This window comes from Calliopsis andreniformis, chromosome 4, assembly GCF_051401765.1.
Source record: "Calliopsis andreniformis isolate RMS-2024a chromosome 4, iyCalAndr_principal, whole genome shotgun sequence".
Lineage (NCBI taxonomy): Eukaryota > Metazoa > Arthropoda > Insecta > Hymenoptera > Andrenidae > Calliopsis > Calliopsis andreniformis.
In genome coordinates this window covers 12291829-12858163 of record NC_135065.1, presented here as the reverse complement: position 1 = coordinate 12858163, position 566335 = coordinate 12291829, and the positions used below count along the sequence as shown (strand labels likewise).

The following is a 566335-nucleotide window of genomic DNA, read 5'->3' as shown; positions in this document are numbered from 1 at the left end:
GTTGGGTTCATAAATAATCGTCGGACGCTTTTAAGCAAATGGCTGTCGGATCGTGCAGAAAGTCTGAGCCAGACTGGGATTTTTGCAAGTCCCATCGACAAAGGGAGGAAAACTGTTTCCGATTTTCGCTCCCCGACCGCGCAGATTTCGTTGGGATCCCAATGATTTATCGCTGAGATCGCGCAGATCCGTTTCGCGAGCCGAAAAAAAGAGGGAAACGCGGCGCGTACGTGGACCAGAGACAGAGGGAAAAACGTAGGGCCTCGCGATGAAAATTTTCGATCGGCAGAACTTCAGCTGGAATTCGAATCGAGAACCCACCGTGACGCGCATCCTTTGTTCAGGTGCGTCGGCCAAAACAAAAAAACAGTAGAAATCTCGCGACGATTTATCGTTTCGACGCCTGTATTTTTATTCCTCTCTGAACATAAAAATATAGGAAAACTGCATTTCGCTGGCTTTTCTTGTTCAAAAATACGCAAACATCCCTATTGGTATTTTCGGCTGCTTTGCTCGTAGCGCTCCCTTTATCAAGGCAGTAATTGGATCGTGAATAATCAGCGCGCTGCCTGTCGCGCGAGTCACGTTTGGTAAACTTTACACCCTGTCAGGTTTTTTACGCGTTTAATTCGATAATTGATTATTAATCGTATCACTTTTACGGTCCAATTTCTCTCGGAGCGTGGATTATAAAAATCTCGTATTTACTCGTTAAGCCATGTAATCGATGTGACGAGGAATTAACGTTTCGTTCTGCTCGAACGTTGAAACAATAAAAAATGGAGAAAGAAAGAGGAGCAAAAATAATGTAGGTCTGGAAAAAAGAGCAGCGAGAGAGTACGTATATACGTATAATTCATACCCGAGTTCCGTATGCAAGGAGACTGGCATAAAATATGCAAACGTATACAGGGATCTGTTATTTTTTTGTTGGCGCGAACTGACGAGCAGGACGAGGCAAACAACCAATGCGAAAACCGAGTGTACCGGAGGGATGATTTATCAATTTGTTAGAACGCCGCGGGCCAACGAGGAACCCAGACATTTCCGTAGAAATGTATGTAAAATACATTCGGCATCGCGAGTGGCTCCAACACCGACACGATTCTGGCGTTAATGGGTCACAACCGTGGCCACTTGTAACGATGCCTCGAATTCTGTTCATTTTAATAGCTCCTATCTGGAAAATCGTATTCGTTACGTAATAATGGATGATGAAATTCTTGCATGGTTATTTTATCGCGAACAACGTTCGTTTACATTTTGACAGTCGACGTTAAACCGATTACATGTTTTTAATGGTTTCGTTTGAAACAAAGCTAATGAGTTATTACTGGTCAATAGATCGCCTGTTAGGGTAGATTCGCGTAGAACAAAAGCAGAGTTTGCTGAGATAAATCACGTCTATCTTCCTATGCTCGTTGAAAAATCATATAACGGACAGGTGAATGAACGTGTCACGTCGGATGTGTAGAAAACGAAGAACTTTTTCTTTTATTATATGTATATTCGTTGTGTCGCGAGACTTGGTGATGTCGTAGTGTCTGCATTTACAAATTGTGTGCCACAAGCCATCCATTCGAATCGGTCTGATATATTTCTCTCTTCACGCAGTCACCTACACGCATACGTATACCCTATTACTCTTTCTATCTCTCCCTCACAACCTCTCTGTCTCTCGATACATTCTACACTGTACATTCGACTCAAAGGGGGCAACAAACGATTTCTTATTTTGATACTCCTCTCTCCTTTCGTTTAACTCGCGAAAGTTTCTATTACTTTGAATTTCTGGGGAAAATAGCCCCCCGGGTAGGAAGATCGAAAGGATTTTCCTCTCATAACGTATAAAAGCTACAAAAGCCTCGATACATAGTCTTTGACGGTGGCAGTGATACAGCGGAGTTCGTCAATGAAACGAATCCCTATCGATTAGTTCGCCAATTTGTAAAGAAAAAGAAAAAGATTACCTTCGCGATTGAACGAACGATCGATTCTCTCTTCGTTAGAGTCTTGCCCTGAACAGATTTCGTTGCACCGTCATCCTAATCTTTCTTCGCGATATTATTTTCGATCTTTCTCTCGGGGCGATCGTTCGTTTTCCGTCGACACTTCGAGCTGCTTCGTTCCTTTTCACAGGAACCACCTTCTTCGATATCTATCGGTCGTAAGTGCGATATGTACCAACGGATAATTACACCTTATGCCTTATTCGTAACGTGTGTATATAATATATATGCATTTATGTACCTATATTTATAATACTTTTCCGTCTGAGCTTCATTGGCTTCGTCGGGCCACGTGTATTTCTACGCACTTCTCGGTGTGTCTAAATACGCGTTTCGCGTGCACGACACCTCATCGTCCGGGTATACATATCCCTGCAATCCTTTTCTGCCGTCTCTTCCTTCTACAAATTACCGAATATAATTATCTAGATAAATCTGAGAGACGAAAGACCGGGCCGAATCAGCTCGACGACTCTGCTTCAAATATTCCTTTTTCTGATCGATACTCGTCGAATTCGGCCGAGTCTCTCTGATTACGCACTTTCAGTATACTTTTCGAGGACTGTCGATGGAAATATTAAACAGCATCTGCGCAGGTACCAGCTGTCTTTTCATAAGCTTCTATTTTTTACCAAGTCGAAGGAAAGTTTTGCTGAAAAATGTCCACAGTTGAAAATAATAGCGCGCCTAAGTTGGTCAATGAATTTTCGAAAAGAGTTGGACAGCAGCGGCGGCAAATTTAAAAAATGTTATTCCCCGAGAGCAGACTAAGTTGCCATGAAAAATTGCCGATTGTGGAATGTGCATTCCGCCACTGAGGGAACCGTTTAGCCAGTGTCGCACCTGCGCATGTGCGTCTTACAGGAGCAATTTAATCAGATCCTTCTGATCCTTAACCCAGCTGCGCTCGGTTAGTTCTGAGCCGTGGAAAAAAGGAACGAAGGGAAAAAGTAGAACGGGGCGAAGGAGAGAGCAGCTGGGTTCTGTGAGCAAAATTTATTCCTTAGTTGTGAATTCGTACGTTAATCCTTTCTATTAATCGTTTCTAAGGTTAAGAGTATCGGTCGTGAAACTTAGCGATTAGTTCGTGACGTAGTTAACAGGATCGATTAGTCTGTGGATCTTGTGGTGAATGATCAACGAGCACGCGCAACGTCGCAGGATGTCGCAGAATTGGTGGTTTCAAGGAAAAGATTTTCGAGAAAACTGAATTTAAGTAACGAGAATACTAGCGGTCTGACCATTCACTGACCTTATCTACTCTAAGGGGACACTGTGGTCTGACTATTCACCAACTTCTTCTACTACAAGGATAAACACCCGTGGTCTAACCATCCACTGACCATTTCTACTGCCAGGATGAACGTACATTCTGACCAGTCACTGACCTTTTCTACTGAAACTTAGAAATATTCTCTCCCTTTTTACTCCACAAGTACCTAAAACTGCACTTATACTTTTAGTCCCGTCCTTAGCTAAAATTTAAAACTAATTTTCTGGAAAATGAAGCACGATACCAAAAAACTTTTTCTGCAATTTTTACTCATTTTTTTTAATCGTATTACCACCTTTTCACGCGTACCACCAGTTCTGGGACACCTCGCATTTTCCAGCTTCTCTCGATCACGTGAATGAAACTCATCACGAGTTCGACTTAATTTGGAGCAACGCAAGTTCGTAAATATGAGCTTCTGCGATCGAGTCGATCTGGTGAATGATTAAACGTGTTTAATGGAAATGAATGATCGACGAGTCTCGACAGAGTTGCGGTTCCGCGTTATCTTGCGGTTCTAGTTGATGCACGATCAAGCACACGCGTATTCGTGTCCGTATGATGCATGCACTTTGCGCGGCTGTATCTGCTAGGGCAAAGCAATCTCGGTCCCATCGTAATAAATATTTCTGATATATGAATATGCGCGTGAAACGAGTAAATCTTCGAAACTCTTTTCCCCGCGAGCAGCGAGCTACGCGAAAATTTTCGTATACTTGCTCTGGTCGTAATAATCTTCCCTTTGGTTTTCTGGCTTTTAAATCACTTGGTAAATTCCGCGAAAGAACGACAGCTGAGATTTATCCTAGCTCAGATTGATCTTTCGTCAAGGGAGCGTTGTTCCTTTCAACGATCACCGCAAAGGAACTTCACTGTGGTTTCAGGAAACACAAAGGAGTTCAAAGGACAAAAGAATCATCTCCCTCTGTCCTGTCCGGTTAGCTAGGGAGTCGGATTGGCTGAGATTCACACGAGTCGGGAGGAGGAGAAAAGAATTGGGAGTGAAACGTTGGCAGGGAAAACTGATTGTTGGCGTTTGACGAGTAGCAAGTGGAAAAGGTAACCAGTTTTACCTAAGTTTTAGGAACTTTCTGACGAGCAAAGGAAGAGCTTGAAATGAATGCAGCATTGAGGAAAGTTCACGAGGTAAGAAATAAGAAGGAAGGGGTACAGAGGGTGAGTTGTAGACGAAAAAGCTGAAATTAAATAAAAGCGAGAAAATAAGGGCAAAAGGGTATAGCAGGGAAAGAAAGGAAGTCCAATGGCAGTCGACTACTTAGAAACAAGAAGAAGACGTTTCGGGGAGAGGAGGGTAGAAGAAAAAGTGGAGTCGCGAGGGGTTGAATTCTAGTTTGGCGTTTGGCCCGCGCCACTGTGAAAGAACGCCCATTCGTCTTCTGTACCGTGTAACTCGTGTTTCGAGTCAATTCGAGAAAACTCGAGTCGGCTCGAGATGCCTGGCCCTTCCCACTTTGCAAAACAATGCTCGAGCTTTTGAAAATCTTGGAAAGCATAATGGCTACCGCTCCAGAATCACCATTTCCGCAGCATTTTCCTTCTCTTCTTATTTATTCTCCCGTTCCTTTTCTTTTTCTCTTCAGTTACAGTCATAGTCGTCCTCCATCTTAAGCTCGAGAGGTATTCGTCGATCGGGACAGGAGAGATGATCGTCCAGCGCCTTTGTCTGAGCTCTTGAATGTTTCATGAGCAACGAGAGACAGCAAACAGAAGTGTTTCCATTATCCCACCCACCTCGGTCTTGTACTTTATTTACATCCATATATAAATCATTCTTCAACTTTATCCTTGCCTTTCATTGCCATTATATTGCATCTGAATTTAGATCTCCCTATTTGAGGTAGATATTCGCTTACATTCTGTTTCCACGAGTATTAAATATTAATATCGCATGTTTTTTCTCACGCATAATTATCTGATATAATATTAAATAGCGGAAATTCGCAAATGTGCATAATGGGAGTTATTCTGAATTAAATATTTCCAAAGCGTGTAATATTTGATTTTCGAATGAGATATTGTATTATAAACAACAGAGAACGCAACAAAAGCAGCGACTGAATGGTCCACTAGAAGTATTATAATAGAATATCTTTTAAAAGGAGCACATTTTAATTTTCCATTTTCCAATGCACCGCTCTACTGTAGCAAGGCAATTCGACGAGCTTTTAAAGTGTTCGCGTCGCGTGTAACTCGACCAATAAAACGACACAACTTGACTGCTACATGATTAATTATGACGAATCACTAGAGCTTAACGTTTCACGTTTCTCCTAATTATTTCACCGAGAAATACGCCCGACTAATTTTTTTTTAAATCGTTAGATCCAATGCGATTAGTAGTTTATCAGAGCTTTAACTTTTTCAAATTAGTTTTCCAAGTGTTTCATATCTTAACCACGTTCGTGATATTTCTAAAAACCCATCTCTCACGTATTCTTTCATTCCCACCTAAGCGTTTTCTGGCGTTACTTTAGTCGTCCAGTCCACGTCCTTTGGTTTCCATCCTTTTTTAGCCCCGATTTACGTCCGCTGCTTTCTTCGAGCCTCGAGCGGTGACAGTGTTTCCCGCTTATCCACGTGCCACTTATTTTCCCAGGCTCTGTGGAAGTTCCACGGCTGTCCCCTCTAGCCGCCGAGATCGTCGTCGTTCCAGCCGCCCAACACTGTCCTTTCGAACTGTCTCTCTCCTGTTTTCATCTTATTCCCATAAACTTACTAGTCTCCCTTTCTGTCACCTCTTCGAGCCTTTTTCCTCCTTCGTCGCTCGTCGTTCTAGTTATGACCGCGTTCACCCTGAACGAGGACAGTCCATTTCGCGAGGTCTCCCAGATAAAGCGAAATGGGCGTCTTTCTTGGTGGACAGTGTTACTTGGGAAGGGAAGTCTGATGAAATTTCGAGGAAATTATTTTAATGCAACGAAAGGCAGGGTGAAGTGTTGGTGGGGTATTTTAAGTTCGAAGTCTAGAGGTATAATTAGATTGGAAAATAGGAACACAAGGGTTCCTTATTAATAAACTCGTTTTTCTTTTGCTCATTCTCTTCCTCTTCGTTCTTGGAAAAATTGAAGACAGAAAATGGAAGGGAAATAAAATTCTTCTCCTTAGTTCTAGCTAGTACCTTAACGAGTATTATTTATCACGCGACAAGTAGGAGAACTTCGCTCATTTTTCTGCAGGAAAAAGAGTCTCGAGAGAAATCTGAATACACTGTCTCAAGAAAATCGCGTGAACCCTTAACGAAAACCCCGAAGAACGAAGACTCATGACCGATAATTACAAAAATGTACAAATATTATATTTACGTTCGTAAACCAGCGTTCTTTTGGTTTGCGATATCTCTCGACGTTTGTCGCAAGTCTGATAAATGAATCTCAAGCTTAACCGCGTAGACGATACCTTAGAGCGGGTCAGAGACTACAAGTTAGCTGAACAATCATTAACGCGCCGCGAATTCTGAGATGGGCCAGCTCTCCTGCGAGCTCCTCGGTTCGGGAAAAGTGAAACAGCTCGAAAGAGTTTCTACGAGGACTAGCAGTCGTCCTGAGTGGAGGAGGACTGCAACAGGGCCGCCACCCGCTCCGAAAAGTCGCCCGATGCTGCTCCGGAGCACTGAAACAGAATTACCCCAAAATTGTTAGTTAAAGCAGATAAATGGGAATCATTGGAAAATGGGGGAGAAGGAAAAGACACTACAAACTTTGTTTAAGAAGACTAGAAACCCTAAAGATTTGATTTCAGAGTATAGAAAATTTAGGATACATTAGTATTGTCAAGAAGCAAACATTCTTTACTCGTGGGAGGATCTATGATTTTTCAGATAATTGAGGAGCTCATAACAAAACTACCCTTGTCGATTTTGATTTTATCTTTTTTCTAGCAGATTAGAAAAGAATAGTATAAGTTCAATTATGTTGTGAATCTTGTGTCTGACCACTAACATATGTCTTCACTAGAAAAATCGCTAAACTTGACAAGGGTTGTTTTTGTCATCTCTCCAACACCCATATCCTCTTCAGTATACATGTACCTGATTCGTCTCCCCTTCCTTCCAATAACAAATTATAATTAGGAGTAGGGCGGGAGTATAGTAGAATTAAAGGACGTAACGTCAGGTAGCCGCGGGCTATTTGGAAAGCAGTCTTGCGAGATGATGGGAGAACGCGCGGGGAAATTTCACCCTAAAAATTTTATCCAGTGCGAGAGAAGGCGACGGCAAGCTGCAACTCTCACGCGGAGCGAAGAGAGGTGACGACGAGCTGCCGCGGGCTGATTCACCGTTCCCTTCCAACCCCCATTTACTCTCGAAACATATTTCATCGCGTGCCTCTCGATACGATGGAAACGCTTTCGAAGAAGAAATACGCGTCTAACATTTTACAAGAGTATTTCTCTCTCTGTAGCACGAAAAGTGACTGAGACTCTGTGAACCGCAAGCAGAGATATGTTCAACGCGTAATTATTAATAATCGAGGTTAATGCATGGAAAAAGTAGCCTCAGATCGATTATATTAAGAGTGTCGCGAGACCTTTTCCATCGATGCTATTTCGATTCCCCTGGCAACCTCTCCTAAAAGATTCCAGCGGGGAACAAGTTAAATGAATCTCGGAGGAATCCAAGTTTGACGCGAGAAGGAGCCAGGAGAGCGCAAGGATCGATCGTTATCGAAGCTTGGGTATTGTTTAAACGATCCGTCGGCCCGGAAAAATCCCAGACACCATAAAGCATCAGGGCAGAGGGAAGGCGAGCCCTTCGGGCTGGCAATGAAAACTTGAAAAGTTCGTGCTTTTTCATTTTCAGCAGCGGCTCGGCATTGCTGAAAGCACAGACGATGCTGATTTCCCAACGGGTATCGTCCATCTATAAATCTATACCTCGAGGTTGTTTAGTCGGAGCACCGTCGTGGCTATGTCTGTACGCGTACCCGGCAACTGCGCCACCGTGTATTTTTCATTCGGCTCGACCTCCTTCCAATCTCAACCCCCAGCCCTCTTTTTCCTTCCCTGCCGCCCTTCGACTCGGGAAAGGAAACTTTTATCTTAGGAAACTTTATTCCTCCTGGCCTCGATCGGCAAACCAAGAAAACAAAGATTATTCCCTCGATCGACGAGCGCCAGTCTCCGTGAATTTATTCCTATACAGCCGAGTGGACGTGACCGATAAGCGCCCCGTAATCGCTAAACAGCTTCGAGAATGCTCTTTGCTTCGATTTCTAAGCGCCCACGTTGCTAGACTGTCGCTTCGAAATCCCTTCTATCGAGTTTCTGTAAAAATAGGGAAAATGGAATGCACGATACAGAGGGCATTTTTATTCACCTTTCGCCCTGAACATTGTTCCTTCCGTCAGGCTTCCTCCACGTAGCGCGGAGGAACTAAAAAGGTAATGAACGTTCAGAAATGATGGCCAAGGGAAGTGTATAGGGCGCAGGGTAGTTATAGTCGGAGGAAAGCGCCGAAAAAGAGAGTTCTGTCGGAGTAATTTCATCGCAAGTGCAGAGTTTGTTCGGCGAAATGTATCGGAGTAAATGGGACGAGAATATAAGTAAACGGGGGAGAATTCCGAAGTTTTTAATTAGTACTGTGGAAGGGCGAAGGGTCTGGCTCGTTGGGGAACGTGTTCTGGAATACACACGTGTGTAGAGTTAATACAGCGTGTAATTGAAATCGCGGACAATGAGGATTTGACCGGCTAATCGACCACCGAAGAATGAAGAGTTGCGGTTCGGTTAATCGAAGTTCGACCGCAGCACGTTTCCAGGTTCGATAAATGGTGATGCTCGAATAGAGAGAATGAATTTTTGCGCCCACGTTACGACTTACTCGATAAGGTAAATCTCCCAAACCATATCCTAGTACCTGAACACTGATACTATAATTGTGTTTAATGTTAAGCTGAAGTTCTGATATAATAGAAAAAACAAAATATAATATATGTAGCTATTAAAATAGGCTTCAAGTGTCGGAATATGCATTTTGAAGCTGTCCAATTATCAGGACATGTGGCATTTCTAGGATTCAGGTATTAGGACGTTTACCTCGTATGCAATTATGGCACCAGCAAATTTTCTGTTTTCGAGTCCTGTAAGATTCAGCTAGGTTTAGATGCTGAAATTTCTATTTGTTGGGTCCCGTGATATTTGCGAAATGAAATTAAATAGCGAGCAGACGTTTCTCATTCAGCACCAAATGGAAAGCTTATCAAATATTTATTCGGTCGGTTTTGAGAAGCCGCGAATGCGACAAATCTACACGTTGATAAAAATCACTTACAGTGAATATGTACTCTGCGATTCAATCTTCTCGCGGGGTCAGGCAGCGGGGTCAGGCAGGAGGCTCGGAGGGCGAGACAAACTAATCGGATGGTGGAAATAGTGAAAAACGATGGGAATGTTTGAAGGGAAAATTGCGGGGGAAAAAGGGCAGGAGTCCACGGGAACTTGACGGGAGCTCTATTTTTGCGGCTCGCTCTTGCTTTATTTTCGTGCACCTTCCTCGTACCGAGGACAATTACACTAATGCTTTCGCCGTTCTCATTCTTCACGGAGGGGACTGGCGATGGAACTTTGGAGAGGGGAGCTGGAAACGGTAACTCGAAGCCAAGACAAATGCAAATGTCGCGGCGCTAAGAGCGAGTAAATGCAATAAACGTTTCCTCTTTCGCCGCGGTGGTCTCTCCTTCGTCTCTCCTTTCGTATTGCTTCGATCAAAACTGAAACGGTATCGATTTATCTGTGACTGTAAGGCAAACCGACAGGAAATAGTATTCGAAAAAAATGACAACTTTTACGCGCTTTATTCTAGGCATACACAATGAAAATTATTTTGGGATCGAGATCTCTCCGTGTTTAGGAGATGGAATGAAACAATACGAGTTGTGCAAATGTTTGTCGACCAACCAGGAGGTCGAGCGAATTTTATTCGTCTTGCTCGATAAATTTCATCTAGCTAGATTTGCGTGCGTATATAGAAACTCCGTTTCGTTGAGCAATGATTACCAATAGTAAACGTGGTTACGAGCTGTGAGGGGACGATAGGCAAACGCTGTCGATTCTAGTTCATATCCTGCACGAATTGTTATGTACCTAAACCTGACCGAGTTGTGTAATGAAACAAATACGCGTTAAACAATTAATATTTGCATTAGCGTGACATAAACGGTCCTCCCACGCTTCACAGATTATCGATCCCTTTATCGAGATTCGATATAGTTTCTCGATGCAACGAATTCTTTGAGAAAGGATTTTCGATAGTATCGATTGCGTTCAATTTTAATTTGGATTTTAAGTGCTAGTATTTCAGTGTCTAATCTTCTCAAATTTATTTCGTCACGATCAGATTCGATCAGGTCGCAGTTATCCCCCTTGAATTAAACAGCGCTGTCCACAATGAAACGGAACGCGTTTTAACGTTTGCTTTAACGATAATTATCGTGGATACCGCTGTTACACGTTATTTAACGACGTTACTCTCTGAAAGCTATACAAATGGATATCATTCTGTGTTGAATGAATACGGGACATTCTAGAAAACCAGGGAAGCCTGTAATATATCAGTATGAGATTTTATTTCGTATTACGAAATAATCCTCAAATTTTCTGGTAGTTTGACACGTGTATGTTTATTTTCTATAAATCTAGATACGATAAATTCCAAATTGCCTTGATGATTAGCAATCTCTGGCCACACGAATGCAAAACTAGACGTCATTTCTCTGTGCAATTGTCTAATAAATAAACCTAGTTAAAAAGAAGACTGGTCTCTAAAGTATTCTAAAATGCTACCCAAAAAGACAGGAACATATGATTTTTTGAAACTCCATTTTCAGTATCTCTTACGTCAAGCAAGATACATAGGAGTTCAGAAAGGAATCCTGTTACTACAACAACGGATAATCCAATATACTGGGGTATTACTTTCAGAATGCTTTTATCAAGATCCTAAATCCTTTGAATCGTATCATCTACTCAATTACATTCGTTCCACAAGCGAAGGTGGAGAATTGAATGCAAAGGACTGGATAAGAGCATCGAGAAGAGATGGACCCCCAACCACTGCGTGCATCCGATTTTCAACGTGAGTCAAACTCCTTCGATATCACTCAATCCCACGATTTACGCCTCACTTTCCCCTTCTTATTTACAAGCCACCCTTCTTCCTCTGCTTCTACACTACCCTAGCAAATATGCCTTTTCTCTTTTTCAACAGAGATGCATCCTTGGAAAGATGCCACCTTGTACCAGGTGGTACGACCAAAGTTGAGGGGAATATACTGACTAAATTAATAATGTTAGTTTCGCGACACAATGTTCGCGCGAACAGCAAGGGGTAGCTCTGACTCAGAGCCTCTGAGATGCTTCGACGTCAGCAAAGAACTTATTACCAGCCAGCCAGAAGATTCATTATTCAGTAGGGAGCCGAGGTTAGAGGGTCACGGATGGAAAAAGAACTCGCCGACGGCGAGGACGTCGGTCGAGCAGCGAAGAAAGTATTATCAATTAAAATTATGCGAGCTCCTCCTTCGAGAAGCATTCTCCCCCGAGTTCTCCGCAGACTTGGCAATTGCAGGACAATGAAATCGTCTTTCCACCACTCCGCGAGAACTATCCCCAGGGGAGAAGGACGTTCACTGAATAGACGAGTTACGCGGACGTATCGTCGAACGTTCGTCGCGGAATGAGACAAAGGAAGCGGAGGCAATTGTTTCGCTTTTCAGTTTGAGGAAATTTCAATGGCCACTGGAGAGTTTGACGTTCCGTTTATGAAGAAAAATATGGCATAAAGACGAAATAAACAATTTTACCATGAAGTTAAACGTTTAAAGATATTAACCCTCGAAAGGGGATTTTTCGACGAACGCTCTGCGAGTGGCCCTGCATTCTTTCTACAAGGGTTACAGACAGAATTTGAAATTTAATCTCATAAAGGCTCTCCCTCCATATGGTAACGCAATTTCATAATTCTAAAAGGCAATTAAAAGTGCTCGATTTTACCGCTCTGCGAACGCAGCAAACTTTCCGTGCTCGATAGTTTCCTCCGTGACGTCATATATTTCCCGAGCGGAACAGTAATCTCGCTCCGCGAGGTAATATTCCTGCGGGTAGCGTGCCGCTTCTAGGATACCCGCAGGAAAGAAAAGTGAAGTTGTTACCATCGATCTCGGGGATTCATTATTCACCGAGTTGGCGGAGGTCAGAAGTCGAGAGGAAAAAGAAAGCCACGGAAGGCTCGTGGAGAAGGGAAAGAAGGAGACCAGTGGGCGACAAGAGATTGGGAATCTTGTGCCACCTCGATACCAGCCGCAGATAATTATCGGTGGATGGCCAGACGATGACGTCAGCAGCTAGCAAGGCTCGTGTAAATCGAGCAACCTGCTCGCCCCGCTAGCGCTGATTCTCTTCTTCGATTAACAGCTTCGTGTTTCGATTTCAAGGTAGACGGCGCAAGGAACACGACCGTGTCGCGTCAAGTTACCCAACTTTAGAGAAACTTATTGACAACTCCAATTTGATCGTGATATATTTATACCGGACACCAATTCGGTAACTATGTCCTTCCTTGGACATAGGGAACTTGGATAGCTATCGGAATGTATCATCGGTGTCTTTGGAATAGATACCCTTATCAGTCACTTTCGATTACAAATATTAACTTGGGAAGACAGAAAGTTGCAGGAGAAACAGGATAGCTAATAATAAGAAAACAGTAAAGAAGAGTTATTAATTATTGAGAAAAAGTTTCATCTAAAATTCTTGTGAAATGTGTCTGACTTGAAACCTATTCTACTGGTTTGGCTGTCTGATTCAGCAGTAGACAGGGCGAAGGTTTTATGGATATAAAGACTCTATTGCTAAGTCAGACATACTGAAATCAGTAGAATAAATCCCGAGTCAGACACATTCTCAACGTATCTGAATGATGTTCTCAACAATTAATAACTGGGAAACAGACATAGTCTATACTGAATCGATTCCTCGAATGACACTATGGTTCTACAAGTCCACGTTTCAAGCTAGATCCCCCTGTGATCGGTTTGAGATTCGAGATCCTTTTACCTCCCACGATAACACGACATACTTTCTTTAATTCGCAAAATCCACAAAAAAGGGAAGGTACTCGCGAAAATAATTAATTTGAACGACTAATGAGAACGATGGAAGCGTAACATACGGTAGTATCCGCAACATGGTTAAGGCGTAACTGATACCAATTAAATCCTGAATGAGCACGAGGCCAGGCCGGTGTGTACCTTATGTGCCTGGTGGATCGGCCAGAGTGTATTCTGCGCTTGTAACACGAGACGGACGAGCCTCGAGCACATTCACGACAAGTACAACAAGAACAGCACGACGTCGGCAACGCCGAGGCAAAAGCCCAAACCGGCACGGCCTCGAAACACGCTCGAGATCCGATGCTTGTTCAAAGAAGGAGAACGCGTTTCTGCTTAATCCTATCGTCGTGATTTCGCTTGTTTCTAGTGGCTGCGAGAGAACCGCTCGTCAATCTTTTAGACAAACGATTGCTGGCTGCTGTTGGTTCCCTGTTCTCGCGGTGCTTTCATTCTTGCTAATAGAATTCGCAGCGCAATTAAAGTTAAAGTCTGAGGAGCAGATTCTTGGAAAATATTTGAGAACAAACTGTTTCTTAAAAATTGAGTGAAAAGAGAAGATTTTCGCCTTCACATCTACTGCAAAGTGAGTTATGAAAAAAATGTATTCAGGTTCGATCGAATTTCGAATTATTTGGTACAAAGTATGAAGAAGCGAGCGAGGATCCTTCGAATAAATATCAGGAAACAGAATCCAATCCTGGATGACTGAAGGCGGAGACTAATACACAGGGGAATCTACTACATTTCCGCCTCCAATTATTTATGGAAAGTAGAAGGGAGAATTTAAGTGTCCCTGGTGAGCTTTGGCCATTATCATTTAAACTGGAGTCTGAAAGGGTTCCGTTATCCTCGCTCGAATAGCTCGATCTTTCGCTAGCGCGATAGAAGGTCCCCGAGGAATTGCGTTCTTTGTAAAAACTCAAAATCGGCAAACCTTAGATCGATTATACTTTGCCACAATACCTAAATTATCAATTCACTAGAATTCATTACCCTGAAACTCGAGTAGAAGCTCACTCAGCAAGAAGAGACAGCTTCTTTTTCTTCGAAGCTCGCCAAAAGGTAGTAACTCTGCTCGTAAAAAGGATTGTAACATTTTCCCACCTCGAAATAACCTCGCCGATTCGATTCGTCTGGGAGTGCTTGTTAGCGAAGAGATGGCGCGAAAAAAAAAACCATCTGCAATCTAATCACGGCTTAGGTCTGACAAAAAGCAGAGACTGACTGACGCGGGAACCGTGGGAACGGAGAAACGAGTGAATGGAGGGAGTCGGAGAAAGGTTGGGGGTAGGGTGCAAAGGTAGAGCACACGCTGAGAAGAAGCCTTTCGAATCAATATGCGCGGCGAATCGGCACGATGGACTCCTCTCTGGTCTATTCGACAAAGTAGCAGGGACTGCGAGATCATCGTGAAAGCGACGCGCCACTGATGGCCTTTTCAAGGGAGCCTCTCTCTTCGAGGGACGAAGACGTAGCACGCGTACACGCCCAGCCTCGGCCACCTAACCAGAATTCGATTCCTCGATCGAGACGCGAGAGAACGCGAACCGAATGCACAAGCGGGGATCCTCCTCCACGTCGACTTCAACTGCACGACTTCGAACGACGCCGTGATTGTGCTGGATGGACCGACCTGGGTCATCCCTTCAATTTTCCTCCCACGCCCTCGATTCCTGCTCTTTTACCGACCACTCGGATCACCGCTGCCGACTTTTAAAGTCGTCCAGATTTCCGCCAGGAATTACTCGCCGACAGAAAATCTGATTCCACGTGCCTTCCCTTTTTGGGAATTTTCAATGCCACCGATTCATCTTTCTATGTACAGAGAATCGTTTACTTCTGCTGGAGGTATCGTTCCAGGGCGCGGAGAACAGAGGAATCGGTTCATCGTGGGTTATTTGGAGTATTTCGGATTTTATTTATCTCGCGGACTTTATCGGATGAAAAATTATTAACCTCGGTTTTCTAGGAGGAAAGAGAATGGTACGTAACGTGCGACCGATTTAATTACCGTGGGGAAAAAAATTTGTTCTTCTGCGATTACCTTTGATTAAAACGTACCATCTGTGGCCTGTAATTGAATTCCGGGGGAACCAATTTCGAAATCCATTGATTCTTGCGGGAAAAAATTGCGGAGGGAATTAACACAGGTGGGGTAATTCGACAACGAATATCTGTATCGTATTCCAAGTGTTCTTCATCAATTTTTTCGCGAACCTAATCCTCAAAGCTGATATCCTGCGAATGGATTATTTTTTTCATAATGCAACAACTGTAGGAAACTGTTGACACAGTTTGCCGCGTAGCTATCGATGTACAGTTTACGAGCGTTTACGATGGAAAGATAAGCCTTGTTATTCCAATCGGCCGAAAATCCGCTGATATGAACGACCAATGGTCCGGCTAATTGAATTAATTCCGGCAACAAGAAGGCTGCTAACGATTATTATGAAACTCTCCTCCTACTGACCCGTTTTATCTATCCGTTAAGCTCCATTGGCTTCTCGATACCAATATTAGGTGAAGGAAGGGTGTTCAACGACGCTTACGTATTATAATTCAAATTTAGGAACACTTTTAATAGAGTAAAGTAATCTCAAAGGAGTTTGTTTAAGAAATTTCTTTTCCTTGCAAACAATAGATTTTTGGACATTAAAAAGGCCATAACAATTTTTATAATTATGTTTCTCCTCTCAAAGGTTTCAGTCTAGGAAGGTAGCTCACTTACCAAAAGCAATAATAATTCCCTTTATCGTTTAAACCATAGGAACTCCATAGTCCCGCTTAATATCGTCTTTGCAGAATTAATTTCGCCAGTGGGACTAGTGGGAGTAATAGTAGAAGTAGCTATAATCATAACGACAGTCCTCCTCTCCCTTTCATGTGGTCTCGCCTGAACCACGACACAAAGATTCGATAACTCGGTCAAAAAAAAATCGTAGAACGCTGACTAAGGTCTCATTGGAATAAGGAGGATTCCTGCTTTAATTTCCCCTTAGAAGAAGACGCGAAAAAAATTTATCAAGTTCCCGAGAGTCGCCTGAATTTGGATTACATTCGAGAAAAACTACCCCCTCTCGCACGGCGGGTTATGGAGTCAAAAAATTTTTTCGAACAAATTCAACTGAGACGTGTTAAAGTAGAGGCTTTACCCTTTAGAATGAGACCAGGCTCATCTCCCTGCAATTTTTTTTCACAGAGTTACAGAAGCTCAAAGATGGGCTACTTTTTCAGGGCCTAGGACACTGTGCGATTCCGAGGCTGGAGGCTCACTTTTTATTCTGAGCGCCATATCTCGGCGAAAAAAAATCGCACAGTGTTCGCCAAGGTCTCGTTCGAAAGGGGAGGGTCCAGACTTTACTCTAACCTGCTAAAAAGTCGCGAAAAAAATTTATGAAGTTCCTGACAGTCGACTGAAGTTGGAAAACATTCGAGGAAAAACTACCCCTTCTCTCTCGGCAGATCATGCGGTCAAGAAATTTTTTCGAACAAATTCAACTAAGACATGTTAAAGTCGAGGCTTTTTCCTTTAGAATGAGACCAGGCTGACATCGCTACGATTTTTTTTGACGGAGTGACAGATACTCAAAGATTGACTACTTTTTCGGGCTCTGGAACACTGTACGATTCCGAGGCTAGAGGCTCACTTTTCATTCAAAACGCAATATCTCAGCGAAAAAAAATCTTAGAGTGCTCGCTAAGGTCTCATTCGAAAGGGAAGGGTTCAAGCTTCAATGTGCCCTCATTAGAAGCCACAGAAAAAATTTATGAAGTTCTAGACAGTCATCTGAAGTTCGAAAACATTCGAGGAAAAACTAGCCCTTCTTTCACGGCGGGTCATGGGGTCAAGAAACTTTTTCGAACAAATTCAACTGAGACGTGTTAAAGTAGAGGCTTTACCCTTTAAAATGAGACCAGGCTCACCTCCCTGCGATTTTTTTTCACAGAGTTACAAGAGCTCAAAGATGGGCTACTTTTTCGAGCTCTGAATCGCTGCGCGATTCCAAGGCTGGAAGCTCACTTTTCATTCAGACCTCGATATCTCGGCGAAAAAAAATCGCAAAGAGCTCGCCGAGGTCTTATTCGAAAGGGGAGGGTTCAGACTGCAATCTCCCTGAAGAAAAAATCCTGAGAAAAATTTATTAAGTTCCTGGCAGACGACTGAATTTTGAGGACTTTCGGCAAAAAAGCACCCTCTTTTTCTTCGCAGGACGTGAAGTCAAGAATTTTTCTCGAACAAATTCAACTCAGGGATGTTATAATAGAGGTTTTACCCTTTACAATGAGACCAAGCTGACCTCCCTGCGATTTTTTTTGGCGGAATTACAGCAGCTCAAAGATTGACTACTTTTTCGAGTTCTGGAGCAGTGGGTGATTCCGAGGCTGTAGGCTCACTTTTCATTCAGAGCGGGATAACTCAGTGAAAAAAAATCGTAGAGTGCTCGCTCAGGTCTCGTTCGAAAGAGAAGGGTTCAAGCTTCAAATATCTCTCAAAAAAAGTCTCGAAAAAAATTTATCACGTTCCTGAGAGTCATCTGAATTTGGAAGACATTTGGGGTAAAGACCATCATTCGTTTCTCGTCCCGTAGCCGAATATACAGAAGCCTCTGATAAAAATTAAATTCAGGGATGTAGAAGTAGACGCTTTGCACTTTAAAATGGGGAGAAGTATCTATAACAATAACGCCAACCCTGTTCTTCCTTCCGTGTGGTCACATCAAAACCACGATACGAAAGTTCGACTTAAGGAAATGAATTTCATTTCTTTTTCAGTAGCTATGTTCAAAAGTGTCCCAACAGTATGAAACATTTGAAAGAAGAAGGAACCGCGTTTACCGCGAGCGTCTTTAAAACTAATACCCTTCTTTCCGATTCCTCGCAGAGAGGGCAGTAAATTTGAGCGGCGCTGCTGGAGAACGCATCGGGCTGCATTAAAATCGAATAAGGTCACCGTGAAACGTTTCACGGTGTCGACGCAGTGGGACGACTTCCCGGCAACTCGACGTTTCCTTCCTGCGGGATAATAGTTTCAGTTTCCGTTTACCCGCAGGGAAAAGGGGCGCAGGAAAAATGAAGGCTACAGAGGAGATGAGGGGTAGGAGAAGGGGGGACAATGGAAAGCGATCAAAAGTGTCTCCAGGAAGCTAAACGAAAATTACGAGGCCACCCGTGGCTCCTTACTGTCCGGAAGCTTCTTCCTGCTTGCCTCCCCTTATGGCGCGTAAAAATGGAGCGACGCTTCAAGGACAAGGGAAAAACGTACCCGCGGGATCAACCTTGATAAAGGATCACTGCTCAAGAGAGCGCATCGAGGAAATGACCAACGGACCACTGACAATGAAAACCTAATGTAATCATCGCACGAGTTTCGTGTATTGCTTCAATTCTAATTCAACAGCTCAACAACAATTTTTGAAAATTTTAGCGCCAAAGTACTCGATTGGTGTTCAACTTTTTCAATTTCAAATAAATATAAATACTTATTTTCCTTTTGTGGAGTTAGTCGATCTGGCAAATGAGCAACCCAGTGCCTCATTTCCACGTTTCAAAGTCCCACTTCCTTTTTCCCTCAAGATATCTTTTCCCCAACTCTCACTTAAATGTGAAATCAAAAGAATAGTTTTATTTCATTTTCCTTGCTCCTAAATCTAGTTTTAGCTTTCGCCCTCCACATTCTCGCGCGCATTTTATCGAGAATCGGTACTGTAAATAATTCTACTGCGAAGGTGCTCGTAATTTCAATTATCCAAATGTCAACTGCAAGTTGCTGGAACTGTTCAACGCGCAACGTGATCGATACTTCAATTCGCGAACGTGTCGTATTCGGTCGACGAGAGAAATCCTGCGAGGAACGAGAGAATTTCGCGCGGTTGCTGAGAGGGGAAGCGAAACGACAGATATGTAGAGGGATTCCTGGCGTGTTCGATTCCCGAGGTCCATTACGGTCAACCTTGTGCTAGCCGTGTAAAAATATTGAGATAGACTCGCTGTCTGTCTATAAATGAAACTTCCTCGATGTTACTCCTCAAGGAAATTTGTCTAGTTCTCAAACAAAACGGGTCAAATCCTTTCTTTAACTTTTTGAAAACTAGTTCGAACCTTTCTGAGGCTGATATCGCTTCAAAAAAGAAGCTCGAGAAGTGGAAGTTGTGTCTATACTCCCGATGGGAACGTCTACCCTCGTCTTTACTCTTTCTGACTGTTTCTACATTTTCCTTGAAACTGTCAAAGGATCTCCTGAATTATGTATGGCCGAGGTAAAAGTCTGGGTGGAGCTTGCCCCGGAATTTGGCCAGCCCGAGGATTCTAGACTGAAAGAGAATCGGTGATTTTCTGGAAACGTGGAAGAAAGGTGAAGAAGTGGGAGTTGTGACTGGGTTAAACGTTGGCCAGCTGAATTACCCAAGCGTTATTTATTGCGACGGCTTCCTGTCGCTCTGGTGACCCATAAAGCTCCACAGGAAGACACTCAAGAATTTATACGAAAGCCTTCTCGAATTCCTTTCACCACTGTGCAAGGATTTTCTTCAGGAATTAGTGAAGAGAAAATTGTGCACTACGAACAAGAGATTTAGGAAGTTTGGTGGTATTTCTTGCAGGCTGGAAGAAATTGCTGACGCTCGACTTCAATTCAACTGACCTCCTTACTAGTGTGTCGAGAGTACCTTCGATACCTTTTGCATGGGATTGACATGTTACTGACACTGATTGAAAATCGGTGGCAGTACAGGAAAACACAATTTATCGGTTCTATTCGCTAAATTGACATTCGATCGTTAACTCTTTACTTTATCGACGTGCATCAATTCGATACGACAAATATATGGCTAAGCAACAATCAGGAAAGTAAAACTGAAACTTTGATTCAGTTGATTTGAGGAATTATTGTTCGAAGAAGCTTTTTGTTCTACCTGCACCTGTCTTACTCGTTAGATGAGAAAAAATTGAAGGGAGATGATAAATTTCCATGGACAACTTTATCACAAATGGTCGAAGATCGGGCCACGTCCCCGATATTGCGGATAGATAGATAACGTAATCTCAGGGTTGTAATTTGACTCCATTTCCCGTGGAACACACTCAGCATAGGTAATCAGGTCGAAACCGCGTAGAAAGGAAGATGAGAAAAAACAGGAAGGTGGAAAACCTCCATTTCAGATTGGAACCTCTCTATCCTTTGGCCTGCCAGCTAAATCATGGATTACACGGATATCATTCTACATTGACAAGCAAAAAACCTTCACGCTTCCTTGATGAAAAAATGCTACATCATAATTAATTAAAAAAGTCGTCTGAAGATGGAAAACATTCGGGGAAAAACTACCCCCTCTTTCTCGGCAGATCATGGAGTCAAGAAATTTTTTCGAATAAGTTCAACTGAGGGACTTCAAAGTGGAGGCTTTACTCTTTAGAATGAGACCAGGCTCACCTCTCTGCGATTTTTTTTACGGAGTGACAGCTACTCAAAGATTGACTACTTTTTCGGGCTCTGAAACACTGTACGATTCCGAGGCTAGAGGTTCACTTTTCGTTCAAACCGCCATATCTCGGCGAAAAAAAATCGCAGAGCACTCGCCAAGGTCTCGTTCGAAAGGGAAGGGTCCAGACTTTACTCTTCCCTCAAGAAAAGTCCCGGAAAAAATTTATCAAGTTCCTGATAGTCAACAGAAGTTAGAAAACATTCGAGGAAAAACTACCCCTTCTTTCTCAGTAGATCATGGAGTCAAGAAATTTTTTCGAACAAGTTCAACTCAGGGACTTCAAAGTGGAGGCTTTACTCTTCAGAATGAGACCAGGCTCACCTCTCTGCGATTTTTTTTGACGAAGTGACAGCTACTCAAAGATTGACTACTTTTTCGGGCTCTGGGACACTGCCCGATTCCGAGGCTGGAGGCACACTTTTCGTTTAAACCGCTATATCTCAGCGAAAAAAAATCGCAGAGTACTCGCTAAGGTCTCCTTCGAAAGGAGAGGGTTCAAGCTCTAATTTCTACTGAAGAGAAGTCGCGAAAAAAATTTATCAAGTTCCTAACATTCGACTGAAGTTGCAAAACTTTCGGGGTGAAACTACCCTTTTTCTCTCGGCGGGTCGCGGAATCAAGAAATTTTTCAGAGTTAGTTCAATACAGGTCTGTGAAAGTAGAGGCCTCGCCTTTTAGAATGAGACCAGGCTCGCCTTCGTTGCATTTTTTTTGACCGAGTTAAAGCAGCTCAAATATCAACAATTTTTCAGCCCAAAATTAGTTCCAAAATTAAGCTCTTAAGTTAAAGACCACTGTGAAATTTTCTTAAACATAATTTTTCTAATACTGATATATATCTAATAAGAAATATATAAATCTTCTTGAATCGTAATTCAAATCAAAGCAAAACGCTTTGGGGAAAACCCCTTTTGTTTCCAAAGATACCGTTCTGTTCTGTTCCCGAAACGAAATGAATTTTGGCAAGCAATTTGTTGCGAATTCGGAGCTATAATGTAAAACGCTTTCAGCGCGGCGGAAGGATGGAGTCCACGCGAAACGGATGAATGGAAAGCAATTAAGCGGGTACTTTTCTCAAGCACTTACGGTTCTTAGGTCCGAAGAACTCCTTTGAGCCCGCAAACACGAATACTTCTCCCTTCATTCTGCGTATTTGCTCGTGAATGCACGCACATTTCACATATTTCTAACTTTTCTATCACTATTTTCTTGAATATTTTCTTGAGAAACAAGGAGGATATAGATGCACCACTATTTCGGGGACCTTGCAACACCAAAAGGGAAGAAACCAAATTTCTACGACGTTAACCAGGCAACAGGCAGACGCCGACTGACTGGTGACCTCAGGGAATAATTATACCTGGGGAAATTAAAACACTTTTTTTGAGGTATCCCCACTAAAATCCCCACTCAGGTCTTAGGGTTGGGTCTCTGGGGTTTCTTAATGAGTCTTGTTTCAGTGAATAAACACAGATGGAGCACCACAGCAGAATCCTTACAACACTCGCGAAGGAAGCACTACGAAGTCAACAGGTCAAGGGGCAGGCACCGACTGACAAGGTGACAAGAGACTCCCAGGAATAATTTTGCCCCACCAAATGAAAACACTTTTTTCAGGTATCCCCACTGAACTCCCCACTCAAGTCTTAGGGTTGGGTCTCTGTGGTTTCTTAATGAGTCTTGTTTCGACAGAACACCAACTTTACAGTGTTCCTTCTTGTTGCACCACTTACGCGTGGCGAGCCTGTAAATTGGTCCTCCACGATCAGCGGACAGCAAGCTACAAAGGTTACCTACAAGTTTACAAAGGAGATATCGATAGCCTGACATAACCGTGACTCCGTTATCGAGTCCGCAATTAAACTTCGCTTTAATTGTTCCGATTCCTCGCTGCACTATCGACGAAATGGTATTCTCTCTCCGAAATTCGAACTTGCGATACAAAGGCGAGGCAAACTCGGGACAATTTCTCTGTGAACAAACTTTGGAGAATACCAGAGATGTGAATTTTCTTTTATGGCTGGGACGTGAAAAGGAGACAAAATTTCTCACATCTTGCGCCACGGTGCACTTCACGCATTTTTGTCAGGGGAATTCGAAAAGTTCAGAAAGTGGAGACGATTTTAGGGTGTTCTATCGCCGATTCCAGAGATAGCTAGCCTTTTTATTTTTCCCTGACTTTTGCTTTACTGACAAAGCTAAAGGCAAATCTAACTGTAGTGAATATGGAATGGGAAAATCGACAGACCATTGTTTCCCTTTGAAAATATCAACAATGAAGAATGAAGGAACAAAGGTCGTCTATGCAATCGCGCGATTTAAACTGCATAGGGAATCGCGCAGTCGTAAAGAAGCGAAGAGAGAGCGCGTCGTGTGCGTCGACCTCGTCTCTCACGTGTGACATATTGTTCTCGCGAACAAACAGTCTCCTTTTCACGATTTTACGCTCCTTTTTACGAGCAACAACAGTGCCAATGGCAACACTAGCTACGACAAGTGTCGCTTCCCCTCGCGTTCGATACATCTAGATGCACTCGATAACTTTTCTTTCTTGTAACTTTAAATTTCCCAGACTTAAGATTGCTCTTACCAAAACTACTAATAAGGGAATAGAAAGAAATGGAGCTGACCAGAGTTTTACCTAACAAAAAAAGACTGCATCAGTTAACCTAGACCTAGGTCTAAGATTTCCCTTACTGATAAAGAAATATGGAGCTGACCAGAGTTTTGTCTGACAAAAAAGAGACTGCTTCACTCGAGTCTTGTTCTTCCACTCGTCCCGAACAGGTCCTAATGGGAATACTAATAATCGAGGAAGGAGGAGGACCTATCTGGTAGTCTCCTTAAGGAGCAGGCGAAATTAGCGATAAGGGAGATAGAGTAGAGAGCGGTAAGCCGCGAGAACCTTGGAAAGGATCGAGAGGGTCGAAGGGCTGTAAGTGGTCTAAACTCCGAAACCGCCTCTATTAGCACTCAGGGCTACCGTTCCCATGGCGTTTCAGTGCCAAGTCCTACCGCGGATAAGTAGACTGACGCAAAGATACGTCAGAGGACCGCTCCTGTAATACTTCCATCGTCGCGGGATCTCCCCCTTCTACTTATCTGTATTATCATAATGTAAATTAACGCCACGGATATATTTTGCATGTAATTATGTATATCAGAGAAAGGAGACGTAGGAGAGGGGCAAGACGGCGTTGACACTCGTTATGACGCTTTGCCAACTCGTTGCCATGTTTCAAGCGTTAACTCGAACCTCCAAAAACAAGAAGACTCCACAACTTTGTGATCGTCTGCGTTCAAATCTGAAATTCAACGCTCCCTGTCTCTCCTTCCAATCTCCTTTCTCTTAAATATTCAGATAAATTCCGTTACAACCACTCGAGGGATCCGTACATAAGGGAAGGAGTACAGCTGCTCGTAAATATGTACCGACCCGCTTGGAGGAAGAATGCTGTCGAATAAACGCGTTGTTTGTTATTTCCAGGGAGCCAGCAACCGTAGAATCTCCAAGTTTAAGAAGAGATCTATAGTCAAATAGCGAAACCTGCTGCATCCCTTTTTTTAAAAAATCAATATATGTGGTTTTCCATATAGATCTCTAGATGAAATCTATCGAGCTTCAAAGATGATACTTATACATCCTTTAGTTTAAGAAATAAGCAAAGTGACAATTCATTAGATACAGGCTTACCAACTGTTACCAAAAATTAAAAAATCACGACACAATATATTTTCGTCATTTGACTATAGAAACTGATCTTCTCAATTTTTCTCGATTATATTATCTCCACTGTCGAAACGATTCTCAAGATAAGTTCATAGAACGAAGCTTGGATGCAGCTAAGATAGACACAGGGAAGTGGCTCTAATTGAGCAGTCGGAAAGGGAACTATTCGGCGAATAGGGAGATTTGATGGTGGAGGGAGGCATCGCGGTGGAAACTGGCCTTTCGAAGGAGAGGTTGAACCGTTACGGGACTTTCTCTCGAGGAAGTAACCAGCAGAAGCCATTAGAGTCGCCAGAGAACGCGGCGTTGCTAATGCGTCGTGAATTAGTGCATCGGCGATACCAGCAAGTCTCAACTCTCAGTGTCCGGTGATTCATTCTAATTAAAATCTAATTATGAATCACCGGTGCAGCCCATCGCTATTTATCAGTATATCGCGCGAGTTATTGTTTCCTCACGTGGCTAAGCTCCGGCGAACAAATCGCGTGGCGTGATTGAAACGAGGGGACAAAACTCTAGGGAACGTGGAAATTCAGACTCTTCGATTAAAAGGGTTGAACGAGATGCTCGATCTCACCTAAATCAGAAAGCACCTACTGCTGGCGAATCGACGCGAACTTCGGGATAGAAATGAACGCCAAACACATTCTCTTCCGTGTCGATTTACTTTGCTCCCTTTCAGGGAGGAAGAGGAAAAAGAGGGTGGGTCGCGACGGTGGATCGTAATTTTTTATCGGCGCAAATTATTCCGATGGCAGGGAGGTAGAGGCTGCAGGAACGTCAGTTAGCTGCTTATTGGTTTCATAAATTGGATGATACGCCTGTAGTCTGGCAGCGACAGCTCCTGTGTACGCGACTTAATGGTACCTTAAAGTTTAAGGGAATTTTCCGCCAGTCTTCGTGGCGTCAACCGTATCTGAGCCAGACAAGCGAATAGTCAACTGATATACGAGCACCGGTGTTCCCGCGGAGAAGGTGGCGAGAGGAGGGCACGGGGCGAGAGGGTGAATCACGCATTTATTTCCGCGGCGCGCCAGAGAAAGGGGAAATCTTTCCAGGCTTCTGAATGGAACTCCCACGAAAGAGAGAGGATTGGTAGCTTCCCGAGGAAATATATATCCAGCAGATATAGGCTGGATTCTGCTAAATCTACTGGAATTAAACGTTGAAGGGCACTTAAGGAGAGGGAAACACGACTGGCGTTTATGGCGAGGCTCGCCACGCCACGATTTATTCGACCCTCTCTCACCAAACTTCCCACCTCTCTCGACTCGCGCTTTAACGTCACAAGTCTATCAAGATGTTCCCCAAGTCGAAGGGATTTAAACGTCAGCCTTTAAACCACTGTTACGGGGCTACTTTCTGCGAATCGGGTGTTAGCGAGAGAAATAGCTGGAACACAGTAAGACGAGAACATACTAGGTGCACTACGGTTGAATTATTCGGTGATAAATGTGCTCAAGCTTCGAGCGCGTTTGCAGGTCGATGACGTGTGCAACTGACTTTAAATGACCCAACTGCGAAGCGTTCCCCTTCTTCCTGTAACCCTATACTTTAAACACCTTTAATCGAGGTTTCGAGTAGATTATTAATAAATGAAATTATCCTTGGTTCCTTAAAAATGCAATAAAGCAAGTTGCTCCGAGGTACCTTTTACATTCGTCACGCGGTACACATTTAATCACAAGAAGCTTCGACACAATGAGATTGATTAAGGTTCTGGTTCCGTGTGCCTCGCATTTTAGACGAATCGCCAACTAAATTTTGAAGTCGCACGTACATGCACCTACAACTCGAAGAAACCTCCGCAGGGGTAAACTCAATTTCCACGTTTATTCCAACTTCGCGGAATATGCTGTTTGCATGCAAGCAGAGAGCCGTGCGGAACTTGACGCTGCCTGGATCCGATGCATGACGAACTCCCACTCGCCTATCGAACACTGAATCGTCCTTCATATTCATATCTGAATCGTATATGGAATATTTCGTTCGCTTCGAACAACAGCTTGTAACGGGTCACGTAGGAAGAATAAAGCGACGTTTTCTCGAGGAAGTAGTAGCGGAGTAGCAGGTGTAAAAAATGATTTATCAAAAATCCAATTGAAGATCTCGAATTGAAATGTGAGGTCCCGAAGGAAATTCAGGTTTAGACCAGAATATAGAATGGAAATGAAATCTAAAATCTGAAAAATTCGAAAGTTTAAAAATTGGTTAGACACCTCTGCTTGAGAGTGGTTAAAATAATAGTTACAGACATCGAGTAGTTTGGTGTCGAGTCCATGCAGCGGAGACACCGAGACTGAAGCACAGTGAAAATCCTTTCGGCCACTTAATGCCATCTCTCTTTTGAGGATTTGTACCGCGAGAGTGCCATTCATCGGTCGGCGGTTCTTCCAAGTCCATTAAGAGTAACGGGTCCGGAAGAGGTCGTCTTTTCTCGTCGCTCGGCCAACTGCATCCTTCCCCCCGCGCAATCGAGACTTCCATCTCGATGCTCTTCCTCGCGATGGATCATTTCCAGCCCCGAGGTGGCGGTATCGGGCGTACCCCGTGTGTTTTTAAATTACGAACCGGTTCGCGTGGCTACTTTGTACCTCGACGCTTCTATCGGCCGAAATCCGTTCCAAACCGTGTTCTCGTGAATTTTAAAAGGTCTCCAGGAACATTCGATCCTCGACAACACCGAGCAATCTTAAGCTTCTTCTTCCCGCTCCTTCTCTATTCTCTTTTCCTTCCGTACCCTCTTCGACGCTGTCTTTTTTCTTCGAAGCTTTCTTCCTTGAGAAGCGGCTGTATCGAGAGGCTCGTTCGCGCGAAACCGTGTCATGCATAATTTACGAAGTTACCGAGAGCGCTGTCGAAGGAGCATCTTCGAACGCTCTCGTGGCCGAGTGCTGAGCCAAGTTTTCTGAGACGCCGAGGTTCGACGAGGTCACGTCAAACGGCCTTCGAGCTTTACCTTTCGATCCACGGTATAATGAATTGCAATAGATCGCTTCTTCTGTTCGTCTTACTCTGTGATAGAGCAATTGTACGTCTGATGAAAATCGTGAGACGAATGTAGAGAGAAGTAGAAGATTTATTGTCAAGGGAATTCATCGAGGATCCTTCAGACATGATACCAGCGTGTTTTTAATTACAAACGATCCTTGTCCGAGAACTTTCTCGGGTGAACTCGAGCAAGTAGAATCGCCCGTTTTTAATCAGACTCTTCTCCCAGTAGACGAAACTTTTCGCGTAAATGTTTCTTTGCAACAAGTAGCAGAGAATCCAGGAGTTTTCTGCCGCTGTGTGTAGACCACAGCGGTCTCGATAAAGTCGAGCTTTCCCACAAATAACATTTAGAATATACAGATAAATCTAAGCGACGATTAGAACCTTGATGGAAATTCTATACGCCGATCGTAAATTTTCTCCAATATTGTAGAACCCCCTTGCTCGTCCAGAGCAATAATTTCAATCCATCGCTAACGAACAATGCCCATTTTAAGGGGTTATCGGTAAATTTCCAGCCAGCCGCAGCGGAAATGATTGACGGAAGCGTGTTTCAAGGGAAAATGACGTCGGGCTTTCGCAAGTCCGTGTAGTCGTCGGTTTATGTTCCGGTCATAAATCTTCCACGACAAAGAGAAAGGAGAACGGAGTGCAACCCAGGCGATGAAAGGTCATCGCTTAAGATTATTGCGGTTTTAATAGCCAGCCATCAAACCGCAGACGAATCGGTGAAATACTTCGTGGAGAGCAATTCTCGTTGTTACATGCTGCAGAAATTGAATGTACTGTCCAATAGCGCGATTTGATCTTCAAGTGAGAGGAATTTCAACAGCTTTGATAGAGATTGTAGGATCTCTACTGAAGTCTCTACTGTAGTCTCTACTGAAAATAGTAAATTCAAGGGGAGCCCCAAAGGAAAGATCTTCAAACATATTTAGAGTTCAAGTACCGCGGCATTGGATCAGTCCCCAAGTTTTTAATAATTTTCGATCAAGTTTTATGCTGCTTCTCGACACAAAACTTTTGCAATTAGCCGTTGACACATTCACGAGCAAGGCGAGGTAAGAAACGAACATTAGAGGCGTTAAGTGCATCGTAACTGGATTAAAATACACGCTGCTTCTCTGGTCGGTGACCATGGTCCGATGGCAGAAAGCAGGAAATGGGCTGAGAACCGCTCTTCTCTTGCTGCAATGGGCTCGGATGAGCTCCAGAGATAGCCGTTAAGTGCTTTCTAACCAGATTAAAATTTGTGGTATTCCTGGCTACCACTGTGCATCTGTAGAATTTTTGAATGTGTTCGATTAAAGTTGAGACGAAATCGAGTAACCTTCAGAGCTTCTCTGTCCTCGACGGGTCGACTACAAGTAATAAAGGTGGAAATGTTGGAAACTTTATGGAGAAACGAGGTTTATTGTTAAAATATTCTGCTACGAAATGCCTAATTAACGTTCATCTCGCGATCATCCAAGCAGCAGTTTCCCAAAAACAAAGAGAAAGCTTCTGCCTCACAACAATTGTTCATCTCAAGTTCTGTCGATGTTTTTCATATAAAAGTTTCTCGAATTGCAGGTACGTTTCCTGCATTACTCGAAGAATAGAGCTTGCGAGGAAATCGGATAATAATTAGTTCTCGTCGGTCGACAGAGCCGTCGATTAAGGTCAAGAGGCGTCGGTTTCTTCTAATTAGAAAGGAGCGTTCAAAGTGCAGTTATATGTAATGCTTGATTTTCCTCGAGCCTCGAGAGGAAGCAGTTTCTTAATCGGCTGGAGCATTAGCGCTTAGATAAAAGGTAGTCGGCTCTTGATTGAGTCTAGAGAAAACTGAACGAGTATTCCAGGAGATTCTAAACGTAGATATAGAAGGAAAAGGGTTTGGTACGAAAACGAAAGACAATCTCTGCGAACTGACCGAAGAAGGAGCAACCCTTTCTTCATTCCTTCGACGAACGAGCGGAATACGAATTCCCTGATCTGCATAATGCTTCTCGCGGTGGTCTGGTTTCACCATGTCGCTAACAAACTTGCACTTCCCCAACCGTTGCCGAGCATCCTCGTATAATTCCGCAGCGATCCCCGTTTCCGCCGCGGCACGGAGCGAGCCCCTCTATCTACGTTTTAACAAGACGCTACCTGCTCGTCTAATCCTCGAATAATTACCAGTAAGCTTTCGACCGAGAGAAACGATGTTGGTTCATCGAACCAACCGACTCTTATTTAACTTTCTGCCACTTCGAGCAGCTCGACGTTGGCCAACTTCTAGGAAATATGCCACGTATTACGCGTGCGGTTCCCGTCGACTCAGATTTCACTTCGTCCTCCGATTTTAGACGCTCCCTGGCGTTCCCTGGCATCGCCATTATAATACGGAAGCCAAGATAAGCGATTCTCTTCTTCTCGACTGCTACTTGCAAGGAGTATATATCAACTTGTGTCAAATAGGGCGATATTAAGGGGAAGGGGGGGATGAAAGCGCAAAGAGGATTACGCGTATTGTGCATGGTGTCAGAGATAAATGACAACGAATGCTTGGCGCGTGTCGGGGATTATAATAGGTCTGCGTCTGGCGTCCATATAGACGAGTAGTTCCTCGTTCGCGGGGATATTTAGAAAAAATGATGCGTCCGCCATCGAGACTGTAAAACGATGGTCGTCGTAATAGTCTACGTGGACAATAGATCGAGGCTCGTTCGAGAACCGCGAGTGGACATTTATCAGGTGGGTGACAGAGCGACACAGGAAGTGTTTCATCATGGCAGAAGAGTAGAGAAGGGACCAAGAAAGGGAGAATGTGGGTAGAATTTTATTCACTCAGAATAATTGGAAGACAATCTCTGTAAGAACAGTGAATATATAGGGTAATAATGCAAAATAAAACAAAAAGGAAGAATAACAAAATTGTGTCTGAGGCTTCGTTCTCGAGTTACCGGAGTGTCTGATTTATTAGGGACTCGTTCTACTGCGGGAGCGCCAGCGAGGTCCAGCGGAGCGTTCCAGTAGTACAAGTCCGTACTGTGTCAGACACGCTCTTGAATCGCATTCTCGATTACATTTCAACAATGTATGACTCAGAAACATGGACTGAAATAGAATTCCGTCACTCTGAATTCTTGGCTCATGTCATTGAACATTTTGTATATCAAAAGCCATAGAAACTGAACCCTCTATCGTGTAATAACCCCTAGTACCATGTATCCCAGAAGGATCAAATATCCTAGCTCTCATCGAATCATAATTCGCCTGGCTTCGATGGATGGTCTCTGACACAGTCGCTCGTTAGTATCAAGATCCATCTGAATAATGGTTCAACAGTTCACTAAAGCCAGTTAATGTGAATTAAATACTGTGGTTTGCGCAACGACGACGGTCCTTTCGCCCGAAACGTTCGGGAAAATATTTGCTATGCCGAGATTTCCTACGTTTGTCAAACGTTTTAAACGTCGCTAAAGTACATCGACAAGTTAAACAAGCCCGGGAGCCTGTGTTTCGCGTGCCTCGAGGATCAGAAACTTAGCGACGGTGCAAGAAGAAGGTCGAGGAAAGGCGACGCGAGATGGGTTAATTAAAATCTGGCTGAAAATTCCGATGATAAATTCGTGCCTTCCGGAGCGCACAGTCGAAAGACGACTGGGATATAATTTTCGATTTAAGGGACGCTGCCTGGCCGTCTTTAATAACGCCCAAGTCGCGGCTGCAACTTTCGTAATTACTCGAACCGGACTGCCGTATCTTCGGCCTTCCTTTTTGCGAGGAACGGCTGACACAACGCTGCCTGTCTCTAATGGCGTTTCGGTCCAACTTCCAAATCATTTTTGCATAATTCTGCTCGCCCTGCACTCTCTCCTTCAGCCCTTCAACTCTATTAGTCCAATGCTCCAGTGCTGACAGGAATTCGAGTCAAACAGTCAATGCAGATCCTTAACGCGCAGTTCAAAAGCTTCCAGAGGGACGAATGAATTAAGCAGCTCTGATTTGTCCCTGTCGGAAGGGAAGCCAGCTGTCGGTAATGGGATACGCTGGTTCCAGAGAGAAAGAAAACCGCAAACGAGGCGATGCGTATTTGTTTTCCTGGATCGAGTCTCGCGAGAGAGGCTCCCGTGACGGATCGGTTGCTGCTTCTCGAAACTGCGATTCGTCTTTCTCTCCCTTCGTCGAAATCAATCCATTCAGATACAGGAGAGAAGGAAGGCGAAAAGAATTGGTTCATCGTCGGATCAAAGACAGACGTAATCATATATTTACCCGTAGTTTCGGGTCCGATGAGGCTGCAGCGAGCAAACGTGAGATCTCCAAAGGCTGTGATCCTGCACATGCGAGGGTGCATCGAGCGACAGAAGAAAACAGTTGTGCTGGGTCGCACGGGGACCAAGTGTACTCGCTGCGCGTTAACCTAGGACCCTTTTACTCTTATGACACGGATACATGCACAGGCGACTCTCTTCTCCCGAGCTAAGTCGGCCAGGGCAATTCGTCTGCGTACTTCACCTACAGTTCTACGACACTCGTTGAAACAAATGTGGTTTCTGGTTTAGAGAAGCTCGAAGTACGAGCGGCGCCTCGATGAAATTCGAATTAAGGGCGTGACACGCCTTTATCCTTATTTACGATACGTTTCAGAGCGGCAAAAACTAGGAGCCAACGTCCAGATTGCGCGTTTCACCTCTGACAAGTTCATCCGAAGAGCTCGCGTGACGGCTCTGCTCTCCTTTTAAACTCGCCCCAACGCTGTGCACGATATGAAAACGTGCTGGGAGATTTTTCGCTTGTCTTGGTCGTGCATGCACGGCCGGGAGCTGGCCGTGAAAGGTACGACGCGTACGATCGAACGCAAGACCGTATAAATGCAGATGCGTTCGTTCGAACTCGTAAAAGCTGCCGTAAACTGTTCGTTTTTACGAGCGCGCAGAGCAGCTCGCTGGTTCCTTCGTGAAATGTCATCAACGCGTGTGCTTTCCTTCGACCCCCTGGGAATAAACTGCGACGCAACAAGCGCTAGGAGTTAGTAAGCACTCGCGTTTACAGGATTTATGGACGAACCGAGTCAAATATGAATTGTACTTCCACGAAAGGCAAGCAATTCCAAAGGGAATCTCAATTTTAAGTTGTTCTACTTTTTCTTTGGTCGACGATTATTTAGACACGCGAACTAAATTCTATTTTTTTTTATTTTTCGATCTGCATTTATGAGAAATTTTATAGAATCCATATTCCAAGGATGACTATACTTCTAGATAACTATATCGTAAATATTAGGTTCTGGAAATCCTTTTAAGACACGTGTCTGACCAAAAACGTCCTCTTCTCCTATTCTAGTCTTTTTTCTTTTCTTTCCACCTTCGCCAGCTCCATCATCTCACTCTACCAACAACCGTCACACAAGTTTGGTCCGACAAAGCCGAACACAGGCATAATACGACCGCAGGCTGGTAGGCTCGAGAGTCATGGGAGATTGCAATGAACGGTGAACGCACGTCGCATTGCTGCACGAGATCGACGCGAAAACGGAAATGCCTTTATTGACGCGTTGGCAGGCGAGTGGGCGGCGGGCAGGCAGCCACTCGAGGAAAATGATTGTTCGACGGGAGGGACAATGATAATTCCGCTCGACCGCGATGACTGGCAGCGAATAAAACGAAAGCCTGACAGAATCGCTCTGGCCCGCAATTGTGCCCTCTTGCCGATTGACTGGAAATTAATGGCAAAGACGATAATTGCCTCGATAAATACGCTGAGACCGTGATCAAATTGTTGTTAACATTCAATACAACTATTTATTAGAAAGGGGCACTTCATTTGGGAGGCTGTCATGTTTTCCAAATGAATTTTGTATTTGGATATTATAAAATTGAGACAGAATAAAGACTCTAATGAACTTTTACAGAAATGTCTAGTCTCTGGAGAGAGGCGTTTTTTTTTTGGGCTGTAAATAAAACAAATTTCCTCGTTACACCGTGATAATTGCGAATGGTGGACATGGAGGGCGATAGCAACAACTCGACAAAGAGAACGCAGTGCTCCTTTCGTTATATTCCATGGTTATTCACTGTTCGCTGCCCGTTGGTTCGCGACAAATTTTTCTATTTTAGTCACGTAACCAACCTCCATTATTAACGAGAGGTGTCATTTCGAATTCAGATAATAACGCCAGGATCGATCGATCGACACCGCCAATTTGTTATTTATTAATGCGCATTTATTCCGACCCAGCGAGACTATTAATTATCTTCCTGAATATCTGTCCTGTTTCGCGTTCCTATTGAAATGTAACTTTTACAAGTGTGCTAACCAATCGCTGTCGTCGTTACATCGAGCCAAGGGAAGCTGTTTGCCTCTGAGGAACAGAATTTATGAAAATAGTTGCCGAAAAATGGGCAATAGCACTAGCGAACACATGATCTCCAATTGAAAGTAGATTCTCAACCCTGCTCGACATTGTACATACATGATAAGCACAGTGGATCGAAACGATGCATCCTTGTAAATGACGCACTCCAGGTTCGAGCTAGATGTTCTCCTCTCGAGCACCTGTTCAACGTTAACACAAGGATGGAAACGTTTGTAATACCGAAAACTCGATTGAGCTGCAGCTCTCCTATGGTTCAGTCGAGGATGCTCGAAACTATCTCTTCGGAGAAAGGAAATTCGTAAGATCAATCGCGTGAACTTTTCTGTCTTTCGTTACTCCTCGTTACGATAATAGCTTTATATCCTTCTGAACACGGTCTAAGATTAGAGAATAAATACGATAAAAATGAAGAATGAAGGAACTGAGGTAAGGAAATCGTCGCCGATCGATTCCTTCTTCCATCCAATCGTTCCTCGCGCGAATTTTTCCAAACGGAGTTGCAACCAACCATCGGAGAAGTTTTCCCACGAGCTTTTAGAGCACGCGTCAAGATCGATAAGTGGCAACCGATGTAGATGCATCTGACGTATGCAGCCGAGTGCAGAACGGAACGGTTCTCGCCCCATCCCTCCTCCTCCCAGCTTCCCCTTTTTCACCAAACGCCTCGTGTCTCAATGAACAAACGCTTTTCTTTGTCTCCTCAACGCTGGTAAACTTCCAAGTAGATTACTTTCAGTCGTCGTTTATTGATCGACTGAAAAAGTGCATCTCGCCCTATCAATAATCCCACGGAATTATCCCCGATGCATCTTGGGCGGTCATAAATTCAAAAGGGTGGAGAAATACGGATGCTGTGGTCGTGCACGGTCCGATGGATTTTCTTATTTAGAGAAGATTCGCGGGACGTGAGCATTGTAGCTGTACGTGCATCTATTTCCGTCCGCGTGTGACCTGATTCTTTTCTGGCTGCTTTTTTCCCCTGTTCCACGTCAGAATATCAAATAACCCTATGAAATGCGGCGTTGTTTCTACTATGTCGACCGAAATATCTTCTTGACGTTTCACTTGTATGGAGAATTCTACCTTTTACTTTATTTTTCTCCCTTGATACATAGTTCCTGTCGGCTGTGGCGATAATTGAATTAGAAATTTTCATCTGATTCTGGAATAATTAATGTAGCATTTGAGAGAACGAGCATTTCGATGGTGAATTATCTAGCGCGGAAACGCAGCGATCAACGCAAGCTTCTTGCAGTAGCCAACAAATTCATTAGCGAAAGTGGCGCCTACCGATTAATTAATTAAGCAAAACCGTTTGCGTTGACCCGTGTGTACGCCAGTCGCCACAACCATTGCGTTAATCAATATTTTCATGTAGCTACGAGGAAACGTCACAAATATGCCATTTCAATACATTGTAAGATCACTTCTACCGACACTTTATTTCCTCTTTGAACGACTAGCAAGAGACATAATTCCTTGTTAAGCCGATCCTTTTCTTAGTAGCCTTGATCTCGATGCTTTCAATGGCTCATCTTCTACAGAATAACTTCTCAGAAGAAAGCTAGGAGTTCTCACCTTGTTGACGAGACGCAAGGGAAAACTAACAACAGCCTCTGCAAGAACTCGATAAATTAACTGAGACTCTATCGTTCCACAAAAAGTGTAATCATTGGTATAATTCGAGCAATTTCTGAACAGATGATAGAGGGATGTTCAAAAATGAAAGATCGAATTTAACTTCATAATTATCTTTCAATTCTAATTTATCTTCTAGGCGATGAAAATACTTGTTATATGGTTCAGAGATTTCGTCTACGAAGACTTTCTCTGCAGGTGTCCGTAAAATCTTGAAACGACGCCGAAGTTCTCCGAATGCTTTACAGCGGGTCATTAGAACCGCTCAAATACGATTTGGCGGTCAGAGCCAACCCTGAAACAGCTCTAACTTCGATCGAATCAGGCAACAGCCAATTCCCGAGCTCGAATGGGCAAGATAAGATGAAAGTTTAGATTAAACAGTGAATATTTAAAGCGAAATAGGAGGACTGGTGGGTTGAGCATATAGGAACGTATTCAAGCGCCTAGCGTTGACTAGAGGGTCGAACAGGGCAGCCAGTCGGTCCTTCTTGACACAACTACGGATTATGCAGGTTTGTTTAATGGATTAACGGAGCTACGCTTCCGCCAACCCTACGCAGGAAACTTCGCTCCACCAAAGGGAATTACTTTCGAGGAACCGTGGCTTATGTAGCTCTGACGAGATTCACAAGCTGAATGATCAATTATTTGGTTGAAATTAAGGTAGAGGCAGGTGTTACCGAGAAGCGATCCCACTTTTTTTTTAACTGACACTTTTGGATGAATACAAGGAGCTATTTAAGCGACCCCATTTCCTTCGTTTTATGTCCCAAGCCAAAATTAGATAGCCGACAGGTGCGTGTCTCTCGTGGCATGTCCGTGACTGTACAATCGCGCGCACTATTGCGCAGTCGTCTGTGTTATTGCGCTCTGTTATCAAATACAGAAACATCGTCTGTGACATTTCAATTTCATGCGACATAAAATACCCTCGCGACCGTATTTACTGCTTATGCTCTCAATAGGTCGACCCTCCTCCACTCTTGTCATTTCTCACAGCAGAAGAATGTCGAGTGCCTGTTAGAAGAGGTCGTCTTATTCCCAGAGTTTGACTGCGATTTTTATTTCCGTTTTCGCTGCAAATAGAGAACGAAATAAGAGAAGATTTGCTGGATACTTGTTTCTGTTTATTGTCTAGCGATGTGTTGCCAATAAAAATATGTAAAATAGAGGAAAAGTCCTAGCAGTTCAGAAGTAACCATATCTCGAGATTTGAGATAAATGGTGAAAGCTTCGTCAGATGTTTCCGTGGTGTAGTGGTTATCACATCCGCCTAACACGCGGAAGGTCCCCGGTTCGATCCCGGGCGGAAACATTTTTTTTCTCTTCACTAAATTTCACTGTTATCAACAATATTTTTATTCTCGTTATTCCACGCACAACGATTACCTCTATAGAGCCGTCATCGATAACATTTGCTCGTAATTCAGAAATAAATCTTAACTGTTGAGAATGGTGTGAAAATGTGCGTGCTAATGACATCGATATGCTAATCACTGACCTCAATCTATGTAACGCAACCAACTGATAAGCTCCCACGCGTTTCAGGCTCGCTCAGAGTCACGTAAGAAACAAAATGTTTCCGTGGTGTAGTGGTTATCACATCCGCCTAACACGCGGAAGGTCCCCGGTTCGATCCCGGGCGGAAACATTTATTTTTTCTACTCCTAAATTATTTTCTCTATAAAAGAGAGCGTTTCATGGATGTATCTAGTTTAGTGTGTACAATGTAACTTCAATTTTATTCGATAATCATTTTTTTTTCTTTGCTTCACTACATCAGAATGTGTTGGCACTGAAGAAAAACACGCGATGCAACGAGCAACTGGGAAAATCGTATAAACGAGATGGTACTAGTCGATTAATCGTAAACTAGCGATTGCGGTATGTGAAAGTGCATGCATTATGCAGCAGCAGCCTCGTGTAACGATCGTGTAAACTGGACCGAGAGTATGCGGCGGAGAGAGTTATCGAACCTGCTGTGAAACTTTGATCCAGCTCTCGAGAGGCATCGGATCGAGGGGCATAATCGGTTGCGACCAGAGAACAGCTAGATCGGTTGGATTTAGGGACACACCTTGTACGGCGCAACCAGCCATTCATCGATCATTCTGCTGGCTGTCTCAGAGAGATAGGGTACTTTGGAAACTGTGAAATTAGTAGCCCTAGGCGATTGGTAGCATTTTTTTTTAAATTGAAGAAAGAATAAAAAAAGAAAAATACGGTAAAAAAATATAAGTTATACTTAAAGTATCAAATATTATTTTTAGTAGTTTCCAGCATCCCTCTTTTATCTGAAACACCCTGTATAAACGACCTAAGGAGAAGGAAAAAGACCTCGTGTCCTGAGCAAGTCAGAAAAATGTGAAAAGTGGAAAACTTGGAAATCCCTAGCAAGAAGAATTGACGGAGATGCGACGAGAGACGCGACGAGGACCACTATCGAATAGCAGGGAGCTTTCGAGCTTGCAACTTCTAATACCTACCCCTTTGAGATAGGAAAATGCAAGTCACTCGCGACGAGTCTTCTTTCTCTCGTCTTCTCCCCTTTTATTTCTCAGCAACGTACGAATTTTCTGCCTGTCCCGCCACCCCTTTCCGCGGCTCACGTCTTCCCTTTTTCCTGTACGCTGGCAATGCGGTTACCCTCGACGCTTTTGTTGCGCCAGTGGAGGCGCGTTGACAATACATCGCAGCGGCATAAGAGACGCTGCACGCGACGCTCGTTCCTGCTATCGTGGATAGCCTCATTCGAGCATTCGGGCCAACAAATTAATGCAATCGTTATGGCGGAAAAGGCTGGCCATTGTTCCCCCTCTGTCCTGGTTTTTATGGAACCCTGCTGTGCTCTGTCGCCTCTCATCCTCTTCTTCTTCCTGCACGAGGAAGCTCTTTCACTGTTCGTCGATATATTTTCGCAGGTGAAATTACAACGCCGAGAGATTCGGTATTAACCCTTCCTCGATTAAGTCTTTTGCGTTTTGCATTGTTTCTTATTTTCAGTAGACGTGTAGGAACGTTTTTCTTCTGTAGAGAGCTAAAGAGTTAAAGTTGAAGAATATAATTTATTAACAGATACGAGTTCGATGACGTTGATTGTTCATCTTGGTACAGAAATGGTATACATTCCGCGAGGAAGGAGATCGAATGGAGAGCGTCTGTCGTTGGTATTCCCTGTCTAACAAGCTGTTCCTTGCGAGCACTTTTAGCAAGTGGAGTCGCTTTTTGATCGAATCATATTAATTCAAGATAGAAAGCGAACAATAAGTGCGCAATCTATGTAAAGGATACACTGGGAAATAGTTGTTATTTAAAAGAGATCGAGAGCAGTCGGGAAGCAGACTGTCTGATCACGAATGGAGCAATCTACTTTGACGTTAAGAACCACGTCTGTCTGCCTGAGTCCTCACAATTAATGTTAATTTATATGCAGACTTAGATATCGATCAATTTATCCTGTTACCATTTTACGATTGGAGTATCTCGCTCATCTCATGTCTGGAATATCGCCGTGGCGAATGTCAGAAATATTGCCGAATGAATAAGTTATTCGATCGATCCGTACACTGACATTTCCCTTGACCAAGTCGAACTCTTGACTTTTTCAAACCCACAATCGATATGCATTTGCTATTCCTGGAAAGAGCGACATTTATCTGACTTGTCGATACCTCCTTCGTCAAAACTATTGATAGTCGTTCCTGAGACTTTCAATGAAAGAGTTTCTTTAGTGCTAGCAGATCATTTTTAGTCAGACCAGAAGCGGTAAATATTCACAATCTCCAACTCAACCTCCAGTCATATTTCTATTCAAAAATCTGTTTCCAAGTTTTTCACGTTGATCAGTTTAATGTTTCACTAGGAATATTTGTGTGTTCCAGAGAGGAGGTGGATCGAGATGCTGGAGGAAGCCGAGAGAGGAGAATCTTTTTATCGATCGATTACCTCTCCTTGCTCCAACGTTATTCAGGGTGTAAAGGTATCTCACCCTCTAACCTTTCACGGCCGCATCCGCGTGTTTCTAGCCACCTTTAGCGCTCGCGGTACCACTTTCGAAACATAATACGATAACGGCGTGTTAAGTACGCTTTACGCTACCTTTTCTCTCGCGGTTTGCTATTCCCAGTCTCGCCTTTTTCTCTTTTTCCTCCGCCTCTCCCTGCTTCGTCCCTACCTATCTCGTATTCAGAAATATTCTCGGTATAATGCGGGGAATCTGCCTTTACAATTCCAAGCTATGAGTGCTATAAAAGAGACGGTACGAAAAATCATGATTAAACTACTGCAAATTACCGACTTTCCTAAGGGGCTGCGTTTTCCACAGAGATACTGTACGTTTTTCTGTTAAAAATATCACGAGATAAAGTATTTTGGAATTAGAATAATTTGGGTAATTTTGATTGCTTGTAAGGATTCTTGGTTCTGTGAGGTAAGCATGTCTAGGAAGGCATAACTACCTCGAAAAATAACTACACAAGACAAGAGGCTTGCCAACATGATCTTCTTTTAACGAGAACGTCGTAAAATGACATTACATCATTGTCTCATCTACAGTGCTGCACCAATGAGAGTTTCCAACGGAGTGGAAGTAGCGATAGCAAGGATTTCCTTTCTCTTCCATCATACCCTTTCTGGTGGACCCAAAAAATCACACAAAAGTCGATGATAAATATCTGAAACCGTAGCAGAAAATTATCTTGGTTCGTAAGGCTTCTGTTCTTGGAGATCACAGCTGTCTTAAAATACGATAAATAACCCTTATTAACGTAAGAATACTATTTGTGACTGCCATTAATCAGGTTTAGTACCCGTGGATAGATAAAGCTCCGTTTTTTGTCATCTTTACACCAGAGGATTTCCAGTATAAAATATATGTCCATGTAACACAATATGTCCATTTCCCAAGCACAAGAAAAAGAAGTATAGAAGAAGCTTTCCAACCAGAAACTCTGTCTCCTCGGTAAAAACACCTTGGAAATTTTTCCCATCGTTTTCCACGACCCCAAAGAACGGTAAAAGCGTCCCATATCGAACGACGTTGGGTTTCGCGCGTCTCGATCCAGCCTCAACAGAATTCTTCGCGCTAGGAGTACAGCGGAAACAAGTTAATGAGAGAGTCGAGAGGAGAGGAAACAAGGTAGATAATTAAAAAAGACCCGTAGAATTCTGAGCCGCTGCGTTTCCCCATGACATTTGCATTTCATTCATGAACGAGGTGCGCGGCCAGGCGCGCGCGAACTCCTCGAGTCCGATGACGAGCCGAGATGGGAAGTAACGTGCTCGAGAAAACAGAAAAAAAGAGGAGGATCCCCGTCGTGTCCTCGACGCTTTGACTGGCTCCCCTTGACGAGCCTGAAGACAAATATGCTCGAGAACGACCTCGACAAACTGTCTCTCTCCCACTGCCCCTCTACCTCAAGAAAGAAGACGAGTTACTTTAAATTCAAAAGTAACTATTTGCGTCCTCGGTTATTCGCGCTTAATTTCATTGATGCTGGTTCGCGTCGCCTTTTCGTCGTTCCTTCACACTTCTCGCGAGTCTTCGATGAGGTAAGCTTCTGTAAGTTTCAAATTCGCGCCCACTAGCATGAAGCAGCAATTAAAAAGCGTGTCGAATTTTTTGTTGGTTTAAGGTATCCTCTTTTGCTGAGGCCACGACCCTTGGCCCTTGAGGAGCGAAAGAGGTGAGCTGAAGCTTGGTTTATATATCAATTTCTTGTCTGTTCTCGGGGGAGCACTTTGCGTGGTTTTTCAATCTTTTTCCATATCGGGTAACTTCTCAGCGTTATCGAGGCAGGAAAATTACCTGGGTGTCTCTTTAAGCAATCCAGGAAAGTCTGGACAAGGGACGTTAATACGGAATTCAGAACGTGGCGCGAGGTTATCCTAATTAAAATCTTCAGGCAGTCGTTTCCCCTTAATCAGTTGTATTTTCTCTGGTTCGTCCTATCTCCAGCTCTCCTTTAACCTGCTTAAGTCGCGGAAGCGATTCCGCTCTGTTTGTCGCTCGAGACTCCCGCTAATTTATTGCGCTATCGCGTTCGTTATCTCCTGAAAACTGTATCGAACTTTTTTCATTTTCCGCCTGTCACGTTCACCTCGCGAACGAAACTGCAAGTGCGCCGAGTGACCGTGAAACGAGTAACTGCTCGAATGGGTCACGCGTGTTCCAGTACCTTTTTAACGTTTTCCAAAGCATTGTCGACGCATCAGTTCGCTCTCTCGCCTACGCGTCGCGAACTCTCTCTCCATTCCTTCCTGCCTCTTACTTTTATTTAGTAGACTTCAAAGTTCAGGGATTCGCCCTCGCATGTTTTATCGACGGGACAAGAAAGAGAGGCTAGGGTCAAAGGGGTTCGGAGCGTCAAACGTTTAATAACGTCGAATAGGTTCAGAGAGGCGATATAATAAAGGTTTTGTAAAGGGTCGCGTGGGTTTTTCCAGCCGGTTAACCCTCGCCCCCTCGTATCTCTGCTTTTTCAGCCACGGAAATTTCGAGCCATCCCCGTCTCCGTCCCCTTTTCCTTGCCATTTTTCGAACCGCTTGGCTCACCGTAAAATCCCTCGTGCGAAATCCGCTCTGGTCGTAGAATACCTCGAAAAGTCTGTCTCTCCCCCTGTATTGTTCGAACGGTCTCGTAACGACGCGTCTCGCGCTGGCTCACACCGGTGCAGCTGACGTAGACTACTGGCACACCGGTGAAGTTAACTGCCATTAATTACCGAGAGATTCTGCGTTGGACTCGCCTCCTCTTCTGTGTCTACTCTCCAACCCCCGCTTATACAATATACGCGACCACCCTTATCAATTATTTCATCGCGCAGCGTTTCCCGATGAGGTATCCTTCATGATATGCGGTTTAGGGGCTCTACAATTTTCACGGTTCTTGCTTTTTTACGCCGCCATACAAGCGCACATTTGCTGCTCGAAATTGCGACAACGAGCCACTTACTTTCTTTAGGCAATTAATTTAGAACGTCGGAAATTTCTCTATTGTAGAGAACCTCGTAAAGTGTCATTAATTACCGAGCGTTCAAATTGCCTGGAATAGGTACGCATGAGTGCGTGCGATATGCACGCGACATTATCTGTAACGACGTTGCATTATAGCAACGTTAATCCTTTAGTCTTTAGCCTTTTCGTGTGCAGAGGAGCTTTTGGAGGTCTTTGAAACTACTGAAACCTTGTCGTTTCAGAAGCTATATCTTCTACTAAAATAATATTTTATACATATGAGGATTAAATAATATATATTTCGGAAAATTGAAGGATCACCCTCGTTGATCTTTGAGCTACTGTAACTTTGTGAAAAAAAATCGTAAGGAGGCGAGCCTGGTCTCATTCTAAAGGGCAAAGCCTCTACTTTGAAGTCCCTGAGTTGAACTTGATCGAAAAAACTTCTCCTCTCCATGACACGCCGAGAAAGAGAGTGCTGTTTGTCTCAGAATCTTTTCCAACTTCAGAAGACTCTCAGGAACTGCACAAAATTTTTCTACGACATTTTCTGGAGGGGTACTGTAGTCTGAACCCTCCCCTATCGAACGAGACCTTGGCGAGCACTCTGCGATTTTTTTTCGCCAAGATATGCCGCTCAGAATGACAAATCTTTCCAGCCTCGGAATCGCACAGGGTTCCAGGGCCCGAAAAAGTAGTCAATCTTTGAGCTTCTGTAACTCCGTGAAAAAAAATCGTAGAGAGGTGAGCTTGGTCTTATTCTAATGGGCAAGGCTTCTATTTTGATGTCTCTGAGTTGAATTTGACTGAAAAAATTTTTCTACTCTACTTCATGGCCAGAAACGGAGGGTAGTTTTTCTCCAAATGTCTTCCAACTTAAAACGCCTACAGTAGATTTCAAGGTAGAAAGCGCCTCTTCAATTACTCAGAAATCACCCATATATCCAAACCCACACATCAATGTACAAAACTTTGCGAAGCTATAATCACTAGCCTCGCTCCTCAACTTCACTGGGATTATCTTCTTTGTGTCATCCCTGCTTTCGCAACGATGTGCTCTTCGATTCCGAAAAGACTGTCGAGACTACCCAAGAGCTCAGCTCGTTTCGCCTCCACCGCTAACGAAGAACAAGTTGAACTTGGCAGCGAGACGAGATAATTGGGCGATATACAATGCGCCGGCGGGCTGCAAACCAGAGGCGGCAGCTCGTACATACTCGGCCGTTATTTCAAATACTAATTAGTAGGGTGAGCGCGAGGGAATCGTGGCGCGATCAACAGGCTAGGCGGTGGGTAGGTTCGTAACGAAGCTGCCTGCCTCAATTATGCATGTAAATTCCACACACGAACCTGTCGGTTTCGACCACCTCGTTTCTAATCCGAGTCCATGCCTTTTGTCCGACTCTTTCGTCTCTGCACATCTCCCCCAGGAAGAATGACTTTCCACCTATACGCCTTCGGCTCAAAGACACCGCGAAACCGCACGATTTAGTGCATTATTCCAAGCCTGGAGGCAAAGAGACTTCATTCCATCCCTTGCGCGTGGCAAAGTGCAGGGGAGTCTACGACCCACGCCTTTGTGAAGCTTGAGAATCGAGTATCGGATCTGGGACTTAATCTACATTGAAATTGAATGGTCCGACTCCAGCTTTGAAAGGGTCGACGACGTATGCCTGAAGCTAATTGCAGAGGAAAAATTGGTATGGAAGGTAGAAAAATAGGCGGTAGCCATTGTAGAATAGAAGCGTAGACGACTGTGGGTGGTTCTCTAATTCAGTGGCGCGAGGACGTTCTCCCGTCCATTTGCGCTGCACGGCGCTGCACGGCGCGGCGCGGCGCGGCTCCCAGGAGACAACGGAGAGCATGAAAAATGAAGTGGATGGCATTTACGGGTGTTCCGCGATTTATGGTCGCGTCGTACGCTCGCATATATCGCGTCTCCGAAAGGACGCTTCTGACGCGCTGCCTTTCTCCTTTTTTATCGCGAGCCTCTCTTCTCTTAAATAATCGAGTTTGCTTGGCAACTCACTCGCGATATTACTCTTTTTCGCGAGCTCGTGACAAGCCCCCTCTTAAGGCTTGTTTCTGTTCTACTTCTCGCGTCTGGCAGTTTTTTGTTCGCGTGGCCGCGGGTACAAATTACGCTGGCACGATAAAGAATGCGCACGATAAAGAGAAAGAATTTACAGGCGCGATAGGACGAAACGTACCAGCTGCTTGTTACGTAATTAGTCAGCTGGCCGAGCCCGGAACCGACCCCTGCAACCAGCTCTATTAATTTGTGAAAAGACACGAAATAGATGGACCGTGGCTCGGAAACGTCGCGCACTTCCGGACAGCAGCGTTCGTTTGATATTCCTCTCGAGGCGTGGCGAGAATTGCTGGACAGAAAGCGCATGATAAATGACGAGTAAGTTCTTTATGGCGCACGCGGGGATTTATGGCAATGCCTGAGATGGATATATACCCGCCTACCGTGACGTTCTTCCCTGACGCTTTATTTTCCAGGGCAGACGTTGAACTCGCGTGTCGCTGGATTCATTGATACCATCGCTGCATTTGTGCTCGCGTTAGAAAGAAGGGAAATCGCGTGGAACGTTTCAAAGGCTGAGAATGGCAAATTGCAAACAGAATTAACAGCTTCCGTCGCGAATCTGTGCCTCAACATTGCAATTTTAATGAAATTTTTTAGACATGTACAGGGCGATCCTAATCAATGGAACAGTTCAAGAGTTAGGTGCAACAACTGATCCGCTCCAGTTTTGAAAATCTTGCAATATTAGAAAAATAAGTCACGATTAAACTACATCTCTAAAGTACACCATAATCCACCCAAGTGATTATTTTTGCTAAGAACTGAGGCTGACTAATTTTTGCACCGAGTCCTTCGATAATTGGAAGCTTCATTTTCTCTACCTGCAGTCCAGTCAAATGATCTTCGATCAGATAATGATATTATCCAGCACGAGGGATAATTTCATTGGCAAGTGAGCATCGCGACAAATTTCCTTCTTCGCAAAGGGGTGTCCTATCCGGTTGCGTATCGACAGAAGTCGAAGAAAGGGGCGCGAGTCCTGAATGGGCCACGAGAACGAATTGGTCGAGGGAGGATGCACGATGAATTCACCGTCAGAAGCAAATAATCCGCAACGGTAGCTTTGGTCGTCGGTAATGGTAACCAGCGAACACAGATAGCCGATAAGGCCCTGTGCATCGGTTGCTGAATGCGCTCCCTGCAATGCAGGACGTTGCAATACGTCGCCTGACATAGATATTCATCGTTCTCCGCTGCGTCCTGATTTTAGTTCTGATGCACCATTTAGCGAGCTATTATATCGTGTCTCTTGCTCGATATAGCAACTTGCTGCGGGGGAGCCCTGGATCACGATTGAATCAGCGATTCGTTTCCTCTGCGACAAATAGATTTTCCGCACGCGAATGTCCTCGCGTGCATCGAATTGCTTTTAAAACAGTCGCCTTTTCTTCTACGCATTCCAGGGGAGAAATTCCAGTTTTCAGAAATATTTTCACTCTCGAGAGTGTCGATTGTCGATGGTGGACAATTTAATATAACCGATTGTCTCTAAAGAAGAGAATGAAGATCAAAGCAAAGTCTTGTCTGATCGGTGACAAAAAAGATGAAAAATATAACAGAAGCAGTTCTCAAGGGGCTTGAGTCTTGCTACAAATTTACACTAATTTAAAAAGGGAAACATCCTTCTTTGTATGCTTATCGTGCTTCTGGGTATCCCTTCTCAGAACTACTAGTTCAATATTCAATAAATAGTAAACTACTAAACTCCTCCTCTGCTTTGATAAAATATGCAGGCTGTATCTGCGGGCGCACATTGTATTCGAGAAGCCAACGCAGTCGGTGCACCTGTATATACCGCGTATATGATAAACAATTGGAACGCGTGACGCACGCGAAATCCAAAATTCATTTAGCCCGTGAAACGCGTCAGTGTGTCGATACGTGCGAAGCGTGGAGTTTCTCTCGCGTGCATCGATGCACATTTATGCAGGGCATGCAGCGAGACAAACTGAGCTCTCCCTCGACTGCCTGGCTGCCTGGAAGCTTGCATGCCGTCACGATATATGGCCGCGCACTGATGTTGATTCGATTTTACTGCGCTAAACGAGGAAATCGTTTTCATACCGTGTTTCGCTGTCCCAACATTTATGGAAGATAACAAGATTGGGCAAGCTTGGGAATCCTGCTGTATCCTCTTCGAGCCTAGAATTTCCCTCGAAAAATGTCGATGACGCTGCGCGGAGCCACCGTTTGAAAAATAACACTCGATGAATTTTTCATTCGCTCAAAGGAGGGGACGTTCAACTGTTCCCTTTTCCTCCCGAGCGAAAATGGCGAAGCGTTTTGTCGCAATTATGTTGGAAACAGACGCAGAGTAGGAGGACGATTATATAAATGGTGGCACATTAAAGGGGCGGAGGATGAGAAGTGGCTGCGATCACGCAATGGTCAAAGTAGATCCGTATGCCAGTTTCACGATCGCACCTGTTCGCGCGCCGCCGAGTCATTTTCATTGAACTAACGACCACCCTGCCTCGGATATGATTGATCGTCGGGCGGAAATAATTTTTTCCATCCCGACAGGCGGCCTTTATCGCGAATTTAACACGATATTCCTGGCTCTCGACGACCACCGATGACTTCCACGCGAAGTCGCGACAAAATCGCGCAGTTTCACGATGACCAGCTGCTTTCGCGAGTAATTTCCTTGATGGCATCGTTCAACCCTTTCCAATGATCTCGGTGCTCGAGTCGTTGACCAGCCGATAATTTAGAGACTGTTTTCCCCTGGAGTTTTAAAATAACAGGGACGGCCAGTGAATTCATCCTGCGAGACAAGAAAGCTTGATTGTTTCTGACGCAAGCGGTAATTGCAGAGCGCTGTCGTGGTCGATGAACTCGCGATTATCAGACATAGATTAGATATTCGAGGCTTATGATGGCCACGTCTGTGTACGCGCACGTATTACAGGACTTTGTGCAAGTTGTGCTATTCGTAGTCGACTTCACTGACACAGTATGTCATGAACATTCGTGTTAACTTTGATATTTACGAAATAAATTCACGAAGTATCACAGATAGACTCGACTCAACTTCTGCAATATTGCTGGTCACTGCTGGACTTTATTTTTAATTGGTTCTGATAATAGAGAGAAGAAGGACAGGACAGAATTTCTTGAACTTTTTATATTTGTAGATCTTCTCTGAATCCACTCCCTTTCTTTTTTCTTGTCTCCAATATTTTTTTCTTGGCCTCAATATTGTTTTCTTATCTCTATTTTCTTCTTTTCATGTAGCTTCGAAGAAGTTGAAAACCCTTGATAGAATAGTGTGATAAAATCAGGCTAGCTGATTGGACTCTACTTTGTCCAATGGAGCAATCTAGAAGAGGCTTTCTTCTCTGATTTCCATTTATGTTGCTCAGCGGAACATAGCACGATCTCTGGACAGGTTTTTCTTAAAACAGTAAACGAATTTGCTCGGCTGTTAGCGACAGAGCAGTATTAAAACGGTGTACGTATTTCTCAACTTCTCGAATAACACATTCTGACCATTAAGTTGGAAAAGACTCGTTTGTAACCGTCTTTCCCGACCCTTCCCGGGACACTGTAAACTTTCCTCGTCTTAAAAGCTGTTTCTTCCGAGTTTCTTCTTCCCTTGTTCCGTTCGACAGTCGAAAACTACCCATTGAGTCGTTTGGAGAAGTCGCGTGGCTCCTCTAAACTACTGCACTCGAAGCAATTAAGAAATCGAGCTACTGAACGATTATGTGGAGCTGAGAAAACGTCAAGGATGAAAGAGTGTAACAGTTTGGCAAGGAGTTACTGTCGACTGTGACTTATTACTTCACGTTTAAGTTTATTCGCTCCTTTTTATCTGGAACCTGTTTCAAAGATACGCGACTCACGCGAGGATAGCTCCGCGATTTATGGATCTACGTAGATCAATTTATGCAAACGTGCATCGTTCCTCTGCTGGTTCACTCGTATCGCATCGGCGTTAACGTACTGCATCGCAAAGCAAAAGCCTTTTCTCCATTTCTGAGGTTAAGCAAAAACCTCGTAAAGAGAACTGCTAATGACTTCCTACGAAATCTCGACGAGCTAGCCAGTTTTTGCTCCTATTTACAAGCGAATAGCCCGAAGTGTCAATGCCTGAGGCTTGAGGAAACCTTGTACGTTTGCAGAATAGCTGAAAATATTTTTTAGCAACACGGAGAAAAATTCAGAATTCTATTTTATCCCTTTTCAGCGTTCCAGTATTTGCATAGGAATTTGCGAAAAAAAAAAACGACCAACATTTTGGTGACCGCGTCGTTTACACCATTTTTCTACACGCGTTAGTATTCCATGTTTTAATCCAAATAGGTTTACCACCCTGGTTTTGGGAGCGGTTTTCATCCATTTAATACGAATATCCGCGCGTAAAAAATCGAATATTTTTGGCTATCCCATAAACAAGCAGAATTTCATAAAAATGAAAAGCAGTGACTGAATAGAACCAATATGTTCACGCATTATTTGCTAAATTACGTGATGATATTAATGGCTCAGCATTGCTTAATGCCTATACTGTCTGTAAAGTGATCACTGCAACGATGAAACTATCAAAGCGTTTAATGAACAGTCTTCAAGCGAGGACAGGCGTTGTTTGATTTGCTACGAAAGAAGGGATTTGATAGACTTAACTGCTAACGATATAATGCGGTGACACGACCGCAACAGTGACGAACCACGGATATCTATTGGACAACGGTGACGCGAGACAAAAATCAGCTCGCATCGAATCCGCGGGACCGGCGAAATTCCAGTTATTTGCCAAACCGACTCGTTTCCGTTCGTTTGTTTTGGGTTTGCGGTGTAACATTCGAATAACTCTGGTCACCGCGTCACTCACGATCATTCCGAGCTGTTTGTTCGACTGTTTCCTCTTCGCGAATAACTTTGTCGAATTAAACCGCCCAGTTAGCTGCCAACTTACAAATTTCGAAAACCGCAAATTTCTGGACCACTCGTTAACCCTTTCAAGCCTAGATGTTTCAGAACCATGAGAAAGTCTTGAAATAAGCTTCGTATAAGATTCGATGATAGTAAGTCTTATGAGTGTGATAGTATTCGAGGATCAATTGAAGTGAGTCTGACTCGAGACTCATTCTACTGTGGAAGCACACTAGACAGACACAACAGAGTCAGTAGAAAGAGTTCGATACCAGACAAAGCAGAGCCAGTAGAATAAATCTCAAGTCAGACACCTCGAAATCAGTAGAATAAGTATCTCCCAAGCCAGACATATTTCACGCGACTTTGAGTTTCTTCAACAATTAATATCCTGAAACGAAGCTCCAAACGCATTTTCGTCTTATCTCGGTGTGAAAGGGTTAATCCATGCATCCCAGTTTTGAATGTCTGGCACTGTGGTCCCAGGTGCGCTAGCCAAAAGGTTGGTAAAGATAAAATCGAGAGCCGAGGTAAACGCAGCGGCGCGGTAATAGGAAGAATTAACCAAGACGAGGGGAAACGGTCTGTTGCTAATCAGACGGTCGGCGACTATACCAACTATAAACTGCAATGCGATAACGCTGCGTGCGGCGTATTGTGTGCATTGTGTGCAATCACGGAACTCGCTGCACCAGCTCCAGAGCGATACGTCACGCGACGTAAATAATCGCAGATGCCACTGAGCGCGTAGAAACGTAACGTGGCTCGCGGCGAATAACTACACTAGCTGGGACACGAAAACCTAATTTTGCTATTTCGACGGAACAATTCCACCTTGCCAGACGCGCGTTTAATTGAAACGTAACCGGCGAGCGGGCAAAAACTTGGCCGAGAATTGAATTCGTGATCAGGGAATCAACTACTCTTAAAACTCTTTCGCCATCTCAGACCCCTGCCTTACGTTCCGCTCCCATTTTTATCCATTAAACTTTCTTTCCCGTCTGATTCGTCGGCCCTTTTCAGGAAAAAGGAAACAACGCGACAACTGACGATTTCACGAGTGAGAAATTTTCACTTCGATATTTCCTGAAAAATACCGCGGTCGGAATAATTCGCATTAAAATCCCTTGTTGCATAAATTCTCCGTAAATTCGCCAACTAGTTGAACAAAACCGAAAAAAAAAGAGCTTCGATTCCCTGATCGTTAAACGGAGAGAAACGGAGAGAAACGGAGAGAAACGGAGCGCGAGGAGAGCAGCGCGGCGGAAGAAAAATATTCCTCGAGCATTGCGTAACACGTTTGCATCTTCCGTTGGCCCGTGCCGCTGAAGATAAAATCCCCTGGCAGAGAACCGTTACTTGAGCAGCGTACACGACAGCCTCTGATTTATTGCAACGTAAAAGTAACAATTACTGGAACAGTGGGAAACAACGAAAGGACAGAGATACCTCTCGACAAAGAACAGGTCTCACAGAATCGTGGAAAACGAGCAATCTCGGTTATGAAAACTCTCGGCTGTCTATCGCCCCTTCGAGCACAATTTTTGGCAACTGAGTGAATTTTTTTCCGAGAAAAAAAACAGTCAAACATCGCGTATTCTGCACACTGGTCAAAGTTCAAAATAGCTTTGTGGAATCCGAGAATTAAACGAAGTTCGTTGAAAAATGCTTTGACTCTGGTTGCATGCAATATTCGTTTTCCCCTGGAAAAAAAAAATGATTTCATCCTCGCTATTTTTCGTGCAATCGGAGTTGCGATTTCTCGCCAAGAAATACCGAATCACCGACAAAGAATGGAACCACTGCATTTACTCCGTGACAGAGAGTTTCATAGCCCAACAGAATTAAAGTTTGTTTGCGCTTCGGGCAAAGAGCCGGAGAAAGAGGAAGGTGATTCTAGTGGAGGAAGGGATGTCGTTCCTGATCAACGATCGAGAAGAAAGGAACATCTCTCCATCGCGTTTTCTACAGCCAACAGAGATTTTCTCCGTTAGCAAGCCCTCCCACGGGGAAATTTACTAGCGAACGTTTCGCAATCACGGTTTTCGTTCGCGACCTTGCACAATGGAACCCTGATTGTCTCTTGTGCAACTTCCTACGCGTTAGTATTATACGCAGAATGTGGCACGACTTAAAATATCTCTAACCGCAGAAGCAGCGAAAGGAGTAACGAACCAGGAGTAACGAAATATGCCTTGTAATATCGCGAGAAGTAGGAGCCATGGAGGTCCTGCTCATCCATAATTTTGTATACCACCAGGGACAGATACGAGTAAATACGTCCACGCTTGATGCTTTTAACCCGTGAAAGACTACCCGAGACCTACATGACATATTCCATAACTTCTTTCTTCTCTTTTACCACAAGCCAGTATTTTTAATTTACCTCTGGCCAGGCTCGTGCTCATGCACCCAGATGAATACCTACTTTGCATCGATATTAAAATTCTTTCGAGACTCTTTTGAAGCTTTCAATCTCTGCCATCAAAAGCAGTATCCTCGTTCTGGGAGGCTTGCTGGGCCCCGCAATTAACACTGCTTCCTTTGACTTAGTTCCTCTAGCACCTAAATTCATAGCATTTCTTCCATCCCCACTAAGCCTAAACGATGTCGATCCTCTGATGCCAATCTATCGGATAAAACGTCCTTTACATCCCCAGCAGGTATCAGTTGCTTGACAAGAGGCAAAGATCGTTCGATCGAACGTTTGTCAGCTGTGTACAGGCGTCGTTTGAAACTCAGTTTCATCCTTTGCGCAAAAACCACGATGGTTGAGTGGCGACCGCAACCGAGTGACGCACAATCAGAGAAAATGGGACAGGCATCAGAGGGATTGTACCATTAACATGGTACCGCTGGCAGGAAGGCTTCCACGAGAGGAAAGACAGGGCAGAGGCTGGAACCTGACAACAGTGACGCCTGTGCTCTCGTCCCGAGCCTGTGGAACTCCAGGCGATGCACAAACGAAATTTTCCCCACCCTCGATCGCTCAGGACACTCGTAACGCGCTAAATAGCTGGTTCAACACGCTTCACCGTTTCGAGCACACCTATTCGAGCGCTTAAAACACGTAGCAACGTTCTGTTTCCGACTGGAAGTTGCCATCCCCTGTCCCAGTGCCCAGCCCTCTCGCTGACAAGTTTTTTTTCGCGAACGAAACAACACATGGTAATCGGGCAAATGAAAACCTGTCGAGCGAACGAAAGAAAGCAGCAGGACGGAAGCAGGACAGCCCGAGTGGATATAGTTCCATTCGATTGCGTTCGCGTCGTGTCCGACGAGGGAAAAAGAGAGGCAAGAGAGCCGAAAAAAAATAAAACAAACGGAAAGGGGAGAGGATACCGGTGTTTCGCTGCCATTTCCATGGAAATTGAGCACTTCGAGAGTCGGCAGCCTCTCCAACTGGCTTTGAGTTACTCGACAACTCGATCCGCGTTTCGCTCGTCACGGGTTAGTTTTAGCCAAATAGCGAAACAAAAAGAAGAAGGGAGAAGTAAAGAGTTAGCAGTGCCAGTGATGTCAATCGATCTGGATTTTCTTGCGAATAAATTTCTTGTGGAAAATTAGAGTCTGGTCACCAGAGCTAGAGTACTATCAAGAACCCAGTTTCTGTTCACTTAAGAATAAAGAGTATGGCTTCCCTAATATATTCACGAAAAAATTAACCAAATCCAACAAACTTTCTGTTCTTCATATATAGATCTATGTGTCATCTTTAATTTACTATTGAAAAAGATTCGAAAATAATAGTATTGAATCATAATTTACTTCTTGAAGTAAAAAGAGGCGACAAGAAAGAAAACGATTCACAGAATGGTGACTGATTGGTTTTGGGTAACGCGAGTTTACCTCTTGGTCAAACTCCTCGAGAGTAAACAACAATTAATTTACCAAGTAAGATCAGGGATAATAAGGTCGACGCACTGTATACACCCAGTATAAAGCAAGAACAAGCAGATTAATTAAGCGGTTAATCGGAAATCTTTAGCGCTTGCAAGGGTACTATAATTTAGAGTCCCTAGTGTTTCTTCCGACGTAATGCCCTGCTCGAGCATCCGACAACGCTGGGTTTAAATAAAGAGAAGAATAAACGCATCGTGATTCGACCTATTTCGAAAAATTGCTACATTTCTGGAGAATTTCTGTACCGCGAAATCTTACTAAGCGTTTCAGTTTACTTTGTGATCGGCGATGTACCCAAGGAATGCAATATGTTCCGAGTGAACGAAATTCCTAACTGGCACGTTACAAATGCAAACGTTGGCATACCGATTCTCGTTTCAACCGAATAAATTTCACACGCAATATTCAAACAGTAATCGAATTCAAAGTGACACGAAAATTAGAGGAGATGAAGAACTAGCAAAAATTATCATGTAAAAATACATACACAGTTCTGGAATATATAAGGAAAAATCGAAATGGGAATTGGATTTGTGTGGTCCACAGGTGAGGAGCAGTATCGATGGGACAGGTACAAGGAATTCTGAGATGACAAGATTATTCCCCAAGAAAGTGCAGCTCTAAGTACAGTTATTGCTCTCTGGTTGAAAATATAAATTCTCTTTCAAGATCTCAACACCTCTAGCTTCATAATTTTCATAGTACCTGAATAAATACTGTGAAATGAAGAGGAAGCCAAAGAGGGGTAAAATTTTTCTGTGACAGAAAAATATGGCAAATAAATGAGTTAATGAAAGCAGTAAATAAATGTCGTAGAAGAGGTAGAATTTATGATCGAGTTCAGGTATCGTTAATGCAGTGACAACAATGAGTCATAGTTCGCGGAGAACGGATTAATGGCTTCGGATAGAAGCCATTGCCATTCGTTTAAATTACAAAGCTTCAACGTATCGGTAGCATCGCTTAATAACTCTGAATGGCGAGAATAAGAGCCTGATAAATGACATCGTAGTGAATTGGCCTTTCAAAGAGCCGCAGCCAGTGAAATAAAGGTGTAATGCACGAGATAGAAGCGAACCGACCTTCCAAAAGAGATTTCGAGTTGATTAGTGAGCGCGGACCTAATTAACTAAGTTAACGCGATCTCCGTGCAGCCGACCGCAGGATCTCAAAGTCTGAAGCTGATTCGTTAGTTACTTTTTATCCTCCACATTGAACGACGTTCGTTTCACAGAAATTTCAACCCTACACCTAGCGAAAACATTGAGAAAAAAATATGAAGATACAATTTCAACATACTGAAATTATTCGAACTGAATCTTAGCTAAATTCGTGTAACTCTGCGCAGCTGACATTTATTTTTTCAGGAGAAATACGCGACTAAGATTTATTGGCGCGCGGTTGGTTCGTTAATTACCTCATAAATATGCCTCTTTGACTTTGCAGCAGACTTCACACGATACATGTACAATATATTAATTTCCTATGGAAATCCAACGAAGCCGTTTGATCGAGTGACGATAATTTTTAGATCGAATCAACTGCCAGGAAAATTGGCCGAGTTGAATGATCGAGAATCGAATACGAGAGGGAAACGAAGCAACCAGAATGTTCACAGAAATATGAATTATTGTTAAACGATTTTTGTCACTCGAAAGAGCAAATATTTAATAATACACGCCAGCGCCGAATAAATTGAAGTCATAACTGCGTTACGGAACGTTTTTAAACAAATTGTTTTTTATAGAAACGAGAACTCGTACGCTCGCCATGCCCTAGCTGCGCGAGTTCGTCTGTTTAGCTCAGCCGTGGCAAACGAACTATTTTTCATTGGTAGCCGAGGTAAAGGTGCAATTCACGTTTCCAATTAATATTCCTTTTAACAAATATGAATGAACGTTTAATCGCGAAGTGGAATACGATTCCTCGAAATTCGAAGAAACATCGCGTCGCTTGAATTATTTAACATTAAACTGGTGAACGGCGCAAATCAGCGGGGAATTATAAATCCACTGAGGAATAACAAACTTGACAGAATAATCAAAGCGTATAAGGCGGTCGAAAAAAGAAGTAAAAAAGAAACCTCCGACTGTTTCTCGCGTCTCTGGATACGTGCCAAAACCGTTTATTATTCAGTGAACTCGTTTCGTTTTTCGTAATTTAAAAGCTGGTGAAATCGGTGAAGTTTGAAGTTTATTCAAATCGTTTTAAAAATCGATTTCAACAGTCTCGAGTTGAAAAGTTGAGGGGAAATAGAGCTGTTTGCTCGGTAAGAAACAAACGCGCGTAAAGTTGAAGCAAGCTGGCTATTTATTGTATGGGATCGAAAACGGTTATAGCTGGTTTACGAGTTGAATCGCGGCATGGAAAATTCAGATGGTAAATGGAAGGCTGCAAACAATAGTTATCGGCTAACCGTTTCCACCGAGCCGACGAGTCGTGTAGTTCAGGGATAAAAGCCGATCGATCTTCGCACGAGTATCATCTTGATTCTCGATTCCCTTTCAATTGATCCCCCCCTCTTGACTAATTTATTACGACATTTTGAACGTCCCGCTGTGAAACGATGCGCAAACTGCCTACTGTTCGCTATTCATGTTTTATTTTAACATTATACAAAGTTTTGTCGTGCTTTTTTTAACTATCCCTTGTTAGAAAACGTACTACTTCTTTTGCAAGATTTCTATCTTTTGAAGATGCTAGAATATTTCCTTGAAGCGCGTATTTGCACGCGAAGTGATCGAAATATACATATTCCTGAGGGCAATTGCGAGGATCGTTTCTAGAGCGGGACATTCTGCTCGAACAAGCAGTTCAATGAATTAGGAGAATTATTTGCCTGACTCACCGTTCGCCTGAGGACAGTCCTAATAGTCTCGACTTCCTGCCTCGTTGGCCAACGCGCATAGACGACTCCGATGAGCAACAGGACAAAAACGATGATCCAGATCGTCCATGCCAGGACGTTCCTCGTCCTGGCAAGAAGCTTCTGGGCGGTCCTCGTCGAGATCACTTCTTGCGGGGGTATGTCGAGCTTCTGCGCTCTCCTAAGAATATCTTGAAGCCGTCTTTTAGCCTGATCCACATCAGACATCCCCATTTTCTTTATTTTTATCGCGCCTCCACCCCCTTCGTCGATCCGTGCTTCTACCTTTGACCTCGCAGGATCGTGCCACGACTCACGATGGAGACATTAAGAGGACCCAGCTTGTAAGGTCGTCTCATACAGACTGGTCATCCTCGTGGAAACGGCTCGACGTCGATTCCCTGGAAAATTTAACAGTTTCTGACTTCCACTCTAATTTCCTCTTGCTATTCTTTGATCGCTTTTCGCTACTTTGCTTCGAATGGAATCGAGTCTCGAGTTTCGAATTAAAACGCGAGAGTAGAGGACTATTTTCAGACTTTTTCATAATTGAGGTAGCGCTCTAAATTAGGGTTGAGTGTATAGACCCCTAAGGGCTTCGAAATTTTGATGCCATGTGCAGAAACGGAAGATGAGGGCAAGAAAAAAAAATAGGAATGAGAAAAAAATGGGAATAAGAAAATAATGAGAATAAGAAAAAAATGGGAATAAGAGGGAAAAGAAAGAGGAGTGTCACAGAAGTAACCACAAGCTAAAAAGGTTAAAAAAACTCTGCTACAGATCATTTATATTTTTTAGACATAAAAAAAGTGTTTGTAAATAAACCCTACGAGTGTTCAGAGCTTTGTGTAATGATTGAAGAATAGTAGAAAGGAAATGGTAGGGAGAGGTTAGACGAGTGATCCGACGTTAAACGAGTCGGCACTTAATTCCACTTGAGGAAGTTCCTACTAGCGATCTCCACGCACCCCCGTCCTTACCTCTGCCTTCTAATCGATTCTGAAATTATTCCCGGCGCACCGCGGTAATTACCTAATAATTCCGAGATCGATCCACCGACAGAAACGATGCAGCGCGAAGAAAGAGGCAAGGGAGAGGGTGGAGAAAGAGAGAGAAAGGACCCCCTCGCTTCCTCCCTTAATTTCTACCCTCCAAAGTTCGACCTACTTTGGAGTGGAACCGAGATTACAAAAGGTTCGTTCGCACGACAAAACAGCTGGCGTTTCGGACCGACTTATTATGTATTCTACCACTGAATTTTAGAAGGCAATTTTTAATTACAATATTTAGTAAATCGTCCCATGAATAATGCTTCCGACAATTATTTTATTCGTAAAGAAATACTACCACCAACTCCTACTTATATATCAGCCAACTTTTCACCCTCTTCGAAGGGTTCTAAATTTTTTTAATTAAAATGTGACACAGAAAGCAGCATTTACTTATGGTATAACCTACTACAAATCGAAGCTAGTAATTTCGATCGATCAGCAATCCAATCCTAATGGCTTAGTTTGAAAATTATTATTCCTCGCTAGTCGGACTTGAAGTTGTTGAACCATAAGCTTGTAACGTTAATTGCCTTAACGTAGGAAGCATACACCTCGCGGTTTACATTTGATATTCTATGTGTATGCCGCATACGCAGCAGCCTTTAATTTAAGTGAGTTTCCGCGTTATTTTTAATTCAACGATGCTACTCTCGGCTTCCCGTCCCTAATTATTAATTACCCTGATCTTTGCCTCGAATTTTGCTCGCTAGTCTTGCCTCACGCACGTTTAAATTCCCAGCGCGGAAACTTCACTGCCATTCGTTGAATCATATTCGAATATCGGAGGGAGAAAAAATCTTTTGTGAATCTTCCACAAAAGTTCCGACCAGCCGAGCAAGTTTCTAGGGAAGAACGGTGGAGGAGGAAGAGCAGTTTATCTTCCCGGAAGAACTTTTCTCTTGTATGCGGAGGAAATACCCTTTCGATCAAACCGCGCCAACGAACCGCAACAGCGCCGTCTCTCCATCAAGATTTCTTCCCTAGTCTCTTTCTCTCTCAGGGAATTGCATCGATCTTTTTATCTACTCGATCCAAACAGAAGCTACGTACAATATTTTTGGGGATACATAGGATAAACATCGTTTATCCTATATTATTATACGAGATCGATCGATATATCTTAGCATAAGGGAACAAAAAATTACGCTTTTCTAATTTAACACCGATGAATACTATCTCTGTTGATTTCTCTGCTAATTAGACCTGAATTAATTTTCAATGGGGAAGGACTCTACATCGAATTCGAGCAGCCAAGAGATTCACGCTCCGAAGAAACTTGCTTCACGCCTCTACATCATGCTTTGAGCAAACTATGTATTCAATTGAATATGAATTCTCCTTGGGAGGAGGAAAATTAATTTGTGTTCTATCTCCTGATGTTCAGTCACCTCTGAGTTATTAATGGTATTAAGTGCCTCGCATCAGTGAAATGTAAGTAAAAAAATAATTGTGAATATTAATCATAAGCGTAGTTTGCAGTGAATAGTTTTTAGAACACATCCATGAAAACAATTGGAAATCTCAAAAGTAGACTTGTTTGTTGATCAAATACCGAGAGTACAACTTTGGAAATGCGAGAAAAGCAATACACATTAATTTGTTTACATTGTAAGCGTTTCAGCCTGCAAATCTACAGAGCTACCTCAACTATTGTCGCACTGAGATAACACTAAACAAAGCTGAACAGCGATAAGATGCTAGACTGATTTCTACTAAATAGGTACATTTGCTCCAGCAAGGTTGTCTCAAAAAATTGTGTCAATTACAAAAGTTACCGAATACTTTATCTTTAACAATTATTCTATAGATAAGAAACTACTATAAACAAATGTAATTAATCAAACAAAACAAGTACACAATGTCTCTAATTCTGTACCTTGAATGTTTCTCCCGCTGTCGATGGTTCCAAACAACTCACACACTAGCGAATCTTGCATAGAAAATTGAAAGAACACACGTTTCCTAACTGGAACCAGATGGTCGCGAAACTGGTTCACAGGGCGGGACAGCGAGTGTAGAACGCGAGGGTCCTCTAGAAAACAGTCCCTCGAAACGAAACATGGGCAAAAGCAGAGCAATTTCTTCGGCAGGTGCTCCTCCAGAGACGTATTCTTCCAGATCGTATTCTCGCCACGACACTTTTGCTCATCGATAAAAAAACAAAACACACCGACAGCGACACTTCACAAGAGCCCAGCCAGACGAACTATCGTTCTCGTTCGTCGAATCTAGAGCGACTCGAGTCGGCTCGACTCGCCGATTAATTAATAATTTCGGCTCGACCGCGGCGCGGTGTGTGCCGATGCACGAAAACAAGGTCACGAGGGGAGCGATCGATCGTAACCCGATGCAGAACGGGCGAGAACTGACCGGTTTTGGCGAGGGTAGCTGCCCTTATAGATATAAGACGAGAGGGTGGCGCGTGCGTAGATAAGCGTCGCGCATGCACAATTCGCGGTCGTTCCACTGCGCTTTCATGCTGCAGACCAGCCACGGCGGGCTCCAGAGGAAGGGAGAGGCCAAAGGTCGGAGGTGATTGGCTGTCGGAGGCAGCCAGAAGAAGGGACGAGGACAGAAAGTCGGTCGTTCGGTCAGAAAGCGACAGTGGTAAGGTGCACGCAGCCACGATGCCGGCTAATGGCCTGGCTGCGCGTTACTTCCGGGGCCATTCGTGGATTATCAGGGGGCGTGCGATGAAAAAGTAATTTGCAGGCGACCGTTTAATTTCGATCGAGCTCGCACCTACTCGGCCGAGATTCGAGCACGAGTTTCATGCCTGGTCACGTTCGACCGTCTGTGCAGAGATGCTTATCTATTGGGAAGGAATTTTTCTAACGTCACGCGCTGTTTAAGGGCCGAACGAGACTGGGAGGATGGAAATTGAAAGGTTTGTGGGGACACAAATGCAGAAGCTGCGGAGTATCGAAAGATCTTGGGGATTCGGTCAGAAATGATTTGGTATGCATCGCTTGTGGATGATTATTTAGCATAGAATTTTGTTAATCTTCTGATTGCTTAGATTTTTTGGCTTCTGTTACCGAGTTTCAGCGGACATCCTATATGCCAAAACACTCTGCCGTACTTTCACCCCGGTTCTTTCGATTCGAGTATTACAGAGACCTGTTGCTGGAGAATATTTACGTACCAGGCTGAAATCGTAGTTCTTTCCATTCGTAATCGAGTCGAATATAACTTTTTCTTTTAATTTAGGAAGGGTATTGGAAAAATGAGAAACACGACATCTTCAAATGAAATTGAATGCAAAAAGTTGTGAGCCAGGAAACAAAACCAGACTTAGCTTTTGTTTCTGCTCTTTTTTCGAGCGATGAAATGAGTAAGAAAAGAACAAGGTCTAAACTAGTGTAATTAAAGAATCTTTCAGAAACACTTATTTGTGTTCTTTACTCATCTTCATTACTTTGTTCACGGAAATTTGTTGAGTAAACGCGGTCTAGCTCAAGTGATAGTACACGAACAATTCATATACACAAGTTTTGTGAAGCAAATTTAGAGGCGAATTTGACGCCTCAAACAAATTTCTTAATGTCTTGCTTATTTTCCCCCTAAACCTAACAAGTATGTTTGTATTCTACCCCTCCATAGAGTCACCAGTTTTCGTATCCACTAACGTTTAATCGAAACTTCTCAAGAAACTTGACGGAAAATCGATGGAAGTTAATGAGATTAAAAGAGCCGACGTTCGAAGCGAAGAAAAGCAATTAGCTCCTAAAACTTAAGCGAAGGTTAATGGCAACGATAATGGACAGTGCAAACATTTTCAATAAAACCTTATCGACGACTGCGTGTTTTTGTTCCGTTAAAATCGACACTATATACTAGCAACGATCGTTAAAACCATTTATTAATCCCCATGCAAGTGTCTGAAATTCAACAATTTTCGGTGGGAAATATCCTTCCATTTCTCGGCCCGTAGCTAAGTAGAAAAAAATCTCGGCGCAAAATGAACGCACCAATAAAAAAGTAGAGGCTTTACCCTTTAAATTGAGACCAAGCTCACCTCTCTGCGATTTTTTTTGACGGAGTTACAGAAGCTCAAAGATTGACTACTTTTTCGGGCCCTGGAACACTGTGCGATTCCGCGACTGGAGGCTCACTTTTCATTCTGAGTACCATATCTCGGCGAAAAAAAATCGCAGAGCGCTCGCCAAGGTCTCGTTCGAAAGGGGAGTGTGCAGACTTTAATCTACCCCCTGAAAAAGTCGCGAAAAAAATTTATTAAGTTCCTGACTGTCGACTGAAGTTGGACAACATTCGGGGAAAAACTACCCCCTCTTTCTCGGCGGATCATGGAGTCAAGAAATTTTTTCGAATAAGTTCAACTCAGGGACGTCAAAATAGAGGCTTTGCCCTTTAAAATGAGACCAAGCCCACTTCCCTACGATTTTTTTTGGCGGAGTTACAGAAGCTCAAAGTTTGACTACTTTTTCGGGCTCTGGATCACTGCGTAATTCCCAGACTGGAGGCTCACTTTTCATTCAGAGCTCGATATCTCGGCGAAAAAAAATCGCAGAGAGCTCGCCGAGGTCTCATTCGAAAGGAGAGGGTTCAGACTACAGTATCCCTCCAGAAAATGTCGTAGAAAAAATTTGTGGAGTTCCTGAGAGTCTTCTGAAGTTGGAAAAGATTCTGAGACAAATAGCACTCTCTTTCTCGGCGTGTCATGGAAGGGAGAATTTTTTTCGAACAAGTTCAACTCAGGGGTGCTAAAGTAGAGGCTTTGCCCTTTAGAATGAGACCAGGCTCACTTCCCTGCGATTTTTTTTCATAAAGTTACAGCATCTCAAAAATTGACTATTTTTTCGGGCTCCGGAATATTGGGCGATCCCACGGCTGGAGGCTCAGTTTTCGTTTAGAGCGCGATAACTCGACGAAAAAAAATCGCAGAGTGCTTGCCGAGATCTCGATCAAAAGGGAAGGGTTTACACTTCAATCTCACTGAAGAAAAAGTTGCGGAAAAAATTTATTAAGTTCCTGACTGTCGACTGAAGTTGGACAACATTCGGGGAAAAACTACCCCCTCTTTTTCAACGGATCATGGAGTCAAGAAATTTTTTCGAATAAGTTCAACTCAGAGACTTCAAAGTGGAGGATTTGCCCTTTAGAATGAGACCAGGCTCACTTCGCTACGATTTTTTTTGACGGAGTGACAGCTACTCAAATATTGGCTACTTTTTCGGGCTCTGGAACACTGCGTGATTCCGAGGCTGGAGGCTCACTTTTCATTCTGAGCGCCATATCTCGGCGAAAAAAAATCATAGAGCGTTCGCCAAGGTCTCGTTCGACAGAGGAGGGTTCAGACTTCAATCCTCCTGAAGAAAAAGTCGCGAAAAAAATTTATCCTGTTCCTGACAGACTACTGAAGTTGGGAAACTTCTCAGGAAGAACCACCCTCTCTTTCTCGGCGGGACGTGAAGTCAACAATTTTTTTCGAACAAGTTCAACTCAGGAGCGTCAAAGTAGAGGCTTTTCCCTTTAGGATGAGACCCGGCTGACCTCCCTGTGATTTTTTTGGCCAGAGTTAGAGAAGCTCAAAGATCAGAAATTTTTTCTAAGGAAGTGAAACAATGAGGTGAAATGTATCAGGTACGCTAATGTTATGAGACTGTAATTAACGCAGTTAACCTTGATAGCACCAACGAAGGAAGAAAACAAAGAAGACCGAAAGAACTTTAGACTGACATCGTTGGCAACGCAAGTGCTCCGACGATTAAAAGTTCTGTAAGTGACGAAAGTGAAACGGTGAAAGCGCCTCTTGTTTGGAATGTTGACGAAGATCTCTGAATGCTGCCCTAAATAATTGTTAGATCTTTTATTAGACTTTTCGAACTAACACTCTACTATACTTCCTAACATCACTGAAACATTTTCGCAAAAATTTGAACTATGAAACTTCCTTTTTCGATAGAAATCGAACCGGTTAATTAAGCACGCGATGCGACGGCGTTATCGAACGCGTTACGTTTTATCGCTGGCATGTTTAACCCTTAACCCCGCGGAACCGATCGGCTCAACTGCGAGACTAGTATTGGTACCATTAAACACCAAGTCGAGGCTAATGGCCTTTTTAAATTCCCTGGCTGCCACGGTGCATAACTGAACATTCAAAGATAACAATTGCACTTTGCAAGCATTTCTGCGAAGGCTAGGGAAATTTAATGCAAAAATATAACTAGGGCACCTACAGCTAATTAAACAAGTAAACTTCACGAGTATTTCCCTTCAAAAAACATTACATGATAGGGCGGTTCCGATGATATCTTTTTAATAGAAATATCTACGTAGAATTCGATTACAGGAATGAACTTTTTAAATAAATTTCTTGTTCAACTGCAAAAATTGAAGTCAGAGAAATAAAGCTCGGTTCCACGAAAGTTTTAATTTCCGTAAGCATGAGGTTGAACGAGAGAAATTTACGTGGCAAGGTTAATGAGGTGACACGTAACTGCGTCACTGTTCGCGGGAAGAATCCCATTTCATCATTGGGAAATTTGCTTAAGGCGGAGATCGCAGCAGCGATACGTTAGGATTTAATTGCTAACTCGTCGGGCCTGTTGGCATATTAGTCTCTTCACCGCCTCCTAATTTCAATTATTATCCCATTCATTATTGCCACTCGTACCGCCTCTTTTCGGCTCTCCATATTCACTGAAATAAACTGCGCCAACCGTTCACCCTCGATTTATTTCCCCTTAGCATTCCCATCCCTGTGCTCAGTTTTATGACGCGCCCGTGAACAACCCCAAGCTACCCTCCGTCGTTAATCCCTACCAGTCGAGTGTGGTTTTTGTAATTAGTAGTCCATGAAGGAAAAAAATTTCCGAGGTCAGATGGTTACGAAGATAAAATATTGTTCTTCAAACAATTTCAGCAGGGTACGAGCAACCCTCGGGGGAAATTTACGTGCAATGTTTCCAGTCAAATTAACCAAGTAATGCAATAGAAGTTTCGAAACGAAACGTGGAGGTAATTATCTTGATAAGGACGACTGAGCAGAGAAGTACGAATAAAAACAGTGCCAGGATCTTCTGGGTACAAGGTGTACCAAGGAAAACAATTTTATGTCAACTGTCATTACAATTTTCAAAATTTCCCATTTTCCTTGAGGCACCCTGTATGCTGTTGCTTTTGTTAAAAGTCGAAAGCCTTCTGTGCACAAAAATATACAAAGGTAACTTTGTATCTTATTATACAGATTAAACAGAGCGTTAAAAACTGTGTCCTTCAACAGAGCGCCGAAAGAGAGAAAGAGTGAGAAAAGGGAGCGGGAAGATGGAGGAAAATGGGAAAAAATAGAGGCCAGGAACACGTTTCGGGCATGAGTTACATGCACAAAACACGTCTCTTTTCACATTGACCCTATTTATCCCTGTTGCTTTTCATGTTTTCCACCTTGTCCCTGTTACAAAGTCGCCATGGCAACGAACGAGTAAGGTGATCTATTTATTGAACGTCTGGCTTGATGAATGTTGTTGAATTGAAGTACTCTTAATCGAAGTATTTTCTGGTTTTGTATTGCACGTTCGATATTACAAATTTCAACACGAATCTACGAGACCTGTAAACATTAAATCATAAATGCAACGCCTCCTATGCAACATCATTTCATATAAAGGATATGTATGATCATCGGCGTAATTGTCGATCGGCAAATGTGTTTTTATTTGACCTGCATGCGCTGCGATCGAGTATCACAATCAAACAACTGTAAGCACGAAACGATGGCGATCCTTTTTACGTGAGTAGCAAAAACGCTTTTGTTGTGGTATACAAATTTTCTTATAGAGAATATTCCATACTTCATTTTCAATTCCTCGCGTAAGCATACTATATTGTCGACAAGAAAGAGTGAAAACAAATTTAACGATTCTTTCGGTACCCTCCCAGAAGCTTGTTTCATCGGCTCTTTCAGCCTGTTCGTAGTAAGTAAGTGAATTTTATCCCAAAAGACGTTCAAAGGCTGTCCCACATCCACAGTCCATTGGAAGACAAATTTAATTTGTCGAGGTACAGGAAGATCAGAAAAACAACGGCCTTCGGGTCTCTGGACGAAACGTATTCTACAGCCAGCGAACAAACAAGAATATCGTAAAAAAAGAAAATGGAGGAACAAAGAAATATCTTTACACCCTCTAGCAACCTTGACTTTTTAAAAATATATACAGGGTGTTCGTAGACAGGTCTCAGAGCGCAGGTCAGAGCCACAGAAAAATTCAGTAGAATAAATCCCAAGTTAGATACAGCAAAGTCAGTAGAAAAAGCCCCAAGTCAGACATACAGAAATTAGTAAAATAAGTTGCCAGTCAGACACAGCAAAGTCAGGCACAATACAATTAATAGAATAAGTTCCCAATCAGACGTACAAAAATCAGTAGATTAACCCCCAAGTCAGACACTTGCAAGCTGAGGTAAATGAAACACTGTTACAGAATGCAAAATGCAATCAGCATAAGGCAAAGTAAAATATTTTTCCTGCATACCCTCTTCTAATCTCATGGTGTAACAGATTGAAGATATCAGACTCGTTCAAAAGTACCAAGAAAGGAACCAGGGGTGAGAAGTCCAAAGTTCGTTATGGAGAGAAATGTAGAGGGAGCGAGCAAAGGTTTATGAGACGAGCATCGAGGAGGAAAAAATGCTGCGTGCTTTGTCTGAGCCCTAAAGCTCATATTAGATGATCAAAGTAGCCACGGCAGACGCGACCCAGAACTTTCCCCTCTGCTGATTTTTCTTCTCAGTTTCTTCTCCTTTTTTGTTATCCTCGCTCGGTCGCGCGCGAACTCGTCTACAAAGTTAACGAGAGGATCAAACGATATTTCGTTTGACGTACGACTTAAACGTGACCAGATTCTCCAACGAACGACGTCGAGAACGTGGAATCATTTTCTTTCTGGAAGATAAACTCTAAGAGAATTGCTAACGCGATGCTCCTCCCTACCTCTAACGACAAGCCTCCAGTTTATAATGACTCGCGGTACGGATTAGCGTCGCGAAGGGTGCAAACGAAAGATGGTTATTGCGTAAAAATCGGAGATGAGAAGCCTTTGGAGATGTAGCGATAACAAGGTGTAATCGAAAATAGTGGGAAACTCTGATTACGAGCGATTTGGCTGTCTACTTGAAAATATTTTCAGAAAAGCAGAAGCCTCGACCAGCTGGTGGAGAAGCGTTCGGTTGAAAGTTCGACGGAGATTCGCCCATGGCGAATAAACTTTTTAAGAAGATCGTTTGCATCTCCCTTAACTTTCTTCATCCTCGAGCCTCAGGCCTTTCGTGTTACCGTAAATATTTGCATATATCATAGGAGGTAGAAAACAAACGTACCTCGCACCTAGCAACAGAATGGTCCCTTAACACAGACGTTTGTGTTTCAAGTTCTGAAAAAAACCGAATCCTCGAAAAACCACTGATTTACGATGAGTTTGACATAAGAAGACTGCAGATATTTCCAAGGATTCTGGCATTTAATAAAGCAATAGAGTAAGAACGATTGGAGTAGTCACTTTCTAAGGTAAAAAGTCGTTTGTTGATATTTGTCATTAGTCAGAAGAGAAGTGTACAGGACAGAGAAAAGTCGAAATGAGGGTCGATTACAGGCTGAGAGAGATCTGAAGGGAGGAGACCCCCGAGAACGCAGGAGTCCTCGCTTTTCCAGACCATCCCCTTCTAAGAATTTAACCGGAATTCGATTCGAAAGTTTCCCTCGTGAACGCCAATTTCGTTTGTGTGCTCCATTCCCCTCTACGCGGGTCGTAGGTCGTCGTTCAACGAAATGAATTACACGACGGCGACACAACCTTGTTCGGGGAGCGACATTCGTCAGATATCTCGCAAAACAGACGATATTGACACCGACAGCTTCGCTGACGCGTTTGAAACGATTTCTAGCGGAGATCGAAAACGGCAATCCCGACTAAAAGAGACACTTTTTCGAGAATGTTAGGCAAAAATGAAACGAAACAAAGGGTAGCAAAAAAAATTGGAGTCGTTAAAGGTTGCGACGAAATCGGAAAATCGTATACTCGAAACACCGAGCAGATTCGAGCGAATTAAAACGCGATTGAAATTTGTTTCAAACTGACGGTTTGCCCGTCACGTTTCGCCGTTCCAGTATAAAATTACAGTTAATGGCCTAAACGAGAGCCATCGCGAGATTAACAGATACATATTGGGGAAAAGAATAACCGACACGAATCGTGATGCTTTCATTGGCGTTAATTTTATATAACACCCACGTCGACGAATCGGAAACGAGAAAATCGATGAATCGCTATCGCAGCTTAAATTGCAGCCGCGCATATTCTTTAATTATCACTAGAACAATTAGAACCCGTCCTTAATTAACTACCAAATCGGATTCTGCTTCAATCTTTAATATTTCACGAGCTGAATCTTGAAAATTCCAAGAGATATTTATACGTTATCCAGCAACGAATTTTTAACGAATAATTTTCTCTCTCGAAGGTCAACGAAACTATGCCAATACTTCCTGCTGGAAATTTATTCGCGAAACAGGCCTCCCCACTTGAAGCCCTCGCTATGGCTCGTGTTCCGGTAATTTTCCAAGAGCAGGGTGAAAATTTAGCACGGATATACCAAATCGTATCGCGTTATCGAGGCTGCTCAATTAAGCGAGCGTACGCCCGGTTTGTATAAAGGGTGAATCCAGCAGGATCTAATGCTACCGTTTTCGAGGGTAATTTATGACCAGCTATTGTACTTTGAATGGAACTCCCGTTATTATGGAACGGGGCAGGGAGACAGGAACAAACGGCGAAGACGGAAAGAGTGGGAGATAGAAGCGCGCGAGGCGACAACAGAAGCAGAGAGAGAGAAGGGAAGAGCAAACGAAAGGTACAATAGCGACGGGAAGGAGAGAGATTAACAAACAAGCACTGAAAAGAAGATGCAAGTGGAAAACCAATAGCCAGTTGAGATTTTCTAAAAAGTTTGTAGCGTCACATATTTTCCCCATTTAATTATTTCGCAGCTTCGAACGTTCTGTTTTCCTCTCTGGCTTCTTTCGCTTTATTTAACGAGGATATATACGCGTTATCAATTTTTTTGCATTCGTGATATCCATACCACTTTGTGCACCTCTTCCAGATATGAATCCTCGCTTTTCTTTACTTCGTTTTCGCCGATGAAAACGGTACAAGCATACCTTGCATCCTTGCTCCCCATTTTAATATTACGCGTATGAAAAGACACGGATCTGCACCCTATTTTTCTACTTCTCTTTGCCCGCCACGTTTCCTTGGAAAACTCTAAAACGCGCTGCCTTTCTACTATATGTTTCTTTCTTCGTTATTGGACTTCCGACACCTTTTCCTCTGCCCTGCTCCTTCCTTTGTTTCTCCCTTTTGTAACATCCAGTCAAGAGTATGAGCATTCTTCGCTCTTCCGAGAAACGTGTTTCCGCCTTTTCCTTCCACGAGCCGTTCATTTCGCCCGATAAGAACGCTGATAAAAAATCTAAGACCACGCTTACACCCCTCGGCGCGCAATAATCGTAAATACAGAGACGCTTAATAAAACGCGATTTCTTCCATTTGCTCCGTAATCGCGATCAGTGAAAAACGCTTTTCATAAGTGGCTCCTTCGTTCGACGGTCCGTAAACTCGCCACGACTCGAGAGGGGTTACATTTCCGCGAGGGCAAACGATTCGCGTTCAAAACGGAGAACGCATAAAGAGGCAAGATTACCAGCGGTAGCTTTATGCCTAGCTTTCGTCGAACCGGACCGTTAAATTATCGATTACGCGTAAAACTCAAAATCCCTCGGAAATCTACCCTCTGCGCCTCTACCGTTCGTTCATCTATCATTCGTGGTACAGTTACGCTTCAGTCTCAGGAAAACGTTTGCTTTAAGGCGTAGGTATCTCTACGCCATTTTCAATTTCGAAGTCTGCTCTTCCTACAACTTTCGAACATTCAAATTTGTCGAGGTTAATAATTCGATTCTTTTTAATTGGTTCAGACAGTGTGTACCTTCACAGAGTTCGAAATTCGGGAGTCTGAGGTTTCTAAAAGTTTGAAAGATCGAAATTCTCGTGGCTAATATCTCTCGTGGTTCAGAAATCGCGATACTTATCATAAATTTTAGGAGCATGGAGAACTGGCTGAACCAACGCGCCGAGACTCGTATTTCAAGCGTTTAACCCGACTGATCGCCGCCCTTCAAACAGTTATCGCGTTAATCCTCGAGTAATATTTTACTGGAAAATCTCGGCGATATTTTCTGCGGTTGTAACGCGGAGAATGACGAATCACTTTGCTGCAATGAAAATTTCAGGCTCACTGTGAGAACCTGAAATACGCGGTACGAAGAGGTTTGAAGCGTTCGTTTCAAATCTAATAACGAGAATTATTCTTCGGGGATTCTCTACGACGATCTACTCCTCTCGAATCTTCTCAAGGGAGATTATCGATGAAATGCAGATCCTTATCGAGCTGCCTCTCGGCGAGGTGGTTCATGGATAATGAAAAGTTTGATCGACGACCGCGATCGTTGTTTCGTTTTCATTTTACCAGAAAATAAAGTATTCCATTAACAGAGTAAACAAAACAGGATTTCTATTCTGTACGCGATACAAAAAAGCGAGCACGTTACCGCCACGAGCCTCTTTTTATACACACGATTTTTTGAATAAATGAGAAGTTATTGACATTTTAAAAATAAAAAAGATTCGAGATAATAGCCTCTAAATTCAGTGTCTACGCGAATAAAGATGTAAATAAAATAGTGTGATATACTAGTCTGTCTATCTAGTCTGACTACAACAGGCTGTTTCTACTGCCAGAAATTAGAAGCAGAATAATAAAATATATTTCATTGCATCTGTGCTATTCTATTAATCTTCAATATATATTTTAATAGAAAAACCAAGAGTCTAACATGGCGATTGATACATATTCTACGACCACGGACGTGGAAAGGTCATTGACCGAAGCTTTTTTGGCTCGCGTTCTCGGATAATCCAACATTTCACAAATGGAGTACCACCGACTCTACGGTTTAATTCACGGCTTCATTTCCTCAGCTTTTTTTTCATGTCTTTTGTAGCTCTTTTCTGTTTTCGCTCATCCGAATTGCGATATCTCTCTTTGCTCTATGCATCCATTCTTGATGCTTTCTTTTCTAACCTCAGGCTAAATACTTCATTTTGTTCGCGGTTACAAACTGAGGGTACACTTTTTTCTTTTCTTACTAGTAACCCTGTGCTTTTTTTCTAGTATTTCTACGCGAGTTAGGAAAAACACTGCACGATCATGTAAACACTACACAGTTAAAAATGAAATTCTTTCAACGCATAAGCGTCGAATACAGTCAAGTAAACACGCGATGGTTATATCGCCAAAAACAACAACGCGATCCAATGTTTATTCACAGTGTGTGTGAATTTTTCAAAAAATAACCTTATACATCCTACAGTTCACTTATGCAAAAATTTCTATTCTATGCATGTATATCTTTTTCAAATATAGTTGCAGAACGATTAACATTCAGTCGCTATGCAACTACGTGAAAAATAGAGCCCTTTTAAACAAATATATACATATATAGTAATTAAATACATTGTAAATGCATACCTTGTATTGATGATAATCCTTCTGAATGTCCTCTTAGTATAATATGCTACAGGCAGATCAGCCATCCATTTTTGGAACCTCCAATTTCAATCTTACCTATAAAAACATTACAGATTAAATAAATTTAGTACATAAATGTCACGAATTGTTAGAATGAGAGATGCGATTTTTAAAAAGTCAAAATATTACGGATTTACGTAATATTTCACGTGAAAATAAATGTCAGAATATCGATACTATCATACGCTATTATATAAAACTACACTTACAATAATAATTCAATTCAGAACATTAAATTATATGTAATAATTAAGTGAGAGCAAAAAAAACTACGATCACACACTCACCAGTATTCTCTTGTTGGAGAGCATAACAAACACGATTTTTATAAAAAAAATGCAAAAAACTGAACACTGAAGCTACGATAATTAAAACTGTGGATTAATGACTAAAAATTAAACGTTTTTTTAGGGAAAATGAAGGGAAAACTGAGAGACGATGTTAACATCTAAACGGGCGGGAAGAAAATGTAGAGAAGTGCGACTGTGCATGCGCAATAGCAACCACGTGAGTTCAGGCATGCGCAGTAGCAATCACGTGACATGGTCCAAGCATTCGTATATTCTTCAAACAATTTACATGAAATAATTTAAGATATGTATATGTTCACAGCATGATTGCACAAAAATATGTTATATATTCACGAAACCCATAGGTACCTGATAAATTTTTTAATAGTACTAAGGAAAATAATAAGAATCTTACCTTTGCGATGAGCACTGTGTTGTGGCGTCATTCCATTCAAAAAGGACTGCGTACGCAGCTTCGAGAATCGAAATAATATCATGTGGAAAGTAAAGGATCACTTTTTTTGAGACAAAAACTATCCATCTTTGAGCTACTATAACACAATTAAAAGCTGATTAGAAACGTAATAAAAAGCAATTTTTTGAAAAAGATTTATATGAATTCGCAAAATTAAATTTCAATTCCTACCATAATGAGCGCTGTGATCGCATTCTATAGTATGTAGATAATGTTGGGAATACCTACTCTACTCTAATACGTAGTCCATGGTAAGATTGATAAGATTTTACTTAGACATTAGTGAATAGAAATTTTGGAAGCTGTTTTTACGACCTTAAAACACCGAAATAAATAAAATGGCATTTTATGATAACGATCACTGGCTTTTATCGCACATCAGAGATAGTTTTTTATCAACTGATAATACAGGTATAGCGTGAAATCTATGTAGGTTAAATATTAAGAGCACCTAAAATGCTGTCAGTTTATTTATCCTACTGCTAACATGCCGAGAAAAATGACATGGATATTTTCTGTGTTTTTAAAGGTCAGTGTGAAATGGTAATGCTAGGAGAAGATATTCCTAAGCAACTGAAATCTAATGGAACACTACAGTGTTATCCTGGAATGGAGGACAGTGATGATGAAGACTTAGATGCTCTTGCAGAATCATATGATGTACAAATGGGTAATATTTGATTTTGCAGTTTCAAAAACAAATGAGTATAAAATAAGTATAGATATTTTATAATATCTATAATATTAACATTGGTGTAGACATAGAATACAGTCACAGAGAACGCTCTAACACTGCTCAGAGATTAGAAAAAATGGATCTTGAAAGAAAAAAAGCAGCTAAAGTAAATGTAAAATGGGAAAATAATTCAAGCATGTCCCTTACTCAACAATCAGAAATATTTCAAAGAAAAGACTTTCGTAACAAGACTAGTAAAACTAAAAGATATTCTCTTTTATCCGAACAACTTGAGAAATGCCCGAATCTACCACTGAATCCATTTATGGAATATGCTAAATTTGATGGTAGTGTACGTATCAATAACTTTGATATATTTGTAATAAATTATGTGACTGATTCTATAATTTCATGTTATTTTAGGCACAAGTAGATATTCCTGTAAGAAAGTACAGAATATTTATGTGTATGTTACCAAAAGAACAAAGAATGTACCCTATCCATGTAGTTGTAATTGCCACTGCAAAAGTCCTGGAATTCATTGGGTTAATTTGCTATAAATATGCAAATGAACATCCAGATCATCCTCTAAAGTGTGAATTCATTATAACTTATGATCATTATTTGTAGTTTATTGCTGGGAAACACTTTGGTACCCTAATGTTTTCAGGGAAGATATTACAAATTATGGCTTGTACTTCACTGAAGATGATGGAGAAGTTGATTGGTATTTACCTTGTTTAGATCCAAAAGAAACAATTTCCAAATATGAATTCACAACCTTAGGTCTAACAGAAATGACACCAAGTGATAAAACAAGACACAATACAATTGGCCGTGTAGAAACAAAAGATGAAGAAGACTTTTTGGAAGGCTATAATAAGGAACAAAAAGAAGTTGCTGAAGATCTAGCAAAAATGGAAGTTCATACAACTGCTATGGAAGCTCCACTGTATCAGTCCTACAGGTGGCTTTTGCTGTCTTCATAATACTGATGCATAGAATTGTTTACTGTGATAATTCATTCATAATTGTTCTGTTGTTCTGTATAGGGTATATATAATTAGTAAAGTCAGAACAAAAACTGAAATTTACCTGGGAATATCAGGAGAAAAAATTGAAATCAATCCAATAATAACAGGAAAGGGTGCTGGGCGTTTCTGGAATAGACAAAGGGCTGTTAGTTACCAAATAGATAATATTGCTTGGTGTGAAGTGACTGAAACAAAGGGATCAAAAACAATTTTTACATTGGTTTATACTCCACATTCTTCTACTTCAGATAACATTTTAGGTTTGAGTCTTAAACCATTATATCTTAAGTGGGTATATATTATTATGAGATAATCTACATATTTCAAGAGTACTATATTTTTTTATAGTATCCGGGCATATGCAATCTCTACATCAATCCGCGTCATTCAAAAATCACGAATTTGAGGCTGATTCGATAACAGCTGAAGAGATTGTTAGGAAAATAAATCATATACTTGAATTACACACTAGTACATCAAGAAAAGAATATTTATCTCAGAAGGAAAGAAAAGCTGCAAGACGAAAAAGCTTTCATTTGCACAGATGACAACTCTATTGGTTTCTGTATTCCATCTTGAATTATTTAAAACATTAAATTTTTATTTAAAATGCATATATATGCACATATAAAGTAAAACTTAGTATTGTGTAATTATTGTATTAAATCTGTTCATTTTGTTCACATGTAAATATATTTATTTTAGTAACTATTATGCTAAAAAGTAATAAATTTGTACAATACCAACAATTATAATTCTATAATACATCTATGATACTGATCATGATTCAGAAGTTTCAATAACTTTTTTTGTAACTTTGCCCAATCTTCTTTCCATTTGCAAAATAAATCTCTGATTTAATTTGTAAACTACTTGGCTTAACACTGATATCTTTAAGACCATCTCTGATAATTTTCTAGTATTTTCGTATAAATGTTGATAATTTGGACAAGCCAGTACAAAAGCTTTGTCAGAATCTGATAAAATACTTAAATCCAAGCATTGCCCCTGTTCTTCTAATCTTAACTTCTGTTTCATAAGGCTTTTTCGTTCTAGTTTTCTTCGTTTATACGTTTCTATCCATTCTTTCCTCTCTTTTCTAAGACTATTTACATATTCTTCTAAGCCAAAACATTCTTCTTCAGGCATTTTAGACATACATCCCGTATCGGCATTAATGTCGACTTCTTCTTCTGTAAATCACATGTTTCATTTAATTAAGCATAATCTAGCATAATTTTAAGTAATTTAAAAAAATAAGTTTATACGCCGTATAAACATATAAACAAGTTGTACCTAACCTTTATCTTTATCAAGCGCAACAGTACGACTATGAAACACTGAAGATCGACGTTTATGAACAATTTTGTCATGATCTGAACATTTTTCCAAATGAGATATATCAGATGAATTAAAACTATTCATTTTATTATTTAAATATAAACATTAATAAGCACAGTTTATGCCGACATCAAGCATCGTTTAATTTCAAATTAACCAATCACAGTACAGCGTCAAATACCTGTTTCTTTTCTACTTGTGAACCGAGCATATCTTAAAGTTGTTTCATAATAATACATAATTTGTATTACTATTAGTAATATTGCATAATTATTTGTATATGTAGACATCTCTGCTTACGAGAAAAACAAGACAAATTGAATTTTCCAGCAAATTTGTGCATTCATATATATTACTCAAAATTTGGCACAAAAATAATAATTTATACAGAAAACTTACAGAAAAATTTTTAATTAAAAGTCCCTTTTTCCAGTAAGCGTACTCATTTTATTAAAGGTCGTAAGCGATTTTTAAAAAGTTCATGGAAAATTATCGAACCCTCCAGAAATTTCTGCTAGTTGTGCATTCTGACACGTTTTGTAAAACGCGTGCAGTTGATACTCGATCGTCACGGTGAAAGCCGAAATTTCTCGATCGATACGAAAACGTTTATCTTTTCGCAGTATTTCTATTGTTGTACAAAAAGTTGTCGAATACTAAGTTCTGTTTCGTTATTATTAAATTTTTGTGAGTTATAATTGTGATAAATATTTTATTTAATGATGTCGACAAAAGCTGACGAGGTACGTTAGAATTTTTTTAATCAGATTGTTGTTTCTGTTTCTATATCTCTAAAAATATACTTAAACTTTCTGAAAAGTAAATATTGCGCATATTAAAAGCACATTTGATATTGTTAATATCTAATAATATGTTTAATACATGATCTATTCAACAAAGTTCAAGATTGTTAAATCTTCTCAAAAATTGCATTTTCCTTTTTATAGTTAAAATTGGACCTAGAAGAAGTTAACAGTCTCCTTCAACAAGCGAATAGACAGAGAAACAAGGATCTGCTTAGTTTAGAAGCTAGAAGATTACAAACAGAATTAGCAAAATTGCTTGAAGAGAAAATAACAAGTTTAAAACCCACTCCTGCAATGCCTAATGTTACTAATAAACATTATGAGGTGAAACTAAATAATTATGGCTGGGATCAGACTAGTACATCTGTGAAACTATATATTGACCTAAAAGATGTACAGCAATTGCCTAAAGAAGCTGTAACTTGTAACTTCACTGAGAAATCATTGGACCTATGCGTTGAAGGATTGAATAACAAAAACTATAGGTTAACAATTAATAATTTATGTGAAGAAATTGATGTTAACACAAGTAATATAAAAATTAAAACTGATATGATTATTATATCACTTGCTAAAAAAGTTGCAAAAAATTGGTCTCATGTGACTGGAATAGAAAAAAGGATCAAAGAATCAAAAGTATCTGCAATGACTGACATGGGAGATTCAGAGAAAGATCCTGATAAAAGTTTAATGAATTTAATGAAAAAAATGTATATGGAGGGTGATGATGAATTGAAAAGAACAATAGCCAAAGCGTGGACAGAAAGTCAACTAAAGAAAACAGATGGATCATTAGACTATTCTTAAGAATATAAGACCATGTATGTTAAATTTATTATTCTATAGATCTTTAATGTACAGAATGAACCTAAATTTAAGAATGTTAAGTATTTTCTATGTTTATTCTTTTTTATGTGTTGTAAGTAATATAACAAAGAGAAATATGTAATATTCTTTCATTAGGATATACTTTTTAGACTTTTTCATAGTTCAGCTAAAACAGTTTTTAGTGAACACAAATTATTTTACTTTCATAAATTACATACTATTGTCAAAATATTCATGGACACTGTTGTATTTAACAAATTTAAAAAAAAATGAATTCAATTTTTGAGATGTACAATGATTTTAATTTTTACTCATATAGTATGCGCATTATTTTCCTAGTGTACATTATTTATGACTACTTACAATAAAGAATGTTCAGAAGACTATAAAACAATTTGTTTAATCATTTTTACTTAATGAAACTTGATCAATTCTTAGGTTTTCCATACATCACAATATTTAACACACAGAGGTGTCACAATACACAGCCAGAATAAAATTTTTTAAATTCTATTACATTGCTTCCACTTTGACTAATGAAATGTAAAGTAATCAGATTATGTAACTTATAACACTAGGAATAAAATACTTATAAATAAGAATGATGTTGGCACTTACACATATAAACTCATAACATGTCATATCAACTAAATGTCTAAAATTGTGCGTTTGGGGGGGGGGGGGGGGGGGGGGGGGGGGCAACAAAAAATAATGTCTGTTAAAATAATTCATAGAGTAATAACAGTGTAAATTAAAAGAAAAACATTTATTTTAACAATTATAAAATGGCACTTCACAATTATGTGTATATCATATTATGTATGTATCAGTTCATGTGTTTGCAACACAATCTATATGGTTATAATACATCATTTTCATTAACAAATCAATTTGCAATTAAACATATATACAGTGATTCACACATGCAAGGTAACAAAAATGAATTTACATCCTGAACAACTAGAAAAATGTTGTAGTATATGTAAGTATTCTTTCAAGTATCTGGACCTTATCTAATGTTTATGTTTAATCTCCTTATCTCTTTTACAAAGTATTGAATACTCTGCAGAAGTTCTTGACCTGCAAGATACGAAGTGGATTCGAAGTGATCAATAGATCTAACATTTTCTAGCAATACTCAATATTAATGATATACTGTAATATTTAAGGCATGAGCAAAGTTTTTGAACATTTTCACTTTAATTCGCGTAATACTGGGCGATTTATAAAATGACGCTAAACATAAAAAACACACTTCTATAGTTTTTGTTTTTATTTTACGATTAGGTCCGGTTTTGTGTATGACGCCCAGCAGTTTTTACTTCTTTTACATATAAATTTATCTCCTCTACAATATACACATGTATTTATGTACCATCCTGTATATTTTTTTAAAATGATTGTGTATAGATACACTTACACATATGCATTTACATGTAACATACAAAAAAATGTATGTATGTTATACCCTTAAATTTTAATTCAACTGTTTCAGAATTGTGGAAATAGTATATTTATGAAAAAACTACAGAATTACTTCTACTATTTCCTAGTTGAAATTACAATTACATAATTAATACTCAGAATATTTAATATTGCGTACAAATGTCTTATCACAGTGTGAGAATGTTAATCATACAAAAGTTTTAATGAAAACTCTTTTAATGTCACATTCATTACTCTGTTTCGTAATCGTTTTCCTGTTTCATATTTGTTTATACGCACAACATTTTTTTTACGTTACTATCAGATTTTTTGTAGATTTCAAAATTAAACCCAAGTCAAAATTTAATTGAAAAGATATAGGAATGTAATTAACTAGTCTTACAATTAAATAATCTCATAAAAGCTTGTATGAATAAGTGGAAGCATGTAATAGATTCGCGAAAATATATATAAAATACTATAAATAAAACAGATTGTATATAATTTACTAAAATCATTATATTTAGGGAGGAGAAGAATCGACCATATGGTTTATTAATTGGTAATTACATAAAAAATCCATTTTACTCATTTAGGACAATCAGACAGATCGCAATTTCCTTCTCCCTAAGCTTATAAGCCAAATGATTGTTGGTTACATATGGCCACTAATATTTAAAATACGCATTTAGATTATTAATATATACATTTTTAAGATCATTCATAGCCAAAAATTCCTATTACTAAATTCCTATAAAAGCCGTTTTACAGTATAATTTTCTTTTTTCATCTATTTTTAAGAAGAAAATTAAAATCTATAATAGTTCCATACGTGTGTATAAAATCCATAAATTTTGTATAAAGATCCATTGCAATTTACATGCATTTATTGTATTTCAAGTTCTCTATGACTGAACTATGAAATCAATGCAAACATGTAAAGGAAGATAAATGTTTCCAACATCAGAGGGTCATTGCAATTTCAAATTTGTGCATTTCAAGAAGGCACAAATAGCAAGTGTATGAAATTATACTGTAAAATTTATCTGAGTACTCTCTTTGCATACACTGTATACAAAATGAATACTTGATAAAATATTAAAAAGTTCAAGATTCTTAAAATAATAAAACATTAGAAACTAGTCTTTAGTTCTGAAGCTGAGATGTAGTTACCATTAACTTTAAATGATACAATTGGTACTCAAATTTCCATGGAATGATTGCTTTACTCTAGGAAGCAACAGCAGTACTAGAAAATTGTACTTCTCGACTAGTTGCATGAAAAACTTCCATCATAACATTTCGTGTCTTTTGCATTAAATGTTCAATATCATCTGTACTTAATCCTTCTGTGGATATTGGTGGTAATGCTGTTATAATAACTTGACCTTTAAATAAAACATGTTGATATATTGAATTATTTATATTTAAACATGTATACTCATGTAAATGTAGTTCTAAAACTTACCAGAATCAAACCGTTTTTCTTGTGAAGACATAAAGTAATAGGAAGAAAATACAACAGGCAATATAGGTAACTGTGAACTAATAGCCACATGAAAGGCACCTTTTTTGAAAGGATGAATGTGACCAGTATTATGTCTAGTACCTTCAGGGAATATCCATAATTTAATCTGTACAAGATACAAAAAACAATGGATGAACACAGAGTCACAAATTACTTTGATATCTTCATAAACAATTGTAAAATAAATTACCTTTTTATCTTTAATGTGATCTGTGGCAGTATTAATAACTGAACGTGCCTTTTCTGAATTCATTCTATCTATAAATATCAATCCACAAAGCCAAGCAGCTAGACCAAAAGGCCATGCATAAAAAAGTTCTTTTTTAGCTACAACTGTACACTTTTCCATTATTGGCCATATTTGAAACATTCCCATTATATCTAACGAACTTTGATGATTTGCAACTATGATGCATGCTCTCTCTTGCTCCAAATGTTCTCTCCCTTTCAGTTCCCACCGTACTCCCAAGAAGTTGGTAAGACAGGAGCATACAGAAGATGCTAATCTAAAAATGTATTTTTTGCAACATTTTTAATCTATAAAAAAATAAATTATATAATGAAAAAATGATAACGAATGGTGGATAAACTTAACAAATGCAATAATTCAAGTTTTCACAAAATTATACAAAATTTTTAAAAAGTATTTTTATATAAAAGAATCATAGAATGACAATTCTTGAACTCTCCTTTCATGTATTTCTCTTCAATTTTTCTTGTACGTATATTGCGTACGTATATTGCGAAACAATATTTAAATACTATTAAACAATCACTGACAGAATAGTACAATTAAAGTAAAACAATTTTACAATTGAAACAAAGTCATAACTTATGCAAAATCTGCGCGACATAATACAGTGTATGTATAGTAAATACTATTCAAACCACCACCACCACCACCACCGTTACCACTACCACCACTATCCTCGCTGCCATCCCTGTATCAGAATGGTTGTAGAACGTTACACATCGTTCAATAAGTTCATTTTATAACGTATCGTGTCTCTTAAGACGGATAATAAAACAGTAAATTATAATGCAGAAAATATAGAATGTAGTATGCAAAGCGATTAAAATATCTACAATTAGAAAATTTGTTAATAATTACTAACACAAAGTTCTTGACGTTCCATGGATGTAGCATCATAATTGGTAACAAAGTGATCGAATTAATCATTACGTATCCATAATAGAGAAGGAACTTGAAATAATAACGAAAGGTTCTGCTCATCTCGTACAAGAATGGCAATACAAGTATGAAACCGACAAGGATCACTTCGAAACACGACGGTGCCATCTTTATTGGCGACAGAGGGCGGATACTAGACACACGTAATAATTCCACGATACCGCACAACCAACGTTAATAGTTTCACGTTTGCTGTACGATCTTGTAATATCGTACGGCTTCGAGTAATGTAACGTATTGAGGAAGACCCTCGACTGTTGTCCATCGACTGCTGGATGGACGTCTTATATTGTTGGCAGTTCGCGCGACTGTCAGACCGCACCACACTCACACACATACACGTTCCCAACACTTCTGTATCTCCTATGATCTCTCGCTACCAAGCCCACAATACTTCTCAATCTTCGACTAGTTAACTCTCCCTCCAATTACGTTGCCCTGCCCTTGCGTGCTCATATTTCACGCGACAATAATATTTACGCACAGATCAGTAGTCACAACAAATATAACTCAGTTGTTTAGCCTGCTTTGCCCTTCCGCTGACGACCACTACAAAAGCGAAAAAGGGGGTTAAAAAACTGTTCGATTTTTTTATGATAAAAATTGCTTTAAGAAAGATACGTTTTTCTCGTATTTTTTTTTTTTACTGTCTTCCTTTATTCCCCTCTACGTTGTCTAAACTATATATTGAACAAAAGTCTTAATCCATAATCAGCTGGTGTGATCATTGCACTCTCTTTTCGTCTTATCTATACGTAGATATATGTCTTTGTACTACCCTCTCTCTTTACAACAATCTTTTGCAATTGTTATTCAGAACGAAGAGTTCATTCACATTGATTAATAATTCACGTGCGGGTTTATGTTTTTATCAGTTTTTATATGTATACTATCTTCAATCATTCAGTCAGTGAAATTCATGTGATAATTACATGTTATGGGGAATGAATGTTTTCAAACACTATTTCTATAAATAATGACATAATATTATTATACAATTTATGTGTGTTAAATAATGAACTTTTAAAATATACATGTATCTCCGTCTTTACCAAAAGTGTCAAAAGTAGATACGGTTTTTCATTTTTGTTTATATCGTTTATTTATAAAATTCATGTTATCCGATGCATTACCATTTTTGCTTATAATTTTTATTTTAAAATTTCAAATTTCGATTATAATATCCCGCCATGATTAGTTCGATAGTTTGCGCGGCAACAAACTGATGACTGACGAGTTTCAAATTTCGCTGAATATCACACGTGTTTATCTTCGAGTCTTCGAGTAGGTTAGTTGTGTACTATGGAGTATAATTCCGTCTTGTAGTAGAGTTAGGTTTCTGAAATATATTTGGATAGAGTGTTGGAAAATACATACGATGTAAAATATTTGAAGTTGTTCTAAATTCTTTCATACAGTAAGTGTGTAAATCCTTATTTTCCTTGAAATGTTCTAATAATAAATCTCAGTGTGCCTTTTGTTTCCGATTTTCAGAATTTGATACGGTTTATATAGTACTGGCTTTAGTATTCTTAGAGAATATTATCATAATCGAGAGTGCAGTAAGATATTAAAACTAAAACATTTAAAACTAAATCATTTAATTTAACTATAAGAAGAACTACATGTAAAACGTACACACTAACCTTTGAATCGTAAAAAATGCGAAAATCTACAGTTAAAGATAATCAGAAATACGAAAATGTTGAAACTACAATCCGAGCATTATTGCTCTCGCGAAAAGGAAGCTGTACATTAACGCAATTATCAAAAGATTATTATGAAACAGAGGGTGAACCTATACCTTCATGTGACCTAGGGTACCGTTCTCTATTGCATCTTTTACAAAGCATGCCAAAATCTGTTATGATAGAATGTAGGAATCAGATATATTACGTGAAAGGTATTGCTTCTGAAAAGACCAAACATGTTAGTAAATTAGTAGCAGGTCAGAAAGATCAGAAATTTCCAGTTGGAAGAAAATCATTTAAACCGAGTCATTATTACCCAGTTACTGTGCCTCAAAAAGTTCACATACCAGCAGAGCTATTAACTATGGTAATTACCTTGGTTAATGATCACCCAGATGGCTTGAATAAAGATTATATTCTTCAAGCAATACATTCACATATGCCTTTTACAAATATTTCTATGAGTGACATGGAAGAACAATTACACAAATTATCGCACAAAATTTATCAAACACATAATAAGATTTATCCAATTGAAAGTAAGCAAAGAAATTTTAATTCAAAACCACCAATAGTGACTGCAAGTGGGGAAGAGGATTCAGAGGATATATTAGATTATGAAGATGATGATTTTAACTTTGTGTCTTCTAGTCAAGTGACTCATCTACCTGATACAAAGACAGCTACAAAAACTAAACCAACATCATCTTTTATAAAGGATACTGTATCAAAGTGCCATGATCAGAATATAGAAAATACAATCTCAAAGCATAAATCAAAAGAACAACCTGACCAAATTAATTCATTGAATTTACACAATTATAAATGTAATGATCAATCACAAGCTGAAACCCAGATTGAATTTAATAATAATGTAGAAAAAGAAAATTACTTTGATGGTAAAAATGTTGATATACTTATAAATGAAAGAGTTAGATTTCGTTTGGAAAAACTTATTCAAAACCATCCTAATGGAATTTGGTGTGCTGAACTCCCAGAAAAGTATTTAGAAGAGTATAAAGTTTCTTTGAATTACACAGAACTTGGTTTTAATAGTGTTAGAGAATTTGCATCACAGCTACCTCAAATATTTCATTGTATACAACCTAATGATACAGGGGACTTCATGTTGTACTCTGCAAAAACTGAACTTCCACTAAATAAACCAAAGGACAAGCAAAAAACTATTAATCTTGCAGAATTACATCATATATATGAAAGAGATGATGAAACTGAAGCACTTCCAACAACATTGGTAACTAACACTTATCTAAATAAAGTAATAATATTTTTTTTAATTATTTACACAAGTCTAATGTTTTTCAATATTTAGTCCATTGATACATGCAAAAAGTTAATACCAGATGGTATAGTAACCATAGGAGAATGTGTAGGTCAAATAAATGTTGAAGATTTAGTAGTCAATGAAAAGCCTTACATAGAAGTAGTTGTTGTTGAAGTATTCACACCATCATTTTTTTGGATACAACTTCGCAAAAAGCAAAAAATATTCAAAACATTTATGGATGACTTACAGTATGTATCATTATGTTATGTTAGTAATGTATAATGTAGTTTCTTTGTGAACAATATTTACATGAATACTATATCTTCTAGTGAGTTTTATTCACGAAAATCTGAAGAATATGTAATACCTCCTGTTGTATTAGAAAAGGGCTTGAACTGTGCATGTATATATAATGGAATATGGCACAGGGGTATAATAAAGACAGTGAAACCTGATCTACAAGTTACTGTAAGTACAGAGTGATATGAATCATGTTCAATTCAATATTAAATAGATATTATTAATATCTATTTATTGCAGGTGATGTTCTATGATTATGGAACATTGAAAACATATCCCCCAGATGCAATTTTTTATTTACATCGAATGTTTTCTTCTATACCAGCACAAGCCATACCATGTGGCTTAATTAACACAAAACCTTACAAAGGATCCAAGTGGTCTCGTAGTGCTACTCATCATTTTGCAGTAAGGACATCGCAGTCACCTTTGGTCGCGACAATAGCATCAATTAATAAGGAGGTAAAAACAATATATACTTATATATTGTGTAATTAAATAAAAAATAATTATACGTGTTGAATGAATTATTAATTCGTTACTTATTGTTTTTGTAAATAGGATAATTCATTAATGGTAACACTAACTGACACACTAGAAGACGAAGATGTACATATCAATGATTGGCTAGTTGAACAAAAATTAGCGCAACATGGAAAAATGGTTTGTACAAAAAACAGAAACTTTCCATTTTGTTATTACTTAGAATGTCAAGAACGCTTTAAACGAATGTCTAAAAAACCACCTTTTTCCGAGAACTCTTCCAACGATAACGTAGCACTATATGATTCAAATACTAACTTGAAAATATCTACGAATTTTCATAAAGAAAATTCAATATCGCATAAAACACAGAAAAAATATTTACAACTTCTTGAATTTTATAAGTCTTCAAAAAGCAATTCTACCGAGGAAAGAACTTGTTTAACTTTTAATTCAGAGAAACGATCTTCAGGAGAACTAAGGTCTATACATGAAAAATTAGCAAGTATTAAGACAACTTCTGATTTTAATACTAGTAGTAGCAAAGAATTTCATAATACAGGAAAAAATAATAACATATTCGATAGTTCTTCTTCTTCGTTTAAATGTCCCGATGACACAGCTAAAAACAACATTGCTACTGAAAGTAATGGATATGATATTCTAAAAAAATTCAGCTATATTCCAAAGTCGTATGCCTATCATTTTCGTATACAAGATCCGGAAGAAGAACTAGATAGAATGAATGAAGAAATCCATATTAATAGATATCATAAACAGAATGAATTGGAAGAAGTAGATTGGTCTGTTATAGATAAAAATATGGAAGAAAAAGAAGAGCGTGTACAGCACCAAGATGTAATAAAAACTTATAAATCATTTCCAACGAAACGAAACAATATAACATTGGCTGAAAGTTGGTTTTTAAAAGCAGTACGTAATAATACTAATTTTGCTTCGCGCGATGAAGATATACGTTGGTTACCAAATGGAAATATTAGTGAAGTAAAAGATCCTTCTCCATTAATATTAAAGACTATCAAAAAACGCGCAAGTAGTAACTTAAATGAAAAAACAATTGCCATTCCTCAAAGAGCACTGGAAATATTAAGTGAAAAGGAATTGTCTAAAAAATCTCATGAATTATCGACGAATGTATCTGAAAATATAAATGAAACACGATCAACCATTTCATCAGAGGGAGTTAGCAGTGTAACTGCTGATAATTCAAGTTACTCAAATAACGACGATACATTTAACATTGAAACTACTGAAAGTAGTTCTGGTGATTGCCAATTAGAAAATCATTATGTATTTATGAAATTAAATGGACCTAAATATGAACTGTTAAAGAAATTATTAATGAAACAGAATTTATCAAATAGTACTTCAAGTCTCGATACCGACGATTTAAGTCAATCAAAAATGTCTATATCTTCTGAAGGAGACACTTGTAACCCAGATAATAAATCTGAGCAGGATTACGAAAATTGTGTAAGCACTGACGAAACTATATCGGACAAATTTAATTTTGAAATGCAAGATAAAGATTTATATTCTACAGACACAGAACAGATAAGTAGAAATACAATGGAATCAGATATGAATGACAAAACCGAATCATATGACGCCCTAGTATCACCGGAAGTATTATCAGCAGAAGAATCTACATCGATTCAACCCGTATTATCACAGCAATCAACATTAACAGAAAAACCAGTGTCAGTATTAAGAGTAGCATCAGAAACAGTACAAGAAACGTTAAGAGAAGAAGATTCAGAATTAGTAGAAGAAGAAAATCTCTCATTGAGAAAAGAAATGATGGCAATGGAATTAGTACCAAAAACAGAGTTATTACCCCCTAGCAGAATAGATGATATATCCAGCATACCTGTTTTCAATGACAATGATTTAGAATCAGAAGAAGAGGAATGGGATGTAGTCATGTCACATTCTGATGTCTACGACTTTCTCAGGGTTAATTGTCCTTTCAGAAAAAGTATTGAAATGTATAGTCAAATGGAATCTAATACATCCTTACAAATAGAAGAAGTAAACAGTTCAGATTCGACTGAAACTAGTGACGTTTTGGATGAGAAACATACAAATAATATTGAAAAAAGTATATGTTCAACAGATAAAATATTCAATAATAAAAAACAATTAAATATTGGAATCCCAGAATCTGAGATACAATCTGAAGAAACTTTAATAATAAATAGCGAAAATAATTCTTCAATTAAAACAGATTTAGTGCCTTGGAAATCAGAAGGAAAAGCAAAAACATTAGTAGAAATGCTAAAGAAATTAAAATTACAAAATAATAAAACTAAATAGTACTGTATAATGCGATCTATTGAACAGCAGGTGTAAAAATATTATTATAGTTCGATGATCATGTACAGTTTTGTCTAATGCACTTTTAAGGTTGCAATAATGCAGTTATTTTAATTTTTTTTTTTTTCTGTTTTTTATGTGTATCTACTAAAGACCAATTCAGTTATATAGTGCTACTATATACAATTAAACCGTGCTACCGTATGCGTTAAGTGCTTAAGATTAGAATACTATATATTTTTATAACATATAAAAAGAAATTATTTTTATAATTTTGGGAAAAATACGACCTTTATGTTATCATGACATTTGTATTACATTTGTTATACGTAAAATAAAAGCATTGTAACAGAAAACTTAATTGTGTACTCTTTACTCTATACCAGCATTTTTTATTGTATTTTATATTGATCTCATAAAGTGGTAATTTTTCCCAAACTGATATTTCGAGTAGCAATTAAATAGGTACATTTGTTTCTAAAGCTGTGTTTACGGAAATTGCAAAGTAAGCCTCGTATGTATAGAAAAAATATACATCATTTTTTTACGTACTCCACAAGGAGGCAACGCTCGTCAAGGCAATCTTGTCTCGCAGTATCCGTTCATAGCATTAAAATAACGCTTTATTTGATCTCCTCGTTTTTTTAATAGGGGGATAAAGTTGATATGAGTGATTTGTTGCTGTACGTTGAGGAGAACTTAATCTATTCACCAGAGCAATGCTATGAAGAAGAAACCCAAGAATCTGAAAGTGAACAGAAAACTATGGAAAGCATTGCGCCCTTAGTATCACCACAAAGTACGCTAAATAATAAAGTGTTTAACTTTTCTTCAGAACTTTCATTATCTGAAGAATCGCAAAAATTATCTACAATTGTGGAAGAGAATTTACAAAATCAAGTTCCAAATAATTTGTCATCTACTAGTTTTTCTTTAATAAATATAAACACAAATCCACTTTTGCAAGATAAATCTACATACAATGATACTAAAGACGAATTAACTCCAGAAAAGTTTATGGAATTGTGGAATGAAAATTTGAAATTGCAGATGCAGATAACTGCTACATTTCATATGCTTTTTAATAAAGTAATGAAAAATTCTCAAAAAAGTACAAATGGTGAATCAGATAAAGATAATAAACTCTATGAAACCATGAATAATATGTTTATGTGTACAAGGAAAGGTATGGAAACTTTAGTTAATTTTGGTGCTGTAAATGATTTCAATACAAAAAGTAGTGATACAAATAATGATTTTATGAAAAGTGACTATTCTTGTGGAAATCCTGTATTTCCTACAATAAATCAACAACAACCATTGCATAATTTCACTGACAATGGATATGTTAATAATCAAGCTAATTTATTTGAAAATACTGCTCAGAAGTCAGCCTCTCATTTGAATTCGACGTATACAAATTATTTTATACCCATGGACAATAATGTTGATGCAGCTAATCAACATTTTGTAAATAAACAATCAGCAAGAAATGAAAGTTATCCTTCACAATTTGGGAAATTTAATACAGGATTCAACATAGATAATTCAATGTCTGCAGAAAGATCAGATAGTAATGAAACACCTTTCAAAGAAACTAATCCTTTTAGACTCAGTCTATCAGGCAAATTACAGATATCAGATTCAGACGAGGAAGTAACTTGTTTAAATTCTAACACGGTATCAGCCGCTCAGAACGATCAGAGATCAATTTTTGAACATAATCCAATGACTTTTCAGGAAGACAAGACTCCCAGTATTTCGAAAAGTCTGTCTGAAGAAATATCATTCAATTTTAATCAACATCTTTTTACTTATGGTTCGAGTAACATGAATAATATCAATGATGATATATCTAGACTAAACACACAGTCTCAGCCTGTTAATTATACGTGGGGTATAGACAATATTACTAATAATATGTCCAAATTTACTATTGACAATCCATTTTTAACAAACGACATTGATCAGACGGCGAAAACGGAAGATTATACTCCGTATTTTACAATGAATTCACAAAAACATGTCGAGAAACAAAATACTGGAGAGAATATTTTCAATTCTTGTTCGTCACAATTAAATGACTCTTTCCTTAATCACAAAAAACAGTTCATAGCAAAAACAAATAAGGCAATGCAAATAGACACAAATAATACCGCCAATTTTAATCCATATTCATTCACAAATAGCAATAATTTCACTCTTTTGAATGGAAATTATAATTGTAGAAACATAAATGATAATTACGTATCTTCATCGTGGTTACCGATTAATAGTTCTCCATCATCTAAATTAATAGATAATACAAATGTTGATGAGGGATATCTTACTCGTCCATCTACTTCACATAATTCATACAGATCATCCCCATTAGTGCAAGCAAACAGTGAAGTAGAATATAGCCAAGAATCATTGAATAGAAATCCAGGTGAACCATGTAATATACCGACGAGAATGTGGATGAAGTCGATCGACGAGATAAATACTGTTCAATCCGAACTTTGGAGGAAACATTTCCCAAGCCAGAAAAATGAATATACAGAAGCACTATACGACGGCAGTAATCAGAATACAGTAGAAAACGTTAGTGCGAAAGAGACAACTCATGTGAAACAGACAGGAACTCATGTTAATGTTAATGATACAAAAGTAATAAATAATTTATACTTGAAAGAAAACGAATTTAAAAATGCTGGATATATGCAAAGAGTCGATTCAGTTAGAAATCATTTGTCTTTAAATAATTGTTTATATGATAATATATTTTTTCATCCAGTCGGTATGTTCTACTACATTTTTCTATTGAATAATATTATATTTCATTTCTATGTAACTTTTCCTTTCTTTTAGTACTACCTAACTGTGTGATACACACATTTTATTACAAAGAAGAAGGATGGATATTAATAGATGAATTCATTAAAACATTTACTGAATTTGAAACAGTTCAGTACATGATGAATTTTCTACATATTCTTCATATACCTATATCAATTCAAGAAATTGATAAAAATCAGTACTCAATTAATGTTTTAAATATGGACGGGTAAGTATTCTAAAAGTGGTTAAAATATCTTTTTATGAAAACGATGTAATAAATATCATTCTTTGCTTTAGTGTCTTCCTAGAAGAAACGAATTTTGTTATGTATGAATCTAAGAATCTGCAATTGATGCCATTAAAGACGATGCTGAAATTATTGTATAAACTTAAAATTCTTTCTCGGCAGGAGATAGACTGTGCTCTTCAACAACAAGTTCAAGAACAAGTTGTAACAGGGTTGCATACGTTTATACTTAGTGTAAGTAGTGTTCTATCACTAATATATTTTTTAATATATTTTTATATATATTTTTTTCTATTTTAGTCAGTCATTCATGCATATGGACGATTCAAGCATTATATTGACAAAATAAACAGTTAAAAACAATTGATTAGAAGTTTCTTAATAATTGAAGTTTCTTTCTAAATGAGTGAAAAATGATGCGTGATAATTAAAACATATAATACTTATGTTACTTTAAGTTCTATATTATACTTCAATATAAGTCATAATATAAAAAAAGTATTTTTGTGTTTATATTAAGAAATACTATACTTAAGTGCCATATTATATGTCATGAATATTTTGAAAGCTTTATTTTCTTTTGCGTCGCTGTTTTGTTCAAGTAAAAAAATTTGAACTAATTCATCATGTGAAGTGTTTATGCTTATATGTACAAATATTAAATAGATATTTTTTCCTAACCCATCGCCATTTTTTTTAAATATTTCATTTCTGTGTAGGCTTATTTTTACAACGTAATTGTCACGTTGATAATTAATTTGAAACATATTAAACGTACATCTATTTCAGTAAATTAGTAAATATTAAATAACAGTATGAATATTTATAATAATATTTAAGTAATTATAAAACTTACGTTCGAAATACCCAAAGAAGTTTAAAAACGATAATCTACTTAAATTCAATATTTGTACGACCGGAAGTCAGAACTGCCCTCTAGCGTCAACTTATTTTAACTCATTCGATAGTACGTAGAAAACAATCGTAACATTGCCAATCGAACTGTGTCGGGGTGTCGAGGTGCGTTTAACAAGTGATTTCGTTCACTTCAAAATTAATACGACAGTACGACGTTAATATTTTTGTGACAAACAATGGCGGGTGGAGACTCCCAGGAAGAAAAGCTTACTGGATTTGCGAAATATTATAACAGCGTTACCGATCGCGGTCGGGCAAACGTAAGTAACCTCAAAATGTGTTCGTCGGTTTACGACATTATTAAATTTTCTTCTTAGACACTTTGAAAATCATACCCCTAATATTAAGTGTTTTAAATGTGTCACTTTTTTATAGGTTGCAAAAGTAACGTACGCTGGCGTCGCTCTCCTAGCCCTCTACCTATATCTGAAACCGAAGAAGAAGGCTCAAAACTGATGCCGAGATGAACGCTTATAGACGTATTATGTAATAATTTCTGTACAGTAACTTTGCTCTATTGAGAAATAAAGGAAGGGACCTTTTCTGGATCGTTCGTCACTGTTGTTTAGTCGTTTATTTTTACGACTCCGCGCGCATGGAACAGTTGTGTAAGATGTAATATTTAATGTTTCGTTACCAGCTCTTTATACGTAGGGATTTCGTTGAGTTTTACGCGACAACGTTGAATAAACGAATTGACAAACTTAGTAAATTACAGAAATGAACATATATTCTTGGATTTTGTGTTGGTTAAATTCGTGAAATGATTGTAAGTGATATACAGCAAGGAAATAAAAAGTAAAGTTTATTTTGTCATTGATTTTTAATTATTATTATTGTTAAATGAATTTTTTAATAGGAGCGAGGTAGTCATGGTTCTGGCTGAAAACGAAGTTTTATTTTTATAATTGTGTATTTCTTATTGGCTATACATGTATGTGTATGTACACATATATAGTCACAAAGATATAATTCCATAGAAATTTAATGACTAGAATATAATATATATTCACATAATTCATATAATCTTATTTTATTATATATTTATGAGAGCGTTTCTTTTCCCTCTATGCTAAATTTTGATATTTATATAGTAAAGAAGATAAAATTCCAGAAAAAAATTTGTCTGTTCTTGATGAAAGAATTTCTCACATTTAAAATTTAGTATCTAATAAAATAATTAGAGTATTTTAAATTATTTTCATATTTACAATTCGTATATTACCTATGCTTACTTTTTAATGTTTAAATTTACACGTGTTTTTAACACTGTATTTGATGACGTGAAAGGGGTAAATACGAACGTTCATTTTTCGATCACATATTCGCAATTGAAGAAAGCTTGTGCTTCAGAAACAATATAAAAGAATCTAGTCTTAAGAGATCTACTTTATGGCTTCAGGTACACGTTTGTATTCCTTTCTGAAATGCTAAGGTGCAAGTAAGTTGTTAAAATTTTAGTCGCGCTATATTTCTATCTTGTATCAACAAAAATTCTATCAGCGTAGTACACCTTAATATTTCAGACTAATAGGCATAAGTGTGATAAAAAGAATATAACGATTTTTCGCGCCTTAATGGAAGTCCTAACCAATGTCTGACGAGAACGTTTTTATTCGTTTCAAATTTGAAAGAGTACTAGGCGATACCTATCGTTAGTACATAATATTATACAATTTGTGAAGTGTCAAGAATTGAAAAAATATGCGCGTAAGTAAAAATTTAAATTAGTTCGGTTATTTTTTCTTTCCTAGTACATATTCTGGATAGAAAATCGACGCCATGAATTCGATTATGATTACAAATTGAAATAAACCAATAATTTTCGATCAAAGTCGATAATATTAACATAGCATGTGTAGTTTGTGAATGGTATGGTATTTACAGTTCATTAAAAGTATAATATCCAATAAAATTATAATATGGGTACCGTATTTGTACACGAAACATATACGTTTTACTTGCGTTAAATAGTTTCATGTCCGTATAAGGTAATCATTCGTCCTACATCGTTTTATATTGTAATAATGAGTTTCAGGTAACCTAATTCAACTCTTTATCACAAAACTTTTTTTATTTCCTTTGAGAAACTAATATTTCGATTAATATCAAATCTCATTCAATGACAAGATTTACTAAATTATTATCACAATTAGAGCTCTCAAGAATGATGACCTTACACTTATGTATGTATAAAGAAACGCATATATACATATGTATTTGTTTCACTGCTGAAATGCTTCGTATACATTATATGCACGATGAAGCAATTATTATACAATTCGTACACGCACATCGACTAAAATGCATCGCATTTTAAGCTTCATCAATAATTAAATGACACTAAAGTCCTGACGAATGGCGCACTATTGCGTTAGATTTGTTCCGTATGTTGACTTTAAGAAAAAGTATAAAGATTCAGCGTAGTATAAATGAGATGAATTAAAAATATCTGCTTTCCAAGAATGAAATTACTCTTGAATGATTAAGAGATTCATAGAACTCCTAGACCCGATCAAACATTTAATTCTAGAATATCTTCTTATTTTATAATATGATAGATGAATGTAGGAGCGTACATTTTTTAAGTATAGCCGGTTGACTTATCAAAGTTAAATTTATTACAGAGTAGAATCTACGTCTTTTTTATTCCATCCATTGTGATTACTGGATGTTCTAGATACTTGACTGGGACTTCTGACAGGGCTTCTCGCAGGATAGTAAACGCATGGTCCCGGACTAGCGGGTCTCCCTGACATCTTCACACTTTGCCGCATACTACCGTTCGAAACGTTATTGTTCCTACTGATAGTACTCGATCTGTTCAAGTGATAATGTCTGATAGAGTTCCTGAGTTCTATATTGGTCATATTCGTAACGATCGACTCGTCGTAAGTTTGGAATTCGGGACTGTCCCTGCCTTGCCCGAATAGCCTCGAGTTGCAAAATAATTTTAGGAATATCCTCTTGAATTTTCTACCGAAGATCACGTAGATAATAAAATTAATGCTGCTGTTAATCGTCACTAGGAGGTTTCCCGTCTGCACTAGCCAGAGTGGTGGTTCGTTCAAGAAGGTTTCGTAAATATTCGAAGCGAGTGGTAGGATATTACAGACGAGGAAGACGATCACCACGCAGAGTAGCATCGTAGCTAGGCCGATCTCTCGTCTCTGATGTCGGGATAATTGTTGCAAGTCTCTGTTTGCCTTTCTCACCTGGAATCAATACAAGGTTTTAATTAGTTCATATCTAAAACTGCATTAATTTACTTTTTGAGATTTTATTTTATTTTCAAAAAACTTTTGTCTATTGTATGTACTCGAAAAATATTGCCGCGATAAATTAGCCCTGTCATTGGGAAGAAAATCACGAACGAAACAGGGAGAATAGAATTGGACGCGCGACTCGCACGAAGAAGTTCACCTTGGGGGATTGTTTTCCGTGACGACGGGGAAAAAATTTCTCACGCGGGCCATGGGATACCCTACGAAACCGTGAAAAGATTTATTTAGCAACGCGCCATTTAGGAAATTGCGTCGGTGAAGTGAACAGAACAAATTGTACTATATACTTCTGTCAATATAGCAAAAAGTAATAAAACAGGATTGTCGTTTTTGTGGGCAAGTATTAATTTAATAAAATGGTTCATGTTTTTGTCGAGAAATTAATCATTTTGGTTGTTTCAAAATATTTTCAAGATATTTATACAAACTGGCAAAGAGTAAAGTAGCAGAAAGTAGAGCGTTACTTAGAACATTTCCCTCTTTACTTCTGTAGACTATGGATTTTGCTCACCCGCTGATAGATGGCCGCATTGAAGATCACCAAAGCAAGAAAGGGAAACAGATAACAAACGAAGAAGTACATCCAGTGTACATAGACAGTGACGTACAAGTTGTTGTTCCTCAAATCCGCTGGAGTCAAGCAGTTCACGGTGACATTGTATTTCCAGTGAACCTCGGTGTAGGAGTCTATCTCCCAAAATCTGTTGAGAGTAAAGACGAGATGATATTGTTGAAATATTATTTCATGCTCAGTAAGCGGACCACTCACTTTGGTAAATTATAAATAAAGGTGAATATCACGATAACCAAGACAGCCAGTTGGGCTCGGCCGTAGGTACAGAAAGATCTTGCTTTCAGAGGATGACAGACTGCGATGTATCTCTCCAGAGTCACTGTCAGAGTCAAATACACCGTCGCGATTTGCGCCATACACGACAATGGGTAAAGAAATGGGACGATCTTTGGATGGACGATGAACTTGTAATTGAACAGCAGTCCCGTGTACGTGTAAATTGCAGGTAAGCCATAAATCAGTATCTGAAAACGAAGAAAAAGTTGAATTTTCGATGACCAACGTAACAACGTTTGGTGGAAGTTCGGAACGAAGTTGGATTAAAGCTGCGACCCAGCGGTTGAAGCGAATCCGTCGAATCCCTAATTGAAAATCTGGATTAACGCGATTCGGTTCAGCGAAATCTCTCTGAATTTCCCCATTTAGCGTTCTCGAATACATGAATCGTGTTAGAAGCAGCGGTTGATAGCTGTTCGAGCAATAACAGCGCATTCAACATCGAACACCCTCGGGGAGTTTGATATTGACCTCGGGAAATTCATTTGGCGATCAGACCATTGGCGGTTTTACGTAACCCGAGGATGGAACGGCGAGATATTTTCTCTGGGTAAACAGCTAGCTCTTTAAGGTAACTAGGTACTTTATATTAGCAGCTAGTATCTTAATCACCATCGCTGAGACTGATAATTTGAAATTTACTGAAGAGCCGAGGTGTTTAAGGGTTACAGATAGTTTATTTAGGGAAGATTCGCTTGATTCTCGACGTTATCGTTCCGTGCAACGTTAGCAATAAGTAACTTACAGTCATACGCAAGAGTTAACATTAATTCAAGCTTGTTTCGCTCCGAGTTACAAGTTCCTCGAGCTTTCACGTTTGACTACAGTAATAAATTAACGGAAGCTTGTCGTCGCGTGCATCGAAGTACCTATGCCCTCGAGGGACTAGGTGTTAGTAGTAAATTCGTTACGACAGAACACTACATGTTTGACCAACATTCGAGCGACAACGAAACATCCTTTTGCATATTTCATTTATTCCTTATGGTATCCTATTTAAGATGCCATTCGATTGCAACTTCTGAGTTCACCATTGAGACAATAACTTTAGGGATGCAAACATAATAAGTTAATAAACTTACCGAAATAATGATCAGTACTGTGTCGCATCTAGCCAAGCCAATCAATAGGTAATTAATCGACGATTTCATCTGAGGTCTCGATAATATGATCATCGAGATCGTGTTACCGAAAATGCCGAAAAGCCCAATCAAATTCACTAATATGCCATAGATAATGAAATCGAAGAGACCGCTTGAACTAATATCGTGTGTACATTCGAGTAACTCTCTCACGCTAGTGGTGCTAGACAAATTTTCCGATAATTGAACATTGTAATAGTTAGATGCGTTTAAGAACTTCGGACTTGTTTCCATCGTTTCGTCTTTTCGTTTGCTTCTTCATTAGGGTTTTCTAGACTCCTATCTCAATCTCATGTCACCATTTTTGGATTTTTTAGATCTAGTTGTACATAGTAGATCTGGTAATTTTTATTGGTTCCTTGTTCAGTCTTTATGAGCTATTACCATGAAGAAGATAATTCCTCTTTTCTTCGTTGCTCCACTTTTTGGATTCCCTTGTAAAATCTTTTAAGAATCTTGAGATTTTCGAAAAAATTAGAATTTCAAATGTTCCAGTTTGACTCCCACTACCTTTTGACTTTGTGAGAGCCAAAGACGAATAGTTCCGGTACCATGACGAACACTTTATCGACGCTTAAAAGTGCTATCTCGTTTTCCGCGTTTCTGCTCGTCCCCAAAGCGCTACCGAGTCAATTTCAATTTGCCTAATTTCAATGGAACTTTCGGAGATGTACATTTGCGATTTGTCGCGGTTACGCAGTAATCGATGATTCGTTTTTCCTTAGGAAATGTCTGTCGAAGCTTTCCAGAAATCTGCAATGAAAAAAATATGTTTGTTAAAAATATTATATAATCTATTATTAAATATTGCAGGAAGTATGAAATATTGATGAATAAGAAACTGCAAGATAACTGTTAATAATTTGTATGAATTACTACGTACAATTGTTATTAACAATTTGTCTAACAAAAATTGTTGATCCCATGAATATTTTACGAAATTTGTTAATTTTTCGCAAGTTATTCTTCGTTCGATTCATTTCGCAATTTCCACCACCGAAGAACTTATTTCATTGGTTCCCCCACTTCTGATCAGAGGGTACATATACCCCTGGAGGACTGAGACTGTCTCACTCGCGCCGGGGCCACCGGTGGCTTCGGATGGGACAGGCCCTTCTCCTGGCCCTTCTCCTGGCCCTTCTCCTGGCCCTTCTCCTGGCCCTTCTACTGGCCCTTCTACTGGCCCTTCTACTGGCCCTTCTACTGACCCTTCTACTGATCCTTCTACTGATCCTTCTACTGACCCTTCTACTGACCCTTCTACTGACCCTTCTACTGACCCTTCTACTGACCCTTCTACTGACCCTTCTACTGGCCCTTCTACTGGCCCTTCTACTGGCCCTTCTACTGGCCCTTCTACTGGCCCTTCTACTGGCCCTTCTACTGGCCCTTCTACTGGCCCTTCTACTGGCCCTTCTACTGGCCCTTCTACTGGCCCTTCTACTGGCCCTTCTACTGGCCCTTCTACTGACCCTTCAACTGACCCCTCAACTGGCTTTTGGTTTAACCCTTATTTTCACCTTTATTTTAATTCTTATTTCAGCCTTTATTTTAACCCTTGGTCTAACTTATATTGTTTAACCACAGCTTTGAACATTAGTCATACTCAGAAGACGTAAAAATGAATTTTTCGGTATTGTAAACTACGTGTCTCAAAATCCTATAAAATGAAAGATCTATTCTTTTTATAATCAATGTATAAATCGAAAAACTTTAGTATCGCTAACTCTCTTCAGGTGGCGCAGAACTGTTTAGAACTGTAGCGCGTCGAATATATTCAGATCAGTGAGTTTATCTTTCTCAACGGGAAATAATATTAAAGCGCGACGCGTAGAAATTGTTGTTAGAATATTCGTCGAAAGGACAGAAGACTTTATTGACTTTCCTCGTATCCAAATATCTGCGCCGTGATAATTGTGTTTAAGACGAAGGTATTAACCTCGACTTTACTTTGTAAACAGTCGAGAGCGCGAGCTACGGAAGCTACAACATAAACAGTGTCCGCTACCTGTGGATCAGTGATTTACTGTTCCTCGTACAGCGTGGACCGAAATTTTCGCCACTAGTGCATGACATAAAGAATCTTTAACGACAAAGTGCAAATATAGTGTCGCGTGTGAACATGAAGCTATGCTACGTGTCGTGGATACTGGAATATTTTCTCTCTGCCATTGTTTATCTTGGACGTTGATCGAACTAGAAAATCTACGACATTCCTGGAGCACACGTGAGTCAGACATTTTCAAAAATTTATAACCTTACAGAATCACGCGTCTTGACAGACGCCATTGTTATTTGTCTGAAAGTAGAAACCTTGTCATTTAACGTGGCAATTTGTATTTCTCATTTGCTCGTAAATGTGCTGATTAAACAATTCATTTGAAATGTGGGTACGTGTTTAAAAAAGCGAAACGAAGATACAGAGGGCAGTTTGTCGATGCTAGTTCGATCGAGCGATCGTTTTCGTGCCATTTACGTCGTTCCAACTGTTGATTGGCACGTTTCGAGCTATCGTTAATTTGTCCTTTCCTAATTTCCGCGTCGTCGATTTTGTACACGAAACGAATGTGGCTTCCCTCTGTGATACTACAACAATTTAACGCATTCTCTGCATCGATATTTTCAGCAGTACCTGTCAAATGTCGTTTACATTCGAAACACAAACAACTCGTTCGAAACAACGACGGCCATATTCGCGGATAATGATTACAATAGAATCTCGATTAACCGTGCTTCAATTATCTATAGTCTCTATTGTTCAAGGCTATTATTATTCAGTGTAATGACAATAGAACATCAACTGAGACTAGATAGGTTATAATTTAATAGCAGTATATCGAAAATAAATAAAATTGACATGAAATTTGAGTCTCGTATTAAGCCAGGTAATCGAGATCCTATTGTATCGAGTTTGTATGCAAAAAAAAGGAAAATACATGGAATAATTAAGGATTGAATGGCGACGAGAGAGAATAGGAAGTATGTAAATGTGTTTTGTCTTTAATTTTCGAGAGGAAGAGAAAACGTGATAATATTGAAGCAGGAATCGAAGCTATCTAGGAAACCTAACTCGCTACCATTTTTCTCAACGAATGTGGCGGTTACATGTGCAAAAGTTTTATTGGCAACGTTTACGTTCCTAATTAAACTTTCGCCAGACCAGCTGCCGTTGTCAAGTTTCATCTCACCGAACTTCCTACTCTCTGCTTCCGATAAATTGTCTCGAGCATTAAATCGTCTAAATGGTCGCACCTATGAATCCAGCGTTCGCTAAGCACGTTTCAAATAAGCTTGGAAACTAATTTTCTCGCGCGGTGCATGCTCTCCTGACGCCGAAGCATTAACAGATTGAGTTACAGTCATATATTGCTAGCTTGTTCCACGTTGAAGAGTTCTTTGAGTAGACTCTATAATTTCGAAGGTCAATTAGTAATATTCCACGATTAACACGCGCAAAAAGAATTAATATATTCTTGTATATTGGAATTCTGAAAAAGAGAATATTCGCTGCGAGCAAAACCTCTGCAGCAACTGTGATTACGAACCACTTCTGAATGATGGTACCTACTAAATAATGGAGTAGAATGTAATATCCTTTTTCTGCGGGGACAAAAGACAGGAAACTACCCGGACGAAAAGTTTACCAACCGTTTTAGTTTTGCTCGCTGATTTATGTGATCCAGCGTCAGCTGGAATTGCGACCGAGCGCTATGCATTTTCACACGACGCATCCTGGAACTGTCTCTTGGATGATGCAACTGCCTGTTTCGCAACGAATTAACAGGGGAATTTATTTCGACTATAGTTGCCCGATAATCCCTCGTTTCCATTTTTTCCAGTACTTTGTTACTAACTTGCTGAACTCCAGCTGAGAGATTAGTCAGCCCTGTTGACGCTACTTTTGCAAATTTGTTTGTGAATCGTTTTTTGGGTACGTGGATTCGTAACTCTGTGTCGTTCTTGTTGTACCTTGAGAATATCGTTTAAAAATCAGCTTCTATAGATATAAGTAGCATGCTTCGGTGGTCAGAACTAGAAATCTGAGAGACAGTGGCATTTATTGGCCAAAGTGTTATCTCGCCTGACGTACACAAATTACTATCAGCTAGGTGTCGAATAAGAATAGATTTCAGGAGTGTTTTCCTTACATATGTACCTCGTGGTATTCTTTTGTCCCAAACTTATCTGCTTTTAACTGCAAATAATGCTAAAGCTGTTTATTTTCGCGAAGCTTCGAAATACACTTAATCGAATTTTATAGCTCACACATGTAATCCTCGACGACAGCGTATGTACTTATACGGGTCAGTAGGTACGTCTGCCTAATGATGATTAAGGCTAGCAACAGGGTACAATGTTGCTCGAATTAGCAGTTTAATGAAAATGACTCGTTAGATCGACTCGTCGAAGAGACTCCGACCAGTGTTTATTATTTCGTTGCTCATTTGGCTCTGTTAGCTTCAATTTCGATGAAACAGGTTTATTGAAAAATTGATCAATTGAAGAATGTGTAGGAAGAGGGTCGATTATTAAAAGCAGAGGTAATAAGTTTCGAGGATACTAGTTTATAACTAGGACTTGCTCATACAATTAGTAGTTCTTCAATTGGTGCAGTTTTTCAAGGGCAATCGTACAGTTTCCCGTGTTTCATCTGGTTTATCTCGAACTCTGATTTCTGTTCGAAGTTTAATTAAGCGCCCTCATGAAGTACCTACTATTCATTCGGCACGATCGCGACATCAATTTGAAGTTCTGCCATTCGAGATCTTTGAGAGATAAATTTCTTTCTCTCGTCGTGGCAGCATCTGTGGAACATAATGGCAGCTGTCGCGGGACTAATTCATTGCTCGAAGCTGCCGATTGCGCAAGATCGATAGTATTTATATCGTTGCGCGAAGTGCTCGCATAAATAATAATTAGCGTCCCGAACCGCAAAGTGGTACGTCCGATAAATACGATCCTGTTATCGCTTCGAATCCCAGCGTTAATTACGATTTGTATTCGCATCGCCAAGATACGACGCCCGATAAAGTTGGCGAGTTCACGCGCCGAGCACGACTTTCTTTTTGGGACGTTTGTATCGTATAGCCAGTTTTATCGAGACGAGACAGCCGTCTCAGAAGTTCAGTCTACTGTCATTCAAGTCTGTAACATTTCTTGCGAAGTTGTATCGTGGCGGAGTCGTCTTCCTCGAAACCAGCTCAGAAAATTGTTAAACAGTTAAATATACTCGCGGAAACGCTGCGTCTGATCTAAACGGATTCACGAATGCCTGAGTTTACGATGCAAAAACGCTCGACGATGCGTTGGATAGGGTTTGGTGAATCAGTCGTGTTGCGTCGAAACTAGCTGGGTCTACCAGCGTCTCGCTAAATGGAGCAGCCAGGAAATGAGATGGTATTACTGTCACTTATAAGTAATAACGTCCAAGCGTGAATATCTAGTCTCTTTATTGCGTAGCTACGAGGAAAGTTAGAACAGGGCAGAAGAGACAAAGCAGTCTCAGAGACAAGTGGTTTTACTATTATACATTATTTAGGAAGAAAAGCTTTAACTTCAATTTCAGGTTTATGTTATATCTTACTTTGTATATTTTCTTCCATTGTTAATATCAAAACAGTTCTTACTTTTCATGTAATATTCCTTGTATCTTTGGATGATGGCTGAGTTTCTTTAGAAAGCACTGTGGTTCTAACAATAAGACCTTTCTGCTTTTAATCTTTTATTGAAAACTTCACATCGTACTCGGTCGAGATACGTATTTCTGTTTTGTGAGTTTTCTTTCACGCGAATATGATACCTAGGAGTTTATAGAAAAATATGGCACACACAGTGCTAGCAATCGCAATGAGAAGGAAAAGTCTGACGCCAGGTCGTTCGGCTCGGCTGCCCTCTGAAAGTGGAGTAACCCAGCCATGAGATGGGAATGCGATAAGTGGTAAAGACCGTTTAAGATCAGACGGCACGTCCCTTCGGTTACGCTGTGCTCTCTGGTCACCGAAAACAAGGAGCATAAATTTTCCTTTTTTGCCCATTGCTTCCCGAAGAAGCGGGTCAATCGAGTTTCGAAATGTTGTTACTTTTCTGTTATTCTTCCCGTTCCTCGAGGTCTTTTGTCCCACAACTTTGTTCACCGCGCTACACATTCCTTGGAAATCGCGATTAGTTGTTGATCAAATTTCTTTTATTTGTTTTGACACAGTCGGTCCAGACACGATCGTGTGCAGGAAAATGTCACGGTGGTACGTGGATTATTTTCGGTACGACGTCGAAGATTTTGTCTGGTTACTCTTACGCACGACCCATTTTGGAAATAGATATCGCGGTTCTCTTGAAAACAGTTTGTTCAGGCTTCAGTGGGTTACAGGACTCGGCCAAAGTCGATGGAAAGCGAAGGACAATTTGATACTTCAAAATTTCTTTATTTTCTGAAGGTAAAAGAGTGAACATTTTTTGAATTCGAAATCCTTTTGTAACAGTACATCGATGCGTGCAGATTCGATTTTAATCGAGTTCAAATACTCGATAGTTCCTGTATATATCTAGTTTATAAATATCTAGTCACTTCATAGTCTAATTCATCAGTTTTAAACATCGATGAAAATTTCATTCGTGCAGTGCTGCAAGCTCGCTTTTAAGCCGTGAAATAATGATCGTGGAGTAGGGTATAAACGTCGATGGATATTCCCGTGGAAAGAGACGAACAATCGTTGATTCGTAGTTGAAAGGAGAGAGCGATCAGCTGTGTGTTGCATTGTTTACGGATTCGTGTATCGGGCAATCGACGAATTTTAGTCGAAACGTGTCGGGATCGAGCGTTACGAGGTCTCTGTCTAAATTTCACAATCGCCAAGGCCGCTCGATCTCTCGTGGTTTGCGAGACTGGCCCCGAGTGGACAGTGTTTCGCGTTAAAATTAGATAAGGAGTTCCTATAGTTGACTCAGAGTTGAAGCGAGAAGGGGGCAAAGCTCGAAGCTCGAAGCTACACGTATTTTTAGAGGGTTGGCAATAACGAAAGCAACAGCTGACCATTTTACCAAGTCGACGATGGGCTCCTCGATTCGCGCTAAAGGTGTCACCTACTCATTTTTATTCTACAACCTATGACCCTCAGGCGAGTGCTCTCGATCGAATGCACGATTTACATTGAAAACAAATTCGGATACTGTTGTTTCAAGCATTCGTTGGCATAACAATCAGACTCGTCGACGGAAACGAATAATGTCAACCGCGATGTATTCATTCACTGGCCTTTTTTATCTGTTTTCCATTTAAAAACAACACGAGCAAATGTTTTGTAAAACTGGGTCCACGGAGGACAAAGGTCCACCGACAAAATTGTCCAATGAATCTTCCACAGTTCCACTCAAAATGGGTTACGGAATATACTCTCCTCCCTCGGCACGGATTATCTTTTCTCTCGTCCATTTTCTTTGAGAACACTTCAGGCACATCGGTTGCAGAAGGACAGTTCCAGTCGCTGGCCATAAAGTCACGGATTTGATCGCGCTCGAGCGATTAGGGTGACTGCTGCTTTATCCTAATCACTTTTAGGAGGCTCGACGCGTAGGACTAACGAGTTTTTCCTCAGGGAGAGATCATTCCGCTACAAAAAATCATTTGGGACGACCGAAGATTGGATCAGGGATGCTTATGTACTTGGCTAATCTTCCCCTTTATCGTTTTCTTCTCCTCCCTTCTCTTTCTACCCTTCCAAAACAGAGATACACGAAATAAGTTGCATCGCGCCTCTAGAGACCTTTCGTCTTTCTTCTGGCTTTTCATTTGCCTTAATTCCTCGCAGCTACTGCCTTCGGTTATTACGTTTATGGACAGGGAGATCTATGGAAGATAAACTTTTCCCTTCACTTTTCCTCTGTGATACAGATATATGAAGGGTACTGTGTTTCCCTCAGTTTTGCTTGTAATATCGTCTGAAACTTCGCGTGCAAATCGAAGGATCTTCGTTTAGGCCGACACCATTTGTTCTTCTTTACGACACTGCTTTCTTTCATATTCTCCCTTCATTTGGGGTAATACAACTAAGCGTTGGCAAATTAAATGTAATTGCCTTTGATTTCTAAAGATGATAGAGGCGATTGAAGCTTCTTAATGTAAGTAGCCATTCAATTTCACCGAGGTTTTTATACTTCTGCTCGTAATTCCTCATTAATGAAAAAGTCTGATTGAATACTCGAGACCGTCACGATTTACTCTTAACGTAGTTATAAATATCGCAAGTATAATTAGCAATTATTAATCACCGAATTTACTTCTCATTTCGTGTCGAAAATAGACGCGAAAGCGGGGCACGATATATTTCTATTTTTGTACTTCTTTGTCCACAGTTGTTACAAAAACATCTGAAACGTTGCTCGCGATAACAAGTAGAAACGAGCTTATGTCGTCTGAAGTGGAGTTTTTTCTTCTTCATCCGTGTAAGATACAGTATCGTGCGTTTATAGGAATTGACGACGGACGTTCTGAGGTACTTCTTTAATATCAAAATGATCGCACGGTAAAACGGGATAAGGAAAATTGCCTGGTGCAGAATATCTCATAGATATGTGCTATTCCTGTGTATATAAGGCCAGAAGACAGAAAAACCGATAGCAACAGCAATTGCGGTAAAACTTCCTTATGAAAACAGCTTTCGGTAAAAGCGCATCCGACAAATAGCCTGTGCAACAATTTCATGGGGCAACAAAGTACAAGTAATTTACGATTGAAAGAATAAATTTCGAGTAAGTGCTCGAAATGTCCTCCACGAGGTTTTGATAGCTCTTTCGCTAAGCATTCTCTAAAGATTTTCTACTTTCTGAAGAATAAGTTCGAATTAATGGTCGACGCTAGGATTAATGTCGTCAGAAAAGTTCGAAACTTCTATTTTCTCCCTTAATTATAGGCAAGTGAATACAGCTGCCGTGGATGGCTGTCGAGGAGGAATAACTAAGTTCGTGATTTCCATCGTTCCCTATAGTGATCAAAAAATCATAGACCCGGCTGTCCAACATTAATTGAACTCTGACGAGATTTTGTGCACAGTATGCATAGTATAACAAAGCATTTGGGGCCCGAGATAAGAGTAGAGCATCGTTGGTTCGTGATAAAGCGGGGGAGTGGGTAGTTAACATCCAGCTTGGCAAGGATTTTCCTAAAATTCTGCGCGGAACGCTACTGTTGGTTAATGAAACGCGAACTGTGCTAGGTAAAATCTTAAAGTGGTAACGTGGATTACCTGTGCTGACGTAGACAGTCTTTGATAACCATACTATTGTTTCTTTACGAGTATCGTTAATTTAATGAAATTTCGACAACGACCACTCCACAGTATAGGCAATTTCCCGACTAATTTTCCTTTTATATTCAATTATCGATGCATTTCAGAGACAATTCTGTTTACCAAGATCATCTGTTTGCTCTAGCTAAACTTTAGCGAAATGAAATTGATAATATTTACCCGAGGAATATAATATTACGGAATAACAGGCACGTTCGAATGCGCGGATTAATTGCGAACAAGTGTGTACAAACGAATCTAAAGGCGAAGACAGAGTTAGACGTTGACTATTTGAACGACAGATTGTCTTAATACACTATCGTTGGATGCAGAGGGGTAGTAGTTGAACCGTAGCGATTTTCCATTCCGCTGGGCGCAAAGGGCGTTTCAGCACCGCGGAACCTTAATTACATCCGAGGTTGCGGATCAGGTTTCTACGTCTATTGAAATCACAGCAAATCTCTGATATCCGCGTTATCGTCTTCTCCAGGTTATGGAACCGCTTGCTCGCTTTTTCCTTACTGCTGTTTCAAATACCTCCCTCAGCAGCTAATTAATTCGCCATGGTGGCAAGTAAATTTCGCGACGCGACGCACCAGTCTCGATGCCAGGGTAACTCAACTTCTTTTTTTCTCTCAGCCTCGCTATATTTTATCTCAGAGCGAGTGCAATTTATTCCTTTGTCAAAGCTTTTGCTGCTGACAGGGTTCATCAGTCTTTGTGGAAGTCCGCTGCGCGACGCTGGCGAACTGTTCGCCATTTTTCCAACTTGAAGGTTTTGCTCGCGCCTTTTTGCGAACCTTAAAAGCACCTTCGCTTTGACGATTGTGTTATCCAGAAGCAATTAAAATTGCTATTTAGTTGCTTGTAATATCCAGAAATATTTAGAACGCTGTTGACCATCGGTTCTTCGATAGCGTTGTAATATTACATCAGGTGTTTGATTCAATTTTCAGGCCACGCATTTAGATATACTTCTGGCGAACTATTTTCCATTAATGGAATCGTTCAAGGGGCTGAGGGAAAATACATTTAGCACGGGCTGTCTGCACAAACTCCAATTATGACCAGAAAGGAACTTTTTCAGTTGAAGTTCCATCTACTAACGATATCTCAAAGTTTTTTTTATGAACTCGCAGACGCTGAGGAAGTATAGGTCGTTTAGGGGTGAAGTACATTAATTACTCTAGCCACGAATAAACGTTAATCTCTGTTTTACGTTAAATCTGGCGAGAAAGAGCGATCGACGCGGGAATCTCTGCCGTAAATCGCGAATTTAGGAGAGCCACACACTGCCCCTCTTGGGACCGCCTTTATCGCGTTTTATTTTCTGTACTGCCACATTATTGAAACGGTCCTTTCGATTCGTGAAACCATTACAATCATCCAAATGTGTTTTCGTGTCGATAAAATGCGTCCTTCGCTTCTAGTGCTACTCTACTTACGTTTTTCTCGTGTAATGAAACGTGAAAACCACTAAAAAGCTCTCCTGACATTTCTACTGTAAATGATAAAGTGAATTTAGACGGATTACTCATTATGCAAAAGTGTACCGACATAGTTAATTAATGGAAAATTCGCTGTTTCATTGTATGAGATTTATTCAATAATTATCACACAGCACCACCATTTTCCCGTCGAATTTGTAATTACAAACTTTCATTGAAGTCCAATTGATTTGTTGAATTAATTTTTAACGAAGTACAAGCATTTCAATAAGCTCACCAATTAATGACGGTGGAGAATTCCCAGATATTCCGCCCTCGTTAATTGCATTAATCATTTAGTAAAAAATGGAATTAGTTCGCGCGTCGGTTAACGATTTTCAGGGGAAATTATTTTTTGGCCGGCGAATGCTGTTAACAGGGTGGAATATATATAGACCTAATCACTCTGTCTCGCGATTCATTAAGATAGTGTCCGTGGTCGACGTTTAAAAAAACTTTTCACGCGCATAATTGACGATTGCATTGTTACATTTGTAAGTATGACAAGTATAAAGGCGAATCGAAGCGATAAAGAATGGGGGAAAGTAAGAAGTGAACTTCACATGCTCACCTGCGACGCGTCAACCCGCATTTCCACTGGCGTGTGTCTGCATAATGTGAAACCATGACATAATTACTTGATTCCCTCTCTCTTCCCCTTTTTGTCTGTCTCTGACTATTAATCACCATTAGCGGGCGAACGTTGGGAATCGCATGCGTAACGCACGCGAAAGGAACAAGCAGACAGTCCCTGCCTGTTCTTGATCACAAACTTTGTTTAGATGCAGTTCTTTTCACATTCGTGGCTGCTCTAGACGATCGCATTTACTTCAACTTTGATAGTTTCAAGGTAAAGAACGAGATGTTTGCGGCTCAGAGAATCGACTCACTGAAGAGGTAGAACAATTCCTTCGTCGAAGCGAGTCGTTGAAAAAGCATGACGCAGACTTTTGGATACAGCCTCTTATGGTTGGAATTGTCCTGAGGAAAACTCTTCTCGTTAATTCTGAGCAATATCGGGAATGGTCGATCCAAGGGCTCACTCAATTACCAAGAAATAAACGAGCTGTTGCAATAATTCCTTTGTGTCTACTGGATAGAGTCTCGGCCAGATTTGTGCCAAGTTCTTGGAAGCTGTGAGTATAGCTTGCCATGTTTTGTCGTCAAAGGACGAGATTGACTTCTCCTTGCTATTTTGGTCGCATTCTACGAAATCAGTCAGAAGTTCTTAGAAAATCCTCGATTCCGTTTGATGAATGTACCATAGAAGGCAGTGGACGCCGCTTTGCAACCTTGGCTTCTCGCTCTTCCGGAAACCTTAATCGATCATTATCAATTAACTCTTTGTTCTGGCAGTTGATCGCGAGTTTGGTCGATGGTTTAATTTCTTGTCGTAGGCGTGGAGCGATCCCGACGGCCGACATAAAAGAATCCTAAATTGCAAGACTTCAAAGTCGATTACGATTCTTTTTCGTGGACGCTGGCTTCCTCGCTAATTCCCTTCCGGTGGGTCTCTCGAGGAAGCTGGGAAGTTCGAACGACTGCCTCGTGTCTCTTTTTTCGCCCCCTTTTTCGTAATATCGAAGGGTTTCTTCCCTTCTCTGTCAATTTCGCGAAGTCAGTCGATCTAAATGCTCTTGAGGGAAAAATCAGCTCTCGCGTCAATCCCAGCTAAGATCGCGAGATCGATTTTTATCTGTGTAGTCACAGCGGGGATCACGCCATCGAATTCCAGATACGAAAGTACGTCATTCTCGGCATCGCCCAGCCTCGATTTCGCAGCTCCCTCGGAGTGCAATCTTTCGATTAGTTCTCGAGCGACTCGTCCTGTCGTTTTTCGAATTCTTCGGCATTCTTCGCTCGTCGATCTAGAACTGCTCTACTCTGCTCAGGAAACCATTTATAGTGATTCCACGTTATCCTCACTCGCGTCTTTTTTCAGAGTCTGTCTTGTTATCACGTACGATGTTTTTCTTGTGAATGAAGTCTTGCGATAATTGAGATTATCGGTACTTTCTGCGAACCTTATACTTTTTTGAGAGGTAGATAGCGATGGATGAAATCGTGTAATTTAAATTTAAACGTGATATGTTGTTCTGCGTCTCTTCGCAAGGCTAACAGAATTTACGACACTGGTGAGTCATTATTTTTATCCATGGCATTTTTCTTGGAATGTTTTCGTCGAAGTTAATTGATTGGAGCTGTGCGAAAATGACGAAAGGCTGCATAAAGAGCAGGGTGAAGTAGAAAAAGGAGGTGTTGCAGCGGGCACTTTAACCGAGCGAAACGATAATCGAAGACCGCTGAGGCTAACAATTAATTTCTATTGTACAAGAATTTTCGTTCATGCGGGAGTCGAGAAATCATTCAGCGAAAAGAATCGGCCAAGTTTTTCTCCGTAACGAGGAAAAACGTCTTTTCGGGTCAACTGCTCGACGAGAGGTTCAGGCATTAATGCCTCGGTTAATCCGACGTAGGATCTCGGCTGTATTCAAATTTGCCAAGGAATATATCACGGGAGGGAATTAAGAGAGTTAAGAGAATTGGAGACAATTAAATTCGGTAAAATGGTACAAGGAACTGTGAAACTGTAACGCTAGGAAGGGGATGGAAGCGTGAGTCGTTTCTAAGGAAATGCAATCGACGAAATTCCTACTTTTAACTCCACTCTTTTCCAGCATTTTCGTGCCCCGCCATCGTCCCAAGAAGAAATTTCAAAGAATTTACGTCGCACCTTTCTTCTTCGTCGCACTTGGACCAATTTTCCCAAACACTCGCTGCACTTTGAACTTTCCAAGTTCCCTGGAACTCTACCCCACGGATGTGTTACAAAACTAGAAGAGCAGTCCCGGAACTTCCGGCAAGTGGGAACAGGAGCTAGTGTCCTTTGTCGCCGCGGAATCTTTAATTATGCTCACACCTTACGTCCGAGTCATCGGTTCATTCATCTTCCTGTCGTTCTATTGGCACCTGGAACCGGACGATAGGTCTTCTATTCTAAAATTACTGTGAAACGCACTTCCTCGATATCACTTTTGCTTCGAGCGCTCGGCTCAACGCGACACCCGATTTTCGCGATTCCCCTCGAAGTTTTTTCTTTTCGAGAACTTGTGCGCAGCTGATCTCCTCAGACTTCAAAACACGAGTCGAACTTGAAACAGTGGAATCTTTGGCTGCACTCGCGTCGAAGGAACGCATCCACTTTTCGAGCTCGCGATTTCGGGATTTGAAATTCCTTTTACTGTTCCATGAACTGAAAACGAATGGTTTGATAGATTCGCAAGAGTGTTCCCATAAAAAGCGTAAAGTCGACGCGCCGTATTGGAGCGCTTGCAGCGCACTGACTGCTTCAAACAAGAGAATCATCCGAGTACAAGAGTATTCGTGGAGGAGCGACGAGTGACCCTGGCAGTGGATGCCGCCTGCGCGGTTCCTCTCTCTCTCTGCCTTCTCTCACCCTCTCTCACACTCTCTCTCTTTCCCTCTTCTCTCAATTTTACGTCACCGACTACTTTTCGCGGATCATTCTTTCATCCGGTACCTGTGTCCCCATCGCCACGTTCTGTCATTTCTTTGCCTCCACCTTATTCTTATTCCCTTTCTTTTCTTCTCGCGTCATTTCCACCTTTTTTTGTCGATTTTTTCGAATTCTCTGCGGGTTTCTTCCATCTCTTTTTACGAGCCCCCCCAACTGGGAATCTTGGCTATCTGTTCTTCTTTCAATCTTGCTCCATCTCTTTTCTTCTTGCTCTATCTCTTTTCTTCTTGCTCTCTGTCTTTGTTTCCAACTCTCGGCTCCGTTTTTCACCAACCTCTCGCTTCAACACTCATTTTCCTTCTGTCTCTATCTTTCTTCATTGCGCTCGGATGCGCCTCGTCTCTCTTCCGCTCGACGTCTGCTCTTTTCTAGCTTTGCTTTCATTCATACGGTTAGGCACGCGGCGTAACCTCGAAGACAGTCGCCGAGATCGATCTATGTATACGGTACTTGACCCAGCCGTATTGATTTTTCGGTTATTAATTGCACTTGCCTTTATCCACGTTTGTTTTCGTCGCCCTACCGATCCTCTCTACCTGCTGCACGCGCGTCGGAGATAATTTGCATAGGTCGTTGTTGGAGAAGGCTACTCGAAGATTCTTCGAAATCCTTCGATTCTTCTCTGGAGATTCGTTTGACATTTAACTGGATTCCTTGCGTTCTGCCTCTGAATTTGATGTGAACCTCTCATCCTCCCAATTTGGACATCAGATGACGCTCTGTTTAGGAAATAGGGAGAGGATTAACAGCGAGGAGATTTCATTGGTATTGTACCAGCCAGCAGGATTGAGTAATTACAATATCTGGAGTAATCGTGATTGCTGGATCAACTGAGATCGAGAGCATGTTGTCGTGCGTCTGGGATTTAATCGTCGGTCTGTTACTCGACGGAAACAATCTCCTTGGAGTGAAAGGATGCGCACAGATCGACGTTGAATAGTCGTGACCACAGCCTTCGTCTCGGGAAAACCTTTCCAATGTGTCGAGTAGCTGTATCGTCAGTTTCTGGAACTAAGAAAGGAAAACATGAAGTTCGAGTTGCCTGGTCGTGACGAAAGTCCTCATCCTGTAATAATAACACCGTTAAACTCTTGAGGCACTTTGCTCTGGCAAGTATTCATTATGGAGTTTAGTTGAAACTCGGTCGATACAGATGATCGAGCGTGTTTGCTACGAAAACAGCCGTTTTCACCAGGAGAAATTTTCCTTTGGAAGTTTCTTCCTGCTCGCTTTGAGTCGCGAACCAGCAAACCGAGTCTAACGAGGCAGACCGAGTCCTGAGCGCTTCTCTTCCGTGTCGACGGTGGCCAAAAGAAGGATTTATGCACCGATAAAATGAGATTTTTCTTAATAACGCGGGAGGACGGGGGAAGGGTTCGAAGGTCGCGGAAGGATCGAGCAGATAACTGAATTTCGTGTTATCTGGTCGACGTTAGCCCTGGGACGCCATCAAGCGTATCGTTCATCGATTCTATCCGCGTTATCTTCACTATGTACTTTGCACTCCTGACCTACGTTTATCTTGGGAAATGCGTTAGCCTCCCTTTGCCTGTTACGACCCACAATCCTGCGATCCACATTTATTCTACTATAAAATTCCATTTTAAGGCGCGGCCACATTCCCTAGAAGCTAATCTCTGTATCCGAGTGCCAGGCTAACTCAACTCCATTTTTTTCAGAATTAAAACTGCTGTCTCTTCACTTGATTGGAATAATAGGAGCTTCTTTAAGTTATAAGTAAAGCAGATTTATGGTACGAACTACTACAAATACTATATTAAGAAATGGCTGATAGCATTTGTCTTTTTGCTCCCTCGAAGACCAACAAAAAAGACTGGAGTCAGGTTGGCTCTCAGGTACAGGTCTCTGGCGGGAAACGCTCTTTTGCGAACCCTTTTTTTGCGAAACAAGACTTCGCGTGGGTGTCTTTCTCATCTTGAATGAATCTCTAACAAAATCTGCATCACAGATTTCTCTGCTGCGAGGAAAAGTTATTTGCGACCTAGTATGCTCTAAGTAATGATGCTCATTAAAGTTACGACTCTATCCCAGTTCTCCACGTAGAGTATACTATGTGAAACGATAGACACTGTGCAAATTGCTCCGACATACGTCCAAAGGCCTAGCACAAAGGGGATTCTCTGTCTCTTCCGTCGTATTGCGATCGCAGGATTATCTGTCATGGCTAACGCATGATTTACGATCGCGGTGTCGGCGATCACCAAAGCGTATTTGCGTCTTGATCCAGGCTAGCTAAAGGGCAGTAGTTGATATCGTCAAGCGTTGTTAGAATAATGTTCGGCATCCGTCCTCGCTGCTCGACCGTCTTCCATTCCCACTCGAAACCCTCCCGAACCTCCTGACCGAAGATCATACGACCCAATTACCGGAATTAAGCGCGACACGTATTTTTAGACGATCCTCTCTCTCTCGCTCATCTCCTAGGCGACACCGACCCGAAACTACAGTGCATTAAAGAGAACTCGAGACGTCTGGCAACGTCATTCGCTTCTCACAAATTTCGTTCTCCGAATTCGTTGATGCCTCTGTGAACACCCATTGTGTGCTTCAGGGTTTCTCAACTTGTTTTAGCTTATGGCTGTTTTTCTTCATCGGTCATTTCTATGGACTTTCTCCTTTTCTTCTATTCCCATTTCTTCTTGTCTGTGTAATAAGGGGATTTCCTTTTCCTCGGGTGGACCTGGAAATTCGGTGCTAGGGACCTTTGAGAAATCCTGGTCTGGTTACAACGTTGATTACAAGAGAGAATAATAACGGAGATGTTGACGTAGATGTGTTCTAGGAAAGTTTATAGGGTGGACTGAGACTGACGTATGTACTCTGATAGCACCTTGATCCCTGAGTACTTGCAGACAGCTTAGCATTGACTTAGACAGAGAGTATAATCTAAAGCTGAATCGCAGCTGAAGTGGAATGGAGTTTGAACCGCAAATTAAAGCTAGAGTGAAGGTGCGAGGGTATCGAGAGTTCATCGAGTAGAAGTTAGAAGATCAATAGGTCAAGGCGCGAGATTTCGGGAGAGTAGTTGAGATTCAGTAGTACAAAGGCGAGGATGACGTGGAATTCGAGGTGACGTAGGCGCAATTTTGAATACGATCGCTTTTAGCTGACAGGTGGCGGTGCATTCTTGAATATAATTCCTCGATTCAGTGTCTCACGGTCCCGTCTGATTTAGGACGGGTTAATCAGATGCAGGGAATAATTTAGCGCGTCTGCATCTTCGATATCCATTCGCATTAATCAGCGTGCTGAATAATTAGCGCAAACGAGCGATGAAGGCGATGCTTCATTTACCAGGCAGGTTGACAGAAAGTAATCATTTAATCCCTAGTGACGGGCTTCAGATATTCTAGGGACTTTCATTTTATTCTTGCATTACTATCAAATGCATCGTAATTGAAAAATGATCAGGACTTGGGAAACACAAGCTTTTCTAAAACACAGTTTCCATTTTTCCTTGCCCACTGCAGCAGATAAAAATGAGCCATCGTTGAAGGGACGAAGAGCTCGTGACGCACATAGCGATCGTCACCAGACCATTAACGTCACTATTGTTGTCGTATATTTTCTGAACTTTAGGTATTCCTAACGACTTTAAACGCCGCTTATACGCCTCGCTATTAAAAGTTGTAATTCGAAGCGACTCCAGTGAAGTTATCGCGTGGAAAATCCTCGAGCTATGCATGGCGTCCAGCAAAATCAATTGTCGTATCTCTCAGCCAGAGCTGGCGATCTTCAGTAACATCAGCCGCGATTCTCTTTCATTCCGACAGTTAATTAGTGGTGAATCGACTGTGACGAACATTGAAACGTATCGATTTCGCTGGACGCGTCATTTTCGTCACGTCCTTTCGCGACATTCTGTTGCCCGAAGTCCCCCGATGCTCGCGACCTTGCTGTGACTATACATATGATCGTAATTAGGTGGTTCGTGATGTCGTTAGCGTTTCCAACGTAACTATCCACCACGATGTATCGTAATTAGCTAGCCGTGTCTCATAACGCGGTCACAAAGGAACAGTTGGTCGCCAGGTTGCCTTGATCGAGCATCAAAGCTCGTGAATCACAAGACTCCGACCTTGCGGTTTAGGTCCCTTCCTTGACACTGAACTTGCTTCTCCTTCGCTACTTCACCGAACTTCAATGAATTTCCAAGCGACAGAATTAAAGGTCGACTAGAAATGGTAAATTGAGGCACACTGTAGCTTTAGTCCAACTATAACTCGTCTCAAACGTGGCGCTGCTTTGCAAATAATGATACGTACAAGCGTCCTCACTTGGGAAAAGGAATGGAGATCCGTGAATCATTGGCTGGGATAAACAGAGCTCGAGACGTTCCCTTCGAGGACTCAAGCTCGCCTTCCGAGACTACAGGAACGTCTCCTTTTACAGTGTTTTCGAAAGCCTCGAAGATGGATAAAAATTGAAGAACTGTTGAGAAGACGAATGAACACGAAGCGAGAATTTATTTCACTTATCCTCGACGATCTCCTGTCTGCGAACTGTTTGATTTTCGTCCAGAGACCAAGGCAGGACTGAACTATCCTTCTTAATTTCACGAGTTATAGTCGCCAAATGTCCGCCGTGTGTGCTGGGAGATTGAATTGAAAAACTGGGGCACAAGTAGCGGCGGAAGCTGGAGAAACTCCAGCGGAAGCAGTACCCTCGCGAATCGCAATTTTTCGCATGATTCATAGGGGCACAGTTGGTAGATGTCTGGGAACCGCGTGAAAGGTATTCTCTACCAGCTATTGAATTTAACCCAGTAGAAAGTGTCTGCTCATCGAATCGAGTAATTTTCTCCTGTCCCCTCCTTTCCTCACGTATTCCCTCCGCCGAATCCCCGTGGTTCTGCAACTGTCGCGAAGTGGTTGTGCCGGGAAATCGAATTCGACTTTGATATCCACGTAACGGCCGAACTCTTGAAATTACCTTTGCTCAGTTTCGTTCTACACAGCTCGCTGTTTTCCTTCTCTCTCTGTTCTACTCTGGAAACGCTACAGGTTATCAAATGGAGATACGTTTCCTTGGGAATCCCGCAGAAGAGGCGCGGCTCTTTCCTTTTATTTCAGTCACGAAGATCCCAACACCCACGCAATTCTTTCTTCTTTTCAGTTACTTCGAACGGTTCTTCCGAATTGTTATTATCTCGATAGTGCGAATTTTTCTTTTGACACGTCGCCAACAATAACGTATAAGGAGAACGTCCATTTCGAGCAGTAGGGGACGGTACATCGGAGGAAGCAATAAATTCGAGGCCGAGTCATTTGCTCCAACCTGTTTCATCTAGACCCAGCAGAAAAGGATGTCAAAGATTTTTCTGCTCATCGGTGTTTTCGTGTAAATGGAAATGTAACGGGGATGCGGGGGCGAGACGATTCCACGCGAGATTGAACGTGATGATATATCGACTGGGCAACAGGGGTGCTTTAATAGCAGCGTTGCGTTCACCGTGAAGCGGTGTCAATTACGCTTTAATATCCTAATCGATGTCGCGACCGAGACCTTCTCAGTGTAGGAAACAGGTTCACTTCTCGATTTCGATTCAGTATGTCTAAATGTTAACCTATCAATCTGAAGCCAACAAGTGGTTTCAAGTTGCAACTGCTACCTGTGCTTTAGTTTCAAACTTTAAGGGTGTAACATTCCTCGATGAGTAGGCAATTGTAAATATCCAATTAAAGGAGGAGAAGATATACTGGCCCATTTCGAACAGAGGGTGTGTGATAAAAAAGCTAACGCTTAAAGATGATTATAGGAAATGCAAGGGAATGGAAGGAGATAAGTGAGGAAAAAGGGGATCGTTACTTTTTCCAGCGGTGGTTTCTCGGTGACCAATGCACAAGAATTGTTTCACTTTGTGGTAGGCAAAAAAGTTTGGAGTTTTTTGTCAGGGGAGAAAGTGGAACGCCGAGGCACGCGAGGCAGTAGTACATCTCGATATTAAGCCGTCGCCGCGTGCAAGTACCAGCATCGCACCTGCGAGGTTTTCCGCGTAAAAAGCATATCGGTTCGAGCAGAAGCAGCGAAACGCTGCGAACGTGATATTGAAACTGGCCACGAGCTTAATGTCGAGCCACAAGTGCAACACTGGCCCGTCATATTGAATATTCAGAAAGATATCGAATCGAAATTTACTTCTCACCCACACTTCTTTCCTTTGTATATGCTTTTTTCGGACAGTCCCATCTCGTTACTTCTCTCAAATGATACCCATTTTCAGCTGGACTTTTTTCTTATGCAAATTGATATTTGCGAGACACGCATGATAGGATGCAGACCTGTACAGAAACAAGATGCGTTTCAACGAAATTGGGATATATGAGAATGCCAAGTAACAGCGACGCGAATTAAATTCGTCCCATATTTCGCCCTCGTAATTTTTATTAATAGAAAAATATTAGTCGCGCTCCAGGTATCCGACTTTTAATTATTACTTACAGCAAAGCTGTTTGGTATCATCGAGATGTCGAATTAGTCCTCGACCCAGAATGCGAGCGCATTTGAAAAAGGATGCGATGCAGGGAAATGGCGAATGGCCAAGATAACAATTTTATTCTATCTTCACAATCCTTTATAATTGAGTACTATTATATTGAAGTCCACAAAAGCATTGCATCTATGCAATTGAATTGTATGAAACTGGGATCCCATAAATACAGAAGTTTCAACCCCAGTTCAGTTGTTTCGAAGAAGTACTTGCCCGAATTTGAAACTTGAAAGTTCTTAATTAAAATGCAGCCTTCCTTTTATTTATTAATTTCCTTCATTATTGAAATTGCAATTATACTTGCAATTAAAAATGTTAGTCCTCACTCGGCGTAAATATCTGCCCCTTATTCGCTTACTCAACGAGCAGTCGTGATTCAGATTTCGCGCGAGATTGCATTCACATTTTTTATCGAGACGGTGACTAATTATTTCTCGTTCCTTCCTAGGTTGACAAATTATTCCATCGAGCGTGTCGGTACTCAAACACAATAATGTGCGATGAAACTGTGTTCTCTGGCCGTTACTCAGTTATTCTAATAACCCAAGCATCAAGTAGATTCTTATGAACCTTAATGATCTTTTGTCACGCAAGATTCCTCTACTGCTTATTTACGACGGGTCTCTTGTTCCTTTCTGCTTCAGTGGCTTCTTTGTCTGCGATAATTTATAGATTTACGATTTGATCCCGTTGAATGTATGGTAGCCATGAAACCTATAACCCTTCGACCTTAATAAAACCTCAAAAACCTCGTGTGCTCCTCGTTTACGAGGCAAATTAATTAATATCTTTGCGTGTCTGGAACGACTGATACGCAACATTGGAAAAGCAAATCGTGACGACATTTGCCTTCGACAGGTTGCGAAAGAGACTCCTGGAGTCTCGAATCCGACGAGGAAAACGGAATAATTAATTTCTTCTTGTAACAGCAGTAGTATGTTGCACCGATTCGATAATAATTAACGAAGTTAAATTAGTCTTTAATTAAATCTTAGAGTAGTTAAGAAATCTTCCTTAATTAGAATGACGCGTTTAAGAAAATACTATGTACAATTCCAGTATAGGAGTTGCATTTTTGCATGAATTTTTTATCGAATAGAATTCTTACTTGAATCCACGCTAAAACGAACAAACACATCTGGGACCATCTGGGCGATCGCACGGTTATCTGTACGATTATTTCTATTGGGGAACAGAATTCTCGGACATCCATGCCACAGTAAACACTATTCGCGAATAGTATTTGTTAATATTGTACGCAAGAAATTTGTTCTTAAGTTGTAAATAAATCTCAGGCACCAATCACGTTCAATATCGAATTTATTATGTTGGAACAGAATCGAAGAGAATCGTGACTGGTTCGTAATTAAGTTCTATGATTGGTTTAGTTAATTTAATTACTATTGGTGAAGTTAACACTGGATAAGTCGTAATCCAGCCCGGTAATCGTTTTATCGGGAAACAGCATTCTCTATCTTCCCCGCGCAATCAGCGAAACGGAAAAAAAGGAATACTTTTACAGCGAATCAGCTATCGACAATTATTGCTCGGGTTATATTTCGTGGAATTTTATACATCGGGATTTGATGCTGTACAGGGTCGATAGGGTATCGAATCCTGCGCAATATTTCACGTTCTGTCAGACAGTTTTTTAGTCCATGAAAATATTTAAGATCGATAGTGAAATACAGGTAATACACATGCAACGAGGACTCTCGAGAACTTAAGCGCACGTTGCACAAATGTTTTCGTATTAGAAAATCGATAAGTCGATTGGTGACACACTTGTATGTACTGCTATAATACTGTCATATAAGCAAACGCTTGAAAGCAAGCCCTATCGAGGTGCAGAATGTATTCGTGAAGTGTACAAGTTACCTCTTAGTATGCTAGGGCGAAGATAAACAGCGAGTATATCTATCTTCGTTGAAAGTTGCCATTTGGTCCTGCTTTAAATGGTAATTAATTCGCAAGTTCTGCTGTCGATTCGCTTAAGAGAAAACCACAGATCTGTTAAATGAAATTTCAGGGACACGGTAACATCGAGCATCTTTGATTAACTTCTCTAGTGTGCTCGAGGCAGTAGTGAAACGTATCGACGATAAGCCAGCCTCTAGTTGCAGTGGAATTAGTCAGGGTTAAATTCACAAAAGTAAGTCGATTGTCAATGTTAGCACATTTTATTGGATTAGCTGTATCTACCTATGGTCAGGGGATTTAAAATTCTATTTATTTTTCACGATTCGACAGCAGCTAGGATACAGTGAAAGTGTATTTTATCTATGCATCAATTTTGCAACAGTGTGGCTTAACTGGTTATTTATGGGACCCAACTTCAGCTTACGTCGACACAAAACTAGAGAACATTGAATATAATTGACAGAAATAAAACAAAATTGCACGATCTATCCAATTTTTTCGGCACCATGATAATAGGACATGAAGTGGTAAATCTTTATACAAGGAAAGAAAGATTGGCAGTCTGTTTGCGAGGGATCCAGATTTTTCTTGAGACCACGTCCATTAGTCAATCCCCTATCGCAGGTAACAATCAATAAATAATGGAGCAACCGATGATAAGACGTTTCTGCTGTATCATCCTTACAAATGGATTGAGTGTTGGTGAATCATAGGACAGAAGGGGTAGGATTCGATGTAACAAGGGGATTCGAGTCGCAGGTGTGAGGTATACATACAGAATGGCGTAGCAGGCGAAAGTTTGCTTAGCGTAGCTTGGTAAAGAGGTCTTCAGAGTATTCTTGCTGGCGTTTCCAAGGTCGGATGGATTTTCACATGCTCGAGCAATTTTTCATCGATCGCTTCGTTGATATTTCTGAATGCAAATGGATCTATCGATTGTACTTCAAACTGATTGCTTTTTAACACGGTCGTGTTTGCGTCCTTACTCCACGAATTCTCTCGTAAAATCTGGAATTGAACCAATATACATTTACACGCGAAAGTGGAGTTTCGTTGACAAACTTGTCAAGTAAAGCATGTTCAAGAATTCTCTGCAGCTTAGGGTTGTAGTCAATAGATAAAACTAACAAGATCGGATAGAAGGGATGCTTGCTCGAAACAGCGATAAAAATGACAGGGCACAAAATTTGTCATTCGTTTGGTGTGCCCCCATTTCGTATTCTGAGGGCGTAGGTTGGCGAATACATTTGGGAAGACTGCGCTGGAAAGCATCTCGCTGAAAAAAATTAAGACGACTATAATGGTATCCAGTACCCACGCGTTATTCCCTTTGCAGCTTTCCCCATTGGCACACTGCCATCGCTCGAGAAACCTGAAGTATGTAATTGCTTTTCTGTCGTCTTTTTCGATACTCAGAAGACAAATACGAACTATGGATTACTTAAAAATTTATTGTATTTTCCTTCAAAGTGTGTCTTTATTTTTTAGAGGTAATCGATTTGACCAATGAGTGGTTCAAATAGTTTAATGTTTTTGGTAATTCGTTTGTTGGTCGATTCACTGGAAGAACATTTTTCTTGAAAGTAGTTTCCAGCTCTCCACTATTCAATGTAGAGCCAGAGAAAAATTGATGGCTTTAGCAGTCCCACGGCGCAAAGCATTTTTGCTGTTCCTGGTATGAGAATAACGTGTTCCTAACAGTTTCGCGTTGGCAGGAGACGATAATTAATTTCGTTGCTGCATCGACACCCGACAGTTTTTCCGTCATCTTCGCTTCCCGATTCCCAGCCAGCCACTATTGACTTGATTTAAGCTACCGCATCTGACGGACCCTGAAGGCAGTTTCATTAACGCGCACGAGAAGGTTAATATTAAGCGAAATTAACGAACGTACCTATTTCTCAATTTATACAGAGGTCTGCCCCCACGTCAAATCAGTCAAGACAAATTTAGCTGCTTAATGAAGGTCCAGAAAAGGGGCAAGCAACTTCTAATGAACGTAGATTTGCGAAAATTGATTTTATTTTTTAGTACAAGTTTCTTGTATGTTTGTCGAAAGATTTGCATATTTCAGAAGATTATCTTTGAACCAGCCGACTATAAATCACGAAAGAAATCGCTGGACTCGTAGGCGGGAGATAAATGACCTGCCTCTTTTTAAGGAAATTTGGGTATAAAAAAATGGTGAAAAAATGATCATCTATTAGAAGCGCGATATTTCGTGTGAAATCTTTATTCTGGTTGTAGAAGAGAAAAGTTAAAGTTAAAAATTGGTTATCCTCAAATGTAATTAAAAGAATCCTTCACAGAAGCCGTATAGAGTATATTTTAGGAGCTTCTAAAGGAACCCGAGGAAATTTCCTGAATCGAAACGCATTTTCTAGGTACGTTGCGCGAACGTGAGCTGCGTCAATGCAATTGTCCTCCACTGCAATGGCTACTATTGAATTAAAAGCCCAGTGCGAGTTGTCGAAGTCTTATTAAATTGCAATCTCATTTTTTCTCGCATTATTTGTATAGTCATATCGATTTAAAGTAGCACAGTGTCTTCGTCGAGAAGTAGCCAGATTTATTCCAAATCTTTTGGGAATTGATTTTGATTTTCGAATTAAGCTGACACGGAATTCCATGCGAACTTTCGCGACATAAACGCAGCTTCTCGAAGACTAGCTCGTAAATATGAAGATCTGTGAGAGGTCTGAGAATTTGAAATGCAAATTGCTGGGGGCAAGATGCTGCGTGTGCATTCAATTAGGCGTATAGGGCTAGCGACACTCGTGAATTTCAATCATAATTTGCAAATTAAATCTCGATGCTATTTGAGTCCCAGGTCTGTGGAAATTTGTTAGATATATTGGTAGAAGGGACAGAAATAGAACCAGAGAAAGAACTTTTTGGCATGTCTTATTCGTTTCTTTCGCCTCGCGTGTCTCACTTCTTCGGATGATAACTTATAAAGGTTTATTCAGTCTGTGCTGGCGAATTTACGAGATTTTCGGTCGTTCTCAAAGCAAACGCTAGATAGAAATTTTGCGGAACTCGCGGCTCCGACCTGTCTGCCAGTTCTCTCAACTTTTGGCCGATTCTTTCTAAATATTCCCAGCGGTTCTTTGAGTCAATCTTGCCTGGATTCTCACTACTTTCTCTTGTCTTATCCAGATTCACAATTTTTCCTTCGAGTCCTTTGAAAGCGGAGGCAAGTGAACTTCTTCATTCATTTCTGGCGATCCATTTTTGTATTCCAGTTCCTCGACCAAATTCCTCATTTAAAAATAATGACACGTAAAATGTCAAAGCTTTAAATCATCGCCAACGATGAATAATTAACTATCTCCTCTACTTTTGCTTCGTTTTTCTCCCATAATTCACCGCCATTAATTCGGCGGTGAGTTTCGAACATTTTCTACCAAAGTTGCAATCCGCTGCAGTTTCCATCGGCTACTTTGTTAGGTAACAGAGTTCCTCGCCAATAGTGAGTGTAAAATAGTCATTGTAAAATTAAAGCCATTTATCGTGAAACGAGTAAAATGAGTCGTTTCGAATTGGTATAACTTTTCACGATTACAAAAAGAGCAGGAGGAGAGGAAAGGAAAGAGGAGAAAATTTTATTCGCGGCAATTCACTACGTTTTCAATGAACTACAGGAAACGAGGGTATTTAACTTGTGGTTAACTTGGCAGATTCGTGACGTGTTATATAGATGAATCAAGAAATATGAATACTTTGTACGTAAATATAATTTCTACTTTTTGCGTAATCTTCTATTCATCTTTATTTTCCCTTAGTAATTAAAATGATTGAGATGTTTCAGATATCGCGGGGGTAATGTTCCCCATCGAGCGTCTGTAAATAAAAGAAAATGAGTCCTTGTAAAAGAATGTAGAGTCGGGTGAATTTCAGGTTACCAGGACACGGGGATTCTGGGACATTTAGGGGGGTAAAGGGAGGGAATATTTCCCGTCGTTGTCCTGCTTCGTAACTAATTCATTTCTATTGTCACGGACGTGTTTCGCTTTATTCGTGATGTTGCAATAATATCGCCTGTTTTACGGGCACCGTCGCATCATCTCTGGCATACAGAAGAAATTTTCAGATAAGCGTACACCTACTATCATCTCTGTTCTATGTCTACCTGGAAAGTATATTCCAAACAATTTAAATATTCTACTCTGTCCAGCGGTTGAAAATTGGAAAGTTTGCCGTTTTTAAATTCGCTTCGAGCTAAGCATTAACGAAGGTATCCCAGAGTACTATGTTCATTGTTTGGTATTTCGAGGAGGGTAACGAAGTAACTCGAGAATTTGTTTTAGAATTGTCGGATGGACCTTAACTCGTTTAAGTCTCTACAGTCCTCAATAACAGAGAAACTCCTCCCAGCGTAGCTTTTTATTTCATGAAAATTGACGCTTGTTTGCATTTATTCACGGTAACGAAGGCTGACGTACTTACCTACCTCCGAGCCATTCTTTGCAACGAACGCAGGGAAATAGTTACGATAACGATTACAGTGTGATTTTTCTGTTTCTTGATAGAGCTCTCAATTCCATTCCCTCGCTTCCTGCCTTTGATTTAGCCTTCATCAAGCTCCTGTACCGAGATTTTATTCTTCCGCTCTCATAAGTACTTCATCTTAGCTTTCCAGTAAAATTAAAATTTCTTTTCTGCGAAACAGGCTGCATTAAACTTAATTTGCCACAGTGTACACAACAAATTTCCTGTGTTTGGAAAGCTGGGAACTCTGGGTGCAGTTTCATCAAATAAATTAAGATACAGTAAATTGTATGTTGGAATTGAAAAGTGGATGGCAAACATGAATTTCTTCCCTTCTGCGGGAAATTTATTTCATGCGTATTAGAATAGGGGATCAGGACGTAAGTAGATAATGTTGCATCGATATCGGCTGAGAAATTCGTCTCGAAATGGCAAACATAGGTAAACGTCAATGTTAACTGGAATTCAATAAAATTGCATCCTACATCTTATCAAGCCATATTCTGTTATTCTCATATCGAGCTTTACCGCAGTATCTACATTAGAACTCGCATTGGTTACACACGATACGGTGCACATACATATGTTGCAGACGCATAATTCTTTCCTCGAACGTTTTTCCCATTTCCGCGTATCTTGTTATTTATTGGTAACTTATTCTACCTTCCACATTACTTCCACGTTCTATCATAACATTTATTTTCTCTCCTTGCTTTTAAATCAGTTTAGCTTCAGCCGCCGAGTTTCGAAAAGCCGTTGCACTGTCTGGAATTGTCAAAACTTATCAGGCTCGTCCATGGTGGTTAAATACTCCAAAGAACAGTAAAGTAAAGTAATGACTTCAAGAGTGTCTAAAGCGAAAAGAAGATTGCGGAATTTGGGAATGAGGAAATCTTGGGAAAGTAAATCCAACTTGTGAAAAGAGCCAGTTTGTAAAAAATTTGAAAATTTAAAAATTTTGAAGTTTAAAGTTTGAAAGTTTGAAAATTTAAATATTTGAATTTTTTAAAATTTGAATATTTGAAAATTTGAATATTTGAATATTTGAAAATTTGAAAATTTGAAAATTTGAATATTTAAATATTTGAAACTTTATACTTCAAAATGTAACTACATCATGGGATTATTATAAACCATGAAATTATCGTATGGCGTTGATCGATTGCATACATCAGCTCAAAGTTTGTGCATACTCAGTTGCGGGTAACTTCATCACGACGAGTATGTGGAATGTTATGCTAAAATGAAATGATCCGTCTATACTTGCGACTTAGAATAATTTAGTGGATGCATTCAGCTCTTTACCACTAGTTACTGTCGTATGAACAAATTTTCAACTATTCAGAAACTTCTTCAATAACATAGAAATTGAAGAACAGATAACAGTATCGCTTTGCTTTTCTTAGTTTCTCCAGGTATGTTATAGGATTTTAAAGAAGAATGTTGAGTTTTATCGCATACCGTACTTATAGTGTTCTATTTCCGCAGGCAGATTCCAACTTTTTCATGGAAAGGGATCTCCTAAATTTTTCTGCATTTCTAGCTGTTTATCTTCTGGTAGTGAAAATACGAACTTTCATCGTGAAAAATAATTGAGGGTTTTGGAGCGCTTTGAGATTTTAAATTTCATCGCTGTCTGAAGAGAATTTTTAGAGTTTGTATGTCTCTTAAATAAGGTATTTGGACTTGGAAAGAAATGGCAAACGAGGGACATACTCTCCTCTCGAGTTGCACCGAAGAACTACCTAAGATTCGTTAAATCGTTTATCTCCTTTTGGTATCTATTTGCTGTCGCTCATTATTCTTAATTAATCCTTAAACTATAAACCCTTTGATGATGCCCCTTTTACGAAGTTAAAGCTTGACGCAAGAGGATTTTTAAAGAGAAATAGTTGATCTCAAGGTTTCTGTTTGACCATCGAGATCTTATAAAATTCAAATAAGGATAAAGGACGTCGGAAAAATCTTGTGCAATCGATGGGTAAAGCTGACTTTTTAATATTTTAAAAGGCAATATGTATCATGATGATACCATAGAATCGTTGTTCTAGAATCTAAATATTCGTTCAGAATATTTCACATGAGCGAGAGAAATTTATACTAACCTGCACCGTGGAACACCAGAATAGTTGAAGCTTGGAATATGTTCGTGATGAATGCGTTAAAGGGAAAATTTCTAAGCGAACAGGAATGCCACGCTGCTCTCACCTTCCATGTGTATTCCATGAAATATCGATAGGCATTTTTCTCGTCTGGGCCCGACGCTTTTTTCCCTTTCGATCGACAGATAAACGCTTGGACGTGGTCCCGTTTATCCACGTGAAATAATTCCTGCTCCATTGACCTTTTTGAAAGGAACGAATCTGTCGATCAATTTTCGCGACACGTCCCTCTAGTATAAACGACTCGAAACAATAATCGCGTTACTAGCATTGCCTATTACCAATTTCATTGCCATGCAACTCCATTTTTGCATTTTTACTACACGTTACCAAACCTGATCCTTTCCAGAATATTTGCAAGATATTTCGAGAAGCTGGCTCGCTCAAAGGTCAAACAAAATCGATTCGCTTCTTCCAATTCAAGAACGTCGATCTAGGATAATCAAATTTTTTTCGGCGTTCAATTTTTAAGGAGATACATTTCGTTCTTCCTGGCCATTTCGAGGTCCCATTCAGAGATCCCTGATAACGTCGATCATTCTTCGTATCTCGGGTAAATGCCCAAGGAAACCTCGACGAGTAAGTTGCTTCAGATTTCTCTGATAGGTGTCCCGCATCAGATCGACGAAACTTCGCCTGAACTTTCTACTCGAAGCTTCCAACCGTGCCCTTAATCACGGTTGAAGATACCGAACGTCTTCCTGAGTTATTTATCGTTGCAATAATTCGATCTCATGGACTTTGAGCGTGAAGGATGTGTATTCTAAAATGTGCTTCCATTCGCTGATGCAGTAGCTCAAAACATGGAGCCTGGCGCAGGGGTTAGACATATTTATCGGTTGTAATTGTCTAGCAGAAAACTCGCCCACCGAGCATGAAAATTATTATCGAGTCTCGAAAGTTGGGCGATCATGATCTTCCGAGCTGTTCGGAAGAACGTGATCTTATATTGCGAAAGTTGGCTAGTTATTACAAGAACGTCGACGAGCTCCGGAAGTTTGTTGCGGCGTTCACGGGATCCAAGGACTATTGAAAGCTTCGTCGATGGCATTTCGATTAATTAGAATTTATATTTTACTCAAGAAATTTGGAGAATGTCTTGGATCGATCACAGATATGCCTCTCAATTTCATCCTTTTGCCCTCTACTATTAAAAAGATTTCGGAAGAAGTTGATTAAAGCCAAAAGGAAGGGAATTCAAGTATTGTGATTTCCTTTTTCTCTCAGGGTAACGAAAAGATACCTTGATTAGCGATACCTTGATTAAGGCAGCGATAAATGGACACTTGGAGGCGTTTCATAATGGATGGAACGACGGGTGCCAATAACGACAGAGTCCATTATGATATTGATTATTTTTTTCCTTTTTCGCGACTCGATTTAAGAGTGAGCCTGACGTGGCCCAAGACAGTCGTTAGCTACCAAGATATTGATTTTTCTTCGCGTGTCCTGAGGCTCGTGCACACGCCAAGTGTCAGGGAAATGAACAGTTATATCAAGATGCAAGGACTCGTAGTCGCGAACTATCGATAAAATCATCGAGGTTGGTACACTTGTCCAGAGGAAAGTGGTTCATTTCAAAAAATTGACGAGGAGTAACTCGTGAAAAACATACTCGATGCCTTTTCTAAGTCAAGATAAATCAATGCGATTCGGGGGCAGTCGTATACAGAGGGACCAATGATGAATCGTTATTGAAGGGCAAAGCCCACCCCTGCATTGAATTTTCTCTTAGACCCTTGAACACTCGAATGCAGATCGAAAAAAGGGGGTGGATTTTCCAGAAAAATCTCACAAATTCAAACGTTCGTACAGAGCTTAATGATTTTTTTTCGCAATCTACTTTAAGGAGAAATTAAAGGCAGAAGCCTCCCCTTTCGAATGAGACCATAGCGAGTCATCTGCGATTTTTTTTCGCTGAGTTATTTCGTTCTGAACGAAAAGCGAGCCACCAGCCTCGGAATCACGAGGTGATTCAGAGCCCCAAAAAATAGGCAATATTTGAGCTGCTGTATTTCCGTCAAAAAAAATCGCAGGGAGGCGAGCCTGGTCTCATTTTATAGGGCAAACCCTTTACTTTAACGTCATTGAATTGAACTTGCTCTGAAAAATTTCTTAATTCCATGACCCACCGAAAAAGAGAGGGGGTGGTTTTTCCCTGAATATTGTTCTAATTCAGACGATTATCAGGAACTTGATAAATTTTTTTCGCGACTTCTTTTGAGGGAATATTGAAGATTGAACCCTCCTCTGTCGAACGAGACCTTAACGAGTCATCTGCGATTTTTTTTCGCTGAGATATCGCAATTTGAACGAAAAGTGAGCTAATAGCCTCGAAATCACGCAGTGTTCCAGATCCCAAAAAAGTAGTCAATCTTTGAGCTGCTGCAACTCCGTTAAAAAAAATCGCTGAGAGCCGAGCCTGGTCTCATTCTAAAGGGCAAAGCTTCTACTTTGACGCCCCTGTGCTGAACTTGCTCTAAAAAATTTTTTGATTCCACGACCCGCCGAGAGAAAGAGGGTAGTTTCACCCCGAAAGTTTTGCAACTTTAGTCGACTCTCAGGAACTTGATAAATTTTTTTCGCGACTTCTCCGGAAGGAAAATCAAAGCTTAAACCCTCCCCTTTCGAATGAGACCTTAACGAGCGATCTGCGATTTTTTTTCGCCGAGATATCACGTTTTAAACGAAAAATGAGCCTTCAGCCTCGGAATCGCACAGGGTCCCAGGGACCGGAAAAAGTAGTCAATCTTTGAGCTGCTGTAACTCCGTCAAAAAAAATCGCAGGGAAGTCAGCCTGGTCTCATTCTAAAGAGTAAAGCCTCCACTTTGAAGTTCCTGAGTTGAACTTATTCGAAAAAATTTCGTGACTCCATGATCCGCCGAGAAAGAGGGGGTAGTTTTTCCTCGAATGTTTTCCAACTTCAGTCGGCAATCAGGAACTTAATAAATTTTTTTCGCGACTTTTTCAGGGGGTAGATTAAAGTCTGAACTCTCCCCTTTCGAACGAGACCTCGGTGAGCACTCTGCCATTTTATTTCGCCGAGATATGGTGCTCAAAATGAAAAGTGAGCCTCCAGCCCCGCAATCGCACAGTGTCCCAGAGCCTGGAAAAGTAGTCAATCTTTGAGCTGCTGTAACTCCGTCAAAAAAAATCGCAGAGAGGTGAGCCTGGTCTCATTCTAAAGAGTAAAGCCTCCACTTTGAAGTCCCTGAGTTGAACTTATTCGAAAAAATTTCGTGACTCCATGATCCGCCGAGAAAGAGGGGGTAGTTTTTCCTCGAATGTTTTCCAACTTCAGTCGGCAATCAGGAACTTAATAAATTTTTTTCGCGACTTTTTCAGGGGGTAGATTAAAGTCTGAACCCTCCCCTTTCGAACAAGACCTTGGCGAGCGCTCTGCGATTTTTTTTCGCCGAGATATCACGTTTTAAACGAAAAATGAGCCGTGAACTTCAAAATCGCGTAGCGACTCAAAGTCCAAAAAAGTAGTCAGTTTTCGGTCTGCTGTAACTCCGTGAAAAAAAATCGCAGAGAGGTCAGCCTGGTCTCATTTTAAAGGGCAAAGCCTCTACTTTTTCGTCCTTAGATCGAACTTTTTTGGAGACACTTTGGTACTCAATTGCGCGGGGAAAACTTTCCTAATACGATTTCCCAAGCCTAGTAGCCACAGTAGAGATCTCAAAGAACCACATACGGCTACTGAGTCTCAGTTTAGCCGTCGTTGCTATTAACGTTGCCTCTGTATCTCTCTTTTAAAGATCTCTAAAAGCTGAAACCTTTTAATGGATCGACGAAATGAGATCGATGAGTCTCCCGTACGAATGTCGGTCGATTGTACATGGACGTATCTTAAGTCGCATTATGTCGACAGTATGACGACAAAAGGAGATTGTCAGGTGGACGGTTACTCTTAACCGAAGTACTTTGTTCCCTCGAGAGCCGAGATAGTCGGCGCGGAAAGAATGGATGCTCGACGGCGTGCAGCGTACTCTTCTTCTCGGTTCCATCGATTCTCCCGTAAGTTTCCGCGTCGCCTAGGGAAATTCCTCCCTTAAAGGTAACCTGTGACCTGCGATGGTCGATCTTCTATTTCTCTGCTAACACCTATGCCTTTATTACTCTCATTTATAATAGCATTACGTGTCCTCTCGCGCTGTCCTCTCTTCCAGACAGGCGACAGCGACGCTGCGACTAAGCAAATGGCTCGGTGTTGGGGCCGATAGATGGGGGACGTGATTCCAATCGCGTTACGTCGCAATTTCAGTTGGCGAAAGTCACGAAGCTGTAAAGAGCCCTTCCGATCGGAAGGAGAATTAAACGACCGACGAACTCGATTCCTCGAGCTCGATTTCAATTCGAAGGCACGTTGCTTAATCGCTCGTTATTTTTGACTAACTAAGCGGCTCGGCGACAAGGAGGATTTATCGAGGGGTCGCAGGAAAACGTGGATGCTGGCTTTAATGTTCCAAAGGTTTTCGATTCTCGCTAGCAAGAATTGAATGGGGAAGTGTTGCAACATAGTAGCCAGGAAATCCATATGAAAGTCATCCTGGCACGATTCTATGAACAAATAGGAAGGATAAATTTACCTTCATCTTCCGGAAGACTGGGGATAAAGCGATAATCGATGACGAATCGAGGTTCGGGTTCGTCGTTCGATGGAAATTCATCCGACCCCTGTGATATCTGTATGATAAAATACAGAAAAACGGAAGATGAAATTGTTCCAATTCCCACTTACACTCAGGCTGGAATTGCAACGCAATTTATTTTGATAACGATTTTATAGCTGGTACGAACGAAACGAAAGATTAAACGTGACGTATTAACGCTCAAGGGGATATTTAATCGTGAATTCGTGGGCTTGAAAACAACGAGCGATTGTAGGTGGCAGGAACTGATGGATTTGCCATGAGCTTGCGTTTTTCGCGAAGAATTTCATTCTGGTCTGCGAAATAGGAATTTAGTTCGTCATTTGCTTTCCGTCACAAATCCATTGAGCACTGCAACAACTTGTTTCCTTTCTCTTTTTCACCGTTCCAAGGGAACTTGGACTTCCCTTCGCTTGGCTGGTCAATCGGAATTTCATTGCGTCTTTAAAATTTGATCTTGACACAAACGAGGAGGCAGCTCAAGGCTCGCTATAGAGAACGAGTGAGAAATTTTCGCGTTACCTTCTGCGATACGTTTCGAATATAAAACAGGTCAACCGAGCAACGGGGAAGCAGAAGGGCAAGGTGGATGATAAATGTAAGTCGATACTAACATTCTGGAAAGCTGTCTTTCGCGAGCGCGCAAAACCATAAACTTCCAAAATGCATGGGTCGAGAGAAACCATGGACCTATTCGATTTGATGAAACGACCTAGCGAGGCTTCCCCGATCGATGCTTGATACGCCTTCAAGAGAATAAATTTTCAACCCCTTCGCTCTTTGACTCTCCAAGCTCTCCTTTATCGTCTTAAGAAGCTGCTCGCTGTAGCGAGAGCTTCTTTTTTCTCTGGTCTTACCCTTTCGCCTTCGAATTATTAATTGAAGCGACTTAGTCATGAATAAGCTTTCCTTAACCGCTCTCCAAGACTATGAACACAATTCTGCGATGCACCGTGAAAGATGCAACTGATGTGCAGTTGGATTAGAATAATTGCTCAAAAAAGATATGCTCAGTTTTGGAGAAAAATTGGTCAACTTTGACTGACGATAACTCAGTGAAAAATCGTCGTAGAATCATAATTTTTCTTTTAAATTAAACCTTCATATCTTTATTTCAAGATACTATATCACGATTTTATGTTTAGTGAACCTTTGTCACTGTAAGCCCTCAAATTTGAGGATATATTTGACATATCGAAATTTGCAATGTTTGACAGGATACACAGACTTTGAAAAATTTTTTTCTGGAATACCGTTTACAGGAGCATATAGTTCGAACCTTCCCCTTTAATTTACAAAAAAAATCAAGTCTCTGCGATTTTTTTTCGCAAAGTTACAGTACTTTAAAGTAGACCCTGCATTTTTGTTAGCATTAGCATTACCTGATGTGCTGGAAAAATGCAGGGTTTACTTTAAAGTACTGTAACTTTGCGAAAAAAAATCGCAGAGACTTGATTTTTTTTGTAAATTAAAGGGGAAGGTTCGAACTTTATGCTCCTGTAAACGGTATCTCTGAAAAAAATTTTTCTAAACCTGTGTATCCTGTCAAACTTTGCGATTCGTAACATGGCGAACATACTCTCAGATTTAAAGAGTTAGAGTAGTAAACGTGTATTAAACTTAAAATTGAAATACAGTATCTTAAAGTAGAGGCTTCAAGCTGCAGTTTAAAAAAAAGATGACGATCCCATGACGATTTTTCGCGAAGTTATCGTCAGTCAAAGTTTGCCAATTTTTGCCCCAAATTTTTGCCTCTGGTATCTCACACATGTTCGTTTTATCGCTTGATTAATTTTACGAGACGCTATATTTCTAGCACAACCATACTCAGGAATATGAAATAGGGGTTCCTGATGGAGAAGAACTCCAATTATTTGGCAATGGTATGAAATGTCGTAGATACGCGACGACTGGTGCAATTTCACCAACTTTCTCGCACAGTACATGGATTGGAACGTAGGTTCATGCATACTGCATAAGCTGTAAGCGATTTACTGTGGCGATGACGTCAGTAACGCTTACGCCTACATTGCGTCCACCCCTATACCTGGATGATCGTGTACTTTCGTAATCGAAACAATGGGTTAAGGGGAGCCGATCCTTGACTCAGCGATCTGGCACATTCAGAAAGGTAATTTAGCACGTCGATCTTAATTTTATTCAAACGATACCTATTAGTTTCCAAAAATAGACGATGATCGAATTGCAACAAGTTAATCAAAACTGAAGTTTGGTGTTCCCTCGACCATGAACCACTTTTTGACGAGCACGCCTCAGAAACACGGTATATCGTCTAGCATTTCGTGAGTCGGTGATGGGAAAAGTTTTACTTTGAATTCGTTGTGGGTCTGGCGTTACGTCAACTATCCAAATACCTACGATTCAGGTTTTAGTCAAATCGAAAGGGTAAATAGAAGGATCGAAATATTTAGTGGAAAGCCAAGTGACAAGGGAGACGAGGTCTTATGAGTCACTGATGAGTAATCAGCGTAGGCACATAGCGCAATATATAATCTGGGAGTTCGGGGCTCGCGAAGATAAAAGCAGAAATTCAGCGACAGCGAACTGCAATACTTCATCGACGGAAACTTATCGAGAGTGTCTCGCAGCGCCTCGGGCTAAGCCACGAAGCTCGAAAAATGTACCTAGGACTCGCGATTTATCGAGTAGGAAAAGTTATCTATGTCTTCCATCTCCCATAAATGAAATTTCATATTTTTTTTGAAAAGTTATTCCTTCGTAACGAGATGGGTAAGTTACATGTAACTTTTTTTACGGAGTTTGAAATTTTATAAAAACTAGAAATAAGGTTGGAAATAACCTACTAAGAAAATTGAAGAGCTGAGTTTGTAGGTCGCTGAAACGAGGTGTCGTTAATTTTCCTTCGCGCTAATGGGAATATATAATTTAACCTGTGCAGATAAACTGCAGGAGTTATATCTTTCATGGAAATTTATTTGAAATATTTGATTTCTGTAAGAAATATATCGTGCGACTGTTAGCTGATCCTGGAATTAATCTAAGACCATGTGGTATCTCATTTGCATACCACTGCAGTTTGGAGATACACATGCACATAGTTGCAGTGGAGTAGACAGCAGTTACCATAGTTCCTTAGCGCAGCTTGTTATTTACAGGACTCCCAGAAACTTGGTCGTTGCTTCATCTTGTGCCCCCGAAACAATTCCAATGGCTCTGTTAACAATGCAATTACAGTTACGAGTCAATGAACACCTCTTGCCGTGGTTCTCGCCAAGGATGTTTATTGCTAGAATTAGGCGCCTACAGTTGATACGCTTACGTCTACCTGAAGCTCAGGACAGTTTTATTGTCCCTTGATTACGGTCACTTTGAGGCTAGTATTACTACCTACCAATAATCCTACGACACTTTGGCTGTATAATGACCGCCTTAATCTATCAGAAACTTGTTGCTTTGTTGGGCAAGAAGAAATGAGAAAAGTTTTCCACAAAACCTCTCCGATAACGAGGTTAAAATTCGTTCACTGTGGAAAAAGGCATCTCAGTTCAGAGCGATCGTTCTGACATGGCAAAATGTGTAGAAAATTCCGCGAAAATCTTCCAGGCTGAAGAGTAAAAGAAAGAATCCCTCGAACGATTCGTTGGGAATGGCGCAAACGTGACCTATAATAGCACTAATTTTCAGAATGAGAGGCAATCCATGGTGATGCACGTATCTTGGTCCAAGTGTAGCAGTTTTCCAGAAAATTTCACGATTCCTCGGCCTGCGAGGAAAGCCACGCGCTTCTCTCCTCTTTTTTCCTTCCAAGCGAAGAAGTAACTACAGAAGTTATCCCATAAGAGCGGCTTCCATCGGTGCTTTCCATTGTCGTTGAAGGAGGCCAAAGCGACACGTGTTTCTGCGTCGTTGCTCGCTCGCCTCGCCAACAATTTGTCCCGACGATATTAAACGAAAACGTCGCGACGGTTCGAATTCCATTCCCGACGAGTTTCTCCGCGAGAACAGTCGAAAGATTGAGCAATAAAGCGGGAAACGGGGCGTTTTTTCAGCAGGTAGAGATAAGCTGAGACAAATTGGGCTTTGGTGACGAAACCGCGGGTGGATCGTTGAGTCCCAGGCCGTATCTGATACCAGGGATGCTCTTATAAGGAAAGTTACGCTTATCGGGGCGTTCCTCTTAGCGAGCCAGGATCACGTATAGAGAAGGTCGCTGCCCCTGGAGACCTCGAAAATTCCTCCTCTGTATGCGCCCCTTTTAGCTAGGACGACTAGAAAGAATTTATTTTGACCTCGCTCTAATGAACCTTTGGGAGAATGGAACAGCTACGAGGCTAGAAATCTTTTAATAAGTTAGGAAGTAACTACAGGGTGATCAGTTTAACTGGAAACTCTCTGATGAGTCTTGCCAGTACTTGCAATGCTAACAGCATTTATTATTATTAATTATAACATTCGGAGGGTTTTCTGTTAAGCTGAACACCCTGTGTTTATAGCGTGATTTATAAAAGATGTCGCGAAATAGGTAATATCAGCTTTGAATTTTTTCTTGCTCGTCACTGTCTGTAACTGTGCATGTTTGTGCAAAGCGATCGAAAAGAGAAAAGAGATCGGATTTATCGGCATACTTTTCATCCAAAAGGGATGTCATCCTGGATATCTAGGGTCGAGGGTGATGGACCCAGACTCTGTAAGGATCCGCTTGGAAACCTTTACAGCTTTGATGAAGGATCTTTCATATATTTTTTATAGACACAGTTTATTGAGCCACATTTTCGTGTTATACTTCAAATTGATGGGATTAAAAATTTGAATGACATGACTTTAGAGCGAGTTAGGATTTGCAGGGGTGTAGAACATTCGTTAAAAAAAAAAAAAATAACAGTACAGAGGTAGTACGAGCTAGTTGCAGAGAGCGTTGGGTTACCATCCAGGTTTTTCTTTTTTGGAGAGTCTCGTTGCAACAATTAAACGCGACTGGAGTGACTGTAAATAATGGAAACAACGTAAAATACTGTAACAACGCGTTATTTGCATTAGCTCTTGTACACTCGTATGCCTCGTGAAAGTACCCAGTGGAAAATGTAAATTTGAGCGAAGCAGAGCTCGTAATGGAGATCATGGAGTTCCTGAAGTGGTTCAAGGGGTTCAGTCAGCTAGAATTTTATGTCGCGATACATGATGAGCTTATGAATTTCTGTAGCTGTTGGAAATGTAAATCCATCACATGAATGTATAGAAGGGAGACACTTATGAGACATTTCAATTGAATTCCTATATTTTAAATTTCTATTTGGCTTTCGTATTAAAACACAGTAAATATACAAATATGTCGAAGATAAACTTTGCAACAGATCTTATCGAGTAATTTTGTATTCGTTCAATCGATCCTTGTTGGTATGCAGTCAGCTTTTCATTTCACCCACATAATTTTGCAATTAACCTCCTTTTGTTAAATGGCCGCGGGTGTTATTTGGCCTGGAAGTAATGATACCTGAAACTCGCTTCTCTTCAACTGGAATATAATTACGCGATTAAGCTTTAAACGAACGTTTCGATCAATTAATTGCCGCGATCAAATCTGTTCCATTGAGTCAAAGCTATCGCATTTATGTTGGAATCGTGTTGCTACGTTCGTAAATATTTTTCATGGAACAGAGTCGATCTAATCAAACTCCTACATTCATAAAGTAAACAGACCTTAATTATTTTCGAGCATTCAATACGACGATAATACTTTTTCCATTACGCGTTTATTACAATATTTTTCCAAGCTCTCCTTTTCCATAAAGAAAGGATTCGTTGAAGTTGATTCAGTGCTTTTAAATATTGATTCCACAGATTAATTCTCAATTCTGAAACGGCGGCGCTAGAAACTGAAGCAGAAGAGATTCCCTCTCTGTAACCTCTCCGAGCATTGTACCAATTGAAGCTGATTACAGCTATGAAAAGGGAGCCTTTTGAGGGTGGAAAATGGTGAGGGTTCGTTCGGCTCATAGATAAAAATTCAAACGTAGAACTTCAGATTTTTTTACTATATTGATCTATTATCTGACTCTGAAATTGATGTATTTCTGTGGCCACGTTTCTCTGAAGGCAGAAAACAAAGCACTTGTAGTAAAGCTGAAAAATGAATAGCTCGAAATTTCGAAGGTCCTTTTACGTCAATCGAGAAGCGAAATCGTTAAGATAAGCAGTGTAACGACCTCGCGTTGGACTCGTGTGTGTATGTGGCGAATCTTTGAAATTACATATCAGGGAATCGATGCGTTCGGCGCCGCGAGGACCGACTTTCTCCACACCACAGTCCTTTCGTTTTATTCTCTTCCTCCCACACAAGTGTTTCTCTCTGGAAATAGGTCAGAGGTTATCAGGAAGCCGCGAGGAGCGATAATATTAGCAGACTCTTCTGAAAGAGTAATATTCGCTACTTATTTGGCCCTCGAGCAACACTGGGATTCTCTATATTTCTTACCTCTCAACGTAAAGAATCATTTGCATATAATGCAAACGCATTCATATACTATCAAGTGATGTAATACGTTTCTCTTCCTTCTATAATAATGTCCAAACATTAATGTGAGCCTGTACTTCACGCTACGTAGTAATTACTGCGAAAATTATGGATGCAATTACTTAAATGCATCTAGCAGAGGGAATTTTAGTGAAATTTTTTTGCAGGAGGCATAAGGGTAACAGTTTTACCAAGTACGGTGGACAAAAGGGCACAAAAGCAGCTTTCTTGAACAATAGGGGCTTGCTGTATAGCAATAAAGTCAGCTCTGTCACGTAGTCGCAGTTGCTAAATTTCAGGTCAGCTATGCGCGCCTCGCGTCCCCTTCCAGCCAGATTTTTGGGAGAAGGGATCGAATGGTTACCGTTCGATGGGTAGTCTTATTGTTCTATTGTGCCTGGCGAAGCGCTGTGAGTGCAATTAATTTCGGTTTCCCGTGCAATCATAAGCGAGAACCATTAACACCCAAAGGTATTAAGGTCCGCTTGAGTACCTCTTGCAATCTAACCAGGCATTCGGTTGCAACAATGGCAGTCGAGGTTCTCCGCAGGTAAATTGCTGAACAAATTCCACTGATCGTGCAGAGCGTAATGCATTTCGTAGTAGAATTAAAGGATCACTAATTCTAAGCTGAGAATTCTCGATCTTTGAGCTACTGTAACTTCAAGAAAAAAAATCGTACATCAATGAGCCTAGGGTTATTCTAAAGGGCAGAGTCTCTACTTTAACACCCTTGAACTGAACTTGTCTGAAAAAAATTCTTGACTTCACGTCCCGCTGAGAAAGAGAGGGTGCTTTTTCGCCGAAAGTTTTCCAACTTCAGTCGTCTGTCAGGAACTGGATAAATTTTTCTCGGGACTTTTTCAGAGGGTGGATTAAAGTCTGAACCCTCCCCTATCGAACGAGACCTTGGCGAGCACTCTGCGATTTTTTTTCACGGAGATATCGCGTTTTGAACAAAAAGTGAGCCAAGAACTACAGAATCGCGTAGTGTTCCAGATCCCAAAAAAGTAATCAATCTTTGAGCTGCTGTAACTCCGTTAAAAAAAATCGCTGAGAGGTGAGCCTGGTCTCATTCTAAAGGGAAATGCCTCTACTTTAACGTCCCTGAGTTGAACTTGTCCGAGAAAATTTCTGGACTTTGCGACCCGTTGAGAAAGAGAGGGTGGTTTTTCGCCGAAAGTTTCCCAACTTCAGTCGTCTGTCAGGAACTTGATAAATTTTTCTCGGCACTTTTTCTTCAAGGAAATTGAAGACTGAACCCTCCCCTGTCGAATGAGACCTTAGCGAGTCATCTGCGATTTTTTTTCGCTTAGATATCGCGATTTGAACGAAAAGTGAGCTAATAGCCTCGAAATCACGCAGTATTCCAGATCCCAAAAAAGTAGTCAATCTTTGAGCTGCTGTAACTTCGTTAAAAAAAATCGCTGAGAGACGAGCCTGGTCTCATTCTAAAGGGCGAAGCTTCTACTTTGACGCCCCTGTGCTGAACTTGCTCTGAAAACTTTTTTGATTCTACCACCCGCTGAGAGAAAGAGGGTACTTTCACCCCGAAAGTTTTGCAACTTTAGTCGACTCTCAGGAACTTGATAAATTTTTTTCGCGATTTCTCCTAGGGGTAAGTTGAAGACTGAACCCTCCCCCGTCGAATGAGACCTTAACGAGCGACCTGCGATTTTTTTTCGCCGAGATATCACATTTTAAACGAAAAATGAGCCTTCAGCCTCGGAATCGCACAGGGTCCCAGGGCCCGGAAAAAGTAGTCAATCTTTGAGCTGCTGTAACTCCGTCAAAAAAAATCGCAGGGAAGTCAGCCAAGTCTCATTCTAAAGGGCAAAGCCTCTACTTTGACATCCCTGTGTTAAATTTGTTCGAAAGAAATTCTTATCTTCATGTCGTACCGAGAGAGAGAGGGTGGTTTTTCCCAGAATGTTTCCCAAATTCAGGCGACTGTCAAGAACTGGATAAATTTTCCTCAGGACTTTTTCTTCAAGGAAATTGAAGACTGAACCCTCCCCTGTCGGATGAGACCTTAGCGAGTCATCTGCGATTTTTTTTCGCCGAGATATTGAGGTTTGAATGAAAACTGAGCGAAGAGCCACAGAATCGCGCAGTGTTCCAGATCCCAAAAAAGTAGTCAATATTTGAGCTGCTGTAACTCCGTCAAAAAAAATCGCAGGGAAGTCAGCCTGGTCTCATTCTAAAGGGCAAAGCCTCTACTTTGACATCCCTGTGTTAAATTTGTTCGAAAAAAATTCTTATCTTCATGTCCTACCGAGAGAAAGAGGGTGGTTTTTCCCAGAATGTTTCCCAAATTCAAGGCGACTGTCAGGAACTTCATAAATTTTTTTCGCGATTTCTCCTAGGGGTAAGTTGAAGACTGAACCCTCCCCCGTCGAATGAGACCTTAGCGAGCACTCTGTGATTTTTTTTCGCCGAGATATCGCGGTCTGAATGAAAAGTGAGCGAAGAGCCACAGAATCACGCAGTGTTCCAGATCCCAAAAAAGTAGTCAATTTTTGAGCTGCTGTAACTCCGTTAAAAAAAATCGCTGAGAGGTGAGCCTGGTCTCATTCTAAAGGGCAATGCCTCTACTTTGACATCCCTGAGTTGAATTTGTTCGAAAAAATTTCTTGACTTCATGTCCCGCAGAGAAAGAGAGGGTGGTTTTTCGCAGAATGATTTTCAAATTCAGGCGACTGTCAGGAACTTGATAAATTTTTTTCGCGACTTCTCCTAGGGGGAAGTTGAAGACTGAACCCTTCCCTGTCGGATGAGACCTTAGCGAGTCATCTGCGATTTTTTTTCGCCGAGATATGGTGCTTAGAATGAAAAGTGAGCATCCAGCCCCGGAATCGCACAGTGTTCCAGATCCCAAAAAAGTAGTCAATATTTGAGCTGCTGTAACTCCGTCAAAAAAAATGGCAGGGAAGTCAGCCTGGTCTCATTCTAAAGAATAAAGCCTTTACTATAACATTCCTGAGTTGAATTTATTCAGAAAAAATTCTTGACTTCACGTCCCGCCGAGAAAAAGAGGGGTTGTTTTTGCAGAATGTTTTTAAAATTCAGACGACTGTCAGGAACTTGATAAATTTTTTTCGCGACTTCTTTTGGGGAGAAGTTGAAGACTGAACCCTCCCCTGTCGAATGAGACCTTAGCGAGCACTCTGCGATTTTTTTTCGCCGAGATATCGCGTTCTGAATCAAAAGTGAGCTTCCAACCTCGAAATTACGCGGTGATCTAGAACTCGGAAAAATAGTCAGTCTTTGAGCTGCTGTAACTCGGTCAAAAAAAATCGAACGGAGGTGAGCCTGGTCTCATTATAAAGGGCAAAGCCTCTACTTTGACATCCCTGTGTTAAATTTGTTCGAAAAAAATTCTTATCTTCATGTCCTACCGAGAGGGAGATGGTGATTTTTCTCAGAATATTGTCCAAACTCAAATGATTCTGTGAAGGTTAATAAATTTTTTTCGCGGTTCTTTTGACAAAGGACTTGAAGGAGGAAGTCTCCCCTGTAAAACAAGTTCTTCAAAATTGATGTACGATTTTTTTTCACAGAGATACAGTACATCATAGATCAACAATCTTTTTGCTTAGAATTAATGTTCTTTTAGTTTTGCTGGGAAGTGTATAACGACGTCTAAATGCCAAAATATTGTAGGGGGTGAACTGCGCGAAATTGGTCGAGGCTAAGTGAACGATAACTTGATCGATTTTTCTATTACATAACACTCGGTACCTATCACTCGTATTTTACGAGAGAGACATGCGTTCATGTGAGATTGGGTGGCGAATTTTATGAGCAATAAGCAGCCCACAATATGTGATACCTTGATTAAGGGTTCTTACGTCATACGCCCGAAAGAAGGAACATTCTATACTTGTACAATTTATGAAACTTCACCGCGATACTAAACAGATCTCTCCCAGAAGATTTAAAATTTCAACGTAAAATTTTTCACGTGTCAGTTTAACTGACGACCTCGTCTTCCGCGTGGGCGCATGTAGGGGTGTGTTACATAAATTACTGTATAACAAATTTTGACAAATTCGACGAAGGAAAGCACGGTCGACGAGCGACAGTTCGTAACAGTTCCTGATACTGATTGCTCCGTAGCTGGCTCTGATTGATACGAGTAATCGCGACCTAAGCCGTGCTCCAGTTGCGTCATCATATTTCACTTGCATTTATTTGTAGTTAAATTCCTGACGTAAACAGATCGGACAGATAAACAACGAAATTTGGAAGAAACAGGTCTGCCCCTGTTTAGGGTTTGAAAAAGAGCTATTTTATTACATTCATTATTGCTTACTGAACCATTCTTTCTACCATAAAGTCAATAATAAAGGGATGAAGAGATATCGATTCCTTCTTGATTAATTTTTCTGTTAACAAGGCCACCGCGATACTGTCATCGCTACTGTCACTCGTTAACTTCGAGCCCTAGCTAAACCGAACTCCATTCTTTTAAAAAACAAAGTTTGCCTCAGTTATTTCAGAAATGCGTTCGTTTCGATCTCAAGAGGAGTGACTAGAATTGCCAATCATTTTGGCATAAGGCAATTGAGTAATTTGAACGAACCTCATAGGCCAGGTATACGAATTACTGTGCCCGATTCCAGGGGACGAACGGTATTCAGAACAATGGTAGTAGTCTTTGTCGAGTATCGTCGCGGACGCGGCAATAAAGGCAGATTAGCGGTACGCGTCACACTCAAGACCCCTTTCACACGATGGTACGTGCGTCTGATAAATAGCACAAAGTATTTAACATAATTGGTAATGAGATTTTCTCTCGTATTTGTGATGTACATGTTCCTATCGCAGTCAATTGTAGCGCTATTGATTTATCGGATCAAAAACTGTGTGGAATGCGAAAGATTAAAAATAGGTCTTTGCTATCGACGTTACGGTAAATTGAATTTTTCTTTTTATCTGTTCGTTTTTCCCGGTTATTTAATTTCGCCATACGATCGATGCAACTTGATATTCCGTACAAATTATATCGCGAGATACGTAGTCAGAAGAGGATGCGAAATGCATCGCGAAAAGGTACGAGCACTCGTGCAGATGGAAGTATTGTAATCTTTCTCGTAACCAATAAGTCTGTCTGTCATTTTGCTTTTACTATCGCTGTTTAATCCGATGCTAAATTCCATTTCCCCCTTTAAACCAGCTCGACACGTACAACGACTCTGTGTATCGGAACGACACATTTTTTCTTCGCAATTTCATTAATAAAACTACCCTTGTATCAAATTTCGAAAGATCTCGAATCGCTGATTTTATCAACTTGCATTGTTCATCGAGTTTTTCTCTGCAAAACGCAATTAATATCACAGAATTCGATTCAAACATTTTCTACAACTCTTCTAAAACGTGAAATTGTATCATTTCAAATATTGGAAATATGTGGCAATAGGAAAAAAATTAGATAACTGAATATTGTGTGTTTTGCATATTAAGAAATCTGAGAAAATGGTACAAGAAGGTAATGCGTGAAAAATTAGTCGAGGGTACATGCACAGTACTCCTCGATGGCCTACCCCCTCCCTTTTGTGCCAAAAGTCGCCCCACGGCAAGGGCGGTCCCATCAGGTACAAAAGGGACCGCTTCTCACCTTAAGTGTCATTTGCATTCCGAATCGCGAAGCGTCAAGGTCGGGTCATTGAAGGATCACTTCGAGTATTCTACTTGTGTATCGTGCGTGATGTCGATAGTATTTCAACAAGTCTAGAACACAAATTAAACTCCTTATTTCGCTCAATAGTTCGCTAAACTTTAAACATCAACTTTAATTATTATATCATGAGTGCGACGAAAGTAAATGCTTTATGGCAACGCGTGTTGAAAAAAAGTAACAACGAACAGGTTAGTGTTTCCTTAGCGTCTGTCTTTCTAAAACTAACTTTAAGGATCTTAGACTCCCTATAGAAAAATAAAGAGTTTTCATAAAGTAGTCGCTAATTTACATTCTTATGTTCCAGCAGAACGCGACTAACGAGGAAGAACAGAAGAACGAGTCGGGAAGGTCAAGGCTGTCGAAAGGAAATTGGATCAGGAAGCTCGGGAATTATTCACCAACCAAGTGCCAAGTTCCAGCGAGCCCCCTGAGAACCACCACGATGAAAGGCCTGGACACAAGTGGACTTTGCAACACCTACGAAGCTGTAACTCCTCGGAAAACTTCTGCATCCCCTAAAACACCTCCAGAGATGCCGGACCTGGAGACCATCATTCGAGAATTCGAGATGGGCTACCTATCGCCAAGGAAGCAGGACACAGACGTGGACTCATTCCAACAGAAAAACTTTGTCAAGAAGATCGTCGCAGCTTTCGAAGTGAAGTACAAGGTGTACGACGATTTGAAGACTGCGTACGAAGAGGAGGAAAACCAAGAAAAGAAGAATGCAGAGTCCACACAGCAGCCGAAAAAGAGATCTGGAATTTTCAGTAGCCCTTTCAGGAGTTCCTCCAAGGGCTCCAAGCATAGTGGCTTGTCAGATGACTCTTCTGACGACTTAAACCAAAATCGAGAAGATGCAGGAAAGAAGAGAAGGTCTGGAATTTTTTCGACAACCTCGAAATACAGTTCCAGCGACTTGAACAGTTCCAGAGGATCAGGAATTTTCGTGTCGCCCTTTCAAACAGATTCTAGCGAGGACAGGAATCACGACGACTCCTCGAAAGAAGCAGATAGAAGTTCGGGAATTTTTTTTACTTCAAAAAACTCTTTCGAAGGCTCCAAAAGCAGTAGAAAGTCTGGAATATTTTCGTCTCCATTCAACCGTAATGGCTCGAAAGACGTCGATAAAAGTGACTCAGATATTTATATGAGTCCTGTGAACCTGGATCGTCAAAATTCCAAGGACTCCAGTTCAAGCGGCTCAGAAATTTTCAAGTTCGACGAGGAAGAATCGAAGAAGAAGGTGAACTTCCAATTCAGCCCTCTGAAGATGTCTTCTCTTGACGACACCAGTCCTTTAGAAAGCATCGACTTCGACGTGACTCTTCCACAACCCGAAGAAACGATCTTGCTGAGTGGAAATGGGCTTCCAAAGACGAGCACGATGATCAACGAGTTTCCAAAGGATGAAGCAGCACGACCCTCGACCCTCGACAGGACACCGAAGATCGTCGGGGCGTTCCTGAAGAAGCCAATCGAGGTCGAAGACACTTCCATCGATTGGATACCAATCACTGGGAAGAAATTGCCGCGCAAGAGGTCACTGAAGAAGCTGCTCTCCTCGTTGACTGGCAAGAAGCTGTTGAAGAAAAGCAAGCTGTTCTCTTCGGAGAGGAACTTGAACGAGGAGCCGCGGGAGCTGCAGGACTCCGGCTACGACGAGAGGTCCTGCTCTTCGTCCTCTTTGGTGTCTCTAGTATCCTTCACGGAAGCCCTCTTACATCAAGGGAACAGTTACACCGAGCCGGAGAAAAGAATCAGCCTGAGGACTTTTCGATCGAGGCAATCAGTGGACGAGGAAGACGAGGCCTTCCAGGACGCCTATCGTGCTGTGAGGTAAATTTCTTTTCTGGATTCTAAATTGACCAGTGATGATTAGACTGCAGGTCTTTATACATTTATGAGAAATTTCAATATGTAAGAAAAGTAGAAAATATAGAAAAGTAAATATACTTTATAATATTTAGAAAATGAAACGAATATTTAATTAGGTTCCACTTCTCTAGTTCTACCTACGAAAATAGGAATTTTTATAAAAATTTGCAGTCTAGTGACACGTATCTAATTTTCAGCAGACAATCCCATTAAAAACTTTTTTATTGGTGAATGTTTCAGGAAGTGCAACAAAAAGAGGCTACTTTTAACTGAAGTACCGCGTGCAGAGGTGAAACTGGATCTAGGCCCTTGCTACCCTACATCCCAGGTCTTGACGATGTCATTGGATCGAAGAATGGTGTCCAGAAAGATCGCTCCTTCCCTGATGCACACCTCTCTGCCCAGATTGCCAAAGCATCCCAACGGCTGCAAGATCCCCAAGCACCCGTTCGTCTCTTTGACGAAAATGGACGAGTTTCAGGATTCTGATGAGGCGGAGTCTGTGGTCATTAAGAACGATCTCTACGAGGTGGAATTTCGCAAGAGCAGCAGCGACGTCGGTTCATCAGCTTCTTCCCGCGACTCGTCTTCCGCACAGAGCCACTATGACATACCGAGGAGGTTCCTCTCGAAATCCGAGACGGAAATATCTCAGATTTACAGGCCAACTGGGACGAGGAGACAGGAAGAGCCAATTTACGACGTTCCTAGGACGCGCGCAATCGATAGACCAAGATCCAGCGTTTACGAGGATGCTCTATCGCTGAAGAGAAGGAGCGTCAACTTGGTCCAGAGCTTTCCGAGCTTCAGTCCACTCTCCTGCGCGATGGAGTCGCACTATGACATCGTTAAGCCGAGAAACTGCAGGGTTTACTTCAACAAAGGCGCGGCGCATTCTGACAGCGATTTGGTCTGCATGGAAAGGACTGTTTTTTAAGCGAAGACGAATATTTGAAGTAAACCTAGAGCGAGAGGTAAACGATGTTATTGTACTAGCTTCGTAGAATTTTTCTTTACTTTTTTTTTTGTACGAATTAATTCTCGAATTTTTCTGTTTCTTTATTTCGTCTGACGCGATCGATACGCGGTCCAAATTTTAATTGAGAATTCTACGGTACAAATGATTTGTAGATTGATAGTACTCGCGTTTAGAGGTAGTATCTTGTGAGTTTTTCGTTTTGGGTAGACGTGTGCACGGCGAGGTAGATGTTTGATTTATTATAGAATATAGCCAGAACGCTTTTAAATTTTATAGTGCACGCGAGCATTGTTTCAGAATTGTACAAATAAGTATTTTAGTTGATGCGTTTACTTTGAAAAGTAACGTGGATTTTTATTTGCGATACGGAGTCTTGTATATTTCGCGAGAAATATGAATGCTTTACGAGATCTCTGACTACACGAGTGAAAGAGTTCTTTTGTTTGCACGAGATTAGACTCGGTTTCTTCTCTGTATGTGTACCTTTTAGCCCGTTCGCGTAAATGCTGTCACCACTCGTATATACAGTTTTTCTATATTTTCTTGTTAAGCTTGATCAAACTAGGAATGCTTTAATTGATTAGTGCTCGAATGGGTTAAAAGAGGGAGAAGTTTAAATTTGAAGTCATCTGTGCTTTACCGAATTTCTACACGGTATGAATCTTCTCGTTTCTTACAGAAGAAACGTTTGTATGAAAGATTCTTCCTCGGCTCAATAGTTTCGATTCTATTCTAGAACGAGCACAAGCGTTGCGTTCGTTTTTATCAAGAAACGATTGACGAGAACGCGCGCGAACAATTCTGAAAGACTATATGTAGTCTCGTGTATTTCTGCGAAGAAATATTTGCAGAGAACTGGTATTCTTGACGTTGGGGCTTTTACATATTGTGATCTTGAGAACGTATCAGTATTACGTATCTGTGCCATGTATCTTAAGGATTAGTATAGGTACCGTAGATATAATTATTCGTCATTGTAGGATGAAACTACCATCGGCGAGATGTACAGTATTATTTGCCGTGCCATATATACATGCATGTTATATTTTTTAATAAATATTCCTGCCATGTTGCAAAATACCTTCAGTTGTCTGCGAATCTCCATTCAGCCTCCTTAGCATTAAAGTAAAGCGTAATGCGTTTGAATCTTACGAAATGGCAGTGCTTTGGATAATCTCCCCGCGCGATCTCCCTTGGAGAAAAGGTAGGAAACCATAAATTTTCTGGCGATTGCCGCCAGAACGCAATAGGGCTCTGTTTAAGATTGCCATAAATAAAGAAGGGGGAGTAGCAATACAGCAAATTCAATTGTTACTTGAGAACATTCTAAAGGAATTTCTCTCAATTTACGGAGTATCATATCGATCGATACCTTGAGTCATTTTCCACCTGAGGACCTATACGTCATTGACCTCCGATCTGCACACATCCTCGGTTCTCGTCGAATGATCGGAATTGAATCGTGTCGAATATAATCCACGCGGTTGACCGAAATAGTTCATTAATAAGCACAGTCGATGCTGATCGATGCATCAAGGCTCATCTTTGGTCTCATTAGGCTCTGAAGGGGGAGATCGCGGTGACGTTGCGAATGTAAATGTGTTCGGGCTCGAGAGACCATAACTGGAAAATCTGCTCGGCGTTGGAAGGTAGACTGACGCAGAAGCTCGTGTGCATGGGACACAGTGTGACGTGGGCGCAGAGCGTGGGTTGTAACGGCCAGCCATTAGTGCACCGTTGGATGCACCTAGCGCATCGAAATGCGCACGTAGGTTGTTAGAGCTGGTGGGTGTACGTGTCAAGGGCGTCGAATTCGCGAGGCCACTGGTGGCGTATAAATCTCTTCTTTACGGGGACCGAGGATGGGGGAACCGAGGGATAACTGTACCATATTGTTACTCCAATACAAGAACCTGCATTTTCAAACGATTGCAAATTTGCTGCCTGAGTTTTGTTAACCCTTCTGTGCGTGGCTTGGGTCTGAGGGACTTGTGGGAGTAAGCACTGTATTAATTAATAAAAATGTAGGCAAAGTGGGGAGTCCCTGGGACCCTATACTTGTGCAATGGTAGGAATATTTATCAGCCATGCAACTCATTAAGAGTGAGAAGTATTCTATTTTATTTAAAATAATATTTAGTAGTATAAAAATTTGTAGTTGTTTCATTATGAAAATAATTGCTTAGGAGTATCAATACAATGGAATTGTGGAAAATATAAGGGAGGGAGGTCATCAAGTATTTGTGTTCCAAGGGTTTCAGTATTTCAATGACATTGGACATGGTCATAATTTGTTTGACCTCCGTGTCGAGCACATCGATAAGCAAAGCTCGCTATTCCGCGATAAGGGGAGTTAATGTAAATTCATCCGTAGTATTTACGTGTGTGAATTATCGAGCAGTGGATTAACGATGAATACACACATGGACAGACACTTACCATCCACCATCAACAATGAATACGTGTGAGTACCTAAGAAAACTTACGATTACTTGTTTCATTTTACTATTACTCGTGCAGCTAATTGTTAGACGTTTATTACGCGCTCGCTATACTTCTAATTAAAAGGCAGACTACCGTAGTATTTTTATTATAAACCCGAGATAGGAATCTTGATTGTGGAAAGAAGATCGTTAATTAATTTTTTAATAGAATTTCTCAAAAAATTCAATATCGTTTCTTATAAAATTTTGTTGGTTCACTTTGTGCAAAAATTAAACATTACTTTCTTTGAAGAATATTCGAAGAATCTCAATTAATTTTCCACGCGAACGAATGTAAATAAGAAAAATTGAAGGTAGAAACAGATTCTTCTTGAAAAAGAACCACTCGCGATGTTTCCTCGTAATTTATTAGCTAGCTTTTTATTCTTTAATTGATTAATAATTTACTAGTGACACGATACTGTAGTTCAGTGTAACGAGTTCGTTAGCCTGTCGCTAGATTGACATTAAGGGGAAGAAAAAGATCCTAGTGCAAAGAGGATCGCGCTAAATCCCGGTAGGATTAAGATTTGCGAAATACCCTCCCGAAAGGGGATGTAGCTGAGAAATCGTCCTCCCTTTATCTTCTAAAGAAGAATCAACCTTTGTTAGCTAGAATGCAAATACACCTTAAATTCAGAATTGGAACCGTTGAAACCGCTTCTGCAAAACTACGGATTAAAGTTTCTTGCAGCTGGTCGCATTGACTTTTACAAAATCTCTTTCCATTCTACGACTCTGTCTTCCTCATTTCGGAATAAACTCTACAAGAAAATTTTTCTCAGAGAATATAAAGAGAATCATGACACGAAATTGCAGTCCAAAAGTCGAAGAATGGGGAAGAAAAATAGTGGATTGTGAATGTTTTAATACGATTAAGGGAAGGTCTCGGGATGATTTTAAATGGGTGAATAAGGTTGCGCGTGCAAGAAGAAAAATTCGCATGCAAGGGTGCTGGTTACGCACACTGGGGAAGAAAAGGTCGACAGAACGACGGTAGATGCAATTTTCCAGGCTGATGGCCTAGAAAATTGCAGCAACATATCCACGTTGACGTAGTGTCCGGTGTCAATGATTTTTTTATTTCTACTTCGCCCTCTGCCCCGTTCACTGCGCCGAAAATGTCGCTCCTTTAAATTTCACCGCCTTCCACTTCCATCAACGCTGTATTTAACGTTCTCTCTTTCGCCGAACTTTTTCCATGCAGTTTTCTGCGTTTCAGCGACGCTTAGTTGGACACGAAAAATGTAATTGTACAATATTAACTGTTATTTGCCAGTCGGAAGTAATTTTTGTTGTAGAGGTAACTTCTTTGCCAGACGCAATGATACCTGGTGAAACTGTCACGTCGTAAAATGTTTTCTGACTCAGATACACAGGACCATGTTACAAATAAAGTGAACTCCGTTGTATATTTTTCCCCCATATGACAGCTTTTCATTACAGAATGATAAGTTGAAAATTACCATGTACATATTCTAAATAACTTGTGTGCAGTTTATTTAATTTCACGCGAATCGTATCGATTTTCCTGGAAGCTGCATTTATATTGTTACACCTTCAAAATTAAACAGCACATTAATCGTATTGCCTCTTAAAATTAATTCATTTCCGGCTTTAGATGCAATCGTTGGAATCAACATTCAGGCAATTAAACTCCCTCGTAATTCACGTCGAGTAAATTTCATTGGCCTGCGCTGTGTCAATGTCTCCTCTCTTTTTCTCTCTTAAATAGCTCCTCCACAATGGAGCCATATTTCTGCCGAAAGTAGGAAAGCTGAATAGGTGTGCGCGTATGGAAGAGTAGAAGGGCGAGATGAGGTTTCACTTATCTCGCGAATTTTTATCGAATTCGAACCTTCATCCCGGGAAAATCCATCGCATCGCGGGGTTAGAAATTCAAAGAGGCGCCTTTCGTCAATAACTGATGCATCTCGTATGTAAATACAGCCGCATGCTGTATTATAGTCAGACGAAACGCCTGGACGCACTACTTACCGAAGGAGAAGTGGTTTCGAGGAGATATGGTCGAACTAGCGTACGAGCGCGATCGCTCAGGGAAAATGTTACGGTGAAAAATACGTCCATGATCGGGGAGCGAATCGATTTTATTGAATTTCTTAGAGCATGCACCGGCTTCCTTTTGAAGATCCAACATTTAAGATGGAAATTGTAGAAGAATGATCAAGTACGTTGATAGCACGCCAACTGTCTGAAAACGGTCACAGGGTAGTTTTATCTTGAGTTACTTTTCGTTTATACTCTAAATGGAACAGCGAGGACTTAATTTAGTAATGCAAAATCGCGAATTATAGTAGAGGACTCAGTAATAACTAAGGGAACATTGACCAAGTGCATACATTTAAAATAGGACAAACTCCAGATTACAGTACGCAAGGCTTTCTCGAGAACGCAATTTACAACTGCTGCCGTGACTGTTTCGAAATTATGGTTATTAAGCGACATGTAATTAATCTTTTCTTTTTCGTGAGGCAGTAAGTAAATACCGTGGAAGGACTGAAATAAGAATCGTTTTTCTCCGTGTTTCTCCAAACGTAGAAGAAAAATAGAAAGTAGGAAATGTTCCATTATTCGTGATTAAAGTTCCCTTCTTCGTAACGAACACGCAGAGTGTACTTACTGAGCATAGAAGCGACAGATTAACATTGAAAAGGCCTCCAGCGGACAAGGATAGGCGCCTGTTCAGAAAATGCAGAGAGATCCGAGCGGTGTTCTGCAAATAAAACAGTTCGTTCGGTTAAAGAATGCTTTAATCTACTTTGGATTAATATACTCACATCGTGAGGGAACCTCCTAATTATTCGGGCATCCCATTCGACGAAAAGAGCACCCATAGAATTAGCCTGGAATTGAATTTTGAATGAAGCAGAAGTTAAAGGAAATTTATCGGTCGTCCACTTAAGTGTACCTCGTCCATCGCGTAGTCGCAACCTATGTGGAGAGTCAGTAGCTGCATTATGAATGCGACAAGCCAGAAGGACATGTTGAGGATAGCTGTCCAACGAATAGTCGACCAAGATGTCAGAATGATCCAGTCGATGATAAAGTACACATTAGAAACACTGTGTACGCTCAAATTCCCAAGCCAGAACAGAAGGGACCAGGAGTAGTAAGCGTTGATAGCCTCGCCAATCGACATCAGTTCGTTATGAAGGTTCTGGATAGTCTTCCTCGCGAAAACATGAATAGTGTTTTATTCTGTCACTATTTTAGTAGAACAGAAGCTTAATTTTGACGCGCTCGAACCTTTCTGCTAACAGTGGTGCTCTTGTAGCCAACCCTCGGTGGTAGATTTTCCTTGGTCATTTGGTTCAGTCGATGGAAGCGTCGACCGATAAAAATGACCATACAGCTGCATTTGTAAACTGACGCAGCTGTACCGACGTACATGATCATGTAGCCTACGTTAAATCGCCAGATTTCTGACCACGCGTACATTCCGCTTTGATTAATCGCAATCCAGAGGATTGTCTGAGTGATCAAAAGGATCCAAACTGCAATTCTGGTCGGTCTCTCGTTCATAGGGTAGCCTAATCTGTCCAATTTCTCGTCGATATCTTGAACAGCGTTCCAAATTTGGGCGAAAGTACGTCTCTTGAGCATTGTCCAAATGATCTCGTACATGGCCACCAAATAATTGACTGTCACCTATATCATCTTAAGTCAATTCTCTTTCTTCTCCAAAGAAATTTCAGAAGAAAGAATTCGTAATTTGCGTACCTTTGTAGTTTCGACCACGCTGCGAATCTGCTTCTGTCTCTTCATGTTGACAAATCTTGAGAACACTGTGTACATTATGTAAGTGTAGAGAATCAAGAATACGTAGGAAAATATAAGGAAAATGTTGGAAGGAGTCATTCGATCGCCTGTGAAATCGTACGGTGACAGACCGAATACTTTTGTTATGCAAGCTATAGGATAAATTGCAGAATATAATGGCGAATCAGGGCCACGGTACTTCTTCGCTCGATTCTTCTTCTCCAGAGTCACTTCCGCGAATGTAGTCTCCACGTCGAATGGTTTCATGTAATTCTCAGTTTTTGGCAGCACACTCTTTCTTAAATATTTAGGGCTTCTTTGAGGGAGCTCCATTTTTAGTTCAGATAACTTGTCGTAGTATGAAATAAACTTCAAGGAAGGTAGAGAACATGTAGAGTTGTCAGATGCAATTAATTTGCCACTATACACTGTACGTAGTTCATGATGGAGTAAAATATGGACAGTTAATTAGAAAACACTGTAGGAGGGTTAACTCTCTCAATATTATATGTATCTGTAAACATAAATTACTTGAACATACATCTCTATTCAAACGGAACATCGAATTGCTATGATTATTTGCTAGTATAATACATTTATATATTAATAAGTCAATAAACTTTAAACTGAAGCTATGTACTACCAGAGGATGATAATAAATTATTTAGCGAAGCAAAGCAAAGCAGCTATTAGTCACCAATTCTGACACATAGAAGGCACGTTATCGATTTGAAATATTAGTTTTGTGGAAAAAATCGAAAATTTTCAGCATAGCCCATCGCAATGCGAGTTCTATATCCCCTGTGCAAATTTATTTACCCATTGATTTATCGTTCATACGCGCAGTCATTTATTTGCTAACAACGTCTGGAATACAAAACGGCTTTTTCATTTGCATGCCGAGATGCGTGCAATAATAATCACTTATGACGGTAATTTGTATTCGCAAACGAACGTGTAATGAATTTAAACCAATACGAGGACAAAGAAAAATTAGAATCAAATTGGATTCGCCGAAACACGATGATTCTTGTCGCGCAATGGGAAATTACAATTGGTCGAACCATATTAAAAGTATCGCGAGGGAAAACAAAAATCCTTGTTAGCGTTTTTCCAAATGGTACGCTCGGAAAGCGATGGTTGCGTCTCGTATAAATAAATGGATGAAATAATTGCGCTGATTTCTCTGTAAAATCAATTCGATGTTCCAGTTTTCTCTATTTCCACTGTGATGGACTTTGTCAGCCGCGTCGTTGCACGAGGAACAATTGAATCGCTCCTATCAATTAGAATTATCGATGCAAAACTTTGCCCAATTATCCTCCCTCGTAAGAACAAGGGTAGATAACATCGCGCGAAATATAATGAAAATTCATAAAAAAAATTAAGAAAAATCACTCGAAACGCTCTCAAGCGTTGCCTGAAGGTATCAAGGAACTTTTCCTACGAAGGAGAACGCGGTTGAACGTCGGGGCTGAACTGCGAGGTAAAGTCATCCCCAGCGGCGCAGTAAATAGTCGAATGTCTCCGAGCAACCGCACAAATAACAGTTAGAATTTAACGAGGGCCGTGGTTTTCCATCAGTCGCGATAAAGCGGAATTAAAGCCATCAGAGTAAACATACATACATAGGTGGGTATACATTTGTTATCTGTTGCCACACCAGGTCCGACTGTCATTAGATATTAGTCCAGTGCGGCCAATGAATAATTGAATAGACGTAGAAGAATAACAGTTTTGTAAAGCCGATATATGCCTTAATGTCTCTGAAGAAACAAAATTGCTACTGGTAATTCATTAATAAGTATAGGACAGAAGCTTTGATTTACTCATACATAAATGATGTCTCATACATAAATTATACTTATGCTCATTAATGGAGTATAATTTTACGAATGAAAACTCTGTGACAACTCTTCTTTCTCGCTATGGAAAGTTGATTGCTTTTTTCCGTCTGTGACTTTTTTGAGCACATTGTCGATTGACCTGTAGTACAGGGAGGACGAAAAAAGGGTACAAAAAGGAAGACGAGGATAGGGAAACACGCGGTAATATAAAGCAGTGTATTAAATGAAAATTTACGGTGGAAAGTGTCTCGTCAGGACGACGCCCCAGAGAAATGCAATTTAACTTGGCGCGCGCGATGAATGATACTCATCGAGCGGTCAACACACTGTCTCTTCGTCTACGTCCATGAGAATAAAATCTATTTTTATCCTACTTTCCTTAGAAAATTGCTTCAGTGGATGAGTCAAATTTTTTGCATAAATCTTGCGCATATCCTCGCTTTGATACTCTTTACTGACCCTTGAGCTTTACCATCCTCTAATTCCTCTCACCGTGTTTTATTAAAACGGTAAGATTGCTTCTAGAGAATTTCGAGAAAAAAGGATAAAAAACAGTATGGTTTTGAAGGAGCGAATCACTTGAAAACAGTGCTAATCGAACTGCATTGCTCGACAATCGAAAGTCGCTAGTGAATTCAGCAGTTTTGTCAGGAAAGAAGACTTCTATCATCTTTCGAGCACGTAAATATTTTTCCATCTCCTATAAAATAAGAAGAAACTTGTGCTACGTATGTGATAAATTGCTTGTTTCATTAAAAATGTCGTTAAAAGAGACTAGAGAGAAGTCCACTGGGAAGAAGATGAAATCTGTCAAGGAGGATCTATTTAAATGGCTTTGCAAAAAGCACGCAACGAACAGTTCTCTTGACAGACATCTGCTTCGCAAGAAGGCACTTGAATTGACAAAAATGCAGGGACTGAATGGTACGCAATCACCTTGACAGTAATTTCTTGACAGAACGTTAAAAAAGATAAAAAAAGGATGAATCAGCGAATCCGTCTTTATTCAATTTCCAATCTCTTTCAATCAGTAGGTTTCAAATGCTCCAATTACTGGATTAATACATTCCTGAAAGAATATGGCTTCTCGACCGATCTGTCCAATCACGCAGATCCGATTTTCGACAACTATCGCGACTGGATCGACCTGATGAGGTCGACTATAATCAAGTACAAACACACCGAGCTGTTTCACGTGGACGAGCTGTCCATGTATTCCGATATCATTCCAACGAAGATCACCGACGAGCAGATGAACAGCGAAGAAGGGACTTGTTCGCCAGCAAATCGAATCTCCGTTCTGATAGGCTGCAACTCGTCTGGAACAACAAAACTGCCGTTGCTGATCTGCGGCCCCTACCCCTCTAGAATAACGACCAAGGACCACGTCTATTGCCACAACGAGGATAGTCGCATCGACGACAGCCTTTTCAAGGACTGGCTGTCAACCGTGAACGATCGAATGTCGAGGTGCAATCAGAAGATCCTGCTGTTCCTGCCGCGGAACAGAGCACACGCTCTCCGCGACTTTCCATTGAGCAACGTGAATCTAGTTTACTTGCCCGAGGATTTTCCACCGCATTTGCGGCCGCTGCGGAGGGACGTTTTCCATTACGTGAAAATGATCTTCAGACGAAGGTGAGAGCCCTGAGGAAATTTCACTCGAGAACTCGAGGCAGTGTTTCTCTAGCGTCCACCACGAATTGATTGACCGTGGGGGTTTCTAGGAAAACATTTGGATTACGTTTCGTAGCTTCCTTGCTTTTTTCCGTGAAATTCGAAGGGACTTAAGGGAATTTAAGGGAAGAGAACTTAGGGGAATTCGAAGGAATAAATATTTGATGTATTTATTACAGGTATGCGGAGAGATTGGGACAGTACAGTATGGAATGGAGTCTTCGCGATATTCTGGAAGCTTTGATCGATGCCTGGGAAACGATACCTCGGGAGATTATCATTTGCAGCTTCCAGAGGACGCATTTTAGGACTGACGATTATTTCCTGCAAATCGATTGCGAGTGCTGGGAGAACTTAGACACTGGGATCACGTTCAAAAGGTTCGTGACGTTCGACGACGATCTTTCGAACAAGAAAATGTCCTCTATCAAGAGTAATCAGCATCAGGAATATAATCTCAGAACAAGCTACAGCGACAAGGTATTAATTAACGAAGATAACACGAATTCGACGGCAAATGGTGGAGAGGAGATCACAGAGCTGATGGGTCATGAGCCATCTTCTAAAGCAAACCGAAATTACAGAGGGATGCTTTCGAATTTGAGAAATCATGTTGATCAAGCATTAGAAGTTGAAACAATGAATAAGTATGAAGTGAAATGTAATTTGATTGGAGGGCAAGATGAGCAGAGAATGTCCCGGAAGAGACCTTATAGTGAAGTACAGGTTTCCACGAAGGGAGAGAGTGGGGATCACAAGTCAGAAGAAGGGATTGATAGAAAAAAGTTAGCTTTGGATTCCAAAATCACTTTGTCTTTATGTCTGTCCACGGAGCCAGTCACAAGGCAAACAATCGAAGGATACAGTTCGGGGGTGAACCACGCTACAGAATCTCCTCAAACGGTCGTAGACAAAGCTTTGACTTTGACAACGTCCACTGAAGCCGATTACACCAAGAAGCTAATTGATAGCATTTACGCGACCAAGCAGGAAGCTAAGGAAGATGTTACTTGTCAAACAGAATCTGGAAATTTACATTTGAGAAGAGGGGAAGAGGAGCAAGAGATTTCCTTGAATCATCCATCTACTTCCACGAATGAATGGGATAGTTCGTCAGACAAGCTGCTGGAAGACATACTTCAGGAAGTAGTTAAAAGTCATCAGTCTAAGAAACCGTCCTCTGATAATCTACACGATTTAGACATGGATAATCGCACTTTGTTGGATCAGAATTTGAGCAATCAGCAGAGAGAGGATCATTCAGACGATAGCAAATCCAGTGAAAACAAGCTGAAATTAGATTACAATTGGTCGAAGCAGTACGAAACTAATTTCGTTTTCGGTCCCTCGAGCACTTCAGAACGCGCCACGTGTTCCTCGCAGCATGAACATATCGTCGATTCGCGTATTTTTAACATGACACCCTCCACTTCTCCAAAAGAGTAAAAGGTACTTAATAATGATGATAAAAAGTGGGAAAGATTATGACGGTATAAATTTTAGTAACTAAATTTCTGTCGTTGTTGCCTCTGAATAATGCAACATAGATATCAAAGCTAGCTCGAAAGTTTAGCGCATACAGGCGATGCTGAAAGATTTACGATGTATCACTGTGCTGCCGCAATAATTCATAGTGGCTACACTTCTGTTCCTGATCGAACGCGATATTACATATGTAATATGGGTCAATTCTATAGCTATTACTAATCTATTATTTTTCTATAAACTTTATTGGGTATTATGATTAAAGAAAGACGAAAGAAAGTTTTTCCGTAATCGTCGCATCATTTAATGCCAATAAACTTTTTATAATTACAAAAATTTTTTTTTAAATCAGTGGAGGAAAAATATTACTCTTTACTTAGAATGTACATTATTTCGCAGTAGTTCGATTTTACTCACTCAGAGATATTGCAGGAATATTTCTTTTTCCATTGTCACTTTCTGATTCATTGAACAGATTCATCTCTGAGTGATAACATTTATGCAAAATCTTATGAAGTAGTCTAAATCTTCTTTTAAAACGGGAATGTATTAAATCTGTATATCAAATTATAGAATTTTATATTACAAATTGCGACTTAAAGTTGGGTTTCTATTATTTTGTTGAAGAATCATATAGTTTATTCACAGGTAGATCTTTAATTTTCTCTACAATATCTAAAACTTTTTCTAATACTTGGGAATGGATTATTGATATCTCTTGATCTGCATCAATAACACTCCATGTTTTGTCTCTTAGTTTCTCATAATTGAAAGCAACACTTTGTTGGAGTTCAGTATTCTCAAAACGTTCATTTCCCCAGTTGCTACGTAATTTCTGAGACTGTTTGGAAACTTTAAGTAAGATAACCAAATCAGGACAAGGCAATCCCTTATCAGGTTGCTTACACCAATCTAAGCTTTTACCGGTTGTAGCTGCTGTATAAGCAGCACCTGAACCAGCATATCTACAATAACGTCATTATATAGCACAAAAAATATTTGCTTTTAATTAAAAAAATGAAGTAATAGCCAGACAGTATTACCTATCTATTATAACAGTAACACCACTGTGTAGAGTCTCTAAAATCTCTTCCTTACATTCCCAACGATTTGCAGAGAATAGCAAATGTGCACTTTCTGGAGAAAATTCTTGTTTCTTAGACAAAAAATCATTTATTATTTTTCCTATACACGTTTTCCTATCTGCAAAGAAGTAAGATTGAATATAGTATACAATTTTATGTAAAAACTTTCTTATCCAAATTTGGTTGTTGTCCCGCTATGAGGTTATGTTCAATTTAAAAATGAAAACTTCGATATCTTCGATACTCCAATCGATTTACATCTATTTAAGTTATTACAATAAAGCCGAACTCAAGTATGATTAAATTTCTACAAACACTGAAGTGCCAGATTTTTTTACCAGGAAAAGCTCGTGCTTTTGCAGGAATATTTTGTGCGTTCAAAGCTTCGATTAACAGTTTGACTTGAGTAGATTTTCCCGCTCTGTCACATCCTTCAAAAACAATCAAAGCTCCCCTGCCTAATGTCATGTTGCAATTATGCACTTTATCTACAGTTACCAAAAAAGAAAATCGATCATGCGCATTTCGATTAACCACCAAAATGACTCAAATAATAATTGAAGCGACTTGCAGCTATCGAACGACAATCGATTCTTGCATCGTAATCGAATCGTTACACGTTCAGATCGAATTCCGCAATCCCGCCTTTTCGATTTAAAGAATATGGTGTGGCGAGACGCTATGGATCCGAATTGTGGAAATTGACAGAAATTGTGGAATTGAAGTACATCAGGACTTGTAAGTTATATAATTTTTTATTGTAATAGCAATAAGGATAGTGATAATAGTAATAATATACAGCATACATTTCTCATTATCCGTATCTCCCATAAACATACATCGAACATTTGAATTATAAAGTGCATAGAAGGTATCGTAATATGTTACATTAAGCCAGAACATTGCATCATTCATAAACCATCCTCTATACATACATAACATACATTTCAATTAATACTTCTGTTCAATATTAACGGTTCATTTTAGAATCCTCTTTCACCGTTTCTCGCTTTCCGATTTACAACTAACAATCTGTAGGATGTTCGAATATACATAGTACAAAATCATTTTTTTCTCGTTTCACATAAAGTTCATATCGAATAAGACAAAACTCAATTGTATGTAGCATGTTTCTAATTAATTAAATTAAAAACAATAGCCAAAGATTTTGACTGCATCTTATAATTTACTAGAGTCTGATAATAATCGAACTGCCATTTTCACAAAAAGAATTATTCTGATTTTGATACTATCAAACTGTAGAGAAATTGTAACCCTATTCAATTTCTTAGATTTTCCCTACTACGCCCTCGTGGAAAGGATAATTCGATAAATAGTTTTATTTAATGTATCAACACGTGAATTTACTGTATCTTCCCGGAAAGACTTACGCTTATATGTACAAATTGTAAATTTCATATTATCTATATATACGTATATACATGTAACATACACGAAGAAACGCGCTTGCATTATAATATGCTACAATTTATGCATAATCTATATATATATTTATTTGAAAGCATATTACCGTGTCACGAGTATAAAACCGAATATAATCTATTATGTATATTTTACAAGAATCGACAAAACCAGTTTCACTCCAATTGTGATTAATGGCGAAGGAAAGCATTGTTTCATTTAAATAACAATGGAATTGTTGCTTCTATCATTCCTTAAAATTCGGAGCTCTAAGGAAACTACAGACATTAAACGGAATAAAAAATCTATTTATCGACAAATACGTATTATATTGTTTGATACGCGTATTCGATCGCTTTCTTTACAATGTTGTCTCACTCTCGATCGTTGTTCTATCACAAAACGCTGGACGTCAAATGAAAACCCAAATTAAGGCTTATTCTACATTTGTACATCTCATAAACATTGTTCTTCATTCACTCACTGAGTTTTCAAGTTTGCCACTATTGTGTTAGTTTACATAAAACAGAATAAATTTCCTTCTGTTAAAAATTAATTAGAATATAGTCTGAATTATATTATTGGAAGTAGTGATCAAAAGAAATATAAGTTTTTAGAATAATATTACACATTCGAATGTTACAAAAGCACCAATTTGTTAAAATTGAGGAATTGAGCTAACTATGCACTTTCATTAAATAAGAAAAGTACATGTATGGCCTTTACAAGTATCTAGGAAATCGATAGATCCATAGAATCATTTATAATCTACTTTCAAGAGAACGTGTACGACAATATTTTTAAAATTTAAATTCATTGCGAAATTTCGAGCATACAGAATACATAGTGTTCCATAAAATAATCTAAGATTGTAACAAGTATTGCCACTGAAAAAGAAATTGAAAGTAAGTTATTATCATAATGAAAGCAAGTATGACACAAAGCACTTTGCCAATTTTCTAATTCGAATAAATAGGTGGCAGTTACGCTTCTTATTGATATAACCTTGGTATAACGATACAATAACCCGACGACTAATAACAATACCTGTATTACACACGTCGTCTAACAATAGGATCCATAAAATCTTCATATATCTAACACTTCATACATCACCAATATTTGCTCCGTTTCATATCCAATAATTATTCTTCACCTGCGTATAAAATCAGACTTTACATAGTACTATGATGAACATAAAGTTAACACTCTTCGCGTTTAGGATCATTCAACGTAACACGTCTTTTTTTCGCATTTCTTCACAATTGAAATCCTGACTTTAGATAATTCTATATAAAGCGATACCTCACATGTGAAGAAATTAAATTACGGGGGCTACATAGCAATGAAAATATCTGCGATATTACCTTTCACTGAGTTTATGAAAAACATTCCGTGAAAAACTAACTGTACCCTGTACATGCTTAGTAAAATTCAGTTGAGCAACAAGGGAAACTCAAGCAACTAGTTATTCCTGTGAAGTTGTTAATTTGTTAAACCATGCTTTTTCAAACTGTATTATTTTCCAAGTCTATAATATTAGTTATAGTATAATTGTGGAATTGAATTCAGAATTTTTCTATACTCGATTGATACATGTAGCAAATCTGTTATTATTCACTTACTTATTCTGAGGTATGTTTGCCTTTTTCTTTTACAAAAACTTTGATTCGCATAAATGAAGTAATAGGAGTATAACAGAAAGTCTTCAGTTCTAGCCAGCCAAGTCCGTAGAGAGAAATCTTGTAAATTTTATCGTGGAGGATATCGGTTCGGCTGCGAATTCTTCACTGAATGATCCTTCATGTTGCTTGGATTGTACATCATTGGTCCCTGAACAATATCATTTTTTTTGAGAAATGAATTAGTCGCAAGTCAAACTTACAATCAACTTAAAAAATATCATTAATACAACAAAATTTATTATACTCTGTTATCAAGTAGATTTGCTTTAAACAATTATTATAGACAATATAAAATTAAAAAATGATTACGTGATAAAAATGAAGAAAATACTGTTTTCCTTTCTATGACTATTATCTGTAAATAATATGCTTGAATGTGACAAAAAGCGTGAGAATGGAACGATTGCAATTAATGTTTAAACATACAAGAGCAAAATAAAAAATACTTCCTTCACCAAGCTTTCCCGTAGTTTTGTCATTTCAATTTCACGAGTATAAAATACTCGCCGTAATCAGCTTAAGCTTGATTTAGAGGCGAAGCTATACAACTGTGAATTAAGGGAAAGACCTTATCTTTAGTTCTCTAAAAGTGCAGAGTATTTTTTAAGTAGCAGAAACATGAAATGATTATTCTTTAAGGCTCATAATGACTTAAGTTACTAGGAAATGCCAATTAAAACATACTCTTTTGTTATTAAGTACAACAGTATAGCAATGAATAATTTCTACCATACATCGTTCAGTAGTATTCTTAAATGGTCACCTGTGGAATGAGAAATGCTAATGCCACTGGATTACCTTGTTCCGTGAAAGCAGACGCGGATCCCTCATAGTGTAGCTCTGCACCTCTCGCGATAACGAGCTGGTTGAGCTCCATCGAGAGAGCTGTGTGCCATATACAACACAATAATGTTGTCTCACTAACCAATACTCATCCTGTTATGTACTATGAATAGGCATCAAAGTACCTGAGGATGCAATACCGACGTTTGCACAATTGTCATTTATTGTAATAAATCATAAGCTATTGCTTTCAGTTTTTTAATATTGCTACTAATATAAATTATCGGTATTACAAGACCCCCATATCATTTCTTATCAAAGTATAAAGTCCTCTATAGTTAACACAACTTGGTTACAAAAATGAATCATGCTGAAAATTAAATATGTAACACACAAATGCGTTAGTTTAGTATCCTGTACAGTATATGTTAGAATGTGAATTATCCCTTCCTTGTATGCTACTGTTAGGAAAATTGTGTAGAAGGTTCAAAGCAGCATCAAGCTGAGAACTACTATTATAAAAGAACCTTGATTATCTAGATAGGTCTTCCAAAAATTGTGCTCCATTCTCTGCTTCACATAGCTTATTCATATTATTTTACATAGCAGACAATGAAAGCTCATTTCATTGAACACGCACACAATATTTACACTGTCATGCTACCAAGATTGCATCCAACAAACCATGCAGACGTGATAGTAATAAAGAACAATATGGAAAATTAATAAAATAGTCCTTACTATCAGCAACAATTATTATTTGGCTACATCATTCTGCCTCCCCGACTGCTTGCAAAGGAAACATAAAAAGAAAGGTAGATTAACACCAGCTTGCAAGAAAGAGAACTATCTATTGTGAATATCTTGGAAAACTAATTAGTATCACGAATACTAATGTATGATATACGAAGCGCATGATATTTAAACAGAAACGACGGACTGGATTATTTAACAGATAAAAATACCTACTCATAAATTCGATTCGATTTTGTTATACAATTCAGATAGTCGAGAGAACGTATAATTTTTACACATACAAGAAAACAAAAGTTAATTTTAGGAGACTATACTTTTGAATGAGTAGACAATGCACAAAACTAGGGGAAATTTACGGCATGTACAAATTTAACATTACAATTCGTGTATTTCTAAAGGATATTCGTGGAAAGATAACGTTTTAACATTACAGTTCCAGAGCACGCTCAACGTACAATTAAGCTGTATATCAGCATACTGCAGCCATAACATAGAAATATAATATAGGAATTGTGTACAATGAGTCTGAAACTGTGGTCATACATGAAACTGTATTGTTAATGTTGTATTTATGTTTATAGTGACAAAACGTGATTGAATGTGCTCCAAGTTTTTTAAATAATAATTGTTCATCTCCAAAAACTCACCCCTTGAGATGTATTTTCAGAATTGTTCGTGGTAGGTACGACAGGCACCGAGGTGGGTGTTAAAAAGTCCACAGGAGCGCTAGGGTCGTTAACTATAGAAATGCATGATGTAATTAACAAATTAACAACACTTAAAAAATAAAAAAATTTATAAAAATATACCTGGTGCAGGAATGAATAGTTGAGGCGAAGAAGTTGCCACAGGTACTAATGGGGATGTTACTGGCGTTGGCATACTCGTAGATGTTGCACCACCCTTTGAACCATTTGGGTTCATTACATCTATATAATTAGCGCGCATACTTCTGCCTTTCGGTAGCTTGAATTTATTCACATTCGTCTCGTCAGCTTGAGAGGGTGGTTGAGGTAACTGGGAAGTTTGCTCTGCAACAGGTGTCCTAAAGCCCATATCGGTAGCTTTCGGGGGAGGAGCTACTGTTGTAGAATTACTCTCCCCATCTTCATCTTTATTCATCCACTTTTTAGCTACAGGATCCCAGACAATCTGTTTCAGAATAAGGCACAATACCAAATTAACTTTTTGCTTGTATCAAAATAAGACTACTTGTACCAAAAGGCTCTAGACTAAAGGGCTCAAGTAATTAGAATGACCAAACTTAAGTGTTAGAAACGAAACGTGGAATTGTTAAGCCAGAATATACCAATAATTCGTTAGCTGTTAATCGACTGTCCGAACATTGAGTTATACTGGCCTTTTTCTCTCCACCATTTAATCACAGACGTGAACTACCATAAGTACCCGCGTGAGCCCTTTACCGACATAAAACATAAAATCATCTATCGTAACTTCTGAATATTCTACAGAAAGAAATGTAAAGTATTATCTGAGAGTCTTACAGTTGGATTATTGTCATCTGGTAGGATCATCTGATTTCTTGGTTTTGGAGCGAGTTTGCTGAAAAGACCACCAAACCAAGAACCTCCACTATTAGAGGGCTTCTTCTCTGTCGTTTTCTCGGAAGGCTTCTTGGCTGGTACTGCAGATTTTGGGGCTGTTTTAGGCGTCTCGAGTGCATCTAACTCTTCCAAGGGATCGTACTGCTTTCTCGTAGATGGTGTCATAGAAATGGCTGGTTGTGATGGCTGAAATAAGTTATACGATTCATCATCGCAAAGTTGTTCTGGCAAAGTTGTTCACTTTTTACTGCAATAGTAATAATTAAATTTTTTTTAACAATACCTTCTGTATAGAATTGGGAAGTATTACAGTAAATAGTGAAAAACTTTGCTTCTATAATAAAAATATATTGGTAACTTATTTAAAGTAAAAGATTGATCTGCAACGAATAAGGCAGCATTTTAAAAAATTCAGAAAAATCCATAATATAGAAAACTTTATTGTATATTTAACAATAACAATAACGTATGTACATAAACGATATCTAAAACAGAGAGCAAGTTCTCTAAGCTACATTCTATTATTGTATATCAAAGATGTGCGACAACCACTCATACTCTCTAACATCACAAAACAGCGATATTTTCTTTGAAGCAGATTAACTAGCAAACCTAGCTTAATATTTTATAGATACAATCACGATTGTAGAATTACGTTTTATATTGAAAGTCTAAAAAAGAATAGCTGTTACTTGTAGCCTAGAAACATGTCATCTACTCGCAAGTCGTGGGTTCATCGATATCATATGTTTTAAGGATGGACTTTTCATTAGAAACGTCTTTGAATTCCATTAGCTGGAGATTACTTCCAAGATTAACGGGTAAATCTATCGGATAGGTTCCACCAAAGACAAGTGGTTTATATCGACACGATACAGAAGAATTCTCTGAAGAATTCGAGTAAGACCATGCGTCAACTGTGTCGCAAATAACATCTTTCCTTCGAACATGCGGAGCTACTCTCATTACTTTCTTCTCCTCGAAATTACAATACTGTTTTAAAGTCTGACTCTCACTCTCGGTTAGTGCAAATGTTTTATTATCGAAATGTGAATGAAATTTTGTGAAAGATTCAATATCCACTTCCCTAAATTGGATATCTAAATCAGTAGTTGTCGATGAACTTATACTATTGTTCTCTATCTCGTCTGAAATGATTTTCTTATCGTCATCTGATTTCTTTTTGACTTGACATTTTAAGAATACAGGTTGCTGTGAAGAAGGCGGTTTTACGTATCTACCATCTAATTTCTTTATCTTTTTCACGTCTTTTGGATGGATCTTATTATTCGATAAAATTCTTGGATAAGTTGCTGTAATCTTTGGATACGTTACTAGTTTTTGCGGTTTCATAAACTTATCACTTGAATTAGTCGATCTATAAGGATTAGACGACATGCTTGTTGAAGTACTGATATTAGAGTCAGAAGAATGAGGCGCGACACACGGATCTGAATCGATTAATACTTTACGCCGACGTAATGAACTAACATTGATGTCATCCAATGACCACTCAGGATTGAGATTACTATCCGGAGTAAGCGTACGATTACTTACTTCAGGGGTGGGTGTTTTTTCTTCCTTTTCCGTCTGTCCGTATGCAAGCATCAAGAAAAAGGTGAAAAAAGCGTTATTTCTATATGTAGGAATGATGAGTTACAGGGCTTATGGTATTTTACAAATAAAAGGGAACACAGTATATCCATGCAAGTGAATTTGAAAACATATAATACTGAATAATATGAAAAAAAAATGAATAAATGTTCTAATAAGTACAAGGTAAATACAATAATTGATTTACCTCATAATTCCATTTCTCCTGCTGCTGAGAATTATTGATGTCACTTTGCTCTGTAGAGTAGGGTGCTTGAGTAGTTGTTTGTTGCTGCCAGTTCGTCACTGTAGAATCATTTCTTCCGTAATTACTTTGATAGTAAGAATCTTGATTCCAATAATCCTGCTGTTGCATCTGTTGGTACTGGCACGATTCTTCATTGTTTCTCGTGTATTGCATACTCTGGTCATACGTGTCCTGTATATTAGATGGTAAAGATAATGGTTGCCATTCTGATTGAGCATCAGTTGAACCAATATCCATCATCGAGGTTGGACCCTCTCTATACTCAGATTGGGCCGTGTTCCATTGTTGTTGATGTTGCTGCTTTATTTCATGCGCTTCTTGATTTTGCACACTGTGCGACTCCATTTTCATTTGCGAACTATAAGCATCAGTTTCAGTAATTTGCCTGGTCTGTAACAAAATGATAATGTTTAGATAAAGTAATGGTTTTGCAACTTTTGTAGCACATGAATTATTTGAACTTACATGGTAGTTTCCAACGATTTCTGCCAGATTATTAAACCAAGTTAATGTTGTAGATTCATCCGTAGCATCTTTATAAACTGGGTCATGGTATTTAATTCTGTCTCCCAGATTGTACACCGCTAAGACAAATGATTGCTTATACTTCGACGGTTCGTTAACAATATTTACTGCAATTTGTTCTATGTACAATAAAGCCTTTTCTATTAATCCATAGTCTACCATCTTTACTGCCAGATCAAATTTGAAGGTCTGAAGATCCACCAATGTGAATCCAGGCTCGCTAAGGTTTCTAGCGTATTCGTATATCTCTGTGAGCATTACAGCCTCCGTGGTAAGGAATGTACTATACGGTTTATGGTGATTTGCACCGATTAGAACAAGTTTTATATTACTCGCTCCATAAGCACCAAAGTCGACTTGAGCGAGTATGTAACAGAAATGAGCAGCGTGAATGTCTCCTCGCGCGGAAAGTGTGTCGCCTAAAGTTGTAATTGAGCGTCGATTAATTTCCGGATTAGCAGAAGTATTTGATATGATCATTGCTAAGTGAGGTCTCCAGTCATCCCATCGTGGATCCGATATACCAGTAACCACTGCTGGTATACGACCAGAATGAAGTTGGTACAACGTTTGCAATGGATCATGGTATGGCAAACTATTGGCAAAACGTGTCATCACGGACGCGTGAGTACGCTTGTCCAACTTGCTAGCCAAAAATAATGCGTGTCCCCAGAGTCCTTCGTTCATTGCATATTCTGGACATCAAAATTAATAATGTCAGGTATTTATGATTGGTAGAAAGAGTGATATGTTAAGTATAGAGACAAACCTAATGCTTCTTGTACTAATCCATAGAGTAACGTGTTCCTAAATTCGTCTGTTATTTGTTCTATGCTTTTCCGTGGTTTAGTTTCAACTTTCTCAGGAACTGTTGCACCATCTTGAGTTCCCTGAATAGTATCTCCACCTGTGATGTCAGATCTTTGCGATATTACTGATTCTCTCCTGCCCAAATCTTGTGATTTTTGCTTGTTCATATCATAAGGATATGTATCCTTGTTTCTTAACAATAACGCTGCTATATCAACACCCACAACATTCTGAAAAAAACTTGTAATTAGATGAAGGTAACAGGTTGTAATTACGTATGAAAAATATATATCTTACTCCATTTTGCTGGATCAACATAATCATCAGTTCGTATAGGAGTATGTACGATGCACGGTCAACCATTTCTTCAGTTGATGCTGCTTTTTTAATTTTATTCTCACAATATTCAATAATAGTCTTTTTGTGTGTTACTCCCCTACGTTAAAAGAATATGAATATTAGCAAGGTTCATGAATTATGCAATGCTTTCGTTTATGTCCAAGCATGCATATCTAATGCACATGTTGAAAAGTAATTTAAAAGGTAAACTTTGTACAGCAAATAAATTGCAACAAACTCAACTGTTTAAGCAAATGAAAATACGCATGCTTAGATCACCAAAGTTATTGATTACACTTGCTTAATTAGAGGCCCAGGATATGCCCGTAAATCACGGGCTACAGTATCGTGTGATAGTAGATTTTCCAATTTGATAATATCCACTTTAGCTCTTTCACCATCAGTTGGATAAGTTGGGTGCACATGTATCAGAGAGCCAACGGAGAAACATCCTATTAAGAAAATATGTTTATAAAATATACAGTCAATTGCTTAATAAATTTTTAATTCTGTAAAAATGTACCATAAGCGTGAGAAATGTTATATTTAGTTGGTGTCATTCGTGCAGAAGTAGTTGTTGAATCTTCAAGCAGGGACAAATCACCTATAGTTCGTTTGTCACCAGTTGTTCTGAAATAATATAATTCTTATTTTTATATGTATAATAAAATAATATCAATAATCATCAGAAGAAGCTAATACATAAAGTAATTACTGCATGGTAAAAGGTTTTGGGGAGAAATTACTTCTAATCAGATCTATAGGGAAATGTTTTAAGCATACAATTAATGTACTTCTAGCGAAGAATTCAATATCTACTACAAAAAAAGATCATTCAGATGCCACAAGAGTATTTTAACTAAATTACTTTCAAAAGTTGCAGACTGGATATGTTCAATATTTGACTCTAGTGTCGAACCGAGAGAATTCTCTCGGTCTCACCTATTTAAATTTTGACAAGATGAACTCTGTCTTCTCTGCGGACTCCTGGCCCATCCAGGATACCCGAAATACGGAACATATAATGCTTTGTTTGGCGAATGGAAGCATGCAGTTGGGTTTGTAAAAAATCTAACACATAATCGATATTATAAAATCTATAGGAAACATGAAATTGAAATATTTCAATCACATTTCTTCTTTACTTTTTCTAATGCTCACCTGTCATCGCATGAGCTTCGACCTGAGTGAACACTGGCTCTATCTTCTGGATAATTAGTAACACTCCGGGACATATGTTGCTGCTGGTTAGCATAATATTTATGATACCATTCCGAATAAGCGGCAGGATTCGTACGTCGCAAATTTTCTATGTATGCATAAAAATTGTTGGCGTAGTGAACACTGTAATCATATCCAGGGTAACCATTGTAAGCATAATAAGGATCTCGTGATCGCATATAGTATCCTCGATCTCTATCATTGTAAGAGGATCTACTGGATGGTCTAGATCCTCTGGTGTAAGGATCATCGTAATAAGGATCTCTAATATCGTAATCATCATATCGTCTCGGTCGCCTGTCATCCCTCCTTCTATCACGATCGAGATAATCTCTAGAATATCGTGGATCGTAGTCTCTGATTTCTCTTTCTCTGCGACGTACGTCATCGACCCTATCCCTTCTCCGCTCATCTGGCCTTCTTCTACTGTCTCTTTCATCCAGATCATCTTTAGTTCTACTTCTTCTATCCATTTCATCCCTCGCATGTCTATCTAAATCGTCTCGACTGTGATGCTTACGGTCGTCTTCTCGATACGGAATTTCTCGACGCTCGAACTCGTCTCGCGCGTTGTATGATCGATCATTGTCTCCTCCACGACGACGATCATAATAATAATCATCGTCGTATTCACGATCACGATCGTAACTGTAAGTTAATGGATCATATTATTGTTATCTCATGCAAATACCTGAAAAATTGTAGGAATAAATTTACTGACTATGCGTTTTTCCTTTCATATTCATATCGTCGGCGTTCCGAGCTACTGTCCCTCCGTCTTTCTCTGCTATCGTCTCTACTGTTCCCAGAACCTTTATCATCGTCATCCTCGTAAGAATCCCTACGATTCGATGAGCTGGGCACTCCTTGACTTTCACGTATAGACGCGCCAACTGCTTCCTCGCGTTTACTCCTTGAATCGCTAGCTTGATCTTGTGCTGTAGCTAAAGGATTATAAAAGGTATAACAGATTTAAACATAAAATACTGAATTGTAGAGGAAAGCCTTTCTTACAGCTTGTGAATGGAATTTCCTGAGAACCGGTCACTACTCTCCCATTTGATCTATCATCTGAAGACTGAGCTACTTCGTTAGGAGATGCACCTCCTGGTATTTGTCTAAGATCCTCATCCGTTTGTTGATTGGGATCTTCAGGCTCGTTTCCCCTGCCTGGTACCTCGCGCGTTTCGCTTGACTCCATCATAATTTGTGATTGGATCTGATGTCTTTCCTCTCCAGAAGGATCGTTTCGTGATTGCTGCGGTGGTAAAGAACGTTCTCTACCAGATGGATCGTTCCGACGTTCCAGTGTATCGGAATCTGCTCGTAGAAGCAAAGGAGCGCTTCTTTCCTGTCCAGGAGGAACATCGCGACGTTCTGTCCTTTCAGATATATTTCTTAATTGACCAGAAGGCTCGTTCCTTCTTGGATCAGGCAATCTCTGCCCTGATTGCACGTGCTGTTCCTGTCCTGTGGGATCGTTTCTACGTGGATCTATGGAACTCGATTGACCGGGAACTTCTCGTAAAAAGGGAATGTCGTTAGGCACTTCATCATTCTCATCGTCTTGGGTCGGTGGTGTTGGTTCGTGTTCCTGATGGGAATCAGTTAATTCTCCAGTTTCCAAGAATGTGTTTCTGTCATTTGACGCAAATTCATAATTGTCGGGCACCTGAAAAATAAGTTTTGGTTATTTTTATTGTGCGACGATATTCTCGTTTCATTTCATGTGAGGTTGTTGAATACAATTATACCTGTTCTGGCTGAATAGGAGGTTGATGTGGTCGTGCTGGTTGCTGGGCAGAAGGCACCTCAATATTATTTGTTTCTTGCCTAAAATCACGTAAATTGGCTCCGTCTTTAGCAGGATTCATAACCGGTTTTGGATCGTTGTCCAAAGTCTCCTTATTTATGGAATCTCTCGAACCATATATATCGCGTTCCTGTAATGACGGCGTAACTACTTCTAAGTTTACAAATTCCGTAGGTTGTTGAATATTCTCATAGTTCTCTACGTTTTGCTCAGCACTCCATTCCTTAGTTGAACGAATATGATCTTTAGGATACCATGTATTTTCTGTAGAACGCGGCAATGCGTTTTGATTGTACCACTGATCATATCCACTTTGTGCTATGTTATCTGCTGGCTTAATATTCGTCATTTGATATGTATTATGCGTAGAATGCTCTTTATTAATGGTGTGACTATCTATGGAATGGGTACCTTCAGCTCCAAGAGCAGCATAGTCTGAAGGCAACCCAGGTATGTTATCAGAAGCAACATTGTTGTGAGAAACTGTATTTTGGTTCCACCCATCTCCAGAGCTGGTAGGCTGTACCTCTAATGGCTCAATCTGATTTTCTAAATGTTGATTCGACTTAGCATTAAGATTCAATTGTTCTATTTTTTTAGGTAATTCATCTGTTGAATTATTTCTTCCCCACTCTAGTGGATCATTTACTAAATTGAAATCATTACTTTCTTGAACAGAAACATTTTCAGAACTGGCAACAGTTGACATAGTTTCAGGAGTACTTAACATGTTAAGATGAGAGTCAGATAACTGCGGTTTAGCGACGATGCTTGTTTTCGCGTGTGCATTAGCATCTTTAGACGTTGGGGAACTTATAGCTAACAACGGTATTGATTTCTTCCTTTCCTCTTGCTCTAAACTTGATTCTGTTGTCGGCGGTACATTGGATAAAGGATGTTGAGACGGTATTGTACAATTTTGTTGCCAATCATTTCCAGCAACAGCACCAGCATTATCTTGTTTAAGATTCTCTTCTGGTATATTGTTTTCTTGTTGCCACTGAGTTGTACACATGTTATCTGTATGTTGCCACTGTTGTGAAATATCTGTACTTGTTTGAGACCACGAATTAAATTCATTATTAGTATTATATGTTGATTCTTGTTTTTGATTGGGTAACATAGACACACGATTTTGATTGTGCCATTGAGAATTTGGCATATTATTCTGATTAGACCAACTGTTTGCATCATTTATGGAATGTTCTTTGCTAGCAGTTTCAGTGGAAGGTGGAAGGACTGGATTTAACTTAGTTTGTTGCAATGGCAGTGCACACTGATTGCCCATATCATCAAATTTCTGTGGCTCTGCATCTGCTTTTGTATCCTGCCAATGTCCTGGCACATTACTTTGCCAGTTGTGTTGGGACATTAAATTTGATTGATCAGTTTTGTACCAATTATAGTTATTACTACTTATGGGAGGATGCATTGCTTGATCCTTTTGAGTTTGCATGACTGATCTTGGGTGTGCATAGGGAATATTTTGAGACTGTTGCTCGTTTGTCCATTGAGAACTCATGGATCCAGAATTAACTGCACTTGTTTTAGCTGATGGAGGATATTGCTGATACTGGGCATAATTAGAGTAAGCTGTGAAGGAATCAGCATGGTCCAAAATTGGTTGCCTATTACCAACTGTTGCTGGTACATTCTTATCCAACACTGAATTCTGATTGAGCAAATCAGTCTTCTTGCCATTAACATTTTGATAGTACTGATCTTGAATGGAATTGGATATTAACTGCCCTTGATTGGCATAGGAGGGTACATAATGCTGTTGCTGCTGCTGTTCTTGTTGCTGTAGCTGCTGTTGCTGATTATCTACTTGTTTGTCGAAATCCCAATTCCAAGAGTTATTCCATGGATCATTAGTTTGTTTAGATTGATCTACAATGGGTGTTTGATGTTGAATGGAATCATTGGATGATACTTCAGAATGCATTCTAGACATTGGGTTCCAAACATTTTGATTATGAGCTCCATATCCTAAATTATGATCTACTTTAGATCTGGTTGGTCTAGCTCTATAGGGATTCTGAAAATATTATTTAATTATCAAAATTTATTTTGTCATATTAACTTGTTAAACAACATAGGCTACTTACACTCATACTGCCTGTAGGACAGTAGAACTTGCTTCCTATTTATATGAAACCTACAAGCCGAAAACCAGATTATAAAAAATGATAAACAATTTTTTCACTTGACATTACAAACAGCATAGTCAAACTTTTACTGTTTTCTCCTCATGATCATTTCTTTTCGACAAGTATTCAAAGACGACCACGTTATTCAATAAAACGTTGAAACAGAGAGAAAACTACTTTCACACGCGACAGAAAACGTATATAGGTCACTGAATATCTATTTTTCATTATTCAGTAACGCTTTACACAGTTACACTGAACTACGTAGAAATACGTGCGCATAGAATATCTCGTAAAACAGGAAAGAATTGTCGAGCTAATGGAACTACGAAAAAAAAACATAAAATCTGTTGTAGTTCGCAAAGGGGAGCTGAAGCTCATGAAATAGATTCTTCGACACTCGTACGTCGGGGCTTAAAATCGGCATAATTATATAACAAAAATCATGAGAGAGCAATTTTTGCAAATAAACGAAAAGAGTAGCGGGCTAAAGGGAATCGTAAGACAAGAAATTGGGAGCGTCTTGTCGATGTCGGGAACCAGCTGTGATAGGTACCTTAGCGTTCAGGGACCTCTCTCGACGTTCACTCACCTAACTATCGTATCTGGCACTGGTGTCCATACGCGAGCACAAGCATTATTTTCTACCACGGAACATTCGAATTATTGTCACGATAGATTCTGACGTGCGTAAGTCCGTGGATCAACTTTTCATAGAACTAAAGTGGGAAATCAGAAAAACGCGGACATTTTACGGACACTACGAAGGGAAGGTGTGTGGGTTAAGCACGTCACAAAATTTTTGTCTTTCACTTTCCACGCGAGCAGAACCATAGACGCGCACAGCGCGATTGCGTTCGTCTCAAACGTCAAAGCGATTTCCGAGAAATTATCGTTAGATGGCGCCTTAGTGCAGTTCAAAATTTACTCACTTTCGAAAATACCTGAAATTCACTGAAATTGCATATGGAAAAGCTGGCGGAACAGTGTATCGATAACAAATATTCTAAAATTGCTAGGACAGTTTCGTAATCGAGGGAGGGAGCAAAAAAATTTCTATACGCATTAAGATAACAGAACTGGTAGCATCAAAATTGTGTATAAATATTTATTTTTCGCTATTTTATTAGTATTTTTTGTACCATAATACAAAGTGTAGTAACATATACTACTGGTGACTATGACTAGGTGATCGGAAAATTGGTAGTGTTAATAAAAAAAAAAAAAGTAGTGGCAATACGGTATTCATTGAAAGTTGGAAGCAATTGGAAGCTTGACAGTGCTTGAACAAGGTCTGACGTGTAATGCCAAGAGTGGATGTTTGACGAATCGGTTCTACCGTGGCCAGTTTCGCGTAAATGGGTGTCAGGTGGTAGAGTGTTGATCGTTTCGCGAAATTTTTAATATTCTATTCGATATTCTTACAGAGAATTGAATTAATCTCTACAAAAATGGTGTTATTAACTATGATAGCAAGGATAGCAGATGGTTTACCGCTGGCAGCGACTATGCAAGAAGACGAACAGGTTAGAAATCTGTTATAGTGAAATGTCGTTCAATTTGTTGATTATAACAATTTCTTTTAACGTATTCTGTCAATTCATTTATTACTTGACAGAACGTTCAACAGCATTTCTATCATCACAGAAATCATGTTCAAAGATTACTTAGTAAAGTCAGCAATGACAGTGCATTTAGTTCATTAATAATTACTGTTGACTTCTGTTTAGTGTTTATATTCTGTTTAGTTTTCACTTCTATTGAATCTTGCAACTATTATTTCATGCAAACCTTCAAATAACAATGTTATTATTTTTAATTTGCATTATATAGTTACAACAAATGAATATTCTATTAATATTTTGTTTATTGTTTTAGAGTGGAAGAAATATCTTAGAATACCAAAATCAGGCAAAGATGTTATTTAGAAAATTGGGTCCCCAGTCTCCAAATAGGTGTAGTATAGAGACAGGACGATATTTATTCCAGTAAGTTTCATATAAATATTGTAGTATATGCTATAATTATTTAATATGTTAATAAATAATTTAAATTTACAGTTATCTAATTGAAAATGAAGTATGTTATTTAGTTCTATGTGAAAGGAATTACAGTAAACGTGTAGCATATAGTTATCTTGAAGATATTGCACAGGAATTTCATTCTTTGTATGGCAAGCGTGTTAATACAGTTACCAGGCCTTATAGTTTTATTGAATTTGGTATGTATTGAGGTATTCTTTTGAATATGAATTTTGCTTATGTAATATACTAAGAAATTTGCTTTTTTTTCAGACACATATATTCAGAAAGCAAAGAAAGTGTTTTTAGATGGTAGGTCAAGGAGAAATATGAATGCATTGAATAGCCAGTTACAGGATGTCCAAAGAATCATGGTGCAAAACATAGATGATGTTTTACAAAGGGGAACAGTTCTTTCAGGTAATGACATTGATGAAAAGTCAAATAAATAGACTTATACTAATTTTTTATTTATGTTACAGAACTAGATACAAAGACACAAAATCTGTCCATGTTATCACAGAAGTATAAGAAAGATGCAGCTCATTTGAATAGTAAGTCAATGTATGTGAAAGCTGTAGCTGGACTTATTGCAGTTTTGGTCTTCCTGTTATATTTCTTCGTTCTTTAGTTGTACAAATTATTTGAGAAATTTCTTACCATTGTATAAAAACACTATAGTTTTTAATCATTCTTTTTCTTCAAAATCAAGCAATTACGTGATTGTTTCTGACATATAGAAAGAGTTTAGATTTTGAATTTAATCAAGATTAGTGACCATGTACCTAAGTTGTATTCAGAGGACAACTAGTTGCAATGAATACAATGATATTGATACCAATTTCAAAAAGATATTCTGTCAAATATATTGCCATGCAATAAATACACGTATAATTATGTGATTAATACAATGTATGACCATCAGTTAAATAAAAAGGCGATACTAACGATTTTATAGAAAGAAATGGGAACATGTATAGTTAAATTTATGTTATGTCAAGCAACTATTATTTCATTTTCAAAATCGAGTATTAACGTTACTGTACTACTTATACTGGGGACTATATTAATTTTACTATTCTTATACAAACATATATTTTTTTTATGGGGGTATATACTTTATAAAGTTCTTGATAATTTGTAGCTAAAGCAAATTTCTTAAATTATGTATTTATAAATATTCTTTAGAGTAATTTATTCATGGAAAGGGAACTATTGAAAAGATTATAAATAATTTTTGTTATCATTGACTATTGTATTTGTATATCATTCAATTATATAATAGTAATCTATATAAATGTTGTATTTACAATAAAAAATTGAATTTGTATGTGCACAGCCTACAAAAATTGTCCACCCATGGTTAAAATGTACACAAGTATAAAAAACGTAATACTTCAGTGCTCTATCTTGACTAATTCGTCATAAGTAGGTATATTAAACTTTAACGAATGATTATTTCTATCGTTATTCGCAATTTCTTCTTCAGATTCTGAAAATTCGGAATTAAAAAAATAATTTATAGGAGCATTTTTATCTGTTTTAACTTCCTGATTTTTATTGAAGTGATTATATTTTCGTTTTCTTCTCTTTCCCGTGTTTCCATTACTGGTGTTACACTGTGTATCATCTGCATTTTCATCATCTGGAAAATTATTTAGTTTATTTTAACAAAAATTGTCAATAATGTTAAGAATGATAACATAGACAACATACCAGTATCTACAATTTCATACATGTCTGAATGGTCTTTTAAAATAACATGTATAGTTGGGAATTCTATTATAGTTTTATTTTCTAAATTTTCTTTTAATGTGAGTGTAACATCCAACTCATAGAACCTTACAAACATTAATACACTATTAAGTATTTTCAAAATTTTGTAAAATGTAATGAAATACAATTCAATTTCTTACTTTGAGTTAGATTTTGTGACTTTTTCTGCTTTTAAAAGAACTTTTATTCCAGATAAACTAGCTGCCTGATAATATCGTAATCTTTCATTTAAAGACATCCTTAGGTTTAGTTCTTCAATGTCATTCTTATCTTTTATTGATTGAATAGGATTTAAAATTTCCTCTATGAGAATCGATAGCCTTGTAGTTTCTAGAGCCCTGTTATTGTTACAGCATATTATCAATGAAGTTTATTAAATTAATATAATAAAATCTGTTACCTTTCTGTAATCCACTTTGTATATTCTGCTTGTGGGAAGATCCATTCTATTCTCCAATATAACTCATTAGTTTTCCAATTTAAAAAGGTTGTGTTACTTTTATGTCTACTAAAATGTTGTGGCATAAATTGCAAATGAACTTTTCTTTTATATGCAGCTGTTTTGAGCTTGCATAGATGCTGGAATAATAAAATTGAAACAATGTACAGTGGAAAAAAAGACATAACAATTATAACTTACCACTGGCAAATTGCTTTGACGCGTGCATCGTTTTAATGGATCCCTTTTTAATTGATCGACAGATCGACCAACATCTTCTAAGAGTCTATAATCTGTAATGTAATAATGAGTATAAGTTGCAAAGTTTAGTTAATCAAAGTATATCAAAACGACTACAAATTACCGCTCAAAATATCTAAGTCTGTGAATGATTTCAGTGATATAAACTTTGTTTTATCTCGAATTCCATCGCATTCCAATTCCTTTTTATGAATGTTTACACACTGAAGACAACAAGTTCTAACCTCACATTTTGGACACGTGTACTTCGCTTTACTCGCACCGCAGACTTCACAATTTTCGATTCTACAAAGGATATTTGTAATTAAGTTTATGTATCAATAAAAAAGTAGAAGAAGCACGATTTTTCTTTCTATATAACAAAACGAAAGGATCAGTATTACGCTCATACTTGTTACTGGACGCCGCCATGTTGACGATACGCAATAATGATTCTTTTTATTCAAATTTGAATAAATAGAACTGGACATTTTAAAAAATAGCTTAGGAAAATTAAATTAAACTGGAATATTTAATGGACGAAATATGATCAAATTCATTATATTTATTCAATTATATTTACATACACATTAATAAACGTATACATCTTATTTTAAAAATAATATAAGCACATTTACATCAGAATATAGACAGCTTTGCTCTGTTCTTTCGTTGGTTTTGTTCAGCAGCAATATTTTTTTCTGAGGCTCTTAAACTAACAAGCTCTTTTTGCTTTTCATTATATTTCATTATAATATTATTATAATGAACACTGCCTTTTGCATGTCTAGCTAAAGATTCTTTTAATTTAGAAGACTCTCTCTCCAGCCTTAAAATATTTTCTCCGATTTGTAAGCTCGCTACGTTTAACTGTCGATTTGATTCTGTTTTGAGATCATTTGTACTCTTTGAAATACTGGTTTGTGTTTCAGTTTTAGCTGTAATAAATTATTCAGAAGTTTAATAGTTTTCTAATATAAACATTATATTACAGACAAAGTGATTTAGGGACGTACGTTTGTCACCTAAAGTAGCATTTATAAAGTTGAATACATTTTTTCTTTCTTGTAGCTTCTCTCTCTGATATTGTTTTTCTCTCTGTTGCTCTAATCTTTGCTGTTGCTTTCGCATTTTACGTTCCACGGAAAATAGATCCTTATCTCCACCCGCGTTCTCTCGCAATTCCATGCAATGGTCTGAAATTAAATTAGTTTGACTTAAAGCAATATATTTATTAGAATTTATCGTGTCAAAAATACAAAGTCCTACCTAAAGATTTACCAGCCGGTAGCACCGTGGCTTCAACCGGTTCTATTCGACCATCTGAACGCTTGCCAAGGCCAGTACCCACCACATATCCCATTTGAGCCATTAATTTACTTCCCATACCACGTGTATGTTTTTCCCAATGACCTAATGGCATGTTACTTTCTACCGTAAGAAGAGATTTATGAATTATTTCTTCTTTGAAATCTTCTAACGAATTATTCTCACTGTCGCTATCGTCAGACGTGTCTGACATTTCTAAATCTGCATCATCTACAGTAACAGAAAACATATTAGTTATCAAATGTTACACACAAATATATTCAATTATTTAACAGGATACTAACCAAGAGGTAAAATATCTTGCAGAGAAACTTCTGTAATGTTACCACTTGCCTCAAATTTTACTCTAAAAACGTTTGCATCATTGTCTGGCATTTTTGATACAACACATCTGTGCCACAATTGATTTTTCTGCTTTGCCAGTACTCTACTACCCATTTTTATACTTTGAAAGTCTGGTTCCCTGTGAAGAAGGATTTATAAACTGTTCTATTCATACTTGTTTATCAATTATAATATTAGAAATTCACCTGTATTCTTGTATGCTAGAAAAAGGAACTAATTCACCATGTGAAAATCTGCAGTCCATATCAGAAAATTTACATTTTCCATCCAAATAGTAAGGACATGGTAGCATTTCTTTGTGTGTAGGGTTTAAAAAAAATACTCTGACCTGAGCAGCATTGAAATGTTGTGTTTAAATTTGCAGATTTCATATCTATGTGTATAACTAATAGAATTGTTCAAAGCTTTCAATGCTAGTTTTACCTTAATGTCTTGCATGTCTTTTATTTCATTACTGTCATTCTGATAAACTGAACATATCATAGCATTATGGTAACCAATTCCTCCCCAACTGCTACCATGAGGAGCTCTACATTTCATGCCTTCAAGCTGCTTCAATTCTTCCTACAAGATGAACTTGCACCGTATAATTGTGTCATTGCTATGCTGTACAGAATACTTGCATACTGACTTCTATGTTGTTTGAAGCTCCAGCAGCTTCTTCATCCTGTTCATTGATCTCAGAATTACGTGATGCTTTCTCCAATTCTGCCTGGGGAATTTAGACAAAAGATAAATAGTTATTTACATTCTTTACTTTTATTAACTTTTTATCATTTTCACAATTTGTATGTTTTGAACTAAAATAATTACCTTAAATAGAGCATATTCTTCGGCCAATGGATCATTTGTATTGTCTAAACTTTCTACTTCAGATCCATTCTCTAAATTACCTCTTTCGAGCCTTTGTAAATTTTCTTTTGTTAAATTAATCAATTCTTGTATGTCTGATTTTAAACTCAGCAGATCTTCCCTGTCTGTCCCTTGTGGCTTTGCTAATAGAGATGCTTGAACTTGTGCTAGCTAATATTGTAATTGAATAACCAAAACAGGAAGAATACATTTAGAATTTAGGGTATTTTACTGTGAGGTTACGTCCGTTCTTATAAAATGACTGTGTACCTGGTATTCGTACTGTTTGATCGCTTCTTTCAGACTTTCTGCATCCGTCATATTGATCTTTCAAAGATAAAATATATCGTTTTACAAGTGCTCCCAGCAAAGAAATTTGTGTATGCAACGGATAAAGCTTGACAGTTTACGTTTATATTGGATCTTAAATTATATACAGATATGTGTATGTACTTTTACTATGACGAAATACGGCGCTACTAATGCTAGAGGAACTACTCAATTCAATTTAGGCGTGTGTTTCAAGCTCATTGAAATTTATGAGTATCCAAATATATAAAATATTATGTTGGGTAGTAGAGTTCTCACATCATAACGCAACAATAAAAGTCCATGAAATTGATTTACTGTATAGCAGCGTCTGAAAAATTATTAGGGGGCACCGGACTCTAATGATACGGCCCTTGCGAAGAGTTGCTGGCGACAGCTTCGACATCTAGCGACGGTTGACGAACTACGATTTTTCTCAGGATCGTAGTATGAGACAGTTTCCCCAAAAACTAAATTCGTAAGTATTAAACAATTTCATATGCAAAATCATACATAATCATGCTCAGCTGACAGGAACAGATTCACAATAGATCTACACTATATTACTCCACACTACTCCACAGTACTCCACAGTACTCCACACTATTCCACACTACTCCACACTACTACAAACTACTCCACACTACTCCACACTACTCCACACTACTCCACACTACTCCACTCTACTCCACTCTACTCCACACTACTCCACACCCCTACAAACTAATCCACACTACTCCACACTCCTCTTAACTACCTTAAGCTACACCACATGTCCCAATACTTCTCTTCAGACCCTTCTAGATCAACCCATACAATATAAATAAAATATTTGTGTCAAATAAGTTTTAATTTTTGCGCAAACTGCTCCTCGTGAAAGTGGAAATTGACAAGTGGCGCCATCTAGCGGAGAAACATGGAACTAAAATAAGAAATTATATTTTAGTTCCGCCCTTTCACCGCTAGATGGCGCCACTTGTCAATTCCGAAAATTTCGAAAAGTGTTCCTCGCGGAAAAAAGGGAATTGACAAGTGGCGCCATCTAGCGGAGAAAGTTGGAACTAAAACAAGAAATTTTATTTTAGTTCGGGGTCTTCACCGCTAGATGGCGCCACTTGTCAATTCCGAAAAATTTCCAAAAGTGCTCCTCGCGAAAATGGGAATTGACAAGTGGCGCCATCTAGCGGAGAAACTTGGAACTAAAATTAGAAATTTTATTTTTAGTTCTACCCTTTCACCACTAGATGGCGCCACTTGTCAATTCCCATTTTCGTGGGGAGCATTTTCGGAATTGACAAGTGGCGCCATCTAGCGGAGAAACTTGGAACTAAAATTAGAAATTTTATTTTTACTTCCACCCTTTCACCGCTAGATGGCGCCACTTGTCAATTCCCATTTTCGTGGGGAGCATTTTCGGAATTGACAAGTGGCGCCATCTAGCGGAGAAACTTGGAACTAAAATTAGAAATTTTATTTTTAGTTCCACCCTTTCACCGCTAGATGGCGCCACTTGTTAATTCCCATTTTCGTGAGGAGCATTTTCGGAATTGACATGTGGCGCCATCTAGCGGTGAATGGGTGGAACTAAAAATAAAATTTCTAATTTTAGTTCCAAGTTTCTCCGCTAGATGGCGCCACTTGTCAATTCCCATTTTCGCGAGGAGCACTTTTGGAAATTTTTCGGAATTGACAAGTGGCGCCATCTAGCGGTGAAGACCCCGAACTAAAATGAAATTTCTTATTTTAGTTGCAACTTTCTCCGCTAGATGGCGCCACTGGTCAATTTCCACTTTCACGAGGAGCAGTTTGCGCAGAAATTAAAACTTATTTGACACAAATATTTTATTTATATTGTATGGGTTGATCTAGAAGGGGCTGAAGAGAAGCATTGAGACATGTGGTGTAGCTTAAGGTAGTTAAGAGTAGTGTGGAGTAGTTTGGAGGGGTGTGGAGTAGTGTGAAGTAGAGTGGAGTAGTGTGGAGTAGTGTGGAATAGTGTGGAGTAGTGTGGAGTAGTGTGGAGTAGTGTGGAGTAGTTTGGAGTAGTTTGGAGTAGTTTGGAGTAGTATGGAGTAGTGTGGAATAGTGTGGAGAACTGTGGAGTAGTGTGGAGTAGTGTGGAGTAACATAGTGTAGATCTATTGTGAATCTGTTCCTGTCAGCTGAGCATGATTATGTATGATTTTGCATATGAAATTGTTTAATACTTACGAATTTAGTTTTGGGGGAAACTGTCTCATACTACGATCCTGAGAAAAATCGTAGTTCGTCAACCGTCGCTAGATGTCGAAGCTGTCGCCAGCAACTCTTCGCAAGGGCCGTATCATTAGAGTCCGGTACCCCCTAATAATTTTTCAAATGTATTTTATCAAAATCTATAGACTTTTGTTTTCTCATAATGAGGTGGGGAGTCCCTGGAACTCAACAATATTCAAGACTACTTAACACAACACAACATAATTTCCACCTCTATTAAATTATTATGTAATTAAATGCTGTATTTTATTTAGAGCGTTTTGGCAGTGTCAATATCGCGGCGAAATTCTATCGTGATAATACAAATTTTTTAAAATATTAATTGTGTAATATTTTACTAATAATTGAATTTCTTTTATTTATACTCTAATAGACGAGACGCCTTTATATTATTATTATCCATATAAAAAGAACTAAATTGTTATACTTATCGTATAACTATGGTTGCAAGAAGCAGGATGGATGAAAGCCTCGGTAGCGCAGTTAGGCAGCGCGTAAGTCTCATAATCTTAAGGTCGTGAGTTCGATCCTCACCCGGGGCAATTATTTTTAAAAATTAAAAGTAGTACTTTTTATTATTGCCAAAAGTTATATTTTTCTCAAAATAGTAAGTAGGAAGTATTGATACTTGTTCTTAGTTATTTGTAAAGAAATATCTACGTTATAGTATTCTTTATACTAAAGCAAAATCTAAGCTTGAATATATGTACAGGAAACGTTCAAACAGGGAAGAAATAACTGCAGAGGTGAAGAGGGATGCACGATTTCACAAACGAGAAAGAGAATAAGAGACAATTATGTAAATGTAACGCTCGCCGGAGGGACCTGAAGCTTCTTGGAATTGAAATGTGGAAGTTAAAACGAGTTGTGAATTGTTTGCTGCCCTTTAGCGATACCACAATTTGCAAGCAAACAGCCCATTAAGCTGAAGTTGCCATAGTCGCTACTTTTCCTCGACGGGTAAGGTGTTGCGACCCTTCCATCGAAATAAATCCACGTAAAACGATGCACGCTTTCTTTATTGTATATTTCAAACACTCTTTTTATAAATGAAAATAACGAATTAAAATAAATACGACTATATCGTACCTTGCGTTGATCTTTTATTTCAAAAATTCTATACCTACCTTCTTTAAACCACCCCTGGTATGAAACCGTAACAATAGTGCTTTTTCTGTATGTATTTCCTGAATACGGTTGCTCACGACCACGCTTTCTCTACTTTTTTCAAACTAACGTAACACAACATGCTACATACCTACGTTTTCTCGTCGCTTCCATTTTAAATCCTTGAAGTATAGCGTGTATAAGCGAACCACTCGGCGATTCCTCGGGGTTTGCTCGCACTTATCGTATTTTCAGGGTGATTATACGTCCGTGGATGTCGGCGAGCCGTGGCAGAAAATGAGAGAAAAGGAACGGTGGAGGAGGCCGTGGGGGAGAAGAGAGGCGGAAACGCGTTTTTCGCGGGTTATTTTATGCAGCCGGTATGCATCCGTTACGTATAAATGCAGAGACGCGGCCCGGTTTGCAGGTGCACAGCAGGCTCGTTGCAAGCGCGGTTGATTCCGCGTTGATTCAGGTTGTATTCAGTGCATCGAGTCTCGCGATGAAAAGGCGTTCCGCTTTCTGAATATATTCCAATTAAAAAGTCGGAGCTTCGTTACACTCGGCCCTGCCCCCGTGCACACTGCACCCTGCGCCCTGCACCTCCCCACCCTCTCTATCGCCCTCTCTGCCTCCCTTCACCTATCCTTCTCGCGATTTCATCTTTTCCCTCGGCAGCCAGCCTCCTCCTTTTACTTCTGCTTTTTGCCTACCAGGGATCCCTCTTTTCGCTACTGCCATCGCTCCTCTCTTTTCTCCTTTACCAATTTTCTCGCCGCCTTTTCTACCAAACAAAATTACAAACATATTCAGGGTACCTCATCTCCTACTCTACTGGCTTTCATCTATCGTCAAATCAGTTGCCCCCGATTACCGATCAGATCCACGTAGCTTAACACATTAGAGACCGATGACCCACCCTTTGGATCGGGGGGTAGCTCTCCTCATCAGCCGAGCGCACAATATTTGAGTCACTTTTGTATTTAGAAGACTGTTGCAGGCAAAATACACTTGTGATCCAAAAGCTGTAATCCCCGTTAAGCTTCGAATCGTCAAAACGGACACTCCAGTAGAGTTAGAGACTTCTCCCTTTGCAGAGAGTTAGAGCTATCGACTCGATTTCACGAAGGAGGTTCTACCGATTCCAAAATACGTATGCAAAAGACAGAATCGATTCGAAAGGATCGTCAGTGGTTGCTGAGGCACCCCGCGAGGTATTTAACGATGCTGGGAAGGGAAAAACGAGCGGAGAGGCGCATCGTGAGCCGAAGAGGGATAAGAAGCGCGTGTCCAAGTGCCAACACGACTTACGCACGTATGCACGCGCGTCCACGGTTTGTTCGCCCGACGACAATACGCACGTGGCCGAGTACACGCGACGCCACTTGTGCCCCAGGATCTCATTCGACTCTTTCACTGACTATACTCTTTGCGTAGGATTCACTGGGGATCGTTGATCGCGAACACTTCTGCGAAGAAGGGTGGATCGAAATAGAGCGAGTCATTGACGGACAAATTGCGGCCGTTTATACAATCGAAGTGTGTATGGAGAATACGAGGGGTGCTGTTCGAATCGTATTTTTACCTTGTTGCTTTAGTTGGGAAATCACCGAGCAATAAATTAATAATAAATCAAATGGACGCCTTTTAAAAAGCCTATGGATCGTAGAAGAGTGTAGATCCTCGAAGATCATCAGTGCAGGAGGGCGTTAAAATATGAAGTTAAGAAGGGAGGACGATCACACGGCATGAAATTATTAGGATAATGCGCGATTCATTATGACGAAGTAATTACGCGTGAGGAATCCCCCGTTTCCTCGTTGCTCGACGAGGAGTGACGAAAAGACATGAAAGAAACGACGAGGGTCGTAAGAATTTTTCCTTCGCTCGCGTGATTTCACGCTCGGCAAGACCTATCTGTGTTTTTTATTATCCGCGGGCCAGATACGGAGTGTTTCCTGGTTTATTTCATCCTGAATGAACCCGAAAGGAGTGTCTCTCTGGCGTTTCTCTTCTCCCGTCGTTCGCGAGGCAGCTCGTGAAAAAAACCGACGAGCGCTGAGATACATTTTCTCTTCCCTAAAGTCCTTCTCTATCTATTAGACCTTCGATCTTCACAGAATGTATCTAAATTTCTTTTTACAGTTCTCAATTTGTTCAAAAGAGACGAGGAACATCTGCAGCGTCGACAGAATGGGAACTTCGAGGCTCTAGAATTTCTGATCCAATTCCAGAGGAACTCAATTTCCTCTGTCTGATCCCTCTCCTCGAAGCTCTTCCCGTATTGGTGATCGAACGCAAAGGAAAGTGATTAGCGACATCGTTACTAGAGGTTCGTTCGGTGTTTCGCGTAATGTAGTCTAATCATCCGTGTAAAGAGATCGTACACTTTTTCTGTTCTCATCTTCGCTCGTTCCCTCCTCTTCCAATTAACACGAGCTCCGCGATCGCGAAAAAATTATCGCGACAATCGCGACCGTTTCCCTGCGATCACTCTTCACTCTTCTTCTGTTTCACTGATGTTTCTCTTTCTCGGCGATTCCGTTCAATTAAATCCACCAGCCAATTCCAGCCACGAGTGGCACCGCCACTCGACTTGTATCGGTTTCAGCCAATTACTTTCAGCCGAGGCTCGCGAATCGCTGTTCCTGGCCACGTGCCTATTGTCACGAGCAGCTTGCCGTTCCCGAGGCAGATGCGTTGTCGATCGAATAAACAAACGCGGTTTTTTCAATGGTAGCTACTGTAATACTTTCTATGGCTGGCGATGGACTAGCTGAAGAGATTCCTTTTCAATTACTGTGGTAGAGAAAGAGAGACAAGTTGAGGGAGAAGAATCCAAGGAGATTTGAGCGCGAGAGGAACGAACTGAGAGGAAAGAACAGTCACAAGACGATGTTTCGGTCCGATAATAATTTATTTATCTACAAGAATTCATCGGTTGACAAAAGATCGTCTGACTAGCTGGAGAATGTGATCGATTATCAGCGGTGAAAGTCAGCAAACTAAATCTCTAAATAAAAATCGATCGAATATCGTTGCCGAATCTGTATTCTTTTTTTTTCTCGTAGCGATACCTAGAATTCTATTTTACAGCTACGAACATATCTCGCTATCGATTCAGCTATACTCTCTGTAGTCGATCATCGAATTCGACGTATCCCTGGCGGAATGAATCCCGACAAATTCCTTCCCCCTCATCGAAGCGAGATTAAACCAACTACGACTACCGAGTAACTTCATAATTACATATGTACACTGTCTCGCATGCAGGAATAAACACGAGAAACAACTCCAAGGCGGGACACGAAATCTTCTAGAGTATCGCGACGAGTCGACGAAGCTCACAAACGCCACGAGTGATCCTTCGATCGTCCATTTACTCGTCGATCCAGGCTCCGATCACTTCACCGATGGCAGAACCTGATTCTTTGCACCAGAATATCTCGAACGAGTGGAAGCTTGTCTTGGTGGAAGTGAACGAAAAGGTAAGACAACAGGTGAATTCGGTGCAAAGGTCCAGTAACCACCATGAACAGTACCGACCCGATCGTGATGACCCCTGATGGCTGTGGTAGCGCGATCATCGATGGCATTTGCCTTTCGTTGTAGGTCCAGAGCTCTTCCACGAGCAGCTGACCGTGTGAGAAATCGAAACAATTCTGGAAGCTCGACGACAGGACGGGTTAGAGGGGACAGCCGTGGACGTAGGTCACGTTCCTGAAGAGAGCTGCCGCTGTGGAGAGGAAGGCGGCTGTGGAGGCGGAGGACGGCGCTGGCGGAGGCGGAGGTGGAGGTGCATGGCTTTGGCTTTGGGTCTGGGCGTTGTAGGGTGGACAGTAAGCGTCTATACTGCCGTGATGGAGACCCACGCCTCGCACCAATAGCTCTTTCTCCACCGTCGCTTGGTGGCGGAGCTGCTCCAGGCGTAGCTGGTTCTGTCGCTTCCATTTGGTTCTGAAATCAGAAATATTGCACCTGTGCAGTCTTTGGAATTAAGGGCGAGATGTAGGAGCCATTGGACTTTTACTGGGCATTGGAACAAATTCCTGAAGTCTAAGGGTAGAAACACATAGAGGGAGAATGAGAAATACCAACGCTGCTTCGCAAGCATTAGTGACCAGTGTTCTATGTGTTTCTACTCTAAAGATAGATACTAGTAGAAACTTTTAAACGATATGAAATTAACAGAGTCTTTTATACTCAGAGGTTTCAAGCAACTAGGGTCCCAATGTCTCCAAAGACTTCAAATTCCTCTACTTTGAAGGTGAAGCTAGCTTCTTTGATAACGAAAGAAATAATAACCTTCTGTTTTGGTACCAAGTCTTGACCTGGGTTTCCGAGAGCGAGAGGGCATCAGCCACGTCGCTGCGATCCGCGACGCTGAGATACTTCTGGCACCGAAATTTCCTCTCGAGGTAAGCGAGCTGGGCATGAGTGAACGCGGTTCTCCTTCTTCTGGGTTTCCTGCCACTGGGAGGACCACTGCTGGTGCCACAGGATTTTCCAGCTGCTGTTGTGGCCGACGATGGCGACAGAGCCGGCGGAGGACTCTCCAGTCGCGTGCAGGGGCTGCTACCAGGGTCGATCGTGTCCTCTGAGTCTGAGTGGACGGCTGAATCGTCCTCCGAGTCTTCTGAAACAAAATGAGGAAAGTTAGTCGCGTTGCAGTAGCTATCTGAGGCTTGGACAGGGATTAGAAGGGAACTCGACCCTTTCAAAGCGAACTGTAACGCTGGACAAAGTGCATTCTATGGGAACAGGCGAATGACAGCTGAGAACTGAAAGGAATCAGCTAAATCCGATCCAATTTGGGAGGCTCTGCACGGCCGATCAGCCCACACACACGGCGAGCCGATTGCTTGGTAAAACTCAATTACTCAGACAATACTGACGCGTTGTCGACCGATCGCGATCGCCTCTGGTTTATGGTAAACGGTCTCAATTATGAGAAACTCTCGCCTCGATCTCGACTGGCCAATAAAGGCGGCAGGGCGCAGCAGGACGCGATAATCGTCGATGAAAATTCGCTCTAACGAAAGCTAACGAATCCTTCCGCAGCTTCGGCCATCTGTAGGATCGTCGCTAATGGGGCGCAACCCTGTTGGGGCCGCTCACACCCCTGGGGCTGCGAATCCTGGCTAAAAATAATAGAACCGCGCCGCGGGGGCACTCTGTAACGAGGATCCTGGCGATAGGCCACGCGACTGTCTTTGCGTCCAATAAAAATCTTGATTTCTTAATACGACCGTACTTGAAACGACGTTTGGTGCTGCTGAACCGATGTCAGCTACCCTAGTGACTACTTCATTGACTCGAAGGGATTATAAACCAGGAGTTATATAAACATTCATTTTCAGGCTAAATATACAGAATCCACGTACAATGAACCACTTATAATATTCAAACTGTAATATTATAGCTCATAAGTTTCCAAATGGTGTCATATGTTGAGAAAAATACAGATTTCTTTGCATTAACTGATGCATATTCTTTACATTTCTTTCGTACTTCTATTACATCTTAAAACTAACTGTATAATAATTTCAGTAATTGTATTTCTAGCAGTAATTAATAGTTAGTCTTGTAAACATCTTGTCAAACTTGTAAAAATCGCTCGAAAACCTACAAGCGGTACTCTACATCTCTTACTCCTACTAGAAGCAAACTCACCGTGCACTCTTTCAGACAAAACATCCCCCAGGAGGTCCCTTATAAGAAACGATTTGTGCTCCTGCATCATGGTACTCCTTCCTCGAACCAGAGTGAACGAATAACCAGTAGAACAGACGAACCACAAGTAGAATACTTATTTTAAAGAAGCAGAGACGCGGTGAGCAGCTGAGCGGAAGCTGTCGGACACGGAAACACCTCAGAACTGGACAATAAGAATCTCATGCTAACGTACGGACGCCCGGCGTTGCTCTGCGTCGCCGAAGATCGCGGAGGACGACCGGATGTGCCTGTCCGAGGCTGGTATCGTCGCTGACATGCTCCTCCACGGCGGGCGCACGTTGCTGGAGCCCGAGGTGGGGGTGGAAGCGTTACCACGCGAGTTAGGCCAAGGGTTGCACCGCGGAGCCCCGCGCCACCCCGCTCCAATTAATCCGCCCGTTTATTTTGAACGGGCTGCCTAATGCCCGCGCAATTTCGCAGCCATTTTGGGGGTGGAAGCGCCATGGCACCCCTACTCCCTCGCGGCAGCGGCTCCCCCATTGGCGGCGTTAACTCGTTCACGAAGGGTGGAAAGCGCGCTTCGCTCCTCCCGATTGGTCGGTGGAAAGCGGCTTGCGCAAAAGGGGGTTGGCTCTGGCAGCGATCCCCAGGAGTCAGGGGTTGAAGCCAGCGAGAATCGAGGCCCCTGTGGCTGGCAGACTTTCCACGCTTCGAAAAGCGTACGAGCTGGCGAGCATCGAGCTCCAGGAGGAACGAGAAGGAGAAAGTCATTGGCGAGCGATTACCGCGAAACGAGAGGAACAAATTGGATGTAAAACGTTTTCTTCGGGTACAGAGATCGCTCGATATAGACGTTCCTATTGAGACTGTCCTTCCAGGGAGTAACTGAGCTCGATACCTTTTCTGCTTCAGTATTTTAGCGATACGGATCACTAACGAATGGTAGAAAGAGATTTCTATATTTCTGTCTGTCTCGAAAGGAACTCTACAATTTTTTTGTCGCTCTCTTTTTGAAGAACGTTGCGTCCTATTGTAGTTTAGGCTGTAACGAAGTCAATTTGTGAGCGCATCGTGTAGGAAAATCGGCACGAAGAGCAACGTACGCGCAAGTATTTGCATAAATACGGTCCTCGCAATTTGCGAAACCCTTGGCAGGCTTCCGTCGTCTTCCATGGCTAGTATGTGAGCGTAAATATGCATGATGCATGAAAGCAGCAATCCTCGACGCACCACCTATCCCCTTTCAGCCCCTTTTCTCCTGGCTCTTGCCGAGCGGCGCGCCGCGGCGCGCCGCGGCGCCCCGTTAGTCTATTCATCGCGCCGCTACTTACCTTCCGGCAGCATTCGCGCGACTCTATGGGTCCGCGTATCCGTTGCTTTCTATACCTAAATATTTCCCGTTCTGTAAAATCATCCGCGCTGGTTCCTCGTCGATTCGGGATGAAAAAACCAGAGGAACACGATGCTGCGTGAATACCGTGCCCCTTTGCACCGCAAACGGGAGTTCGCTGACCCCTTACCTCTTTCGCGTCGCTTAATTAACAGGGTTCTGCAATTATCCTTCGATTCTTGGCTCAGATCGCTTATTTTTTAGCGGTTTCAATTTATTTTTAAGTTTCGTATGTCTGAGGTCCTTGGACCAGGGTTTATTAAACTTTTTTCACTCTCTTTTCCTATTTTGATTCCCTAAAATAGGGTGTCGTGACCCTTAGGGAGCCATGTCACCCCCCTTGAGCCAGGTTCAGGACTAAATACAGAACACGATATATAAATTCCTGTAACCTGTGAGTCAGAAAATCATCCCCTTAAATTGTATCATTAACGAAGCATAGGGTTGCATCGTGTTCTCGAGTTCCTATCCGTGCACCACAACGAATAAATAAATATTTAACCTATCGATTTTTCGGCTGAAGGAGAGGAGGGGTTAGCAGTGGAATTTTCGGCAACGCGGCACGTCGTGGCGTCGCATAAAATGCAGAAGGAAGCAAGAGAGTGTGCACGCGGCACGGAGTGGTAATTTGAATGGCTGGTCTCGTAGCCTCGAGTTCGCGTGCTGGCACCTGTAAGCTGAACCCTCGTCGAGGTACCCCCGTGGCCAGGCACGACGGGGCGCGTTTGTGAATTCATTAGGATTAACGTATGCAGGGGATTAATTCAAGGGGCAGCAAAGCGGCCGGGGCCGTCTTCGTGCTCGCTGGAAAAGGGCCTCGGAGCCGCGCAAACGGCGGAATAAATGCATGAAGACAGGATAAATTGAGTGGCGTCAAGTTGCGAAAACAAAGTCGCTCCTTGTAATAACTTCGCCTTCGAGCGTCCTTTGCGAAACGATTCTCGACGCGGCACGCGCGCCAGTCTCGTTTCTCGCGTTCGTTATTTCGCGTTCGATCCAATTAGAACGAGGGTTGCCTCTTACTGTCGATACCTTTTCAAAGGTGTCAATTACTGAATACGAAATCGCGGAATATACGAAGACTCGCTTTACCTGGCCCATCGTTTCATTCATCCAGATTAAGAGAAGATTATTTTCCCGATTACAGCGGTTCATGTAACATCTAGGTTTCAGAATGCACTACAGAATTCAATGCAAACACGAGCCTTTTATGAGACTAATTTGTTGGGTACGAAACGCAACGGCTGATCGCATCTGGCGCGATTTAAATAAAGTTAAATCAAGGAAAATTAGGGCAGAGGGTTCGGCGTGAATTGCTAGATAATCACAGACCCTAGTTGTCCGATCGTTATCGATAATTTGTGATATTTGCCTCCCTCGTGGAACACGAAATTGCATCTTGATATAGCAATCCCTAGCCGCACTAGACAAATGGGATTCAGCTAGGGGTGAATCTCTTTTCAATCAAGCGGGGGACGATCACGGATTAGCGACAGAAATGCTTCCAATTACTTCTGTACTGTACCTATCAAAAACGTCTAAACAAATAACTCGTAATTGCCATGTAGGAAGTATCTGTGAATACATTTTTTTTTGCACAAAATCTGTGTTGCAAACGGAAGAAATATTGTGAGCTGTCTCTTTTTTTAATAGAATGGAAGGCACAGAATGATGCGAGAGAGTAGAAGGTTAATTGTAAATTAAATATCAGATTTAGCAAAAAATGTGGAACGCTTCACGATTTTGCGTGTCATCCTTGCGCAGGGGCCATGCTAATCTTCTCTGTATCGTTCCAATTTTAGTATATGTACTGCCGAAGCAAGTACGTCTGGTTCTTCGCCGAGATACTATATAAGGAAAAGATACTCAAAAAGAGTACTTGTGAGAAACCCTACTCTAACTTCGTGACAAACGCCATCTAATGTCAGTCAGCAATACTACTGTCAAAGCTAAGTAGAATACTAAGTAGAATAATAACTTCTCAGTGATCGAAGTCAAGGATTTCGAATCCATCTCAAAGTATTACTTCCATCACTTCAGTTTCTGTTCTTTACTTCTTTTTACTTACGAAATTGCATCAATATATTGACAAGTGTCGTCATTAATCACGATTTCGTAATAAATGTTTTCTGCATCATGTTCTGTCTGGCGTACACTAAATAATTCACAATGCAAAGTACAGAGAGGAGAACAAAGAGTTGTAATTATTCGAGAAACGGCTTTTTCCCGTCGACGGGAGATCCTCGAGTGTCGCGAAAGTCTCTGAATGATTATCAATAATAGAGTCGCGGTTGTCGATCGAGTCGAGACGAATTGGTAAATACGGATAAAAAACAGTGGAGAGGATATCACGGTGGAGCGATTTAGAACAGTGAGAGGTGGAAGGAGGCTCGCGAGGCAAGCAGGGATCAAAACCGCGATGCCGCGAGGGCTTCGAAATCGTTAACAATCGCGGCAAAAGCAAAATCCATTGAGGTGCGACCACGCGTGTGAATATAACTGTCGATCTGAATATTCTGGGTGGAGCAGCATCGTCCATTGCTGTGCTCGCGAAAAATGAGGCAGGGGAGCTTGCTCGTTTTCCATTGCGGAGAAAAAGAGGCGCGATCGAAGGGAACGATTCTGTTTACAGCGACTGACGATTTCATCTGTTATTCGCGATTCAGCGTCTTTTCCTTCCGCGAAGTATTTTCGAAATGAATTCTTCGTTCACGGTCGAGCGTTCCTTTTTCTTCAACCTAAAGGGTAAAAAGTCAGTCGCGATAGCTTTTCTCGGACGAAGAAATCCATCGGGAATAAAAGGGGAGATGAAAGACGCGAGGTGTATCTGTTCAGTCCATTTCTACGAGTCCACGAGTTAAACAGAGCAAAAAGCCGCGGTGAATACATTCTCGTTTCTCGTTCAATGTCCCGCCTTTCATTTATATTTTCTCTTCCAGTTGTTTTCTATCGTCCCTCTACTTCTTTCTACTTGTTTACTTTCTTTGCTTTCTTTCTGTTCGCCGCTCAACGTTCCCTCGTTAATGACCGACGAGCATTGTCTCGAGGATGTCAAAGAAACATGATTAAAATCTCGTCCATTTACTCGCGTTTATTCTGCATTAAACTTATATGCGAATGTAAAAGGCTTCACAGAGGAACGTTTTCCATTTGCAATTTCTTTCTAAATAGGAACGACTTAAGAGCAGATCTTACAATCAGTTTGCAGGGGAGTAGAAACAATGACGAAGTCGGCTCGTGGACTCGCAGAAATTCGGCAGAGGTTCATGGCTCGTGTATATAACCTATTGTGCTTCTTCCTCTGCGGAGAGGAGGAGACACTCTCGAAGAATGATGATTATAGGAAAAAGAGTGCTTGAACACGGACGTTGGTCAGGCACCCGCGGTTCCAATTACGATTGAAAGGCGGCCCTGTTCGCCTCCTGTAACTGCGGACTCTTCAGTGCCTCGTACAAGGCACTCTTACCCCATGGCCACTTTCGAGTTTCGACGCGCGTGTTTTCATGGCGAATACGTAGCGACTTCTCTATGCTCGAAAATCTTTTCAACGAAAACGTTTATTCGCCGAAAATATCTTCTCTTTGATTTATTACAAGTTCCATAACTGTACCTATGATGAATCATTCTGCTGCCACGCTAAAAATTAGGTTCTGCCTCGAACGATGGGAATAGATTTCTCGTGTAACTTATTTCTGGGGGTAGCTGGTTTTGCCCCTCCTGTTTTGTCAAAGACGAAAATGTTCGCCCGATAGTACCACGACCCTGTTTCCAAGCTAAGTGCCGTATAATCAAGGGATGATTACCGCTACAAAGCCAGCTGATTGGCTCGTTTACGTTACGGTAATGCTCGGGACGCGACGGGAGGACGTAGATCGTGTCCCCCGTTTCCTGTTCTAACGAGATTCCAACGAAACGTTCGTGTTCTTGTTAGGGCATTAAACGAGAATGTTCTCGCGCGACGGAATCGCGTTTCATTCTGGAACGAAGAATCATCGAATTAAACGAAGAACATTCTCCCGTCCAAGGGCGCCCTATTCATACGAGTTAAGAATTAATAACCCGTGAATTTCCACGAACATTCTTCATTCGGTCGTTAATTTCGCGTATCGAAAGCGAAGGAAATAGCCCGAATCGTTCAATAATTATAACCCAAGTCCTCCTCGTATTATTCCCAAACGTGTCACAGTAAAGTACCACTCACATTTTCTAATTTTTCCTCTTTCAATCGACATCCTATCTACAGAGAATCTCTGTCAGACATAAAGAAAAAATTGGAGAAACTGTAGAACAAGTGTCAGAATCGTCACACGTTCCCAGGTTGCCATTAGGTTGCCAGGTTCCCAGGCCACCATCGGGGGTGGGCCTTAAAATCTGAGGCGAGGGTGTCGCGAAGATATCACGAAGACGACATGGGTTCGCACGGCGAGGATCGACTCTGAGAGAGGGTTGCTTGTTTACAAGCGACAGTTGATTTGACAAAGCCGCGGGTCCATTTATACGAGTGAATATTACAGGGCAAAGTCGAGGGGTGGCTTGTTATCCGCTCATTGAAGTTAACCACGGGGCTAAGTGCGCCGGAGAGTGCCGGTCGGGAGGAGAAAGGAGAAGCGATGACTAAAGGTTAGGTAGACCAGCGTGGAGCAAAGGGAGGGCTCGCAGTTTGCGGAGAGAACGGCGGAAACGCTGCGAGGAGACCAAGGAGGGTGGCTCCGAAAGAGATGGAGGGATGCCGCGAAATCGAATACAGAGAGGTAAGGCGAAAAGGGAAGAGAAGGTAGGCTAGATACGGTTAAACGAAAAAGGACGGAGGAAGGAAGTTCGAGCGAAATGGAATGAGGGAGGAAGGAGGTAGTGATGGGAACGATATCCTCGTAAGCGATGCTGGTAATTTTCAGGCTATCATAATTCGCTACCAACTTCTTATCTAACACACTAACGTATTCAAGACTGTATGGATACTTGGAGAACCCTGAAGAGTTGTCACTATCATTTATCTATAACTGAAAACACTCAAATTTCTAATACTAAAATTACTCTAATATCAAGATAAATCGTATCTACATACCTATTCATTTTTTGATTAAAGTAAACTTGTAACATTACACTCAAGCTTACTCTTAATGTAAGATAGTTTGTCAGGGTGGTACCGAAGAATAACTCCAAAATGATAATCGAATTAATCCCATCGCTAGAGGAGGGTGCTCGAATGAAAGAAGGGTAGCAGGAGGGAGGCCCAGGAGGAGATAGAGGGAAAGGCAAAGAGAAACGGAGAGAGGAGAGAAGACCGACGGGCCAATGAGAGGCCAGATCGTTGCCGAGGTAACCGCGGGGCTTTCCGACGGATTATTCGACCGAGATTGAAAAGTTAGCGCCGCGCAGCGGGCGGGGGCTCGTCGACGAAGCCACCCCTGCTTCTCGGGAACGAGCGATCTCCTCGCGGCAGGGCTAACACAACGGATTAAGGCTTATTTTCACGTTCACGAGAGCCCGACCCCCCTTGGTCGACGCTATTATTTAGCGAGGCGAATCAACGTTAACGCGACTCCAGTTCTGCCATCTCGAATCAATTGCCAGCACGCGACGATCTCTGTGGCCAATTGTCTTTAAATTCTTAACATCATTACACACTTGAAATATTCTTTCTTCTTCCCTCTTCCTATTTCCTGAGATGGTTACTCACGCTTTGTCTAATATAGATGTATAATGGAAGAAATATTTTGATGATCCTCCTCCTCCTCCTCAAGAGCCCCAAACTCGAAAAGAGTATTGAAGGAGATTCTGGAAGTCGTTCTGCACGGAGGTTGGCCTCGGAATCGTCGGCGACGGGTCAAGCGTGCAGATGTCCCGGAAAAGTGTTTATTTCTGCATATAGTCGGCGTACACTGTGCCCGTCTAGCGGGCTGCTTTTACCTGGTAACCTCTTAGGAGTTATCTGACACGTGCATAATTAATGCTCGCGATGATGAGGAGCCTACACTCGCGCGCGGATTATCTGTGTCTGTGAAGCAAACCGCGAGGGACAGAGAGTATCGTTCGAAAGTCGAGCTCGCGAGCGAGAAGAAATAGACGGCGAGAGGAGAAAACAAGGAGGAACGATTCTTGCGAAACGGATGTCGAGGAGAACGGAAGAAGGAACGGAAACGGCGAGAGGGGAAGGGGTGTATCGGCAGGGGAAGAAGTTGCTGGGTAACCGACGCGGAATCGCGGGGTAATGACTACTTTCTCGTATTTTAATTACGCAGTAATTAATTGAAATGTTTCCCTCGTTCGCGAGGGCACTCGAGCAAAATGAGAGGCGAGTAATTCCGCGAAGTCGACTTCGACTCGTTTCTTTTCCTTCCCCTTTCGCGCACCGCGGTGCCCTCTACCTTTGCACCGTTCATCCCCCTGCGAGAATTTCTCCTTTCTTTCGTCCTTCCACCCTTTCCTGCGAAATTAGGTACAAGCCTTTTTCACCAGTCTCGCTTCTCTTTTCAAAATCCCAGCGTGCAGCTAATTGTACAATTAATGGCTTTAACGTGAAAGGATTCCTCTGATAGCGATCTCTTCCCTTCGACGTGCTGCCCCCCCCCTCTTCTATTATCAGTGAGCGCGGTCGCGTGCACGATCGGTGCTTAACGTACTAATTAAATTAGTTTCGCAAAGCGAAACTCGTCGGCCAGACTTTCGAACCTATCGATTCCCCGCGATCATTAAAATAATTACGGATGTTCGTCGGTGGTAATTGCACGGATATAGCCTCCACATTAGTAGCATTGTCGGCGACGATACAGGGAGAAAAGACCGATAAAACAGTTTTCGAGTTTACACGTATCTGGTCCCCAGAGCCAGAGGGTGGAATTAAGTCCACTTGTCTTCTACGTAACTTAATACTATCGTACACTTTGGATCTGGAGTCCAAATAGGTATCAGATAAAGATTTCGTTCCACTATCGAGTTTGGCTGACGATAAATAGACCTCTACCACTGACGAGATTGCGGAATCACCGATTCTTATTCGAAAACGTTCGCCAAGTTTTCCAACGAGTTAATCCTCAGTGGTTTCCTTTGCGTTTCGTTTCGTACAAGGTTACTCTCGCTCCCCGTTATTCCGGGAACGTTTCAGGCTAGCTGTCTCGATACCTCGAGAGCAGCCAAGGATACTTCGTTACTCGTTACTTGACGCTGAGGTCCACTACGCTACCGAGAAAACAATAGCGAGACGAGAAGCAAGAAGGAGAAAGGTAGTCAAAACGAGGACTGGTGGGCGAGCTTTTGTTAGTGCGCAGATGCTTGTCTACCGTGCAATTGTCATCTACTTGTTCCAGCCATTGTTCCCGGTAACTCTTTCGCGGTAACGAGGAGGAACCTCAATTAGAACGGTTTGAGGACTTAAACGCCCAGAGGCTGCCGAGTTTTAAGAGGCAAGGATGCACCAACACCGCTGCAACATTGTTCCCAGCTAGCGATCGCTCGGTGATATCTTTGGTTGTATCGGTGGCGCTGGAGTATCGCCCACGAACTTCCTCTGTTTTAAGATAATCACCAGACACGCTCCAGGACATATCATTACTCCGCGAATGTTTTCTCTGAGCAAAATCAAAAGCTTCCTCGTGCAAGCTTTGATAATGACATTAAGCCTTTGCAGGTAAAATGTCATCCTTTATCAATTCAATTTTATTTCAATTATCTGTGTAAAATGTATGTAAATATTCTGACTCGGGTAAATAGAGTAGAATCGGATCACCAATCGCGCGACCACCCACTTCAATCAATTGTGAGAGGGTGAACAATAGAAACGGATGCCTCTACCGTGCACCTGGTATCCTGATGGACAAACAAGGCCGCGCTTTGAAGCTCAAATTGAAATAAATCCTGTTATCGTCCCGACGTTAACTAATACTCTGTCACATGAAAGCTGCACACGTTTATATCTCCTATTTGAATTCTTCCATCATCCACAAAACATAGGATAAAATGCACACTAACGTTTCTGGCCATGACCAGGGCAACTTAGTCATCGAGGCACATTAAACCATTAATGGAACGAAAAACAGACAATTGTACGATGCGTCGGTTGAACGGAATCAATATTTGTTTCACCGAGGGTAAAGGGGATGAGAGCGAGCGTGGGTGGAGGAGGAGGAGGAGGGGGCTATGTACGCGTATACAACTATGGTCCGTTATCGGAAATCCATCCGAATATCTGGAATTTTTTTCGGCCAGCACGCGCGGTTCGGTTTATGATCGCCTGTGATACGTAGTCGAAATTAAGATGTACAGAAGACGAGATGTACCCCATAAAAAATAAACTATATTGACAAAGAAATGCAACTGTCTTATGCAACCTATTCTTTCTCTCCTTTCCCAAAATTTCTAATCAGTGGCTTGTGAATGATATCGAGAAAGTCTCTGACAACATCAACCGCCTCAAACTCCTTCAATTATTTCTATAATACTGCCCTCGGGAAAGTCTTAATTTTTAATTCCACAAGTCTTCGTGGAATCCTAGAAGAAGCAACGTTCGCCCAGCAAATAGTGTCCTGTTATCCTGGCGAGCGCGGAATGTGCTACTATGTCGAGATCCTGGAAGCGCGGGGATAATGTCGTTCCTGAGTTATGGGGTCCTGGTGCTGTAGATGCTTCTGGCGCCATGCGGTTGACGAGTGACAGGACATTGACGAGCTCCAAAGGACGTCAGGTTCCTTGAAGTGGAAAGGAACCCTTGTCTGTCCAACCGACCGAGCCAAATGTTCTGCCTTGCATAGGGTCCTGGTCGACGGAAAACTTAACGTTCGCAAGCTCGTGATGGTCTCGAGCCTGAAGCCGATCAATGCGAGAATGCTCGCTCGTATGGTACCCTAGTGCCACTGGATGTTTGTAAGATACAAGCGCATGTCGTCGCGTTAACAGATGCAACTATGTAGGGGGTTGGTCTGTCGATGATATTCATGAAGCTTATCAGGAAAAAGATGCAGTTCTAATCACGAGTATCTATGTAGGTTGCTGGGATATTGCATTGAAAGTAGTGCAATTTTTTTCTTAAATAGTAAAAAGTATCCTTACAGGAAATTTATGCTGTGATTAGGCTGATAGTCCTTTTCTATCGTCTATAAGTCTAAGTAGATAAGAAATAAAGATGACATTGTAGCGCTTTAATTCGACTATCTAGTCCAAGTGAAGTGATTGTTCCGAAGTTATGTGAGCCTAATGCGTCTGTGGTTCCACTGGAAAAAAATTTCGCTGCGTATGTGTACTGCTTACGAAATACGCGCTTCTTCGACGCATACCCGTGACGCTCGCCAGGGATAGGGGTGTAGAATCCAGACTGACATTCAGGACCAACATCCTGTCGCATTTGGTTCCTTCTATCCTGTTACTAGAGCTTGTTCAGCCTTTTGAAGTTCTAGCAATCACTCGATAGGTGTTTATTGTTTTATTTAACGTGATAAATGCTTTACTGAGACAGTCAGTCGTTTTGAGTCTAAGGGTGGAATTATGAGAATGAACTATGCAAATTTCGTCTAACACCGATGTGTTGAAGTTAAAATAAGAAGAATTGGAAAAGATGCACGAAGTAGAGCGAAATGAGATTTGATGAATAAAGAAATGAATCGATTATATAGCTATCTAAGGAAAAAATAAGGGTAAGTATTGTCGGGCGTTTGTAAGCATCGCACCTGTTTCTAGCTGGGTGCTCACTCTAGTGCATCAGGTTATTATGAAGAATCAGATTCTTAAAAGATTACCTACTCGAGGAAACTGCTGTTCTGATAAGGTGATAAGGACTCCTATGTATTGGAAGTATCCTGATAGGCGTCCACCTTCGACTCATGGTGTGCTTCATAAAAAGCTTCCTCCCTTCCTGTAGAACTTCGTAGGGATCGACCTCCATTCGGCTCTGCTTTCCTAAACTTCAATTTCCTGTTTCCTTCCGGTGTCTCTACCGTTTTGGGGGAAAAGATCAGACTTCAGTAATGAGGTTTCAATGTGTCATATAAAATACCTTGCATATAAAGTAGAACAGCCGTCTTAATTTTTTAGAGATTTCTTGTACTTTACAATACATGCTTCTGCTTTAATTGTTTGCAATGAATGCTACAAAATTTATCAATGAACTGATAGAACGACGTAGAAAGTAATCATCAATGATTTGATGATTCATATCTGGTCTGTGTTCTCCTAGTACGAGAAGCGATAATTACGCAGAAGAATTTGACAAACCCTCCTCATGGAATAGAAGCTCTATTAACTAAAGGGTGAGATAGTCAGGCTCTCATCCCTTGTAACAGGTCCTACACGAATCCTACGATTCTACCACCTATCTCACTCTATACGTCCTTGATCCCGAAATATGCTTCACGTTTGAGGTAATTATCTCCATTATCGTTGGCGTCGCGATACCTTTAATTCGACTCGATTATCTTTTACCTTTATCTCCTCGATGATATATCTTTGATATTTTTCTACCAGGTAAATTTTTCACCTACACATATATCATACGCACATGACTATTTTATTATTAGTTTATAAATAACTATATAATAATACTGCCCAAATAAAAACATGTTCGAAATTCAAAAATGGGAAAGAAACAATCAGTAGGAATATAATTAAAGAAGGGTCTACAAATTCTTGTACACGTGAATGCTAAATAAATGGAATGGAAGTCGAGAAAATAATTAATTTTAGCTTTCACGATGACGCAGGTTTAAATCTCACACATTAAACAATCGATCGTGCTCGACATCGACTACTGTGACGTTGGGAAAACGAGATGCCTCACGTGCCAGGATATCAGAACACCCTAGGAGCGTTTCGTTTCCACCCCCACAAGAGGGTGAAACCTTCCCTTCCCTTGCAGTTACTACAGGCCGACAAGATGCACTTAAAAATTTGCTCATTCTTCAAAAAAGCATACAAATAAGAATTTGTGATGTATAAGTATATGATAATTTTTATCCTCAGATGAAAGTATACGTAGGTTCAGCTGCTCGTATATTATCAAGCACCTTAGACTCTGGTTCATCATCTGGATCGAATTCAATATCCATTGGATCGATCTCAGAGGGAGGTTTTGGTATTCGTGACTCAAAGTTTGGAGCAGGACGCATTAAATACGCTTCCACTTTTTCCCGAACAACTCTTTCCTCTTCGTTTCCATCGATTTTCACCGCAGATTCGCCAGCATACTGCATCATCTCGCCTACATTTTCTTCGTACTCTTGAAGCTGTGATTTATCATTGCTTTATAAATATTAATAATTACCAATCACTTTAGAAATATCCCTTACATCTCGTTCAACGATAAGTCTATAGTCCCTGGGATGTACGCTCAATTTACGATCATCCGAATAGATATAATTTTTCGCGGATAAATTATGTTTGCTTCCAGTAACGATATCATATCGACGATTAAGAAGTCTTTCTCTGCAGATGTCGCCATTTACTTCCATAAATATTACTCTAGAATATTTAACTTATTCATTCATACATTCGAGAATATTTAAAAAAAAAAGTGTATTATTTTATCACCTATTCGGAGGGGTGGGACTTAAATCGAGTAGCTTAAAATCCTCCACTGATTTTGGATAGCCAGTTAACACCCAGCCCCGTTTCAAGCACTCATACTCAGATATGTATTTCTAAAAATCATAAAGTTAGGACTCAAAATTACAACAGGGAGCTGTATCTACACTTTCTTACTTCAATAATTTTTATTCTGATATCAGGCTTTGGTCGTTCTCCCCATCTGTATTCGAATAATCGAAGCATCTCCCCCAGTGGGGTCTCTTGTAAGCGTGCTTGTTCCGCGATGTAATCGTAGTCAACTGAAAGGAAAAATTGTTGCCGTCATGATAATCTATTTATCGAGAAGAAAACCAAGATTACTGTGAATTAGATTAAATCGTTCAGCCAAGTATTTGGCTACGGTAGTACAGCCAGATCCTCTGGATCCAATAAGTGCGATACGAAAGAGTGTTGGAGTTCCACAATGTTTTTTCGCTGTTTTTATTAGTTTCGCGCAATCTTTTCCGAGCTCATCGATGGATCTGAACCCCACTTCAATTTCCTACAAATATCACTTTTAGAATTGCTCGTTTGATTATAAATAGAAAGAACAACTAACAATTAAACAATTTGCGTATGCTTCACGCAGACCCGCCAAGTTTCTTAAATATCGACCTTCTTTTGAATTCCTTGAAGGCTTCCCTGGGATACCACTTAAACAATTCGTGTCCGTAAAATCATTTTTCCAGTTGTCTATATAGAAAAAAGACAGGAGTAATATGCAGTACTGAATAATAGTAAAGATCTTTACATTTTTACCAAATTCGGGAGAAATTATTAATTGTATCACGTGGGTTGGTATTATTCCTTGACCCTGGAATATTCGTGCCTCTTTTTTCGTTCTCGGTAAATCTACTCCGAGAAAAAAATTTGAATGATTTACTTTTTTATAATACTTCAGGAATATTTTTCTATACTATTTTTTACCAATAAGGAGCCATCCACATTGATGGAAAGCTCCGTTCTTTAAAATTTTCTTCATAGTTATTGCGAGATCCTCTGATTCGTCACAATGGCATTCATCCTAATGAAAGAAATTCACTCTTAGAGATAGAAATAAAAATACACCATCTTTCGCTTACATCTGTTTTGGAAGACGCAGTACGAAGCTGTTTTAAAGTTAAAGGACGAACATCCAGTTCTTCTTGAAGAACTCTCGCTAGAGCTTCTTTATCTATCGGTGTAAAATATTTTATTTCGAATGGTGCGTTTTTTTTTAAACTTACATTTCTTTCAAAGCTATGGTACCAAATTTTGGAGGTGCAATTAAAATAATTCTAGCAACATCTATCCTTTTCGCGGCAAGGTGAAGATACTGCTTCATAAATGCGAGATGATCATCTGGTTTTTGAATTACTAATTGCGTGGCAATTTCCTGTGCAAATTATTATTTTTATATACAGATTACCAAGAATAATCATTTATTTTGAGAAGGTTATTTACGTGAAATAATTCATATATACGATGCTTTTCTAAATATGCTACGAATTGTGCATTGATACTATGTATTCTCTTCTCCGCTTCCTGGATTCCTGACATTTTTTTACATTAATGCTTCCAAGATTGTAATCAGGTGGTTTTACCTTATTTTATGGTATATGTTACACGCAATTTATCACATTTATATTTTTCTTCAATTGTTCAATATATAATATACAAGTATCATTTGAATTACTCATACGTAATGAGAACTGCAATATGATAAAGCATGGTGAAGTTACGGATGGCGCCACATGTTTAGGCTTTTCCTGTCTACCACGCATTGCTGAGGAAGTGTGGAAAAGTGAGGTTGGGAGACCAGGTACACGTCCAGTATGTCAGCCGATAAAAAGGTGTCCGATGTCACGAAGAAAATATCCGAAATGGACGTGGAAGAAACGGGGAAGAAGCTGACTCATAAGGAAAAGAAAAAGTTGAAGAAACAGCAGGAATATGAGAAAACGATGGAAATGTTAACCAAGACCGGCGGTCAGGGCCACAGTGAACTTGAGTCCAATTTTACTGTATCTCAGAGTCAAACGCAACAACGTAGCAATCAGCAGCTAGAGAATGCTGTGGATATCAAGGTGGAAAATTTCAGCATTGCTGCTAAAGGAAAAGAGCTCTTTACCAATGCTAGTCTATTGATTGCACAGGGCAGGAGATACGGTTTGGTAGGACCAAATGGGTATGTATCTTTAAGATAGCTAGTACATAAACTTAAACTTTGGATATGTCATGAATTTCCTTCTCCTTCTCAGTCATGGCAAGACTACTTTATTGCGTCATATTGCAAAAAGAGCATTTGCCATTCCTCCTAACATTGATGTTTTATATTGTGAACAAGAAGTCATTGCCGATGATACTCCAGCTGTGGAGGTGGTGCTCAATGCAGATGTAAAATGTAAAGAATTATTGACAGAGTGCAAGAAGCTGGAAGAGCTGGTAGAGCAAGGAGACACTTCAGTTCAAAATAGATTGCAAGAGGTGATTCATTAATCTAATATATTAAACGTAAATATATTTGAAGTCTTCTTCTGATAATGTATGTGTGTTTCATAGGTTTATGAAGAATTAAAAATTATTGGAGCAGATTCTGCAGAGCCACGTGCAAGAAGAATTCTTGCTGGTCTTGGATTCAGTCGTGCTATGCAAGATCGTGCAACAAAAAACTTTTCTGGTGGTTGGCGTATGCGTGTCTCTCTAGCAAGAGCACTTTTCTTAGAACCTACTTTATTATTACTTGATGAACCTACAAATCATTTAGACTTGAATGCTGTTATTTGGTTGGACAACTATCTCCAAGGATGGAAAAAAACATTACTCATTGTTTCTCATGACCAGAGCTTTTTAGACAATGTATGTACGGATATTATTCATTTAGACCAGCAAAAATTGTTTTACTATAAAGGGAATTATAGTATGTTTAAGAAGATGTATGAACAAAAGAAAAAAGAAATGGTGAAAGCATATGAGAAACAAGAAAAACGGCTTAAAGATCTTAAAGCTTCTGGTCAGAGTAAAAAGCAAGCAGAAAAGAAACAGAAGGAAGCTTTAACTAGAAAACAAGAAAAAAATAGAACAAAAATGCAAAAACAGGAAGATGATTCTGCTCCTACAGAATTGCTACAAAAACCTAGAGACTATATAGTGAAATTTAGTTTTCCTGATCCACCTCCCCTTCAGCCACCAATTCTTGGTCTTCATAGTATGTTGAATGACATTGTACTGACTTGTACTAAAGATTAAGAGGTTTGCAGACAGATTAATGCAATAGTATTTTTTTTCAGATGTGACCTTTGCCTATGAAGGACAAAAACCACTATTTATTGAAACGGATTTTGGAATAGACTTGAGTTCCAGAATAGCCATAGTAGGACCTAATGGTGTTGGAAAATCTACATTTCTCAAATTGCTAACTGGTGACTTAACTCCACTTAAGGGAGAATTAATAAAGAATCATAGATTAGTAAGCAAATAGACTTGATTTATGCTTGTAACACATTTGTGCTATATATTAAATTGTATTTCCAATTTTCAGAGAATAGGCAAATTTGACCAGCATTCTGGTGAACATTTGACTGCAGAAGAAACGCCGTCAGAGTATTTAATGCGCTTATTTGATCTTCCATATGAGAAAGCTAGAAAACAATTGGGAACATTTGGACTAAGCTCTCATGCACATACGATTAAGATGAAAGATTTATCGGGAGGCCAAAAGGCACGAGTCGCTTTGGCAGAATTGTGTTTAAATGCACCTGATGTTGTCATTCTAGACGAACCTACGAACAATTTAGATATAGAATCTATAGATGCTCTAGCAGATGCTATCAATGGCTATAAAGGAGGAGTGATAATCGTTTCTCACGATGAACGTTTAATCAGAGACACGGACTGTTGTTTGTATGTAATTGAGAATCAACAGATCAACGAAATCGACGGAGACTTCGATGACTATAGGAAAGAATTATTGGAAAGCTTGGGAGAAGTTATCAATAATCCAAGTATAGCTGCAAATGCTGCAGTTTTACAATGATTACCCTGATTACCTAGGATATTTTTGGAGTGGCCTGTAAAATCAATCCCTTCAGACAAAAATTCCCCATAAAATTAAGTTTTTATCATCAATTTGAAAATGTGATCATCCGTGCTTTGCTTGCAAGAGATTATTGGACATGTATTTTAAAGTATATCAAATCAGAATAAATATAAGATTTAATAGGGTTAAAATATGAAATTATAATATATCCATGATTGACGATTTTTATGCGAATCACAATTGTCATTTTTACGAAATGTTGAAAGATGTGATCATTTCCAAGATTCGTTCTGTTACTGATAGAATTCAAATATTCTGTCTTTCAATATTTCATACCTGACAAGTGAAATTATACGCGCTGCATAGAATTCCGCATAGAACTGTATTTTGTATTATAAATATTTACTTCATGTTTGAACGATAAAAATAAAAATGATTCACAGAATTGGTCTCCAAATCAATAATTCACGCTTGTATAGATTTTGTTCAAACAAATTTTTGATAATCGTTCTTAAAAAAGTCGTTCTTTGAAAGAGATTAAAAAATTGTTATCATAAACACGATTCTAGTGATTTCCAAGAAATTGAAAGAAAGTTGGTTCTACTGAAATGCGTACAACCGGCGGCGCAATGTTCGCTGCCAAAAGGGGCAGACGAGTGATGTGAAAATTGTCAAATATTTTGTGCGAGGTAGTGTCCCGTGGTGAATTTAATCGTGTTCTAAAAGATTGCCGAGATGTCCAGCACTCTGGAGAATAAGATTTTGAATCTGCAAGAACGTCTCAGGGCGGAAAATGAATCGCGGGACAGAGACAGACAGAGTGGCGAGGTTGGACCAGGAACGGGCCTTCAGTCGTCATCCTCCGGATCTGTCTCGAGTTCTGCCTCACGACGTGAGTTACACTTAGATATCATTCGTGAATATAACCGAATTTTCTTCTGCCCCTCTTTTGCAAGCATGTTTAACCTAATCACAATTCTGCCACTTGTTGTACAGGTTATGTTGACCATCACAATTTATTCTGTTAATTCTATATACGATACTCCTTTAGTTGCCTTATTTAACGCGTAGTTGATTTCGTTCGAACTGTACGCTAATCAGCAATTATGTACGATGGTATTTGTCAGTCTGTCGAATCAATTGAATTTCGAGATAGACGAAAATACATTTAAGCGAATTATATAAACAAAAACAATGTATTTTTGTCTTATTGAAGAAAGAGTCTCTTTGTGTCATTGATAAAAATAAATACTTTTTTCATTCTTACAACAACCCTAAGGCCTTTTTCCCTTCCACAACTTCTATTTATTTTCTGTAATCAAAGATATAGATTAACAACTGTAGATGTAAGATTAATAATCAACTTTTTTAATGCAGCTCCAATTCCAACTTTGAAAGTCTCACAGATACCTCCAAAGAAACAAGATAGTGAATTTGAGTCAAAGCTACAAGAAATTATGAAGATGAATGGAATATTAAATATTAATGGGCAGAGGTATCACACAGATATGAAAGACTTAGAACACTTGGGTGAATTGGGAAATGGTACCTGTGGGCATGTTGTTAAAATGAGGCATAAACCTAGTGGTGTACTTATTGCTGTAAAACAAATGCGGCGTTCTGGTAATGCAGAAGAAAACAAAAGGATAATTATGGATCTTGATGTTGTGTTAAAATCACATGATTGTCCATATATTGTGCAATGTTTGGGATGTTTTATCACAGAATCTGATGTATGGATTTGTATGGAACTAATGGCAACTTGTTTAGATAAATTATTAAAGAGAACTAGACAGGCAATGCCAGAAGAGTTCTTAGGAAAAGTTACAGTAGCGGTAAATAGTAATATAAGTGCAGAATTATTTTTTATTTAAATAGAAATAATAATTAATAAAAAAAATTATATTTTTATAGACAGTAAAAGCATTATCATATCTGAAAGAAAAACATGGTGTAATTCATAGGGATGTAAAACCTAGTAATATTCTTCTTGACGAAAGAGGAGGAGTTAAGTTATGTGATTTTGGTATATCTGGCAGATTAGTTGATAGTAAAGCAAAAACTAGAAGTGCAGGATGTGCTGCTTATATGGCTGTAAGTATAATAATTTTATATTACTCCAAAATTTTTAAGTGTTTGTATAAAATATGTTTCTTATATTTTTTCTAGCCTGAAAGGATTGATCCTCCAGATCCAACAAAACCAGATTATGATATAAGGGCAGATGTTTGGAGCTTGGGCATTACTTTAGTAGAATTAGCTACTGGAGTATTTCCCTACCGAGATTGTAAGACTGATTTTGAGGTAAATATTGTATATATGACTATACTTATGATTGAAATAACTATTATTATATGTACACTTTTTGAAATCTAGGTACTAAGCAGAGTAGTACAAGATGACCCTCCATCCCTCCCACCAGATACACCTTTCTCAAAAGAATTCAGAAGTTTTGTTAACTGCTGCCTTACAAAAAATTATAAACATCGTCCGAAATACCATAAACTCATGGAACATCCTTTCATACGAAAGTATGATGTACCTCAAGATGATGAAACAAATTCTGCAGTTCTTAATTCTGGCTGCCAATGGTTTGGCAGAGTTATGCGGCAATTAGAGCCAAGGTAAACCTTTAATGATCAGACTTATCACAAATACTAAAATTTCATTTTCAGCCACTACATAGGACAATTGTTGAACAAGAGAAGATATATAGTATCACAAAGTATAGTAGACATGCTATTAGAGAGAACTGTTAAATAGAAAGTGAATAGAGTCTTAAACAGAGCATGAGATTCCCAACTAATATCATAATGATTTGGTTTGGTTTGAGTATAACTGGGTATTTTTTTTATATTAGTTTTAAAAAATGTTAACACACCAGTATTCATGGTTAATGGGTAGGTATATTAAAGTGGCTCGAAAAATTATGCTGAGTTTTAAAGTTGGGTTTTTGTTGGATACTAGTTATTACATAATTATTTTTTATTCATTGCCAAATGACATTTACAAACCTATCCATACATTTCGATTAAAAGTTTGCGTGCGTGTTAAATTGTGTTGCAGCGTTGAGCTTGAGGGAGGCAGCGCAGCATAGCATCCCCTCTCCCTCGCCCCTGCCCCTTCTTCCATTATCCCCAAAAACTTACCCAAAAATTCCAAAAACATAAAAAAAATAAACCTCACAATTATCCAAAAACCTGCCCGATTTTCATTTCGAGTTGTTTGGTTTGTGCACGCGCCTGTTACACATCCCACCTTTCAACCCCCACTCATGGTAAGCATTGTTTTTATTTATTTGAATATTCGTTTATTTGTCTTTATATTATGTAGCGATTTGCCGATCATGTGGCACATATAAGTTTTCCCTGTGCACACTCCATTCATCAGAAAAATTATTTTAGTACTTTCATCCTTTTTCTTTTTGCGTTAGAAAATGTAAGTCGAATGTTTTAGTTTGTGTTTTTAGCATGTAATATTTTGAACTTTTTAGTTTTGAACACAGATATTCTCTTTTAATTTTGTTACCTTTGAGAAAAAATTCCTCTATCCTCATCTGTGTTGCATGATACTATGATTAACGCTCTAACTTCTATTAACTCTCTACAGACTCAAGTTTTTTGCAGAAACGTCACAAGTACAATTATCGTGGATGGCACTGGCATTCACAAATGAAACAAACCACTTAGTGGAAGTTAATTTGCCTTTGACAATGTACGAAACTATAATTTAATATCGCGCGATTCAGTTTCAGATTGCAAGGGTGGCAGCAGCGAATTACGGGTCACGTATCTTTAAAACAAACAGCTCATCTCAGGGCTCAGTCTGAAGTACCAGCTTTCCTACGAAGCAATGTCACCAAAGACTCACAGAACTCCGGTTTTCTGCCATTTCATCAACGATCAAATAGTGAGAATGGTGCAAACTACGTATCTTATAGTCCATATGCGCTTAGACGAAAGGAAATTTCTAGGCCGTTTTCTCCTCCTTCGTCCAATGATGTGGACGCGCCGGAAACAAATTATCAAAGATCATATTCGCCATATAGACAACATGTCGATCAAAATAGGGATTATTCATCGAATCATTGTTCTACCAATGGACAAGGTAGACAAGAAGGAAGACCGTTCTCTCCTTATCGGCAGGATGCCAATACGATAGATACAGGAGCTAGACTCTATTCGCCATACCACGGTCGTTTCACAGAAGATCGAGACACCAACAAAGAACGATGGCAAACTGTTTCTAGATCTTTAAGCCCATTTGCTCGTGACTATTCACCCTGGAGGCGAGAAAATGTTGATCCTCCAAACGTAGTACAACCAACAGAAAGTGGTCGTTATTCACCGTTTCTTCAGCAACGATTAGGACAAACTCCGCCTGTGCCTCAAACTCATCCACAGTCACAAGATATTTATGGTAGCCCCATGATCAGTCGTAAAAGGTACGTATCAGTAAAAGTAACGTGTCGTTGCAATATTTTCTACCATAATTCAATTTTTAAGCTTTGATTTTTGTTAATACAGGTTTCCTTCCGAACCACCTCCACAAGGATTTCATGGTTCTACCAGCCCCGAATTGTTAATCTCTCGTTTTGCCCATCAGTTGAACCAGGATCCTCCTTCTGCTATGCCACCAGCTCAAGGCGGATCAAAAGAATCGGCTAAGAAACGTTTCGCTTCTTACGTTCGTCTCAGGCTTGGAAGTGAACGTGCACCATCGCCTGAGCCGCCACCGCGATTGAGTCGCGGTGAATCTCCTCTCGCGATTCGAAGGAACTTGGTAGATCAGGCGTCTCCTTCCTTCGCGCGAAGGTACTGTAGCTTCAATATGCATTGAATACGCGTAAGGTAGAATTAAAATGTAACATTTATTCGCTTTTGCAAAGGTACGTTTCATCTTCTCCGCCTCAACCTCCTCCAAGGAGATTATCGGAAAGCAATTCTGTGCCTGGTAGTCCCCAACATGTGCGAGCTCGTCTACGTTACACCCCCGAACCACAAAGAAGACCTCCGCCACCATAACCCACCGTGACGATTAAATCATATTCCTTGTTGGTGCCATATGCGATAAAAATAACTGAATTAATCGTATGTACCACTTAGAATGGTGTTATAATCGGCGATGGTTGTGCACATTGAGTGTTTTTGTGCACAGTGTACTTGAAAACAACTTTAAACCAAAAAAGAAAAAAAAGAAAAATAGTTGTTTGTAATACTCGGTGATATCGTGAACCGTGATGTACGTATTTTAAACAAAGGAACTCAGATACGTACCGTGTATGATATTATTATCGAACTTGTAAAATTGTTCGTGAAAACGAGAACGAAATGTTAGGCTCCTAGATTCGAGAGAGGACGGTCTTTGGGATTAATCTTCGCACGACTTTCTTTCGTGGCTGTAACGTAACGCGTTGAACTACTTTGTCAATGATTCTCTTGTCGAAGTGTATTTATATAGAATGCAATCACCGATGCAATACGATGCTCAACTTTTTATATCGCTTGTAAAGATATAAATAAATGTAGTACGTTCGACGTTTTTCTAAAAAAAAAAAACTGATAAAAATACTAATAAAAAAGGAAGGAAGAAAATCGAGAAGAAAATGGTTAATAGGAGATGCGGCATCGTACTGAACGCGTAAACCGTTCCTATTGCTCTTCGTTTACGCTTCTTTTTATTATCGAGAGACACAAGCGAGTTGACATTTCGAAAGAAACTCGGGAAGAAGCTCTCTCTTTCTCGGGCGACATTGCAGTGTCGCTGCAACTCGACTTAGCGATGACTTTTTTCACGTTTCATTATCGTTTGTAATAATACCAAACACGTACAGCGATCACAGTCAGGATCGATCGATCGAATGGAAACCAAATCGTAAGAATTATTAACGACGTCTCCGTAAGGAAAGCACAATATTCACGTCTCCTAGATTCTACGAATTTCAACAAATGTATATTATATTTAAATAAGAGGCGTGTTTGGGCTAGAGCGTTGTAATTATTATTTTTAATTAACATTTATTCATTAACACTGTTCAGTCTACACTCATAATCACCTTTGTCGCTTATTTGACAAAAGGATCTGTTGCAATGTAAATAAACTTATATTTATACGACTCGTCTTTTTATTACTTCCGTAGGCATTTTTCTAACATTTTATCCTTTCCACCATCGTAAACTAAAAGTACTTAAAGATAATATAACGGTATCTATGGCTATTTATCTCGGATGAGCGCCGCTGCTTATTAGATACAACATTATTTTTATCGTGTACTGCCACGTAATGCTAAGCAATTTCTTTTTGTCAGGCGGTCATGCGCGTTGTCATTGTTACATTGTAATGGTTTCATTTCAGGAGTAACAATTTTATTTCCTTCATGTGTACAAGAAAAGCTACTGAACGATCTTTGAGGCATTAATTGAACCGCTATTTTCTATAAACACAAACATTAATTTATATTAAATATTGAAATAATATTGCGAAAAGTTTACTGTTACTCTTTCATGCAATAATACATAAAAAAATGAGGACAATGAGTTCACACTTTTCTAAATTATGTAATTATGATTTTAAATGGAAGCCCAAGGTGTTATTTTGTAACATACTTCCGATTTTCAATTACAAGAAAAAATAAATTTCAATCTTAAAACAGCTATCATGTTTCATAAACGAAAAAGGAAATATTAAACGGAATAGTTGAACTATTAATACTCCTCCATTCTAGTCGGGACTACCTAATGAATTACAGAAGAATTCATTATCTTTTTTGCTTTCAATGTATAGGTGTATAAGGCTCACATCATGTATTATATAGATATACATATTATTTGCCTTTTGCACGATTTAATTATTTTAATTGTCCTTGATAAAAGATGCAATACAGCGAAAACTCTGCGTAACATTCCATAACTGGAAGGGGGTATATAATTTTATGGTTAAAGGGCTTGGCCGAGTATCATTTTAAAAATAAATTCTTCGCTCGAATCGGCCCGTCCCTGAGCAATCAATATGGCCTCCAGGTCTATGCGGGGCACGCCAGTGTAGTGTAGATATTTCTCCGAATATCTTTGGAATAAATGGATTCTGTGATAATGTAATTAGTCAAGTTATTGAAGAGTGCATGTTCAGATATTTCCACGGTGTCTATCGAGATAACAGTGATAGTATTCAGTTAGAAACAAATTCGAAAGGCATTGCAACATTGCCATTGCAGCTACCTACACTTTGCGGAAGACATCGTGTCGATGTTGGAGTACGGTTCGGTACTGGTTCGGCGCTTAGCGGTTAATTTATCGAGTACTTAAATTTTATAATGGGGTCGCCATTTAAGTGTAAAGCTTCGTAGTTTACAGTCAAAACCAAATATGTCGGAGATTACGAGCAAGGAAGCTGCCACGATGGAGGGTTGTCAAGAAGGGGGCGATGATGAAGATATGATGGCTGCCGAGAGGGTCGAAGACAAGGTCAGTATCCAACAGATCCTCGAGGGTATGACGAATGAATTTAACAAAAGCGTGAGTCCCGTCAAAAACGCAGAAGTTAATCGGTCAGAGAAGTCAGATCATGAGGAAATCGAGAAACCGGTGGCGAATCTCGAGGAAATACCACCGATCGAAAAGGAACCTATCGAGGAGAAGGAAGACGAAGTAGAACAGATAAAACAAAATGCCACTGTTTCTCCGATAACGACAGAGGAAAATTGTAAAGAGGAAGAGAATAATGGGAAGCAGGAAATTCTGAAAAAGGATAATGGAATTCCGCGAATTGTCCTTACATTCAGGACAATTGACGAGAATACCGATCATGGGAAAAAAACGAAGATATCAAGCTGCTCCTCCAACCTTACTTTAGTTCCTGATGAATTAGCAAACTGTGATCAAATTGGCGGTGTTTCTGTCAAGATTGAGAACTCAGATGAAAATTCGGATACTGTTGAGAAATCGGATACAGAAGAAGGAAAGGTAGAAGAAGCAGTCGAAAAGCCTGAAATCAAGGAACCAGAGAAAGAGACAGAGGAACCAAAGGCAGCAAAGGAAGATACAGAAGTGCCAACAGAGGAAAAAGATGTTGTTTCTGAGAAGGCAAAGACGGAAGAAACAGAAACACCCGTTGAACCCACAGAACAAGCGGACCAGGCAGACACCGTGGCTCCAATTACTAGGAAAAGGAGAACAGGACGACCTAGACTAAGAGCACTTAGGTTTTTTATTTTCCTTGATCTCAAATATGTAAAATACTATGCATGAAATTTGTAAACATTCTATGACATTTTTAGTGACCAGACAGAAGAACATCCAGGTCCTAAACGATCAGCAAGAAGATTGTGCAAAGAGTCATTAAAGAGTACTGTGTTAGAAAGTGCAATGGCAAGAAAAGAAAAGTCAAATTATACAGAAGAAAATTTACAGTTTAAGAAACAGAGAAAATACAGTAAGCCAGGAAGGCCTAAAAAGGTGATTCAAGGAAAAGATCAAAAACAATTGCAAGCTAAGCCTCCTGAAATACGTCCAGAGGCAGAGGTTTCTATGTCTGATGGAAACATCAGTATATCTGAGGTAAATTCAACATTAGAGTCTTCTAGAAATTCTAGTTTGGCAGAGAGTAGTGCAAATGAAACAATCCTGGATGAATCTCAAAGTTTTTCATCTGACTTTGATGGTATGCCAAAATTGTCTCCTATGATAAAAAACTCAGAGTCCCAAACAAAATTGAGTAATTCAATTGGTAGTCCCATAAGTGATGATATACCATTGGCAGACATTGAGAAACCATTTCTGAAGCCTGCTACTGGTAGGCCAAAACGCGAGAGGGGTAGACCTAGAGGAAGTCAAGGTGCAAGGAAAATAGCAAAAGCAGATTCCTTTGAAGGTATGAAGAAAAAGATATACTATGTTATGATGAAGACTAATGTACAGAAATTTTTCTTTCTAGATGGACCTGCGTCGATAGCGGAAACGGGCAAGAATAATGATTATCCTGAAGGTAATGTTCTATGCTCTTATTATTTTCTTGTATATTATTTTCATTTCTAATTATTTTCCTAGAAGGAACTGTACCTGCTAAAAGAACACGTAGAAGCATGGCTCCAAGTCCAAGTCCTGCAGAAGGACAGGCCTCAAAGCCAGAATCAACAGCTGTTATAAGTGATGTTAGTATAATTTTACGCGTGCTACGACTTCTACTTTGTATATTATGTTTAATACGTATTATGCTTTTTCAGACATACAGTCAGTCAATGTTATGTTTGTGTCAAGTACGATCTCAATTGTATGTGACAATAACTGGTTCAGGAGCACCTTTATACTGTACTGCAATAGATTCTATTGATAATAGATTGGTAGGATGTTGCAACGAGGTCGATAGTAATGATGTAGCAATGAGGAGACCTAGTACTCGTGTTCCTTTCATTATTTTATGCAGAATGCATAAAGAAAGACTTTTAAGGCATAATTGTTGTCCCTCTTGTGGATTATTTTGTTCACAAGGAAGATTTGTGCAATGTATCAATGGTCACCAATACCACCGCGAATGTGAGGTTTATCCAAATAAAAAAGGAGTGTGCCCACATTGCGGAAGCGAAAGTACGCTATACGACGTGATGGTTGCCATGAGTGGTTTACGAAAACCTGTGTTCATTCCAACACGAAAGAAATTTTCAAAGCTGCCCTCTGCCAAAATGAGTTTGCCTGGGAAAGGCGACAATACGAAACTGGCAGAACGTCCTCCTAGTCCATTAATTCAAGCTGATATTATTAAGATACCTGAACCATCTGTTAATTCTGAGAGACCAGAACGTTATACTATTATGAGTCTTTACACGTCTGTCAAAAATGGAGATTTAGAGAAGCTGGTCAATGTTTTGGGTAAGTTATCAATTACACCTAAAAGTATACTGTATGATACATAGTTGAGAAATTGTTTTAATCTTTCAGCATGTGGCTACAATGCAAATCATACATTCCGAGATTATGCCCATCGAACTGGTCTCCACATAGCTGCAGACAAAGGTCACTTGTCTTGCGTACATGTATTAGTACAAGCTGGAGCTCAATTAGACGTCATGGATAGAAATCAATTAACACCTTTAATGTTGGCAGCTAGTAAGGGTAAAGCTGATGTAGTAAAATATCTAATAAGGATAGGCGCTGATGTTACACTGAAAGGAGAAGATGGAATGACAGCTTTACACATGGCTGCTAAATCTGGCCATTTAGAAGTTTGTCGAATAATACTAACGGAATGTAAAGCACCGAGAACGTTAGTAGGTAATGAAATTTTTCTATAGGCATAGGTAACGCTTGATTTAGATTTATATTTATTGTTACACTTAGTAACAATAATTTATAAACTACCAGATTCTGTGGATGATGGTGGATGGACAAGTTTAATTTGGGCATGTGAATTTTGTCACACCGATGTGGCGCGATTTTTATTAGATAAGAAGTGCGATCCCTTAATTCGAGATGCAGAACAGAATATAGCCTTGCATTGGAGTGCTTTTAGCGGAAGCTCGGAAATTACGGAAATGCTCCTGAATGAAGGTTGCGATGTGAATGCTGTTAATGTTCATGGTGACACACCTTTGTAAGTGATATTATCTTTACATTGTTTTGTAAGATATATCAGTCTGATATTTAAAAAAATATTTAAATGTTACAGACACATTGCAGCAAGGCAAGATCAGTATGCAGTTAGCGTTTTATTGCTAGCTCGAGGCGCTAAAATAGGAGAAATTAATGCTGCAGGAGAAACAGCAGTAAATTGTTGTACGAATGATGGCGATACTATGTCTGCTTTAAGACTGAATGCTAAAGTTAACGAACTGGCCGAGCATATGTGGGAGAAAACAGTAAAAATTTTAACGAAGTGAATATCAAATTTAATGCATCTATATCTCTGATTAAACGAGAGTAAAATGTATCTAACGATTCATATTTACAGTGACATTTCACGGGGAAAAGAAACGAATCCCATTCAATGTGTTAATGGATATGATTCCGAGGATAAGCCAACAGATTTCCTTTACGTGACTGAAAACTGTTTTACTAGTAATATAAACGTTGATCGTACTATAACATCTTTGCAATCTTGTCGGTGTGAAGATAACTGCAGTTCAGAAAAATGTTTATGTGGGAATATAAGTTTAAGGTGTTGGTACGACGAAGAAGGAAAACTGATTCCCGAATTTAACTATGCAGGTATACGACACGCCTAAATAAAAGCTAAATTCGATCCACGTGCAGATGAATACTAATGTTTTTTCTCTAGATCCTCCAATGTTATTTGAGTGCAATCCAGCATGTGATTGTAATCGGATAACGTGTAACAATCGCGTCGTTCAACATGGTTTGACTCAAAGATTTCAATTATTTCGAACAAAAGGGAAAGGCTGGGGCCTTAGAACATTGCGACATATTCCTAAAGGTTCCTATGTATGCGAGTACGTTGGTGAGATCATTTCCGATTCAGAAGCTGATCACAGAGAGGATGATTCATATTTATTCGATTTAGATAATAGAGTAAGTATTGAGCACCACAGAATTAAATTTATAAAGGAAATCAATAATAATGAGAAATTTTACTCATCGTTTTGTCTGCATGTAGGATGGAGAAACCTACTGCATTGATGCGAGACGATATGGAAACATTGCACGGTTTATAAATCATTCTTGTGCTCCTAATCTTTTGCCAGTGCGAGTATTTGTTGAACATCAAGATCTGCACTTTCCTAGGATAGCATTTTTTGCAAATCGTGACATCGAGGCTGATGAAGAGCTCGGGTATGTTAACAAAAAATGCGATTGACACAAGAGAAATCGCAACACGTGTACAGATATCAGTAAACAGTGTCACACGCTATTTTTTTTGATTAATAAACTACTTCTCATTGGTTTTGGTGGGTTAATAGTTACCGCTATGTAGTTGTAGTTTCTTTGCCTTATTCTCTTGTAAAATCCTATTTAATTTTTTGGAATGTACTTTACTATTGTGATCATTTGAAATTTATTTATTTTCTGCGAAGAAGAATACTATTGGAAATTCTACTTTTCGAGCATTTCGTAAAGTTAATGGTTGTTTGTCTTCAGCTTTGATTATGGAGAGAAATTCTGGATAATAAAATGCAAGTCGTTCACATGTACCTGTGGAGCCGAAAACTGCCGATACTCCGAGAAGACTATACAAGTTACTTTGGACAACTATCGCAGGAAAATACAGCAAGAAGAAATGCTGGCAGCTCAATCATCGTAATGCTAATACGATCTAGTTGATATTTCGCATGAATCGTAGGTTATTATTTTAATGTTTTTCCTTCTTTACTACGCAAGGAAATAATCGAGAATCTCGAATGAAATGGTATCGACAAAGTACAAGTACAAATGGTGATGGGACTCGAGTACATAGCGAAGATTCTTTGGAAAGCAGGCTGTTACGTTGCTGCTCACATTAAGAAGGAATTTCGTGCTTTTGCTATTATAATTTGCCAATCTTAAGCGCGTGTTCATAATTTGAGCATGCTTTCCTATTCTGCCGACTTTCTCGTAAAAAGAAATCAATTTTACGGGATATGCCACTTTATATATATAAATATAAATCAACAATACGCATAATATATAATTGTTATATAGTTGATATTGTTTAAACTAATATCTCCTGAAAGCAGTATCAACTATAACAATGTGAGCCGTAAAGGTTCGAAAACTTTCAGTTGTTTCATAGTTTCGTGCGTAATGTGCGAATTGTAAATGAATGAGTGTTTGTAATTGCTACAGGTCAGCAAATGAAGCGCGTGATTAGACGGAAAAAGTAATATAATGCAAGGTGTACGGATGCAGTATGTTCGAAATTCGTAACGACCTACATATTACATTCAATGTTACGAATTGTTTGTTCAATTTTAAAGGGTGATTGTTTACCGAATGTTCAATTCATTGTGAACACTTTAAACTAGGAGTACACCTTTTTGTACAAATCATGAATTTTTTTGTATAATAAAAATGTAGTTCTTTTTAATATAATTATACATAATGCTTTCTTATACACCCTATCCCAGAAATCATACTAGTATCAACAAATTCTTTGAAACGATTAGGTGACATACTCTTTAAATGAATGCCAGACTGGTATCTCAAATATTCCACTAGATGGCGCAGAGTTCTCTAAAGAAAATTTATCGCACAGAAATTACTTATAAATGTCAATGATATATAAATTCAAGCAGTTTCCCAATGCATTGATACACAAAAGTGAAAATTTCAGACACCATTGCATTTATATTACTAGTTAAATAGCAGTTATTTTTCTCAATTCAATATGATGACTATACACCTTCGTCTAAACACTTCGTTCGACTAAATTTTAATAGAAAAACTGTTGATACACATACCCTATCTTGCAGTAGATGTAATATCCCATTCCTTTTGTTGATCTCGTAGGTTATTCACACTTGTAACGTAGTTGTAGCTTTTCTTTCTTGTCAATTAATCACTTTATAAAAGCACTTCGCGTTTGAACGTATTTTTCCAAACCGGAAACCGGAAATTCACTGAGCATCATTTAACTACTATTTCTCGCAATCGAATTGAAGTTTGTCTCGAATCATTCGACTTTGTTACCAACGAAACTTTGTTCCACGAGATCACCACTTAGTAGAACACACTAACTCTACATTATTCCCAGTCTTCTTTCCAAAAAATAACAAAATATCGTTCAAATGAAGTTTCTCGAAGTGTTCAGAAAAATAGGTTTGCAAAATGGCGTCACTTCTTTTACTGCGCGCGCACTCAACAGATCTTTAGATCGATTTTATCCGAAATAAATCCTCACTCGAACAAAATTACTCTACAATGCCACTTATTGCACAGAAATATTACTTTCGTCCACATTTCACTCTATATTCCATAAACAATTAGCAATAAATACTGTTTTACACTGTTTACATCGCGCAAGCACGAACTCGTATTCCATAGCCTCTTTTCTCAATAGTAAATCCATTTAGCACAAGCACTGATGGCTAATTAAGACCTAGTATACTAGGAAGAAGGGCCCGACACGAAATGATTGCACTGACATTGTCGAAAATCTGCGGGCAGAAGAAAAAACTGGAAGTCGCAGAGGTAGGGAAGGACGACGCGTTTCGCGCAGAGTTGGCGCGGGAACTGATGGTGGGGCGGCGAGCGGGTGACGTGCAGGTCGACGGTGATTGGTCGGCGCTGTTACGGCGGTCGGGGTAGTCGAAATTCAAGCGAAGAAGCGGCAGTTAGTGTAGCGACCGTCGAGCGCGTGCAGGCGCTTATAGGTAGCTGCGTAGAATCATAGAATCGTTTTTTCTTTTTTTCTTTTCGTTTGTCTTGTGCATCCGCGAGATCATTAGCTGTAACGTTCTTATCGTTCTCTCGTTTAGTTCTCGCATTCGCAGCCCTGCGACCTTGTTCTCGCCGAAACACAGTGATCAGACTTGACTTATCGCGAGCGCGATGACAAATCGAGGCGTTACGGCGGCACCTTTTGTGATAGTGAATTAGTGGTGGTGAGCACCGTCTAGCACCGATTACTATGACGATCAGCTGACGGATAGACTCCTCTTCCACGTCCCCACGGCGTCAACGGGGTTGCTACACGTACTGGAAGGCGAGTGTTATTTCTATTTTTAGACACTGATGTCTGATTAAAACTGACCTCGCGACAGTTATCAAATTTATATTATATATATATTTTTGTTATTAAAATTTAATATAGATGGGAGTCTCAAAGTAGCTATCGTCCATTCTACTGTTTTCTGTTCCTGGTTGATATTGTTGAAAGTAAAACGAAAGTGAAGGCACTGTAGATTTGGTACAGAGCGAAACACAAGTGGAAATAAAGAGAGAGAAAGGGAAGGAACGATAAACTGATAAACAGAAAATACTTGCTTTTCGGTAGTGAGAAACTGTGGACAGGTAATTGAACGTTCGATTAATCTGTAGTCGAATTGTCGAGCCTACGATCGAACGGCGTTGGAATAAACGAGATTTCGTCGTGCGCGATCGTGTACGGTCGTTTAGGCTGATATCATCCATTGCGTTGAATTTTTCACGCAAACGTCATGCTTTCATATTCGCCTCGTGACACCTTTATCACATTTGCTCCAGTCGACAGGTTCTAAATTTTTCACGCAATTTCATCGTTTTTGCGCCCTTTTCCTCCGCGCGCATCCGCTCTTTCGTTTGTCGTTGGCGAACAGCAAACAATCCCTATGCTATTCCGCGGAAGCTGTCTGAAGGCGAAAAGCGAAGGTTGTGTCGAGGAAGAAGAGAAATGGGAGCCAACAGCGTCTTGGCTACTCCGAAACCTTGCTCAGAGTACAGGTAAGTAATCTTGATATGATACTTTAAGGCTGAATCTTCAAATTATGATACAGAAAAGTATTATTATCTATGTGTTTATTTCCATTAATCATTTCAGTGATGCAAAAATATGTTTTGGAGTACACAGGGAGCCGTCACGGAAGAAGCAGCGTGATATTATAGAATAATTAAAATAGTTTGTGAAAATTCAATTTTGTGTCCTTTTAATCAAGTATATAAATAAAGTTAAATTAAGCAAGTATTTGATTATGTGAGTGCTTGATGTACACTTCCCATTAGTTTCAGACCAGGTCAATAGTTGGATATAATAGAATTTAGAATTCATTGCGACAAAATTGCTTTTCCATTTATTTCATTATAGAATTTACTGTATTTTTCTTCCTCCATTTCCGCGTGAGCTTCTACAATGCGCTCGCGTGGTGCACTTTTCAAAAAAGTTTATCAACAGCAGGGTATTCGAATCGGACGTGCACTACCTCTCTTCTGAAATAACCTATAGAAGTATTTCTTTTATGATCTGACAAAAGAAGCATGGAATCCCATGGAAAATAAGCACGACTCGCTTTCGATGAAGTTGCAGTGGGAACGAATACGAACGATATCGAATACCAGACTGAAAGCTATGACTCGAATTGTTGATTCATTTTTCCGCCCTTTTGTGTGCATGTTTTTCTCTAATTAAATCCAGAACGAATTTCCGGCTTTCCACATCCTCCTATTAAAACGCAAAAGGGGTTGCAAGAGAAGAGGCAAATAAATTTGTCCCGAAGTGATTAGTTATTTTATTCCCGGCTTTTGGTGGATTCCTTTATGTGAATAGTGTACAGCACCACGAGTTGAGTTGGGCTCGTAATCCGTAAAAATGTGTTGGACGTAGTTTTACAGCTTTTACTCGGAGGGACGCAGCGAAATGTTTTTAATCGAGAAAACGTCATTCTGGACGGGTTTATCCCTTTTGCATATGCGTCGAAGAGTCGTTCGCTGAAGGGATTACCTTTCGTTTTTGGCTCGATATTTCTCGCAGGAGACTACAGCTGGCATCGAATTCAAAAGGTTTTAAACAAATCTTTGCTTTACTTGCTACATCAATTTTCTCAGATCTTTCGTGGATAAAGTATTTACTTATACTATGTTTAAACAACTCTCAGAAATTCATCAAGTTTCATAGGTCATCTAGGTTTCATATTTAGGATGCAACAGCGCGAGAGCATTTTAAATGAAACGTTAGAGATGTTTTCTGTGGTTTCTCAAGCTGCCAAGGGATAACGAATTGATTTTTGTTCTGTTCAGCCCGTGTTGCCTCACGTTTAATGAATTTAATAAGCTCGTTTTTTATGCACCCTTATGTAAATGCGTGGTTTATATTATGAGGTACACGATAACTCTGCGTTTCGAGGAATGGAGGAACCGATGTGTTTTATATTTATCTACTAGCTTCAATTGGTGAATACAGTAACGTAATTTAATTGACACGATTCGCGACAGGTTATTTGAAAAGCGCGTGCTTGCAAAAGTCGTGTTTTCTTTTCGATAGCGATCACTTCGTCTTGTTCATGTATAATTCCAAGCATGCACGCGTAATTTCTCTTATTGTTAGACCATGGTGGTGAGGTGCTCGTCCACCGACACGGAGATCCTTCACGATAATCGAAACGACCTCGATGAAGCGTGTGAATCAAGGCTAAATAAAGATTACTTTAGACGAATCCTGTCCCAATTTTTTCGAATCATTTAGATGTTCGATAGCACGCGAACGATAAGCAACGAAAGAACGCGTTCTCACAGCACTGAAAATCGTCGCGAATAAAAATGAAGTGATGTTTTTACTCTGAAATATTTTCTGAAGTTAATAGGTGATTAAGGAAAACTAGGCAACGTGTGTAAATTTGCAAATGAACAACCATATCTTTTTTGTCATATGTTCAATTTTTCTAATTGCTCCAACAGAAGACACGCACCCTTGGAAAATAAAGCTGAGAACCTCCAGTTAAATTGCATTTGGAAAAAAGCAAAGCAAAGAACGCCAAGTCAGTGATAGTACAAAGAATGTTAAAGAGAAAAGAAACATTTTTTAATAAAACATTATTAAAGAAAATGGTTGTTTAAGCTTGCATATTGCATTAAGTCACGCGCATCTAGACATCCGCGACGGCACATGTAAGGTTGCCGTTTCAGACATTGTAATCAATCCTTTGATATACTCTAGTTCCGGCCACCGTGTTCGCAAAATTAAGTGGATTACACTTGGCCGATGAAAGCAGAGATTATCGAGAAAGAATGTCAGTATCTGTGACCTTACTCATCGGTAACTAAACCCACAGTTTCATTGAAAATTATTCAACGTGTTCCTTGTCGAAGGAAACGAAGAGAGGAACCTTCCCTTATTTCGCGTCGAACGTTATGAGAACCGATCAGATGGTTAACGTCGTTAGGGAAGATTTAATTAATAGCGAAACGCGTGGATAATTAAAGTTTGCCGCGTTAGAGCGTTCAGGTCATAAAGAATATAACGATTCTGGCAACCGATGGTCTGATTTTTAACTCGATAATAAGCACAGGGGTTATTTCCTTGTAACACCAGTTTATCACTTGCGTACTAATTAAATGAATCTGATTGTTCCGAATAGTGGTGTCGGATTCGTCAAAAGCCTTTCGAAAGGCAGGACAGCGTTCGAATCAGATGGTTCCAGATCAAATCAAATTACAGAGCAACAGGAGAGAAGATCCATGCTGTGAATTGCTCGCCAGTATTTGCGATATTGGTTCATTTGGCGCGAGTAATTAGCAAGGACCGCCTATCAATTCGCGATTGTGCCGAATTAATCTTCCCTTTCTGTAAAACCGCGGTGATGGAAAAGAGTGGCATCAACAAGGTAGATTTAGAATGCTTCAATAACAAACGAAAGAGGAAAAACAGTCATAGACTCTCATCTGGGAACCACCCAGATTATTTAGAATTCTATAATTCCTAATAATCTCGTTCCAGTGTCTAGTTAAAATATTGTAACTTCCCGCGTAAAAAGTGACAATTCTTCTATCGATAGTGACTCTGATTCAATACTGAATGATTTCATAGAGAAAAAAGGAACAGAAGAAACTAGAAAGAGCTGGTACCACTTCGATGGCTGCTTGCAGGGTAGCCAGGTGGCAGGAGCGCACAGGTCCTACGGTGTAGGTCGAAAACGTAGGCGAAGGAGAGCGAGACAGGGCTGTGGGTGGGAGGCAGAGGGAGAGCAGGGCTTATATATAGCAGCGCGCCCCGGGCATCGATCGACGGAGCCTGGGAGTCCAGATTCGACACTGTTCGCTTGTACAGCCTCTGAATCTGAGCTTGCGATCCACGCGTCCTGCCGGTACTTTTACCTGCCGCCACTCCGCGTACTTCTTCAGCTTTCTACCACTGATATGCTAACCCTTGACAATGCTCTGTTACTCTCTTACCCTCCTGACTATCACTGACCAACCCTTTGCCTCTGCGTCATGAAAGAAAAAGCTACTCCAAAAATCAAGCAAACAGGTTGAACAGAAAACCTGCTTTTTTAGACAAAAGCAGAAATCCTGCGAAATGTACAAGCCTAATCCCCGTAACCTACGAATAGTGTCGTTGAGGGGTGTCGATCGAATCGTTGAAAAGCGGAAAAGTGAACGATGCGTGGGTAAGTACGTTTCACGTATCAGCCGAGCCATGGCGTTGTTTCGAGGTGTAGAAAAGAGATCGTAATCGCGTCGCCGAGACTTCTCCAATCGAGAAAAGTGCAGCGACACGGCGTGCCCGAGGCAGTTGGGCTCTCCTCCCCGGAACGTGGCAGCCTGCGACTTGTTGCATTTCCTGGCAAGCACGGCTGGATTGTACGCGATGTTTGCCCACCCCCGCCGCTACTTCACCCGGATATATTGATTTCTGCATTGATTCCGTTGACTAGTATTTACTTTGAAGCACAGCATCCGCATTTACTGGGGCAGAATGAGCGATTCGCGATATCAGTGGACGTTGCATCCAAGCCTGACTATTAGATGACGATTACACGCCCCTCGACGGGACGTCAGGAAGGGTCGATTTTATGCTGGTAGGGAGATGCCGTCAAGTAGCGTTTTCTTCGCTTTTGTACATCGAAGCTCAAAGACTGCTACCCCCTTTCGATAAATTGTAAAGAGTTTTTTCCTCGTTTGAGCTATGCTTCTCCATAAAAATAGACGAGGGAGCCGAGGGAGAGTCTGTAGATTCTTCTCTCGCGGTCGACCTCTGGAACAAAGAGTTGACGATGCTGTCCCTTCGCTCTTTTTTATTTATGCTTCTGCCAATAAATTAGTCTCCTACGTTGCCAAGCAACTGAGACTCTTTCACAAATATATTCTCTAATTTTCGCTCTTTCCCTCTTTTTCTCGTGGAATTTGATTCGTACGTTTTCAGCGTCAGGAACAACCGCGATACAGCATATTTTCATCGGTGCAAGGATCCAACTTGAGTCGTGGCGCGTGAACACGAAGCCCAAAATTGGCACTCGGCACTATAATTAAGAAAAATCAATACTAACACTGCCTGGGCTCGGTTTGCCGGGACCGTGGGGATTCCATAGGGTCTGAGTTCAATTTCCGAGTGACGAATTTTTTTCGCGAATGTTTGTTTAATTAATTTCATCATATCTCTCAATCCCGTCGAATCCTCGGACAGAGGAGGTGGACAAATATCGCTCTGTTTCAGTTCCTGGCGATGCGACGTGACGTCTGTCGGATGTAATCTTTGTAATGGTATGTCGGTAATTTTATGAAACACTCAACCTCTCTCGAGCCTATTTTGCGGCAAAGGATGATGTCAAAGGTTTCATTACTCGGAGCGTTTCGAGCGCAAACACCGTCTTCGTTCAGCTCCATTAGATTCGACGAATTTAACATGCCTTTCCACAAAGCCACCGTCGAGTTTCCGTCGTGTGTACAAGAAGAGGGTTGCAATTTCAAGCCGCAGAGCGGCCGCAGCCTCGTCTCTACGCATTTTGCTCTACGTTTCCTCTCTTCACGGTTTCGTTTCTTCGTCTTCTTTTATACCGCCGACATTTTTCTCCGTTTACTACGTTCGTGATACGACGTCGAACGCGCTAAAGGATTATGAGACAATTTCCGGCCGAGCATTTACTCGAGGAACCTATCTGCCCTCGACATTTAGTCTGCCACGATGGCTTAGAGCTTTCCCTTCGTCGACCTTTTAACCTTCCCACTTCTCGACGTAAGACCCAAAGAATTAAATGATTCGCTCCCCTACGTTGTTACGATCTTGCCTCGTAACACTGCCACTCGTACTACTGAAGCTTTTTTCTTCGAAATAAACGACCCTCCTGTGATTCAACGCTCTTGCACCTATTTAAGATGGATTTTATTCTAGTCTTGGCTTAGTTTCAAGTCAAACGATAGGACAGTCTAGCGTTTTAGTGAGATCTTGGAGAATGTTCGGGATGAACATATTGTCGAAAAGAAAATATTTGCTGGGATGCGTGTTCATTATTTCGCTGAGCACAGACAGAATATTAATTAAATGTCGAGTCTGTTACTCAAAGCGAGTATCGTCTCTTCGATGGAGGCTTGTGTGCGTATACCAGGACATTCTTAATCCTTTTGGAAACGTGTGGTTTCATACACACACGTGCTGTTGAAATGTGGCTACGACGCTTCAATGGGAACTCGACCAACTATGACAGTTCTATCCGATTCTGTTTTGGCTTTGCTGTAGGATCTCAGCGTCTCTGGTCTTTTCAAGCAATTCACTTGAAGTTTATAATTTTCCTTCAAACGAGAGATTGTAGCAATTTGTAGGAAGACATTGCTTTGCCAGCTGTCGCGTCCAACAAATCTTGACAAAGTGGCAGATGTAGAATTTTGTCTCTAAGATTTTTAGTAAAAACTTTCGAGCATCATTTTTCAATGTTCAGCTTCTTGCGTAGGGAATTTTGGTAGTACGAAAAAATTCAATCACTTTAGCAGACACGCCAGTCCTTGTTCCTTCAACGAAAAAGGTTGACGTCTCTACTCTTGAGTAATGTATTTCTCGTTTCTCCCCTTCTTGGTCAAACGATTCTTCTGGCTTACGAGTACTCGAAAATGTGAAATGCCTTTTGAAAGGATATCTAACTCAGCTTGTTCTCCTTTCGAAGAAAATTGAACTTCCTTTTCCTTTCCGTAAGAACAAAAGCGCAGATCAATCGGAGAGTCTTTGTAACTCTCCCTTTTCCGCAAAAAGATTTACAAAACTCGTGAAAATCTAATTGTAAGCACTAATCTCAGTATTGTATCTATTTTTTTTCATCTGTGGCTGATGATTCTTCTCGAAAACTCAATTCTTCTCGCGTTCTCGAAGCAACACGTTGAACATTCATTAAACAACCAACTGCATCAGGCTGTATGTCGCTTGAAACTTCGAGTGTTACGCTTGCCGAAGGAACTCAAGCGAAGACGTAAAGGGCGGGGACTATAAATTGATTTATACCTTTGTGCCACTGTCGGTGATACAGCATGGAGGCTGCGCGGTACAGGCATTGCGATGAAGAACAGTGAGACTTGTTTTCGAGAATATTTACGCGCAAAAGCGAGGAGATAATTACTATCGATTACACCGAGACTCGTTTGCGCTTGTTGGTTCGCAATGAACTCGAGTTGCCGGCTCCACCTGTTGCTAAGCTCAGTACAGTCTCTTTCTTCTAGCTTGGATCGTACCGAGCTAGCAAAAAATATTTAAAGGTAACGACGAGACTCGAAGACAAGGCTGAGGTTGCGAGCATTACATGAGAACAATTCAAAGATAAAAGATGAAATGACTTTAAACTGTTTTAGGTCTCGACATTAGTATTTCGATGAAGTATCTTGCTGAAGGATATTTGATTTGCTTGGAGACCCGCTAAAAGCCTGTTTAAATGTTTCTGCCATCGCGTTACGCGTCGCTGACGCATTTAATTGTAAGTTGAGGTGTACCCACTTTGATCGCGACCGCGTACGTGATTCTCTAATAACGCGGTAATGAGGTTACACAGGGAAATTGTCTATTACCTATGCAACAGGCTCTCTATGCAAATTCGGCACGTGTGCTGCTGTGTGCAAGGATCGTTAAACGAAGGTCCTCCGCTCCACTTAGGCGAGGCCATCCAGCTGTCGCCACGCCAAAGTTTATTTTCGTCTTCCTCCTCGTAATGTCTGCTAATCGTAATTAACGCACTCCGAAAAGGTTACTCCAGTTATTCGATCAATGGAAGCTGTTGTACACACTTTCCAAGGAAACCATTCCTCTTACGAGTGTAGCAGGGATCAGGTTCCATCGATGATCGTAGCTGAGTACGATGTCTGGTCAAACGTTAACTTTTTCTTCGAGAATATCTCCAGCGAATAGCTTTTTGATGAGATACTCTCGGGGAACGTTTTTCTTTTACGAGGGACACTTTTAACTTGGCTTTATCAGGTGATGGATCCTCATTGGGCAGGCGAGGAGAACGCACGTCAGAGCTAATACGGAAAACTAAAAGGAATGGTTTTTCTCGGCTACTTACTTCATGTAATAATGGAAAATACGATTCTTTTTGCTTAAAATAACTCGCTGTGAGGAATCTTGAGTGAAATTGAACGAGATCTTTAGAAGTTTAGTAAATTGGAAAGTTTGACTATGCGTTTTTTTTTACAGCCAAGTTCGAGATGCAAAGTTTTCTTGTTGCTCGATCGAGTGAATCTTAATGAGTTGAAAAACTCTCGAGTCTGGTCAATTATATGACTAACGAGAAACGTGCCAATAAAAGCAATGTAATCGTTCCTAGGTATGAGGCAATTTTAGTGCTTCCATTCCGACAACAATTGCATTTGCACCGTATTACTCGTTCGCGTGTTAAACGCGAGGCCGTTGCTCCTTTCGGGGTTGTGTGAATAACTCACGACTCAGACTAAGTGTTGCTGTAAAGATGTCGAAAGTAGACCACTAGATGCACCGTTATCTTCCTCTTCCACGCTTTTGTGTTCACTCTCACTATTGCGTTAGTAATGCCTGAACACAACTGGACTATTCCACGCCTGCACAGTGTTCTCCAGTGCTTCGCTTAATTAAAATTTGTGTCATTTGTCACCTTGATTTATGCGCAAAGTTAAGATAAATCGCTGCTGATCGCTGCTCAAGCTGGCTCAAAGTGGATGGCGAAAATGTTGCGTGGTTGCTAATTACTATTAGTGAAGTCTCGTGCATCATCCCCTTTTAATCGATTATCTTACCACTTGTTAAGCGCTGACCATTAACAAATTGTTCAGTCAGGATTTAGAAATTTTATCTGGTCTAACGGAAGGGATTTGTTTCAAGATTTTTAGAAGTTATTTTATGTATGTAAAACGTCTATTAACTTGTGGAAACGACGAACGAACTGCATCTTGGTCGTAAACTTTTAGCGGGAAGTATCGATTTGCGGTCAGAGAGAAAGAGGAAACGAGTTATCCGAGAATCGGCAGGATCTCAGAATTCGTTTAATTTTACGCAATTTTCTACTCCATTTTTACGATCCCGTCTAGGATGTTCCTCGAGCAATTTCACTCTACGACTCGAGAAAATTATCAATTACCTCTAGAGCAAGCCAACGCAATGAGAATAAAAGTATTTCCGTTTATATTCCAATATTTCAATCATCACACTTCGAATAATACAATTGTTAGATTGTACAGAACACAGACTTATCGTTCACGCATAAATGAATGCATATTCCATAGGTTTTCAGCCTGATTAAAAACACTAATTAGAACTGAAACATTCTTCGTTGAATAAACAACATGTGAGAGTTCAGTCCTTTGTTCTTCGACTTTCTACCATTGAATACTGTTTCCCCTGAGCGAGGAATGAAACTCGTCCCTTCTTCGTTACCTCCACCCACGTAACGAGCCTTATCCGTTCCTGTTCACCGACGATAAGGAATCGTTTAGATAAGAAAAATCGATACGTGCACTCGTTAAATACACCTCGTGACTGCAGCTGACTTATACGTGGCTTATACTACTGGCTGCTCTTGGCTAGTTTCGCTTCTCGTCCATTTAGAGTATCTACAGAGTTTAAAGTTATCGACACTTATTATATTTAACGATAGCAGTAGAGCATGAAAACGCATTGATTGCTTTTTAGGAAACCAAAGATTTGTGTTGATTTAAACACTCCTTTTCTTCTATGTTTCGTAATGGGTGGAGACGCGTCCGTGTCTCGCCTCCTTAAAAAGTATCTTCGGCATTCTGGTCACGTTTCTTCGTCGCAGTCTATAATGAAACGCTTTAGTTGCAAGGATTTCTCACCATACGGCAACAAATTGCCAGGAACGGTTGCGAATAAATAAAAATTAGGAGTAATTTCGAGCTGTTTTCATTTATCGCTCTGTATCCTTCTCGTTCCACACGATTTCATCTCTTCGACATAGTGCTGTCTTTAATTTTACAGCAAATAGAATTCTGTAAAGAGAATCAGTTAGTTTGTGCTTGTTTTCGCGTATATTTATTTTTCACTCTCGTTGGCGAGGAAGTTCAGCAATTTACTTATGGTTAGATGAGAAAATCAGGAGTTTAACGATCGTCGAGTGTATTTTTTTTCTAGATTTTCCGCCACTTTGACAGCGATAATAGTTGAATATCTTGGGCAAAGTTTTTCCTTCGCGTAAAGTGACACGGACCAAGTTTGCTGTAACTTTTGTCACGCTTGGCGCCTAGCGTGGAAGATTGGAAGAAAATAGCGGAGAAATTTGCTGGCCGTGCTTTCAATAAACCCCCAGTAAACCAAAGAAAAGATACAAGAACTGTTTTCCATATCTTGTGAAACTTCCTTCGGTGTTTGTGTACACGTAAAGAAATTGAAAACAAAATGTTGTAGTTCTGTCGTTCAATTTAAGTATTCTTTAGTCCGATGCAAAAATGGTAAGATAATGAAAGAATTTATTATAAAAGAACCCATGAAATGAGCGTGATTAATACAGCCATATCGAGTAACATCTTTATCGTGACTCTAAATCAGTGTTTCTCTCGCGACTATAAGCGAACCGTTGTTTTGACCCAGACAGTATCGACCGCGGGATATTCGACATTCTGATTGACAGAGAGGGGTTGTTGGGAAATCGCGAACACGCACGATCGATACACGCATCGATGCAGAGAAGCAACAGGGTGCCAATACATCTGTCTTGTTTTCTGACTGCTTGGAAATTTGTGCACCGACCGAACCGACAATTTTGCGACCTTTCTACCTGCCAATTTTTCATCCTGTCCCCTCTCGACGCGTTTCGCGTTTCAGTGTGATGCCGCTGTAAAAACTTCGATGGAAGCTCGTGTCATGGATCAATCGACTTTCTGTTCCTTTCGTCGTTCGTTTTCTTTCCCTCTCAGAGATCATTGAACTCTACAAATTGTGGGCGAGAATTCCATTGAAAGCTGCGTACATCTGCTGCTGCTCTTCTTCAGTAGAGTGAGTGGCAGTTTCGCTTTTAGTTTTCCATCGGAAAGTGAACTTCCAGAATGAAATGTTAAACCCCTGGCTCCGTTCACAATCTCGTGGTAATTACTTATTTCGCGCGATACGTTTTTGAAAAAAGTCATAATTAATTTCGCCTTGAGAAAATTGCTCAGAGTAAATCAGAGGAATTTTATTCTTTCATTTTATAAAGCAGTTCTGATTATTTCAGAAAACATGTTTTTATATTCTTAATTGCTGGAGTAGAATAGGTAGTCAGGCTATCAAGTTGTAATAAGTGTTTGAATAAAACGACAGGGCAATAGCGAGTACAAAATGGTTACAGCTATGTGTGGGTTCATATAGATATAGCGACTGTGAGCGAGGCGCAACAGCGTGCTCGTAGATCCTGGCAATTTCGAGGATATGCTCCCCACAGACTGCACAATGGTGGACTAAACTAGGTTCATTCCTGATAATTGATAGACCTATACATCTTGCAGAAAGAACTGCCTTTTCGCTTGTTTCAGTTTTAGCGAAGAAGAATTACCATTCTTCCGCTATAAAATTCAAGTTATTAGACAGTGTTAATAAAAGAAACGAGATTACAAGATGTACCAAGAATTCAACTGTACTAAAATTCTAGTAACTGCGACTGGGGTCGTTTCCAAACTCTGTCATAATCTGACTTTAAGCTAGTCTAGTCTCGCTGTCAGGAGATTTAACTCCGAACAGCCGCTGGCAAAGTCGAAACTAGAGCCTTACTCTCAATCTGTTGCGTGTTCGGTTCTCGGGATACAAAGCTACACGATATCAAGGCACAGCCATTCTTGACTTCTGTACTAGGAGTTTATAGAGCCTATACATGTATGTTTGGAAAATGAACCTAGCTAAAAGTTTAATAAAGCCTATAAGAAATTCGCGAAATTGTCCCAGTTTTGAAAGTAAAGTAGAAGTTCGAGGATCGAGCTTTAATCATGTTGAAAATCAAGAAGTAAAACATGCATGTAATTTAGCTCAGCGTTTATGAAGCATCAAATTTGTTAGCCACCGTTGCCCAGGCAACGTAATTAATTCCGCGTTCAGCAAGTTTTGCGAGCGATATAACTATACGCACGTAATACCCGCTCGGAATTTGTTTCGGCTGACCAGTTTTCTCGTTTATGAAATTTTGTCGATCGCCGAGGACATGATTCGTTTACCCTCCACGCATTTATCGAGCTCACGAATCGCGATAGTAATGGAAGCATAGCGGCAAAGAGGGCAGTAAGCGCTGAAAAAGGTGAAAAAGCACGGCAGTTTGCGTAGGATTTGTTTTTCATTCGCTGATTAGAAACAACTGGCGTGTTTGCTGTCGTAAACTTTCACACTAGTGCCTTCGTCTGATTACCATCTTTCTTTATTTATCGACTTCCGCTAGAAAGTAGGTTTATACCCGTCTCTAGTCGGACAGATATTTTACGAAGCTCTTATTATCCACGTGCTTTTTTCACCTGTTTCTATAGCCATAACGAGGGCTTTTGAAACGACAATCTCTCGGGCGAGTATCAGCTTCTTATTTTATCGACCCTATTAGACACTAGAAAACAGGTCGAAGATAGTGTGAAATCGTGAGTCTAATATCCAAAAGCAATTGGAAAGAGACGATGATGGTAGGGGTTGAAAGCTGAACGAGGTTGGAGCAATGATTTAATGGACTATTTCACCCTAGAAAAGTCACGTATCGGTCGAAATGAAACGAAGGGTAACCGCAAATAATCTTCCAGATGCTAGCCCTACGCGGTGCTTCTTTGTCAGACCTCCACTATTTCCAATCGCTCGTGTTCGTGTCAATAATGTCTTGGAAACGAACGTTCGAGGTGGCTGGTAATGGAATTGTTATCCCTCGCACCCCTGTCATGGCCGCTTCGTTCGATGAATGCAGGGCATCAGCGCGCCACGTTAGGGTGCAACGTTTGGCGAGTAATGAAAATCTATCGAGCATAAAAGGGGAAGCGATAGTTACACGGTTTTGTTAACGTTACAAATAGCGGCAGGGACTGAAAGCTTCGACGTACGGTCACAATCCGCGAATGCAAATTACGACATTCTCGATAAGCGCGATAGATACGAGGTATGAGAAGTACGATAGAGGTATCGATAGCAGTTATCGCGAGTGGTAGAGCTACCGATAGCCACTCAAACTAGGCGATCGATATTAACGCGATACTTTACAAGGTGTAGCTCCTCAGAAAGTGAAAAACTCTGGTATGGATAATAGTTTTATCCTGTCAATCTTAATTAATCACCCGACATTCGAGATTGATTGAAATAAAGAGATCCTCTTTAGAGACCAAATAGAAGTACACGATCGTCCTTAAGACTCTGCCCCTTCGAGATTCAATTTGATCACTGACCGAGGCTTTGATGCGACTCAAATTCGATTAGATTCTCGACTAGATTGAAGGAAACACATCTCCAACGTCTGGAAATTCTGTCACTCTTATCAGGATCGGAAAATTAAAAAAGAAAAAAAAGGAAAACTGAACTTTGTATTGAATGGAATATTCTCCATTTTTAGGCGATAAAAAAGAGCGCAACAATGCTGAATACAGGACTATAGAAAAGCGCTCTATTCCTATTCGGAGGCAGGAAATTCTATAAAAGGTCCATCGATTGAAAATCGATCTCAGGTCGGACTAAACTCTCCCACTGTTTCTTGGAGGATTTCATATATTTTTTTCTTTCATATCGGGAGAGCTTTGAAGCTTCGACCGCGTCAGTCAATTTAAGAGGAGAGCGTGCCGCCCTGTGCTCCTATACGTTGACTGTTGGTTCATTCGATTCGGTCCACACCGTGGAATCCGATCGGGAAATAGCTTTTCCGATTGAAGTCTGCATATACTATCCAACAATGGGCTGCCAATCTCTCGCTGGCTATCAGTCGGTCGCCTATACAGGTTGCTTCCAAAGGGTCGGTCTTTTACGAAGTTCACACTTCATTGCAGGAAGAAAACTTTCAGCTCGTTGCCAAGACTATGATTTTGGAACTTAATCCTTGGCTCGAAGTAATATTCTTCTGTTCTCCATTATCGACGACATGAATTCCGGAAGACCAATTCAGAGATTCGATAGTCTTTGTAAGGATAAAGAAATTCTACTCGATGAACAGGATCGATACCCAACTGCTTGTGAATCCGATCGGGAAATGGGTTTTCCGGTTGGCGAACTCGCTTTACGAATAATACTCTGACAGTCTTCTTTCTTAACGATTGAAGCAGGGAACGTCGCTGGAAGGATTGCACAAAAACAATGACCATGTTCACGATGACGGGTCGACGCGATGAATAAAGTCACTAACACGGGGCAACTGCATCTAGGGTTTTTGCAAAATTCTCGTACACAGCTGTCATGGGAATAATTGGGAAGAAAGATCGCGAACGATGAGAAATTAATATCGAAAGACATAAATTTCCCGGTATTTGGCAATTCATTTGATGGTTCATTTGGCAGCTCGTCGGGGAATTGCATGGAAACGCGCCAAAGTGGTGTGCTCATAAAACTTCCGTCATGGTATTTTTGATGTGCGTCGAGCAATCGTTATCAGCCTTTCGTATTTTATGCACTCAGACTTGTTCGTCACAGTGCTGGTTTCTGGTCCTGGTGCTTCCAAAAACAGTGCATTCAAACTTTTAGCAGCTTTCGCCCTTAAGCCAAAGTCTAAAAAAATGACCATCGCTTGCACAGAGCGTGTACCCATGGTAGACAGAAAAGCGAAGCGAACTTTGCCAGAATTAAGCTGTCCTCTTGTCGCTGGCTCATTTCGTCAAAGAAGCCTTTATGAACGCTGTTCGAGCTGGCTAGTCGGGAATTAAGGGTTAAGTTAAGGGTAGCGAGGTATTTTTAACGTGGCCTCTCTTGTTTCAAATAAATTGCTTCCGAGGGAACTGAGCTTACTATTTTCCCTCGAATTTAAATTACTCTCTATTGAAGCTCAAGTCGAAAACCGAGAAATTAAAGCGAGGGGATCTTGCGAGAACTCGAGGCAAGTAAGCGAAGAATATATTCGAGGGATGAAGGATTCTCTAACTGGAATCACGACCACTGACACTTAATTTCGTTCCGTGTAGAGAACACTCGAAGATCGATGCGTTGAACGCGTCCCATTCGCGTTGATAACACCATCATATCAATCGATCGAGAAATCAGGAAGCTCTGTCCGTTCCCTCCACTTTCGTTCTCGTAGCAGTTGCTTCTCGCTTCTACCCTGTGGAAATCCTTCCCTTATTGTTGACTCTACCACTCGAGCGTGGCCTGCCAACGCTTACAGTTTGCTCATCGTGGTTTTATCGACTGACACTCGTTTCATCCTATGGCTACGGAAAGTAATTGAGGCGCTCCTGTCGTGAAAATTAACACGCTGTTTCTGCAAATGGAACGACAAATTTATTTAACATTCTCTAATTTATCCAATTCTCTGCGGTAGAAATGTGAATAATTGCTCTCTGTCAAATATGATTATCCCTGTCTATTAAAAAGTAAGTTCGTTCACCTGCTTTTTTATACGTGAAATATTTAAGAGGCTGAAATAGCCGACTCTGAGGTAATGCATCCACGCTCTACAAATGTTGAAGAACTCTAGCTGTGCTTGAAGTTACATTGAACCGTCCCTTCGTCGCGACGCGTATTAATTTACAGCGAAACGTCACCGTGTGCATCCTCGAACTACCCCTCGTTACGTAATGCGAGGTTAATGATCGTGAGTTGATATGCATCTGATGGAACAGCTTCATCTCTGTGTCCGTTCGAATCTCGACGCCACGAAGTTATCCCAGCGTCGTTGATATCCCTGTACTGGAGTTTCTTATTCTTTACTTTACAATGGAACGAGTTGCAGCTGTAACGGAATATCGAGAACCCTTAGATCCCTCGCGAATTGATAGCAGAATGTTCCAAGGAATTAGAATAGGTTGAGTCTCTCCTTGTCAGCAGTCCTTTCTGTTCGGTTTTTCCTCTAGAAACGATGGGACTCCAATAATGGTCGCCTCTAACTTCGGAAACTCGCATCTAAAGTTTCAAATGAAAGGAATACCGAGCTCAATTACATTGGCCAGATGACCGGCGAATAAGTGGAGACTGTAGAACGTTTCTGGCTTATTCAGAGCGTAAATGGTGCACGTCGCGCTTTATACGCAGACAGTCCGTGGGATAGGTTTATTCTGCAGGTGTCGGATGCAGGAGGATGGTAAATGAACGGATCCTTCAGGATCCCCGACCAGCAGATTTTCCTCTCCGCCATTAACAGTCAATGAGGCTGGCGATCAGTGGAGAAGGAAAATTAAATTCTAGCGAGGGGAACGCAGAAGCAGGAAGGAAGACGTAGATAGGCGCATAGTGTTCCAAGCTGAATAAGAAGAGATGTTGAAAGCGTGTAGCAGTGAAGAACGCCAAAGTACACAGTAACGTAGATCACGCTTCCAGCGTGCTTTTACGAATTCCAGTCGTTCCTCTTCCCGACGAATTTTCCTTCAGGAAAATATTATGTGTCTTGTTGCGCAACCTTTACGGAGAACGTATCGCGTTTCTGGGAGATAATTGGATTTCGCGATTTAAGTAGGAAAGGGGGCTCCTGGAGGCAGAGAAGCGAGTGATAATGTATTCTTTTTCGTTGAGACGTTGTTCGTAATGGGGAGGTAGAGTACGAAAGAAAGTACTGTTTTCCTTGGAAATGTAGCATAATTCATTCAGGAGTGATTCCTTTCGCCAGTGATGTCGCTTTAGCTTATCTCCTCCACGCGGTTGTTTTACTTTGTAGCAGGTGCTGCATTCCCTGCGCGATTTCAAAGAATCTACCCTTTATCGAGCGGCCATGGGTATTCCAGCTCCTGGACCGACGCTGCGCATCGTTGTTGCAGGTGCTCGATCATTTCTTGACCAAAACTTTCCACTTAACCGACTCACAAGAGCTTCGTGCCGCGTCGCTGATATCACGCTGAACTTTGTCATTATAACTGTGAACACTGTGTGTATATCAAGTGATATTTCGAGAGACCAACCACAGAGAAGCGTGTTTCCATAATTATTGATGTGTTGAAATGGAGAATCCATCGTGTGGCGATGAAAAGAAGGAAAGTGAAGATGATCTAGATGGATTCCCGAATGTCGAGAAGTTATCAGCCTCAGTGAAATTTGTTTCCCTTTCTTCCGTCTTGCGTACCGGTATCACAGAACCCTGAAAGGGATTTCTGAGCTCTGATTTCTGTTCGGCTCAGCTGCTTCGAAGCGTTTTACGCGCGGGGGTCTCACGCTGGAACTAATTTCACGGCGAGTCAATCCTCTCCCTGGGTTCGTTATTAGATTTCCCACGGCTAGTGTACACGAGTCGAAGGGAGGATCCCTTTGGCCCGGAAGGAATCGAGAAGGAAAAAAGACGGGGCAAAGACGAGCTGAGCTACTACGGAAGGAAATGAAACGCAAACGTAGATAAAAAAGTTGCCGAAAGTACAAAGAGCCATGAGTGATGAGCGAGGAAGGAATAAACAAATGAGATTAAAATTACACGACCGCGAAAAACGCAGATTTCCTTTTCCCAAAGCAGTAGGTGTGTTTAATTCCCAGAAATAAACCTCGAGATTGAATTTGTTTTATACAAACTCGATACTGAGATAGTCGCTCAGAGGCTCGCAAGGGGGAACATTTTCTAACATCAGGATTTCATTAATTCAGTTACCATCGCCCCTTTATGTTACGGTTGTTTCCCCTGTAGGCAGTGAATTGCTCGGGAAAAGAAAGAAATTTGAAAGAGGAATCGTAAAGAACTGGGGGGAGAGAGGAAAGGTGAGAAAGAGGGTGAAGGCAGATTTGAGTAAATAAATAGGTCGGACAGAGACGAACCGAGAGACCCTTTTCTTTCTGATATTCTGTGCACGTCCATGGAGAGGAGCTGACGCGATGGGAAGCAGCCGAAGAGGGGGAAACAGGGGTTGCCGGGTAACTGGGAGGTGGGATAAGAGTTCCCAGGGGTGCCTAGCAACAGGTTGCTATCCTAAAATTTCGACCACCGGGAATAAGGAGACAAAGTGGGGATGAGAGCAGCGATAAACGTGCAAAGAGTGTTCTCTCTCAAACTACGCATATTTTTTTAATGAACTTGTTTGTTTGAAATGAAAAAGAGAACTATGCTTTCCACGACGAACTAATTTTTGCTTTCAGAACGTGTCTAATAAGAAAAAGCATTTTTCTGATTCTTCCATATTTCCAAATAAAAACGTCGATTTTAATCAAAGCTGTTGTATGTATCCAACTTAACAAAGATGGATATTCGATATTTTAACCAGAGCTCGGTGGCTTAAATTGCACTGATATTATTTCCTTCTTATATCTGTTGAATGAAATCACAGCCGCATAATATTGGAATGAGGACTACTACTCAACGAATCCTCAAGTACAATTTACTTAAAGCGGGAGTCGAAGGAGCTTCTAATGAGATTTCAAAACTGCCGGATGCACGCAGATGCTTCTGGTTATCTCCTATTCGGTTCGAACTCCACGGAACGCGCAATCGTTTTCAATCGCTGAAACTTTCGATAATTCGCTTAATTAAAAAACTGCACTAATTTCGATCGCGATGCTCGACTCGAATGGAAGCCAGAGGAGAAAACTAGCGGACGGAATTTTTTTATAGATATTTTTTTTGCTAGCGCATATTCGATTTTTTTAGCTGAAAGCAAATAGGAACGCGACCACCCGTAGCGGTTCACCATGAAACGTAACGAGGACAAATAGCCAGGATGAAGCCATGTAAAGAAAACAGGCTGGTCGAATAAATGGAACATACTTTAGAAGAGACTCCAGGAAAAATGCATAAGGATAACAAGGGGTCATATGACGACACAAATCGAGACTGAATGAACGTATGAAAGCTCCTGTACTTTCTTTTCTTTCTCCTCCTCTTATAAATTATAATTGTCGAGATCGTGACACCGTGATAATCGGTCTATGCGACCCTCCGTGAACTTTAATAAACGTGATAATTGTCGACGAAAAATAGTCTCCATCTGACATTTCCCTAAAACGGTGCCAAGGAGAATAATTTCTACTCTGGATGTCTGTCTTGCTAATAATTAGCTTATCTGAGTATTCAAGTAAAAGAGGTAGACACGGAAAGTTGGAATTATTTAAATTTTTAGGAAAACCTTTTCCAGTACTTAATTGGCTGGTATGACATTTTTAAAGAAAGTGGAAACGGTTTAGGAAATTTTTCCTTTGAAAGGAAAAGGGTACTCTCCCAAGGATATGTATCTTTTATAGCGTTCGTTACTTTAGAAGCGGCTTGAAAGGGGCAAGGGAATCCAGCCACTTATTTTTTGCAGGCTACTATAGGACCGTACACTAGGCACAATCGTTTTCATAATGGTTGCCATACAGGAAGTACATAAGCTAAATTTCCTTCATAATTACTCGGTTCGTTCGCTTACCACTGCCTATAAACGCATTACGCCTTATCGCGATCTCTAAAAGATCAATCTCTGTTATGCGAGCCACGACATTTTTATACATTTATCTTAAGTAGTTCAGACGGCGTTTTTATTGCAGCACAGTTTATGATATATATCGACCATTTTTTACCTTCTTCCAGTTAATTAAATTGATTATAACAGTTAGCTGGTTGAGAGTCCCACATGGCCTGTCGATGGTTCTATATAACTGGCATGCATTTAAAATAAATTGAAAGAACCGTCGCGTCTAGTATATGAGCTTTCTCCCATCGGAGCGATACCACAGTAAACGTGTGACGATATCAAATTTTCCTGCGTAAAGCAGGTGGATCGATATAAATGATCGCGTAAAAGCAACACTATAGAAATAGATATAAAATGATATCGACGTACGTAAAAACAGATTAATAAGTATCAATAGAACATAGACAAAGCAAGCGAAATACGCGAATGGATGCAGACGAATTGCACCGAGCGAAGAGGCATAGAAGTTTCGCTGGAAATAATTCTACAGAGGGACGAACTATCGTCGATCTGGTACACATGACAGTAAAACGAACGAGTACGAGTGCTGGATCGCGTGACTCGGTACGCTTCCGATGCTTCGAGATTAGTCTCGTCAACCTAACCCAATTAAACTGGAACTGTTTTACTGAATTTCTTCTTAATCTTTTCGATTAGAGTATCTCCTCTCGATTAGAAACCTTAGAAGTCTACTATTAATAATATTCTCCACTATAATTGCAATCTGTGCCCATCATTTTCTAGCTAGTACTAATTTATCACACTCGAGGCCCGATTTCTTAAAAGGTGGTTTTTGGTTTACAGGATGTTGGGTGGCGTGGGAGGCCGGCACATGTCTACGCGTCGGCGTGGCAGTAGCCCGCTGGTGCGTGGAGGTGCGGGCCTCGCAGGATATGCCGGAGCAGGGACCTCTGGAAATTCGAACGATGCTGCCGCGTTGCCACCGGACGTGCAAAAGTATGCTACCAGGAGGCGAGGGGCAGTTACCACCAGCGACCATAAAAGCTGCGCTCTCGTGCAGACTCGCCTTAAACTCGGTGACATCATGTAAGTCTTCCGCTTTCAATCCTTTTAGATTTAGTATTTCTTTCGTGAAAAAAAAGTCTGTCGAGGAATCCCTCGGTTGGGGTGCCTGACTACTATTGCCAGCAGTTTTGCAAGGGATGAAACTGACAGGGTGACGGTCGGTAATACAGCAGACAAGACTTGGTTTTTCCTACCCTTATGTTGGGGTAGATATTCGGTATAGACGTCGATAAGCAGGAGACGGCGTGTCTGACCAACGCGGTCGGTATCTACTTGTCGGTACAGACAAGTACCTACATCACTCGAATCGATAATATAGGCGATGATACTATCAGTCTCTCTGATACAGACGAGGTTGCGAAGTAGAGCTCTGCTATGGATACATTGAAGCTGTCTCTAAACTTATCAGCTGATAGCGCGCCATATCAGCTGTCGTCGATAAGAGTTCAGGAATGATACAAGCAGATGGTAATTAGTGTTTTTACTTCTTCTAGTACTGAGAGTGTCTAGATTATGAAATTAATACTGTATTCTAGAAGATTTTTGAAATGTCTAACCAATGGCTGACTTATACTACTGCGAGTAAGATTCAAGGCTCAGGGACATTAGATGGCATTATCCTCTGTTTCATTTTTTACGCTTAATCGAAGTATTGTAATCGATTCATGAAGATGAAGTGTAACACGTTACACGTGATACCAGATGGCGGCAGTCGAAGGTTGCGGCTGACCATGCCGAGGTATGCACTACTGCGGCTGAATTAAAGTCTAATGTAGCAAGGTGTCTGTACTCTCGGCGCGGACGGACTTCGATGCTTTTTGTGTTATCGATTAGCCTTCGATTGTTTGGCCATTACACTGTATTTTTAGAATAGCCTGTCGTTGCCCGATTCGCTAAATTTATTTAGAATTTCTATGCACATAGAAGTCGTTCCTTCGCAGTATATCTTCCTCGACGTATGACCATGCAAATTAGTGGGACTTCCTCTTAGCATTTTCTTCAATGTATCTATGAATTGAAAGTGACATAAACGGGTCAGGAGTCAGCTTCTCCGATGCCACGATACGTCTTCTTCTACACGAGGACAAATCGAAATAAAACATTCGTTCGATCTTTATTATCGCTGCCTCTCCCTTGGCTCCATTCAGTTGAGATTGAGTGTACAGCAGCCATCGTATCGGAGGTGACTGCTCGAACTCTGTAAAAATGGAATCAATAAAAGGAATCAACGTGGAACTAGGTCTGCGATATCGCGAATAAAATCAACAAGGTTCTCGACCTTTTTTTATTAAGAACATCGCAGACAACGTCGGTACGGCAACTTCATTTCCCTTCGATTATCATCAACAGGCGAATCAACATTCCTGCAAATTTCCTCTTCTGTCAATACATATTTGTTGCCTCCAGGCCCTCCACGATATTAACCAGTTACAGGACAAAGTCACTGAAAGAGAATCAGCTTCGTTTTTGAAGGAATATCGCGGGTGGAAAAAAAGTAGGTCGCGATCGAATTCGTAAGTGAATCGTTGGCTGTTCGATTCGGAAGAGGCAGAGTGCTTTGCACCCTCTAAGGGGTTTCCGGTTACGCGGTGGCTCGACCTACGGGTCGTGGTCTCGCGGAGAAAAGGCCGCCGCGCCGGTTCCCTGCCAAACCGCAAGTAGATTCGAGGCTGTCCGACGTACGATTCACGGTTTTTGGCCGATCGGTAACCAGGCGTAGTCAGACCGTTTCTCCGTCCCTCCCATACTCCGGTCGGTGGTGTGTCACTGTGGTGAATCAAGTCGGAGTCAGAGTCGTGGAGTCGAGTCGACTCGGTCGTGTGTTTCAGGCTGGTTGCCGGCTACCGCCGTGAATCAATACCCGCATTGCGCGTGCCACCTCTCTTTCTCTCTCCCTCTCTCGGGCTCTCTCTGCCTCTCTGCCTCTCTGCCTCCATTTACCCCTTCCCTCCTCCTTCTCTCCCCCTTCTGCTCCTCTCCCTCTCTATCCTTCCACCTTGCCCATTCGTCTCTCTTCGTTTCTCACCCTCCTCCTTTCTCTATTCTCCCACCTTGCCACCACTTTCTTTCCTTTACTCAACGTCCCTCTCTGCCTCTGCTCCTCTGCCGCCCCACCACCCTTGTTTCGCTCTTCTCTTTCCCTCTCCGTTCGTCTTCCTCGCGTTTTCCGCCGAGCAAGTTCGTCTTTCCCGCTCCACTCCCTTTCCCTCTCTGTCCCCCGCTGTTTCTTGTCCTGGTTCACCCTTCGGAAGCCTCCGCGATACCGCGATACCCGGTTCCCCTCGACTGTCTCCGTCTTTCCGTGGGAATCGGTCGTTCGACTTTCTTCCTCGTCGGTGGAGGCAGGGGGCGAGAACCGAAGACAACCGAGGAGAGAAAGTGACGAGCATGGGACGCGTAGAACGGGCCACGGGGAGGGTTGGCGGCCGATAGCGGACTCTGAGGGTTGCACAACCCCCACGCGATGCGAACGGGTCTACCCAAGGAGCACGCGGTTGGGGACGAAAACCACGCGTCTCTTCTATCCTCGTTTGCGAAATATCGAGAGATTCATTTCAATTTCCTGATCTCCATGTGTGTCTTCTGCTGTGCGATGATTCATAGGGCGTTCGAGAACTGTTGGTACAAGTGGAAAGGGGGTGATTATAATAAGTTGAGAGTATAGGATAAACTTTTTTGATATCGTGGTTCGTTTTGGGGAAAAATGAGGTTGAATTATGATCGGATGCAAGCGCACGCAAGTATAATTTTGAGTGCTTGGTGGCTACACGGGGTAAGGGAAACACTCTCGGTCTGACCACTGACTGCCTCTACGGTACGCTAGAAGCATTCCCCTTGCCCCGTTTATTCCTCAGACGCCTAAAACTGTAGTTCGGTACACTTGTACTCGGTCAAAGTTCAAAGTCACTTTCCTCGACAACTAAGCATGATATCAAAAATTCTTGTTCTACATTTTCGTCTTATTTTTCACGTAGAATCACCCTCTTCTATGACACTCTGTATCCTCCAATCTTTTGATAAATTACATATAGATGCGTTTCGATACATCCTGAATGATCTCTAAGACCCCAGCCGCAGTATCCTCAGGTTGGAATTGAGAAAGATTTTCTCGGTGCCGTGGTTTCTCAATAGACTCGTGACAAAAGCAGCTGCAACGGCCAGAGGTCACTAAACTCGAGGACCGATGACTCCAGCAACGTGCAGCTTCGGGTAGCCTCTTCTGGGAATGATATTTTCTAATAAGGCGGTAGGATGACAGGAGTCCAGCTACTTGCTAAGATTTTATATCGTAAACCGAGGGCATATCTCCGCCAACGTTATATTGGCCTCATAAATTGGATCGTATACCGCGACGCAAGAAACTATTTGGTCCGCGTACATCAAGCACTTCCCACGCTCCGTTTGGTTAAACACTTTACGATTAAGCAGAAGGAGAATGAAAGTTAGTCGCGATATTTACGCTCGACATTCTAGGAAACGAGATAATGCGAATGGTGGATGCGAGAACGCTTCGCCGAATATTCGCTCGTTGTTCGAAGATTTTCCTCGCGTGGGAGGATTAGTTGGAGCGCGTAAGCTGCTGATAATAAGCCGAGAAGAAGCTGCGACTTGGCTGACACCAGAGGGGTTATCGGTTCTTGGAAAGTATTCGCTAGTTTCTCGGTATTCGTTGAAGCTCTTGGATTGGCGCTTCTCAAGCGACGATGCCCACTAAATGAATAAACGAAGAAAATTGCTAAATAGACGAGCAGTCCTTTCCCCTGGACAAAATGTATTTCGAGAGGAGAGACGGTTCTAAGGACGAGCACGCCTCACGTGTACCAGTAAGTACGTTAACGTGAGAGAAATGGATTAATTTGCGAATGACCGATCGAAAGCGAAAGAGACGGCACGACGCGGAAACCTTATGGTTCTATCCTCGGTATAAGGAGACGTAAATCCATTTGGGTCCGCTTCGGCAGCATAGCAGCCCTTACGTTAGAAGACCAATAGATGACGAGGCTAACGGGGTTCAGATGACTTGACTTACGAAGCCCTGGCCGTGCTCTTTCGGTGCAACGCACCGTTTTCCTTTCGTTATGCCCAGCAATGAAGTCGTTACGAATGCGGGTCATAGAATGCGCTCCACTTTCCTTTAATGCTCATTACTCATCCAGTTGATCGAGCACCATTACGCGACAGGGTTCCACAGCGTCGGCAGCGAGGGAAATCTGTTCATCCTAATAACTTAAGAATCGTTTCCCTCGATCGCTGATCCAAGACGATCGCCTTGTCGATCAGCGAGCCCTGCCTCTCCCTGCAAGAGCCATCATCCCCTTCTTTTGATCGTTCGACCGTCTTCCTTCTTCTCTGCAATTTTCAAGCGCACGAACAGAGGATCGACCAATCGATGAACATCAAATTAGTCTTCCCCTGAATGATTTTAGCCGGCTGCTCGATCGGCCGTGTCTCATCCGATGCTCTCGCTTAATCTTGATTGGTGGTCGACTGAGTGACGTCACCTTGGACCCTTTGACAGACCGATCGAATGATTCGATTAAAATTCTCACAGTCTAAGCGTGCTCCTGTTGAGCTAACTGGAGACCGTCTCGCAGGCAGATGACGAAACTCGTCGAGGTGACGACGTGGTTTTCGTCATCATTGTCACCATAGCTGCGAACATAAATTCTCATTCTCTCTACGAGGGTAAAAGCTTCGCGCTTTATATCGTCTCAAAGCCAGGGAGAAACTTGAAATTTTGTCAAGATAATGTAGGATCGTTGCGAAGAAGCTTGTCTCGGGGATTGCACGTTTCCAAAGTGGAATGACAAGTGAGGAGCCTCGCCAGTTTTATTTCAGTCGACGAAGGCGTGAAAATGTTACTTTTTCCAATGGATGAAGAAGAGCGCCGTTCTATGGCGACGCTGAGACTTTGTAACAACGCGTATGTGCGCGCAGGTTGAAACAGCGACGCACCATAAATAGGACGGCCGCAATTAATGGGCTGAAATTAACCCTTCGCGCTCGAATATAGAGCCGCAGTCGATAAGCAGGACAAAGAGAGGGGAGGGAAAGACCGAGCGTAGTTACTGAACAAATTTAGGTGCGTCGAGCACTGTGCGGTACGCGATATTTATAAGACATTATGCGCAGCGCTTGGAAATAATTATTCTTGAAATACGTTCTTCGGAGTTCTTCGTACCACGCCGCAGAGAAGTCGCTGAAAAGTTCTTGCGCTCTCGGGAGAAGTTGGCGATTCCGTGAGAAGAATTTTTCCTTCCCTCTTGCCTCCGAATTTCTCGATTACTTTATCTCTTGAGAAAGGAAGGAAAAAATGTCTACTTTGTTTCAAGAGACAGGAGGGCAATAAGAGGTCCGAGTGTCTTTGAAATCAAGTTGTCTTCCTTACAAGCACCATGGAAGTTAAAGTAGCCGATGGGACCATGAGTCTTTCGTCGTTTATGACTTACGATCTCCTCTGACAGATCGCTGACGAAATTGGTAGTTTGAAAGTGCAACAGGATGCATAAAGCAACACGAATTTCTATCGAATTATCCCTTCTTGGCGGTGAATCTGCATTGCATCGTAACATTAAGCTTTTCTTTCGAAAGAATTGCAACATAGTATCGAGGAATGAATGCGCAAAGCGATGCTTCAAATGTAGGGTCAAGGTTTCTCCGATGATTTCAGTAATTCGTTCTTGATCGACGAGCGATGCTTAAAGATATTTTCGTGGGATTCTTTGGATATTATCCAGGGTGCGAAACTAGCGCAATGCTATCAGAATCGGAGAACAAGGATAGCGAGTTCTCTTTTCAATCTTGCGATAAAAAGTGGAGAACAGAAGAACCCAAATTGAGCTGCGCGAAAACTTTTCATTAACCACTCAGGGAATCAACTTTCAGAGAAACAAATTTCTTAGGACTTTTGCGCACTTATAGATTAACGCTACGTGGGTTCATAGTATCACGAAAGATGGCCTGCGTCGAAGCGGATAAGAGGATGATACGTTTTCTGAGAAAACTCGAGGTAGTTTCCCTGAGATCGGATCAGTGGTATTGCAGAGGAAAATAAAATCCAGTGCTTCGGAAATTGCGTCTTAAAGGTACACAAATCTTTGTTTTCCATCTACCCCTTCAAAGAATGCATCTCGAGGCGAAGGGAAGAGCCATAATTAGTTCTTCCACTCGATCGTCGACCTCGCTCTCTTTATCGACGGTTTCCAACGTTTCTACGCAGTTGACTTCGTTCTTCTCTGTCACGGTGAGGCAAGAACGGTATAATTTTAATTGCCATAGCAGTAACAGTAGTGAAAGTTAGCGACCAAGTTCAGGGTACTCGACGATTCAACGAACGCCGCGATAAAATTGATCGATCGGCGTGTCGGAAAGCTTTCTGGGTTCTTAAAGTTACATTCTTGATTCAAGATATGTTGATTACACATTTTTTCTCGGCCGTGCTTTCTCGTTAGCGGCGATAAACTGGCAAGGAACGGCGATAATATTCGAAGGAAAGTTTCACGGCTGGTCGCCTCGGCAGGATAGAAGCATTCGGAACGGTAACCGACAACTTTTCTAATTAGACTTTTCTCCGAGATTCTCAAGAAGCGGACCAATATTACCGAAAGGAGAGATAAAACTCGCGATAATCCGTATCGCGCGACAGTGTGTCGGTATCCCCGGTATCCCCGCGATCCCCGCGATCCCCGCGATCCACGCGACCGTCGCTGGATACAGGGTGGATAGAAGGGGCTAGCGAAGAGGGCTGTTTGCTAGCGAACGGTGGATCGAGCGCCGCGGAGGAGCACGGGGGTGGCTGGGTAGGCAGTCCAGGAGAGTTCGACGTCCCACATTTTCTCCAACCCCTGCCAACAGCGAGTCCACCACCTACGGGCTCCTCTTCCATCTCTTCCTCCCTACCCATCCCTTCTATCGGCCGCAACGACACTCCCTCTCGCCTCCCTGGGGGCTCCTCCAGCCTCGACAACGTTTCGCGATCCCATCAACGAATGAAGGTCTACCAGCACGCTGGTAGACTCGACGACGCGGTGCACCTCGTTGCACTTATTGTCTCCTCGCTCCCGGAACACGAAGACGATGAACCGTGGGGTCGGCGTGAACGCAACCACGTTCTGAGAAAGAAAAAAGAAGAAACGCGAAGGGGAGAGCACGATCGAAGGGGTTCGAAAGGTCGCTAAGACGATTTCTTCGGGAAATGTTGTCGCCTCGGCTCGGGAAATCCCTCGTCGAGATGCGCCCGCGTACGCTTCGTTTGTCGCAACCTTTCGCGAGACGCACGCTTCAATTAATATTTCTACCGCGAGGGAATCGAAAAATCGTCCAGCTTCATCATCCCCTGAAAAGGAAGGCGCCCAAGTGCGCGTGAATCTAGGCGAGGATCGAACGATGAACCGCAAATGGAACACTAGATATTTGCCCGGCAGCTTCCAACAAAAATAGAGATCTGTGTATCATGCAAATGTAGCGGGCATGCATATGCAATCGACGAGAGAAACAACCACAATCTTTCTGTCGATACGAAAATATCATTCACCGATCGATAAAGAATGCGTCACGCTATTATTTCGATCAGAACGATGTGCACAATTTTTTCTCTTCATTCCTATAGATTCAGAATTAAGGGCACTGTTCAATCATTAAGCTGTACGCGTTGATTTCTCTCGATAATGGGGGAAAACGATATCACCGAACAATACGTAATAGTGCATCAAACGACTACTCATAGTCACGTTGTCAAAGTGCACGCGTACTTGGAATCGATTTCTTCCTCCGCCTCTCTCTCTTCCTCTTACTCCGTTTTCTCTTTTGCTCCGCGCTTTTGTCCCTTTTTATTCCACTTTCATGAAAATACTCGCGAATTCATCGTGCCACGGGCCTGACGAATAGGGAAGAAAGGTTTCGTCGTCTTTCTCCGATCTGTCTCAGCCTCGTTTCCAACTTCGTGCATGAAAAACGCTGGGACTGCGGTAATTAAGATAATTGGAGTAATAATTTTCGTCCGAGGACCAACGTCACGCGATATCACTGTCGATCGTTCCAACAAAGGCGACGTCTGTTCTACTCGATCCGCTTCTACTTTTACACGCGCATGGCTGACTATAAAGTTCCCATTCTACTAGCAGGTAGAATCGATCTGCACAGCGTCCAAGCGTGGATCTATTGCGAATCGAAGTTGCATTTATCGTGATCGGTAGGAGCACAGTTAACCATTTCATTGTTCCACACGAGCAGAGGAGATCCGATCGAAATTTCCGTGCCAGCCACGGTCGTAATTGGCGAATAATTTCATCTCCATTCGCAGCGCTCCTTTCGACGTATCTTGCGCGTTCACTTTCAGCGTTTTCAGAGGCCACGCAGAGGCCTTTCAGAGGCCGTGGAATCTGCGAAGGAAATGGGGCTCGGTGTACGCACGTTCAATTCGGTGGCCTAGCGGAATCCGATATTGGGTTATAGCGCTCGCAGGCTGTCAGGCAGGCAACGAGAGCAGGTTCGAAACCTGGGCAAACAGCCATTAGTAATCGATACTCGCGTAAACATCGGAGGCCGCTGTGTTCCAAGACGAACCAATTAATTTGCCGCTTTAATTCGCGTCCTAGTCGGAGCCGCGCGTTCGCAAATGTTTGCACGCGATCCCTTTCCCCGATCGTCAAACGAAGAAACCTCCCCTCGCGACGAATAAAATTGTGCGTCGACACGCGCGCAATTCCTGAGATCTCTGCTCGAGTTAGGGGCAGGTATTGCCTCGGTCTGACCACTCGACAAGCAGCGAAAAAGCTCAAATTGCGGTTTGATATTTGCGAATGGGGATGCTCTGGATGGAGATCGATTTTTGGGAACTGGAGGAGACAGAGATCGTCCGATATCGCGAAGGGGAGTCGTTAAAGTCGGCGGTGGGATTTTTGCCCGAGGCTTCTGGAGCAATTTCCTGCTGGTGTGACAGCGGGGATTCGGAAAGAAGAAGAAAACAATGAGGGTGGATGCGGAGGGAAAACGGGACGAACGAGAGGGAGGAGGAAAAATAGCAAATACAAAAGCTACGACGACGAAGACCGCGGCGAATGGCCCGGCGTTCGACCTGCAGGTGCAGAAAACTTGACCGAGTTTTCGAGGTACACGCGGTGCAGGGCGACCCAGATTTCACTCTCTCTCGGTCTCTCTTGCTCCAACGCCACCCCTGCGTCTGGGAACCCCCATGCTTCCATCGAGTGCGAGTCACGACCCTCCCATAACCTACAAACCCCCTATACACTGGCACCACGGCCTTAGAGGGTGAATTCATTCTAGTAACTTCGTTCCTGCGTGCTACGAAACTTGGCCTAACAGAATTACTCATTTTTTCAGACTCTTCCATTTATAAGACTCGATGAAAATGTGTATATTGCGCGAGGCTTTAGAAAAGGTGCGTAATTTCAATCGACGTTTCACCGAAGAGGCGCAAAGCGATTTTTATTTTTTTACGCAACAGGAAGCATCCCTTCAAGCGTTAACCTGGGTGGCACGCCACGATTGTTTGCGGTTATAAATAGAGCGTATTTATATTGTCTTTAACACACGATGGAAAAACAGATCGATGAGTGACGACGGTCTCTCGGTTTCCCTGAGATATCACCACGTATGATAACATCGATCGTCGTTCAACTGACGTCACGTGCGCGGTGAAAACGTGTAAATCAGACGGGGGATCGTATTTTATTACATATCCTCGAACCCGTTTCCCGTTGATTCCCCTGTTCGATGGCCTCCGAAGATCCACGCTCGAGCTGATAAACGGGCGCCACACAGAAGCCCAAGCAAACAGAGCGCAGAAATTGTTGCGTATGAAAAGTCTACAGCCAAACTCTACCACGTTTCGTATTTCATTTGCGAAATACTTTCGATAATCGAGCAATCGCATAGAAAATGTTTCTCACTAAAAAGTCGATCACCAAGTTCCCAACGAGGCCTCGTTTCGTCACTCGGATAAATTTCCACGAATCACTTTTTCAGCGTTCCATTCGTTGCAACATTTCTGTTGCAGTAATCCTTCCCTCTTCGATTATTACACTTGGCAGTGTAGAAGTTTTTATCTCCTCCTTCCCAATCATTCGCGAGCGCCACTCGAATTGGTTTCAATCACTGCTCAGAATTGAAAACCTATAAATGGCCAGTTTATTGGTCGTCCATCGTGCCTTACGAACGTAAATAGGAACGCTGGAGAGTGCGTGTTCTCCTTCGGATTAATTCCGAAATAGTATACAGTACTTAAAATTGCGATCCGAATTTCTGGGTGAAGGTCCACAGTTTACGCTTCCAGAAACTGCGAAATAATAAGGGAGACGTTCTCTGCTTTCACGAACGTTCGTTCCAAGAACGCTGCTTCTGCGAGAATTTAATGGGCCATTCTTATATTCCCGAAACGGAAATGTCGTGCGACAGAATTGCGTGGGCGAACCAGCACAAGCGATTACGATGCATCGCCAGGAGCCAGACGCCATACAACAACACCCGAGATTTATTTCGAGCACGATGACAATGTTGCAGGATCGTTGCGCCACATTTTTCTCGGTAAAAAGTCGTCAGTGCTTCCTTGTACCGAAACACGATTCACTAGGGACTGATTCTTCGAAACACGCGACGAAATTACGAGCTCGTGCATTCTCCCTCTATCCCACTACGCTCCAAAGAAGGATTGAGTATTTTCCCTTGGTTTAAAGCTACCGTATTTACCTCTACCTCTGAACAGGATATACATATGTATCTCAGTGAGATTACGCTCCTTAGGTAAGTCTTTCACCTTCTTCCAATCCGATTTCGCGACGGTCTATAATCACGGAATTAGCCACGAGATAGTTCAGCAACTGGATGACTCTATTTATTCGCAAACGCTCTTATTCTTTCTAGTTAATGCTATTACTAACCACTTAAATATGCATGTATAGTTCTAAAACGGTCAGTATGAATAAATAAATGTTAGAATATGATGGAGCTCGAGGCTCGGGTTCGATCGTCGGCCATAAATTATCAGCGTTCCGATAATAAGCCGAGTTCCTCGAATTCCATGCTGCACCCGACGCTCCATTTGATCGTGGGCGAAGTCAAAAGGCCGAGTTGGCAGACGGGGAAAAGATTCAGGTGGTTTCTAGTACCTGTCGCGCATCGATCCCCCTCCCGCGCCTCCCCCGCGACTTGGGGAAGTTTAATCGATGGTGTCGTGGCGTGGCGCGGCGCGCCGCGAATTCAGCTAGAAGCTACGAAAAAGAAATGCTAGAGCGAGTGGAACAAAAGAGAGAGGAGCACCGACATATTGATTTTATCGCGTTCGCGTGCACCGGGAATCGTATCGTCTCGGTCTGCGAGCAAGTCGTGCGTACCGCGGACGATAGTTTGCCAAACGACCCAAATAAAAGCGGAAAGAAATCCAGAGGATGCCCGCGAGACGCGTGAGAGAAGGATTTCTCCCTCGACTCGCTCGCATGCGTGTCTACTGAAATCCTGAACCCCTTCTCGTTCGCTGCATCGAGCTGTTCGAACAGTATCCTTGGACATAATTAGTACAATTCTATTTCCACAAGTTCACTGCGTGCGTAACTGGGAGCCTTCGGCTATTATGTGTCGCCTAGTTCTTATTTCGCGAGGAACAGAATAGAAACTGTACAGAGAGAGAGTAAAGGAGGATGGTTGTGGCTCGAGTAGAAGGATAGACGTCAGTAACCGGAACGTTGAGGACACCTGCACTCGGAGACTCGGTCCTGCTCTTCGCCAGACGTTCGTCAAGGTCTCGAAGGAGATCGCTGACGATCTAGGAAAAATTCGACAATCGATGATCGGATAGAATGTTCAGGCTGACGAGGCCGAGGTACTCGCGTAGTAGCGTAGCGTAAGGTAACGCGATCGGCCACGAGGAAGGAGGAAGCGAAAAGCAGCTGGGGAAGGGGGTTGAAGAGGGTGGCGGGGTGGGTGACAGTGGATGAGCAAGGAAGAGAGAAACGAGAAGAAGAGAGAGTCGATGAGCGATAGAGGAAGAAGGGGGATAAAGGGAGGAGGGTAGGGTGCGAGTTGGAGAAGGACAGAGGGTTGGTGTGGAGGCAACGGGAGAATCGGAGGGTCGTATATACGTATCGCATCAGGGTGTATGCACCGAAGAGGGGTAGGCCGCGGCGGGGGTCACGGAGTGCGCTGACCTACTGTTCCACATTCGTCGCGCACAGCAGCCTTTCCGAACTTCGTGGCGGAGCGAACCCAGAAACCCAGAACGCTGCCCCTGCACCCCCCAACCCTACCACCCTTCGACCACTGCCCTCTCTTACTCTTTCGCACCGACTTCCATTCTCTCTTCTCCTGCTCTCTCCCTTTTTCTCCTGCTCTCCCTGCCGTCGTCTCGTGGATTTCAAGCTGAATCCTTTATATCGTGGAATCGCGCGGAACGGTGCAGCCGTCCGGGCGCATCGCGATGCTGCGACTTCTTCCATTTTTTTTTTTCTAAATATGCCTAACTATATACACGCCTACATTTGTACGCTCGTATGTCTCCGTGATCCACTCCGCGAGTTTCAGGCCGCGTAGGAAATGGATCGGGCATTCGTTGGGAAGTAAGGACTGTACAATCCTAAATTTATCGGTTTCTTTTGGCAGACCTTTCGGTAAACCTGCTTAATTATGGAGGAGATCGAGCAGAGACTTGCTCCATTAAAGTAGAGAATATAATCCACCTGTCGAGACGTTTCCTACTTCGAATAACTTTCAATAGGCTGTTCAGGATGCTTTGGGTCAACAAGTACACGACAATTCGTCCCACTCTCTCGTATCGAAGGCAATCAATTTCTCTTGCGAAATGGGAGATGAGGGCAATTGACCCTTAAGTTCCTTGGGACTGAACCCTAGTGCGTTTACGCGTGTAACGTGTATCCAGCCTGGCTCGCTAAGTCGTTTGGAGGATCTTAACAAGAGAGGCAGAAGACGATCGGATTCGCGAGGAAAACGGTCATCGGATAAGGGAACATCGAGTGCCAGCCTAAGAAGTTTATCGCGGTCATTTAGCAACGATGTGGCTGTTACCTCGTTTCGTTCGCAAGGGCAATTAACACTCCTCGCGCGGCAGGATCGTTGAACCGCCTAACAATTTCTCTTCGATTCCCTTCCGAAAATGCTTTTAACTCTCTCCTTCTGAGTGTATAGCAGGTTCAGGGAATTCCCCTAGATAAGCATGAAGACTTTTCTACGAATTCAGGGTTTCTAAGTCATTTTTCTATGAATTATTGAAAATCTTACGAGGGTGTAGGGCGCCAGGATTACAAGGAACGTTCTTGCAGCCCGAAATCTCGTTTCCCTCCCCGTTGACAGCACGAAGGCGCATGCCCCGCCGCTGCCGGCAGTATCGGTTCGACACACACCAAAGAGAGCGAAAGCTCACTTACACACACGAATTCTTTTGCACACATGCTAGCGAAACGCGGGTTGTGACACCTGGCGTTTCAACCAGGTAAACGATATCGTGTAGGCGTCGATTTCGAAAACGCGCGCGGGAACAGTTCCACTTTTGGATATCAAACAATTTTTTATTATCCTTATTTCTGACGTCAATGATTCATATGTTCCTTGCAACGCGAGGTTGTGATGTTGAATGTAGATCGACGATAAACTGAACACATTCGAATGAAAGAATCGAACCTGCTTCCATTTTCAGAGAAATAATTTGAGAGTGGAGAATCTTAGTGAATATACTTGCACGATAGGTTAAATTCTATTAAACAGTTTGAGAATGACGCGCGACGTTCAGAGACACTCGGCGACAACGGACTAATAGGCATCGGACACGTTGCGCGGGAATCGGCTGTAAGAACTAGTTTATAAACTTCTGTCGTAGTCGATACACTTCTTATAGAAGGTTAGGCTCGAGATCGACAGTGACAATACTAGAAAAACTGTGCGCGTCAAGGTGTCGATTAACCGTTGGAATCGTGTCAGTTACGATTTCGATTCGATTCGTTCGGTTGACACATTTTCGCGAGCAGTGTACCTTACCTCCCGATAAGGTTCACTCGATTGTTTTTGGAAGTCGTGGGTGGACTGAACGATCGAAACAATTTGAAGCACTGATAAGTTCCAGCGCGATCAGTGGAAGCACATCGAAAAGGGCACCGACTAGCCATCGCTACGCACCTGTGCCTCCCCACCTGAGGGTGCAACGCGAACAGAGACGGACGATCGCTGAGAGGGTGCGATTTCGTGCAGGAGAAAGAGAGACGAAGAAGAATCGAGGCTGATACAGGTTGGAGTAAAAGCAACCGACGCGGTGGAGGGATAGAGAAGCAGAGGAACGGAGACTCCGAGTCGCGGATCTCTGAGGAAGAGTGAAAGAGACAGTCGCGGTGCTATGGGGCGCGGGAGATAGAGAAGAAGAGAAAAACCGCGGGAAAAGCGAGGGAAAGACGAGGAGGAAGCTCGAGGGAGGGCTCTGAGCGTCGAACAGAGAGGGTGAACAGAGAGGGTGAACCGAGAGGGTGAACCGAGAAGGAAGAGTCGCAGAGTCGAAGCGATCGGGGTGCTAGAGAAGGAAGACGAGTGGAGGAGCGGCGAGGGTGGCGGTGGCGGACGAGGGAGAGAGAAGGAGGGCAGAGGGAAAAGAGACGGAGGAGCGACGCGTAGGTGGTGGTGGAGGAGCGAGAGAGCGTAGTCGAGCGACCGTCCCGCTGTGGCCACGAGCTCCGACGCTCGGGGAACGTAGGTAGTGCGTGAACTTCCGGCCGAGTGAAACGGCCAAGAAAGAAAGGGGTCGAGAAGGGCGAATCGAGATCTCGCTGGTAAGCTCGGTATCGTCCGTGGGTGGACACTGGGATCGGTGGATCGACGCGATCATCGGAGGCCTCGAGGCACGCGTTGGTCGCGCGCGGACCCAGGAGGACGTGGACGAACCGAAGAAGGTGAACGCGGACAGTGGTCGCGAACGAGCGTGCAACCGAGGATCTAGTGGGAACCGCGAGTGGCTAGACGAGGAGAGGGGGAGAGAGTGCGGGTGTCGGTGAAGGGAAAGGTTTCGGTGGTCGCCGCTGGATCGCCCTCGGTGACGCCGAGGGACGCGGGTGCGTTTGTTATGCGACCGTGGTACAGTGGCGGTTGACGGCGGTAGTGGCGACGGCGACGAGGACGACGAGGAGCAGGCTCCGTCGAGGAGAACGTGGACGCGGACGAGGAGGTGGAGGAGGAGCTGGAGGACGAGGAAGAGGAGGAGGAGGAGGCGGTGGAAGAGGAACAGGTGCGGGTGCGGAAGCAGGAGCCGTGGAGAGAAAGGAATCGTCGTTGCGAGAGGAATCGAGAGTGCGTTCTGCTGTGCTGCCGCAGGGGAGGAGGGGAGGGAGGCTTGAAAGGGAGGAAAGACGAGGACGTCGACGACGAGGAGGAAGAAGGAGAGGAAGAGAGGTGCTGGAGAAAGACGAGGAAGAAGAAAAGGAAGGTAGTGGCTGGTCATGTGTGTGTGTTGTCCCGTCGTCGAGTTCGAGAGAGTTTAGAGCTTAGAAGGGAGCACAAGGAATCTCCCCTCTCTTCTCTCTCACTCAATCACTCACTCACTCACTCTCTCTCTCTCTCTCTCCCTCTCTCCAGTCTCGTTTAATCTCTTCGAGTGATCGTTTTTGCGCGAACGTGCGTCTGAAAAGAAGAAGCTAAACGTTGGGAACGAAGCGCAGGGGCGTTTCAACGAGAGAAGAAGCAAGAGGAACAAGAGGAAAAGGAAAGGATATCGAAGAGAGAAGGTGGTATGTGGTGATACTCCTTTTTTGTTCTTTTTTCGTTCGGTTGTTTGTTGGTTGCCGGGAAAAGGCTACTGTGTTCGTCGAGGAAACGGAGCCTTTTGTCCAGTGTGGTGTGTGCTTTTTACAAAGTGGTGCCTCAGCACGAAGAGGGAATCGCCAGCAGGGCAGAGGCTCGAACGCATGTAGGAACATGGCCGCAACCAGCCCCTGCCTCCCTCTAGAGGTGAGTTCAGCGAAACCGAAGCGGAACAGCTCTGATTCCGATTCTTCGCTCGAGCAATTCCCCTACCAATATTTTAAACTGATCATCCACCTCTCGTGCATCGTATCATCCTCCAATTATTTACCTACACGACACCACATGCACGCGCACGTCCCCAAAAGGCTTCTAACCTATCTGTGTCAAGAGGCCTGTCTTTTCAGACATCCCTTACGTTTGACACGCTTCGCTTCGCTGTACATTCGATTCAAATGTCAATTTAGCCTTTAACGAAATCAATGCAATAAAGCTGGAAGTTGAAAATTCATCCTACACGATGGTACATTGATTCGTGATGTTGTCTGACCACTTCTGTCTCCATCTCCTTCCCGTTTCTACTTATGCACGATGCAGACAGAGTCTTCGAAATGAGTAGAAATTGCTGGCCCGAAAAATATTGTCAGACTCTCGTCCACTTTCCCACTTCTTGCTGTTTTACTCGATCGAAATAAATGAATCTTCTTTAATGCATCTTGTAATGGAGTTCTCTTGTATTTTCGACGATTCTCTGGGTTTCCGCAATAAAAGTCAAGGATTAGTAAAAGCAGAAATATTACACAGCATGCTATGATATCGCTGAGTGAAGGCTCGTTTCTCTGGTTCTGTTTGGTGCATATCGCGCTGGCCCCGTTTAGTCTCCCGTTCCTATCGAGCTTTCATCGCGTCACTTATCAGCTTCTGGTGTCTGTTCGTGTTCGCGAATGCAGCGGAAACGAGTGGTTAAAGGGAACGGCTACGATCCCTGGGGGGATTCATAAAAGTTACGAAAGAGCCTTTGGAACGTCGTTTCGCCACGTTGCTTTGTACCTTTCTGCCTCCCCCAACTCTTTCTGTCTTCCTATACTTCATTAGAAAGCTATCAGAAGAGCAACAAAACTGTCTCCAATTCTTCCAACGAGACCACCTCCTTTTTAGGCTTCAGTCGAATCGATAAAATTCCAAAGAGATACTTTGACAAGAGTCGTCTTTTCAAATGACGGCAGTTGTCTTTTTGGTAGACGCTCGAAGAAAGTGGCAGGAATTTTTTCTTGCGCTCACTCTGAATGGAGGAATGTGGAGAAAATAAAAGACGCTATGAATACTCTACTGTTCTAAAAGGAAAGTCCGATAGCGTAAGATTAGAGAGACTTTAGAGTTGGTGTACGATTCTAGCTGGCTCTCCGGAGCGATATTAAAATAATTGGATAAAAAGTGGGTTAAAGTTTTTATCGAGTTAGCTAGCATTATCGAGCCACGCAGCCGGCGTCCTTAAACAGTGAACAGTTTGCAGTATCCAGGTATTGTGTCTAAAAAGTAAAACCTACTAAAGCTTCAACAAAATTAAAAGGTATCTCGCGTATTGTACGCTTAAGTCGACTGAAGAAACTGGTTACGCTTTCTTGAATCGGGTCGCAGTAGAAGTGTCCGAGCCTGATCAGACATGCTACCAACAACTAACTTCTCAACGCATAAACAACAAACACGGAACACTTCTACTCAATGTTCGCGATGCTACTTAGCGATTATCGGGTTAAAGACTAATTAAGAACGGGGCAGGGCTTTCATTTGCACGAGGGCATTTTTCCCGTGACTAACAGCTCGTAAATACAAAGAGCGTACGCTTCGAGCACTCGTTGTTCCGACCCTTAATTTGCTCGGTAGCATTGGAAATTTATTTTATACGGAACGATTTATCGCTTTCATTAAAAAGCAGAGCAATCGTTAGGGAAGCATTGCGCGACACCTTCACAGCAGCTATTTCAACTTTAACCCGCTTTTCTTTCTCGGTTCTTTGGCCGAACCGTCGAAAATAAAGGTCGATGACCTGGATCGAAGCGTTTCCCCTCCAAGCTCGATTCGTCTATTATCCGAAATTACCCTCCATGTTGTCCCTGTTTCCTTCCATTTTAAATCGACATTCCATCTCGTGCATTCTGGCTAGAGTTCCGTGACAGCGCTTCAGTGGAGCAGCCTCGACCACAGAATCGTTCGAATGGCAATATTTAATGGTTCCAGGACCAAACGACGACGTCTAAGGGCGCAAAGATTTTCCGATCGTTTAGGACCTGCATCGCACTTTCCTCGAAACATACTGTAGGCGTTGGCAAGGTGTCGAGCACGCTATCGAATATTGCTCTCGAACCAATTTAAGTTCGGAACTTGACGTACCAAGTTCGTGGCTCCCGAATATCCACAAGCAAGAAGCTGTTCTCCGAAGCGTGTAAACCACGGATAACAGACAATAAGATAGCTGATCCGTGGTCGAAAAGGTTCTAATCGAACTGAAACGAAAAATTTGCCCCTCTGATCACGAAAGCAGGTCAACGATCTCGGTTCAGAGAATTCTAGCGAAAGTTAATTTATTAGAGATCCGTAGAGCAGGTTTGTCACGTAAAAGCCGGCGTTACGTAACTGTCAATTAAATAATGGCTCTGGAAGCGTGCCGGTCGGTCGTTTCGCCGTTCGCTCGGCTGATCGCGTCTCTCGTGTATCCGGTCTCGATACGATCGCTCCATTCGTTACGCCCCAACTCGATCATCGCGAATAGAATTATGAATCTGTTTCGGTATCTCCGTTCCAGAGGGCGAGAAATCAAACGACGCGACTTTCTCGTCGAAATGGAAAGAAATTTCTGGGCGAGAAAGAAAGCTCGGTCGCTGGTCGACCGAAAAATATTCTCAAGTACTGGGAAGGAAGGGGGACAGTCCCCGTGGCGTCTCGGCTCGTGGAACTCGACGAATTTGGGTCGAAGTTCCGACGGAAGCGTTCGTCGACTCGCATCAGACCGATTGTCGGGGCTGATTGCTCCCCGACCGAGACTCCACGGGGTTGGTAAGCGTGGCGAGCTGGTGAACGACACGTGCCAGCGACGAGATTCGGGCTCACAGTTGGCAGGACTGGCTATGACGCCCGTAGGGGAGAACGGGAAGAACGACGACGTTGGTGGAACGCTGGCCGAAAGAGGAGGACGTGTCGGCGGGTGAAAGAGGGTCGTTCCGAACGGCCGAGGGGGGTCGAAAGGGCGGCATGAATGAACGATCAATAGATATATAGTCACTTGCTGCCAGGTATCTACCTTCTCCTCTATTTTCTCGGATAGACCCTACTTTTCTTCTGAAAACAATCTCTGGTCCCTTGGAAAAACGCTCTTCCTTCCTCGTCACTTATCTGCGATACAATTTATTCTGAATATGTATTTTCTGTTCACACACGTTTCCCATAGATCCATGTATCTATTTCTTTTTGACATGTAAATGAAATTGTTCATGAGAGTCTACAGTATGTGACTTCTGTGCGTGGATATACGTACACTTTGCCACAGTAGGTGATATAAAAGTGTCCTTCGTATGTAATGAACCTTGCAACTCCCTAGGGTGGGTTGAGCAGCCATCACAAGGTAATTTGTTACTTCTTGATAATATCACGCGGTTTTAATACCACTCATGTTATCTAATTGATACCACATCTCACTGAGTACAGAGTGGTAGGGTACTGAAAGCTTTCCAACAGAAATTTCGAGCGATTTCCTATTCTGACTATCCATACAGTCATGATTCAGAGCTATAAATACGAGCGCGAAATTGGAGCTTTTCGAAGGCACCTAAGGCACAGCGAGGAAAAGGAGAGAGGCTCGTTTTCCGATGACCAGTCGCGCTCGGCTGCTCGGTGACCTCGCGGCGTGGGTGGAAGAGCTTTCCTGCGAGAGTATGCGTACATTACTGCGTGTGTGCGTTCGTACACTGCGCACACGTCAACTGCTGCGTATTCTGGCCCGTCCAACTTACCCTCTCTCACCCTCTGCGTCCTCTTTCCTGTCTCCCTCTATCTCATACTCGTACCACTTGGCAAATGCTGGAGACGTCGAGTCGCCCCAGTTGACCTTACTATTGACAAGGGCGCCTTCCCTGATTTATTAAGCTTCAGGCGACGCAAGGAAATGAGTTCCGAGTCGCGGGCTAGGAGTAGTCCGATGGAGAAGAAGTAAAAACGTAGGAAAAGGTTTTTCAACTCCTTCATCCGCTCTGGAACTCGATCCCGAGACGTCAGTCTGATATTCTTAGAGCTCTGTACACTTTTCGTGTCAGATATTTCCACGTGACGGTCGAAGGAAGGAAAATTCGAAGCTGTACTCGCCAGAAAGAAAAACGTTTCTACCTCGTTTAGAAGTATCCATTCGAAGTTCAGCGCACAGAACCGATAACTAGTCGTTAAGTTGGACCGTGCTTATTCCGAATTCAATAGAAACTTTAAACGAGAATAATTTGTCATTCACGGAAGTTTTCACACGTAGCTAGAAACTCGTCTCAGGAAGAGGGAGGGTTTTTCTTGGCTAATGTGAAAATGGTGTCGACTCTCCCCCGTCCAATAATCTCTGCAGCGAAGCCGTCTACGTTGCGTCGCAGCTATAATGTTATAGTTCAAGGATCTGAGAAGTGAGAAGCGTCGCGTCACGACGCGCGTACGTGTCCGCTTTCGGGGAACGATGACGACACGCGTTGTTGCGTTCCGTATCGGATAGTGGCGTGCTCGACGCGGTCGACGAGTCTCGTACCTTCAATTAGATAAATCGCCGGCTCGAAGGTTGAACACGAACTGTATCGTCCGTGCTAGAATGTTATAGTTCAAGGATTCTCGGTGTCTACTATACGAGTACCGTCGCCATTCGCTGAGCCTGGCTCGTTCTACGGGAATTTATCGCGTAATAATAACGTCGCGCTATTAATAAGAGCCGTTGATCGATCGTTGATCCGACAACAGTCACGCTCTAACGTTCTAAGGCCCTCTGCTTGGATTCTCCTCGACGAGCTGGAAGCATCGAAGTTTACTCGAGCGGACGCAAATTGATGGCCTACTTGGTAATCAGGGGAAAAAGGAGGGGCACTGTAACGCGAAATCACTGTTGAAGGGACGAGAATGCACGATGCAGGACGCTAAAAAATCTGCGAAACGTTGATTCTACTAGCGGTAGAGACGTTCAGGCGAAAGTAGATCCAGATCGTGTATAGTCAGACAGGACAGTAGAACAGGCTGCGGCAGTTTGGCACGTCCAGTCTATTAAGTAGTAGATTCTCGTGCGTGGTCAGACAGAGGAGAGCGAGGTTGACTTGTGATCGTAGTTTATTAAATGAGCCGACGGAATATTCAACTGTTCGAGATTATCGTTTGGAGTTGCTTCTTGAACGATTCGCTTAATTTACGGAATAGCTAGAAATTGGCAAGCCAATACGACGGATTATTAGCGAGCTATTTTTTATTTGCGACGAGCAGTCTTCTCGATGTAGCAATAGCGGTTTTAAAAGACTCGTGGGTCGGCGCCAAGTGGTACGAATGCTTGTCTGAGCTGACGACGAGGATATAAGCCGGAAGAGTTTGGAACGCGTAGCGTTAAAAGTTCTTGATCTTCCAAACCATTACGTGGATATTAGAAGTAGAAAAAGAAAGTCTGTGGACAGCCTGGATTACTTCAACGAGTGGGAATTTCAATAATTAGTACGTGCAGTTCTTCTGTCTTCCAGGAAGCAGTTGAAGCTTTCAATTCTGTTCAGAGATTTAAATGGATGTTATTCTGCCCGTTAGACTTTCTGGGAATTATATGTGCAATCAAATTTGCATACCCTAATTAGCATTTCTTCGGGGAACTGTTAGTGTTTCTTAATCTATTCCTGTCATCAATGAATGCGAGCTTCTTGGAAGGGTTCTTTCACGGTCGCGTGTTCCGTTCATTCATTCGTAGTAGTCACCAAATCATGCACTTGAGTACATGGAACAGGTGTTTATGCCTCGCGATTCATTCTCTGATTCATGAAAGTTTCCTTTTCATTTTCCTGCCCACTTCATGCAGAAGCTCAATCGCTGCGACATAGATTTATTAATAAATGTGAGAAATCGAAGTAGAAGAAGTCAGCATTGGCACGCCTCAGAGAATTGTCCTAAAACAACCTGTATGGTTCACCTTTTGCGCCCCTGCCTGACTCGCGTCGGTAGACATGATTTCCATAAAGTTTGCGAGAAAGGAACCGACGAAAGGGGATCCAATCTGTTCATCACAGACACGGATATGGAATGCACCCGCACTGGCTGGTGCAACCTCTTCAGAAATCGCGTGCGCGGCAAGTGGCGTGGGTGTAGGACGAGCCAGACGTCTCCGGCGTCTGATCATGACGCTGTTCCGTTCTCTCTCTTTCTTTGAAAGAGCTAAAGTCGTGGCTGCAGGTCCCAGAGGCATCGTCGGGCGCCAGACGAGCACGATTCTTTCCTTCCTTCGCGTTACCAGCTACATAAATACGCAGCTGTGTCCTCTGTCGTTGGAGTTGCGACTTGAGCATTCGCCAATCTTGAGATCATCCTGCCAGCAGCGCTTTTTTCTTCTTCCTCCTTCTTTCTTGCAGCTCGTCCTACAATCGTATCTCGTCAGTTTCTTCTTCACCTTCTCAATACGACTGCATCTACTCGGCAAGCTGCTCGCAACTTTCGAATCGAGGAAAGAACCGATCCGGGAAATCGATAGACTTCTTCGTTCCCGTTTCTATTATTAAGCTTGCATGGTTTATTAAGATAAGGTTGCACGCACCATTTCTCACCGATCTCGAGAAATAGAATTGATCTTGTTCTGGGAAAAGGTTGCACAGTCTATAAGACAAGCTATTATTTGTCTAGCTTCTCGGAAATCGACCTTTCAGGACTGCAATTCAATATCGTTACAGTTCATCTTGGGAATCCCGGCCACGCTTGCAGTCGAAAGTTTATCTTCGGAACGTGGAAGACGAAAGTTTCAGGATCCTCAGAGATATTTGAGCGGGTTAGGTTGGCTTAGTTCGTCGGCAGGGACGCGAGTCGCATTTTCGATCGACTCATCGCGGCCGAGAAAGCAGCGTTTCAACGACGGTGATCGTTGCTGACCGACGCAACGTGGTAAAACGCATGCGTTTAGACGCAGACACGTTTATAGTGGCGGAGCGACAAGTAGCGCGTTAAAAAGAAATCCATGTCTTCGACCTCCACGTGACCCCGCTTTTCGTTTCTTCCTCCACGTATGCCTTTCCTCACGAGCATATACATACAACCGTGATATTTTTATTTCCAGCGATAGACACGTCGTCTGACTCGCTATTTCTCAATCCACTAGTTTCTTCAACAGACAAATAACAGAGGGCTCGAGTTCAGAAGAGCTTGGGCCGCAAATAATATTCATTTCCCATCTCTGTTGCATCGAATAACGATGTTAGGTCGACGAAATACGATAGTACGCGCGTGATTAGGCAGCGCACGCGTATGGGACGGTGTCTACGCGCAAACGAACGCAACGGCATAACGCACGATCGCAAACCTGTTAGTGGTAACGCGAGGGGGCAACGAGCGGCGAGAGGGAGTGGTGGGAAAGGAAACGGATACACGTATTCGTCGCACACGTGTACGGCTGACGTAACCCCGGTTTCTGAGGGCAAATAGACCGAAAGGTAATTTTGCCAGGGCATGTAGGCGGTTATTATAGCTAGGTGGCTCTCCAGCAGGTTAGCCTTCTCCCGTTTTCCACCCTCTTCCACTAGCATCGAGCTGCGTGTACACGAGTTTAATGCGCAGACAATGCTATTACTGCTATTTATGGCCCCTTAGGCTCGTATTAGGCTCGTCAGAATGGCCCTGGATATTCTAATTACGCCCAGTTCCCTCTGTTTCGCTCCCCCTGCGCCAGAGGACATTCGACGATTTTTAGGACATTCATTTTTTTTCGAGTTATTAATCATGTCGTCGAGTCGACAAGAGCGAGAGGCATTCGGGAAGGGCTATTCAATTTGCCTCGCGCAGATAGTCCGATTCGTCTTGCTTCTAGCGTGAAAACGATCATTTTCTTCAAATCGGACCTTGTGACACTGGTGCCCCGAGGTGTCGATAATAGCATCATCGATCTTTCCCCCCTTTTTGCGCTATAGCGTTCGAGAAACTTTAGTTCCGAGGGACTCTGTGCTTGTTCTTGGAAGGAGAAGAAAAATTACACTGTCCCCCATGGAATTAGAATACGTTTTGGGATATTTGCGAACAGCGTACTTCATAGCGAAGATTTTCTGATAAATGAACAGGTAGGTTATTAAAACGAGTGGATCAAGCGTTGATTTCATCGGCCTTGCGTTCGTTTTCTCGCGAAAAAATCGATGGAGGCCTAGCGTGCCATCAATGGCAAAAATAGCTTAGAATCGCGGTTCTATTCTAAGTTGGCAGTAGGGACACGTGAATCGCGCAATAATAATAACGTAGCTATCGTATAGAGAGTCGAGAATGAAGCTCGTACGTCGAGTGAAATCCATCCGTCGAAGGTATTACAGCGGACGCTGCATCAAAGCGTTTCAAGCCACGCGCGCCAGTCAAACTGTCGATAATACGTCTATCGATCTTTCGCGCGGTCTTTCAGTTCCATCCGCGCGTATGGTTTCATTAGAAACTTGGATTCGGTCGAGCTACGCTAACGCAATTGCCACAACATCGTTCGTCTCGAAATCTTCGACTTCTGAGAAGAACGATCAAATGAATTCCACGAATTGGACCGATCGCAGAAGACGAGGATTATCGTGGCAAACTCTCCTCCTTCGTCTGCTCTTAGCAGATAATTTATTGCCGAGCTTGCAATCCTGTCGAGCACATCGCGTGGACGATCTTGCGTTCCACGTGTCCTACTTGCATTCTGATCGCTCACGCCTCCTTACTTCACGAACACGAGGTCCTCGTCGAGTTCTTTCTCGAATCCTCCCTATCTGCGAGTTTCCATTAAGCCAGTGGGATTGATTCCAGTATCGCGATCACGATTCGCGAGATATCTTGGCACAGTCTCCCTTCGACTCAGAGCGATCGTCGCGATCGATCGCGTGGCGCCCTGTCCACAAAGAAGTAAATAATTAAGTCGAGCGTCTGGGGTCATCGTGTCACTCGATACGCGGGCATAAACGAGACTGAGTCGAATTACCTCGAACGCCGTTGCGTACGGGGCTCGACCTAAATCTACGCATCGACAGCTGACAGCTATACGGCTAAGAATTCACGAGAACTGTGCTGAAACACACTGACCCAGTGATATATAATTTCCTATGAATTATACACAAAGTCTATTGATTTCGAACAAGATCAAAGTTAAGCTACCTTGACGGTTCATTCGTCTCGAGAATGAAAAATCATAGGATCCGGGTAACCTTATAATTTTCTAGTAAATACAGAAAAGAAGTTCCTTAAAAAAACGAGAAAGTGTCCGAGCGCGAGTAGAACGAAAACATTGATCTGAAAGAAGAGAGTCCCTTGGAGAGAAGTTGTCTGTGCGAGGAGGCAGAAAGCAGCAAGCGCGAAAAGACGGCTGATCCCTGAAAGCCCATCGAGAGAGGGCTCGTGCGAGAGGGCTCGTGCGAGAGGGCTCGTGCGAGAGGGCTCGTGCGAGAGGGAGCCCGTGGAAATGTAGGAAAGGGCCGAAGAGGTACGCAGCCGGTAGTCGCGGTTGTGGTGATCGTGGCTCGGTTGACGTCACCGAGCAAAATGGCGGTGAGGTGACGTCACCGGGAACCCCCTCTCAAGAGGTGGCTCCGCAACGTCGGTCGACGAGGTAGCCTCGATATCTCGTACGGATGCCAGAGAGAATCGGAGAGGAAAAGAGAGGGTGGGCGGAGGTGTCGGTCGTGTGGGCGCCGTGACGTTCGCATCAGCGGACTCTCGGTCCTCGTTGATTTTTGGCAAGATCGTTTCGTGCATTTAGAGAGCGGCATTAGCCAGGTTTTCGAGTAACGATCGTCGTCGCGACGGACCTGGCCACCGGGAGACGCCCCACGGCGCGCTGCGTCGCGTCACTCGCACGTTCTTTCTCCCTTTCGTCTGGGACCATCGCTCGACCACTGCCTCGACTTGCCCAGCCTCAACGAGCCGACGACGATGGTTCGACTGACGGCGCTCTTCGGGATCGTTCGCTCGGCTCTGGCCTGGTGCACGTGGAAAAAACCGCCGAGCAGCAAACGGTACGTAAGCACAGGCGAGGTAGGCCAGGCTGTGGAAGACGATGCTGGACACACGCGAGATATATACTGCGCACGTGGTGCAGAGCGACGATTCGGCTGCGCGCCAGCCCGAATCCCTGCTCGAGCCAGGGCGGTGGTACCGGCGCACTCGAGCTGTCTGCGATTCTTAACCGGCCGCCAATTCCATCCCTACCCCGCGGAAGCCCGCTTCCTTGCCCTCTACCCTTTCCACCCTTCGACGTTAACCTCTATTCGGGGCTGGCTCGGTAACGCGTGGGAACCGCTTCAAGGATCAATCGGGATTGCTAATCCAACAATTTTCTGATACTCTGATTCAAAACAAGTCAGAAATATGATACGATCTCAGTAGAGGGTGACTTGCTGTTGCGAAGGAGTTTGATTTTCGCTCGTTAACTGTACGCGTGCGCCGATTCATGCGGTAGCTATTATCTGCCTCCACGATGCTTGGGGAGAGCGATGGAAATGCGAAATTTCTTCTTGCAAATTTGAGGGAACTAATATGAAATAGGAACAGGAATATTGGTGAAGGAAGCGAAAGACGGAGCAAACCTAAGACGCTTCTGCAGTCGAACGGAAGTCGAGGCATGGTGGTTGACTAATGATTTCACGGAGAAGCGACGCGGCAATTGTGTTCGCCGATATAACAATTTTCGAGGGGCCCGTTATATGTAGTACGCCATTACGTCTTTCATATTGATTTTCCGAAAGGTATTAATAACTCTGGAGAAGTACCGTCGATAACTGATGAGCCATAATAAACTTTGTAAGTGGCGTCCCAGTTGCTACGAATAGACACTAATCTCTGTGCTCCTCGATGGGAAGACTATAGTTCGAGACTAAAACGAAAAGAAAAGAGAAGAAAACGAGCAGAATCTACCTTTTTCATAGACATGATAATTGCACATGTATCTTTAGTTTCCTATTAGTGAAGACCGAGAGAAGTTTTTATTCAGAAAGCGCAAAGTTCGTTCCATCTTCGACAGTCATTGTCCTTCCATCGTTCCCCATTTCCACAGTAGTTTATCTAGGTCAACTTTCATGCCCCAATTTCGTATATTCAATACCCTAATCCCTGCCTTTGATATTAAACGAAAAACGAAAGCCAAGCGGTCAATTTTTGCAGCCATTCAATTCGTCGGGATTTCGAATTGGCGTTAGTCTGACCATTGCTCGACCTATTCTACTGGATACCGAAGCGAAGCGCGCTGGCTCGACAAACAGACCTCTTTTGCGAAACTGAGCGCTCTGAAACAGCACTGGAATATGGTATAAAGTGTTTTTCGGTTCGTTGATCTATACCAGGTTGCCTGCCAACTATCTCGCCCGGGGACTGCTCGAAAAAAGGAATCGACTCGTGAATATTCAGTCGTCGCGACGGGCCGCGGAGCAAAAGGGACGGACGAACCGAGAGAGACGCCTCCGAATTAATTACACCGAATAAAAAACACGGACCCTCGGCGACACGAACGCTTGGCACGGGTAACCTCCCCGTTAACCCGTAAAAAGTCATTTTGGAGTGACGTTGCACCGCGTAAATCGTGGTCAACCCTTGCCTTCACAACAACCAGTCTTTTCTGTAACACGTTCAGATATTTATCTATTGCAATTTCACAGTTATTACAAAGGATGCAAGACTAGAATCCTTGCATTCACGTTTCAGATAACGTTTTCTCTTAGGAAGCAAATACTTAGGTCACACTTTCTCTGTGACAAAATTCTGGGAAGTTAGGTAATTAATAGAAATCGAAAATTACAGTATTTCGGAGGCAAAAATTAGGGAGCATCTGGTGTTAAGTCGTGGTAAGCTATTTCGAAATTCGCTCGGATAACTATTTCAAGATGGGACAGGAAACTGAAATCGACATTACATTTAGAAACTTTCAGACCGTGCGTAATCAGTAATACGCTGCACCTGTTGCTGGCGTAACAATCATGGAAGCGGTGAACGAAGACTCCTGTTAGGGGATGCGTTGCACCAGCCTTGCCAGTCAGTCCGCACGGGCTCATTTTCGAGAGTATTATCGATTTTGTCCAAACGGGGCACATTTCTATCAATTATTTCCGCTTCGAATTTAATAATTCAGAGGTTCACTCGAGGCGAAAACGGACGGCTAGGCAATCTGACAGGAAGTTGCTCCCGACTCGATCGTTTCCTTGGGCTTGATGACTCTATACTAGGAGTGTGTACAGGTACAGGAAGCCCGATCGAGTTAGAAAAGTTAAATTGATTTAGTTAGAAGACGGCAACTGATGGATCCACGAAGAAATTCTCAAATATTAGAGTTCTCGTAGAGAAATATCGTTTAATCCATTTGTCCAGGTTCAAGACTCCTTCATTACAATTAAATATTCTCTTTGAAACTAAGTACACACCGATACTAAGTATCGTTTAGATACTCCCACTACAGAAGAAAGCAATCCGATTATTTGTTACTGCAATCGAACAATTGCGGTACGAATAGCAACATTATATTGCTATTACGACGTCGCGGTTGACTGATAATGCTATGTTAATGCGTTTCACGTATATGAGGTCAGCGTGGGCAGGTAAATTGGTCCTTCAACTGCAATCGACTCTCGTATCCATGGTTGAACACATTACATTAAATCGTTATTAATTGACCTGCAGAATGGCGAGCTTTATTCGGTTTAAAAAGTGCCGATTAACGAGCTTCGAAGTTCTTAACGAAGGCTCCTTGACGAGAAGCTCGCATGGAGAGCCTTGACACCCTCCAAGTAGCTTTATCATCTTCGAAGGCAGTCAGGAAAATAGCAGGTTCGAATTTCGCTCGCCTTTTCATCCTCGAGATGGATTCGTAATTATTGGCCGACGTTCGAGATACAGAAGACGCGTTGACGCGTGCAGGAAATGACAAGGAACGAAAGACTACTCAGGAATAAAAACTCGCGTGATTGGTTCTCGAGCCAATGAAGGCGTCGAAGGGGGATCAATCTTGACGTGCGTCGCGACGTTCTATTTTTAGAGATCGTATAATTCAAGGGTTGAAAGCTCTAACCGCGGTTTCCCGTTTCTCTGGTAATTCATTCAAAACTTTCGAACAGAAAATTCGGCAATTTTGGAATCGAGAGTAAGGATTGAGGGCACTGCGGATTGCGAAAAACTTGGGTCATATGCCAGTCCCAAGTGATTTCAGTTGTCGCGAGGTCGTCCATAATATGGTCGGGCAAAGTTTGTTTCCCGTTTGGTCGGTTGGTTGCACTGGTGAATGAATTTTACGAGTTGGACCGCGTACACCTACGCGTTCTCGTCTACACAGTCTGGTCCAGATTAATACCGAAGAATAACGAGTCTCCTGAGATATTCTCGGTCCACGGAACTCTCGATTAAATGTTACGAATTGTCTGGAGTTTATTTGGAGAGAGCTTTTAGTTGTAAGCTTCTCAGCAACAAGAGAATTTAAGCAAAATTCGGTAGTGGGTTGAAAAAAAATTTCAAAATTGAAGCTGCTCGTTCGATTGGTCTTCTCCGAAAGGGGGGAGATTACTTGGAAGAGCAAACGCTTTGCCATCAAAAATCGTGCATTATTCGATTATTCTCTCGTTACAGAGTGGAAGGCAGCTCGAGTTCTAGCGTTCTCAAAAGAATTTAAAGAGCACTTTAGAGGGTTCCTAGGAACACCCCGAATGCAACTACGATCGATAAAGGACATATTCTTCCGCACGTTGTGCAAATTCAGCAGCGTAGTTTCTTTTTTAGAACGGCGAAGAAACAGGAAGGAAAATGAACGCTCTATTTCCCGATGTTTCTGTGATTAACCTAGGAATCCCTTTTCATCTCTCGGTTGTCTATTTCGGACGAGATACCTTCCTCGCCTATTGCGGCGAAAAGTTGATCGTTTCGTGGCCTGTTCATGCACCGTAGCATCTGTAAACGTGCTCGAAATTCTTAAAGGCGTTCCGCTGATCACAGCTGAATAAAGAATCAAGGCCAGCTGAATGGGACGCAATTTTCCGACGATACTTGGACGAGCCATCGAGCGCGTCGTGAAAATCACGCAGCCTGCACAAATGCACCTGTGTATGTACACTCAAGGCTCCTTGTCGCGAGTTATTGCATTATCGGCTACCTCCGCTGCACTTTCCTACGAGAAGGAGCCACGTGCTTGGCACAATCCTGACTACAGAAGTCTCAGTTAATGCAGTTAATTAGTCCCGCGTTAAATGCTTGCGCCATTAACGAGCTCTTCTGCGAAAAATCTTGCAACGCGATGGATGCTTTCGAAACCCTCCACGGATGATATTTTACGGTCGAGTTTTGTCCGAGACACAACGTGCCTATGAAATCGATCACGTCCTCCGCCATGCGTCGTTCACGCGTCCCCGATAAGCTCCTTTGACTTTTTCTACGTCGTCTAACCCTTTCATCTTACTTGGTTTCTAGGTTGGCAGCGCAAGAGGCGGCACAAAGGGACCCTGGATACGCGAGTCAGTACAGGAGAAGGCCGAGGTTGGCCGGACTGAGTGGTCTCGGTGACTGGACTAGCTTTGGAGGGGAGGTAAGTGGCATCCAAGCACATGGAAGCTTCGAATCCATCTTTTCGCGACTCCTTTTGCGAAATTCCTCTTCCCCCGTTCTCGTTCTATCGCTCGATCGTGGTGTCGAAGCTCGATCGAGGGTTGTAAAGGAAACGACGGTGCAAACAGGTACCTGGTCTGGTGGATATGGCGCCAGGCCGGGATCAGGGCGGAGGGGCGGGTGGCGGTGGGGGAGGCGGCAAGGGCACCACGTCGTTGTTCATCCTGTCCGAGGATAATTGCATCAGGAAGCACACCCGCTTCATAATCGAGTGGCCGCCCTTCGAGTACGCCGTCCTGCTCACCATCATCGCCAATTGCGTGGTCCTCGCCCTCGAGGAACACCTGCCCAAGCAGGACAAGACCATACTCGCACAGAAGCTCGAGGCCACGGAAATCTACTTCCTCGGGATCTTCTGCGTCGAGGCGAGCCTCAAGATCCTCGCCCTTGGCTTCGTCCTCCACCGTGGCTCCTATCTGCGCAACATCTGGAACATCATGGACTTTTTCGTCGTGGTGACCGGGTGAGGGGACCATTTTCTCTTTTCTATCTTCGAACTCTCGAGAATCTCTCCCCCTTCTTCTCGACTCGTCGATTTTGACTTCGGGGGATCTCGTTTCTCGGCCTCGCGGTCTGTTGAACCGAAAGAGAGCCGAGGCTTTTCTCTCCTCGCGAGGCGGTGGAATCTAGAGCAAGCCGCGAGCACCGAAATGCGGGATCTTCCTCGGGAACGATTCGCGTAAGCTCACGATCCATTATTTTCTTTCATCGCGATCTCTCTCATGCTCATGACATTACGATCTTTCGTTCCCTCCCCCGTTTTCTCCTCCGAACAAGCGAACGAGCGAACGAGCGAACGAGCGAACGAGCATATCTTTGCCTCTTGCCGCGCAGTTTTTCGTGCTCTCCTTTCTGACTTCCATTCGACGGAAACGATGTAACGCAGGATTAACACGATTCGCGATCCTTCGGGTGGCTTCCTTCGCCTCGAAGCAAGCGAAGCACAGACGTTTGGAGTGGAAAACAGTGGACGAGGAGAATGTTACGGTCAGGTCTCTTATCTCCGTTTAATTGTTTCGCAAGCAAACGAACGAACGCGCGATTAACCAACCTTTTATCCTCGATCGCGTTCAACCCGAGGAACTCTGTTCACGGAGAAAACTTTTCCTCGCTGTCTTTTCCTTGCCGGTTTTTCCCAGCGATAGCTCTCGGGAAGAATGTTTCGATGTCGAACCGTAAATCGGGCAGCAGAGGGCGGGGCGAAATTTAGCAGTTGCCGGCAAAGACAGAGGGGAAAGGATCTTCGTCCGTGCAGGCTTAAGATTTAAGGAAGCACGTCGATCGGTTTTTCCGGCCGAGCAGATAGATTCTAGAGTAATCCTTGGATTAGGTCGATGACCGTGTTCGCCGAAACAAACGTGGACGTCGACCTGCGTATGCTACGTTCCTTCAGGGTCCTCAGACCGCTAAAGCTGGTTTCGAAAATTCCAAGTGAGTCAGTCACAGTTCTGTGAAACGGCTAAGATGCAAAGTCATAAGTAACAGTACAGAGTGCAGTAACAGAGAACAGTCGAGCAGCAGATTAATAAACTAACTAACCCCCTTCCCCTTATGGCAGTTGTTCCTGGCAGTTTTGTGTACGTTCGACTAGTCTCCTTAGTTTTAAACGTTTCTTGATTAATCAGACACACATACTATATAATTAGTTCGTCGACCATTTAGTTTCTCTTCTTTTCTCTCTTCTTTCTTCTCTCTTCTCTCTTCTCTCTTCTCTCTTCTCTCTTCTATCTCTCTCTTTCTCTTTCTCTTTCTCTCTGTCTCTTTCTACAACTGTCTGTCTTTCTCTTTGTCTCACTTGCTTTAGTTGACACGTTGGGTCGACGTTTAGTTCTGGCAAGCGAGACCAGCATCAGCTAATTTTATGTAACTCTACGTATATTTACTTAGATATCTATACGTATACGTTCATCTAACGATTTCCACCTTAGTTTTCTATCCTTTTAGTTTCCTTGTTTAGTTTCCCGGCTAAACGTGTCATTTGAGCGTTTCGTTTTTCGTTGATTGACCACCACTTAGAAGCTATGGGTGTATTAGATCAGTTATGATTGACGCTAGATGATCGTTGACAGTTGGTGATCGATATTAATTGAATTATATCTTTCTATATTTATATTATATATTCTGTGTCCACGTGGTTTGCATAAGTCGAGTGTCCGTTACATATATATATATATATATATTTATACACGTATATATTCTACTGCCTCTAGAGAGGATTTGCGTGAACTAGTCGCTAGTGTTGCGTTGCGTTACTTGTCCTATCTTCTGTCGTGTTATGTTCAGTTTTATGCACACGTTGTTCTTACTTTAGAGACTTGCGAAGTCGAGGAATTAGATACGCAAACAGAAATACCAAAGCATTCACACACGAACCTACAGACACATCGAATCGTCGAGGAAATCTTTGGCCTTTCATCAGGGAAAGGAAAGCTTGGCGAACGAGGCTTGAATTCCTATTGCTGACGAACCGCTTTCGATTCTTTTTCTTGAAATGATTTAACGAGAATCATCCTCTGATGACTCTCCATTCGATATGGTGGAATTGGACAACCTTTGCCTCGAAGATCGCAATGCATTCACACGCACACGTTCACACATGAAAGAAGACAAAGAACTACTAGCTTGCAGGTGTCTCAATATTTAGCAGTCTCTATCTTTAGTCACAGTCACCGACTGAAAGAGTTGTCTGTACATTGAAAAATAGGTAGGTGTCCTAGAGCAGTAACGTATTCGAGCAAGCTCGTATTTGCTAGAGAATCATACCTTTAGACACCCTCGAGAGACCGTGTCATCGTCCTACAGACTCGTAGACTCCAGCAACGGTGTCCTCTCTTGCACCAGCTTCCCTTTCACTATTGATCCTCGAACCTCCTCTCTCCTTTAATCAACGCATACGGCATGCAGGAGAAAGAAGAATTTACATCCGCGCGAACATTTGGACTGGTTCGCAAGGAATTCGCTGTTTTACGTCTGCGAACTTTTAAACATGCAGATTTTCATTCTCCTCCGAGAAGAAATTAGAACCGTGATTAAATTATTCTTGAGAAATCTGGACCCCCTCGAGGGCTGCCCTCCTTACAACTTCTCCGGAGCGTCTTGCTTGCAACTCATAGAGATTTTTAATAGAAGCTCGCTTTAGAATTCGAGTCAAGAGAAAGCTGATTGTCAGCGCTAGAAAAGTCAACTACCCATCTATAATTATTGCGTCCCGACTTCCCACGTCATTGATACTTAAATGCATCTTAGGTAACTCCGATCGCTTCGATAATCAGCCGAATTGATTTCCTTTGAGACCGTTCTGCCCTTTCACGAAGACTGTTTAAGGGGTAAATCCGCCGATGCGCTAATTCGATAAACTAATCCGACGCGGTGAGAATCAAGAGTCAAGCTTTCGCCTTTTGTCTTCGAATTTGGTTATACGATTCGATCGACCAACTTTCATCACCACCCTCATTCTAGATCGAATACCTACATAGAGCATAATATACTACATGTGTAGACTTGAATCGTGTTTCAAATTTCATTACGACTGTTTATCCCGTAACTCGCTTGGGCGATAGTCCGCAGATAACAGTCACCTTTAAAATCGAACCCCAGCTTAATCTATTTAGACTAGAAGACGCTAATTGAACTCGTTAAACTAGAAGCACACCCTTTGAAGATACGACAGGACAAAAAACGTTAGAAAAGATGTGCGAAGACATCGGTCTACGACGAGCATCATCCCGATAGAAATTCTCCCGACTCCTTCGGGTTAGGTCATACCATAGAACGCTAGTTAAAACCACCTAGTTGTGTAGCTTAAGTATTTAAGTAGCGTGAGTATTAGTGTAATAGAGTAGTAAGTAGTAAAGTGTGGCGGGGTGTGTGTGTTTTGGGGCAGGTTCATCACGGCGTTCTCGCAAGGCATAGACCTGGATATGGATCTGCGCACGTTGCGTGCGATACGCGTGTTGCGACCGCTCAAACTTGTCTCCGGCATACCGAGTGAGTAGCGTTTCAATTCAATCGGCCATCAAAATCCAGCCGAATCGAACAAACAGAGCCGAAAGAAATTGCCTTGTCTATCTGTCTCTTTTTTTATCACACACTCTATTTATCTCTCCCCTTCTCTCTCTTCCTCTCTCTTCCTCTCTCTTCCTCTCTCTTCCTCTCTCCTCCCCACTCAACCCCTCAATCTCTTTTTGTTTTCGTTACGGGCCGTCGCCACGAGTTCACGATTTTTCCAACAATCGGCTGGCAAATTCTGAATTTGCAATTTCTCGGTTCGCACACGGCAATTCACTTTCGAGTCACGAACGCCGCGGAGTCACAGAAACGTTCGATTCTGCGGTGTACACGGGGGGCTGGTGAACATTTTTCATTAGAAGGAAAAAGAGAAACGCGAGGTTCGGTGCTCGAGGAACGCGCGTGTCGCCGCGCAATGGAAACTGTCCCGCGTCTGGAATTCGGATACTTCGTGGGGATCGAGTCGATCCGTTCCTCGGAACGTTCACGTTTCTATCGATAGTTGCTGCATAGAGCCGATTACGAACCGAAGAATACGTCTCCCAGACGTACGAATCGTAGATGAGTTGTAGTAAGTTTTTATATTGCAAGTATATATTATATTTCTATATCTACATACATATATATCTACACGTAGATGCCTTGCAACGTTAGTACGATTATTTTGTTTCTGTAGCACCACCCAAATAGCTATCTTTTGAGAGTTTCTGTATGCTGTGTCTATGTAACAACGAAGTATCCCAATTGTTTGGCCGCTGGATCGTCATTTCCAAAAACGCAAATCAAAAGCACGCGATATTTCATCGATAAGGACATGTCTTCCAAGGTATCGAGCAGACAATGGCTCAGCGTAGAACTAGTCGAAACGACGCCACGCGTAATTCCCCGAGCAGCGACGATAGTGAAGAAGTAAATGCAAAACGGGTCGATTAAGAGACACGCGCGAATCGCTTCGAAAGAGCGGTGGTTGGACCTAATTACTCCTCGGCAATTTTTTGCGAACAGGTCTCCAGGTGGTGCTCAAGTCTATTATCAAAGCGATGGCCCCGCTTCTGCAGATCGGCTTGCTGGTACTTTTCGCCATCGTGATATTCGCTATCATCGGCCTCGAGTTTTATTCGGGAACTCTGCATAAAACGTGTTACAGCATCAGGGATATCAGTGAGTAGAGGAGAATCTGAGCCAAGTCCCTTCTATCGAATCGAAACGCGGTAAACTGCACCAGAAGAAGCTCAGAGACGCTGAGAGGCTGAGGATGGCTCTGTTGCAGATGTAATCGTGAAAGAGGGCGAACAGCCGAGCCCGTGTAACACGGACAACAAATCCGAGGCGCCGTTCGGAGCCCACGTGTGCGACGCAAACACCTCGACGTGCATGGATCACTGGGAGGGACCAAACTTCGGCATCACCAGCTTCGACAACATCGGATTCGCCATGCTCACTGTCTTCCAGTGCATCACTATGGAGGGCTGGACTGCCATATTGTACTGGGTAAAGCAAGAGATGTGTCCTTCAGTGTTAAAACTCTCTCTGTCTTGTACATTTATCCGGGTCTCAGTGGAATTGCCGATCGAATAACGTCGGAGTTCTCGATTTTTCGCGCTTCTCCAATCCGTCGAAACGACGAGCTTCCGCCGTTGCCGCTTGTCTTTGGCAAACCTAATCACAGGCCTATATCTGTCGCCTGCAGGTTGTTCACTGTTGGAACAAGCTGCACGCGAGTTCGACTGTTCTGTCAAAGACCAGTGGCAAGCCAACTGGAGGTCGTCGATTCGACGACTACCACTCCCATTTTCTGTGTTTCACCCTCGATATCTACATCTCTCTGCCTGTGCCGTTTCATTTTCTTCCATACCTTTACGATCTAAATGTGACCACTTTTTTTTCTCTCTCGTTACCAATCATTCTTCTCTATGTGTCGTACTTATTTGTCTCTATGTGTCTGCCCGATAACAGTTTGGCTTCCGCCGTGTCTCTCCTCGTTCACCGGAACGAGGCAAAGTGCTTGCAGATGTCTACAGCTAACACTGATGTATATGTTCATCTTGCTCAGTATAACACTGTCAGTTTCAGCCCTCTTTGCAAATCTCTTGGTGTTTAATTGTATCTTTCCGCGCTTTATTCTCGGCGCCAGGAATCTCGAAGAATTCTAAAGCGTGAACCCTGAGAGAAATGCTGCGGGGGCTTTGGATTTCTTTGGGGTTCGCGCACGACTGACTCGTACCTTTGATTTCTCGATACAATCAAGGTTGTTGAGAATTCTACTTGAAATACAGGCCGCCTGTTATATGAGAAATGGCACTGCAATCCTATGCTATCAAACTTTTATACTCGTCTTTACGCATTATGTTTTCTTTCTCATCGTCAGTACATATGTGTACGTCGTACGTACCGAGCGTACATCTTGATACCTTATTCATTGATCGTTGCATTAATCGTGGCTCGTAGCCGTACGGTGAGTATACGCGTGTCTACGAGCCATCGAGCATGCGTACTCAAATTTCTATTTTGTCGTTGACCCGAGATATCGTCGCGTAGAAAGATCCTTTGTCGATAGAAAACTCAGTGCTGTTTCTTGTAACGAAAGCGAGAATAAAAAAATACTCTCCTACGAAAGTAGGATAAAACTAAATGTTTCGATGTTCGAGAGTCGAGTACCATTTCCTTGGATCTCTGATCATATAGAACTGTCTGTAATCGATGCATCGTGCTCGCACGCGTAACACGCGCTTCACGTGGCTCTGGTCAAATTTGCAGACAAACGACGCTCTTGGCAGCACGTACAACTGGATTTACTTTATACCATTGATCGTCCTTGGCTCATTCTTCATGCTGAACTTAGTTCTCGGTGTCCTCAGTGGGTGAGTACTTTCATTTTCGATTCTCGTCCTCCCCTTCACCCCCTTCATCCTCTACTCCCGCCCTTCTGAGTTCCACGTTTTACGATCCGAGGCCATTTTCGATAACAGGAATTTCAAAGCAGGACGAATCCGCGAGATCTACTTAGTCTGACACGATTACCATACTTCACTCGAAACGCTCGCTCTGCATTGGTAAAGCCGCGGTGGTAGGACACTACTCGCGGATTCGTCCTCGCTCGTTCACCTTACGAGGCTGGTGCTCGCGTACCACCCGCAATACGACCGATCACCTTTCTTTCTTTTCCGTCAGGGAGTTTTCGAACGAAAGAACGCGCGTCGAGAGGCGGGCGGCTTATCAGAAAGCAAAGAGAAAGCGTCTGTTCACAACTGCGTTCAGTGCCTACTTAAAGTGGATCACTCAAGCAGGTCTCAAAACGATCGATCTTCCCCCAAGTTTATCGCTCCGCTAGCTGTTTGCCCGCTTGAACAGAGACGATTTCGAAAGTACGAGCAGTAGCGAGTAAGGGCTCAGTTGTCGCGAGATGCCCCCTGTACTAGCGCCAGTGTCCCCCTGAGATTTCGTCCGGCAGTTTGCCTCCCGTGACGATAACGCTTTGCGTAAATAGCTCGAATAGATCAACGCGCACCTTAACGTGGCGGAATTTGTTAGACGCTCGCTAGAGTAACGACGCGTCGCGACCAAGCACCTGTATATTTGAAGAAATATTGCGTTTGTCCCCGAAAATGTTCCCACATCCTCCCGTGTAACGCTGCTATCATGACTCTGTAACGCTTGTAGAGAGTTTGCGAAGGAGAGAGAGAAGGTGGAGAACCGGCAGTCCTTCCTGAAATTGCGAAGACAACAGCAGCTCGACCGTGAATTGAACTGCTACCTGAATTGGATCTGCAAAGCAGGTTAGAAAGCCAAACCAGCCAGCTATCGATTATCGATCGAGCCACCCTTTTACCTAAGCTATCCACTTAGGCCAGAGAGAAATTCCTTTCGCTTCCATTTGTTTTTTTGTTGACGAGCAATTTCACGCGTTGTCGAGGCATCTAGAGCGGTCGATTTTTCATTCGGGCGTCCCTGTCTGTGTCTCACCGTTCACTGTCATTTTTAGAGGAAGTAATACTCGCGGAAGAAAGGACCACGGATGCGGAGAAAAGGCACATTTTAGAAGGTTCGTTATTCTTACAAAGTTTGTCAATGTTTTTAAGGCCTATTCTAAACAATTGTTTCTGTTCTGCAGTAAGAAGGAAAGCTGCGGCCAAAAAGAAGAAGCTGAAGAATTTAGGCAAAAGCAAAAGTACGGATACGGAGGAAGAGGAAGGCGATGACGACGGTGACGATGGTGAGTTCTACTTTTCTTTTCCTTAGCAATAATAATTTTAAGGCTTAAACATTCTAAGTACACGCTATCAGTTGCTCCCCTCGCTTCAGTGTCTAAGACAGTGCTTAAAGGTAACTGCAAACATCGATGCTTCAACTTGCAAAGAGGAAGACAAAACAAGGCTGCACTTGTAACTTTTCTGTTTTCCTCTCTATTCTCCTCTGAGAGATGCTTGTCGTTTCGTCTCTGACACACGAATATTACCTAACACTGACACGACTCGACACACAAGAAGACAGCAAGAATGGATTACAGCTATCGCGAATGTTGAGACCATTGAGTAAACTTTGAAACTGCGAATTCGGATCCGAATGTGCATGTGTGATCGCATGCAGAAGAACCACGCTTCTCACGCAGACAGAAGCACGCGTAAATCGCGTAACAGTATGCTGCCGCGTAATCGACTTTGCTGCAGAGCATACTTGGCACACCCAGACGACGTAATTGTCACGTAGTTAGCGTACATACATACGTACATATATGTGTCCTGCTCGAAAGCGCAGCTTCCATACAGAGAGTATGATAAAAGCGCTGTAACTATCGTAATTATGAACAAATATGAAGATATCTGGCAATAATGCTGTGCGTGCAACGAGTGCCTGCTTTGGAAATCTGTAACATTCGAGCACGTTAATAGGCAAACTCTGTCGTACAGGAAAAATTGTCGATATTTGAGTTGCTGTACCTTTGTAAAAAGATATGCAATTTTTCCTAGGAGGATTTCTAAATCCTAAAACCACAGTAGGTACCTATCGTCTAGGAGTTGTTGACTCTGCAGATGACCGAGGCAAAACTTATCTTTGCTTTTTTCTGCTTCGTGCAATTTGTAAATTATGAATCACTGATGAACTTATTGATCTGTGGTTTACAGGGTTCTCGAGATCTTCCTACTTCAAGTCGAGGGAGGAAGACAAGGGCGCGTTCGCGCAGTTCTGGCGAGCCGAGAAGAGGTTCAGGTTCTGGATACGGAACTCCGTGAAATCGCAAAAGTTCTACTGGTTCGTCATCGTCCTTGTATTCTTCAACACCGTATGCGTCGCCGTGGAGCATTACGGTCAGCCGCAATGGCTCACCGATTTCCTCTGTAAGTACTTCTATTCAATGGCAGCTGCTCCAGCATCGTTTAAACGAATGTTCGATGGTTCACAGATTTCGCAGAATTCGTGTTTCTCGCTCTGTTCATGTTGGAGATGTTCATAAAGGTGTACGCGCTCGGCCCTCGCACATACTTCGAGTCGAGCTTCAATCGTTTCGACTGCGTGGTCATCTCGGGATCGATCTTCGAAGTGATCTGGTCCGAGGTGAAGTCCGGCTCTTTCGGCCTCTCCGTCCTACGTGCCCTTAGACTCCTGCGAATTTTTAAGGTCACCAAATACTGGAAGAGCCTGAGGAACCTCGTAATATCGCTGCTCAGCTCGATGCGTAGCATCATTTCCTTGCTCTTCCTGCTCTTCCTCTTTATTCTCATATTCGCGCTGCTCGGCATGCAGCTGTTCGGTGGCCAGTTCAATTTCGAATACGGCACGCCGCCCACCAACTTCAACACCTTTCCCATCGCGCTGCTCACTGTCTTCCAAGTAAGTTCGACACTTCGCTGCCTCCTTTCTCGCGTTAATCAAGCACTGTTAATCAGTGTAACGTGTCATCGATTAAATCGAGGAAGGAAACAAGACGCGAAACTTTAGTCCTTCCTCGAAATCGCGAGAGGATTTCAAGAGAGAGCTCTACAATTCAAACGAATCCCTCTAAAGAAGATTGCTCGTATTCTAGATCCTGACCGGAGAAGATTGGAACGAAGTGATGTACCAGGGTATCGAGTCGCAAGGCGGTCATAGGAGGGGCATGGTCTACTCGCTCTACTTCATCGTGCTGGTGCTCTTCGGCAACTACACGCTGCTGAACGTGTTCTTGGCTATCGCCGTCGACAATCTGGCAAACGCACAAGAACTGAGCGCCGCCGAGGACGAGGAGAAAATCGAGGATAAGGAGAAGCAAGCGCAGGAGCTCGAGAAGGAGATCGAATCCTTGCAGAATCCCAAAGACGGTAACGCGCCCAAAGTGGAGATTTGCCCTCCGAGTCCGAACCAGAATTTGTAAGTTCTCGTTGTCTCGACAAACGCGTGGCTGACATATCGTTACGAATTCTTCTTCGATTTCAGCAAAGACGGAACAGGTGGGAAGCAGTCGTCCGAAGAGAAGAAGCAGGATGAAGACGATGACACGGGACCAAAACCAATGCTGCCATACTCCTCCATGTTTATACTGTCCCCTACGAATCCGTAAGTTCTACAACCACACAGTATATTTCTTTGGTACAGTATTGATCGTAATAACGAGTTAATCGGTCCACAGCGTAAGAAGAGCCGCCCATTGGGTCGTTAACCTGAGGTACTTCGACTTCTTCATAATGGTGGTGATATCGTTATCCAGTATCGCGTTAGCCGCCGAAGATCCCGTATGGGAAGGCTCGCCGAGGAACACAGTTCTGAATTACTTCGATTACGCGTTCACCGGTGTCTTCACCATCGAGATGATCTTGAAGATCATCGATCTCGGCATCATCCTTCACCCAGGCTCGTACCTCCGCGAGTTCTGGAACATTATGGACGCGGTGGTCGTGATTTGCGCCGCGGTTTCGTTCGCCTTCGACATGACCGGCAGTTCGGCTGGACAGAATCTCTCGACGATCAAGTCGCTGAGAGTGCTTCGTGTGCTCAGGCCATTGAAAACGATTAAACGTGTGCCGAAGCTCAAGGCGGTCTTCGACTGCGTGGTGAACAGTCTTAAAAACGTCATTAACATTCTCATAGTGTACATATTGTTCCAATTCATTTTCGCTGTGATCGCGGTGCAGCTGTTCAATGGCAAGTTCTTCTACTGCAGCGACGAGAGCAAGTATACGGAACAGGATTGCCAGTGAGTATAAGATGGTTACGAGTCGAGGACCAGTAAGGGATAATTGTCTTTCGAGTCGATGAATATGTTGCAATAAAGAAAAATCAAGGGTGCAATTTTCTTAATGGTATCTTGGTGTGTATCCCAGGGGACAATACTTCGTTTTCGAAGAGGGTGCCATGCTGCCAGAGCCACAGAAACGAATATGGCAGTCTCAGTGTTTTCACTACGACAACGTGATGGCTGCGATGCTGACGCTGTTCGCGGTGCAAACTGGCGAGGGTTGGCCTCAGATCCTGCAAAATTCGATGGCAGCCACGTACGAAGATAAGGGCCCCATCCAGAACTTTCGTATAGAGATGTCCATTTTCTACATCGTCTACTTCATCGTCTTTCCATTCTTCTTCGTCAACATCTTCGTGGCCTTGATTATCATCACATTCCAGGAGCAGGGAGAGGCTGAACTCCAGGACGGCGAAATCGACAAAAATCAGGTTTGCTTGGCGTTCTACTCTCTTCGTTTCTACAAAGATATCGTTATTAACTATTCTGTGTTTCTTGTAGAAATCTTGTATAGACTTCACGATACAAGCTCGCCCTTTGGAGAGGTACATGCCGAAGGAACGAAACAGCGTAAAGTACAAAATCTGGAGGATAGTGGTATCAACGCCATTCGAGTATTTTATCATGATTCTCATCGTATTAAACACATTACTACTCATGATGAAGGTAAGTGTCACGATTCCTTTGTTCTCTCCGAAAACGTCTCGATGAGAAATGTATGAATTTTTCTTGCCGACGTTACGAGCCCGAATGACAATTCTAAATGATGTACGACGCGAAATATCCGAACGCCAGAGTTAGTTACCCTTTAATCATGTGTCCCTGTGTATATTACAATAATCGGTGTCCCTTGAATCGTTTTCTCCCCAATTTACTCGATCTTGTCGCGTTTCGTCGAGTCTTTGGCAATTTTAACCAATCGAAAAGCAGCCTAGATCGTCGTCGATCGACTAGATTAGCGAGATCGTCGACGACAACGGTGAGAATACACACACGTCGTGTTCGACGAACGTGCACAATGGAGAGTTCGAAGTGACTGTAAGATATAACGTTATATTTGTACGAGGACATTGTTGTTCTTGCCTGCCAATTTATTTATCGCTCTCTGTATAATTGTCATCCTTGTGACCATTGATACATGTACACAGCTGTGTTGAATACTTTTGTGTCCCCCTTTTCGACCCCGAACATCCCTCCCCTTCTTCTTTCCTTCTTTTCGATTCCATTCGAAGCTGACTTTAGTTGAACAAACGTGCTTGACGGTGTCTCGTTGCCTTTTAAATTCCATGCTCCTCGTTCGCTCCAGAATCGAGACACTTTTATTTCCACGCCAGCCACGCGCTGCAAATTGCCTGAATGTTATCGAGACGAGTTCCAGCCACTGAATTTGGAATCGATCCAAAGCTCAATGGATTTATAATTGGGAAAGCCTCTCGTAATTGCGAAGAATCCAAGAGGCTTTGGGGCGTTCGAATTCAGTGTCGAAATTTTGAGCGAACACTTCGGGCAGATGCACGCGTCTGTTCCATATACGCACACCGATCCCTCGTTTATCATTTGTTTCGCTTTCGATGGTATTACTTTCCCTTCTGTACCCCTTTGTATACGTATCGTTTCTTATGATTTCTCTTCTGTGTCTTTAGTTCAGTCGTTCTTACGTTTTCCATCGGTGTCTTCTATCCCCCGCCTCCTACTCTCAATGCATGCCCGCTGCTATGTCCTCGTTTTGATAGTAGACGTACTCGAAGATGCGTGGAAAAACGATACCGAGTATCGCTGCGCTCCCGCAACCTCACATACACCACACAGATACACGCGATACGCGTTTGGCTCATTCGTCTCGACAAGCCCACGTTTGAACTGGCGACGAGGTTCGAAGCATTGCACGAACGACTGGCTTGATCCAATCTACAACTGCAATGGGAACCGAGCACAGGCAAACGAAGGGGACAAGAGAAACGCTGCGCGACACAGAAGAGCCCTGCACGCGAGTCCACTTGTTTCAGAGCACCCCTCTTCTCCCCTCTGTCCTCTCTTTTTCGTTCTTTCCCTTTGGTATGACCTGCCTGTACACGGAACACACCCTTCTGCGTTGAATCGTCTTAGAACGCTGTCTGTAAACACAGAAAGGTGACCGAACACGTTCATAGAGGAGCGATACGCTTTTGTCCTCGTCTGACCACATACACGCCAGTGTCACTCGCGAGCTGAAGCTCTGTTCTTGATTTTAGAGTCCCGACGACGACACGCTTCGCGATACGATCAGAATCAAAGCTATCGGATCGAGGTGACACGGAGCTCGACTGGACACACGCGTAGCTCGTTTCTTTCTGTTCGCCCTTTTGTTTCTTTTTCTCGTTGTCTGACACGAATTGCCTGACGACACAAGGAATGTGACAGAGCGCACTTGCACACCTAACTGCACCATGGTCTTGAGAATGAAACGCACACGAGTGGCACACGATATTTGAATGTCCTGACCATGAACGAGGAAAGAGACGAGACTCCTCCGAATCGGTGGGCAATTTTGGCCGACCTCTGGGACCAAGTGTCATTTAATTGTCGCGAGTCTCGGTCTCTTTGTTCAGAGGCACGTAGCTGACGCCGACACGCCTCGTGCCCGAGCCTTCGTTCGCACAAAACGCGCGAAACTGCGTGTCGCATGCTGGCTGCTCGCAACAAAGCAAACTCGGCTGGACCAAGCCGAGCGAACCAACACGAGACTCGTTCACTTTGAATGCGTGCGTGTGTGCGTGTGCGTGAGCGTGTGCGTGCGCGCGCGCCTGCGTGAGTGCCTTGACTTTTCCATCCAACACCAAAAACACGAATCTTGCACGGGGCGCCCGCACGACTTGATCCCTCCCCCCCTCGAACAGCAGAAAGAAAGAAGCAAAAGAGGAAACGTTTGAGTACCTCGAGCGGAGGGATTTGCAACCCTCCTTAGCCCCTCCCTACGAAACTCCTACTTATTTTGTTATCTTCTAGACATTTTTTAGCTCGCTCTCTGGACATCTTAATTCCTTTCGGTTCATCTTTTCGTTTCCTTTCGTCGTTTCTTTTGCCATAGCCGCTCTTCCTCTAGTTTCTATCGCGACTCTCACTCCAAGCACCAAACTTGCATCTCTCCACCCGGAAATTGATCCCGATGCAAACGACCGAAGGACTGGGAATAACAGATATCTTAAGTTTCAATCAGTATTCTTCGAGTTTGATACAAGTAGCGTATAGAAATTCCAGTCAGACAGTCGTTGCATCAAGCTCGACCATCACTCAATCCCTTATCGATCGCATTGAGTACCCAAATGACAAGAACGTCTAAATGTAAGTCGTTATCCCATTAAAGAAAAGATGTAACACCGTAAAACATACAGTAGTCTGTAAAAAATCACCCCTATTCACCTTGGTATAATAAGGGAGGAAACAATCCTTTTAATGTCACCGTTGCGTTGTACACACCCCATAGGGTCGGGCAGAAACACGTATCTAGGTTAACGCTAATGTTATACACCTATCTGTTTTCCTTTCTCTGTCTCTCTTTCTCTATCTGTCGACTAGAAAGTGTCACTATATATGTACACACATCGCGTAACTTACAGATTTCGCACTCTAATTTACACGTCGTGCATCTATTACATACTTGCGATACCGTGTGAACGATGGAAGTCGGCCCAATCATACGCCTATACTACTGAATTTCTGCCATGTCTGACTTATCGTTGAGCGTTTACCGCAATCGTGCATAGATCTCGTGACTGTTGCGTATGGATGGGCAGGCTTCTCGATTATAAAAGAGAGCGAGTTCCCTTTGATCCCCTCTCGGGAAAAAAAACGGGAGAAAGGGAATCGCGATGTCGTGGAAGGCGTCGATTTTCGTAACGAGGTTCGTCGCGGTTCGTGAATACGCGCGCGTCTATAGCCTTGTACCGTCTGTCTGTCTGTCTGTCTCTGTCGGCCGTGTGTTTGTCAGTGTATGCATTGCAGTTCCATCGGCAAAGCGACGTGTACAAGAACACGCTGAAGTACATGAACATGTGCTTCACGGGGATGTTCACCGTCGAGTGTATACTGAAGATTGCCGCATTCGGCGTGAGGGTAAGCTCCACTATGCCAACAAATCCCTCATCGAACAGATTATGTACCGAGAGAACGTACGCGCTTAGAAACTGCCGAAAAACGATTCCTCGACGTGTCGCTGCATTTTTCGACGACTTATCGAACGGGTAGAGGACCGAGAGCAATGGCAGCGACAGACGTCGCGGAATCGATTTTCGGTGTAGACTGGTAAGTTCCGCTTATTAGAAAGCAATTAGAACGTTTTCTTTTCCTTTCGAGAATAGGTAGTATCTTGTCGACTCGAGTACTCGAAAATATCCGTGTATTACGAAGATACATGTATGTACGAGTATCTTAGATCACTACTTATTGTTAGAAAATCCTTTTGTGTTCAGGGCTGAACAGACGCTGGACATCCAGCTGTAGCCGTAGTTGTACTTGCTACCTACTTTTCTTCTCGTTCCCTCTAGTAATACGTTTCTGTAGAAACATTACTGTAAGATACTATAGTCTGGTTAAGATTACCCTGTCCTTTACAGTCCGATTGCATCTGTAAGAGATTGCAGCGGATGCTCAGCTCTCTACACGATCGGAACGACTTTTACGTTCATGCACATTCATGCTCCGAGAAGATTGCAGGATCAAGAAGATTCGAAACATATTGCGCGGGCATAATTGCCCTTTGCTTCGATCACGTCACAGTTAAACGGTCTTCTTCACCCTGTTCTCTTCGATCTAACACAGAACACACGAAGGATGTCGGATCACGCTTACACAGTCATCCGAATTCTTCGCAATTCGTCAAATTTACTCTCGAAACTGAAAACAAGTTCAACAGCCGACTATTTCGTGGGAAATCTCTTGAGTGAATCAGTTCGAAGATTAAATTAGAAATAAAAGCTGCATCTGGCTGTCGAGCTTGTTCCCAGAAGATCTAGTTAGTCTATGTAACACGAACACACGCACAACACAACACGAGACACGCGCCTTCACACTGATCAGTACCCAGACACGAAGAGACCAAATATATCTGTCGCGTTGAATTATTTTCCGTTCATCTATCCACCTATTTATCTCTTACTCTGTCTTCTGTTTCTGGCTGATTATTTTCATTTCGAAAGAACTTTTCCCACGAGATGCGTTGAACGGGGGGGACTGCCTCGAGGAAGCGAATCCGCTACCCAGCACGATAAAGGCAACCCAGAAAGCTGCCGTGCATGCTCTCCGTCTTGCTGCATCCGCACGAAATCACTGCACGTTGACATGATGTTTTTGGAATCTTGCATGCCTCGCGTCGCTCCGACGTGGAGTATCGATTCGAGGATGATCGAGGCGCGCGACCGATACTCGACGTCAAGCAGCGCTGCTGTAATGACTACGTGTTATAGGCATTATTCGAAAGTCAATGGGAAAACGGAAGCCTCGGGAAAGCTTCCGGTTCCCGACACATGCATGCCATTCTGCCATCGTCGAGAGGGCCGATTATGTATCAGTTTCACACACACTCACCACACATACACACACAAGAATCGAGCATCGTTTCGTGTGCGTCACCGATGATTAGATACGCAAACACGGCGAGCTATCTCGAAGGATCGCTCTGTAAGAGATTGGTTAGACTTGCTTCTGGGACAGCCCCAGAGAAATTGTCCTGAGCGAAGAGGGAACAAAATTCTCGCAACGGGAGTACCTTCTTCCTTGTTATTCAAAAATAAGAGTGCCATAAATTATCGCGAACGTTCGTCAAAAAGGTTCGACGACATAATCGAGACCAAAAGTCAAGCAAGTGACCCCGTTGCGAAACCATTTCGAAGTTCGACAGGCGATTCGAGTAAAGTTTCTTTCCTGGGAACGAGCTTGTCCGCCACTTTATTTACTCGAACTACTGCTTCAAAGGAGAATGGAGTTAGAAACGCGCGTGGATTAAAAGGAATGAAATAGCATTCGCGTGACCTGTCGAGCCACGAAGTAAATAGCAGATAATGGAACCAGATACGATCAATGTAAAGGATAAATTGTGTTATCGAAGAAACAGCCCGTCCCGAAAGTTTGCGAGATTCGGTAAAGTCGAGTTAACGACAGAGAAGTTAACGAAAAAGAAAGCGATTAAAGTCGACTAAATCGAACGAGCAGAAACGAACAGTAGAGAATAATGGAAGACGGGCAACGATACAAAGTCTGAGCTTGTGTTACGTCTGTGTGTTGGGTGTATTTTGTAGTATCACGAGGCGCCGCCAATACTATTGGACACCTTGACCGTCGTGAACTTGGTCGTCACCCTCCTTTTCCTCATTGAGTGCATCCTTAAACTCGTCGCCTTCGGATGCAAGGTATAGAAACAGCCTCTTAATCACTAACTTCACTAACTTCAATCACACGCAATTGTATTAATATTATAGCGTATATGATGTAACATTTTTTTTCTCTTTTATTTCTCCACTCAACGGTCAACGATAACCCTTCGTGCCCCGCGGTTATAGCCACGTTTCGCGAGAGTCTCAGGCAGGGAAACGAGAAACGGCGGAAAATAGGAATATCTGTGTCGCGGCTGGTACATAAAAGATTCGAAGCATAGTCCCGTCGAAGGCTCGCCTTTCTCGAGTCGCGTCCCATTGTAGTTCGGTCGACCCAAGCAAGTAGAAACTTTTGTGAACGTACGATCTCCTTTGTTGTTTGATCTGTTTCAGAGGTACACGATGCAAGAGCGATCGAAACGCGTCTACCGATTAGAACTTCGAGCGGTACTCGTGAAAACGGGGGAACGACTTTTGATAACCGGGTTTCGTGAAACACTCCAGAATATACTCATAAAACAAGTTGTCTTAGCGTGTGTACTCTTATCATGGAACTAGCTGCTTCGTATTCTTTGAGAAACCTTAACATTGGAGGTTGCTTGTAGACTCCTATCCTCCGCCAATACACATTTTCTTCTTGTTTTCACGCGTACTGTCTATAGGTTCGTCAGTATACTTTTCACTGACCCTCTGTATCTAGAGTAAAACTAGAGTTTTACGTGGCGATTGTACTGAGAAGCTGCGATAGAACCGAGATTGTTACGCTGATATTCGCTTGCAATTTCGGAAGCGTTAGAGGAAAGTGACCTCTTTCCTGGAAGATAGTTGAAAAGTAGAGCTTCCCGTGAATAAGCGCGCGTTTGTATCTCCCCTTTTCTCTGTACCTCTCTCTCTCTCTCTCATTCTCTTTCTCTCTCTCTTCCGTCAACCCCTTTTTCTTTCTAGTTTGCTTGCTATTACCGGCATGCTCCCGTAGAAGACTTCTCTTTAGAGGCGATCTCGTCACTTATACTTCAGCTGATCACCGATCACTGAAGCGCGCGTCTTCGATGTCTCGTAATCGCCTTGAAACCCTCTCATTTTCCACCAGCCCCGATTATTCGGCCCAGAATAAATCAGACAGAGAGACTAGCCCACTGTCTTCTAATCGTGTACCAGCTTTTCGCGTACTTCTCCCATCTGTATCGTAGACACTTTACGTTGCGTGTGTATATAGAGTAACGTACCCAATGTATGACAGCTATCGATAACATTGAACGTAATAGTTTAGATGTACCGAGACTCAAGTAGAAACAGCGCGTATACTTCACGCAAGCTTTCTAGCGATACTTCGCTAGACGTTTCCTAAACTTTCCTCCGTAGCCGTCCACGATTGCGAAACGTTTCGAGAACGAAGAGATATGGCCTTTACTCGAGAGAACACCGCTCGTGAGCACAACCCTTCGTCACACACTTTGGTTGACTCATAATTAGCGTTTATGTTCGTGTAAGGGTGCGTACAAACACACACACGTACACGTACAAGCACATACACACAGAAGACACACTACACCCAAGTCGAATTCGTAGTTTCTTTCTTAGAGGTAGTTTAACAGACATTCTACACACTCGATGCACTTCGAAGTTTACTCGGGGCGCTTCATTGAATACAGATGAAAATGCAAAGACGAAAGTGCAAAGAAGTTTGTCCGAGGAAACTTCGAAGCGGCAACGATAGGCAAGATCGCTACCTCGACCGTTCCTAATCGACTCTTTTTTAATCCCCCGCGAGCAGAACTTCTTCAAAGACGCTTGGAACACGTTCGACTTCATCACGGTGATCGGCAGCATCGTGGACGCCCTCGTGATCGAGTTCGGGGTATGTAAAGTTTCAGCAAGTTCCGTCATAAGTCGCTAAACGAGTAAATGTTCAGACCGAGATGTAGTTACGCGAGGAGAAGTAGAATATCCAAACGTTCTTTTCTTTCTTTTTTACTTAAATCAGAAACCTTGAGAAAACCTCAAACTCCTGTTAACTGTGTAACCCAGTGTTGCTTGATTGTACATTTCGAGTGTTGTCTTTCCTTTAACCCCTTTGCTGCTTCTTTAGTCTCAGCAGAAATGTACAGGCATAGCAGGTAAATCGATCAGATCTTATTCGAACCCCTACAGTCTCATGTATTTAAGTAGCTTTATGCTGCATTCATACGCAACACACTCATACTGTACATTCTCACATCTGCACAGTATACAATCATCACGATATTTGTAATGGACACGTAACAATACGAGGAGCATCGTTTAAAAGAGAACACTTCTCATCTCGAATAAGGTGATCTCCACTTATGGTTCTGGCCAGAAATGAAAGCAAAGTTTTCTTTTGAACGACTCTCGCTCCCTATAGCAACAGTTAAACACTTTGACCAAACAACATATAACTACAGCACTGCCCATCAAGTATTTACTTAATTCCTTTGTAGTATAAGTGTATCTAAGACCTGAAGTAAAACACCGTGCTACATCCATATGCTGTAATTGAACTCCAGTAAACGAGTCAGATAGTTGAGCGTCGTTGTCGCATCGAAACTATCGAGTCAGTCGAGTTCTCCCTTAAGATGCTTGCACTCCTAGTAGGTTTGTTGAACCGACAGAGGTTAAAGAGCGTTTCTTGGCTAACTTTCTTTCAGACACCAAGGTAAGCCGAGCCACTTGTCCAAGCTTCGCGTAAATAAAACTGTGTACAGCAGTCTCGTCGCCAGATAGCTTCGTTTTTTACTGTAAATCTTCGCTAGTTTTTGCTCTTGTAATCGCATAATTAAGAGATCAGTGTGTGGAACCGTTCGATCGATCTCAATAATGTTGCAATGTCGTGTGTTTTCTTGTGCTAGGAGCGGTTTTCGAGTATGCCCAGTGGCGGTCAACTAGGCGAAAAAAAGGTATAAATTCGTCGCATTTGCACCACAGACGTAAGTGCCGGTTACTCATATAACAAGATGATATAACGCCTCGATCAATGTTCCAAGTGGAAACTGAACGATTAGAACGTTCGATTAGACGTGAGAGGAAGGTGACGTCGCGAATGACAAGACGATAGACCGTTACGTGAACGCATGGAGAGAAGAGATGCGAGACAATGACTCGTTGTTGGTACAGGATGACTTTCTACAGAGACACCAGACATTCACACATCGCAGACACATTCGACACGTCGCTACAGTATCGACACGATCTTTATACTTGTTGCGTATACACAGACACTACCTCGAATGCATATGGATGCGGTATTAACGACAGATCGACACTTTTATGATCATTCTCGTTGCTTCTAACGTCGCGGCTCGCTCGACTGCAGCAAATGGGTTTAATGAACGACGTGCAGCAACCACGCGATAAAGATAATCGATTCTTTGCATTCAAGTCACGCGGTGCAACGTGTCTCTACTTTCTCGCCGCAACGATTTGGCGGGGACAGTGGTCCAAGGGTGTAGAGGGATTCAAACCACTCTATAGCTTCGTTCGTGCATCGAGACGGTTTTTAAGGCCGCGACAAAGGGTCAATGAAACCTTTTGCCGTGCGTGATTGATCGTAACGATACACTAGCGGAGCCCAGCTCGAATCGCGATAAGAAGCCGGCATTTTTGGGGGTTAAGTGCAATTTTCTCTGTCCCCTGCAGGAGAACTTCATCAACGTCGGCTTCCTAAGGTTATTCCGTGCCGCCAGGCTGATCAAATTACTCAGGCAGGGTTACACGATACGAATTTTGCTGTGGACCTTTGTACAATCTTTCAAAGTAAGTAGACTTCTCGAGACAATCAATAATTCAGCTATTTATTTCATGTAAATCGATTCCAATACGCTTTAATTCCTCTTACAGGCTCTGCCCTACGTTTGTCTCCTCATAGCGATGCTGTTTTTCATCTACGCTATCATCGGTATGCAGGTACGGATCACAATCTTAGAGTTAGACCCTTAGATGAACGTTTAACGAGTACCGAGGTCTGATATCTACTTGTCTATTTTAACGTCGAAAGGAGAGACGAATGAAACGTTAATTAACTGATTGTTTCTATTAATGAAAGCGAAATTTCGGGAGTTTCCAACGTGGTAGTAACGAAATCACGCTGGAGACGGTTCGGCCAAGCGAAACGAACGATGAATGATTTACAGGAAGAGAATGTTAAACGATACTCGGTTGTGGTGGTAATTAGTGACCATGGAATTCCGTTGTCAGGTCTTTGGAAATATATCGAACGATCCAGGAACAGCGATCGATGATCACAACAACTTTCAGTCCTTCTTCGCGGGTCTTATGTTGCTTTTTCGGTGAGTCGAGCAGCTAATCGCCGCAAGTTTGAAAGATGGGGTACAGTGACTTGTTGATGAACGAAACAACTACCGATTCGCGAAACAGTTCTGTTTGTGGGCGAGAAAAAATACAGAAAAATAGAAAAACCGTAGTCGACGCGGTGTCTTTCGAATTCAGTCGAAACGAACTGTTTCTAAAAGAGCAAAAGGACCCGAGCGATCGGTAGTGAATAACGATCGTGGTAGACTATATTGAGCTGTTGGCATGAGGTTTAACGAGAGTAAGCTGCTCGACGTGTCAGTCTGTTGTAATTAAACCCCTGCAATTAGACCTCCTATAGACCAGTTGTTCCATAGAGATGCTTGCCCTAGATTTTTCAAGTTGATCGCGTTACAGCGACGCTCGAGAGAATCGAAATTCCTCGAAAAGTACTCGAAAATCAAGTGCATAATGGGCACAGATCGACAGCATTCGATTTCCAGCGAGTGAATAGAGAATTCTCTCGAGAGGCTCGCGTATCGATCAAGGAACAAAGTAAAGAAGACTGTAGATCGTGATTAATGTGCTGGATGCGTATTTTGTTAGAAGGTAGATTACCATTATTACTGTGTACACTATTGCTATTTCAACTGTTACTTAGAAACTGAACACTATACAATTTCTAGCCACATATCGCAAGAAAAAAGTTGTCAGGTTTGCGGTACAATCTCCACAGATTTGTCGATCTCGATCGATTGTCAAGCCCGTTTAAACTATCGATTGATCGAATGAAAAGACTTGTTGCTAATGCCGTGACGGCCCTTTGGCCGTGGCCTTTTTCTTTCTGTCGGTCTCAGGTATTCGGTAACATCGCGCTGGATCCTGAGAGTTCTATTACCAAGCACAACAATTTCCAAAGCTTCATTCAAGGTCTGATGTTGCTTTTTCGGTAAGTAACACGCCACGAACTATGATAAACGGAACGGCTATCTTTTCTTTTCATTTTCATTTTCATTTTCATTTGTTCTCTCACCATTCGAGCTATTCCGCAGAAACAGAGCACAGCTGAAGTTTGAGTTCGCGACTAAGACGGTTGGGAAACTTAATTCTCTCTAAGCCATTGTTCCCTTCAAAGACTAAACCTTCATCGATGATACCGATAACTCCAGAACACTGTACTAGTCGAAGTTACTAACACACTAACGAAAACAGGCTGAACAACGCCCCATGCGTACAATTGCAATTAACACGTAGAATAATCGAGTAGAGAATTGAGTTACAGAGCCAGTATTGCTTTTGATGTTGCATTCGGATACGGTCAATCAATTTCGTGCATGGTGTTTCGAGACAGATTTAATCCCGTATTCAATAATCGCAACGCAGTTGTATTCGTACAGTTTACAATTAGTATTTTGAAGTAACACGTTCGTAGAAGTCTGTAAATCGAAAGTATTCATAGAACTTTCAGTTGACTAAAGAGGAGAGATCACCAAACGTGTTTCAAAAATTCAAATATTCAAACATTCAAATATTCAAATATTCAAAAATTCAAAAATTCAAAAATTCAAAAATTAAAAAATTCAAAAATTCAAAAATTCAAAAATTCAAAAATTCACATTACATTTGGAGAACTCTCGTCCTAAGTACCATGCTTGAGACTCAGTAATTTGCATGCATTTAAAAGATAAAATTAACCGATGGACGATTATTAAGGATCCCTCACTAGTTTTCTTGCTGACTAGATTAGAAGTAAAAAGAAAAGAAGAGGGACTCCTAGTATCAGCTTTCAAATTTTGCCATTATCTTAATTAAGTTTCAAGATTGAAAAATAACTAAATGAGAACGATATTCTTAGGTGTGCGACCGGTGAAGCCTGGCCGAACATCATGTTGTCCTGCATCAAGGGTCGTCCTTGTGACGTGAAGGCTGGCAAACAGGAACCAGGAGGCTGTGGATCGAACATCGCCTACGCTTATTTCGTCTCGTTCATTTTCTTCTGTTCGTTCCTCATGTTGAACCTGTTCGTCGCCGTCATCATGGACAATTTTGATTATCTGACGAGAGACTCGTCGATTCTGGGTGCTCACCACTTGGACGAGTTCGTCCGTATCTGGGCAGAGTATGATCCGAACGCAACTGGCAAGATCCATTACACCGAGATGTACGACATGCTCAAGAACATGGATCCGCCGTTGGGGTTTGGTAACAAGTGCCCGAATCGGCTCGCCTACAAGAAGCTCATCAGAATGAACATGCCGGTGGATGAAAATGGAAAGGTGAACTTCACCACCACGCTGTTCGCTCTGATTCGCGAGAACCTTAGCATCAAGATGAGATGCGGTAAGTGACGGCTGTTCCCTGTACCCTCTTCGCCTCTAAAGCGAAGATTAAAACGATTTCTTTTCACAGCCGACGAAAGGAACCGAGCGAACGAGGAGCTAAGAGAAACGATTGGAAGTATATGGCCTCTGCAGGCGAAAAAGATGTTGGACCTTTTGATACCTAGGAACGAAGGTGAGAACATTTCCATTATCTGAAATGGATCCGTGTAAAGAAGAGTTATCTACGAGTTTGTTGCGCTGTTTCAGAATTAAAGGGAAAGAACCTGACCGTTGGTAAGATATACGTCTGCCTTCTGATACTCGAAAGTTGGAGGTCGACCAGGTTTGGTCAGATAGAATCAACTGGACAGGTGAGTGTCTCATAGATTTTAATACGAGTGTCACACGTACGAAAATGGAAGCCCCTAGCAATATTTCCCTATTCAGACGAGAAACCTCTGTGTTTGTTCCCACGATTCGTTCATCGATTTACTGTCTCATAGGACATTCTCTTTTCTGACACTGTAAACTGTTAGTAATTCGTTCGAGTAATCAGACACTGCTCAGATAACGATCGAGCAAATCGAGAGAACGAAATTCGTGGGAGCCAGATGAGGATTGAGTTCAAATGGATGTTTGTCGTTGGCTTCTTCGTGGTAGAATATTTCACGTGACCGATATGAAGATCACGGTTCAAATAGACGATTTCCAAAGATTCCAAGTAGCTTCTTGACAACCTATGAAAGCTTAGTATCGCAAGATCATAAGGAGACACGACGAATCAAAAGCTGAATGCTTGAGAACCGTCGACCGACACGCAGTCTCATCGAAAATCAAATGTCAAAAGTATTTCTAATATTAACCGCGATTCTAAGCTTTTTTCCTGAGTCCTAACATTCTAATGCTATATTACTGTGTGCTCAGTAGTGCTGAGAATTTTCAAAAATTCACACGTATTTGAACGAGTAACGAGAAATCGAGATTTCTAGTTGCCTTCTTTGTCCTAGTGCTCTCGATATTTTTGGGACATATCAACTTTACATTATGAATGATAAATTATAAATGAGACCCGATCGTAGCGCTGGGACAATGAATTGGCATAAATAGTTAATTATTATCTACAAACAAAGAAGACATTCAATCTTTGTTTGTCAAGTTGAATTAGTCCGACTCAATATGTGTAGAAGCAGTTCGATGTCACCCTTCCTAAACGTTACGGTTCGAATTTAATGCAACCGATTAACGTAGATTGTTCTACTTCGATACATCGTTTGCAATTTTGTATAAAATTCTTAGTAACAATGATATCAGACACGTGTCGGATTTCACTCATGAAATCGTATAACAGTACGATGTATCGACGTGAACATAAACTATTGATAGAAAACTAGGACAATATGATTTTTGAATGAAATTAGAATCTTAGAGAAGAATCTGTGTGTTGAATTTATACGTGTTTTCATTAAAGAATCATAGAAAAAGAGTACGACAACGAGGTTTGAACCTTCGAATTACTCGAAAATAGAATTACATTATTATTACTGTTATTGTTATTGTGATTATTGTGACTATTAGTGTAGGAGTAATTTAAATCGAATTTAACTACAGACTATACTACAAGAGGATGTTCACGCAGCTCTGAATCATCTCTTTGTGTCTTTTCTCTTTGTTTTACAGAACGATAACGATCTTATCGATAACGATAATGCTGGGCAAAGTCCTCCAGCCCAGGCGGTAGTACTTACATTTTTCTCTTACTTATTATCATCTTAATACGGTCCTTCCGTTTTGTTTTTCTTTGTACATTCACTTTTCTTTTGTTCACATACTTGTTTATACGTTTTATTATTTGCCGTGAAGGATAGCATTCGACTGATTGTATAAAAGTTCAATTTCCACAAAAACAGAAAAGAAGAAATGTGATTTTAAATTGTATCCTTCCCAGCGAATAATTTTTACTTTCTTCTGTACATAATATCATTTACGTTTGTTTTATATTTTACTAACCACTAACTCGCGCAGAGACACAAGTAGCCAGTTGTTCATAAAATCTGTATATTAGCTTGTAAGATGAATCGACCTATTCTGTAACATATTCTATACTTTTTTGACTAGAGAAATAGGCAACTGTATCTCTGCTCTTTTTTTAATCTTGTACATTTCTTTCTATGCATTCACCCACAGCACACTGTTTTCGACACACATTACACTTGTAACTTTTACAAGTAATTTCATTTTTGTTGGACTTACGTTTCATTCATGTCGTAGACATTTTTCTTTCCGTACAATTTTTTTTGAGTACCGTCACTGGATCACACATTGATGAATGACAACGCAACCACAGTTGATAGATAACCTTATTACCTCTTTTAAAAAATTGAGAAGAAATACATACGAAGAAAAATCGAAAGAAAAACTAATGAAAGCTAATCAACCGCAGTTGCGTTCTATACGAAACCACAATATCACACACTCGATCTTTTCTTCTTTCTTAGGCACTTAATAAATTAGTCAAAGTATTTACTAGAGCATCTGTCAGATTCACACGATATATAGAACTCTTAGGATCTTTAGTCTTTCCTTTTAAAAGAGCTTCCTTTCTAATAGCACGTCTCCTCTTCAGATAACGAGCAATTAGTCTAGGATAATACTTGAAATTAGTCGAAATGCGTTGAATTTTACGCAGCAATGAAAGGTGGTCGAGAATCATTTAAAAATGATTTTGAAAAAAAAGCTGACGAGTTCCAGCATCGAATTTGACATGATCTTTCAGAAGCACGCACGACAATGCGTAAAATTGCAACGCTCTGAGTTTTCTAGTGGTTGTGTCGATGTCATGTGGGCTTGGTTCGCACGTGTGCCCACGTGAAAATCGGCTCTTTGCCCCCGAGAACACGATTATAGCTGCGTGCAAGTAAGTCACACCTAGACCATGGAACCTCATAGACTAAATTAGATCGGGTGAAAGAAAAAAGTCGGAGAGACTTGATCCTCGAACATAGCTCGCCTTTTGCCTCGAGTATCACTCCGTTAGTAACGATTTAGTCAATCACTAAATTATTTGTCCGACTAGCTTTCTCTTAGATCACTAGTTTTCCGTAACCATGTCTTTGACCGCTAGTACCCAATGTAGCGTCGATTTAATTAGATCACTAGAAATTTATTTATTTATTTTTCCTTTAACAGTAAAATTCTTGTTAATACAACTCTGCTGCAACTGTTCGTTTTTACTATTTTCTTTGTTATTTTTTATTTGTGATCCTTGAAGAGCTCTTGATATGACCGTAGTGAGATCGAGGAACCCACCTCCGATTCGAAGAAGCTGTTCGAGGAACAGGGATGTCATTTTGCGAAAGAATAAGCGACCTACCATCTCGATGTGCGTTCCTCGAGTTAGATTTTCGGCATTCTTGTTAGTTAGTCTGAACATATTTTCTTTTATATCTTTTATCTGTCTGTTTTACATTCTCTGAAAACCATAGCTGCCTCACGTAGCTTAGAGACGATCTTTAGAAGTCTTTTACTAAGTACCATCTCTGTAGACCGACTGCCTTGCTAGTTCTCTTCAAACTTTCTTTCTATAAACTACACTCTGCTAATCGATTACCTCGCGACACGCAACAACAACAAGAAACAACGATTACTACACAATTTTGTAGTTAGATTAAAAATCGTTCCATGGAAGATTCGGTGACGACTACATATTTTTCGAAACAAACGATGCTGTGAACAACCAAATGTTTATGCGTAATAATGAAATGTACTTGTTAGGAGACGAAGGTACGATCGTATTAGTGTACTGAAATCAGAGTACCTTTGTCTCAATTTCGCAAATATTTTTCATTATCGTTGATCAAGGGAAGGAAAGACTCCTATCTGGGAGTTTTCTTCTCTGTAATTGACGTATTTCGTAGTAGACAAAGAGTTGAGTATTTGTGACCGTTTTTGGTATTCAGAAAATTTGGTTAAAAGTAGGCAACAGTAGATAAAACATAGCCAAATATGGCGTACGTAGGCATGTTGAAAATTCGAGTAAAACGTACACTTGCGACTAATCTATGTGCCTGTATATGATGCAGAGTCCTTAGCCCCCAGAATTAGATATCCAGAATCATATTTGTTCGTTGCGATTGGCTTGTGTACCGTGTTTGTCATATATGTATTATCTTAAACGAGTTATCTGCAAATCGTCGACGTTCCTACGTGGTAGTAAAGTAAAATTTCTGCCATTTCTGAAAGACTTACGAGGAGAGGTGTTAACGCTTTTAAATATTCAAATTTTCAAATTTTCAAATATTCAAATATTCAAATATTCAAATATTCAAATATTCAAATATTCAAATATTCAAATTTTTAAATATTCAAATATTGAAATATTAAAATTTTCAAGCCTGTGTTTGATAAATTCTCCTCGTCAGTTATACAATTAAAAGAGTTTAAAGAAGAACGTCGATGATTTATTTCCTTGCATGCTTACTAATTTTTGCATTTCCACAGTGCCGTAAACGTGACAAGTAAATAAATGTATCTATTTGCATATGATACTTTAAGCTCATTCGTAACACTTAACAAACGAATAAATTAATGATTAACATTTGTTCGTAATCTACATATAGCTCGTTGACAAACATATACAGGCTTTGCCAAAGTGTGTACCACCGTCACAAAGAAACAAATTTGCCGTACCACTTTTATTACAATCTTTTTTATATGTGTACTATATTCTTTCGCACACACATATGAAACGGCGCATATAGTTGGAGGGCGGCGTGTTCTTAGCGACACTCTCAAGCGCACCACCACAATACTTTTTCTAGCATGGCCTCTTTCTTTCTTTAAGAAACAAAAGTCTAAAATTCTCTTCGATTCCCTTTCTAAACTTGAACCTTTCGAAAAGCACGCAAGCGAAAGAAAGCAAGGTAAATCGAGGAAACGATAAACGAAAGCCTGTATGTGCCTGTACATACTGTACCATAGTATATGGGTTGGCTCGGGGATCGGACGATCGTCTAAACGCCGATCGACGAGAAAAATCAATACCATAGAAACAAGTATCGACCAGCTCTGATAGCCGGTGTGCTTTCGCACGTTCGACTTTAGCAATCGGCCTTCCTCAACTGCATACTGGACGTGACGGCGGTGAATCACACCGGAAATAATCACGGGACCGGAAGTAGAGCGAACAGCCTCGAGCCGGTGGTACGGCCAACGCCAGATGCCAAGCACGATCAGCAGAAGGAGCAGAGGGAGGAAGACGACGGGGCCCTCGGGGTCCTTGCAGCCGCCGAGCATAGACATCAACATAGCATCAGGTACCCTCACCTTCGAATCATCCCTTTAGCTGTACAACCTCGCAGAGACTAACGACGATCGTTCGTTTCTTTCAGAAATAAAAAGGTGAACTGGAAGATGTCCCACCAGTACGATATACTAGGCAGCAGCGGAGAGAGTAGCCAGGGAGGGGGTGGGTCTGGGGTTGTACCCGTAGTTAATGACGAGGATCGCGCCCCCGAGCTAGAGCCATTGCTGGCTGAGGTGCCCTCCCAGCAGGATCAAAACTACTACTACCACCATCACCATCACGACCAATACTACGATACCGATAAAGATCTATACTATGACCATCACCACCACCACCACCATCATCACCATCACCATCATCATCATGCTCACCGACCACCCTCGTACTATCAACACCAGAATACCTACGCACCTCGCTCCTCGATCCGTTATCACAAGGTCTCTCGGCTCGATTCAAATTATCATATCCTCTCGTGATTTCGATAGCTCCATCCCTCGGTCGGTTGCGATTGAGAACGTGTTTGTCCAGCTTTCAACGTAGACCGCGATGGAACGAGCGTCTATCACTTCGATCGTGGTGGATAGATCTTCGTATAGTTGGCTCATCGAAATTAACAGATTCGTCTTTAGATCTGAATGTGCGGACGCTTCTTTAGACTTAGACAGACTGCCGTTAGAGTCTGCTACTTCGCGAGTAGTTTCAACCGAGACGATACAGACGGGAACACTATTAGATTAGTACACGACAGTTTCTCATCGAACGATCTACTACATTTAACGGCATTAGATTAGATTTAGATCAATAGATTCGAGCGCAAAAAATTAGACTAGACATCGTACGTTCCGTGGTCGGTTAATCGTGATACAAGACAAGTATTGTGCGTGATGTCGTGAGTCAGTAAAGATCAAGATCGATTTACAGTCTAGAACTGCTTCTAATCTATTAAAAATATGGCAATATTTTAAGGCACAAATCGATCTTGAACGCTAAACATTAGCGTCTCTGTACATACATGAACTTAGTGTCAAACACTCGTTTAGCGAGCCACCTAGATAACATCCACAACCACCCCATTACCTGAATTCGAACTTCTTAGCAAACGTTCAACGTGGATATTAGAGAAACCCCACCCTTGACCCTAGCTGCTTTCAGCCTTGAGATTACTGTTAAGAGCAACGAAGCATTCGCGATTACCAGCGAGTGCCTCGTTCTCTTTTTGTCTCTTTGTTTTATCGTAATATTCCATTGTGTATCCGCATCCCGGTAAGTAAGAGGCACCTATGGAACGAATCTCGATATACAAAAGGTAGTGGACACGCTCGTCTCTTATCTTTCACCGAATCAGCCCAAGAAACGAGCAACAACACCCAGAGCATGTGCATGCCCAACTCTCTTTTAATGCATGCTTCTACACGCGCGTAAATGTGCCTGTAATCCACTACTCTGTTCCACATCGCTGATTGTTCTTCTCATCTTCGAGATTGTCTACCGTTTAATCGAGAGAAAAGAATAACACGAATTGTGGGCGAGCCTTTGCGCAAGTTTACAGAGAACGCAACAACGTGGCAAGAAACAAATGCATTTCTAATGTAGGTATGTTCTTCTGGGATCCATGAAAATGTTTCGAGCAGTAAACTCGCGCGAAGGTTCGCGCTTCGGAGGCAAAAGGCGTCTCGAGTGGAGAAAGATATTTGTTCGAGGCGCGAATCGTTAGTAACGATGGCAAAGAACCGGCGACACCCCGACTCTCCTTAAACCCCTGATTCACCGCGATCACGGAACGGTTCCCTAACCGACGAGTCTGTTCGTTTAGATGGAGCTTCAGAACGTCGTAGTTAGTGACTCGCGCGCCGGTAGCCTCGAGAGTCTCACCCCTGGCGGCGAGAGACTTCATCCACCTGCCCATCCAACTAGACGTCCCACATGCTCGCCAAGTTTAAGGTAAGGACTTTAAACACGGTGTGATCGAAAACGAACAATAATCAATTATTTTTTTATTGTACAAGGCACTCGCCAGTCTACGGATCGCAATCACCGAGACGACCTAGGTACGATCATCACGGTCATTATTACCACGAAGGACCAGGGTTTAGCGACACTGTTAGCAACGTCGTCGAGATTCAGAGACACTCGCATCATCCCCATTCGTCACAGTACAATCATCGGCACAGGATACGAGGTACAAGACAGCAATGATAATACCAACGAAGAAAACACGGTGCAACGATAAGTCCTTTTTAATAAATCCAACCTACGAATCTCTTTCGTCACTTCTGAGGCATTGACAACGATTGTCTGGATGCGTTTGCTATGATTTGAAGGTTCGTCAAGGAACAAGAGATTCGTAGTGGCGATTTACGAATATATGAATGTCGCTATAAATGGTTTACTCGCAAAAGACAGAAGCTCTGTGTCACTCGATGTAATATGTTTCTTCGTTTTGTTCTGTTTTGCGCCTACAAAGACTATTACGACCACTACGACTATTACGACGATGGTAATTTCTTTGGCAACTCCGTTTCATTCCCTGTTCCAAAGCAATTTTATTACTACCTTCGAATTACGATCGTTTGGCTTTCACAGTTATCTCGTGTTCTCTACCTTGTTTTAACCACACAGTCAGACACAGACAAATCGACACGGATTAGCGATTAGCCTTCTTTACGCAACATTGTACACAACAGACACCGGAAATAGCGAGCGATATTCTTTCACCGACCGAGTTCCGCAAGGGTTTGTCGAGGGTGAACAAAATTCATTCCCCTCTCGACAATCTCACGAAATATTTTTCAAGCTGGACCATTTGAGTCTTCACAGTGATGCTTATTTTTCGTTTTTAGCATCTTTCTAATGTGTATAAATATCTGTTGTGCACGAGATAGATATATACACGCGCTTTCGATATCGAGCACTATTGCACACTCAGAACTCGCACACATTCCTTTCTTCCTACACACGTATCGAAACTACACGTAGCGTACAATGCCACTCTGAAATCTGTAGCATCAATATCGGCATAGCAAAGACGAAACACTCCCATTGTCTTAAAAATTGCACGCCCCTTTAATATCAGCTTAAAGTCTTGCAAGCTCGTTGAAACTACCGCATCGTTAGAAAAGTAGCATGCAGCCCGTGAATGTATCAATTTTAAAAGCTCACAGAGATTAAAAATATTCCAGCATGTCGATCAATGAGAACCCTTTCCTGCACCTTGTTCCCCCAGCCAGTCGATTATAGTCTTCTAAGCGCTATCGCCGACTCAGATTCGATCCAGCTAAATTCCATTACGTCTAAGGACTCTATAGCTAGCCAATCATACCCGATACGAGTTACTCGGGATCCCGTGTACCGATCGATCCTCTAGGATAACTAGAGCATAGTCGGCGCAGAGAACCTACGCGAGCACAGTTTTCAACGACTGTATCCGCCAGGTCCGTGGAGCGCCTCGACGAGTCCAGCGAGGACGCCGAGTCCCATTCATCGTATGGAACAGGGACGCCACTACGGGACGACCAGCCTGGAGCAACGTTCGAGGAGTCCTAGCCCGATAGGTGGTCGTCAGCCAGCTCATTCCCATCAACACTATCATCGGCATCACCCTCATCAGCACAGCTACCCGGTACTGGTGACGAGAAGAGGGCAAGGTCGACTACTGCCGCCAACGCCGAACAAGCCCTCGACCCTGCAGCTCAAACCGGCGAACATCAATTTTCCCAAGCTAAACGCCTCGCCGACCCATGGATCGCAGATGCCCGCGCCGCACATGCTGATCCCGGCTGGCATGCAGCATCCACCCCCTGGACACATGTCGGGGATGCAACCGAGCCACTGTCCGCTGAGCTTCGAGCAGGCCGTGGCAATGGGTCGCGGGGGTCGTCTGTTGCCCAGTCCTGTGCCCAATGGCTACAAGCCGCAGCCACAGACCAAACAGAGGACACCCAGGTGACTAGCTAGTTTGCTTGATTCTCGATGTGAAGAACAGAAATAAGGGGGCAGGAGAAAATTCGAGATAACAAAATGCTCTAGGTATACGAGAGTTGCTACTGCGAAAGAACACTAACGATTCTTGGTTGATTTTAGGTCGAGACACTCGGACAGTGACGAGGACGACTGGTGCTAGCCAAAGTGGGACCCTGGACGGTGGTCCGGTGACGTGGACGCCCCCAGGCGTCTTTGGGTTTGCGCGTGAATCTTCCAAAAGGGAGGCGCATCAGTCTAGCCGCGAATTTGGGAGCGGTGAAAATCGATCGACTAGCTCGGGCCTCGGACACTTCGTCGATAAAGATCGATCGGATTTTCTGGCCAAGAGAACTCCGAGTCCCGTGGATCAGAGAGATTCAGTGACTGCTGAATGATCGAGGGTTCAGGCGAGATCAGTCCACGGGAAGGAAAGACGAAGGGGGATAACAGAGGTGATGGTACACCTCGATGGGACCGAGCAGTCGAGATTTGTGTGGACACGAGGATCGATGGAAGTCCAAGGCGACTTGTTTCAAACGATTCTCGAATGACCAGGGAAATGAAAGGCGATGAATAAAGGGTTGAAAGGATTCTAAAGAAATACGCGACTGATATGGAAGCAACATCGGATAATCGTTACAGGGATAACAAAAAGGAACATACATACGTACACGAGTATAAATAATCGTCGAGGCAACATCGAAGAAACTGTGTGCCGCGATACGACGATCGTTGATCTAAAACGTGGAGCGAGCATGAGCTGTCGCTCGGTAATTTCGTGAAAACTCCTAGTGTCGGATATATATTGCCGAACGCTCCGGAACTTTCTCCATTTTCACGCGAAACTTTCTTTCGTCTCGAACTTCGAAGCTTCCTTCGCTGTGCTTTTTAATCGACGGACCGAGCCGAGGAGGATCCACTTTTTATACGATTATACGAAGGGAAACGCTTAGTCGAGCGTTCGATTCGGGTCTCTATCCGCGCAAAATTATCACGTCTCTGATGCCCGTGTCGAACTGTTCGTGGCGTCGCCGACTCGGAAGCTGGAACGTCGGAAACGGAACACCACCTCCCGTGGGACATTCTCTTCTTGATTTCTTTCGAAGATGCGTCACGATTCGTCAGAGAAGTTCTCGATGCGAATAGACAGGACTGAGCAGCGACAGTGAATCTTCTCTGGCGAACAGCGTTTCGCGCGTGCGAACTGTACGAGAAGATAGGAAAGGACACCGTTCGACGATTTCGAGGCAACAAATAGTGGAGAACGAGGTCGTTTCCGCGTCAACGTTTGCACGGAGTTCATACCATTTCGCTTGATACGTCTCTCGGTAGTGTAAGGTTCGTTTTTTTTTAACTAAACGAAGTCTTAATTCATCTTATCGTCGAAATTTCTTAGCTCCGGTTTGCTGTTAACAAATCCGTGCAACAGACGTCGACAAACGCTGAGATGTGGTTGCGAGATTTCCCTTTTCGAAGTCTTACAACAATCGCGACTATGAATAGCGATAGCTGCGATTTTTGTAACGACACGACGTTGTTTCTTTTTCTTTTTCATGATCTGCCAATAAGGTTTTGCCTCCCAACATGTATCGAGTATGGAAGAGAGATAGAAGTACTACAGTAAATAGAGAGGTAGCTACGATAAACGTACTCGAAATTGCGAGTCTCCCGATATCTCTATGCGTGCTGAACGATACATCGAACTAAATACGTAGGAATTTTTACTTAATCATCGAGATCGTCCCGATTCTCCCGTATCGTAACAAGTATTCGTTACCCGCGACTACTGGCTGCGTTGTCGCAGCCGCGATGACCCTCCGTTTGAACGTCTCACGAGAAGCGAACGATTTTGTTCGTGGAGAGGAAAGAAGAATAGAACGTCGAATGGAACACTTTGGGTGTCGTTTTTCCGTACGCTCGCAGATCATACTGACGAAAAATCGAAGAAAGTAAGAGAAGAGAGGACCATGTCCGACTATAAAGCGATGAAATGAGGATGATAGTAACGGAAATGTGTAATGAAACAAGAGTGGTACGGTAGAAAAGTTTACAATCGTTGGAAGCAGACGGAAAAGAGAGAAATAGGAGAAAAAGAGAAGAAAATTCACGAGCACTTGTAAATTATCGCGTAATTTTGAATTAAAAACGTTTACCATCACTGCTACTACCGTTACTCTCACATCTACGTGAAAGAACTATTCCACTACTATTATTACCGCTACTACTATAGCTACGGCTACTACTATTAATTATTAATACTACCACTATTACCGCTATTATTATTACTATTACGATTTAATATCGCTATTTACTACCACCATCGATACTCTACTGCTACACTACTATTTACTAATGCAATTACTACTACCATCGTTACTATTACTATTACCGCCATCAAACACCATCACCACACCTCTACTATCGCTGCTGCTGCTACTGTTACTACTACTACGACTACTATTACTATTACTACTACTACTACTACTACTACTACTACTACCTACTACCTACTACTACTACTATTACTACTACTACTACCTACTACTACTACTACTACTACTACTACTACTACCTACTACTACTACTACTACTACTACCTACTACTACTACTACTACTACCTACTACTACCTACTACTACTACTACTACTATTACTATTACTACTACTATACACTACTACTACTACTACTACTACTACTACTACTACTACTGTTACTATTACTACTGCTGCTACTACTACTTACAATTACTATTACTACGATTACTGTTACTAATAGTATTATTATTATGATTATTATGATTATTATTATGATTACGATTATTATTATTATTACTACGACTTTTATTAACGCTACGATTACCGAAACGTTTTATTAAATTACAGCCATTGCTACTACTGTTGTTACTACCACTAATTATACGATTAAGCTATATGAGAATCGCGTAAGCGCAGTCATTCGTCGGAAAAGGAACATCGATCAATCGATACACACACGCACGTACGCCCAGACACGGTCACACATTCACACACATGCACACGCAAAAACGAACGACTATTCTTTCGAATTTCGAATTCATGGTACGCTTACACTGAATAAAACAAAATAAATAGTCGCGGGAAGCAGCATGCATACACAAATACGTACACGAACACGTGCATACACATAGTTTACGTACGTATAAAAGCCATAAACGATCGCTGCAATCCACGCGTGCGCGTGTAGCCGATTCGGGATTATGTGATTATAGAGAAGACAGAGATTCAAAAAAATCCATGTAACATACTGCCAATCATACGGAGTGTTTTAAGCGGAAACACACGCGAGATACATAAATGTATATAAAAAAGGGACATACGTCTTTTTTCGCAGCACGTATATACATACATTTATGCGTAGGTAGATGTAAATAAAAAGAGTACGACGGAGAGAGTGAGAGTGAGAACAAGTGAGAGAGAAAGAGTTGAATTGAATGAGAAAAAATGATTGCGTGAGAGTATCGATGGAAACGATTCAGAAAGGATTAATCATTTTTCAATACCACTCCACGCTTGCCTGTGTAACCTGCGTGCGTGAATTTCGACTGAACACAAATAAACCTGCGAGTACGTGCGACTAATGTTATTATTTCTTAATGTAAGTATGTCACTCGAACGAAAGGTAGTAAGAACGAGAAAAGTATTGAGTAGGTAACACTTGTCGACAATACGCGAATGCTCTTTGCGATTCGAGGTTCTCGGCGATCGAATGCATTTTCTTTTCTGCATTGGCCGTAATTTCGTTTGTTCCACTGAGTTTCATTCGAAAATCCATGCAATAGTTAAGACACGTTGACTGTAAAGCGCCGAAAAGAAGTGCCGTTACAGTAAAAGTAAAGAAAACAGTAAAATAGATGAAATTAATTAGATAAGAGCACCGAGAATCTCGCAAGTGCGCGTTTCGTGAAGTGCAGTCGGTGCTGTGCGTGGTTTTTTCCCTTAAGTGCTTTATAAACTCAATCGTATTTCGTATCGCCGCGTTTAAACGTCATTGTAAAGAGAGTACATAAATATAATAAAAAGAAAGAGAAAAATAATGGTATGCATGGAAGTATAAGATGCTCGAATACGTCAGGTTTACACTTCTGGAAAAGTATCGACAGGGATACGAAACGACAGAAAATCTGTCTGACACTTTCACTTTCGTTTCCCTTTTTATTGGTTTTTATCACTAACAAGCGCTCATCTCTTTTAGGTGAAGTTTTCATTTTTTTACTCTTCGTTTACTTTGTGACTGGGAATTCTCTTTGTTCCCTTTTATCATTTTAGTAAAGTAACGGAAGTTCGTTTCAACGACGAACGTGAAAGTGTTAGAAGTAGGCACGATTGGGGTGAGACGGAATATCATTAAAAAAATGTTTTTCTGTGATAAAACCAAAGAATCTAGATCAATCGGCGATATTGTCGCGTCGATAGACAATTTTCTAACCCCGATATGCGTTTCCACGAATGTCGCGTGGGGAAACGAGGCATCCAGAAAGGGAGACGAGCTGGAAGAAAGAGTATACGAACGAAGGGAAGCAAAACGGTCGCGAAAGGGAAGAACAGAATGTAAGGATCGACTGCCGAGAGTTGTGCAGAGAAAGGATATTCGCTTTTGCGTGTGAGCGTGTGTATGTGTATAAGTCAGCAGCGAAAGTCGAAGACTTCGACCTTACAAAACTCTTTAGCGTCGTAAAAGCAAGCATATGACCAAGCTCTGAACGATGATTTATCGTAATATAGTTATAAAGAAAATATAGTTCTAATTGGAAATATACTTATAAATGTAATTATAAATATACATACACATATATATATATATACATATATATATATACATATGAGTAAATATACGTACACTTGAACGCGCGCTAATTAACGTAACGCGAAGAGCTACGAAAAGGCTAACGTTAAGAAGTAACGTTAAGAACGATAATAATGTAGTCGTAACGATTACGCGCTAATAATATTCACTTGTAACAACTTTCGAATTCTCGTCTCGCTACGTGTAAAGCTAAGCGACGAAAGGATTGGCATCTCGAAAACTGAGCAGGCAAAGAGATAATTGTGACGAATGATGAAACAAGAAACGGACAGTGATGGGACTTGGCTTTGTGCAAATGAAAAGATACGGGGCGGCTATCGAGCACTCAACGAATTACGAAAGCAACGAAGAAAATTCGTGTCTCGACACCTTGTGGCGTAGATAGTCAGTGCTGCTAACAGGTCCAGGTAGACGATAAAATAGTTCAATAACAAATCTTTCCAATCTACGATATCTTTCTATTCGAATTTCATCAAATAACTTACAAGCATAGTTCAGTCTACTAAAAGATATACTCGACAAGGTTTTTGCAAAGATAACAGCTTAATATTTGTCGCAAAGATTTGCTGTTTTAAAAACTAATTATGTACCTAGTCAGTGGAACTAAACTTATCGCAACAAGGCGAATCCATTTTGTACATGGTTTCGAGACATCAATTTCTAAAGGTTGTTTCAAGCTCGATAGGGAGTCTCGACCAAAGGGAAACAATGTGACGATTGCTGCCTGAAGGATGAAGGAAGACTACGTGGAGAAAAAGGAAAGGAAAATTAACTGAATGGCAGTGAATGAAGGAAACAAGGAAAGAGGCTGTAACAGTCGCAGGATGGAGAAACGCGACTGCAATTGTATAATAAAGTATGCAATGCTCGCAATTTAACAAATCTTAAAGCGTAAGATGAAGAAGTGCATCACCTTGCACCCGCGAGCATAAGAGGAAAAGCAAAAAAAAAAAATATTTCTCGGCTCGTTCGTGAAAAGTATGTACGTAATTATGGAACCGGCAGATTATAGAGACTCGCAATCGGTTTCAATTTCCATCGATTCTAGACAGAAGAGACTTCGAAGAATCATTTAGTCGATCGTCGAACAGAATCCATGTACGATTTCATTACTTACATTTGTTTATAATAACGATAAGCGAACAGAGTATTTATCGGGGTTGAAACAGGTGTGTAAATGGAGTAACATTAAGAGTTTTTCTACTTATCTATACATATACATATATATATATAAATAATATACATATATAAATATGTACACGTAGAAGATACATCGGAATATGCATTTTATATTTATGTATTTATATATAAATAATCTACTATATATAAATATATACATATAAGTGGTGCAAACGAATAATGAAACCGTATATTGACATTATATGCCCTGTTGATACTAAATCGTCAAAGCAGCAACAGCAACAGCAACAACCACAACCACAACAGCAACAACAACAAAAACAGCAGCAACAAGGACACGAAAAGAACTTTATCGCTAAACCTGTCGGCTCCGAGGAGCTGAAGTTCCGTAGAGTTTCATACTTTTGCAAATATATCGAAATCTCGTCGATACACTATTATACCGATCTCTCCACGTATGAATATACGTATATATACATATATATACTTCAGAGGTTCAGGGAAAGAGTATCGATGATCTTGATCAAGAGCCTGAATCTCTGTTTTTGTTCTTTTCGGTGACATGCGTGCAATTACACGAGGAATGTGCGTGAATGTCAATTTCTTCGAGTCCACGAATTATTTCTGTGCACCGCTTTCGCGTCGGAACCAAATCTGGGGGGCGACCACCATCGAACCCAGGACACCTCTTCAAATTTAACCCTCTGAGAGGATCGATCGAAACGAATCTAAAAACGCTAGAGAACGAACGAAACTTCTCGACCGAACATCTCCGCTCAGAGGGCTAAACGATATCGTCGCGTTCATTGGAGACGGTTCGATGGTCTCGCCTCGCCAGAGACAATTATTCTGTACAGAAAGAGCGCAAATGTATTTTCGAGAGGGGGAAAGGTTCGCGCGAGTAGTGCAAGATCTAAGGCTGATCTCTTTTGGTTCTGAGGAAGGAGAACCGCGTGGGAGAGAAGGGAACGGCAGAAAAAGCAGAGAAAGATCGTAATGCGATGAATCATTAAATAGTAACAAGAGTTGCCTTAATAATACACGTTCACAAAACTAGGATACGCAAACGAACGGCGAAACGAAAGAGAAAGCGAGAAGTTGAACGGTGAGAACTCGAATGGTCGTGTCTCCTCATCTAACGCCACGATGATCGCGCGTGCATGAACGGCCACGTATCGGCAAATAATCGCAGAGAAAGGGCTCACTCGAATGCTTTCGAGCACCTGTAAACGCTGAGAAACAGGCGACCGTGGCCGATCATCGCGTCGCTCGCAAACGGACACATCGCGCGCTGCAATTCGCGAACGATGAGCTCGCTTATCTTCGCAACGTTTCAGAGATTTCGTATTCCCTTCGCTTGCCCGAAATCTATCGCACGCATCCACGATCGGTGCATCGGTGCATCGTCCGCGAAAGGCAGCGCATCGACTCGGTGTTGAACGCACGCAAGAAATCAAAAAGAGAGGGAAAAAGCAAAGACACGCGCGAAAAGAGAGATATGGGAAGAATGGGAGAGGGGAAAAGGTGAATCGTAGGTGTGCGAACCGATTACCTTGGTAGCAACCGATTAATCGAACGATCATCGTATACTCAACTATTCGGTTTTCGAGACTTCTAACGATAAGCTACGAAATCGTGTGAATGATAGGATGCACGACGATGTTTGAAGAGAGAAACTAGCGAGGGATCATTGAACGAAGGAGGTAACGGTGAGAATGGAAATCCGTGAACCCATTATTTAGTATTCGCGCATACCATTATTATAACCGTTGTGTACAGAGGGTGGAAAAAGAAAATGAAAACAAACCATTGAAAGCTTTAACTTTGACTAAACTAACTTTAAAAAGGGTATAGCGATATAACGCAGTGAGTGCTGCTGCCAGTTGCGTAAATGGCGAACGATTGGCGGTTGATTCTGCGCGACGTTATCACCGGCGATCGATGAAAAACGTTCGTATATATATATATAAATATATAAATATATAATTATACATACATATATACATACATATAAATGATACATAGTTTAATCTACCTCGATGTACTTCATTCGTGTAAACGAGCATCGAAATTCTGTTCTTTCTTTAATATCGTTGCAATTTCGAGGAAGCGTATATCGTTCGCGCAATATCCCGCCAATCTTCGTGCTACTGTAAACTTACTGTATATTACTTATACATATATATACATATATACAGTACATATATATGTATATACATAGACGTATGCATATGTGAAAATGCAGAAGGAACACTTGTTTTTCTCTGAAAGAGCAGATCGATTGCAGATTGTACCTTTATACGTATATTTCATTACTTCGCGTCACGTCGAGACCGCGAGCAACAATTGCTACAAGCGAAAAAAGACGGAACCGAGGTTCGTCAAACAGTCTCTTTTTTAAAGATCGGGGGAATTCACATTCATCGACAAAAAGTGATTCGTAAAATAATTAATCGCATACAGAAAAGCGTATGCATTTTAGAAAAAAAAGTGTTGCCATCGATGATCAACGGCGGAGTATTCTACGCGAAGGCTAAAGTACAGTTTGTATTTCGCGCGCTTCTCGTGACGCGAATTTTCGATTGTATTATTTCTCTTCTTTAATGAAAAATAAGTATTCTATAAATGTGGACGCATCTGCCAGTGAGGAACTCTCATGTGCTAAGAAAAAATATAAATAAGGAGAGGATAAACTCGAATATTCTTTGAATCTACGAAAACGACCGATTCGATGTTAGCGTGAATGTAACGAACGTGTGTGAGACGCGAGAGACAACGAGAGAAAGAGAGAGAGAATACGAAGACGTAAACATGCATTATTACTTATGTATTATGCAGTAAACGAGAGAGAAGTACATACCTTATATATACATAAATATTATATATACATATATGACTTCATATATGTATATATACATATATACATAGCTAGTTCAATTTGCAAATTAGTGTGTATCGTCGCTTCGGAATGCCCAATCATTACTCGCCAGAATCCAAAGACCCAACAACCGATTTCAAGTTCATTCTTTTTTTAAGGAAAAACCAATAAAATAATGTGTTAAAATATTTCAAGATACACGTGTTTTTCACTTCAACTCCACATCATCGCTTACAATTAAGAAAAATATCTTTCTCTAAGTACCCATCTCTAAGTACCAAAAAGGTTCAAAATTACATCGAAATTAGCTAAATATACCTAACTTAGAATTAGGTATATTTAGCTACATATATATATCCTTAACAAATGTAAATTACCTTACATAAAATTCATTTTTATGGAAAATAAAAATACAGTCATTCACCCATGTCGTTTTGGACCTCTGTGTCCCAAGACATGGTTGAATGACCGAAGAAATTGTAAATGCAGGTACGTTACCCCAACACCTACAGGATGAAGGCAGCTCGACGAATTACCCAGGAGGTGTCTGCTGAGCCTGTAACAAAAAACCACTAAATATTAGAAAATCAGAAATTTCAGATTTCAGTTCCAATTCGAATATAAAAGAAATAATACTCACATCATTCTTCGCGTTCTGGCACCCGAAATCGCCAACTCTCGAACTCTCTCTTTTATGACTCTACATACCGATCGCCACTGATCACTTCTTAGCAATAAAAAAAATACAAAAATAAATGACTACTAACACGACCGAAAATAATTAGCTGACGAAAAACACTGACTCTATTCTCGCGCATGAGAGCTTCGCGGGGCTCTGGACTCATTCATAATACGGTAAAAACACTGACTCTAATACCGATTAACTTCTACAATAGTATGAACGGACACTACTTGGGCCAACTTGCCATTCAGAATCAAAACAAAAACTTTTACGCAGCAAAAACACTCTACAATCGCATTGCGCGCGGTTGAAAATACAAATTTTATGACTGCTCTGTGAACACAGATTTGAACCTGTCGATCCAACTGTCACGGCGTCGGTTTCGTTTTGGCGCCACTTTCTGACGCTTTAATACTCGGCAGAGACCTGCAAAAGGCAAGAAGGACGAATTTAATACAAATGTAATCGAATAAACATAAGGATGAACCGATTCACTAGCGATTGAACCCGAAATATATTGTAAAGAACATAATTCGATGTATAAACTGCGAGAAAATATTAGCTAGCGAATAGACGCAGAAGCCAGTTTAACTTTTGTCGAAATATCAATTAAATTTCTCGACAAAAGCTTATTAATACTAAATAGCTGTAGTAGCAGAACGCAGACGAATATATTAGTGCTAATTAAAAGAAGCAATAGGTCAACAGATAAATAACACTCGCCTTAGTACTCAAAAGCTTCAAAAGCGTCCGAACTTCTCGACTGTCAGTGACCGAATGGCGTGCTCGCCAGCGTGCCCAAAATGGATACCCAAAATGGCCGCCAGGTGGCACAAGAGGACAGCCTATCAACCGCTGGAATGTTTACGACGGCAGGTAGCCCGACACATAAAAACGTTCTTACTGCGTATCATTTTTGTGAATGAGCTCCTTAGAAACGAGGCCAAGGATCGTAAAGGTTTCTTCTCTAGAAAGAAAGCATAAAATATTCAGCTAAAATATAATTCTGTATTTCAATCGGCAAACAGTACAAGTGGCGCCATCTAGTGGGCGCGCTCCGAACTAAAATTTAGTTCCCGCTTCCACCGCTAGATGGCGCGCCTAGTACCGTTTCCTAGCTGACTTTTTTAAATACACTTTTTACAATAAATAAACAAATTCCACGATGTTTTATCGTTGCATAATGACGTGTAGAGTCTCTAGAATGATACTATGTCATTGCTTTGGTAAAAAATTAATAAATAAGTAGCTTTACAATTCTTCCATGTTTTAAGTGGAGTCACTGGTTTGTCAGAGTCGTTTATTTCTTCAAATGCAGTTTTTACAGTAAATAAACAATTGCAGCCAACTTTTATTATTGCATATTGATGTAGAGAGGCTCTACAATGATTTTACATCGCCAAACTGTTCGTAAAATAACAAAGTCGTATTGTTACCAAAATATTAGTTCGTGTATCGCCGCTAGATGTCGAAACTGTCGCTTGTAACTTTTCTTAAGGGCCGTATCATTGGGGCCCGGTGCCCCTAATAATTTTTCAAATAACTTTTGCAATGAATAAATTTTTGATTTTTTTCGTTGTATAGTATATGATTTTATCATATCTACAATCTTTTGAACATTCCTTTACTATACTCGTATTTAAATATTTCTAACGCTTCATTGAAGCAATGCTGATTAAAAATATGAATGTTTTATAACGAAAAAAACAAAGCTAAATCCTTCAAAAATTGGTAAAATGAAGGAAACATTCGTGCAATTAACTAAAATAGTTATATCAATGGAAGTAGTATTATTTTTGAGCGTTTTATTAAGTTTACCATGATTTTAATTGATACAATGATTTCTGTGGTATACTGTCGTGCACACTGGGAAGTAATTTCAACTTGATTCCAATTTTCCACGAAAATTTAAAATACTCAATAATTATCTGTACGCCTTTAACAAAAAAAGTCGTAAGAACAATTAAGCGAGTATCGAATATAAAAATTATTGTCCCCAAAGGGACTTGAAATTTTCATTTTTTGAACACCTAAATTCGTTTCGAAAAAAATTAGACGTTTCATAAAAACCAGCTATACTAATTATTCAGAAAATCAAGTTGAAATCTCATCCAAACGTGAGAAACATAAATGCAGCAATAACCAACGTTGGCGTGCGCCTCGAGCAATTTCGTAGCTGATTTTTTGTTAAATATCTATCGTGTCAACCGAAACTTGGACGACCGGAGAAAAGGATAGAGCGGAGGGGGAAAGGGGGGGCGAGGAATATGAATATATATTTTATATTGTGTATCCATAAATGTTAAACGTTATTTCTTATTCTTTCTTTTTTTTCTTCGTCTTATCGATCTCGTATTCTTGACTCGTTTTCATTTCATTTATTAAATGTTAGGTAGAGCTTATAAGGGACGCCTAAAGGTGTGCTCATAACGAACTTTAGGCGCTCTTTTGTCGTATACTAGCTGTGCCGAACGCACTTGTACTGGTCGCATGGTTGGCGAAAAAGTTAGCTGAAAATTGTCCCTTGAGATAGAAAGTTAATGGGTTCGAATTTCACCGAGTTAGAGTTTTAGAAGAAAAATTGATTTTTGAATCGAAAGATTGAAGGAAAGAGGCATCGATGACGGTACGCGTGAACGCAAAAAGTGATCTGAAATGGAAATAGCGCTTCTCAATGATCGATCTTCAGCCTATTATTTCACCCGCGACATATTATTTAACAACAGAATTTAACCACCTAATTTTCCAGAGGATACTCGTAATTCTCACCTTCGTCTCGCCTTCGTTTATACAATAAATGGATATCTTTTTCTTTCGCCTACGTGCTAAGTAATAAACCGTCCAGCCGTAATTCATTACAATAAACCGTCGATAATCAATAATCAATAATGAATCGATAGAAATTGCCTATCGTCCGATCGATTTTTCGTTCGCTTTAAAAAAATACGCCCAACAAATGGGCGCGATAATAAATTTCAATAATCCGTAATATTATATAATAATCGCTGTCGATGTGATAATAATACAATTGCAATGCGATTATCACAATGCGAAGAACCGCAAATATCAATAATATCAATAATAATAATAGTCATAACGGCAATAATAATTAATAGTAATAGCAATAATAATGACAGTAATAATAGCCATCATAATAATAATAATAAAATAAATTTTTGTCCTACTAATTAGCATCGTCGTTACAATGATGTACTTAACTGTTACAGTTTTTTTTGCCTATGTACTATTCTCTTTTATATACTTCTATATGTATATAGCTACAATATATAATATTTTCATGTTGAAAAATCGTATACATTAGTGTTGTGTCGCAGGACCATTGCTTCGTTTCTGTTTTGTTTATTCCCGTTCGTACTTCTCTCGTTCGCATCATTTCTCTATACGCTGTGCATACGGTCTTTTCATTTCTTTCAGCTATCTCTTCGCTCGATGGATCGTTGAGAGGGGAAAAGGTGGCGTCGATGCTTAGAAGCGTTCACGCTTGATTATCAAACGAAAAGGGAGAGAGGAGCAGCGGGAAAGGAGCTGAAAAGGAACAAGCAGAAGTAGAGAGAAAAAAAAAAGAAGAAAGCGACACGAAGAGAACAGAGTTTCCGCTGTTCTTAATCGCTTTTTCCTTTTCAAGGGTCTGTGTACTCTATCGTCTCGTATAATTCCATGGTGCACAATTTCGCGTGTTCTTAGGACCCTCAAGTTCTCTTAACGATATTTCTTCGGGCGTTAGGTTTTGATCAGTATTAAGCTAGGGCTCCTCTCGCCATCGACAACTTCTCTCGTATATTACTCGCGTACCGTTTAAGAACGTGAACGCTTCTCGCTTGTAGAATCTATTACATAACGTTAATAGCTTAATATCGATTTTTAGTTCGTATTACCTGCCCGTTAAAGGCAAGTCTCGGATCACAGATAGTGAGGTGATCGGATTGCGCGAGCATTTTTCACGATACATCTTACACACATATGCGTTCCCTACTACATCATACTGATTCTCGTAATTGTCTGTTTTTGCGTATCTTCTTTGCGATTCTTCTAAGTATTTCAAGGCGACAGCTCCTGAAAGCAAACAGTACCGGTCGTGTACGCGAGCATGATCACCAGCCGCGCGAAAAAGCGAGCAGTTCCAAGCGATTCCTTTCCCCAAACACCGTTTCTCAATTGTACACATTCTCTTCACCGCTCAGGAGTTCTCAAAGAGATCACTCTTTTTATAATACTCTATTTCGCCTCGTCTATCTCGATATGTCTTTTTCTGACGGCTGTTCATGCACACGTACGGTCGAAAGAAAACTTGGTCGGAACGCAATCCTTACGTCTCTGCCCAGTTCGTGGTAAAAAGTTACCATCGTAATGGTTGATATACGATTCATACAGATACGAAAGTATAGAATATATTTATATGTATATATTTTTATACACATGTATACGTATACACAATACATATGTACCTACGTACGTACGACCAACTAAGGGTAGACAGGCGCAATCGTATAATTTAAGTGTCGAATCCAGTTGAAGAGCGATCTCTCGTCCGCTTGGAAAAGCGACATTTTAGTTCGTCCGAAACAAGCACGGTGCCGATAAAATCCGACTTGGATATTTGGTCGGGGCGGATGTGTGATCTGCGATTCTGGATTCGACGCTGCGTGTGTCGGGTGATGAAATTAACAGAAACAGAAAGAGGTGTAAAGGGGGAACGAATTTTAATAAGATCTCGTGCTGAATCGTTGGGTTTACAAAAAGAACGAAAACTGGGAATCGGCTTCAGTTTCTCGGTTCGCTCGTTGGTACAACCATGCACACAATTTTTCAACGTAACAAAGAATACGATACTCGCTTACTGCAGCGAGGACACCGATCGAAACGGAAACTTACATCGATACACCTATGTTTTTTAACGTCACGCTCACCGAGGTCTAATAAAATAAATAAATAATCAAGGTATTCCAACGAATACGGAACATAAGAGATTGTTTAGCGGTAGATTTGTCTGACGGGAAGGAAAAAGAAGGCGGTGGTGTCCTCGCGTTGAAATAAAAGGAAAGAAAAATCAGCACGCAAACATTGTCAACATATCGCTGCAAAGTATAAGTCGAAGCTAAACTTAAAGTTCGGAACTTAAACCATAATCGAACGTAGGAAACATTCGCTAGCATTACACGATACACCCGTGCTGGGATTAGATTTGAAAAGAATTCATTACTGAACGTCGCTAAAGCTGCCTACGAAATACAAGTGTTCGATGATGCAAGTACCGCTCGTCAAGTGATTAGAAAAATAACGTGAATACGTTAAAAAAATATATATGTATTTATATCTATACATATGTATATATGTTTCGTTCCTTTAAATCCGTACCCAGCAATGAAATTATGCTACGCAAGTATATGTATAAAGTGGGAGGATACATAACATGACGTTTAGGATCGTTGCAAAAACGAGGTCAACTGTTTAAAAGGAAAATCGTGAAAAGAGAGTTCGAAGAAAACTCAGGAAGAGAAGGAGAAGAGGGATAAAAAAATCTGTACAAGCTAAATCTATCTATGTGTATAATAATAGCGTATGTAAAAATAAGAGCTGGTTGTTTTCTTTACGCTCTCTCCCTTTCTCTCCTTAGCTAGGTGTGTACGTCGTCATATTGTCTTAAGAGAAGCGAACCTACGTTCTTCGAAGCACATTGGCCTATGAATTCTTATCGTCGCCGTCCTTTCCACTCTCCCTTCCTCTCTCTCTCTCTCACACACTCTCTCTCTCCCTCTCTCTTCCCGTCTCTCAAGTCCCCTTTTTCTTTTCGCTCTTTAAATCCATCGTAAATATGCGACGTGTACGCTCGTGCACGGTCACTCGATAAGGCAAGATCAAGTATCAAGATCAAAGGACACGCAAGGAAGATGCGAACGCGAGTATAAAATCGCTCCGTTCTCGTTAAAACGTTTAAAACTGATAGCAAGCGACTCGAACGCCACCAAACCGACGATACTCTGTTGAAAATTTGAACAAAGGCACCGGCGTCTTCGATCAAACTACCCCCCAAGTCGCGTTTATTCGAAACAAGCTATCCCGCCCGCGTCTTCGTCTACGTATCCTTTTCCCTTCACAGAAAAAAGAGAAAAATGTTCGAAAATTGGAAACTAACGTTATTATTTATCGTAGGAACACCAACGAACATTATCTCCTCGTACGTGTGGCTCGGAGGCGCGCGTATACCGCGTGTGTGAGTGTTCTTTCTGACGAGAGTGTGTGCGTGTCAGGTGGTGGTGGCGAGTGATGGTGTGGGTGTTCTCGTTGCCCAGTGTGGGAGGTGTACCTTTTGTTTTCTGCTGGCATACACTCTGCTTCGTTTTCCCTTTTTCTTTTTGCTCTGACTTTTGTTTCGGGGTTGCATTTTATTGGGTTCGTTACCATTCTAGCTCGCACATTCCAAAAGTAATTTTAGACGCGCGGTCGTTTTTCATTTTCTCGGTCGGAATCAGAGTCCGCTGAATCGTGGAGTGGCGGAAATTCCGGCACCGCCTCGCGTTGTTGCATCCATCCCGCCGCGCCTGGCCCCCCAGCCAATGCCTTGCCCTGCGTCATTTTTTTCGATTTTTTTTTTTTCAATTGATTTTTAGCCCTCTGTCTTTATCCCCTGCAGGTGGCGACAAAATAGCGTGTCATTGGTCACTAAGCCTCGCCTTCATTTCAAAACTTTACGCACTTTTTTGTCAGCACAGACAGATCTTTCGAATACGCGAGATACGTGTCTTACGAAAGCGCGGGCTACTTGAATTGGCTGCTCGTACCAGGACATCGAACTCGTATTTCTTTCACTTATCTCTCAGCTATGAAATCTTTTGAAACCACTTTTGCTTTTCTTGCAACAAGCTTACATCGACTCCCGTTACGAGCATGAAAGGATTTCTTTCTACGTGATACGATGACAGATTCTAATCGAGAGTGATTGAAACAGAGAGACAAAACAGCGAAACTAAAAATCCTTTCATTCTAATCTGCCAATGCAACGAACCGGCGCATAATCTACTCTCTACGCGACAAATTTAGAACTCTGCAAACGAACTAAACAATGAGATTTCTATCATCCGCTCTCTTTCACGCTCTCTCGCTCCTTTCTTTCGTCCCTCGACTATTCACCCAAAAAACCCCAACCAATCGACCCATTAAAAAAACAAAAAAAAAAAAAAAAAAATAGGTAATGATAAACGCACACACGTACTACTGTGTAAAACCAGTATACACGTATAAACTGAATTCTACGTGCAGCCATGCATGCCACGAAGATGTCTTTCAAAGATTTATTCATCCGTTAAGAACTCTCTGACCTGCATAATTCTGTATGCATCGTGAATCGGTGTCATGATCGTCTGGGTGTAGATGAGTGTGTGTATACGAATATATTGCAATGTGTTGCGAAGTTATTCGTAAAAAGTACTCTAAGATTAAGTATCGAAAGCCATATGAGAGCGACATAGTGCATTGTAGGTAGCCGTAACACGAATGAGGATTTTATGTCTGCATTATATACACCGAGGAGAGATGATTCCCTATACTTATACAGTAATCGAATCTAATGCCGTTATCGTCTTTCTAGAAATCACATCATAATACACTATTACACTATTACACTATTACACGATTTCGAGAACACTTTTTCGCCTTTACCAAATTTCCTCAACTTAAACACTGACTTATTCACCCCTTCGCAGTCGTAGACTACTGCAAACTCTTCTCGCAATAAAAGTGACTCGAGCATTGATCGATTTAAAACAGTTGAATCCGGTTAAAATATCATTTGCTGCCACCAACTCTATATTTTACCTATAACCAAACTACCTAACATATCTCTCGCCTAAAAAGAGATCCGTAATCGAAATTTTATTGCACACTTGGTGAGATTTAATCCTAGAGGCGAGCTCGAAGACGAGAAGCTAGATCGACTAAGGTTCCATTCAAAATTCGACCTTTTTTAACTAGTTCCCGCCTCCGGGCGCGACGTTCATAGCGACACGACAACACGTGAGAAAGGTTCGAAATCAGAAACCTTCAAAAATCGGCCGATCCTATATGAGCTCCTTCGCTTCCAAATTCCTTGCTTCGACAGTTCAGAGAAAAGAGACCTGTGCTTGTTGCAACGGAGGACATACTGGCCGCTCCTCGACTTAGAATCTTAGACATTGCTTGCGTTTCCCTCTTAGGCACGCTTAGCTTATTCTCCCACTCTCTCTTTCACTCTCCCTCTCCCTCTGGCACGAAAGACGAAAGAATTCGCAGCACCATCGAACACGAATTCGAGGATTTTGTTTCGGTTGTCCGGCATCAGCCATAGCTTTTGTCTTTCATCGATTTCTCCAGGCCTCGAGACTTCCGTTTCTCTATGTCTCTCTTTCCTCGTTTCCGCTTCGTCTCCCTTACTTACTCTACTTCATTGTCTCTCATTTTCTTACACTCTTCGCGCTATCTTTGCGTGAAGTCTGATTCGATGTCTCTCTCACTCTCTGTCGCCTTCTAAGAATTACGTTTCATCTGCACCAAGAGAAAAACCCAAGTGAATTGAAACGGGGCGACATGATTCAGCTTGCGTGCGTTCGAGAGCAAAGAGCCGACCACCCGCGCGACTCGTCGAACCGTTCATCCTGCTTCGTGCGTCTTGCCGCAACGCTCGCTGACCGTTTCGGTGAAATTCAGTTACGCTCAAGTTAAGTTGCTGGGAAAGGCAGAGTCGAGGAGCTTGAGAAAGCAGGCCTTCCCGCGGGTAAAATAGCTTCTGATTTATATACATTTGGTCAAGGAAGGTTTAATTCGGCGACGGGAAAAAAGGCAACACGTATGTATTTAATTATTCCACGAATGTTGAATTGGACGTACTGCATTGTGTCAAGATGGACGGTTCGTCGATTGAGTCGTGTTCTAGTCGAATCGTTAGGTGATGGAGAGTAGAAGAGACCAAGGAACAGACGACCAATCAATCGTAATAGTATTATACAGGTGCCAGACCGTGCGAACTGTGCTTGTAACAATGCGCTCTCGATAGAGCGCGGCCGTCAGTGCGTTTTTGCATAATCGATCCTCTTTTTCGGGTCGCTTTACCTTCTCTCGAGGCCGCAAGCTTCATAAACATTGTGCATTTCTCAAGAACAGACGAAATGATCGCAACTTAAATTTGGAATCGTTTCTGGAACGAAAGTCGAGCGTGAATCTCGAGAGAAGCAAGTCAATCCGAGCATCTACTGAAACGACTTCTCACTCTGCACGTTCCGTTATCGGTAGATGCCTCAGCAAGCATACGAAAAGCAGGTGCGATTGCCCGACAGCCGATTAACTTGGACAAAAAAGGAAATGAAAAGGGAATTAAAATAAAGCATCAAGAGGTGAGATCTTTTTTTTTCCAGTTTTCCCTCTCAACGTCGAGGCAAAAGACACGACTGGAAATCGCGCGAGCACACGTTAGACACTCCGCACCCCAATTTCTGTTGCAACAAACACAGTTCTTTGCTTCGTTTTGTTAGAGTCGGGGTACCAACCAGCAGCGATTAGAACGAGATTAGAACGAGATTAGAACGAGATTAAAAAAAGAACAAATGAAACCAGAGACAAGAGAGTAGTAACGGGAAAACGGATTACGGTCGGTCGAACGGGCGCATGTTAAGTCGACCAACGTGTAAGAAGGGTCTTGTGGTGCTCATATAATTGAGTGCAAGCAATTGCTTTCTTGTTATGTATGCAATTACGGAAACGTTAGTGCCAGCTGCAGCAGCAAGAGCGTTCATCGTTACTACCAGATCCTTCTTTCCTTTTGCCAATCGACCGTTAAAGCGTAACTCGAGACACAGTTAGTCTATCGTCTAACTCCCCGATACAGTGAAGATATCGGCGAAAAAAGGGACTCGATTCTTCTAGCAAGGTAGGTCGTTGTTATTCGAGTTTCTCCGCTCACGTTTCGTCGAGAATTCGAGGGAAAATGCGAGGAACGCGGGCCACTTCACTCGGAGAAATTCTTCGACGTTTACGGTAACGAGAAAAAAGTGAAGAATAGGCGGGTTTCCGATGTAGCCGAACGATACAGGAAGGCGGAAAACGAAACAGGAGCCAGAGGTGATTCGAAAACGTGGCAGTCAGGAGAGAGCATGCATTTTAGTCGCTTCATTTCGACCGGGTTTTCTCACCCCCTGGGATTGAAGCCCTGGACGAAACCGGATGAACCGCGAAATTAATTTTCTTGCAAACTCCTCTGGCTTTCTCTGGCTGGTTCGAATTTCAGGAAACGCAACCGTAATGAAGAAGATACGGACGAAGAATGGCACAATAGAGGAGGATCGGGAGGAACAGCTCTGGATGCAAATTACTTCAAAGACAATGCATATTAAGCATTATTTTCGTTTTGCGCCTCCGATTCTTCCGCGAGCAAACAACAGTTTAATTAAAAAGCGAAGATTAAAAGAGAGGTTTACAGACAAACGATTCGAGCAGCAGCCTCGCTTCAATTTCGATACACGTTTGAACATCCTCCGAAGCGAGCTAAAATGTATTACATTTTGCAACGATTCAGAAGTGACACGGTAGAATATTCCTACCGAAGAACATTGACAACCGCTCGGGCGTATCGACAAACAGGGAGGAGAGGGGATGTTTAATCCAGCAATTGGAAGTATCTACAACAAATTTCCAAGCTAACCGAATAACCGTTTTGCGTGTTGGAGCGCGAGTTTAATTCAACGTCACTCTTTATCACGTGACACCGTCGAAATTGCATGTCAGAAAGATTTACTCGGCTAGAAAGACTGGACACTGCGATATCGTTTCATTTCATGATCTAACGAACATGTTCTCTCCTTGGTGCCCAAATGGGATAGAAACTCGTGATGCATCTCACGACTAATCAGGGCGATTGAAGCGAAGAGAAGAAGAACGAGAGAGGGTCGTCATGTTCGCGATGAAATGAGAATTGAGGAACGAGAGAACAAACCAACGGTGGAGAATTAGGAAAATCATGGGAGCGGCGCCGCGTGGCAGATACACGGAAATTGGATCCCCCGAAGATGCAGTTTCGTTGCGTTTCATCGGCCGAATAGAGGCAGCTCGTTAGAACTACGGCCGTGCACCTACCCGACAGAGTCCATTAATATGTGAGAGAGCAGCCCTACCTAAAAAGTGACTTAGCAACTCCAATGCATACTAAGCAACCCTTATGCTAGTGGCTGTTGCTGCCTTCGTGTGCGCTCCTTGACACTCCTTGTCTAACTCTTTGCTCCTGCCACCGCTATCGGCTCCCTCTAAGCCCATATTTATGGGCCAGCAACGGCATATCCAGCCCAACCCTATATATTCCAAGAACACGCATCTACTTCCACCTAGAAACGCACTCGCGTGTCTCTCGAAAGAGCAGACTCACACGTGCCCTCTTCTGTACAGAGTGTAAAACCGACTAGGATATATTTCATAATTTCGATATCGGGGCGAACCCTCGTTGCACAATTGTATCAAGTGAATCACTCCGTAGAGAAGCTAGCAAAAATTTCATTCGAAAGATCCAGTTATACCTCCACCACTACTATTCTCACGCTCTACCCTTTCGTTCTCCCGTTCACCCTCATTCGATCCTCCTTTCGCGCAAGATGTGTGAATATGCGGTGAGATGCACATGCGTTTACGAAGATATAATGGCGTGGCTTGAAAATGGATGGAAATCGAGAGCTCCAGCAGAGTTCTAGTATCTCGCGAGCTACTACGAACTTGATCGTTGACTTTTACCGAAACCCCTGGCATCTCTTTCCATACATCCGAGCCAAAGGACGCGTTCCTCGAGCTCGCGGGGAACGAATAAGCATTATATCACAGAAGAATCTAGCACATGCTCAGAGAATGCAAGGGGTAATCGAAGAAAGCGAGGCAATATGATCGCTGACTACAGAGGGAGATCTATTTACGTGAAAAGAGGAGGTTTGATGTTACCTGGTGCATAGGATCGTAGCCCATGGAGCCGTCGTTGTACGGTTGCGAGCCATAGTCGCTACCGTTTATACCCATTCCGTATCCTGCCATGTCCTGGGGGCCACCGGGAGGCGCTGGCGACATCATCGGCGTCGGGGTGCCTTGACTGGCACCACCCATACTGTACGGCGACGCTCCTGCAAAAGCTGCTGTAGAAACAATCGCGGTGCATACAAAATTCGAGGGTGCGTCTTTTAAGTTCTTCCGCCTCACCGATACATTGCGTCTTAATCTTAAGGCATGAGCTCGTTTGATAAAACTATTTCATAATCAGTGGCACAGTATCTATTCTCCCAGGGAGACTGAAATTCAGACTTTTTCGAACTCTGCCGCTAAATATAGCGAAGACTTTTGGAAAATACTGTAGATATAGGATTAGAGCGACGCCACTGATCGACTAGACTGGCAAATGTATCGTTAATTATACCTAATAATTGGCAAAAATGTGGTAATTTTTAATCCATGGCCGGGCGAAAGCAAACGTTTTTTTTCTAACAAAGACTAATAGTAGGCAACTCTATAAGTGGCCCCTTCATGAGAGGAAGAACAATTTTTGTTTCAAAGTCTGGAAATATTTTCACTGAAGCAAAGAACCGCCAGTATCACTGGAATCCCGTTTCTTTAATTACGAGAGGACTGCGGCCCATTTACCGGAAGCGTGGCTGAGGAAAGACAAACATACGGAGGGGCGACGAAAGAAACGCGTGGATGCCAGCATCTCGTCACACCCTTCCCAGCTCTCGTATTTTCTTCTCATCTTTCCTTCCCTCTTCCTCCGTATAATTGGTAAGTTAAAAATATCTCGTCGTGCACTCTAAAATAAAGAAACGCCTAGGTAGTTAAGAGAAGTGCGCGTAATAGCTACCAGTGAGTCCTGTGAATGCGAGGAATTCCTGGATAAAACTGTCCAGGACTTCTCTCCTAATTTCCTCGAGAATGTGAAAAAATAACCGCACGGGAAAGCAGAAAAAATGTGAAAATTCTATTGAAAGATACCACTGGTTATTATAGATTTTTTTATACACTAAATCGCTATTCAAAAGCAGAAAATTGAATTTTTGTAGTCACAATTTCAGGTCACTAATTCCCCGTTTTGAAAGATTTATTGATCAGCCGCGATAATAGCGAACAATGGGCGGTAATTCAGTTGTGTAATGATTTACAGTAATGAGAAGCCGCTACAGCACGTAATTTCTTCTACATCCTAATTTCAAGTTCGATGCATAAATGATGATGGTGACGGAGGCGGACAAGGTGCTGGGAACTATTAGTGGCAGTGCATGGATATTTTGCCAAATAGCCTGCTCATAATTATTCCCACGCATTCTTCCTCAGCAACGCTTCCCAATAGAGTATCGAGTCTTTCAGCCGTTTTTGGATTCAATCGGACAATTTTTCTCAAGTTATCGAATCGAACTCTTCAAGGAACACCCGTCGCTCGTTTAACGAAGGACGGAACTTACCAGCTGCCTTTTTGGCTGCGTACAAGTTCGCCTCCTCCTGTGCTTTACCTATGTTTTTCTTGTAGCGTATCCTCTTGTTGCCGAACCAATTGGAAACCTGCGCAAGCATAATAGGCAATGATACTAGGTAACAAAGGTAAGAAGTCCGAGTTTATCGATAGCGTGCAATGTTCTTCGATCCTCGATCCATATTGGAAAAATATCGCGTCGTACAGAGCAGCACGAGTAACCATGCGTGACTCAGTACTTAATTCCAAGATATTTTAGCAGTGTCCATGAAAAAACAACGGATGATGTTTCTACTTTACCTGACTCACGGTGATGCCGCATTTTCGCGCGAGCTCTTCCTTCGCCTCTTCGCTCGGATAAGGATTACTTAGGTGCGAGTAGAAGTATTCGTTCAGAATTTCGGAGGCCTGTTTGCTGAAGTTTCGCCGCTTACGCCTGTAACAGAAGAATTTTCCCTCGTTTTGGGAACCTGTGCTCACTCACCACCTCTAATCTCTGAAAATATGGTAACGAGTCCATACCTCGCGTCAAGGAATCGACTCCTCAGAATCATGACGGCCTCGCAGGTGGACTGTTTGAGCTGCATCTGAATGCTGGAGAACTTCTTATGAATAATCTGAACCATCCTCTCGATCTCCTTCGGCGTGATCGGCCTGGTGCGACTTTGTTCCCTCAGTAGATTCATCACGTGCGTAGTAAACTCATTGCACGCCTGAAATCAAAGAAAAATTCGCTTGGTTATTACCCTTGCTGCCACAAATCAATCAATGAGCAGCAGACTAAAAATCTTTAGCCAAAATGATCAGTAACCAATCCATCTGCAAAGAAAGGGTGAATTCATCCAAGAGATTGTCATCCTCTGACACTCGAACGGGAGGAGAAACTGAAAGTTGCTGATCGTTGACGTTCTGGCGGGAGAACGAAACCGCAAAAGATAGCTGGGGGAGAAGGGCGAACACGAATCGGGCCAGAAAAGCGAAAAAGGGTGGAAGAGAAAGGGCGACGATAGGCGGGGAAGAAGCGAGAAGAAGGCCGCGTACGTATAATGCATTATTCCTGGTGGCTGCTCGGTTTAAGGGAAAAAGGACTTTGCTCGATATCAGTATTCGAGGCGAGCACGCTACCCTCCGGAGGGAACGAAGAGGGGACGCGGGTGCACAAGAGAAAAGGACGGGAAGAGGGAAGGAAGAGGGAAGGAAGAGGGGGTTCGGCGGAATGGGGAGAGGGTGGTGGATTTTCCTGAGGGAAGGCGCTAGGAGGAAGAGAGGCTGGCAGAGGAGAGGTCGGACAGGGTGGCTCGCAATTTCGAAATGGATTCCACTCTGGCGTACCCCGCCCGGCTACTCTTCTCGTCTTTCTTCTATCCACCCCGTTTCTCTTCCTTCTCTTCTTCCATTCTGTTCTCCTCTCTTCGCACGAGCGTACAGACGACCTGGTGGGGTGGATCAGCTTCATTCCTGCCTGGCTGCCCGCCGCAGCGGGGCGAGAGGTCGCAGACGATCTCGACTAGGTGGATTGGATGGAAAACCCATAGAGAATTATGTCCCCTTTGCATCGGTGTATTCTCCAATTTTTAAATTATCACCGAACAAAAATACGCTCATTCCCACCGATGATCATTAAGATAAGCGCGTGAAAAATCTCTAAAGCGTAAATAAATTCTCTATAACCAGGCACCTATAGCGAAACAGAAACGCCATCGGTGCAATAAGTTTTCGGATTTGCAGATCGATTGGTCGCGAGCTGGCGATATTCAAAATTTATCGTTCGCGGAGCCGTGAGTCGGGAAATTGCGGACATTCGAAAAGTGACGTACGACTCAAAATGAAAAACCGACGCGAACCAATGCTAGCAGTGATTTATAAAAGCAGAGCCAGCCTTTAAGATGAAACACGCGCAAGCATAGAGGAACGCATAAGTTTCGGTAGAACCAAGATGATGAATGGTGTCGTAGATCGTTCGTGTAATCGATAGCATCGGCTTCGTTGACGAGGTGACTTGGGTGCTGGCGCAAAATTTGGAGCTGCTGCTCGCGGAGACAGGAAAGTCAACAAGTGTCCCAGTGACGGTCGTTAATCCGTCTACGCGCGAAATGAGTTTTCTCGCGGCGTCTCTAATTTTACTGCGGTACGGTCTATTAATACGCGCGTACGTATTTCGAGGAGATATACTACCGAGAGGTTTCTGGCTCGCGAGCGTTATCGAAATTCCGACCTGCACTGCTAAATATACCTGATCGCGGTTGCGTTCGCCACGATCGCTGCTTTGTGGTTACCGCAATACACGGCACCCTTCGTTCTTACGTAATCGAATTTATCGTTAACGAGGATTTTCGCGTACGAATTGCCAGCGATCGCTGTCGCCCTAGATCTTGGCCTCGAGTCAGGGAATCTGACGAAAATTGCGTCACAGGGTCAGAGGGAGAATGAGCGAAATTCTGACTCGGTGAGGAATCCTGCCCAGTGGCTGGAAACCTAATGGAGGGACCCAACGAGCGGGGTGAAATCTGAACAGCAAAATCGGACGAAATAAAGGCGGGCGTGCACCGGTAAAATTCATGCCAGACGATGTTTGCTGGCGGTGATCACGCGATCTCATAAAACTCGGTGCGCGGTTCTATTCTCGTACTTGTCACGCCATTTTGCATAGCCAGGCAGACGTTCACCCTAATGCAGTGACTCGGTCGGGCCGAGTTTGAATAGTAAATTTCGGTTATGATAAAACTTTTGGCCGCGACGATATCAACCGTAATAACGTTACTTTTAAGCGCAGCGATATATCCAACGATGAGACCACGGAACATTGTATTATCCGTTGCTCGCCAAAACTGCAACACGGTTGTCGGCTCGAACAACGTCCAGAGGAACGGAACGCCGTGGTTCATTTAAATAACAATCGTGCGCGGGACCGCGATACGAATGGAGTCGAATAAAAAACGGTTCTCATGGAAATTTTTGCCTCTCCTCGTTGAATCTGACTCGATATAACTCCGGAAAAAAATAAAATTCAGAGTGGATAAAAGGGCAAAAAAGTGTTTTATCGCGATGAGAAGGAAGAGCAGGTAACTCGGCCCTAAAATATAATTTCCATGTCTTAAGAGAATATAGGGGAATATAGGGACGGGTCTAAAAGCTGTTAATGACAGCCTTTATCGATGGGGCGTCAACTATCCTCGCTAACTGCAGTTGCAACGTGCACGCGAACGCATACATCTCGGGTTCGCGAGTCGCCTCCATATTGTTGCATTTACAAAGAACTCCACACGCATCCGTACACAGGCCAGTGGACCTCAAAGCAAGGGTGTGCGTATTCACTGCGGGGAAACATCAAGACCGCTGACACACGGTGAAATATGGGGTCGAAACGGGCGTGGCAATTAAAGCACGCTCTCTCTCCATCCCCCTGTCACTCTCTCGAGCCGCGCGCGAGTGATTCGATATTTATGTACGCGCGAATACACGAGTGGTGCGCGGGGACGAATTGCGAGCTATGGGTTATTTTAAAAGTCTGCAAAAGGGAGGAAACACGAGAGGCGTTGAAAAGAATGATGCTTTTATCGTTGATAAGCGAGTCCTACCGAATGGGTGAGATCATGCGCGTTGCATGCTACCTGCCCGATCTTTCTGTTTCAATTGCGCGCATATTAAACAGCAGGAATTGAATATGCGTATCGAGCAACGCCTCTGGCGAGCAACGTCCAATTTCCAGGATGAAAATAACGCGCAAGTGGGAAGGCTAAACAACTAGTTTCAAGGAGGAAACGATCTGAACGATCTGAACGATCTTCGACTGGCCGTTTCCGAAACGGACAAGGCGTTAAAAAGTTATCAAGGAAACGAAACGTTTTATGGATTGGGGAGAGGCGTGGCGCCTAGTAAGGTTTCAGGATTTCGTCGAATTTCTACTGCAAACACAATAGCCCACGGGGAATTTCCCCATGTTAAAGAGATCCGCAGTTAGCGATAGTGTGGCTGGCTTGCTCGACACGCGAGATTTTACTTAGCGCGAGCGAGTCGGTTCATTAGCACGCAAATCGTCCAACAGAGACAAGCCTCGTACTCCACGCTGTGTTTCTGACCTAGCCTCTTATCCAGCTTGCACGAGGGCGAAAAAGCCCCAGCGTGAAAATTCCATATGGATCCCTTAGACTTGATTAAACGAAATCGTCTGAAAATAAGCGCTTGAATATTCTTCCACGAACCTGTTCGTATTTCTCCAGCTCTTGATGGTATATCTGCCTAATTTGGGCAAGCTTGGCTCTGTAGTCCGAATGTTCGATGGCGTTGTCAGGTTGTCCAGGTGGTCCAGCCGCTGCAGCCGCCGAGGCCGACGCCGCTGCCCCCGCACCGCCACCCTTCTCTGGCCCGGCAACACCCTCCGCAATCAACATGTTGTCCAGCCTCATTAGTTGTGGGTCGGGCGGTTCCTCTTCCTGGGTGTTCCTTAACGACAGCACTGAAACAAGAAATTGGGCAAATTTAATGTAGGTGCATCGTCAGCGAAATCGAGTGGACTAAAAGAACATCTGACTTTACTATCGCGACAAGTTCTCTCGAGACGCGGGGAATAACGACAAATTCAGGAAGAGCGAGAAAATCGAAGGGAAAGGCTAGCTCGGAAAGCTCGTGCGTTTACCGATCATAAAAGAATCAATTTCGCTTCGGTGTTCCCTCGCATCTCCATCCCCGTCCAGACCCTTTCGTTCTCTTTGTCTTAAGGGCCGATGCACGCAGTGCTTTAGAACTGGGGTGGTTTTCCACGGTGTAACAGTGGTTTTATTGTACTTTTACGGCGCATGATGGAGCTGGACGACCCATAAAACCACAGAGAACGAAGGACTTTCTCCTTCTTTTTCTATCCCCCTGTGTTCACCTCGTGTGACAGTTCTTCCAGAAAGATGCAACCCCATCTTCGACAGTTTTCACTCTCTAGACGCATAAACCAACACGTTTGCCCGCGACTAACCGCGTCGAGAGGGGATCAGCGGGAACAGGAAACTGCTGCAAAATATACTTCGGCACGGAAACGATTCTTCTCTCAGCAGTTCTAAGAAATACCAGCAAGGCTGAAGGTGATCAGTTGAAAGAAGACTGAAGAATGACAAGAACTTAAAATGATCACTTCAAGAAATATTAAGTAGACGTACTACTTTCATGAACAGACCGCGCACTTCAACCCCAAAGTCTCGTTTCCTAAAGAGCAGCACACTGAATTAATCACGTTCTCGCTTATTCCAGCTGTAATTTAAATTCGTTAGGACAGTTTTTCGCTCCACTTTATACTTCTTCGCCAGTGGAAAAAAAGTCTCCCGAGACGGAAGAGGAGTGAAAAAGGTGGGATGAGAAAGTTGAGCGAGATTCGCGGGAGCGTGAAACGAATGCGCAGAACTAATACATTTATACGAAGTGTAACAATTAGGGTCGCAGTCCCGGCGAAGGGACTGGAGTTTCAAATTCCTTCTGGGAGCCGACTGGAAGGGTGAAGACACAGAGTCGATCACTGGGGAACCGTTTCTTTGAGAAAGATGTTACGCCACGCGCTAACAGTGTCAGAGTCTTCGTATTCGTTAATGAATCTCTCTGCCACACAGGGGAATCGTCTTAAAACTTTTCGCTGATTCTTGGGAAACTCGGGTCACAGTTTCCTTTGGCGAATCGCGGGAACTTTTCGAGTACGTGGCACCGAATCGTCCGAGTCTAATGCTCGAAAATGATTTCCGAATTGAATCCTAGCAAGATCAAGTAACGCGCGAGTTCCTCGAAATGGCCAGTTTTTAGAAGTGACCGAAGAAGGATGGGCTAACAGCCGTCAGAGGTGTGTCGTTAAAACTTTGCGATGCAGAAGAGAACTTTTCACGCTACCGCGGGTAATTAAAAATGAAAAAGCTACGGCTACGTCGTTCACTCGAAGAGGGGTGAAATAAAACGCACGTTTATAGCCAGTCGTAAGGCAGAAGTTGTTCCATTGAAAGTTAAAGGACCGTGAGCCATCGATGGCACTTTCGTTTATTCGTAAGGGTCTCCCCCGGGGCATGAAGCTCTTGCCTGGATACAAAGTTGCGCGTTACAGAATCGAGGCCTGGTGGATCTACTCCGCGAAATTTCGTCGGAAATTGCTGGTTCCCTGTAATCCCGTGACAGAGTTCTAGAGCTCGCGGGATCGAAACACAACCGCGTGCAGCGACGTGCAAAATTAAGCTCTCGATCAAAATTATTTTCGGCTATCGAGTAGGAAGAAAGTAATCGGGGGTGGCTTACGAGCAATAATCTGACCATTACGGGGTGTAAGGGGAGGCCCTTGGTAGCGGGTCGGTGAGGCAGAGGGACTGCTAACCTCCTGCAGGGGTCCTTACAAGCACGTAAACTCAGTTTTACTAGCAGTTAACATTTTACGACTCAGACGGTCTGCCGGCTCTCTGTACTCTCCGTCTTTCTCTGTCACACCCTCGCTACTGAATACGCCTTGCTTCCTGTTTCCCTCTTCTCTCTCTCACTCCTCGCGGTTCTAGCTTCCTGTCGACCGAGCCCCGCACGTATTCGTCACAACACTTGGCCTCGCGTGAAACACTGCCGGCTATACAAACGTACGCGAGTCCCGCGACAACCTAGTGCTCGTCGTTTTCGAGGGTCGTTAGCGAGCGAACTACGTTAATATGACACCCCGTTGAAGATCGAGCTAATTGCCCAACTAATTCGTCTCCCGTTTCCCGGAGCGAAGATAAAATTCCCGCCATTTGAAAGAAACGACCGACGTGTCCCTCCCTGTCGCTTCATACGTTAATCCACCGTGCGAATGGCGAGTTGCGGCGACGACGAAGCGCGAGATTTTGTTTCTTCCATGCGACGGATTAAAACGTTCGTGAAATTCTTGGCAATTAGCTGGGGACGAAATAACGTGGCTGCAATAAATCGGATCGAGCGAACGAGTTGGACGCCGCGGCTAAATTATGCAAGGGTCGTGTGTACACAGGGGGGCGAAAGAAGGAGAACGTGGGAGGGAGGAGAAAATCGAAAATCCCTGGTCGAAACAACCCTTGGGATAATTTAGATTCGCGTAGCAGAGCCGAGCGGAGGTATGGCGAAACGGCAGCGAGCGAGCGCCGGTGGAACGCTGCTGGTGTGTATTGATCTAAACGGGAACCCGTGAAAGCAATTAAGATAAGGCACGGTAACAAAGGGTTGTCGGCTGCTACCCGCTTTTCACCGAAGGAAAACAGAAAGAGAAGAAGGCCTGGGAAATAGAAAGAGCCACCGAACCAGATGGAAGAACAGTATCACCTCGATACTAGTCCAACTTCCAGCTCACGATACTAGTCTCTTGCGTTCTGCTCGCATTTTAAATCACGAAACATGTCTGTCTATTTCTGTGCTCGAAGACTGGTTTTAGGTAGACACGTAATTCTGACCCAATTCGAAGATCCTTTCGAGCGACTTCTGCCTAGCGTCTGGGGGAATCGATTCCCAAAATCCATTCAATTTTTCCTCCGTCTCTCTTTCGCACCCTCAACCTCTTCCCGGTCGATCCCCATAATGCGCGGACGGTCCAGATGTAAGACGACGAGCGGCGCGAAAAAGGGACGGGGGACGAAGGAAGATGGCCATTCTGGCTGCTCTTTTAATTCGAGGGTGAATCCTGGCGGCAGGGACGAGGGGTGAGATAGGGGAGCAAACTGAAAGAAGAAGACGACCGAGCGTTACCCCTGGGATCTGATATCGACGCCGAGCTGTAAGAATATCCGGGCCTCTTCTGATTTACGAAAGAAACCGAGACACGAGAAGTAGGTGTTTTCTGCCTTGTTGATATCGTGTTTCGCTCCGTTACGAGCGCTAGTTCTGCTTGAGTGCTTCTTGAAAGGCAAGCTCGTCGCGTGTCAAGCATCATCGTATCTCCAGGAGGAACAGAAAAAGCGGATTCTGCGAAAGACGATCGGTTCACTAATCCCAAAGCAATTTCTCAAAGGGAATTCTCTTGGAAGCTGAAAACTAAAAATTCGAATCTGCCAAAACAGTAGACCCAGCGCGTAGGAGTAAACAAACAGTCTTCTGCAAAGTGCTCTCAATCGGATCGCGTTCCACACTCCTTCAAGCGGATAATAATAACGCTTCGGACGCTGTAGACGACGGGGTGCGCCTCGCTTCCGGTCGGGACGCCGCCCCCGCCTGTCGTTTCCCGTTCCCCGCGAGTCAGAACTTTCCTACGATTTCTTTCGCGCTTTGGCAATTTCGTGCTTCCGTTTCCCCGAAAGGAATCCTGCGCGAACAGTTTCTCGCGCTCGCTAGTTTGTTGCGATGTTTTTCCACCGTCGACACCGTCTCCCTTTCCTTCAGTTTTCCCCCAGCTTTCCCAGCTTTCCCCTCCTTCACCCCCTCCCCCTCCATTCTTTTTCTCGACCAGCCGCCGACGTTTCCTTTCCAACTTCCGCGCGTCGAATTCGCTCAACCGTATCTTCGGCGCAACTCGCCTCTTCTTCTGCACTTTTATTATTTTCTTCCTCTCTCGAGGCACTTCCTGCAAGAACGGGTACTCATCTTCTAGTTTGCTTGTTGCAACTTTTCCACCCACCGTGAATCAGAAACGATACCAGAACGTGGCTAAACGTATGGGGGTTGTGTGAAACCCTATGTACCGGGTGTCTGAAATTATCGTCGACCCTTTTCCTTGGACCACCGAATGCAAGGGGAATGTCAACCAAGAAATATTACCTCTTTTCCACACGGACCGCAGAATTTGCATTGAGAACTGAGAAAGAACGGACCCATTCTGAAATGCTAATGAAAATTCTCTGGACTCCTCGAATGAATACCGTTCTTTCACATCTCCAGAACAGTTTTACGGCTCATTCTACCAGCTACACCCTTTATCCGGGAAAAAAGTCAATGTATCCATTTCATCCTACCATTCGTATTTCACTCCGATTGCTGCATCCTTTTCAGCGCGTTATCCTTCTCGCATCGATGAAGAAAAATTTTAATTAAGACATAAATCCTCTCGGGGACCGCCTCCTATTCAACCGAGTGGATTCCCGTTTCGCGTTACATTGTATCCAGCAAAACCAAGAGGAATATCGTATTGCAGCGAAGACGAAGAAGAGGAGGGGCACGGAGCGATAGGCATGCAAGAAACCATGGGGCATCCCTTCTAGCGGCCGCGAAAGAAAAGAGGGTGGCGACGGGCGACGGGCGGCGGTCGTGGGGGTCGAATAAAATTTTACGGCCGCGAAATCGTCCAATAATTGTTACGGCTCGCTTTGATCGCGTAAAACACGTCGTAAATGTCGAAAGGGACGACCCCCTAGCCGACAGGAATTACTCTTAACCCCCTTACGGGGTATTATGCCGCATTACTGGCAGTGCTGCGTTTGCGTCTGCACGCTTCCGCTGTCTTCTTCCCTCGTCTGGCTGCCTCCGTCTCCTCCATCAGCGTGTCCCTTCGAAAATCTTATCCTTCGGTTCGGCCTGACAGTTTGGTTAGATCCGCACCCCATAAAGTCACCGAAAGGAGCAGGAGCTTTTGGGTACCCTGCGGCGAGCCTCGCCTCGTGTCAGCGGTTCTCAATTGACCGTTAATTGACTACAGAAACGACGCGTTTCGTCGACCTCTTTGGAGGGTTAGCCATTAATGCCGCCTAAGCACATTTCCACCTACTCAGCTGAACTACGTTTATAGCAAGTGTACCTACTCCGACATGAATACGTAGAGTAGTTGTACAATATGTCGTAATAAGCACGAAGCTTTTTCTGTCGGAAGCATCTTCGCTAATTGTCAGTCATGTTTAATGTTAATGTCCAGTGAGCGAGACCGCGCGAAGGGAACCTCGACGAGTCATCGCGGAAGGCTGGTCGTAAACTCCGAACTCGACGCCCTCAGGCTGGCCAGGAGCAATCTCTCGGCTCCGAAAAAGAACACCGTTAATATATTCAAGCAAAAAGATTACACGGTGCAGAAATATCTCGGCCGAGAGTCCGTGAGCTTACGTGGCCTCTGGCTCTTCTCGTTCCTCGTTCCCGCCGTTTCACTCTCTCCCTCTGTTATTTGGAGGCGGTCGAGGGCGCGCGAGCTCGATGTCTACGCTCTCGAACGAACACCTCGTCCTGGAGCCGTGTCTCGCGTCTGTGTGCGCGGCTACGCCAAGAGGTCGGCGAGATCTTTTAATGAAACGCGGATGTTAGAATGGCAGGAATGCTGCAAAATGGTCTAGGCGTGCTATGTACCCTACGTGCAACGTACACACGCGCGACCGTCTCGAACACGGTCGAGTAGGACGCGTACGTTCGGCCACGTACACAGGGAAGAGGAACGCGCACGTACACGCGGAGCAGGAAAAGCATCCACGTAGATATATGTATGGACGGGGAGCGCTCGGGAGAGAACGTACATGGCGGCGTCTCGAGGCAAATTAAGCCCCTCGACTCCGCTTCGGCTTCGTTATTGAAGTGGCATTCCTGCTCGGGAACCCTCGAGGACTTGTCTCTCCTGTGTACGCCGCGACAACGGTAACTAGACTTTTAAATAGCTTAATAACAGCCGAAGATATTCGCGACGAGTTAACGAGAAACGAGAGATCCGCAGATCGCCCGCGATTTTATCCAAACGACCCACGAAAATTCATCGGTTCCCCTCGAAAGGGGTGGATCTGTATCTCAGATATAATTCAGTAGATGAGGAGCCCTTGTTGCTCCTCACTCGCGATATAATTGCAAACGCTCAGATTCCTGATGTCGTTCCAACTATGGTAACGCTAACAATATTAAGACGAGCGAGGGAAGACGATGATGCGAGTTCATTAGAAGCACAGGAAGTGCGCGACGGTCTAAGGAAGCTAGAAACGGGGGTGGTAGCGATCGCCGATGCGTCAAGAACGGGTTCAGAGGAGGGAAAAAGGTTGGAGTATTAATAAAACGTTGCAAGACTAAAGAGAACGAAGGGGAAGAGAGAAAGGCGGATCGAGAAAGAAATTCTTATTGCCTGGCAAGTCCGGCTTTTCCGCAATATACAGCACAGGTGTACCGAATGTGTACACCCCATCCCACCCCTCCGTCGTACACGCTCCCGTCCATAAGGGTAGAAACAACCCCGTGCACGCATGGTCAGGACCGTATTCTGTCTAGTGAAGCCCATTACTCTCTGCTCTTGTTTCGTTTCCCTCCACCATAATATCCACCTTCCTTTTTTTAATGCGATACACTGGACGTATCGTTTGTGAAAAAAGGAAGGGAAAATTACCGCTTTCCCGACCGTTAGCTTGTTCTTCTGCCAGAGGAGAGTTCGACCGTGTAATTTACAGTAAAATAGACGACGAATATTTCTTTCGGGGAAACCCTCGTGACGTGGTAAAATGGATAAACGTCGCTGCCACTATCCCGGGAGGAGTAATTGTAATTGAAGACCAGAAAGCAACCAAATGAAACGTAAACAGTCGATTTATAGTTATGCTTGATGTAAAATTCAACGTGATCGATTAAACGAAGTTGAGAAGTGGAGGCACAATGGTCTGTAGAACCTAAAGTCTAATATGCTTCGAGGTCTATAATGCCTAATGACTCCATAACCTGGTTTATTCCTCCTACGACCGAGCACCCGCAAGAAATCGGCGAGTCTACTTTACCCATGTGTAAATCAACTGTCTTCCGTCTCGACAACTGAAGAGGGGCTACAACTTCCAATCGAAGGGTTGGCTAGACTTAATCTAGTTTCAACGATCTCAAACGGCGCAGGAGGGAACACCTGACACGAGTTGAATACGCTCAAATAAATTCTGAATTATCCTTGGACCATCTCTGTCGTAAAATTCAAACACATTTGAATCGACTGGAACCGACTCGTTTCCTCCCACTTTTTGAAAATCCAAGAATTTTCTATTAAAATCTACTCGTTCACCTAGAAGCATGTATTTGTTATTTCCTGACTGGAAAAATCCTGCTGAGCTGCGGAGTATTTCCTTCGGAGTTCTCGTCCAGCCAAGAGAGAAAGAGGAAGAGAGACGGAGAAAGAGAGTGTTTCCTCCGCCGTTCCTTTTCGAAGGGGTGGGCGAGCAGCACATCGAGCACAAGCAAGAGGGGGTGAGTAGAGAGAACTGGCTGACTAGTGGAAGAGAAAGAGAGAGGAGGGTAGGAGGGTAGGAGGCGACAGGGGGTAGAGAGCGAGGTTCCTGGGGGTGGAGGCGCAGGAGGCAACGTGGCGTATTGATCGAGTGGCTCTCGCGTCCAACCACCACCGCTTTCGAGCCACCCGGTATAGGTGAGCGTCTGCGTTCGTATTCCTAGACGAGAATTCGCGCGTGTGTCGTAACGTTCTTCAAACGTATGCCCATGCCATAGGCTGATTCAAAAATTGCTTTTAAATTCAAACTTCGAAAATGAGCGGCATTTTACTCGGATACAAAGTTGCAATGCCTTCACTGAACATGCAATGTTCGACGTTATAAGCCACTCGTGCCACTGCAATTTGCGTGGGTGTACCTAACAGCTAACCTGGAATTTATATCAACCGATACTTGGAAAATACTATTATCGCGAAGACACGATTTCAAGAAAGGGAAGCCTGTGCCCCTTGAACTTTAATCAACTGCACCGTTTAAGAGGTGGTTCACTTGATCCCTCTCCATCAGTCATTGATGTTTGTCAATTGAGCCGACCTGTACGCTTCTGTGCACATCGATACAGTCGATGCACGGATACGCACGATGCGCCAAACTGTATGCGAATGTTTCGTGTGGGGAGAACAAGAGGCAATGGTCAGAAAATAACTCAGTCGACGCGTTCCCATGTGCACGAACCGTGCATGTGTGCGTGCGCGTGTACGTTTCGTGGATGTGGGTGCTGAAAACACCGTGATCTATGGTGTGTGCATCCCACCAATAACGTGGTGTCACTTGGTCTGGAAAATCTCTCGGAATGCATTCGTATAGACGCGCACAGTTTTTGCAGGTACATCTACGAGAATGAACGCATAAATATCAATAAATCTTGAGAGAAAGCTTAACGGGACAATTACCCAGCATGAGAGAAATAGAATTGCACTATATCCAATCTTGGATCAATTTTGTAATGGCTTTTCGGAGCGGCAGCACATTATTAGCAATAAAAACTAACGCTTCATTGTCTCTCATCTTGGCTAGTACCCAAAGGACCTATCCAGAAGATGGAACATCCTGACAAAAAAATCAGAATTCAATGCCCTATAAGGGTTGCTCAATCTGTTAAAAAATTAGCGTTCTGACGTTTCTTCGTACAGAATCGAAAAAACTTCTGAAACCAAGTTCTGAGCCTCCTGACGTTTTCCATATAGTAGACCAATACACGCGACTTTTTACGGATGGACAGAACACGGAGACTTTCGCGTTTCATTTTCATGTCGGTGGCTCCCGTGGGCGTCATAAACGCACGCCTCGCGTCGGTGCATCACCATCGGAAAAACTACACCCTCGCCTTTCCGTCTCTCGCCTCGATTCGGTTTCCAGCTAACGAGACAACGAACCCTCGCCTTCCCCACGCACGCACGAAACCCTGGCAATCTCAAGTGAACGCGTATACCCAACGTAATACCTCCATCCCAAGAGGCGATCTCGTTATCGTTGCTATCTATAAACCACCGTTGATACTTGACACCGAAAATCATTTCGTCGTGATATAATTAAAGAGTGTCTAATGTCGAATACTCGCGGAGAAACAAAGAATCGATAACACAGACATTCGCGAAAATCCTGGTGGAGCCACAGAGGTTAGGCTTGGTTTTCTAAAGGGACCAAAGAGGGTAATCCGTCCCTGAGAAAGGGTGGACGCCACTGTCGGTCCAGCTTCATCCCCGCCAGCCGTTTATTGAAGGGTAGGGCAAAGCGCTCAATATCAAATGGTCGAAAAACCATCGGGAAAGTATGGAGGATAAGACCGACCAATTGTTTCTTTTATCACGCCGATGGCCGTTAACGACGATGGAAGTGATAATTTTATGAACAACTGTCTATTATGCGTGGCAACGATGTGATCACGATTGCAGATAAAATTTCATGCTCGTTTCGGGATACAAGCAATGAGAGCATCAAAAATTTGTGTCCTCGTAGAAGATACGCGCAGAGGGAAGTATCGCACGTACGCAGCCAGAAGCGTCGCGCACGTGAACGCAACCCTCTTTCGCGGCTGCAGGGACATTTTTCTCGTGGCATCGCCGTGCATGCATAATGCATGCGAATAGGACGCCGCAGACTCTTTACGCGGCGAGAATTCCGAATCCGTCGTCGGGAAAATTCCTCTCCCAGAGAGGAGAATCCCGCGGGTTCTTTGAGCTACTGACTTTCGCTTCATCTACGAAACCCTGTCGTCTTCGTCCCTATAGATTGTAAGGAACAATTGAATTTTTTAGACGACAATTATGCCTGAAATTTTAGAGTCCTTTACCATATAGGCAGGATTAATAGGAGAATGTTGCACTTAATGACTGAAATGAGAAGAGAAGAAGCTTCCACAGAACCCGTCCTCTTTTTCGTGGCAACTCGAGAGGAGGAAAGGCACAGCTCGAACGAGCAGAGCCGTGATAGAAGAACGAGGTGCCCCGTGCACTCGAAACGTCATATTCGAGCCGGCGTTTCCGTAGCAGACACACGGGACCTGTTGCTGTCGAGTTTACGGTGTTTTTACGAGCGACGTTACAGCCGCCACTGAGTACGGGGGCTGAACACACCCTCCCCGCGAAAACGATATCCCTCTTCTCATTGCCAGCACCTATGCGAGCGTTCCTATGCGGGAAAGAGAGGAGTAGAAACCGAAACGACTATCCGTTTATTTCACCCCTTCTACCGCTATCCCTACCTCGCTTTCGAAGCAAATGATCCGACAAATAATGAACCGTAACTCGTCAAACGCCACAGAGCGCGAATCATCGCTGGGTTCTCGTGGGAGGGACCAAACAAGAAGTTTCGAGCAGCCTGTATACCGCGTTGATGGATATCGACCCGATTCTGTAGCGAACGAACCGTTTCGTGGAGTCGAACGTAACGCGAAGCTTTCCTCGTCCAGGGAAGATTGCTTCTCGAAGAGATCGAGCGCAGGAGGTCAAGCTCCGTCGACGCGAAGAAATTTCGGGGAAGCAATTGATAGAGGTCTGCGGGAAAAGTCGAGGAGAGGAGATTCGACGGCGCGGGTGACTTCCGACGAGACAGCGAGCAGCGCATAGATGGAGAAGGAGGGTCGGTAGAAACAAGCGGCAAGTTTAGCGAGAGCCGAGAAAGTTTCTAGCCGTCGCCGGCGCTCTGGCTACGAAACTTTCCAACTACCGAGTTTTGTCTCGCGCAATTAGAAGTTCCCTGTATTATTCATAGCTAACGTTGCTCTCCCTCGCCCCATACTTCCAGCTCCTTTCCCATCCGAGCTTCTTCTAGCTGCTCCGCCCGCCGCGCCGCGGCGGTTCAGCTGAATATGCCGGCGCGGCGGCCGCTTCTTCGTAACGCGCAAAACTCAAAGACCACCACGGACGAGGCGCAAGTCGCGCACGGTTCATGAATTTTAATGAAATCTCCGACCAGAGATGGAAGCTCCTCCGTGCTCCTTGTCCTTCCATCTCCTTTTTCTCTTCTCTTCCCGCGCATACACACTCCCGCGTCTTCCTCTGCGTCTTCCTCCGCGGCTTTTCCTTCTGATCTACGTTCTCTACGTGCTGCTCGATATGCGCCCGACAACGCTTCGCCTGGCTTCCGTAAATAATCGAACTCCTGCGAGCGAGGTCCAATTTTCGAAAATCTGGCCAGAACACGCGGGCAGCGTGTTACAGATGCATTTCAGGTGTTCGTGTTTAACTTAACGAGATAACGCGTGCTCCGATTGCACGGTAAACATTCGAGAACTCGAGCAAATCGTCGGGAGCGCGAACTGCTGATAAGGAGGCGGCGCGCCTTTGTGCTGAACGTTCCGATTGCTTGGAACGATTGGAACAGCGGTTGATTATAGGCGAATCCTAGCGAAACTGTTTGAACGACGGCTGATCGGTCGATTAAAGACAACCTATTGTACACGCGATTCGATGCTATGCTAGAATCGCAATTCTATCTGTTCGATGCACACACGTGCTCGCGTGTGGGTGCAGGCAATTCGTTCCGCGATAAAATTATCCTGATACGGCGTTCCAATGACAGACACACGATGTTCTCTTCAAGGACGAACTGTCAGTCTCTTTTCATCTTCTGACGGAATTGAAATAGAATTAAATTAATGATAACGATTACGATCGTATGTACGGCACGTAATAACGCGTGCGAGTGTACGATCGTTGTACAGAGATGATTGGCGGCGAGTATAAGGTCGTCGCGTGTCACAGTGTTTTCTACGCGAAAACACGGACACGATGATACTTATTTCATGGCAAGAAGCGCTCGGTTATCGTTATCCTCGAGGGTGAGGTGCCATTCACCCGTCACCTCGAATCCAACCCCTCGATAGAGGCGTCGAGGCGACGGGAAGCTACGATTCCACGCTGTGTACATACACTGGGAGAGACCGTGAATTCCTTATCGTCGGGTTCCACCGACGAAATTATCGTAGAAAATACCGTGCAATTAATCAAGAGGCAGATATCGCGACAATGGAGCACTGATCTCAGTAACAGGAAGACTCGCTCGACAATGGCTGGGCACCTTGAAAGAAGTCGACGACAGGTGAAGAGGAACTGATTAGAATCCGAACGGAGAATCGAAGAAAAAAGAGGGGCAAGGTTAGATTCCATCGGGAACGAAAAGGGCCTAACGATCCACGGTACGAGCTTCTCCTCGCCCCATGCAATCTCCATAGAATTACCATACGATTAAGAGAATACCGGCCCCTGGTGTACGTACACCGGAGCCAACGCTAGCCCTCGAGAGTCTTCCAATTAGCCTCTCCAAAGATCCTTCTTTCTCTCGTCTATATAGATCGCGGCAGAGTTACCAGCCAGGACATAAGATCTGGGATATATGCGAGCCAGATAATCAGGAGAAAACGTAAGCCGAGGACCCCGGTAAAAAGTGGACGCCGAGAACCGTGATCGTATTTTGTTGCAGCGGAGACGACCTTTTGCACGACTTTTTCTTGCCTCCGCGGGATGATGCAACGGCGCAGAAGCACCGTGTCCAGTGAAACTGAACGGCAAGGGCCGATTAATTGCCAGTTGTAAAAGAGAGTCTCAGGATTCGCGAGAAGCGCGTGGGTCAGGGCGACGAGGGATCGAAGCACGTGAGCCACGTACACGCCAGCAGGGAAAAGTACATTGCGCCGCGGATATGGCCGCTCTCCTTCCTTCTTTCTCCAGCTTTCTCTCTGTCTTTCGGTTTACGAGCTTATTTTACTGGATTTTTATGATATAACGTACCCGCACCTAGCTCCCACCCGAAGTTTATAGGTTTGCGAGATTTTATCGTGGCGTAACGTATGGTTTGTTAAATCGACCCCCTGTGCGGCACACACGCGTGCTCTGCTGCTCGTCGTCGATTCACGTACCCCGCGCCACATACTCCATCCGAACACGCACGATGAATTCCGCAAAGGGACCTCCTCTTGCCGGTAGATATTTATCGCGCGCGCTCGGTACGACGACCCAAGTGGATCGCTTGTTTATTTTTCGAGACCACTTGCGTTTTTCTTTCCTCCTTTCGCGGTTCCTCCGCCCAGGCGGACCAGAATCTTGAACCTTCGATCGTCGGCTCTTTGCTGACCGTGATTTGTGCCACTTAACTCCATCGCCATTAGCGATATCCATACGTAAAAATGATCACTTCGTATCACGCTCTGAATTTTTCCTCAGCCATTCAACATCCTCAGGATGGAGCCTTTAAAGCTCAACAGTGCTGACTCTCTCTCAGTCGTATTTTCCCGCGCCACTCGCAATCAGTTAATCATATGCACTTTCGAACAAGTGTTTCGAGATATTCCAAGGATCGATACCGATCGCAAGGGGTGAACGGAGATCCTTGTGCGAGGGCGATGACCATAACGACCACTTCCGGTCAGTAACTCCGCGCAATTAAAGCGACTTAAGTGCAATTCTGTTAACGGGACAGCAACGTAACTGTCGTGTAAGACCTGACAGCACAATGCCTACTCGCTCGCTTGCATTTTCTTTTGTCTGCCGTATCATTACACTGCTTGGTACGCGGCTTTCCTATTTTTTCAATTACGCGACACGCGCTGTACGTGGTCGCCTTTGATCGCGAAACACTACAAATACGTTCTTTTAGAAATCAGCTATTCCAGAAATACCAACGTTGCAAGGTTATCTAGCGCTAGCAAGCAAAGGTATTTTTGGATTTTCCTTTCCGTTCGTTTAGCTTACTTTTTCAGTAATAACGCTAGCCTATGCCAACCCTCGTTAACGAATGTACGTTATCTGCGACTAGTTGTTACGGTAATATTATTGCTTAATAATGCAACGTGTCTTTATCTTCGCTTATAAATATACGACGTCTCATGACTGCTGATGTGCAGTTACGACTACCACCACCGTGTTCCATTTTCAAATGAATACTTGTAAATTTCCTCATCTGGTGTCTAAAATTGGTACAAGTTCTTTGGGAGATATCTGAATAATACTGTGCCCAGTCTGCGTAATTTCTCAAGCAAGGAAAAGAAACTCAGAGGCGTGATCCTCTACGACAGAAATTGCTATGAAATGGTTTCGTGACAAGTAAAAGCTCTCGGTTCGGTATCCACAAGTGAATACGGATCCAGGTTCGGTGCAACCTTAAAAACTTTTCGTAATAAATCAGTGCACAATACGACAGGCTGGAATCGGACAAATCTCGTTAGTCGAGTCGAAGAAGTTTGAGCCTCTCTCTCCAGAGAGAGCAGAAAGGCCGGTTCACCTTGGTTGCTGGAACCCATCTGCATGCGCGGGGACCGCGGATCAAGAAGAGGAAGAAGAAAAAGAAAAAGGAAAGCAATGGAGAAGGAGAAAAAGAAGAAAAGGAAATCGAAGCTAGGGGAACGACATTCCAACTGGGGTCGGGGAAGAAACGAGAAGCGTCATCTCTTGGAAAACCAATGCTGCCTACCTCCTACCTTCTGCCAGTGGTAGAACCGAAACCGAATCGTTGCTCGAAGCGATCTGAACCGAATGATATTATTCCTTTTCCTTTCGGCCGATTAATATCGTCACGATCAAATAGCGAAATCGCGAGAACACTTTAATCCTGAGTCGCGATATTATTCCGTAAATCAGATTACAGAGAGTAGCGCGTTAAATCATAATATACGAGAACGTGTTAGGCGTCAAACGAGTAAACTACACTATCAATTCCTCGAACGCGAAACTTTATTCTATTTTCCTCTGCAAAAAGAAAACATTCGTGATTGCAGTTAACTGCAGGCATGTCTACTAGCGGAGAACGATCACGAAAGAATCAAGTTTTCTTCAACGTTTCGCTATGCATCGTTTGAAACTACTAACATGAACAAAATATCACAAATTTATAGATGTAAAAAAGTACATTACGTTGAAATCGCCACGACCTAGCGTGTAACTTGTGTGCAGAATCGCGTGAGATAAACAAATACGCGGAACGTTGCGCAAGCCTTAATTAAAGTGAGCGCCGTCTAATTAACGTAGAATACCGTTTACTCTTACGAGAAGACAATATTCATTAAGAAAATTGTATAGTAGCTCGCCAATTACTTTTCGAATGTATCGATAAAAATGCACCTTTGCAAAACACACAGTACTGACAAAGAAGCAAGTGCATATGAATATTTCTGATGATTTCATTCACGTCTTACTAACACTGTCCCTCGTTCGAACAGTTATTTTTACGACGCCCGCGACTAAATTTCATTTCACCCATGAGGCAGCGATAAAAGACTATTTTTATATCTGGCGAGGGTCGATGAACCAACATCTAAATAACGTGCAAGAAAGCTGGAGTTCTGAGACCTATAGGTTCGCGGAAAATTAAGAGTCCCGCGAGACTTTATCGTTTCGTCGTTGCATCGTGTACAGGAAGCAATTGTGCCAAATCAGACATCAGGAAAGGACCAGCCATGTCGCAGATGAAGGGTTCGCCCACGAAAACACTTACGCTGTAGATGTGCGAAGTAAAATACAATCTCGGTTGGACGACAGCCAAATCGAGTATGGATTTTTAATTGTTACGCCAGAACGCGACCGCGGGTAGCGTCGTTTCAAGAGCATGGAATCGGGTGTAACACAGGCTCTCCCTGTTGGTTTAATTAAATCACGACAAAATCGAAAGAGTTAACACGCGAAGGTGCGAATCTAATCCCAGAGCTTTCGAAATTACCGTGACTTTAGAGCTGTGAAGTTCACAGTTCCGAGCTATTGTACCTCCCGTCTAGGGTCGTCGATAGCATCGAGAATATTTTTAGGGAGTCACGGTATGTGGCGTCGGCGATTGTGCCACCGCTGTGAAGGACTATCCACTGAGAAGATCTCTAGCCGAGAGAGAAGAAAAAACGGATTAGGGGTTGGTCGAAAGGCGGGTTCGAGAAATCCCGCGGATTTTGGGTTCTCTCTATCCCTGCTCCTCCCTCTCTCCCTCTATCCCTCTCGCCCTCCTTCCTCGTCACCCTTCGGGATCGTCGCACATCCCATGGGAAATCGGCCTAAACAGGGTTGTCCAAAACAGGTTTTCTAGGATCACTGTGTTTCGAAGAGTAGCTGTTTCCAATGACCGTGACAAATCGCCGCCGTCTCGAGACCAACGCTGCGAGACTATCAATCACGATGCGAGATATTCAAATGGGAGAGTGGTCCATTAAAAATAGATCTCTCGCGTGGGAAAAGAAAGAGGAAAGATAAGCCACTTTCCAAAGACGAGATCCCAGACTGTTCCGAAAATGCAGAATAAAGGGAAGATCGTTCGAGAGGTGCCAACTCGGACCAGTGTTCAAGCAGGCGCGGACTGCTTTTGCGGACTGCTTTTGCAGACTTCAATTGCAGATAAGAGCAGTGACAAAAATATCAAATGGGGAGAAATCTGACTGAGTACAGCCCTGATCCGAAGTTATCCGAGCTCCACGAGAGAGCCGATTATATTAAATGGCTGGTAAAACGGTCTGCTTAACATAGCGTTTATCTGCTCCTCTTGGTTTTAGTACTTTTTCACTGCCTCGTCAGCCATTGCCCATAAACTCTACTACACATCTTGCCTCTCTTTTTCTCCCGTCTCTCACTCTCTCTTTTCATCCCCCAACGCCTGGCTCACCACTACCCTACACATTTTTCTCTGTACCTTCGTCTGACCTACGCGTACATGCGCAATCCATGTGTCTGCGCGAGAACGCCGCGTGTATACTTAGCACAACTCATAAAGAATATAGAACCATTAAAGCGACTCATCGTCTTGAGTGCGGTCATTATACTTCGACGCCTTTTTTGTTTACGTAAATACTCTCTACACCCTCGACTATGTTTCACTTTCTCTGCATCAAACGCCAAGAGAACCGATTATTAACACGGTTAAGAAGAGTTATTAGTGGATTAATGAAATGAAAAAATCGACTTAGAAAATTGTTCCTCTTTCACGTAATAAGAACTTGAAAAACAACTTGTTTGAAAAGTACAAACAGCTGATAGCCAGACAACTACTCAGACCTTGAATCTTAAATATGCACGCAAGTGTTTATCAGTTATCAGAACAAGAACACCGTTGTTTTTTCTAGCGAAAAATATAATAGTGGTTAAACGACGAAGGATATAAATTCGCAAAAAATAGTCAGTCCCTAGAATCAATCTGAATTAAAAAAAGAGCATCGTTTCGTAAGAGTGGGATCGACTCGAGTCCCTTTCGGATTTTTATCCATTACAATGGACACTGTACGTGGAATGTCGTCTACGTCGAACCCTCGACCAGCACAATACTACCCTCATAGCGAGAAATAAGACTAGAGCAGACCGATAGAAAGAGGAGGGGGACGAGAAGAGAAAAATGTGTATAGGATATACACATATACTTACAGTGGAACGACGTGAAAGAGGGTAGCTTAGCATGAGGGGCGTGGTGGCACCACCACCCCCATCAAACGACCAGGCAGAAACTACTTTTGGGGTAGCCGACCCACGCACACACGCACGTACACGCGAGCACGCGCGCGCGCGCCTTCTTCTCCACCTCAACCCTCTTACCCCTTGGCAAGGTTCGAGCCAAGCGAGTCAGCCACCCCTCGCACCCGAAAAATAATTGCGCGTTTCGTGGTCTCTTGATCCGCGCGTAAAAGTAATCCAAACATCGCATAAAAATTATGTTTACGAGTTTCGAATGGGCGCAGGGGTCGACCCTGCACCGGCGCACGCCGAAAACGTATCAACAGTCTCTTCCCTTCCCTTCCCTCCCTCTCTCTTTCTCAACAGTCCCTAGATAGGAATCTCGTTCTAGGAATTTCACCGATTGTTTAGAACTCTCTCGCATGCGAAGCTGTTAGTGCACGCGAGTTACGAGGTGATCGTCCGTACTTTTATGAAGTGTTCCCTCTTATCTCGTCGGCGTCTACTTAATCGGTAGTCATTTATCGTGCGTTTCGGGAGACGAAGTCTGGAGATAACGAATCGGATTATTCTCAGACCACTCTGTACCCGAATATCGTGAATAATGCTGGAAATCAGTTTCGAAGAAGAATTAAATTCGTATAGCGATTAACGGTTTGGGTACTCGAAACATTTTTTAACGTTCAGTCTGAAAATTCAGGTACAGAGTAAAAGAGAGAAGACGTCTTCGGCAAAAATAGATTCGTTCGAGTTCATTTCAATTCAAATTCCTCAATTTTTCTGGGTTTAAAAATTCCATTAATTTTCAAACAGCTACAAAATAAACTGCACTTTTTTCGGTGGAATAACGTATCTTAATTTATGAGATATGTTAGCGGCATACCGGTAAATATTGGCGTACAATTTGTGACGCACGATCACATGAGTAACGGGCAAACCACTTGGCCGTAGCCAGCCGGATTAAATAAGAAAGGAAGAGCTGATAAAACTCACCTGTTTTCTCCTTAATTTCACAGAGAACCGAAAACAGGGCTGGCTTCATTCTGTGGCAGTTCAACGTATGTTTCCTGAAAATTTAAAGAGAAAACGTAAGTTGTACGTTTCGAGCGTTCGACTGAAAATTCCTACCGCGCTTTAATGTTCCTGATAACGATATGTACCGAGAAAAAAACGTTAAGCCGCGTGCGGTTTATTTACGTGTAAGACATAACGTTTTGACAAACTCGTACGATCGTGGACCAATAACGCGAAAGATAAATGCGGCCTTATCGCGGCCATATACGACCTACGTTACAGCTTGTCATTACCGGGAACATGTAACCCATACTCGTCGCTTAACAGTTAATCGACGTTATAAAATCTTAAAAAGTATCGTAAAAAAATAATGTTTACTCTCCTCCGGAAGAAAATCGTGCCGCGAGTAATTTCGAGGCGCGCAAACATAACCTGTTCTCGTCGTTTCGTGTATGCTAATGAACTCTACGCTAAACAATGAGAAGGTCGCATCTGTGTTTAAACAACTCCAATAGAATATCGCGAAGCTTTGATAAGAAAAAATTGAGAGTAGCATAGGACCGTGGAAAAAGCCGCGCGAAAGATTCTGAGGACATCGATATATCTACAGAAGGTATTAAAAAATGGCGGCTGATCGAGTATCTGAAATGGGACCAACCTCGCTTGCGCCTCGTCCAAGCTCTGATCAGTGATATTCATAATCTGCTGGAGAATTTCACCTATGTCCTGTTTCCTCGCTTCGACGGCCTGATCTGGGCCTTGTGTCGCGGTCCCATCGACGGGCCCCATACTTCCGTATCCGGCGGTGTTTTGGGCCCCTTGAGTCTGGTTTCCTCCCATCAGACCAACACCTGATCCACCGTGTTGCAGCATTCTGCCAGTTTCATCCATCAACCGTGCACCGCAGCACTGACAATATTATCCGCCTCCGCCTCCTCTACTCGTCTCTTCTTTCCGCTTGTTCCCGTCGCAAGAGCGAATCCGTTTACAAAGCGGGACAACACTCGCGTACTAGGTTGCTACTATCGTATACCAGGTGTCGCGGAAAAAAACACGACCATGCAACAACCGTCCCGCTCTTTCGCTTGACGAAGATGACGACGACGGCTGCTACTGTACGAAGAAGAAAATGCCTTCCATACACGTGCTCTCTCTCTCTCTCTCGCTCGTGCAACACTTCATGTATGGAAGCCCCGGGCAGCAGGCGTACACTTGAAAAAATATAATCTCTCCGTAAATAACGCGTACGAAATTTTCTTCGTGGCGACCTTATGTAGACAGAAGCTCCTCGTAACAGCGCGGTACGATTGCTTTGCTTTAGAGGTTATGCCGCCGTGGCCTTTGTCTCTTACGTATCTCGTTTGGCGTTTTAACTCGCTCTCCGCTTCTCTTTCTTGGTCACTCTCTCCTTTGCTCCCCCTCTCTCGCTCTCTCTCCTGCTGTCCTATCTCTTTCCCTCTTTTTCCTCCCCTCTCGCTCTTAACCTCTGTCCCACTCTCTCGTTCACTCGTTCGCTTACTCTTTCTTTCTTTCTCTCTCTCTCACGCTCGGCCTGTCTGCCTCGCTGCCTCGCTGCCTCTGTCTTTCTTCCACTCTCTTGCTTGCTTGCTCGCTCACCCTCGTTCTTTCTCTCTGTCTCTACCTCTCTCGATGCCCTTCGTTATCCTTTTTACTTCTGTTTCCGTTTCTCCTTCGTGTCTTTCCTTCCCTGCCTCAGGAACATTCCACGCTGCGTGTCGAAATAAATCGGTTTCTAGCTCGGTATACATACACACACTATACGGGGATGATGAAAATGGTGCAGCTTCGGCAGCTTCTAACTTGACGGATTGTCGGATTTTACGTATACGCGGTTATGTCGACGGTCGGCGTCGCGCCCGGTCCGTACGCACTCTCCTTTCACTCGGTCCTTCCTCCGCTCGGCAAGGATACTTCGTCGTGGAAACTGAGGAAAATCGGCGTTCTTCGAGCCATCCGCGCACGGACGTCATACACCAACTCTCCCTCCGCCTTACAAGGCAACGCGCGGACCGACCGTTTCTGTCGCTCTTTTCACTCTTCTCGGCCGCGAGCGACTGCTACGCTCCTGATGCACGCGCGTGTACGTGCGTCCGTGTGTGCACCGTCTTCCTAGTGTGGGTGCGTGTGTGCGCCAATCGGCGGCCATTACAGCCGCCTCGACCAATCAGAATCTTCGTTTCATCTCCTTCCTTTTCCAACCGACGCGTTTCCCTCGCTCGCTCCTGCCTGTTATTGTCCCGCGTGCGCCTCCACTGTATTTACGACTCGACCTCGCCGTTCTTCCGCGATCGCAGTCCGCTTAACCTGTATCACGTACCTTTCAAATTTCTCCCGATCCTGGTCCAAATGCGTCGCAGCTGGTTATTGAGAGTACCATCGGCAGACTCGTTGAAAAGCTTGCAGATATCTGACAAAGCAAGTTGACATCCTTCACCTCGTATCACGGCAGGCGCAAACTCCGCCCATTACTTCGACTTCTTTTTTTTTCCATCACCAATCACCACAAACGATTTGTCGCGAACATTTACATCGATGTCGTACAGACTCCCGGTGAAAAGGTGATTAGAACTGAACATCTAATCGGTATCTTGTCTCACTAAATTCTGTACGGATAAAATGAGAGAACTTCGTACTTAGAAAATGTAAATTATAGCAACGATAATGCGCTGGCGCGTTGTAGGAACATGGCGTCGTGTGCGGCCATCTTGCAACGCGGGAAAATACAAACCTTCTATTACGATATTTTTTAATGCATTTAATTATTTTAATATTAGTACAATATTTCTCTTGTTTTTTTATTCGTACTGCGTAGATCTTAAATCACAGCGAAAATCATAGTTTTGATGCTTGCCTCTGTTAGAGAGAAACAATTATGATTATATATAAATTAATATTAGATTTGCTACGCAATTTTCATCCCTTCAAACAACTTTACGATTTTCATTGATCGTAATATCGTATCACTTATTAGCGATTAACACTCAAGTAGTCGAAAGCATGAGCTGAAACAGTGGAAGATCTATGATCAAGAGCAAAACCTGTCAAATGTTTCTTTAGAGTAACTTCCCCTTGCTTCATGTGGGCGCGCATGTTCGTAGTTCTCCGGGCATTTAACATTTTTAGGCTTATATTGTATATTGTGAGAAATTGTAATATATTTACGCTGTCAGCATAATATTTTAATACTTATGTACAATGTAAGTATAATATGCGAAAAATTCGTGTTGAAATTTCAAAATGTTTGAAACAACTTCCAATGTTCGTTGTGTTTACAGTGTCATAACCAATAACAGATGCTGTGATCGTAAACGTAAAATAGAATAGAATAAAGAAACTGATATCGTTTGTTACAAAACGTTTTAATTTAATTGATTTTTAAATAATACCTTATATAAGCATGAATTATGACAGATATTATGATAAAAAAGCGGATGGCGCTTATGTCTTGCACTTCCCTAACAGCAAAGGATTAAGTAAGGATGAACTTACGAATATATTTTCCGCTTTTGGTAAAGTATTGTCTGTAGATGATCGTGGACAAGCTTTTGGATTGTGCTTCATAAAATATCAACATTTGGATGATTGTAAACGTTGTCTGGATGGCCTACAAAATCATGAGTTTATTAAAATTTTGCCACATAAAAATAAAATGCAGCCTAATGTTGCTCAAAAGAAAAAAATACAAAAGGAATATGAAGGTATGAATGATCGGAATTCACCTATACTTCATTCAGATAATCAATTCTATAAGAAGAATATGAATGACATGAAAAATAAAAGATACTCATATAATAAGAGGGATAATCAGTCTGATAGTAGCGAGTCAAAGTCATTCTTTGCAAAAGATGCAAATAATTTTAATAATGATATAATGGAAAATGAGAATGGCTCTGATATTAGCTCAATTAGTTCAAAAAATATGAACCACTTTCTCAAACTTAAAATGTTGCAAAGAGTTGCATCCAGTACTTCAGTTTCATCAGGAACTGTTGAAGAACATATAACAAAAATTAAAGAAAAAACTGACCAAAATGATTTTTCATCCTTAGCTTGTATGAGTGAAAAGTTTGTAAGGAACAGAAAGCCTTCACCATTGATTTCAAAAATTGTTCCAGCACACGAAGTTATTGTTGCTAATATTCATTCCAGTTTAGGAATACATTATATATTGCATCTTTTTGAGAAACATAATCCAATATGTGCATCATTTATAATGACAATACCAAAAACAAAAATAAGATACTGCCACGTTTATTTTGAAACATCAGCAGCAACAATCGCAATTGAGAATGAATTTGATATGTACCTTCTGTGTAATAGTAATCTTATTGTCTTAAGACCTCAGAGATTAATGGAAGAGGCACTTTGATCAGAAGCGTGTTTTTTTAAAGGGGTTTATGACTTTGTAAACTTATTTTATCTTTTACTAAATTCTATTTACATTTGGATGACTTGGGTAGTATCTACTATTCATTTTCTTTCTAAAATATTTGCATGTATTAATTTTAAAATATGAATATTAACAACAATGCAATATAAATAAAAGAAAAACATTTTTATCCTAGTACTGAAATATTGCACTTGTAAAACTTTATAAGTTTTTTTGAACATAGTTTTATCTAGGTATTTCATTATTTGAAATAATTTATCTGAGCATAAATGATAAGTAACTATAGGAATTGTATTATTTTATTGAAAAGATTGTAACATAAAATATAAATTGTCTTGAAGGTACGAATTTTTCAAGATTCACCTTTCTATTTTTATCAAATTGAAAGATATTCACATAATTTTTATATTTCAAGATGTTTTTTAAATAAAAATATATTATATGAAACAAATACTTCTGTTTCCAAATTTTATTTTTTATAAGTTCGTTCTGCCTTCGGAGTTTGCGTGTCGAGCTAGAATCTCTAACCTAAATATTAAGCTCCTCGTTTTCGAGGGTGACAACGTGATCACGGTGTACTATTTCGTGACGTTACGCGTTATTGACATTCGTACACGTGAGTTACGGGAAATATGCAGTTAAAAATGTCAAAATCATTTGACCATAAACTTGTCAAACAGTTATTACAACAAGAAAATGAATTTATTTCACAAATATTTTCGAAAACACCTCTGCCTGTTTCTGATTTAGGTAAGTATAAAGTAAAATATCCTAACCTTAGCATTTGTAATGCAGACAAAGGTAAACTTTGAAATAATGTGATAATAGTTAATATTTCTCTAACTTCAGGTACACAAGGTAATATAGAAACAAGTAATACAAAAACCGTGATAAAAGGTTCGTATTTGTTGATACTCTTTTACTAAAGTTTTTTTATTTTTAAATTATATCACAATTTATGTTTTAGCAAAAGTTTTTCCAAATATAAAAGGCAAAGTAAAAAGAGCACAGACATTTGAAGAGTTACATGCTAAACTTGAGGGATTAAAGAATGTTAAAAGACTAGGATACAAGGAAAAACAGTTAAAAAAGGGTTTAAAAAACAAAATAAAAAAGGCAACAAAAAGGGAACAGCATTTAATGAAAAAGAAATTAATGAAAATAGAACAAAAAGCTGGGGTTACTCAGATCAAGAAAGAAGATGGTGAAACACCAAAAATTCCAAGACCAAAACCGGTGTTTAATTCAGAAGGAAAAATGGTTTTTAGCAAGTTTGATTTTTCTGAAATTGGAACCAAAAAAAAATTACGCAAAACTGAAAAGGATCCAAAGAAAATCTTACTTCAACTAAAGGAAAAAAAACAGAACTTGAAAGAAATGGAACAGTCAGGTGCAACAGAGAAGGTACAAGAAATTAAAGAAAAGGAAGCATGGAAGACTGTTTTAGCAAAATCAAGTGGGCAGAAGGTAAATAATAAATATTTTAAGGCACCATATAAATATATTTTATAATTTTAACAAGTTTAATGTTTCATACTGTTGTATCCTAGGTAAAAGATGATCCTGATTTGCTTAAACGATCAATAAAAAGGAAAGAACAAAAAAAGAAGTCTAGTGCTAAAAAATGGGAATCAAGATTAGAAAATGTGCAGAAGGGTCTGAGAGAAAGGCAAGAAAAACGGCAAGAAAACATTATGAAAAAGAAAAAAGAGAAAAAACTAAATAAATTGAAAAAAGCTGCTAAAAAAGGACGTATAATACCTGGATTCTAAATTAATTTGTAAACAGTTAAGGACTAAAGTTGTTTATTTTGTAAGACTAGTGCATGTATCATGCACTTTTCATAATACATAATCTGCTTAATTTGTTGTATAAAGAACAATCAATGATGCCGAGGTAAAAAGTGTGAATGTTTCAATTAAACAAGAATGAATGTATGTAAAGTTATATTCAAACAATATAGAAGAATTTATAGTAAAATATTGTTATTAGAACACAATTTTTTGAAGTAATTTTTAATGTATAAATAATAGTAATTTTTACTGTTCCACATACCCAGTGATACTCTGTGTGAAATATATTTATTGATTAGATCTGTCTGCGCGAATCTATTGCGATCTGTGTATAAATTTGAATTTTCTAGGATTGCAGTCCTGTTATTGCACCTGCAATATGATAATGCCGTATTTACATTTTGTTTTTCTTTGTACATAATATTAACAAATGCTTATTTACACTAATACATTTGTATCATACATTTATAGTAGTTCGTTAAATAATTCTTCATTGTATAAAGCAAAGTTCTTATAATGTGCCATACAGCTATGTCAGTAGAAAATTTAACTCCCATTGATTTTCATTACGTGCGCAGAACTTGTTCGTAAAGTTTCATGCTTTGTGTTACATTGTTTGAAACTTTTAAAATCAATTTATGCCATGATATTTTTTACAAGATAAACTTTGTGGCTCGAAGTCAAATGGCATAAACTTTAGATATCGATTGGTCGTAAGAAATATCCCTTGAATAATTTCAATAGATGATAGGTAAGTCGAGGACGAGAGCTTCGATGTAACCGCCCTCTTGCACTTCCTGCTAGGTATCTCCAAGTGCGGAAGATACGGCGTTAGCGTGTGTTAAAGCTGTCCACAGTGGACTGTGATCTACGGGTAATGGCACCGCCGGTTTTGATGGTCGAGGAGACCTGCAATAAATGAAGAATAATTAGTAAGAAATAATACTTGTTTTACTGTAATATTTTTCGATTACTATAGTTTATATATCTTTAGAAAAATCCTTGTATAAGTTGTTCGAACTTAACCTAATGTCGGCAATGTAGGAACACAAACATGTTTCATGAGAAACTATTTTATATCAAGTGAACCAAGAAAAGGCAGTTTTTAATTTTCTTCATAAAGAAAACGTGATTGAATTTCTTACCTTGGCGGCACCAAAGCTGGATGCTAATCTGGACTGCTCAGTTCTAATGCAGTACTTTGTTCAGGATCCGATCGTTCTTCGACCACAGTATCTAATTCCAGCGATGGAAAAGCTCTAGATCCTCGCTCACTTCGTAACGAAACTGCTCTCGCTGGGCGGTCAATTCCAGCTGCCACATAAGAAGAACGTTTTATTGCGACAAGCAAAATTGAACAGGTATTTTATTATTTTAAATTTTATAGGTTAAGGAATCCGCGCGTAAGAGATCGTATTCTAAAAATTTCTAAATGCATTCTAATGTGATCTTTAAAGTTTCTAACTGGTCATTTTAATCAGTACTATTAAATGCATCGCTAGGCTTGCAGAGCAAATGTTAAAATGAGCTGCATGCAAGCAGTTATATTATTAAATATAGTATTCATGCGTTTTCATTTAGAATTGCATTAAGATATAGCTAAACTACAATATCTGTTTCACTACTCTTTAATTTTCGTGATTGCATTACAAGTTAAATTGTGGCAATGTAATATAGTATCCGTAAAAAGATACTGATTAATGCATGATGCATTTTGAATGCAGCTAAATAAATGCACTATGGGCCTTCGGCTGACTTTTTAGCTATCGGCGAAAGTTTAATTAAACTTCGCGTTAAATATGCAATGGCAATAGCGGCGGCAAATAATTGCATATTACGTGAAAAGAATTTATGAATTTTTGAAAAAATTCTAACGTCTCTAGGGACGAAATCAAGCAACAACCAGGTTGATAAAAAGTGTTTACCTAAATCCTCTTTAGATGCTGCGCTTGACGGGATAATAAAATAATGGATATGTATTTCTATTCAAATATGTTTGATGAAGTTAGTTTATTAATACTCGAGTTACAATTTACAATGTTTATTTTATAGAATATTTGAGTAAAAAGATACCCACTAATAGTTTAATTTGCTATAGAATCTTTCGCAGTCTCGTTCATTATTTTCTCGTTACTTTGATAAAGACTAGCTATTCTTATCGGAAATCATAACACACGGTCACGACGCGCGACGTCTGGGTTTGAAATATTCTGAAATCTGTACATACATGAACTCAGATATTCAGCTCGGCATTCAATCTGGTTTAATGCTTCTTCCACTCTTCATATATGTACACATATGTATAGTTTAGGCTGTGTCTCTATATGACTGAGAACACATACGTATATGCTCCACTTACAAAAGTGTGTGCAGGGAAATATGTGCATTCAAATGTATGTACAGGTAGGAAAGCGACCACGGGAGCCATAGTAAAAGTTAAAGAGGTCGCGGTTGCAGACCTATAAATGTTCTGACCTCATTCCATGTGTGTTAGAAAATGTGTCTTTAAGAAAAAATTTCCCTTAAGGCTGTACATAGATGCACTTCGCAGCAAAATTAAAGGATCACTAATTTTAGACCAAAAAATGATCGATCTTTGAAAAATCCACAATTTTTCGGCCTAAAGTAGTGGTCCTTTAATTTTGCTGCGAAGTGTATTTTTATTACGAATATAATAACAGCAGTGCATTAGCACGTATTGTTCGTTTCACAAATTTCATTTGGTCACTCAGGAAATGAAATGATTTGCCTAATGAAATATCAGGAGCAAGGGGGATAAAGATGATTCATTACGACTTTAAATTTACCCTCGAAACTCACCTAAACGGTGAACAGGGCTAAAACGAACGAGGCTTAAGGCACCGTGATCCAGATCACAGTTTCTTCTTCTTGCTCGTTCTCTGGCGAGCTTTGCTCTTCTTCTGAGGCAACAAATGACCATAAGTGCCAATAATGGGAATCCGAGAATACAGGATACTATAGGAATGATGATACTCTCCGGAGATACTGAAATGCAAGTCAGCATTTAACTTCGTATTATGTAATACCCATAAGATTTTATAATTCTATTATTTCTAATAGTTGTAGTAGTTTCTAATGAAGTTTCATTATTCTCACTTTGGAAATGGTTTCTGAGCTTAACTTATTAAACAAACTGACTAGAATGCCAAGCGTCGTTCCTACTATATGAAACCAAGAAGTTCCAACGTTGAATAGCAGCAGTAAATCTTCAGAGGGGCGAAGATGAAAGCATCACACGTTAAAAGGAATAGTTTACATGATTCCATAGTTTAACGTAGACAGTAACTGTTACTGAAATATGTGACTTGCGAAAGTAACACATTTCCAGCTCAACATTAAATAGCATGAGTTTTTAATGCAACCTACATTTCAGTTGCTATACAGTTGCATTTATTAAATTAAAGTTTATACGAGATATACATTCGAGCTTTAACGTAATGTACGTATATGTATAGTTTGTTCATAACTCGTCATGGCTTTTCCTCGTTGAAATTGTACCTGTCTTACCTGTTGGATATACTAAAATTGTTGGTCTCTTTGACTGCGGAATAGTCGGCATCGTTGGTCGACCCGCTCTCACTTCCACCGACATCTTCCTCTCGATCTAGAATAAAATTGTTTTTTCACAAGATTTGATAGATTTATAAAAAATTATAAGAAAATAAATGAGAAACCAAAAATCCTGGGATTTTCCACGTTTCCGGGTTACATAATTTTTTATTCACCGCGTTCTACTTCTTGAGAAAGAAAAGCCAAAGCAGTCCTTTGTTCTTTTCGCGGTCCCCTTCTGTTTACCACAACTGGTAGGTGGAGAATATAACCCGAGGCAAACATACCCAATTCTAGCCTCGCGCTTTGAAACTTTCTATGCAGTAATTAGTTATCTTGAGGCTTTCGTTGCTTTCAGATTCAGCTAGTACATTTTCCCTCTACCTTGTGGCGAAATAAAACAGCTGTACCTTCACTTAAATGCAATTTCACATTAAACAATCAATCAGAGAGACTCGAAAATTTCATGTGAAACTAGTGTGTAAGTTTTTATTTTTTTTTGCAAAGTTTGTGAACCACAGAAAATGATTTTAATATATTTTTACCTTTCGTTTCAGAGAAGAAACCTTTTTAAATATACCGCGTACGCTGTTTTAGTGAAATTTTTCTCGGCCAGGTGGCGCCGCGACAGCAACAATCAAAATGGCTATTATAAGCGCGGTGTGCTTAAAGTAGACGTTAGTAATAAGCTTACTTTCTTGAAAAGTGGTTGTGTTGACAAGAATTTGGAACAGTTTTGAGGACAAAAACATGGTCGACCGAGGCAAGGACGTAGTTTTCGGGGATGAAGGGAGGGGAAGGCAGCAGGTCAGTGTACCTTTGTCACGCGTGAGTCGTTTCCAAGTCGGATCACGAAAAGCCATACCAGAGGGTAAGTGAACCAGTTTTTAACTGATTATTAATATTTATTAAAAGCATATTTGTTGTCGAATTATACTCTCGGAAAAAACAAATGCATGCTATTGCGATTTTGAATTTCTGAAAACATTGTTGGTTAGGGGTAGCCTACATATTCGACACGAACATACATACATCTATCGATAGCATGAATGTGACCTTCCGTCTGGTCGAAACGAAAACGTTATTTGCTTTAGGTCCTTGTCCCTGTGACATTCTTCTTATCAGCTCCACTAGTTCTTTCCTTTCTTTGCTCTAAGGAAAGCAATAACGCTAGGCGTGCTCGCGCGAATATCGGGTCGGGACTGAAAATGTCTGTCTGCGTGAAGACTTCTAGAATTTCCCCATTCCTGAATTCTCTTAACGGCGATATTGCGAGGAGACTTAATTTCCTTCAGGGGGAATTCTAATTCTAGTTTCTCAGATGCGAATGTACGCGCGTCTGAAAGCGAGAAGTAGATTAAATCAACCATTAGACCGGCTATCTCTTCAGAACCATCAATTCCTTTCTATTTCAGTTGTTCAAACAGGATAAAGCACCTTCGCGCTCGATAAAAGTTCATTATCCGTTTGTAGTCTCAGATATCGCTGGAACGACTTATTGCACCGCTGGAAGCTCGGGTGGAAGAAATTGCGAAAAACATAGACCCTGGACGGATTCATAATTAACGTGTCATTAACGTGTCACGTGTAATAAGTCTCTTCGAAGTAAGGCTCGTTCCGTTAAGTACACACGGGGCTTAATTCCCTAGCCAACGAGGTGGAGGTTGCTCGTTAGTCCTCGAGCCAGCTCGAAGGAGCGTCTTGTTTCCGGGTCGAGCTTGATACCGATGTTTCTACTTTCTTTTTAGTTTTCATCCACTTCTTTTGCTAGCAGTTGGCCGAATATTGCCTCTATAAATTGTCCTACATACGCGGTCTCGGTTGGAAGAGGCAGACCGAACACGAGCCCCGCGGGAGGGTAAGCTCCGATATAGAGAGACACTGTTATCGTATCTCAAAGAGGCGACTCGAAAATAGCAAACAATTTTCTGTATTCGAGGAGTTGCCCTCTCCTGCGATTACTTTATCTATTGAAGGACGAAACGATGAAAATAGCTTCGCCCCGTTTCGCCAGCGAGTCACGCGAGTGTAGCCACGTTTCGGCGACTCTTCATTCTATCCATTTTCTATTTACGGTAGTTAGGCAGGCCGCAACTAAAAATCCTTTCAACTCCCATGACTGCAGAGGAATCCCGAAACTCGTTGACCTGGGAATACGATAGATCTTGGAACCGTTCCAAGTTATACTGTTATCGATGATTTCCTTTTCCTCCGGTCAACTTTGCAATTCTCGAACAGACAGCCGTCGGCGTGTGAGATTTTCTCAGTAATGTTTTCAAAATCGAAATCATTCTCAGCATAATCCTGGATTCTGCGAAGTGTTTGCATAAAGTAGGTCGTGCAATTCTCGTGGACGAGCTGCTCCCTTTGGAGGTATTACTACGAAAAAGGTGGAATTCTATTTCGTAATCCGCAAACTTTGCCTTCCTCAATTTCGAAAGTTCCCGCTTCTCGGAGGCAACGAGCTCGAGAGTCTCGAGTTAATTCTCGCCCTAAAAACACTGAAATACGTTAGAGTTAGTAGTCAGCATATCCTCCTCGTCTTGCGGGGAAGTTGCATTTGCATTATCCTCGAATTACGTCTGCCTTATCGTCGTCGGTGCAGCCTGTCGCGGCATCGCGCCTTCGATTATTTTGCAACGCGACTCGCGGCGGTTAATTTCGCGGATTCGCGGCTCAGATAAAAGCACGAGGGTCTGCGATACGCAATTTAGATAGCGTTATCGGTATCGCCTGTATTTGACAACTCGTATCAGCCTTTGTGTATGTACAAATCTTTTACAAACTATCGAATGCGTTGGCCACAATATCGCGAACGCATTTCTCCCTATTCTACTCGAAGCTACGCTTCCACATGGAATCCCTGCGTCAACGGAGAAATCTTTTACTGACACGCTATGCGAACACCGTTCGAAACACGAAGCGTTTCTATCAGATTCCCAAACTGTACACAAGCATCTGTGTATCCAGTGGTAGTTCACGGTAACGACGTTGTTTCAGTTTTCGCTGATGCGTGGGTAAATCGTAGAGCAAACCTCGAGCAGCTCTGCCTTGTTTCTCAATCGAACGATTAGATACTGTATAGGCGACCCTAATTTTGCTACCCGGGCTTTCATTAACTAAAGCTCCTAGGATCACAGCTGCTCTTAGGATTTTGCTTCTGCCCTTGTGCCTCCCTTTACATCGGAGCAATCTTTTAATAAGTACAGCGAACGCAAAGTTCCACTTTTCATTTTGTGGAAATGTTTTGGAAACTCGTGGTGCATTAAGGGCCGTAAAGGTGTCGTGGTCGATATTCTACAAAGTGTAAAATTTTCAGAATATTTGTAACATCTTGCTGTATTCGTTTTGAAAGCTGTTTCGTCGATTATGCTTTTAGTAAAGTACCGAAATATTTATGACTATAGTTGTTGAACTGCGATCGTCCCTTCGCACACTGAAGTGCATCGATAAAGTCTTCGCCTTGGTTAGAACAACGTGTCGGCTGAAATTTAGTTAAGTCGCTTCCGTGGAAATTGGTTCAAAAACAAGATTAAGGTCGGTGAGTTTTATATGCGCTGTAAATTGAATTTTTCTAGCTGAATTATTTTGCGAAAATGAAGTTTGATCGTAACTATTCCAAATCACCTTTTTTTGTATATATTATAATTTTGCGATGCTCATCTACTTAAAATAGCGTTCGCAATAACCTAGTTACGTATTCGTATCGATCATATAATTGAAACTGTATAGATTATGCGCATCTACACAAAATTTCTCTACGCTAATATCCTTCGGCAACAATGAATTTAATTAGCGTCTGTCGATGTTGATCGAGAGGTTGCGACGCTTTAGAGCAAACTGTTGCGTGGATGAAGATTAATCGAGTTTTATCGATAGAGACGAAATTCTTAGCTAATTGGAAGTAGCATTTGTTGGACAAGATGTTCCCAACAATATACATTACCTGTAACATTAAAATGTTCGAGGAGGGGAGATTACATAGCTTAAGAATCTTACAATACGTGATGTAAAGCATGACGGGGGATTACTTAATCCAGGCCCTTGCGAACAAAGCATAGAATACGATCGATATTCGGTGTTGTGCATCACGTTACGTCGTCGTTGCGTCATAGTCGATAATTTGCTTCGCTGCCTAATTAATTAGCCACTTTTTCAATTATTGTAGAATGCCTCGGGCTGATGAAATAACTCACGATATTGAAAAATATCTTTGCAAGTATTAGTTACTCTCCGATGCGCAACTTTTTGAGAAATATCGATTCTTGGAGGAAGATGCAATACAAAATATGACACGGAGGAGTCCCTGTTCAGCCTGTTTTTCATCCCAGCATGAAATTCAGTTTTACGCTCTTACTTTCCTGGCTCTTCCATTTTACGTTTTTTCGATCCGAATAAGTATAAAGTATAAAGCATCCGCGGCATCAGTGAAACAGAACAGGACATGACTGTTTTACAACCCGAACCGGTGCGCGTTTAATGCCAGTTGTAATTCTATGTTACTGTGCAAGCTGCAGCCTTCGCTTTTTGCTTTACTCATTTGCTTTCGGCGTACCTCATTAAATTTTTCATTCACTGTGCATTTTCCATATATACGATACTTTTAATTGATTCTTTAAAGGGCTGCTACCCATATAACACCGAAAGCGAAAAATCAGTGGAAACATTAGCAAAGATAGATCACGAATTGGCTCAGGGGTTTGCAGCAGCAATTTTGATGCGTAACCGAGACGGCAATTAAAAGAGCGAGGTATCGATCCATGCTGGGAAACAAGAGCCACAGACACACCTTCGTACCGTGTACTCTACATATTCGCGTATCGAATTCTGCGAGATCATTCTTTGTTTCTGGTTCGTCAAAGCACTCGCGTCTCTACTTCTGGAATCATCGACTCGACAAGGGCATCGAGTTTGCCCTGCATACTCGCGAATACTCAGGAATGTAATCGCGATAAGCTTTCACCTCTCGTTTGATCATTAATGGTAGACTTTCATGAAGCAAACGTCGTCTCGACGCAATATTTGAAGAAATCTTCGCTATTGAGTAGTCGCCAGCGAGTTTCCTGCAAAATTTCCTGGATCTCGTGTGTTTTGGTTTCCGAGTTAGAAGCGCACTATTTTATAAAACAGAATTTTTATGATCTCTTTTTCGGACGCTGTCGCCAATTCAAAATGCAATATTGACGCATCATCGCTGCACTCTGCGCCGCATTTCCTTTGAGTAAATTCAGTGAAGCTGCTTTAATTAATACTATTGATGCGACGATTTTATACGAATTGTGAACACGTTCTCGAGCGGAAAAATATTAGATTCGCATCGTGTGATTTGGTGGGCATGAAAACGCAGGCGAACGCGTCGAGTGTTTGAATTGTTAACAAAGTTTATACTCGATGAATAATATTAGTAGTGTGTTAACGCAAATGTAATTTCCATTTTACGTACACCGTGGACGCAATTGCGCTGAAAAAACGGTTCGTGTTATTTGAGGGAAGTGGAGAATTTTCGGATTCCTTGTGATCCAAGTTTTCAAAGACAAAAGATTCCGTTCTCGCAGTTCCGTGCGAGAAGAGCAACGAGCCAAGGAATTCCTCTACCAGTTTATATCCGGTTCGCTAGAGATTTTCTCTTTGGAGTAAACTCGGAAACAAGACCTTTATTTCCCTTTTTTTATGCGTACGTCTTGTTTCTTTGAACTGACGGTGCTCGAAGTAGAAGTGAAACCATACGAAATTGGTTCGATCGTGGAAGCAAAGGTTTCCCTCGTGGCATTTGAAATATTAAGGGCTGGAAGGGCGTGATACACGTGATAATGAGTTGAGATATTAGGTGGGGTAACGCTTCCATCGTCAAAGGGCGCGCCGACACGAAATTTTATCGACAACTCTGCTTGTGCTCGATATTTTAGTTTGCCAGCTGAAATCCACCCTTCGTGACATTCTTTCTCGATTAAACCGCTGCCATTCACGCGTTGACATCTTTAATAGATGTTATCGTTCCTCGAGAGACGTTCAATACGTGTCGGCTTTTCTGGACCAATGGTCTTTTTTTTTTATCGTTTCTCGTCGACGAGAAAATGATGCGCGTTGTAAGCGTAAAATAGAAATTCACGAGGGGAGATTTTTATAGCAATATTTTCGCAGAGGAACTTGTTTCGGTTGACGCACATATGCCACGTTGAACCTGACTTGAACGGCGCGCGATGCAGGATGTCTATTCCGGATTCCATTACGTCAATCTATGTCCATAAATCAGACACGGCTGCCCCGTAGACGTAATTCGAGGCTAGACATCGTCCACATGGGCCTGTAGCAGGAATTTCAGAATGCCAAGTTAGACCTAATTACAAAATGGATCTTTGTAGTACCTTAGCCCAAGTCCATGGCCCATTTATAAATTTGCTCATCTGCTGGAACGCTGTCTGATCTAGATTCGCCAACTCCACTAGCAGAGACTAAACTCCAATTCACCATTAAATTTGCGAGTTTAACAGGATCACCTTGGGTCTTGTTCCGGATTCTGGTTCAGTCACCGTGAATCTACTCGCGACTACTGTTGCTACGTATTACGCCCTTGAGAATTGTAATATCAACGCTAAGGACGCCAGTGTTATCGCTGCGTTGCAATTGTCGTAGCTAAGACGGTTGCATTTTCCTTCACTGACGTTGTGCTCTAATCGATTTATCGTATGTTCTATTTCTCGACCTTCTTTTTAGTTTCCCAGTGGAAAATATCAGTGACTCTGGTTGAAATCGTTGTCCAATCTGTCGTCGTTAAAGTACAGTTCAGAATGAGTGTTCCACTCTTAATCGTCTCCTTTTCGAAAGTCAACACGGTGCTCGTTAATAATGCATAACATCATCTAGATAATCCAACATGAATCGAAGCTTTCTCGGGAAGAAGGTTTCTGTTGATTTATGAGATACTGTAACAGTCCTCGAGCATACTCCAATTTTACCTAGGATAACTGAATGGATCGTGTAATCATATTGGCGAGAGTAAACTTTATCGTTGAATTGTGGTCTATAGGATGATTGGTATAGTTTGGTATTGGGTAATAAAATTGCATTTCGCTGGTGTAAAAGCCCAGTCACTGCGAATTCGAGCACAACAGGCGAACGATTTGTGAAAAATACCATAGCTATTATTTTGCTGCAATGCTTTGCGAGTGACTGGTTGTAACTCCGGAAAAATGATTCTCGGTGGGACGAGTACACGCAAACCAGATAATATTTTGACTGCTTTCTAGTTGATATATGCATGCAGATGCCTCGCTATGAAAGCTGGGCGCATGTACCTATGTATAATATCTTCATCGCTGCATTGTATTAAACAGACGGTGGATGTATATCATCGTTGCATGCGTACAACGTATCACTAGCGTAATTTTTCGTAGACTATACAGCCTCGAAACATTCGTCTGATCATTAAGATGTTAATGGGTTTAATAGTCGATTCATTAAACTTGCACGCTTTCGTGATCTTCAGTACATCCCCTTAGATTTAACGAGATTAGGTTTATCCAGCTTTACGATCGATTAACTGAATTTTGCCATTAGTAATGATCTGGATAAATAGCCTGATATTTGATCAGAAAATGTTATAAATTCTGTACGTCTCTAGCTTCCAATTCGGCTGATATTAACGTTTCATTGCTGTAACATTCTATTTACAGTTACCTATCCAGGGAGCTGACCAATGCATAGATAATTATCCTACATTAGCGTTGGATCGATTGGCGATTCGAAAACGTCGTGATTAAACTGCATTCGATTTGCAATTTCGCTTTAAAGGGGAATACCTTCTAGAGAAACTATATGGAGGATTACGATTCGATTCTACTAAAGTAGAGCTGTATATTTTCATGTTTATGATCGTCCTGTAATAAATTTTTGACCGCGAGCTAAAATTTTATCGTTTCTTCATAAATTTTTACTGCAACATATTATGTTCTTTCGGTATTAGTGAGACGTCGCGCCAGCTCAAATCGACGACGCTTGCAGTTCTTACCTGCCCCTGCTGTGCTTGAACACATATTTTCCCTTAAAGCGTAATTGCCGTGTTCATCTTTCTTTCTGTTACAATTTATGGAACACAGCTAAATATTGCCCGTCCAATTACCGTGTAATCCTCATTTTTAATGATCTCTAAGACTACTGTCAAATCTGCATTTTCTAAAGGTGAATGTAAAGGCATTGTTGGGTTGTCATGCTTGGGTACATGAGTTTGTGTGCATCGGTCGATGAAAACTGAGACGAAACGCTCGCAGCTTATATTTTGGAGATTTGCGTCCTGAATATCGGGTGGATTGTTCTCATCCGGAAGCCACGACTGTAGTATTCCTTCCAGCTTGAGCTCAAAATTAAGTTTCTCGAACAAACATCATTAGGAAAGAATATATTTAAATGTCATGAATAGGTTTCTGACCCTTTGAAATCGATTCAATACAAAAATTGTCGACATTTGAGCTGATGTAACTTTGCGAAAAAAATCATATGATTGTGAGCCTGGTCTCATTTTAAAGGGTAAAGCCTCTACTTTTACATTTTTAAGTTAAACTTGTCCAAACAAAATTTTCCGCTCCGCGACCCGTCGAGAAAGAGAAGGCGGTTTTTCCCAAAATGTTTTTTAACTTCATACGACTCTCAGGCGCCTGATAAATTTTTTTTACAACTTCTCTGGGGAGAATATGAGAGCTGAAACCCTCCCGAGTCGAACGAGATCTTGGTGAGCGTTCTGCGATTTTTTTTCGCCGAGATATGGTGCTTAGAATGAAAAGTGAGCCTCCAGCCCTGGAATTGCACAGTGTTCCAGAGCCCGAAAAAGTAGTCAATCTTTGAGGTGCTGTAACACCGTCAAAAAAAATCGCAGAGCGATCAGCCTGGTCTCATTCCAAAGAGCAAAGCCTCTACTTTGACGTCCCTGAGTTGAACTTGCTCGAAAAAAATTCTTGACTTTAGGACCCGCCGAGAGAGACAGGGTGGTTTTTCTCTGAAAGTTTTCCAACTTCAATCGTCTGTCAAGAACATGATAAATTTTTTTCACGATCTTTTTGGGGAGGAGAGTAAAATCTGAACCCTCCCCTTTCGAACGAGACCTTGGCGAGCGCTCTGCAATTTTTTTTCGCCGAGATATCGCGGTCTGAATGGAAAGTGAGCCTCTAGCTTCAGAATCACCCAGTGTTCCAGAACCCGAAAAAGTAATCAATCTTTGAGCTGCTGTCGCTCTGTCAAAAAAAATCGGAGAGAGCTCAGCCTGGTCTCATTCTAAAGGGTAAAGCCTCTGCTTTAACACCCCTGAATCGAACTTGTTCGAAAAAAATTCTCCACCCGATGACACGCCTAGAGGGAGGGGGTGGTTTTTGCCTAAATGTTTTCCAACTTCAGACGACTCTCAGGGTCTTGAGGAATTTTTTATCTTACTTGTAATGAGGGGACATTGAAAATGGAACTCTTCCCTGTTGAATGAGACCTTAGCGAGTGTTCTGCAATTATTTTTTGCCGAGTGATCAAAGTCTGAATGATGAGTGTGTCGTTATGGCTATCGTTAGCGTAGGTGATTGAATCTTCTTCGTATTTACACATGAGTATTCAGTCCCATAAGCATTGCGAAACTTCGTTGGGTAAATTATATGGCTCACTGAACAATAGTAGCTATGCGAATGATACTCCTAACCGAATCGGGAACAATGCTCGATCAGTTCTTGCTACGAATACTTGTGGAAAGTTAATTCCAGTTCATCTCTAGGTCGTAACGATAAATTTACCAACAGCAATTCCAACCTGTTTGTCCTGGTCGCAAGAGAGTTCAGAGTTTCGCTTTTGCTGGTACGCATACTTTTCCTCCAGGAATGATTTCCAATGCATTCCCAAACGAGAAACATCTGTCCACATAAGTAGGTACAAAGTTAGCTCGAGAAAGTAGGATTTCATAAAAATTTCTTCAAAGTGTCCTGGGAAATGGACCAACGTTGCGAGAAAGTGGGGAAACTAAAAGTTTGAGGGTGCTTAGGATAATGGAGAGGTCTCGTGGTTTGAATTTGGAAATACTTTTGCCGCAATGGAAATGGCAGAATGATATCTCTTCATTTTCACTTATCTTCGGAGTATAATTTACATGAAACGAGTGAATTTCCTACTAGGCTGCGACAATATTTGAGTGACCCATTTCAAGATTTTAGAGTTACTTAAATCGCCTATTCGATTCTGCTGAATGATTACTCCGTACATTAAATATTAACTTAATGGATAATACAGTATCAATGTTCTTCAAATTTATTCCATCATTAACTTAGTTTCTCTTTCAATTCCACATAATTTTGCACCAATTATGTATTTGCTGCGTATGTGGTGGATCTGTTTATTCAAAATTATGCATTTCCTGTAATGTGAATTAATCGAGTAAGTCCGCTTGGCGTCAATTAAATTGATTACCGTTAAAGTTAGTATCTCGCACGTTCATATTAAATTTCAATGGTTTCGATGTTGAACGCGTCAGTGGATTTGTCAATTACTGCTTCGTTATTGAAACTGTGCAGAATTAATAGTAAACTATGTGTCTATTTCTGCCAATGCGTAGTCTAAAGAGAAATCTAATTTTCCGTGAATTCCTAGGCATTATAATTTACTGAGGAAGTTACTACGAAACTTTCTAAGACAACAACATTCGTTGCCCTGGTATCAGAAGTTTCCAAAGAGTGTCTAGCTTTGTCTGACAGAATAAAAGATTGTCTCTACCATTAAAGTTGTGTCGTTTGTTATGGCTCGTTAGCTGTAACAAGTAGTGACGTAAATATCATTTATTTAACAATAAGTTCTTCCTATCGTTGATTACAGTAACGAAACTTCAGGTGATTCAATATCCTCGAGCTAACGTGTACCGAAGTTGGTGAACGAATAAAAAGTTCCACTATCATTTTCTGCTTTTCACTGTTATTTTATCTGACAAAGCTTTCCCTTTCGCTCGCCTTGACAATTGCTCTTCAGATTCAACATTTTCCACGGCCGAAATTCAGCTGAAGTGGTAGGAATTTACGAAATCCTGATGATTGCAATATACGTTGAAATCGACCCAATATTGCTTACATTCGGGACTGGTTTTTATTAAAGGAATGCAATGAATGCAATTGGAACGTGAATGAAACGACGATCGATAGTGCCCCCAAATTTAGCCGAATAGAAGTTCTGCCCGATAAGAGCATAGCACCTTGCCTCGTTAATACGCTCCTGATTCGTTGGAATACATTCAAACGGGCACGGAAACTGGGTTAACGAGTGCATCGTACCTGAAAAAAGAATGGATTATATTCAGGCGTGCCGTTTAAACTCTCGTTCGACAGGTTAAAACATTGAACGTCATCAAGCTGGTATTTCCGATTCAATTTAAATGCAGGCTCATATTTATTCCTCGTGAATAATAGGGTACTTAGCGGATATACTTCCTAATAAGAATATGATTACTGAAAAGGACCTAGCGAGGAAATATATCACGATCTCTTCAGCCTCGGATGCACTGATTCGATTGAACGATATGTCAAAAGTATCTTCGTTGAACTTGTGGACCAGGTTCAGATCAGAGAACATATGGAGTTCACAGAGAGTTTAGACTGTAGTTGACGTCAGAGAAGAGAGTTTTCGATCGGAAAAGCTTCGACGTAAACCTTTGAATAGGTGCGAAGAAATCCCAGGAACGCGGAATAAAGAGAACGTTGAATCGAACAATGAATCATGGATATTCGCTCGAATAAATTTATTGGCCTCTATCTTCTTGTGTCTGCGATCTTTCACTTGCAAATATCCGCTCTACATATACCAATGAATTAGAGAGTCTGCAATGGGATGAGGGAACGAGCTCGGCTTTGGCCGGTGTTCAATTAAAGTTCAATTCATTCTCTTTCATTTTTGGTACATTAAAAACCGATAATAATTTCAGAAGGAATATTGCCGAGCTTTCCGTCGTATCGTTGCCTCTGAAATTTTCCCTCGAAACGTTAGATGTTATATTTGGACACGCGTAGCTGGTACGAGCCTGGAGCGTGTTAATTAATTGGTATCCGCGGAAGAGGCGGATGTAGAGGGGATTAGGCAGAGTTAAATCAGAGCGCGAGGTACATTATAAAGAAGACAGATGGTTCCATTTCCTTCTCTCGTTTTTTACTCGCCAACTTTTCCGTTTCTCCTCTATTCGCACTCAGAAAGCTTCCTCTACACCTTCGGAAAAATTACCCGTTTAATTTTACCCCCGAGTTGTCACAACTTTTCACAATTTTTCTTCGATTTTCTGGTTGGAACTTTTTCATCGACGTTATACACCTACCACCATCGATCACGCGGACTGAAACACCGCCGCGAATATTGAGCCTCTATCGCGTGGAAGATCTGATGTCAGCATTGCTAGAACATTACAAGGTGGTCGCGGCCAATTCATTTCCGCGTGTCCAGTTACCATGGAAAAAGGAAATCAAACCGGACGTAGACGCGAGCGATACAGCTGGAGAATACAAAAACCAACGGGACGAATAGGCACAGTCTGAACGCTGTTCGGTTTCATTTATCTGCTTGTTCTGCCGCAGCCCCTTTTCGCTTGTCCCTCTTTTCCTCTCAGAAATGCCTAGCTGGCTTCTGTTATATCGTACTTGATCATCGAACCACGTTTCACGACTTCCGTTTCGCCCTACTCCCCTTCCTCCCTCTACTCTTCTTTCAATAACTGTGTCTATTAGATTTTCCCAAGTTCTAAGTCACACTGATCGTATACACCCTTTTATTGGCGACAGACAGCCTGTATCGATGCACGCGTTTCGTTTGAATAGTCACTACTATTGCTGATTAGAATTTATCTCGCCGTTGCTGGCATAATTTTAAGGAATGCTGTAATATGCAATGTAGAATAGGGATTCATATCTTTTAATATGATTATTTTAATTTGTACCTCGCGCTGAATGTTTCCTCAGTGTCCTCTGTTGACGCTTAATACCCACTGGTCTAATGTACCATTTGAAGAGCTGCTTCGCTCTTGGCAATTTTCGCAATTATAAGCGTTAGCAGTACCGCTTGCGTCATAAACTTGAAGTTGAAAAGGGAAGCTAGTAGAAATAGAACACCGTCACTGCAGCCTCGTTAGTCCCTCTCGTGATGGTCGAAATAGGGGTTGAAAGCGCTCTTCGAAAAAGCGGCTGACAGCTCCTATTCCCTTTTCAGCTTCTTCGTTGTCTTCCCTTCGCTCAGTCATATCGCCAAGAGTAGGTATCTACTCAATTCTGTCGTTCTCAGATTTGCGACTCTCTTTTATCTTCTAGACCTTCAGAATGCCTCCGTTTCTTGCTTTATAAAACGTTTTCGATAGTCTCAGAGGGGCGCCTTTCTTTTTCGCATCTGTTCCCGTCTTTACTGTACCTAATGGCTGAAGACAGGAGCGTTAGACAAGGGTTCGTGGCAGAAGAACATTCGTTTATCCTGCATCTACATAGAACAGACGAATTGGTTTCTGTGCGCTCCTTACCTCTCGCAACGATGACGTTGGTTACGTTCGCGTCGCGAGACCAGAATTAATTAAAATTTATTCCGATTGAATCTGTAGTCGAGTTCATTTCCGACTGCGCTACCTCGGCGTAGGTAACGCCAGACAACAGGAAGAAATGGAGACGTTTCAATTCCGGCCACTGCTCTTATGCACTTCATTTAAATTTGAAATCTGACAAGAGAACCCTCTAGAGTAGATGTACGAGAACTTTTGGGCTGTTGACCGTTGTTATACGTATCACGTACGAAGTTGCTCGTTTGAAGATGACCTGAAATTCTGGTATGCCATCGCCTGGATGACTATGACATTCCTGTCGAAGGTTTCCCTCTGACGGCGAGAATGTCGTTCTCTTGTTATGAAATATTTAAGTAAGCGGACGAATTCTTTGCTCCAGATAACACAATGGATCCTGTTGGATTACTTCCGCCTAGAATATCCACGTTTCCTCGTGCATGTTTTATCCACTACTTTTCCTCTCGTATCTTTAGGGTAATGGCAGGGTTCGAGGGATGCATTAGTACATTGCAGAGGGGAGAAAAGCATAATCGCCATTAAGATTCATTTCTCGATAGCCAGATCGAATAACAGTTTAGTTCTTCCTTGTTATTAGGGCCTTTTATCGCGTATTTGACTTTTTCAATTCCCTTCGAGGTCCCTAAGTAGGTGGCTCAATGGGAATATTCGCGCGACCCCTAATCTGAAGCTTTCCCTTCTAGTCCGCTCCACGCTCTATCAAATCAGAGATCCTGCCGCGGGCAGAGTGGCAGAAATGCCGATGGTATCTGCCACTCGTGGTTTTAACTCGCCTAATAAATCGTGGAATTAGGAACGTAAAAGTTGTGATGCGTTCGAGGGTGGTCCAGCATTCTAGAACGGATCGAAGCGAGTCGCACATGTTTCACGTCTCCGTGTCTCCGCCTCTAATGCCCAAAATAGGAACAGTGCTTAACTTATTTGTCACGTGGCCCTTGTACATGCTCCTGATATTGCTGTTTCGATGTACCTTCGATAAAGAGCAAGATTGACCCAGATACGGGAGTCGTTAAGAAGTATACTTGTTCCCCTTTAATTAAAAAATAAATTTCAACATTTTCTGAATAACATTTTTGCGTGGCAAATGCAATCTGGGTGTCGTGACGCGGAAATAATTTAGAATTTTTTTAAAAAAGAAAGACCTCTCGTAAAAGAAGATGGTAATGACCAGTAAACGCGGGCATGGTGGAAATTCTTGGCCCGTCGTTTTGGGAGTTTTCTCTCGCTGATTACAATTTCCAGCGATTATGATTCCAACAAATCGAGCAGAAATTAACATGACTGGACGCAAAGTGGTAGAGAAAAATTGGATAAAATTACGTTGCTAGGTGGGTGGAGAAGTTCATAATGAATTTGATAAGGTACCGCCGTCAGTTATGCCGTCAAGTATAATTTTGCGTGAAGGAAACGCAAAGCGGTAGGAAGGGAAATTGATGTCCTCTGTTTCATGCATTGTCGAGGTGGAAGGTTGTTTACGATTGCAACGATGCAGTATAGTACGCAACGTAATACATAAAACAAGTGAAGGTGAGAAGTCGTAGAAACGAAATGGAAATCAGAATTCGCAGAGAAGTGAACGAAGGGTATCCTTAATTAAAAGTTGATTAAAAAAAGTAATATTCAAATCTGAGAATTAATTTTTGATAATAAAAACAATGAAATACGCCTGGCTCTATTTCGCGGCTTTATTACCAAGAGTTTCCAAGGTCTCCTGTTTTTCCTTCGCCTCTAAATGGAATTTATGTAGGCCCATCTCGTTGGCATGTTGCTTTTGCTGAACTGTTTCTTGTGTAGCGCTGGAAGGTGATACGCGAGAAGGGTTTGCTCGATACAGGAGAGAACTGTGGGGAAATTCAGGCCACGATCGGGTAACTTTTCTTTTCGTTGAACAGAGACGACGCTCTGGTGTGAGGAGGGCCTCGTGAATCTAAGATTCGAGTTTCGCGTCTCGTTAACCTCGTGACCTCGCTGCGATCAATTCTAGCTGCAATTTCACTCAAATCCTATTCGAGTCCGTAGCCGTGAAACCATTTCGAAACTCGACGGTGGGTATGGAATTATACACGTGGCTACCTTGAGAAAACCCCATACTCGACAAAAACCGATATAATTATTTTATTAGTTAACGCTGAGTGCCACAAAGTTGAACGCCTGTTCGTATCTTCCGATTATGTACTCGAGAGAATGCACGATTAGATTAGCCACAATGTAAATTGGGATTGCTCCTGCGGTCAGCTTGAACAATAATATTCAAACTGCTCTCTTCGCTGCGTACATATCGATTTTCCACGGCTGGAAACTACAGGAGCAGTCAAATACGAGATAATTGAATCGAAGCAACCGCGAAGAGTACGATAAATCCGACGATCAATACAGTTTTCCACGGATACGTTGCACCGAGAGCATCGATCGAGGTAGCTGAATAGATCACGCGTTTCCTACTGTTCCTGTACCATTGAATTTGTCGTGTTTCTTTTAATTTTGGACGCGTACGCAAATGGTACTCGTGGATCTCGACAAGTGTGGGGCACATCTGAATGAGCAGCCTGGTCGATCCGCGGGAACTAAAAGAAGCCAACAGGGATATGCATGCATTTTAAAGCGTCGAAACGCGATACACTTCTTTCGCTGTGGCATGAAATTAAACCGACATCAGGTACGCGATGTCGTTCCAGTCGGAAATTTAATCTCACCAGAACTGTGTCGGCTTTGGATTACTAGCTTTTATTTACTGGTTAACTGGCTGACAAAGCAGTGAAAATCTGGCTTTTGGATCGATGTCGAAAGCTCCATCAAACGATAGCGCATCCCGTGGGATCGACAATCGATGTGGTGACTAATCGCAACTCTTTGTGACGTTGATAAATGCAGGAATGAGATTATTCCAGTATTTTGTCCCGAAAATGCATGCTCTCACGTTGTATCATTGTATCGTTTCAGGTTATCAAAGCGAGGTGTACGAAGGACGCAAAAATAACAGATCATCGATGGCACATGTCAAAAAGGATGAAACTTCTTAGGAAACAGGCCAATACAGGTATTTCAATTGGTGTATATTATTAGTAGTATATCGGATATATACAGTACGGAACAAAGCGTGCTGGCCCACTGAACAGTGTCATGAATTACCAATGAAATTGACTATCGATACTCGATATGTCACTATATGAAAAGCCTCGACTAGAGATCCGTACGGTTAGCAGAATTTCAACAAAGAAAATGGATAGGGAAAAATGAAAAATGGTGACACGTGCATAGCAGCTTGATTGCAAAGAGTGCAAATTAATCGTTAGGAAAAGAAGTTTCATTAAATATTGAAATAACGAAGGAAGACAATACATGAGTATTTCTTCCGTGTTTTACCTGGCAAGCGATTTATGCGGTGCAAATTCGCCAAAATCCACACGTTGAGTATGTTTTCACGAAACTAAATCTCTGAATGTTCATCGTTTCTTTGATTATTTTCTATCGATCTTCTTCCACCAATCCGATTAGTAGTTCTGCGCGTAGGGAGACTTGAGGAATGCACCGCGCGAAATTTTGAGCAAAGATGTTCAAAAAAGTTCACGAAATTGGACAGTCTCGGTACACAAAATATATACCTCCACTTATCTATTTAATAATGGCAGAACTTTTTTATTGAATCACGTTTTGGGTTAATTAACGATTAAAGATTATGTTTGATGTTTGATCAATCTGTTACTGTTCGTCTTTGACTCAATCGATTTCACGTCGTCGAAAGATCGAACGGCGAACATTGATTTCTCGTTGGCAGCGTTGCTAGGTACGACGTCGATGTATTTCAGGAAGTTCGTCGATGACAGCGGGTTCGTCGATCTTGTTCCTTCGAGTCGAGTCACGTCCTCTTCCACTCGTGGATGCCGTCGCACGAGCGAATTTCCCGCACCACGAGTTTTCTATTCTCCTATCCACGAACGATTAATCGCGTTTCCTGACCTCATCGCTCTTCGATATGATGCAGTAATACAAATCGAGCAAAATTATGATTTTCGACTGGCGATGAAAAGTCGATTAAAATTTGTCGTGAGCATTTCGAGGGCCTGTCGAGCGTTCCACGTCAAAGGCGAGTCAGAAAATTCGTAGTAGAAAATTTGAAATGTTAGGTACAGCGTGACCGAAACGAGTTTCAATTTAGTTGCGTCCGTGTTTGATGGTCAGTCCTTTTGTTCTTCCATCGTGTCGAGGGCAGTTTGGCTCGGGTGGTACATGGACACGACACCACGAAACCTCGTGTTCCTCGGTGGAAACACGGCGACCCGTGTCTCGCGTGTTCGATCTGCGACGGCTTTAGGCCGACTGCTCGCGAAAATGCGACTCCTGTGGCGCGCCACGTTGCCCGCGCTTGCGCTACCACATATCTCCTCGATACGCTTCTGATGTGTTTTCGATATCGCAACGAACTACCAGCTCTCGGTTAATTTGCCTCCGCCGAGGCATGTCAACTTCAATCAAAATCGTTTAATGTACATAGGGAATCATTCTTTTTGCAAGCTTAAGTATACAACGCTCCTAGTTACTGAAGCTTAGAGGAGCTTCCGTTCTATAGTAGCTTCTCGAGAGGTTCTTGCCCCAATAATTCGTCGAGAATGAATCTTTTTATATGCAAAGACCATACACGCTTTGCTCTAGTAATTTTCCGAGGGGAAACATTTTAAGTTGGAATCCGATGGATAAAGTGGAAGTATAGCAGATGTGTCTTCGTAACATGAATGTATGAATAGGATGCAGAGAAATACACCCCCGTTCAAAAGTACTAGAACACCTATTATCTTCAATGAACTTCTGTTTTACAATATAAATCGGTCTCGAATATGTATTTGTCACATCGCGCAAGGGAAGATGCTGCGAGTGGAAACTTTAATTCGAATATATCTTCTTTAAAATGCAATATTTCGAAATACCTCAAGTATATCTGCGCGATTCCATCGTTCCACGAATATTATATTTCATCTAGAGGCGGAGAAAGCTAAAAAAAAGATAAAAGTACATTAAACGTAGTCGAATAAATATCAGTTGCAGTATCTGAGTTTGCGTGCTACTCTCATAATTATTCATCGATAATGAAGGTAAAGTCGGTTGCAGGTTCGCGAGAGATCGATGCGAAATGATTTATGCATCATCGATTGGCTTAACACTCCATTCGGATCATAGAATTGCGCTATCGCGTTTCTGCCTTCTGTTTATATCGTCGAATTAATCCGGTGACGTTCCCTTGACATTGTGAACGCAACTGCACCCGCGACAAAGCACGTCCGATTTATGCATGCGCGAGCATATACTATGCGAACTGTAGAAGCCATCAAGGCTGATTCGAATATTTGCGTTTAGACGAATGGTCGGAAACGATCGATTCATGATTTGATTATATCGATCAAACGTTCCTTTCAAAACACCGCAACCAGCATACTTAGAGAATCTGGCAGTTAAGTGACCATTGACGAGAATCAGGAATTCAATCTAACCGAAGTACTCTGTAAGCTACAGGCAAACTGTGTCGATTGAATCACCCATATAGGAATGCTCGTACTTGTATTAGGGTTTAGTTACTGTAGGGCAAGCACCATCCAGGCTCTACTTGTACGCAAGACTGCGGACTTGGAACACGGTTGATTTGCGCTTGATTTCGTTAACGAAATATTCCTCTCCTATACAAAATGATTCAAAATTTCAATTAAGCAGACTCTTCACACTTGCCTTATTTCTTGAATTTTTCAAAATTCTGATCTATAAATTCTAAGGAGATACTGAGAGAGGTCTCGAATGGAAATTTTTATTCAAAGTATATCCTGTCGTTCGCAGCTACTGGCAGAAGTTCTATTGCCCGAAGTGTAGAAGGAAAAGGCGCACACCTGTGAAACCTTGCAGAATCCTGATCTGATTTGGGTATCGATGTCCAGTGGGGGTGCTTCCTCCATTCCTCCTTGGAAAATTACGAGATCAGACTGAGAAAATCTTATCAGCGAATTCTTCGACGTTGGAATGCGCGAGGGGGTGCGTGAGTGAAGGAAGTCGTTTGCAGGTTGAAGGGGGAAGAAACTTTGAAGCTTGAAATACCTGCACCGTTGATTTCTGGTTAGCCAACATGCGGGAAATATCGGGGTTCGAGACGGTGAACGTTCAGAGTTCATTCTAAGCGCCTTTGGAGCAAGGCAAAGTGGTCTGAAAAGTCTGAATAGTTTTGCAAGAACGCTGGAAAACAGTGGAGGAAGAGTGGCGTGACGTGACGCGGCGCTCCTGGTAAATTATGCGAACGAGGGATAGCCCTGTCGCGCGAAAGAGACATTATACGGGCGTAATTGACGGGACGTTAATTGCATTGCTAATCACACATTTCCGTGCTTGAATTGCCGCAGTAGGATCGAAAGCGCATCTAGAAATACTGTAATTATTATGCACGACCGAACACGTACATTTTGGGTAGTTTCTTTTCGCCTGTGGCAACTCGTTCCTTTTCCCACCCTGTCTCGCGCGTTTTTTGTCATCGAAAACGAAATAATGCACACGAAGAGAGGAGGCATTTTTTACTTTCCAAATGCGCGTCCTTTCTGCTTTTTAATCAAACAATTTCTTCTATGCTCCTTCTAGTATGTAAATAACCGTGTATTCTAGTTGTCCAGAGTTTCCTCACAAATTGCACTCCATTCGTCGCATCAGCCCGTGCTTTCAATTGTTTTTGTTCTTGTTTGAATCGTCGAATAACTACGCTCTCTGCTTGACAAATCTTATCGTCGCTTCTCTGTTTCTTTCTCCCCCTCGATTCTCCATTTGTCGAAGTTTCGTCGAAGTTTCCTCATTGCAAACATTCTGGTCGAGCATCTGTTGACCGTCAGCTGTAAACGCTATTGGAATCGCGTCGAGAATAACGCGCGAAACCTATTGTTCTCGAAACGTTGGGAGGAAGCTTCTCAAATCGAGCTCAGAATTAAAAGTAAAGGAGCACTCTGAATAATTGTTTGCAAGGGGCATTTAACTCTCGTTGCGAAGGCAAATTTTAGCCCGCAAGAGTCAGTAACGCCTCTAGAAAAATATTATCGCTGAACGCGTTGTGGAAACAGGGTCACGTTGGGGTAAATAAAATTTAACGGCAGTGTAGTCTGGTGAACATTCTGTACGTAATGAGCACATAACGATTAACGCAGCTGCATCGTAAAATAGTTTTTGACACTCGTTAATTAAATAGCTAATACCCGCGCAGGAGGGAAGGAATAAATTTCAGAGCTATTTAATTAGTGCGGGATGTTGTATTCGCGCACATTTCTATAAAAGAAAACGATCTAGAAATACTAAAATGAATAGAAAAATGATTGCGACAGCGAGTCGATCATTGCTCCACAAGTGCACTGTTCATGCGCAAGACAATCATTTGTGAAACTTGCTCGCAAAATGAGTAATTGTTGCGTCGAGTCGCGATTACGTTCGCAAATTTGTCGAACATAGATGCCGAGCAATTTTCCCTGGTTGAAATTGCGTCGAGTTCGCAGCATCTGATTTGTCAACCTACGCGTTAGCACTGGCATCGTCGAGGCGAAAGCGAAATTTCTATTTTCTTCCGAAAACATCCACCAATCCCGGTGCGTGCTTCTTCCCTTCGTCGCAGGACTACGATTGTTTCCTGTGGGCCGAGGAAGGATCGATATCATCATATTCCAGTGATGCTGTTGCCAGAAACGGCGAAACCGTCCATTAACTCACCATCGATCGCGAATACCTTCGATTTTTTCTCCTACCTCATCCTCTTCTTCGAAATAAAAGCGATCTTGAGCAGATTGACTACTGGCGCCTCGAGTGCGATGGAAATGCAGAACGACATCAAGTAGGAGGCGACGAGATTGCCGAAGTACAGGATAAGCTTGAAAAGCAAACACGCTTTTAGAACCCTTCGTTTCTCTATGAGATCGTAAGCTGGCTTTGATAGAAGCTATACGCGGTTAAATAACCGTATTGTTCAGAAGTTCGTTTCGCGGTAATCTGAGCCTTTGAAGAGCGTGTTCCCTATTGCTTCTCTTAATGAGAACCTTCACTCACCACGATGTCATTATGAAGATGCAACGGGCCATCCATCTGGGTGACAGTGATCATCATGATGAGAGGATGTACCAGGTAGGCACAGTAAGTCAACCTCGAGAGCGGATACATGAGTCTAAGTGACAACAGGCTGTCGATCATTCTGGCCGATCCAGTGCAGCATTGAATCACCATGAAGGATACAGCCACCGCCCACGCGGTGTGTCCCAAGGCAGCGTACACGGAACTTACAGCCACTGTTAAATCTCCGGGGTATAGTCCGTAAACTAGCGAGAACATTAGGACGCTGGATAACAGCCAGCCAATCGCTCGAACAATCTGAAACGGATCAAAAGATTTACACTTCGACAACAAACTACTTGATCAAGATTTTGTGACAGTGATCTCTAGCTTTTTAGTTGTTCAGAGGAAGTTAGAATTAAGGCTCTTACCAGTGGCAATCTTAGTTTACAATTTGTCTTGAAGAGAATGTAACCGGTGATGATACCGACGAAGTAAGGACCTGCCCTCAGCCAGGGTTTGTCGTAGAGTTCGTCGAATAGCGCGAACGGCTCTTGGATTCTAAATGGCGAAGGAAGAAGATCGTGAAAAAAATAACCGATTCCGAAAGTGAACGGAATTAATAGAGAATGTAATTAGGCTGGATTGTAAGAGTATACGTGTAATAAAACGTATTTGAAATATTTGATCGCTAATTACCTGGCAACGTAGTCGTTGGAATAGGCCACGAAGAAAGTGGTGAACCAAGAGGAAACGATCAGGAGAAGAACGGCGGCCACGATGGCTTTTAGATACTTCACTGACAAAAGAAGTAAAAATATTCCAAGGACGTAGAACTGCGTGTCATTTGCCATGTACCAGCTCCACAGCATACACTAGAAAGTTGTTAATCAGCTATTTAACAGATATTTGCGACAAGGTTCAACGTGCTCCAGTTGGATTGGCCTTGCGGAAGTATTGGAAAATATGTGGCTCCAGGAAGATTTATATCTACGCGGCTAAAAGTGAGCGATTATTAAATTATGCGTTAGGAAGAGTCTCACGAAAGTTTTCTGGCTTCTGACTTCAATTCTTCCAAAGAAATGAATGAATTCTGAAGGTGAATCAACTTCGCCATAGGTCTTGGCGAGAAAAATGTAAGAGTAAAAGATTGCTCAACGATTAATTAACCGACTCCTTTCGAGCGACGATAAAATTGATTTTAAGATAGTTAGACACTTGGCGTTGTCCCATCGTTTCAGAACTTTTTTTGAACGATGAAATTAATTATCGGAAAACGATCGAGACGCCGACACCTTCTTCGTCTCCTATCCTTCGCCGCGACGAGTCGAATTTCCAGCTGGAAACTTCGTTGCCATCCGTTTCCCTTTACGTCACCGTATTTTGACTCAATTATCCATGCACTTAATGCAAGCGTTACCTCGTCGCTGATCACGAAATTATTGATTCGTATCGTTTCGAGCCAATTATTTTCCGTAGAAGTACCGATCTGATCTTTATGCATGAGATTCTTACCATTTCCGTTCGAGGGTAAAGGGAGTTCAAGTAGAGCGCGTTCCTCCACCAAAAGTTCTCGCAGGTTGGGTGATCGACGACTGCGATTGAGAAAACCGTCTTTGATTGAGCCTGCTTTAGGGCGATCTCGTTTATTCCCAGGACAAAGAGGTACGCTGGCGTCAGTCTTAGTAAAAGGAGATCGAAAGAGGTCAGTGCTGTGATTCATTTGCAGAAAATTGGGTAACTGCACGTCCACGGACATTTTTTCCTTTACTCGACGGTCCAAACAATCTCGTATCAAATTTGATCGATGACCCGCCACTCGAGTCGAACATCCCCTCCTTTTTACAATACTTTCACTTTCGCGATAGCATTGGACAAGTTCGTGTTCGCTCACCTGATAAATCTGTAGAGGATCATGATGACAAATTTGGAGGAGCATGTTCTAAAAAAGTTGTCCTTGTCGCTCTTGAAATTTCCGGAAGACCGAAAGAACAGAATCGTAACCAGCAAGCCACTGAAAGGATACGATTTACATAAATCAACTTGTTCTTTACCCAAAGGTGAAAATATTCGTTATCGATTGCTCGTACCTGATGAAGAAAAACGTGTCTACGGAGAAGGTGGCGTTGCTGATCGTTTGAAACATGAAGTTCCGTTCGGTCACTGTGCGTAGAGTCTTGTTCTCTGTAAATCACGAGAGGGAAAGTCGTCATCGTGGAATTACCAGAGAAAGTGTTCGGTTTGTCTGAACTTATTGAGAGAAGGGAGGCTCGATTACGGTGGATTAAGAAAACCGGTACATTCAGTTACATCACAATACGTTAACATGGATTGCGATGAGGGCTGTTCGTAGAAAGTGGAACGCTTTAATTGGATTTTAAAGTCGTGTAATGCAGAAGCGATTTGAGAAACGTACGAGCTTTTGAAACGGTTTTTAGGTAGATGACTCGCGTTATACTGCCTCCATTACAAAAGTTACTATCTTTGATAGAACCTCCCGTACTTCGTGATTAAGCTTCGTCCGTAGTTCACTGCGACTCGAAGTTCTAGCCGCAGGATATCGTAATTATAGTAATCAGTTTTCTGATTACCTTCAATTATCCCTGTGAATTACCTTCGCCCAGAGTCAGATAGGTTTAGCCAGAGTAATCGCAAGGCTACTTCGATGTTAACGAATTCTACAAGACAATTTCTCCGTGAAGAATGAGGTAACTTTACCAGCGATAGCGAAAACCTGAAGATAAGTGTGAACCATGACGACCCAGCCCAATGAGAACACTCGGAGACCGTGAAGGCAAGTTAAACTGTCTCTGGCTGCAGGCTCGGTGCTAAGGATCTTGCTTCCGTTCCTGATAGGATTGAAGGCCGTCAGACACTTGAACATAAGTCCTGAGGAAGAAAAATCGAAGGATAAGGACTTCCTGTTGGCCGATGAAGGATTAAATCGTACCAGAGAACCCGCGGAGAATGTTTGAGTCTACCACCTTCCTTGTCCTCGTTTGTAGGATGATCCGGCAAATCTTTCTGCAGCTCCTTTCCTTTCTCGATCAACTCCTCGCCATTGTCCTGGACCATCGATATCCTGCGATCCTGATTCAAGTTCTTGTTGGAAAAATTGCTGAGCCTCTCGTTGTTGTTGGACATGCTAGAAGATTCGACGTCTTTCAAGCTTGGCATCGTTCTGTATTCGTATATGGTGGCGCACAGCATCAGTAGAAGTATCGTTCCTCCGACTCCTCTAAAAAAATAAGACAAGTCAGATGTTTCGCAAAAGCTAATAACTTATTAGAGAGAAATTAATTAAGTAAGATAGGAAATTAATTGCAGTAATTGCTAGACTGCTTTTAAATCTGATACGAAGGACTTTTTATCCTTATATGTTGCTTTTTTAAATTATACTATATTAGAATTTTTAAAGTATTGGAATCTGGGAGAACAGCTAATCCTGGAAATAGATCCGGTAATATTGAAACACCTGCGCGCGATATTAACCTCTTCTAGAATTGATATTATTGTATCTTTGGAATAGGTTTTCACAATTTTAAAGTCCTATGGTGCTTCTTGCAGCTTTTGTTGGAACTTCTGTTCACAGAGAGTCCGATTCAAATGGACATTTAATTTAAAATTGATAGGTATCGCGACATGATGATTTATTAATCACCATCAAAAAATCGATCGATTATTGACAGTCCTATTAATCTTCGCTCCTATAAATCACATGCTTGACAAGTGAAGTGGTTGGTCGATATAAATCAGAACTTAAACTGGACGCGGTTGCAAATGATTAAATGCAAGGAATAATTGTTCACACGTTTAAAGCAGAGGTGTGCATATGATGCAGGAAAACCAATAAAGGATATAATCATAAAACCAATAAAGGATAAACGCACGATAACGTTTGAACAGTTTTATGAAGCAATTGTGATAAAATCAGAGCAAGTGGCCGAGTTGTTAATGGCCAATTTTCATTTCCATTTCTTCATTTAGTTCTTTCAATTATCGATTAAAATCGGATGCTTGGGAATTATGTTTCCGTTTAAACACATTGTTTTTTCCATAATAGGAGAAAGTAGACAATAAACAAGAATCATTTTCTTTCTCACTTTTTCCAGTTAATCTCACAACTGGCATCCAACGAACAGAGGAGCCAATATGTTGAAGAAGAGACTCGCGGGGAACCGAGGAGGAAGGAGAAAGTCTTCAGGAATTTTGCAATCTCGCGGTAAGTCGCTCCTTTTGGCAAAGCATGAAAAAAGTTTCTCCAGTTGCTACTTCAGCTTCACTATTTCTTTTTAAATTTTATTGGCGGTAGGCTGCCGTCAGCCAGTCGAATAATAGAGTCAAGTTTAAAGCGGCGAGCAAGTTTTTCTTCCGACTTAACACGGGGCCAACCGGCGTCAGGCACGAGTACTTCCGGTCTTGATACGAATGAAAAGCGGCTGCGCCATTGGCATAAAACTTGCGAAACTTGAATTATACAGTCTCGCCTTATTTGCATCTCCCTTCTTTATTTTTCGTCTCGGCACTATTTATGGTGTGTCCAAGCGGCAAGAACTTTTCGAAAGAAAAGCGAAGCCAATGGCGAATTAAGATGTTCATAAAAGTTGAAAGGGCGGTACTGCTCGTCCGATGGGGACCGTGTCCATTAACGGGTTGCTTACAGGGAACTGCTTCTAGGTCAAAGATCGCTCTTAGTTCGCTTTTCTATCCCTTATCCGAATCCCCCGAGGCTGTGACGGCAACTCTACCGCACAAATTTTCAATTTATCCGTAAATTGCATGGTGGAGGGAAGGTCTCTAGAGAAAACCGAGACCACGCGGGGTGGAATCGAAGAAACCGATCCATTACATTTGCATCGCAAATATCGTAATTCGTTAAAATACCAAGACCGACAGTGGCAGTTAACGTATGATATTTTTTGTCTCTTGAATAACGAAGTTTCTCCTCTTCGCTTAATTCCTTATACATTCTTCAAATTTGCGAAGGAAAGTCCACGAAAGTACTAGAAGCGGAAAAATGTTCACTCGACGTTATTCATAAATTTAAATTACTCAACAGTCTTCTGACTTGCCTGTGACCCAGTGTTCTCAGAATTATACCGTTTGCGCTCTGTTTCTTCTACTCTCGTGGAATGAAATTCACACGATTATGCGTGCATTTGCATTGTAGATCCGCGTTAAACCCTTCGTATAACAGATCGTGCTTCATTCGATAATTCGTTTGAGGAAAGTTCGACGACTTTCCTGCGACTCGCGACTTGTGACATTGCAGTCCTTCCGATGCATCTTGCATAAGTTTTCGAAGAGTGCGCCTGGACTTTCATTGCTTTACTGGATCCAGTCCAGAATTGAACGGCGGGCAGCGAAGTTCTCTTTGAAACTGGATTCACGTCGGTTTTCGTATGAGTGAACCGTTGTAATCGATCGGTCGTAGAGCAGCGCATCGTCCGAAGCCCGCATTCAGCTGGAATGCATGCGATAACGCGGCCACTTTCACGTGCTAACGTTTTCAATGATCTTGCGTAATGCATTCGAGACGCGCGTGCAACCGATACGCGTTCGAGCCACCTTCTCTCTGGATCGAATACCGGAAGAAATGCGAAGCTTGAATTTTTAACGGGAACTGTCAATAATTCGAGAGCTTCGACCTCGATAGGAAGGCCGTACACAATCGGGAATCTCTCGGCGGTCGTTTGCCTATTGGTGCAACGATCTTTGCGCAATTGAAGTTCATTGAGATCAATTGTAGATAAAAATCGTTTTTCTACCTCGGTCGACTGAATTAATTTCTCGCGAAGCAAACAACTTTATACTTCTAGGCATTCGATTTCTTTTAGTTTCCCGATAGGGTATTAAGTGGTTGAGGAGAGCTTGATCATTAACAAGAATCGTAGTAATAGCCTTCAAGCATAATCGTGTATTAATCTTGGCAAAAGGAGCTTTGCGATATTGAAGCTTAGCGGTCTTTGACTAAAATCAGGTCGTTAGATTGTAACCTGCCTTGGAACCTGAACGCACCACTTCTTATTTTATAGTTAATATGCATTGCGTGCAAGGACGCGGGTAGGCGCGAAGTTCTATACTTGTACCCCAAGTCGGACGTTATTACTGACGTAATTTGTGGTTAAAGAAAAGTCGGAAATTGCCAGTTAACTTCCTCCCAGGAATAACTCGATATCCTGGCTGATGTTTTAAGAAACTACAACAGAGGAGTCAGTTTATCGCGAGTTTTCCAACTAATATTGCTCTTCCGGTATTTTCTAAAGATGTAAGAGCTTCTGGGATTCCTTATTAGTCTATGTAGTTGAGCATATTCGAATAAGGTTTAGATATTCAGCAAAGTTGCAGTAGTGCGCAATCCAAGCACCGCCTAATTCGATTGTATCTTCATTTCCTACTCGAAGAATTTAATTTTTATGGACAAGCGACTTCATTATTCTCCATAGTCAAACGGCCAACGAGATAGTTACTCACACGTATGCCACGCAAACTGCATTTTGTGGTTTATTCCGATTACCAAACTCCCGCTTTCTCTCGATCTTTCCTCGTATGACATAACATTATTTATGAACCAAGTGGAACAACTAGAGATTTTAATATAAATTTTCCCGAGTTAATCGTTTCGATCTCGTTTTGAAAAGCCTTGGTGTTTAAACGTCCTTTAACAACAGCTTTCGTAAAAGGTGAGTCGCGAATACTATGTTGCGCAAAGAGATTTACAACTTGCAACAATTTTTTCTTTGATTTGATGCAATCCTCGTTACGTTGCAGTTCGATGCAATCGTGACATAAGTTGCACAATGTTTCATTCGGGGCGTGTTTAATGGCTGCTGTTGTTCTTTTTCTCTAATTTATTGGAAGTAGAGTGGCTAGTGATAGTAACTTATTTGTTGCATTACTGTGGTATTATTTTTCTGTCCAAGAATATTTCCTTTCGTTCCACTAAGAAAACGTGTTTCAAAATGTGCTTGACATAGACACTTATATAAGGACAGCGATCTCCTCTGGAAGAAAGTGTGCAGAAAGTGTGTTACGCACGTGATTGCTCGAATGCCTTTATGCATCGTGATCAGAGATCAGGCGTGTTCACCACATAGCAATGAATTCGCAAAATTAATTTACTTGGTTGGATTAATTACTTAATAGAAATTACGCACCCTTACAAAATGAGATTAATTTGATCTTGTGAAACTTCTGCCGCTGTCTTTAGTTCGGAGGCTGCAGCATCTTCTACCGCGTTGAAGTAATTTTTAAAAGGAGGAAAGTTTAACGAGATCTGGCATTACAGGAGTAAAATCGAGACCCTTTTGAATACTTCCTTCTTTTCTCTGATGCCTCGATTAAAATGTACGTAACAACTTTCATTTAAACGGTTCATGGGCTTCGTACGTTATATGCAGGAAGCATCTTAAGGAATTGGCAATTTAAGATATTAATTGTGATTAATTACTCTTGTACCAAATTCAGATAATATGTAAAGCACCTTCCTCGGGCTAAATTTCTTAACCATTTTGCATTTCGAGACGAATCTAATAGGAAGAGTTTTCATTACATAACTTGGGTGCTCAGCAATAACAGCATTCGTACAAATTAACCAGCTGTACTGCGAATCTTAATAGGAAATTACGTGAACGTATGTAGGTAGAAGGTATTCCGTGGCCCCTTAATCAAGGAAATGTAACTGTTGCGCAAATTCCGTTTGCTTATGGAGTTACACAAGTAATAACTCTGTTTTCATCAAATTTCTGTTTGTTGAATTTCGTAATAGCAGCAAATTTTCAGTGGAACAGTCTCGGCAGTGTCGCATCAGGAAGTTTCAGGCAATTAGAGGTTTGCATCGTGGATAGGTGTCACTTAAAGTCATCACTGACGCTGTTGTGCAAAGCGATAGCTTGTGTAATATAGCGTCAAAGTAATAACGTGGCGATGACTCTTTTTTTTATCGGTTACGGCGATACTTTTTTTCATAAAGAATTTATTCAGAAAACCTTTAGTCTCCGTTCGGAATTTTCTTTGTGCCACGCTACTGCAGATTTCGAGGAGTCTGTCGTAGAGTATTTTTTGCCGCGAACATGATTCGAGATGGTCACCCTTCACACTCCAAAAAGAGTGAAAAAGTTTCTCTCCAAGTTCGTCGTTTTCTCACAAAAAAGTCATTTCGACAGTATCAATAGGAAAGATGCAAATGCTGTCTCTCCAATGATAAAGGCTTCGTGTTTATATGATCGAAAGTCGGTCTTTAGTTAGCGTTAATAGCTGTGGAAAGAACGATCGTCAGAAGATTGTGTGAAGCCTTATTAGTAGGCAAAGCACGACCGAAAATTTAATTTGCATGGCTGATTTACGAGCTACCGCGAGGGAAAAAGTTTTTGCATTACTTACGAGAGGATGTACAACTTGGGATCGAGCCAGGGGCTGTAATTGCTGGAAGGTACAGGTTTCATCGCAATGATGTGTATCTTCGGGCCAGTCGATCGATAGGTCGAATTACCTTCTCGTTCGACTCTATCCGCGCTGGCTCTCAGCATCGAGGTCAGGGATGTCCGATCGCACGTTGCTGGTAAACAGAGGCCCAAAAACACTTGGCGTGTCTGGAAACAATACGAAGGACTCGATAAAGCGAGAGTGCATCTGAAAAGATGACAGCTTCAATTAATCCCCATCATAAATTAATGGGGTAAGGCTGACAGAAGTTATACTTCTAAGCCGATTATGCTTCCGCTCCCTTCAACTCTTTCGAGCTCACGTTTATTTCATGATTTTTAAGGTTTAAGGCTTTTGAGGTTTCCAACCTTTTCCCTCACTATGTAGACTATTTCTCCTGCTTTTCAGTGGCGAGGTTTTAGCCACGCTAACGCTAGGGAAGTCATGACGTGGTTTCCAACTCGTTCAACGTAACCTGAATCCTTGATCAGATAATCTTTCTCAGATCAAAGGATTCTTCCATTCGTCTGCGAAAACGATGGACCCAGACAATTTGATGTAAGGGATTTACAAGAGTGACGATCGGTCATTCTTCTCCACTCAAAGTCATATTGAAAGAACATTAAGTTACATATGTTGCGAGTTCATCCGTTTTCTCCAACTTTCTTCTCGCCTTTCTTCCCGTTTCGCAAATTCATTTCCTCTGCCACTAGTCTTAAAAAGGAAACAACTGTCAGGTGCCAGGCTGTTTTCCACTAATTGGAAGATATAAAATGCCGCGATAATCAGATTAGTCCGAATACTAAAACTTACGTTTCCCTCTGGAACGAAGTTCGACCAGCAGCTGCTAAGAACTCTCAAACTAATTTGAATGCAATTAAGACGTTTACAAAATCCTGACGTTGTTACGGTATCATCTCAATTGAAACGTTTCCATTAGTCGATTCGAAATAGAAAAAAATTCCGCGCGAAAATTTAATTTCGGTGAATTCACCTCGCGCTAATCAACTAATTTCGTACAGCAAACAAACGATCCTTCACACACCCTCACGTTGCGTGTAACTTAGAACCGCGCATTTAATTAATCTGCCCAATAATTCATTCGACGTTATGGCCATTGTCATATGTGGTCTCCCAGAAGCCGATTAGGACATGGATTAATTAAATGAATTGCTGTCGCGTTGAAGAATCGTTAAAGTTGAGAAAGCAGGGCAAGAATACTCACGGAAAATTCGATCTCCTTGGGGAAAGTCAAATACATCCTGGCCACGTGGAACTTGAGGGGATAAGGCGGCACTTCGTCAATTCCCAGTTGAGTTTTTCCTCTTGTGGCGTTCAACTCCTTGCAAAGGGTTCTTGAACCGAGCCAGAAACCGTTTCCAAAATGGAATTGCGAGGAGTACCGTCCACTGGCGTCTGACACTGTAAAAAAGGGAATTGCAGTTGCAGAAATCAGAATTGTGCGCGATGGGAAGCAAACAGAGCGTTTGGTTGCAATTTTTTGACCGAATTTTCTTTGGTCTCATCTTGCGCAAAATTTTCGAAGTTGCAATGCTTGAGAATGAGATTATATGAGCAGGTCCGGAAGGTTCATTGCCAGTTATGTAAACTGCCGGCTGGTGATCACGACAGTAGAGAAAGTGCGGTCGTCTGTCGATGAGCGAAACAACCAACCCAACCGGCCAGGGAGATGTAACTCCCCCGAGATAGTTTAGCCTGAATCTTCGATCAAGCAGAACTTGGTTCTGCAGTGACAAGAACGGCGTTTCGTATCGCTGTTTTAATCTCTCCTCTAGTGTAACTTACTCGATTGAGTTTCCCGCGAAAGGATCAGCGCGTGGTATGTGAAAACTTGCATCGTGACGTATACGAAATGGCAACTAGTCTATAAAATTAACGAGGAGATAAGATTACGCTTGACGCAATACCTAACGCACATCTAATTTGATTTGGCGCGACCATTCATTTCAGAAAGGCAATCTTTGAACGCACCTTCTCCCGCTGGTTGGAATTTTAAGCGGGAATCATAAGATACGATAATAGTTGGTTCTGCTCTCAACTAAAGGGAGGCATTGCAGAATACGTCCTTTGTAATTTCTAACTAAGCGCTCGTATCGTTACATTTCTACTCTCGAACAATGCTAAACTCTTCGAGTAGAAGCGAATGTGTTGCTCCAATTCCATTAACGCGTTTAGCTCCACTTTTCAACTATCGCGCCAGATGCACGCAGTACACGACAGGAACGGTGTGAAGCAAATACTCATCATACTTATTCGTATAATGCCTTGTTGTCAGAGAATAATGCCATCGTAGTAACAGATCTTTAATTATACTCGGATTAATATGATGGCTGCGTGGTCAAGATAATTGTATAACCACATGGGTGACGTTGAACTCTATTCAATCTTGACTTTTGCTATAGCTCAGTGGACTTTCTAAAAGTCTGTCCACAATACTTTTTCTGGAAGTCTCGCAGCAGTAAAATCTTTTCCTAGGACATAAAAACTCGCTGTGCAAATGAAAATGCATAGGTGCAAAGCGTTGGTTAGCCTCCCTTGTAATTTACGATAATGACTCCACATCCACAGAGTGGAATTTAAATTTCGCAGTAGCTTATGCTAAAATAACGTCATAATCGGCTCGCGCAACTTTGGATTTTCCATGTTGCGAAGTTAGAAAAGTCGTAGGATTGCTTCAGCTTTCGTCGAATTCGCTTTAATTGCATTCCCTCGACAGCAAAGCGTCTCGTAACGAACGACAGAGGAACGACAGGGCTCGGTCGGGCAATTATTATGAAGCAGCAAATTGTAGTTTCGCAAAGTAATGACGTATTTGGCCACCGAGTTTGCCAACGACACGGTGCTCGAGAATTTCTCGTGCCTATATTACCGCCTGATAAAACCATCCTAATATGCGTCCGACCACATTTGTCAGTCGTGAAATCCGCGCGGTATTTGAATCTTTAAAACAGGTTCCACACGTGTCGTCGTAATTGTCGCTATTAATCCCACAGCGATAGGTTTTCACTGTAGTAGGAAGTCGCGAGGGAGACAGAATTTCCTGATCGTTTCCCGATCGAAATCAAAACGGATTTATTCTACTTACTCTTGGCTGCCCACAGCTTTCCATCCTTAAGGGACTTCAAGAAGAATTCCAAGTCTCTCCTGCAATCGACGTCGAGTTTTCCGGGTACTCTGGACCACCTTAGCGGATCGTAGAGATCCGCCAGCCATTGGATACTGTTTGCCGTTTTCTCGAGCTTCTCGTTCATGAAATCGACGTCGAGTTCCTCTACCTTATCCTCGTTCTCCTTCTTCTGTTCGAACATTTTTAGGTACTTTTTCCAGTCGAGTTCAGGATTATTTTTGCTAAATTCGATTAGGGGTGTCCGGTCTTTGGACACTGATTTCTCGTTCTCGTAATCGGTAGCATTTAGATTAAGGCTTTGTTCGACCACGATGGATGGTTTTCTCTGCGCTTTTCCGAGCCTTAGAATGTTCGATTCGTTCCTGGAAGTCGCAATGTAAACGGAGCAGCTCAACGTCAGCAGTAAATATGTTAAAAGGGATGTCATTTTCGACAGAGTAATCTGCTCGAGATATCTGTCTTATTTTGGAATTTATGCGTCTCGCGGAAGATTGATCGCCAATTTTTGCACTGAAAATAAATTCGCCGACACTTCACCGATTTCTCTCGACAAGACTGTAGTATGTCATTTTGAGTTAGGATATTGATCGAAATTCGTTCTCCAATTACTCAGCTGTCCGAATCGTCAAGTATACTCGACCAGAACGTGGACGCAACTAGGGTACTTCAACCTGTTCACGACTCTATAATGCCACTCACTTTCTTGCTTCACTAGTCACTTACGATGGTAGTTACAGTGTAAACGATTATGTAGTTATCGAACACCAAAGCTCGTGTCTAAATTTGTGGTAGACAAAACGAAAAACAAAGCGTAGTAAAGATCAATGATATTGGCGACGCGAATCTTATGGCACGGGGTTGTAGGAAGAGAAGGCGAAGTGAATTCGGTCAGAAACAGGTGCAAAGGTGTCCGAACACATGAGACTAAGGACCACGCACTGAATGAAGCGAATCAAGTTAGCAGTCGCGTTCACTTGTGGACAGCGGTTCCCCTTTCTCTTCACGATGCACTTTACCGTGGCGAATATATGTATGTATTTCCTTCTTCTGCCCCCCAAACACTATCACTGCTTGTCTTGGACGGAAGAAACTCTCCATAAATCCCTGCAGTTCTTGACAGCAAGATGCTTTCCTATATTATAAAGAATTTGCTTCTGGGTAGCATGGTCTAGGAGAAAACAGTTCCTGCGAAACTCTCGTATTCAGTATCGATTACGTGCTCATTAGCTTTAGCAGAAAAACTGAGGAATTAGTCAAGTGCGCCTTCACTTCTTTCAACCACTTATTAGAAGGTTGGAAGCTCACGTCCGTTTCTTGCATCGAAAGCTTGCATATTACTGTTGGAGGATAATTTGCTTTCATGTTTCTGACAAGTGTTTCAGAACTTTATCGAAGTTTCATGAGTACTCATTCAGCGTTCATAATTATTCTCCTCAAAATGACTGTAGTCGAAGTATCTATTACTGGTTAATCATTTTTATTTACTGGTAAACCATATTTGCTTCTCGCAAGAATCATCGGCATTTGCCAGCATAATTATTAGGAGAGGTTATTACCATCCTTTATCCACCATAATCTTCTTCGAAGTTTCTTACGCCATAATGCGTGGATTTTCCGTATAAATGCAAGCGCTTTTTCCTTCGTTAACAATGTTTGTAGAAAGCGAGGGATATTACGATGAATTATTGTTCGCGTTATGAGCTCCAGAGGGTCTTGCTACGCCTTCATCACGTTATTACATTTGAAGGTGGAAGTATCATTTTCTATTTTTCAACAGATATCTGGAATTCCTACGGCAATAAGTGTATTTTTAAAACTTTGTACTATCTTGAAGTTATTCAAACATGAATCACGTTCCATACATTTTATCTGTTTTGTAGATCAACACGAAAATACACGAGAGAAATTAGGAGAAGGTCGAAGCTTTTTTGGTCAGCCTTTTCATTTTCTATTACATGGAATGTGTCGAGATCTCGTTTCGTTAGGGATAAAAAAAAAAGAAATGACGGTTTTTCCCCGGGTTTGCGTAACTCAAAGGTGTTTAGCCACGAAAAATAAAAGGCATATATCTGCATTTGAAAAACCGCGATAAAATGAGGAAGTACAAGTTCTCGTCGTTGCAATATTTTTCAAGCTGACGACCTTGTTTCTTCTCCAACATGTTCTCTGCGGAGCTGCACGTTGACATGCTGCACTCCACTTTTCCCAAGATAAACGATATATTGGTGGCGCATATTCTCGCAAAAGCCTGGGAACTTTGAAACCCGTGGTCCAGTTCAGGCTCCGTTTTTTGCATAAGTGATCACCGCGTTGGTCAGTCAGCGATTTCACGTGGATTATCCTAGAAACGCTGGAATCCAGACGAATGCAAAAGTTCATCGATCTCTTTTCTCCCGTAAATAGTAGAGAAGCATTTTTCTCGAGAGGTTTTCAGAGTTACTCATTCCCCTTTAAGCAAAAACGTTTAACGAAGCGAATGCTTGTAGGGCTTGGATTTTCTTTTACAAAATTACATTCTCCCTTTTATTTCCGTTTCTTTCAGTTCAGGCAAAAAATTAGTTAAAACATTTTTACGTCGGAACGACCGCGCTCTTATGTTACATTCATTCATTATTCATTATGTCTTATGTATTCTTAAAATTTCATTGAAGGTTCCATCGAACCACGTTCTTCGTTTTGCCCACCGTAATAATAACTCGCTCAAGAGCCCTTCGGGGCCAGTTCGTTAACGCTAGTTAGATAATCGGAATGTCTGTCGCGTATTTTCACTTTTATTCAACATTTACGTAACGCGAATGCTCCTGGAACTGTTGCAAACGTTCTCCAGTGTTTCTTCTCGCTCTCGAGCCCTATTTTTTCTCGTTAGGAGAAGCTCGAAGGTTTCTCCAAATTTCTTGGCTCACTGGTGCCTTGTCTCCTCTTTCCTGGTTCATGATTGGTTCTCCATTTCTGGCCACGAAAACTGCCTCTCGAAAAGATCCGGTTCTTTGTTACGCAACCGAGCTTTCTACATGACCGACTGTACATGCATATATGCGCCAGGCACGACCGGTCTTTGCTGAGGAATCGAGCAACTGGACGTCGACGGCAACCGTTGTTTATTGCCTTCGAAACATTGAGAAAGTAATTTACCCCCGATTCGAGTCAACGTCACGGCATCGACAGGGTGACGAGGCGATTGGCTTTTTAACAGGGCGAAGTTAGAGACGACAGTTTGCTAGGGCAGCTTTTACAAATTATTCGGCCAAAGAGTCAAGGCTGTCGATAGGTGCAGGCTACGAAATCGCCGTGGACTTTGGACGAGCCATGGGAAACGACATTTTGATCGAGTATCGAGCGCAATAATTACGAAATACATCTTGCGTCACGTATATCTATCCCGTTACTAACACATTCCAAGCCCCTCTGATTTCATACGCGATGAACAGTTTCTTGTAGTATCTTATTGACAAAGTAAATAAGATTTGGTATATCTGCGTAGTGCTAACTAGTGGTACTTAGAATGTTTGAATAACTTGATAATACATACTTGAATAATTTATTCATGAACGTACATTATAGGACATATCGACGATTGCAAGCTTTATTGCCTACAGGTACTTATCTGTGTTAAGCCAGAATCAACTGAACCGCTTGTATGTAACTCAGGGAAAGGAGTCGAGATAAATGGGGAACGTAACATTGAACGATACAAATCGTTTTATCGAATGGAGTACCATTTTTCTAATACCTTCTTTTTATTCGATTGAAAACGCTCTGAACAGATGCGAAACGAAGATACTCGAGCATATTTGTATCCTGCGTAATCTGAAACTGATGAGGCTTGAAGAGCATTTATGGAAGATCGTAAATAACTCTTCCTTCGAGAGTGAAACTGTGCATAAAACATTCTTTTCCGTAAAAAAATTGGACCGGCGTTGTCTGTATAAACTTATTCAGCAAAGCAGAAAAGCGATATTACTCTTATTTTCCATGCAATATATTTTTTATCGAAGTTCGAATAATTGAAATGGAAGAAGTTTGACGATTCATTAGAGAAAATCGCACAGAAATTAAAGGATGTATCAGATGCAGGGAGAAGCACACTGTGAACTGTAAATACATCCGTCTGTCTTAACGCGAGGAAGTGAAAGTAATATTAAATATTATCAGCGGAAAAACGATTTCTATTGGCATGTCCAAATGTCTTTATTTTCTTATTGCCGAGTTTCTTCTTTGGAAGATATATTATTAGACGCCTGTTATCTTGAACACAAATCCTGAAAATCAATAGTAGCTTACAGTCGATAGAGCAGCTTTCTGCGGTACTTTCTGTGAAATACTGAATCATGGACAAAGTTTAGAACAAGTCTATCATTTTATAGGATTTTGTGTCACGTGGCCTGCACTATCGACTTTTCACAACACAATTGGTTTTTTACGCCCTCTGCGTTTACGAACGGTGGCTTTCGGAATTACGTACAACATAACCACTAAAGTCGGTAAAGTTAGTTAACTCCTATTCGACTTCACACCAAGGAAGTAAATTTAATCTTATATTAATACAATATATCTGTATGCACACAAATCGCACAGTCCAACACTCACAACTTATTTCATAATTACAATCTAATTCTATTGACAATTCGCAACCATTAGCTCGGACAGAACCGATTGCCCAGGTCTCACCACGTGGAGGTTGTTGCGAGAGGAGACCCACAGGGAGATAGATGGAACCAAAGTTCTATCGATCTCCCTTTACAAAAATCTTAAACTAACAAGCCAAAGACATGAATGGAAGCCAAGTTCCATGCATGCCTTTAGCTTGGACCTTAGAGTAGGAAATTGTCGAGCTATCATTGAGAATGGTTTGATTAAATTAGACTCTACAGCTAATGCAACCATGAAATAGACGAGCGATAGTGCGAGCACTACCACCTTGAAGGCCGGTAGGTCGGAGAGGCGCACGGCACTACACGATTCAGTCAATTGACCATTGCTCCCTGCTGCCACATAGGAGCTACCGAAGTAGACCTAATTCCGACAGGCTGGTAAAGAGAATGTGCAAAAGGCGGAAACGTGTAGTTTCCACAGTCGAGTGTGTCTTTCCACACACCCTACTGTGTCCGTCGCGTCACTCCTAGTACAGACCCCCAAGAGGAGAACACGCTCTACCGACCGACGATTCCACAGTTGGTCACATGCTTCTACCAAGAGAAGCAGCGGTGACTTCCTCACCAAAGATGAGGAACAAATTTCAAGAAAAGAAGTTAAGAAATGACAACTCGACAATTGTACAGTGATTTTAAGCTAGAGAGGCAAAGACATGGATAGAAGCCAAGTTCCATCCACGCCTTTGCCTTGGATCTTAAAGTAGAGAAGTGCCAAGTAATCATTGAGAAGAGATTAGGAATATTTAGAGTCTACCGCGTGAGGCAACCATGAAATGGACAATCGGTGGTGCGAGTCCTTCCACCTTGAAGGCGGGTACTAGGAGAAGGCGACTGGCACCTCACAGCCCAATCAGTTGCCTGATTGAACTGTGGGGTTTCCACCTGCAAGTGTGTCATACCACACACCATTCGGTGTCCACATCGTCTCTCGCTAGTACAAACCCCCAAGGGAAGAAGAACAAGCTCCATCGACCGCCAATTCCACGGTTGCGAGTTGCTTCTACTAAGAGAAGCAGAGATGACCTCCTCACAGAAGGTGAGGAGCAAATGATCGAGCAAAAATGGCTAAGTAGTGACTACTCGGCAGTGTTACAAATATTTTACAATACAGTCTTAAAAGAATAGGGTCTTAAAAATATTTTCAGCGATTCAGACTTATATACTAAAAGTGGTGAATCCCTCGGCGGATGCGACGTCTTCGTTCTTCAATCTTCAAGTTGAGGATAAAGACAGAATTGGCGAACAAAGAGTATGAAGAGTAATATATGAATAATCGGGGAAGCCTCCCCAAAAATACCATGAAATATTAAAAATTAGAAATGCAAATGAAATCCCTCGGGGGATACGATGCCTTCGTTCGATGAATGATCTTCATGCGAATGAAAAAGGAATTATAATTATAACCAGCGATGAAACTTGCAAGAGAACAGCGAGACATGCAGCAACGAGAGAAGAGACGAAGAGTAGAAGCATATCAATGAATGTAGAAAATGAGAGGAACCACCCCTACCTAACTACCCTTATATCTACTACAAGATGCACAGCCATTAGCACGGACAGAGCCGCCCCAGGTCTCACCACGAGGAGGTTGCTGTGCTGGAGACCCATAGGGAGATAGATGGAATCAAAGTTCCATCGATCTCCCTTTACAAAAATCTTAAACTAATACGCCAAAGGCATAAATGGAAGTCAAGTTCCATCCACACCTTTAGCTTGGTTCTTATAGTAGAGATGTGCCAAGTAATCATTGAGAAAAGATTGGGAATAGTTAAAGTCTACCGCGTAAGGCAACCATGAAATAGACAATCGGTGGTGCGAGTCCTTCCACCTTGAAGGCGGGTACTAGGAGAAGGCGACTGGCACCTCACAGCCCAATCAGTTGCCTGATTGAACTGTGGGGTTTCCACCTGCAAGTGTGTCATACCACACACCATTCGGTGTCCACATCGTCTCTCGCTAGTACAAACCCCCAAGGGAAGAAGAACAAGCTCCATCGACCGCCGATTCCACGGTTGCTAGTTGCTTCTACTAAGAGAAGCAGATGACTTCCTCACAGAAGGTGAGGAGCTAATGACCGAGCAAAAATGGCTAAGTAGTGACTACTCGGCAGTGTTACAAATATTTTACAATAGAATCTTACAAGTAGGGTCTTAAAAATATTCTAAGCGATTGCGACTTATATACTAGAAGCGGTGCATCCCTCGGCGGATGCGACGTCTTCATTCACACGAACAATAAAGAGTAAAGATAGAACTTTACGAACCAAAAGTGCTGAATCCCTCGGCGGATGAGATGTCTTCCGTATTCTTAAGGATACGCTCTTAAGTTAAAATCTTATAGTCTATGGTTTGAACTAGTAAGAGCCAAAGACATGGATGGAAATCAAGTTCCATCCATATCTTTAGCTTGGATCTTAAAGTAGAGAAGTGCCAAGTAATCATTGAGAAAAGATTGGGTATAGTTAAAGTCTACCGCGTAAGGCAACCATGAAATAGACAATCGGTGGTGCGAGTCCTTCCACCTTGAAGACGGGTACTAGGAGAAGGCGACTGGCACCTCACAGCACAATCAGTTGCCTGATTGAACTGTGGGGTTTCCACCTTCAAGTGTGTCATACCACACACCATCGAGTGTCCACATCGTCTCTCGCTAGTACAAACCCCCAAGGGAAGAAGAACAAGCTCCATTGACCGCCGATTCCACAGTTGGACATTTGCTTCTACAAAGAGAAGCAGATGACCTCCTCACAGAAGGTGAGGAGGAAGTAACCGAGCAAAGAGAGTTAAGAAATGACAACTTGGCATGGTTACAATAACTTTACAATAGGAACTTAGAAGTAGGGTCTTAAAAATATTCTAAGAGATTGCGACTTATATACTAGATGTGGTGAATCCCTCGGCGGATGCGACGTCTTCGTTCTTCAATCTTCAATCTTCAATCTTCAACCTTCAAGTTAATATGAATGATTGGGGGAGCCTCCCCGAAAATACCCCAACGATGGCACAGCCATTGGCGCCGGACAGAACCGGCCCGGGTCTCACCACGAGGAGGTTGCTGTGCTGGAGACCCATCTAGAAATCACAGAAATGAGAAAGAATTGGCAGAACAATCCGCGCTCTGAATCAAGACAGAACATATTTAGACAAAAAACAGAATCGAACGACGTTAGCATTTGTTAGAATTCTTCTTCGATGTTCACCTAAACCCTTACATATTAAAAATTAGAAATGCAAATAAAATCCCTCGGGGAATACGATGTCTTTGTTCGATGAATGATCTTCATGCGAATGAAATAGGAATGATAATTATAACCATTGATAAAATTTACAAAACAAAAGAGAGACATGCAGCAAAGAGAGAAGAGACGAATAATAGAAGCATATCAATGAACGTAGAAAATGAGAGGAACCACCCCTACCTAACTACCTTTATATCTAATACAAGATGCACAGCCATTAGCACGGACAGAGCCGCCCAGGTCTCACCACGAGGAGGTTGCTGTGCTGGAGACCCACAGGGAGATAGATGGAATCAAAGTTCCATCGATCTCCCTTTACAAAAATCTTAAACTAACAAGCGAAAGACATGAATGGAAGCCAAGTTCCATGCATGCCTTTAGCTTGGACCTTAAAATAGGAAATTGTCGAGTTATCATTGAGAATGGTTTGATTAAATTAGACTCTACAGCTAATGCAACCATGAAATAGACGAGCGATAGTGCGAGCACTACCACCTTGAAGGCCGGTAGGTCGGAGAGGCGCACGGCACTACACGATTCAGTCAATTGACCATTGCTCCCTGCTGCCACATAGGAGCTACCGAAGTAGACCTAATTCCGACAGGCTGGTAAAGAGAATGTGCAAAAGGCGGAAACGTGTAGTTTCCACAGTCGAGTGTGTCTTTCCACACACCCTACTGTGTCCGTCGCGTCACTCCTAGTACAGACCCCCAAGAGGAGAACACGCTCTACCGACCGACGATTCCACAGTTGGTCACATGCTTCTACCAAGAGAAGCAGCGGTGACTTCCTCACCAAAGATGAGGAACAAGTATCAAAAAAAGAAGTTAAGAAATGACAACTCGACAATTGTACAGTGAATTTAAACTAGGAAGGCAAAGACATGGATGGAAGCCACGTTCCATCCACGCCTTTTCCTTGGACCTCAAAGTAGAGAAGTGCCAAGTAATCATTGAGAAATGATTGGGAATAGGTAAAGTCTACCGCGTAAGACAACCATGAAATAGACAATCGGTGGTGCGAGTCCTTCCACCTTGAAGGCGGGTACTAGGAGAAGGCGACTGGCACCTCACAGCACAATCAGTTGCCTGATTGAACTGTGGGGTTTCCACCTTCAAGTGTGTCATACCACACACCATCGAGTGTCCACATCGTCTCTCGCTAGTACAAACCCCCAAGGGAAGAAGAACAAGCTCCATCGACCGCCGATTCCACAGTTGGACATTGGCTTCTGCTAAGAGAAGCAAATGACCTCCTCACAGAAGGTGAGGAGGAAGTAACCGAGCAAAAAGAGCTAAGATATGACAACTTGGCAGTATTACAATGACTTTACAATAGAAACTTAGAAGTAGGGTCTTAAAAATATTCTAGGCGATTACGACTTATAAACTATAAGCGATGAATCCCTCGGCGGATGCGACGTCTTCTTTCTTCAATCTTCATGTTAATACGAATGATAGGGGGAGCCTCCCCAAAAATACCCCAACGATGGCACAGCCATTGGCCCGGACAGAACCGGCCCGGGTCTCACCACGAGGAGGTTGCTGTGCTGGAGACCCATATGGTGATCATAGAAATAAGAAAGGATCGACAGAGCAATCCAAACCCAGAGTCAAGCGAGAACATATTTAAACGGAAAACAGAATTGAACCACGTTGGCATTGATGGAATTCTTCTTTTCATACTTTAATTCGATGTTCACCTAAACCCTGAAATGCTACAAATTAGAAATGCAAATAAAATCCCTCGGGGGATACAATGTCTTCGTTCGATGAGTGATCTTCAAGTGATGATAAGTGTTATTAGTGATGAAATTAACAGGAGGGAAATGATTGAAGGAGCCTTTCCAAGAAGAAGAGCAGAATCAAAGGTCAAAAGAAATACATAAATCATTAAGGAAGTCTTTCTAAGAATAATAAAGAAACCATAGACGTTCAAGAGAACGAAAAAATTGATATAGACCCCTACCTAACGACCCTTACAACTAATACAAGATGCACAGCCATTAGCACGGACAGAGCCGCCCCAGGTCTCACCGCGAGGAGGTTGCTGTGCTGGAGACCCACAGGAAGATAGATGGAATCAAAGTTCCATCGATCTCCCTTTACAAAAATCTTAAACTAACAAGGCAAAGACATGGACGGAAGCCACGTTCCATCCACGCCTTTTCCTTGGACCTCAAGGTAGAGAAGTGCCAAGTAATCATTGAGTAGAGATTGAGAATATTTAGAATTTACCGCGTAAGGCAACCATGAAATAGACAATCGGTGGTGCGAGTCCTTCCACCTTGAAGGCGGGTACTAGGAGAAGGCGACTGGCACCTCACAGCCCAATCAGTTGCCTGATTGAACTGTGGGGTTTCCACCTGCAAGTGTGTCATACCACACACCATTCGGTGTCCACATCGTCTCTCGCTAGTACAAACCCCCAAGGGAAGAAGAACAAGCTCCATCGACCGCCGATTCCACGGTTGCTAGTTGCTTCTACTAAGAGAAGCAGATGACCTCCTCACAGAAGGTGAGGAGCTAATGATCGAGCAAAAATGGCTAAGTAGTGACTACTCGGCAGTGTTACAAATATTTTACAATACAGTCTTAAAAGTATAGGGTCTTAAAAATATCTTAAACGATTGAGACTTAGAAACTAAAAACGATGAATCCCTCGGCGGATGCGATGTCTTCATTCACACGAACAATAAAGAGTAAAGACAAAACTTTATGAACCAAAAGTGCTGAATCCCTCGGCGGATGAGACGTCTTCGTTCTTCAATCTTCAACTAATGATTAAAGAGAGAACCAGGGAAAGAAGAACATGAAGAGTAATATAGTAATGAATGGGGGAGCCTCCCCAAGAATACCCCAACGTTGGCACAGCCATTGGCCCGGACAGAACCGGCCTGGGTCTCACCACGAGGAGGTTGCTGTGCTGGAGACCCATATAGAAATCACAGAAACAAGAAAGGATGGACAAAGTAATCCAAACCCTGAACCAAGAGGGGACATTTTTCAAAAGAGAACAGAACTAAACAAGGTTGGCAGTTCAGTTTAGAAATATTAATTGTAATTACCTACTTTTAATATCTTCATTCGATGTTTACCTAAAACCTGTAAAGTGAGAAATTAGAATCAGCTATGGAATTTGAAGAGCTTTCTACAAAATATAGAGGATCAACAGAATGATCTGCAACCTCCGAAGAGTATAAAGAATTCCGTATTAACATATTAAAGTAAAGTAAAGTAAAGTAAAGTGTTCGACTAACTATCTGTTTAAAAATCTTCATTCAATAGTTATCTAAACTCTGAAAACTAAAAATTAAAGATGTTAATGCCATCCCTCAGGGGATACAATTTCAAATCAAAGACAAGAATAAAAAACATACGTAAAAGTTTTAAATATTACTTACATTGATATTCTTCTGATATCTTCAATTGATTAATAAAGAGCACAAAAAAACACGAAAAAGCACAAAATGGTGTATAAGGGCGTACGAGGGTGCAAATAGCACAAAAGCGCGTAAAAAAGCGCAAAAATGGGGGGTATATGCAAAATAGGGCCAACAGAAAAAAAAAAAATTTTTAATTTGTGCAAAGGTGTGTACAAGGTATGCACGAGGGTGCACGAGGGTGCAAATAGCACAAAAGCGCGTAAAAAAGCGCAAAAGAACGCAAAAGAGCGTAAAAAGGGAGCGTATATGCAAAATAGTGTCAACAGAAAAAAAAAATTTTTAAATTGTTTAAAGGTGTGCATAAGCTATGCACAAGGTGTGTACAAGGTATGCACAAGGTGTGCATGAGGGTGCACGAGGGTACAAATAGCACAAAAGCGTGTAAAAAAGCGCAAAAGAGTGCAAAAATGGGGGGTATATGCAAAATAGGGCCAACAGAAAAGAAAAATTTAGATTTGTGCAAAAACTCACCGAGCAGCCAAGATGACCACTGGTCAGCTGACCACTGCTCAGTAGTGTCCAGGGGTCCATGGTGACCCGAGGTCCAGGGCCCAGGAGTCCCTCCAGGTCCCCAGGGAGGTCCCCAGGGAGGTCCCCAGGGAGGTCCGCACCCGCCGGAGGACCCGCCGCGAGTGAGACACTCGTGCTCCTGCAGCAGTATTTATACTTTCTCGAGGAAGATGAGAAGCCAATCAGAGAAGTTGTTCGGTTGATTAAAATTTCGAGACTGATCTAACAAACAATATTTTGCGAAAAATTGATATTTTTCATAAAATAATCATCTCAGCAACAATTTCTGGTGCACATATTGTTAATAACAATCACATACAGTATGTACTTGTGTAAATTATTAATATTTAAAATTGTTAGTCGACGAACATGAAAATTATTAACTTTTCATATATTATTATCCGTTCGATTAATATCGCAATTGCAAATTTTTTGATATTTCTTTAACTAACAATTATAAACATTAATAACTAGTACCAGTGGCTACGTACGATTGTTATTAACAATATATATATCAGAAATTGTTGTTGCAATATTTATTTAATGAGAAATTTTCTTTTTTCGAAGATATTCTTCGTTCGATTAATCTCGCAATTCTGTGATTGGCACCTGGTCTTTTGGTCATTCGTTTCATAGTCTGCAGCGGGTTCAGATCATCCTAGTAATCCTCTCGAGGAACTCCCTGAATCATTCTAGACTTTCCTGGACTACCCTGAACCATTCTGACCAGTGAGCAGCTTAACCGTTGGTCAGATACCTTTGGCTTCAATTACTTTAAGTTTTAGATGTTGATCGATACAATTTTTGTGAAAGAAGGTCCATGGAACTCTGATTTCATCTATCTCCCTGTAGTTCCTCGTGGTCCGTGTAGGTACTGCATATCTATCCTTAAAGTTTTTAATCATTTTTCTTCATCTCCTTTATTAAGCGATTCCTGTTCATCACTATAATTTATTATTTACATATTTGTTGGCATTTATTACGTTTTTTATCTTGATTAATATAGATTAATTTCAGAAGTGATGAATTTCGGAATAAGTGCATGTACCTTAGTACTTCTATGTAGAAAATACTGTCACTCTGATATAAACTTTTTGCAATGATATATCTTTTTTAGATAGTATTTTCACTTATTACTTGAATTTATAGGGAGAAATAAGAAGGATAGTTTAGTGGGACATTTTCTATAGTGGGTGATATGGTAGGAATATTTTCTCGTTTGCTAGCTTTACCAGCGGCAGTGATACAAGCAATACGTTCCTTGCATCTATCGTACAATAATCGCAGAGGTCGCTCTGAAATCAATGGTTTTCCAAAAATTCGTATTCCAGAACGTGAGACACTAGATACAAGAATTCATTAAATGTCCAATCTATCCTGTGTACCCACTTGTCTGTGGAATTGTTCGATCGACGATTAATTTCATTTTAATTCTAATTCCTACTGTGCTGAACACTACGGTCGCTTTCTGTAACCTGTTGGTAACGTTGAAAGTGACATAGAAATGGTAACGAAATATACATATAGATATGTCCATATAGATGCAAATACTTAGTTAATTATTTCATACGAGGCCTTTGCAATCGACTCTTCATCAACGTGATTAAATGCTAAATATACATCTACTATCCTGGTTTATGTTACATTTGAGAAACGTTCTGTCAAGTCAGGATGGCCGAGCGGTCTAAGGCGCTGCGTTCAGGTCGCAGTCCACTCTGTGGGCGTGGGTTCGAATCCCACTTCTGACAAAATTCTTTTTTACACTAAAGAATCATTATAATTACTATCATTCGTTCGATAAAGTATGCCGCTGTAGCGATTAGCTTTTTAATCTCTAACATGCGGAAGTGTAACAAATTACACAATCAAGATAACATCTCCCGAGGATGGTGTCAAAGCTTTTCCAAATGAACGATTGAGAATTCTGCTACTCGTGCTTTCCCACGAGACTAGAAAGAATACCACAGAAAAGGACTTGCTTCAGCGATTCGATCGGACGCCTTTAGCGAACATACGCTTTGAACGGGGCAATTAGTTTGGTGCGCGCGGGAACAAGCGTGGAAGAAATGAGCTTGCGTATATTACAACGACGCGGCTCTGGATAACGGTAATGATCAGCAAGGCTGCTCATTCATGGTCTCCAATCAAGTTCAAGATCTCAAAGCTGTACGATTTTGTCTGTGGAACGAAGGAAGAAGGAAAGAAGGAAAAGAAGGCGAGCGTAGGACGACCGACCACTGACCGAAATAACTCGAGGACTCGAAAATAACTGGCCCCGGTGACATAAGCGACTTTGCATGCCAGTCGCGTTCAGTCGTTCCCATAATCGTCGATGAACTCATTATCGGCAGTGAACGGTCAATACTTTCGTGACGGGACAGAAGAAGGAACCACGAAGGATGGTTATTTGGGTTAACGACGCGTCCACGCTATTGCTTCATTGCTAAAGGAATTTTTTATAACGCATGTTTGTTTTATTCGCTGTGCACGGGAACTCGAGTTCCGCTTCCGCGTTGCTGACTTAGAGATCATCCCAATTCGGTACATGGAAGCTACTGTCGATGATCCATCAGACTCTGATGGTAATCAGCTCATGAATGAAACAGAACAACCTCGATCAATTAATAGTAACAGGTAGACCGCCTTGCTTCTCGTCGAGTAGAGTAGTCCAACTGGATGACATAAGCAATTTTGTACGTGAATCGTCAGAAGCTTATTTTAACCTTAAGGACGTGTGTATAAAATGCTGTGTCATGCAATTAATGTTCCTTTAAATGTGATTCTATAAGAGGAACAAGCTCTTCTTCAGGTCCTCCAACCACCTCAGCTCGGTTATTTCTTTGCTATTCTACTTACGTAAGCCATTAGGGGTCCATCTGTTTGGTCTTTTCCATTTAGAACTCGTGTCCGTATTGCTGGTACTCTGAGTAGTAATTATTGCACTGAATTATTCGCTACGGTTAAAATTGCTTTCAGTAAACAGTAAAAGTCCTACTTCCGCGTTGTCGATGCCTTTCGGATAGTTCTAAATACGTACCTATAATTGATATTCTCGATTGGCTCTGGTGCGTTGAAAATAGTCAAATAGGTTACTAGGATACTGACTCGATATTTTACTACTCGAGACCTCGTTTCAATCAAAGGTTTAATAACATATTCGAATAAGATCGAACTTCATTCTTCTTGTAGGTCTTCGAAGTTTCGAAGAAGACATTAAAGCGTAATTCTGCATCCGTAAATTGCACTTGTCAGGTGTCCAGAACCTGCAATTGTTGCCATTAACGAGTAGCTCACCCACCGTAGTTAGCTGTCGCTGGTAGTGCCACTCGCCTCGGGAAAAAGTTGCGTTTTCGTGACCAGCACCGAGACCTTTAATCCCTAGCCATCGGCTACTATTCCGCCTGCAAACGAGGACGGGAGAATTCCTATTCCCGAGAATCGTGGGGAATCGATGAGATCTCTGTAGCCAGTTCGATTCTTCTCTCTTGCGTGCCGCGTGAGGGAAATTCCTTTACCTTCTGTCTAACGAAGACGCCACATCTAATTTGAGGTTTCCTTAAGCACCAGCCCAGTCATTTGATATACAACGGTGAATAAAGGACTCGAAAGCTAAAGACATTGGTGGAAAGATAGTTGAGACCTTAGCTCCATAGGTCTACGTGCTACAGGCGCCAGCTTCTCGGCGGCTTCTTTTGTGGATGCCGAAGATTGCATTAGGTCATGAGAATCGCAGCTCGTTTACGCTTCGAGCTTGAAAATGCTACTCAATTCTAAATGATTGGATAGGGTGTCTAATCCTTGGCGACGCATAACGGCACATTCAGCTGGGATGCAGGATCCGAAGTGATACAAGTGGTCAGTGAATAACGTTCAAGTTTCACGGAGGTCAAGCTCGACTGGTTCCCGCGCAAAAGAGGAATTTCATCGAACGCACGACGCACTGCAACATCGCTCGCGTACACGTAGCCGACACGGCGTTGATTCCTCTAAGTAGGTCTTCTCAAAACGGATTCTCGATACTGAAAGATCGAGCACGATCTGATGAGAAGCACGCGATCCATGGACCGCTATGTGCGGGCCCGTTCGAGCATTTTACCTGTAGCAGTCGCCAGACGGTTTTCAAAGTATTCGCGTGCTATTTAATTCTATCTTCGCACCTTCTTTTGTTAATGATCCTATCGCGCATCTTCATCGCAGCGTAATCAATTAATCTCTGACTCAGCAAGTTCTTTATTCTTTGAGGGAAATAAATTGCACGAAGCAGCATTGCATCCATATGCATTCGTTGAGCGTAGTATCAAGATTTTGCAAGTCGTCCTACAAACATTTTCAGAGAAAAAAATACCTTCACTTTCTCGATCTGTAACTCAGTAGAAAAATTTTAATGGAAAAAATCAGATCATAGCCGAAAAAGTAGAGGCTTCGCCCTTTAAAATGAGACCAAGCTCAGTGCCATACGATTTTTTTTCGCAAAGTTACAGCAGCTTAAAAATTAGCAACTTTTTCAGGCTCTGGATCACTGCGTGATTCTGAGGCCAGTGGCTCACTTTTCAGTCAGATCGCTATAACTCGGCCAAAAAAAATCGCAGAGCACTCGCCAAGGTCTCATTAGACTCGAGAGGGTTCCAGCTCTCATATCCACCATAAAGAAGTCGTAGAAAAAATTTATCAAGTTCCTGAGAGTCTTATGAAGTTGAAAGACATTTACGAAAAAACCACCCTCTCTTTCTCGACGGATCGCGAAACAGAGAATTTTTTTCGATCAAGTTCAACTCAGCAGTGATAAAGTAGAGGCTTTGCTCTGTAGAATGAGACCAGGCTCACCTTCTTGCGATTTTTTTTGACGGAGTTACAGCAGCTCAAAGATTGCCTATTTTTTCAGGCTCTGGATCACTGCGCGATTCTGAGGCCAGTGGCTCACTTTTCAGTCAGATCACCATAACTCGGCCAAAAAAAATCGCAGAGCACTCGCCAAGGTCTCATTAGACTCGAGAGGGTTCCAGCTCTCATATCCACCATAAAGAAGTCGTAGAAAAAATTTATCAAGTTCCTGAGAGTCTTATGAAGTTGAAAGACATTTAGGGAAAAACCACCTTCTTTTTCTCGACGAGTCGCGAAACAGAGAATTTTTTTCGGTCAAGTTCAACTCAGGAGTGCTAAAGTAGAGGCTTTGCTCTGTAGAATGAGACCAGGCTCACATCCTTGCGATTTTTTTTAAGGGAGTTACAGCAGCTGAAAGATTGTCTATTTTTTGGACCTCTGGATCATTGTGTGATTCTGAAACCAGCTGCTCACTTTTCGTTTAAAGTGCGTTATCTCGGCGAAAAAAAAATCGCACATCAATTTTTAAGGTCCGATTAGAAAAAAAAGTTCAAGTTCAAGAGGTATCGTTCATAAAAACCTGTGACACAGAAACATGATCCAGTCAGATTGTCATTTACATAGAATTCGTGAAAATTAGGTTCCCGCGGTCAAAGGACTAAGTACCGCACCGCTACATCCGCCTGAGATGCTGCAAATGGTGCAGAATCATGCATACGCTTGGAGCGTGTAAACAATCTGCGTTTAGAGATATCGCGCATCAATCTTGATCCTCGGGATGGCGGTTGCCGCGGCGCCGACGATGTTAACAATAAATCCCCACTGTTTATACAGCCTCCGGTGTAACAAGTCTCCAGTGGGACGCGCGATGCGGGTTCCTATGGAGTGTCTACGATCCCATGGAGCCATATGTTGCTTGTCATCCGCTATAATAATCGCTGCGTCGAGGCTGCAGAAAATTCATGCTTTTCTCAAACTAAGAAATGCCGGGTGAGCCACAGAAGCCGACTAATTGGAGATTCGCGATTGAAAATCTGTGGCTGCGTGGTCGATTCGCACAATTGCTCGGGCACGTTTATTAAGCCGTGAACTCGAGCGATCGAGCGAAAGATACAGCCGAGCTGCGCGTAGATCGCGCGGTCAGGAAGCGTATAGTCGCGCGGTTTACACGACGCCGGAATTAATTGGGCCACGCGAGCCGATAAAACGAACACCTAGCCTCGCCAGGTCGAAACGAAACAATGCCACCTACGCTTTTGTGTGCAAATCGAATCGCGCGAACAATCCCGCCGCAACAAAACGAGACAAGCTCTACTCTCTCTCTCTTTTTGTGTACTGCATTGTTACGACTAACTTGCCCCATCGACGCTGCGCTTGCCTTGTTCAGTCGCTCAGCGGAGTTGTTGAGACTTAGGGCGCTGATCGCGCTCAGGAATTCGCGAACACGATCGACGCTGTAGTACTCGGGTTCGCGACGATTCTACTAATTCGAGACTGAGGAAGGCAGGCTGAATCGAGCTGATGCCGCGATCAAACGGTGAATAGGATTTTTTAGGGAAGAATCTGGTCCCGATTTTTGTCCATCGCGTGCTTAACTGTTAGCATCTTGGAACAGTTATCTGTACAACTTGCGTCTTGTCGTATGGTACGATATCGAAGACGGATGTAAAACGAGAGCACATTATGTTATAGCAACATCTGAAGAATAATGGCTACGAAGATGATTTATTAGACGGTGTAATTTTTCTATTGGATCGCCGATTCCGCGAACTGTGTCGCAATCTATTACGTATCTTTGCAGAAATGTTACACATCGACATTAATAACGGTAATAATGAGCAATAAAAATAACGGGATTCGTGGAGTACCCGTACAGATAAACGATTCTGACATAAAATCATCGTCTATTAACTAGGATCACTTCATACACGGTCGAAGTCTATCTCGATAATGGTTCTTTATTATGTTCATTTATTTGATTATGAATAATAATTCATTCCACAATAGATTGAATCATACGAAATGAATGCCACGCGAATTCGTATACTGTTATCTCGCTAATTACTCATCTGCTGGCAGCCCAATAAAAATAGTATCTATGTTTTCAATTATAATTCTAGCGAGATTGAATCACACGACTGATAATTGAATCAGTTAATTTTACTACTTATACTCGCTTCGTACTTGACTCCACGTTTTAAGAGGTTAATTACAAATAGCTATAAAACAACAGAGAGCTATCTTGCAATTGATAGTAAATGATGATCATAATTCTGTCGTGTCTTTTGCTGGACATCCTTGACATCGTTATAAATTCACAAGCTGCTCGTAAACCGGAGCGATAGATTCGATAAGACCACAAACCGAGGGATGCTGCTCCAATAACGAAATGATTTTCATCCATAAAGATCAAACCTACCAGTCTACTCGTAACTCTGAATCCCTTTTTGAGAATGCATCCTGCATACAGCAATCTAAATATAAACTAGCGATAAATGTCACGAGAAAAGGAACGTTTGAAACATTGGGTGGTCAAGCGTGTTGAAATTCCTGTTCTGATTTTATAACGCGAAAATGCTCCTCCGTACTCAACTGACGCTCTGATGCGGGGTCATTTTCGTCAGATAAACAGGTACCGTAGTATTCGCGAGTAGCTGAAAAAGGTGTGGCGTGGCGCGAGCTGACGAAAGATGGAAAACGAGGAAATCATAGCGTAAAATCATGATCGTCGACTCGAAACGCCTAGCCTATATCCGACCGACGTTCGAACGAGCATACAGTTATCTGAACGCAGTATACACCTATTGCCGTGCCTTCTTTTGGCCCACCTTTAAGATTCTTCTCGTCTCGTAAAATATATGGAAAGCCAATCTGCTTTCATTTAGTCTTTTAGCGTATCTCCTGCAATTGCTACTGCTCCACGAACGCTCATTGATTGCATTCCTCGGCTGTTTCGGAATCCTCGTGCAGCAATGTTGAATCGTCGCACGACACGATTACGGGACGATTTCTGAGGAAAGTAGTGGGTGGGCAGGAACGTCGCCTAGTGAAATCGCATCACGCGAACGCGCCATGCAATTCCGCGAAAACAGGACGAGTGTTTCGTTCAGAATTTCAAATTCAGACAGAAGAGCCGATGCGTGTATGTTGGATGCGTTTAGGTCCCGTTATTTGCAGCTGACCTCCTAGGAATTTGCCTTTGGTTTCATACAGCTGATCTTTTTATCAAGATTAATTGTCATTCTGCTACTAAAAATTATTGTCATCGTAATTCTGAAGCTTCGATGTTACCCGTCGTAAAAATCAAATTTTAGTGCCTCGAAGGGGGTCTTGTTCACGAAGCGAGATTCTTTCGTAGCTCGTCTCTTCCCATGAACAGGTACTCTAATTGTTAGTTCGTGACACGTAGCGAGCGGTCGATACTCTGTTCAAGACATCTTACGCGGCTTCGGGAACGTGCCAATGGACATTCAGACCCGTACGGACCACTCATTGCTGCCGCCTTTTTCCCCTCGACCACCTGTGCTACGTGAGAAAACTGAAATTGTCGTCTACTTACGTGATGTAACTACCACTGAAGATGGGTAGGAACCTCGGGCGTTGAACATTGTAATCCCCTTCTTATCGACCACAGGAATTTCATTGTGTTCTTTGTCAGAACTTTTTGCCCAACTTCACGCTTTTGCATTTGCTGTTCTTCTTGTTATTTAGCATGTTCATAGCTTTCTTTGCACCGTTATTACTGACTCCAATTTGCTCCTGCTTTCTAGGTGACATAAGGCTTACCGCTGTTCTTAGAATTTTAATAATACGTTGCGCCTCGTCGATATGCATAAGTATATATCTTTGACATTCTCGTTTGAGAAGCTGACACTCCTAAAAAGAAGAAGTACTTCTCGGCTTCGTGAAATTACACGATTCAGTGACCTCACTTTAAATCTGTCGGTAGCTGAGTACCTGCATGCATATGTATGACACCGTGGTGGATTGTAACTAATAGAACCGCGATAGATCCAGGCAGACGAGTAGCAAGACGACGATCAGTTTATCTGGCGTTGACGTAGACAACGGTACATTGTCACTTGTTGGAAACGATAGGCAATCCAGTGAAAAATTGTACTGGTTCCACTCGTTTATTCGTTGGCTCCTAACTGCTTCCACAGTAACGCGTATAATTATCAGGTATTGAAAGCCTTTCCCTTAGCAGGAGAGGTTGTCGACTTCTGCGTCGAATGAGGATCAAAAATCAATTACTCCTGACAGTCATATATCTTCGTTGTAAAAAAAAAAAAATGACACTTTTTTGGCGGCACAGTCGCCTCTATCGCGACGAACATTTTTCCCAGTGTTCCTCTTATAAGAACTCTGACGCCGACGATGATCATCACCTGAATGAGTCGTGATTATTGAATACTGAGGATTTATAAGCCCATTGAGTGACTAATTGCTCGGATGCAAGCGCCAGAGAGAGCTCATGAAGCAGAGGGATGGAGCAATTAATCGAGCCGCGATTAAATCGGAATCAGGCTGCAGCGACAAAGTGGTCGGGGCGGTTGAAATCTTAATTAGAGGCATTGAGGAAACGCGAGCGCGCAGGGTGGATCGCAGCAGCTTTTACGACTCCAGATATCATATCCACCTGCTACTGACCACGATCAGCCACAGAGTACAGTTAACTCCAATCCGTCGTGAAATATTGCATGGGCTTTTTGCAGCCGTTTGCGCGAGAAACTAATGGATCGTGCAGTGTCTGGACACCGAGGGTGAGCCACTGATTTCCACGTTCGAGAACGTATGTTCCAGCATCGCTGCGAATGAATCTCCTCGTTATTCACCCGTGCTGCATCGCTTGCGTAATGAGCATCCTCGATTTCCTAGGAAGAATCATTGCTTAATTTCTTCTCTGCTGTCTTATTTCCGCTACCAATTATCCAGTTAGCGAACGTTACCCTGCATTTTTATCATTCGGTAACGGGATAGGGTGGAGTGGTTTGGCACACAGCGGATCGTCCACTCCTTTTCACGCGAGACCGCCGCCGTGGATGAATTCAGCGTTTTCACTTGAAGAAAACGGTGTCCCGCTCGACGACCGTGAACGCAGGTCGACGAAGCGGTTTTATTTCGCGACTGCGTGCCTCGCCTATGAAGATTCTAACGCGTGGCGAATACTACTGCTAGTTTTCCATCTTTCCCTGTGCTATTGTTAGTGAATTGGCGTCCGTGATGTTAAACGCTGGGCTTTGTATAGGAAGCATAAATTCCTTTGACAAGGGACACGTATGCTTTTTAGAGGAAGGTTAACGAGCTATAATAATATTCTCAATTTGCGCACGACGCAGTCAGCTTGCATAGAATCATGTTTGTAATACTACCAGTCCGGTAGCCAAGGGTCAGGATCGTAAAATCCTCGACAGTAGAACTTTATCGTTTCTACGGGAAACTAGAATGCGCAAGAATGTAGTTTCACCGAAGCATTTGTCGAAGCATCGTGATACGAATGGGAACTTTCGATTGGATTTAGTTTGCAGAGATATTCCGCAAAACTATATCGCAGATAAAATACGCGGGCATCATAAAAGCTTGTAATCAGTGGAACTACGGTACAAGCAGTAACTGTAAAAATATCGACTTGGGACAAAACCTGCGCTCGTTTTTCGATGCAATCTGCATGAAAGTACTCGATTGCTTGGTTTTTTCCAGCTGCAACCTTCGTGCTCCTCCAAAACGAAGGCCACGGTTACGAGCTCTTACTGTCGAACATACAGACCATCCCATCGATTAAAGGACACAATGCTCGATCAGCTTATCGCGATAATTCGAGCGGACCGCCCACTGTAATTGCAACTCGATGCTCTTCTCCAGTTAAACCGCTAAAAAGCTGACTCGGAATCAAAGGTCCCCATATAGGGATCCAGGTGATCGAAAGACCACCCAGGAGAGCAAAAGGGCGAACTTGGGATGAAACGCGAAGCGCGAGTCGCGGGTGTGCTCACTCGCGTGCACCCACGCATGATCGCGCGTGTCGTTGCGATTATCTACGACCGCGAAATCATGCGTCAGATCGATTAACCTGCAGCTTGCGATCGCGACCTTGCTCAATGAATCGGGACCGAAAAAGGGTTTAATTCGATCGAATTCGTTGCGTGATAATTGGTGCAGTCGCGAACGTGCGTGCTACGAGGCAACCCACGTCTCGGGAAATTGTGCGCACACATACCTGAACGCGCTACTGTTATTTAGTTATAGCGGTGCTCATATTTCTTCGAGATAGTGGACTTTAAGCATACGGTGCCCGAAGCGTCTTCGTTTTAAAACGCAATTAACAACGAAGTGTTTTCTTAATAGAAACACGGAAAGAACCAGATGTTGCGTTAGTATTGCCGAGCAGAAAACACCGGTTCTGGTTAAATCGTTTCAGTTAAACTGCATCGTCGGTGCTTTGATGATATTTCTGTCTAATTTCTGCGTGCTGTTAACTCAGAAACCGCTCCAGCTTCGACTCGCAATGAAATGAACGGGATAGGAAATGATAGATTGACGAGATTTCGATCGAAAGATTTTCCGCGGTCTAGAGATTTCAATGCCCGAATAATATATAAGCCACAGCAGGTATCTTCTTTTGTGTCAGTACAATTAATTTCAGACAAGCGTTAATTAAATACAATAATTAAAGTATAACGGTGCTGAAATCAATTCCATATCCATTCAATCTTAACCTGAAAACATTCGATAATACTACCGTAGAATTTCAGGCAATTTCCTAACAAAGTCTTAGTCTCATTCCGTTCACCTCTTCGTGAACCTTATCGTTTTCCTTGTTTGAGGTCCTGGGAAACGCAGTGCTTTGTAGTTAAGGTATGCTAGGCGATAATCCGCTACTCTTTCCGCGAACATTGTTCTGAATCGACGAACCATGCCACAAGAGAGAGGGTAACGATTAATAAATTAAGCCTCTGAATTCCTAGAAATTTGTTCATAGAATGGATTACAAAATGATTTTAGCAGCAAAAGCAGCAGTAGCCTCGAATCTTCATTAAAGAGGGAAAGGGACAATGACCGAGAGTTGTGTTAATTGTAACACAGCGCGTGCGCCACTTAAGGACATTAAAACAAATTGCATCGAAAAGCCAATCTTCGAGTTTCATAGCGTGTTTTATTACGGCTCAACGACAAGAAAATGTGCGTTCGTTTATTTCATGCTAGTTATCAATTTTCCCATAAACTGAGCGACCCATCTAGCGAAACAATTATTTCCCGTGCAGGCGCAGCAATGTAGACAGGGCAAATTTTCAATCGACTCGTTGCAATGGAGACACACTTAACGATGCTAGGCGAGAGCCGCGATTTGTAAGCGTCCAAGATAAAAGAACGACGCGAAACGAGAACCGCGCGTTTTCGAGTTAATTAGCGGCTTCTTCCGTTCACCTCGCACCTCGTCAAGCCCTGCTCGCGATGGAAACGAGAAGCAGGATCCTCGAGGTCATGAATCCGCGCGTCATTAACGCAGCGGCGCACACGCGAGCGCGAGCGCTGCACGCGCGCTTCGACGTGGGATCGTGCGATCGTGAACCTGGCCTAGCTCATTGCCAGGACTGCCATCGCGATGCAAAATTCCTCTCAAGGACGAAAGCCGTAGTGCTCGTTCATGGCGCTTCCTCGTAAATTGCACTATGAGAACAGTGGAAGAACCTACGATTCTTCGTGGCTCGAACTGCAGTATTTTCTCTCAATTTGTCACTTTTTTACAAACTCCTGGAGTACCTTTCACACTCAGGACAAATGGTGCCTATTTATGGCGAAATCACCGCAGTTCAGAGCAGAAACCGAGCTCGATACGAGATAGTAGATTGCAACGCTATTTGCAAAATCGTCTGGCATCATGGTCAGACTTAAATCGCCAATTTGCAAGCATCGTTATCCTTGATACTGGGGTTCAGACCGTACGATGATACCGAATATGTTTGCGCGGATACAAGTAAGAAGTTACTGCAACATTACGAGGTTGCAAACTTTTTTATGTCTCGTTATCCTGCAATCAAGAATGTTAATAATTTGTAAAAGTTGCTGTGAACGATTGTTATTAACAATAGGGGTAGCAGAAATTTTTGTTGAGATGATTATTCTATGGGAAATATCAATTTTTCCCACACTGTTCTTCCTTCGATTAGTATTGTAGTTTCAGTCATTGGTTCCCCTACCCTTGGACACAGAACATAAATACCCCTGGAGGACGAAGAATTTTTCACTCGCTCCGGAGTCTCCGGAGGGTGTGGATCGTCCCTGCGATCCTCTGGAGGACCTTCCTGGACTTACCCCTGGACTTACCCTGGACCTACTCCTACACTTCAAGACCTGGAGTACCTTTGGACTGCCACCCTCCAGGGCTTGACCACTGGACAACTTGACCACTGGACATCTTGACCAGTGGTCATCTTGGCCACTGGTCATATTGACCAGTGGTCATATTGACCACTGGTCATCTTGACCATTGGTCATCTTGACCAATGGTCATCTTCTTTGACTATTTCGTCAACTGTGATCAGTTTCAACCCGCCATAACAATGTTTCATCCTTTTTGGTCCATGGTTGGCATCGAAGATGTTCAAAGGCGGACCGCGAAAGTCAGCCAGCTCGCCTTACAAGGTCTCTCCCTCGAGTTGGAACTATAACCACGACCGGCACGGGCTTGATCCAGCACGCGCGCCTTTAGAGGAACAGAGTCGTCGGTGGATTTTTGCGTTTCAGTCCTAGATACTCTCTGGATCGAGGCACGGACACGCCTAGGAAAGAATTCAGCGACACACGAGCGCGGGGACAAAAAGCCCATAAATCACTCCCGTAGATCGAAGGACAAAAGCTCTTACAAATCGTTTCATTTTTTATTCCCCTGGGGTATCTCGTGGCAAGGCGTCGGCGTCGTCGGCTCTGGACAGAATAATGGTAGAATAATCGCCGACTGAAGCGAGAGATTTCTTCCGAATCCGAGCGGAAGATCGGAAGATTTCTAGGGGAACGAGCGAAGAAGCCGCCTTCAGCGAATCTTGAAGCGAGATGCGCGAGTAATTTATCGAACGATCGCACAATGGAGACCGTTTGCTGGACGAGCGAACCGTGGATGGGAATAATTTCGCGCGAACAAGGTGGTAGATGGGTCGAACTTGGGCAAATTGAAGAGAGGAAGAGGAAAAAGAGAAAATACACTTGCGCGATGGAAAGATAATTGATGACAGAACGACGTCCAGCAGCTGTTGTCGAAGATAAGCCTTAATGTCGATTCGATCGTGTCCAAGAACGTCGGTACTGTTACCTCGACCAAGATCCACATCCTTTACGGTCACCCAACTCTCCACTGAATCTACTGTTCGTTCTCAAATGACGAGCAACTATCACAAACTGTGCACCGACGCTGTAGGTACATCAAATCCTCGGCTACTATTTTTTGCATTTCCTTCGCTTTCCACTTACCGATTAGCCACGCTTGTCATTTGGCTCCTTTATGCCACGGCAATCAGATTCGATAAGGATTCCCTACGATTTCAACGAGCAGCGTGGCCTTAGACAGTCGTTAGTAGCAAGGGAAAACGCGATTTCCGGTGAAGGATCGATCAAGCAATCTTATTGTATAGATTTATCTGAACGGACAAACGGAGTAGATCGCGGGCGAGGAAATTAATTAAAAGCTACGGCAGAAAAGGAATCGACCGAAGAACCGGTCGAAATGCAGGATGTCGTGAGTATTATCGATCCGTCATTAGTTGATAAAAACCGAGGTCTTCCTCTCGTCATTTTTCTTTCCGCTCTACGTCTCTGCTCATCTTCAGCTTGTTACATCCCCTCGGCGTTCTGCAACGGTACCGAACGATTACAATCGAGATATATCGTCGTTCTCCACCGTGGTACGCCCTCTGGTCGACGAATTTATATAAATTCCATTTAATTGACACTCCGCCTAACTACGCGATTAAGACCGCATCGATCTAGCCCCTTTAGCAGCATATTTCATCGACGACAATGCTCGTTAGACGAAGAAGCACCTCCTCGACCAAGCTGTGCCGATCATGTATGGAATGTACCTAACTCTCGCGTCAGCCATTCCGAGATAGCGTCGGGATTTATCAAAGATTTATAGTTCCCCGAAGGATCTTCTGAAATCAAGCGCAAATTTAATCCTTTGGACTAGCTACCGTTTTTGTGACCAAATGCATCAGCTCACAGTCATTAAAGGTAATGCGCGAACTATAAAGCTTGAATAACCCGCAATCATTTCGACGCGAATGCTGCGGATCAGTTTAAATACATTTCAAATTAATTAAACCGCAGCTCAACTCAGAGCTGCTTCTCCCCCTCAACCATTAGCCTCCTTTAATTGCCGTCATTTCGGTAATTTCACTAATTAGGACGCTCCACGTTGTTAGTGTAAGCATCAGGATGCGTCCAGAAATTTCTTCAGTATTTAAATGAAATTTTAATCGATGGCGGAAAACCGACTGCCTTGCGTGCAGAGGGACTTCCGTAATCGCCCTGGGAATGTCGATATTTGCATCAAATAGCAGGCGCGCTTTTCACGAGCAAAATGAACTCGCTTAATACGGAAGAAATTACTGAGATATTGTATCGCGGTGTGAGTAACCTTCCTTTTCTTCTTTCTTCCCTGACAAGCAACGGTTCTCTCTGTCCAATCCGACTTGTTCGCTCGTTAACGCCGCATCGACAATGAGACGCGTATCCACGAGTTGCCACGTGGATTCCAGTCGCGGCGAGGACCCATGAAAATTCATTGATCAACAGTGCTCGCGATCGAGCACGATTAATCGCGCGATTAACCAGCGAGGGTGCAGCGTTTAAACGTAACCGAGGCAGCGGCGATTAACGACGATCGTTAATCAGCTTGGGCGCGTTCTTTTTCTCCGCGGCGAAGACACGCGAAACGATGTTCCCGGTTGCGTTTGTGGGTGTCGTGGGTGTACATTCGCAGAATACACGGCGGGAATAGCCGCGGCTCGCACGGCAGACCGACGAACCATGGGGAAAGGGGAGGGAGGGATCATAAATCTGTGTAATTGACAGGCTCCGCAGAAAATGTGCATGCTCCATAGATGCTCGAGCAGATAGCTCGCTAATAACGCCGCGTAGGATATACGGACGTATATAATGGCCAGCGAAAAAATGCCGCGGCGACTTAGCGCAAACACAAAATCGTAGGACGCCAGCTTTGGGTCTGCGCTAACAAACCGGTGTCTTCGGGACAAACGATTCTGGTTCGCGCGATCGCGATCTAAGGAGGAGATCTTGAATCTCGCTTTTCACGAGATCCTTCGAACGCAGGTCTGTGCTTATAAACATCTACAAATGTTTAGAGAATTATACTTAAAAGCTACCTAGAGTCCCCGCTGAGCAGGGTATCCTTTTCGATAGGATTTTCCTTGAAATGCACCACTGCAAATTTGCGTTACCCCAGCGCCGCTGTTAGTCGTAAAGAATAAAAATCGAGGGAACACTGTGGGGTGACAGCATTTGAAAATTATCCTCAATATCCCATACAGCGTGTTCTAAGGCGCGAGTACACGATCATAAGAGAGGATCGCGGTCGCAGGTTCAGTGGGCTCCGCGGAGAAGGTGGTAATTTAATTTCAGATCAAAGATCTAGTCAGGTCTGGAGGGAAACCGGCGAGCACACAGTGGTGCTCGTAGCCAGGAGGAACCCTTGTAAAATTATGTACCTGTCCATTAGCCGGACACTTAACTCGGCTCTCTATACACGCGCATAATTTTCCACGCAACTCGCGCCTCCCTCCTCTCACTATTCGCGTCCCTCGCGGTTACCCAACTAAGAGCCTAATAATTTAATTCAGGATCGGGTATAAACCCGTCCTGGGGAATAGAACGCGGCTGGTGGGTCTTTTCAGCGAATCTGCCGCGCCGACTGCTACAGGCTGCCTCAGCAAATGGACTTTCGTGGATATAGAAGTATCTTGAAAGCGTCGCCTGTCCAGTCCCATCGCCGTTCCTCTACCACCTCGCGATTCATTGAACCTCAGTGCACTCGGATCGAATTTCACTGCGACGCGTAGCAACAGGCGGCGGCTCGCGCGGCGGCTCGCGCGGCGCGCGTAATCGAAGAAAATTAATGAAACGGACACAGGGTGGCTGCGGTTACGCGATATCTCGACGGACACTCGAGAGCGCCACGCATGCACGATCCTGTACGCGAAAACGAGCACGCTGCACCCGCGGAAGTGCATGCTCGATCTCGAGAGCTGCTCACTATTCATGCAGGCCGCATGCAGAGAGCACACCGAGTGTCCTGGGAGACCACCTTGACTAATCGCCGACAAGGATCAGAGAACGACGCGCGATATACGAACGAAGGAAGGATCGTTCCGCCGCGCCGGATGCTGCTGGCCCCACGGCCCTGCGACGCTAACGAACGAATAATTATGCACCACTGCTTTTTCTGCTCCTTTTTCTCCTTCCCCCTTTCCGCTGCTGCTAGACCCTCTCGGGAAAAGCTCGTTAATGAATGCGTCATAATTGCGCGACCAGGTTACGCAAAGTTACGCGAACGTGTACTCGCTCGTGGAGAACAGTGGACTAGAAAGAGAGGATGAGAAAGCCGCAGCAAGACGACTATTGCCAAGATAAGGATAATTTATCGCGCAGTCTAGACAGGCAGGAGGATGTTGGCGATTACCATAAAGAGGATTGGTAATTGAATTGTGGTCGATATTGACTACACCGTTAGTTAGCTTACTATTTTTTATTGTAACATTTAAATACAGATCAGGATGTAATCGATTCTGGCCGAAATTCCGCGCTACATTTATTGCAAGGGTCGATTTCTCTGATTTCGATCTCCGTCCGTAGTGTCTGGACCCGTGTCAAAGATCAATGACGTCTGAGCATGAGACCTTTGAGCTGGTCGTAAATTCGCAAAGCGATCCTGTCGAATAACGAAGATCGACGTGCCGTGAAAATCAATTGGCCACGCAGTTCGATCGGCGATTACGCGTCGACTTCGGCTCGGGCACTTGATACTCTCGTCGAAATGATGATCCATCCTTAAAGCGTTGTTGTTCGCGCCACGGCGAGCCTTTATCGGCAATCATGGGGCCATAGGATACCGGTTGTCTCGAATCATTGTCGAGGAGATCGACCCCATTAAGAGCATCTACGCGTACGTCATTAGGCGGCTCTTACGAACAGGATAATTCATTGCACAGCGTCCCATCTTCTTTGTAATCGTTCTTCGATCGTCTGGTGGACGCCTCTCTTCTTAAGAATATCGGTTGCTTACCGAGGAGAGGGCTTAAACAGTTGCGGTAGCGCGAAAAAAATCCTGCTAGCTCCACCGCTACCAACATTATAATCTTCCTAACAGGGTAGCGAAAAGTGGACAGCAGTGTAATTATAGGACATTTTGAGGCTGCATATTGAGACCTTTTTAGGAGAAGAGCCTCATCATTATGGTCATGGTTATAGGTTTCCCCAGTGATCAAGTTGAGGAAGGTACTCTTCAACAGGCAATGCCTATGTACTTTATAAATAAGAGTAAAGAAATGTAGGATCCAATGGAAAAGGCTCCAAGGATGTAACGAAATGTAACCAAAGTTCGCAGCACGATTTACATAGGAACGATCAAAAGGCTATTGCGTTCGAGGGAAAGCATTCATTACGAGTTACATGCTGGCGCGATGCCTCAGGGGCGCCCATAATAAGTCGCGATAAGAATGCTCACCGCGAGATCCATCTTCCTCGGGATTCTCTCGCTCCTTTCTTTCCTCCTCTAATTTACCGTAACGAGCCGCGTCCTGCGAAAATAAACGCCGCGTAATCTTGTTCGACGCGTAACGAGGCCTGCATTATCATTTGCGATTTTAATAGGGGACCCGAACAGGCAAGTCATCGGCATCTCTAAGAGGCCACAATTTGTTCATCGTAGTTTGTCGCGCTTTCCCGATATTCTATTGCCAAGGGGCAGTGTTAGTCCGCGTCGCTCTAATTAACGCGCATCGTTAGTCTTTGTAGTCGCAGTGGCAATGACTTGCACGATCAACCGCTACCGTTCGCGGATCGAACACGCCGTGACCGTTATCGCGCCGCTACCGTAAGCGATTTATCGAGGCCAGCGAAATCGGACGTCCGATATCGATCGGGGTTCCGTTGGTCGAACCGCGAGCGAGCAATCAACCTCGTTCCGATTTGCTCCGTGGATCGACCTTCAAGTCCCATCGTGGCCGTTCGCCGACAGGAGATGATTAGCGAGAGTCGCCAGTGGATTGTGACCATCTTCGCTAGACACGAGGAGCGTCGTTAATCACTTGGTTTCTGAGCCAGCGAACCGAGCCGCACTCGAGGCGACCGCTGAAGGAAACATTACCCGGTTGAACGTCCGTTCGATAAAGAAATCGACAATTATTAATCACGCTGCTAGGACGGTGTAGCATTAGTCCGATATCGCGCCGTTACTCTGGGGAAAAGGCAGTCGAGTTACGTTAGCGTTGATAACGGCGCCATGCTCGTCAAGGGAACACTTTATTGCATACCGCGCACAGTCATGAGGAAATAAATTGTAGATGTTGGTACAAAATCGCGGAACTTGATCAATATTTTTGCAGGGAAGTAAAACTTCACGAAAATGTTGAATAGATTATATTCTGTTCCTTTACGAACGAGAAAATCTTCTGAGAACTCGAACTCTCGGTTTTCTTTTACGAAAGACGCGAACTGTAACTGATTTAACTAGTTAGATATGCGAGGCGAACAAATTACATAGCCGGTTGTATGTAATTCGAAATGAGAGCAGCATCTGCAGCTACCCACTTGCTCGGAGATAACTCGAAATTAATCGGTCGTGACCGCGGAGCAGCGAGAGCGCGGGAGGGTGAATCGAAAACGTGTCCGCGTGGCGAGGGCCGATCGTTCGTTCTACTGTCGACGTAGCTTTTATGTACTGGCAAAAAACGGCTGAAGAACGTGTTCCCCGTGCTCGGCAATATCTCAGCCTGGTAGGTGGTACCAATTGCAACCAGCAAACCTAATCGCAGCCTGGTCGCAGTCGACAAAACGATCAGCAAGGACCTATCCAACCGGCCATCGACAGAGACCGAGCTCTCGCGGACGTTGTTATGTGGAACGGCGTTGATCGCGGTACAGTTACCTTGACGCCATTGAACACATCCTTGCGGATTCCGATCTGGACAAGGATGCAAACGGGTCGCCACGTTATTACTATCCATTAACGAAACGAGAATAAATCGAGGAATCTGCGAGTCTTCTTCTGGAAATATGAAGAAGTTCCGCTGGACGGCTATGCATTTACTGCATCGCGCTAGAACTGATCCCTTTTAATGGCACGTTGCAGCCAGTCATCTCGCTTGCTTCGAGAACACCTAACTTCTAATTTTGGTTTGCGTCGTTTCGCGTTTTTTGCATTCGGTTCAATTATTGAAACCATGATAGACGTAGCACATTTCGCTTGAGCCACTAATTCATCGTAGAACCTGTACTCAGACAGGATTCGATCTCTTTTTTATGCGTCATTATCACCTTCGTAAGTATTAATGCCTATCCGCAGTAAATGAAGAAAGATAAGTAGGATAAGAAAAGAATGTCGAAGCTTCGATATCTTGCGATTTTCGATATAAGGTTTCAATTACTGCGGATATTGCGGAAGATTGAGTAGTGATTATTCTTGCGTTTTTCCTATGTCCATAAAACAGCATTTAGAAAAATTGTTGTAAACGCGGTAATTAGAAATCAGTAATTAGAAGTTTGATATATGCATTGTAATTGCATCGCAGACATCTCGAATAATAAACGAATTAACGCTATGGCAGATAAGCTTTAAAGAAGACAGTCGAACATTAACTACCGTGTTATAGAAGTAGATAATAAATGGCCCATCATGAAAATCAAGGAAGATGCAAGTTATAGCCGCGATTTAAGAGATGAAATTGCACGCAAGGGTCGTGAATCGCAGCGAAGGTTTATAAATTACAAGCCATGCGCAGCTGATGGAAACAGTTCGCCGTAGATTGACATCCCACTTCAGACAAATGGCTAATTCACCGTGAACGCTACTCTTTAACTCTTCTTTCGAAAAACACCTCACCTACCTGAAGAATTCCACCGCTCCAGTTCTCTTCAATATTAGTACTCGGATCCCGCGATTGCCTGCATTCCGATTCCTGTTTCTTTTTGCGGGACACGCTACTAAGTTTTACTACATCACTCCTGCATTCGCGGATCGATAGTTGCAGGACTCGTCCCTCCAGTCGAGACCAAAGCACAAGGCTCAGCGCAGAGGAGAAAAAGGAAGAGCAAGAAGTTCGAAGCCTCGAAAGATTTGACTCTAATGCACCGAGGCACCGTGAAATTTTACAATTATAGATCCAATTATCAACGGCACAGTCTTCCCTCCGGGTAACGTTAATGCTTCTTTTTCCACCGCTTCTTCTTCTCGGCGCGACGTTTATTGTAAAGGCAGCCGTGCTTCTTTCTCAAATTCTTGTAGCCGTCCCAACCACAGTTCTTATGCGGTCGTTATCTATCTAACGCTTCACCATTTTAGCGAGCAAATTTGCAATTTATTACACCGTATCCCCGTGCCAGAACTTAATGCCAGCCCTTTGCATTCGTTAATTGCATACTTGAGCCGAGATCGAGCGACAGATTTGGCTTAAAAGTCGTGTCGAATGTGTCGCCAAAGTCCTCCAGTTCCCTTAATCCGTGAATCTACATCCAGCAAACACCCCTGATAGCCAAGCGACTGTGTTCTCGTCTGGTTTCGCGAGAATCCTCCGCGTATCTTGATCCACGAAGCTCGAGGAGAGTGTGGAAGCGAGGTGTTTGGCGGCACCAACGGTACCTCTAGTCCACGACCATCGTTACGCTCGTCGACGACGAATAGATCGACTGGAGCAGCTCGAATAGATCGAGATTGATCGTGCGCCATCTCCGAGGCGGCTTGGGTCACAGATCGTGGCTCTTCCCGCGACACTTGGCGTGATTAATTAAGCACCAACGGTTCCGCGTTCGAAGATGGTTCACGAGGGAAGACAAAGCTGGCGCAGGAACCGAGTGACGCGCCATTGACAATGAAATATTCGACGCGACAAAGCGGTCGTAGAATTTTAATGAACCTGAAGCGCGCGAAGATCGATTCGTATCATCGTGGGATTTTTCTCAAAAGCCATGCGGCTGGGTCCCGTCGACGCGATTCAGCGAGATACGAGGGACACGCAGCTCACGCGCTCTTACCTACAAGCGACTACATCGTCGCGCTTGTACATCGTGTCCTGTTCTTCTTGTTCGAATCTCTTGTTCTTCGTGTTCGTCCACGTTAATAGCTGCCCGTACCGGAAGGTCGACGAGTAATGCCTCATAAATTGCAAGAGATTAATTCAGCTGGCACAAACGACCTCAACGAGTCCGCCTACAGGAACCCCGTGACCAGAAAGTCAGGTGGAACGAGAATGGGTGAGCTTAACAGTAACGCCGTGGTAACAGGCCGCTGTAATGAGGAAGTAAGGCCTGAAACAAATAATTTTAGTACTGCTTAGAGTTCTGAGGATCCCGATCCATTCGATCGTAGGCGCTGTGAGCAAACCCAAACACTAGAATTATAACGCTGCATCGGCTAGTTACACGCATGCTGTGCATTAAAGAAAGCAGTTTAGAGTCCGTGCAGGTGCATGCCGTTTTTTGCTCAAGCACGTGCTCACATTACATTTCGAAATGGCAAGCCTGTCTATTAAACATTCGCCAAAGCTTCCGATCTTCTTCCCCGCGAAATCGCTTTCCTACCATGCGGTCTTTCGTTTTATGGGTTCGTCTTAGTTAGATGAAATACACTCGAAAGATTATATGTGTTCTCCAGCTTGCCTCGGGCGTTCTTTAGCAAATACTTTGAACAGTAATCTGCTTTCCATGATATTTACGCTTCTATTTATGCAGAGTTGCCAATAATTCTAACGATGCTCGTCTCGCAATCGATGGCACGCGATCTGACGAAAATATTTCGCATACTGCATGGAAACGGGTAGCGGTATCGTTCACTGGTTCAAATGATTTCTGGGTCAGGACTTTTCGGCAGTCCGTTCGCGAATTCCTCCACTCAACGCGTGCGCTGCTGTAAATTATCTTTTTCTTCGGGATTCCGGCACATTAACCACGGTAAGCACATAGCGTCGGAAGCGTACGGTCCGCGCTACGCCTTCTACCGCGTTCCGTCGCCCCTCTCGCTTGGCCTGCGACAAAACGAGAACCAGCGTAGAAATACAGGCATCGAGTAGCATCGATTCGCGGAAACTGCGGCGAAAAGGGAGAAGTCTCAATCAAGAGATCTTATTAGCGGGTACCGTTATCGGTAGCTCGTCACGGGAAATCGACTGAAAACGCTGCACGCAGGGGAGGATCGGCGCGCATCGCTTAAGGTCATTTACACCAGACGCTCGCGAGGGAGGGGCCGGTTGGCTGACTAGGAAAGATCGCTGGTCCATTAAGTGGAAGTGGCCATCCTCGGGGCTGATAATCCGAGGAGCCACCGGGACGTGAGATTTGCAGGCAGTTATTCGAATCGTTGCCTGACCAGGCAGCGAAGACGCGCCGAGGTTTCCGCTACTGTCTGACAGCTCGCTGACTCCAGCGCTCGACGTTTCAGGAAATGCTAGAGCATCGAAATTTCCGTGAACGTGTTCTGCCTTGTAAACGAGAATCCATCGCGCGTGGATCAGGGCTGCGGCTGATTCAACGCGAGCACCAAGGTCGTTTACACCACAGCGCGGAAAAAGCAACGGCGGTCTGACCGCGGAATCGGTTCTCCATTTAATGGAAACACTTTGCCAACGCTCAAGCTCCGAGGAGGAGAATGTTAGATGGCGCAGAGAACAATGGAAGGGGAGAACGTTCTCAGCAGCCGGTTCCACGGTCAAAGCGATTAGCATTTAATAACTCGAACTTCGTTAGCGCTCCTCACGCCAGAGAATCGCTGGTCCTCGAACCTGCTGTCACTGAACAGAGCAACGAGGCGAGCATTCTTCTTGCAAATGATATTGATCGATTTCCGCGCGACTGCAGCCTAGTGGGAGCGTTTAAGCAAGGCGGAAGCGTCGTCGAGAAGTTCCTCGGTGTGTCGAGCGAGTAATCTCTCGGTCGCTAGTACTCACAGGGACGAACAATGTACCGTAATCGCGTATCGTGGTGAGGACGCGCGTGGCTCCGACCCGCGCATTGTCCGCGAGCGGTTCCACCTAGCCCTGTTCCCTCAATTAATAAAAGTACTGTAAAAAACGGGACCGTCGTTGTAATTAAAGCGCAATACGGAAGACGATGCGCCGCGTTCTCTCGAGCAAGTAACAACGAAGAAAGAGAGGACAAACAGAGAGAACGGTGGACACTGGTCGCGCTTCATGCCAATTTAACTCGACCTCCGTCAGAAAAGGAGAGTCACGCCGAACGAAAGAGAAGAGAAACACACGGAAATTTTCTTTTATCGCTAGCTGTGAGTCGCCGTCCATGACCCTGAACTTTTCCAAGGATTTCCCTCGGAAGGAAGAGATTCCCGTGGACAGGCCATTACCGTGCCGTGAGTTACGTTAGCTGAGGCCATGGTCTCGTGGTAGAAGGGCGTGAAAGGAGCCTCGAAGAGGGCACACGCGTGGAAAGAGGAGGCCAGGGCGCGGGAGAAGAAAGGAGCGTGGGTGAAGAAAAAAAGTGTGCACCGTAGAAGAGGCAACGAGCGAGGAGAAGCGCGCGAGTGAACCGGATGACGAAACAACTTTTTGAGCGAGTAAATACTCGCGTGACACTGGAGCACGACCGTGTACCGTTTTTTCCCCCGCGACCCTCTCGTTTCGCTTCCCCGTTGCGATAATAGCGCGGGAGAAGAGTTGGCGACACGTCGACAGGTGGTTCGTCCCTACTAACAAGCGAAGAATCAATCGCGAGTAATGGTTTCCTCGGTGGGTGAAGAGGTTTCCACGACGCGACTCCCATTGTCGCTTGTCCATTAAATTCGCATCGATCAGGGGAGTCGATGGAGACGTGTCGACGGAATAATAAAGATATTCGAAGGATAGAAAGCAGAAGGCCTGGCGCAGAATAATTGCGAGTCTTCGGGACGTTGCACCTCGATTTCCTGCCCAAGTATTCCCTGGCCGTAATTTATATGACGAGGCAAAAGATTTATGTGACGCAGAAAGCATGTAATAAAGCGGGACACGATTACGCGGGAAACGTACTTTTTCCGAAGGAACGCGACGCGTTACCTAACGCGAAAGCCCTGCGCCGATCGATCATACCGCGAGATCGATCGCGGAATGGCAAACACGTTTTTCAAAGGTACGCGTGAAGTCAGCGCGCGTACGATCGATCCTCGACCGGAACCCTTCAAGATATTCCCAGGGATGCCAGTGCTATATTTAGACGCGGAAATTAAGCGAGTACCGTCGCTGGAACTTAACAAGTTTGCGCTAGTAAGCTTAGCTATGATATTCCCATCGACGCTTATCAGCCAGTTGCCAGATAAAGAATTTTTCTTGAATTTTCTCAAGAGTGAAGGTTGATTTCTCATCCTTCCGCGTTCATCATTTTTCTGTCGACTGGGACGAAGCAGGCTTGAGAAGAAACCGGAAGAATTAGAGAACAGAGCAAGAAAGAGGATAGAGGGATAAAAATCGAGCGTCGATGAACGCGAGTGCAGGCTCGATTGGGTCCAAGCAGCGTGTCGAGCGTGACACAGGCCCGACCGGATTCCATCTCGGCATTTTCTTTGGCGCTTCTTACGGTGCCCGTTCGTGCGTGAATCGTGCCTGGCTATAATATGTAAGAGGATCGCTCGTTTTATTATTAGTCGCGAGACCCCGAAGATAGAGCGGAACGCGGCGCGAGTCGAGCGCAGATAAGGGGCTACTAACCCGTCCAGGTAAGAATGTCGGGAGAGCTGCTCGAGAGGAAACACGAAGAACAGAAAACAACGAAACGGTTACGGAGGCTGGAGCCACTCGAAGTAGCGTCTTGAGATTTTGCAACAGTTACGTATCCTGAAAAACGGTAGGCAAACATCACGATGCAGGAAGTCGATGTCGGACCGTGCTTCCTTCTTGCAAGCATAATCCTTGAAAGTCGAACAAGGCTATTGAGGCATCCGGATTCAACATCGTTAGCATTTCTTTTCTTTGTTTAGCTCAACATATTTCTGAGCCCTGTTTACCGCATTCTTTTGTATACTTGAAAAAATGAAGAAATGAAGAAGTGAAGAAATGAAGAAATGAAGAAGTGAAGAAATGAAGAAATGAAGAAGTGAAGAAATGAAGAAGTGAAGAAGTGAAGAAGCGAAGAAATGAAGAAGTGAAGAAGTGAAGAAGTGAAGAAATAAAGAGATTATGAAGCGAAGAAATGAGGTCAAAAAATCATCAACCCTCCCGGAACAAGCACGTACATCTCTACGTTTAGATATAGAAGATGGGGGACAAGTTTGTTACGAGCGCTCCTCGAGACCGAGGTCCTTGATCTTCTCAGTCGACCTTGAACGACCTTGAGCAGTCTGACGAGCGGTACGCCAGGTAGCAACCGCCTCTCGATTCCGACATTCGTCCGCGTATCCCGTAATCAGCCGCGGAAAATGCCTCTCGATATCTCTGACCACGATCTAGCTGCTTCTATTGCTGAACGTATGAGAACAAAATGCAAATGCTTTAACACGATCGGTCGTTTCACTGGCTCTCTATACTGAGAATGTGGTTTTGGGCTGTTCCAGAGGAATGTAGAACCAAGAATTCAGGAAGGTACAGTTGGAATGCCCACACGATCGAATGCATATTTTAAGCGGATACGCGATACTCGAACATGAAGGAAATTTCTTCCTCGACTCGCCAGGGCTGAATCTGAAAGCGTTTCCGTGTCCTGGCGACTTTGATCAAAGGGCTGGGAATGGGTAAAAAAGCTGGGTCAACTAGTTAGAGAGCTCAAGGGTTCAGTTGAATACTCTGCATCGAAAATCACAGTGCGGTTGTCGTTACCCCCTTAAATCATCCGCTACCGCATGTATTATGTCGTTAAGATTCCGTTATAGGCTGAAAGGCTCTTGGAAAATTGCTGACTCTCGCATCTTTTGTCAGCCTCTCTGCTCCCAACATACGCTGCAGGCTTCAAATCGATCCTAATACCATCCTGCGTGCCTCGAACTCTGCGAGTTCAAAATTCAAATCTTGTTTCTCAAAAGAACAATTGCTAATCTTTCCCTCCGGCAAATTGGAGATGGAATAGGATGGAAGAAAATGGTCTGGGTTAACGACAACCTTATGGATCGCATAGGTCGTGCACAAACGGGCGTCAGTTCCAAGGAACAGTTGATGGACTCGAGCCAGTTGCAAATCTGAAACGGTACTTGGGCGAAAGGTCTGGTCATGTTCCCTCAGGATGCAAGCTTGTCGCGTATGCTCTTCAGCTGTTGCTTCCTAGCCAGATCGACTTGAAGGGCAACGAAAGCGCTAAACTCGTCGAGCAAGCTTCGCGCCGAAGCCTGGGGTAGCTGATGGGCCCTCGTTCGTTACGATGGCTACAAGTAAGCTGAATAAAATGGTACTTCAACCGGGGAATAGACGCTCACCTCGGTAAATTGTAGTCATTGCCAAGGAGTGAGTATTACGCGAAGAGTTATCCTGCCTACTTTCCATGAGATTAAACTAACTTATACACACCGATATTTCAGAGCACTTGTTTGGATTTATCGTTTCAATTATCCGTTTCGTTCGCCTCTACTGCTTTTATTGCCAACTCGTTCCGCAATTATCGTCTCATGTACGAGAGGACAACTCTCGAACCTTCGTTTTCGATTCCATGTATAGCGTTAATCAAATAATGAGAACAACTTCTAAGAGTAACTAATCAGCTGAGCGTCTCCCACAAATGAACAAACTCATTAAAAATGATTGTAGAGTTCCCCTCAGATTTGATCCAACGAACTCGATGAATCGACCAGGAATCATCGACAATTAATCTTTTCTCCGTCGAAGACATTAATCGGTCCACGATCAGAGCTCGATGAAAAATGAAATGCTCGGTCGAGATTGATGAACAGATGTTTCCCCGGTACTCCTTGATCCCCGTCTCGATCAGCATCTAACATCGTCCGTCTAGATGAGCGGTGAACGGTCTCTGGTGGAATCCCCGCATCTACTTTCCATTCTAAGTGCGACGTCGGGTCAGGGACCTGTTGTGGATCCTAGGTCGGTCGAAATGACACGCGGTCGGGCAGGCGTGCGTAACAAGTGCGTGCATCCGAGGCTCGTATCCTCGACCTAGCCTCAACGACGCAACATCCGCGAAGCGTGTCGTCCCGCTTGCGATACGCCTGACGCGGACCAGCCGCTGCACTGGTGACATCCGAGACTCCTCGTCGTTTCCTCATTCCATCGCGAACGATCCTCTTCTTCCATCGATGCTGCTGTTCAGCCTTCTTTCTCCTCTTTCAGCTTTCCTCCTCGACCGCTCGTTCTCCTTCCGCGTCCCCGTCTTCCTCGCCAACGCGTTCATCCTCTTTTACGGGCTACGGCGCGGTGGACAGTGCGGTTAGGGTGAATCGTTCGTCATACCGCGATTCCAATGATATGCCACCGCAGCTTGCCTCAGCCGTTTCGTCGACACACGCCGAATACCGTTCTTCTCCTCCATCGATTTCAATCTTCCTGGTTCTGGATTATAATTCCAAATCGAGCGACAACCGCGAGGTGTGTCTTCAGGAGAGAAGGCCGAAAGTAGTGGACAGAGGTATTCGTTCTCACGGGCACTCGCAGCCAAGGAGGGAAGCCTCGGGAATTTAAATATACCTGGAGAGTAGATACAGGTCTGTCTCGAGGCGGGCTTTTTCCACTTGCGTCTTAATCCTCGCTCGATTCTCGACAAGATACAGCATGTCTGACGCGCGACGCCTCGTTTTTCTTCCTCTACTCCTATTTTTCCCCGTCGTTCTTCTTCGACACCGCTTCGACAAGTTCGAAGGAGACGGTCGGACGTTGACCAAGCCTCACCATCTCCTCTTCCTCCACCTAAGCTGTTGGGCGCTCGAAGAAACGTGCCAAGGAACATCGTTACTCTCGATAGAGAGACGTACAGAGTATCGGAGCAGAAAGGCGACCGCAAGAAGGTGTCTTTGCGAGGAGTCGCGACATTCCTCCTAACTCGTGGCTCGAAATCCTCGGATGCGCGGCAACGAAAGCCTTGATAGCTTAATAGATGGCTCGATAGAAGAAGGAAAAAACGGAGAAGGGGGACGTCCGAGATTAATTCGAAGGATCGGTCCATCGTTACGACGATGACCCCGAACGAGCCAATTATTCCGAGGATCAAACGCAGCAGGGGATGCCTGACATCGAGGATTCCCCTCACGTGCGTGTCTCGCGAGCGAAGACGAAAGCACGTCGTTCCAATTTAGAGACAGAAAGTCTTACACGGCAAAGAGGATAACAAGTTGTACCTTCGTCGCGCCAGCTTACAGAAATGGGAAAGGAACGGGGAACAGGAAAAATTAGCGTACGGGTTCGAAAAGCGCGCGGGAAATGAGAAATTTCTTGAAAAGTGTCGCCGATCTTCTAACGAAGCGAATCCATCTCTCGACCAGAGGATGTATTCAGAGAGTGGCGCGATGTTTTTAAAGACGAGCAGCCGGGAGCGGCAAAGTCGATTAAAGAGGCAGAAAATGGGAAGGCTAACGTAGCAGCTTTATAATCCTGTTGATTCGAGGAGTTTGCTGCTTCTCGCTCGACATACATCTCCGCGAACCTGACAGCACACTCAACGCGTCAGAGTGCTTCTAGCGCTTGAGAAATACTGCGCTTACGCTGTCGTTTGTTTATTGTCTCCTTCTCTTGTGTTGCGTCGAGTGAACAACTGGAAGTGCAAACATCTTCTTTTCACAGTTGCTTCCTCTCCTACAGCCATCAGCTAATGGGATTACCTAGCACAGGTGATGACAGTGAAGAATGTTACTATGCAGATAACTGGCGAACACGAAGACTTCGTTAAACAAAACGATGTCCAGCTCGAGTCCAAGTGTAAGTGAGTTTAGGCTGAAAAGTTTCAGAGGAAGAGCCTTCTATCGTCTCGAATGTAGCACGAACAGATGGAAAAACGAAGAGTATCGTGGTACGCCGAGATGCACGTGGTCTCGGCACTGCCGCGAGGAGCCAGCAAAAAGTACAGCGGAGGCCACGATTGGCTGGTGGCGCATAATGCAACCGCATCGAGCGCGATTCGAGAGGCTGGACTGGTAATGGCAAGAGTACATCAGAGGAATAGCTAAGCTGAACGAGCGCCCGACGGAAATCGATTACGCGCCGAGAGGAAGAGCATGGCGCCGCGACGCGCCGTGACTGCGTCACGCGTGCTGCGATTCAACCTGCTGCCCGCCCCGAAACCTTGCTTCAAATTCTCCGTGAAATTCGAAACGACACCGATCGAACGATAAACTTGAGCCGATAGAAATCGATACATGCATTTTGCGCCTATCGAGTGCTATTTCCCTGTGCAGAAAATTACACGAAGTGATTATTACAAAGTTACTGACATCAGAGTTCAACGATCTGCAATAGAAAATGACGGATGACTTCAAGGCCATTCCGAGGTTGATTTTGCAGGGAAATATTGCATTCTTTATCATTTCCCTCTGGCGGTATCTTCTAAAGCGAAGTTGTGATGAATGGGGCTATTCGAAACTGAAAACCGTGGAGTACATAGCATACTTGCAGAAATCATGATTGTGCAGTTTCTGGCGCAACAGGGCGTGTTCTTTTCCCTCTCGTTTTAATATTTATTTGCCTCAACACCTGGACTATGTATTCTTATCGAAGTGTATCTTGAAGCAAAAGGATGCTTCTGATAGCAAAGGAATGGTACTGCTGTCTATTCCCCTTAGAAGCATAGCAACAGAAGGCTTGCTATTGAAAACGAGAGGAGACAGGGGTTGAAAAAGAACAACTGTATAAAATACGCTCGCCGAACACTTCTTACGGGCAGTCTATTTCCTGCCGAACGTTTGTAGTTCCTTTAATGACCAGCTGTGATAATCACCCGAACATCCCGTAAGTTTGTCGTAAACGTTAATCACGGCGGAACAAATAGTGAACGATTAGGGTGTAACAATCCGAACATGAAAAACGATGGGCAAAACTTTTACTATAATTGGCTAGCATCGTCAAAAGATAGTAACTCTCTTTTTATCGTTAACTCCAGAAGATTTCGAATCTAGCTAAGTCGCGTGTGAACACAAAGCGAAAAAAAAATAGTAAAAGACAGCAATGAAACCATTCGAGGAAGTCAATCGTAATTAAGATCTAGAGCCTTTGTATTTCTAAATCTCGTCTCCCTTCCATCAGAATTTAATTAAGCTCCCAACGAACGGTCGCAGTTCCCTTGAAACGAAAAATCGCAGTGGTAAATGAAGAAACGAACGACATTTGTAAAGCATCGTCTTCCGTGTCCCAGAGACGCGGGCATCTCGAGAAGACGGTGGTGCTCGCGTTGTCGCAGCGGTACGTCGCTTAAGTCCAGTATTTTCTAATTACAGGTCCGCATTGTAAATCACCGGGGAGCGCGAACGAATAACGGGTTCGACCGAGACGAGCATCCTTGCCTTCTGTATATCGACCCCATCCGGTGGTGACTGGTTTCAGAAACCTGCCTCACTTCCTTCGAGACTGTGCCGATATCTCATATTGAATGGCTCGAGCTGCGCTTCCTGTTTCGTCGTCAAGCATGCGCTCGGTTTTCATGCGTCAACGATTGTCGGCCGCCGCGAGAAGCGAACAGCGAAACGGCTCGATCGTGCGCGTAAACGCGAGCCGAGGTAATTCACGTTGGAGGCAACGGCAGGATCGAGGAGAAGGGAAACGCATCGATTGAAAGGTCGCGTATATCGTTCGCTGCCAGCCAGCTGGATAGCGTTCTCCGTTTGAATCGAGCATTATAAGACGCCGAGGGAGAAGGAGAACGAGAGGGATAGTTCCTTTCGAGGAGCACGGAGACGCATAAGCGATTCGACGCAGTCTACAAAGCAGCTAACCGACTTCCGGGCTGCCGCTAGAGGCGTCCCGAGTCCCGAGGCATCCTCGTCCTTTTGCGCGCGGACCTTTTAAGGGCTAGCTCCCGTACGGATCATTTTCATGCTCGGCTTAAGCAGGAAAACGTTTCACGATCGTCGCTCAGAATTTCTAGAGTTCGAGGAACGATTATTGTAGTCTTCTGCCTCTTCCTGCGCTCCTTCGAGCGCTGGTGCAGTATCGAAGTGCTCCTTCTTTAGACTCTAGCGCTTAGAGCAGCGTTCCAGAAGCGTTCTTTAAGGCATCTCTAATAGAGTTTCGCGACGATCGATCTTAAAACGTTCTTGTGCGCGATTGAATAGCTGACGACGGTACACGAGTCCTGGTGAGACTATAAATAGACTCGTGCTGACTGAATGCGTGCCCTTGACGAGAAATCGCCAATAGATCGAGCGGAATTGAGGCGACGGCGAAAAAGAAGAAGAGAAGGTGTGGACGAGGCAGGAGAAAAGCAAGAAGAGCAAGCGCGCGGCGCTTTCGAGCGTGTTATTACGTATTCATATGAGGCAGCCTGGAGATGCTGCGGGAGAACGCCGGATGCGAGTAACTCCAGCCACGATAACCCGCTCTGTCTCTTTCGCTCTAGCCCCTTGAACGTAATACGATTATCGAACGACCAGAATTGCCACGGGTTCTAGGAAGGTCTGCTGGCCGAATCGGCGAGGAGCGACGAGGAGCGACGAGGAGGAGGATACGAAGCGATTGGCTGGTGGGAACCTGAGAGGCGACGGAAGTTCTCGAAGCTGCAGAACCAGAGATACCAGCCATGAAGCGAGATAAGCGAGCGTTTAAGTAGCGTTTAAGCAGCGTTTATCGTGACCAGGTGAAAAGTAGATGAGACGGTAGTATAATAAGAAGAAGATGCAGAGGAGAACGCGGAACTTAGAATACCCAAGCAAAAGCCGGAGATACGTCGATAGGAAAAAATCTTAACCAAGGGTATTTCGTTTCGCAAGCTCTCCTAAACGCCTACGACCTTGGATAGCTTCGCAAATTGCAGTCTAATGAGTAATAACCATAATTAGCGTCTGTGACGAGGTTCGCGAGGGATTAACGGCGGAGGATAGGCACGAACTCCCCTTCGAATCGTGGTTGGCTGGCCAGCCGTTGTTTCCAGCGGCGTCGTGTCGGCACTCCGCGAGTCCTTGACCGACCCTGAACCTAGAGGAAGAGTGGAAAGCCGGCGCGTACCTGATTGGCTGCCGCACGCCACACTCGATGCCTCTCCAACGGACGGACTAAAATATAGTGATTACGAGGGGGCGGCTGGTGTGGGAGGTGGTGGCGTAGGAGGAGGCTAAGCTCGACGAGAAATCCGCGGAAGAGCCGAGAAATTACGCGAAACGACCAACCCGACAGCCAATTGAAAGGAACGTCTTCGAGAGGTGTTCCTCTCGTTCCTCCCGTTCCTCCCAAACCGATGATAATCGCGGTTATTTCCTCCGCGAGCCATTCTTCGTTACTCATGCCCGTTTCCGCGAATGCCGCCGACAGAGATTATTTCTCGCGATGCAGAGATACTGTCAGGAGCGATTAGAAGTAGCGAGACTGCTCGCGTGCTCCCTACGATGCACGGTTCGACAAGATGCTCTCGTTGATCACCGATGCAAAGGTCTTTGTTCACCCCGTTTCTGAACCCCACGACCCTCGACAATCTCGCGGAAAGAATGGGCAATTAAACTGGTACAATAAAGTGTAATCATAAGAATTACTCGGTGAGACGTTAGATCGCGGAACTGGCTTTAGTGGGATAGCGTAACGCAAATTAAGTAGCAGGGAACGACCTTTCTTCTCCTTTCGACTTCCTCCTCGCGACCTTTCGCATCTCACCGGGAGATTCCCGTTGCAGGAGCCTCTCTTATCTCTCTGGTTTCGTGAACAGAGGGTTCTTATTTTTGTAACGGGACCGTGGCCGCGAGTCGAATCGTTTTCAGGAACCAGTGTCCACAAAATCATTCGATATCTGTCAATAATCTTGACCCATTCTGGAGGAGCGTCACCCGCGGCGTCAGCACTCAAACCTCTACAAGATAAAGTTCATCCTTTTCAAGAACTACGAGAACATGAAATGTGATCTCATCAGGTTTTTCTCTCGCTTTGAAAAAGGGACATCCGCTATGAAATTTACCCGCGCCAGATACCGTATATTCATTTGCCACGCGGAACGAATCGAGCCTGCCGACGACAGAAGAAACAGCTCTTCCTCCGTTAATTCTCGATTATGCATGGTGATCCTGACTGTGCTCCGATTACCTTACCGCTGCCGCCGCTCGAGTTCGGTCGGCCCTGAGAAACTATCCGAACGGATGTTGTTACATCGATACGATTAATTATGGGAACGTTACCTGCACGAATCTGCGTAAAGCCTACTAACGCCAGAACTAATTTCGCTTCCGAGTATTCTCTCTGCAAATTTATTAACGCAAATGAAATTATTAATTTATTACGTCGAGCACATGGTAGCGTGATTCGGTGAATGCTCCAAGTGAAAGAGAAGCAGGATCGTTAACTCTTGACCTATTCATCATCTCGGCATCATCGATGCTGCTATTACGTTTGATGGCTGTCAAAGTGCACGTGGTATCGCAGCGAGCAAAAAGCCCTCGGAGGAAAAGAGCGCTAGTCGAAGGATGGGCCGACGAAATTGAGGTGAGCGTTTACAATTAAGCGGTTAACCCAGCGGTGACCCGAGAAAAGCGTCCTCTGCTCGCGAGAAGCGTGGTTAAAACCTTTCCACGCCCGCTGGATCACGAAGGTGCTCGTAAAACATCGAACAGCACGGTCGAGACGCTTATGTCCGATCATTGGCGCGGAGGAACTTCGCACGACCCGCGGGGAAACGTATATACGCCCGCACGCTACGATGGATGAACGGATAGACAGATAAATAGATACTTTATTACAGGCTGGTAGAACCGTAAGACCAATCCGCGGCTCGGCCGCCGATGGATCGATGCAAGTGCCTGCTGCACCAGGACAGCGAATGGATGTTCGAAATTAGAGGTATGGCGGGTACGCGTGACAGATGAATGCGTAGATAAATGAGCTGATTTTATCTGATGAGATTCGACCGGCGAACAGCGACGCGGGACCTTCTAAAGGGGCCTTCAGCCTTCCGCAGTGCTGTAACCCCTTGAACAACCGACGAACCCGTGTGTTCAGTGGAAGACAGGACTTCCTGCGATTCACTGCCGCTTAATTGGAAGTCAGTACACCTACGAGACGCTGCTAGTCCCGAGATTTGGCAGCAAAGGCAGCGAGTAACTGCGTGCTGCCGATGAACTAAGGGGATACTCGCTGGTGCTAACAGAATGGCTCGTAAAAGTGGAATAGAAGTTGTGGAGGCAGTTCGGAAGCAGCTAGCAAGGCATAAAAGTCTACAGTTAAACAACAGCGTGTCGGACACATAGGGAGGGCCATCTGCATGCCGCCACTGTGCGGTTACAGCCTCGGACGTGTACAAGTTAGATCACCGAGCATAAAACGCTACAGTTAGACACTTAGACTAACCAGCGACGCTGATTTCGGCCGATTGTTTTCCACGGTTCTCTTTATGGTTGGTGATCACGCTGGCGGTGGAAAACCTGTCGCTGCGACAGTAGCTTTCTGCATATCTCTTCGTTTGTTGCTAGCCGAGAAGCTAGGTTCTCCTGAAGAAAGAATTGGGGGGAAGCAAAAGAGGATGCAGGTTTAAGATGAGGAAAGCGAACAGCTTGAAATCCAAGAAGAAGTCGCGACTATATTAGTACAGTTTTCTTCGATGTTTAGGAGCTTAAGTCTCCGTCAAGATCGGTAACAACGTTGCGTGTGGGTAACAATCACCATTACAACGAACCAGCTCAATTTGCTCTCCGCAGTGTTTCATAGAAAAAACCACTCTCTGACCCTAACAAGTCTACGACATCGTTCGTAGAACTCTGTCACTCTCGAAACTTCGTCCTTCGTAGCTAGGGAACATTCCTTCAGACAGAAAACGAACAATGGTCTCTCTAGGAAATCTCCCAGCCTTGGTATTCATTTCTGTTCTCAATTTGCTGTTACCACAGGGGAAACAAATATGACGTATGTTAATTGGACTGCAAGCATGATCGCAGTAAACATCTTCGATTCTTTTCCCGGTCGTAAATATCTCGACGTCGCCGCCATTAATATGCCCAGCAATGCTTTGTTCGGCGGCTCTGGCGAAATGTATAAATACATCTTTCAACGATCCACCTGTACTAACGAGTAGAAGAAACTTCGTTCCGGTAAACCAGATATATACTCTTCGGGATTGAGCTATAAATCAAGGTCGTCTCACTCGCTGCTCGAATCAATGGCGTAGAAAGGCTCCCTTCAGATCCCCTCGATTTCGATCGTCCTCCTCTCGAAACGTGAATTGCCACTCCAATAAATTTTATCTCGATCGACAGACGAGAGCCTCGGACTGGACTTAGCGCCGATAAATCTTCCAGTCATCATCGCAGTAAAGCAACAGATCTGTTGCATACTTCTCATATCTCTGCACGAGGAACCGTGGGCGGTATAAGAACCCCAGGATGCGTCGGACTCTGAATTTTGGGAATGGGATGGTTTTTACTACACCATTGGATAGATCTTGGAACGGATCCGCGCATAGGATTTCCACTTGATTTCAACCGACTGCTCGCATTCCATCGTGGAAGATCCTATCGATCCCCTCTCCACTTCGCCTCGAATTCTCTTGGACTCCAAGGGGATGCGGAGTGTCGTGATCGGCAGGAGTCAGCAAGGCTCATTACGTTCTCGTCGTCGTTGGGTACATTCGATAAACGCGCAGTACAACGTCCTCAGCAATTTCCTGTCGTCGGGACATGGGCTGGAAGTGGCGGAGATCTGGCTGGCCGGCGGACAATTATTTTCCATGGAAATTGTAGACACTGGAGGCGCTGGTATTCGTGAGGAAACTCGTTAAGGACAGTTACGTTTATTTAGTGGCCGGTTTATTTGAATGGAAATTATGTAAAGTCGCGTGCACGACTGCGTACGCGTCGTTACGCTTCCCTCTTCCCCGTCGCTTAACGGCCTCGTTAGCAGCGAACCGATGCTACTGAAACAACTGTATTTGCCTAAAGCCAGGCTTCGGATTATGCGTGGAATGCTGGCAACTGCTTGGCTCTGTCCGCGGGAACCGCGCTAGATTTTCCGGAATCCGAGCTCCTGGAGCTTGAAGACGGTATAACTCTGGGATCCAGAGATATTGAGGTATATCCATTGCAAAGGAGAGAAGGTACTATATCCAACGCTGTCTGCTAACTGAGTCCATCTTTTTGTGCTCCTCAATTTTGTTAATAACCTGTACTTCCTTTACACGTGTTGCTACGTCTGCACTTCCACCTTTCCCACAGCTTCTTCGGCGCAGTTCTAAGCTGCATGCTCACCGTGTTTCAAACTGAATTAAGAATATCCTCTCCCAGAATTGATGCCGCTTCCATACACATTTCTAATTATAGGTATCACTATTATGCTCACGATCTACCAAACTCGATACGATTATTATTTCTCGAACGATCAGGAAAGGTCGGCTCTCCTTTGCAAGTGTAACTTCCATTCGTCGCGCGATGATGCAAGCAAAAACGTATGGCGTCGGAGGATAGTAAAATATCACCGTATCTGAATCGAATTGCTTTATTGCGACATTCAGCGGGTCTAAGCGTACGGAATTGCAAAAAGTTCGAGCGACTAACAGGCGGTCGTAGTTGAGGAGGCATCGCCCTCGTCGTGATTTCCGCTGAACTTGATCAACCACGACTTCTATCATTCAAACGACCGAATTAATCTCTCTTATTGCCTGTCATGACCCCCTGCCATCCACTAACCATAGAAACGTGTTCTCCCTAGTGCTAGTTACTTCGAATGATGATGGATCTGCCGATATTTCGATCGATTTTTGAAAATTCCCGCTTCCTTAACTCCATCTTCATTTTTCAGAACGTACCAGAGACGCTACTGTTACTCAGTAGTAACGATATTTTATTGGCCCTGTGGTTGTATTTTTGACCATGAACTTTGACACGTCTGGTCCACAGGGGCAATAAAAGCTGAGAAACCTGAGAAGGGACTAATTGGGGCGAGGGATCACTGGAACAATTCGTCGTGTCCTTGATTGGCCTCGGTAACAAGGACGAGCGCCGAACGTGTGCCGTTCCCCCACCCCATTGTCTTAAAATTCCTGCCGCGGGGTCAGTTCACCGCGAGCCGGGGTCGCGAGCAGTTCGAGCATAAATCACTCGATCGTTTGGAAAGAGTCGGGACGGGTGTATGCGTAAACGCGAGTGTGTAGAAACGGAAGGAGGGGGAATAAGAAAAAAAACGGTAAAATGTCACTGTTCCCTAATTACGCGAAGTAACTAGCTCTTGCGTACCGGCTGGCGAGGATAGAGAGAGGGTAGGAGGGACGTCTAGAAAGGAATAGAAAGAGACGCACGGAAATATCGTGGCTCGAAGAAGCGAGAGATTCCCCTCGGATGGAGCCACGGTACCGCTAGATCTCGCGGCCAATCGCGCGGCGTGTTTACGCGAGCGCGGCCAATCCGCTCGCGGGTTTAACCGGCAAGTAGATGCGACCACCACCAGACCGGCTCCGTTTATAAAGTCAGCTCGATGCGCCGCCTCGAAGACAGAGCCGTGCCGACAGTCCAGCCATCAGGAACGTTACTTTTTTTTTTTTGCTTCCGTCCGAGAGAAGTGCCTCGTCCGCGTGTGAACAACCGGTGAACAAATCGGTGAAGGTTTCTCGGTCCTCTCTGTCCTCCTCCTTATCGTTCCTTCCGTCGTCTCCGTTTCTCCCGGTTCACGGAGTTCGAGGCGTAGTTCGAGCGGGAAACGTGTGATAAGCGAGTGAATTAGAAGAGAAGGTGAACCGAAGAGATCTGCGAAGCTCGGTACCAAGTGCGTTTCCAGCCAAGGTACGTGTGATCCAAAGTGACCAATGGATAGTGTTTCACTCGACGAAGACACCCGCGACGAAGATTCTCGCCGATACAGATTGTCACAGATACGGCGAGGTGAGACAGTTCAAGGATCGATTAACGGTCTCCTCAGGTCGCGATGTTGGACAGTGATAAGACGCTGGCACGACGAGAATCTTCCTTGCTGGTGTCTCCACTCGTGACATTGTACTTGCCTCTGGGCGGCTTGATTCGATCCGCGATACTTTAAGCTCCAAAGGGCAGTAGAATCGACAGGGTTAAACACACCGGTTATCGAAGATGATCTCATTGATACGTAAGAACCTAAGTCGAGGTATGTTCCGCTCTCTCAGTAGATACAGAAGTGCATATACAGACGAGTCAGAGATCGGTGAGCTTGAAAACGAATAGCTGACGGGAAGCTGTGAGCTATGATCGATGGTCACGGTGAATAAAACTTTGCCATTCCCACGGTGAGAGTAGGTTCAAAGTCAGGGACGTAGCCACGTCGAATAGCTGAGGCTCGTACTGTTGAACGAATGTATAACCACGCGTAAAATCGAAACTGCTGCGCTTATTTCTCCTCGACCGTAAATCTAAATTGCTCTTCTAAAATTACCGACGAAATTCCGAACAATAAAAGACATGGAGAAGCGAGGCGAGAGGTCTGGCGTGTTTTGTGTATGTATCGAAGATAGAATAGGCTGTTATTATCGATAGAATTTGCGTAGAATGGAAACGTAAGTGGCGTGTTATTGTTCTTGGAGGAAAGAATTCTATTGACTCGAAGTGTATGCAACGTCTGCAGTCGATTGGGCTTTCGAGTGAACTGGCCGAGGTATTCGACTACCGAATCGTTCGTATTCCAGATAGGTAACCGATTTCGTGCTCGCCTGCGACGCCCACCGGATATTCATGCTGGTACCTCGTTCCAACTCCTCAGTCCGTCGACCTTCCGAATAATGTACGAATCGGGGAGCCACTTAACGTTCGAAAATTTTACGCTATAGGTATGGAAAGTGATAGTGGAAAATATAGGGGAGATGTAAAAGATATACGACACAAAGTACTCGCACATTTCGTCGGAATTTACGAGAAGGGAATATCCTTTGAAACGGAAGTGCAATTCATTGCGAGCAGGTGGCTGGTACTTGCTTCCAGCATCGTAGCGCTCTCGGGTTCGGTGATTTCAATGCCAGAAGGCGTAACGTCTCGCGAACTCGATACAGTGGCGTTTGTAATACAATTGCCAGTAGTGTAGCTCACTGAATCCTGAAACCATTCATATCTGAATCATTATATGAGAATTATTCAAAATGCTGAATACAAAAGCAAGCTACTTTTCTTGAAACTGTTCGAATAGTGGAACTTCACGGTTGACAAAGAAGACTAACACAGATCTGTGTTGGAAAATATAATAGCAAAAGCATGCATGCACAGGAAACGTTAATAGGAAAGATTTTACCGCGGCGAGTCTAGCATTAAATCCGCACGAAAAGTTCAACAACCATTAAATCATCGGGCGTGTTCGTATATTTAATTGCGTAACTCAAGCAATACCGAGTTGCCCGTATGTCACGCAATTCTTGCGTGGCGCGTGAAAGAATTCTGATTAAATCTGAAAACTGCAAAACTAACCAGTTACGCGCACGTATCCACCGTGCGTTGCACCGCGCAAGATGTCTAGAGGTTCGCGTGTGGAAGATGCGCGATGGGGTACATAAGGAATTAACATTTACACCATATAGTATTACACCACCGCATAAATTTTATACCTGGCAATTTAAGTATTTCCAGCAACCCTGATTGATGTGAAAACTATTCAGAGTCAGAGTCCCTAACCCTAAGAATAATTAAGTGATAAGGTAGTTTTACACTTAACGCCTGTCAATTGTCGATAAAAAATATAATAAAAGTATCGAGAAATCTTCCATCGCGTCAGGATACCACGCACAGACGATACGCATTACGCGTTACATTCGTATAAAAGCATGATCTCCCTATAATTCGTGTCTGCTAGCTCTGACGTACCACCTCGTTTTCAAATAATCGTCTCTCCATGGAACGATGAATACGACATCGAAGACGACGCAAACGTCGGCAGTCTGCTCGCGTCGCGAACGATATAAACGAAAAGAGGGAGGACTCGGTGCAAGTACTATCTCCGCGATAGAAACTCAGCGCTGCGTGACGAGCTCTCTTCTTCATCGCCGCCACCATCATCATCATCACTACGATCATCATCCTCATCATCATCAACGCGATCGTCGTCGTCATCGTTCCTAGGCTTTTCTTCGAACAGCCCTAGCTTTTTGCTTCATCGCCGACACGAATCGCTACGTTAGCAGCATCAACCACGGGAACAAGGTTGAACGAACTTGAAAAAGTTTAATTGAAAACGTTCCCTTCCTCGCCGCTTTCCTTTCGTTCTCACTCGTCAAGCGCGAGAAGTGTTGACCGATTCTCTTTCCCTCGGCGATCACGTCCAGCGTGATTTCGTCGGGAATCGGAACATCGATTCGATGGGAATCCTCTCTCTCGGGTCGTATCATTCCGCTGAGTAACGTTGCTTTTCTCAGTGACGACGGTCGGCGTCAGGCAAGAACCTCATTCTTCTCTTCATCGACTCGACCTTCTGGCAGCGTCCCTCTCGAGCAGAAGAGGAAAGTCCTTCGGCAGAGACCTCGATGGCGGCACCTAAGCGCTGCTTCATTTCATCGCGGATCTGCCACTCGACTTACCGCGCTCCTCTCTTCTCTCCTGATCATTTCTTCTCTTTTTCCCCGGAGTTGCAACCACGACCTGCCCCACTATCTCGCGTTCAACCGATGGAAGATCTTCCAGGCGCCGCCTGGCCGTTGACCCCGAGGCTGCTTACGGCCCTGACCAACACTCCATTCGACTCGCGCGCTTCTTTCACCTCGCCACCAGCCTGTGCCCAGCTGGATGACCGCGCGACCCGCTCCCGAGAACTCTTCGGCATTTTATCCAAAGGAATCTCTTCCGTTAATTAACATTTCTTAGAGCACATCGAGAGCCCGTGGAGGCCGAGCGTTCTTCACGTGTCGTCCGCGTTCATCAACCGAGAATATGGAAGGCACTCCAGTTGCCTGGATCCACTTTCCAAACCTCACGTGCATAGCTTCGAATGCTAGAAATTTTCATTCCTAAGTATCAGGACAAAACATAGGTAGCATGATGCAGGAGTCAATTACAGACGGTATAGTCATTGATTTTTGTGATTCGTCTTCCTCCGAGCGACTCGTAGGATCGTCCGGATTACCAGCACGTTCGCGGAAGGCGGACATGCTTACAGAAGGCATTTAAGGTGTCTCATTATAGCTAACAATATCCTCGAACGCGTTCTACCTATTATCTCTTCCGCCCTTAATCAGTAACGCTCAATTTCTAACTGGTAATTTACGGTGCGTGTGTGTGCACGTTCGAAAGGAAGAGGCGACGGATGATGGAGAGGCAGGAAAAGTGAAAAGGAAGAACGAAGGGGAAACCATTTACTCAAGGAAAACAATTATCCCAAGAAAACAAACAGGAGTGAATATATATCGAGAGACTTTCATTTCGAGATGGCACGAAGGGAGTGAAAAGGAAAGGAAGAGGTATTGATGAGAAAGAACGAATCGATATCTGTTCGCGAAACGCATTGATATAAGGTCGAGGTGTCTTGAACTTTGAGCTGCAGGTGCGTAAAGGCGAACGAACCCGAAGAGAGACGGCGAAACAAAGGAGGCAGAGGAAGAGAACGACAAGAGCTCATTATCGAACACTTAGCACGTTTTAAAGCTACTTCCTGGCCATATCGTACAAGAGGTACGCGCATCTCTGGATCTAAGCTCGCTTCTTAAAGATTCCACCTTATCACGGTGTTTCCTCGCGACTGCAGCTGAAACCTCTCGTTCCCCCGTTGTCTAAAAATAAGGCAAAAACTGGTAGAGTAAAGTATTCCGCGCGAGCTGACGGGAAATTGCGCTTATTAATTTCTGCGATGGCTCGTTTAGATTTCACGCAACTCTTTCTGCTTTACTCTCCCTTGGGGGATCGTTTATGAAACAAAGTTCGCCGTGGTATTCCCAGTACCTTAATAAATTCAAATTTCTCCATTGCGAAATTAAAATAAAACCTTACTTAGTACCTACGTGGGAACTCTATACAGATCAGTTCAGTACCCCAGAACAAAAGAAGGAAGACGAACATTTAGCTTTCAGTCCCTGAGCTATACCCACTCTCTCAACGCTCTCGTATTAAGAGTCCGACCGTATAATTTCGACAGTGTCTTGGAAAAAAAGAAACATGCTTTTCAAGAACGTACTCATTGCAGGCGATCAGAGGAACCGATGCAGGCATCGCGTGCAATTTAAGCCGACTTTCAATTATCGAAGGAGCCCGTTCGTAATAAGTCTAGCTTTTGAATCGTCGATCTCGATCGCGAGGATTCTCGCAAATAGCGTGTATTAGAGGCGCCGTGTAGTAATCATGAACCTGCCCGCATTTCACCGCGCAACTTGTAAACGAAAAGACGCGAAATTGCCCTCGATCTTCGGAGTCAGATGCGATCTAGATGGCGCCGCTTGCAAATTGATCGATTAACGGTACAGCGATCGACGCGCGTCCACGCTAGAAAACGAGGTCGTGCTCGGGAGGTACGCGATCGAGATGCCAAGCACGACTGAAAGCAGGGAAAGAAAGGTCGCGAGTCGTGTGCGCGTCGATGGAGATGACTGTCACGCTTTAGTTGCTAGCGAGAACCAGCCCATGCAGTTCCCTCGAGCCACCCTCGCTCGCGAGCTAACTTCTCGTGGCCCGAATATCCTCGTGAAACGATTTTAACGGTCCCCAATCCGGTTCTTGGTCAGTCCACGTTTGGACGAACCCGCTCGTTCCACTGCACTAAAAACACACTTTGCATGCGCCTGACCAGTTTCTCTGTTCTCCAAATAATTCGACTTCGCGCGACGCTGGATTTCTCAATTTTTTCTCTCACACGTGTTACAGTACAGTAGGAAGGCTAGCAGCTGGTAAATCGATTCGACTCGGTTCTCTTCTAACGCGGACCACCTCGAGACAGTTCCAAGCAGCCCGTTAGAAGGCTAACCATCGAAACCGTGTCGTTCGCGAGAGGAACGCCGGAAAAAGGCAGTTCCCGCTCAGCGATCGCGCTCGTTCATTAACCACAAACGTGGTGTCGAGCTAGGGAAGGCTAGACGAAACCTTGGACTACCATAGTTTGTAGATTTCTGAATAGCACGTTAGTGGTAGCAGAGGTTCGATGAAAAAAATCGCTTGACCGATGGCACGACAGGGTTCTTTCGTATTTGGCGTATCCGTGCATCCGCTCCATAAACGGTGCATCAAAAAGGAGAAAAGTAACGGGAGGGAACGGGCACGAAGCCGTGATTCCAGTGAGCACCGATATCCCTTGGCGCGTGCATCTGCACTAACAAACGGTAACCAAGTTTTTGCGGAATTACCGTCGTCGATCGCGATAGCGGCGAGTTACGAGTACGAGACCGCGTGGGTGTGAAAATGCCACGCTTCTGCGGCCCTTTATTCAGTTCATTCAGTCCTCGATATCTGTTCACAGCCTATTTCAGAGTCCTTCGGTCGCCCATATCATCCATTTCAATGCCAGTACAACATAGTAGAACCTTAAGTACCGTTGAATGGCCCCAAACGTGCAGCGATCGCCTCTTATCGATTCACGAATCGAGCTTAATGAGAAATATCAATCGTCAAAGTGCGAAAGGATGGCAGTCGAGTTCCTGCCGCTCACGACCAGGCATTCGCGATATGTTAAAGAACAGTAACGTCGCCGTGAAGCGGCAGAAAAGGCGCGGGCAGAGAGATGAAGCGAGGAAGAAACGCAAACAGGGACACGCGACTCGCGCAGCCAGCAGTGGATCGAGAGAATATTGGCCGAGCCGGAGTTTGTGGACCGCGCAACGGTAACCGCTTCTCTTCGACTCGGATCGTCAGCCTTGCGTCCGAACACCGTTACACTTATGAGCTCGGTCTCCATAAAACGCTACGACCTTAGTTATCGGAGCAACGGCGAGGCCATGGCCACGAACGACGCCCACTGCTGGCCTTTATTTCCTCGACTCTGCTCGACTCTCAGCCGTATCCATGCTGGTTTCCCGTTACCCGCCGTCTTTCCGACCGGATTCCACTTCCCGTCGCTTTCTGGAAATGAAACGCCTTCAATTGGAACGAATCGCGAATGTATTAATAAAGAAAAGAACGGAGGAGAAAAGGGTCTAGGACGCAGGAGGTCGATATGGTCGAGAATGGAATTCCTCATTCAGGATGATGGTCACCTAGAATGCAGGAGCTTACGATCGCCTGAATCTCTCGTAACCAATGAATGTGTTGCATCAGTGACGCATCTCAGGTTTATAAAGCCAGAAGTATCTATATGGATAGTCGCGAGCCGATAACGACAATCTCAGTTTACGATTTTCTCGGGATGGTACCATAAAGAAAGACGTTTCTCGATGGTATTTCGCAAGTGTCTTCGAAACGGCCTCCTTGCAGCAATAATCGTCTAACGTGCAACGGTGTTTCTCTTTCTGGCCGTTCGCGGTATTTGCTTGCGATCGCGCTGAGCGAAGATATAAATATTAAGCGATCGTGGATGGCATATGGGCGTCTCGTTCCGTGACTCGTGAATTACAGCTGGAACGTCCATTAACGGTACATCTGCGTGGATACGATAATCGTGGGATCGCGATCGCGAATTTCAATCGCTCGACTATGCCCGCGCCTCGACTTTGAGCTATCGCTCCTCCAAGTCGGCGATTCCTTGCCACGTGGATGCATTCGACGCCCATTAGCGTGCCGCTCCGTCGCTTTTACATACGCCAAAATAATTTCGCTCGAAGGAGGGAGCCTTTCGTGGGTAAAAACACGCAATTACTCGTCGCACCGAGCAACAAGTGTGCGTGCGTAATTACAGCGGAATTTACGAGGTTACCAGCGAACGATTAATCGAGCGGGCGGGAAACAAACCGCGGGACAGACCACGAGATTTTAATAGGTCCAGTTTTCGACTGAGCTCCAGCCGAGACGAGCCTCTCGACCATCCTTCCCTCCAGATGTGATAAATTTTGCTTACCTTGGAAGCACGGTGCAGTAAACGCTTCGTGATGTCGCTTCACTAAACGCTATCTTTAAGTTCCTTTTTATTAGAGGGAATAAAACGTATTAAATTAATACTACCATTGAGGTCGCAATAAACGCTCGTGGATAACGACTCTCGCGACGAGTCAGGGTAGGTAAATGAATCTCAATGCTTGTAATTTGTCAGGATTAATGGAGGAGCTAGCTGAGTCTCTTCGACACCTGCAATTAAACGTGTCAACGCTACCTACCAACTCTTCTATCATTCATAGTCTCGCAACCAGTTTCTCTTCGTAATCGTTTATCCACTCTTGGAAATTGGACACTGTCGCCAAGATTGCGAGCAATGCATCGTAACGAGACAATCAACGATTGTGTCACGTGTTCGTGGTACTCGACGAACGAGCTTAATTAACGGAACCGCTACTGGTAACAGTAGCAATTAGACACAAGCTTGATTGTTCCGTCGACCAGGAATATTTTGTGATTTAAGATCTTTGGGGACCGTTATTCGCTTCCTTTTGCCTCGTCGCGACTGCGAGAATCGCAGGTGAACTCGAGCGCAGGGAAAAGAAGGAAGAAACGGGGAGGAATCAGCGATGGCAATTCCGCGTGATCCGCGCGTAACTGTACGCAATAACTGTGGCAGAAGGTGAACAATCTGCGTCAACGTTAACGCGATCCTAACGACGAGAATAGACGCACCGTTATCGGTATAGGAAATTCCTGAGAATCGTCTGCCCGACGCGACGGCTTATTGTTTCTCCTCGCGGATTACACGCCGCAGTCCAGTGCTCGCTCGCGATAACTACTGTGTGCAAGAACGGGTTTCCGCCTTAAAAGCTTAATAGCAACCGTACACCGTTCTCCCTCGTTCACCAAGGCTCTGGCGTTTTCGTTTAGAATCATCTCAAGACCATAAAACTAATCGGCGCACTCTTTTGTTCATCCCGAGGGCCTAAACCGAACAGCCGCAAGGATATTAGACGTATCGCCGGTTCGCTGTTCATCCTGCCGAGATTTCAGCCCCATTCGTCTTCTCCCCTCTCGCCTTTACAAGCTCCACCCATCGGCTAAGGACCGTTTATCATCCCCATGAACTTTTATCGACTTTATTCTCATTAAGAATAAAAAAATCGTAGTCCGCCGACCTCGCAACGTATAATTTAGGAACGATCAAATCTGCGAAACATGGCCACTACCTCGTCCTATCCAGGTGAGGCCGACCTTGCCAGCTGCGCGAGTTCCCGTGATAGAATTTCGTCTTCAGTCGTTGGAGCATGAACCCTGCGAGTGCTGTTAATATTCGATGGGTCATTAAAGGAGGATTAAATGTGCTGGAACGCATTGAAGCGAGGTAATCAAAATCTGAGATCGTCACAGTCGCTTTTCAGCCTTACACGGAGAGTGACAGTCTAAATACCGTTAAAACTAAGCGGAAACAACGCGACCTCAATTATCGTGTTCCCTTTCCAATTCGTCGAAGTACTAAAAGAATAGAAGCTAGACAACAGAAGAGAGGAAAGGTACATATCAGTTCCTACTGGTTCTATCGATCGTTCTTTTTTTTTTCTCGATTATCGATGAAGCGCTAAACATGCAAGCGTAAATTAGACCTATGGGGAAACTTCATCGACGTCCAATGCTCACGATGGCTCGATTATGAAGCAGTGCGAGATTGTTCGCGTGTTGAAAACGATCACATGACTGACATAAAAGTTGATGAACTTCTGAAATTCCTAGCATGCAGCTGAGATAATAATGCTTTCGATATATTCTTGGATCAAGTAAATCGGATGAAGATTGAAAGTCGATGAGAAAATTGAACGACTGATGAGAATGGTTAGCGAAGCGCGCTGACGAGTTTTGTAATTCCGATAGATGGCCGACTGGAACTGTTGTTCGTTCAACTTTGCTCAGTCCCATTCCACCTGGCCCAGGCCAAACTTCAGTTTCGTGTTAAAAACGGGGCGTGAACTCGTTAACAGTTCGGTTCGCTAGCGGTTTTCTCAGCCTTGGACAAGCCAGATTCCACGCGTCACGTCTCAGCTAGACAGGTCTGCGCAGACGTTATTATAATAACTTCCACCGACTACTCCCCGTTTCCTGCGATTTTTCTGTGAATCACTCGCGCATAGCCGTAGGGACGAAATGGACTTGAAGTCAGGATTACCTGTCTACCCTTTAGTTCATCCTCGACCACCCAGACAGAGTGGTTTATTAGCTTCTAGCTATGAGATTATCATCAAGATTCGTTTCAAAATAATCTGACCAACTATACGCGGCTGTAATATCATTTGAGAGAACTCTTGAGACTCCTCAAAAGAATGTGATGACATCAGGTTATCGTTCAATTTCCTATGAAACTCCGATTTTGTTCACTTCAGAGGTAACGGTTACTTATAGTTGCAACAAGGCTTAACGTTAACAATTGTTCGCGATAAACCGCATCCTGTAACTACAGAGAAGCAGAAGCAAGAAAAGCATCGGCGAAGAAAGGTCGAAGAGAAGAGAAGCGCTCGAGCGGGACTGCCGTTTCGATCTTGGCGTAACGGTACGTTCTCCTCGAAATGGGGTCGGAAGTCGGCGTTCGAAAAATTTCGGGGTTACGCAATCTTCTCGGAGGGCCTGTGATTAATCGTCTGGGTAAACACCCAATCGCATCCCGTGACTCATAAGTCGGCGTATTATCTCCTTTCCGCGCTACGAACCAGCACCATACCGTTAGCTCCCCCTTAGCTCTCCATCGGAATTCTATTCTTTCTCAGAATTCCTCCGATCCGAAGAAAGAACAGTCGGTGAAATAGCCACAATTGATGGATCCTGTCCTTGGAAGACCTATAGGCGTGTGAACCTAGAAGTATCTGCCTTTGATCAGCGATTAAAGAGTGCCGTCATTAAATCGGAAGCTAATTAACGCGTCACTCAAGACGCCACGTCAGGTTGAGCATCCGCGAAAGGAGAAGCTCGGTTCTCGCGAGGCAACAAAGGAGGATCGTGAGAGAGGCATTCCGAATAGGAATCAACGTCTTCTTCTCGGCGCGGGAGGCGCGAAAGAAAACGTGTTAATCCTGTAAACGTTCTGCTATATGATGTACCGTTTTAACGGGCCCGAAGTTCGTAAGTGCGTGACGCCGAGTAAACCAGGCATCAGAAAAACGTCAGAGCCGCGTCAATTGCCGCGTGTTCTGCCGCGAAAAATTCTGTCAGATCGGAACCTCCAGCGCAATAATGACACCGGTGTCCCTTTGATGCGATCGTCGATGGGAACATCAAAGCAGGCTCTTCCCCGTTTTTCTGGAGCTCTACCCAGAAATCAGTCGCCGCTCGATCGACTCCTTTAACGAAGCAATCGGACGATTCGAAACGATCCTCGAAGGTACCTCGGCAGGGACGGTGCCTCGCATTATTCATATCACGTCTGGCTCCTATTGCGTGCAGACCTCGTGTTTCGACGAGGAAATCGCTAGAAATCCATTACCTGCGGTTAAGAATCGATGGACCTTTGAGTTCCAGTCGCGGTCCACTGGACCGTACGATCGGACCTTTTTCTCTTTCACGAAGGAATTTAGACTGAACTTGCTCTACTACCTTCTCGAACCCTTTATCCTTCTGTGCTTTGATTCCTCGAATCGCTGAAATTAAATCAGAGTAATCGTAGAGAAAAGAACGAAACGTGAATGATGCTAGTGGGAAATGAATAATCAAAAAGCAGTGGAGTGGAATCTTTAATTAAGCGTTGCAACGTTCAATTTTACGGCTACAGAGGCCTTCTAATTTAGCATTCCTCGAGGATAAAGAGGTAGTACCTCGGTGATAGAGAATTGCGTAGTTATTTTCAGGTGGTCGGGGAACGAAGCGCGCCTGCGGATTGATCACAAGGTATGCAGCCGTGCTGGCAGCACGCTGCAGTTGCATTCGCTCTGGCGCTACGTCGGAATGGAAGAGCAATAACAGGAGGGACTCTGGTCCTATGCAATTCGATTCACAGTAGTCGTTATCCAAGAAATCAATGCCAGCGAATGAATCTTGTGTCATAACAATGAAAATGGAAAGGCTAGAACAAAAGAATGGAAATAGTAGCTTCCAACTTGAGGGAATTGCCAGGTCGCTACGTTTCAGTAATAGCCAACTAAGATACTTCTCCTTTAAGGTAATTCTAGAGATTCAGAACTGTAGATCAAAGTATTCTCGAGGAGCAAGGGCTGCTGGTAGTCGTGACAGCGATAAACCGAGTCGACCAACATCGATCGCAAAGAAAGAAAGGGAGACGCGATGCTGCGGAAAGTTTATCTAACAGTTTTTCTTTCCGCGAGCCGGTCGTGCCGGTATGGCCAGCTGATCTTGCGGCTCCTCTGTTATTCCGCGGCTGATATCGAGTATTACAAACCGTTTGCTCGTTTCAGTTCCCCTTCCTGACGCGGTGGTAATGAATACACTCGGGAATGCGAGCTGGTCCTCTCTTCTAGGATCATCGCGGTATTTTTGTTGTCGTTGAAAATTGATCTTCGTGGTGCGCTGACTAGGTGCCTCGGTCGAACCATAGAAACCGGCTTTGGACCAGTTTGCGCCTCTTCCTCGAAACGCGAGCTTCCCTTTTGGTTCGATGCTCTTATCGATCTAGGTAGAAAAATGCTTAGAACATTCTGAGATTGAGGACGGGAAAGGCTAGCGACAGATATTTGTTTCATTGACTATTGGTGTCAGGATTGTCGGCTCACGTGTCGCTGACTCCCAGCGAATTGAAGAGCAAAGTGTTGCCGTGTTTCCTCGAATCGGAATTGTTTTTATATTACGTAAAACGGAATCGCAATGACTCCGAACTCGCGTAAGCGCGGTGAAAGTGCATCCTCCGCCTTCCACTTGACACTGACCCGCTTTTTCAGCGGCCGTGAAACAGACACCGAGAACTTTCTTTACGCGAACGCATGCGGTTTTGCAGAATGATCCTGAAAGCGGCGTTCCTCGATCTCGCGATTCGTCGATCGACTCCAGGTTTCACTTCTGTCGACTGGAACCAATCTTAAAGGACTATGAACCCTACGATAATCTCTGGTTTCATCAATCACGGAAACCCGAACGTAAAAACATGTAAACTCGCTTCTTTATTGATCATTAGGCCATTAGCCTTCCACGAATCCGCAATTACGCGAGTTAATAAACAGAGCAGCTACCTGTCAACCTTACTGAATTACCGGCAAGATTAGTAAAAGCTTGGAAATCACCGTATCGAAATGCTCTCGAATTAGTACCTTCATCAGAACATCCTTTCGCATAGAAAACTCGACGTGCATCCGTCGTTTGATGCAAATTATGCAAAAGCTGGCAGGGTCGGAGAATCATTGGAAAATAAGCTGGCTGAGAAAATTGCACAACCACGAGCGAAGCCATACGCGAGATATCTTACTGCCGGGTCATCAGTTATCGACGGTCAAAGATCTACGAGATCGTGGCTGCACGATTATAGGCTGCTCGAGCGTTTTCGGTACTAAATTAACGCCGCAATCTCTCCAGGTTCAGCTTATTACATAAATTCTCAAGGTCTGGGTTCTGGGTTCGGTCTAGAATGAAGTACCGAAGGCATTCTATGCTTCACGAAACAGCCTGTAGGTCAGGTTTCTCCCAAGCACCCACGGGTTCAGGGTTATCGATAAGGATCGTCCGCATGCCCCGGGAGAATAGATTGAGAGAAAAATTTCTACGAAGTGTCCCCTCTAGCATAATTTTCCCAGGGGCTCATTAAATCGTTCCACCCACGAGGGGACGAGGAGGAAACAGGGCCGTACGTTTGGAGGCTGTGCTTCTTCGGCGAACATCCTATCCGAAGATCATTAGTTTCGAGTCTTCCCCGGTGGTAGAGAGGCTGGAATGGCGAATTTAAAAGAAACCCTTTGGACAAGCGGTTTCGTGTAACCGAGAGCCACGGATGCTGCTCCCCGTGGATCCTCTCCTCCTCCGACTCGTTCTTCTCCTCCGCGTTCACCACCGCCTGCGCATCCTTGTCACGAAGCTCACTGTTGCGGTAGATCGTGTCCTTGAGCGGTACATCTTCAGTCGTTCCTCGAGCTCCTTTTTCCCTCCTCTCGTCTTGCCGTCCCGTGGCTTCTTTCGCTCGCAACTCGCCTATTCTTGGCCACTCCATTTGCATCGGCCAACAAAAAGAAGACAAAGAGGAAGAGAAGGAGAAGCCGAGATCCGCTTAGACGGTTGGAAAAATCGCGGAACACGAAAGCGAGCCGCTCGTGCATCGAGGGAAGAAGACAAAATGTCGCGGGGGACGGTTTTACACTGCCGTGGCTACGTAATATCTCCACGCCGCGTGCACGAACGCGACCGGATGCTACGTCCCCAGCGTCGATCGTTGCGCGGCTAAACTCGTGTCTTGAATTTGCAACCAGTGTTCCGCTGCACGTTTCGCGAGCCATTCGATAACTTGCAGTCGCTTGCTTTTTACACGAGTCGTGCACCGACTCCTCTCACTTCCCTCGAAGAAGTATCGTAGACCGATCCGCGCTGGCAATAACCGCGGAACTTTGCGGATCTCTTTGCTCCGCAACTTTGCAACGCTCTCCAGCTTCGATAAATTGCGAGCCAGCGGCGTGTCCTGCGAAATACCAGCGGAACGAGTAGAATACCAGTTGCAGCTGTGACCGCGGCCGTCCTCTGGCTCGCGACCACGATGTCGCGAGACTTTTCTAGCTCAGGGCTCAACCGAGTCACGGTTAGGTCGGCCGATGCTGAGCAGACGTAACGGACCACCCGCACTCGTCTCTCTCTCATTTCTGCATATTATGGCCTGCAACCCTTCCACGGACTAACTCGCTTGCGGTTCCCCGTCTGACGACACTGCGCACCATTGTGTTCCAACGAGCTTCCGCGATTCTATGGGACGCCACATAACGGAGCCTCGTGTACCTCGCTTGTTACAAAGTGAACAGTAAGGTTAACAAATTCCTGCCGTATTCTTTTCCCCCTTCTGCGTCCCTTCAACGTAGCTCGCATATGCGTTCCAACTTGTACTTGTGCTTGTATCTTTCTATCTCTTTTCTACAAGGAAGCAATTGAATAAGAGAAAGAGAAAAAAGATGTATTCTGTGGATTGAAAGAAAGTTCAAGACTTGAAGCACTTCGAGTCGTTCGTTTCGAAGCGTTTGGGAAGCGAGTCGGTGAAGGTAAATCTCACGGTGCAGCCAAGGCGCCGATCGCAGGTGCTCACTGTAATTTCTGTGTCTCTTGCCTTGCTAAATGGTACTTGTCGCGAGACACCTACCCATTTGACGTTACCTAAAGGTTACTTTGTTCAGCCATTGCTTCTTCGGAGCACGTTTATCCATCAGTTGGCTAAACACTGTAATTTATCGGGAAAGAAAGATCTGAAGATTCCGAGGCAGAGGAACAGCGTCTACCTTTGGTTCTTTCTACGAAAGATCCAACATCCGAGCAAGCATGAGTGCATCTCCAATTTATTTACGATTATTGTTACGATTTTTGCAATTTCGCTTCCTGACCCTGCAGCCAAGCATAACGATTCAAACACAATTGGAGAACAACTGCAAAGACGATGAGTTTCTGAGATCAGGTTGCAGCAACATAAAGGTAGTGTTTTATACGATTGAAACACTACGTTCAAGCGGATGCTTCCAAAGATCTGTCAGAAGTCAAATTTCCATTTACGCTTGCGCACTGCATTCATCGCGACGATTAAATTTGCATGGAAAACGAAGACTCCGAGTAGACAAGCGGATGTTCGAGCTTCTTAGATGTTACGTCGACAACGTGACAGTGCGAAGAGAAGCTGACAACCTGGAATAGAGTTTTCATCCCCGCTTTTCCTGCCTCGACGACTGCCCCTTGCCCAGCGTCCTTATTTCTTGCATTTCCATCTTCTTATTGCTTCCAATTAAAGTATTTTAATAACGTCGATGGCATCACGATTACATAAATTGATTGAACATCGAAACGACAACGCACACGATTAAGAATCGTAATTACCGGATGTACAGAAGCTTACTTTACGAAGATTGCGGTCATTACCCTACTTCACAACCTCAAGATACGAACATCCGCTTTGATCTTAGTCATCTTTCCTGAATTAACGAAGTAGTCGTTTTCCTTAACATACTTCATACACCGAAGAGTTTTCTATTCGTTCATTAACAATAATAATAAGCTTCGCGACGTATCAGCGAAATTGAAACAGATTTATGGCGCAGGTATCGAACGTGAAAATACTTCCGGTAGATCGCGGAGTCTCAGCGGACGGATAAGGTTAATCTGAGGATCTTGAGTAAATTTCAAGGAGAAGATCGAAGCCGAGAGGTCGCCGCGTTGGCCTCCTAGATTATTATTCCCGCGGCACGATAGCGCCGCGAGAAGCGAAGGGTTTCTGCCAGGAGAAGGTCGTTGCACCGCGCATCTCCAACCAGCAGAAGAAGGTATAATCATATTTCTTGCTTCGTCCCTTTCGTCCTTCGATTCCTTTCTTCCCTTGTTCTCCGACCACTTGCACGGTCCTATCCTCCGTGCCTCGTAACAACCACGAAGACAACCACGAAGACAACCACGAAGAGAACCACGAAGACAACGACGAGGACGAGGACGATGCAGCCGCTAATTACTTTCAAGATTTATCGAGATCGGTCCAGGCGACTGTGTTCCTCCGCCCGAACGATCGTTATCGCCAGGTTCACCGAGGAACTTCTACGTCGACTAACCCTCGAGTACTTTCGTCGATCGTTGCGCCAGCCTGGCCACGCCATTCCGCTCCGTGACGGGGATGAACTCGCTGCCCGATGAAAGCACTCCTCGTGCACAATAATTAGAGATCGTTTGCGTAGATGACTTTATCGCTCGTTCAAGTAACCAGTCTTTAGGAAACTGCTTATCTATTCCAGTTCAATATATAATGATCGTGTTCCGTTAACGTGAGCTGGCTTACCAGTTGCGTGAGCCTCGGAACGCGTGAAACCGCTGTGATTTTCTGCCCTTCCACGAGCAACTGGTTCGTGATATCATAAGAGGAAAACAGAATACCGAAGATAAAGGTGTTACAACATTGGAGTATCGGATAATGCACGCTTCATTTGTCTCCAGATGCTTACGGAGTCCACTGGAACTAGATCCCAAGCGTTTCCCAAGGTCTAGGGACTACTTCGTTTTCTCACGGAAGGTGAGACCAGGTTCTGTGACTGCTTGAAAAACGCCTGAAAAGTGACGCACAATCATTCGTCGCAACCTTGGAGATCACTGAAGCGATAGAACTCGGGACGAAATTCATTCCTCGCGGAGATATCCAGCGGCGTCGATTTACGTACCCTCATTGTTTATGAATCTCTTATTCCTCGAGGAGGTATCCAACTTGCCTAGTCGGCTATTGCACCGTTCCTCTGCCTTCCACGTCTCATTATTTATGAATCTACGCGAGCGCTACCGTTCGCCACGGAGATGCGCTCATAAATCAGATGCTCGATGTTCACCGTTGCTGGGATCACGGTCGCGATAACCCGACGAATACCAGTTTTGAATCGACCCGAAGTCCTCCGCTAAAATTGTAGGAACAGTTGGTTGGGAGACAGGTTTCCCGAATGGAAGAGCCGATGAACTACCGCTTCGATCGATCTGCACCTACGTAACTTCCCAGCAGAAAATAATTTCTCTCAACCGGTTGTGCCCGCCTAATCTTTACGTTCGGGCAAAGTTCCCCCGAAGGTGATCAGTTCATCACGAGTACTGTCGTGACTGTGAAGGCTTCAGCCTGGCCCTAAGCCAAGAAGGACGGGAATCCTCAGTCCTGGCTGCGCTATCGCAGGATCAACCGCGTGTATAATATGCAAATAACAATCGCCTAGCCGGAAATACTAGGTGGAGCGAAGTTGGCCGACGGAAACGATAGTATCTTCTTTCTTAATCTGCCACGTTATCTCCCGCCATCGTGCTCGTAGAGTCCTCTTGGATTCCCTTTCTCCTTCGAGCGCCCACTCCGCGAACACGAACAGATCCTACCTTTGGACTCTATGGATCCACGAGGAGCTCTAAGATCCACCACTCGAGATTTCCTGCGCGAGCTTGCTCTTGGCTCTATGTAACATATTTTCCTATCAAACTGATTGGCGAATGTAACGCATTCTTCTAAATCGTGGAACACGGGCTACGAATATAGACGGAGCATGGGTTGAAATACGAGACAGTGTCGAAGCAATCGGGAAAAAGTGCAAGCGGACATCCCGAAGACTCGTTAGCGAGGAGCGTGTCGTGGAGCGGACAGGAGAGGCCAAGAGCGAGGTTAGCCATTAATCCAAGCAACGGTGACGTTCCAAGGAGCATAAATCTACGTGTTCCGGTAGTAGTGCACGCGCAGGACCTTCCTGCCGCCTTCCAGGATGCGCAATCGCGATCGCGATCATACGCTTGAAGAGTTTATCTCGCCGTACGAATGGGATTTATCCTCGTAGCGGTGACCCTGCGTGCTGGGAAACCAGCCGACTGAATATCACTCGAATTACGTGGGAATGGATGGGAACGAGCTGGGCTCCCTTAAAAATTCGCAGAATGAGGCTCGTAACCGAGCAATTTTCTGGGACACGCTCTTCACCGTTACACACCGCGTAATTTGACGGTAAGCACTGGCGAATAACCGTCGATCGACACACTTTTCTACATTCGAGCATCTTCGAGCATTCACGAGCGTTCGGCTCGCGAACATGGGAACTAGGTATGATGTAACGAATCAAATGTCCAGAGACACACATTGTGGAAACACCAAAGGCTAAGCAAATAACCAAATATTCATAGACGTCATCTCAAATCTTCGTTCTCGGCTTGATGTACGAAAACGCTGGTCTCGTGACTAATTGCAAGTGATCGTGCGGATTAGCAGATTTCATCGATTAATTACTCTGACAACTCGTAAAACCAGCGTGTAAATCCGGACACGGATATCGTGACTGTATAATTAACTGCCAGCAAATAGTATGTTGATTTTAATAAGCACCGCTGATCCACGCTTATCTCGAATAATGCTAACAATTTAACAAGATTACGCGATTTAATCGAGACAAGGTCGACTCAGAGTCCTCCACTTTAGCGCGGGAGATAAAAATCTGCAGTGGGAATGTACCAACGCGGTCGCTACACTCGTTGAAGTGTTTGTTCTATATACGCAGCCTGAAAAGTCGTCCACGGAAGAACGCATCGCCAGAAGCACGCCTCGTATGCATGTAATTAAATCGTCGCACTATTCGTTCGTTTAATGAACGTCAGATACCATTTAATTGCCCTGGCTCGCACACACGGAACGCTTCTTCTCAGAGCGGCGGAAAAAGTACTGTTCTCCTGGTCCCCATTCACGGGATGTCCATAAATCTTCCCTGCGAGCTGTTTAATATTGATGATTCGATCGGTTTCTGGCCCAGTCGACTGGCTAGTGCCTGGCAATAAGCCCGGGATCTTTGAAACCAGTTCGTTACTGGCGGATGAGTTAATAAGGAGGATAGATTCGCTCGTGGCGATCTCCCGTCGACGTCCCAAGGATGTAGGGGAACGCCTCCGCTAAATCAGGCTGCATTTGTTACGAGATCATTGTGCCTAGTCACGACTCCGGGAACGAACGCCAAGACAAATGGAAAATCGTGCTCCGAGATGGGATGGGAGCAGCGATTCACGAAGCGATTTCGAGCCGCGATTTCGAGCCGCGAGGATGGCCTCGATGGACCCAGGGACCTCGACCTTTCATAAACGGGATAATTAAATGCCTGGAGTCGCGGCGCAACGGTCCTCGGTTCTGGATATCAATTACGCTGCTTGGAACAATCGGCTTCTCCTCGGACACCATTTGCTAGAACGAATCGAATGTCAGAGGTGAGCTTGCTAATGCGCTATCTAGGAGGGTACATCGACAACATTCGCCTTCGTTAAAGTTAATAAGTCTGTCCGAGTTTCGTAGAGGCCAGCGTTCCCGCGACAACGACCGGAAATCACGGAGAACATGCGTTTATTAGGAATGATAAGGGTCGAATAAAGGGAGGCTACGGTCGAGAGGTCCGGAAGCGACGTAGTTCGCGGAACGAAGTACCGGAAGTGGCGATCCTCGCTGGCAGGGCCTTGAAAAGCCGCGGAACACCTCGCGAGAACTCGTCGACCAGGTTTCTCGTCCACGCCGTCTAGAGACCGGTTGTGACGTAAAGGTCAGGGCTGCGATCGAAACCACTTCCCTGCGAGCATAATCGCCGAGACGCGAGAATTTTGCACACGTGCACTTTACCCCTATGACCAATTCAATTAAACGCAGCCCTTTCTCCTTGGCGCGTTTCAAGAGCCAGAGAAAACCTTGAAATATGGCTGTGGAAACGAAGGTCTGTTTGAAACGCTACACGACATTCGTCATCGGTCGTTCCCTTCTCGACATTTCTCTCGTGGATTTCCCCAATCGGGGAAGGAAGTCGTGAGAGAGACGTCAATGGTCACATATGCTGTGGGAATTCCACACGTCCCGTGTCACGTGACACGTCTCCTATCCCCAGGAAGAAAGTATCGTAGGGTGCAACAGTAAGGCCATGGAGCGTTTGCCGCGTTCCCTCAATAGCAGCGTTCCTGGAAGCTCTAGTTTTCTCAGGTAACTCAGCCGACCCGCCGACGGAAGAAATCCGCGGTTCTTCTCCTGGTCTCTATCTCGCCAGCCGCGGCAAGCGCATTAATCTTCGTAACAGTGCATCAACCCGTCCGCCGAGTAAACCAAAGCACATTCCTCATTGTTAGCGGGTGCACACGCCACGATACTCGTGGCAGTTATGGGATTTAATCCTCTTCTGCACTAGATTTTCCCTCGGCTTTCGAAAACCCCTAGACGCTTTGGTAGAATTGACAGGGCGATACAAAAGAGCGTAAAGTCTAGTCGTCTAGAGCTTTTGCAGAGCCCTAGAACTTCGATTGAAAGTTCGTCGAGGCGCAATGGTTACGGGCCAGGTCAAAGCGACGGGAGAGGCGATGGATATGAACGAGAGGAGGAGGTGGGAGCCTAGGGTGCACCTTTGACCCCAGTATGAGCAGCGACAAAGCTCCTCTCTTCTGTTACACGGTCCTCGGTTATTCCAGGCTCGATGACCTCGAACCCAGGCTACGAAACGCCGTAGCTCAGCCCGTCCTCCGGAGGCCTAACGCGCCGTTATTGCATTACGTTAATTTCAGCCGAGCAATCTCGCGTCATTTACGTGCTGCCGCAATTACCAGAGGGTACCTCGTACGACCCGAGGACGTGCATCAAGTCCGACGGTTTTTAGCGCTGCCATCGCGAACGGAGAACGCACCGAGCCGCGCGGAATGTCTCCTATTCGCGTCGGGAATCGAGGTAACAGGACAAACGACCGGTGAACGAACTAGGGATAATAACGCTTCGAAAGGATTGTCGAGAGGATAGGGAACAGCTGGTAGAATTCGGAGGGAAATCGTTTCAGGTGGAGAGAACGATAATGGGCAGCAGTTAGTCCAACACAAGTAGATAAACGAAATTCGAAACGAACGTAGAAGAGGCAAAGAACTGCAAATAAAGATCTTACGTGGCCGCCATACTCTTTGCAGAGAATCGGTCTATCAACCATGAGGAAAACCGAGAATGAGATAGAAGAAGGAAACGATCGATCGTAAATAAGTTTTATCGAGGGGGAAGGTAGATGAGGCTGAACTAGAAGCAGAAGAAGGGCTCAGGGAATAGTGGAATGGATGAAATCAAGAAGTGGCAGCTGTGGGAAGATAGCAAAAACCGAGGAAAAGAAGAAATCCAGGAAATAGTCGGTTAGCAAAAGAAGAATAAAAGATGGACGCAGGAAGGCGGCGACTTGCATGCTTACAGCTTGCACGAGCGAATTGCTCGGCCTACGCTGAGTCGTCTGAGTAGACTGAGAAGTGTGGAGCAGCTTCTCCGGCTATCGTCTTTATGCACTTTTATGAACGGACTCGCTCGATCGGCCGTAAACGATTTATTCTCGAGGGGGACTGATTTACAGACACTTTGCTTCAGTCGTTCCATAACGAGATATACGAAGGTTGCATTCCTCAGTGTCTCAGCCCGAATCTAGGAGGTGGTAACTTTCTGTTAACCACTCGATCGACAGCAAACGCATTCGAGGCGCTCGGATTCTAAAGGCACCTAATATCTTCCTAGCCACTCACCTTGGCGTAGCTCGTTTGCTAAGCGCGCGGAACTCCGGTTGGAAAATCGTTTTAGATGCACGAACATTTCATTTACTCGTGCCGGTTACACGCGCGGTGAGCGTGCATGCGGGCGAAATTCATTAAGTCAGCCCTCGCGAAAGAATCAAGCCCTGTAGAAGAACAGAGGACAAGAACGAAGGTCAGTCTGAATCTAATTAAGTTTGCAACCGAGATCGTTCCTTCTGTTACAGATGGGCTCGTCCGCGATCGGCACGACGGCGGCTGTGGCAGCGAGCGTGATGCTCCTGACCTTGGTCTCGGTCGCTGAAACTGCTCTGGGTGAGTACACGTTTTAGCGACGCACCCAGAAAAAACTCAGACCCTTACTATAACGAGGGTTGCTTTCGCTGATCGGATGCAGGAGCAAGATGGGCCTCTCGGGTCACGTGTCTTATTATCTCTAAAGGAACTGTGTTCACGTTTCAGCCAGGACAGCGTTCGAGAAGCTGACGGACTACGACTACCGTGGAACAACGTACTACACTGTGAGGAACCTGTCGCTGTACGAGTGTCAAGGATGGTGCAGGGAAGAGGCAGAGTGTCAGGCGGCTGCCTTCTCCTTCGTCGTAAATCCTTTGGCGCCGATGCAGGACACTGTCTGCCAACTGCAGAATGAAACAGCCGCGACGAATCCCGCGGCACAGCCACAGAGGGCTGTGAACATGTACTACATGACGAAACTTCAGATCAGATCAGGTGAGTCTATGAATTCGTCAAGTTAGAGAGGAGTAGACATTCTACAGGGATCTGATATAGAGGTAAAACATTTGCTTCAAAATTCCTAATCCTCGCGCACCTGTTCGAAGAGTTCTCCACCTTGAAAACCTTTAGTGTTTCGGCATAATTATACCACCAGCACGACTTCGTTAATGAATGTTAATACCTTTGCATCTCCTGAACTTTACTCTGCTCGAAAGTAAACCCTTTCGAAAGTGGTGGGAACAGAAGGGGAACAGGGAAGGCAAGCGAACGCTGAGCAGGTCAAAGAAATCTTCGACAGTAAGCAAGACGGGGTAGGTGCGATAATCCAGGTTTACTTGCTAGTGGTCAAGTCGACAGAGAACAGGTAGACGTGCAAATAAATAAGGAAACTGTAGCTATCGGTCGGCGATAGGATTATTTGTACTGCGTTGAGTGACAATATCTAACGAATTTTCGGTATATTTCTGGTAGCTTGAATAATTCAAAATAAAAATGAAAATTTAATACAGAAAGAAATTTTTAAATCTGAAAGTTCTTAAATTTTCGAATCTTTCAAATAGAGACTCAATAGACAGCAGGCACTAACACAACCGAAAGTCCCTCCTAAACACTGGCGTTCAGATTTTCACCAATAGAAGGATCCTCAAATTTGCTAAGGAGGGGACAAGGGTAGCAGCAAACAATAGGGAATCTGCTGGTGCCCCTCGGCTGGTGTGAAGGATGCTTTAAGCACGGTCGCTGCTGTAAACAGGTACCTGCAGGATCGTCGAAGGTGTCGAAAAGATCCCAAGGGGGTCTAAGAAATCCCTAATATTGGTTTAACGAGCCTGCTGGTACCTTTCGATCCTTCGAAATATCTTGGGCTGGTCGTAAAACCCACTCGGACTAACCCCCGAACACCCCCAGGGGTCTTTGTCAAACCTATGGCTCGGGTCACGCCTGAAAGAACGATGAAGGTCTTCGAGGAAGGTTTCCATTTCCCTGAAACGCGCGATTACCTTCCCCTCAGGCGCCTGGTCAGCTCCCCAATAAACCTATTCCCTCACTGACTAGATAGATGGCCATTTTCGTTTCAAATCACTCCTAAACTTCCCTTCGATGAGTAACTTCGATATCACTGGCTGTCGTGCTTTTTCCTGTCTACTTCCGCTCGAAATCGTTCTTTTCTTAAAATAACCACGCGCCCAGACGAAACGGGACTCCGTCATCGAGGTCCCGACGCGTTAAGAATTCACAGGGCCGCAGTCGATCAACCACGAGCGACTATAACGTTAGAAGTTGGCTCGCGCAAAATTTACGTAACGCCCGTCCCGTATCCGTCGTTTAATTCGAGAAATAAAGCGGCCCTAAACGATGATTAATTTTAGCCGCGCTGTGACTCACGAACGACAGGGTCGAACGTCAGTTCACTGCCAAGTAGAATATTTCCAGCGAGCAAAAATCGTGCAGCATCCCTCGTCGCCTTCAGGATCAGCGTCTCTTCGCGCCTCCAGGACGTCCAGAAATAGTCTCCGTCTGAGGAGTAACCTGACCGTTTATTTTTAAAGACATCGAGCATCATATATTCGAAACGCGTGTGGAATGCCAAAAAAAGCAATGAAAATAAAAGCGAGAAGCCTGGAGCTCGATAGATCTTTATTGTCTGAACGGAGCAGCCATTGTATCGTCGAGTGTATTTCGGTGGTCGTCAATCTATCCCGCCTGATTGGGAATTCGCATGGTTGCGGTGAATCATTCGCGTCGAAGTCACGCGTGTCGGTTCGTTGGCATCGTCCCACTCGTTGGATCGTCGGCGACGTTAGCGCCGGTTTCGAGGGCGGAACAAAAGAAATTGGAGCGCGCTACTGGCCCTGCCGAAATATAGTCCCGTTTCCCTGCCAAAAAGCACGCGTTCGTGCGTCACGATCGAAGGAGGCGTGCGGTGCCAAGTCACATGCCGCTGCGTCGACTCGTGATTTCGGCAACGACGACCAACCCCGTGCTTGTCCCGCGGTCCTCGCGGTATTCGCGTGACCCACCAGCTGATAAATTCGCCACATATTATGTTACGTCAAAGAGACAATGCACTTCGAAATAAAGACAAATATAAACATTTATTTACTGAGAAGCTGCCGAACTACCTGGCAATGGCTCTTGACATTGTATTACATTTTTAACGCGGCACAGATGTTGACGGGTGAAATTCATATTGGCATAAATAAGCGTTACGTAAGGAAGTACGCCCTGTAGCCTGTGTACGGTTCATCAGGTGTGCAACCATCGCGCCTGCGGTCAGGCGTAGCCACGTGTCCTGCCCCTCTGTAACAGATACGTTTCTCGCGTCATAAAATTATACGGCGGTCCGTGACAGAAAAAGAAAACTATTAGCATTGAATTGTAGGCTGAATATTGGCACGGTCATTGATACTTTTTCAGAAAACGTTTGTCTGCGACCATGGTCCTTCGAGCGAGTCCCGAACAAGATGATCCGTGGCCTGGACAACGCGCTGATTTACACGTCGACGAAGGAAGCTTGTCTCGCGGCTTGCCTCAACGAGCACCGTTTCACCTGCCGTTCCGTGGAATACAATTATCTGACTCTACAATGTCATCTCAGCGACTCTGATCGAAGAACGACTGGTCAGTACGTGCAGTTCGTGGACGCTCAAGGGGTGGATTACTTTGAGAATCTCTGTCTAAAGGGTAATGTTCGATCTCTAAAATAAATCTATCCAATTATGATCTGCAGACATAGAAGACTACTTTAATATCCATCATTTTTAGGGAAAGAGGCCTGCAAGTCTCAAAGGATTTTCCAGATACCCCGAATCGGCGTGGCGGATGATAAGGTTGCACAGTACGCGGGGCTACATTATTACACCGATAAAGAACTCCAGGTTCAAAGCGAGACCGCGTGCAGATTGGCTTGCGACATCGAGAACGAGTTTCTTTGCAGATCCTTCCTCTATCGAGGCGCCCCTCAGGGATCGGCTTACAACTGCCAGCTGTTCCATTTGGATCACTGGACTCTTCCCGATGGCCCTTCGGCGTACCTCAACGCAGAGAGGCCTCTGATCGATAACGGGGAAAGGGTTGGAACGTACTTCGAAAACTACTGTGAAAGTAAGAGTTGATGGTCTTCCTAAACGTACCTCTCATTAATAATGGTGGTCAGAATATAAAGTAATTTTATCGGTATGTATTTCTAGAAGGCACAGGTCCAGTCAATGACCCACTGCCAGTGGTCTTTGATACCACGGAAGATCCTACCATAAATAATCTGACGAGGAACGACATAAACTGTGACAAAACTGGCACTTGCTACGATGGTACAAGGATTGAATACTTTAAAAAACACAGAATATTTTTCGAATGTAATATTTATTGGATAAAACATGGTTACAGTGTCGGTCGACTGCAAAGACACGCGAATCGCAGTCCAAGTTCGCACGAACAAGCCCTTCAATGGCCGTATCTACGCCCTCGGTCGTTCAGAGACATGCAACATTGACGTAATCAACAGCGACTTGTTCAAGCTCGACCTGACCATGAGTGGCCAGGACTGTAACACTCAGAGCGTGGTAAGTGATCAAAGCGCAGCGTTCACATTTCATCCACGTATCCATGTATCCATCCGAGTCCTCTAAGTTCTGCTCAAACTCTCTGTTCATCATGGCAGCGTGACGGTTTTCAGACTGGGATCTACTCGAACACGGTCGTCCTTCAGCACCATTCCGTGGTGATGACCAAGGCCGATAAGATTTACAAGGTGAAATGCACCTACGACATGTCCTCGAAGAACATCACTTTTGGGATGATGCCTATCAGGGACCCGGAAATGATCAGCATCACCAGTGCACCGGAAGCCCCTCCACCAAGGATTCGCATCCTCGACAGCAGGTCCAGGGAAGTCGAGACTGTCCGCATCGGAGACAAGCTCACCTTCAGGATCGAAATCCCGGAAGACAGTAAGTTTCCTTTACTTAAAGATCCATGGACTGCGAAATAAATTGCTGATCGTTCTTACCATTTTGCTGTGTAGCCCCCTATGGAATCTTCGCTCGCAGTTGCGTCGCCATGGCAAAGGACTCGAAGAGCACGTTCCAGATCATCGATGACGAAGGGTTAGTGATTCGACCTACAGCAGAATGTTATACCATCTACAATCTTTATGTAAAAAAATCATTTTTATATCTGTAGATGTCCAGTCGACCCATCGATCTTCCCTAGCTTCACACCAGACGGAAACGCGCTGCAGTCTGTCTACGAGGCGTTCAGATTCACCGAGTCTTACGGCGTGATCTTCCAGTGCAACGTCAAGTACTGTCTGGGGCCGTGCGAGCCGGTAATTGAACGATCTTAAAAGGAAATCGTGTAGCTCGCCAGTGGGAAACGAAGGAATCTGTTGATTGCAGGCTGTCTGCGAGTCGGAGCGCGAGTCGATGGAATCGTGGGGCAAGAGGCGTCGAAGGAGCATTGCGAATGCCTCGGAGGAGAAGGCGGAAGACATGACGTTGTCTCAAGAGATCCTGGTTCTCGACCTTGGTGACGAGAAGCAATCGGAGTTCTTGAAGAGCGACGCTAGTATAGACTTTAACGAAGCTGGTAATTTAGCCGACAGAGTTTTCCTTCTATCAACGATCTTTTCATTTGCTACGTAAGATACGATCATTGGAAATTATTTTCCAGATAAAACTGTGACCATAGTGGAGCCCTGTCCGACGAAGACGTCGGTGCTGGTTCTGGGAGTGACGTGCGCTCTTCTTGTTCTGATTTATATCTCCACGATATTCTGCTATTACATGAAGAAGTGGTTGTCACCGCGCAAAATGATGCCGTGAAAATCGTCCATTTGAGCTCGGGGCCCACGGGAGGAGCCGAGAGACGGTGGAAGGCGCAAGGCAAAGGAAAACTCCGAACGGAAAGTGCAAATTCATCTCGTGTAACGCATTGAACGCGCGTTACGAGATCACACGCGATAAACCCGACGAACACGTGTTCGAATGGCCGCGTGGAAAAATCGCGACTTATATTCCGGGTGCCAATCGCGTTTCTCTTTAAACGCTCTTCCGAGAAGCGAGCAACGAAAGGCATCGATTTTTCCAGGCGATCAGCCACGACGGGACGGGTTTTTCGCGACGCGTTGCAAGCTAGGGATTTGGGAAATCATCGTTTACGACTAGGCTAGATCATCGTACGTCGATCGTCGCATTTATCGCATAGAATAATCGTTTACAGATACCCTGCTCAAATTGATTTAAAGGAAATGAAATGCAAAGGGCGTCTCTAAGAAGAGGTTGCATCGAAACAGGCAATATCGCGCGTCGAAAGTCACAAGTCACTTGTGCAACTGAAAGAAACCTTTTCATAGCTCATATTAAGTCACACTCATAGAACACTTTAAATATAATTTTCACGCGGACACGCGACATTACGGATCGCAGGTCACGAGGCTTGCCGCTTGCGCAACGCCTCGCAAGGAGTTTTTACACGTTACAATTGAAGATTGATTTCGTAGGCGGTGATAGAGTTCTTTACGAGACGGTTCTACATTTATGCATTTCACATCTTTAATGACATTCCATTCTTTTATACATAATATTTATCGAGCATGTCGGATCTTATAGATCGCATAATGGGACGAAGATCACAGGGATCTTGCGTGCAATATTTCATGACGGGTCGTGGAACATCGGTTTTCTCCAAGACGGTGAAACGCCGATCAAGCGTCGTCGAGCAAATGAAAATTGTTTCTCGATCCGTGGATTATTAAGTTCTGTTCTCTACGAGCGACCAGAGACACATTGACGACGACCATTCTAATTGATACACTTTATTTAAGATCATCTTAGACACTGCTAACTGTCTTATCCCATAAGAGCTACTTCTGATCGGGTTGCAAAGAGAGTGGAGATAGAGTCTGGTGCCCCTGTTTTAATCGACAGTTTGTTGGCACGACCCTGGGCCACTTCTTATTCCACAGAAATCGACTTGTAACCCGTATCAAGACTAGCGATATTTAAAGGTTCACGCTTCACTAACGTCTCTAATGATACAACCTAGCGTTTAAGGTAGGAAATAAGCGAAGCATGTAAGCATAGATAAAGGAAAGTGGGAGATAGTGAAAGAGAGACAGGAATTTCTCAATCACGATGAGAAGTCTCGATCTCGAGGCTACTTGGTGCTTTCATCGGCCACTGAGATAATTTTATTTTTTGCCCAACAAATCTTTATCTAAAATAACTAGATGATTATCTTCGATTTGACAACATCGTTAAAGATTCAAGACGGACAACTATAACTCCTGTTCACAATGTTAATGTTAAATTGGTCGTGGCCTCGAATCGAAGTACAAAAAGGAAACAGCAGTAGGGAACGCGAGCATAAATTATATTGAAGGTGGGACATTTATCAGCTTCGTGTGTCACTTCCAAGTACTTACTGTAATAAATAAGAAGAAATGTAATTTCGCTGAATGGAAAGGAGCGTCATTAAAATTGAATTTGATTTATTTATCAGCTGTTCCTAACTGCAGATATTGGTATGACAGTTGAAGTGGATTTCAGAAAGTGGTACCCTTCCCTTGAGGGCAGAAACGAATAAAACAAGTGTATATATTATTGGACTGTAATAGGTATTGAAATGGAGACACACATACACACATCAATATCACTTATATTTGTACTCTATTTATGTACGCGAATGTTTTAATAATTAAACGAAGAACGAATTCGAAAATACTTCCTTCCCTGTTTCCTTAATATTGGAAATTGCAAAGGACTTCGGAATGCACAACATCAACGCCAAATATCAAGCGCCAAGATTAAGAGCTATCGTTAAGAGATTTTATCTCGGATATTAAGAAAATGGATGATAATATTCGCTAAAGTTGTCGTGAAAGATTATCGAGCGATCTGAGTTGGAAGAGGTACGAGCAACTCGAAACGATTGGTCAACGGCCAGCGTTCGCTTCAAACTTGTGATTAATTGATCTATGCACACGAACAGTGCTTGTGTAAGTTTGTTATTGCAGCAAGTATTAATATGAATCACTTGTGATGTAGTTGCAGCTGAAGAATAGTCAGTTGACTCTAGATAAAAATAATTGCAGCATCTTCGCTTAAAAATAGCCGACAGTCTTGCATTCGACGGTCAGAAATATAATTGATTGTGTACCTTCGAATTAACGATCGTGAATCGTTGATCGAGTTGATAGAAGCTTCATATCAAATTCGCAAGAACGTAAAAATATTTGTTCAAGATATGAGAATGATAAAATTGAAAGCTTATTCTAATGTATGCGCGTTTATGAAGATGCATCCTACAGTTCTTATAGAACCGTGTATCGATGACGAGTCAGACTTTAATGAGGTTTCAAAGGCTAGCATTAATCGATAAGAAATTTAACGAGCTTAGTTTCCCTCGACCCTCGAAGACAGCGGTTATCTAGACGATAAATATTTTCAACTGTTCGTCAAAAGAGGTTTTGCAATGCCGATGAAACCACTGAATCATTTCTAGCAACAACGGATATCTCTGGCCGTGTATAATTTCAGTATGTGAATTTAAATTCTTGCTCGACGCCTAGTGACCTAATAATTCGAATAAACAAAAAGTATACGGATTAACATTTTTTAAATTTAAATATTTAAAATTTGAAAAATTAAAAATTTGAAATTTGAAATTTGATATTTGAAATTTGAAATTTGAAATTTAAAATTTGAAAATTTGAAAATTTAAAATTTGAAACTGAAAATTTGAAATCTTGGTGCAGAATAAACCAAATAGAAGTGGTGGCAAACTACCAATCCTTGAAGTTTGAATAACACTAGCAACAGAACTATACATCGGTATTTAATGTGAGTACTCAAATAAATCAATAATGCTGATGAATCACAGTAAAGAATAAGGTGTAATCAAAAATAGCATTGAAACGTCGATAAAGCGAATCGCGGATAATACAGTATTTTTTAGCAGCCCTTTAATTTTTTACCGCTCGGTCGATAAAGCGAATCGCGGTCGGCGGCATATATTTGTCGAGGTCAGGAGCTAGGTCCGTAACGATTTTGCATTCGAATTCAAGGTTTTCACGGAAACGAAGTACGGAAGATGTTAGTAGTGATTTGGAAGCGTCATCTGCGTCGTCGTCGTTATTGTCTTTCGTCGTGTTCGTGGTCGTGCCAAAGGCGAACGTATGGCAACCTCGTCAACCTCGATACGCCTTCGCCAATGATAAGATAAAAAGGTTAGCGTGTGTGCACGTTTCTAGCGGAGACTGAAACGTGGGCGTTGTTGCATTTCGCTTTACTGCTGTACACTTCGTCCCTCTTACCTTTCTTCTCGGCAACGTCTATTCTGCGCCTTCCTTTTCCCCTAGCCGCGTTCCCTCTCTATTCCCCCAGCCTGTCGCGAGAGGAAAGCGTTAAAGGGGTGACGGTGTGACGTACAAAATCGGACGATTCTCGGTGAAACGAGAGTTTCGTGCTGCGAGGTTAGCCACGGGCTCACAGGTATGCGCAGGTATGCACGAGTAGGCGCCATCCTGCGACCGCCCACGGAGAAGGTATACTTCTGTGTTCGTACGTGGGCAAGCGAGCGATGCGACCAACTGTGACGCCTAACCTATGTATATGTATACGTACTATACAATCACGAGCAAGCTTGCCTCCTAGAACTTTCCGATGCGTCAAGCTCTCGCATTCAAGCATAGCTTTCATTTTTTCGTCTATGATCAAACATTACGTAAGTGCAATTTTCTCTGATCCACCATATTTTTTAGTCGCTTAAAACAGCCATGATAAAGCATAGAATTAGAAAAGATTGAGGTTTCTCCTGACGTTTAAACACGATATACTAATCGCGAATGAAATTTATTTCGTGTTGCGACGTTCAAAGATCACCAGAATACCGGAATTCTACGCTCACCGCTGATCGCTACTGTTCATGCAGGCGATTAGATTTGAAATTCTCGCACACATGGATGGCAATGTGTGCGATGCAATCACGAGCACGCAGCGACGAAGATGTGTGCGTCGGTGCACGTGTGGCGCTCTCCCAGTTAGAGTGTACGTAAATAAACTTCGGTTATAAAGACGAGCCCTCGATTTCAGCGAGTGTCGCTCTTCACTACGAACAACAGGATGGACATACATAATTCTTGCCACGCGAGAAACCGCGATTGACCACATTTTCCCCATTCAATTCCGTTCCGAGATTCCAGCACCATATGGAACGATTGCCATTTAGTGGAAAGAAACTACTGATACGTTCAAGTGACAGCGTAATTCGGTGCTTACGCCAATGAGCAGAGATAGCAGAGGAAAGATAAAAGTAGCATTAAGGTTTGTGAACAAAGTGTAATCGGTCGAGCGCAATAAGGAAAGACTGCTTTGACACCAGTTTATTTCAACAGAATAGATGGGAAAGCTGTAGTTTTCATTGGACAGGAGCCAGCTACATGAAAACTCGAACAATTTCAGTCCCAGAAGAGATTCAATCAATCGTTCCCGCAAAGTAAGCGACGCAGGCGACTGCCAGTCTGGTCTCTGCCAAGAACCCTCGAACGTGGCTTCTGTGCTCGAGAAGAATTTCTATGCCGAGACAGACAAGGACGACGAAAAGAGAGGGACCGTCTAATGTACTTTTTGCCACGAATCACGACCGCCGACGCCCTTTTCTTTCGCGCTCGCATTCTCACGTGGCTCTTACCGCATAAGTAAGGTAGGTAAGGGCCACGAGCAGTATGCCACAGGACTCAAAGGTGAGGTGTCGCAAGTCGAGCCGCTGGTAAATAGGAGCGCCCCGTCTCGCTTCCTCTCGAACACACCGGCTCTGTCCCTCGGCTTCACGCAGCGTGTACCCACACACGAGTACGTGAAAAGAGAGCAAGGAAAGCGAACGCTACGGAGTCGAGGCGAATGGTCGAGGAAGAGAAAGAGAGAGAGAATGGTCGACGTACATCATTTGGGCGCCGAGAAGTCTGGCGCGACCAGGCCAAGCCAGTCCAGGCCAGAGGCGCGTCTCTGGTTACGCGACCATTTGGGGCGCCAACCATGGGAGGCCGAGGGGCGAGTCGGGGGCAGGGGGGATCGAGATAGAAGGGAAAAATCATGGGAGGGCAAGGAGAGGGAAGCGGGCCCGAGAGGGGCCGGGTGAAGACGTAGGTAGGCGTCCGTGCATCGCTGGGCGAACCGGGGAATCGCGCGTAGGGTGGTGTAGAGGAAGGAATGAAGGGGGAAAGGGGGCGAGGGGGAGAGAGATCAACGACGGGGCCCCTGCAGGCTACATTCCAGCGGGACGCGAGTTTTCAAACATGGCTACCCGCGTGAATGTAGGTCCACGACCGATTCTACGACACGCACGCACACATCGACTTTACGAGCTACTTTGATCTCTTTCGCTCTTTCTCTCCTCTCTTCTCGTCCCTCTTCTCTCCGTTCCACCTTTGTAATCTGCTCGAACGATTCCCTCCCATGGCGCGCTCTTTCCCCCTAATGCCTGCTCCGTCACACGCTTATACAGACACCAACCCAGAAAATCCCCTTGCCCCTTTACACCATCGGGTTCTTGGTGTCCCCTCTCCCCCCGCGACAACCCGGACGGCCTGGCCGACCGAGCTGGCGACACCCTGTCTGGCAAGACCGGCCGACGGACAAAGGAGGGGGAGCCTGGCCGCTGCGTTGCCACGTCCTCGGACTTCGGGCTGCGCCTACCTTCGGCCCCAAGGACAAATCCGATGAACGTGCCAGCCGTCGTGGCGTACTTAGGCGACTGCCGGTCTGCTACCGCCGCCGCGGCCGCTTTCCACACGACATGCCTCTTACCGATATTATTCTCGACCAAGCTACTGTTATCCAGCTCCCGGCCGAGCGGGACGCTGACGATGCTCGTCAGCTTCGCCTCTGCGATTGTTCCCCGCTTACGTATCTCGATTACTTCGATAAACCCGAAACGAAACTCGAGCCTTTCGAAGAGCAGCTCAAAATGCCCGAGCGATGAGTCGCGCTCATGGAACTATGCGAAGGTCGAATCGTGCTCGGAGGCAGGTACGCTACTCTCATCGCGATATCCTCGACAGGGGCTCGACGTCGACGCGATCGACGGAGCTAGAACGGCTAGACAGATTCTCAGAAACGCGCGGTAGGGGTGGCCGTTCGAAGAACCGCATCAGGATCGGTGGGGTCCGTGGCTTTCTGCTGGTGACGCGGAATCGTGGAAATTTACGAGGCCTCGGCTCGTGCCTCTCTATCCGACGTATCTCGCTCGCTCTTATTCATCAAAGTATATACTAACGCACACGGTTTGCGTCATTGCTCGCAGGTCTCTCCGCGTTCGTTTACTCGCGTCGCGGCCTACGTGCAGCTCAACGACATGGCAACCGCGCGAAAAGCTAAACATATTAACTGTCGGCTCACGCCACAAAAACATGATCTCATTCCACGGCGCATATATGCAAGAAACTCGCGAATCGTATGCTCGCATCGAAGCCTCATTCACGGGGAACTCCAGAGAGGAACGGGAGGGCACGTGAAACGAAAATAAGAACGTGAGGAAAGTAAAGAATAACTGACCAGCAAAGGCTCATAACGGTAAGCCAGCAGAATGTTGGTAATAACCGGTAAGAACAATACAGATCGCATTACGCTGGCAAGATTATAATAGGGACTACTTCAACCCTAACGAGACTACCATTACCAGTAAGCCGACCTGGCTACAACCGTTTTTCCTAGAAGGCGAAATCCCCTTGCCTCGCCGGCCTTTCCCCTTACTCGAGTGCCAATAAAACTTCCTAGACGATGGTCGTCAGAGTTGGCGCTCGCCACGGCGAGCTTTCAAGAACCGTATACCGTATGCGAAGCCTGACGTAGGTCTTCAACGATTTAACCTAGATAACGCGCTTAATCTCGCCGGACGGAAAAAAGCATTCGTAACTCGACCTACCGTCTACGATTTCTACGATACTTATTTTGGTCGCGATCGGTAGCTCGAGGGATCGCGACAATATTCCGCGCGGCGAGCGGCGAGCGGCGAGCGGCGAGCGGCGAGTCGCGGGGCGTCGAGGAAACGAGAAAAGGTACGGCCGAAGTCGAGGAGAAAGGCGAACAAAAATCGAGGCTCCAAGCTGGCTGCCACGGCGAGCTGTGGCAAGCAGCGAGCAGCGAACGGGCAGCCAGTCAGACGAGCACGGCAGACAACATGGCGCCGAGAGCGTCGTCACGCCGGCGTGACGTTTCCCGCGCGCGTCATTAACGGAAGTGAGCACACAAAATGGCGGAGTTTTACGGCGCTGAGGTGTGAAAGGGAAGAGAGAGGCAGAAAGAACGCGTACACACACGCAGCCAGTCGATGGGGAGCGGTGTGGAGAGGGAGGGGGCGGGTGGGGCGCCTACGGGTGCGGGCAGTCAGGCAGGATGACGAGAGAGCCGTAGAAAGAGAGGAGTTAGTTGGTGGAGGTTAGGTCGGTTAGGCGCAAAGAAAGAAGAATGACTGGTGGCCGGCGGCGGTGGACTCTAGCGCCTGTACTGCTCTCGAGTGGGACGTTGGCTGATGCGCGTGTGTGCGTGTTGCGTGCGTGCGTGCGTGCGTGCGTGCGTGCGAGGGGCGCTTGCTGAATCGTGATAGACGAGGAGAGACGAAAGAGAAAGGTAGAGAGAGGGAGAGAGAAGTGGTAGGGGAAGCGCGGAGAGAGACCGAGAGAGCGGTGAAGAGGCAGCGAGTGGCTCTCGCGCGAGGCGGAGAGAGAGAGCGCGAGTGGGAGGAGGAACGAGAGGGGAAGGGAAAGAGACCGTTTCAGTGGGAAGCAGCCGCAGTCCTCGGGTCTGGTGGGGATGAAAATTAGTTACGGCATCTACCAAGAGACCTAAAAGGAACTCCGTGCGCGGCGCGGCCAGGCAAGCACTCTTCGTGCAATGTTACGCGTTAAGGTACCCCCGTGCGTCGTTGGCAGTGCCCGGTTTCGAAGCTGATCGCCGTCATTATCGCCGTCGTTCTCGTCCCCGGTGTTGTCCGCCGTGTGACGGTCATCGACGTCACGTCAGCGAAAGAGTTCTGTGGGTGCGCGCGCGATACCACGCATTATTATGGCTCACGGCGTGAGCGAGGTGCTCGGTGAGGGGAACTCGGTGAAAATGGTGCATCAAAAACAGCAGCAGCAGCAACAGCAGCAGTCGGTAGTGCATCAGCAGCAGCAGAACGCGAGGAAATCTGTCGGAGTGATGGGCAGCAGACGCATATTCGCGCCGGCCTTCAAGCTCAAGGTTCTCGATTCGTACAGGAACGACATCGACTGTCGTGGAAACCAGCGAGCGACCGCGAGAAAGTACGGGATACATCGGCGTCAGATACAGAAGTGGTTACAGTGCGAGGACAATCTGAGAAACAGCTGCGCCGAGAGTGGAAACGCAGGAGTGGTCTCGACAAGTGCGATACCTTCCGCTGGTGTTCCCAAACAGGATGGTACCGTCGTCGTGACGGAAGCCACGGGGCCTGCCGTGACTCCAGCAGCGCCGGCCTTGAACCTCAGCCTCGCCAGACTGCACGGCGACGAGCTGGCTACACAGCAAGGGCCCCCACCTCTTCTTTCTCGTCCTCCTCATGGTGGTTCACCCTCTTCGCCCGAATATACCGCTCAATCCACCACGGCCACGGTCCTGCCAGTTCGCCTCGACTATCAGGAATATTCTTCCACTCAAGAGCAACGTCAACGTCTATCTCGAGAGGTGGACGAGCGAATACAAGTGGCGGACTCCGTCCATAGATACCCGGAAACGCGCGTAGATCAGGAACCCAGTTACTTTGTTCTAAACTCGGACGAGCAGCGAGACGTCGACAATTCGTCGTCGTTCGACGCCCGAAACGAGGTGAAGGTGTACCAAACTTTGACCAGCTATCGCGTGCCCACTCGGCAGGAGCACCGATACGACGTCGAAATAATCGGCAGCACGGTCCATCATCATCAACAACAGCAGCACTGTTCACCGAGTCATCTTCGATCCCCGCAGAATTACGGGGACGTGGATTCCTCTGTGGACGGGAAATCGTACGGTTTGCTGCTAGCGCCGTCGATGATAAAGAGCGAGCGAGCGAGCCCAGACTCGGCGGCGACGCCAGGGCCGTGCGAGTCCACGAGCGAGCCCAGTATCGCGAGGCTCCCACTCTCTCCAGTTTCGCATCAAGCGAGTAGCAGCAGCAGCAGCAGCAGCAGCAGCAACAGCTCCACAACCACGTCCGTTCACTTCGATTCCCCGCGGGCCTCGGTGAGTCCTCCGTTCCCGCACGTGCACGTGCATGAGCACGCGCACGCACACGCATCCCCGACGCCGGATTCCGAGAAGCCGATCCGAGAGACGAAGGAGACGACGGGCCGCAACGGAGAGAAGGGAACGGAGGACGTCGCGGAGGAGGCAGAAATCGGTAGGGCGGTGGTCAAGGAAGAATTGCGCGTGAAGGAGGAGGAGGAGGAGGAGGAGGAGGAGGAAGAGGAGGCCAGCGAGGAGGGAAGAGAGGCTGCCGCTGCATCTTCGTACGCCGATTATCAACGACCACCTGCTGATTCGCGGCCAGCCAGCCCCGTGGTACACGATCAAGAAGGATATTCCTTGCCCTCGAGCCCTCGCGGCCCGACCAGTTCCGGGAGATCCAGCAGCAGTTGCTCCGACAGCGAAATGGACCCCCTCGATTGCTCTTCCGGCAGCCAGAATTCGGGCAACGACCTCGCTCGGAGGCGATCCTTCTCTCTGAGATTCAAGCTGGACGTTCTAGATGCTTTCCATCGGGACGTCGGCGTGGCAGGAAATCAGCGCGCCACCGCGAGGAAGTTCGGCATTAATCGTCGACAGGTACAGAAATGGTTGGGCCAGGAAACGGAGCTCAGGGGCGAAATCGCTGTTCGTGGAAACTCGCGGCAGCGGCTGGGCCCTGTGCAGGATGCCGCTTCCGGTGAGTCACCGGTGGATCTGAGGACATCGAACTACGCTTCCAGCTTATCGCAGGATCGAATCGAAGCCGAGTACGAGCGATCGCCTCCGCCGCCCTTGTACTGCTGCGACGTCGGTTCCTCCTCGTCGCAGCATCTCTCTTACTACCAGCATCCAGCAGCGATGGATCCGTCTACCGAGAACGAGCCCGCAGTCTCGTGCACTCTCTCCTGTTGCATGACGACACCAGCGACATTGTCTTACCAGGAAGTCTCCATAAGAGGATCTTGCTATCCGGAGTCGCAGACCAGGTTGTACTGTTATTCCCCTAGAGAGTATTCCTCCGAGATTACCTCTATTGCTGAACCATCGGAGGAGCTGTCCTCGCCCCTCAAGAGGCAGCACTGCACCCTTTCGTGCTGCTACGAGCCCCTGAAGTCGCCGAAGAGGCTCTGCCTGGAAGCAGAACATCCACTGACGAACTCCTGCCAGGACGCGCCACCTCAGGATACGCCTCTTTGCCTGGTCAAGCCGAAGAGGCTCGTCGACGCGTCGCCGTCGAGGTCGGAGCCAGTGACGAGCACGGTTCCAACACCACCCGCGTCCGCTGTGCCTCCGCCTCAAGGACCAACTTCCAAGAAGGACGCGATCCTGTTCAAGCCGTATCTAGACAATCCTGTGAGTAAGCCTGCAAAGGAGTCCTCGATCCAGAGGGGATTGTCCCCCGTCAGCAGTCAGACCATCGTCATCAATAACAACAACAACTGCCAAAGTATCTGCAACCTGAACGAACCCAGAGGCCACGACTACGCTCTCGAGCTTAGTTTGAGGCTGCCAGTGTCCTGGAGGACTCACCCGAGTCCGTACACAGAGTTCCCGCAGGTCAGGAGCGCGTTCGTTAGGTATCCAGCGAGTCCTCATTACAGTTAATTCGAACACTCTTTCTACCTTCGATTCAGGCGAAACAGAGGCGATGGTTTTTTTCTACAGAATTCCAGATACTCCTAGAACCGTGAGAGAAGATGCTTGTTCAAATGAATCGACACTTGGAGCATCGAGGAATAGATTCTCGGAAAGCAATTTTAAAATTCTCTGACTCGTTTCGTAAGTTTCATGTTATATTGACAATCAATTTTTAATTTTACATTTTGAGGCGAGAGAATCCGATTTCCTCGATGCTCTTATCGAAACGAGGACACCTCGAAGGGATTCACCGACGAAGGATCGATTGGTACGTGATCCACGACACGTAAGTCGTGTGCCACGTAAGCATTTATCGTTTCCACGAATCGTCGGTGCCCAGTTATACATCACGATAAAGGCTTAATCGGCCATTGGACGAGCCGAGGCGTGGAAGGAGATTATACATGGTCGCGTTCTCGGCTAGCATCTTCTTCCAACTTCTCCAGATTCTACTTACCCCTTGCTCCCCTTGCGTTTCCACCTCCTCCCCTCGAGCGTCCGCAAACAGATATCCCATCGAGAGTTTTTTTTCACGTTGCTTTATCGCGTCGAGATTAGCGTCGAGTCGCTATCGGCTAGGCCGTTTAGAGGTCGCGTGGATTCACTATAATTACAGAATTATGTCAGTCTCTCGACGCGATACCGATCGCGCGGAAAAACTTTCGCAGAGCAGAGTGACTTCTCGCGTTATGCAACCCGATAACTATCACATTTTTTCGTCAATTACGCTTGCAGTTAACACCGAATTGTCTCTCTGCTCTTCTGTTCTGCTTCCACGATCTCGTCAGTTTCCTGGTAATAACATTTTCCGAGAACATCCATCGCCGTCCTTGTCTCGCCTCAGTCGAGGATCGATGTTAGATATCGTTGTTTAATTGCTCAAAGAATTTCTTCCATGCGCGCACCTGTGCCACGCGCGATGCGCAAGTATTACGACAGGGTGAGATCTCCGTTAGTTTATCTCTCGTTTATTCGTTCTCTCCCCGCATGCTCGACCAGCTATTTTACAATTTCCCTCTTCGTTCCTATCTTTCTTCTTGGAATACACGGAAGAGTCGACTCGACTTCAGGTGCATCGTCATTTTCACGAAGAGAAATTGTAACATATTAATCGTAGCCGCAAACTGAGTCGACTCTCCCGTTGGACGACTAGAGTCAGAGGAGGAAAGGAAGGAATGGATACAAAGCCTCTCGTGCCTTCATTGACAAACCATTGAGGTCGATAGCGAGGAGAGAATTGAAGAGCACGAGATATCGTTCCGAAAAGCCCGCGTGCCTTACTACCGTATTCGTATCAAGACTGATTCACCTGGATCGGCGCCACGAAATTACTCGTAAACCGTTCATTTACGTTTACGAATAATTGAAAGTCATCGCATCGAGTGAGTCACCTCGAGCGAATACCTGAACTACACAGAGACACAGTGTCGTAGCACCATGCGTTTAGGGGATAGAATCCTTCGCCCGTGGAACGTCCGACGGACTCATTTTCAGTGAATCGTATAAATTATTTACGTCTAGCGCGCGTCGACGTTCCTAGGGTGTCTCCGTCGTAATCCCGATCGGTGCATTCCGATTCTCGAAGCGATAACGCGCTCTTTTTTTATCACCGTACGACCTTTCCACGTCACCCGCGCGGTCATAGAAAGAAGAGGCTCTGAATCACCTGGAAAGTGTCGGAAATTCCGCGATAATGTCTATCCGCTCAGAACCGATCACTATCGTCCGGACCGATTACGAGAAGATAAAGCTCTGTAAACGTCACGAGCAACGGCCCGTTTGCGTTGACTCGCGGGGGAGGATAATTTCCCCGCGGGAAAGCGAAAATAGCGTTCCGCGAATCTTGCGGGGCGATTGAGCTTGTCGCGGCGAAGAAGAGCAATTTTGCAAATTACCGTCGCAGACGGGCCGGTTACGTCAATGTTTCAATATTCCAGCTCGTTCGAGCTCGTTTCCAGCGCGCGAACCATCTCGCGCGTTGCGACACTCCGCGCATTATCGTTCAACGAAACGCGGGTCAACGATATTTACCTGGCACGCGCGCGCCGCGAGAAAAACATATCAGAAGACTGTTCGGTGTCTTTTCTAGAACGCAGTCTCCTCGAGAATCGGAACGCTGGGGAATCGGGAGAAGAGATCTTATTATAGCCTTGTCCACGGTCGTCGGTGGGGTCAAGGTGGGGCAATGTACAATAAAATGTAGCGTAATCGTAAGCCATAATGAATTACATAATGCCATAATGCTGTTTTACATAACGAGAGCGTATACATAGCGTCGAATCGACTGACGAAAGGAGTCGTGTGTTCGATGGCGCGAGAAATAAATGCGTGACTGCGTGAGTACGTGATTGCGTGTGTTCACCGTGTGTGCACAGCCCACAAGAGTCTATTAATCGAGGCATAAAGCATGTATAAGCAATATTTTTTAAGTGCATAAAGGTGTGCGGACGGAGGACGAGAGCGGGGAGGGGGAGAAGACAAAGTTTGGTGGGCGCGCCCCCGCGTTTTCGAGTCCGTACGCACGCGCGTAAAGACAGAACGAGGTAATGTCGTAAGCATAATGCTCGTGTATTGTACGTGTACAAAGAAATTTATATATAGCATTGAGAGATAAGGAGAAAGAGATAAAGAATGAATGAGAGATAGAGAGAGAGCACGTATATTATATATGTATACATAATTATATAGATATATATATATATATATATATATATATATATAAATTGAAATATTATATTTTAATACGAACAACTTATACACCGACGAAACGCCTCTCGAACTCGCCCCGGTGCCTTTTTAGATTGCTCGTGCCTTATAGCTTCGCGCGAGGAGGAATCAAGGACCAAAGCGTCTCGCGTCCTTAGAACGAGCCACGTTACACTTTTCCGTTTCCTTTGTGGCCTCGGCGGCGAAGAAGCGTTCCACGATGAAGAGAACACCGGTGACTCGCCCGAGCGTGTAACGATAATCAGTATTCAGATTTATTCAATTTATTTATTATCAGTCGCCGCTTCGTTCGGCCATGCGCGTTGTTTTTTCAGCGAATAAACGATCCAAAAGAAGAGAAATCTGCGTATATGGAACACCTCACCTTTCGTTCACTTCCCTCTTTCCCTTCGATGGTTCTCACCCCAGTCCATCTCTTCGATTACTCTACCTCGTGATTCGCGGTTCGGGAATAATCCTGGAAAGCGTGCACTCGTTCTGAGGGTCGAAAGAGTAGCTTTCGAGCTAATAAGACAAGAAAGAATTCGGGTTCCTCCACCGAGGGGCAGCTTACAGTGTGATAATCGATGAAATCGTTCATCTATTTCTCTTTCCGCGCGATATTATTATCGTTGATTCCGTCATTCGCGGAATTTCCATTTCGATGGCATAATTCGCCCAGTTACAAACCATATCCATTATCGTGATTCACTGACAGGAAGACAGCGAGTGAACGAGAGTGATAGACTGAAGCGTTAAGAGGAAGAGAGAAAGAATGATTGACGATTTCAGTGTACGGTGAAACAGACATCGTGACAGGTCATTTTTTTGTACGCTCCAAGGAACAAGAATCATTGTATCAAATATTGTATTATATACACACACCACCGTAGATTATATTCAGATAGAATATTAATGAACTTGAGACAAAATATAAGAGACTATTTTAAAAGTAATTTCGATGATATTTATAAAATTAATGACTGCTATTCATTATTAAGAACCCTTTCATTATTATCAACGAGAATTCACTGCAGTTTCCTTTCCTCATCCTTTTTCTACTGATAAGAGGAAAAAAGAATCGACTCAATGGATTATTCACACTCAGAGTACGTGCTTCGCTATTGTATTTAAAGGAACGAAGAAAAAATGCCGTATGAACTTCCTATCGCTTCTGGTATTTCACCGAGTGTCTTTTATTTCTAAACTAAGTTATAATCTTATCTAGCGAAACCTTTTACCTATGATGCATCTTTAAAAGACTGGTAATTCTTCAAATCATTCGTTCGAACTTGCTCAGAATCCATATTATCAATTCCCAATGCTAAAATTTTTTCTCCTAATTAGTCCCTTTTTGTCGTACTTTGTTTCACACGAAAGAAGACTCAAAATCATGCCGGGAGATAAGCAAAAGCCAAAACCTGACTGAAATGCATTGGAAATAGTCACGTTGGATGCATACATGCGCACAGTTGTCGTGCAAGCGATGCAATCGATGCATTGTTTCCGTTATCGCGGCCGATTAGTAGCAACCGTGAATCGACGATCGCACACGTACTCGCTAAACTTTCTAGGCACGCAACCGCATATTTGTCCTTACATTTGTGCAGTCGCTGTTCGCTAACGATACACTTGTAATGATAAATGACGTAAATGTCAATTTGCGATTTGCAGCTTCTCCGGTTTTAATTATTGAACACCTGATCGCTTTCAGGTATCAATACTTCATGTGACAATAAAGAACCACTTCATGATGTAAGTGTTTTATGATTTCTATGCGTGACTAGGTGGTTAGGCCATAATGTGCAACAATTAAATTGAAAATATAGTGAGAGATAACACATTTGTCAATACCGATATGTTACGAATAAAACATATTTCGAAATTTCATTTCAAATCGCGCAACAAGACTTAATCCATACTTATAAGGCCGTTAATCCTATTCCTCTGGAATTTCTTAATGTGTAGGTTTGCGAAAGCTCTTAAAAACGTCATGATATGTTACACTGGTTCTCGGGTTATCGACTGTAGTAGCGTTGCAACTCTGATTGAACGATATTTCTTTAGTATTTCTTTGGAAACATATTGAGTCTTATCATTTCTCTCGCGAATAATGATACACTTCTTTGAATCGGGAGTATTTATACAATTTAATGATCTCAGTGACAAAGAAGGAATATAAATTTGAGTTCAGATGTTTGCCGAATGTCCCCTACATTAAATGGCAATAACGACCGCTGTGCGTTTTTATTGAGGCCATCGCGTACGCACAGAGTAGACCTTGAATCGAAGTATAACTGATGCAACGCTTTAATCAGAGCCAATAAATGTCACCGACTGGTGCAATGCAATTAGGAAGGGTGCAGTGGCACGTACTAGCAAATATCCGCCCTAATGCTGACTCTTGAAGAATGCGTTCATCGTTTGTACACAGAAATCAGTTTGATCTACATTGCAAACTTCCAGTCATTAAGATCAAGTAAATGGCTCTACTCTAAACGTTAACATTGTAACTGTGCTGTGCTAGATCTTTACTCTGTTTCGTATGCAACCACGATAAAAACTACTGTCTACGATACGTGAAAAAATTCGTGACAGAATTCCTTGTGTCTGGCGTCTCCAACCGGAAATTCGAAAAGGATACCAAAAAGTTCCTGGCTCGATTCCAACAGTCGACCAACGTGACTTCTGTCTGTGAGTCGAAGATCAGCTTAGCGACAAACTCTCGTGTCTCGATTCAAATATTCTTACCGTGTTCTTCTGCTTCACTGGTCGATATCTATTTAAACTGCAAATTGACGGAGCTTTTGGAAAGGTAGGAGACTGTATTTTGTCGAGAATCGTCAAGCAAACGGAATTGAGAAACATCAGTCGAGAAATAATCGGTGTATCATACTAAATAATTAATTGTATATCACGCACATTTAACTTTCATCGTATTTATTGATAAGGAGAAAGGTAGACAGGGCTCGAAATGACGAGAACATCACTATGTACTGCTGTAGAAAAGTACAGTCTGAGTTTATTTTTGTCGTATACAGATTGTATACATATATTTACATAGGATACGTATATTTTTCTTTCCAATATTTCATCTTCTAACAATCGTCTCAAAACATGAATTTTTTTTCAGTTAATAATTGTATTGATTTTCTGAGGAAAAGAGTCATTGCAGGTATCGAAGGTTACGGACTACAATTACACCAGAGATTGTTTTAGCTGGTAAAATGATATCCCCGTTTCTGGTTACAGGTTTCGCAGTTTGAGAGTATTGGTGAAGAACATCTGTAAATGACGGAGCACTATGAATCGCCTGAAGTAAACATTACATTGACCAAAGAGGAGATTCATAAGAGATACCAAGATACTGCTCTAATTATATTTAAAGTAATTTTTTACATAACATTTTATACTGTATGAACTTATATATCAAGCTCCCAAGCTTCTCGTATAGTATGTATATATTTTTAATAATTCGTATCTACTTTTTTGACTAATAAACATGTTTAGGAGCAAGAAAAAAAGAAAGACGTTGTTAACTATTTGTCTATTGGAACCAGCCGTAGAACTATGGAATACAGTAGTTATGGAAATCAACCAGTTATAATTCGAAGACCAACTGGATCAACCTTGCCTCAAAACGAAGGAAACATATCTTCACAAATATTAAGAATATACCGTAAACCTCGAGATAGTTGTGTGATACATTAATTCATGTCACATTTATACACCTCTATCACTAATACAACATTTATTTATGTAACTTATTTATACTAATATATTAAGATGCGAAAAATCTATAATTTGAAAACAATGTTATTTCACTACGCTACATTATTCCATACCACCTTTACTATTTCACATTACACTCACACTACTCCCGACCCCGACACTGCTCAACCCTACTCCCGACACTCCTCCACATTACCCCCAGCACTACTCTAAGCATAACACCGCACTACCCCCAGCACTATTCCAACCACACTAAACCACACTACTCCCAGCACTACTCCAAGCACTACATCATACTACTCCTAGTACTATTCCACATAACTAGACACTAATTCCAACACCACCTCCAGCACTAACTCCAACACTACCATTCTCGACATACACTAATCCTAAAACAAGACATCTTACAGCTACATAATGCCAAAATTTTGAAAATTGCTTCATGCGAAAATAGAAATTAACAAGTGGCGCCATCTATCGGGGAAACTTGGAACTAAAATTAGAAATTTTATTTTAGTTCTACCCTTTCGCCGCTAGATGGTGCCACTTGTCAATTCCAAAAATTTCCGAAAATGCTCGCCACGAAAATGGGAATTGACAAGTGGCGCCATCTAGCGGTGAAGGGGTGGAAATAAAAATAAAATTTCTAATTTTAGTTCCAAGTTTCTCCGCTAGATGGCGCCACTTGACAATTCCGAAAATGCTCCCCACAAAAATGGGAATTGACAAGTGGCGCCATCTATCGGGGAAACTTGGAACTAAAATTAGAAATTTTATTTTTAGTTCCACTCTTTCACCGCTAGATGGCGCCACTTGTCAATTCCGAAAATGCTCGCCACGAAAATGGGAATTGACAAGTGGCGCCATCTAGCAGCGAAAGGGTGGAACTAAAAATAAAATTTCTAATTTTAGTTCCAAGTTTCCCCGATAGATGGCGCCACTTGTCAATTCCGAAACTGCTCGCCACGAAAATGGGAATTGACAAGTGGCGCCATCTATCGGGGAAACTTGGAACTAAAATTAGAAATTTTATTTTTAGTTCCACTCTTTCACAGCTAGATGGCGCCACTTGTCAATTCCGAAAATGCTCGCCACGAAAATGGGAATTGACAAGTGGCGCCATCTAGCAGCGAAAGGGTGGAACTAAAAATAAAATTTCTTATTTTAGTTCCAAGTTTCTCTGCTAGATGGCGCCACTTGTAAATTCCGAAAATGCTGCACATGAAAATGGGAATTATTGGAAAAACTGTTGGAGATAGTATTAAGTTCAGTGTTCGAAATAGTGTTAGACGCACTGTTGGGGTTAGCGTTAGAGGAAGTATTAGAGCAATATTGGGAGTATCGTTGGAAATAGTGTTGGGAATAGTGTTGGAAGTAGTGTTAGAAATAGTGTTGGGAATAGTGTTGGGTACAGTGTTGGAAGTAGTGTGGGGAGTAGTGTTGGGAGTAGTGTTGGGAATAGTGTTGGAAATAGTGTTGGGAATAGTGTTGGGTACAGTGTAGGAAGTAGTGTGGGGAGTAGTGTTGGCAATAGTGTTGGGAGTAGTGTTGGGAATAGTGTAGGGAGCAGTGTTGGAAATAGTGTTGGAAATAGTGTTGGGAATAGTGTTGGGAATAGTGTTGGGAATAGTGTTGGATATAGTGTGTAGTGTTGGGAGTAGTGTTGGGAATAGTGTAGGGAGTAGTGTTGGAAATAGTGTTGGAAATAGTGTTGGATATAGTGGAGGGAGCAGTGTTGGAAATAGTGTTGGAAATAGTGTTGGATATAGTGTGTAGTGTTGGGGGTAGTGTTGGAAATAGTGTTGGGAATAGTGTTGGATATAGTGTGTAGTGTTGGGTGTAGTGTTGGGAATAGTGTTGGGAATAGTGTTGGAAGTAGTGTGGGGAGTAGTGTTGGAAATAGTGTTGGGAGTAGTGTTGGGAATAGTGTAGGGAGTAGTGTTGGAAATAGTGTTGGGTATAGTGTTGGGTATAGTGTTGGGTATAGTGTTGGAAATAGTGTTGGGAATAGTGCTGAAGGTAGTGTTGGTAATAGTATTGGAAGTAATGTTGGCATTAGTGTGAGTGTTGGAAGTTCTGTGCAGTAGTGCAGTGCAGCGTAAGGGTACGAGTAGATTGTAATGTTGCGTTGTTACATGTGATGCGTTGATAGGCTGTATTTACGATGGGATGCTAAAATTATGTTATAATGTCGAAAAAACTGTTATATGTTATTGTATAACAGTATGGTTATAACATTTGAGTAAGAATATTTTTTAAAGCCACTTTATAGTAATAAAGAAGTTTATTATAGTATATCTTCAAATGATAATGTTTGCAGAATTCATGATAATTTAAAATCATTAGATTGTAAATAACATAATAAATAGTCCTTTGCAGGTTTATAAGTATTTAAAGAATATACATTGTAAAAAGACTTTTTTTTATAACAAACAGACAGTCTTGCTGTTTTATATCATTACAGAACAAAATGTAAAAGATCTACAAAAATTTAGATCAGATGTAAATACATAAATGAATACATTATATACAATTTTACTGATTACAATGTGGGTTTTTTAATCATTTGCACAAGTATTTGTGATGTGACTGAATATGTTCTGAATATTACACAAGGAAGTTTAAAAGCTTAATAATTATGATAATAGAATCTGAAATACTGCCTTTCCATGGACTTACGTTCGTGTATTATCAGAATATATCATCTAGAATTTACCCACTTTTATGTACTTCTGAAGCAAAATTGGAATATTTTTTAGAATTTTGTGTAAAACAAGATTATACTAAAATTTATAAGAATAAAGACATTCATGATATTTGCTTTTGAATTGAGGTACCACCAGTAATAGTAAGAAAAGCTAGCAACGAATTATTTCCTGAATTTCCATTAACAATTAAGTAAGCTGATGTTCACCTATGGGTTATGTTACAACCAAATGCAAGAAATTATCAGGATAGCTTAAATGTTCTGACATCCACTGAAGAGGTGTTTCCAAAGGAGGAACAATGCCATGAGTCAGTACAGTGACTAAAAAGGAATGTATATAATAAAGACACAGTACTAATTACACAAATGATACAAAGATAATAAAAATTTACCATTTTCCTGGTCTGGAAATACTTCATTTAATAAATGCCTTAGTGTTTTCCTTTGACCTTCTTCATTCACAGGTTTCACAAGTTTCTGCACATAAGTGTCTTCACTAGTGTAGCAGCGAAATGGTATGTATTTAAAACCTTCTTCACTATTGCTACTTTCCATTATTTTTCGATTTATAGACCAGAATTGATCAAACTTATCATTGAGTAAACCAGACCACAACTGATTCAGATCTTTCTTTTGCATACTAGATACAACTTGGCTTCTATGCTTCAATACATCTGCTTCCTTCACCCGAGACATAAAATATGATTCTACAACATCTCTAAAATTACAGCCTCATCAGATATTATAATTTCTTTTTAGAAAGAGGAATTGAATGACAGTTTACTATACCTACTTGTTTTGACAGTGCATTAGCACATTTTCTGGAAATCTTTCAAAGTGAACCACAATATTCCAAGGTAGTTGCACATCATTAGAATAGATATCCAAGAGTACACCAATTGGGTAATGCCATTTCAAAGGAATACCATTGAATTCTAACCACATTTCGTGATCCTGTTTACTGTCACTTTGCTGTATGTGTCTTATAAAATGTTTTCGTACCTAATAATGAAAGCATACAAATAGAAAATGCTGCGTAAGCGTTGCTTACTCAAATACAATTACATTATCGTTATTTACCTTGTCTGTACAAAGTGGAAAATAACTTAACCTAGGCACCATCAGATAAAACGGATCAGGTCCTTGTAATTCACAAATTTCCTCAGAATCAAGGGTAAAGCAGATGGGAATTTTTCCGTCCCAAATTTCTCTCAACACCTCCCTGTCATTTGCCATTGTGCATACGACGATAAACAACGTTTCGTTTCAGTTCATCCGTGCATCCAAATGACAAGTAGATATCCTGAACAAGGTTATGTTTTTCGTCTGCTACAAAAATTAACTACACAACTGTAGACAGCATCGAGTAATCGATATTCTCGAAGTCGAGTGTAGATTTGAAGTTATCATTCGGTCTCAACAGATGGCGCTGTCAATCTCCCAAAAAATGTACAGTCGGTAAACGAAGGACTTTCGTTGCAGTCGATAATGATGAATTTGAATAACGCACTTCGTCATTTCTACATCCAATCATCTTTTTAAAAAACATAAGCGCGAATTGACGAATAATTCAAATGCAAATTGCCATTCAATAAAGCAGTACCTAATTCGTAATGCCATCCCTTTAGTGTGCGGTTCTTCTGCGAAAGAGAACTTTCTCTTGATTATTATTATCGTTTAGTATTGCTAAACAGTAAGTGAAATGAAATGATTAAAGGAAGTACGATAACTGCGCGAAAGTATCGAAGACACGCGTTCTGTTCAAATATAAACAAGCGCGGCTGATTTCTTATCTGTTAAGCGTAGATGTCGGGCGAGTGAACGTATTATCGGTCGAACCTTTGAACTTTGAGAGGGCAAAAAGGAAAAAAATCGCTCTTTCTTTGCTACCGATAAAAGTCAGCCGCTTCGTTCCGTTTGCTTAGACATCCGTGCGTAGACCGTAACGCCAATTAGACCGGTCATTAAGTCGTAACGTGGTTAGACACCGCATCGAGTCGGCACACCTGGTATTCAACCCCTTGAAAATAAAATGGAAAATCAGGGCAGGATAATAAATGAATCACAGTCTTCTGTATGTAAATATAAGGTCAATGTATCTTCTTTTAATTCACTTTCAAACAGTTGTAAATACAATTTTTTGTAACAAAAAGCGATGACGCATTGCTGGTTCTACTACTGAAAAGAAAAAAGAGATCACTGTATTCTCTTTTTCACCCACTTCCTTATCGCTTCCGAGACTTGGGTAGGAAGAAAATTGAACGCGACGCGGCACACTGTTACGCACAAGGAAACAATTGGAAGTTTGATTAACCGCGTGTCCATGCGCAATGGAGTCGTCAGAAAAACAGCGTGACACAGGATTGGAGTGATTACGCGCAACCAGTCGATCGTTTATTTACTTGCGACGAGAAAGAACCGCGGTGGTCGGGCAGTATCGTTCTCTCATTTATCTTTTTATCTTTTTTCTGCGGCCGGCATTCGTTATCGGTCGGTCTGGTAATAACTAGCGCGCGTTACGTAGAAATCGCGAACGAGAGACCGATACCCCATCAATTTTGCGCACAGCTGCACGCGGTGGTGAGTGTGCCTGGCTGGTTCATGTCTGCGAGAGACAGCCTAACCCGCCGCGCGCCGGCTGTCTGTGCCGATAAACGAAAGCATCTTGCGATAAATTCCCATTACAAACAGCGAACAGGGACATGAGGGGGTGTGGCGACTGGGCCTGAATATTTCATCGAGGGGAAGGAAACGGTAGCCGAAGAGTCCACTATCGCAAAATTCCCAACTTCCTTACATAATTAGCACTAAGTCCACAATTGATCGTTAATCACCATTCTTCTATTTTCGTTTTTCTGCATAAATATCAATTTTCATTAAACGTGGGAGGCTTGATAACTGGGAAAAATAAGGATTCCCACGCGAATGGTAAAGTAATCAGCGCGAGGTCGACGATTCCGACTGCGTTTATTCTCAGCAATGGTTCTTAATCGGCTGCGTGAACGTCTCTGGACGATAAACGTAAGAAAAAACGATCTAGGATCGTGGGGATCAATAAGAGAAGGGGAAGGCGGACGTCGACAGACAAAAGCGCAGTCTTTGCTATCTTTTGAGAGCAGCGAGCTAATCTCCTTTCATGCAAGGAAACTCAATCGAAATCTGCGCCGTGTAAATAATTAGAAAAGACCGTGGAGGGTTGTCTTCCTCATCTTCGCTTCATTTTTGACCTCCTTCTCACTGGTTTTCGCGATAAAACCGAAGAAAAGACATTCCGTCCGCAGCCATGCTGACTGCAATAAGAACTTCATTTATAAGATGACCTTCGACCTCGGTAAATGGTACACAGCTATCTTTACGTAAGTCACCACGAAGAGATCTTCTTCATTTCGTTGAAAATAAATGACGGGCTTCTTTGAAGTTCGAGTCGAATCTCCCACGAGAAGGGACAGATGCTGTGTCCAAGTTGTAAGCCAGATCCTCGGAGAGATTCGGCTCGAATGGTGGTTAATTAACACCGAAACAAAGAAGCTGCGCAACGTGGGGCTTTCAGGAATCCCGTCTGATGTAGTATCTGGTCGCTGTTGTCTACGCGCCACCGTAATTTTCGACGTTCCTGACTCCCAGGCTCGCAGGCAACCTTTAATTCTCGACGTTCTCGAAGTCATTGGCCGCGCCCATTGGCTCCTCGATGCCCTCAAATGCGACAGGATTGAGTTTCCAGTGCCTTCGAAACCTGGTCAGATTTCAGAAGTTGGATTTGACGCGTACAGTGACTCCATTCCCCTTTTCTGAAACGCTGCTAAGCGCTAGGGAAATCCAGTGCAGCCAGTCTCCTCGCATGTAAGGTTAATAGAACGTTAGATAGAAGCGTCGAAACGAAGCAAATGACAGCGCAGCGTATGAGCCACACTTCCGGTCCCTCGTAGCCGGAACTGCATGCACGGCCGACTGGCCGTCGCGACGAGGAGGTCCCCGCTCGCGGTGGAACTCGCCCAAAGTCATTTCACGCCCGGTGGAGCGCGGAAACGGTCGTTTACTCGAGATTTTCGTTCATAAATCAAGTCGTAAGCTTTCACCCGCCCCCTTGCCCCTGTCCACCGACGGGGACCGATTCACTCTCTCGGGGGGGTTGCGCGCTATTCAGAGACTTAATCACTGCTCATATGCATCGAGACTGAGAGCGGAAACGGAAGGGTTGGAGTCGCGGTTCCGCTAGGTTTCGTGGGTGAATCTCTCAGCTGACACTATGAACATTCTGGGTCTGCGTTATCAATCGTTTCACGAGAGAAATTCGACGAGTCAGAGGAAAATATTTATCCTAGTTTCGAATGAGTAGGCGAGTCTTCGTCTTACAGGATTTTGGGCAAACAGCCGCCTGTTGCACGGAATCTCAGGAGAGTTTTCTCATGGATGGTGATATTTATGCTTCCTTCGAGGGGAAGCTGTGCTACCGAGAGGACCGTGGAAAACCGTGACCGCGGCATTATTTTGATTTAGAAGAAATCAACAGGTGATCGCCGACAGACGGGTAGCGATGGTCGAAGCTCAGAGACTCTCCTCTACCTGTTTCTCGGATCATTTTCGATGTTATCCCCGCAGCATATGCCCGACATGGGACAGATGGTAAAAAAGTGTTGAACCGAGTCAGAAGCGTGTGACAGGGGACAGTTTAAAGGGACGCTGCTCCAGCCGGCAATCACTGCTGTTTTTCGCTTCAACTTCACACCGACCCGCTGTTACTTTCCATAATTACCCTAATTTTCCTTTTAACGCGGCTCCGCGGCGATATTCGCGTGTCGAAGATCTATAGCTAAACGATACTCGTAAGCTAGCACTATCACCAGGGGGTATATCGTTTCTATTCAGGAGAAAATCTTTGGTGGATAATAGTTCCTCCTCTTTGTCTACTTTTTAAGGCGCAGCTGCTTCGAGCACGTAATTTTCCTCAGAAGAGGCGAAGCTTAGAGTCGATAAGTGGCACTCACTGGGTCGTTTAACGAGTTCTACGAGCGCGAACGCTAGACGCTTCAATCTGAGACTTCCTCTAGGTTTCAGGCTTGCCTATGGCGTCGAGTACCTCTTCTAACAGGGGAGGGTCAACGATCAAATAACCTGGAAATACGTCGTTCAAATCTTTCTATAAAAACGATTAATCACAAACAGCTAGTACATTTCCTTCGTGAACGGTGTACCTAAAGGGATATCCTCCCTAGTTATGGTCTTCCAAGAGGAAAAGAGGATTCGATGCGCCACTTCTAACTCGTGCAACGGTCCAGGCATCTGGGATTTGGTCGACATGGCCAGGAAACGGGAGAAAATTTATGATAAGGTCGAGTAAGCGGATCGAAGAGAAGGATGATGACTCCGTCCCACCTGTACGAATACGAACGTGGATCGGCACCGTGTGCGACACGCGCTCGTTCTCGGTATGACCCAGCTGCCATCCACCTCGCTCTACGAGGAGAAAGGAACGTACAGGTGCGATCGTTAACTCAATTGAACTTTGATAAGTAAAAATGCGCGTGTACTCTTCACGACGCGAGCGAAATGGCTTTATCGTCGCGTTCGTTATCGAGCTTGACTTTCGGCAATCGATTATCGCCAACGGATACCCGCCCTCGCCAAAACTGGACGCGTCAGCATGCACAACGATTTCCATAAATTTCTGCAGCGTAGACGTTCTTGGAATTTATTCACATCTGACAAATAGCAACGAGTCCTGACTCTCGCAGATCGCTAAAAAGGCTCCACCTTTAATCATATAGGTTGGTACTCTATTTAGTGACGTCTACAGGGAAAGCAACCAACGTTAGTAATATGTATTATATGGAAGAAGAAGTAGGAGGTGGCAATTAGTATAGGCGCTGTGAAAAATTTATTTTCGCAATGTATTGTATAATACATTATCTGTATATTTATGCAGTTAGACAAATTCTATTCCAGTGATCGACGATGCGCATCTGCATTGCTAATCGAGCTAATAGAGCCTGCAAACGTGCGACGCAAGGAGAAAAACGGTCGTGCGGGTCTAGGTACGCGTGTGCTCGCGGATGGTGGTTGGCAACGACGAACGGACATCCGGGAAGAAAAGGAAAAGAAAGGATCGAAACGGAGCGCGAGGAGGCGCGAGGAGGCGCGTGTGCGTGGACGGCCGTCCACGCTCTGTGGGACAACGTGTCATTAAATCGAGAAAGCACTCGCGCCGCCTGCACTTGCCGTCCAGGAAGGAGCACCTGACGGTGCCTCGACGCACAGGGTGGATTCTCAACGGTCGGAAACATACCGGCATAGTGATTCCGAGGGTAGCTTCTTCGGCTGGAGGAGGCCCGTTCGATAGATGATCGATAATGAGACGCAGGTGCTTCTCCTTCGCCTCGTATCCGCACGCTCCTCGCCTCCTTTCCTGTCTTTTTTTCTCCCTCGTTCCTATTCTTCTCGCCGTCTTCCGGTATTACCTCGAACCTCCATCGAGCACCGTCTTGATCGGCTTTTCTTCTTTCCTCAGTTTTCCTCTGTCGTCGTTCCTTCCCCGCGCCTGTAAAAAGAGAATTAGAATAAGTAAGCGATCGAAGGAGCCACTTAGAGAGTTTTTCGCGGCGAGCTGCGGGTCTTAACGCGCGCCTGGAAGCGAAGACGAAGGAACGCTCGAAAGGCGAAAAGGGCGAGCGTGTGGTCGCGGTTGACGCAGGAGGCAGCGGGCTCGGGAATATTCAGCCGGGTCTACCGACTGTTCCTTTCCTCCCGTATGGCATTGTGCTGTCGCGGCAAGACGGAGGACGGGTACACGCCGTGAGCGTGGGCCAGCTCCGTGGGGTGGGAGCTGAGGGGTGGTGGCGCTGAAGAAAACGACGGTTGAAAGTCGCCCGGTTTCTCGTGTGGGACCTTCAGGTGGACGTGAAACTTTTTAGCTCTCCACGGCACTCTCGAAGCCGCTCGGGGTGTGCACCTGCTATACACCTGTTGGCCGTTGCTGCTCCTGCTGGCCGCCGTGAAACAAATGCGACCGCGGCTCTTACCACCAACTCTTAGCCCGTCCGTTAGAAGGAAAATCGCTTTGACCTTCTTCGTCGACACCTTGCCCGCGACCAGCGTTCATTTCTAGGCTCCTATCCTCGCGAAATCCCTTCGAGGTCGTGTTCAAAATAACTTTCCTCTCGTTTCGCTTCTCTGGCAACGCGATACGAGCAATCTCGATAATGAAATTGAAACGATTCGTAAAAGCCGATGGTTACTTGATCGACAGGAAGGAGTGCTCGATTATGCAGCGGTTACGTAATTATCCTCCGAGATCAGAGTTCGGTTTAGCCGATTTTAATTGGAGAGCCGTTTCGCGGGGAGATTGACGTAAAAAGCTGGACCCTCGAATTAGCGTCGCATTCCCAAGGAGGAGACCGAAAGCGATCGTAACGATCCATAGTTTCCGGGCGCGAGCCGACCAAGCGCCTCGCCCATTCTTAGACCGTTTCCAGCGAAACCACGGGCAGAAGTCGGTTGAAGGGGCAATTATAGCGAGGAGGGCCATCAGGTACTTGGTAGTAGCGGAGGAGCAGGGTCGAGAGTCGGTGAAATTGGCGGGAGGAAGAGGGAGGACCGCGAAGAAGTGGACGAAGGGAAAGAAGACGAGCGAGTAGGAGGAAGAGATGGAGGAGGAAGGCCTGATACACTTTTAATACGGGATCGAAGGAGCCCCCTGCACAGCAGGTGCACCGCAGGTGATTCTGCTCGTCCTTCTCTCGCCGAGCAGGCTTCCTCTCACGACTCCTCAACCGGCCTGCACCCTGCGTACGCGATCTCCCACAGTGGTGGACTCTTCTTTTTTTCCGCGAGGGGCACACCGACCGATCCTTTCTCGAGCCTGCCTTCCTTTCCCTTCTTTCCTTTCTCCCTGTCTTTCGAGAATCGAGGATTCGATCGTGACGGTTACGTAGGCCGCTTAGATCTTCCTCGAAGACCCTGACGGTCTCGGCGTCGAGTGTTTGAAATTGTTCAAAAAGTAGATACATCCCACTCTTGCCTCTGCCTCTGAGAAGTGGGCAGAGGATTGAGTGAAGGATCTCTGAAGGAGTTGTTCGCGACGAAAGTCGCCTCGTAAGCGTGGGAAAGTCGAGGGGCGCCAACCGTATTCGAGACGCTGGGGGTGGAAGGTAATTGATACGGTCCATAAGGGCCGTGTTTAAATTTCATTAGGGCCCTGATGCCAACTCGGTATTCATTCCGATTCACTGGTTCGTCCACTCGAACGGCCAAGAATTTATCAACCGTGTTCCTCCTCGGTGTCATATCGTTCCTTCAACCAACTCGAAAATTGCATGGGAAAGTGCAACGCGAACGCAGACAACCCTCTTCTTTATCTAAATTTAATCTACGCGTCCTTTTTGCGTTGCAGACACCTTGCGTCAATTAATCCTCTTAATAAAGATGTATCGAGGCTGTTATCATCCGAAAGCACTTTGTATTCAAAGGAATTGTGAAGCAATAACGTGAAAGCTGTCGAATTTCGATCCCGTTGCTAATTGCCGATTCCGTAAAGGAGCTGGAAGATCGAATCTCCCTCATACCAGTCGAGCCACCGACGCGAATGGGCATCGACGAAAAGGTGGCACAATTACAGGAACGAGACGCGTGCGCGTGCTCGCTCAATTGCTCGGCTTTTCTTTCACCGCGGCCGAATTCGGTCCGGGTGGACACGTGCACTCGTGAAAAATGTCCGTTGCACACGAATCGAGCGACACCGGCTTATTGTCCGACGTCGATCACCTGCTCCGCGATGAAGAAATTCTGACAAAGAACATCACAGGTGCCATTCTCGTTTCGTTACAATGTCGAGGAGGTGCCTAAAACGTACAACTTTATAACCCGTTTGCCGTCGCGTTGCGCAACCACCAACGCCGAAAAGTATATACTGGATGCCGGGAGCGAGCCTTTCCTCGGGGCTATCGGGCGAAAACGGTCGCTTCAGACGAGCGTCGTAAAGTTCGTTTTACCGCGGGCCGCCGCGAGCTGCCGCGAGCCGCCGCGGCTCTGCGACGCCGCGCTGGGATGCCTGCCACGGTCGAACAATGCGAGAGGGCCGCTTCGATTCCTAGTCGTTCAGGCCCCGAAGATTAACGCCGCGGCGGCGAGTAATTGCGCGTTTAATCAAGGAACGGTCGGTCGCGGAGGCAAGTGGTACCGCGGCAGCTAATTACAGGCAAGGTCAAGCGAGGCGGAGGCAAAATACGCGTGTCACAGTCACGCAAGCTGCACGTCGCGCTGGATGTTCGGCCGCAGCCAACGGACCCCCATAAAAGAACGGCGCAGCTGGGTTTTTTTCGAAAAAATCCCAGCCGTGTGTGCGGGGGCATGTGGTCGAGTCGACGAGACAGTTACGGAGGAGAAGAAGAGGAAGAAGAAGACGATGACCAAGGGAGGAGGAGCAGGCAGAAGCGAGAGGTTAAGAGAGAAGAGACGAGACTTAGCTGGGCTGGAAGAAGAAGAGCTTCTACGAGGCCCCGACGAAGAGACAGAAGAAGAAGAAGAAGCGGAGGAAGAAGGGCGACCATGCTGGTGGAGGTGAAGGAGGATAGCCAGGCGGCAAGGTGCTGCCAAGGTGGCGGTTAAGGCAGCTGATCTTCGAATAGCAGCAGGTGAATGCGAAGAAGCTCGCGCCGATGGAAGGAACGAGAGAGGTTGTTGCGGTAGATGCGCCTTGGGCCGTGGAGGAGGAAGAGGTGGAATCCACGCGTGCATAAAAGGTGTTTCGTTATTGTTACCAAGCGCGCGAGCCACAGGTCCCTCGGATTTATTAATCTTGTTCTCGTGGCAACGGGCTCTCGCAGCCGACCAATCGAAACCGACGCCGAATGCATCCTGCTGCCTGTCGTTTTCGGATTACGTGCGACAGGGAAAATTGCCCATTCAACGTCTTTACGACTCCTTCATATTTCTCGAATGGGCGTGTGCGCTTACGTTATCGCGTCTCCCTTTTCCTCGACAAAAGAAAAAATTCACTTTCTTCATGGAGGTAGCAGGTTGGGTCCAAATGTCAACGATTCGTAGAACATAAATCCACGGTTGACCGCTTCCATCGATAAGGGAATCGTTCCCATGTCTCTTACCACGCAACTACTCCCTGGAAAACTGCCCCCTGAGTATACGCGAACGTGTAAACAGTCGTACCCCCTTGGGTGCCTCTGCACAGTCCCGTTACTCAAATGTTCAATGAAATACGCGCTTCGCGAGAGTCGCTGATGAATTTATGACCGGTTCTGTGGCACGTAAAGACTCTCGATGCTCTCGGCGCGCGTGCACGTACTCGATCAACGACATTCTTTCCCAGGCGGAGCGTTCCGTGGACAGCGCGAAGGCTGAAGCCTCATAGAGGGATCAGAAAACGCGAGGATCGTCGCTCCTGGAAGCCTTTTACCCGCTCGTTGCGGTTTTAGGTCGAGAGGCTGATCAGATTTTATCCCATAGACAAGCCAAATTGAAGTGCACGCGATGCTCTAAGCTCATCGATTCCCACCGAATTTCTTCAGCTCCAATAGAAGAATCTCGAGCACGGAACACCTACGAGAGAAGTCAGAGGAGCGGAAAAGCAATCCGTAAACGTCGAGCAAATCGAGGCGATTTCCTTGCGGTCGTTGGCGACCAAGAAGCAGCTCGTACCTACGCCTTTCCCCTGTGGATAGACGACCAGGGGGAGAGGAGAGGACATCGTGCGTAGGATCGTACGACTTCCTTGCGAACGCTCGTTCCCATGTCCTCTCCCGTTTATGGGGCTTTCCGTTGTCGCCGCTTCCCATGGACTTCCTAAACATTGACTTCCTCGAAGGAGCCCAGCGAGAAGCAGATGGCCTATTAATTCGTCGGCCACGGAGGCACCTCCACCTTCGTGACGGGGCACCCTCTGCGTGGCAAGTTGCGCAGGGAACACCCCCTGCACCTTCTTCCCACAAGTGCGTGCACTTGTTCCGTTGCCGTCTTCGACCGTTAAGTTTCACAGATTCCCTCGGCCACCTTGCGTCGACCGTTCCCGAGGCCAGTCTTCAGGCCTTCACCGTTACCCTCCACCGCCCTCGTCTAATACCTCATTGGCCTCTGGGTTGCCTCATAACAGGCCGTAGATTGGACTTTCTGTTTTAGTTATCGAGCAAAACGCGGCTATCGAATCTTAATCGTGTATATCTATATCTTGATCTACCGTTTCATGAGAATTTTACTCGAGCTAATGACCTGCCGTATCTAATCAGTTCGAGTTGGTAACGTAATCGAGCCTCTTAGGGAATAGGAGGCACAGGTTGCTTTGAATTCTGTGAATTTTCCGACGTCTCTTCCCACTTTCTCGGCACAGATAGGTCCCAGCTACGGGAGAAGGAAAAGAAAGGCGAGGATTTCAAGGGGAAAACTATCGGTAGCTCCTATGGAATTCGTGCTAAAGGTCACCCGCGAAACGAAGCATCGCGTGTCTTCGCGTATCGATCGGAGAAATCGTCGGGTCGTCCCTCGCGCGCTTACGCAACGGAGTCTACCATTATGCAATTAATTTTCGCGTTGCTCGTTTCATCGCCTCTCTCTCCTCGACTGCGATTTGTTAGGCGTAGCTCGAGCGTGATCCCGCAGAGTCAATTGATCATCAAACGTATATGGTTCTGGATGCTTCGAATGAAACGCCAGGGAACTTGCTCTCTATCGAACAGAGGTAGAATTCTACCAGAAAAGGTCAGCAACTTTGCACAAAATCCAAACTCACTTGGGAAAAATGACTTCAGGCTCCGTTGACGTAAGATCCGAGATGAGATGCTTAACTACCTGGCGCCAATGTGTTCTTCCCCGACGAAGCAACTTCGGAAGGCCACGGCTGACGCTGTCCTCGGGAATCCTGCGGTTAATGGAAGGTCTGGATGAATTGGTGGAGCAAAATAATACGATCGGTAGGGACCTGGCTGAAGGGAAAAAGGGAAGAAGACGAGGGCGGAGGCAGAAATAGGGGCGAGAGATAGGGAGAAAGGGCGACAGCGTTAGAAGGGTGCGCGATAGGATCTACGAGGGCTCCCGTCTTCAGCGTGACTGGTAAAGAACTGGGACCTTCGGGCCCATCTTTGATAATCGCCGACTGGCCCAGCGCATTTACAAGTATACACAGACGTTTTTCGAGCACTGTTTCCACGTACAATTACGCGTCTTCTTCCTGTTCCGTCGGAAGAACACCGTAATCGAACGAAGACTATGATCACGCGAAGGGGCTTTTCACGAGCTCTGGAAAATTAGAGCCGCATAATTCTACCCTCTCTAACATCTTTTTAATGGTACCTTCGCCCGATGGATGGACAGCCGTCTCCGGGCAGGCACATGTTAAATCATTGTCCTACATTTTCGCTAAAAAAGGCTGTGACAGGGAGTAACGTCAGGTGGAAAGGAGTTATCTTCGATATATCTGAACAGTCGACCACAGCAGCTGCTAACAGGATAAACAAATTTGGACATACACTTACGGAATAATTACCGCATGCAATGGATGTCAGATGAAAATGAATGAGTCGAAAGGACGCCCCCAAGGAAAGCTCCGAGGAGAGGAAGAATGGAACACGTTACGCCAACGTGTTTCCCTACCTCTGGGCTCGATGCAACCGATGCTGAAGCTTCTAAATGAATAGTGGAAGATTAGAAAACTCGTAGCCGGTTTCTCGAGGCTAAATCCAGCGGGTCCCGAGCGCTGGGTCCATAAAATTCGACGATACCAAGGTGCGCGAGGACCCTATGCACACGAGGCAGCGGTGCATTCACGGTTCGAGGCAACTCGATGGAAAGACCGTGAAAAAGAGCCTCGCCGAGGAAACTGGTTGCCGTCCCACAATGGCGGGTGGGATTACGTAGGCGCCCTTGGGATCCCTATTCAGGATCAATCTCCTCGAATAGAATCCCGAAAAGGATACGGCGGGCTTGCCCTCGCGGTGCCCGCGTCTCCTCGAGCACCCACGCGTGCAGCAGCACTTTGTAAAAAACTGAAAAGAGGAGGAAGAAGATAACGGTAAAGGAAAGGTGTCGTGGAACGACGAGATTCGCTGCGAACGTTTCAGCGAGCTCTCCTCTGAAGTATCGAAAGATCGAAAATAAACTCAGTGAATGGTCGGGCGAGGAAATTAAACGATGACACAATTTAAGACGCTCGTTGGACATAATTAAGTGTAACGTTCATGACAGGAAGCATTAGTAGTCCAAAGGTTTTAAAGATATCGTCGGCGACTCTTGAAACGAGGTGGAAGACGGTGACAATAATGTTTCGACGACTCGCATCGAGAGCGTAACGAACGGTCGTTCTGTTTCTGGTTATCGTAATTTATTTGCCCGATAATGTGCTAGCTATACTACTGCGAATTAACGAGGGGCCGATCGAAACGGTCGCGGGTGTAGCGGTAATTAAGATAAAACGGTCAGCTTCTGTATCTGGAGAAAACTGCCACCGCTGTTCCCGCATTGGAAGCGCTTGATCGTCGAAACCGATGCCCCGACAACGCTCGAACACGCCACGGTGGGATGGACCCACGAAACCTTCTTTCAGATGGCTTATTCCATCGTGTCGTATTTTATTCGACGTATACTGCGCCGCTGACAACTTGAGCCCTGAAACCAATACATAGATCTGTATTCTTGCCAGGGCCCATCTTGTCAGCACAGTGGGCATTTTCGCTGGACCACTGAGCCGACTGAAAAATAACCACGGTCGCGGGGATCGGCGTGTCATGCCCATGACGGGCAGAAATCAAGTGCAGCGTTGAATTAATCGCGGTGTCGATCGATAAATCGTCGAAAGGCGCAACTCGCGCGACTTGCCCCTATTATTCGGTTCACGTACGCGCGCGTCCACCTGTTGCTCCCTCCTTTCGGGCGCACGCACACCAGGAGGCTCCTTTCCTGGAGGCAGCCGTGAGTCCTGGCTCGAGTGAACGTCGACGAGGACCACGAGAAAGCCTGAACCCGCTCGAGAGAGCGAATTGCTGGGGGACGAGGAGGGGAGAGGAAGAGAGAGAGACCGAGCGCCTCGGCCAGCCGCCACGAAAGGGAGAGCAACGAGGAGAGGAGAGAGATGAGTGAGCCGCCCCCAGCAGAGCACGCAGCCTCCGTGGCTCGTCCTGTCCCACGCCTAACTACGCTTCGCTCCGCTCGAGTTCCTTTCTCTAATCAAAGGCTATAGTTGACTGTACTGTAATACAGTCGGCTTATGCACATCAAAGATATGATTAAAGTTTTTTTTTGCGCCACAGATTTCTGATTTTAATTAAATTGAGGGGCTACCGAGTAGTATACCTCGATGAGAAGAGAACAGACATAAGAATTCACGACGCTGAGGGAGTGTCTCGTGGCAATAATTGTGCTTGAATTAATCGGGCAGCTGTGCTGGATGCACCTCTTGCCTTCAGGCAGGAGCTTCTTCGTGATTTCTTTTCCCGCCCCTGTGCTCAATACGCTCGAGAGTCGAACAGAACAGTTCGGAGACTTTAAATCAATCACTCGAGGGGCGTTTCGAGGATCTGTCACGATTTCGTTGCTTCGTCCGAAGCAAAACGATCGGCCGAAAGAAAGAAACGCGGGAGAGGAAGGAGGGGCAATGGGGACAGAGAAAAAAGACGATGGGAAGAAACGGAGAAGCAAAAAGACGCCCCCAGCAGAGCCAGCAGCTCGTCCTATCCGGCACGGTACTATAGTCTGCTCTGCGTGAGTTCCACGACGCTCTGTCTTTCGATGCCCTCTCGTTTCTAACGTTTACCTAATGGCCCAAAATGTACGCTACTGTAATTGACCCAATAATGAAAATAAATCACACGATAAAAAAAGCAACTTGTGTATACATATTCATTTCCCAGATTATTTTGACCATTTTCTAAGTTAAGCCACAATTTCCACAAGAGTGGAAAATCTGGTCCATCGGTTCGTCCTAGTTGTAGGACGGTAACGCGAGCCCTTTTCGGACATCCAGTCTGACCTAATTGGGACCACCGTGCTCGTGTTCGTTCATTCACCAATCGCGCAGCACTTCGTAATTAACCCGATTTCCTGCGGTAGGTCTTTCGAAATTTCAGCAACCGGGCAAAGCTGTCAGATCGAGATCGAGTAGGAAACGACAACTCGTCTCGAGGGACTTGGTCGTTGGCGCCAATGGGAGCGAGAGTCAAGTTCGAGAGCGACAATGAAGAGTGTGTACGAGGTGCCCTTAATAGGTACCAGTGCTGGATTATTGAATAAAGATCAGCTTCCTAGGCGTGGCCAAGGATGCTCGTCGACTGGCTGATAATTTACAGCGCTGTCCGACAGCGAAGGACCGCGACTGTCGAGAGATAAATTTCGATTTTGTCAGCGAGGATGCGGCGCGCCGTGAAACGGACCTCGAGCTGGAATAAATCTCTGAGCCACGATCGTCGTTGGTTCGCGAATGACAAATGTGCGGCCGTATAAAAAGGGAGGCGAGGCGAATCGATGGTCGGATCGATCTAAGGCACGTCCTGCCTGCCGATCGAATTAAAACAAACACGTGAAGGCGATTGAGCGGGCGCAGACCGACGCCAACGAGTAACGGTACATTATCGATCGCGTAAATCGACGCGGAGCGTTGCGAAATCGATCGAGCCGAGATCTCATCGGAAACGCGGCATATTTCCTCAGCGGAAAGAAAAAAAGAGTCGATTGATCCATTCCGACGATCTGGGATCGTTTCGATTTCGAGGAAAGAGAGCCGCCTCTGTCCCTGGAGAAACAAACGCGACTCTCAGCGCGGCAAATTAAAGGCGACTTCAATTTAAGCGCAACCTACAAATCTTTCGAGTCGTCTTAAATCGCTGAGAGCTCGACGCGATCTCGCGACGAATGCAGCGCGAACGCGCGCAGAAACCGAGGGAAACGGGCGTGTAGGTTTGCGAGTTTCCGCGTGTACGCACGCACACTGCTGCATTTCGTATTACACGTGCCGCGAGTGAAACGCATTCGAAGCAGGGGGCAGGTCTACCTACGTTTTCTCTGGGTATATTAGGATGCTTCCCTTCCTCTGCATCGCGCTTCGTGTTGCATCTAACGTGCTAGCAGTTCGAGGCGAGCTAATCTTTCGGTACTTTCGCCTGATGCAAGACGCGGTTCTAATGAATGGGTAGCTTCGTGTAAATACCTATGCAATTTGCAAATCATTCAGACGAAGGTTGGTACTATACGAAGTTTAGAAGCAATTTCAATACCTTCAGGCGAAAAATACGCTCACTTTTTAGCTATCTGCTCGGCCATTTTTCGGTCCCATCGATCGGTCAACGAACGAGTTCGTTAAGAATTTCGTACAGGTAGGAGGACCCTGTCCGAATAAGAATCTCTGGCGCAGGCAAAATCGGATAAAGCGCTCATCCGTCACTCAGCAGCGGTGGAATAAGTCTCCTCCGATTCCGTTACGCACCGCGTGTGCAATCGGAGCATGGTGCGGTCCGTGACGACCACGCACGCACATGAGGAGCTGCGCTCGAACGCAAGAAGGCGATGTCCCTTCGCTTCGGTCGTGTGGGTTGCCCTGTGGGAGTCCCTCGGAGCTTTCTTATTCCTGCTGCTCCTTCCTCTCTCTCTCTTTCTCTCCTGCCGGCTCCTCGGGAGTCGACTACGCGAATGCTCGTGTGTGCGTGTGCCTCTCAGTGCGAGCGAAGCTCCCGTACGAATATATTACTACCGCCTTCGAAAAAGAATGCAGCCGCAGTAATTCTTTCGCAGCGACTTCGCAACTTCAGGCCATTTCCATTTCCCTCGTGAATCGCTCCGATCTGGACAATGGTGATACGTTTTTTGCTCGAAGCAGGTAGGACGTTACGTAGAAGCTTTCGTTCCCTCCTGATGAGCTTGTAAATAAGTTGGTAATGAAACGTGTTCATCCTTTGAGACTTTCCGGCTGCAATCATCAGAAATGAATGGCTCAGAGAGAAGACGGTGCAGGAAAGAGACGATGGAAGTATTTCCTTGATCACAGACGTGTCGTGGATCGGCAATGCGAGACACGATCGCGATCGGTACACGCGACACACGTTCAAACGCCACGAAACGCCACGGTTCCTTCGTTGGGAGTAGCGAGAGAGGAAGAGCGACAGAGGAGAAGGAACAAACTAAGGACGGAGGGGATAAGGGTTGAGGGTGTGAGGTGGTGGGGGCTGTTTGGTGTGGGTTAGGTTAGGTTAGGGGTCTCCCCACTCCGGGCGGCGCGGCGACCGCCTCCCAGGGGCCCTGGGGGCCCACAAACACCGCACCATCGTCGGCCCTGACGAGAGAGAGCCCAGGAGAGACGAGGACGATGCCGCTAAGAGGAAGCGAGATCGCGGCCGAGAGAGAGAGCGAGGGCACGGGACCCACGTAGAGAGAGAAGGACAGGGAGCGGAGGAAGACAGAGACGGAGGGAAAAAAAGGGAAAAACGAACCGAAAACCCACACCCGAGGCAGGGACTCGCGAGGAACCTCTTGGTGCTCTCAGTTCGAACCGAGCATCCTTGGAAACTGGCGGTTCGATTCAGACTTCGACTTACCGTGACTCACTCCCGTTGCGTTTCTCTTCTTCTTCTTCTACTTCTTCTTCTTCTTCTTCTTCTTCTACTTCCTCCCTTTTCCTTCTCTTCTTCCTCCTTCCTCTGCTTGTCAACGTCCTTTTCGTTTTTCGCCTTGGTCGTGCACCTTCGCTCCTCGCTGCAGTTGATCGTCAAGCGCACGTGTCACCGAGGAAAGCGCGAAATCGTTGTTCCATAGACACTTGTGACAAAGTTGAGCACGTGAAGCGACCGCCGAGCCGACGTCCTCGCGGATCTACCGACGCGCGTTATCTGGACTAGAAGCACGTGGTGTCCGCGAACGTCTAGCACGAGTGGCCTGCTACCTGGTCGGGACATGCCGGGGTTATCACTCACGATTCCGTGTCCAGTGGCTTTTGTTTTCTGAACCGACGTGCCCTACCTGCCGAGGGATTTTTTGCCGCAGCCAATCGGACCGATGTGTCAAAGGGGATATTGATGACCTGGCCGATCCGTCGTTGGTGAGTTTCCACGGTTTTCCTTCCGCTCTTCTCGCACCGCGCGTCCACGCGCGTCCTTTTCCGCCGAACCGAGGTCGGCGCTCAGCCTGACGGAACTTTTTTGAGCGGTCGCCTCGGTTGTAAATATCGCGCGAAGGTTAGACCCGAATGGTGACGAGGCGATACGAATTATAATGTCTCAGGTAAACACCGTGCCCCACTGGGAACCTCGAATCTTTCCTTTTTTCAGTCATTCGCTATCGAAGGAATGATACGTTGCACAATGTTACATAACGCGATGAGGAAGGTAAATCGTTCAGATAGTATATTCTGTGGCATTTTGCAAAAACGTTTTGTTTGGAGTATTCATATAGTATTTATTTTTTCTTAAGAATATTTAGTAGCAAGAAAGGTAAATAAACGGAACAACCGAGGTGACCTCAAGGTTCGCGACTCGAGCTCCAGATATCGAGCCTCTCGAGGCTGTAGTTTCTGGACCTCCTTTTTTCTTCGTCACTGGACATCTCGAAAATGATCCACCAGTTTATCGCGATCGGATATTTGGGAGAAGCTATCGATCTCTTGGAGGTTCTACGAAACGACAGCTTCGAAGGACCTTTCAAACCAGTTTCCTAAACTCTCGGGGACGTGAGAAAGGTTCCGAAGGACGAATCGCCTTTAAAGCATTTTGCGGAACTGGCAAAAATCGACCAGAGACGTGCAAATTATAATACTCGCTCGCCTTCCGAGAAAGATTCGTGGAACTTCATTTATCGTCGACATATGTTGATTAAACGGCTTCAAAATCTCCAAAGAGGAGCGTTTATCTTAACGACAAGAAAGGCATAAAATATTGCTTCCCTTCGAGCAATAAAAAGAAGAATATTGTGGAAACAGTTACAAGAGAGAAGGGACTGAGCCTCGGCTTGGATTAGGTTTACAATCCACAGAGACGAAGGGCTGAACCTAATTTTGTCCCTGCTTTAATTAATGAAGATGGACAACGAGCACGCCCCCTACTCTCACCCTCGCCTCACGCCGAGATAACGCGACAAAAAAAGAAACGACCAAGACGAAAACCTCAAGCAGTTCAAATATACGAGCCACAGAAGTTACGCCTTTGATCGCAATCCAGAATCTAGCTTTCATATTAATCAGTTGACACTGGGCTGAACCGTTCCTCCTCGCTACAATGAGCCCTCGGTTTCTAAACATCGTCCCGCTGTGCACTCGTTGCAACGTCTAAACAGGCAGCTAGCCCATTTCCCCAGATCCAAAAAGGAGATGTACGATCCTCCCCAGTGTGTTCTCGCGCGACGAAAATAGGGGGTGACAAACGTCGTCGCAGCGACGTGAGATTCGCTACAGCGTGACAATGACGCGCGGAAGGACGGATAAAAGAGAAAAATCGGGGGACGAGGGTCGGAGGATGGGGCACCCGTACCCCGAGGACCCCTATGTATATAGCGTAGGTATTTTCGAGTCCATGGGGGGGACCAGGTTCCCGAGGATAATGCCCCCATGCTCCCAGGATGGGATTATCTCAGGTCAGGTAGGAGGATAGGAGGATCCGAGCTCGATCTGGCGCATCGACGCAACAATATGACCCGCAGGGTTGTTGAATGGGATTGCGTAAAGATCGGCGCGGCTCATTGAAAAGTGTGGGAGTCTGGGCTACGCGCCTCTGGATCCCTTTAGCGAAATCGAGGCCGAGGAAAACGACGGAAGGGCGGAGATCCCCGTGTATTCCGACTCTAACGTACTTTTTCCGCGTGCTTTGCGTAACAGCCACCGGAAACCGACTAAGGATTCCTCGGGTTCGACACCTGCACTCTGCGAAGCAAACAGTCGATTCACCGTGAGAAGAGGCTGTTTCGATCGTGGGTAGATTCGTGGGTAGCTAGAAATTCGTGCCTGTCTCTATTACCAATAGGAAACCGAAAGGGACGTTCTTTCAGCGACGAAAAGAGCGACACAGAAAAGGGAGAGGGGCCAGTCGGAATATTCCAGAGACAGCCTCTTGCGAAATGATGTTATTTAATGTTCAAACCTGTAGGACCTTCAAGCAAATCTTATTTTAATTTCAAATAGAATTCGCTCGGTTCAGAGATATCCTCCAACGTACTTTTCCAGCGCAACTGGGTCAATCCGGTCCCAATGATCTCGCTGGCTCGTCCGTTAGAAAATCAGAGACGCCTTTTCTCCGATAAACATCCATCAGGAATATTGCCTAACGGATATTCCACTGAGTGGATAACGCGAGTCCAGTTCCCGAACCGACCGTCCCGTTCAGTTGGTTGGCCGTTGCAGGAAAAAAACGAAAGGACCGAGGAGGAAGGTGATCACCTACGAACTTAGACCCGCGTAGACCGTTAGATCCGTCCTTTCTGGAGTCAGTTTCACGGACCTAATCTCCCGTAGACAAAGGGCACTTCACGTGTCCCGTAGGTTACAGGACGAATCGTCCCGCTTCGGGATACAGGAGGAACCGGTATCCTGTCGTAGGACCGTTGGCAGGAGTTTGCTCTTCGCGGTCGAACGAGGAAGGATAACGGAGCACGTGGAAGGGAATCGAAGGAAAGTTGGGCCCCAAAGATGCATATGTATGTCCACGTAGAGGAGCTCTTTTGTGTTTCACCGTGATTGTTCCATTGTTACGGGGGTTAGAGGAGACAGGTTTCATTTATGGTCACGTATGGTAATGACTCCAAGGAAAGAATGTTCGTCTCTCTCGCTCCCTCTGTCATAGGTGTTCAGGGTTCGTGTAAGTGGGTAAACCAGGCAGCCCAGTCAGGCAGGATGAGGAATCGTGTCCCGGTATACGCATATAAATTTGCATATTTTCGGCCCGCATCCTTCGACTCGCGTCCCACGTGGGAATCCACGAACTCCTTACCAACCGGTGCCACAGACTCGTGAGGAGAGTGACGATGTTTTAACGGTTTCTTTTGTCACGAGGGCCGAAGGTCCTCGCGCTCTTCCCTCGTTTAGTAATGGGGCTGCCTACGCACACTTTGTTTTCCTCCGATAGTTCTCAGGAAAGATTCGAGTCTCATCTATTTGAACGAGAGGATTTCGAGCTTTCGAATGAGTCGTACCTTGCCGATGTAACGAGAATAGAAGCATGTTTGGCCTCATTATGATCGAAAACAATTGAAAATTCCATCCCACTATTGGAATCGGAGTACCCTGTTCAGTCTGATTCGGAACTTTGATTGCCCACAGCACATCCTGCGTTCCAGCGACTTTTTTTGCGGGCTGTCTGAATCAATTGTACTTAAATACGTAGTCTCGGGCTCGCGTGGCCTTGGTGGATACCGGAGGTCGTGGGGTAACTCGAAACACACGGCGAATGAAACAATGAATCGTTTCGATCACCGGGTCGACCTTTCCTCTTCCCCATGTCCGCGTAAACACACAACAGATTACACGAACAAAAGAGAATAGCTTTTCAATCGTTTACCCCTTTCATGAGAACTCATGCCCATAAGCTCTGTCTGGGCCCGTCCACGACGAGGAATATCCAAATACTGAGGCTAGGTTATTAGATCAAGGTTTCCCTAGCAGCGGACATAATGTTCAGGGAGCTCATAAAAGTGCCAAAACACGCCATAAACAGGACAATGACATGTTTTCGTGGCTCGGCGGATCTTTCCTCTTTTCCCCAAGCCGCAAAAACGAAATCCACAAGAAAGGTCGTGACAGAGAAGCTCTTTTGTCGAGCGTTTACAAGGTGGCCTTGGTGGATGACGGCTGGTTCCCTGGACGTAGGTGGTGGAGAGAACATTGGGTCGTCATTGACGCCCGACGAACCTCTCTATAGTCTCGGAGCATAATGGACCACCAGGATGGCGTTTCCACTGTTGAGAGACGCGCAATTAGCAACAATGCGGGAAACCCCCCGCCAGGAAAGCCTCCGCTAGACGACGACCTTTTCAACCCGCATAAATCTCCGTCCAGAAGGAGCCACCTTCGGCGTGCTTGCTCTAAGGGGATTTCTCCTTGCGTGACGTCGTTGCCCTGCCTCCCGTCGACTTTATTTTGCCAACACCATCGCGTTAAGAAACGTCTCGACGGGTCCAGGAAGGATTCCTTAGCCTGGGCCCACGCTTTCGTGAGCCGCTGCCCACGAAATCGTTCGGAGGCGAGGGTAGCAACGATTTACTCGTTAACCACGCGGAGTTTCGGGCTGGTGGAACGTTACGCGTACCATCTGCTAAGGAAATTAGCCGACCGGTTGACCCGACTAGTCGGTGAAACGGCATCTCCTGCTCGCTGAACTTCATTTAACCCGTGGCTGAACTCACGGGTCACGGATTGAATTACCTCGGCGAAGATGCACGTGAAATCACGCGGCTGCAGCGTCATGAGGAAATGGCATTCCCCGGCGTGGTCGACACCCAATGTCACGAGCGATTTCGTAACGAGCAGGGCCGCTGGAGGATCGCGCCTCGGAGGCTACTCCCAGGGCGCGTTTAATGGCAACACGGTTAAATGACTCCTCTCGGTTTTCTGCTCCGTCCGTCCTTCTCCGCGAGGGCTTGGCCTTTTTTTCCTTAGTTTCGCGCGGACGGAGGAGGAACGAGGAAGGCCGAGTGGCGCGGAGCGAGAGGGCGAGAGGGCGAGAGGGCGAGAGGCGGGGAGGGGCGGAATCCTTCGTGTGTGGTCCTTTCGGAGTCCTCGGTCAACTCGAAGCCGAGGTGTCGCGTTGTGTGTGGTACGCTACGGTGCTCGCATCGCGGCGAGTCGTCCCACGTGAACCGCCATAAGCATCGAGCAGTTCGACCAGCTCTATGCGTGCACTTCTAACAGCCAGGATACCTTGTAAGAGGATTCCTGCATCGTCCCTCGCTACATCGGCCCCCTACGGAGGCTTGCCGCGTCTGCGTTCAATCCGTCGCGGCTCCCTCTCAGCTGGCCCTCTTCTTCTCGAGAGTCTGGAAAGCCAGACACCACGAATTTACTGGGAAACAACCCCTCGTTCCCAAGCAGCCGAGCTCGACAGCCACGGGGCTGTGGAAAAAGCTGCGCGCTCGCTGGATTTCCCGAGGCCCAGCGAATCAAAGGACTCTGCTCCATAGGCGGCCAATGCAACCGGTGGGACGGGTCTCGTAACAGATAGTTCATTGGATCGGACCCCTGAGGAGAGACCGCGACGTCCCGAGCGAGCACCGTCTCGGAGTGTCGCGCGAATTTATGAATTTGCGCGTAGGCTTCTAACTCTCCTTTCGCGATGCTTTTATTTCCCTTAGGTCTAGAAATTTTGGTAAATGGAAAACCGAGGACTGGTGTCCTCGAGACGCGTTTCTCGTCCCTCGATCCAAGCCTGAACAAGCTCCACGCCTGTCTACCTTGACGACCATAAGCTTCTCATTTACGTTTCACGCTCACGACTTTCTGGGCTACTTAACGTCTGGATGTTCGCAACGATTTGTTCTCGAGGTGGAATGAAAATAGCGAAACGACGAGCCCGAGTTTGTCGCGATGCTATTTTTAATCTGGGTGGACTGTGTCAGCCTGGAACGTCCGCAACCTTGAGGCGGAAAGAAAACACGAGAAAGAGGAAAGGCGAGGAACCACGAACGTCTGGGACGAGCCGTGTTCTCGTGCAACGTGGGAGGTCCTCTGGTTTCGTGGCCACGAACCGTTTGAATCATTTGTCAATGCAGCCCCGTTTAGCGATTCGTCTCACCGACGCCAAACTTCCAGGACTGCTGTGGTCGAACCTTCGCGGTGGATTCTATTCATTCTTCGGGGCAACACAGATCTGGTCAAGCCGCGAGAAATAGACCTCCCTGGATCCTCCTATGGAAAGGCCGTTTCCTTTCTTTCTGGCGGTCGAATCGAGGTGTGAAATTCGAGATTAATTATCCGGTCTTGTAGGCGGGTTGAGAATCGAGATTAAAGACTCCAGTTCGGGGAGATCCACAACGCTGCCCTCGCTCCATATGGTCGATCGAAGGTCCGAGCGATTCTCAGAAACCATGGATCGATGGAAGTGTAATAATTCATTCGCTCTACCTAGGATTTAAATTTCTCTTTCCTCTCGCGGAGTCTTTCAAGCGGTTCGCAGAAATTTTCGTCGAACAGTCGAACCATTCGGCGGCGAGGAATTTCTGCGCGACGGCATCGAGCAAACAGGGGAAAGTCGGCAAATATTTTCCTTCCTATAGGCGCGCGTACTTGCATTCCTTCCAGAAATCGAGAAACGTGCGAAGGGCGCACCTCCGCCGGGGCTAGAAGGAGCGGGCCAGAGAACGTGTTTGAGGAAAGTAAAACTTCGACCGCGAGCCTGTTTATTTTTGACCTCGGTGAACCATCCAAGGGGTCCCATCAGGTTTTCGGACAAGGTAAAACCTTCCCCTGGGTCGCCGAGCGACAACCACAGAATATTTTTGACTCTCGCCGACTGGGCTCTATTCTCGAAACCACAGACTTCTTGCAATCAGTTCCTCATTCTATTTTATCGGTCCGGTTCTCTTCTCGAAGTAATATTCTCAGCCTAACTGGAATGGCAATTACGAAACTCGGTTGCAAAAACTTGGATCTCGATTTCTATTAGCGATAATGACCTCAGCCTCAACGTTCTTACGAGGCAGACGAGAACGCGATAAAACTGATCGAAAGACTAGACAACGGAGGAAGTTAAGAGACTATCAGTAACCGATCGGCGGACCGTTAACCGGTCGCGTGGCTGCGGGGAGCTTTACAACTTCCTCCCGGCGAGACGATCGAGGCAGATCGAATGCGCAATGAAGATGTCGTCGCCGGGGTTGCGATAAAGGGCGACGGAAAGTCAAGTGACACGGCGAGGTCTCGACGGGGGTCTGCTGGACCCCAAGCCGACGGGCAGAGAAGCTGGGCCAGCTCGGCCGGCGCCAGGGGCCTATTAAAAATGATGCTTAAAGAACGAATTATGGAAATGAGCCGTTATACCAGCTCTGGGTTCCCATATTACCGACGACTTAGTCCGCTCGCGTTGAAATTACAGGTTGCGCTCACCTCCCTCCTATTTCGGCCCCCTCTCCGGTTCTAAGTCGAGAACTGGCTGGGCCCCTCGGGGAGGAATACATTACGTTGATTTTCGGAATTGAAGATTAAAACCTCCCGCCGCGGGGCCTACACCTCTTCTCCTTCTTCCTGCATCGTGTCCGTGCACAGGCTTCTTCTTCGTGCGATCCTCGAGACGATCCTGCTCGCCATTCTGCTCGAATTCGAACGAGAGGGCTCGTAACGGACGATTCGGCTGTTCTCGTATTTCAGTGCATGGGCCGTACTGTTAACTCGAATCGTCGATTCGAAACGATTCAGATGATCTTCGCGTAGATCGTGTCCTCGTAATTTCTGACTCCCATTAGCCGAACTGTTACGTAAAGGATAGACGAAAACGACCGAGGCACGGCTCACCGTGAGCGAATTCGACCTCCCGCCTTGATAATGCGATTCAGTTCGCGCGCGGTATTTAACGCAAGAACCACCACGCGTGAGAACATCTAACGGTCTGGCGTTGCTCACGGTGGCTCGAGAGCGTCACGCTTGCCTATCGGATTCACCGCAATATCGCAACGGCCTGAGATCTGCAAAGGTCAACATGATTTCCGAGGAGCTCGAGAGGAGTGCGTTACAAGATCGCCAACTGTTCAAGACGTTTTTCTTGGTAACATTCCATCGGACTTTCGTCTTAATCGTTCTTTTATCTAAGATACGTGGATATTGTTGCAAAAAAACAAAGGCTTATCTGCCAATGGGGCGGTACAGACACCGCGATGCAGGATTAAATAAAAGATCGCTCCTCTCTAACGTAGGTATTTAAAGAAAACGATAAGATAAAGTCTGCATTGTTTACGCAATATTCTCTTGAGACTTTGATCAGAAGGGGTGGAAAGAAAATGGAGCGCTATCCTCTGGGAAGAAAGATGCACTCAGTTGACATCGAAATACATTGAGGATTAATAGCAAAGATAGAGAACGATAATCGAAAGAAAAACGAGAGCAGCCGCAAAGGGATGTTGTCGCGAGGAAGCGCGGCAGGCGAGTGACGCGGTCGGCGGCGCCGTGTTCCTTATAAACCGGTCACGTGACTGCGCGGGCTCGACGAATCAGTAGACGGTAGCGCCGGGAAGCGGGACCAAGGAGAAGAAGAAGATGAAGAGGACGACGAAGCAGAAGAGAAGGAGGAAGAAGGCAGGAGAGAAACGAAAGTTGGCTTCTTTCTCGGTAGCAAGGCTCGAGTCGGCGGAGAGGTAGAGGACCCCCGGCGTGCTCTCCTGCTGTGACCGGTAGCCATCCTCTGTCCCGTTCGTAATACCTATCGGGATGGTGTGTGCGTGCATCGTGATCGGAGGCGCGCGCACGTACGCCGCCGTATCTTGGTGTGCGCGATCGGGGCCGGTCGTGATGCCTGGAAAAGGATCGGAGGCGCACGCCGCACCGATATTAATATTCCATCCTGAAACGTGATAAATCACCGAAGGATACGCGTCGTTCATCCCCAGCGACGACCTCGCCACGGCGCTCGTCTTACCCCGCAAGGTCACCGTGGACCAACTTTCCTGCCCGCGATTTCGAGAACGAAACGTTGTAGGGAGAGCGAAAGGGCACACAGTGCCACACGGCTCTGTACCTGAGAGCCAGCGTGATCCAAGTCCCTTTTTATTATTTTTCAGGAGAGCCGAGAGACAAACACGATTACCCATTTCTTAACATAGTACTCCAAATAGTTTATACTATTAAATTTCCTTCGCTTGCAACGTAACTGAGCTAAATTCCTATTATTCTAATAAAATATAAAATAATAGTAGGATCTTGTAAAAAGATCTTAAGCTGACTCTTAGGTACTCAGAAAATTGTTCGTCGCTACCTGCTGTGGCCAAAAGAGCCGCTCAAAGATCGCTTACCCTACTTCTCAGCGGCACAACTTTTATTCACCTTCGAGCCAACCAATATTCACAGCCCTCGAGTCGTCGCATGGTTCCAATTAATCCTCTCCTCCTGTAAAAAGAAGCGTTCATGAAACAAAGGTGGTCTTGCTCTAGTTGGACGCTCGCTCAGGCTTCGTAAGAGTTGTGGGAAAGAGGCTCCGAGAGGAGCTGCGTTATAGACGAAAGTCGAGGCGCGAAGAGACCGATCGAACGGGGATCGAAGTAGCGTTGGAGTGCCATCGAAGGGAACCGCGGGGGTTTGACGGAGTTCACCGCGCGGTGGTTTCCGCGATAGACACTTTAGACATCGACCCCGTCTTCTCTCACGGCACTCGAGGCTCGCGCGTATCGGTTGCAGCCGAGGTAGCCGGGGGGGAACAAAAAGAGCAGAACCTCCGCTCCGCTGGCCCCCAACAGCGCGATCGAATAAAAATGTGCGCCGCGGCGGGGACGTCTACGTCAGACGACGCGGTGCCGCGCCGCGCGCGAACCGCGGGAATTTCAACCCCTGCTGCGCGGCCGACTGCGAGCAGAAGCTGGCCCTGGCTGGCCCTGGCTGGTGGCCTGATCGCGCACCCCCTTTTCGCAGGGTATTTTTGTAGTGGCAGCCACACGCAAAGCGCCACGCGTTCCTCCGCTTCAGTACGATTTAAAGGCCGCGGACGCACGGCTGCCGTGTAAATTCTTGCTTGGAGGTCCTGAGCCGCGCAGAATAGGGGAACATCCGGCTGGAAACTGCGTCCCTTTCAGAGAACATTCCTACGCCTCATGACAATGAATAATTACCTAGTGGTACCTGTTCGATCGGCCTTAGAGAATTCCTGTTTCTGACCAGTGTTTGGCTGACCTCTCGAGAGGACCCCTAATAAAAAAAAGAAGGGAGAAGCGTAGGGCTACCGAAAGCAATCGGATGAGCTCTTCGAAAATCTGTAGGGGAACATCGAAATCAAATCTAAATGAAGGATCGCAGATGCTGGGGGCTAAAGGGTGAAGGAGAGAAGTGAAACCTCCTTCAGCGTTCCATCGTGAAGAGGAGGGACGAGACAGGAGTGGAGAAAGAGAGAAGAGGACGAAGGGATAGGACTATCTCTGCCGGATCTCAATCTAAAAACTCCGAACATATTTTCTCAAGTTTAGAGTCGGGCCTGGATCTGATTGGTCGTCGAGGAATCTCCGTCTCTGCCTGTCTGTCTTTCTCCTTCAACCTTTTCATCCGTTCCTATCCTCCTCTCGGTCTCTTCTACCTGTTCGCCGCGTACTTGGAGATCAAAGCGCGCCGACGCCGGCAGTTCGGTCCGTGGGGTGTCATGCGAGACGGGGGGTGGGAACCCACGGGGAGAAAGGGACGAGAGGAAGCTGTTAGTACCATATTCATTAATATCTTCAGGTAGGGCCGCTGGGGGTGCTTCGGGAGGCAGTATCGCGGTTGCACGGATCAGCCTGACGCGAACTCCCTCTCGAGGAATCCGATAGCCTGAGACTCGGAGCGCTCTCGGCCCCCTAAACCCTCCACGTATCGTTGGAATACATAAAAGATACGTCTCGAGCGCGAGTCTTAGGGGTCTTCGTCTCTGGCCGCAGAAAAATGAAAAGCGACACGCCGGAAGGTTCGATCAGGAGTCCTGAGGAGACTCGAAAGAAGCCTCGGCGATACGATCGTTGGAAAGGGAGAGGACGAGGCACCGGAGGTTGATCATCTTCGAGTTAAGATCGAGAGACAATGGCAGCGGTCGTGTTCCTCGGGAAATCCTCTATTTTTTCTAAATGTCTATCTTCCGTCTGGCATCTGCCGTGTCGCCACAAGGATATCGACCGCTTCCCATTCTTCGTCCCCTTATTATGCCGACCCTCTAATGCTTCTTTGATAGTTCCTTAATCTTCCTTCGAGGCGTCGTCCCAGTCATCGTCGTCCACAACATGGCGTAACGCGTGACAATTAATTTTAGATGGGAAGAACCTAAAAAAGGGAATGATAACAATTCGATGGGGCGCTCTTGCTTCCAGCGGAGAGAATCTAATTTTTTTCAAGGCGCTATATGTTAAGAGTCAGATCTATCAGCGATATCACGTGCAGATAACGAGGAGAAAAAAACATTTCACCGACAAGCAGGAGCAACGTTGAATTTATTTCGTATCTTGTCGCGGACAATACAGCAGACCCCCTCGATCTTCTTATCAAAAAGTCACAGAGACGGCGCGTGATGTGTCGCTCTTCACGTAGATTGTTGACTTTTTCTCATAAACATTGACTTTGCGTTCGATCCGTGGAATCCAACGTAAAAACTAACGTGATCGTAAAATGACACAATCGTAATCAGAGTAATACCTCTTTTTTACCTGAGATATCTTGATTGAAAAGCCAAAGTCACGATTACCGGTATCTGCTCGATAAGAACCTGGGGAAATTCTGCTAGAACGAAACGAAGAGAAAAAAAATCGGGAAAATCGCGAACTAGAGGAAAGCAGATAGACGAAACAGGGGCTGAGAGCCACTGGCACTGATAGCAACAGGTGGATCTCGATTTCTGTACCTGCCTGTTTACCGAAGTGAACCAGACGAAAGATTGCGACTCGAAGATTAGATTGCTGTTCAATTAGCACCCCAATGACGAAATGTCGATCGTCTCGCGTCGATAATCGCCTCGGGAGATTGGCCTTCGGTTACTCGATCACGAGAAAGAAAATATTGTCGTGCAAAAGTTCACATACGGAATGAAGATAATAAAACAAAAGCAGAGTGAGATAATCATATTGAATGCTTATCTTTAGATGAACATTTCTCACGGTTCGTTAGTTGCAATTGTTTAGAGAAAATCGTTGAGTTTTCCGGGTTTTGTTCGCGAACAATCTAATCGTGGGTAGAACGGGAGCTTGTTCAGCTTTTTATTCGTGGAGAACAGACCATTAATTTGCGTTCACAGTCTATCGGCGTATCTGTTGCACCCACAGAAAATGCCTCTTTATCCAGGAAGTTCTTGATTTCTATTGGAATTTCCTTCTTGCCTAAGTTAAGTGGATTTGACTAATACTAGAGGGCTATTGCACCAGTTTCCTCAGAACGATTTAACACAGACGACGGAGACGACGATCACTGATCGCTGGTTGATCTTTTCGACTGCACGCAAGGTTCCTCGCGCGACGGTCAAATGCCAGAGGGGTCGGAATAAATTCAAGGACGACCAATCGTTGAGCACGCGAAACGAATCGCGTCTGGTCGCAATCGAACTCAAGCCGATCATTTCGATGGATCGACCGCGACTAGAGAAAGGATCCACTTCTCAACCATCTAGCGTTTCAATAACAATCGCGATTACTTCCATGGAACTTATTCAATACCATCAATTCTCGGTTATGTAACCTGAAAGTTTTCCTTCATTGATAATCGACGTCAGCTGTTCATCGTGCGTCTCCTGCGAATTTCATGGAAATGATAATTCGTCCATTTGTAGATTAAATCGAGCAATTTTATTTTGTACGTCTTGTCACGTGAAGTCAGTCCAACAAAGATTCGTTGATCCTTATCAGATTAACCCTATCAAAAGTTCCACGATTGCTTCTATATCAGATGGAGAATTCCGTCAATCCGTCGACAATTGCCATACTGGAAGACAGAATTTCTGGCGTGTTCATGATGGCCTTGATCAAATTACATTTGAGAAGGTGGCTTCTAGAGCGAGGAGGCCCACCCATGGAGGAGCCGCGACCTCGCCGCGAGGCTCCAGCCTCGTTCGCCTCCAGGGAAGAAATTAGCCGAGGCAGTCTCTGTTGATTCAACTCGCGAAGAGCATCCATTCGCGCCAGCACGCTAATGTGACCGTGATAACGTGTGCTGGCTTCTCGGAGATACGAGGGACTTTGGTCTCGACAATTCTACCGTCGTATCGATCGACCAAGGGGCTGGGAAAAAGGATCGACGAACGCGTCGCGCGCTCAGCGCCTTGAATCATCACGTCACGACGCTCCCCAGGGGGTAGTCGATTGTATCTTCTTCGATCGCGATCTCTCACTTTTCTTCCTTCCCCTCGTTCAGCCCTGTCAGATAGGATCGTCGATTCTCGACCGAATGTCAATCGATGTATCCTGCTACTGGATGCGCTGACGAGGGACACCCATGGTTCAAGAAAGGTTCTTGAACGAAACAGGGCTCTATCACTTGAATATAATGGATATTCTAAATCTTGTCTATTACATAGCTTCGTACATCGGCTTGGAAGCTTGTAACGTTACTGTTACGTTGTTCGTCTGGAGTGAAACATGTGTCGGATCGAGAATAGTTGCGTCTGAGGGATAAATCTGGAGCATATGAATACTATCTGCTCTGTAGAGGACGTTCAAAAATTTCAGAGATAAAGACAACTAGCTAGCGAAGGTCCTACGAGGTTCTATATTTGTATCTTAAAGGAAGTTGATGAAAACGTTGAAGAATCGCGTTTCCAAGTAACCTGTCGTAATCTTTCGAGGTGATTTAACATGGGACAGAAAATTCCAGCATTCCATGGTGGAAGTTCTGAGAAGGATCGCGTCAAAGCACCTTCCAGGCGTCATCGATTCGAAGCCAAATGACGTATCATTGGCAAACGTTACCTAAAATTCCTGCACGTTCGCGAAGCGTCTCCTGGCGATAAGAACGCGCGAGACCCGTGTTTTTGAATGGATCGCTAAGTTAGGGGAGCTCTCGAACCGAGATCGTTCCGTCCACTGACGCATCCGCCAGAAGAAGCATCGACGAGAGGAGCTGCGACGCGATTACGCGTTATCAGTATTGGTGTATTAGTGGGGCAGAGTAGAGGAACGCGGAGCAGTATCGGCGACGATAGCGCGGCTATATATAAGGCCGTCGTTACATCGTTGACGTTAGTTCGATACACGTTGTGGTCTCCTCGCGTACACTCGACACTCTTCAGCTTCGGTTCTCTGTCCCCTCTGATCCTTGGCGTGAAACTGAACGAGCTCCCCGCGGCGATCATCGATAATCGTCGGAGCGATAGTTGGTCACCGAGATACGCGACTGACCGTTGCCTTTGGAGGTGACGATAAGGCTGAGGAGTGACGTTCGACTGAGATCGAAAAACGAGATACGAAACCCGAGAAGGATGGACGTCGCATTGCTCTAGCGTTCCCTGAAGGCGACACCGTGTCCTCTAGGAGATCGAATCCGAAGCCGATCTTGGGAGAGTAGACACCGCGACAACGGCTTCGAAGATCGTGCGACCGTATTTGATGAATCTGTCGCGAGCCAGCCTAGTTATGTTCTCGATCGAGTATAGCAAGCAATTCCTGAGCTACCGTATACTCAAGTCGAACCGGTTCAAGTACATTTGACGATACGGACTCGGACTTAAGTGATTTAAATAAAAGGAGTGCGCGCTAAAGGCGAGAGTGTGTATGTGAGCGTACTGTGGCCGCGGGTCGACTTGTTGCTACGGTGCTTAGGAAAAACGAGAAGATCGAGAAGAGATCCCCCGACGCGCTGGCAAGACCTGGAAAGTCTTGTTCACGGTATAGTACCGATGCACGGAAGTGCCTCGAAGAGATAAATCGAACGAAATTTCCGAGGGCGAGGGATCGAACACGTCTATAGAGGCAGATGTACCGCGACTGAAAGCAAATTACTCCGATCGGAAATAAACCGAGGCTCCTTTGGAAATTAACCGAGATTTCGTAAAGGGCGAGGGATAAGAAGCGTATCTTGGCTTCTTAAACCTCTCGACGATACGATCGAGCAAAGAGAACACGAAATCCGATCGTAAATTCCTTCTCTCGTTTGCCGAGGAGAACACGGCGACTCAGTTTCCACGATTCTATTATCGGGGTATTAAACGGCTAATTAAGAACGAGCGTCCAATTAAGACGACGATCCGAGGGGGGGAAATTTGCACGTCTTTGGTCGAATTAGCGAGTCAGAAAAGAAGCAGGAGAAGCAAGGATCAATAAAGATGATCGTTTACGTTCCGGGTAGAATGCCAAGCCACGTTGGTCCGTACGGCGCCGCTCGTTACCCGGGCACCCTGCTAGGAGCAGTCCCGGGTTTTTACAGCCCGATTTCCGGTTATTCCACCAGCCCCAACTCCGGCTACTACGGCAGTCTCAGGCTGCAACAACAACTACCGCTGGACCTTCCGGTTTGGCCGCGGAGGATGCCGGTCGAAGAGGAACTAGGAACGTCTCCGTCGGCCGCGTTGCCAGGACTCGGGGTCTCGCCTGCTGGCCTGGCGAACGGAGGACCCCCGAGTCCTGCGCACAGCGACTCCGATGCCTCCAGTTCCAGCTTGGAGCTCGGATCGATTCGTCGGGGGGAGAACGCCCAACTCAAGTGCAGGTAATTTCACTTATCATTATTTACTAATTCGTTTACCGATTCATTTACTAAGTCGTTCTCTCGTAACACGCGGAACTGAGTAACCAAGAATAGGCACGTGCTGTTGGCAAATCGGAGACCAGTTTAGAACACTAGATCGTTAATAATAACACTGGCGCCACAATACCGCGTCTTCCAGCCCTTATCTATATTGAGCAGCAATTTTTGCTGCAACGATCTCGGAGGTTGTTAGAAAGCGTTATCGGCCGTTCCGTGCCTCCTTATCAGAAAATAAGTGGCTTAACTGCCAGCTCTATGCTATCTGCCCCCTCTCTATTCCTTCTCCAATTTCTGGCCATATTTTTCTAACTGATGAGCACTGCTCTGTAGAGAGGGAAGTGAGAGATCTAGCGTCACGCTTCGTAATCCAGTTGCAACTAGTTTCCCACATCCTGAGAGATGCTTTCCTCTCGCCTAGATTCGATGAGAACTCTAAACTCGCGTCTGCTGCGTCGTGGGTCTCGTTAACGCGCACAAAATTCAAGCGAGCTTCTGCCTCCAACGTCCGAGCTCGAATGAGCAAAACGTGTAGGCGAAAAAAAAAGACCAAAGTTCCTTTCGGAGCAGTCTAAATGTTTACTGTCACGGAAAAAAGTCAGATTTCGATAACCCCTGAGTAGCAAAGTGCAATTACTCGGATACGCCGCGATCGCAGGCTCGTTACGCTCTATTTCATATGGATGGGAATTTCGGCTGGTGACAAACATTTCCGTAGACGAGATCTTTATCCTGCGACGACTGAACGTGTTACGTACGCCGTTTGCACGTGTCAGCCTCGTGGCCACGGGAAACGTTTCTTATCGTCGAGGAAGCTAGAATAATCGCGGCACTCGGTCGTCTGTACTCGCGCGCCAAATCCCCTCCTTTCTTCTCTGTGCTCGCTAAACGACAAATCCGAGAATTTTCCGATATTGCGACGAACTTCGCGATCACGAGGATATTGGAATGCGTCATTAGATGTTTTAAGTAATTTACGCCGCGTTCAGAATGACAAAGATGCGACAAGGTCAGAAGCGTGAGGGGTCCACGTGGTAGCAGACGATGGTTCGGCAGGGGGCCAAATCGATCGACTCGGTAATATGGCATTACCTTGATCCGTGACCTTTACGTAGGCCTGTCCATGCTCTCCGATTCGTGGAACACGATACCGCCGACTATAATAGTATCACACTCGGTTCGTCTAGATAAACTGGTGTCAAGCGACGCCAATTGCACAATGACCGGAATTGGAATCAATTGGTCGGTTGAACGGACATTCCTGACGTAAATCGTACGTCGATATTTTAACCGTACTACCACAACTATATTTACATACTCGTGAATCGGGTTGGTCTGTCGCGACCCGCCACGTGATCGCGTTTAACCCCGAAGAACAAGAAAAACAGCGAAAAGTCAAATCAATTTCGCGACGAATCGAGTTATTTAACGTGTTACATTCTACGATACTTTCTCTCGAGTTTAGAGTGTGCTTAGTTAAGGAGAAGTTGATCGATCAAAATGCAAAGATCGTCCCCGGCGGACGTGCCTAGTTATATTTAGAATTTCTCAGTAAATGAACGATAGGAGAAATAAGTAGTATAAATAGATCGATTGACGGGCAGACTGCGAGAAACAGATTTGAGATATTGGCTTTAAACGAGAAGAATTTTACCAGCGATTGACCGAAACGATAGGTGGAACAAAGATCAATACCCTCAAATGCGTCGCGACTATTTTCAATACTGAAAAGGCTAAACGTTTCGTCTCGATTACAGATGGCAAAATTGTGGTCGATGGTTCACGTCCTTGGAACAACTGGCAGGACACGTTGCGCGACTCCACGCTGCGCCAGGACCACGAGGACTGTTTTATTGCGGATGGGAAGGATGCGCAAGAGGTGAACGTGGATTCAACGCAAGGTATACTCTCCCCCCTTATAATTTTTCAGAAACATAAGATTCAGAATTGAAGTAACCTACAGATCGCTTTTCCTCTTTTTCTCGCGTAAATAAATATATAAAATCTGACCTTTATTATCTTTCGTCGCAGATATAAGATGCTGGTCCACGTTCGAACGCACACGAACGAGAAGCCACACCATTGTTTCCAGTGCGACAAGAGCTTCAGCAGAGCGGAGAACCTGAAGATCCATGCTCGAAGTCACACTGGCGAACGTCCGTACGTCTGTCCCGTCGAAGGCTGCAACAAGGCTTACTCCAACTCCTCAGACAGGTTCAAGCACACCAGGACTCACGCCGTAGACAAGCCATACTACTGCAAGGTTCCAGGCTGCCCGAAGAGGTACACAGACCCTTCGTCCCTGCGGAAACATGTCAAAACGTACAGACACTATGTTAACAATAACGACAAGGTTCAAGAAAAAAGTTTCGATGAGAACAATTCCCAGGAGAAGAGTAGATTCGATACTACCTCACCAGAGAAACAAAGCAGCAGCACCCACTCCGAGTCTGATAAAAAGGACAGCAGTATCGAGAGTAGCACGTCAGGGTCAAGCCCGAAGATTAGTAATAGCTTCGAGGAGCAGAGGAACTTTGTGGAATGGAATAATATGTATAATCTACAGGAGCAACGTAAGGAACAGGAGCAAGTTACACCGAGGAAAGCGTATGAGCAGGACGTGAAAATTTACCCAAGGATCTACGATGACAATTACATAATACCAGACAGAATTCAGGTGAACCCACTGTACGTCTCCAACAACCCGATGATGAAGGAAAGTCCATCGACTCAATCCCCTCAAACCAGCCCTTCCCATATCCCTGACTCGTTGCCTCGCATCGGGATGCAGTCGACGCCTATCAAAACTGAAGAGCCTATCGAATACCCGAGCAAAGTGAGCACAGTAGACTACAGGAATATCGACTCGATCGTTAACAGCCCACCTTGCAAAAAGGAAAACACTATGATATGTGACCCAGTAAGGAATTCTGTGATAAAACGGGCGGAGGATTTAAAGATGGAAGTGGAACAGACACCGACAAAGGAGGACCTCTGCACTGATACTACCGATTGCTGCTGCCGTCACAAGTGTTGCATGCACAGCAATGATAATATTTTGGAAAAGACTAAAATTCTGTCTGACCTGATCCTGAAGGCACAGAATCCTTTGTTTAGACACTTGCTAGGCTCAGTGGACTTGCAGTATGGCTTGCAGAACATGTGGGGTAATATTGTAGATACGAACAACACCTGCGGACAAGACCTTCGTGTTAAGAGCGAGAACGTGGTTGAAATGGAGCAAGACTTACCCCTGGATCTGACGGTCAACAAATAATCAGTCTTCTACAAGGGTCGTATTGAAGAATGTTAAGTAATTGGTTGTTCACAATTATCTATGTACCGAGAATTCGATTTTTCGGGTATCTGACCAGGCAATCTGACACTACCGACCGTAGCTTCTATACTGAGCGTTCTCTAGGTCGTCCTGCGATTAACAATGTTTTGATCCCCCCACCATGACAGCAAATGTCTTTAGAGTTTCAGGAATATTTGACTAAGGGTCGGGACGACCTCGAGCGTTCGCGAATTGTGAAATTTCTACCTGAGCTACGGCCGGTTTTTGTTTTCAATGAGTTTGCATTAGGTAAGGATTCACTGACTAAAGATCGATATTGGCGAGAAGGTAGGCCGTTTTAATTAGACTGCAAAACCAAATATACTAATAGGATCGAGTCAGAAATTTAATTTCGAACAACGCTTGCTCAATCTTAATACGTGAATTAGAAAACCTGAGGTTAGTTACAGGTAGTATAATCAGTCGGTTGGGAAACGGAAGGATCCGCGAGCGCACGTGCTTCTAACCAAAACGTATCCGAATTTAACTGAAGAGTGGAAGTTGAAAGGTTGTATAACGTCATACTGAAATCTGACATAACACTGACAATGAAAATATCTGTGTATAATAACGCATTTGAAGAGTCAAAAGCAACACGGTATTCTATACTAAATGCCTATGTATAATATGTATATAAAGATAGTATTATGTATAAGATATAGTCATCCAAAAAGTTAGACGTGCGGAGGGAAGTATGCGCGTTTCTGTAATGAAAAAAGAGCGTGTTTAATGACATGAAACTATTCAATAAAAGTACATTATTTATGTAAAAATTGTTTATTCTTTTCACAAATAACTAATCCCTGATTCTCTTTCAACACCTGAAGTATAAATGCATTTTCGACAATATCGGTGAAAGAATATAACTGACTTTTCATTCATTCGAGTATTCCACCAGAAAAGACAATCGGCTTTATCCTCAACAGCTATCTAACATGTAAAAAAATTACAATTGACAACAGTATATTTAACGAAAACATTCTTTTCTTGTAGATACATGGTTAACTTGTAATAGAAAAATAGAAACATTGGAAGATGCAAAATGGAAAGAAAATAAATATGGCACCAAATTTTTTATAGGTGCAAAAAGTCTCTTGGCATCTCTGTGTTTTGTTCAAGTTCTCGTGGACCTATTATGATCGATAACAGTAAACATACCGTCATAAAAATTTGAATAAAAAATACATCAGATAATTTACATTACTAAATATAAATCTCACGATATATTATGACTCATCAAGAGATCAGACATGCCATCTTTGATGATCTTCAAACTTTCTAGATCGGCGTTTATCGTTGCTATAAGTTGCGCCATGCCCTGTTGTTCCATTGTTAGATACTAAAACAAATAAAAAAAAGTGCCACGTTTCTTTTTAAGACCGTTTTTATACCACAAGTATTTCTTTTTTACGTACCGCTTTTATATCGTCTTGTGCTATGGGATCCATCGCGTATCTTTCTTGATTCTGAGTGTCTATGTGGCTTCTCATTCTCAACTGAGACAGCATCTCACTAATTCTACCTTTGAACTGAGTCGGGGCGCTGATTTGTGAGTGCATAGCTTCGAACCTGCGCGTTAAGACTTCTTCCTCTGGTTGCAAAGACAATCCAACTTTGCGAGAAATTTCTTGACGCACTAATACCTGTAAAAAAATAATAACAGTGTATATGTACATATAATTACAAAAATATGAAGTACATACTTGTAATACTCTATGCTGTAACTCTAACAAAGTTCTTCTGTGTTCTTTAAGCCTAGCTTGTATTGCTGTGTGTTGTCTCTGCAACTTCTGTATTTCTTCCGCTGCCATATCTAGAAAATTTCTATGCCTAGTTGTTTCTTCTTCTTGGCACTTTAATCTATGCTTAACTTGCTGAAAACCGATCATTGGAACCGGTATGTAAAGCTCTGGATTAGGATTATCTAACTGTGCCTGTTTCCACAATCTAGGATCAATGGAACAAGGGGGATTGTCCAAATATTCTTTCAATTGAGCAGGATCTAATTTGACTAAAGGCAAAATATCCTCGACAGCACTTTGCATCAGCTGTTGCTTTTGCATTGGTTGTGACAAATATGCAACTAATTCATTAGCAGGGATTTTTCTCGGAGCTCCCGTTATTCCTTTCTCGGTGACGAAAATTGTCACTTGACTTTTATCCTCCCCAATTGCTTTAATATTATCGATTGTCATTGCTAAGTTGGGTTTATTCCCTAAGATATTATTCATAAATGCAATCAACTGTGTCTCGCCTTCTTTAATGTCTTTCTTTTTTTTATTGAAACAAAGTACGACTAGTCCGTCGTTATTATCAGCTTCAGGCATACGACTATACCCGATGGCTTTAAATCTACATAGTGGATTCTCTTGATTAAGCTCTATGGGCGGTGCATTCATCGAGTAATATGCTTTCCCTGTGCCCCATAGAGCTTGTATAAGGTTCCATCTGGCGATAATATTATCGCGTTCATCATTGTATAACTGACAATTAAAAACGGCATTATACAATGCTTCTGATATAGTATTAGTAGCTTGTTGTTGCAGCTGTTGCTGCTGTTGTTGCTGAAACAGTTGTTGCTGTTGTTGCTGTGGTTGTGTTAAGCCAGTTCCAAAGCCTGTGAACCCTGTCCCTATGTGAATAATTCAACATGAATAAACCTTGCTTAATAAACACATAAATACAGTTACATTGGAACTGACCTGTACCAAAACCACCAAAACCACTGGTTGTAGTTGTGGTGGCAGGTTTTGCTCCAAATCCACCAAAACTGATGGATGTACCAAAACCAGCAGAAGGTGTGGTACTGGTACCAAAACCGGCAGAAGGTGTGGTATTGGTACCAAAACCAGCGGAAGGTGTGGTACTTGTACCAAATCCTCCGAAAAAGGAGGGTGCAGACGTAGTTGTTGCAGTTCCAAACCCACTGAAACTACCAAAACCTAACGAGGAAGTGGTAGAAGGCCCAAACCCTGTGGTAGAAGCAGCAGGTGCGCTGCCAAAGGTTGAAGTTGTCCCAAACCCAGTGCCAGTCGAAGCAGGCGCAGTACCAAAAGCTGAAGTGGCTCCAAATCCACTGGTCGGTGTAGCACCAAATGCAGGTGTACCGCCAAAACCAGTTGTGGATGTATTACCAAAGCCAGTGGCAGCTGGTGTCCCAAACCCAGTACCAGTACCAAATCCCCCAGTTGCTGGGGTTGAAGAAGAACCAAACAGACTTGGTGCTGATGTGGCAGGCGTACTGAACCCAAAGGATGGTGTTCCAAAGCCTGCTGAGATATCAGTTCCAAAATGGAAATATTTACTTCTTTAGAAAATATTTTCCATACATTTTATGGTGTGAAATGATGCACACATTAAATGAAATGGGGCAAATTTCAGGATATACTATCAGTTTTTGTTTTCATTGACTTGAATATGCTTCAAACAAGGAAGCTATTGAATAACAGAAATGTCTTGCATATATTCGCGGTAATAATTTACGCTTTATTCCTTCGGAGAATTCATTAATTTCGTGTACCGCGAATGCGTTAAATATAGTAAAAAATAGCTTATAAAAAATATCCTCAATCAATAAGGATTTGCTTAAAAAATTAATTCAAAATCATGTCTCATATAAATCAACAATCTCAAGTATGATTATTACAATGAATTGTGATACTTAATACATACAAATAATTAAAAATTTCAACAGGATAATACGTATGGACAACTTGCACGCAAATTATTTAAGATAGCTACACTCTCTGGCAGTAAAGTGGTACTTCGTCGTGGTAATCAAGGCTCAGATGTGTCTACTGAATTTCTACAGGAATTTGGTACAACAGATGTAGCAATTGGGGTATATTTTTAAAACATTTACCTATACATATTATTCCTAATAAAACATTTCTTAAAGCAGATGAATTTCTTTAAGGATGTTACAGCTGAAATTATGTTGACAACACTAGGTAAAATACCAAATGAAATGTATTATTTAGAAGATACTGTAGCTCCTGTAACAGTTGCTACTCCTAAGATTAAAATACAGCAAGCAAGATACGGTGAAGGAAAATCTTCACCAGATAATGCCAATAATGAATCTGAAAGTCATCCTTCAGTTTTATTTGCTTTATTAATTGCACTATTAATATTATTGCTGCTATGCTGTACCACTGCCTGTCTTATAGCTAAAGCTAAAAGAAAAAGTAATTTCTTTGGAAGGAGCGATACAGAATGTGACCCAGGATGTACTGGTATAAACCAACCTTTGCTAGGCAAGGTTTCAGACTGTACGAATAAAACTAGCATCAGCTCTTTGAGAAATTAAAATAAGCCAATTGGCACATGCCACTGTGGAATCCATAAATATCTTTTGCTAAACAGCATGCTAACACAAGGAGTAATGCTATATGATACGTTTATGTAAATCAAGATGAATTATATTTTAAACGCGTAGAGAGGCGGATCAGCATATTATAAATTGAAACAGCTATTATTTCTAAGAGCAATTATAGAAGCTAATTATCGAAAAATATATGAAATGTATGATAATATTTGAATTAATATGACTTGGACGCACCAGCGTGATCAAGAAAGGTTCTAAAAAAGGTCACATGTAACGCAAGGAAATTCGAAATATGACATAACCTAAAATGAGTCGACTTACTCGGTTTTACCGGTGTAGCCGCTGTAGATGCTGTGGCACCGAAACTGAATGCTGGAGCAGGCGTTGAAGTTGTCACTCCGAATCCCGTACCGAATGACATTTCTTTGATTCGAACGAGTTCACCACACAACGAAAACACAATTTACCGCGCGCGCCTTATGATTTTGTATGAACGACAGTGAAATGATCATGGCCGCTGACGTGCGCCACGAACGCAAATTCCCGCTTGTGCGCACAACTCGTGTCACGTGACAATTCAGCCATCTATATTTTTCAAACAGTTACAATAGGTTCGACCTCGGCATTAAATTGTAACTGAATTTATTCAATTTTTTAATACAATCGTATTTCGTTTGTACTACATATTTTCGTAATCGACGAATGCATCTGTGATGTATCAAATACACGCACTTTTGAAAAGAATCACTCACGTTAATTCAATGATTCGAACAGAAAAAAAATTTTGCAAACCTCCCATGACAAGTTGCTCGCTTCAACTGAGCTCCCTCGATCTCTCGAATCGAGTTCGAAAGCGAAGCGATGCGAGCGTGAACGATTCGAGAATCGACTCTTCAATTTAAACTTAGGGTTGTTAATAACAGATGCAATATTCAAATTTTTAACGAATTTTATAATTTAAAAACTTAAAAATAGATATATCTCCATATTCTAACGTACATATATATGATACTTTCTTTAACAGTTCGATAAGACTATATATATACCGTATAATAATATTATAGTCGAGCGCTGCTCGCGCGACAGTCGATCAAAGATGTTACAGTAAAAAATATGGTGAACGAGCGCGAAGATGACAATTACGCTAAAAACGATTCAACAGAAACATTCATAAAATCTCTCTAAACACCATGTATACGTAGAGTGGCAAAATTGAAATGCACATACGAAAAACTTGTGCTCCGTGGCTTATCCAATCTACGTTATACATAAATACATAAATCTTCTTGTATATTGATAAAATTTGAATTGCAGTCAAATCACATTACCCTCTCCTCGATAATGTAAAACGATTTTCAAGTATAACATTTTCCCGGCCATTTTTTATAAACGTTGGATAGTCTAATTAAAATGATGTTTAATGCACAGAGGTGCGGAAACATAATTACGTTATTTTCAAATTTTTAAATTTTCATATTTTCAAATGTTCAAATTTTTTTTGGTGATTTAAAAATTTTGAATTCTCATATCAATTTCCAACCTATTCAGTATATTTCACACTTTTCCCAGATTTTTTCGAATCGAGTTTTAGAGAGGGATGGTGAAGTAAGGAGGCCTATTGCATCTATCCTGAGATGCCATCCAATAAAAATCTCTTCCTTCAGCAATACAACAAGAAAACCAAATTCTTCCTCAATGCACAACCAGAATTTGAAATTCCTCTGAGGATATTTGCGAGCATTTACATGTAAAACGTTGGTTTCAGAAGAGAGAGGCAGACAGAGAAAGAAAGAGCTTTAAGCCCGTTCATACGTGCGTATTGCTTTCATCATCCTAATCGACGGGGCTCTTCCGTTCAGCCGACCTGGTCCGTTTCTAGAAAGAAGAATTGAAAAACGATAATTCTTCAGATGTTATCTGTTACAAACATTCAAATAGTTTTTTTTCCATTCATAAATAATTTTTCAATCGACTTAACGTCTCGAGCACTCTAAATGTGATCATAGACTGAACTGACGCAATATTACCGGTTCGTCCACCTCATCAAGACTCCCAAATTATTTATGAATGGCGTAACATTTTAAGCGTTTAAATCTCGTTAGCAAAATGTTCAGCACGCGAGAGAATGTCACCTGTTTGCAATATCGCCGATTATTTCGCCGTTGTCAAGTTCCGTACAATTTGGGAGCAGACTTCATGAGGTTCACATTGATTTGCTGATTCGGAAACGGCCAGGTTATTGTCTAACGAGATTTAACTGCAATTGCTGAAAAACCATGCGTGAACTGTATGAAAGTTTAGGCATTGGACAGACAGGCGTATGTGGTATCTCTCGTTTGAACGTTTGGACGAAGCGTCGGGGGCACGTACGTAGCGAAAATAATTGTGCAATATTTAAAAACAAATATCTTTGTACCTCCTATAGACCGTAAATACTCGATACGTTATCCGCTAAAATGGAAACGTTTTTCATTTTATTTTTGGACCCGTGCGAAGAAATTGGAATTCTCGTACTTTGCCGCGTTCGCGATTTGCATATAGTATTCAAAAAGCAAGAGATATTTGGTCCGTAGTAATTCTTCTGAGTTTGTTCAAACTTCGATAAAATTGCTCTGTATAAATATTGTACAATAAAATCTCGATTATCATTAACTGCGATAAAATTCTTGAGGTAACAGAAAAAGTCGTTGTAAACGAGATCAGCGGACGACAATCGTAGGCCAACTTTTGATCCATGCTATCATCCCGCGCGCGCGTGTAAATTTACATCAAAACACGTTTTACTACTCACATTTAGTTTACCATTTTCTATACGTGGACGCTCACGTATTACGTGGATTAGTATATATGTACATTCAACATTTATACATTTAGACACTGAGTTACATTAGCACGAAGTACGCCACTTTCGGAAGTGATAACGAGTTGAACCAACTGTGAACTTCAAAACGGATCTACTTCAAGCTAACTGATTTTATCTTGTTCTTCGGGGCGTTCAGTGCGTCATTTTTCTTCGAAGTTTGATTTAGAAAGTGCGACAGGTGTCGTACAGTAAATTATGTCTAGATTCATCATCGTACTGCAAATAGAAATTTGCAACAGAAAGTACGACGTGTGATGCAACAAAGTGTAGAAGTCTTAAAGTCGAATGTGATCGTAAGAAAAAGAAGCGCTATAAGTTATCCTTTTAGGTCCCAGGTTTTCTCTAAATTCGTATCGACTCCCGCCGTAGGCGGAAGCTAAATCGCGGAGAGCCTACAAGTACGACTCTGACAGTTGTGAGAACTCGAAGTCAGAGGTAGAAGCTCGAGATGATCGTGTATAAACAGAAATGCCCCCACCGATTGCGCTGTCCGAGGTTCCCTCGCCAGTCACGAAATCAGCGACGATCAGCGAGTCCTTCGGGACATTTCCACTGCCCCCTTTCAACTGCCCCCCGTCTCGCTCAGCCAACATCTGTTTCAGCACTTTGATCTTCTCTTCTTTCTGCAAGAGTACAGTTCTTGTTAACGTGGATAAAGATATCTCGAATCTAAAGGCACAAGAAGTTCCGAAGATCGCAATGTTTTCTTACCGCAGCGATAAGCTTCTGAAGCTCGTCGTTCTCGCTGAGAAGCTTCTGATACTTCTCCTCGTCTTCCTTTGACATGCCCACGTCTGGGTTGTACTTGGACTCGGCCTTATCTTTCGGATGCCGGATGACTTCGATAACTTTAGGCACGAAAATCAGTGCCATGCTCAGAAAGCAACAAAAGATGATAGCCAGCGCGACGAATGCGAAGCTGGCATCCTGCTGGCTGGCAATGACCATTGTTACTGGTGCTGTTATCAAGCAGAGGACGACCACGTTGTATATCGACATCCCGACATATCTGGAATCGTTGATCTGTTTAACTTTGATGCTCCTCGTTTCGTATGCCAAGAACAGTCCAAAGACTAAGATGATACCCTTGTAACTGTAAATCAAACCTGATGGAACATGGGTCGTGTTACTTGCAATTGAATAAAGAAGATCGAATCATGTTCTCCAAAAATAATACTAAAATACGTACCAAGCCAAACATTATTGTGGATGCTTTCGCAATGCTCTAACTCGGGTCTGATCCTCGCATCGTCGTCACCGAACGGAGATGACTCCAAAGGAAATGTTTCCATTTTTCTTTGCAGGGGATCCAGAACCTGCCAGGAGATTAGGAGAACAATATCCACGGCCAAGAGACCACTTACCATCGTGTACAGCTTCCATGGTTGGACCTTCTTCTGTACGGACGAAACTTTTTGCTTAGCCATGAACAACTAAAAAGAATAAAAAATGCATTAAAGGCTAGGACTTACGAGTAAGATTTGTTATTACTTGTGTCAGTTCTACCTTAGCTTGATCAGCTTTCGTTTTCGTCGTGAGTCTGTGGACCCTCCACACTTTACTGAACATTGCACCGAATGCAAGGGTGAAACCTGTGGATAGCATCCAAGATCTTGCTTGGCAGACCGCTGGATATTCCCATGGCGCCACGAATCTACCATCGATTCCTAGCAGAAACACTGACACAAAACACGCTATCACTCCTACTAACATTATCGTGTTGCACACAGGGTGGGACGACATTATGACCCTGCAATAAATTGTATTGATTCAGTCAAGTATTTAAAGAGAGTAGAAAGAAACTGGAGCGTGAAAGTATACCTTCTATGCCTATTCCAAATATTAAAAATGATCAGCGCCACGGCTATTACTATTCCGACCGAGGATATCGTTCCCATGCATATGAACAATGGCAGTGAAACTGTCCTCAAGACAGTCCTTACAATGGTCCTGTCCTGTGGCACCTTTCCGCCAATCCATCGTTCCATGTTCCTCCAGGTCAGATTGTCGCTTTGAGTATCGTAATATCCTAGCTTGACATACTTTCCATCGATTACTTGCTCGATTTGGGTCAATGCGATTCTGTCACCTTGCGAGCTAAACGCGACGTATCCCTATAGTACGGAAAATCGATTAAAGATCGGCCACTCAAGATAAAGTTTTCTTTCTATTTCTGTGATACAATTTACGTACAGACACGCCAAGAAACTGAGTAGAATTGATCGCGGAATATATTTCGTCGGCTATTTCTTTATCAGTATAGGTGAAATTCTTCAGACTCTTTCCCTGCTTGCTCAACTTCTCCATCGTCTTATTAAAAGCTATTGCGAAACAAATTATTAAATGAATAAAACGTTCGTGACTTACAAGTAAAAAGCATTCGGATATTGACCTAAGGCAACCGACCAAACCGCGTCATAAGCAAGAGGCGCTTCCTGATATCCCTCAGGATATCGATTGTTATCAATATCATAGCCATCCTCCTTCAACATTTTATTGAGCCTCTGTCTAAAGTCCTCGGAAGTCATACCGCTGATTGTCGTATCGTTATTTTGATTCCACATGAGGGCTTCCGTTGTCAGGTGTCCCTCAGCCGCGAGCCTCATCTGCTCCTTCGTGCATGTGATTCCCTCTTTGTCCAAATTCACCTCGAACCAGTTATCCTCGTACCATCCAATGAAGAACCACACGTAGCTCTTGCCATAGAGATTCTGATGGTACAGCTCGCAGAGGACCCTCCTCGCGGCCACGACGTAGAAGAGGCCAACAATAATTCTCGCATCCTGGCGTCGCAAATTCCTCACCGCGTCCGATGGGTCAGACAGGAAGCTCTGACGCGTGACTATTTCTATCCCCGCCTCCTTGCAGCGCGCTTCTAAATCTTCTACAGTCTGTTAACAGAGCGAGAGATTATTATTGTTGCTTTCGAGCACTCTGCCGCGTAAATTTGCGGTTGCAAAGGGCAGTGATCTCACAGATATGAACACTTCTTCCGCTTGCTGCAAGATTGCCACTCGAGACCAACCGAACTTTTGCAGGAGTTTGATTCTCGTTGGATTGTGCACCGTGGCAGATGGATGCGTCCTAAAGAGAGTCGGGAACCTGTTTCGGTCAGACAACGCAGGTGACGATGCACCGTAACATAGCTGAAAACGTAGCAGAAATTGTAATACTGTACACATTTCATTAATTATCAATTTACTACTCGCCACTACTAAGTTCCACATCTTAGCCGCTTCGGCAACGGTTGTGCAAACGGTACTGCACCCGGCTAACAACATTAATTTATGAGGCTTGTAGTATAATAAATTGTACATCACCGAGGCACCGAGTCCTGGCTCGCACTGAAATAATTGTAAATTAGAAAAACTGTTTCTATATTGTAAACGTTAAGAAGGTACTTCTGTTTTAATCTACCTCGCTATCGTTCGAATGAAGCTTTAAGATGAATCCAGGTAGCAAGTTCTTCTCTCGATTGACATCGTCCAAGGCCAGGTTTACGGCTGGCATGCAAGCCTGTTGAACAAGATATACTTTAGAACAGAAAAATTCATTAATAATGAACACAAAATATTCACTTACCTGGCCACCCTGCCACCCTCCTTCTCCCGCTATCGGGAAGATGCCACCAATGTGTAACACATTGTCCGCTTCATCGGGTGGTAACGAACCCTCGGTCACGGTCCTCCAAGTTAAGAATACTATCAAAAGTTTTATCATCGTGCTGATCGAAAGATTCTGTAGGCCTTTGCTGGCTTAAGGGAACTGTCTCTGCAGTTCCTCAACTCTATGACACACCCCAAAGCCGCGACACTGAAGATCGCACTTTCCTTACGTGAGTCATAGCCATTATAGTTGGTCGGTGATCCCTTTCCAAGTGAGGCTCACTGTTCCAGCGATGATGTCACTATTCGTCGTGATTTCGCCAAGTTCAAGAGCGCTTCCTCCCGTTCTCCATCGTTCGCCGGGCTCCTCGCACCCTCGATACCCTGTGGATTTTGCGTGCGAATAAATTCACTGACGACGGAACGCGTTCGCGCGAACTCCCTATTGATTTCATCCCAACTAGGAAGGATCGTAGTGGGGATGGGGTGGCTATGTCCCCTAGCTTTTTACTAGAAAATCAATATACAGGGTGTTCCAACTCACGCGATGCCAGAACATTTTCAACCGATTCGTTGAAGATCGATACTTCAAGGCTTTCGAAGTTTTACAAGAGTCATCGATTCTTCCCCGACGAAATGATTTTAAGTGATTTTGAATGGGGCTGCCCGAGCGCGCACTTTCTTCGGTCGATAAAGTCGCATCAGCTGACTTGGTGTTATCATAGTTCTGTCATAACGTGATTCACAAAGGAGTCGGTGTTTTTGTTGTGCGAGATATACGTTGTTTTATGAAGGAAGAACGCTTGTATTTTATGAAATAATGGCAGCGCAACGTGCATTGCCGCAAAGTAAAGAAGCTTTATTGAAATCGTACACGACGAGGTTAAAAGATGATGTGAAGTCAATGCTGGAAAACTTTGAAGGTGCGCTTCCTAACCTCACTTTTATATGAATGCAATAACCTAGAAATTTTGTTTACTCTTTCTTTTCAATTTTTTTATTTTTACAGAAATCATAAAGCTAGCCAAAGGAGAGAGCGATTCTCAATTATCTCGAATGACACAATGTGAACAAGATACGTATGAAATGCATGTTAGGGCAGCCAATATTGTGCGTGCTGGAGAATCCCTTATGAAGCTAGTCTCTGATATAAAGCAATATTTAATACTAAACGATTTCCCGTCTGTTAACGAGGCGATAGCACAAAATAGTAAACTGTTCAGGACGAAACAAGCAGAGTGTGATCAAAAATTGGCATCTTTGAGGGACGATATGGCTGCTGATTTATACGATTTGGAAGAGGAATATTACACATCTATATATAAATAACAGGAACTTTGTCTACGAGGATACACGATTTCGCTCGGACCATAAATACACTGACTGAAATGTGATTTATTTGTTCTGTAAATTGTATATATTTATTTAAATAAATAAGAATAATTTTGATAGTACATTCCTGGCTTTTTATATTGTATACTTGACGTGACACGCGGGAGAATTTGCTCGAACGATAATTCGAGCATACGTAATTGTTTCATTTTTATTACTTGAATACCTTGTAACACACAGACGATACATCACACAATACTTCTAACTGGTAAGTATACTCAATAAGGTAATGTGGATTCAAGCTTCGGATAATAATAACAATAATAATAATAATGAGAATAATAATAATAATAATTATCTTAGAGCATAATACTATTTTCTCTTTAATCCTTTACTCGAATGACGATGCCTTTCCATACTGTACAGCGATAATTTACAGAAATAATACGGAGTTCCCTCGACTGGAGCAGCGAGATCACATCGATATCTTAAACGATCAACCAATGAGTACAAATAGAAAAAATGTAACGGTTCAATTTGGAATGCTTCATTAACGTAATCTCGTTTACTCCGTACATAGTATTATAGTAGAAATACAAACTGAGCGGTCGACACACGGTACTGTTCCTTAAACGATCGGGAAGCAATTATTATTATATATCGATGATACTAGGAAAAGTAACAAAAGAATATCACAGTGTAAAATGCAACGCTGTGACACAGACCCATCAAGCATTGATCGAACGATAACGTGTAATTAAGTGGAAAGCGATATTAATTATGTCGCGGAACACGCGGCTAGCATCTAAATACGGCAACAGAAATTAGAACACATTAGTTGGTTCGATTCGGTGTGTATAAATGCACCTTTTTTTTATCACCATTATCATCATCATCCTCGTCGTCGTCGTATCGCACGTTTCACCTTGAATCAGTCCGCGATCACGCGATTAAATCCCTAATCAAATTAACCATACTGTCTCAATCATACTTTCAAACTCTTAATACGCGATTCAACATAATTTCGAATACTTCGACGTGTGTTACTGTCTCTCGAACGCATACACGGACAACAAAGAAGAAACAAAAGTACACATAAAATCGGTCTCGAAGTTAATTCAGTCTTCGTGTTCGAACATGTGTACGAATGTCGAAGGGAACTTCGAGACCGACAATAATTTAGTATGTACAAAATTTCATTCGCTTAAAATTAAACACTCACCATGAACAAATAATCATTTTCCTCCAAAAAAATTCTCGTATCGAAACAGTTTATAATTAGTAATTTTTTTTTGGTCCTCGTCCAAATAGTTAAGAAACAAAAAGCGAAACAAATTTAACGAAACAAGATTGTAACATATATATCTACACTGGAGTATGAACGAACCTTGAGCATCTGTATGAAATATTAGTATGGTTTAACATACCTCCAGTATAAATGAATTTTTGGAATTTACAATTGTTACATTTATCTCTGGACTGAAACTTCGACTTATACGTACATACATTATGTATACTAAGTAGACTTATGTTCTACTTTGGCAAAAACTTTTACAAATCTAAATTCGACAATTTTCGTATCTTTTTCTTTTTCGATCGAATTTTCCTTATACTCAATCGATCTTTTTTCTCTAAAAGTCTTGCATAAAATGCCTGGCCTTTGAATGGCGGCTCAAAATGTGTTAACTGCTTAGTATTAAAGTAATCTCAAAAAGGTTACAAAATCGTTCAGTTCCATCGTCGACTTCTCTCTGTTTGCTATAAAATATGCCAAAAGGGTGATATGCTCTTTTTTTCTTTTTCTCTCCATCCGCCCCACAGAAATTCATCGATCACTGGGCTCTCCGTTTGAAATGCTTAATATTTAAAAAAAAAAAAGAAAAGAAAAAAAGCACTGACGTACCTTGGCAGTTTCAGTTACCTCAATATTTAGGAAAGTCTGTTCACCTCGTTATCATAGTAATACAAAGTAAATGCATATACTTGGAATGATACTGTTCATCTTCTCTCTTCTTGTTTCTTTACTTATTTAGCTAAGAATAACGTTTGACGACACGTCCGCGAATCGAACGTTTATCCCTTTTGATTCCTCCTCGCGCAGCTCTGCTACCAAAGTAAATCGCAAGGTGTTTTCCCGTGGAAAAGAACATTTCTGGCGATCGCTACCTCGCACATATGAGCTTTCGTCACTCGCGTTCGAAGACACGTCTAGCGATCGCTCCACTTCTGCAGAGGAGGCTACTCTCTTTCTCTCGTGCTCGCGAAGAAAGAAAAGAAAAAATACTTTTGTAATTAGTCTTTTTAGTTGTTGGAACTTGGGATTCCAGGCTCTCCCCGAGAAGTTTTGAGCTTCTGGCGAGCTTTCGATGGCGCGTTGCAGCCACATCAGTAGAGGAGATCGCCAGTGGTTTCGGAGCCCCATGCCCCAGCGTCCTGAGCCGGTTTCAGATAGTCGACCTCTGTGCCCGTCTCGTCTTCTGGCTGCTCCGCTGCCGATGAAACAGAGGTCGAGGTCGGCGTCAAAGAACTCGATGACACGGCCCTGGTCACACCCAACTCGAAGCCTTCAGATGTCAAATCCACTTTGCTAGGCGTGTAGCTGGCTAGGCCACCACCACCTGCGGGGAACAAGCACTAGCTATCAGCACGCTACGGTCTCTATGCTAAAGGAGCGGGCAACAAATAACGCAAAGCAGGAAAAACGAAAGAAACCAATTGAAAATTGGAAGGATAACTATGGATAACTAACTAAGTAGAAAGTGGTCCGAGAACTGTATGGAATGTCGGTGCAGGATGGGCCAGGGACGTTTCAAAGGATCCATGGAGCTAATCTACACTACGAACTCAGTTACAGGATCGACATTTAAGAGAAATTGCAACTGACTGTAGCTTTTCACGCGAGATATCACGTTCCGCGTGATCGCTGCTTCTGTAAAAGAATGGAAACAAGAGGAGAACGTATTTTTCGCACCGAAGATAACACGATTGATAAGGACTCATTTCTATCGTTGAAGAACGAAAAGAGAGTGACTTGTTATCGGTTGCAGAGAGAAGTAACGATTAGAATTACCGAGAAGGGTCGGCATACTCGTCGACGAATTGGTCGAGGACGTTTTATTGCTGATCGGAGCTGATTGCTCGACGGAACCGGAAGTTTCGCCATCCACGCTGCTCTCGCCCTCGAGCATCGATGCCTCGCTCGGGTATTCGAAGGTGCGCGTGGCCGTGTCGTCGAATTGTATCCGATGCTGAAACAAACACAATCGTCACATATTTTAATCGTCATGACCAAACGAGAGTTGCGTAATGAAATGAAATGGTCACAGCAGCGTTTCGCGACTGGACAACAGCGATTAGGACGTTGGATCATAGTCTGGTGCGGCAATAAACATTAGCCAAGGCTAAATGCGTTCGTGGCACGCGACTATCATTAAAGAGACAGCTATGGCGGAAAGAGGCACGCATCTTCCGCGGTACATATATTGCGCGATATGCGTAGCCAGCCACAAACAAGACACGGGAAGAACAAACAACGGCTAGCAACGGCGTGCAGTCTGGAATAACAGTAACCCGTCACACTCGGTGATTTTTCGACTATGGACGAGGACATCGCCTCCTCGTTCGCTCCTTCTCCACGGATGTGATCAAAAGAGAAAGCAATTTTTTTTTTCTAGAGACACGTTGGCAGCCGCGTTTGCCATTCATCCCGCATCTGTTATCACAGAGAACCATCATTCGAAGGATTACTCACTTTTTTTGGACTAAACAATTTCTTTCATGGAAGAAAATTACAAATAAATGGGGTACACTAATTTTCAATTATTTCGAATTGCCGTTAAATGATTGTCTACAGCGTGGAGCATAGGATAGCATCTGAACACGGAGTAACAGGATAAATGCTTAGCCTTTAGGCTTGCCAAGGTAACAGTACCGACGATTATTTCGACTAGAGACTGGCGACTCGTTTAGGCTAATTATACACATTCACTTTGAACGTTATCAAAGTCGAGATATTGCTCTAATAAAACGGAAACGGCGATGCTGCTTGATGAGTCGAGACTCCGTGTTCATCAAGGTTCATCGTTCGCGCGAGTGTCTCGACTGTACAAATCCTGAACCTTCGAAGGAAAAAATGCTTACAGCCGATCGTCCGATCACGCTACTTTCTAAAATCCTCGTCCCATAAATCCCAATCAGCATTTTCGCTCGAGAGATCGTGACAATACTAGAAGGTCTTCAGAGTATCTCGTTTCAAAACGGAATAAATTTGAATCGGCTCATTTGCGAATTTCGCCACGAAACTTGTCCATCCGCGTTGAGCAAAGCGAGTTTGCGAACGTTTGCAAACGACGCGAAATAAAAGGAAGATAAAAGAGAAGTGTGCGAAGGAAAGGCTTTCTTCTTGGCGCGAAAATGGCAGCGTAAATAAACGCAACGCGTCTGCTGTTAGCCAGAGGCAAATATCAAGATGGAAAGTCGCGTTGCCATCGTGTGGAGCGTGTTTAGCGTGCAACGAGTGTCAAGTCGTTCCCCGAACCGAGATGCATGGAAACCATCGGGGCTTACGCCCATTGGTCGACGGAATATTGATTTTCACGAAGAAAACTGCGAGCCGGGGCTACCCTCAAAAGAGAGTAAACCTTTTATGTCGTGCGAACGCTTGCTCGCGTGCCTCCTCTACCGTAAAATCTACTTCGAATGCAGAGCCAGGGGAGTCTTTACGCAAAGTGTACGCGTGCCTGCAAATACACGTGCTCGCGCGTAAAAGTCCACGGAATGACAAAGACGCTTCAAGTTTCGCGCACACCCGGAAGGCACGCGTTCCTCCGTGTAACATTAACGCAGAACCATGACTTTTCCTCTTTCAGCAACGTCTTTACGTGCCCATCAATCTCATCCAGCGTTCAAGAACAGAGCCAAGCTTCCGCGAACGAGCCGCGTTCTTTTCGTCTCGTTAAGAGCAGAAATAAACGGGAATCTCGTGGTAAGGACACCGTCCCGTTCTGCTTTGCATGTTTACGATCGATAAAAAACACGCGTCCCAGGGTTCGAAGCGTGTTCGCGCTCCAGGCCTCGGGACGCTCCTATCGAGCTTTTAACGACCTCCAGAAATTGCTCGACCTCCGTTCGACGGCGAGCGAGCGAATCCAGCGCGGGAGGAATGTCGGGGCTGTCACGAACAGGCTGTTAACTTTCGACAAGATTCCAACGGACAAACAATGCGGCTGTTATCGTTTGCGAGAAAGGAAACAGTTTATCGCCGGAGGGACAATAGAAAGAGGAAGCTAAACGGGCTTTTACGCATTTGTGCGCGTTACATTTTGCGTCCTACATGCGCTGGCCTCGTGACGCATCCAGAATGCGGCCGCTTCGGGTCGTTTCGCTCCGAAATTTCAACGAAAATTGCGCCGAGTCCAGGCTCGGGGAAGGGAGGTCCAACCAGAGCCTCGTAACTCTCGCAACCTTCCCTCCGCGACGCGTGGTACCCCGTTTATCTGGAAATGGTCGATAATTCCCGAACGTTTAGCATAAAGTTTAACAGCGTGGAGCCTGGGGATACGTGTAGGGGCTTTGAAACGGCGAGGGAAACGAGACCTGTAACGCAGTACCCTTTCTCGGTGCCAGAGAGTCGGTCCACGCGGCGAGCAGCATAAAAGCGGCCAGGAATTTATCGTCGCGACGCAGCTCCCTGCACCCCCGACGCCCGCGCGCCTCTTGCTCTGTGACGGCGTTAAATGGACACATAAAGCTTGCTCCCCGCGGTAAAAACTAGACGCGAACGCATCCGTTATGTCCCGCGAGACCCGTAATCTTCCTCTCGCTGACAAGATTAAAGCCCAGGGAGGTTGCGCTGATTCAAGGACCTAGCGAGGAGCCGGTCATTCTTCTTGCATTCAATTTAAACGAGAAAACCTGCGCGGGTTTTAACTATGGGACCCTTTCATTCTTCTGAAATTCGATACACAGGATGGATTTTAAGGAATGGAGCCTTGGATGAAGGCCACAGCGACAAGCGATTATAGCGGTTTTCGTAATCATTTTTCACGGCTCGCCGTCAATTAGACGGATCGACTTGAGTCCTGTTACTCCATCGATACGTTCTTAACGTTAGAGCAAATTGCCTGCGAGTTCAGTAGTGTTTGTATATTTCACCATTTGCATATGCGCCGCGAGCACCGATCTATTCAGAGATGATGCACAACAGGTACAATCCTTCGAAAGAGGCTTCAAAGCGGCGCTGTATTTATGAGCAGTCGCATGCAAGATTTATTCGTCTACCGGGTGTCCCATTCAACTTGATAGCGTCAAAGAATTCCCCATAACGGTCTGTGGAAGCAGCCAACCGCTTATTTTTTCATTAACGAAGGGAAATTAAAAATTTTAATTCATTCCCTGCCAGTCGCTCCAAGCAGCGTTGCCTGACACTGTGCACAGAGACTTTGTAACTGCTTCACGATTAGGAAAGGGAATTAGCGAGCAGGCTATTTTCTCAAGAACGAAGCGATTTTGCAATAGGTGCGAGAACTGACGACACGAGAGGTCGACGACCACGAGAGTAAGGAGAATAAGAAACTGAGAAGAAATTCGTAGAACGTCCGTCAAACCCTTCCAAGTGCAAGGCTCTGAAACGTTAAGCTTTCGAATAATTAGCGAATCGTTACAAATCAGTGAGCTCGATCATAAACAAATTCGACCTCTTAACAAGCGCAGATCGGCGCAGAAATTCCATTCGAAACGATGGCGCAAATGTTACTCGCTGTAGAAGGAGGCCGTGTAAACAAAAATTTCGAATTCGCGACCTATTTTCAGTCAAGGATAGAAGATGAGACCAGGATTCAAGAATCGCTGACGATTGTCAACAAATCCCGCGACGAGTCCGCGTGGCAAATTTCATGCTAGCTAATTCAGCGAATCAAGCGGCGCGATTATAGCGGGCAACGCGTCATCGTCGAACGCAGCGATTATTTGGAAAAAAATCGAGCACAGCTTTTGTTTTGCGCGACACAATTATGCAATCCTGCACCACTGTCGTCACGACGCCCTTGTTATCGTAACTTCTACGAAATTCGTGCAGCCACTCGCGGAGTCACATATCTTTTCTGTCATCCATTGGTCTATAGATAAATCTGACACGCAAATTACGGACAAATTTACGGTCCGCGTTATCAGCAATGTTTTTCGACAATCCATTGCGCAAAATCTACTGTACTGTGCGAAAACGAGCGAAATATCGTTCGGTGAAAGCGACAAGCTCCTGGGCGGTCGATCTAACCGATAGATAGACGGTGGTTCGTCCTGTCGATTTAACTTGCTAATAATATAATCCACGAGCGAGATCTCGAGTGGAAGATCGATGCCAGTTGACCGAGTACTCGGTGTCGCTCGGTATAAAACCCCCAGACCGCAGCCTTGAATCGCGACCAAGCTGCGTTCGCGACTGTCTGCCTTATCAGATGCTAAGCGCAACATCTCTGACGATATATTTGCACAAATATCGTTTATTACCTCTCATGGATTGTTATTATTAGAGAGCGCTGATCTGGCACTCCTGCAGAAGCAGTAGCATTTGGACTGCGAATAACTTGAAGATGTAGTATGAAGACGATTTTTTCTCGAATATTTTCCAAATTCAAAGTACGCATGCCTTTCCTTGCTACTTTGACTTTTAATGTTAAGTTATGTGTGGAATTTGTTGATCACTATCGATCACAAGAAGTCCTCCTGTTCTTTATAAAGAAATAAACGTGGAAGCCAGGTCGAGATTAATCGCTGTATCCTATCTCTGATTTCTGTAAATCCCTCCTATTGAAAAGGGTTTCCTCCAGCTTAATTGGGATATAAATTTACAAATCAATAACTCTTTTATTGGGATCATTATGAGCCCAACGATTGCTAACAAGATCATTAACGAGCGTGAGGAGGAAGGTCCAGATGAAGCTATTGCGGTCTCTCATCAGGAGATAACTGTACTTAAAGAGAATTCCTTCGATACTTAACGACTTAATGGACATCCGTTCGTTTCACCACCGAATTTCACGGATTTGGCGTTATCACGTGCTTGTAGCATTACGCGAACGAGGAGAACTTCGTTCCTGCCATGCACTTGTTGCGTTATTGTTTGCGCGTCTTCGATTTCAGGAGAGAAATCTGCGCTCTGAAATATTCGACCCGAGAACAGGGTCAGTGAGTTTCACACGACTGTTTTCTTTGTTCCCCTGCGTTTTTCCGTCGCGCGTTGCACGCCTGCTAGACACGTGCGGTTTATGGTCCTAGGATTTCGCTGGAGACAGGTATCGACAATAAAATCGATTGTTTGTGAGGTGAAACTGTAAGATATACGCGCGGAGCAAAGTGGATCGTAAAGAACGAATTATCTATGACGCCGTGCTGCAACAAACTGCTATCGTGTCTACCCATATCCTCGTTTACAGGATGTCGCCTCCCAGAAAGTTCTCCATCTCGCGGCTTTTTCATGCCGCGTCGAATCGGAAAATTGCGGGACCAATTTTTTCGTCGAAGAAAACCTCTTCCGCGAATCGATTCCGAGAGTATTTTGAAAGCCATCAGGGAAAACGCTCGGGCATTTAAACGATGGAACGCACGCGCGGTTAAGTAACCGAGGCGTAGTTTCAATTTTTCCAACGTAGATGCAAATCGGTTAAGCAACGCGACGTCGTCCCGTGCATTTTCTACTATGCAATTTTTCACCGTTAGAATTCCTGTGTCTTCAATAAAATTAAAATATAGCGTGGAAGCGATCGGCGGGTCTCTATTAGCTCGCGGCGCGAAAAAATCTGAGCAAAACGCGCGTTTCGCGTCTCGAGGATAAGCCTAACGCGAGGCCTGCGTTTATGGGCAGATACGTAGCTTTGCTTTCGATTAACAGTGTTTTAAAGGAAAGGTATTTAAGTGAGCTAACTGCGAAGCCTCTATCGACTCGCCAATGAAACGTCTTTTACCGTTTTCGATATCGTTTGAAATTAAACTTCCCGCGTTCCTCTAGCGCCTTTACGATCTCTTGATCGAGAGCCGAGGAATTAGTAGGACGACCGCGTTAACGGACCAGAATCCTGGGCAACGCCTCGTCGTCGAGCGAACTGCCGCGTTTCCCTTGTCCAAGAATTATTCGATATTAACTCGAGTCGCTCGGAATTCCATGTCGTATAATAGCCTGTCCAGCGTTTCTATCGATCCGATACGGTCGACGTGCGCCGAAGTAAATCCGAAGGAAATACGACGCATCGGCGAACAATCGATTCAGAGGATATCAGTTTCCTCGGCGGGGACCGACTGGAAGATCGATCGTCGGACAATAACCGCGACGCCAGCGTGCGCTCACTTTTAAAGCGAAATACTTCGCAGCGTTTTCTCTGGAATCGCTCCTTAGAAACTTTCGAATATGCAAATTCCCTCTTTTACCGGTTTCCATTTTTCGTATCGGCCCGTTGCGTAACGTTATTAAAAGGTGAGGGATCTTGTGTGGCTCTAATTATTGGACGCTGAAATGAAAACAAATAACGAGTCTAAACGCGGTGGCTCGTGGAAACTAATTGTCCAGTGATGAATCGCTTCCATTAAAGTGCACAGGAGTCCTGTACCTCGGAGCCAGAATCCACTTGTTTCAAAATTAAGTTTCTCTTCATTTTATTAGAATAGTAGGAATATAGTTAAGTTACTCTGCAAGTGAAGGAAATTTAATAGCATAAACTACTTCGAATACTATGTTAATAAATGGGTAATAAAAAGGACTTGAGTTACTCTAGCTCTGAGGTACAGAGTTATTATAGAGCGAATAGTTCGTCGAGTCGAAAAATATGTACTTGCTTTCACTTTTCGCGAATATTAATTACCTTCTGATCGTCTGGATGGAAAACTAAGACAATTTACCTACGACCTTTTCGCCGCGAAAAGTCTCGTCGAACCCGGAATCGACGCGCGCAGTTTTTCTATCGCGAAAGAGATATCGTTTCTATGTCCTGGACGAGCGTGAAACGGAGTCGACCGTATTGCCGCGTTCCCATGAAGCTACGGTAGATTAACTCGTCCGACGAGCCGCTCGAAAATCGGCTGTTAGTTTGCGCGTCGGCTACTTTTACTTTGCAAATCGGCATCGGTAATAGGCGAGCCGCGATGGTCGCTCTGTCGTCACGGGAATCCGCGTAAACGCGAGAGACTCGTGAGAAAGTCGGCCATCCAGGCGTTTGGATCTCTCGAAGCTACTGACGAAACAGGAGAAACCCTTTCAACTTTGAACTATTTGGTGAATACCAAGCCTATGTTTCAGAGAATGTGATCAGGCAGCACTCTCCAAAAATTAGGACTAAAATAAGTAGAGTACCTTACAGGCACGAAGAAACAAGGTGACTGTAAAAACGTTGAATCTCTTCCTAGCAACCACATGTTTCGAAAAATGTACACGTTGATCAATAAAGTTCCTCCTCGGCGAATCGATCTTGAAGGCTATTCAACGGCAATTTTATCTGCCATAGTTGCTCGCGGGGGAACTTGGGCCGTGAAAATTAATGACGCGCCAATACGATTTTATAGCACATTAATTATTTAGAACGTTTATCTGTAGTTCGAAAGGAGAGTATCGTTTAGTCCGCTTTCAAGCAACGCGTAAAGCGAGCCTTCGGGCATCGGGATACCTGTTCCACCGAAACTTGTCGATTGCGAGTTTTCGCCGAGGAGGGTTCGTTGAACTTCAGCCAGTGTACAAATCCGAAGTACAATCTCGAGGAAGGATCAGCTTCTATAAGGAAGAAGTTTGTCCAGCAGACAGGTGCCTTGCGAGAGGATGACGATGAAAGGACGGTTAGTTTGCGAGGTCTTAATTGCATAGAATCAAAGGATGACTTGCTCGACTACTTGGCGAATCGATGTACACATGGATAACTAATCTCAATGACGAGGTGTTATAGAGATCACGCAACTTCTAGTATAAACAGCCTGAATGTTTTCTCATCCTCCAATCTACGCTGTCACAGGGAAAGAAGGAATTTTAATCCGTGATAATCTATGACGATACGGCCTGGTAGACCAAGCAGGAGATTTAATTCGATCTTGGGACGTTTCTTTTCAGTGGGGGACAAAAAGCGCACCGAAAATTCTATGTGAAGGGTCTCGAACTAACGAACGACCAGACCGAAGGGAGAAAAAGATTGAAAGGCAGGCACGCGGCCGTCTCGCCCTTGAATATTTTACAATCTCTTTGAACGAGGGAAAGTGCATTCCCACGACGAACGGAGGGCCTTGGTTACTCTGTTACGTTGCTTGCTTTTCGACTTAAGCGAGCTCCCGCGGCGTCATTCCAACAACGGAGCTGCAGCTGATTAGATTAGATAACGTGCCTTTAGCCACTCGCGAGAGGTTCACTCCTCCCTTATCTCTTGGCCGAAAAAAGCAATAGGGAAGTGTCAATAAATGTGATATCTATTAACGTCGATGGCTTGTAGCGATAGAGTTCTTCGAGGCTTTTAAAGTTTTTACAAAGTTCCTTTACTTTATTGGCGGTTGTAGAAAATTGACTGTCGACTGACAGAGTGTCCAGTCTCGAAGTTTGTATTCCATAGCAGTCGCGTTCCCTCGTGTCCAATTCGATTACTCAACGTTACGAGAACTTTCCAAGAACGTTCGCGGAAAAGAAAAGTTTCAGTTCACTCACCTTGTGATTCCGTGGCGTCCTCGACAGGTTGCTGCGGCCATTGATGAGGACGTTGTCGTTGAAGAAGGTTACGTCGCAAGGTGAGGGTGGACCACCAGCGAGGTCCCACTCGGCGTCGTCCGTCGTCGACGCGTCCAACGTGGCGTCCAGAACTATGATGCCACCTTCGCCGACCTGTGGCCCAAGGAAAAAAGAAAATTCAGCTCTCGAAATCGGATCGTCACGCGTGGAATCCGGCGAGGTGACTTTCGAGAGTCTCGTCGACCGAATTCCAAGAAAACGCGTGCTCGAGAGGGTCTCTCCTTCGACTTTGCCATACTGAAACTTGTCGAGTCAAAAATTCACTGCTATTTTATATCCCGTGGCAAACCCTTCAAAAAGCACGAGCAACACTTGTCACAGTTTCGTCGTAACCTTCATCTACAGCTTCCTTCCAGAATCGAATAATGTATAAGAGACACAAAAACAAAATAGCACACCGTTTGCTTTACTCGCCCGCATCCGTCGCCTTTCAATTACTCTGTGAATGAACATCCTGTCGATTTGAAAACCGAGTTCACCGAAAAGCCGCACGAACGCGTCTTCGACACGCATCGAACTGTCCTTCGAATACCTTTCCTTTCGAAGCAGAGAGGTGCCCAATAATTTTCTACCTGGATATAGAAAACAAAAAGCACGGTAGCTATCGAGCGTCCCCCCTTTCCGCTTTCATGTATGGAGGTAAACGAAAAGGAAAAGTAATTTTCTAGAACCCACGATCCACGCAAAAAGAGCTGTCTTCTGGAAATAACAGAGGGCAACCTATAGAATCAGAATCTACGATGTTTATGGAATTCATTGATCAATCTCTCCTGCAGACTCAAGGAGTGATCGCGCGTGAAATCGCTGGAGCAATCGATTGATTTCCGGTCCATTTCTTTCCGCCTCTGTCGAGAGATTTTCGAAAGTGATTTTTATTATTGACTACAATTTCTTTCTGCCTCCTTCTCCCGCCCGCCGTCGCTTCTCTCTGCGGTGTGACGGGAATTCGGGTTGAACGGTGATCTAAGAAAAAATGCGGTCACGGATCATAACGCGAAGCCGCATTACGGACGAGCAGAGATCGGGGCCGTGTAACGCAACGTCTCCATTTGAATATAACGTGCCTCGGATGCACCGGAACGAGAAGATATCGATCACGAACGACCGTTCGGATTATCGATCACCGGACGAGAGACAAGCCAAATGCTTCCTGACAAGCGAGCCATTCGTTTCGAAAACGACCGCTGGAAACGCGCGTTTCCAGGACGGCCAGCGAGTGTGGAAAATAGCATCCGATTCGTTGCTCGATAGCACACGACGGGGATCATTTATCCGCGTGCCATCGTTGATATGTTGATGAATATTTATCGATGACACCGTGAGAAAAAAGTAATCGAATATTTCCGCTGCTCCGCGGTGCACTGGCCATCTCTTTGTTGTGTCGCGTATTATGCAAGCGATTCCACGAGATAAGGTGAGAAAAATTCTTCAGGCCGCATTTACAGAGTATCTACACCGATCCAGGTAGACGTATTACCTCTGACAACTTAGAATTAACTTCAACGCGTCGGTGTCGTAAATAAAGCTACCGATTACACCAGTTGATTCTTTTGCCCACAATGTCTGGAGTTTATATGTCAGCCAGGTAATATACTGCTCCGAATCTCGGTCCATAAACCTCTTCACGCGAGTGTGCAATTAAAGAATCGGAAGGTCGCGGTAATATCGAAGCAAAGAAGGGATCGCGAAACGATTACTTAAAGAGAAGCAAGGGGAGCGATAATGAACTTAAGGACGAGGTTCCTGACTTCATGAGAACTTCCCAAGACGTTTCTCTTCATTATTCCCAGCACACCGAGGTATTAGTCCTGCAAACTGAGCCTTGAACCCTCTGCGAGTCCAAGTCGTCCGACGATCGCATGCGATCACGGTCCGCGAATGCACCTGAGCTCGACACGCGTGCACGCGTCGCCCATCCCTCCTAGTTTCGCTTCCTCCATTCCCTGCATCGTACACAAGCACGAAATGCATGGTAAACAAAGAGCGTCAAGGAGAACAGAAAACTCTTATCGAAAGTGTCACAGCGTTTCCCTCCACAGATTGTCGAGGAGGAAAAAACGACCGCGAAATCGCGATACTCGCGCCTGGAGGAAGCTCGCGTCCTTATCGATATGTCGTCACGCGAGGATGCCACGTGCAACCGGATGCACGTTTCGCCGAGGCTCGTCTAATTTTTCAGCGAGATTCGATAACAGCGTTTACGAGCGCAGACTCGTAATTTCTTAATTCCGATTTCGAGGAGACATCTTTAACGAGACCCTAAAGTCTTTCGCGATCCCGCGATTCCAGACAATGACTGCTTTATTCGAGGAGCTCTGATTCTATCTCGGCGTTGCTCTCTCAAAGCGCAACTTTCTCCCCTTTGTTCTACCCTCGGCGAAGTTTTTCCTCTCGGGCCGTCAATTCTAGCCGCCGTGGGACGGAGACGACAAAATTGTGCAAGATACCACGCCCCCGTTTTATCTTGCGCTGTTATTCGCAGACGCGACAAATTTATTCGTCAGTCGGCTTGGATGTCGTTAACGCCACCACGCTTAGTCGGCGTCGCGGCGGTAAATCGCATGAATCAGTCTCGGTTGCGCATTTCGCGAGGCGACGAAAAACTGTAACGGCCCCGTCGTCAGCTTCCCACGACGACGACGCGACACTGCTGTCGAGACGCTTCTAATTTGGACTCTGTGTAGCGGGTAAATGATTCAGACGGTGTCATGATCAACGTAGATTTCCATGTATTCCAGCTACTATTTTTAAAGCGAAAGCGGGGACAATAAGATTGAAGTTAGCGAGGAAACCTGCGTTCATTTATGATTAATTTTACTTAGGCAACTGGCAAAGTTCAATGCAGGTTCCATTACTTATCGTGAAGGTAATATGACCGTAGAATCCGTTCGAATTAGTCGCACAATGAGTCGTGGAGAAAACTGGATCCATTACGTAATTGAAAAGAGGACGAAGCGATCCGTGGTACCGCGGTGCAGCCGCTCGAGCACTGTATGCAAATGCAAATTCGACCTACGACCAGCTGTCCGTGTTACCAATCGAGTTTGCCCGTCAGGATCAAGCTGGTCAAGGTCAAACGAGGTCACGAGTATCTGAATTTCACCGGCGGAAAGAGAAGGGGCCCGTTTCACGCGCGCTCGTCACGGCAAAGAGAGATTCCACTGTTATGGAGGACAAAGTGTCGTCGAGAGACCTTGCCTCTGGCTTTATTTACCATCCAGCCAATTAAGAGCCTCGGAAATGTTTACGGAGAAGATAAACCTGCTGGATACGCTTTGATAAATCGATTCCCTGGACTCTAAATTCGTCCATCGATAAATTCACGATCTTCTAGTACCAGCATCGCAAGCACGAGCCGTTGTCGTTCATTCGTCGTGACGATAAAAACGTAAACGGTAATGGGTCGAAGGAATGCGGCGAGCAGAGCGACTCGGCGCCCAAAGAACGCGAAAAAGTTCATTAAAACTCTGTCTCGTTAATCCCCGTACGATCGTGCTCAAGCTCGACGCCTCGCGCAATTAATTTCGCGGATGGACTTCTAATAAGTCGCGTGGCAACCGTGTACACGCGAGATGGCTCGAAAAAATCCTACACCACGCTAATATCGCTGCGAGTTATGAGGCTACTTAACAGTTTAGTATCCTTTCATAATAATAGCACTCGCACGAATTATCATTATTCATCACAGGGATTAATGAACCGATAAAGCGAGCAACCTCACGATAAACGTTGTAGCCAGCTGGTTCTGTCGCTTCTGAAATTGCTTCCCAAAGAAATATAGCCTTTTAAAAGTATTACAATCCTATGTAGTCTCATACGACTAATTATATCTGTACCAAGGCTTTATCACTCGTGAATAAAGAAATAAAATGTCTCTGAATTCCCGAAAAAAAAAAAAAAAAGGAAAAGAAAAAACGTGCGTTAGATGATCGAATTCCTATCGATCGCGACGATGCAATTCCACTGTCGATTATGCGAGAATGCATTGTCAGATCCGAGAAGGAAGAACAAGGACGAAGAAAAGGGACTCGGAGGCCATTGTCGCACGGCCTACATACCAAAAATCGTAGCGGTTGATTCAGTTGCAACACGATCGTTAGAGCGCAATGCTCCTTAGAAGGCCGACGCAACGAGCGAGGCTAGAGAACGCGATAACGGACCTCGGCAGCTTCTCTCTCGTCGCATGGTGTATCGCCTCGCTCTGAGACGGCCATATACGCCGCAGTTCCCATAGCATCTTATGGAATGTCACCGAGCACGATACGCGAATGCCATTTCTTCATCGGTCGCTCGACTATCCGAGCCTCTACCTCGCGATTTCTAGAACCAGCCACGGCTGGTCGTGACTGCCAGCCGATCGAGAGGGACTGCGAATTCGATTTGCTCCGTCTGCGAGAAACCTTTCCATCCAGAGATAACTGTGCGTGCCATTCATTTTGGAGGTCGAACGGTACGCGGCCATACGATCCGTGCGTATCGAACGATTATCGCCAACAGAGATAAGATTTCTACGTTGACAGTTTTACGCGGCAAGAACCGAGCCTGGGGTTCCACGAATCGGTGCGCGAATTCGAACCCGATACGAGGGAGACCGCGATCTGGATTGTGCAAACGCGGAGCAGGCTACAGTAATAGTTATCGACGGAAAGAAGGTCAAGGATACCTTCTCGAGACTTCAACTCGATTACCGTGACTATAATACGGTAAAGCTGGCAACGAAAGAGAACGGTGGTGCTCGACGCGATGCACGGATGCATTGCGTTCCTTTCCCTGCTAAATCTTGCAAAACTGCAACCTCACATGGGCATCTATCGATTCAAATTGAAGCTGCAGTGACCTCTATGGAAGCCTCTTATCGAATGGCTTCGAAAAAATGACAGACTACGTCAACAGCAAACGGCGTGACGCATCGAGCCGATATCCAATATCGGGGCGCTGTCTTGTCTTTGTTCTTAATTACCAATCGATAAACACAGTCGTCTGACTCATCGTCGTGTACCCTAAACTTGATGGCTTCTCGCCCAGGAACGCGTTACCCATCTGTTTGTCTTTCTTTCGGTATTGTTATCAGGCTGTTTGATACACGACTATCAACCTATTCTTATTGGAACTGTATGGAACGTCGTGTACCCTTCCAAGTCAGCCCTATGTACCTCTGATTCTGCTTTCTTGGAAGGGGCACGGCTTGAGTAGATAATTTAGCTTCCCGATTGTTCTTAATTCGCTCCGACAGCTTCGCCTCTGCCTGAGTAATGATAGAGGCTAGAATCAGAGATAAGATAGGATAGCTCGAGTGGTGACCAGCTAAGCGTAAGGTGAACGCAAGGTACACGGGAAGTTCCGGGTTCGAGTTCCGAGTCAACGAAATACAAGGTCCACTTTCTCCCCCTGTTGCTAAGTTCGTTAAGTAGCCTATTCTCTCCGTGGAATGCACATTACATCACGGTACCTGGGGTCAAAGAAGGGCGCTAGCAGAAAGATAGGAAAAGCAGCGGCGATGCGCGTTACGACGAAGCTGCTTTTCCTTTCTGGCTGTAACACGCGCGAGGTTACATCAGAGGCTTGGCCGTTTATTGCGGAGCGAATTCGTGATAACAGTAATAACACAGAAAGCGAAGAAACGCGTTTAATGATTACGCAATAATGCATAACCACTAGTCGACCTCCCTTCCGGAATTCGCGTCCTTGTATGGTCGCAACGACTGCTCGCTAATCGCACGTTCCCACCGACGAAACCGAGATATCGAACGATCATTGGAGCACAACAATAATATAACTAACTGGGAAACTAGTTTGCGAGTTCGCCTCGCGAGTTAGAGCCCGCGTTCCTATTCAATTATCGCGCGAACGCCACTTTCGTGTTCCGTCTCTGGGACCTGCTTCCTAAAGTGCCTCAATAAGTGGATCCTCGATTTTCGTCGCTTCCGCGGCACAATTAAAGTACGCAGACATGCCGCGTAATTTCTGCTTTCACCGAGGATCAACTTTCAAAAGATTGTGAAAGATTCTGTACCGTTACCGCGCCATTAAACTGCGCTTCTCGAGGAATTGAAGATATCCTCTGAGATCCTCGTCAGGGAAGAGGAAAGACCGATGCGGTGTTATCAGCGTTGTCAGCATATTTACCGAGCCAGGACGCGGTCTCGGCGTCCTGTCGAAGGATGATTGCCTGACGTCTACTGACACCAGAATCATCGTTTCTGTCTTGGCCTTCTGCTAATTACGCGCACCCTCAGACCACGTGTACTGACGAATGCATTCGATAAACATAATATACTATACTCCACAATTCATTTCTTTCCGCCTACATTACGAAACGAGCACCGTTTCCAGTCGGCTACCTTCAGGAATTTCAGGAGGGAAGTCTCGACGGTTCGACTTCATTTTCCATTCTTTTTCTTTAATCATCGTCTAGCATCAGCTACTAGTTCCGGCATTTCGAGGTACGAGTAATAAATGATCGCAGGGAAGCGTAAGCGTCGATGACATGAACAGCGATGCTGTATCTGTTTCAGCTAAACATTTATGTTCTCTGAACGTAGTCGATTAATTATAAGAGAAAGAGAAGATAAATTATCCAAGTCCTAGGTAATTGTTTAGAGTGAAAAAACATCCTTGGGAAAATAGAATTCAGAAATGAGAAAGTAGCGGATTCAAAGATTGACAATTTCTTTCAGAAAATGTGAAACAACAAATTGATTAGATACGCATAGAGAATCGTTCTACAACCTGATTTCTCGAGAAGATTTTCAGATGAAGGGAATGATGATTTGTCAGTGAAGGGAATCTTTTACATCCTCTGCGGACGAACCCGTGTACCTTCCAGTTGCAGATATTTCCGCCGATTAATTAGACCATTTATGACGACGAACTACAAAGCTTGCGATGATCAGAAGCATCTGCACGCGTGGTGCGCGAGCCACCTGGGTGCAACGCTCGAAATTGCGTAATTATTACGAGGTCGTCGAAGGTTAATTAACACGGCGGATACTTGCGCGCGATACGATCATGTCCCTCGACTAATCCGTGCGCATCTCAGCCATCGAATGATCCTTCTTTCTCCTCCGATCCCCTGCGCAAGCCACGCGAAAACCTTTAATCGATTATCGTCATTCGCTACCGTTCATTTCATTTCCAGCCAGCCGAGAGCGCGCGTGCCTCTGCAACTTCGTTACAGCGCAATCTACGGCCGCTTGATTTCCATTTAATTACTCGCGGGAAGTCAGAGCAGCTGCGGCATCTTCAGGATTGCAGCGTGTAGGCTGCACCGAGCTGATGCTAGAGGACAAGCAATCCAATACTGGCGACATCATGTCATCAATCGAATTACGCGTGCTGCGCGAAATTTTATCTGCTCGTAAACGTACACGTGTAATCGTATACTTTCTGCCAAGAAAAAAGGTAAACGTACGGGAGGTGGAAGTTGAGAAGAAGGCAATGATCGCTCCTTTTTATGAGCAAACCTCTGCGCAAGAAAATGGAAAGATAAGAAAAATTCCCTCGTTAAATAAAAAACAATTATTCATACCGTGTGTTTTATTTACTTAGCTGCAGAGAATGCAGACATTTGACGCTAGGAAATCAACAGCGATAAGGAAACACTCCAGAACAAGCTATCCAATTTGTATCGTCACTCACCCTTGTCAATAGCGGCTTTAAACCGAACAAGAACACGGTACGAAACTTGCGTAGGTGTTAAGCGGCTGAGGGAAGACGTAATCCAATTGTTTTAGGGGACGAACAGGGTCTTCTTAAACGTAAACGCGCAGATTCGGAATGGACGTAGAAAGTTTCTCCAAGTACGGAAGGGACAGTGGTTCCTAATCCTTCGCAAAGCGGATTGGAGTTATTTCCAAGTTACTTACTAAACACTGCCGTCACGTAGTGGGCGTATGCCGTGAAGTTCAATAGAAGAAAATTACATTCTAATGGGATGCAGAAGAATGCGTCGCCTTCTGGATTCCGGGAATCGATCCAAGGCCAATCAATCTTTTTCTTGTCGATCGAACGAGCTAAGAAAGTGTCACGCGGAGAAGTGTCTTCGAAATATCGCATGCATTCTTCCTGTTTCGTGCAGTTCGACAAAGATTACGCGGTCTCGATGCATGCTCCAGTTTCCGGTTCGTTAAACGGTTGTCTTTTATCGAGACGGCCTGGTCATTTTTCTTTTTCCAGACGCCGATCCGCGAAGACCCCGTTACGATCATTAGATGGAGCACAAGTGATTTCGAAGATCGTGCAGCGAAACATTTCTGACTCAGAGAGAAAGAGATTGCTGGCGAATAATGGGAAACTCGCAGAAATTATGGGGTAACCTATGATCGGTACAAGGATCGAAGTTTTTAGTTATCTAATATGAGAAAGTGAACCTCGACATCGTCAATTTGCTAACTACAATCCCAATTTCCGACGTTTTCTTATGGAACATCGGGCATGCTCGGTTTCACCGTGACTGAGCTAATTCTAGCGTTCAACTTCGAACTCTGATGAGGCACGCGATTATATTATTGTCTCTGATGGGAGATATCAGCTGTTCATGCAATCTCACGACGCATCGAACGCGACGATAGAGCGGAAAACAAATAAGTTTCGAGTACGCTTTGGATAAAGGTGTCTGCGTGCTTTGAATGCTCGGTGATCACTTGAAATTCTGCGTGCACCCTGAAGAGGAGCACGTAGGGACCGAGGAATGACGATGGTTTTGTTTAACGCGCTATATTAAAGAAAGTGAAATGTGTTTGAATTATGTATATGAACGAAAAGAAAGTCGTCCGGTAGAAGGCTTCTATTGAACCGTATCGATCGCGAACTTCTTGCATCTTAATCATGAACAGACAAGTTTCCTATTCTGCTGACTGAGAGCACGGATCGATCTCTCGGAGGTTTTTGCTAAAAAACATTATTATTCTCGATTGCTATTAAGAGATGCTTACGCAATCAGTGGACTTTCAAATGATAACTTTCGAGGAAGTACTGAGAGAGGAAGCACTTCAAAATGAAGATTGCATGAACAAATAGTGTTACTCGATTCCATGTTATAATACACTGTATCTTTAGTGCGGGATATTTTAAGTATTCATAAAATGAAATTTCAGCAACAATTCAAAGTCAGTCATATCTACGCAAGAAAATTTTGGTATCCGACTGTGAAACGCTCTGAATAATGTAATAGGTATGATTAAAGATAAAAAAATAATAAAGATAAAGATTTAGTAGAGACTCACCTTCGGTTTATCCCGTTTCCTTTTGATAATAAGTCCGTCATTTTCGATATAATCAGGCACGTCCTTCCGGTTGCTGAAATTGAACACCATGGTGTTGTTCTGCTGGTTCCACGGCTTCGTTTCCCATAGTCCACCGCCACCGGAGCCAGATTTCTTCGCGGGTTGAATCTCATCAGCGCTTTTCAGGCTAACCACCACCTTGGTCGGCTGTTCTATGCTCTTCACTCGATTTATCAAATTCTTCTCCAACTCCCGATTGCTGAGGCTCTGCTGAGGGTGCTGCGTCTTCGTCACTAGAGGCCTGATGATCCCAATTTGCTTCTGAGGCGGAGATTCGTTGGTCTTCGGGCATCTTATCTTAGCGTCGTTGCTCGGAGAATACGACGTGGTCATAGATTTGATCTGGCCCAGGCTGCAGATAGCGCCGATCGGTTTATTATCGACGATCCCTTTGGCCTCGGTATCCTCCTTGCTCTCGTCGATCTTCCTACAGCACTTGTCCGACTCTAGCCTTTCCTGCAGTCTAGATACCGTCTCCTGATCCGTTACGGCGTTCACGGAAGCGTTCCCAGGCAAAAACGACTTGCCCCTGGATTCCAACGACGACGACTTGGTCTCGTTCCGCGCATTCGCTAGCTCGTCTCCTGCTTTCTGGCCGTTCTGCTTGTTGAAGCCTGGCAGATAGCTCTTGTTCACGTTCGGCTTATCGCTAAAGCTGAACTGCATCGTTACTCCGGTCCTCGCGATGTTCTCCAGCGCCGTCTTCGAGATGGTCTTCGGCGCGTCGACCTCCTCCGCGACCTCATCCTCGTTCTGCACCACCTCATCGATCGGTAACTTCGACTCCTCCGCTTTCTCGCTGTCCACAGGACTCTGTATCCTCTCCGACAACTGTTGCCTCGGGTGTTCCGCGCTGCTGTTCACCAAACTCTCCTCTGGAGGCGGCCTCGGAGGCTTCACGGATTCCGGAGCGGACATCTGCCTGAGCAGCTCCCTGCTGGGGCTCGGCGGCGGTTTGTGCACCGGGCTGGAGTTCTGCCTTACCAGTTCTTTCATTGGAGACGGAGGGCTCTGCACACACGGCGAACCTTGCCTCGACGTCTCCTTAATCGGCGACGAAGGACTCTGCAGCCGAGGGGAGGCGATTCGAGGGGAGAGGACAGGTGTCACGGGCGGAGATTTCACGCTGATTTCCAGGGACGATTTCAGTTTGCAGGCTTGAGGCTCGGGGCTGGGCGCAGGCGAGAATTTCAGCTTGAAGGATGGCTCGGGTGAGGGTGATGGCGAGTGAGACTTCTCGATCTGCTGGAACTTGCTGACTACTGAAGACACAGATTGGACGATGGGATCCGTGATTACTCCATCGATGTGGTACTCTTCTTGACCCTCCTGGGTCTCGATTAACTCAGCGGTCGGCTTCTGCGGCAGCACGATCTTCTTCGGTGATCCCGAAACTGGTCTAGAATTTCCATTGAGGAAAGGTTTGGGCTGAACCGGTGGTTTCGTCACGAGCTTCTTCTGCGCCTGAGCTTTGAACGTGTCGTTGATGGTCTTGAAGGTGGCCACCTTCGCCGCCACTTCTCCCTTGGGCCTCAGCTTCTTCGCCGAACCCTCGAAGATCCTCATGGTGGTCTTGACTAGATCCGGCGGGGGCCGCTCCGTCTCCGCCAGCAAGGGTTTGATCCTCTTCGGCTTATTCACCGCTTTCGGCCTGTCCAACTCGCTCAACCGACTCTCGATCTTCACCGAGCTTCTATCTATCAGAATAATGTGGTCGTTCACTGGCTCTTGCTTCAGACCGTTCGCTGGTAAGCGTACCTGGCTCGACTCATCAGTGCCATTGTACCTGAGCAAAGTCTCCACGCTCCTAGCGCGTTTCATCGACTCGTTCCCTCGCGAAGCATTCCTATACCTATCCGTCTTCGCGTTGCTCCCAACCGTAGTTCTCTTCGCGTATTTCCTCACATTCTTCTCGCCAGGTTCGTCGTCGCAATCGAGCAGATCCTCCAGGCTGGCTGCCCGCCGGAAGCGCTGCACCGTCACGCGACTCTTGTTCATCTCCCTCAAAGTAAGATTAAGATACTTGCTTTTCAATTTATTCACGATCCCAGGCCCATACTGCAACTCCTCCGAGCTGTCGCTCTCCCCGTCGTCGCTCTGCGGCCTGTTCTTCACCATCTCCGCTTTACTTCTCGACAACTCCGCCAAAACGTCCCTCTCCGCCTTGCTAGCGGTCCTACAGGTAGATCCGATGCGGTGCTCGTCGCAGTTTGGCGACGGATCAGCAGCCTTCGCGTCCTCGTTCTCGGACCCGTCCCCGTGCTGCGAGTTCCGTTCCATCTCCGTCGACGACTTGCTCAGCGCGCCGTTCGCGACATCCTCCGAGTCGGAGCAGAGCGAGAGATCCGCCTCGAGACGCATGTTGCACGCGACTGTGGATGGGACGTTGTTGGCGGGTGACGTTCCGCCGCCGACGGTGGCGCCGCTCGTCGGACCTCTGGAGAAGAACGGAGAAGACGATACAACGACACCGGCTATGGCGCTTCCACCACCACCACCACTGCCACTAACGTTAGCAGACGAGCTGTTCGAGACACTGTTGACACCGTTGTCCTCTCCACTGGACGTCGTGCGCGTCCTCGAGGGCACATTGCTGGCGACGCACTTCTCCTGGTGGTTGGAGGGGTCGAGGGACTCCGTCGGCGTCGACGAGCCGATCACCGCTGAGCAGAGCTTCACGCTGGCCCCGTTGCTCGCGAGAACCTTGCTCTGTTGCCTCCGTCGCTGGATCAAGTCCCTCTTCCACTGGGGCACGACGTTGCTGCCGTTCGCCTCGCCGGCACTCGTCGTCGCGTTGCTGGCGGTAGCCATGTTGGACGCGCGATGGGCGCGTTCGCAAACGCGCCGACCGACTCTCCGCGCGAGCAGCTCCCCTCTCGGTTCGTTCACCGATCTCCCTGTACTAGGAACGTGTACCTTTCTCGTTCAGACACGACGCACGGTTCTCATCGTGTCCGCACGAGAATCCCTCCCGCCTAGATAGGTACGAGCAGCTGTTCACTAATCGCTAAAAAATCGATGCGACACGGCATATGCACGCTCGCATACGCACGAGCTTCACGGAGCACACGTTTATCTCATTTTTCGAGGGGGAACACTTTGCTCGTGGCAGACGACTCGCCGGTAAAGAAACGAGGACACAGTCGACGCGAGTTTTCGAGGAGAGTTTCGAGAGAAAAGTGAGAGTAGAGTTCGGTAGAGAGGTTTTGGAGGCACCTGTTCGGCGAGAGGCGACACACGCGTAGCACGAGTACAGTGTACACCAGAGAACTGACAGGACTGAAGGCGGCTTGACTCGAGAACCGTGCACGTACTGTTTCACTTCATGGTTAACTATCGTGTCCGCTTCCTGGTGCGGCGTCGTGGCCGGCGAAGCAAACGGCTCGCCAATCGTTCTGGAAATCGAAAGTACCTAGCCGTGAGCACGCACTCACGCACGCACTCATGCACCCACACGGAAAACACCGACGAAACGCGAGCGCGGCCGTCCTCGCTCGTTCACTCGCACTCCGCTCCTGTCTCTGGCTGCCTGCTCGTCGAGATATCGCTCGCCTCTCTCGCCAGGCCTCCATGTACCAGCCCCCTCGCGCCAGAACCCATCCGCTCTCTCACTCTCTCTCCTACAGCCCCTTCTTCCCAGCCCCTTTTCCTTCGCGACTGACTTGCTCCACCACCCTGACGTCACGCTTTCGACCGAGCCGCTCCTATCGAATGCCGCAGACTGCTATCGAAATCGCTGCCGCTTAGGGGACGAGGGTATATCGCGATTAGAGCCTCGACTTCTGTGGGGCGGGAAATATGAATTGCTTCAAGCTTCGAGTGGATGAAGAGGTCACAGACCTCGAGATTCTGTTCAACTTTTTCTGAGCTTCGCTTGAGCCCTTGATAATAATGGGTTTACAAGATATTAGTAGTTTAGAGGTACATAGGTTAAGTTAATAAGTTTCTTTTTTTACTGTTGTTTTTATACCTGATTAAGATTATGAACTGAAGGTCTTGATACCATTCGAAAATCTCATGTAAAAAGTGGTTTTGCATGATAGAAGCTTTTCACGATAAATATTTTGTGATGGCTGCGTGGTCGAGCACGATTCGCTGTGTCCTTGTACCCTTTATCGCTAGAGCGGTCCCGCTGAAAAAATTGAACACGTGTTGAGCACATTTAGAACGAAGGGGGAGCAGCGCATCCGGTGGACGGATAATAATGACTATGAGAAAAACGCGGCGGATCTGAGAATCGGAACGAACGATGACCTAAAACGAGGAATCCCGAGCACTCGAACCGTTTCCTCCGTGTTCCGTCACGCGCGCAAGTCCCGCTTGGAATGTTTGTCCATTGCACGCTTTACGCGAGAAATTCTTGCGTATGTGGGTGTTATTATATCATTACACTGCTGACTGGTGTTTCGTACGCCGCTGGATCGTGCAGCCCCGACTGGTTCACGAAATAGTTCGCTTCCGGTGTGGAGCTGCTGTCAGAGCGTAGTAACACTGGCATTAGATGGAAAAAATAAAGTGCCTTTCATCGTTTTGAGTTACTGTCGATTATCAAAAACGACATCGCTTGAGAAGCTATTAAATACATAATCAGAATAATTAAACCTTGCAGCTTTCCATTTTTCTCGAAGTGAAAGTAAATCATCCGCTAGCCTCCGTATCGAGATCATTGCCTTTCGATCACATAACTGCGCCACCATCGATATCGAATTATTCTCGAGTATATCGACCGAAGCGTCGATATCAACGAGCCATCTACAACAGTCGATAATTATCGACGAAATCGGTGAAAGGTTTAATTCTGCAAAATCATGCCTCTTCATAGATTATAATTGCGTTTACGAGTTTATGATCGTGTATATGCATATAAACGTGTATGGGATCTAATTATACGGGAAACTCTAATTATGAATTACGACGCGAAATATATTATACGCTACGAAAGTGAAGGAAGGAACTCAGCGCAAAGTAAA

At 43.3% G+C, this 566335-nt stretch overlaps 41 protein-coding genes, 5 long non-coding RNA genes and 5 other non-coding genes across 82 annotated transcripts; 26 read left to right on the top strand and 25 right to left on the bottom strand.

Annotated features, from left to right (window-relative positions):
• Window positions 1–1079: 1079 nt before the first annotated feature.
• On the bottom strand, window positions 1080–72105 carry LOC143177880 (uncharacterized). Of its 6 annotated transcripts, XM_076376141.1 has the most exons (5): window positions 71958–72105; window positions 71727–71859; window positions 70962–71057; window positions 56281–56699; window positions 6724–6912 (listed from the first exon to the last, which is right to left on the bottom strand). In XM_076376141.1, exons 4-5 carry the CDS (start codon window positions 56530–56532, stop codon window positions 6832–6834), a joined length of 333 nt encoding a protein of 110 aa, XP_076232256.1. In that variant the 5' UTR covers window positions 56533–56699; window positions 70962–71057; window positions 71727–71859; window positions 71958–72105; the 3' UTR covers window positions 6724–6831. The 6 variants fall into 6 exon arrangements, 3 of the variants coding, with proteins under 3 accessions (XP_076232259.1, XP_076232256.1, XP_076232257.1); XR_013001669.1 differs by lacking the exons at window positions 70962–71057; window positions 71727–71859; window positions 71958–72105 and adding exons at window positions 1080–1180; window positions 1971–2410 and having other exon boundaries at window positions 6700–6912; window positions 56281–56458; XR_013001668.1 differs by lacking the exons at window positions 70962–71057; window positions 71727–71859; window positions 71958–72105 and adding exons at window positions 1468–1618; window positions 1971–2410 and having other exon boundaries at window positions 6700–6912; window positions 56281–56458.
• Trnav-aac (transfer RNA valine (anticodon AAC)) lies at window positions 36844–36916 on the top strand. The gene has a single exon. It is a non-coding gene; the product is annotated as a tRNA-Val (tRNA).
• Trnav-aac (transfer RNA valine (anticodon AAC)) lies at window positions 37180–37252 on the top strand. Its single transcript has one exon. It is a non-coding gene; the product is annotated as a tRNA-Val (tRNA).
• Sin1 (SAPK-interacting protein 1) lies at window positions 72051–74207 on the top strand. Its single transcript, XM_076376138.1, has 7 exons — window positions 72051–72197; window positions 72316–72456; window positions 72546–72814; window positions 72886–73055; window positions 73133–73429; window positions 73515–73756; window positions 73845–74207. The coding sequence occupies exons 1-7, from the start codon at window positions 72125–72127 to the stop codon at window positions 74042–74044; spliced, it is 1392 nt and encodes a 463-aa protein (XP_076232253.1). The 5' UTR covers window positions 72051–72124; the 3' UTR covers window positions 74045–74207.
• LOC143177879 (uncharacterized) lies at window positions 73812–74996 on the bottom strand. Its single transcript, XM_076376140.1, has 2 exons — window positions 74798–74996; window positions 73812–74689 (listed from the first exon to the last, which is right to left on the bottom strand). Exons 1-2 carry the CDS (start codon window positions 74919–74921, stop codon window positions 74277–74279), a joined length of 537 nt encoding a protein of 178 aa, XP_076232255.1. The 5' UTR covers window positions 74922–74996; the 3' UTR covers window positions 73812–74276.
• Window positions 74997–75387: 391 nt separating this feature from the next.
• Window positions 75388–76865, top strand: LOC143177878 (calcyclin-binding protein). The gene is made up of 2 exons (XM_076376139.1): window positions 75388–75580; window positions 75785–76865. The coding sequence occupies exons 1-2, from the start codon at window positions 75557–75559 to the stop codon at window positions 76448–76450; spliced, it is 690 nt and encodes a 229-aa protein (XP_076232254.1). The 5' UTR covers window positions 75388–75556; the 3' UTR covers window positions 76451–76865.
• Window positions 76866–77222: 357 nt separating this feature from the next.
• Agpat1 (1-Acylglycerol-3-phosphate O-acyltransferase 1) lies at window positions 77223–80917 on the bottom strand. Of its 2 annotated transcripts, XR_013001753.1 has the most exons (5): window positions 80540–80916; window positions 79615–79930; window positions 79365–79530; window positions 79070–79284; window positions 77223–77551 (listed from the first exon to the last, which is right to left on the bottom strand). XR_013001753.1 is itself a non-coding variant. In XM_076376835.1 (4 exons), exons 1-4 carry the CDS (start codon window positions 80722–80724, stop codon window positions 79127–79129), a joined length of 825 nt encoding a protein of 274 aa, XP_076232950.1. In that variant the 5' UTR covers window positions 80725–80917; the 3' UTR covers window positions 77223–79126. The 2 variants fall into 2 exon arrangements, 1 of the variants encoding a protein (XP_076232950.1); XM_076376835.1 differs by having other exon boundaries at window positions 77223–79284; window positions 80540–80917.
• A 757-nt stretch (window positions 80918–81674) lies between these two features.
• LOC143178290 (uncharacterized) lies at window positions 81675–90889 on the top strand. Of its 3 annotated transcripts, XM_076376830.1 has the most exons (10): window positions 81688–82033; window positions 82111–83562; window positions 83641–83843; window positions 83925–84063; window positions 84136–84357; window positions 84457–84558; window positions 87367–89494; window positions 89566–89761; window positions 89833–90016; window positions 90751–90889. In XM_076376830.1, exons 2-10 carry the CDS (start codon window positions 82279–82281, stop codon window positions 90817–90819), a joined length of 4527 nt encoding a protein of 1508 aa, XP_076232945.1. In that variant the 5' UTR covers window positions 81688–82033; window positions 82111–82278; the 3' UTR covers window positions 90820–90889. The 3 variants fall into 3 exon arrangements, with proteins under 3 accessions (XP_076232946.1, XP_076232945.1, XP_076232944.1); XM_076376831.1 differs by lacking the exon at window positions 90751–90889 and adding an exon at window positions 90083–90363 and having other exon boundaries at window positions 81675–83562; XM_076376829.1 differs by having other exon boundaries at window positions 81688–83562.
• On the top strand, window positions 84586–87043 carry LOC143178291 (uncharacterized). The gene has a single exon (XM_076376832.1). The coding sequence runs from the start codon at window positions 84625–84627 to the stop codon at window positions 86713–86715; it is 2091 nt and encodes a 696-aa protein (XP_076232947.1). The 5' UTR covers window positions 84586–84624; the 3' UTR covers window positions 86716–87043.
• LOC143178294 (ATP synthase F(0) complex subunit k, mitochondrial) lies at window positions 90766–91253 on the top strand. The gene is made up of 2 exons (XM_076376836.1): window positions 90766–90960; window positions 91076–91253. The coding sequence occupies exons 1-2, from the start codon at window positions 90877–90879 to the stop codon at window positions 91154–91156; spliced, it is 165 nt and encodes a 54-aa protein (XP_076232951.1). The 5' UTR covers window positions 90766–90876; the 3' UTR covers window positions 91157–91253.
• A 323-nt stretch (window positions 91254–91576) lies between these two features.
• Fmrfar (FMRFamide Receptor) lies at window positions 91577–96601 on the bottom strand. The gene is made up of 4 exons (XM_076376833.1): window positions 95917–96601; window positions 94754–95022; window positions 94496–94685; window positions 91577–93915 (listed from the first exon to the last, which is right to left on the bottom strand). The coding sequence occupies exons 1-4, from the start codon at window positions 96208–96210 to the stop codon at window positions 93322–93324; spliced, it is 1347 nt and encodes a 448-aa protein (XP_076232948.1). The 5' UTR covers window positions 96211–96601; the 3' UTR covers window positions 91577–93321.
• Window positions 96602–96608: 7 nt separating this feature from the next.
• Window positions 96609–97580, bottom strand: LOC143178545 (uncharacterized). The gene is made up of 3 exons (XM_076377268.1): window positions 97559–97580; window positions 96860–97485; window positions 96609–96729 (listed from the first exon to the last, which is right to left on the bottom strand). The coding sequence occupies exons 1-2, from the start codon at window positions 97578–97580 to the stop codon at window positions 96953–96955; spliced, it is 555 nt and encodes a 184-aa protein (XP_076233383.1). The 3' UTR covers window positions 96609–96729; window positions 96860–96952.
• A 44936-nt stretch (window positions 97581–142516) lies between these two features.
• Window positions 142517–145800, top strand: LOC143177941 (uncharacterized). Its single transcript, XM_076376277.1, has 2 exons — window positions 142517–144040; window positions 144320–145800. Exons 1-2 carry the CDS (start codon window positions 142644–142646, stop codon window positions 145014–145016), a joined length of 2094 nt encoding a protein of 697 aa, XP_076232392.1. The 5' UTR covers window positions 142517–142643; the 3' UTR covers window positions 145017–145800.
• A 3899-nt stretch (window positions 145801–149699) lies between these two features.
• LOC143178544 (putative gustatory receptor 28a) lies at window positions 149700–151883 on the bottom strand. Its single transcript, XM_076377267.1, has 7 exons — window positions 151853–151883; window positions 151283–151749; window positions 150809–151210; window positions 150471–150728; window positions 150340–150405; window positions 150179–150275; window positions 149700–149749 (listed from the first exon to the last, which is right to left on the bottom strand). Exons 1-7 carry the CDS (start codon window positions 151881–151883, stop codon window positions 149700–149702), a joined length of 1371 nt encoding a protein of 456 aa, XP_076233382.1.
• Window positions 151884–153926: 2043 nt separating this feature from the next.
• On the top strand, window positions 153927–156424 carry LOC143178542 (uncharacterized). The gene is made up of 3 exons (XM_076377266.1): window positions 153927–154092; window positions 154203–154806; window positions 155025–156424. Exons 1-3 carry the CDS (start codon window positions 153927–153929, stop codon window positions 156289–156291), a joined length of 2037 nt encoding a protein of 678 aa, XP_076233381.1. The 3' UTR covers window positions 156292–156424.
• Window positions 156425–156600: 176 nt separating this feature from the next.
• LOC143178441 (thymidylate kinase) lies at window positions 156601–157939 on the bottom strand. Its single transcript, XM_076377109.1, has 3 exons — window positions 157754–157939; window positions 157374–157533; window positions 156601–157295 (listed from the first exon to the last, which is right to left on the bottom strand). Exons 1-3 carry the CDS (start codon window positions 157881–157883, stop codon window positions 156944–156946), a joined length of 642 nt encoding a protein of 213 aa, XP_076233224.1. The 5' UTR covers window positions 157884–157939; the 3' UTR covers window positions 156601–156943.
• Window positions 157940–158151: 212 nt separating this feature from the next.
• Window positions 158152–163646, bottom strand: LOC143178442 (uncharacterized). Its single transcript, XM_076377110.1, has 5 exons — window positions 163567–163646; window positions 163422–163479; window positions 162871–163213; window positions 162709–162800; window positions 158152–160670 (listed from the first exon to the last, which is right to left on the bottom strand). Exons 3-5 carry the CDS (start codon window positions 163181–163183, stop codon window positions 160590–160592), a joined length of 486 nt encoding a protein of 161 aa, XP_076233225.1. The 5' UTR covers window positions 163184–163213; window positions 163422–163479; window positions 163567–163646; the 3' UTR covers window positions 158152–160589.
• Window positions 163647–164046: 400 nt separating this feature from the next.
• Window positions 164047–173153, bottom strand: Sec16 (endoplasmic reticulum export factor secretory 16). 3 transcript variants are annotated; one of them, XM_076377100.1, is made up of 13 exons: window positions 172938–173153; window positions 172304–172353; window positions 170137–172233; window positions 169397–170054; window positions 169104–169326; window positions 168323–169030; window positions 167685–167791; window positions 167457–167613; window positions 167120–167258; window positions 166782–167052; window positions 165953–166707; window positions 165428–165877; window positions 164047–165216 (listed from the first exon to the last, which is right to left on the bottom strand). In XM_076377100.1, exons 2-13 carry the CDS (start codon window positions 172307–172309, stop codon window positions 164341–164343), a joined length of 6447 nt encoding a protein of 2148 aa, XP_076233215.1. In that variant the 5' UTR covers window positions 172310–172353; window positions 172938–173153; the 3' UTR covers window positions 164047–164340. The 3 variants fall into 3 exon arrangements, with proteins under 3 accessions (XP_076233215.1, XP_076233217.1, XP_076233218.1); XM_076377102.1 differs by having other exon boundaries at window positions 167463–167613; XM_076377103.1 differs by having other exon boundaries at window positions 169104–169320.
• On the top strand, window positions 173100–175316 carry Sec22 (vesicle-trafficking protein SEC22). Of its 5 annotated transcripts, XM_076377107.1 has the most exons (7): window positions 173304–173427; window positions 173534–173637; window positions 173773–173871; window positions 174224–174333; window positions 174406–174566; window positions 174640–174786; window positions 174849–175316. In XM_076377107.1, exons 3-7 carry the CDS (start codon window positions 173797–173799, stop codon window positions 174995–174997), a joined length of 642 nt encoding a protein of 213 aa, XP_076233222.1. In that variant the 5' UTR covers window positions 173304–173427; window positions 173534–173637; window positions 173773–173796; the 3' UTR covers window positions 174998–175316. The 5 variants fall into 5 exon arrangements, with proteins under 5 accessions (XP_076233223.1, XP_076233219.1, XP_076233221.1 ...); XM_076377108.1 differs by lacking the exons at window positions 173304–173427; window positions 173534–173637 and adding an exon at window positions 173100–173118; XM_076377104.1 differs by having other exon boundaries at window positions 173290–173717; window positions 173819–173871.
• Window positions 175317–175754: 438 nt separating this feature from the next.
• On the bottom strand, window positions 175755–177428 carry LOC143178541 (box C/D snoRNA protein 1). The gene is made up of 9 exons (XM_076377265.1): window positions 177405–177428; window positions 177326–177344; window positions 177204–177276; window positions 176946–177127; window positions 176783–176874; window positions 176543–176721; window positions 176283–176480; window positions 176083–176207; window positions 175755–176011 (listed from the first exon to the last, which is right to left on the bottom strand). Exons 1-9 carry the CDS (start codon window positions 177426–177428, stop codon window positions 175764–175766), a joined length of 1140 nt encoding a protein of 379 aa, XP_076233380.1. The 3' UTR covers window positions 175755–175763.
• Window positions 177367–179918, bottom strand: LOC143177991 (zinc finger CCCH-type with G patch domain-containing protein). Its single transcript, XM_076376363.1, has 9 exons — window positions 179618–179918; window positions 179309–179518; window positions 179127–179207; window positions 178919–179059; window positions 178681–178823; window positions 178435–178613; window positions 178091–178360; window positions 177838–178017; window positions 177367–177759 (listed from the first exon to the last, which is right to left on the bottom strand). The coding sequence occupies exons 1-9, from the start codon at window positions 179666–179668 to the stop codon at window positions 177461–177463; spliced, it is 1554 nt and encodes a 517-aa protein (XP_076232478.1). The 5' UTR covers window positions 179669–179918; the 3' UTR covers window positions 177367–177460.
• A 2438-nt stretch (window positions 179919–182356) lies between these two features.
• On the top strand, window positions 182357–182926 carry LOC143178377 (uncharacterized). The gene is made up of 2 exons (XR_013001777.1): window positions 182357–182406; window positions 182625–182926. It is a non-coding gene; the product is annotated as an uncharacterized LOC143178377 (long non-coding RNA).
• On the top strand, window positions 182381–182454 carry Trnam-cau (transfer RNA methionine (anticodon CAU)). The gene has a single exon. It is a non-coding gene; the product is annotated as a tRNA-Met (tRNA).
• Window positions 182927–186705: 3779 nt separating the features above from the next.
• LOC143178034 (uncharacterized) lies at window positions 186706–188871 on the bottom strand. Its single transcript, XM_076376448.1, has 3 exons — window positions 188693–188871; window positions 187325–187655; window positions 186706–186976 (listed from the first exon to the last, which is right to left on the bottom strand). Exons 1-3 carry the CDS (start codon window positions 188760–188762, stop codon window positions 186706–186708), a joined length of 672 nt encoding a protein of 223 aa, XP_076232563.1. The 5' UTR covers window positions 188763–188871.
• A 2933-nt stretch (window positions 188872–191804) lies between these two features.
• On the bottom strand, window positions 191805–191911 carry LOC143178643 (U6 spliceosomal RNA). Its single transcript, XR_013001827.1, has one exon. It is a non-coding gene; the product is annotated as a U6 spliceosomal RNA (small nuclear RNA).
• A 9117-nt stretch (window positions 191912–201028) lies between these two features.
• LOC143178540 (adenylate kinase 8) lies at window positions 201029–203174 on the bottom strand. The gene is made up of 10 exons (XM_076377264.1): window positions 203079–203174; window positions 202884–203010; window positions 202718–202809; window positions 202563–202659; window positions 202195–202487; window positions 201957–202137; window positions 201771–201895; window positions 201600–201709; window positions 201359–201530; window positions 201029–201295 (listed from the first exon to the last, which is right to left on the bottom strand). The coding sequence occupies exons 1-10, from the start codon at window positions 203172–203174 to the stop codon at window positions 201029–201031; spliced, it is 1560 nt and encodes a 519-aa protein (XP_076233379.1).
• Window positions 203175–203404: 230 nt separating this feature from the next.
• Window positions 203405–206080, top strand: LOC143178603 (ATP-binding cassette sub-family F member 1). Its single transcript, XM_076377351.1, has 5 exons — window positions 203405–203802; window positions 203876–204101; window positions 204177–204822; window positions 204905–205083; window positions 205156–206080. The coding sequence occupies exons 1-5, from the start codon at window positions 203450–203452 to the stop codon at window positions 205648–205650; spliced, it is 1899 nt and encodes a 632-aa protein (XP_076233466.1). The 5' UTR covers window positions 203405–203449; the 3' UTR covers window positions 205651–206080.
• A 161-nt stretch (window positions 206081–206241) lies between these two features.
• LOC143178602 (uncharacterized) lies at window positions 206242–211768 on the top strand. Its single transcript, XM_076377350.1, has 8 exons — window positions 206242–206545; window positions 207031–207488; window positions 207568–207747; window positions 207823–207957; window positions 208030–208277; window positions 209402–210097; window positions 210180–210467; window positions 210542–211768. The coding sequence occupies exons 1-8, from the start codon at window positions 206389–206391 to the stop codon at window positions 210675–210677; spliced, it is 2298 nt and encodes a 765-aa protein (XP_076233465.1). The 5' UTR covers window positions 206242–206388; the 3' UTR covers window positions 210678–211768.
• Window positions 211769–212887: 1119 nt separating this feature from the next.
• Window positions 212888–218663, top strand: G9a (histone-lysine N-methyltransferase G9a). The gene is made up of 12 exons (XM_076377349.1): window positions 212888–213853; window positions 213929–214521; window positions 214585–214635; window positions 214698–214801; window positions 214874–215516; window positions 215586–215918; window positions 216009–216237; window positions 216313–216519; window positions 216595–216851; window positions 216922–217172; window positions 217258–217433; window positions 217740–218663. Exons 1-12 carry the CDS (start codon window positions 213018–213020, stop codon window positions 217900–217902), a joined length of 3843 nt encoding a protein of 1280 aa, XP_076233464.1. The 5' UTR covers window positions 212888–213017; the 3' UTR covers window positions 217903–218663.
• A 1227-nt stretch (window positions 218664–219890) lies between these two features.
• Window positions 219891–221238, top strand: LOC143178120 (uncharacterized). 2 transcript variants are annotated; one of them, XR_013001723.1, is made up of 4 exons: window positions 219891–220281; window positions 220390–220589; window positions 220874–220997; window positions 221095–221238. It is a non-coding gene; the product is annotated as an uncharacterized LOC143178120 (long non-coding RNA). The 2 variants fall into 2 exon arrangements; XR_013001722.1 differs by having other exon boundaries at window positions 220782–220997.
• A 19494-nt stretch (window positions 221239–240732) lies between these two features.
• Cac (calcium voltage-gated channel subunit cacophony) lies at window positions 240733–305217 on the top strand. Its single transcript, XM_076377180.1, has 35 exons — window positions 240733–240974; window positions 271329–271443; window positions 271592–271986; window positions 275407–275510; window positions 276537–276692; window positions 276802–277022; window positions 278289–278392; window positions 279192–279307; window positions 279514–279573; window positions 279643–279744; window positions 280655–280867; window positions 280933–281360; window positions 281554–281876; window positions 281943–282062; window positions 282136–282699; window positions 282827–283172; window positions 283243–283407; window positions 286723–286833; window positions 289014–289124; window positions 290863–290946; window positions 291956–292003; window positions 292743–292859; window positions 292944–293009; window positions 294212–294303; window positions 295210–295694; window positions 295764–295868; window positions 295943–296046; window positions 297353–297409; window positions 300776–300987; window positions 301063–301210; window positions 302791–302918; window positions 302984–303156; window positions 303442–303474; window positions 304409–304919; window positions 305058–305217. The coding sequence occupies exons 1-35, from the start codon at window positions 240733–240735 to the stop codon at window positions 305095–305097; spliced, it is 6399 nt and encodes a 2132-aa protein (XP_076233295.1). The 3' UTR covers window positions 305098–305217.
• A 15713-nt stretch (window positions 305218–320930) lies between these two features.
• On the bottom strand, window positions 320931–351814 carry Exd (PBX homeobox extradenticle). Of its 4 annotated transcripts, none has more exons than XM_076377050.1 (8): window positions 351582–351814; window positions 350903–350976; window positions 332157–332410; window positions 328477–328667; window positions 328255–328390; window positions 327947–328043; window positions 326445–326632; window positions 320931–321065 (listed from the first exon to the last, which is right to left on the bottom strand). In XM_076377050.1, the coding sequence occupies exons 1-8, from the start codon at window positions 351812–351814 to the stop codon at window positions 320931–320933; spliced, it is 1308 nt and encodes a 435-aa protein (XP_076233165.1). The 4 variants fall into 4 exon arrangements, with proteins under 4 accessions (XP_076233165.1, XP_076233167.1, XP_076233168.1 ...); XM_076377052.1 differs by having other exon boundaries at window positions 326445–326620; XM_076377053.1 differs by having other exon boundaries at window positions 320989–321126.
• A 1560-nt stretch (window positions 351815–353374) lies between these two features.
• On the top strand, window positions 353375–355571 carry LOC143178412 (uncharacterized). Of its 2 annotated transcripts, XM_076377056.1 has the most exons (3): window positions 353379–353502; window positions 353916–354141; window positions 354220–355571. In XM_076377056.1, exon 3 carries the CDS (start codon window positions 354342–354344, stop codon window positions 355311–355313), a length of 972 nt encoding a protein of 323 aa, XP_076233171.1. In that variant the 5' UTR covers window positions 353379–353502; window positions 353916–354141; window positions 354220–354341; the 3' UTR covers window positions 355314–355571. The 2 variants fall into 2 exon arrangements, with proteins under 2 accessions (XP_076233170.1, XP_076233171.1); XM_076377055.1 differs by having other exon boundaries at window positions 353375–354141.
• Window positions 355572–355830: 259 nt separating this feature from the next.
• Surf6 (Surfeit locus protein 6) lies at window positions 355831–357157 on the top strand. The gene is made up of 4 exons (XM_076377032.1): window positions 355831–356084; window positions 356184–356231; window positions 356302–356801; window positions 356885–357157. The coding sequence occupies exons 1-4, from the start codon at window positions 355967–355969 to the stop codon at window positions 357104–357106; spliced, it is 888 nt and encodes a 295-aa protein (XP_076233147.1). The 5' UTR covers window positions 355831–355966; the 3' UTR covers window positions 357107–357157.
• Window positions 357158–357303: 146 nt separating this feature from the next.
• Window positions 357304–357721, bottom strand: LOC143178403 (uncharacterized). Its single transcript, XR_013001781.1, has 2 exons — window positions 357591–357721; window positions 357304–357499 (listed from the first exon to the last, which is right to left on the bottom strand). It is a non-coding gene; the product is annotated as an uncharacterized LOC143178403 (long non-coding RNA).
• A 138-nt stretch (window positions 357722–357859) lies between these two features.
• LOC143178400 (uncharacterized) lies at window positions 357860–377743 on the bottom strand. Of its 2 annotated transcripts, XM_076377033.1 has the most exons (6): window positions 377613–377743; window positions 360656–360752; window positions 359948–360133; window positions 359053–359070; window positions 358273–358441; window positions 357860–358036 (listed from the first exon to the last, which is right to left on the bottom strand). In XM_076377033.1, the coding sequence occupies exons 2-5, from the start codon at window positions 360738–360740 to the stop codon at window positions 358296–358298; spliced, it is 435 nt and encodes a 144-aa protein (XP_076233148.1). In that variant the 5' UTR covers window positions 360741–360752; window positions 377613–377743; the 3' UTR covers window positions 357860–358036; window positions 358273–358295. The 2 variants fall into 2 exon arrangements, with proteins under 2 accessions (XP_076233148.1, XP_076233149.1); XM_076377034.1 differs by lacking the exon at window positions 359053–359070.
• Window positions 361540–471454, top strand: Tyn (trynity). 5 transcript variants are annotated; one of them, XM_076377027.1, is made up of 13 exons: window positions 361540–361568; window positions 386408–386517; window positions 466088–466175; window positions 466323–466592; window positions 469014–469280; window positions 469362–469700; window positions 469787–469906; window positions 469983–470158; window positions 470257–470545; window positions 470620–470701; window positions 470778–470922; window positions 470993–471182; window positions 471267–471454. In XM_076377027.1, the coding sequence occupies exons 3-13, from the start codon at window positions 466088–466090 to the stop codon at window positions 471416–471418; spliced, it is 2118 nt and encodes a 705-aa protein (XP_076233142.1). In that variant the 5' UTR covers window positions 361540–361568; window positions 386408–386517; the 3' UTR covers window positions 471419–471454. The 5 variants fall into 5 exon arrangements, with proteins under 5 accessions (XP_076233142.1, XP_076233143.1, XP_076233144.1 ...); XM_076377028.1 differs by lacking the exons at window positions 361540–361568; window positions 386408–386517 and adding an exon at window positions 444527–444554; XM_076377029.1 differs by lacking the exons at window positions 361540–361568; window positions 386408–386517 and adding an exon at window positions 460047–460126.
• Window positions 381994–394294, bottom strand: LOC143178397 (nose resistant to fluoxetine protein 6). Its single transcript, XM_076377025.1, has 12 exons — window positions 393826–394294; window positions 391945–392141; window positions 390678–390886; window positions 385280–385533; window positions 385014–385184; window positions 384386–384479; window positions 384190–384309; window positions 383811–383976; window positions 382995–383170; window positions 382727–382856; window positions 382296–382613; window positions 381994–382119 (listed from the first exon to the last, which is right to left on the bottom strand). Exons 1-12 carry the CDS (start codon window positions 394292–394294, stop codon window positions 381994–381996), a joined length of 2430 nt encoding a protein of 809 aa, XP_076233140.1.
• On the top strand, window positions 407378–407460 carry Trnal-cag (transfer RNA leucine (anticodon CAG)). The gene has a single exon. It is a non-coding gene; the product is annotated as a tRNA-Leu (tRNA).
• On the bottom strand, window positions 470252–475555 carry LOC143178539 (uncharacterized). The gene is made up of 6 exons (XM_076377262.1): window positions 475503–475555; window positions 475423–475430; window positions 475253–475302; window positions 474910–475199; window positions 470605–470715; window positions 470252–470519 (listed from the first exon to the last, which is right to left on the bottom strand). Exons 1-4 carry the CDS (start codon window positions 475553–475555, stop codon window positions 474951–474953), a joined length of 360 nt encoding a protein of 119 aa, XP_076233377.1. The 3' UTR covers window positions 470252–470519; window positions 470605–470715; window positions 474910–474950.
• On the top strand, window positions 474689–488955 carry LOC143178401 (uncharacterized). Of its 4 annotated transcripts, none has more exons than XM_076377036.1 (3): window positions 474689–474822; window positions 488414–488548; window positions 488672–488955. In XM_076377036.1, exons 2-3 carry the CDS (start codon window positions 488453–488455, stop codon window positions 488870–488872), a joined length of 297 nt encoding a protein of 98 aa, XP_076233151.1. In that variant the 5' UTR covers window positions 474689–474822; window positions 488414–488452; the 3' UTR covers window positions 488873–488955. The 4 variants fall into 4 exon arrangements, with proteins under 4 accessions (XP_076233151.1, XP_076233153.1, XP_076233152.1 ...); XM_076377038.1 differs by lacking the exon at window positions 474689–474822 and adding an exon at window positions 475289–475319; XM_076377037.1 differs by lacking the exon at window positions 474689–474822 and adding an exon at window positions 477941–478165.
• Window positions 479442–482555, top strand: LOC143178396 (uncharacterized). Its single transcript, XM_076377024.1, has one exon. It carries the CDS (start codon window positions 479657–479659, stop codon window positions 482420–482422), a length of 2766 nt encoding a protein of 921 aa, XP_076233139.1. The 5' UTR covers window positions 479442–479656; the 3' UTR covers window positions 482423–482555.
• Window positions 488956–491271: 2316 nt separating the features above from the next.
• On the bottom strand, window positions 491272–492899 carry Atg5 (autophagy protein 5). Its single transcript, XM_076376187.1, has 4 exons — window positions 492681–492899; window positions 492394–492602; window positions 491993–492318; window positions 491272–491921 (listed from the first exon to the last, which is right to left on the bottom strand). The coding sequence occupies exons 1-4, from the start codon at window positions 492834–492836 to the stop codon at window positions 491815–491817; spliced, it is 798 nt and encodes a 265-aa protein (XP_076232302.1). The 5' UTR covers window positions 492837–492899; the 3' UTR covers window positions 491272–491814.
• A 16428-nt stretch (window positions 492900–509327) lies between these two features.
• Window positions 509328–509934, bottom strand: LOC143178538 (uncharacterized). Its single transcript, XR_013001800.1, has 3 exons — window positions 509871–509934; window positions 509538–509793; window positions 509328–509460 (listed from the first exon to the last, which is right to left on the bottom strand). It is a non-coding gene; the product is annotated as an uncharacterized LOC143178538 (long non-coding RNA).
• A 14379-nt stretch (window positions 509935–524313) lies between these two features.
• On the top strand, window positions 524314–528153 carry LOC143178557 (uncharacterized). Its single transcript, XM_076377283.1, has 3 exons — window positions 524314–524835; window positions 526629–526772; window positions 526903–528153. Exons 1-3 carry the CDS (start codon window positions 524453–524455, stop codon window positions 528146–528148), a joined length of 1773 nt encoding a protein of 590 aa, XP_076233398.1. The 5' UTR covers window positions 524314–524452; the 3' UTR covers window positions 528149–528153.
• Window positions 528154–528962: 809 nt separating this feature from the next.
• On the bottom strand, window positions 528963–533913 carry Nup54 (nuclear pore complex protein Nup54). Of its 2 annotated transcripts, none has more exons than XM_076377281.1 (5): window positions 532857–533913; window positions 530911–531480; window positions 529912–530840; window positions 529624–529851; window positions 528963–529547 (listed from the first exon to the last, which is right to left on the bottom strand). In XM_076377281.1, exons 1-5 carry the CDS (start codon window positions 532954–532956, stop codon window positions 529425–529427), a joined length of 1950 nt encoding a protein of 649 aa, XP_076233396.1. In that variant the 5' UTR covers window positions 532957–533913; the 3' UTR covers window positions 528963–529424. The 2 variants fall into 2 exon arrangements, with proteins under 2 accessions (XP_076233396.1, XP_076233397.1); XM_076377282.1 differs by having other exon boundaries at window positions 530911–531477.
• On the top strand, window positions 531815–532517 carry LOC143178315 (uncharacterized). Its single transcript, XM_076376871.1, has 3 exons — window positions 531815–531841; window positions 531903–532049; window positions 532125–532517. Exons 1-3 carry the CDS (start codon window positions 531815–531817, stop codon window positions 532515–532517), a joined length of 567 nt encoding a protein of 188 aa, XP_076232986.1.
• A 279-nt stretch (window positions 533914–534192) lies between the features above and the next one.
• On the bottom strand, window positions 534193–535277 carry LOC143178558 (uncharacterized). Its single transcript, XR_013001803.1, has 2 exons — window positions 534668–535277; window positions 534193–534410 (listed from the first exon to the last, which is right to left on the bottom strand). It is a non-coding gene; the product is annotated as an uncharacterized LOC143178558 (long non-coding RNA).
• Window positions 535278–535790: 513 nt separating this feature from the next.
• On the bottom strand, window positions 535791–539433 carry Gaba-b-r1 (gamma-aminobutyric acid type B receptor subunit 1). 4 transcript variants are annotated; one of them, XM_076377277.1, is made up of 11 exons: window positions 538981–539433; window positions 538816–538914; window positions 538608–538742; window positions 538374–538544; window positions 537791–538289; window positions 537592–537719; window positions 537220–537512; window positions 536905–537148; window positions 536588–536831; window positions 536110–536504; window positions 535791–536021 (listed from the first exon to the last, which is right to left on the bottom strand). In XM_076377277.1, the coding sequence occupies exons 1-11, from the start codon at window positions 539116–539118 to the stop codon at window positions 535791–535793; spliced, it is 2577 nt and encodes an 858-aa protein (XP_076233392.1). In that variant the 5' UTR covers window positions 539119–539433. The 4 variants fall into 4 exon arrangements, with proteins under 4 accessions (XP_076233392.1, XP_076233393.1, XP_076233395.1 ...); XM_076377278.1 differs by having other exon boundaries at window positions 538374–538742; window positions 538981–539099; window positions 539234–539433; XM_076377280.1 differs by having other exon boundaries at window positions 538374–538742; window positions 538981–539083; window positions 539234–539433.
• A 189-nt stretch (window positions 539434–539622) lies between these two features.
• LOC143178057 (mediator of RNA polymerase II transcription subunit 22) lies at window positions 539623–540453 on the top strand. Its single transcript, XM_076376481.1, has 2 exons — window positions 539623–539926; window positions 540013–540453. Exons 1-2 carry the CDS (start codon window positions 539824–539826, stop codon window positions 540330–540332), a joined length of 423 nt encoding a protein of 140 aa, XP_076232596.1. The 5' UTR covers window positions 539623–539823; the 3' UTR covers window positions 540333–540453.
• Window positions 540454–542586: 2133 nt separating this feature from the next.
• On the bottom strand, window positions 542587–564323 carry Bif (protein phosphatase 1-binding protein bifocal). The gene is made up of 4 exons (XM_076376480.1): window positions 561306–564323; window positions 552001–552174; window positions 543406–543583; window positions 542587–542953 (listed from the first exon to the last, which is right to left on the bottom strand). The coding sequence occupies exons 1-4, from the start codon at window positions 564174–564176 to the stop codon at window positions 542721–542723; spliced, it is 3456 nt and encodes a 1151-aa protein (XP_076232595.1). The 5' UTR covers window positions 564177–564323; the 3' UTR covers window positions 542587–542720.
• Window positions 564324–566335: the final 2012 nt, after the last annotated feature.

What these genes read in the sequence shown, in the direction of transcription:
- LOC143177880 (XM_076376141.1), bottom strand. Translation starts at nt 56,532, where the DNA reads ATGGGGATGTCTGATGTGGATCAGGCTAAAAGACGGCTTCAAGATATT. An exon ending in GGACTGTCCTCAGGCGAACG is followed by an intron (nt 6,913 to 56,280) that starts GTGAGTCAGGCA and finishes ATTCTGTTTCAG; the next exon opens with TGCTCCGGAGCAGCATCGGG.
- Sin1 (XM_076376138.1), top strand. Translation starts at nt 72,125, where the DNA reads ATGGCATTTTATGATAACGATCACTGGCTTTTATCGCACATCAGAGAT. An exon ending in ATCATATGATGTACAAATGG is followed by an intron (nt 72,457 to 72,545) that starts GTAATATTTGAT and finishes ACATTGGTGTAG; the next exon opens with ACATAGAATACAGTCACAGA. An exon ending in ATGCTAAATTTGATGGTAGT is followed by an intron (nt 72,815 to 72,885) that starts GTACGTATCAAT and finishes ATGTTATTTTAG; the next exon opens with GCACAAGTAGATATTCCTGT.
- LOC143177879 (XM_076376140.1), bottom strand. Translation starts at nt 74,921, where the DNA reads ATGAATAGTTTTAATTCATCTGATATATCTCATTTGGAAAAATGTTCA. An exon ending in TGCGCTTGATAAAGATAAAG is followed by an intron (nt 74,690 to 74,797) that starts GTTAGGTACAAC and finishes TGTGATTTACAG; the next exon opens with AAGAAGAAGTCGACATTAAT.
- LOC143177878 (XM_076376139.1), top strand. Translation starts at nt 75,557, where the DNA reads ATGATGTCGACAAAAGCTGACGAG. An exon ending in TGTCGACAAAAGCTGACGAG is followed by an intron (nt 75,581 to 75,784) that starts GTACGTTAGAAT and finishes TCCTTTTTATAG; the next exon opens with TTAAAATTGGACCTAGAAGA.
- Agpat1 (XM_076376835.1), bottom strand. Translation starts at nt 80,724, where the DNA reads ATGGCACCGTCGTGTTTCGAAGTGATCCTTGTCGGTTTCATACTTGTA. An exon ending in ATCACATTAAAGATAAAAAG is followed by an intron (nt 79,531 to 79,614) that starts GTAATTTATTTT and finishes TATCTTGTACAG; the next exon opens with ATTAAATTATGGATATTCCC. An exon ending in AGAAAAACGGTTTGATTCTG is followed by an intron (nt 79,285 to 79,364) that starts GTAAGTTTTAGA and finishes TTTTATTTAAAG; the next exon opens with GTCAAGTTATTATAACAGCA.
- LOC143178290 (XM_076376830.1), top strand. Translation starts at nt 82,279, where the DNA reads ATGCGAAAATCTACAGTTAAAGATAATCAGAAATACGAAAATGTTGAA. An exon ending in AAGCACTTCCAACAACATTG is followed by an intron (nt 83,563 to 83,640) that starts GTAACTAACACT and finishes TTCAATATTTAG; the next exon opens with TCCATTGATACATGCAAAAA. An exon ending in ACATTTATGGATGACTTACA is followed by an intron (nt 83,844 to 83,924) that starts GTATGTATCATT and finishes TATATCTTCTAG; the next exon opens with TGAGTTTTATTCACGAAAAT.
- LOC143178291 (XM_076376832.1), top strand. Translation starts at nt 84,625, where the DNA reads ATGTCTAAAAAACCACCTTTTTCCGAGAACTCTTCCAACGATAACGTA.
- LOC143178294 (XM_076376836.1), top strand. Translation starts at nt 90,877, where the DNA reads ATGGCGGGTGGAGACTCCCAGGAAGAAAAGCTTACTGGATTTGCGAAA. An exon ending in CCGATCGCGGTCGGGCAAAC is followed by an intron (nt 90,961 to 91,075) that starts GTAAGTAACCTC and finishes ACTTTTTTATAG; the next exon opens with GTTGCAAAAGTAACGTACGC.
- Fmrfar (XM_076376833.1), bottom strand. Translation starts at nt 96,210, where the DNA reads ATGGAAACAAGTCCGAAGTTCTTAAACGCATCTAACTATTACAATGTT. An exon ending in TTTATTTATAATTTACCAAA is followed by an intron (nt 94,686 to 94,753) that starts GTGAGTGGTCCG and finishes TACTCTCAACAG; the next exon opens with ATTTTGGGAGATAGACTCCT. An exon ending in ATGCGGCCATCTATCAGCGG is followed by an intron (nt 93,916 to 94,495) that starts GTGAGCAAAATC and finishes TATTGATTCCAG; the next exon opens with GTGAGAAAGGCAAACAGAGA.
- LOC143178545 (XM_076377268.1), bottom strand. Translation starts at nt 97,580, where the DNA reads ATGACTAATGTTCAAAGCTGTG. An exon ending in GACTAATGTTCAAAGCTGTG is followed by an intron (nt 97,486 to 97,558) that starts GTTAAACAATAT and finishes GGTGAAAATAAG; the next exon opens with GGTTAAACCAAAAGCCAGTT.
- LOC143177941 (XM_076376277.1), top strand. Translation starts at nt 142,644, where the DNA reads ATGAAAGGCCTGGACACAAGTGGACTTTGCAACACCTACGAAGCTGTA. An exon ending in GACGCCTATCGTGCTGTGAG is followed by an intron (nt 144,041 to 144,319) that starts GTAAATTTCTTT and finishes TGAATGTTTCAG; the next exon opens with GAAGTGCAACAAAAAGAGGC.
- LOC143178544 (XM_076377267.1), bottom strand. Translation starts at nt 151,883, where the DNA reads ATGTTCCGTTTGAATAGAGATGTATGTTCAA. An exon ending in GCGTGGTCGAAACTACAAAG is followed by an intron (nt 151,211 to 151,282) that starts GTACGCAAATTA and finishes AAGATGATATAG; the next exon opens with GTGACAGTCAATTATTTGGT. An exon ending in GCACCACTGTTAGCAGAAAG is followed by an intron (nt 150,729 to 150,808) that starts GTTCGAGCGCGT and finishes TTCGCGAGGAAG; the next exon opens with ACTATCCAGAACCTTCATAA.
- LOC143178542 (XM_076377266.1), top strand. Translation starts at nt 153,927, where the DNA reads ATGTCGTTAAAAGAGACTAGAGAGAAGTCCACTGGGAAGAAGATGAAA. An exon ending in AAAAATGCAGGGACTGAATG is followed by an intron (nt 154,093 to 154,202) that starts GTACGCAATCAC and finishes TTCAATCAGTAG; the next exon opens with GTTTCAAATGCTCCAATTAC. An exon ending in AAAATGATCTTCAGACGAAG is followed by an intron (nt 154,807 to 155,024) that starts GTGAGAGCCCTG and finishes TATTTATTACAG; the next exon opens with GTATGCGGAGAGATTGGGAC.
- LOC143178441 (XM_076377109.1), bottom strand. Translation starts at nt 157,883, where the DNA reads ATGACATTAGGCAGGGGAGCTTTGATTGTTTTTGAAGGATGTGACAGA. An exon ending in AAAAGCACGAGCTTTTCCTG is followed by an intron (nt 157,534 to 157,753) that starts GTAAAAAAATCT and finishes ACTTCTTTGCAG; the next exon opens with ATAGGAAAACGTGTATAGGA. An exon ending in GTTACTGTTATAATAGATAG is followed by an intron (nt 157,296 to 157,373) that starts GTAATACTGTCT and finishes ACGTTATTGTAG; the next exon opens with ATATGCTGGTTCAGGTGCTG.
- LOC143178442 (XM_076377110.1), bottom strand. Translation starts at nt 163,183, where the DNA reads ATGAATAAAGATGAAGATGGGGAGAGTAATTCTACAACAGTAGCTCCT. An exon ending in ACTATTCATTCCTGCACCAG is followed by an intron (nt 162,801 to 162,870) that starts GTATATTTTTAT and finishes GCATTTCTATAG; the next exon opens with TTAACGACCCTAGCGCTCCT. An exon ending in CTGAAAATACATCTCAAGGG is followed by an intron (nt 160,671 to 162,708) that starts GTGAGTTTTTGG and finishes GATATTGTTCAG; the next exon opens with GGACCAATGATGTACAATCC.
- Sec16 (XM_076377100.1), bottom strand. An exon ending in GGAAATTCCATTCACAAGCT is followed by an intron (nt 169,327 to 169,396) that starts GTAAGAAAGGCT and finishes ATAATCCTTTAG; the next exon opens with CTACAGCACAAGATCAAGCT. An exon ending in GGGCCTCTAATTAAGCAAGT is followed by an intron (nt 167,259 to 167,456) that starts GTAATCAATAAC and finishes CTTTTAACGTAG; the next exon opens with GGGAGTAACACACAAAAAGA.
- Sec22 (XM_076377104.1), top strand. Translation starts at nt 173,663, where the DNA reads ATGTTTGACGAATCGGTTCTACCGTGGCCAGTTTCGCGTAAATGGGTG. An exon ending in GCGTAAATGGGTGTCAGGTG is followed by an intron (nt 173,718 to 173,818) that starts GTAGAGTGTTGA and finishes TAACTATGATAG; the next exon opens with CAAGGATAGCAGATGGTTTA. An exon ending in CTATGCAAGAAGACGAACAG is followed by an intron (nt 173,872 to 174,223) that starts GTTAGAAATCTG and finishes TTATTGTTTTAG; the next exon opens with AGTGGAAGAAATATCTTAGA.
- LOC143178541 (XM_076377265.1), bottom strand. Translation starts at nt 177,428, where the DNA reads ATGTATACGTTTATTAATGTGTAT. An exon ending in AATACTGATCCTTTCGTTTT is followed by an intron (nt 177,128 to 177,203) that starts GTTATATAGAAA and finishes TATCCTTTGTAG; the next exon opens with AATCGAAAATTGTGAAGTCT. An exon ending in ACAAAGTGGATTACAGAAAG is followed by an intron (nt 176,481 to 176,542) that starts GTAACAGATTTT and finishes TAACAATAACAG; the next exon opens with GGCTCTAGAAACTACAAGGC.
- LOC143177991 (XM_076376363.1), bottom strand. Translation starts at nt 179,668, where the DNA reads ATGACGGATGCAGAAAGTCTGAAAGAAGCGATCAAACAGTACGAATAC. An exon ending in TCAAACAGTACGAATACCAG is followed by an intron (nt 179,519 to 179,617) that starts GTACACAGTCAT and finishes TTACAATATTAG; the next exon opens with CTAGCACAAGTTCAAGCATC. An exon ending in GCAAGATATTTTACCTCTTG is followed by an intron (nt 178,361 to 178,434) that starts GTTAGTATCCTG and finishes CTGTTACTGTAG; the next exon opens with ATGATGCAGATTTAGAAATG.
- LOC143178034 (XM_076376448.1), bottom strand. Translation starts at nt 188,762, where the DNA reads ATGATGCAGGAGCACAAATCGTTTCTTATAAGGGACCTCCTGGGGGAT. An exon ending in TTTGTCTGAAAGAGTGCACG is followed by an intron (nt 187,656 to 188,692) that starts GTGAGTTTGCTT and finishes ATTTTGTTTCAG; the next exon opens with AAGACTCGGAGGACGATTCA. An exon ending in ACTTGGTACCAAAACAGAAG is followed by an intron (nt 186,977 to 187,324) that starts GTTATTATTTCT and finishes TTCTGATTTCAG; the next exon opens with AACCAAATGGAAGCGACAGA.
- LOC143178540 (XM_076377264.1), bottom strand. Translation starts at nt 203,174, where the DNA reads ATGTCAGGAATCCAGGAAGCGGAGAAGAGAATACATAGTATCAATGCA. An exon ending in CTGCGTCTTCCAAAACAGAT is followed by an intron (nt 202,660 to 202,717) that starts GTAAGCGAAAGA and finishes TTCTTTCATTAG; the next exon opens with GATGAATGCCATTGTGACGA. An exon ending in GACTTATCGTTGAACGAGAT is followed by an intron (nt 201,296 to 201,358) that starts GTAAGGGATATT and finishes GATAAATCACAG; the next exon opens with CTTCAAGAGTACGAAGAAAA.
- LOC143178603 (XM_076377351.1), top strand. Translation starts at nt 203,450, where the DNA reads ATGTCAGCCGATAAAAAGGTGTCCGATGTCACGAAGAAAATATCCGAA. An exon ending in TTCAAAATAGATTGCAAGAG is followed by an intron (nt 204,102 to 204,176) that starts GTGATTCATTAA and finishes TGTGTTTCATAG; the next exon opens with GTTTATGAAGAATTAAAAAT. An exon ending in TAATAAAGAATCATAGATTA is followed by an intron (nt 205,084 to 205,155) that starts GTAAGCAAATAG and finishes TCCAATTTTCAG; the next exon opens with AGAATAGGCAAATTTGACCA.
- LOC143178602 (XM_076377350.1), top strand. Translation starts at nt 206,389, where the DNA reads ATGTCCAGCACTCTGGAGAATAAGATTTTGAATCTGCAAGAACGTCTC. An exon ending in CTCGAGTTCTGCCTCACGAC is followed by an intron (nt 206,546 to 207,030) that starts GTGAGTTACACT and finishes TTTTTAATGCAG; the next exon opens with CTCCAATTCCAACTTTGAAA. An exon ending in TAGGAAAAGTTACAGTAGCG is followed by an intron (nt 207,489 to 207,567) that starts GTAAATAGTAAT and finishes ATATTTTTATAG; the next exon opens with ACAGTAAAAGCATTATCATA.
- G9a (XM_076377349.1), top strand. Translation starts at nt 213,018, where the DNA reads ATGTCGGAGATTACGAGCAAGGAAGCTGCCACGATGGAGGGTTGTCAA. An exon ending in GAATAATGATTATCCTGAAG is followed by an intron (nt 214,636 to 214,697) that starts GTAATGTTCTAT and finishes TTATTTTCCTAG; the next exon opens with AAGGAACTGTACCTGCTAAA. An exon ending in TATTCGATTTAGATAATAGA is followed by an intron (nt 217,173 to 217,257) that starts GTAAGTATTGAG and finishes GTCTGCATGTAG; the next exon opens with GATGGAGAAACCTACTGCAT.
- Cac (XM_076377180.1), top strand. Translation starts at nt 240,733, where the DNA reads ATGTTGGGTGGCGTGGGAGGCCGGCACATGTCTACGCGTCGGCGTGGC. An exon ending in ACGCTATCATCGGTATGCAG is followed by an intron (nt 293,010 to 294,211) that starts GTACGGATCACA and finishes TGTCGGTCTCAG; the next exon opens with GTATTCGGTAACATCGCGCT. An exon ending in AGATAGAATCAACTGGACAG is followed by an intron (nt 296,047 to 297,352) that starts GTGAGTGTCTCA and finishes TTTGTTTTACAG; the next exon opens with AACGATAACGATCTTATCGA.
- Exd (XM_076377050.1), bottom strand. Translation starts at nt 351,814, where the DNA reads ATGGATGAAACTGGCAGAATGCTGCAACACGGTGGATCAGGTGTTGGT. An exon ending in TGAAATTAAGGAGAAAACAG is followed by an intron (nt 332,411 to 350,902) that starts GTGAGTTTTATC and finishes TTCTTGTTTCAG; the next exon opens with TGCTGTCGTTAAGGAACACC. An exon ending in GCGGCATCACCGTGAGTCAG is followed by an intron (nt 328,044 to 328,254) that starts GTAAAGTAGAAA and finishes ATGCTTGCGCAG; the next exon opens with GTTTCCAATTGGTTCGGCAA.
- LOC143178412 (XM_076377055.1), top strand. Translation starts at nt 354,342, where the DNA reads ATGAATTATGACAGATATTATGATAAAAAAGCGGATGGCGCTTATGTC.
- Surf6 (XM_076377032.1), top strand. Translation starts at nt 355,967, where the DNA reads ATGCAGTTAAAAATGTCAAAATCATTTGACCATAAACTTGTCAAACAG. An exon ending in TCTGCCTGTTTCTGATTTAG is followed by an intron (nt 356,085 to 356,183) that starts GTAAGTATAAAG and finishes CTCTAACTTCAG; the next exon opens with GTACACAAGGTAATATAGAA. An exon ending in CAAAATCAAGTGGGCAGAAG is followed by an intron (nt 356,802 to 356,884) that starts GTAAATAATAAA and finishes GTTGTATCCTAG; the next exon opens with GTAAAAGATGATCCTGATTT.
- LOC143178400 (XM_076377033.1), bottom strand. Translation starts at nt 360,740, where the DNA reads ATGTCGGTGGAAGTGAGAGCGGGTCGACCAACGATGCCGACTATTCCG. An exon ending in AATTTTAGTATATCCAACAG is followed by an intron (nt 360,134 to 360,655) that starts GTAAGACAGGTA and finishes CTTGCATTTCAG; the next exon opens with TATCTCCGGAGAGTATCATC.
- LOC143178397 (XM_076377025.1), bottom strand. Translation starts at nt 394,294, where the DNA reads ATGACATCCCTTTTAACATATTTACTGCTGACGTTGAGCTGCTCCGTT. An exon ending in GACACGTTTTTCTTCATCAG is followed by an intron (nt 384,310 to 384,385) that starts GTACGAGCAATC and finishes GTATCCTTTCAG; the next exon opens with TGGCTTGCTGGTTACGATTC. An exon ending in ATCTTCATAATGACATCGTG is followed by an intron (nt 382,120 to 382,295) that starts GTGAGTGAAGGT and finishes TTGCTTTTCAAG; the next exon opens with CTTATCCTGTACTTCGGCAA.
- Tyn (XM_076377027.1), top strand. Translation starts at nt 466,088, where the DNA reads ATGGGCTCGTCCGCGATCGGCACGACGGCGGCTGTGGCAGCGAGCGTG. An exon ending in GGTCGCTGAAACTGCTCTGG is followed by an intron (nt 466,176 to 466,322) that starts GTGAGTACACGT and finishes TTCACGTTTCAG; the next exon opens with CCAGGACAGCGTTCGAGAAG. An exon ending in CAGATCATCGATGACGAAGG is followed by an intron (nt 470,702 to 470,777) that starts GTTAGTGATTCG and finishes TTATATCTGTAG; the next exon opens with ATGTCCAGTCGACCCATCGA.
- LOC143178539 (XM_076377262.1), bottom strand. Translation starts at nt 475,555, where the DNA reads ATGTGTGCGAGAATTTCAAATCTAATCGCCTGCATGAACAGTAGCGAT. An exon ending in AGAGCTTGACGCATCGGAAA is followed by an intron (nt 475,200 to 475,252) that starts GTTCTAGGAGGC and finishes ACATATACATAG; the next exon opens with GTTAGGCGTCACAGTTGGTC.
- LOC143178396 (XM_076377024.1), top strand. Translation starts at nt 479,657, where the DNA reads ATGGCTCACGGCGTGAGCGAGGTGCTCGGTGAGGGGAACTCGGTGAAA.
- LOC143178401 (XM_076377036.1), top strand. Translation starts at nt 488,453, where the DNA reads ATGACGGAGCACTATGAATCGCCTGAAGTAAACATTACATTGACCAAA. An exon ending in CTGCTCTAATTATATTTAAA is followed by an intron (nt 488,549 to 488,671) that starts GTAATTTTTTAC and finishes AAACATGTTTAG; the next exon opens with GAGCAAGAAAAAAAGAAAGA.
- Atg5 (XM_076376187.1), bottom strand. Translation starts at nt 492,836, where the DNA reads ATGGCAAATGACAGGGAGGTGTTGAGAGAAATTTGGGACGGAAAAATT. An exon ending in CTAATGCACTGTCAAAACAA is followed by an intron (nt 492,319 to 492,393) that starts GTAGGTATAGTA and finishes CTGTAATTTTAG; the next exon opens with AGATGTTGTAGAATCATATT. An exon ending in ATTTCCAGACCAGGAAAATG is followed by an intron (nt 491,922 to 491,992) that starts GTAAATTTTTAT and finishes ATTCCTTTTTAG; the next exon opens with TCACTGTACTGACTCATGGC.
- LOC143178557 (XM_076377283.1), top strand. Translation starts at nt 524,453, where the DNA reads ATGATCGTTTACGTTCCGGGTAGAATGCCAAGCCACGTTGGTCCGTAC. An exon ending in AACGCCCAACTCAAGTGCAG is followed by an intron (nt 524,836 to 526,628) that starts GTAATTTCACTT and finishes TCTCGATTACAG; the next exon opens with ATGGCAAAATTGTGGTCGAT. An exon ending in GAACGTGGATTCAACGCAAG is followed by an intron (nt 526,773 to 526,902) that starts GTATACTCTCCC and finishes CTTTCGTCGCAG; the next exon opens with ATATAAGATGCTGGTCCACG.
- LOC143178315 (XM_076376871.1), top strand. Translation starts at nt 531,815, where the DNA reads ATGTCTCATATAAATCAACAATCTCAA. An exon ending in ATATAAATCAACAATCTCAA is followed by an intron (nt 531,842 to 531,902) that starts GTATGATTATTA and finishes AAATTTCAACAG; the next exon opens with GATAATACGTATGGACAACT. An exon ending in CAACAGATGTAGCAATTGGG is followed by an intron (nt 532,050 to 532,124) that starts GTATATTTTTAA and finishes AATTTCTTTAAG; the next exon opens with GATGTTACAGCTGAAATTAT.
- Nup54 (XM_076377281.1), bottom strand. Translation starts at nt 532,956, where the DNA reads ATGTCATTCGGTACGGGATTCGGAGTGACAACTTCAACGCCTGCTCCA. An exon ending in GGCTACACCGGTAAAACCGA is followed by an intron (nt 531,481 to 532,856) that starts GTAAGTCGACTC and finishes CTGATATCTCAG; the next exon opens with CAGGCTTTGGAACACCATCC. An exon ending in CACAAGACGATATAAAAGCG is followed by an intron (nt 529,548 to 529,623) that starts GTACGTAAAAAA and finishes TATTTGTTTTAG; the next exon opens with TATCTAACAATGGAACAACA.
- Gaba-b-r1 (XM_076377276.1), bottom strand. Translation starts at nt 539,118, where the DNA reads ATGATAAAACTTTTGATAGTATTCTTAACTTGGAGGACCGTGACCGAG. An exon ending in GGTTTGGTCGGTTGCCTTAG is followed by an intron (nt 537,720 to 537,790) that starts GTCAATATCCGA and finishes GTTTCGCAATAG; the next exon opens with CTTTTAATAAGACGATGGAG. An exon ending in CCACAATAATGTTTGGCTTG is followed by an intron (nt 536,505 to 536,587) that starts GTACGTATTTTA and finishes ATGTTCCATCAG; the next exon opens with GTTTGATTTACAGTTACAAG.
- LOC143178057 (XM_076376481.1), top strand. Translation starts at nt 539,824, where the DNA reads ATGGCAGCGCAACGTGCATTGCCGCAAAGTAAAGAAGCTTTATTGAAA. An exon ending in AATGCTGGAAAACTTTGAAG is followed by an intron (nt 539,927 to 540,012) that starts GTGCGCTTCCTA and finishes TTATTTTTACAG; the next exon opens with AAATCATAAAGCTAGCCAAA.
- Bif (XM_076376480.1), bottom strand. Translation starts at nt 564,176, where the DNA reads ATGGCTACCGCCAGCAACGCGACGACGAGTGCCGGCGAGGCGAACGGC. An exon ending in GGACGCCACGGAATCACAAG is followed by an intron (nt 543,584 to 552,000) that starts GTGAGTGAACTG and finishes TGTTTGTTTCAG; the next exon opens with CATCGGATACAATTCGACGA. An exon ending in GAGTATGCCGACCCTTCTCG is followed by an intron (nt 542,954 to 543,405) that starts GTAATTCTAATC and finishes TGTTCCCCGCAG; the next exon opens with GTGGTGGTGGCCTAGCCAGC.